We start from the raw sequence: 570,946 nt of genomic DNA, 5'->3' as shown, positions 1-570,946 counted from the left end.
AGGGGCAGGAGAGATGAGCTGACCAGACTATTGGTCATGCGGATGTATGACATTATTGTGGTCACTTGAATGTGGGCGTACTTATTATGGAAACTGGCATGCCAATAAGACAAAAATAATAAACCAATTATTCTTCACAACACTAGATGGGACCTGAATTAAAGCTTTGAATAAGATGATTCAACACCAAATATAACGGAAATAAATTCACATTAATTTGAGAACAAAAGGCTTTTTCCATAATGTTTTGAAAAATATTTGTAGGACATTTTTATTACTTTTTGAAAAACATGACTTTTTATCCATAAAAAAATTACAAATCTTTGTTCTTGGAAAGATTAAAATTTTTATTTGAATTGAAAATAGACAACATTTAATGTTCATTTAGGAGTATGAGGGGTCAATAGGCAACATTTAAAGTTCAATTGGCATCAGAATTACGAGGGGTCCTTGGGAAAACAATTAATTCAGTGGACCATAAAAGTTCCATCCAATTACATCATTTTTCCTCCTAAACATGTTTTGAGCTAGATGAGGGAACTTCTGCTCACACTGCAAAACTGAAGCGACCCAAAAGTCTCTGTTCCTGAAATGGCTCGGACGCTGCGGGACCCCCTCTCCCAAAGTTGAATTTGATTGCGCTGATCAAACGAATCACTGTGTTGAGTTTGCCAGAACCAGTGCGCCCTGTACTTCAAAGGCTTTGCACTAATCCTATTTGGATTATTTCATTAGGAAACTCTTGGAATATCAGAGACTAAACAAGACCTGAGTTTGTCATGTCGCCGGACGACCTTGTCTGTGGTGTGTTCATATCACATGCCAGGAAATGACCAAGGTATTCATTCATCCAGATTGCATCCCACAGGACGTAAACACAAGTGTTGTTAAATGTGCATAAAATGCTGCTGCGGCTCAGTTGTACATGTTGGCAATGATTTTGCTCTAACCATTTGGTAAGGTTCATTGCACAGGTTTTCCTTTGTTCATTTAATAGTCCTTCCCAAGGAACATCCCCCGGTCTGGTCGGGATTAATTCAACACGTAGTGGAAACAAACGTGAAGATACCATCATAACTGGGACCGCCGCCACAATTTCTTTGCGTTAGAAGTAGAGGTGATCAAGCCGGGCTTTTATTAGATGTGTTTTGGGGAAATTTGCTTTTTGATAGCCAATGACAAGAAGTTTTTTTGTTGTTGTTGTCTTTAAATTTACCTTAATTATCGAGTGGATTATTTTTATTTTTTTTTACTTCGAACGGACAACCATTGAGGCCCATCAGTAGTCTTGAAAACAATGTAATCTTGAGCTACATATTTTCCAACCTACATTCCAGAGTAAAAGTAAACACGGGTAAATGTTGGAAATATTGCTTATATAACCCTAGACAGTTGCGACCATAAATCAATAATGTATCCCATTAAAGCCCAACAGGATATTTATACAGCATAAAGCGTTCAGATAAAATGCATTCTTGAACTATAACGCCGACGTTACATCTAATCTCTTTATAACCTGAAGCCCTGCTAAATTTAACGATACATCACACAACTTTGATGAAAAGTATTTTTTTTTTGCCTGCTTAATCATTAATCATGCCCTCGAAGCAGCAAACTTTCTCTAACGCAATGCAGAGATAGTCAGAGGATGTCGACTCATGTAGGCCAGACAGACGCCTTCTGGAATTTAACAAAAACAAACCAAAAAAAGACAACGATTGCAGTTTGGAGGGTTTGATGATAAACAAAGGGGGATGTGTGATGAAATTTTTATGCTGCTTTTATTCCTCCCGCTCCCTCCTAAATATGGATTACTGCAAAACTGCTGTTTGCTTTTCAACACTCACAGGTAATTCAACAAAAAGTTCAAATGGATAATTGACAAGGCATCCGTTTATAAGCAGTGAAAAGCAAGTTACTTGCAAAAATCGTTCACACTTTTTTAGACGTTATCACTCACACACAGTGACAACCAATCAGTTCTGTTGATACAATTGATTAATAATAAATAAACAAATAAATTAATGATAAGAATAAATTAATAATCAATAATTAATTAATAATTGACAGCAATTTCAGTCCAGTGATGCGTCAACACTTGCTGAAAACTCAGGATGGACTAAGTGTTTTTTTTTTGTGGGATTCTTTGAAATTTTTAGTGAGATGCATTTGTACTAGTTAGCGCATCGCCTCACATTTCAGAGGTTGTGGTTTCGATTCCGGCTCAAGCCTTCCTGTGTGGAGTTTGCATGTTCTCCCCCTGCCTGCGTGAGTTTTGTCCGAGTTTCCTCCCGCATTCCAAAAACATAGATGGTAGGCCGATTGAACATTCCAAATTGCCAGTAGATGAGTGTGAATTGTTGTTTGTCTCTGTGTGCCCTGCGATTGGATGGCAACCAGTTCAGGGTGTCCCCCGCCTACTGCCTGATGACTGAAATAGGCTCCAGCAGTTCAGAAAATTGATGGATGGATACATTCATTGAAAAAGACTGCTATACAGCCAAAGGTTTTCATTGTTACGCTCAACATTATTACTGAAGGTAATAAATCTTTTTTGTGAATGGACTTTCGTTCACTCTTTGACACACATTGCAGTTCCCATTAATGTTCTTGTACTTTACAGTTGAATGTGGATGGAGCAGAAAGCCACGAAAACACATTTTAAATAAACATCAATTGTATTTCATCGTTATCTTCTGGTCATTGTCTTTTTAGATTAAGTATCTCCCCCCTCAGGGCACTACAATAACTTCACAAAGCCACTGACACATTTGGAATCGTCTCTGTAATGGTAATGTGATTAAAACTGCCGCTTTTGTTTGAAGTCTTTGGATTTGAGGAATCAATTAACAAGTGCACAAAGATTAATTTGCCTCATTTGCACTCTCGGAGTGTAAAGTTGTGCCAAACACACACACACACACACACACAAATCATTTCCCAGCCCATCAAGAAGAACCTGCCAACGATGGTTAATGTTTCCACCTGTTCGCATGACGACAAACATGTTCCTGTTTCCGCTGTGTGAAAATATGAAAACACAGGAACAAGTGTCCTGTTTCCTTCCAGAATATGGAATAGGCTTCTCTAAATAAACTTTTGCAAAACTGGAGATGTTGTCATTTTCACCACCAAGCATCCAAGCGATCAGTATATTCAACTCAAAAACTTTCCAAATTAAGAAAAGCTTCTCAGGACCTAAAAGACACAAATCTACGAGAATCTTATCATAAAATAGACATCTACAGATTTACAGAGTTTCAACACCTTTGGCTTGTATAATGTGAAATTTGAAGAAAACCTTCAGGAAAAATGGAATCTCTTGGATTCTTCAGCGTATACTTCATAGAGCCTATTTGGAATCTGATTAAACATATGAGAAAAAAAATACACCTCCAAAATCTCAGTTTGCAAAAAGTCCTCGAGGACAATTTCTGTCATTGTTGCGCTTTCCTGTTTTCAGTGTATTGTTGCTCCAAGTAGAGAAAAAGAAGAATGTCTGTAGGCACCACTAGGTCAGGTCAAAGGTTGAGAGGGAGCGACCTGTAATTGACTGTGAACCTTGTATTGTTTTGGTTCACCCATTAACCACTGGCCCCTGCACGACCACCCTCCGCCCCTCGATCTCACATGCACACACAAACAACAAAAGACGAAAGGAACATTAATCCTGTAATTTGACAATGGGATTACGGTGTTACCAAGACATTGGCATCACTCTCCCGCTTCCCCTGGACTCTTTGGAGAAGTCTTTGAAAGGACGGAGTCCATTGTGGCGGCAGCGCTCCCACTGGGCTCGTCCTCTGAACTGTACGCTGATGGCTAACTCGAGCCGACGGGTTAACTTGGGCAAGAAAACTAAGTCTGGAACCCCGGGAACAGATAAACAACTATGATTTGACCGCTTTGTTCGTCTAACCGCTTGCTGTGGGAGTGAGTTGCTTTTTAACTGAAAAGGTTGAGAACATTGTTTACATGATTGTGTTTTGCGTTTTCAAAAGGCAAATATTGGAATACAGATCTCAAAGGGAATCGTTTTGAAATGAATACCGTCCAAACACAAGGAGGGTTATACATTTAGAATTTTTTTTGAGGGTCTAGACACAGACGATAAGTCATGACAACATTATTCAAGGGTGTATTCAGACCTGACTGTTTGGTCCACTTTAAAAGGACCAGGGTTGGATTCTAACGCAGGTCCGGACCTTTTATTCAGGTGTGAATACAGGATACCAGGATTAAAGAACCGGACCGAGACCCACTTTTTAAAGTGTTCTCGGTTCACTTCCAAACGAACTCTGATGCGGTTCGCTTCAGGTATGAATACAAAAAGCGTCGATCCGAACTAACAGCACAAATATGCAGAGCAGGAATGTAGCACGTAGGACTCGCATGTTTTCCTCCTTTTCCGGGTCTGTGCTCTGTTTTCGGGTCTGCACTCTGTGTCCGCCCTGATCATTACTGTCCAATGGGAGCACAGATAGTCACAAGTGTGGATGTGTATACAAAATACACTTCACTTGCAAAATGTACAGTCTGAATAGGAAACCGCACCAAATGAAAACGCTTTTGGCCCGGACCAAACAAGCGGGCAAAAGGGCTTTTCTGGTCTGAATACACCCTAATGACCTATGACTTAATGATGACTCAATTAATGGCCAATTATTTGATGACCAGCAACTTAAAACCAAATACTTGAATACAAAGACTGAATTAAATTGCTAAAAACCTTTAAATACCAAATGTTGTACGATGAGTTGGCTGCATTTCCACCAATACAAGCAATGATATGATCACCGTAACTACAATGGAAGAGCCCATTACTGCCATGTGATCAATTTGCCGCAAATGTTTTAACATTTGTTCTTGTTGTATTGGCGACTGGATTGTGTTGTCTTAATCCTTGTGAGCAGTACAGAGACGTCTGTGAAAGGAATGGAAAATAAAATTTAGAACATGGTCTTTAAGTTTGTACTTGAAGGATCAGCGAGTGTGACAGCAGCACATTTTTTATCGGAAATGAAAATAGAGTGACTAATGCGGAGGGGGTCAGAGGGGGACACATTTAGAAGGAATTTTGGGCTCCAGACAAAAGCTACAAAGTGTTTCCAACATTGTCTGCAAACAGTAACTCACCATATACTACATATGTGCGTCATGTAAAGGATTACTGTTTTTACTGTTAAAAATGTGCTAATGAATACAATTTGAATGTCCACAGAGATAACTAAAAATCACTTCAGCGACTAGCGAGGACAAAAGAAGGGCTAATAAAACTAAACCAATATGAAGCACGAGGATTTTATAAATACAAATATTTGTGACTATTATAATGCTCGACAACACGAACCAACCAGTTGATGACTGATTACTTGACTTGAAGACAAATGTCTTGGGAACTGCTGACTTCAAAACCAGTAACCTAATAGGTATTATGACTTGGTGACCAATCACCTGTTGACATTGATTTGGATAGCAATTACTTCATGACTCGTGACTTCCCATTAGAGCTTTGCATGAATTGCCGGTGATTGGAATGGCTATTCAAGTGAGTTCCTCCATTCAATAATGGCTTTGTGTGTACGTGAATAGCTAGTTGGCCAGCTAATGAGCCTTGAATCAACTGTTAAGCTGCATATCACGCATGGCAAAAAATGTCTCCTTAGCTGGTTAGCTTAGCTTTAGGAAGTTGATGGTCTCTGCCCGAATGATTTATTTCGTATGACACAAATTTATTTTGTGAACTCGGAAATACTGTAGGAATTCACAATAACTGACCTGGGTTCTACCTTATGGCCACAGTTTGGAGCAGGACTAAATTTCGTCATTTTGAACTTTTCATGTTTAAAGTGTTAAAATAGCAGCAGGCAGCCACCATCTTAATTTTCATTTCTTGGACTGCAACTTTTTTTTCTCAGAAAAGCGCAAAATGCGAATCGATTCGAACGTCATTCACTGATACAACAATGAATGGCGAATAAAGATTTTGGTTGTGTGTCCGAGCTCTACTGTTGACCATTAAATTGACAACCAATGACTGATAACAATGCTTTAAGGATCAATGACTTGACGACATATGACTTGATGACCAATGACTTAATGCCACTAGGCTTGCGGAAGTTATTTTTATTGCCATTCTAGTAACTTTAGAAGTTTACACCAGGACTCTCACTCATCAAAGTTCATTGCGGCGACAACACTCTCCGGCGTGGCTTTACGGCCGACCTTTCTATTTTCGATCCACACAAGATTTTCAGTGTGAAACAAGAGCGGTGTCAGTGTGTCAGTGAGAAATGCATCCAGAGAGCCAGGCATCATTTATCAGTCTAGGTTGGAGGCCTCTGGGAGAAGGAAACTGGAGCTTAATCCACACAGGTGTCTATGTGTAAACCAGCCAGCTGCTCTTCAATTGAGAAACCCATGTAGTGGACGAGTGTTGTTCAGAGTAGCCAAAATTCCACATTATCAGGACGAATTTTGAGCCATATTTTCATAGTTCATAAAATTCTGCAATTAAAAATATACTTCTTAACAAATGCCATCTTTTTACACTTATTTTTTCCAACATATATACCAGCAAATTGAATCTGACATTTGTCTGTCATTGGATTTTTTACAATAACAATTACTCAGCTCATTTAGTATCCATTAACACTGCCAATTAATTTGGCATGAATTGTCCACGTTATCAACACGTATTAGTTTGACTCAACGTACATGGCTAGTTTGTTGAACATCAAATCAACTGAAATGATCCGGTTCACTTTTCATAATGTAAGAACCGTTAACCTCCCATGCTCAGAATTGTTGTTTTTGGGGGATTTACTGTGGCAATTTAAAATATTTTTTTTATAAAACAATAGTCTATTGTGTTGCTCATTTAGTATTTTTCCAAATGTATTCAATTATTTAAATTATGTACAATTATTTTCCTGACTTTTCTCTCTGGGGATCCATACATTTCCCTGAGCATTAAAAAAATAAATAAGAATCAAGAATATTGTCTACTTCCAATTACACTTAAGTGTTCTTTTTTTGTTTGTTTTTTTACAATACCAGACAACCAAGATCTGATAAATAAGTTGATGAGGCAAAAAATGCCAAAGTAATTACATATTTTCCTTTTTGTTTTGCAACAGGCCCATTTCCTCCAATGCAGTGTGGTGACCTCCTCCGACCCACCTTCAGTGCTGCTCTCTATTAACAGCAGGCCGGCCCACCCGAGTCGGAAGCCCATTGAAATGGCGGAATGGCAGGAAGCCAGCGTTCCCAGCTGCTTCCAACTTCATTCGTCCGACAATTCCTTTCGACAAGTGTCATTTGTGCGATTGATCTGTTCCAACTGGTCGCGATCTATGACTAAAAGCGAAAGACAAAAAAAAAAAACAGAACAAACAAATTCAAGACATACAAAATGATGTATGACCTCATGTAGGTGGAGGAAATATCCACATCAGGTTTGCCCTCTCGCTTACATGGGACATGTGGGCTGAAATCAACCCAGACAATGCAGACATGAAAACTGTCACGTAATCAGGACAAACAACAGTGTCCAAGGTTGTTGTGTTTTGCCTGAACAACGTGGGAAAACATGCCAAGCATCTTTTAGCAACTCCAATGAGAATGTATACAACTGATAAAGCATTCTCTTGACATAAAAAATAGTGGGGATAGAATGTGTTGAGAGTCTTAATCTTTGTTTTGTTTAAAAAAAACCTTGTTGTCACCAGAAAGTCAGTGATATAATTTACAGCCTGTTACTCCCAAGTACTATTGGTATTGTTTTCTAGTCTTTAAATTTAAACAGTGAAATAAAAGCGAATTTGTTTTCCTGTGATTGAGCCTTCCTGCACAACAAGCATGTGTTTCAAATCGCTTGCCTGCTCTTTTTTTCCATCCTCTGGAAAATGTCTCATTTCAAACTAAGCCAGTAAGTGTGCCACAGCTACTTTTGTTCTACTTAAATTGCATTAAATGCAGTCGTGACAAATACTGGAGCGGACAGTGTGCGTGATGTTCAAAAAGACTGGTGCAGTCTCAAATAACAGCACCTCGTCAATTATGCAAAAAAAAAAGTGTAAACACGAGCAGTGGGGTAATGATGATGGGAAAAAATGTGCTTTTCTTGAACTTAAAAAAACATCTCTCAATCACACCAGCAGGCAATTTGGTCAATTGGCCTACCATGCATGATTTGGGAAATGTGGGAAGAAACCAAAGAACCCGGAGGAAACCCACACGGGCACGGGGAGAACATGCAAACTCCACACAAAAAGGCCAGAGCGAGAATCAACCAGCAACATCTGCACTGTGAGGCGGACGTGCTAACCCGTCAAACACCAGAACAAAAACCCTCAATGAAAATCATCAGTGTCCAAACGTGGACACAACCATGTCCCGGATATTGTAAACAAAAATAATCACATGAATCTGACGTAAATAGTTTGTTTTGGATATTAAAGGAATATAGTCCTATTGTTTTATTCGATTACTCAAACCTTTTTATGTATGATTATCAACATTTTCTAAGGAATAGTCAAGGCTTAGATTCCTTCGGCATTTTGCGGAAGCCAGGATAGTAAGATAGCTATCACTTAGCTTGAGTTATGAGGGGGGAACTTGGAAATTTTTCTCTAGTGTCAGACAAAACAAAGAGTCAAGAAGTAGACTTCCCCCCACAAGCCCTGAAAGGTCTTGAAGCAAATTGTTAAAGAAAGGCTGCCAAGAGGCCTCCAGCTGCACATTGTGTCACAAAGACCTTTTTACATCCTGCGATGAGCGATTGTAATGAATTGTTCAAGCCGCATTTGAGAAGCTTTTCCTTATTCGTTCACACTAGGACAGTTTTTCATAAAGTCGGTGAACACACGCGATGATAAGAACACTAGGAAATACAAGTTGGGGGGGGGGGGGGATTTGATGGCGGTTGTTGGAAAAGCTGTTAGCATATAGGCATGAAACTAAAGATGACGAACATGCGCAATGTCAGAAGGATGTTGCCGTTCCAAGCGAACGCTGTAAATTGGATGCACGTGTGCGGCGGAGGGTTCAGCCAAACGTCGCTTGGCACTCGGTACCAGTTATGCGCACAACAATCGCATGGGCTACGCAACATACGAGATTGCACAATACAAAAAAAAATAACACACACGAAACCAGAGGTGAGAGAATTACTCACACTTTGCACTAAAGTAGTATTCCAGATAATAGTACGAGTAGTAATTTGTGGATTCATGAGGCTTTACTGATTTTATGTGTGAGGCTGATTGACCACTCCAAACTGTTTGTAGGCGTGATTGTGAGTGCCCTGCGATTGGCTGGTGACCCACTTCCCCCTCAACTTTTGTTGCATTCTTTTCTTTTCTTTTTTTAAATAAGAACAATAGCAGTCAGGTCAGCAGTCAAATTTTCTGCATACCTGCTTATTGTTTACGAAGACTGAAATGGCATAATTGAATCTTTTATGTGTGATCGCCATCCATATAGAGGAAGAAAAGTAAAAGAATTAAAATATATTTTGATAAAGTAAGAAGTAGTGTACAGATATCAATTTCCAAATGTAGGGAGTAAAGGTGAAAAGTCATCTGAACAATAAATACTCAAGTAACCTAAAGATACAGAGTCTGAAAATGTACTTAAGTAAATGCAGTGACACCCCCCCCCCACTAAAAGAAGGAAACTCCAATTGTGCCAGAATGTTCTTTTTTCTGTAAACTCCATGGCCGCTTCCTGCCATCACCGTTTGTAATGAACCACATTGAGTGTGTCCCTAATCACTGTATGAAGTCACGACATCAGTGAATATGAAAACCACATTGGCCCACCATCCCGCCGCCGACGTTGTCCCCCTCCCTTCTTTCATGAAGACGGCAGCTTGTTTCAGTCTGCTTTCAAGCAAAGGAATGAATGAATGGTACACATTCAAGCCCAGATTTAAAGTCAGGGCCACCGTGGACGCTTCCAAGTTTGTCCCGAGACGGGGCTCACTAAAAAGAAACAGAATCAAACCAAATTGTAAGAAATCTAATGTTCCCTTGACTTTCTCATGAAAACATTCAATCTTATCTGGAACTAAATGTGTAACGTGTCAAAGTGTCATAAGTCGTGATAGTGTCATGTTTTGTATTTTTGTTTTTCCAGTTGCTTGGGCTGGTGTGATGACCACAAGCCTAGCCACAATGCTCGGTGCAATACTTTTATTGGTTCACTCCGTTTTCTTTTAATTTTTTTTTTAAATTTTGTTGAATTCCTTCTTAACTTGTAAAATTAACCTGTTAAAATTAAACTGTTGTTTGTCCTTGATTGTGTAGTTAAGATGTAGGTAGTTATTTTCTTCACTAAAGTGGCAGTTTTCTTTTGTCGTGGCTTTGTCCATCACTTTCAGTTAGTTTAGCAAAGTAAACTTATTAGTTACAGTAAGTCAACCATTTGTGGACTTTAGGTTTAGTAAAGTTCCATGTATTTATTTGCTCAATCTACCTTGTGTGCTTTTGCCTTCCAGATTCTTACAAAACAATTGGAATCCAATCCTTAGCTATAATATCGGAATGTTTTTGTGTTCTACCACTTGCAATTACCGTAATTTTCGGACTATAAGTCGCGGTTTTTTTTCATAGTTTGGGTGGGGGGGCGACTTATACTCAGGAGCGATTTATATACATATATATATGGGTTTTTTTCACTTTTTTGGGCATTTTATGGCTGGTGCGACTTATACTCCGGTGCGACTTATAGTCCGAAAATTACGGTACAGACTGATTTTCAAATGTCCACTGATACTAACATGCGAGCAGTGGTTACCGCAAATCAATAGGACTGATTACAAATCAACCCTGAACCAGTGTGAACATTTGTTGCACTCTACCTGATCAAGTTGTATTTTTACATGCTGTCTATCAAAGCAAGCTTTTTTTCGCCATTAAAAGCATCAAAACAATATTTGCATTGATCACTATTAGCACATTTAATGTTCTTCTTGCTGAAACACACTCAACTCTTCTGTAGATTTACGATGCACATCTGGTTCTTTCATCCCGATCTTAATGCCTTCGTGTCCGAATTGTGAGCAGCGTGCTTCCTCGTGAATACTTTTAGCAGCAATCTTCTCGAAAATATATGCGTACACTGTGCGGATGTAAAATTCTGCACCTGTTCCCCAGGAAGATGGACTGTAGTTTGCCGCACCGATATATTTACATTATGATGTGCTGGACAAGAGACGGCTGTTTTTTTTAAGAGGCGGAAGTCTCAACAAAGACAAGGTCAGCTGTCAGAATCCAAAGAACGCTGTGTATGCATCCCTCTGCGTCAGGCAAGACAACGCCAAAACGACGCGTCCGGATCACAAGCTGTTACCAACACTGTGGGTAAAAATCGGGTCGAAACCTTGGCTCACACCGCGAAAATGAGTTTAAGTGTGACAGTTGCGGAAAGACATCACAATAATGCCTTTCATGTTTGGTATTCCTGAGTGTGTGGACCGCAACAATTACACAGAAAAAAAATCAACCATGCTGTACAATTGAAATGTTTTCAGACCACAAAATGCAAAGATGATGAGAAGGCCCCCATAAATCCCAGTTGGAACGTCAAAGCTAGTTCGTCTTGATTTAAAAGCTTGCGAGTTGCTAGTGCATCCAGCTGCATTTCAAACACACACACACACAAAACTGAACAGACCAATTTTCCTCGAGATTGGTTGAGGGGTGTAAGCATGAGCCGAGGGAGAAAATATTCCGACTTGGCATCGGACCTCAGAATGTGGGACAGATCGGTTTCACATCTGAGAAAGCAAAAATAACATCACGGATTATACGCTCGTCAGTTTGCGCTTACATGAGAACGAAGATCACTATGTTGTCACCATGATGTTTAAGTGTCATGTCGAGGAGGCAACACTACATTTGTCCTTTCAGTAACTCGCCCCAAAATTGTTCAAATAGTGAATAAAGTCATTCCATTTTCCACTGCATGCCAGTCATTCACTCGATTAATCGTGTCTTGAAGCAATTGAGGAAATTGGGGTGCGCACACTTGGCCACAACGTGGAGAAGCGCTGTTGAGTCACTTGCAAGTAGTTTGTGGGCTGGAGAAGAACCACAACTAAGGTTTTCTTCCATGCAGGCTTCCAACACTGCCATAACTCCATCAGGCAGCATTAATATTGACGGCAAAACATGAGTTCAGAACACTCAGTCTCCATTCGCTAAAATGGAAGCTTAAACATCAACGGGGCGCGTCTTCTGCCCAGCATTCTGCTTTTCAACAAGCGTCTTACTGCAACAATTTCCTTCTTCCATCTTCTCTCAACTTTATAATCGCTTTTTCCATCAATAGACAGCTTTATGGTTTTCAGGTTAGTTACAGCTCTGTGAATACAGGCAGCTATCCAGCCATCTATTTTCTATCACTCCAATTTTGTGAGCTAGAGCCTGTCCAGCTGACTTTGGGCAAGAGGCGGGATACACCCTGGACCCGTCCTGGGTCAACTGCAGAACACAAACAAGCAGTCACACATTAACACCAATGAACAATTGAGAGTCTTTAATCAAGTTTTTGGGGAACGTGGGGAAAATGACGGTGTACCTGAAGAAAACATCCGAAGGCCGTACATTTGAACACTGACGTGTCCTTTGATGACAGCTTCTACTGTCTGCACTGTGGCATGAGCTTTTGTGAGCTGGTTATCACCAGACACATTAATCAATTAGACAAGTTAATCAACCATATTGGAGAGACTGCCAGTATTATCATGACCATTCTGAACATCAAACTTAAAAGCAGCTGGCACTACAACACTGAGTGCAGCTTTAGCATAATGATGTGCAGTTCACTCTGCCACCCAATCGGCCGGGTTCAATGGTTGTGGTCCTACAAAGTCTCACTCTTGCAATCAGAAGTGCACTGGACCGGATTGCACACACAAAGGGTGCCAGAGCTTTGAATTGTGAAAATAAATAGTGAATAAGAGCACACTATACATTTTGTGAGCCAGGCTTAGACATGTAGTCGTCCGTCTCGGCATGCGCGCCGATGAGTGTTTGCATTGGAGGGAAGCCACCTCATATGGTAGCTGCAGGATTTGCCCCCCCACCCACCAACCCATGATTTTTTTGTTGTTGCACGTGAGCATTTAAGCAAATTCATTTTGCACACGCAACCTGTCCTTGTCAAGGATGAGGCCTGTGCAAACATTCTGATTGTCTCAGTGTCTGCTAGAGACGTTTGAGTGGAGGCTGAAAGAGCAATCACAAACCTGAGTGTGGGGGGGGGGGTTAATGTGAGGCCACTCAGAGGAAAAAGGCAAACAGAACACCTGGGACAGGTTGATTTGGATTCAGGGAGGGAAACTTGTCGGCCGGCCAACATTCTGTTTCTGCACACAGATGACAAGATCTGACAGCGTTGCACAGTAGTAGAAAGCGGAAAGCGAGCATGAGTTGGGATGTCAGTGTAAACACTCGCGGGGCATTTGGAGGATTCCCTTCCCTGTTGTATGTGTGCTTTATCCGCTGCAGAGTGGAGCAGGTCCAACAATCATAAGACTCATATTTAATAACAGCATGAGTGAGGAGATTAAAATCTCTCTTAAAAAAAAAAAAAAAAAAAGGAGGCTCAAAGTGTTTGGTTTAATGGGTTACGGGAAGGATTCTAAAACATGATAGTGAAGAAAATCACAAATGGCACTAGATCTAAATCAGTGCATGTGTAATCCTTGTTCAGAATATATATATATCAGATATATAATATAAAATCAGACAGACAGGATAGATAGAGAGAGATAGAGAGTGAGAGTGAGAGTGAGAGAGTGAGAGAGTGAGAGTGAGAGAGATCGATAGATCGATAGATCGATAGATCGATAGAAAGAAAATCAAATTAGTCAAACATTAATCCCTAAAAACAGAATTCTGTGTTATTCAATGAAGCAGATACTGGAAATGGCATGTCTCTTGTGAGCGATTCTCTCAAAGAAGGATGGAGGTGGAAAGTATGTACTGTACATATGGTGATGTGGAAAAACATTTAACTTAAGTATTGGCTGAAGATCATATGCAACACGCTCGGCTCACCAGGGTGCCATCACAAACGTACGTCATGTTATTGCGTTTTTCTGCATATGGTTTGTTGTATTGCTCAGCATTGTGCCAATCAATGATCTCAATCAATCATATTCAGTGACAAGCCTGGTTCTTGTTTTGGCGTAAATGATGCATGTTTTATTTTTGCCGACAAAGAAATGGATTGATGGCATTTTTTTTGTTGAGTAATAATGCCACAATGTAGTGTGATGAAATTCCAGACCTTTCCAAGGGCTATGAATAGCCAAAGTGTGGATGGCAGTCATTAAAGTTGCATGAGCTTTTGGGAAAATGCAATAATTGTTCAAGCTTCCAACTCTTTTTAGGCATTTTGTAGTTTTTGAACAAACAGGGAATTCTTTGCTTGGCTGATGTGACCCCAAGAGAGCCTTTCAGTGGCGTGTATTGGATGGATCTGAGGCCAAATAAGCTTTGGCCAATGCATGCACGCACACGCATACGCACACGCACACACACACACACACACACACACACACACACACACACACGCTTTTACTGCCTGCATAGTCATTGAGCGCTAGTCGCTAATCGTAACCTTCACCCTTGTTGTATGTTGAAGGTGAGGACTGTAACTCATTACAAGAGCATCAATTTTAAAACACGCTCCGTCAGGATCTTGTTTTTTGGCCAAGCCGGGTGCATAAAGAATTATTGTCCCATGACGACCAATGAACACAGTCCCACATGCACACAAAAAAAAAAGAACTGTGGAAACAACCATATAAATTTATCTAAAATTGTGTTTCTGCAGCTCGTTTTTTAGCCTAAAAATCAAACACAGCTGTGGACCGTCGTGTCAAGAAAAATATGCACGGGCGACAAGAAGCCGACTGTTGTTGTGTGCGTGTCTGAGGTACGGGGCCAAGCTACCATTTTTTAATGCTAAAATATAAAGTCATTGTGTTGTTACATTTCCAGAGGCACGGTAACAAGCTTTAAAAGCTGGGACTCTGTGAAATATCTTGACATGCTATTTGCTTCCAAAACACACAGTTTGTCTCTGAAATGTAGCAGTGGAGCGTTAAAAGTGATTAATCCCCAGCAGAACCCAAAGTTTTACCTCAACTATTTTATTTGCAGGTTTCTCTCAGAACTGCCACCAAATGTCATTTTGATGTAGCGCTAGCGGAGCACATGTTCAATTACTAGAACCGTCGATGGCTGAATTTATGAAGCGGTATTAGCCTCGCTGATGTCGTAAATCAGACCTGTACTTTCCCTTGTAGTGATGAGTTCTATGCGGATGCTCTTGAAATGGAAGGGGGGAATATTAATCATATTTCGTCTCTCACTGGGGTCAGGTTACCGAGGTTCATGCAAGCTCTCCAATGTTATATGTTATGATTCTTTTTCCTAAAACTAAACCAGATAAATGCTGACTCGGGGTAAAGCATTTCATCAAAAATCAACAGACACACCTTGGACTACTCCAACGGACTTGTTTAGTTCAATACGACACTCTTGCAAGGCATTTCAGCCAAGCTACGTGCTCCTAGGTGCAATATTTGTACAGATTCTTTAGCTTTTTTTTTTTTTTTACTTTTGAGTGAATGGAAAAATTAATGGCAAAGTTCTCACTAAATGTAACCTTCATTATCAGCTCAAAACATTTATCATAGGTTCTGCACACTACATAAAGTATTAACAATTAGATCTTGCCTTGGTGTGATAAGATGAGCTAACGACTAGTTTAGGAGGAACCAATCATTAAAAACGTTTTCATTGGTCCGTTATGTATGACCAGAGCATGGAGAATATTGAGAATGTCAGAACTGTGCCGTGAGAGATATCAATGAGACTTTCCACCTGATATTTTGTCTCACGCCTACGCAGCATTGCAGTAACGTTAATTCAGTTGCATTCTTCTTGATTTTTTTCCGCATGAAGATGGGAAAAAAAAAGTTCTCTCAGGGATGCATACCATCAGATCAATCTCCATGGAGCTCATTCCACTGACATGGTTGACAGCTGGAAGTCAGGGTTGATATGTAGAGCCTCACATGAAGGTCGTCCTGCTCTTATGTTCATGTCAACATGACTGCTTACACTTTGATAATTTACCCATAAATGATTGCAGTATGTGGCCTTCATCACTACATGCCTCTCGTCTGTAATCTTGGTTTGAATGACTTCATTCTTTTGCTATTGTGCTCGAATCCCCTGATTGAAGAGCCATTACTATTGTCCTCCACACAAGTCCCAGCAGATTGTTGAGGTCTTGGTGTTTACCCTCAGCGCGCCAAGACTAAAATTTACAGGATTAGACGGCCATCAAAATGGTGATGAAATAATCCCGTCGGGCAATCCCCTTTCACGAAATGGAAAGTCGGGTTTCCCAGCATTAAGTGTCAAAAGTAATCATAATGGTCCTTAGGCATGACCGTTGAGTCTCACCGAGGAGCTTTTTAATAAGATGCAGGCGTCGCGTTCCTTTGTTTGGTGCTTTAAGAGGGTGTGGCGCAGCAAGTGACTCACGTTCTCTTTTTATCAGGAGTACAACGGAAAACAGGTCAAGACTGCTGAGTCACAAGAGGATTAGGCGCTAATTGATTTTAAGTACAATAACATTTAGAAAAAAATTAACTTGATTGTTTCATAAATACATTCTCTACACCAACAACTTCTACAAGCTTTAATTAGAAGCCTGAAGAAAATAATTTCCGGAGTAGGTAAAGCAAGACCTGAAATAACCGAACACATAGCAAAGGTATTCCTGAATATCAGAGTGAAACTCAAACAGTCTTTTGATTCTCCTTTTTTGCAGTTCTGACTTGTAACTGGAGGACAATTTAGTTAATCGGAAACAGATCAGAAATCAATCAGAACGAAGCAAAAAAAAAAAAAGACACCAATGGCGCGTGTACACCAACCACAAAAATATAAAGACATGTCAAACCTTTTCATTATACTGAAACTCAAACTTGGATAATTTTGCGATGTGGCTAAGTAACAAATAGTAACAAAAATAATAATTGTCTGCACCCTTCTTTAGATATTTCGATAGCAAGTTAACAAAACACCAAACCAGTTTTTCAACATACACAACGCTGAAACCTGACACTCAGAAAATCTGGTCCCAGTTTTCCTAAGAAAAAGTTATTAGTGACCTTAGCATGTGGACAAAAAGCCAAACACAAGAGAAAAAGGCATGGACAGTTTCAAACATAGCATTGTCCGTCCATGGAGGTTTCAACTTTTATACCCAATATTTTAATGTAGAAACATTAAAAATCATCTAGGCCAGGGTTCCAATTAGGAGCTTTGGTAACAGAAAGTGGTTCAACACTGCCAAAGTAGCCAATGCACTCTTTGTTTGAGGTCCACCCTAAGCTCCAGCTGTGCATCGTGATGCTCGCCGCTTACTTGAGGCCACCGGCCCACCCAAGAAAAGGAATCACGGCGTCCAGAAGTTGTCCCCGTTCCTCAATAAAAGTTTATTGTTGTCGGGTTTGAGGAAGGCTCCAGATGTAGAAATCAGACAGGGTGTGCTTTATGTAAAAGTCATACACTGTGGCAGTTTATCAGAGGTTACGTATCCTGTGTGAAATGTACACAAGTGGGATGGCCAATTTCAAGTGTGAGAGAACCCATCAATGAGGTTATGCCTCTAAATGTAAATTGGCTTACTATGTGCTGGGTCACAAATATAGTCAAGTTATCCTCAGTTGATTTAAACTCGACTAAACTTTGCCTGCGACCACATGGACAGTGTGCGTATGGCTTTGCATGGCGATGGAAAACACATTTCAAATAGATTCCAAAAAATTTAATGTTGATAAACCAAATATTTATGGCTATGTTCGCTTGATGTCATATGACACAAAATTGCCTTTGTAAGAAAACTATTCAGTATACGTACATAAATATAATAAAATATATATTAATATATAAATATATAATTTCTTAATACAATAAATGCATTTAACAGTGAATTTACTATATTGATTAATTCATTAATTCATTATAATTAAATGACAATGATGATGGATTATAATTTCTTTATTATTAACATTTTTACATATATTCCTCAAAAACTGTCATTTTTTTGAAGACCCACTAAAACTGACACGAGTAACAACACAAGACTGTCCAGTATCATAAACTTGTTTTTTTTGTAATTTATCGCAGGTTAGAAACCTCATATCAACATGTTAGCAATCTTTAAAAGCTAAACATTTTTTCAAGGAGTGTTGAAGACTGACACGGTCAACATGACTCCAGAGAAGCCTCTCGGCCTCACTTGAACGTCTCGGCACATAAAAGCAGAGTGAGCGTTTCCTATCACACATTTGAGGGGCTCTCTTATGAGTAAATGAAGCTGCAGACGCCATCGCCGACAAGCTTTCCGCGGAGTCGTAAAAAAAGGCGGCAAAATATGCTCCCTGCCACACCACAGCGCTTGCTGCACCCACACACGCTTCCTCGTCATTACTGTCGGGCTGGTGCGCTTCCTCTCCTGATGCCTCGTGGGTACATCTGGAGAACTACTGGACCAAGTGTGGAAACACAGAGGACAAGGAGGTGGGGGATTTGCTGACAGGTTCAGGAGTTCAGTTCAAGGAAAACAGCGAATGAATTATGACGACCGCACAGAGTTGCACTTTGAGAAACTGTGAGGAAATATAACTAGCTAGCTAGCACATAGGGCACATTTAGAAATAGACGCCCTGAGCGAGCACTGGTTCCCTCAATTGGAAATTAAAAGCTCTGTTCAGATCTGCCGCTCTGTTACTCAAAGACTTCCAAAAATCGTGTCGGTAAAGGTGGAAACAGTTCAAGCAAAAGCTGCTGATGGGTCAGGCTGTACAAGAGGTGGGTGAGTGTACTCCGCCTCTTCACTCAAAATAGTGCACGAGCGTCAAAGGGAAATTTCCGAACGACTGAGCAACAAACTAAATTTCCGAATGGTCACACTTGAACCGGTGCACGTAAATGCGCCCTGAATAGCTTGGAAGCCATTTACTAATTTATGTGAATATTGCTATCTATAAATTGATAATACTCTAAATATATATTGCTCTACAGCTATGTAGGACTCACTAACTCACTGTGCTCTGTAGAACAAATTACCCTTTGAAAGAAAACGTTACAGAATAAGCGCAAACACCAGAAACACAATTTCATCCAAGGAGTCTCCGCAAGCAGTTGTTTCTCTTTCTTCTTGGTCGAGTTGGTTTCCAACGAGGATGCCCAGTACTCGAAATGTCTTCCAGCTGTGTGCCTCCCCCAACCTCCCCCCGAGCTTCTTTCTTATCTTTGCATTAGGTGAAGTTTCCACTGGTGGGAAAGAGCAAGCAAAAAAAGTGTGGAGTGGAAATTCCTTCATTTGGATTTGGTCCGCAGGAGCCATCCGGCACATTAGAGAATAATTTATCAGGATTCCTGTATCCAACCCTGACATATGCAGTCGGATCTTCATCTCTTCGGGTCCGGATATCCCATATATGAAGATGTGTCCCACTTAATGCAAGCACTGATCCGCCATAAATAATTGGTCACTGAGGCCAGTTGACACGAACCAGCTGCTTTTGACATGCTCTCCATCCCAGAGGAATGCGTACCATAGCCCGCGTCAACTGTCATGTGCTTGACTGAAACTAATGTTGATGTTTTATGGTCTGCTCGAGAGACATCAACGACTAACCTAGTTAGCTTGTTAGCCACTAGCAGCCACAGCTGCTCTCTAATTTGAGGTCTTTGTTCCCCTTACTTCTCCCTACCAATGGATGGGTGAACAAATTGTGCCAGAATGAGGCATGTGAAGGCCACAGAAAGTATGCCTCAGCACTGTGGCCAGTCATTTCACCGAGTCATCCTCTTTATTTTCCACGCCACTGTGACGTTCGCCATCCTTCGTTTCCAACTGCAAGTTCTTCATGCTGTCAACCCACTTGTGATCGGTAAGAATTCATAAACAGCAACTGACAAGTATCACAGAAAGGTCAGACTCAAGGTCTCCTAGCGAGATAATAAAACATGCTTTTCGATTCCATCTCAGTCATATTGCCAGGAAAGTTCCATCAATCACTTGAGAGGCTGGATGGCGCTGATTTGCTCACCTTTCCGCCAATGCATTTTACGCATCATGGCTATGTGTTTAGATTGGATAGACCTCCAAAAGTTGAGCGTTAGGGTACATGGGCACAAGTTAAGAAAATTGATGAAGCTGCTGCCCCCGCGACCCCACACTGGATTAGCGGTAGAAATGATGGATGGATGGATGGATGGATGGATGGATGGATGGATGGATGGATGGATGGATGGATGGATGGATGGATGGACGGACGGACGGACGGACGGACGGACGGACGGACGGACGGACGGACGGACGGACGGACGGACGGACGGACGGACGGAGGGACGGAGGGACGGAGGGAGGGAGGTAGGGCGGAACGAACAAACGAACGAACGAACGAACGGATGAAGTACTCCAAGCGTACAAAAAACATTTCATTATGCCACTAACTACATGATGTTCCCATCATTACTGACTGTAGTCAGTTAGTAAGTTCATTAGCCACTAGCTGCCACAGCTATTCGCCATTTTGCTTCCCATCACCAACCCTTCACTATTTCTATTAGAAACGATTTTCTTAGTTATGATCTTCTAAGTATCCCATGTGGAAAAATGATAAAGAGCAGTTCAGACTTGATCTTTCCACTGCTCATAGGAGTACACACAGAGGAATATTCTAGATTGAAGCAATATGGATGTTGCCATTTGCCAGAACGTCTGCGAAAAATGTGTGCGCAACAAGCTGTGGCAACAGGAGCAACAAAGTCTTTCCACACTCCGCATCACGGTGCCACGAAGGAGTCACAAAGCCAAAGGCGCGCCGTGGACTCACATTTGGCTGAGGGTCTGCAGTAAAAGGGAGAGGTTACGCAGTAACGTGGAAAATGCGCTGAGTCCCGTATATGTTTTGGCACGGCAATGACACAAAAAAACGAAAGAAATGACACGCCGTCAGGTTACAGTGTTGATAATTGTCATTCCTGAAAAAAGCTGATGAACGTCACTGAATGATCCAAGCCACAACATCCCGCTAATCCATCAAACGAGATGAAATAAATGAAGAACACCCAACAAGAATTATAAATATAAATCATTTTATCGTCAGCTAAACCTACAAATAGCCATTTGTCCTATTTCCAACGTTTTTTCTCTCTGCATGTACAATATGTATCCAACTAGCTAAACAAATCCACTCTGTACCTAAATACAGTAATTATACTACTTAGTTAGCTAGCTAGTGACCATATATCTCACTAAACACCTGTTTTCTACTAACCACTTTAACATGTATCATACACTAATTGATTGACTGACTGAATACAAAGGTAGACATTTACACCTGCCCATCAGTACTGACGGAAGGTCCGTCAATTCAGCACTGTAAAAAAAAATTAAAAAATAAAACTTGAACAAATAATGCAGCCCCCAAAGATGCAATATAAGTGCTCATTATGAACCAAAACACAAGGCAATGATGACAATCCATCATAATGGCGGGCTACTGATGTGGTCACGTTTCACACGTTGCTTGACAAACGGGAAAAGAAAGAAGAAACGAAAGAACGATGATTTTCTTTTTACTGGCAGGAAGGGATGGCAGATGGATAGATCACATTCAATGTGATCTCCCCCTTGTCGACATTTGCTTCGTGTTACTAAAAAGGAGAACCGATGGGGGCTTGACGTTTGGCACTCATCTGAGTGTCAAGAAGTAGGATGATAAAGACTCAAACCCTCAACACCAAAACTGCTGTATTATTTCAGTTGATGAAATGTGATTAGAATGCACATTTCAATGGCTGGCTTCATCTTCTGTTTGCTTTTGAAGTCTGTACACGTCGTTTGATTGGAAGACAAGGGGAAAAAATTGAACACACGCAGCTTGGATGATGTCATTGTTATTCGCGACAAGCAGCCGTCCGGGTAGTTTTTGGGAAACGGGCTGACACTTCAGCTGGAAAAAAAAAAACGTTTGTTTGATGTTGTTAACAGACTCAGCTGCGAGAACCCCGCAGAGAATCGCGCCTATAAAAGCAGAGCGCGACTCCTGTTATCTAATGACCTCAAGTGTCTTTCACTGGCTTATAATCACTTTTTGGTTTGCTGTACTTCCTTTTAGTGAGAGGAAGAAGTCAAAACATGGAAGTAATTTGGAGACCGCCAACAAACGCCGTGAGGCACTGACACGTTGCACATCCGACGTTTCCTAGTCACGTCAATTACTGTATGTTGCTAACAACAGCCTAAATAACTTTCGTCGCAAGTCTCCAACAATAATTATTTTGTTTGTGTATTTTTCATTCGTAAAACATCAGAATGTTATAAAAAATGTCAGATTTCATTCATTCATTTTGTTAATTTTTTTGTTGCATTTTTTGCACACATTTCACATTTCTATTTTTATTGCTTTTTGCTTAATTTTCACAATTAATACCGATTGTTGATTTAAAGTAAGTTTTTGCAGGAAAAAAAGAACACGACGTTCTTTTAAAAGTCATGGTTAAAAAAAAGACTACTTTCTTGATGTGATAAACTGCAAGACTGTGAGATGTATTGAAAAATCTCCTCCAAAGAGCAGCTTTATATAACCAGGCATCCCACTGAAGTAAAACTTTTGACTTTAATCTTAAAAAGTTGTCAGCTTAAAAAAAAAAAGATTTCTTTCACCTGGCGATCATTTAGAGTAGCGGTCCAGACTGTCACCCGTCTATTTTCAAATGTCTGCAGTGAGGAGATAAATGAGTGACACACTTTCATAGAAAAGTCTGGATTTGGATTTACACCTGGCAATTTTTAAGGGATGGGAAAAAATGAGAATTAACTCTTAAGTTCAGAGATGAAATATCCGTTTTGGGACATAATCACATTTGACTGTCAAATTATGCAAAGCCTCCACAAGAAATGGAATGAAAAATGAGAACTTACTTTCTCTTGCCAGTAGTTATGTTTAGCGTGCTGCACAATGTTAGGAAATAAACATGATCTGTACTTACGTACATGCCAAATCCGAATGAAAACAAGTTTATTATTTTGAGTACCCGCTTAATAAAAAGACACGCAAACGATTGTTTTGTGAATCTTTGTGTGGCTTTTTGTGTGTTGCTGGTTTATTTTTGCTTTGTTTAGATGTCATCCGTAACTGGAAATGACTGTTGCCCAAAACTAATGAATGGGAGAGTGTGGATAAGAAAACATTGCAACACATTACAGCAAAACAAACAACAATCTATATTGATCCAAATATTTTAAACAGTAATTTTGCAGCATTTTCTTCTTTATCCTCTAAAAAGAATGGTGTCTTTCTTTTGACTTTTTTTTAGTTGTCGCACTTCGATCTAGTTCTGAATATTGCTGGTGTGAAATTTCAAATTTCCCCCAAAGGCAGAGTTGAGTACCTGTGTGATATTACTACGGCTTACTGAGGCTCGGTGACCGTCACTTTCTAAATATATGTAATTATTATGCCCCCAGGTGGCCAAAAATTTGAGTGTCCTGTTTTTTCAAGACTTTTTGGGTTTATTCATATATTATTTTGTGATGGAAGCCATTTGTGCTAAATCAATGCACAGCCCAAGCTGAATGTACAATGGGAAGATATGGCAAAAAAAAAAATGGAAGTGGCGCGGCTGTTTTTTTACTTGAAATGTGGTCGTAGATACGCACTTCCTCTTCAGCACACACGGCGCAACGCGTTTGAATCGGAGCCGATGTCAAGTGCGATGGTGAGGCTGCAAAGGATTTTCCTGAGGGAGATGATTGGGTTACGACGAGGTGGAGTGTTTTGCTGCGATTTTGCTCAATGCTGACTGAGCTCCTCTGAGAATTGCTACTTGCTTTCAGGAGAAAAACTTAACAAAAAATTGGGTAATTCCTTTTCCACATAAATTCAACATCTTTTTGGTGGTTTTCTGGGTTTTGTTTGCCAATTTGGGTATTTTTTTTGTTTTAGTGAGATTTTTTTTTTCGAGCTGCGATTGGCAGGCAACCAGTTCAGATTGTCCGCCGCCTACTGCCCGATGACCACTGGGATATGATGTGGGGACAAGTGGTACAGATAATAGATGGATTCTTTGACTTTTTATGGCAGGTTTTCTTTTTTGTTGGATGGACGGACGGACGGATGGATGGATGGACGAACCTATTGATTTGTTTGTTTTAGTGGGATTTTTTTGAATTTTTGTAGTTATTGTGGCAGTTTTTCTTTTTTGTTGGATGAACGGATAGAGGGTAAATAGACGGATGTTTCATGTTCATTAGATTGTTTTGCTGTTTATTGCCTTATTTATTACAGGCTCCTTTTTTATCATGTTATATGGTTATTTATTTATTTATTTGTTTATTTATTTATTTGGGATTTATTTATTTGTTTATTTTATTATCACTTTTGGAAGATTTTTTTTCTTTTTTGTGATTTGTCAATTTTTCATTGCCCAAAATATGTTTTTGTCATTTTTATGGGATGTTTTATTTTTGTAATGGGTGTGGTCTATATGTGGGGTTTTCTTCCCAATTTTTTTTCTCATTGTTTTTTGTTGCATATTTGTATTATTGCATTGCATATTTTTTCATTTTTGGATCTTTTTGTATTGAGAACTTTTCTTTTTGTTGCTTTTTTTTTTAATCAAACATTTTTTTGCATTCGTCTAGTGAGGGTTCACTTTATTAGAAACAGCTCTCAATATATACATTGCTCCATTTTATGCTTAACATCCTGCTATGTTACAGCTCTCCTCATAGCAAGAAATGTGCAGAACAGGATCCTCACATTCACAGCTAAAAAGGTGCTGCGCGGCCTTGGAGCCGTGACATGCATCCGACGTATAATCAGGCAAGGGCGGAAAACAAGACATGTTCTTTTAATGTGCTCTATGACAGAAAGAAAAAAAATATGTTGCTTGCTCTGCAGGTGTTTTTATTTTGCATGTGTCTATACATCAAAACCATTTAGCTTCTCTGGGTAAAGAAGGAAGTAACACGAAAATAGAGAGATTTCTCAAAAGTATATAAAATAAAACTACAGGTGCAAAAACAAAAATGGCTGATCCAGACTGATTGACCTCTGCAAGGGAGGTTGAGCGTGACAGCTTGTTTTTGAATCAAGACGTGTGTGAACGCGTGTGTGTAAAAACAGCTCATGTTCATCCCATTACGACACATCATTTAAAAGCAGACATACAGACATTCATAATGTGATTCTTGCCTTTCTTTTTACTGCTGCCATTTTTCTGCTTTATGACAGCACCTGTGCACATTGAATTGCGATTATCATTAAGAGACAAAGATCACAGTGACCCCAAAGATGACTATTCATCACTAGTACAGGGAATCCCTGCGGATTCGCAGATTGACATTCGCTAGTTTTTCACTCAAATCCAACAACAACAACAACCACACTAAAAATGCATAATGATGCAAGATTCCAATTGAATACATTTCAAAATAATGCAGAGAAAGATCCAGATCATTCTTGACAGTGGTTGAAGTTAACAACCGCTAATAGCTAGCAGCTACGAGCCATTTGCAGCAGAATAGGACAACGTGGCAGAGCCTTGATATTGATGTAAACAGATTAATCTGCTTGGTTTTAATTGCACTAAAGTAATTTGAATCAATATATTGTGTTTACGCTAGTGCAGACACATAGAAACCTTGAGTTCATCTTGAAGTCATGTGACTCCAGTCCCCAGCAAAGTGATTTCGGAATAATGTCCTCTTTCAGACCAAGCACTTTTTATAGCGAAACACAAGGAAGCAATAACTTCATCATCATCATCATCATCAAATGATTGAACATGTGCTGATGCTGTAAACAGGTTGTCATCAATGCAACGGAAAGCGATCCTCACGGAGCGCCGCGTGTATCCAAATCCAGTGGTGTCGCTTTCAAATTGGATTGGCTTCCTGGCATGGGGAGGACATGATGTTGTGATGGAAGTAACACGCAGCGGCAGGTCTGCTTCTCAAAGCGTGACCCATATCGGTTTTGTGTCTACTAGTCATATTGAAAATTAAAAATCACAAATAAATCATTTTTGGGATGATTAGTATGGGAAGATTTCTTGAATCAACATCTGTTTGAAAATTAATCGTCAGCATGAGGTCAGGATTTTTGTTTATAACCAATGAGCACTAATTTGGATTGAGGTCAGTGGATTAAGCGTTTGCTATTGCATTGTGAAATCATTTAGTTATTGTTCCATTTTTCCGCTTTGTTGTCTGCTGCATTTTCATGTTTTTCTGTCGAATTTTCTTCCATGCATATTGATATATTGTCGAGAATAATTGTCAACTATGTGCATCGCTGTGAGACATTTCTGTGATTGAGGCCTGTAGAAATAAAATTGATCTGACTTTCTTTTCTGATTTTTGTCATATTTCTTTTCTTTTCACCTGACTTTCAAATGCATCAGGCCATCTTGTATGATCAGCAAACAAAAGTTAAACTTACAGCATGTCCTTCACTGCATCTTATGAAGCATGGACGCTAATGTTACTTGGCATGTTTGTAGCAAACGTTGGAAGTGTTGCCTTCTTCAGCTGTTGCACATATTTCCCATTCAACATAAAAGCCTGACTTCAGGTGTTGCTGAAACACATGTGCAACACACATATAGCACGCTTTAGTGTCGCCTTTTGTTGAAGCATCCTTTGAATGATGTGGTGCAGATAGGTTGAAACCCAAAGGTGTTTTTATTTCAAAGCTGACACTTGACGGGGCTTAATGCCACGCTAGATGTATGTGCACTTGACACCTGCTTAATCCAATTTTTAATCCCAGTGCTCTCTTGGAGTTTGTCAACAGCTCAGAAAGACAAACAAAAAGACTGGTTCAATCCCGTAAGCCGGTGCTGACACTACCCATCAAGCTAAAAACTTCAATCGTAAAGCCTATTTTACTGAGCAACAAAGGATTTGGTAGGTTTAAGTAGACCCACAAAAAAAGGCACAAGAAACCATGATAAACAATATGACACGCATTTCGTGTCATTTTGGGTGTTTCCAGGGGACCGTCAAAGAAAATCCAACCCTTAAAGCCATTTTCACCAAGCAACATGAAATCGGCAAGCAAGTCTATCATGAGCAGACCCACAAAAAAAGTCTTAAGAGCCCTCGCCCAAAAATCTGAGGCTCATTTCAGCAATTTCCAGGCGAACAGTCAAAACAATAAATTACCCAAAGACAGTTTTACTGAGCAACTTGAAATTTTGTATGAATGTTGCCACAAAAACGTTTCGAGAATCCAGGGATGAAAAGGCACAGGAAGTCTGCCATTTTGGTTTGAAGTCACAAATTGAAGGTCATTGTAGTCATTTCTAGAGATCCTTCAGAGTTCTTGTCCAATTATGTCCAAACTTGAAATGTTTATGCTAGACAAAAGGGCAACACCGAAGTGTAGTCATTGCATGATCTTGCATGTTTTCCTTAATTTTGCCCAATTTATCCAGTAGATAACCAAATGAACGTGCCAGAAATTGAAAAGGCAGATGGTGTTTTGATTGATAATGAATGCCTCATCTGGGACTACTGGCTCTCACAATGAAAGCTGTTTGGTTTGCTGGCCTCCTGACAATATAAACATATTCTTTTTATCTGCGTGCGTGCCAAGAGTTGTGGCACAACACAGGTCCGTGTAACGCTGAATTTATTTCTGTTTACGGAGCAGCCCAGAGACACTCCATCACGCGGTCGTATCTGTGGGTCGACATTTGAGGCCAGGCTGGTTTTTCGCTAAGGGCCGCGTCATCTCGCATGTTGGTTTAAGCGCATGACATCTTAAGAAGAAGTCTGGAACGCAGACCAGTCTTCCGAATGTGGTATGACGTTGGGTCTGAGCCAAACAAAAAAGATCAATAGTAGAAGTTTTAAAAACTATGAACTCTTGATCATTAATTTTTTGCTATGCCAGACAAGCACATTCCGGGTATATCGGAAACTTTTGTCCGTTTTTGTTCACGAAATAGTCCCAAGATTTTATTCTGGTCCAGACATATAGTACATAAATAAAAAATATGGCCACTTTCCAGGAAGCTCACACTGAGCCTTTTCATTTTACATTCAGCAGTAAAAAAACAGCTAAGCATGTAATTAACAAATGTTCCTGCACTTAAACCATAATTAAATAGCATCTTTTTTAATTATAATAGGACACAGCAGAGTGGTTAAAAGTTGAAATTGCTCAAAAGGAGTAAAATGTATGTACATGAATTATTTACTTTCACGCTCTATGTACAAAACAATAAACCGTCAGTCAGAGCACATCTGTTCGCAAGTTTTGGCACAAGAGCCACACTTTTACCGACCCGGAAACACTTGCGTGGAGTAGACAGATGTGGCTGCTTGTGTGCAGTGGTTTCTCCAGCCAGAATAGTTAAATATAATTTCTAAAATTCAGAAATACAGCCAACCGCCATCATTCGTAAAGTTATGGACCAAGAATAATACTAGATAACCCTAACCCTTAGTAATAGTAGACATTCTTACACCCCACAAACTCATTACTTTCCAATTTATGTTAACATTAAATGCCTACACTTTAGCACCTACAATATACTAAAAGAATTCTCACAATTACAAAGTCAGAGCTCATTCGTTGGACAGTAGATTGAGTTTCCAGGTGAAAATGTTTGACTACAATCAAATACTGATACAATCGCACGACCAACCAACATAATCAAAAGCTGTCTTTCCATAATAATAAGAACCTAAGATACCTGCTTCCAATTGGTGCTAATTTGGGATGATTTCTCTTTTAGGAGTATCTAGGACTTTAAGACAAATGGCCGACTTCCTGTTTAACATCCAGTACCAGTCCTGGGGACTGCGCTGTGCATTCTGTTAAGATAGACTGTCCACCCAATTATCTCAACATCCATCCAACTGGTATCTGGGTCTAATATTTTCCAACTTTCCACAGGCCCTACAAAGTGAGATTTGGTGGGTCATGCTCAGGACCCTAAAATATATTCTAATGAGGATTCATGCAACTGCTGAAAATGTTGAGTTTCCCGGCATGATGTGGCCTCCAAATGACGAAGGAACAAACTGCAATTGGAAGACAACCTTGATATTCCCATACACTGTCTAAAGTTTTTTCAAAATTTCAGCACATGAAGTTCACACAGACTGATGAAGCAGATGTCTTACTGAAGATTACCACAGTTTGAAATATAAGCCAATTACCAATCCCCCACTGGGTTATCTGGATTTGTTTTATATAAAGTGTTACTCATATATGTTTACTGCATCATCAAAAGAAGCTGATGGGCCTGTGGAAGTCATTTAATAACAATCCTGCTGTTTCTTCTCTCCTTCCAACAAGCAAGGCTGATTAGAAACTTCCATAGAAACCTCAAAGTTTTTTTGCTACATTCAAAATGTGACCTGCTGTATGTTTGTGTATTCAAATGAACGGTGGGTGTGAGATTGAATGGAATTGCGTTTGTTATTTTTACTTCATAAATTAGACAAGCCCCAGCCCATAGTTTCATTTAAACAACAATATAACAGTATAAATTCCAGAATGAGTTTTAGAAATATATAAAATATACAACATTTTATAAAATGCCATGACTGTAAGTACAGCAGTATTTGTGTGAAGGGGGCGTGGCCGAGGAAGTATCAATAGGAGCTAGAGTCGGACTCTCCTCATTGTCATTTTTTATTTGTGTGTTGTCTCATTTGATAAATGGCTGAAAGTGTATTTGTGGCTCGCTTTGCCCAAATGCAAGGGCATTAAAGTCCTGTAACTACACCAATTTTTTGTCATGTTCAGGCAAACAACAGCTCGAAACTCAAAAATAAGTTGGGGCACCACTGATTTGGATTTCTGCGGTTGAGCTCCTTTTTGACTCAATAGCTTCAAGACACGATTAATCAACAGTCAACTTCATACGATTGAACTCCAATTAATGAATTATCATGGCCATCACTTGGATGAAAGTGGCTTGTATCATTAGGAATCAGATGTGCCCACAACAAGGCCTTTCCAAAACCGCTTTCATCCTGTTACAAGTTTGGCTCGCGTTCACGCTGGCAGCAGCAGCGGCAGCTGGCAGCAGGTGAAGGTTTCAACATTCTATGCTCGCAACATGAGGATGTGTTTATTCTCCGCTGCATCTGGGGAAACAAAATGTCTGCCCCTCTTGTTCCTGTCGGCTCTCACGTAATGGGCTTGGTTACATTTGGCAGCGCTTGAAAGTGGAGCGAGGGGGATACACCTGTTTGTTTCATTAAGCCGCGTGACTTTTTCATAGGCTTTAGTGCTTCATTGGACGTTTTTCTCTCGACTCAACCTATCCACTCACTGCCAGCTGTAGCTCTATGATGTCATGTGCCCTCACAAGACACTTCATTAGGTACACTTGCAAAATCTAATGATGTACGATCTGAGAAATTTTGCCTCTACATTGGAAAAACTAATCTTAGAATAATGCCAACAAAAGAACTCAGATAGGGAATGCATTCCTTAATTTTAGCGAGTAGCAGTCAGAAGAATACATTTTTTTGTCAAATTCTAAAGTCACATAAACATAGCTTGCCTCAAAAAACACTTAAAGATATCTTAATGTATTATAATATGTATTTGTATTACCTGCACCTATGGTACATCTTAATTTATGACAATCCTACTCATAACCAGTAATGAGATCTCAATAACAAATTATGATATATTTCGGGAATTTTGAAGAGAAAAAATGGTTGAAGCAAGACAACAGAAAATGCCCGCTAAGAACTATCTTGAAATACTGGACACAGGGTTAGGGTTTATTTATTCTTTTGGAAGACCCATGACCCGCCACAGGGACAAATCTTTGTGACATTTTCCATCAGAATGCCTTGATCTTTTTAAGATATTGGAAACTGTTCAGATTCACAACACCCAATGAAAAATGTGGCCAAGCAGCCCCGATTCGTAACTGACAATCTGTCAGACATCGGGCAATCTGATTTCGTTTCAGAATGACTTGATAGTCTTGAGATACACTGCACAGATTCAAGAGACCCATTGCTGGAAGTAGCAAAGTTGCCCCAGACTATAACGGACAATCACTATAGCATATTTTACTCCAGAATCCCTTGAAAGGCCAAAGATTTCACTGTACCCTTTTACGTTCAGCCTTGGCAGAAGTAGTAATGCTCGTGACAAATGTGACACTCGCTGAGTAATTTCGGGTCAAGCTCACTGAAATGTCCACATGGTTCCAATCAGTCATTTTTGCCATTAGCCCAGTTAGCATTGGAGCGTGCTACCATGACTCATCACTGGGAAAAGATGGATAAAACAGTTAATTTGCGCAGACATTTACTGACTCCGTAGGATACCTCATCGTGGACACTCGTAAAATTTTTAAGAGTCTGACCCGTATCACATGGACATACCTCAGGAGTGTGCTCAGTGGGCTCAATGATCACAAGATGAGTCAAGGCTTCTCTATAATCTATTAATCACTCATGAGTTGAGCTGTAAATGCGCAGTCAAATGAAATATGATACAAGGGCTGTGTTCAAGTGTGGCACTTTGTAGAAAAGCACTGAGACAATCCATCTCAATGGACAACTCGTGGATTTTCCCACAGGTGAGGACGTAATTGCTTCTACATTTTACACTGATAGTGTCATGCTTTGCACAGATATGAAAACGTAGCTAGATTGATGATTTTACGTCGTAGGATTTGGTTTGTTTTGGTTTTAGATTGTAAAATTGGAAAGGTACATTCTACTTTGGACTTGAGTAGCTGTTTCAGTTTTACGAGGAACCTTTAGTCAAACTGCTATTTGCAATAATAATCATCATAAATAAATGATAATTGCTGTGCTTGGCTGGCGACCAATTTAGAGTCTACCCAGCCTATTTCCCAAAGGCTACTGGGAGAGACTCCAACATGCCCATGACCCTCGTGAGGATGAAGCAGTTCGGAAGATGAATGATAAATGATAATTGTGAAATATATTTTCTAATGATACACTTTTCAGACCTGACATGCACTCAGAGTAATGTTATGTTGATTTAAAGTGATTTAATTGCTTTGAAAACGATTACATGTTGCTACTAGGAAAACATTGAAAAACAGTGAAAAATAGAATACTGTGGCTAATTTACATAAAATATATAAAATACAAATTTAAATTTGAAATTTCTAAAATAAATTGAACAAGTAAATGACAGTGAATGTCTATCTGTCCATGTAATCAACATGATTAAAAAATATTACCGATAAAATAAAGTTAAGAAAACACAACAAACTTACTACAAACTACTTAATATACATTGAATTATAAATCTTAGCTTGGCATTTAAATCCTGCACTGGCACCACAGAAATGTAACGACAGTCAACTAGTCTGAGCTTCACTGCAGCTCTGACAGCATTTGTTAAAGCACCGATGGCTGACCTTGTCCATGTAATGTAAATATACAATGGTCATTATTAAAGAGAAGCAAACGCGACACGTTAAAGGTCTCGCTCGGTTCAGCGTCGGCCGTCTGGCACGTTCGCCTTCAGAGGGCGATTAGTGACTTTAAACTTGAGAGCGAGAGGTCACCTCTGTCAAAGGCGGGGCCGTGATTAATGGACGAGGCCTTGGTGGGTTCCCTCTGGCGGCCCATGTGGCATTCGCCGCAAATACTCGGCTTGATCTACCCGGCTGGGTCTGACCTGCCCTGGAGGTTCAGAGGTCAACAGCGGTGTGAAATATAGCCAGAGCCTCAATGAACAGCGGCAAAAGACAAGAAAGACTAAGTTGTAAGAAGATCTTTATGTAACGGCACAAGTACTCGTAGGTGCTAGCCAACAATGAGCAAATTCAGGAGTTTTTATTTTTTACGTGACGGCCCTATTTATTTTGTTTTATTAAAACCTTAAATACACCGCAAGCTATTACACGGAAATAGTTCATCATCATTTTATTCTCACTAACCTTACAACATTATTGCAAAAAAAAGCTTATTAACAATTTCATTCAGAAAGAAATCCCAAACGCCAGCAGAGCAGGAGCAGCAAAGAAGCTACGCAGGCACCGGCCGGAACCGGCAGGTTGCTTGCGGACTGGGGTATCACAAAGGCTGGCAGATCGACGGGCAGATGTGCAGGAGCTGTGACAGCGTGCGTCATCGAGGCAAGCTCGTGATCGTGGCAGGCAGAAGGTCGGGCCAAACAGAGTCCAGAACAGACCGTGCAAACAGGACGTGAGGCAAAGACATGGTTAGGAACAGGCCAGGGAGCGATCAGGAATGGATGAGCAAACAAACGGGCAAAGTGGGCAACGGGAGTCAGTTGGAGAGCGGACAGTGAGCGTACGGGTAGCATCACAAGTCCAGGGTTTAAGTAGAGAAGTTAACAAGTCAGGAGCAGCTGACGGTGATGATTGTTGTTGACGGTGGGGCGTGGCTGCAGACGTGAGTGACTTTTTAGTGGAGAGCTGCGATTAGGTTCCACAGGAAAAAAAAAAAAAAAAGTGCATTATTGTACTCCGGCCAACACTTGGGTAGTTTATCTGACAAGTCATGGGCGGAGAAACTTGCCTAAGGGGATCACGTAAATTAAAAGCATAAAACAATGTAACAAAAAACAAAACACTTCCCTCACACACATTTTCAGGCCCAGCAATTGGTATTTATAGTAGTATTTGTATTTATATCGTATTTAAACATTTCATTTTCATAATGTCCCCTTTTAATATAGTGAAAAAAAAAGGCTTTTTGATTTTCTTCACTACTTTGGCGAGGTCATTCCCTTGGGCAGAATTTACGACGACTTTAAAGTGTGCAACTCATCATATTTTTTTCCACCCCTCAGTGTCCCGCTGTCTTGTGTTAAAAGCCTCTGGCTGAAGTCGGACCGGCTCCCTCTCCGACTGCGGGCTCGTGATGAAAGCCAGACCGAAGGTGACGTCCCGCTTATCTTTCTGCGTGTTTCCACTCCAAACATGTAAAAAGATAGACACTAACCATCTCTCTCGTCGTTTCTTTCCCCAGGATGTGAGTCACGTTAGAAAAAGTTACCGGCCGACAGGTAGAATTTTTCTCACACGGCTGGAGCCAAGAACCTTTAATTGCTTTACCTTCTCTCTTTATTAGTGTTAGAGCTCATTTTTCATGCAGCTGGAGGCAGCCCCGTTGTGGCTTTGAGTGCAGAGTGTGCGCTACTGCCACCTGCTGGTCTACTGGTTAGATTAACTTCTGGAAACCTATGAAAATAAAAGGAATTCCCTATTTCCCTTGAGGAACATCATCATATTTCAACACAAAATCAACACTTGATGTGTAAAATTTGTTGTTCTGGCAAAGCTGATATGTTTGATGAGAATTCAATTAAACAACACAAACTAGGTGTCGACTGATGTCAACATTTGGGGGTATTTACACAACTGACCCTCATGTAATCGGCAAGTGGCAGCTGAATTATGTCCTTGATGTAATACTTTGATTTACTCCTATATTGACGAAGAACCCCTAAACCCAAATGTGCCTGAAATTGTACAAAACTTACACAAAAGCATTTCAACTGTCATCATCATGCAGTAATAAATGAAATGTCAGCAAAATCCACATTGTTAAAACAAAAGCTACATTTCAAACCCAAAATGTGAGTTATTCCTTTCAATTTGGGCCAAACAATCAACTGGCACGTTTTACAAGATTCTGTCCTGCATTCCAGAAAACGTTAAAAAAACCATCTACTTGAACTTAAGTATAAGACAGTATAAGAATTAGTGGACGTGCATCTAGAACTGCCATCTAGTGCTGATTGGTGATATTACAAGATAAAACTACTGCACATTAACATTTTGGCATATGAGCGGATATTCTAGTTTTCTTTTTTAAATACTTGTTCACATTTTGGATTTTTCCCAGTTTTTCTGTATGTGGAATATTTATCAGTTTTTTTTAAGGGAAAATCAAGGGTCCACTCAGAGAGGCCCCCTAATCAGCAGTTGCCAGTATTAAATTATTCATTAAATACTGAGTAAACTAGCGTCAGTGTTTAGAAAGTAGGGGTTAAAGTTTCAAAGGTATCGTTTTAAAAGCAGCGGTAGGATATAAAATTAGCGTTTCAAAGTAACACACTAAAAAGTAGCTACTATATCCTATTTGACATTGCTTCCTGTTGTCGTTTGTGTCACAACTGATGTCAAAGAGCAGTAATCAGCCTACAAATTCTTCTCCTCTGGTGGTGTTTTCATTGCAAAGTCAGAGGATGACCACAGAGTTGTTTCTGTTTGACTAACCCTTGTTTTGCAGCCTTGTTTATTTTTCCTGAGGGTTGGCGACCAGAAGCAAAGCAATGCACTGCGTAAACCGACCAACCCCGGAGGCATCTGCGGTTTCTGGACGGACGCTTGCGGTCGGACGCTTGGACCCGAAACGACCTGGGAGGACGTAGTGTGATAACCTTGGACTAAGCCGGCTGGAATCCCAGACCGCGTTTATTTGTTTGTGGCCGGCGATAAAATGCTTATCATTAGGGTTCATTGATTCTTGATGTGAGCCCTGGAGCCGAAAAGGGGGGATTTTTGGAAGTGAAATATGAAACAGATTGCAAAACTGGCAGATAATGACGAGCAGCTATTTGAGATATTGCTATTAGTTGATGACATAAGGATTTTTCCCATCAGTGTTAAGGGAGTGAGACTGAGGGGTCAAACTTGTTTGCAATGCGGGGGCCACCTCACTGCTATGGTTGAGTCGCAATTAATGGAACTCCCATTTTCTGTTCAAGCCTTGTATAAAAAAAACGGACAAATATTTGTAAGTTGTTTTTTGAACAAAAATAGCATGGTATGTTGTCATTTATTGAAAAATATATCTAGCTATCGATCGAGCTATCTTTCTAGCATAATTATTATACTGTCTACACGTTTTGCTGCACCGTTTGTGTTCAAATATCCATTTTAACAAGGCCAGCTTTATTAGCCCATGTTTCTTCTTGTATGTTAGCATAACAGTCAGTTATTAGCCAAGACTAATAACAATGAACACTGGCAGCATGTCATGTTGAAAAACTGTAATATTTCGCATCGCTATTGTCATTTCTTTTGTAAATTACACTCATCTGCCCCAAGACCTTCTCGCTAACTTTAAACTAAATATCATCCCAACACAGACCTGACCATTGAACTCAGGGTAGTAAATTCTCTGCTTGCTAAGGGACCTTGGCGCCACGCTCCCAGAGGACCCCAGCTATGCCTCTAATTACGTATCCTTCTTTAAACAGCAGCTTTTGTGTCGTATAAATTTGTGGGCTTAAAGGGGGGAGCGATGGACTATTTTGGGGGTCTCTTTGGCCCCTTTGTCGCATGGTGTTGAAGAAGGGTGTCTGCGAGCTGTGCTGTGAAACTCAACTAATGACTATGATGAGTTGTTTTTTGGATGGGACACTTTTTACGGGGGTATTTGAAAAAGCAATGTTGCTAACAAAAACAGCAGGCATGTAAAGAGTCTCCAGTAGGCTGAATGTGTGCACTTCACGATAATGTGTGATTTGAATGTTAGATTTAGTGCCGATGAATTTAAAGTTGGTGTTTATTTGAGAGAGGTGTTTGTCTTATGTTGATGTTTGTGTGAGGGTGGTTTTGTTTACATTTTTTAGGCATTTATTATGATTTATTTTAGGCATTTTGTATGATTGCTTGATTGTTTGAGGCAGGTTTGACTTCTGGTGATAACTTTTCATGTTTTGAAAGTTGAATACTTTCAGAGATGCGTGTCAGATCCGAAATAAAGTTGGTCTTTTTTTATTTTTCGTATTTTGATGGTTGATTATCTGAGGGTGCCGTTTGTTTCCACCAAAAGTTTCGAACTAAAACAAACAAAAGAAAATGTTTTCAGCCATACAGAAAAGAGGACTGTAGTTAATAAACACTTGGAGTCACTGCCGCAGACCAGGCTGAATAGTTTACTAGTCAAACCGCTGCTTAATAATTCAAAAGATAGCACATACGGGACTGGGAAGTGTATATCATAAAAAGGATATGAACATTACGTAGCTACTCGTGATACACATCATCGTGTCTGTGGAAATGGAGCGGGATCTTGAACATGAACCCAGTGTGGCTTTATTTGAATGAGCGAGCCTCGTCCGATAAGCAAAACGGCCGGGCTCCTCCAATGGCTTGCCTTTATGAAGCCAAAGTAGTTTAAACGTCAACGCTATTCCACATGACTCTCGCTGGAATTCAGGGTGTTCCCCCCTCCCCTCCCAAACACCATAAAACAATTGTAGGTTGGCAAAGATAAAACACGTTATCTCAGGGAAAATAAGCAGAATTATGGCCGCTGCAGGGATCGGGAACACAAACAATATATCAAATATGTCAGCAGATGTTTTAAAAGAGACATGATGCTTTTCTTACGTAACTAAAAACACTTCCCAGGTGTCTTAACATGTTAGTCAGACTGAGACAGTTTTGAGGGGGTGGTGCTGTGATGATGACAGAGGGCGGAATTTAGATTTTCATTCTTGGAGAGACCAATTAACTACAACAATACAACACTTTCAAAATTCCATATGTCCCCTTTAAAGTAGTGTTACGTAGTGATGCTCACATGACTGCTGCCTGCAGCAGTTCTGCTTGTGACCCCCGCCCAACACTGTAAGAATATTCCTAAAGTGTTGTTTGAGTTGGAAACACTTGGTGTTCTCGCAGGTTTTTTTTTTTTTCACACTTTTTTGTCTAATGAAGTTGGCGAGGACTTTTGGAGTGTGTGGTCAAATTTGCAGGTCGCGTCGCCAGAAAATAGGCTGTGATTTTGGTTTGTCTCCTGTCGGGATACAAGTACAATTAAAAATGCAGACGGATTTGGAAAACATTGGTCCCCATAGGAAATCATGGACTCAGTAATAATCCGTGAAATCAAATCAAGCTCTCAGACACTGGGATGTGGATCAACAGAACTGCTCATATGTTGTCACACACTGAGGGAATAACTTCAAATGAACATACACCAGTTCATTTTGCAAAAATACACGTTGAGAAGCGTGCTGTGTGGCAACCTGAGGCAACAAATTAGAGCTGTAAATATGTAAATATTAAGTATGACAAACAATGCTATAAGTTGGAAGTGGTAATGCAAAATCCACCCAATCTGTTCCACCCAATTGTTGCAGTCCAATGTGTAAATTTTAACACAGCGAGTGTGTGTGTGGGTGGGGGGGGGGGGGTGTTAGTCCAACCATGTGTTCTGCATCAGATGATGGAATTAAACTACCAGTGGTTTCATTAACCCTGGTGGTAAGCTAAAAATCATGTTGAATATTTCAAAACGATTGCACGCTCTCCCAAAATGAAATAAAAAAAAAAATCAGACGTGGTTCCTTCAGGCTCATTTCACGGCTGTTATAACAAATCAGCACCTGGAGAGAAGACGTGGGAGAAGTGTGCACGCATTTGGATGCCAGTCGGGTTTTCTATCCGCATTGACGCCCAAATAAGGAATGTCAATTTAGTTGGGATTTTGCTGCCTTTACTTGCTGACTGACTGTACAGTCGTAAAGGAATTTTGAGCACAAAAAAGTGGCAAGACCCTGAAGAAAAATAAAGACTCGCTCTTTCAGCTCAGCCTAAACATGGCCGAACACATAAATAATGTGAAGTCGGAGCAATGGCGCACGTTTAAATTTGGCCCTGGTAGCCAAAACATAAATGTGAAACCTTCCGGGACCGCAGCTGGGCTTCGACTGTACTGTACTGTACTGCAAATTGCTGTACTAAACTGCATAACTAAGCCATGGCAACATTAAGACAATCAAATGCAAGAGACAATATAATGCTTAGTGTCGATTGTCACTGCATCATACAAGAGTTTCAAATATTCTGTCCCTCTATATAACCTAACCTGCAAACTAAAAGCATACTAACCAACATTAAACCCTAAAGCCTAACCTCAAAAATAAAAAAAACACATTAATAATTAAATTTCAAAAGTATAGAATCATTACACAAAATAATACATTTTCCAAAATTAGTTGTCTGATGTTGGCATCTTTGTAAATCTTCCTATATGGGTCTAAAAAAATCGCAACGTAATATTGACTGGAAATAAAACAAAACACACACACACAAATTATCTTTCAAGTAACCTTCAACGTAATATTTGGTTTCGTCCATAAAAAAATATTCCTACATTAGTAAAAAATCTCAATTATTTAATAAAAGTGCTTTGTTGCAAAGGGTTTTAAAATTAATCATGAATACTATTGATGTCATCTGTAAAGTAACTAAGGCAAACAATTTTAACAAAACGATTACATCATTTTCAACAGTTAATGTACATATTTTCACACAAAGTAACCCAAATGTAATAAAAAATATTCTACATTCCCTAATAAGAAAAACCTATATTGTATATAATATTTAGCTCTCCAAAAGTACACAACACAGTATAACAAGTACTTTTTTGCGAGAAGTACGGTGGCCCCAAAGGTTCCAAAAGGCTGATGAGGGAACAGGTCGAGCTGGCCACTCGCGTTACACAGCTGGCCCGATTTCAAGAGTAAAAGCAGCTTACTTACATACTTGACAAACGAATGCGTTCTCCTTGTGGTCTTACGCCATTGAAAAGCTGAGCCCAGTCGAGGCCTTCCAGACCTTTATTTCCTGCTATTGACCGCAGCTCTGTCGCTTTTCACCGCTCAAACAATAACTTGGCACTAGAACATATGAACGGCGGGCACTGGCAGGTACACACAAAGAAGCCTGACTGAGATTAATACACCAAAAGCACGATGTGTAAGAGTACTTTTGTCCCCTCAGTTGCATGTACAACTGCCAAACACAGTACTTTGCAAAATTCATTCATCTATTAAAAAATTGGTGATTGTTTTTTATTGTCAATATAAGGGTTTTAGTAGCCAGCCGTCAAACGTGGCAATTTTGCATTTGAAGTTTCTACAATTTCTGAACAGTTTGTTGAAGTGTGCAACTTCTTTGCAATAAGAAACAATGGTGTACTTGAAAACTGCATCTCAAGGGACTTTTGGGTAAATAAAGTGGATTGAATATGCGTATTAATGCCCTTTTTGTTTACAGAGACTCCTGCCAATGAGAATTCCACGAGCCAAAGATGAGGAGGAAGGATTGGAGTTCATCTCCTTGTGAACAATAGCAAATATGGTAACTAGAAGTGAGCCTTGCCAATGCGAATGTGATATTTCCTGAGATTTTAATTAAAAACATCCCAATCTACCCCTGAGTGGGTTCTGTCTTGGCTCATGCTCCATATACTGAATAAACATTCTAACAAAAAAAAAAACCTTGACGCCGCTATGATTGTTTGTTTTTACCCAGCAGTGCCAACAGAATGGCTACATCCTATTACAATTTAATGCTAAATGTAGTATATCAAATGTACATAGAAAGTAATAGTGACATAATAAGTAAATTTGCTACACTTTGCAGAAATCCACCCATTTATTTATTTTCTACCACCTATTGCTGGGTGCAGCAACTGGAAGCAGAAAAGTCCAGATTCTCCCTGGCGACTTTTGGGGAATCCCAAGACGTTCCCAATCCAGCTGGGAGAAATAGTCTCTCCAGCGTGCCCCGGGGCCTCCTACCGATTGGGCGCGGCCGGAACACCTTGCCAGAGACGTGTCCAGGAGGTATGCTAACCAGATGCCCTAGCCACCTCATCTGACTCCTCTCTGCACGGAGCCTCTGAGCCTTTCCCGGTTGACCAAATGTATTTTTCACGATGTGAAACATATTGATGACCCATGTGTATGGAATGCGCTTTATAAATAAAACTGCCTTGCCTACTGCAACTTAAAAACTATGGATAATTCACCTACATAAAAGACAAGGTTTGTATGTACCGTATTTTCCGCACTATAAGGCGCACCGGATAATATGGTGCACCTTCAATGAATGGCCCATTTTAAAACTTTATCCATGTATAAGGCGCACCGGATTATAAGGCACACCTTCAATGAATGGCCCATTTTAAAACTTTGTCCATATACGTATAAGATATATACATTTGACCCGCGGGCCGGACTTTGGACACGCCTGCTGTAGTGGCTCAATATTGGTCCATATATAAGGCGCACTGTTAGCTTTTGAGAAAATCTGAGGTTTTTAGGTGCGCCTTATAGTGCGGAAAATACGGTAAATACAGCATTCAAATGGAATAACAAGTTGTGTGTTTCTTTGAGCTGAACATTTATTGAACATGAGCACTTTAGTTTTAGTGCACTTTATTTAGGTGCCTAGTATGGTGAAACAGGCATGAGGGTGTTTATTGTGAAAGATTTGTGATGATTGCATCGGGCGCTCAGGTTTTATTTATGGGCAAAACAATACCGCAGTGAGAACCACAGTGATACGCAAACACATTTGTGGCCTTTTTAAATACGTTAAAAATAATGGCTCGGCGTTTTTAAAAAAGCTGGCAACCGGCTGTCGTTTTAATAACCCTTATGTGTGCTTAATTCGAAAATAAGAGCCATTTATGAGTCTTGTTGCTTTACAGCTGGATAATTTGCGGTTCCAGCTGAACTGTTAAGGTTGATTTGTGCACTAATTCTCAACATTGAACATGTCACAAAAATGTAATCATTTGTAATGCAGCAAGGACAGTAAATGAGCATAGTGAGTTTAAAACATGACCACCAATGAATATTTCATTGTATTGGTATAGTTTGTCACGTATTAGATTCATTTTAAAGGAAGTGCTGTGAAATGGCAGATCTCGGCGTCACCATCCTAGTTTTCTTAAATGGTTGTCACTTACCTGATCTCAACCCTACAGAACATGCTTGTCACTTACTGAAGACAAAAGTGAAGACAGCAAGGGCCACAAAAAGCAGCACAGAACATTTGAAGGAAATTCAAATCGGCCAAGGCATTAGCTTGACCTGAACCAAAGCATTCGTTTCGATTGCTGAAGATGAAAATGACGGTAGCAAGAGCCACAGAGAAGCAGCAGAGAAAACTTTCTGAAGGCAAAAAATTTGAATAATCAATGGCCAAGTTGTTTTGTTTTCACTCCAGTGTAGCTGTTTTCCCCCACTGACCAAAAGCAAGTCAATGAAGCAATAACCACAGATAGGCAGCGAGTTGAGACATTTTGAAGGCAAGGAATAGAATGTTCTTAAATGGCCAGGTCTGAGGCCTGATGCTTTTCCCAGAAGACATTTTGAAGGCAAAACAAAACCATACGATCAACATCGTCGTCATCGATGGCCATCTATCATCGACAAGTTTTCACTTACCTGGTTTTCCACTTTCATCGACAGGTTTTCACTTACCTGGTTTTTCACTTATCAAAGGGAGTATGCAAGCAGGACCTGAAGGTGTCAAACCAGGCTCTTCCAGAGAGGAACCTTGCAATTCAAGCACTCATTGAATGCATAACATTTCCATTCAATATTCCGTTGACTCCGTTTGCCTAAAAATGAATAAGAACAAAAAAAAAAGATCAGGCAAAGATAATTAGCAAGCAACAGGGGAGACGGGCGTTTTTGCTTGTGTACTTAAAGGTTGCATGAGAGCTGTTTTTTTTTGTTTTTTTTTATTCTATGCCCCCCCCTCTCCTTTTCAAACAGACAACCATGAGAGCACAAGGTCACCCCCCCCCCCCCCCCCCCCCACCAGTCAAGCCTGCATGCCACATGGTCAAGTAGTCAACTGCAGAGCCAAATGTAAATACAGCTCTTGTTAGTTTTTGCCTTTAACAGGAAGTCAAGCTGGGCTACCTTCGTCCATTAGGTTCTGGCAAATGAAAAGACATCATTCACATTATTAAGACGGTCGGGACAGAGGTGAGGGAAGGGACGGAGGGTGTGTGTGTGTGGGGGGGGGGGGGGTCTGTAATTGTCACAGTGCAAAACTCTCACCCTGCCTCCTAATTGAATGTGTCAGTATGTCCTCATCTGCCTATTACAACAATGTTTAAGTCTTTGTAGAAGAAAAAAAATTAAGAAAATAAAGAGTCAGACATGAACTTCAGCTGCTTGTTTTTGCAGATAAATGCTTGCTTTTGTTTCACTGTCACAAAGACCTGCTATTTTTCATTATATGGCCTTGAAATGTGGAGAATTTCCGAAGTGAAATTGCTGAGCTCATTTGAACTGTTTTGCTAACCAAAAACTGCGGCACATATGTAGAGTGTCAGGAATGACGTAAACAAGTTCCGGTATGAATGATAATCACATTTTAAAATTGTCTCCAAAGCACACCACAGAATCTTTAGAACAATTCAGCCCCAAAACCCTCTTTCACTTAGCATTGTGACTTTCGGTAGGGCATGTCTATCATGAGTGGAACCACAAAAAAAAGGTCAAATGAACCCAAGCCCAAAAGAACACAGAAGTGGTCATTTTAGAACCATGTGTTTAAAATAGTTTGCTTTCTACAAAATTTGAATCACATCTACCGCACAAACAAATAGGAAAAAACTGTACAAACTAGTAACTGTCTTTTTTACCGACGCTGGCAATTTTCCATTGCGCAACGCTATAACATCGGCCGCTGTTCATTCCCGATTATGGTTATAAATTTCATGGCTGTGCACAATCCTAAATAACAGCGAGCTGTTACAGCCATGCAGGTGTGGTCAACGTCAGTCGGGAGTTAGCAGTCGGTAGTCAGACTTGGAGCTTTGCCAAAGCATGTTAAACTCTAGCCCATTTGGCAGGCCTAAATTATATGGCTAGCATGGAAAAATTACGGGCGAGACCTGGAGTAAAACTGTAACGGAGAGGAATCGAGGATTGTCTTGAGTAATTAAATACATGGAAAACTGCTGAATAGGACAGAAAGAAAGTACTTCATTACAGTGTTGCAAAAAGCCAAAGCAAGTTAAAGTTAATTCTTCGTCTCCTCAGACTGAGGATTGAACGGGTTTCTCCGACAAGGGATCCAACGAGAATGGCAAAATTCACAGCAAGTGTCTGGTCCATGAATGGAGCAATGTTCACTGGCCCACATGCTCAATGTCAGAGGTCACAAAAGGGCTACTTGGACTTTACTTTATTATTTTAGCCACACATGCTAACCATTTACAGGAAATGGTTCCGAAAAAGGACACTAACTGAATGCACGTCTTTATTCACTCCCACCTCATTAAATATTCGCGGAGTGAACCCCTCCCTTGCATCGCTCCCATCTTCCTCAGTGTTGTACTTGACCTTCAACCCCAATCTAAGATGGTTACATCTAACTGGGCAACAAGAAAACGTCTTTTTGTTGGGGAGGGTAGTTTGAATGAGAAAATAAGATTAAGCAGCAATGTAGAGGAGAGAAGTGGGAGTAAATGCTCACAAATTGGAACCAGCATAACCTCGAGATGCTGGACCATCTGTTGGGGTGTCAAGTTGCTTTTGTTAGAGTAACTTCGAATGGTTTTCTGCTACCTTCAGGTTGTCTGATGATGTACAAATGGATTCAAGAATGGGGAATAGAGTTTCAGCTATTGCCGTTTCCATCATTTATATCGCCTTTAGCCAGTATATTACTCAGACTTGACTCATCTTACCCTGCTACCAATCGTTAAAAGTTGGAACCGTTGTTTTTTTATCTATTATTATTCCGACAACGTTCGATGCCAATCAAGCAGCTCCAAAATGTACCAGGTTTTTAAGTGCAGACATCCCAATTATAGGAATCAAAAGGTGTCCTTTCAAAATGTACTTGAGTCGCACCTCTGTGAGAGACAAGTTTCACTGAGCAACATGAAACTGGTGGATATTTCTTTGACAACCGGGCAAACAAAATAGTTTCAAGAACCCTTAACATAAATTGAACCTGAATCTGCAAATGTGATGTCTGAATGAGCCCTAATGAGAATCAGGAATTGATTCTGTTAAATTTAGGCAGTTTCTTTTAGGACACAATCTAATGTTGGAGTTTGGCATCAGCTGGAGTTTTTTTATGGATGAAAAAGAGAGCAAGTTCTCACCCTTTGACAGGGGCAGAAACCCAAGAGATTCAAAAGACGGTCCAATAATTTTCCACATTTCCTAGCGTGACACAAATCAAATATATGGTTTCTCCCCAACACTTTACACGTTCTAAACCCTACAGACATCAATCATACAATAAGTATTTCACCTGGTAACCCAATAACAACTGCCCAGAAGTTTTTTTTGCAAAGAAAATGTTGTCAATGGGGAAAAAAAATTCAAACAGAACCCACACACAGTCTGCGATTGTCATATGCCTCAAACGAGATGCACAAAAGGGTTTTAAGTCTTGGCTCACAGATTCCTTCTGCTTCATGGCAGTTTTTGTCTCCACTTTGATTAAAGATTCCTTTCCCATAGAAAAACTGCCCATCTGTCTTCCAGGTATGTGTTATAACCTACACGAAGCAGACATTATAGAGCATAGATCATGTTAACTGTCTAAAAACCACATCAAAGTATCAGTCAAGACAACCTTCTCGAAGATAAGGGCTCATTGAAAGCATGCGCTTTTAGTATATCATGTTTTCTGCCTATATTGTCTGCGCCGTACATTCATTCAGGTTAAAGTTGTCACATTAAGAGTGTGATTTCCTTTGACAGCCACGTTTTATTTGGCCTTAGAGCCATTCAGTAGACGGGATGGAGGTTCATTGGAAGACAGCTCAGAAATCACGGCAGCCTTTATGTTCATATCGCCTCCTTTGAAATAAGCGGATCATATAGGCATAATTCTGATGAAATATGGGTTTAGACTGCAATGAAATGCTACTGTCCCTTGGATTTTCTTTTAAAAGAACAAGAACAGCAGGCTCCATGAGGAGGAGAGGGTGAAGGTCATCCCCTCACTGCCTTTCAAAAACAGCTCCCAGGAGAGTCAATTTGTCCGTGTCTTAACCCGGTCAGGTTTACTCCTGGTGACTTCCTTGCTTACCATTTGACTGTTTGCTCCATCTTGTCTTTTGCCTCTCTGTTAAAGCTGCTTCTTTGCGCTCAGCTATGTGGCCAAACTGCCAGCACGTAGCCTTTTTTATTTGAGCGCAGTACATGTGGTTGAAATCTGAGGCGGGCGGCTGCACTGCCAAGCCACAAGCCTCGTAATGGAGAACTGGCGCAGGAGAATAAGCCATTGTTCTTGACGCTAGTCACTGGATGGATGCTGGATGGAGAAGTCGGGAAGGATGTAGGGAGGGGAGTTGACTCTTGCCTAACGCAGGGCCCGGGGTCAAAGGAGAGCCCCGTAATCTTGTCGTAAATCCAGCGACGGGCAGGAAAACGCTGCCTGGAAATCATTTGTAGGGACAGGATGCAAAGATGTTAGCGAGGCGATCGTGGGGGGGTTGATACCCTGCTGTCAGATAGACTTCAGGCTAAAATAACTGGAACCTGAACCCCTCCGCTTCAAGATACCCCGTTCATTGCGGGAAATGAAGTATGTTCCAGACATGAAAATTCATAATTACAGAGAGCTCATATACTAATTTTTTTGGGTTTCCTATCGTTTTCTCCCTCCCAGATACAACGTTCCGCTCTATATATATATCTCGGAAATAATCATTGCTATAGCGCCAATTTGTATGCAATCATGTTTGTTACACCTTTTTTTTTTTTTTCATAGGAGTACCACGTTACGGCACATTATGCCGAGCAGTATGAGGTAAAAGGTGCCGGGTAATTTACAGCAGGAAGAAGAGACTGTGAAAGCTCCAAGTCGTTGTTCCCACAGAGCAGAAAGAATACTGCCTTTGAGTATTGTTGCAGCTCCCGCATAGTTGTGCTCAAAGTGTTTATGTTTAACTGTTCTCAAGCAATACAATAAATGTCTGAAAATTGTCTTGGTGACTGTTCAAACGTTTCACCACACAAGGGTATTACAGTAAGACTAAATGACGAGTGTCCCTTTCCCCTCGATGGCTTGCTTTATGGCAATTAATCCTCCCACAATACACTGACGACCAACCAGTCCACCATTTTAACAAATAACAAACCGCAAATTGGATTTTTTTGGTGAGCCATACATGGTGCTGCGTTTTAGTGTTTTTGTACTCATTCTTTGAGTTCCCACCACTAACTTTCATCAATTGTCCTGTGCATCAAGCAGCTGCTTTCAGTTTTCCTAAAGACCAACTGTGAACCCTCTGCCAGTACCCCATAGTTGGTCACTAGCGGGTGAAGACAGTGGAGATGTTTCTCGGAAGTCCAGGCGGACCAAAACAAAACGAAATTAGCGGATGGGCTCCACTCGACAGCTGGTCTGGGGTACTGATGGAATGCCAAAATAAGCAACTGCTGCCTAACTGAATCCACATGTCAAGCATGTTTGCTTGTTGTGGAACGAACAGTAACGGTAGATTCCTCATCGTCATGATCTGTAGTGCGATTGTTTTGTCGACTGTGTAGTAAAAAGAGGAACTATTCAGTCTGGATCGGCTTCCATACGGGTGATTATAAATACATCTGCTTCTGATTGAACATGCTTTACTGTACAAACCGCAATCTGTTTTCAAGTTCATTCGAAAGTCTGACGGGTGCGAATTCTTGTTGTTAAGCTACAATTTAAACACACTCCTGAGTTAATTATCCCTCGGCCACACATGAAGATTCTGACAATTATAAGGGTTCAATTTGCCTTTACCTTACACTGTAAATTACAAGAATGACAATACCTTGTAAAAGGTTAGAGTCATGAAGCAGGCAAACGCTATCAAATAAGTAGAATCCAATTTTGACTGTAAACCTCTATTTTTTTAACTCTTTTTGTGCTTTATGAAACTGTCACAAAATTGCATTTCACTGTTGGTTTGGATAATCACACTTGTTTTTTGTTAGCCGGGTGATCCCACCCCAACAAACCGTACAAAAATCTTAAAACAGCCAAGATCCATCATAACGTATTGGCAGAATCTTGTGACACTTACAGAAAGAGCACAAAACTACTCTGATAGCTACAAAAAGGAGACCTTAGTGATTTAGCATCTAAGGGAAATACTCACTTCAATTTCTCTCAGTCAATAATCACCATAAAATAGTTAATTGCCAATTAAACTCCTTATTCATTGTATTAAATAGACGTGTAGATTGTTTTCAAGATGACTCAACGATTTTGATGAGGACACTAAAATTTAGCCATGAGGTGGTGATCTGTGAAGGTGAACAATTTGCTATGGATCTTAACTAAAACTGTTTGGCCTTGGAGAAGATTCGAGTTCTTTAATGGCTGTCAAACACTTCCCCATACCCATTGGTACAAATTTCCATCTGTTTATATGGGACCTCTGCTTTGTTGTTTCTTCAGACGGGCAACCAGTCTCAAGGCTGGAGAGAGAAAGAGAGGAGCTTGTTTTTTTTCTCCATGTTGTCATAGCCGACGGTGCGAGCTTTTCCAACATCACAAGAGAAAGCAGCCACTGTCCAATAGGCCAGCTGTTTCCTACAACTCCGCATTTCTTCGGAAGGTAAACCTGCAGTAGTGTCATCCAACTCAACAAACATAACGAGCCAAGAAAGACCGGCACGGCACACTCCTGTTTCTTTGCGAGGCACCCAAAAATATATTATCTCTACAGTTTTGTTCTTTGTTTCCCCAACTTTGTTTTGATTCCTATAGTGGTCCTAGTTCTGGCCAAACGCCAAACTAAAGTAGAAGAAATGGAAGAAGAAGCAAGGCAACTAATGTCAATGTGACACAGGATTCGGCCAACCGAAGCTTGTTTGCCGCCATCAACACAGTCCGACAGAATGTGCTCCCCTCCCAATGATTTCTGAATACAGGCTAAGTTATAGTAAAGCAGTCAACAGCTCGTGCTTGAACGGTTTATCATTTACTTCCTAACGCATTGGACTTCAGCACTCCTATTTGGGGCACTCAAAAATACTGAATGGCGTATTTGAACAATGTTCAGAATTTCCAAATGGTCAGAGAGAAGCAGAGTGCGCTCGGAGATTATTTTTGAACACACTCGCTAGTCGCGAACAGGAACCCTCAGTGCAAGTTTTTTGTGAAATAATTTCTTTCTGCATGTTACATTTGCAACTAAACCAAAGTGAAGGCCAGAAATACTTTGATTGTTGACATATCATAGGAGCAATATTGCTGTTTTTTTAATACCGTATTTTCCGGACTATAAGGCGCACCTAAAAACCTAAAATTTTCTCAAAAGCCGACAGTGCGGCTTATAGTCCGGTGCGCCTTATATATGGACCAAATTCCTAAATTTAAACTGGCCCGAAGCATTGTGTCATGAAATCAATCATAAGTGGCCCGCTGAAGACTATGAATCATGAATCAAAAAGACTATTGATCATTATTTTGTGATTATAAAGTAATTTGTTGTGTCTGAAGTTGAAATAAAAAAGATAAAATGGAGAATGATTTGATTTGGATTAAAAATCTGACATGATGCATTAATGGTGCGCCTTATAGTCCGGTGCGCCTTATACAAGGACAAAGTTTTAAAATGGGCCATTCATTGAAGGTGCGCTTTATAGTCCAGTGCGCCTAGTCTGGAAAATACAGTAGTTGTTATTGTCATGTGTTTTGTGTTTAATCTTAGTTTCAGGTGGCAAGTGAGAGATGTATTGGCAGGAGTGACCCTCAAGTTGTAGTGACTGCCACCTGTTGCCTAATTTTGTAAGGCCGCGTGCCTCAGCAGACGAATGAAGTTGCTCTTTTAGAAGATGGGCTCTTCGACTGCTCTTGCTGACTTTTAGCCACCTCTGACATGTTTTGCAGCTACGAACCCGAAAGGGTTTCCCCAAGTGTCTTGTAATGTGCTTGGTCACAGTAGCCGCTGTCGCTATGGTTGGTTGCCCCCCCCCCGTCTGGACCGGCAGCTCCACATGTGCACATGATTAGAGTGGTGTGGCAGATAATCCATTAAGTTCAGAAAACATTTGATGTGATGGATGCCACCGTGCTGCCCTCTGCGCTCACATCATCATTAGTAGTCACGTTGGTGTGGGTGATCCATCCCCATTGCAACTGGAGATGTCAGCCGGGTGGACGTTACCCCCTTTACACTTCACTTCTCACTGAGCCACAGTCATGGGGAGTAACAGGGTGAAAATATTTTTGAGGCATACTTGAGTTGACTTTTCAGGTATGTAGTTTAGTGGACTCCAGAGGTGTGGTTTATATGTTATTAAACTGTATTTAACATAAGAAGATGCTTAGTTTTTTAATAAGCTGCCGTATTTGTCTTTTTTTTTCACATATAAATATACCTGTGAGTATCATTGTCTTTCTAAACGTGTTGCTGCGCCATTTATGTTTCAATATCTGTTGTTAAACACCACAACGTTGATGCTATTCTTTAGCCTTTCAATGGGGTTTATAATTGTATTTTAGCATCAACCTAGCAGACTTCGATTAATCAAGAGCAGATTCAGAATCAGCGCAAAACAAATCTAGTTTTTTTTTGCATCCCTGATGGAAAAAAATATTTTTAAAAAATGTCCAGTGTAATTTATGATGACTGGATTTTGATATAGAAGACACAAAACTTTTAGCTCGAAAAATATAAACATAAAACATAAAATTTAATAATTTAGCATTTTGTATTATTCACTTCAGAGAACACAAATTGATAAAAGTCAAACTAATGCTAGCTTACTATTAAATGTGATATGTTGTGTTTTTTGTTTTACAGACCAAATAACTGAACTAATAACAGGGATAATATTTAGTTTGTAAAGGAAGTATCCATACTTCTACACACGTCACAGTTTTTACCACCTTTGCCAAAGCGTGGCTTTTGGAAGTCTCAGCAAAAGTATAGCATGTCTGGGTCACAACGAGGCACTTGACTGATGAGGCAGAGAGGTATGGTTTCAGTTTACCGCAGGGCCAGAGGGAATCCCACGTGATTGGGAATGAACACCACATGGGCCCAGTTGGATGCTAAGTGTCTGTTTTGGAGATTCATGATTGGCACGGTGGCAACTTAACAAACTCCAGGGCAGCAACACGGTGCTGGTAAGCGTCCTCCAAAGCTCTAGCTTGATGTTGGCACTGACATTGATATATGCAATTATTCGCCAACTTCTACACAGCCTCCCACGCTTGGTCAGTTTTGATTAGCAGGACTTTGCTGTGTGATTTTAACGACCAAAACTTTTCATCAAATGCAAGCTCAAACCAAACCAGATTCTCGCTTGTTTTCAATCGATTGTCTGTTGCTTTCACGTACGAATGCGGCTGTTTGACAAAATACGATATCGAGCGCAAACTCGCACATTCCGCGGTCGATTCCGAGGAAGGCGTTGGTTTGATTTTGTGAAGACTATCCAAGGGGTTCATCTTCTTTAGCCTGGCAAGGTTTGTCAAGAGACCTCCCACCACCACCACCACACTTTTGCACAACTCATTCATCAAGTGCTCGATTGGCTCAGTCGGGTCAGCGCATTCCAGCATTTCCATCAGCGGCGGCGGAGCCACCACCAACCGGATTATTAACGACAATTACGGATTTCCTTAAAAACCTGCTGAGACCTTTAAAACCACACTATTAACTCCCCACTGGCCCCGTCTACCATCCAGTTCCATTCACCTCGTTACAAGGACAAATATTATTAATCGGCCTATTCAAGGACCTTATAAAACGCATACAGGCATGCTATGTTGTCATAATTTTGGTTTTAATTCAATAATGCTCTTTTAACTTTAAGAATCTTGTCTTTGCGTGAGAAGAAAATGTGGTGCTTTGATAAAGTGCCTTTTCTGACATTCATTTATCCATCCAGAGCCTGTCACAACTGACTTTGGGTTAAAGGCAGACTACACTTTGGACCAGATTCCGGTCAGCCACATATAGACAGACAATCATTCACACTTCGATTTACATCGTCACTGAGGGTGGACTGAAACCACACTGCCTGAACTGAAATGTAGCCAATGGATCACTGTTCCACCAGTGATCAGCTTTGATTCAATTTAGCACAAAATATAAACTATATTTTCAGTTCTTATGAAACATTTATTTATGTCTAATCCTACCACACTAAAAGGAATATGGTGATGGAAATACAAAGAGAAGGTGGGTAAACTATGACTTAAATAATCCAGTCATCTTTGTTTGGATTGGGCATTGACGAAGATGATAACATTTTCCCGATAATTATGGTTAGTTTTATAAAGTTGTCGTTTCAAAAAGGTTTAATTTTTTTTTTAAAACAATTTTCAAATATCGTTTTACAATTTCATTAGTTTCCATTAACTATGATCATCTTAATTGGAATTTGCTTCAAATTTGCTCGATATAATAGATGGGAAAAGAGCAGCCCTCTTGTCTGTGGCTTTCACAGTAATACCTCCAATAAAAAGAAAGAAAGAAAGAAAAGAACGAACATTCACTGGCATCATACCGAGCAGCCGTCGCCCGACACCCCTTCGGATCAGTTTACGCTGAGAAAAACCGCCAGCTCTTCACAAAGATCTAAAACTGACATCTGATGGCAAGCCGAGACGCTGGCTTGCAAGTTGACCTCGATGAAGATGCACCCACGGGGACGAACTACCGCAGGACTGGAAAAACGACTATTAAAGTAATGATTGGACTTAATCTGTTTGTGATTTTCAATGCGTTTTCATTGGAAGTGACATCTCAGCAGTGTAATTTAAATTAATTACTGACACATACCGCCGTGTGGTTTAAGCAGTCAAGCAGTCGAAGATATGCAGTAGTCTCGAGTTCATTGTGGGAAAGAACACGTTTGGATGTAAACTCCAACCTGCTACTATTGATATGACGTGAGGACTGATTGATGTTCTTGTTTTTTAGCACATCGGTGGGAATTGTGGGGGCAGGTAGACCCAAGAACACAATAAAGCAGCCTTAAGTGAATCTAAGAAGCTTCCGGAGACAAAAAAAAAAACTTGCAGCGACTGAAGGCAACCAAAAAAGTGAATGAGAAGCTTTTTGCACACAAATTTTCTGCATCAAAACCATAAGGACACTGCGTATTATTCTCAAACTCACCATTTTTCGTGTGCTATTTCTGGAATTTTCCCACCATTCTTCGACATTTATGAACTTTTTATCAGTTGGGGATTTTCCTGTTTTTTCTACTTTAAACATAATTAAACATTCTTCCTCTTTACAAACAACAACAAATATATTTTACAGAACTATTACACCCAAACTGACATTTTCGGCGTATTTAGGATCCTACTAAAAATTTGATTACTGCAATTCCAAATAAACATTCCTCAATTTATTTTTCAGCGTGATCATTATTTTTCAGGCTAATATTGTGGCTGACATGAACGTACTTTGGGATAAGAGTCTACGATATACATTTTGTCAGTCGAAACAATGAATGGAGGTAATTACAAATATTTTTAGTAGGGGCGAAGCTCTATTTGCAGCAGGGTGTGGTCCTCTCGGGATTATTGTAAACATCACAACAATATAGCATTTCGCTATACAAACCAAAGTCATCATCTGGTGAGACATAAAATATTCAGCAATGGCCACCGCTTTCAACCAAAGAGAGTGGGAAACGTGAGTGCATGGTGTTTGAATTCACACCAGCTCTAACAGCTCGGATTCTTCCTTCCTCGGAAACTAGTGGAAAACCAAATTTTTTCCGACCTCAACAGGCTGTGTTAAAATGGCCTTGTGTTAATTTGTGCTGGGGTTAGCTTCAACGCAACCTCTTGCACACCTCTACAACCATAATTATTTGCTCATTCCTCCAACCATCTTCCCAGCTAGTCCTGAATTAATCTGGTTTCGGAGACATAATCCGAGGGATGTGGGCCGGATTCCAAGAAGACGTTATAAATCAGGGACTCCGGATTACTGTACTGCGAGAGGAGCCACTGTAAAAACAGAGGGGCACCGCAACTCAGCACATCATCTATTCAAGCGTGTCAGCAGCAGGAAATACCCTCTCACTTAAAAAAAAAAAAAATCTAATCACTTTCACAGCTCCAGAGTCTGGAGACACGGAAACTCAGGGATGTCGCATTTTGTTAGAGTGCATGGGAAGATACAGACAACATAAAATTAAATTTTACTCTAAAAACATTTCATTTCATTTCTGATCAATATAGTAATATATAGGTAAGATACAAGTGCGGAAAATATAGTCCACATCCATTCTGATGAGTACGGTCATTTTTCTTTTTCAATATCTATTTAAATGTCTTTCTGTGGTTGTCTGTGTTTTCAAGCTTATTATTAGAGAAGTTTGTGGCAAACCGACTTTAATGAATATTAAATCCTTTTATGACCAATATCCATAAACTAAATCAAAGATCAGAGTAGGCATCTGATGAAGGCGGAAGTGATAGCCGAAACATGTCAGGTAATGAAACCTAAATAATTTGTTTGTGATAAAAGAACCAGTAAATTAGTTTTTAGATGTATATGATAATCACGCAATATTCAAATTTGTCCAGCTTGCTGGTATGTGTGCATCCCGCTTTAGTGAACTTCCAGAGATTTGCATTATTTGCCCTGCTGGAGAAGTTCTCTGCCGTTGTACCCTCTAACTCATGTTTTCATGTGGATGACACTGGCATGAGACCGCCATTGTTTCTAAACCGCTTGTCTTCTTTGAAGCCCCATTAATTCCTGTCACGCATGTCGTTACTTTATAATTCAAGCAAGACGGGTCCCATCAGTCGTCCTCCTTTCTGTCTTTGGCGTTTGACATTTGGATCGTGTTGACAAAGACACAGTTGTACCAACTCGGATCACAATTTGCGGTGACATACCAGAAAGATCCACAAAAAATAAAAAAAAGCTGAACATTTTTTTGTATAGAGTAAACAAACACCAGTCCCTAGTGATCAATAATGAAAGTATCATTGCATTTGATGGGTTTTGGTTCAAGTTCAATAGCCAGCATTTGTTGTATTGCGGCACGACAAAAGCAATCACCTAAGATGCACGCTAACCTTTACCGGGGGATTTAAATTGACCTCTGAACTTTAGAATGCACGTGTCAAACCTCAGGACTTGCTGTTTTCTAACAAAAAGCTCAAAATTCACAACACGGCAAAATTCACAACACGTTTGATTGATACAAATATCCAAGGGTATCCACTTCTATATGTCTTTCGGTGACTTTAGCAGTCTCTATTTATCTTTAGGTGCCAACGACATTCTGTGACAATTTAAGATGATATGAAACCATCCGGTTTGTTGCTTCACAATAATGAGTTCCTGTTGATCAATTGTTTAGTGCTGTCTTATAGTCTTATGATCTTGAAATGTGAACAGCATGATGGGGAGGACTGAACATACCAACTCTAATTGAACCAGAATGTGTGGATGTTATGATTTTTGACATTCAGTTCCTTGTTACAGAACAGAAAGTTGAGCAAAAAGAACCGAAACGGGCATATTCAGGACAAGCAATGACTGACGGTCCAGCGTTGAATGAAGACGGGACATATCAATCTAAATCAAGTTGGATGGGTAATCGAGTACTGATCGAGTACTGATCGAGTAACTTGACCACACAATACAAGAGAATATTATAGCTTACATACAAAGACTTTAAAACTTTAAAACATTGAAGCAAAACGTGGTCATTACTGCATTTTTATTATTTATTCATCACTCTTATTTATTCATTGTTTGTGCCTTCTTGTTTTTATTTTTTTTTGTGGTGTTTACTTGTATGTATATTGTGTACTATGTCTTGTCACCGTGGGATAGTGGGAACGTAATTTCGATTTCTTTGTGTGTCTTGGCATGTGAAGAAATTGACAATAAAGCAGACTTTGACTTTTGATTAATGCCTTTCTCCCACTGAGTGACGGCACCGATTCGGTTCATCCGAGGTTATATTTGAATTATGTACGTATATCTTAAGAGGGAAAACATAAGAGCAGGTATGAATCATTATACGATTTGCTATATCAGGGATAATTTCAAGGTGTTGCATCAAAATCGATGCTGCAATAAATTGCTCCCGAGGGTGTCGTGTCGTAAATAATCTCAGCAAGCACTCTGGAAATAGTTTGGAAAAAGAAGAGTAGCAAGTGTTTTTCTTTATGAGTTAAATATATGATGTTGACTTGACGATACGTGAGGTCCAATCTACAATGTCAGTCCTGCGCTAAGTAACGATGATACTTAACTGTGGAGTTATGAGATTTTTGTCAATGGAATAGACGGAACGAGTCACGTACGGTGGGCTCATAAATGTTCTGGGCGGATATTTTATGGACCCACCAGGAAGGCTGGTCTGATCAATCCCAAATTTCATTGCGATCCAAAGCATACAAGTGGCTGCCACAAGGCTCTGTTTCCACGAAAGGAATAACAACTAGTCGTGTAACACGTGCTTTGAACTCTGACCAGACCGGATCTCAGAATGCTGGAGTCCACATAAAGACGACCGCATTCCGGTTGGTTGGAATGTCTTCAAACCTTGGAACAATTGTACCAAGGTAAATTAGTGCTGAGTAGATGGTTTTTCTGTGCCTGATGTATTATTATTATTAGTTTCAATCGGGACGTATCGGATTTAAAGGCGTCCAACCGGCATATCCGCTAGCACAGAGGATTTTTGGTGTCACAGTTTTAATATGGAACATGTTAACATGGCTTGCCTTCAATACATCCATCCCAACTGAGATGGTGGCTCTGTACACCCTGGAATGGTTGCAAGCCAAATAAATGTAGATCATCCTAATGGTACATTTAATTAATGTTATTGATTCTCAGTTATCCAGGTGACTGGACTGTTTTTGTTAGCTAAACTTCAATCAAAAGGGCTTCTTCAGTTCCAATATTTATCTGTATGTCTTCCGTTGTTGAGGGACCGTCCTGCATACCAACCACTCATTCAACTGCCTGATGACAAAAAGTAAGCGGAAACTTTCCGCATGGAAAGAGAATCTCGGGAGAAGCGATGTCAGCTAATTGTTGTAGGAAGACGACAGGTGAAGCCTTTTCTGTTGAGTCTCTCTAATTTGACAAAGATGGCTTCATTCACGCATCTTTCAAATCAGTGGTCCTCCCAATCCAGAATTTGGACATTGCTGTCCTGAAATGTTCCTTAATTTTCAGATGCAAGTAACCTGTTCCCTCTGGATCCGAAGATAAAACTACTCCGTTTTTAAATGAATATTTGTAGTATAAATCCAGCGATTAAATTGTGCCTTGGCAAACTGTTCTGAACAGCACCGCTTGGAGGAAAAGATGGCCTCCCTCACTTATAACAACCTTTTTCTCCCTCCAGCATAATTCAGAATACTAAATGGCCAATGAAGGTTTTATTGTGCGCATTAGGCCGCGCTGTTGCCGAGCCAACTAGCGCAGTAACCCGTTAAATGTGTCTCATCCGTCATCACACGCGAACGACATCCAGAAAGCTTTGAAAAACACGCGAGTGACAGCAGAGACAGACACGTCTCAGTGCCTCGGACCGACAAGTTGTGGTCTTATCTGAGCTGAAATGAAACACATGTACATTCTTTCAGCGCCGCCAGTGCAAACAGATTTAAGGCCTCTCACTATTGGCAAGCCATAAAGAAATTGCAGAAACGGCAGAAGAGTTTGAAGGGGGAGCCAAAACACTCACAAAGCGTTCTGCCTTGTGTCGAGGCGGAGGAATTTGAACCTCGTAGGTATGCCTCATGGTGGCCTGAGCGTGGTTTTGCTCGGCGAGGGATTAAGGGATTCAAATGGATATTATCGTATTTGACCGAGTCCTTTATGCGGGTCACGCAACCCGTGCAGATGACCACTTCCTCCAAAGGTTTCTTGACACTCCCACCGCCAAATTGCGTGTGAGGTGGTCTTACATTTCACTTGCAAGCACAGACACCAGACCTATTTTGCTATATAGAAGCTGTCCTCAGCTTTTATTCAGCCGAGCTACATATTTTAGCGACATTTTTAGTTTTACACTACACAATCTAAACGGTACAGTACAGTGTATGACAAATTCCCTGGTCAGTGTTTATCAATACCTGAACTAGATTTCAACTCTCTGCTCACAGGTCATATCACAAACTACACGCTCCCATTTCAGGAGCCTCTTTGTTGCCTAAGTCTGCACTACTTTTGGTTGATTGTCTTTTGAATTTTCTGCCCCAAACACTTAATACAGTAAAACACAACAAATAATACAACTTACGTCAATCATTCCAATGTCAAATTATCATTATTCTTTACAGTATTTTATAAACTTGCTTCAACTGTTTTGAACATTTCAAACATAAGGGTGTCCATGTGTGCACTTGGCACCAGGACACCCTAGGCCGCAGTTCGATGATCGACTTTGTAGTCGTGTCATCGGATTTGCGGCCGCATGTTTTGGACACTCGGGCGAAGAGAGGGGCGGAGCTGTCAACTGATCACCACCTGGTGGTGGGTTGGCTCCGATGGTGGGGGAAGATGCCGGTCCGACCTGGCAGACCCAAACGTTCTGTGAGGGTCTGCTGGGAACGTCTGGCGGAATCCCCTGTCAGGAAGAGCTTCAACTCCCACCTCCGGCAGAGCTTTTCCCACGTCCCGGGGGAGGCGGGGGACATTGAGTCCGAGTGGACCTTGTTCCGCGCCTCCATTGTTGAGGCGGCCGACCGGAGCTGTGGCCGTAAGGTCATTGGTGCCTGTCGTGGCGGCAATCCCCGAACCCGCTGGTGGACACCGGCGGTAAGGGATGCCGTCAAGCTGAAGAAGGAGTCCTATCGGGCCGTTTTGGCCTGCGGGACTCCGGAGGCAGCTGACAGGTACCGGATGGCCAAGCGGAACGCGGCTTCGGCGGTTGCTGAGGCAAAAACCCGGGCGTGGGAGGAGTTCGGCGAGGCCATGGAGAATGACTTCCGGACGGCTTCGAGGAAATTCTGGTCCACCATCCGGCGTCTCAGGAGGGGGAAGCAGTGCAACGTCAACACTGTTTACAGTGGAGATGGCGTGCTGCTGACCTCGACTCGGGACGTCGTGTGTCGGTGGGGAGAATACTTCGAAGACCTCCTCAATTCCACCGACACGCCTTCCATTGTGGAAGCAGGGCCTGAGGACTCTGAGGCGGACTCTCCAATCTCTGGGGTTGAAGTCACTGAGGTAGTTAAAAAACTCCTCGGTGGCAAGGCCCCGGGGGTGGATGAGATCCGCCCGGATTTCTTAAGGGCTCTGGATGTTGTGGGGCTGTCATGGCTGACACGTCTCTACAGCATCGCGTGGACATCGGGGACAGTGCCTCTGGATTGGCAGACTGGGATGGTGGTTCCCCTCTTTAAGAAGGGGGACCGGAGGGTGTGTTCCAATTACAGGGGAATTACACTCCTCAGCCTCCCTGGTAAGGTCTATTCAGGGGTGCTGGAGAGGAGGGTCCGTCGGGAGGTCGAACCTCGGATTCAGGAGGAACAGTGTGGCTTTCGTCCTGGCCGTGGAACAGTGGACCAGCTCTTCACCCTCAACAGGATCCTCGAGGGTGCATGGGAGTTCGCCCAACCAGTCCACATGTGTTTTGTGGACTTGGAGAAGGCGTTCGACCGTGTCCCTCGGGAGGTTCTGTGGGGGGTGCTTCGGGAGTACGGGGTACCGAGCCAACTGATAAGGGCGGTTCGGTCCCTGTATCACCGATGCCAGAGTGTGGTCCGCATTTCCGGCAGTAAGTCGGATTCGTTCCCAGTGAGGGTTGGACTCCGCCAAGGCTGCCCTTTGTCACCGATTCTGTTCATAATTTTTATGGACAGAATTTCTAGGTGCAGCCGAGGCGTTGAGGGTGTCCGGTTTGGGGACCTCAGCATCGCGTCTCTGCTTTTTGCAGACGACGTTGTGCTGTTGGCTTCTTCAGGCCGTGATCTCCAGCTCTCACTGGAGCGGTTCGCAGCCGAGTGTGAAGCGGTCGGGATGAGGGTCAGCACCTCCAAATCCGAGTCCATGGTCCTCGATCGGAAAAGGGTGGAATGCCCTCTCCGGATCGGGGATGAGATCCTGCCCCAAGTGGAGGAGTTTAAGTATCTTGGGGTCTTGTTCACGAGTGAGGGGAGGATGGAGCGCGAGATCGACAGGCGGATCGGTGCAGCGTCGGCAGTAATGCGGACTCTGTACCGGTCCGTCGTGGTAAAGAGAGAGCTGAGCCAAAAGGCAAAGCTCTCAATTTACCGGTCGATTTACGCTCCTACCCTCACCTATGGTCACGAGCTATGGGTCGTGACCGAAAGAACGAGATCCCGGATACAAGCGGCCGAAATGAGTTTTCTCCGCAGGATGTCCGGGCTCTCCCTTAGAGATAGGGTGAGGAGTTCGGTCATCCGGGAGAGACTCGGAGTAGAGTCGCTACTCCTCCACGTTGAGAGGAGCCAGATGAGGTGGCTCGGGCATCTCATCAGGATGCCTCCTGGACGCCTCCCTGGGGAGGTGTTCCGGGCATGTCCCACCGGTAGGAGACCCCGGGGACGACCCAGGACGCGCTGGAGAGACTATGTCTCTCGGCTGGCCTGGGAACGCCTTGGGATCCCCCGGGATGAGCTAGATGAAGTGGCTGGGGAGAGGGAAGTCTGGGAGTCCCTCCTGAAGCTGCTGCCCCCGCGACCCGACCCCGGATAAGCGGAAGAAGATGGATGGATGGATGGATGGATGGATGTTTTGAACGTATGAACCTTGTTTTCATCATGTCATATTGCACAGTTATGTTATGTATTTGGATTTGGTTGTATTTTTGTTTTTGTTTTTCTCAGTTGTCTGCAGGCAAGCTGGCATTGCAAATGAGAATCTGTTCTCAATTGCCTTACTTGGATTAAAAAAAAGCTACATAGAAATCAAAATAAAAAAAATACATATTCTAGAATTGGAAGACGATTTGTGCGCCAAAATGTTTTTAAATTGGATCTATCTGTTTTTTTAATTTTTTTAAGAAAACCAGGTAATAGCTGCATCATCATAATTTGATTTGTTCAGCTCAACCATCAACATCATGCTTGTTAAAAGATTTTATCTGTCATATGTTTTGCTGTTTGTCCAAAATCTGTTACAGATGGAAATGATCCTCAGCTCTTTGCTACAAACTCATCAAGTCATGTTTTGGGGGCATTCAATACCCTGATTTGCCACCAAAGCTATTACCGCTTAAAAATAAAATATAAAATGCATTTTTTACAAGTTGTAAATTTTATGATACACTTACTGTTTCAACAATTATTAAAGGCAATTATAAGAACTCTATGGGGCTCGTCAATTATTTTTCTCTCTTTCTCCAGTCACAGCAGGACTTGGTCCAAAGCTCTTCAAACAGGGCTGTATTTCTAATATAAGGTCCCTGTTATGTCATTGTAAACTAGAAATGCACATTCATGCTTTTGTCTCTTGACAGCTTGACTATTGCGATTCTTTCTTCCTCCGTCTTGTTTGGTCAGTGAGATCTTCTTACGATGACTAAAACAAAATCTATATATAAAAGAAATTGTCAATAAAAGAACTTTTGTGAAAACGAGGGGATAAGAGAAGCAAGATCAAATGTACAGCTTTTACTTCACGTTTATGGACTCGTGAGAGTCTTTGCTTATGTTTATAAAAGCTTATACAGAATTTTCTCCTAGAAGTTAAATATCCCTAATTTTTTGGTACTTTGACTCAGTTTCACGTGTACATCTTACCCGATGATTGACTGGCAAAGCAGTCCAGGGTGTGGGCCACCTGCTGTGAGCATGAACATGAAAAAAAACGCACTGAAAATCATCAGCGCAAATGTAAGCCTTTGAAAGTTTGGCCAATTTTACTGTACATTCTTTGGCTTGGAACAAATCCCGCGCAATAAATTGACACTTTTGGCGCTTGTGTCAGCTCGTTCATCAACATGTCAACCTTGCCTAAAAGTGTTAAGTCGGGTTCTTTTGATGGAAGCTGACAGCGTAACAGGAACCATTTTATCATTTTCCACTTACAAGCCAGAGGGCAATTTAAAAACAATTTTATGACATGAAATCCAATAAGGCCCCACAATGCTGACATGTGATTATGAAATGTGGACATTTGAGCCACAGGTGTTGCTTCGACAGTACGTGCGGGAAATTTGCGGGAGTTTAATGGTTTCAGACGGGTCAAAAGATTGCTGTGGTTCTCTTTTGGGGATGCTGACAGGCAGAAAAGCAGAATCTTTTCACGCAGAAATAGCTTTTTGTCTTTTATTATTACAACTTTAATTTCCTGTTTTTCCCCCTCACGTGAGAATCCAATTGTATTTTGCAGATAGAAATACAAGTCAACAAAAACCAGCACTTAGATTTTCATCCATCCATCCATTTTATGAACCGCTTCTCTTCACGGGGGTCACGGGCACGCTGGAGCCTATCCCAGTTGCATCGGGCAGTAGGCGGGGGACACCCTGAACTGGTTGCCAGCCAGGCAGACGAACAACTGTCTGGCACACGAATTTATTTGATTGCAATGTCATGTAAAAGCATGACTGTGCTTGTGAAATTTGAAAAAATAATTTGTGACCTAACATGTTTGCGTAAATTTCAGTTTTGTTTTTCCTTTTGTCCCAAAACAAACAAACAAGAAATATATTCTGAATCAGCGAAAAAATAATTATTTTTATGATTGTTATTATTATTTTTAAATAATATTTCTTTTTTAAAGTTCAGCAGCTCACAATCAATATGTTTTCTTGACCTACATTGGGACACCTTGTGCGAAAAACCAAGTGAGAGCACTGACCATATCCTGGCTTTTCCTGAGATTGTAGCCGTAAAAAAAAACGGCTGCAGACGCTTTCAATGCTTTCTCAACGCAGCCCAGCTGCAGCTGTAACATGTCATTTGCTTTTACCCAAAATAAACAATTAATACACACAGACGGAGGCGAGATTTTTTTACGCCAGCTCGGGAAATCTCATGGCGCGCCACTTGATATTTCCTGCACGTGCGTAATTTCTAGCGCCATTATTTGTTTTAGCTCAAATTTCTGCATGCGCGGATGATGTTTTCTTCGAGATTAATAGCACGGAGCGCACCGCTGTTGCGTTTAATTGTTATGTCATCAAGGTAACGGGTCCAGCTTCCATGCGCCAGTGAAATTGCCAGCCATCTGTAAATTACAGCCGGGGTGAGGTGGTTGGGGAATGCTACCGCCAACGTTACCGTTGTTCTCGACAAATGGAAGGAAACATTAGAAAGAATGTCAACAAACCTTCAGCCCATCTGGAGAAATCTTGACTTTATAGCTCACTTTTAGAGATATGAACACATATACATATACATATGGAGAGAGAGGGAGAGCGAGAGAGAGAGAGAAAAGAAAAAAAAGAAATAGAAAAAGAGAGAGATAAAGAGAGAGAGAGGGGAGAGAGAGAGAGAGAGAGAGAGAGAGAGAGAGAGAGAGAGAGAGAGAGAGAGAGAGAGAGAGAGAGAGAGAGAGAGAGAGAGAGAGAAATTACGGCATCACAAATTCATGATGTCATTATTGTAACATATTCCTTTTTTTATTTAGTTTGACTATTCTATTGACTATTCTATTCTCTTGGACAAAATCTGATTTTCATTTCTGCATGACGTGACCCTAACAGTCAAATTATATTCATAATAAAAATCAAGCGTTTTTTTTTTCCATTGACATTACGTAAGAAAAAAAAATCCCCTCCAAAATGATGCAACAGCTACTTCCTGACAATACTTGACCACAATTGGCCAACTGTCATCTAACTAGTTCCTTGCTCAGTCTTGCATGCATTTTCACAAATATGAGTGTCAACTCGCTCTATTCACGCCTTTTCTTCCCACGTTTGCCGGGAAAAGTGAATTTAGGGAAGGGTCGAGGTCTTAGTGAGTTAAACGCAATTAGGCAGTCATCTGTACAAACACGCTCGGGGGGCAAAAACCACACAGGCGGAGGAACATGGGGTAAAAAACTTCCGGGCTCTGGCTAACGTGAGAACGGTCGGCCCGTCGTACGACTGATGCTGTCAAGACTCAAACGCTGTGCCCTGATTGTCGCCAGATGTGCTGCCGCTGCTTCCCGTCATATGATGGCATATCGTAAACGTATGACGCTCGGATAGGTGATTTGGCAATGGTGATGAAAATAAGGATACTTCTTGTCTTTGAGACACATCTGCTCAATGCCTTATTGTGAAATCTATATGAAAAGGTGATGGCGTGTTCTGCAGAACCGCTATATCATACGAAAAGTGTGTTCCGGACCTCCAAGAACTCCTATGACGCGACAGATGGATTATGTCATGAAAAACTTTGTTTGACAAATTAGCAAGGGCCAAGAAGTTGATTGAACGGATCCACTCGGGATAGAAATGCGGTACACTAGTTACAATGAAACTGCAGCAATGGCAATGATCCAAAGTTGTGCAATTAGGAATTTGATTCTGAAGAAGGGTTGGAATAGTTTTGGATTTTTCATTATCGTTTGTTTTTATTTCGTTTTGATTTTTGCAAATTAAATTTGCTCAATAATGCTTTGTTTCAGTTGAGTTATTCTTACGGTGTTTGTTTTAGATTAGGTTTGGTGTATTTGTGGAGTGTATAAATAATTAAAGGTCACTTAGTATTGTGTAATAAAGTCAATGCAACTACAATTCCTCAACAACTGTTCAACTTTCCTTTTTTCAGAGCCAAAACATAATAAAATAAAAAAATACATTTCAAATAAACAGAGACTTCATGTGTGAAATTAAAAAGGTGAAAGACTTTTTTCCAAAAAATATAGTTAATTTTAATTTTTTAAATAGTTTTCATTAGTAACCTTTACCAACAATGCATTTGTGTTTTTATTTTATTTCACTAACACAAATGGTTATTTTTTTCATTTGAGTTATTTTGTTACTTTTCGTTAACATATGTCTTCAAGAATTTTGATGTACTCATGACCGGCCGCAAAAAACAACAACATATTTGTAGTGTATTTTAAATAAAGAAAAGTGTACTTTATATTATTGTACTTTACATATCCATACAGTAATAACAAAAAAAAATCAACAGCTTCAATTCAATGGACATCGTGTTACTTCTTCTGTCACTCTTCAGTAAGGTAAAGATGAAAGATTTAAACGCCCGACTATGGTTAGATTATCTTGTTTACCTAACGGCCAATGATAATTAAGGTACTCAAGAGCTTATGTTGGGGGGGGTGCACCCCCCTAAAAAAATTAAATGGTAAAAAACAAATCTATACAATACAGTTCCCTGCTGATCCTTGCTTTACCAAATGTACACTTAACTGTGTCCTAAAAACAAAGATATGTACCAAACCCGGATTGTTGGTTATTGACTTGCTTCATTTGTCATACTTTTTTTTTTAATACAGAATAATTACACTTGGGTGTCACTTTCCATTTGTCTAAAATAATAGTGTATCTTGTGCCTATAATCAAGTTAATTTCTCCAGATGGATCCCAAAACAAAACAATCTCCCAAAGTTGGACGTTTTGAAAGTAACGACTGAAGAAACTCGTCCAACGGGTCGTGCGAGGCCTTCTACCAAGTAAATATTATGTTTGGCCCAAGAAGAAAACAAGTGTATTATTTTCTGAACGCATTTATTAAAACCATTCTGCGGCGCTCTGGGTGGCTCGTCCCTAATCTCCGTCCAGAGTCCTCCACGTGGAGTCGATCCAACACAAACTTTGCTCTCAGACAACGGAGCGTAATGTCCTTTTCTTTGACAATCCTGCACAAAAAAACCTCCCCTGATGTGATCTTTTTATGACGAGAGTGCTGAAAATCCAACAATAACCAGAAGGGGCAAGAGTACTCGCACTCTGAACTCAAATTGAAGTGCAGGTATTTGTTTTAAAAAAGACTCCGGAAAACACAAGAGCACTGATTACAGTCTGGTTCATATTTCTCCGGGTCTGTGCTGTCAGTTTTTGGGCACGCTAAGATTCCAATTAATCAAAACTTAGAAAATTTAGAGAAACAAGACATCTTTGGGTTTTTTTTGTTTGTTTGTTTTTCCTCAGACTTGCGAGCAAAAACTTGAGCTACAAACACCAGATGGTAGCAGCAAACTCAATTCAATTCAATTGTCATCCAGCTGCGGTTAAAGAGATGAACAAAATCTCCGTTTCTACAGTGACAAAGTATTTGCTCTTCAGCACAATAACTAACAAACTCTCTGTGACTTTATCAGTGTGCCTCGTAAAGAAGCTTCGAATTGGTCCTGCTATTGTTGATGACAAGAAGCTATAAAAATGGTTATAGTGCCTCATTACGTAAGTGGAATTACCATAAACTAATTTCAAGGGGAGGGCAGCTAGGGTTGAGGGCGAGCTGGGTTCCCAGAGTTCATATCAGGGTTGGTGAAGAAAGGGGGGGGTCTTCTAATTGAACTCCCTCAGGGTGGTAGCTTGAATGTGTCGGTTTTGGGTGCGCCACAACACCACGTGTGTGTGTGTGCGCTCCAACTTAATGCCGCCTGACAGGTCATGGCTGCCGCTCAGCTGCTGGCGTCAGTGTGCGGGGGTCTCGGCTTACAGGCGGCGACGGAGAAAGGGTGGCAGGGCGAGAGGGATGGAGCCGCAAAGTTCACGAGAACGGTAGCACGGATGTCACCACTTAATTTACCTTACGCTAAGACCCTCATAATGATCATCTATCTTCGACGCCATGATCTGCACGTGTGCTTAAAAAGCGAAGCGTGGAGAGTCTCTGTCGCCAAACTGTGCGACAGATTCTCAAACATCCACTCATTCTTATTTCTCGCCGGTTTCCTAGCTATGTATTATTAGCATTTGAAAATTGTTCCATGGTGTTGTGGTTCAATACATAGATTAACTTTTTCAGACCAGTAAAGTGAAATGGGATCATTTCACAACACAGTGGTTGGCAATCACAAAACAACATGGTTATGATGAAGTGCGAAATGATTTTGGGCCTCATGTCCCTTGAAGCCCATGGTGCCTTCTGGTCTCGTTCATCAACTAGGAAAAACAAGTGCCCCTGATATCCATCTCATAGGTGCTCCCGCACTTTCCAAGGTTGTCTGAGAATAAAACAATTAACTGCGGAGTGCACGCGGCTCACGGTTGCCTCTTGACCTCCACGGAGCCGGTCACCACGATGGCTTCCAGCTGTCCGGTCCGGTACTACGCCATCGGGGGAATATTTTGGAGCCCATGTCACTTTGGCAAAGGTTTTACACTTGATTAGCAAGGCCTCATTCCACACGTGAAAGAAAGACTGTGCAAGAAAATTGTCTCCATGTTGCACAGGCGTCCGATAAACTTCGCCAGCATTTGCCGCCAGAGTGTTTAGTCCCGTCCATGACGGAATAGACACAGGCATGATGATCAACACGAAAAATGTGCTGGGAGTGGCAATGTCAAGTAAAGTAAACTTTACTGTTTGTTTGTTTGTTTGTTTTGTGAAGTTTGAGAGCAGTTTTTTCTTTGTCAATGTTTTTTTCCTGCTTTCATTTTTTATGGGATTTATTTTTTTCAACCCAGGTTTCAAAATCAAAGAGATAAAGATTCAGAACGATGTTTTTTTTTTTTTTATTGTGTATTACTTATTTATTTTACTTTAGTGTCCCTTTTACACTTGGCTTGGGGTTCAGAGAAAATTTTGTCTATGTCTCAATTACGTATTTACTCATTTATGTTACTTATAATATTTTTCAATATTTTGCTTATATATATATATATATATATATATATATATATATATTGCTTATCTTGTGTGTGGCCCCCGCCAAGCTCAAAGCCAATGCAGCACAGACATAGTACCGCACCACACATACCTGGAGGCTGCACGCAGCTGCTGCTAAATCTTCCCAGCTAACGTGCACCTTCTGTGCAAACAAGACGGAGTACGCCAGTCCCCGTGAACGCCTCGCTTACCGCAAAACTGTGTCGTTTTCCCCCTGTGCGTTTTGTATGCAGATTATTTCAGATCAAGATGTTGGCGTGAGTAGAAAGCCCATTTATTTCCGTTTTGTACTGGAGTCCCCAAAAAGGAATGTGACTTATTAATGATTAATATTTTAAAAAGATGATTGACAGAAAATTCATGTTTTTCGTCACAATCTTAGAACCATTTTCTTCATCAGTGTTAGGGGTGCGTCAATTAATAAAGAACAACAACAACAGCTGGAAAAAAACACCCACCCACAACTAAAACAAATAGGAGTCCTGCTGCTGACGTATTTGGGCACTCGGCGAGCTGTCGACAGCACGTGAAACTCTACGCAACCGTGAACTCGCCCCAGTTCCTCCACGTCGCTCCATTTGCTACCCAGCTACCGTATCCAGTTGCCACCGCTGGGAACTGACCCCAGCATCATTCATGAAGGGGGGGGGGGGGCCTTACCTTGACGAGGGCAGCTGTAGGTGCAGAGGGCCGCGCAGGCTCCTGTACCGCCTCCCAGAGGGCAGAAGTTCAAACAAAGGGTGAGCGGGGTGACTCACATCACTCACAATCTTGGTCGCCTTGCGGGTGAGATGGGAGGTGTAAATGTCCTTCAAGGAGGGGAGAGAAGCACCAATAGTTAATCAATAAAAGAATGTAGTCATCTGGTGGACAAATGTAAAACTTGAACAGTGGTCCAAATTATCATTTGGACTATCCATCCATTATCTGACCACTTCTCCTCACAAGGGTCGCAGATGTGCTGGAGTCTATCCCAGGAGTCATTGGTCGCCAGCCAATTGCAGGGCACACAAACGAACAAACATTAACGCTCCTAAGCACACCTACTGGCAATTCAGAGTGGTTAATCGGCATGTCATGCATATTTCTGGAATTTGGGAGAAAAACAAAATGCCCGGAGGAAACCAATGAACAGGGAGAACATGCAAACGCCACACAGGAAGGCCGGACGTGGAAATCGAACCAGCAACCTCTGAACTGTGAGGCGGACAAGCTAACCAGTAGCAGCCAAAAACGTGATCATGATTAAAATGTAATTGTGCAGCTCCAATAGCTAGCTAGCTCAAGTGATTGCTGGCTCTGTACAGAATATACAGATCTTTTGCCGCGTAGCCACCTAGATAGGTAGGATGGTGAGTAGTTAGCTAGCTCAATACAGTCGAAAGACAAGCTGGAGACCTTAGTGAATATCGCTAACCTTTGTATCAAATATACAGACTGTTGCATGGAGCTAAAAAAACCCAAAGCGTGCCATTTAACTATGACATAGCTCACACTACAAGTTAAGTTGTGCCCTATTTTTGTGCAAGGAAAGTACTGATAGCACTGACTCTTTCAAACCTTTCTTATGTGCAAACTAACAATAATGAAGGGAAAAACAGCTCCTTGGAAAAACAGAACAATTGGAACTTGTTGGTGTCGTTGAGTGCAGTAGGTGAGAGAAAGCAAAGGAAGTGAAAGGTGATTACTACTGACTGAGCCTTTCCACCACAAACCGCCAATGTGAATCATATCTCTTCGAGACGAAAGCCACCGCCTCGCGGAGCCTTTGTTTTTTTTGGTCGTATTTTTTTTTTTTATTGTCACTGCTAATCAGTACAGGCGACGCGGCCTATCTGTGAATTCCAAGGGAAGCGGGAAGCCTTGATTAGGTCTTGGGAGGAAGTCAGTGGAAATTTGTGGCCACTAACAACAATGTGCAGCAACCGACCTAGAGCACAAACTGTACCATTTATACTACATGCAATATGTCTATGTTTTTTTTTTCTGTATTTAGCTTGGAAAATATCACAGTAACAGTACAGGATAACAGTAAAAGGTGGTGGGTGGTTGCCCAAACGATTTTTGCTGCATGCTTTGAATTGGAAACAAGTAGCATCATTTGGTGGACTAATTGAAAAGCATAATAGTTATATTGACAATCTTAACATAAAGGTTTGCATTCCTCAGAACATTAGCAAACATTAAAAGCCCTTATAGGGAAAGAGGTGTCAAATTTTGCATTATGGGGAGAAATTGTGCGATCTGGTGGGTAAATTAAAAAGATAGTAACCTAAATTGGAATCCTAACAATAATTATGGTGAGATCAATTTCAGCCCAAAAAAAATGATTTCCAATTGGTTTCAATTCTTAAACGGCTTTCAGTTCTACTTTTTTTTTTTTTTACTTTTAGTCCTCCAAGAGCCCGAATGGCATAATGGCATCATATCTTGTAAGGATTAAAATGTTAATCTTACTTAGGCCCTTGACTTTCCTACTCTGCATTTGTATTCTCTTATTATGGAAAAACATATTTCCGACCAATATGGTTCCATATTATTGGTCTTCTCTTCACTCCACTATGCTGTCTAAAATGCAGTATGTTACATATAGCCTATAATGTTCATAATGAAGTCTCCCCGACCATCTTTAAGTAAGCTTTTCTCTATGGGGATGGCTGAAACCGAATACAAATGTGACATATTTTAATAAAGTTTTTCTTCCCACAGTCCACCGGGTGCCATGTCATTTAAAACCCCCACACAAGCCATAATAAGTACATATAGCTAAAAACTTTGTCTTATCTTGAGGAGCGAATATTAAAAACCTGACCTGTAATAACATGACGGAAAGGAGGAGCGGGGGATTTACCTGCACGGAAAAGGAAATGAAATGGTCGTGACCACGCGGGGGCAACGGGAAGCCAATGCTGACAGCTGAGCGCTCTTCTTTTTATTTTATTTTTCCAAAGCACTTCATCTGTTAGCGAGTGTATAATGAAGATGGTGAGAGGCTTAAGCAGCAGACATGCTGCATTCACGTGTTTAATCTGATTTGGGGCGTACCTGTGGCTGACATGAAGAAACAAAAAAATCTTTCCTTCAAGTGCTGAAAGATTTTTTTAAAAATCCCTCTTTCCTGTGCGTAATTGAAGGATACACTATTGCTGAGTCCCAAAAACCTCTCTCAACGTCGCCATTGTGGAAGGCCAGGGCGGAGACCTGTCATGTTCCCTGAGCCAAATTGTTGATTCTTTTGGCATGGAATATGGTGTTTCCATGCCAAATAAACACAAGCGACAAGAAAACCAAGCCTATATCAACCCATCAGCCGCTGAAGGAATAATCGAGGAAACATTCAACACGGTTTACATTTGTACCTGGTGTATAGAAGAACGTCATAGTTTATACTTGTACCTAGGATGTTAAAGGGAAGTCTGCCCCAATAAATTCTTAATAAATAAATATGTTGTGTGCCCCCACTAGTCTAATCACACCATTCTGCTTAATATTGTGATTGAGAAATATGAGTTAAAGAGCTAAATAAACTAGTTTTTATCCTCCTCATGGTGCCGCTCGCTGTTGACTGAAAATGACATCACAGTTAGAGGTCTCACTTAGGTCACAATCAATCATGGCTCAGCTTCACAAAACTGATGAGTTGGTTTTTAATTAATTTTCATTTTTCAAAGCATTTTTGAGGGGGGGGGGGTTATTTCGCTCCTGAGTTTTTATTTTTATTTTAATAATTACGTTAGTTTTTAGTCTGGACATAATGGGAAAAGCAAATATTCAGGAGGTAGTTTCTGACGTGCATGCCTTTGTTAGTTTCTTGGACATCAAATGTTGGATTTGCGTTGGCCAAAGTAAATATTTCTATCCCTCTGTTGTGGTATAAAAATACAGCGTATGTACTCCATCACTCAACTCAGACTAAATAGTCTTTGCTTGTTTTTCTTCTTTACAATATGATTGTTTATGCGCTTTGTTCTCTCTCTGGTTGAGGTTGTTTCCATTCCTTTTGGCTGCCGTCCACTAAGAACCCCACGGCTGGCCCCCTGCCCCCTTAAAATGACGTGTTGAAGACAGTTGAGCGCTTAGCGTCTGCCGCATGACGAATATCCGCACCTATGGGTTCAAACAAGAAGGCAGCAATTTCAATTTAGAGACTGCCTGTTGTGATGATTTACACCAGCCTTTGGGTCTTGTTGTTTTTCAGACCTAATAGGGAGTTCAGGATACAAGAAAAACACTTTGCTTCACAATATTAAGAGGTCGAATGAAGTTTTATCTCTGGCGCGTCGCTGATAAAACATGCCTCCTTTCAAGTGTGATACACGCAGAGGACGGGTGGTCCGAGGCGAAGGCACGTCCCTGTGATTTGTGGCTCTTGTGGAGACTCCAAAATCAGAAGGGATAAGAAAAGATTGGATTGCTATTTTTTTTTCTCCACAAAAGACTTGGAACGCAGCATGGAAGCCAGGGTTGGAGGGGGTGGGGGTCCTGTCAGAATAATTTTAACGCATTTAAAATAGTCAACAAGGTTCAAGTGGATGTTAGATTATACACAAAGATATACAGCGTACATGTCCACAACCATGCTTAATATGGAAAAACCCACGATATCAGGAAACCTTTTAATCACTCTGGATGACAATTCTATAAAAATATCGATACACGCACTCCCAGTCTGTATTAACAAAGGTTATTACCGACTGGCTCGTGTTGTTTACCATGCGTAGTAGTTCCTCTTCAATGCAATAGATAGGGCCAAGGATGGGATTGTGAATTTCTAACGTTTTTCAGCCAACATACTGCCTTTACTAGGTATAATCAGCCTTGTTTTGAGGGTGGCACGGTAGTCAACTGGTTAGCACGTTCGCCTCACAATGCAGAGGTTTTGGGTTCGATTGGGTCCGGCCTTCCTGTGTGGAGTTTGTATGTTCTCCCTGTGGCCGCGTTGGTCTGTTTACCAAAAACATGCATGGTAGAAGGATTGAGCACTTCAAATGGCTCGTTAGATAGTAGTGTGAATGGTTGTTCATCTTTGTGTGCCCTGTGATTGGCTGGCAACCAGGTGAGGGATAGGCTCCAGCACACCCGTGACCCTCATGCGGTTCACAAAATGCGAGGCCTGTTGCTGGAGAAACTACCCACTAGACTACTCTATAGATTACATTAACAAAGCAAATAATCCTTTTTTTACAGATATTTAAGGGTTAAAGTTCTTCTTATAGATCTTTGAATTAATAACCTGGATGAACTTGAAGGTCTGCACTAATACTGGCTTGGTTAATAGATTTGTGCTAATGAAATAAATGGAACATTTCCGGAGACAGGAGAGGTGACGTTAAGATCACTGTTGCACTATAGTCTCGGTCATAATCCTGTCAGTGGAAACACTCTTTCTTTTTTCCTCACTTTGACCTTACTGAGGACAAACTTTTCACATCATTGTTGCCCTGACCAGGCAAGAAGGTGTCAGATCCCATCCGCAAGTTGGCTGACGCGCTCAACTGTGGGCTCGTATAAAGTTCAAGTAACCACCAGGTTGGCTCTCTGGACGTTTGACACTTACGGCTGTGGCCCGCTAGAAAACTCGCTCTCACCCTGACCTAAAGACTTGCACTCAATGTCTGGAAGAGCCATTTTGGTTCTGTGTTTAATGAATGAGTGGCGCCACCATGTTTTGACTTCCAATCTTGAGACCGGTTCGATGCCAAGAACCATACACGATTTTTAAATCCATGTTTAGTCGCACTGTACTTCATTGTTGGTATGAGTAGACACAAATTATTTATAGAAGTCTTGCTTTTAATTTCCACCAGAATAGTTTTTTAAATTATCGAGCAGATCTATTACAATACATTATTATTGTTTATTGCATTGGGTTATAACAACAACAGTTTAGAAATATTACTATCGTGGTCAAATGCTTCACGTCTAGGATTTACTATTTGTACATGTTGGCAATACTTTAGTTCTTTCTAAAACAAATATGATAGCACCAAAGCCCTGACTAAATAGGAAAGTAGTGCAGTTGGTCCAGGGAAGAAAATTTAAGTGACATACCGTGACTTAGATACAAGTTTGTGGAAAAGCACTAGTAAATAACACCATAAAAAAAAAAACATTAAAACTGCTTATAGTAATAGACTGAGCAGGAAATAGATGACAGCAATTCCTACTATGACATGTGAATGAAGTTTCCCACACCAACTTTGACTTGTCTGAAGGACTTTTTGGAGAGGTAGTCAATGAATTTCCAGGCCAAACCGTGTCCCGGGGAGATGAGGACAGATGGTTCGAGCCGAAAAGCCAACGTCAGTTGTCAAGCGGCGGGGTTGCGTCATTAGCCAAGTGAGTCTGATGAAGGTCAAAAGGGAGTGGGGAGGTTGAGCCCCCGCGGAGTTCCTCCTAATTATCACGTTAGGTGTCAAACATTGCTGAGGAAATCTCCATTGAAGAATTTGTTACCAAAATATACTTTGTCTGTTTTGGAAACAATTGAAGCTGACGCGCCTTTCCTCTTTCTTTTTGAGACGTGTGAGGTTTTGTCAAACAATTTCCCATAATCCGTTAGTACCACTTCTATTGAAGTCTCTGTTGTGTGTAGTTTTTTTTATGTCAATCTATGTTTTTCGTGGTTGTTAGCGGATGTGCATGCGGTTGCATCTCATGAGGCCAATTAGAAGCCTTTTGTTCAGTTTCAACATGTACACGCTTTGAATTTCGATGCAAATTGCTGGGACTTGTGGAATCTTAGAAAACAATGACAGATGTTGTCTATATTGTACAACATGGTGTACGCTCACCAGCCAAATCGGTCGACTGATTTGGACATCAAAGTGGGCTCAGCTTGCAAACATCACGGTTCTTCCAAGGCATTCAAACAACCAATAACTAGCCACATTTATGATGTAACTTATGAGACCACGCCCCTTAAAGACACACGTCCAACTATACAATAATAATGAAATATAATAATGTTTGTTTGATTGCTTCCGTGGATTGCTTTTCTCAGAGAACTTAAATTTCGGTTCAATTGAAGGAACTTGGTAATGAAGTGCGGCCTCCATGAGTAAAATTACAATTAACACCTTTAAGAGTCTTTATGGGAACTTTTTGTCCATCCAAGTAAAGTAAAAAATCCATCGGTCTCCAAATGTCATTAGTTTACCCAATGGGACTAATTATTGGCTTATTCCATTTCAAAACCAAAAGTTACAGGTGTGGTCCTAGGCAATAAAAGTCAAGTGACATGGGTATAAAAGGTGAATCACTCACGGTAACTACAGAACAATATTAGCATGAAGTAATTACATCCAATTTGGAGGAGCATGTATGGGTGTGTGTGTGTGTGTGTGTGTGTGTGTGTGTGTGTGTGTGTGTGTGTGTGTGTGTGTGTGTGTGTGTGTGTGTGTGGTCATGCAAACGTCAATAAAACCCTCATACCAAGTTCAACACATCCACCCTAAAGCGGGGACTCTACTTGAAGGGTTGAAACAAATGGAAGCGGTCACTAAGAGGATTGACACAAAGCAAAGTAATAAAAACTGGACTCCGTGAGACAAAGCAGAGCCGCAGGAATTTTTCAACTTTTTTGGGGGAAATTTCCATCACAATTGGTTTTCCTCAAAGTCAATTTTCCCATAGATTTAGAGGTGGGGTAACTGCATGACCATGTTAAAAATCTTTTGTTATAGAGAGCATCTATAGATCGATAGTGATGATTATTTACCATCATGTGTCTGCATGAGAACGTCTGGCTGTAAGTTGTAGCCTACAGCAGCTCCATGTGAATGTTGTCATTTTGCATTTGTGTGTTTCACATTTGGTCCAGTTTAATAAATTCCACTTCACGCACGTATGGGAAGCTTGCTACTAGCGTACGTTTTGGCAGGCATTAGAAAAGCAAAAATCCAACCAAATGACGGCTGATAACGAACTAAAATTCGTAAGTCAAGGTTCAACTGTCTTTCTAATGCAAGTTACGTTTTCCTGCTTGCGACTCAGTTCAAACGTATTACAGCGTAGGTAAATAATCAGGATCTAGTCACCCACTGTGTCATATTTTATTTTATGTGGCGAAACAATGTTCCTGGGTCGAGATCAGAAGCAGACTTTCAAAATGACCATGTTGATGTCATTCACTGTCCACGCCAGAGCCATCCAAGCCCATCATTCTTGACTATATTAGGGGGAATGTCCAGAAACAACCGGTTTCCATTTCTTGGAAAATGGAAGACATTTTCCGCTCTTAAAAATGTCTAGGAAGGGCAGTTTCATCAATGTCATCAAGGCCTTCTTTGGCCACATTGTGAGCTTTTACAGTTTGACTGCTTGTTTACATCATTAGAAAGTCACATGGAATATATTGGCACATGATCCAAATCATTTCATGGATTTTTTTTTTTTTTTTTTTTATTAGTCTTGACTATATTAGGGGCAAAGTTCAGAAATGACCAGTTTCGATTTCTTGGGAAATGGAAGACATTTTCCGTTCTAAAAGATGTCTGGGAAAGGCACAGTTTCATCAATGTATGTATGCATTGTGAGCTTTTTCAGTTTGACTGCTTGTTTACGTCATTAGAAAGTCACATGGAATGGCACATAATCCAAATAACTTCATGATTTTTTTTTTGGGGGGGGGGGCATACAGAATCATAACTAAATTTCATTCGTACTGAAGTTTATTTTTGGTGTAATTTCACCTTTGGTCACTAGATGACAAAACACTACTGTTGTAAATTTGAAAGAAGAGCAAAAACAGTCTTAGCCTAACATTCAATGTCCAATTCAAAGTTATTCCTGCTTTTTAAGCCTACAGGTTTTACTCATTTTATAAGGTACAACTTACTCATGGATATTGTGAGTTTGTTTAAAAAAAAAAAACAATCCTTATGGAGCTAGTTTCCTTTTGTCTGCTGTTCCAGCCGCCGTCCATTCCCGTGGAAATTTATCAACTCCATTGTTTGTTTGTTTTCCTATTAAATGTCCATTCCATGCAAATCGCCAGACCAACAGCTGCTCCTTGTGTTTGGGTCCACCTGTCACGACGTAATAGGCCTACTTTAAATCTCATTTGTCTGCCGGTAGGCGACCGAGGTGACGTCAGCGTTTGAACACGTGGCCACTTTGCGACGACGTCAGCTTGGATGGCAAACAAAGCAAACTATCAGGAGGTCAGATGGGCCAATAAATTGAACCAAAACGGAAACGAGAGGAAAGCGTTCATCCCGATCCAATAACTCTTTACGCTCTCCTCCTCTATTATATTTTATGTCTGAGCGAGCTTCGACCTGATTGCATTAGCAGGCCCTCACGAGACCTTGGAAGAACAAACTGGCCTGGGGAGGATGGGAGGAGCAGACACAGCAACGGCAAGCTTTAAAATGAGGGAAAAAGTGCATTCATCAACGTATATTTGCATCTTCTGGCAACTCTTAAGAAAAAAAACTCGGGTAGGAAGCGGTGAGGGTTGGAACGCCCAATGTTTGGGAGCTAAAGTAAAATTCCTATATTGTGGTAGAGAGCAATAAATTGGTCAAACAGGAGAACACCCACTATCTGAAAACGCAGCGGTGGTCTGTTCTCCATTTGTTAACGTCTTTTTTTGACAATGCAATACGGAACTTCCTACAGTCAGAAATAGTGCAACTACGTGAGGTGGTCAGGGAAATAATTCACCTTGACCTCTTACCATTGGTCATTATAGTTACTAATGACATAACTGAAACTAAACATGAAAAAACAACTAAAACTAATACTAAATCTAATAAAATCTCAACTAAAATTTAGAATTTAAACAAACAAAAATGATCAACAAACTTGCTTCAAATATCTAAAACCAAATTAAATAAATGAATTACATAAATTCTGCACAAAATAAAAACAAATTCTCAAGAAAAATACAAAATTATTAAAACCAAATTCTCAAGAAAAACACACCACCGAAACGCTCACACATCACTGAAGTCTTTACCACAATTTGCTGCTGGCATGAAAAGTTTCTGCAGGCCATTAAGAATAATGTATTCTCAGGCCTGATTCAAACCATATTGATATTTCCTCTTGTGGAAATGAGTACAAGGAACAACAACACGGGTTTAAAGGTTATAAACATGAAGAGGATCCGGTCCAGAGATAATTGATGCAATTTTCCATGATTCATCCACGCCGGAACGCTGAGCGCTGATAGCAGCCGAGAACTCGGTGACATAACGAGGACATGGGGGGGGGTTAATCACAAACAGTACTGTACAGTGCAGGGGTGGGCAAAATACAACCCGTGGGCTCCATTCTTCAATCCAACCCATCAAGCATTTTGATTATCAATAGTTATGGAAATTAATTCATTTAGCAGGGTTTATTCTCCTGGAAATTGGATAATTCAAATTTATACTGTTCAAAAGCTCAGGGTCACTTAGAAATGTTATTTTGTACAGTATATTTTTGTGTATAATTTTCTATTGTATGTGATAAAATGTATTTTATTCAAATAAAAAAAACACTACTCTATTAAAGTATATATTTTATTTAATTGTCGTTGAATTATGGTATTTATTTTAAGGCTAATTTAAATAAATTTCAATAAGAATCTCAATTAAAAATTATCATACCCTACTAAATTTTAAATCAAGGGAAGAAATGCTTGACACAAATTACATCCTCTTCTCTAAGTAAGAAGACATAGCTTGGCCGATAAAGAACAAGCATATTCTGCTTTGATTTGAGATATTTAATCCTTGTTGGATTGGATTTGTGTTTTTTTTAGGTGTAAAACAATAAGATGATTGCTCAAGTAAATTTGTTCCAAATCTCAAAATGAAATTTCTAACTAGACACAGTAAAAAACAGTGACGAGTTAATGTAGTACTTTATGTCTGAGGGCTGGCAGGGTCTTAATTCAATTTTCACTTCCCATATGCTATGTAATGGCAACGTTTCCTTTTTGAATTCAAAAGTCGCCAACGTGGCAGAACACGGAGCTCTTGGATGGCGAAGCCACTTTCTCTTCCAGACCTCATGTTTATCCACGTGAAGCTCTTGAACCTCCTTGTGCCCTCGTCAATGTGAGAAAGTAATACCAATGCGGATCTCAAATTTGACACTACTCTCATTAGGCGCAACAAATGAATTGTAATTTAAAATACTGTTAAAACACTGTAGGGCTTAGCATTATTTTGCAGTAATTGCCAATAACGAGCTTTTGTTACCATGACATGTGACAAGATGAGTTGCTACTGGTAGCACTGAGTATCGCTGGTCACTATAGTCACGATTCACTATAGCAGTTGTTGGGTGTAATTGGTGTCAAGACTGTTAAAATTAGTTGTGTGACCTGAAAAGCTTCGTATGCCGGGGTGGAACTAAATTTAAATCTGATCTGCCCAGCACCTCCAGAATCATAAGTGCTGTCCTATGTAACTTCAACTGTATTTGCAATAAGATATACGTATATGTATAAACAAATTCGATTTTAAATTCACCTCACTGAGCCAAAAGAAATATTTAAAATGTAGATGAAAGCAGTCCAAGCACTGCAGTGACATCAAATGACGTTATTTTTTGTTCTCATTTCTGAGTGTTGCCGAACATCTTGGATGCCATGAACAGAAAAGAACCACTGCTGAACTCATCCCTTGAGCTTTATCTCATATGGGACACATTGAGTCGTGACCGCAGCCCCTCAGTCTCATCCTGAATGGGCGCTGCCCCCCTTTCAGGGCCTTCCTGAGCCCACACAACACGATTGGAAGACACTGATACTCGCCATGCACGACTGACGTTAGATGAAATGTGCCTGTGGTCGTTGGATTAGCCATGTGGTATACTTTGTTACTGCAGGTACAAAGAACCTGAAACAGTTGGGCATTTTCAAACTCAACTATTTTTATTTTTTTTTAATTTATCCTGCGTTATTCAGTTTTTGTGCTCAGTATTACTTTCTTGTGGCATATTTGTAATAATGAGCTATTTAACATAGTGAGCTTGATTTAGACAAATGTAGTGCTCTTACGCGGCGACCTTTCGGCATGTTAGTGCCCAGGAAATAAGATGAAGTGACTTGAAGGATTTCAATTAGACATAAGTAGTGCTTTTCCGCATTGTGTGTCATTTGGCAGCAAAGAATAATGTTGAAGGGAGATGAGGAGTTTCATCTAGACAAAAGAAGCAACGTCATGTGGACAAGGGTTGCTCTTTGCCACCATTTTGTTAAATATAGTATAAATAACTTGACTTTAATAGTTATAGTGAACTAAGGAATTTGATTTGGACAAAACTTGCTCTTTGGTACCATCTTAGATATCTTGGTGACAAAGAGAGTTGTTGCCATTAATTTGAACAAATAGCAATACTTTGCCACCATCTTGTGGCACCTTGAGAACTACTAAGTTGAAATGCATTAAGGAGCTCTATTCGGACGAATATAGTGCTTTGCCATTGTCTTCTAGCAACTATAGGCAATGAAAAACCTTTTTGCCTGTGACGTCAGTTGCCGGTACAAGTACTCGCAGATTTTAGCAATCCGTACATTGAACTTGTTCTATGTGCCCTCTCTGCATCCATTGCAGCCAGGTCATTCTGGAAGGGGGATCCTCCCATTTGTGGTCTCTTCTCAAGGTTTCTTATTTTCCCACAGTAGGGTTTTTTTTTAGTTTTCCTCGCTCTCCTGGGAGTTTAAGATCAAGGGATGTTGAGAATAATTGTCAATTTTTGTACATGTGAAACCCTTTGAGACTTGTCTGTTATTTAGGACTATATAAAAAAACTTGACTTGACTTTACAGAGAACATTTTAGTTTCATAACATACAAAATACATGAGAAAAAGGAACCCTAAAACTTTTGTCTTACAAGTATCAGCAACATAAGTACAGAGTGTGAGTTCATTTGCCACCTGCATTCATAGCAGCATAATATTGCATCTTGGACTGGAAGTGGCTGCGGATTGAAGTGAGGAAGCTTGGCGATCAAGACCTCACACAAGCCCAGTCGCCAGTCATTCTTCGGCATATCTTTCCCGACAAGAAGCAGCTGCATCTCATCTTCTCCACCGCTTATTGGAAATATTCACTCTTGCGTCAACAACCCCATGGCTTAAATTCTCAAATTTTTGTTCAATTGAGGAGAGGTTACGGAGTCCTTTTATAAAGAACCATCCCTCCGCTTCCCATTCTTAGATCATATCCGATGAGCAGAGCCAAACAGACATTACGCCTAATCACCGTAATCCAATCCAAGTGTTGCACGTTGGCAAAATTTGGAGCTTCCTTGTTCGCCTTTATCGGCTGCTTCTCAACTGTGGCGCTCTTGCTTTAACAATTTTACAGGGACAAAACAGACAATCCGGTCCTTTTCTATTAAAGCCCTTGTGTGATGTTGCGGGTCAAATTGACCCTGGGAATATACTTTGCAGCCACCCGTGCCACTGAACTGTAAAGGTTTCCATCCGACCATCCAATCAGAAGACAGAAAAACGTTGAGGTCATTGAGGGCTAGCGCTCTGGCTCTGTGAGGGGGAATGAGAAATCTGATTGATTAAACAAATAGCCCTGCACTGCTGATTCTGATGGGCCTTGGGTAGGTTCGGCTGTCATGGCAACACAATGGCTGAAATCTGATTGGACGAACAAATAGAACATCCACACACAATACTGAATCAGTGTGGCCAAGAGAAACACAACAAAATGAATGAATGGCTGTTAGACATGGCTGGGGCGAATAAATAGTCAGGAATAAAGTTATGATCCTTGCAGTACGCCTTAAATTATCTCCAACGCAGAGAAACGTTTGATAAATTATCCGAAGTGGCGCGCTTCCATAAACCGCTCGTACTCTAATCTATTTGTAGAAGCAACATTCAAAAGGCGGTTTTGGAGTCAGAACCCTCTCGCCGTAATTTGCCCTGTAGATGATATTATACGGCACTTTCAAAAATACACACTGACAATTGATATGTACCGCTGGCTATTTTTTGACATGTGCAAAGAGAGACTAGCTGGCATTTTTTTGGCACAGCAAAGCAAAAGTGCCCATAAAAAGAAAATAATGAGTTAAACGTGTGTTTGTAAGATAATGACCACATTCGGACAAGAAAGCATAAATCATGGCAGCATGAATTAAATTCAGGCAGAGCTAACATGCCTGCTAGGCGTGCTTGGAAGGTACAGTAGATCTATATTAATCTGTAAATTACATGACGTATGTGAGCAAGTGATTTAATAGTGCTGTAATGAGCATGCCAAGCCAGTAGTTGGCGATAAGCTACATCTTCCTCTTAAGGCTTGTGAATATACTACAATCGACGTAGACTCAGACGTAGAATCAGTATGTCTCTCTCAAACATATGCCTTATTAAAGGTTTAAAAGAACCAGTCAATTCAAATTTGTAATTCCAGAACATTAGCTTAGAGTCTTACAACCGTAGCAATATATCTTGAAGCTCCAGTGAAGCTAACTGCACGGAGAAGAAGAAATAAAACAAAAATATACACTATGAGAATTTCATTACTATATGTGAGCTTTGCAAATCATCAACCAAACTAATGGATATTTTCCAATAGCAGCCTTTTTTGTGAAGTCTTTTCAGTAGCTAGTCAAAACATAAACGTGACAAATTCTTCAGCAAGCAGAAGTCCTTGGGCTTAAAAGAGTAAAAACCTGCCGTTGTTTGTGTGATGAAAATACACAAATCTTTTTTTCGCTATCACGTCCGTGGCGGGGCCTCCACGGGTCTCTCATTTCATAGCAAATAGTTAAAAAAAAAAAACATATTGATCTAATTAACATATTATGAGCAAGCCAGCCACATCTTAGATAAACTGCCTTCCAAAAGCTTTTACCTACTTTGCCGCTGTTTTCCTTGACTAATCAATTTCCCGGGATTACTCCCAAGGCCGATCCACGCCACTGCAAACGACGTCCGAGCTTATTTTGCTTCCTCCTCCTTGGCGTATTTAACTGCTTTTGTTGATCTTGGTCGTGCTGCTCTGGGTTTGACTTGCTTCACCTGGGCCAATGCTCAGGCACGACGAGATGGACCCTGAAAACAAGGAATTACTACTGTCAGGTGATTAAAAAACATCCAAATAATGACAGGATTTGTATTTAAGCAATCTAATTACTTACATTTTAATCTCATATCTAAAGGTCCCCAAACAAAGATTTTGAATTCTAGGTCACAGGGGTGTCAAACTCGTTTTTTTCGCGGGCCGCATTGTAGTCATAGCTTCTTTCGGAGGGCCATTCCATTATGACTGTCAACCCAAATAAATGTATGAGCACCTCATATTATATACAGTAAAAGCTACAAAACAAACTGACAAATCACTCATTTTCAAATCAGACGAGTAAAAACTGGTCAAATATTAAAAAAAAGATATTAAAAGTGAAGACAATTTGCAATTCTAGTAATGACACACGAATTTGATGCACAATCACATAAAATGATGTGGCGGGCCGTATCTGGCCCCCGGGCCTTGAGTTTGACACCTGTGTTCTAGGACATTACAAAAACTGTAGTGCATGACTAATCGGTTAAACACACCAAGAAGTGAAGATTATTAGGGTGCTTGGTAAATGATATTCAAAAAAAAAAAAAAACATCAGCAAACTCATTAAGCCAGGTGCATTATTCAAAAATGCAATACAAAATGACTGAAATAAAAGATAGAGCTGACTCAATACAGCAATGCAAAATCCAGGGATCTCCTGCATTCGTTTTTCCCCCCCTGCATTAGTTGCATCTCTGGTGAATGATGCCTTCCTCCTACTACAATGCAAAACAAAAGTATAACTTAATTATGAATACGTACGTATTTGTGACCGAGCAGAGCGTGCTCACCTGAGGTGAGTGGTACAAATTTAAACACGAGAGACTCGGGGAGGAGCTTAGTAACGCAATGCAACACGGAAGTGATGAGCCATCAAAACCTACGGGTAGATCTCTGGGTCAAAATTGTAAACATTTCTTAATTGACTTGGCGCTCGCGATTAATTGCGTCAATTTGTGCATATAGGGCGTTACTTTGCGACATAATTAATTAATCTAATTAACACGTTAAATGACCCTAAAAAGAGCTGAAAGTGTCATATTTGGGAAACTTTCATTCGCTACTTTCCTTTGCAAAACGTGAAGAGGAAACAGTGCACCAACATTTATTTTTCTAGTAACTTCCGATAGAACAGGAGGCATTCCAAAACTCTGATTCACAACCGCGGGGTCGCTTTAACTAAACATGTGCAAAGAAGAATGACTGCTGGTGAATAATTTCCTGTACAGGAAGAGAAAAAAAAAAATCAACTACTCCAATGCATTTCCATTACAGTGGTGACTTGTGAATTTAATCAATTTTATGATCAAGCTGGTAGTGTGTTCAATTTTACCAATTTTGATTTTAAGAGGCAGAAATACTACCAAGACAATGTTCCCATAAGCATAGTTATCCAAGTTACATTTGATTTTAAACATTTATGGTTGCTATTCACAAAAGAAGAAGGTAATCCAACCAGCCATCATCTGCACTGCTTGTCCCCACGGGGGTCGCGGGTGTGCTGGAGTCCTTCAAGTGGTTCTTGGCCTTTGGAATTAAATTTTTAAATTTAATGAATTATTATTATTTGACCATTAGGAATACAGTGGCCTCCTGCTTATGATGAGAGATTGGACATGGCGCACACAAACAGACAAACAAAATGGCATAAGAAACGGGTCTGTCTTTAGTTTAGCCTTTTCTGAGCAGAGAAAAACGCATATGCACGTAACGCTTACCCGACAGGCCTTTGCCGATGGTCTGAATCGGAAGCACGCAACGACTGGACGGGTGCGAATGGTCACTGATGTGTAGTGTGACGTGATGTACGTGGTCTGAGACACAGAAGAATATTCATCGTGTAGTCTGACAGTGAAACCGTCGTGAATGTAAAAAAAATCAAAAAAATCTTAGAAGGCCATAGTCAAACTATAAGCCTTGTGTTCATGTAGTCTTAGAAGGCCATAGTCAAACTATAGCCTTGTGTTGTCAAAAACGTTTTGTTTTTCAACTTTTGTTTTTTTCATATTAATAAGTGATAGTCCAATAAACGGAAATTAGTTAGAAATGAAATAATTAATTAGAAATTTGTGGCAACAATTTAACATTAAAATGCATCTATTCGACCCACAAGATATGCAATGAATAATCATCAACTAAGTGACAATCAAATTAATAGATAATTATGATAATCGAGACCTAAAACGGTCAGAAATAGGACGGTGACAATCATCTGATTTTATTTTGGGGTACAATCATGAACATTTTTGCCTATTTTCTGAAATCTTGGGAACCGAATCACATTGTTAACAAATTTTAAACTACGTCATCAAAGTAGACTTGTCGTAACTACACACCAAGTGTTTGGCATCGAAAATGTGTAGTGCGTTCTGTGGGAAACCTTTTCGCCGGCAGCTCATTTTTCTGCTCAGCGAGAAGCGTCTGGAAAAGTAAATCACATCATTGTTTATGCGTCGATTCATTTTGCCAACAAGAGAACAATCAAAAAAATGTGCTCTCCGTATTTTAATTTAGGCTGGTACATGCCAGCTCTTCCAAAACTTGTCATAATAACTTCATACATCAGCTGACAGTAAATTCAAACTCGCTGGGCCTAAGTAGAAATGGATCTTTTTGGCGTTATTAGTCATAACAGTGGAGTGTGTGTGGTGTCTGTGGACCAACCATCGAGAACTGATCTCAGTGCAGATTGAATGACACGCTCCTTATGGAGGTCACATCATATTTTATTTCATTTTATTACATATTAGGCTACCTTTTAAGCCGCTCCAACCTGTGTTTCATCCTCGCTTGCACCTTGCCAGAGTGCTCGCATTTGAGATTTGCTGGCCTGGCCTCAAAAACCGTCGCAGCGTACCTCCAAAGCTTTTTGCGGAGAAGAGCTTTTGTCTGGAAACACTTTGTTCCTTGGGCAACTGTGCAAACAAATGTACGGAGGCATCAAACAAAACAGATGTGTCGAAGGTCAGCAAGCAGGGAGTAAAATTTCTAACGTGTAGAGTCCATAACAAGTTCCGTATTGATTGATTACATGGCAAGAAAACAAACACAAAAAGTTGAGAATATTTGGCTATTGCGTGAAATTTCAGGCTGACTGGCTGTTCTCTAACAAGGAGTGGAGCATCCAAATTAACAACACGTGTTTGAAGCAAGAATAGACCCTTACATTTCCAGGTTTAATTAGAATTGGTAGGTCAACTCTCCTCTTCAATATTCTATTCACATTTTAATATAATCAAAACAAGATGACACAAAGAAAGTGGCTACTCATCTACGAGCTATGGCCCGGGGGCCACATGCGGCCCGCTGTCCATTTATCTTCTAGCAGAAGTCTTTTAGGTCATGACTTTGGACCAAAGCGAAGAAAGTAGATACATTTCAACTTGTTGTCATTGGACACAAAGTCTTCTATTCTAATGGGGCACAATGGTGTCAGAAGTAGGATTACCAGCACGATACAAATTTGAGAACATCTGTTCGAGGAGGCAGTCAGAAGTGGGATCAACATTCAGCTCTTTCTAAGAAAGAATCATTCATTCAAAAGGCCTTTCTCTACTCAGGTGTCAGAAGTAGGATTGGCTTGAGGTGTCAGTTTTTCAGGACATGACGTAAGACCTGAGCACCGCATTGGTGTCAGAAGTTGGATTCACTGCCAGCCATCATGAACCAGCCGGCCTCTAATCCTGAAGCCGATTTCTGGTAGCTACGAACGCCCATTGTTTATCACTAAATGAAGATATTGAACGATCCGTGACACTACATAGATCTGGAGAAGGATCCTTTATTAGACACTGTGGAAAAAACACCAGAACCCACACCTCCCATCTGCTTGCCCACAAGACTCGTCCTGTCTTTCACAGCCAGACATTTTCCAAAAGCCCCTCTGCGGTCGCAGGCTCAACCGCAAGCCATTGACACCGTGCCACCCGGGTTAATTGACACTCAAAGTACCTGGATTTTCCTGTGCCAGGGTAGTTTTAATGCAGAAACTCAAAAGCAGTGAATAGATGCTCTTTATTCCACCTGAATACATTGTTTTTCTTCAGGGAGCTTGTGGTCCTAAAGTGCTTTGGCACGCTGCCTTTCGACAATTTGATGCAGAAAATAGCGCGGGAGCAAGATAATCTTTTGCTTGTTTTTGGATACGGTAATCATCCGTGTTCAGTGTAAAGTGTGTTTAACCTGTCTGCCATTGCGACTTACAAGGGTGACGCTCTTGGCCCCGGGCCCCCGTGAACAAGGTCCAAGGCAGCACTTGCCCTGGCAATTTTCTGCAAATCGCCGAGGAGCGTTTCTGTAGCCAGGAAACATGGCGGCAGATTTATGATGTTTGAAGCTGAACCAGATGCTGACTACTGTATGTTCTTACTCGAAAAAATAAGTTGAAAAAGTACGGTGTCGTTAAATAAAGAAACCCCAAAATGAAAGAGATGCTACAACATAGAATTGGGTTTGCCTTGTCCGTACAAATTTAAAGCCAGTGCTCTATGTACCAAAATAACGACTCAAATGAGCCTCTTCAAACCTTTTGTCTCACACAGTATCACCCAATGTATGAATAAAACTAATACAAATATGCATTAACTTTTATACATATATGTAAATTTGTATATGAATATATGATAGTTTTGGTGTGGAAGTATGAATGAGAACCCTGCTTGAGCCGTGACTGTGGTCTGACCAGAAATGTGGGAGCAAAATGTGAACTTTTTGATGATCAAATGACTCATTCAAAAAATTCTAATAATTTAATATTAAATAATAATTTATATATATATATAGTATATATAATAATATTAAAATAAGCCAATCACGATATAGTAACACTCGAAATAGTGAAAACAATAACAATATATCAATAACTCAACGTTGCTCAAACGTTAATATCACACAACACACAAAATAAACACGTAAAGCTTACTTTAATAAATTAATCCTCATCCACGAATCCATATTGGTCCATATATAAGGCGCACCGGATTATAAGGCGCACTGTCGGCTTTTGAGAAAATTGGTGCATTTTAGGTGCGCCTTATAGTGCGGAAAATATGGTAACATATCGTAACATAACTCAGCCTAACACAACAAACCTAGAGTAATGTAATGTCATAGCATTACGTGGTGTAACTTTGCGTCAGGCAATTACAATTGTGAACTTGATTTTCAGCATCTCGATTGCTTAACATCCCAAGTGATTCTCTAAAGTACGGAGTGGTAAATCAAACAAGAGGCCAGACATGTGCGCAGTCTGACCCAGCCCTGACTTTTCCCACTGTCTCTCATTGTTTTATACGGCCGTGCGTCGGGGAGCATCCCTGGACTTTCTTTTCCATAGAGAGGGAGGCAGCTGGAGCAAGTTACTCAACGGCGGCAGAGCAGCAGGAGGAGATGCAGATGGTTCGATTCCCATGTCACCCGCGTCTTCTTGGCCCGGACCTCAGCCAGCCAGTGGAGATGGATTTACTCTCGCACAGAACATGTGTACATATACAAAAGGTACACGCTAATAAGCTCTCCTTCATACTAAGTCACGCACATCACATGTGGAATGTTTTCACACACGTTGTTTCCATTTGCTGCGTGGACTTTGGATTCGTACTCTCATCGACAGGAAGCAACACCGTATACACAAGAACATGGAAGGTATCACAAATCTACAGTAGAAATGTACACATTGTGATAACCTTTAGAGACAATCATTTGGTAATCGTTAGTACCTTTTTAATAAAACGCATAAAGAGGAAGTTAGCAAATTTATGAGCGTACATTCAATTAGAAATAGATAGAAATAGCATCCTAGCACTATGATATTTAAATAATTAATACTATGGGACAATTGAAATACATTTAAATTTTGTGGCGTAAGAACAATTAATTTTAATCGGACATTTGGTTAAAAGATTAAAATGAAATCAAATCAAAACAAGTCTAATTGTTTTACTCGAAAGTGCATCAAGATGAGTTCATAATATAACAGCATATAACATAATGCCGCATGAAATAACATAACACAACTTAATGGAACACAACAGCTATTTAACAAATTGTGTTAAAATATAGCTAACATAATCACACAACATAGCAAAATGTTTGAGATAAGGTAACATAACGTAACATCACCTAACATAGCGTGAAACAATTCCATCCATCCATCCATCCATCCATCCATCCATTATCTGTATCGCTTGTCCCGGTTTCTTCACGTTTTGATTTTAATAAATGTGTTTTCAATCAATCTAGATACTGATGTTAATTTAATCTTGATAAACAAATTTGAATTGTACAATTGTTTCCAACCAGTCGCTCGTGTTCTTAATTTAATCTTGATAAACAAATTTGAATTGTACTATTGTTTCCAACCAATCGCTCGTGTTCTCACAGTGGTGCTACCAGGCAACGTGCACAAAGCCCATGACAACATCAGCACATAACATTGACTCACCAGCGCATTAATATTTCTTTAATTGCAAACATATTCCTCGCCATAGCGGCCGCCCTGTGTGTGCCACGCACCATGTTTGAGTTTTATTAAAAACATACTTTTGGATGAGCCGAGGCAAGATGGGAGTGTTTTTTGGAAAAGCCTGAAAATGACTTTGGAGACAAAAAAAAAAATGCTGTGGGGGGGATTTGCTGGAGGGATTTTGTTTTATTGTGTCATAGTGCCATGCCAAAGTTAAAGCAAAGGTTTATAAGATGCACAAAGAACATGACCTCAACCCCACACTGCAGGAGCCTACCGTGTGTGTGTGTGTGTGTTGTGTGTGGGAGTGTGTGTTTGTGTGTGTGTGCATGTGCGTGTGTGCATGTGTGTGTGTGTGTGTTTGCGCACTTGTGTGACACAATAGTTTTGGTAATACAGTACTATCTTCCAGGTAAGCAATGGTACTCAGCAAACTGAGGCTAAAAATGACTAAAATAATCATTTTTTTAATGCAAGCTAAATAGATGGCTAAATTAGGTCTAAACAGAAATGAATGCTTTCATTACAATCGGTATTGTTTAAATGTGTGGCGGACTAGTATTTGTCGAACACAATTATTAGGATTGGCACAATATTTTGAATTTTATGGACGGTATCTGCTGAGTGTCGAGGAAGACATTTTGCTCATAAATTTCAAAATATTAAAGCCAATAGTTCTAATGTGTGCCGCGGGCGTTTGAAGTTGACATACGCAGATATTTTCACGTAAATTTTGAAGAATGATTGCAGCTGTATGACATCAACTGATGTGAGATTTGTTTACAAGAAGCGTCGCGGTCATGTGGTTACCATGTTATTTGTCTGCAAACAATTACTACGTCTTCTTCGCTAAATGTCCACCCTCTTTTAACTACACGCGACTAACTTTATAATGTGTAGGTATAAATACAGCTCAGATCTTTTCAAATTCCTCACGTCTTAATCAACAGAGTTACGATTGTTGTCATCCTCCGAGCCCGCTAGATTTGGCGGAAGGGAGATTGAAATGTTCAAGTCTGTAACTTTCATAGAAAATGGAGTCGCGCCAACAACTCCCGTAGAAATAAAAACCCAGTTTCGCCCACCAGAAGTGCCTCCCATATTTCACACAATGGCTCATTGGGTTTAGGTGGGTGGAATAACAAGGCTAAGGCACCTCTAATGCACAACTAACGGTGGCCAGCAAAAACACCGAAACTCATAATAGAAGCAAAACAGAATCCTAATTTACATTTAAAATAGGAGGTAGTGCTGTGGTCATTTCACAACTCGGACCTATCCAAAGGCTAAAACACTGCAAACACCACAAATAGAGAAATTGAAAGCGGACAAATCGCTTAAGCTAACAAATTGTCGACACACACCCACAAGAAGATATATTACATTACACACAGCAAACAGAAGTCTACAGTGAGTAAACACACATTAAGAGATGGCTAACACACTGCAAACACATTGATAACGAAGGAAAACGCGAGGGAACACGCAAGCACTGCTGATTTAAAGCGAAAAGATACGAGCCAAGGCAAAGCAAACAAATTCACCAAATTGCATATTTTTTCTCTTGAAACTCTCCTCAGCGATTTGCTGAATTTACCTATTTGCAACTTTCAGGTGTATTTTTGTACTCTTTCTGTTATGCCATAAAATGGAACAAAATTTCATCCAAGCCCTGGTTAATTTGTATATAATTAGGGAAAAATAGTTCCTATATTAATTAGATTTGGAGTTAACTATATTCATCTTCTAGCTTCAACCACGTGTTCGCCTCTGGTTGTGTGTTAGCAGAAAGTTGGGCAATGTTAGCAGATTGCTGTTTTAGACATAAATGGTGTTGTTTTTATTTTTATTAGCTACTGTTAGCTGCACGTTAACAGTGAATTAGCCTAGATTTGCTATGTGCTACCGTGTGTTAGCCTCGACGTGTGTGTTAGCCATGTACTGGCCTGCATTAGCAGTTTGTTAGGACTGTAGTGTTCTTTGCTGTTTTACAAATAAATAATTTATTTTTTGTTTGTTTTTGTTTTGTTTAGGCTATTTTATTCTGTTATATTGATATCGTTCGCCACTATTAGCCCAAGTTTGCCGTGAGCTAACAGCGTATTCGCTGCTGGATGTACATTACCGTAAAGTAGCCAGTCTTGGCAGTTTGTTAGAATATTAATATTTGATATCAGAGCATTTCAAGTGACTGTTGGTTGTGACATGAGCAAAGGTGAAAGAGCAATTGAACATTTGATCTTGAACATGGTTATAAAATGATGGAAATAATCATGTGATCCTTTCCCATCTTAAAGGGCATTACTTTGGGGAGTTTTAATCATTAGCTACTGCTACTCTCACTTTGGTGTGTGATCTAATATGTTCGCCTTTAGATGTGTGTTAGCAGTGAATTGGCCAAAGTTAGTAGTCCGCCTTCTGCTTTATTTACTCTTACACTGGTCATCTGTTTTGCTTTTCCTTCAAGTTGTATTGGTATTGTTATTTGCTGTTAGCGTTCATTAAACGGGTTCCTGCGTGTTCGCCTCTGGATGCACTTAACTGTGAATTTGCCACAATTAGCAATTAAACAGCATCTACATTTGTGTTCTCTGCTGTTTTAGAAATAAATTGTCCATCTGTTTTGCTTTTATTGTTAGGTTTTGTTGTGTTAGCACAAAAGGATGGAAAGAAAAACACGATGTAAAACTGTTGCCATCCATTCAAAGAGCGACGAAAGAAAGTGAAGCTGTTGTCGTTATGTCTTTGCTTTCTTGAGTGGGATTTCAAGTGTGAGATAAAAGAAGGAAGACTCTTATCTTAAAACCGGACCGACATTCCAACTGAGACAATGGTGTTGACTGGGCTGCTAATTGAACACACATTTGGTCTCTGTCTCTTTCAGAGCATACCAAGCTGGCCCTCATTTTTGGGGGCCAAATCGTGGTGCAACAGCGACATTAAGAGGCCAATTGAGGTAAAACAGCAGATTCTCCTCATTCATTTTTTCCCCCCACTTATTTAAAAAAAGTCCACCTTTTTCATTGTAATTATACAATACAATACAATACAATACAATACAATACAATACAACACAATACAACACAATACAATACAATACAATACAATACAATACAATACAATACAATACAATACAATGCAACTTTATTTATATAGAGCATTTAATAACAGCTGGAGCTGTAACAAAGCACGGCACATATACCAATGGGACAACCAGGTGTTTAATGCATACATTTAGATGTACAGTATTGTTTGAATATTGATTTTCAACTTCGTTTTAACTTCATTTGGTGTAATATTTAGCAATTTAATAAATAACTCAATAAAATGGTAAATAATAATGTACTGTTCATTTAAATCAGTTTAAATATGTGTGTGTGCTCCACACCAGGAATTTAGGGATGTCTAGGATGTGTCAATGACCATTTAAAAAAAATAAAATAAAAATAATATAATTACTTGCCCTATATAAAAGGGCTACATTGAGAAACAAGTAAAACAATAGAGCCATCAATTTCACCATTCGGTGTAGTATACATCTCGTGCCATTAATGAATGGAAATGAAGCCTGTGATGTAGTCCTCAATGGATAAGTCTTCAGTTGTCCTTCAGTCAAACCATGAAGACCACTCAGTGTCCCTTACATGTCCTCCGCTGTTTTTAAAGTGACAAAGTGTGACCAATCTGTCTCAAGAAAAGAAAAATCTAAATGGAGGTGGGGGCAATGGGGCCGGAAACAGTCGTGCCCTGGCACCCAACAGCCATTTCAGTTCTGAGAGAAAATAGATTGCAGATGTTTTTGCATGCACACACACACACGCACGCATGCACACACACACACACACACACACAAATAAAACAGTGAAGAGACTGTTTACAACCTGGCACACCTTGTATTTGACTACACATGAAATAAGTTGACAAGTACTGCATCATTAAAGTCTGCAATCGACCCAGCTATTCCTCATTGAAATGCATCAGAAAAATATTCTTAACTGTACAGGCAATGCTTGAAGTCAGTGATTCCCAACTACTGTTTTCCAGTTTCACTAGATTGGTCCAAAAACATATTTGTCTACTAATAATAATGTATCAATCTACATCTATTTATGACGGAACGTGATCAAAAGAATAGTTAAATGCTCTTCCACTTGATGGGAAAAGGTACAATTGACCTGTATATACAGCTGCTGCCATTTAAATAACAGAATAATAGCCTAATAGCTTAATAGCTTAACTTCACAGACCCGCATTTTCAAGAATGAGTAAATTGAGATGATATCATCATGATTCAAGTGTTTTTGTTTGATGGTGTTTAGTGAATTTTATGAATGTAAACTATGTGCTTTGGCTAATACAATTGTGGGAGACACTGCTCTAAATATCATTTTTAACTGTCATTGCATTTAAAATGAAGTAAAGCAGTGAATTGAAAATATAATGACTTGTAATAGTATCCTTATAGTGGGGTATCTTACGCCTACTTGAGTTGTTAGCAGGAATGCTAATGAATGCCTTTATATTAGCAATTTGCTGTTTTAAACATAATTTGGCCACATTGTTTTGCTTATGTGGACAGTATATATGAATTGAATACACAAAAAAATGTGATCTAAAGCATTCAAATATCTTGAGCTTATAGCATTGATGGTAAAAAGTAAAAGAGATTTGATTTTCCAAAAAAGACCCAGAAATTCTAAACATTCTAAACTTAGATCCTTTTAGACATGCAAAATATCTAAGAACAGCCAAGATGTATCACTCCAACATAATTAAGTCCTTTACACCAATTAGCCAACTAACCTGTTAGCCATGACTTTGGAGCCATCTTGTGCCATCTTGGAGAATTACAGAAGGGTCCCCAACAAATGTGCAGGGATTACACAAATAGCTGAGAATAACCTCCGCAGAAGAAAGAAGCAAATTTGTAAAAAGTAAACCGCAAATAGGTGGTGTTAACCGTACCTGTGTCTTATTAAGATCAATTTCATGTCTCTTTTTGTCATAGCATCACAATACAGTTAAAGAAAAACAGCAAAGGAATAGTCTTCCATTTGAAATTCTTTTCCTTCTTAAAGTTTAGCCGCTAGTCTGTGTGAATTAGAAAAATTATCCTGGGAACAACTACTGAGAATACTAGTCATACTTTCACTGGAATACTGCTATGAGCCCATCTTAAGCAGCCAGTGTAAACAGTCCGCAGACGGGAACGCTCCACGTGGAACACATCTGTCCCGCAGGCCGGCGGCTGACGTTGGCCTCCGTATGACAGTAACAGACTTTTCCAGTTTAAAAACTGGAACGACCTCCACACCGCGCATCACCTGCTCACACGACCATCCGAGCGCATATCTGGGGGGCCCCCACCGTTACCCATGGGCTGAGCCAGTTAGGGTTCACGCACATCCATGTGCACAGCATTGTGCTACGACAGATGGCAAGGTCTTTAGATGATGAGTGCATTCAGGAAAGAGTGGAACTTGGGTCACAATTAACTTGCCAATTTTAAGAATCTGATATCAATCTGATTTCTACCACATCTGGCAAGTATAGCCATCACTAAACCTACAGTTTAGTTAACTCATGAATGGTCAACCACAAATTGGCCTTCATGTCAGTTATGTGTTTAGTAGACACGATCAAAAGGTGACAGAAAATATGTCATTACTTCATTATATTTTTTTTCTTGAGAAAAGAACTATAATTAAACTAGTAAACTATTATTAAAAGCCATTATATCATTATTTTTTAAATTTGATATTCTTCTCTCAACAGAATTTTATTCTAAAAGATTTGTGCCATTGTTCTCATAGTAAGTATTAGGACTTTTTTCTTACCCAAAAATAGAACTTCATTGATCTACTTAAAAAAAAAAACCATCTATTATTTTTAATGATCATTTCAGAAAAGTATGAAATTATTTTCAGCATAGACAAAAAAAATGTCTTCATCGACATTGACATACTCGTATAATTTTTCTATAGGATATTTTCTTTATATATTTCTGCATATTTTCTCTTTGATTTGTAGAAAGAAATTAAACACTGCAGCATAAAATCAAACCAAGCAAAACTAGTGGCTTCAGACACTTCAATATGTCAATCAGTTTAAAATTGGCTCTATTCAGTACATTTATAAGCCAAATCAAATCACGCTTGTTGATTTGCTAATGCCATAATATGATCATTTTATTTGAATTTTGAGGATGCTTTTTACCACAAAACTGTGAGTAAACTCCAAACCAGCACTTTTGTTCACCTTTCGCTTCCACTGTATTCCACACTGTGGTTTGCACATCCCGGCTGCAGACTTTTTAATCTTCAAGGAGGTTTTTGGTATCTGATGATAGTACTCCCCGCCTGAGGGCAAAAAAATAAACTGAGTGAGGAAGATCTAAAACAATAAACAGAAAATATGCGCGTGACGGGAACTCAGAATAAGAAACATGCGCGCATCAGATATGTGCCAGCAGGCGCTGGGAAGACGTGCCGAAGCGGCCTCTTCTCACAAATTTACGTACCCATAAAAAGCAAACAGCTTCCTCATTTAGGATTCCAGCAAAACATATTTTTGCTTTACGTGCAACATTTCGATAAATAACCAGTGAAGCAGAGGGAAAAAGTCCGGTGTGTGACCGGGTTAGGAAAATAGTGTATTTTACAACCTGGAATCACTGATCAATACCGGCTTCCAAAAAACTTTATAGCAGGAAAAGTTCTGGTTTGTAACAACTTCCAGTAGCGAACATGAGTTTAAAAACCACAACAGTGGAGGATGAAATATTTGGTAAATAATTTGTTTTAGTTACTGATCAAGAAATTAAAAGGACAAAAAAATTGCCGTTCATTTCCTATTATTTTAAGGAAGACTGCTATATTGAGGTACACATTATTTTAGAATTCTATGGCATTGTTTTATGGTGGGGAATTTCTTTGTATCAGAAGTACTTGTGGTATTGGTGCTTGGTATCGGTAACTACTCATGAATCATCAATCAACACCACCGCTGGAGTCAACATCGTCGCAATCTGGATTGATCTGTCCGCCTAAGCCATTCTTGGCATCAGATGAGTAGCAGCATCAAGCGTCTGGCCAAACTAAGAGACCGTCTTATCTAGCAAAAATTTCCACAATGTCAGACAGACCTTAAAGCAAAAAAAAAAAGAAAACACCAAGAAAACAAATCCCCCAACCCAGAGGTAATTACTTACATTCTCTAGTCGGTAAACATCACTGAGATTTACTGATGTCAGCTATGATGTCAGCTATGATGTCAGCGATGACTTTAATGTGGCGAAAACTTCATGAAGTCTAAATGATGGAGCAGGCATAAATCCCACTCGCAAGTTCACAGTAGGGTCGAGGTTGCGCTCAGAAGCGGGGTTACAACTCTTTGGCATGTAAGCACCTGAATGCGAGACAGTATTCGTGTCAAAGTCAATTTCTCCTTTCAGCGCTTGAAGCTGCAGACAGGCAGAAGATGTTCAAGTCGGGGAGTTTAGGGTTAGGGGAGATACAAGCTAACGTGTTCCCTACAGTCACCAATATGTCCCAGGCCGGGTCCTCGATAGAGCTAACATGGCTTTCTACTTAATTATATACTAAATATTGAAGAAACAGGGTTCAAAATCAGAAAATGTAAATAAAAAAACACTAACTATAGCTAAGACATAATTATTTTTGTATATATTATACTATGCTTTTAAGGGGACGTAAAGTCTAAAATGTTCTTTACAATATGTTCCAAGCGACCTTGCGAGTTTAAATCCCATACATGACCAAACTCAGAAAAACAGGTGTTACATTTTATTGCTTTTTTTTCCCAGGACCATTACACCCCATGATATAACTATATTATACGGCTGTATAGAATGTGACCACCCAGTGCTAGCCAACCTTTATCAAGACATGTCACATATTTAATTTGGTAAAAATTCTCAAAACAACACTCTCAATAAAAATTAACATTGAAATAAGGATTTGTCCCAATTTACAAAAACAGATGAAATGTGAACGTGTTTATTTGAACACAAAACTGTTGTCAAAGGTGTCAAATACAGGTTCAAAGCAGCAAACCAGCCACAGTTTGGTGTTAGCTGCAAGTGCTTCTAATCAATGGCTGGTAAACGGGCTCCTTGTTTGGTACAAAACACTTGTAGCTGAAGCAAAACTGTGTTTGGGTTGCTACTTTCTGGACCGGGATTTGACACCTCTGATGAATAGCAACAGGTAGATTCACAAATTAATTGTGCTCATTTCATTGTTTTGCAGGTCATTATACGTCATTGGCATAAAAAGATGCAAAAATAATTTGAAGTGGGTAGTCATTTTTTTATCAATTGACCTGAATTGGATGATTTCCTGCAGCGTACCTGATGATCTCTCCCAGCACACTAAAGCCTCAAACAACCCCTAAGTGATTTAGAATCAGAATCAGCTTTATTGTCAATTCCTTCATTTATTTGATTTCCAATGACAGATTTAAAAAAGAAAATCATCGTGGAATAGATTGCGTTGAACTTCCGATGAACTCATCTTACATCCTCACCATCACATTGTCACATCCTAACATTTTCCCTCCAGTGGTCCCTTTTCCTCCAGCAAGATTATCGAACAAAATTGAACTTCCGATGAGCCATCCTTTCTCACATCCTAACATTTTCCCTCCAGTGGCCCCTGTTCCTCCAGCAAGATTGTCTTTCACTCTATCTCGAAAAAAAGAAAAATCATCTGCACTCAATCTGAAATTATTCTGAGCAAATGCAAAGCAGAGCCAGTGAAAGAGGTGCGGAGAAATGGAGCACGGAAGCAAATCAGCAGCCAGTGCTTGTTATTAGTCGTCTCTGCTGCCTTGGAAAGAGGGTTTGGGATTTACGCCACATGAAGCTGATGTGACTCCAATGCCCCAAAATCAAAATCGGATGACTAACAGTCTTGGGTGTTATCATGTCAACCAAAATGCCTTCTTATTTAGCCATAAAATTAGCTCAAAAGAAAAAAAACCCTGCTTTTTAAATTGTTGTCCGAGTGTGAATGCCTCCAATGAGTTTTTGTGCCACATTCAACTAAATTAAAGGACCCGATTGGACTCTAGGGCCTCAGCTGCGCAACAAATCCCCGAGACCGCCGCCAGCCTTTGATGAATGTCTCGGTGTTTTAAATTTCAACTTCACCCCTGAGAATTGCACGTCGTCGCATTCCAGACGTCTCCAAAAAGCCCCTTTGTAGTTAAAGGATGGTCCCGGAAAAAAAGAAAATAATCCAAAGTCCTCCTAGACTCCTCGTCTTTATTTACGTATCGACCTTTAAAGGAACGTGGTGTCGTAATGTGACCTTAAGATAACATTTTAAAAAATCATAACTTGGCTTGCAATATACTAAGTCTGATGCGACGTGACCTCGGATCACCTACTCTAGCACTCTTGTTTTATAGCATTAGCGTCAGTGCTAACGTTCCAGTTCACAGTTGTGTGCCGTGTGTGTATACTAAAGTAATAAGAGAATGTTTATTTCCAGACATGATGATATAACACAGATGCGTTCTATTAGCGTTTAGCTTGGCCTTCTTTCGCGTCTGACTCCATGTTTGTCGCTGATCAAATGCACATTTATCACTGCTGTCTATTTATGTTTACAACTAATGGAAGTTAATTGCATCATAACAGTAGGGGGAACCAAAAGGAACATTCCACTATCTGTATTGGAGTATATTGTTCCCAATGACTCCTGACATTTGAAATCAGATATTTGTACTTTGTACTCCTCCAGAAGCATTGAATGCATTGAGCGCCTTTTATGTATCATCCTTGATTTACTCCAGAGTTACTTCCCCACCACTGACATTACAACGAAATCTATCAAGTAGCGCTTGCATGGTTGCGTCATGAACTGAAGACAGTTTGGACTTCAGAGAGTTGTTTCTTCATAAATATACGTAGCCGTGCCGTCAGACAAAATAAAAACAGCAAGAGAGATGGGACCGGCGCCCCATTTCATTGGTTTTGCGTGTATATATCTATATCTATATATACTTTGTTACTTACCACCACTGCTCGTTTAATGCTAAACCATGATTAGCATAAAAGCTGTGAAGTGATTCCAGTGGCCACAAAGTATCGAAAAAGACTTTTAGGTTAGGAAATACGCCATCTCGGAATATTAACTCTGTTTTCTTCTATTTCATTCCCGCAACCAAAACCCAGACATTCCCCACCGGTCTGTTGTCTTTGAAGACTTTTTCTTTTAATATTTTGGAACATTTCTCTCTTTGGGTCTTTTGCCGTGTTTTTGAATGTTTTTTCCCCCATGTCTAAACAACGGGCGTGTTTGGATTTTCCAAGTTTAAGTCATTTAACGATTGTAAAAGTCATCCAAAAGACAATCATCTTCCATTTGAGTAAATGCAGCTCAGGTTTTGGGGTTTGTTTCTGGTCTTTGGCATTAATTGTCCTAGAATAGACTGTCTAAATACTTGAACATTTCTGTCTTTGGATAGTCCACCATGTTTTTATATGCGTCTGGAAAAAAGTACAAAACGAAATGATTGTCCAAGTAAAAATCCTTTTAAAGTTGTTAAAAGTCTTCCAAAAGACAATCATCATTCATTTGGGTCAACACAGCAGTTTTATGTTATTTTTTTCGGCGGGGGGGGAGCGGGGGGGGGGGGGGGTTTGGCTATTGATCTTCAATCTTACTTGTCCAAGAAAACACAGCATCGTTTTATGTTATGGTAGGTTTTTTTTTTTTTTTGCTACTGGTCTTCAGTCTTAGTTGTCCAAGAATACATAAGCTACAATAATACTTGAACATTTCTCCCTCTGTGTTTTATTTGCTTTGTGTATTCATTCATGCGTTAACGACGGGCATGGTTGTAGGAAAAAAAAGGCATATTATAATTGTTAAAAGTTTTCCCTCAACTCGAACCATTTTTCCATTGTAGGCTGACTCATAAAATTCAGAAACCAAGGATGCAGTAAATCTCAGCTTTTAGATACCTGTTGTGGGCACTCCTCATAGTTGATATTCATCTCCTCATCAGTGTCCCATGACGACAGATCGCATCTGAGGAGAAAATTAGTAATTTTATTCATTTTAGAAGTGAGACCATTTTAGAAATGTTTTTTGTCTCACATTAGTCAACTAGATTTTTGCTATTTCTGGAGAAATTGCGTGTGAAGGCGGACAAGTTGAATAAATATTTGGGGAATGCTACAGAATGATGTTTAAAGTTGGCACAGGTTCAATTGGTCAAATAATTAGAAGGGAAATATAACATTTTGTACAATTTGGCGTGAATTTTAAAATTGAAAATTAAGTAAGTGGGAAGTTTTGGAATAGGATGAACAGTTAAAAATTGGAACGGGTTGAATCGGCTGAAAAATGTAGAAATTAGAAAGGAAAAAAATGTTGCGGAATTTTCCGTGAATTCTAGAAGTGAAAATGTGATTTTTTTGAATCGTGGAAAGTTTTGGAATAGCTAGGCGTAAGATGAACAGTTTAAAGTTGGAACGGATTGAATCGGTTAAAAAATGTCGAAATTAAAAGGGAGAAATGAAATTTTGTAAAATTGTACGGCCAATTTTAAGGTGAAATTGTGACATTTTTTGAAACGTGGCAATTCTGGGAATGTTGAAAATCCTCCCCAAAGTCATTTGAATGTGCTGAATGATGTAAATTTCAAACGGGAATGATGTGAATGAGAAATGTTGAATGTGCCATATAGAAATGAATGGGCGAAATTTTGCCTTCGCCTTCACACTCATAATAATAATAAAGTAAATGGTATAGAATAACATTCACTGTCGCCTTCACACTAATAAAGTGGTACAGCACGTAACTGACTGTTGTCATGTTTGAACAATTACAGTAGAATAGTGCAAATAAGAGTCGATTGCATTTTCCTGCTAACCTGTTACAGCAGCTGTCATACTGTAGGGGGCAGTGTTGCGTTTGCTGGGAAACGTGATCGCATGACGTCTTGAACTGTTTCGCCGAACTTTCCAAAGTGCGGACTTTCTGAAGCAGACCTTCTCTCTCCTCCAAAAAGCTGTTTTTAAAGCTGAGATATAAATTACAACTTTCAGGCAGTATTTTCATCATTATTATCACATTTCACTCAGCTGTGTCACTAAAACGTTTCTCTGAATGTAACCCAGCTATTGTCTCATTTTGACACCAAACCTACCAGTTAATCTAAATCCAAAGTTACACTTCAACAATGTAGTACTTGGAAGTTCCAAGTTGGAACTGTGTCCAAACTGTCAACATTTGACATTTGACCTCAGACTATGTCCCACCTTTTGACGCACACCATCCAGTAGCGCTGTTGCTGACACAGCATTTCAAACTGCTGCAGTGTTTCCTGGAGCTTCCTCGAACCACTGTCATTCTCCCCTCGCAAAGCTCTCACCTTGCAAACAACGTCATTCATTATTATTATGATTAATATCTGCAGGAATAACCAGAAAGTAATCCATAATTCACACTAGGCTTATTTAGGCGCGTGACTTTGACTTGTGGATTTCGGAGCGTTTGTGGTTTGATTGACTGGGTTGGAGAGTTGTTGAAGTCAAATGTAGATTTAAAAAGATAGATGAAGAAGAATATCTTGACGGGGAGGAATGTTTCATGAGTTCTCCGATTGTTAATGTAGCGTTTCATCATTCCTGGAGGAACTAAATGTTTGACAAACAACCGACTTTAAACCTCTAGTTCCGCTTGTCTGTGAAGACAAGGGCAGTAGAGTTGAGCAAACCTGACACCTACTGGACAAAAGAGGCAATACAGATGATCTCGTCAAAGAATTATTTTAAATGTTTTTTTATTTTTTATTATTGTGCTAAATTGAGCACATAACATGTTTTATCATTATATATACATGAGAGGAAAAATGATAAATTTTGCCTTCAAAACATAAATAATGCAGATTTTTTAAATTATAGGCCCATAATATAGAGGGTCAAATGCATGTATCACATATTTGTGTTTTGTTTATTATTGAATTTATCTAATGATAACAAATCTCCAAGGTATGCTTTCATTACGCTAATTATGGTTAGCAAAGTCAAGCAAATTTATTATTTGATAGCTTTAGTTTGCATTGACATGATGGAAACGCTTTATTCTAGATTGGTCATTAAATTCATATTATGGACAATAGTCTGTATGCCTACACAATGCGACACCCAGGATTCTGCCTTTATATGATAGGTAATTTAAAAGTCATTATTTATTGATTATTACAAGTTATTATTGCTCACCTGTTCCTCATGAACAAAACGCAAATCCATCAACTCCTCCGTCAGCATCTTGTTGGCGTCACGAAGCTTCTCCAACTCCGCCGTCTTACTGTTGGCGTCAAGACATGACGAACCCATTAGCACATACAGTATTCACATTCTTTTATTTGATCTGTTTCTAATAATACGATAAAGGCATTACAGGGGGGAAATATTAGAAACTGCTCGCAGTATAATGCAGTGCAGAAACTGCAACCACAGTAATAGTTTACATTTGCAGCTCCACACGGAGGCCCTCCTTTACTGCGTTACCGCAGTGGGCCTCGGTGTGCAGCTCCGCCCGAAGGCTGTCGGCCTCCCTGCTGCGTTGCATCTGGGCTTCGGCCTGCAGCTCTTCCACCAGGCCCTCCAACCACATCTCAGAGCTTTGCAGGCACAGCAGCTCCGAGCACATTTGACGCAGCAGCTGTGTGTCGCGCTCGCTCTCCCCTGCCAGGATGATCACACGCTGCTGGAGCAACTCCACCAACTCCTATATACAAGACATTAGGTTAAATGAGAAGATGGACAATTGGGCAGACTGATGATGGATACGATTGATAAACAGATGGATACAGTAGATACACGTTTTAGAGTCTCAATACCTTGATGTCGTACAATTTCAAAATGAGCTTGTTGAGAACACGCCTCGAGGTCAAAGAGTTCGAGGCAAGCCTAAACGAGTGAGTCAATCATGCCGGCCCGAATTCCTGTCAAACTGAATTGTTTATAAGAACTCCTAAAGTGCTAAATTGGAAACGGGTTTCATAAAACAGCTCATTTCTACTTCAGAACAAGACAAAAATGATCTGAATATTACAAATGAACTCATTGAAATCAGATGAAACAATCATATTCTGTGGAATGTGTACTATGCATGAAAAACTTGATTTTCTATTGCCAAACATTTGCATTTACACACCGTTAATGCTTCACGGCACTCATTCTGGTATGACGATAGCAATTGCGTTACGGGGTGCTTTTTTGATAACCATTATTTGTACCCCAAGTCTCTGTCCTCAGTCCCATACTAGTTCCATCGTATCTTTTTGTTAAACAAAACAACATGGGTTTTTCTCGTAGGGAAACAATAAAACTCAATGATTTTTAATTCTGCGTGGTGCCAAATCAGCATGTTTTCAAAGCTAACCATTAAAGCTGGTTTAAAACCAGCGACATTAAAAACATTTAAAAATATTAAAACCAATAAATATATTGGTCAGCATTCTACTAAAATTCTAAAAGCACATCACTGATTTACTGATTAAGTCATAACCAATAATATTGGACCTTGCCTTAATATTTCAGTGACCAATAAATAATTCTTCATGGCAAAATTATCCCTACACTGACAACTTGGTCCTGTGAATGTAAATTTTGCCTATTTTAAGAAAGCGGACTGCACCTGCTGCTGGTGGATGGTGCTAAGAAGCCGGTCCTGTGTCCTCCTCAGCTCCACATTGGTCTTCTCCAGGTTGAAAAGTTGAGCAGCCACAGCTTGGAAGTCTCCTTGCAGCTTCTTTTCCCTTTCCCTGGACAACAGGACCTCCCTGTCTAACACAGCTGCAACCACATGAAATCATCCTTAACCAGAGTTAATTGTTAGATTTAAACATTAAAATCATGTTTGCATATTCACACTTAAACAATGCCCCACTTAAAACCTCATTTAACATTTACAGGCACACAAATATCTGCTTACCTTTGTCTCGAGCCAAATGCGTACACTTGGCTGTCAGGTAATGGATCCGACCAAAGTCTTCATCCCTCTGCGCCCGGAAAAACCTCCTCATGGCCCGTCTTTTTGGTTTACTTCTGTCGCCACCTTCCCATGATTCTACAGTTGAAATCACCCTGTGAGGTCAACACATATCAGACCTCGTCTAATAAAATCTTAAAGCAGCACTAGAGCATGTCGACTGAGGGCACAACAGTGTTAATCTGGGTGAGGTGTTGAAGCGAGGCGAGACGTGTTCAGACCCATTGCTTTATTTATTTATTCATTTTAGAACATACTTAAGAAGTGACTAATGATATCTAAGGTGTTCTGCAAATTTATTATAGGTCGAGACATGTGGCGTCAAATATAGTCTTTACAGTAAGCTCAATTCCATTGTAAAAAGCATAAAATTCAAATCCACGCCTGAGGCAAAAACAGATGGCAGGTAATAACACATCCTGATTCTGATGTTCACTTAGGTAAGGAAACAATGGCATCTACTACACTTGAAGAAAAGTCGATTGTGCTTTAAATAGTGAAAAATGCAAACAACAGTGACTGCATTCATTTAGAGAGATTAATCCCAAATTGAAAGTGAGGTGGAATGAAACCCGTACCCTCCGAACCGTGAGGCGGACGTGCTGACCAGTGCCCCCATCATGCCGCACTTTTGAAAAATATATCATTTTAATCAATCACACATTAGGCAATGATTTTAAGTATGTACTTTGTCATGTTTTATTATTCATATATACATAGAATTTTTAATTTAAAATTCGTCAAATGCCGCCCCTGCATCCCCCAAAAAACAAATATAAATAATATATATATATATATATAATATATATTATTTATATATATATATATATATATATATAAGCTACGGAGATCATCTGTCAAATCAACTTAAATGACTGAATGGCTCAAAGAGAATGTCCCAAAATTGTATTTATTTGAAAACATAAACCCGCCATGCTGACTACTGCCATTGAACACGTTTTATTCAACAAAATAAAATGAAAATGACACAACTGCCAGTGTGGGAGCAAACTGCCAAGGAGAGAGACGCCCAAACGTCAACTGCGCAACACACTAGGTCAGACCATGTCGGACAGATTTAACAAGAAATTCTCAGTGTTCTCTTTCACTCACTTTTAGGTTTGTTTGTTTTTTCTTTTAAAACATCATCAGCGGGTATGTTTTGTCACTGACTTAAAAGCATTAGCATTACAGAAGAAAACACACAAATGATGTCAGTAGTTTTTCAGAGCTGCCTTCATTCCAGTGCTTTGTACAATCAATGGCTTCACTGAAGTGATGTCAGGAGAACATAAAGAAAAAATGCATCATAGGATTAGATGGATGTCAGTGAGATGACTGAAAAATATTTTTTATTGTGTTTTCATCATGAGCAACAAAACAACCTCACGTGATATGGCACCACATTTTCAATTAAAAGCCTATAAAAGCAGGGATGGGACAAAATATCAGTATCTTATCGTTCTGTATCCATACAAGTAATCAACCGCCTGTTATGTTCTTTGGGGTATCTGCCAACACATCAAGTTCAGGCAGGGATGGGACAAAATATCAATATCTTATCGTTCCGTCTCCATACAAGTAATTGCCTGTTATGCAGCCCGTTATGTTCTCTGGGGTATCTGCCAACACATCAAGTGCGAAATGGTACAATTAGCTACTACATTCTTGATGCGGAACGAATATTTCCATGCAGGGAGTCTCAGGAGTCTTAAGAACTAATAATACCACACGAGTTCAAGTTAAGATAAAAGTTGATGCAACCAATAGTGTATATTGATTATTGTGTAAGTTGTTGTAGGCATAATATTGCAATATAATTTTGCAAGACATTCTGTGATTCCCACCCCTGCCTCTCGGTATGTAGACTGTTGAACGTAGGTTAGCAGTTGGCAAACCAGCAAAGAAGGATATCACTGAGCGCCACTTTGTGGACTGGATTAAATGCACTCGAAATAACAAAATTGAATTGACATGGAGGTCTTCTGAGACTTTCAGGTGATGTTTTTATAGTTTTCAAAGAATTGCAAGCTGTTCTCCATGTCAGTTTGGCTCCAAACAATCAAATATCACAACATTAGTAATGGAAGATAATGGACAAAAATTCCCCAAAATAAGCGGAACAAATAAACCCACTTTATGTCAGTTTGCTGTTAAGCAGGCCAGGGAAAAACAAAAGCTATTGCACGGCTTCAGAGAGACTCTACTATAAATAATAATAACAACAAAGATCAAATAAGAAGACCATCAATAATGATTCTAATAATAATAATAACAATGATGATAATAATATAATAATAAAGATGATAATAACATTAACTATAATAAAAATGGTTCAGACCCTCCTTCGTTTTGTCGGTTTACCACTGCTGCCAGCTGAAGTCATCATTGGATCCGAAGACGAGGAAGAAGCCCATGATGGTTGCAAAGATGACGATATTGCCCGTCGAGACGAGCGCGCACGCCCCCCAAGCGATCTGCAAACGTAAGCAGCCATTCCGTCGTCACGCTAAAGGCCGCGTTTGGTGGCTACTTTCAACATTTGCACAATTGTGGTGACTTACGACTTCAGCTCGCGCAAAGACGATGGGCAGGCCAAAAGCTGAGATGACTATGCCGGTCGTGAGGAATATAGCCAACTCCTTGCAGGCGTTGCTGGCCGAGTCGGTGTCGTCTACGACCCGCCGCGAGATGCAGTATGGGATGGGCGAGAGGATGTAGAAGAAGAGGAGGAAGAGTGGCCAGTATTTGCTGCGCGCAGAAAGAGAGGTGCATTGGAACAGCTGATGTGTTGTTGCGACCAGAGACACACGGACACGACAACTCAAGGGGGATTCCACCTCATACATCATTAAAAAAAAAATGTCAGTGTACAGCTTGTCAAAGAGTGTAAATTTACCGTCCTCTCAAAATAACTTCATGTTTTACGAGGACATTCTTACATATGTAGATGATTTATCTCCCATTGTATGTTAGCATCAGTGTTAGACAAAGTATTTTTTAATAAAGAAGTACTTATAGTTACAAATTATGTTTCTCAAAGAAGTCTTTGAATTAGAAACTGAAGGAAAGTGATATTGTGTTGTCTGTTCAATTTGAGCAAATCATTTCTTTTTGGAGTGGGCCCAAGGGCTACTTACGATAAAGAGGAGAACAGCATAGATGTATATTTGATTCAAGTAACTATTAATTGGAACGTGAACCATAACTAGACAAGCTGAAGGCCCTAATTCAATAATTTTCTTCATTGCCTGAAGTTTCAACAGTAAGCTCCATTAACTTAATAGTATAAAACATATTTTCAAAAACATTACAGCTTCCTTACTTATAGACAGGGAGGGCACATCCCAGCATGAGGAACATGAGGCCGATGGCCCCTCCGAAAGACAGCGCAATTAGAGCTAGAAGACAGCAAGGACAATTGATTAGAGACAACTAGAAGTAAGTCATTAAGTTGTATTTCATGTAGCACTTCATGTGAGGGACATGGAATACTTGATGAAATAACTTGGCATAAGCAAGGGCCGACACCCAAGTATCAGTATTTGTACCAATACTATAGACTTATTTTAAGTGAAGGCCAGCCACTGAGACTTAGGACGAGGAAAAATCTGATATTATATCTTCTTCAGTGGTACTTGGTTAGTTATGCATTAGTACCTTGACATTTTGGTGAATCATCATCATATGCTTCAGAGAGGAATATCTTTGTTAAATTGTTGTCATTGTGTTTAATGGAATTTAAACATCACACATCAAAAGTACTCTTGGTACTCTGTAGCGGTGAGTACTCAAAGAGCAAAGACGTGTCATGGTTATTGGTCTTAAAAAAGTGGTATCAGACATCCCTCTCTTTTGGAAAAATAAAGCAATGATTGATTCTGGTACATATCTACCACTTGCTTATGACTGAAAATGACATTGCAGTGCCTAGGACTAGGACACACTCAAACTCAGATTATCATGTTTTTTCTGGGCAGGGTGCTCAGAACATGTTATTGTTAAGAAAATGTTGGAATTGCCTCCATGTCAAAACTATGCGCTGTGACAATATTACCTATGGTCATGTATTTTATTGGCGTAACAGTAAATGTTTTTTAACAGTGCTTTCTATAGAGAACTTTAAATGATCAATAACTGGGTCTTAAAACTACGCAACGTTTTTTAAAAAGAAATCGAAATATTTTATGTTGCCGTTATGACCCCCCCACCCCTCACACTCTCTCTCTCTCACACACACACACACACACACACACTACCAATTACAACAATGGGCAAAGCCCCAAGATACATACCATGTGACTCATTAGCTTTTTGTCAATAGTAACGCAAACAAGGCTACCAAGACATTTTAACACGTAAAACGCCCTATTTATCTTTTACATGATTAGTAGCGCGTGATCGCCCAACTTTCGCTTTGGTTAGCCTTAGCCTATGAGCGATGCTATAACATAATATTGGTCCCCCCCAAAAAACTGACAACGTCATATGAGATCATGCTGTCAAAAGTTATAATGCACAAGCCGATTCATGACATGAAAAGAGACTGCATTCACGCACATGGCGGTGTTATATGTTGAGCTAATGCTAAAGACTACGGTCGGCCTGGTGGCTATACTTTTCCATTAGCTAGCCTGAAAAACGCCAAACGCGTGCGTAAGGATTGCGTCAAGCTAACGCAGCGGAAGCCGTTTTATTTGATTTTTTTTAGTGTTCATTTGTAGTTATGTCATGTATAATAACGTCATTTAGCTGCACCTTTAATCCCCGCCATCTCCACTGGACAAAGGAACGTCACACAACAGCCAAGCCAGATCACAACAGCTCCCTCGCATCCGCTGAGGACTGCGTCGGAACCGGGAACATTTCGGTGTCGATCGAGATGCTTTCAAAGACTCGCACGAATGTCGGAATTAAATAGTTCGTGCGATTGCTCTAAAAGAATCATGGTAAGTCTGTTTATTTTATTAATAGGTCAAATAAGTGATAATGGCCTTTGTCAATGGATGTAAAAGTGTGCCATTAACGTCTGCAACTGAGTAGAGACAGCTTGTTGCTTTGATTGAAAAATGTTGACCCACTTTTAACCAGTGTACGCGAACATAGCAAAGCGGTCGTTTGAAAGAAAAAAGCACAACAAAATCACATTATTAAATAAAACCTTAATTATGTTTAAAAGTCTTAACGGAATTCGGAAACATATGATTTACTTACATATTCGTGTTACGTCGACTGCGTAGCAATGGAACTTCGTAAACCGAGGACCCTGCTGGTATATTCATCATAAAAACTCTGTAGCGACGCTTTGGAGAACCAGGAAAAAAAAAAAATACAGAAATTATAACATATTTAATATGAAACTAGATAGCGTTTGATCGATAGTTTCAACTCGTTTGATGTTAATCCGGATGTACACGTTTGTACTTCCGACTGTCGCCCAGTACTCCACTCAGCAAAGATGGCGAGCGGGGGGCCGTCCACGGCGTCACTGTGGACAGAAGTGAACCGCTGCGGGCAGAACGGGGACTACACGAGAGCCTTGAAAGCTCTTACTAAAAGTAGGTGTCCTTGCCGATAGTGAAGCCGGACATGTTGTCGACTTCTGTGTTTTGCACCTGCGCTAACTTGTTACTCCTGTCAGCGGTGCATCGTGGCTAAGCTATGGTTAACTACCCAAGACAGCTGTTAGCATGTGGCTAGTCTCTAGGCCCTTAGTTAGCAAAATGTCACTTTTTGTTCGCCTTTGCTTTTTCTCTCTGATGTATTTCCATATAATATGTAATAATATAGTTGTTACATACGTAATACATGTGTATTATGCGATGTTGTGGTGTATTCTGCACCGCCTTCCCGCGATTTGTGACGTGTCCATTTCCTGACAGTGGGTTCATCTTGGTTTATTTGTGCCATTTATAAGGCAAAGCCAAATGTAAATGTTGCTCGCGTTCTAAGAAATAGGTTTGATTGTCTTTTGTAAGGTGTGTGCTTCTTTGTCCTCCTCCTCTTGTCACAGTTTTGCAAGAAAACAGGGAGGATGTCACGGCCCTTCACTGTAAAATTGTGTGCCTTATCCAGAATGGCACCTTTAAGGAGGCTTTAAATTTCATGAACACACACAACAAGTTCTTTGGAAGGTAAATCATGATTACATAGGAAGACTGTATCTCATCTGTGTGTTTACGCAGCACTCTGATGTCCTATCTTTCTCCACTTTTTGACAAAGCCTGATTATTAATTGTACAATGCAGTGTAAATCTACCCTTGCTTTTGAAACTTCCCCTTTGGTGCTTCTCTTATTCTCCCAGTGAGCTTGTGTTCGAGAAAGCATACTGCGAGTACCGGTTGAACAGAGTGGAGAGCTCGCTGAAGACCATCGAAAGTGCTCCCGAGCAGACGGACAAGCTAAAGGAGCTCTACGGTCAAGTGGTGAGATGTGCCGAAAGAAAGAATGTATCCATCTGATTTGAATAGAGGTGTACAACATTCCCAGTTACTTCTTCCATCCATCCATCTTCGATACCACGTGTCCCAGCAGTAGGCGGGGGACACCCTGAATCGGTTGCCAGCAATCACAGGGCACAGAGACAAACAATCATCCGTACTCGCAGCTAGGGGCAATTTGGAGTGCTCAATTGGCCTACCAAGCATGTTTTTGTGATGGGGGAGGAAACCGGAGTGCCCAGAGAAAACCCACGTGGGCACGGGGAGAACATGCAAACCCCACACAGGGAGGGCCGGAGGTGAAATCGAACCAGCACTCTCCTAACAGTGAGGCGGCTGTGCTAACCAGTATGGCACCGTGCCGCCCCAGTTACTTCTTGGTTGATGTCATTCTGATCAAACTGGTTTTTAGAGTGCTAAATTTGATGTTCATCTCTAACGGCCGTGACAATAATTAAAGCAAAGAATGAAATTGCCAGAATACTGCACAGTATTTTCAACTGTTGTTGTTAGTCCAAGAAATTGTAAAGACAGCTTAAAATGGGACCACCTTAAAACCTTTATGAACTTTACGGCAAAAATTTCAACTTTTATTTGTATGGCCTTCACTATCATAGATGTGTAACAAGAACTCCCCTACTATATAATCAAGGTGAGGTAAAGTAAAAATAATCACCAGCTGAAGACACCAATAGTTGTGTTTACCTATAATGAGTCAGGTCATTGTGCTGAACAATACAGGTGCTATTTAGTTTTACTGTAAAGGAAACAAACATTCCAAACATTTTTGTGTTTTGTTTCTCCCTTTGTGCAGTTGTACAGACTGGAGCGCTATGATGAGTGCAAGTCTGTCTACACGGATCTGATCAGGAACTCTCAGGACGAGTATGAAGAGGAGCGCAAGACCAACCTTGGGGCTGTTATGGCCGCCATGAGCCAGTGGGAGATGGCGCCAGTGGTAAGCATCGCCTTAATGAACCCAGATACTCAACTTTGTTAATTTTTGCTGCTTCACTTGGCAGGAAGATTTAGGCCTTCCCCAATCGACGTACGAGCTGTGCTACAATGCCTCCTGCATGCTGATTGGCCAGGGTCAGCTGACTGCGGCCTATAAAAAGCTTCAACAAGCTGAAGGTCAGACGTAGTCCCGTTCGCAGTCCAACTGTTTCAGTTCTTAGCCAATATTTTGGCCAACCTTTTTTTAACTGAGGCGCCCCCCCCCCCTCCCAAAAAAATGGATCATGATTTATATAAAAACAATGTTTTTTATTTTCATGTGTTTCAGACCTTTGCCGGCTGTCAATGGCTGACGATTCAGTAAGTTTGTCTGTACATCTGCTGTACCTGTAGAGCCAGCGTTACTTGTCATGGTGTAGAAATTCAATGATAGCAATAAAAAAAATCTATGTGTCCTGGAATTTGGGTTGTCTTAATTCATAAAATTATCTAACTGTAAAGGATTTTGACGACGTTATTGATCAAATTTTGCTACATTCAAATTATTTATCATCTGCTTTGCCCCCCCCCCCCCCTTTCTTTTTCCCCATAATTGTGGCATCTTCTGCAGGACATAACCGAAGAGGACATAGAGTCGGAGCTGGCCGTCATCCATTCTCAGATGGCTTACGTGATGCAGTTGCAAGGTCGAACGGACGAGGCGCTCCAGCTCTACAATCAGGTCATCAAGCTCAAGTGAGAGGAATTTTCTGTCATTTTCAATCAGAAGTAGAAGCTTATGTGCTTGCGTGTGTGGACTCGTTTTATTTATTCATTTTACATAAATCGTTGCTTGTTTCAGGCCTTCAGATGTGGGCCTTCTGGCTGTGACTGCCAACAACATCATTACAATAAACAAGGTGGGAAATGGCAAGCTTGTGTAGGAATGATGATAATAATAATGATGATAAAGGCATAATTCCACTAATTAAAGCATTCCTCCGCAGGACCAAAACGTTTTTGACTCCAAGAAGAAGGTGAAGCTGACAAACGCTGAAGGGGTGGAACACAAGCTGGCCAAAAATCAGCTACGGGCCATCGAATTCAACAAAGCTTTGCTGGCCATGTACACTAACCAGGTGAGTTGACAGTAATCCCAATTAGACATGTTCATGCTTTGTTTGTATTTAACATTTCCTATTTTTTGTTATGTCTGTTATTCAACAGGCAGATCAGTGCAGAAAGCTGTCCTCCAGTCTTCAGTCTCAAAACCCGGGTCACCCGCGACCTGTCCTGATCCAGGTGGCTCAACTGTGCAGGGAGAAGCAGTACAGCAAAGCCATCGAGTTGCTCCAGGTAGGACAGCTCGTAACAGCCATTTATGACACCTGTGCAGTTATTTTTTTATTTTATTTTTTGTTCCATCTTCAGCAATTTTCAGATAAGCATCCGGAGAGCGCTTCGAGCATCAAACTGACGATGGCACAGCTCCATTTAGTTCAAGGTATGAATATTTATTTTTAAGTCGGTTTGTTTCAGTGTATGATGGTCTTTTTTTTTTTTTTTTTGTCTTTAGGTCATGTCACAAAAGGCTGTGATGTCCTAAGGTCCATTGAAGAGTTCAAGCATAAAGCAGGCATGGTGAGTGTGCATTGATGGACAGCATTGTCACTTCTGCTTTCTAACAGTGATGAGCTTGATGGAGTTAGTTGACAAAATATTCGCCTAAACAAAACGGCGCTGTTGACGTCTCAGGTGTCTGCTCTGGTGTCCATGTACTCGCACGAAGAAGACCTTGATGGTGCCATTGACGTTTTTAGACAAGCTATTCAGCACTATCAGTCGGAACAGGTTTGTTTCTTGTCACCTGTTTTAATTCCTCGGTCGTGTAAAAGCAACGTAATTAAAGGTAATGTAATATTTCATGTTTCCTCACCTGTCACTACCCAGCCAGGAGCCGCGGCTCACCTGGCTCTGGTGCGAGAAGCTGCCAATTTCAAACTGAAGTACGGGCGGAAAAAGGAAGCCATTAGTGATCTGGAGCAGCTGTGGAAGTGAGTTTACTCCGTGTGCTCCGTGTTCCAATATAATGCACCACTTTCTGACTAGATGGCGCCACTGAGCAAGTGCAATGTATTCAAATGGTTGATTACATTGCACTTGTCAAAGGCTATGCATGTATAGTTTTTATTTTCCTATCACCATTTTATGACCAAACTGGTGAGTACAAAATGTTTGGGATTTTTTTCTTCTTATTTTAATGGTTAAATTTCATCTTTAGTTACTTGTGTTCATAAACTTATTTCTTCAAACAGGCAAAACCCAAAGGATATTCACACGCTGGCGCAGCTCATCTCCGCCTACTCTCTTGTGGACACAGACAAAGCCAAATCGTATCCTTTAAAAGCAAATTGGGTCTTTCAGTTTAGCAAGCATGTCTTACATGTCAGCATTTGAAAACTGTTGCAATTTCCTCAGCGTTCCCCTCCAGCCTAAGCAAGCACCTCCCTTCAGCTGACACCATGTCTTTTAAAGTAGATGTTGATGAGCTGGAGAACTCGCACGGAGCCACATACGTCCGGAAGAAGGCAGCCAAAGTTGTGGGAGAAAATCTTCCGAAAGAAGAAGGGTAATAATTTATTCCTCTCTCTCTAACAGGTTTTATTTTATTCAATTTGTCCTCCTCCCTGACATAAAAGGTTTTGTAACAGTCACTCACTGATTTTGGTTTTTTTTTTCCCCCAAAGAAGGCTTTGGTGCCATCTTGTGGAATTTCTTGATGTTATGGAATGAAGTTTTTGGTGAATAGCTTGAAGATTGTCAGATAAAAAAAAATGCAAATTAGTGATCCTCCCCATATGTAAAGTGTCATGAGACAATTAGCAACACAAATAACATTTAATTCATAATTTACATTTATCTTTTGCCAGACACGGAGATATCAAAAAGAAGAAGAAGAAAAAGAAAGGTACGTTTTACTCACTGATAAATCTAACAACCATTTGGGCCTAAGTCCCCACCTCCTCTTTTTCCGCCCTCCAGGTAAACTTCCGAAGAATTGTGACCCCAAAGCCACCCCGGACCCTGAGAGATGGCTACCCATGAGGGAACGCTCATACTACCGTGGCAAAAAGAAAGGGAAGAAGAAGGAGCAGATCGGAAAGGGCACGCAGGGGGCCACGGCAGGGGCCTCGTCAGACCTGTGAGTAATTGAAATGTTGATCAAAACATTCCGTAACAAAACAATTTCAAACCAAACCCTCTGCCTTCATTTATTTTAAAATCTGTTGCGGTATTGTTCAGAGCCAGAAAGCTTAAAATTGTGTCCATTTTGTCTTCCTCCCCCTGTGACAGGGATGCCAGCAAGACCGCAAGCAGCCCGCCGACGTCCCCTCGACCAGGTTCGGCGTCCGGCTCGGCCTCCGCTAACGTGGTCCCTCCGCGACAGCAGAAACCCGCGTCGTCCGGAGCCACACGCAAGAAGGCGCCGCAGAAGAAGAAAAAGGGTGGCAAAGGAGGCTGGTAGCCTCGGAAGAAAGGAACATTCAAAAAGATTTTTTCCCCTTAATTTTGGGTCCTATTTTTTTTCCCTTTTAATTTACAGAAAACACCTCAATTTTCCCTCTGCTTTGTCTTATTTTTACCGTACAGGAAACGGCACAAAATGGACTCAAAGGCAGTTCTTCTGAAATGAGAGTGGATGTCTTCATGAGCATTCATTCTGTTCTTGTCTTGTGACCTTTACAAGACAAACTGTTCAATTGAATTAAAAAGTACAAAATGAACTGCCCTCGGCCCATGTTTTGGACTATGTCACTTTCTTCATGTACCGTATTTTCCGCACTATTAGGCGCACCTTCAATGAACGGCCCATTTTAAAACTTTGTCCATATATAAAGCGCACCGGATTATAAGGCGCATAAAATAGAAGCTATACTGCAACAAACTGAGGTTGACTAGGGTTGCGGTATGCATCCACTAGCCAATAACCAACGAGCCCTCTGTAAACAATCGCGTTTCTCAAACGATCTCCTATAAAATGATCGGAACTGACTAAAGTTCGATCTAACGCATTGGTACTACTTACCTATGTTTCCCTTCCATATCGATCTGTAGATTTACTCGAAACATTAACGGAGCTGCCTATTTTGAAATGAAATAGCCTCGCGGGTACAACAGCTATTCGGTGACGCCCCCTGACTACAGTTGCCGTAATGTTGGGAAGCGATGCGACCTTGTAATTTACTAGTCGTACTAAAACGTACTGAAACATTTTGGCAGAGCACTGTGTACAACCAGTATGGATCAACAAATTCATCAATTGATCCATATATAAGGCGCTCTGCATTATAAGGCGCACTGTTTTTTTTAGTAAAATGTAAGTTTTTAGGTGCGCCTAATAGTGCGGAAAATACGGTACTTTAAAGTGTCACTGACATTGATAATTGAGGCCGAATTGAAGTAATATGAGCATTCACAATTATTCGCATAGAAGGGGAAATTATGTATGACTCAAAATTTTAAAGTAACAAGAGTTTGTGGGTTGACTGCATGCAATAATTTGCTATTGTATGTATAGAGGCTTTGCAGTCACGTGGTTTTATCACGTGATTTTGTGTTATGCCGCCATCTTGGCGGTCAACTAGTCAGCTCGTTCCTACGTGTTTGTATGGATTGTCTGATTTCTGCGCTACGTTTTCACCGATTTCTTCCGAATTATGGCTGATTTGCTATCCAACGAAGTTAGGCATTTGGATGAAGACTCCAAGAATCGTCACAGAGAGAAGTTGAACCTTGTTGGCACAACGGATCCGTACCTTTTACCGAGAAGCATGCTAAAATCGCCCGAGCATTTTGCAACAGCCGACCTGCCTGAACGCTCATATCCAGATATTTATAATTACCTCGTCGATTTGTTTTGTAATGGCATTTCATAACTTGACATATTAAAAAACTGAATAGAGTGAAATCATTCAGATACTGTACCTGTCTGTTCAAGTTGCTACCATTTTTATTATTTGTTTATTTTTGCATGATGCCACATCTGATTGGCTTGAAAACTTAACCAAGAAATATAATTCAATATTTACATTGATAACGTTTTCAAGCATCATGAAAAAATAAACACAAAATAAAAACGGGGGGGTGAACTGAAGAAATCATCCCATTCCCTGCCTTGCTGCTCTTGCTGCCTTTCTAAAAATGCACCCAGCATTTTCAACAATCATATTTGTATCATCCCATATTGTATTATTTCACATTTTGTGAAACAAATCAGGGGTGAATAGTTTGTTTACATACCTGATATGAAGTCCTCATTGCATATCCTTGTGTAAATCGTAGGTTTCCATCGTTCACGACGAATATCCGCGATCCATTTATCACGTTTTTTCATGTTCGCCGGAAATCTATAGAAGCTAAGATTTGGTTTATCGCCTCGTCTATTGCTACATCCAACAGCACAGCAGGTATCCGGCATTTTTAAGCTCAAATAGCAGCAGATATAACAAGAAAGCGTGTGTGAGTCGTTGACCGGCACTGAAAAGTTGACCGCCATGATGGCCGCCAAGCTAATGTGGGTAGCTTAATGACGTCAGCTGCAAAGCCTCTATTGAACAGGTTCTACATTTAATGTTTGTCAACCGTGGCTGTTATACGTTTAAATTAAGGAGGGGGGAATTATGTAGGTCATAGATCTTTTCGTGGTGACTTTAATCATAAAATTATGCAACTTTCTCCTCAGAAATACTCTAATTCAATCCGTTTTTTTTTTTTTTTTTAAATAAAGAATATGCAACTTTATTCTAGTACTTGAGTCTTGAAAAATGGTTGGAGTTGTCCTAATTGGGCCGCCCTCGTTCCGGAAATTGCTTGCTCTAATTCAATCCGTTTTTTTTTTTTTTTTTAATAAAGAATACAACTTTATTCTAGTACTTGAGTCTTGAAAAAGGGTTGGAGTTGTCCTAATTGGGCCGCGCTCGTTCCGGAAATTGCTTGAACGTTAACGCAACGCAATGCCTTTCTTGGAATCATTCACCCGCACACAATTTGGTTCAAGATGCCTCCCAAATACGCCAGCACCTTCTACGAACCACTGACCGAGGACGTAGAAGAGTTCCTCGGCTGCTTCCAGCACGCCGACTCAGTCCGCCTGGTGGGCTTTACGGCCCTGTGGAAGAACGCCCGCTTTTCGGACCTCTTCCTGGGCATGGCCAGCATGAGCGAAATGAGGCGATTCTGCCGGGTGGCTATGGCCACGGCCGTCAAATACTTCCTGCCGCCTTACTGCTATCAGGTGCGGGTCGGCGGTCTCTACTTGATGCACGCCTTCTACTACACGCAGCTCGCCGTCCCTCGGGTGCAGATCCGCCTGGCTCTCCGGGACTGGGACGACGTGCAAAGGTTTTTGCGGGACTCCATCGCCTGCGGACACCTGGACGTGGTTTTCGTCTACCGGAAGCTGGTCGCTGCCAAAGCTGTAGACTACACCGCCATGCCGCATTTGCTCGTCTTCCAGCGGCCCAAGAAAGCCAAGGAGGAGTGCGCCGGGATGCTGGCCAGGACCAACGGGGTACAAGAGCTGCTAACCGAGGACTACCTGGAGGAGCTTTCCAACGTCCAGAACTACTACTACAAGATTAAGAACGAGCTGGTAGAGGTCCGTACCGCAGCTAAAATACTACGATGGCCTAGATCACAGGTGTCAAACTCAAGGCCCGGGGGGCAGATACGACCCGCCACTTCATTTTATGTGGCCCGCGAAGATAAATCGTGCATCAAATTCGTGTGTCATTACCAGAATTGCAAATTGTCTTCACTTTTAATATCTTTTTTTTTTTTTTGACCAGTTTTTACTCATCTGATTTGAAAATGAGTTATTTGTCAATTTGTTTTGTAGCTTTTACTGTATATAACCTGAGGTGCTCGTACATTTATTTGGGTTGACAGTCATAATGGCCCTCCGAAAGAAGCTATGATTACAATGCGGCCCGCGAAACAAAATGAGTTTGACACCCCTGGCTTAGATGTACATTGAGGAACACGAACACAAAAAAAGTTATATGGTTATATTTTTTTTTAATTAGATGAAGGAAAAATAGTGTCAATAAATTGCATCGTTGGGCATTTTCATGCTCAAAAGAAGTAGAAGGCATGATTATTTATTGACACTATTTTTCTTCATCTGATTTAAAAAAAAAAAACTTTTTTATATCTAACAAAATAACCTTACCCTAAAATAAAACAATCAGTTAGCATCATTAGCTAAATAAAATAAAAAATGAAAACTATTTTATTTAATTGCATTATATAATCCTTTTCTGACAAAGAAAAAATGATTATAATACCAGCTATTGTTATGATAGACTGTTATATAAATGTCAAACTAATTTACAAATTGCATAATTAACCACTGTCGCTTTATCAACTAAACTGTATTTTTGTTTAGCCCTTAACCTCTTGATAGACAGTGTTACTTTACTAATGCCACATGATGGGGATGAAGCATTGAAAGTAGTCCTGTGTGTCAAGGAAAACTGGTGAAGTGACACATTTATCTTATGATATCGATCACACGCCCACCGTGCATGAAACATCCTGGCTTCTGTCCACAGAAATGTAGATGTTTAAAAATAGTACCGTGGTCTAATTTTGTTGCTTTTTGGCCATTGTAGGTTCGCCTCCAGGCCACCATGACCCATGCAGACTTTGCCTCTCGTCTTAAAGACACTTTGAATGAGTTCCACGTATGGCAGCAGAAGACTTTCAAGCAAACAAACGATGCCTGCAAGGATGAGGCCAAGCCCACTGAGCAGGAGGACTGCCGAAGCCGGGCTGCCCTGCTGGCCTCCATCAAGAGGAGAGGCTATGAGCAAAGCCTGTGTGACTCCAAGTCGAGGAAGTCCCGCCAGGAGGAGGCAGAGGATTCATACAGATCTTTTCCCAAGCAGCAAGCTCCTGATAAGAAGGAAAGGCCCCTGTCACTGAGGGCCCGCACGTGGAAGACTCTTGGGAAAAACACGGAGAAATTGGAGTTGCAGACTTGGCTTTTGAGCGCCCCAGACCAGGAGGGAGTGCCATTGAGACAGAAGAACAGTCAAGAGTGCTACAAGCAAGAGAAGGAGGGTTATGTGCACTTATCTTAAATTATTACTTGTATTTTTTTGGGTACGGAATGAAATAAAGGCATTACAAACTCTTTCCGACAGCTCAGAATACTTTTGGATATTGCGCATGCGCAGGTCCCACCCTTCCATGTTGTTTTTTGGAAACGAGCTCCATATTCCTCAAAGACATCAAAAACAGGCTTTTTTAAGACAACCTATTTAACAACCCGTCAACGGTATGTGGGGAGGGATTTGAGAAATATTACAAAATAAATTCTAAATAAGATCCTCTCTAATACCTTTAAGTTTCATTTTGAGCTGCTTCTTCAATCGTTTGTATTGTTTTTTGCGCCTTCTGTTGGCCAAATTGAGTAACTACATCAACAAAAGACGAGACGGAAATGAGGTACAGAAGTCCCGCTCGCGCTTCCGGCCTAGTAATCCACTTGTTGACGATAGAGACGGTGGTAGACGGTGTGTTTCAAGTTAAACGGACATGTTAATCTAAATAATTAGTCCAGTTTTCTTTGAGTAAGCGCTATGTTGGGCTTGAGGGAAGCCGGCGTTGTCGGTTTCTCCGTGGCTCTGGCTGGAGGATTGGCTTACGTCTTTTGGAACTACACGATCGACTCCCGGCAATCCGGTGAAAGTCGCCCGGGGGACGAGGCTGAGAGGCGAAGGCCCACCGAAGAAAAGCCGAAGAAAGAGGAGGTAGACGCGAGTGGAAAAGACGTCGAGGAAACTGTCGCCGAAGCCCGTGTTGAGGCTGTTTGCACCCCCGAGAAAGCGCAGAAAGTATCGGAGGTAGGCATCGTCTCCGGCGGGAACACTTTCATGAACAACTCGGTGATGTTTCAAAGCACCGAAGAGTCACACAACTTTATCATAATATACGTAGTTGCACAATGTAACTGCATTTGGAAACAACCGTTTTTATGACACTTTTTAACCATTCCGGGCCACAGACAGTTGTGAAGGAAACTTTCTCACTTGAGGCGGCCATCCGTCTCAATCGCGTTGATGAGCACACAAAAGCTTTAATTTAACAAACTTTAAAGTTGTACCGCCTAATGGTAAACCGGGATTGCAAGTTGTTAAAGATGATTAATATGAAATTATTTAATACACTTTAATAATTTAAGGTACTGCCTAATGATAAAGTGAGATTACAAGTTGTTAAGGATGACTACTTTCAGTGCAAATACGAAAATCTCCACTCTGAATCCGAAGAAGATCTTGGTTTATGAACATCCAACAGTTAGTCTGAAGGTTGGGGTCGGTCCTAAATGCCCAGGGCATAGTCTACATCTCATTCGCGACCTTCACATTTAATCCTGTTTGTGCTTATTCCCGCAGCAGTCAAAGTCGTTGAAGCCAGAAGGGACCCAAGTGCTGGTTCTGGGTCTGGATGGAGCCGGAAAATCCAGTCTGCTGTACTGTTTGGCCATTGGCGACCTGGACGTGGACATTCAGCCGACGCAGGGCTTCAATGCCGTCTCCATTAACAAAGAAGACCTGCACGTTGAATTCCTCGAAAGTAAGTTCATTCAGCAAGCGGCTCAATGTCTGATTTTCTTGAGCGATAGCTCTTAAATCGCTCAGCCCAGCCAGAAGTTACCTTCTGTAAAGCCAGCAAATGTGTCTTTGGATTTCATCAGTTGGCGGCAAGGCAGAGCTAAGACCTTATTGGCCAAGGTACATGTCCAAGGCTCTGCTGCTGGTGTTCGTGGTGGACTCGGCGGTGCCGCAGCTCTTTGGTGTTGCCAAGGCACAGCTGCACAAGCTGCTCAATGACTACCCCTGCCTGCCTCTAATGGTACTGGCCAACAAGCAGGTGAGGATGACAGAAACTCAAAATATACAAAAAGACTCTTTGGTCCTTCACCTGAGATTAGACCATAGGGACAGGTGCTGTGTTTTTAGCCAGTCAGAAACGTGAAAAAAAAAAAGACTCTTTCTTTGCGTTGCAAGCCAAAGTTTGCATTATGAGCTTAAGCTATGCTGCAAAAAGTCATGTCCTTTGCAGGCACAGTTGCTTTTTATTTGTTAAGTGGACGGGACAAACAGGCTAACTCGCAAATCAACTCATGTTAGAATTCAAAATACCTTGGCTGTAATTCCACTGTGGACCAATCAATAGCGGCATATTATTGTTTGAAACTGTAAATTTAAAATAAGAAACAAGAAGTATTTCACGATCATCCTAGCTTTTAACAAATACTGTGGAATGTGAAATTCTTTTGAATCAGAATCAATCCTAATTTTATGCTTGCAGAAATATCTTCGAACATGATTATTTGTTAGGCTTGACCAAATTGCCAAGCGTGTGCGTTGTGGGGTTGAAATTACACTACTTCCTTGACAAATACCTTTGGCACCATCTTGTGGTATCTTATTGGTGAGCACAAAAAGATTAATGGATGGTCATAAGTAATAATGAAAACTTTTCTGTAAAAGGCACAAACAAGTGTTGTCTTACAGGACCTTCCGGGCGCCTGCAGCATTACCGACCTGCACGAGGCGCTGGAGCTTTCCGAGGTGGGAGAGCGAAAAATGTTTCTTATCGGCACATACGTCAAGAAGGGTGAAGCGGAAGTCACCTCTGGTGTGCGGGATGCCCGAGAGCTGATCATCCAGCTGGCTGGCGACAAGTAAACGGCAGCAAGTCCCAATGTTCTCGTTGCACCTTGTTCACTCGGGTCCCCGAAATCTGCGCAACTGAAACGAAACTTAACCAAAGATGTTCTCAATGTTTTTGTAGTAAATAGGGAATGTTTTTGCACCACTTTTTTGAGTAATAATACTACTTTTATATGATTTTCCATGTAACTTTAAGTACACAGCCATTACAGAGAAGAACAGGTTAAAGTTGTAATGTTACAAGGAAAAAAGTAATGTACCGTTTGTGACCCTAAAAGAGTCAATTCATAGTCTTACCAAAAGTTAGTTGATAAAAATGACATGATTTTCCAAGTAAAATATTCTGATTATTGTTTTATAATGACTTTTTTCCATGTTCTATTGTGACTTTCCCCTCATAATATATCATTCTGGAAATGTGATTACCTTTAAGCTTGTATTACATAAAAAGATGGCTTTTAATATAACCGTCTTTCAGTGTTGCAGTTCCTTTTCAACTTGGAGCCAAACTCCTTTCAACCGTCCTCCAAGTTGAATGAAAGTTTTGCAGGATACGGCAGAACAAGAACTAAATGTCCTTTTATTTTTTTTAATCGCACCCCTGAAAGGTGGGAGACTATTGCGTGTGAATTTCACTTATGGCTATTAAGTTACTAAAGTTATAAAAGTTGATGTTTCCTTCAAATATCTTTTTTTTTTTTACTGTCTGGCCATAAAGACCTTTGTTTTTGCTGTGTCTTACAACAGATTTTTGACCAGTTAAAATTAAAGATTGTTGTGTAAATACTTTGCTGGTTTTGATGTTATTGTTTAATTGGCATCCTTCTGTCGAACTAGCTCAGGTTTTATGTGTGCGGTTGCTACGGACTCGCATCTCCATGGCAACAAAGACTGATAAGCGCAGCAACTTCCTAACTTATTCCAGTTACATTTGAGGTCAAGTGAAGTGGCATCCGCTTATCTTAAAATATATGTGTGGCAGTATTTATCATTTTAAGATATATTGTAAGGGGTCAAACAGTGCAATTCTTACCAACTAAGTGACCTCAGCTCTAATTGAGGCTGTGCCCCAATTAATTGCAAGTGTGTGTCATCTACCTAAACACCAAATTAGAAGAGCCACAAGAGATAATATAAATAAAAAAAATAAAACAGGTGACATCCATTATGCAATAAGAAACATTGTGAACACTTTTTGAAGATGTCTTTTTAAAACCACATTGCAATAGCTGGATAACTATCATTATCGTTTGAAGGTGTGTTGCAGCAGGGAGACATTTAAATCATGCAGGACCAGAATTGCCCATCCTTGCTTTAGATGTACCTGTCAGGAACAGAATGTAGCAGGGCGACCAAATGCAACTTGGACCAGGGTTTATTGAGGTAAAAGGTAGTTGGAAGGGAGGTAGGTGGGTAACCAAAAACACAGACGGGATAGAGACTCACAGCCAGCAAACAGACAGACCGACCGACCAACCGACATAAGTCCACTTGGACAAGGTTAAAATACTGACCGTGAGCCTCCAGACAGACCAAGGGAAACCCAAACGACAGCTACACGGTCAGGGACGGGACAGAACAGTCGACACCGACAGGGAGAAACACACGGACAGGGCTTAAATACACAGGGTAACAAGAGGAAGCAGGTGACAGACATTACAATGACGAAAGGGGTGGGGCTGAGAGAAGATGACCGCCGAGTGTGCTCTGGCACGGGCGTGACAGTACCAAACGCAGTTGGAATTCCACACGGACGACGTTGAGCGCTGGACTGCAAAATGGCTCCTGGAACATCATGTGTCCGGCCGCTTTAAATCTTCAGCATCCAAAGCAATGAGATTCTCACGAAGTTTAAGAGCCAACGCCTTTATTCTGGTTCAAACACGTTTACATAGTTGAAAGAAAATCATCATTTGAATATAGTCAAAGAATTCATCAGAACATGTGTATTCAATTAAAGTGTGTTTATATTTGTACTATATGTTCCACATAATGCGAAAATGTCGTACCGTGACATTATCTATCATAACAGTAGGTGGCGACCGATAAAGAAACAATAAGGAAAAAAACATCAGAATGGAGATGATTGCCGTCGGCTGACGACGCCCAGACAGGAAGCGGCGCTCGGACGGCCGCGTGGTCACTTCAGCTGGACGTGGATCTGCTCCACTTGCCACACCAACAGCAAGTTGATGGCTTGCAGATCCTGAACTTGATAAGCAAAGTCCTGCTGGGGCCCGCCGTTGAAAGTCAGCTGGAAAGCGCCACTGCCACACTTGATGACAATCTAGACAGCGGAAGGCAGAGTGCAGGTTACTTTCTACGGGTTTTGAATTTGGGTGATGATTTAACGCTGACTTAGCGACGGACGTCACCTCGAAGGGGAGTCCTGGTCCAAAGGGGTTTTGTTGGGGAAGGCTCCCGGTCAGCTTCTCGCCCCATTTGCCGCTGAGTTTGGCGTTCATGGTGAAGCTCTTGCCGCCAAAGTTGATGTTCAGGTGCAGCGCATTGTTGCCCGTCTCCTTGCCGCTGCTGTCACGCACGTCCAGGTTGATCACCAGTCTGCGAGCACAAATGTGTCAGCTGCCTTCTTTGGCTGTGTGTGTGGTGGTGGTGGTGGTGGGGGGGTCATTACCTGGTTGCTTGGGGAATGGATTGTCCCTTGATGACCAGCGTACGGCCCACGCTGAGACCGCCCAAGCCACCTTGGAAGCCGCCCGTCTGCGCGCACATACAACGGAGAAAGATGGGAACAAGTAGGCCATGCACGTGCTTTGGGGACAGCTCCAGTGGACAAACAAAGGCATTTGGTTGCATGTCTTGAACAATGCCCACTGAAGGTGTTGCGAAAGCTTCACACGATTGCCACGGGAGAGTAAAAATGCTTTTGGGCATCCACAGCACAAACTCACATCGCTGTATTTCATGTAGAGCTGGCACTGGCACGCCACATCCCGAGAGGAACACGACGCTCCATTGGTGGCATTTGCGCACATGACCTTGTCTGAAAATACCAAAAGGTAAATACAATCAGGCAAAAGAGTGACTACACACAAGTCAATTTCTTGAGGGCTTTGCCAATTATGAAATTATACAACTTCAAAAGGGAGAGTCCAGTCATATATGAGCAAATCTGAATGTTGAAAATGTGCGGCTTTGATGGTCGTTGCAACGGAGGATGACTTTCCCCAATTGGCCAGTAGGCGGCGACATCTTCTGCACGCGGGAAGTCTGCCCTGCTCAGCGGGCGGCCTGACTGAAGGCCTCTGCTTGCGCCCACCTTTTGTTGGAGGAGGAGGAACGCGGCTCGTGGCGGTGTTGCGCAACCCTCTTTTAAGAAACTCACGCTGCAAGTCGAATGCTCTCATAAACTTTGAGTTCCAATTTGCTCATCAAAAAATGTGACTTCCTTTCTTAAAATATAAGCTGCACCAAATATTTTTCAGTGTCATGACACATGAACGCTGCAGCCGCAAAACAAGGTGTGCACTCACCCCTGGGCACCTTGCAGATGTAGTGCAGGTTATGGTCACATGGGTAGTCGTTCCAGCGACCAGCATCATATTGCCTTATCTCACCGCAGCTTTCCTGTCCTAAGTAGTAGTCTGGCTGTGTGGGTTCCCAAGCCCTGCAAGAGAGGAAATGTGGGGCACACAACGCAAGGATTTGAAAGTAACTATTTCAGTCATGTTTCTTCATGTGTCTTTCAGAGGTCTTGTTTGTGAATATTGAGGTATCAAGTTGAGTCATCATCATCATCATTTAAAGCAACAAGTGCGCAAGACTTGAAACGATTCACCGTCTCACAGGCTTGTCGCGCTTTCTCACTTAAGGAAACTTAAGGAAACTCACGAGAAGGAGAAAGGTGTTCCGTCTGTCCACTGCCACACAGTGCTCCCAGGTGCCGCACGTCGCAGGCCAATCCAGTTACGAGGCGGTTTTCGCTGCGCCAGCCACTCCTGCAAGGCAAAAAGTGAGTGAGTGAGTGAGTGAGTGAGTGAGTGAGTGAGTGAGTGAGTGAGTGAGTGAGTGAGTGAGTGAGTGAGTGAGTGAAATCGAGGTACCTGCTCCTGTTGGTCCCTAATGCTCGCCAGGTGGCCTCCCTTGGACACACAGTAGTCCTCAGCCTTGTCCCAGTCCAGATTGTTTGTTCCGAAGAAGTAACAGTGATTGCCGTATTCCTGCCATCCGGTAGGACACACGGACACCGCTGGAAAGAGAACAAAAAATCAGATGAGAGCTGTGCCAGCATCCAGCAGATGCAACTTCGGTGGGCGTCAAAGGGCACGCGTATCCATCCTGTAGTGCCAAGCTGCGCCTCTGAGTGGCGCTGCCGGACAACAAGACGTCCAATGCAGGCCGTTGCGATCACAGCCGCAACCCAAACAGGACAGTGTGTTCACGCAATGACGTCATTAACTCGGTTTTAGGCTTATTTTTTACAATTGTGTGCTTTTGATAGGACATCGGGACTCGGTTACGGCAAATGTGAAAAAGCCTAGGATGTCCTCTGTTAGGGCCAACGGGAACTAACACAATGGCATGTATGGTTTGAGAGATACGGACCAAAAACATACAGAAAACAAAAATGAATTGCTCGTTCTCAGGAAAGGGTAAGCTAGCGGGTAAAACAAGTAATAATAAAAACAATAACAACAATAAAAATGAATAATAATTTATTTTAGCCCGTTTTTAGGTCTGGAACTGTTTGAAAGAGCACTTGCCTACGGACGGGAATAGGTGGGAGGGGGAAAAAAATACCGCTTTCTGCACAGTAACAATTGCCCACCCCCACTGACGGTAAAAAAAATAAAGAACTTCATAAAATGTTTTTAAAGGGCTACCATACTTGTCCTGAGAGCATGCTTTCGTGAAATGATCCGTTCTTCCAAAGCTGTGCCTTTGAAGACATTTTTTGATAGTTGTCGCAGTTGAACTTTACAAATCCGATGGCATATACATATAGGTCGTGCTTATTTAAATGTGCGAGTATCACCCTGAAATCTGCTGGGTCAAAGCAAGTTGAGTCAGTTTGACCGTCCAATTTTTGACCAAGCAGTTTTACAAGTGTGCCAGGAGAAAACGTTCAAAACCTCAAAGTGATTCCAAAAAGTTACAAAATTAAGTTACGTTCAATTCGACCAAAGAATAATAGTATATGCAATTCTACACCTGACATACAAAAAGTGAAGGCGGCATTTCCGTCCGAATAGAAGAAGTGACTAAATGCTCACCGATACAGGTGGGACGCAGTGCGAGGGCGATCATGAGCCAAGCGGCGAATGACGGAGCCATGTTCGGGATGTGAGGACTCGGTCGTGGACCCAATTCAGTCGGAAACACAGCAGCAGAGGACTCGGGAGGATGCTGGTGCGTCGTCTGGCGCCTGCCTGCCTGCCTGCAACACTGCACTTGGAGCGTGTGCAAGCCAGCTCCTCACAAGTCGCCCCCCACCCACGCACGCACGCACGCACGCGCACGCACACACACACACACACACACACACACACACACACACACACACACACACACACACACACACACACACACACACGCACACACACACACACACACCACGCACCCCACAAAGGACGTCGAGATGATGCGCTTCGCGCTTTGCGTGACATTATACATTATACTTTTGTACACAAAAAAAGTAAAACTTTGAACTCAAAATACCTGTGCTGCGCTTGACGTGGAAAATTAGACTTATACAAGTTTTGTACACAAAAAAAGTACAACTTTAAACTGAAAATACCTCTGCTGCACTTGACGTTGAAAAGTAGAAAAAGGACGTGCGTGACGTCATTCCAAAGCCTGGACAGGCCTTTAAAGACAAGCAAAGAAATACAGTAACAGGCTTTGGAAGTGTAGGCGTTGGATAGTGAAAGCACCTCAGTGGGTACGTGAGAGCTTAAAATACAATTTAAACGTAGCATCCAAGCAATAAAAAAAAAAAAAAGAAAAAAAAGACCTTGGTGACAAAAGTTCACTTGTTGCCACCGTGAATGACAAAGATGCTCAGTCAAGCACAGGCGGGATTAAGTGTCTTCTCTAAAATATCTCCACGACATGCCAAAAGATTCAGCTCAGTACAACTAGACAATAAAGGTCATCTTGTCAATTTTCTTTCTCACTATATTTTCAGATGATATAGCTTCAGTTTCTCTGTTTATTTGAAATTAGTGAAATGAATGATTTTCTTTTTTGAATTTGTACCATGAACCCAACGGAGGACATTGTTTATTGGCTGAAAAATGATTTCACGCAGGGTACACGTGGCTGAAAATAGGTTGAGCACCACTGCACTAAAAAAAGGGCAGAAAGTCACATTCATCATCATTTCAGGATCCAGTGGCTGCATTCCATTTCTATTTCATTTCCTTCAAATAAAAATGACAGCAAGTCGGACGAGGAGTGAACAATCGGAACACCTCCTGTCCAAACGGGCTGTACAAAGGCCTTGAGCACAAAAGTGTGCACATCCCGGCATCTCAACAGGTGAACGTGGAAAAAGCAAAAGGGAGTCTGGGATCAGAACTGTCTTTGGATTTCTGCGAGGCTTTGAAAGACTCGAGGGACCGTTTGTAAAAACTTCCCAACCGCGTTTGTCAATATGGGCGCGTCTCACAAACTGCAATTGTACTGGGAAGAGGAGGTGAGCCTCTGATTTGTCGATGTCGCTACCACATCTACTCGGGTGTAAGGATCCGTTCGGGGTCCTAATACGTTTGATGACATCGCATGCGGGGGACCCCAACCTGCCCATCAATGGCGCTTTTGCACTATTGCGCAAGATGAAATCAGCAGCGGAGGCGTTTGTCAGCTTGGTACGGACCATTCAGTTCAAGGACAACTTGGGCCTTGTTTTCTACTTTTGGCCGGCCCAATCCGGCATGCCTCTTTGCAACTGACATAAGTCCACTTGGACAAGGTTAAAATACTGACCATGAGCCTCCAGACAGACCAAGGGAAACCCAAACGACAGCTACACGGTCAGGGACGGGACAGAACAGTCGACACCAACAGGGAGAAACACACGGACAGGGCTTAAATACACAGGGTAACAAGAGGAAGCAGGTGACAGACATTACAATGACGAAAGGGGTGGGGCTGAGAGAAGATGACCGCCGAGTGTGCTCTGGCACGGGCGTGACAGTACCAAACGCAGTTGGAATTCCACACGGACGACGTTGAGCGCTGGACTGCAAAATGGCTCCTGGAACATCATGTGTCCGGCCGCTTTAAATCTTCAGCATCCAAAGCAATGAGATTCTCACGAAGTTTAAGAGCCAACGCCTTTATTCTGGTTCAAACACGTTTACATAGTTGAAAGAAAATCATCACTTGAATATAGTCAAAGAATTCATCAGAACATGTGTATTCAATTAAAGTGTGTTTATATTTGTACTATATGTTCCACATAATGCGAAAATGTCGTACCGTGACATTATCTATCATAACAGTAGGTGGCGACCGATAAAGAAACAATAAGGAAAAAAACATCAGAATGGAGATGATTGCCGTCGGCTGACGACGCCCAGACAGGAAGCGGCGCTCGGACGGCCGCGTGGTCACTTCAGCTGGACGTGGATCTGCTCCACTTGCCACACCAACAGCAAGTTGATGGCTTGCAGATCCTGAACTTGATAAGCAAAGTCCTGCTGGGGCCCGCCGTTGAAAGTCAGCTGGAAAGCGCCACTGCCACACTTGATGACAATCTAGACAGCGGAAGGCAGAGTGCAGGTTACTTTCTACGGGTTTTGAATTTGGGTGATGATTTAACGCTGACTTAGCGACGGACGTCACCTCGAAGGGGAGTCCTGGTCCAAAGGGGTTTTGTTGGGGAAGGCTCCCGGTCAGCTTCTCGCCCCATTTGCCGCTGAGTTTGGCGTTCATGGTGAAGCTCTTGCCGCCAAAGTTGATGTTCAGGTGCAGCGCATTGTTGCCCGTCTCCTTGCCGCTGCTGTCACGCACGTCCAGGTTGATCACCAGTCTGCGAGCACAAATGTGTCAGCTGCCTTCTTTGGCTGTGTGTGTGGTGGTGGTGGTGGTGGGGGGGTCATTACCTGGTTGCTTGGGGAATGGATTGTCCCTTGATGACCAGCGTACGGCCCACGCTGAGACCGCCCAAGCCACCTTGGAAGCCGCCCGTCTGCGCGCACATACAACGGAGAAAGATGGGAACAAGTAGGCCATGCACGTGCTTTGGGGACAGCTCCAGTGGACAAACAAAGGCATTTGGTTGCATGTCTTGAACAATGCCCACTGAAGGTGTTGAGAAAGCTTCACACGATTGCCACGGGAGAGTAAAAATGCTTTTGGGCATCCACAGCACAAACTCACATCGCTGTATTTCATGTAGAGCTGGCACTGGCACGCCACATCCCGAGAGGAACACGACGCTCCATTGGTGGCATTTGCGCACATGACCTTGTCTGAAAATACCAAAAGGTAAATACAATCAGGCAAAAGAGTGACTACACACAAGTCAATTTCTTGAGGGCTTTGCCAATTATGAAATTATACAACTTCAAAAGGGAGAGTCCATTCATAAATGACCAAATCTGAACGTTGAAAATGTGCGGTCGTTGCAACGGAGGATGACTTTCCCCAATTGGCCAGTAGGCGGCGACATCTTCTGCACGCGGGAAGTCTGCCCTGCTCGGCGGGCGGCCTGACCGAAGGCCTTCCGCTTGCTCCCACCTTTTGCTGGAGGAGGAGGAACTCGGCTCGTGGCGGTGTTGCGCAACCTTCTTTTAAGAAACTCACGCTGCAAGTCGAATGTTCTCATAAACTTTGACTTCCAATTTGCTCGTCAAAAAATGTGACTTCCTTTCTTAAAATATAAGCTGCACCAAATATTTTTCAGTGTCGTGACACATGAATGCTGCAGCCGCAAAACAAGGTGTGCACTCACCTCTGGGCACCTTGCAGATGTAGCCCTGGCTAAAGTCACATGGGTAGTCATTCCAGCTACCACCGTAACTCCGCTGTATCTCACCGCAGTTTTCCTGTCCTAAGTAGTAGTCTGGCTGATCGATATCCCAGTACCTGCAGGAGAGAAAATGTTGGGCACAGATGCAACGGTTTGAAACAAATTCCAGTCATGTTTGCAAGTCTTTCAGAGTTCTTGTTTGTGAATATTGAGGTATCAAGTTGAGTCATCATCATCATCATCATCATTTAAAGGAACAAGTGCGCAAGAGGAACACTTCAAGCGATTCACCGTCTCACAAGCTTGTCGCGCTTTCTCACTGAAGGACACTCACGAGTAGGAGAAAGGTGTTCCGTCTGTCCACTGCCACACAGTGCTCCCAGGCGCCGCACGTCGCAGGCCAATCCAGTACCAAGAATGTTCCAGTGCTCGCAGCGCCAGCCACTCCTGCAAGGCAAAAAGTGAGTGAGTGAGTGAGTGAGTGAGTGAGTGAGTGAGTGAGTGAGTGAGTGAGTGAGTGAGTGAGTGAGTGAGTGAGTGAGTGAGTGAGTGAGTGAGTGGCGTTACCTGCTCCCGTCGGTCCCTAATGCTCGCCAGGTGGCCTCCCTTGGACACACAGTAGTCCTCAGCCTTGTCCCAGTCCAGATTGTTTGTTCCGAAGAAGTAACAGTGATTGCTGTATCCCTGCCATCCGGTAGGACACACGGACACCGCTGGAAAGAGAACAAACATTCAGATGAGAGCTGTGCCAGCATCCAGCAAATGTCTCCACATGCAGCAAGAAGTAAAGGTGGGGTGGCTTGTCTTGCAACAATGTCAACATTTCTGCAAGGAGCAACTTCGGTGGGCGTCAAAGGGCACGCGTGTCCATCCTGTAGTGCCAAGCGGCGCCTCTGAGTGGCGCTGCCGGACAACAAGACGTCCAATGCAGGCCGTTGCGATCACAGCCGCAACCCAAACAGGACAGAGTGTGTTCACGCAATGACGTCATGAACTCGGTTTTAGGCTTATTTTTTACAATTGTGTGCTTTTGATAGGACATCGGGACTCGGTTACGGCAAATGTGAAAAAGCCTAGGATGTCCTCTGTTAGGGCCAACGGGAACTAACACAATGGCATGTATGGTTTGAGAGATACGGACCAAAAACATACAGAAAACCAAAATGAATTGCTCGTTCTCAGGAAAGGATAAGCTAGCGGGTAAAACAAGTAATAATAAAAACAATAACAACAATAAAAATGAATAATAATTTATTTTAGCCCGTTTTTAGGTCTGGAACTGTTTCAAAGAGCACTTGCCTACGGACGGGAATAGGTGGGAGGGGGAAAAAAATATCGCTTTCTGCACAGTAACAATTGCCCACCCCGACTGACGGTAAAAAAATAAATAAAGAACTTCATAAAATGTTTTTAAAGGGCTACCATACTTGTCCTGAGAGCATGCTTTCGTGAAATGATCCGTTCTTTCAAAGCTGTGCCTTTGTAGACATTTTTTGATAGGTGTCGCAGTTCAACTTTACAAATCCGATGGCATATACATATAGGTCGTGCTTATTTAAATGTACGAGTATCACCCTGAAATCCGCTGTGTCAAAAATCGGAGCGGCCCAGCAAGTTGGGTAAGTTTGACCGTCCAATTTTCGACCCAGCAGTTTTACAAGTGTGCCAGGAGAAAACGTTCAAAACCTCAAAGTGATCCCAAAAAGTTACAAAATTAAGTTACGTTAGATTTGACCAAAGAATAATAGTATATGCAATTCTACACCTGACATAGAAAAAGTGAAGGCGGCATTTCCGTCCGAATAGAAGAAGTGAATAAATGCTCACCGATACAGGTGGGACGCAGTGCGAGGGCGATCATGAGCCAAGCGGCGACTGACGGAGCCATGTTCGGGATGTGAGGACTCGGTCGTGGACCCAATTCAGTCGGAAACACAGCAGCAGAGGACTCGGGAGGATGCTGGTGCGTCGTCTGGCGCCTGCCTGCCTGCCTGCTACACTGCACTTCGAGCGTGTGCAAGCCAGCTCCTCACAAATCGCCCCGCACGCACGCACGCGCACGCACGCACACACACACGCACACGCACACACACACGCCACAAAGGATGTCGAGATGATGCTCCGCGCTTTGCGTGACAGACAACTTTTGTACACAAAAAAGTAACACTTTGAACTGAAAATACCTGTGCTGCGCTTGACGTGGAAAAGTAGACTTATACAAGTTTTGTACACAAAAAAAGTACAACTTTAAACTGAAAATACCTCTGCTGCGCTTGACGTTGAAAAGTAGAACAGGACGTGCGTGACGTCATTCCAAAGCCTGGACAGGCCTTTAAAGACAAGCAGAGAAATACAGTAACAGGCTTTGGAAGTGTAGGCGTTGGATAGTGAAAGCACCTCAGTGGGTACGTGAGAGCTTAAAATACAATTTAAACGTAGCATCCAAGCAATGGAAAAAAAAAAGAAAAAAAAAGACCTTGGTGACAAAAGTTCACTTGTTGCCACCGTGAATGACAAAGATGCTCAGTCAAGCACAGGCGGGATTAAGTGTCTCTCTAAAATATCTCCACGACATGCCAAAAGACTAAGCTCAGTACAACTAGACAATAAAGGTCATCTTATCAATTTTCTTTCTCACTATATTTTCAGATGATATAGCTTCAGTTTCTCTGTTTATTTGAAATGAGTGAAATGAATGATTTTCTTTTTTGAATTTGTCCCATGAACCCAACGGAGGACATTGTTTATTGGCTGAAAAAGGATTTCACGCAGGGTACACGTGGCTGAAAATAGGTTGAGCACCACTGCACCAAAACAAGGGCAGAAAGTCACATTCATCATCATTCAGGAGCCAGCGGCTGCATTTCATTTCTATTTCATTTCCTTCAAATAAAAATGACAGCAAGTCGGACGAGGAGTGAACAACCGGGACACCTCCTGTCCAAACGGGCTGTACAAAGGCCTTGAGCACAAAAGTGTGCACATCCCGGCATCTCAACAGGTGAACGTGGAAAAAGCAAAAGGGAGTCTGGGATCAGAACTGTCTTTGGATTTCTGCGAGGCTTTGAAAAAGTCGAGGGACCGTTTGTAAAAACTTCCCAACCGCGTTTGTCAATATGGGCGCGTCTCACAAACTGCAATTGTACTGGGAAGAGGAGGTGAGCCTCTGATTTGTCGATGTCGCTACCACATCTACTCGGGTGTACGGATCCGTTCGGGGTCCTAACACGTTTGATGACATCGCATGCGGGGCCCCCAACCTGCCCATCAATGGCGCTTTTGCACTATTGCGCAAGATGAAATCAGCAGCGGAGGCGTTTGTCAGCTTGGTACGGACCATTCAGTTCAAGGACAACTTGGGCCTTGTTTTCTACTTTTGGCCGGCCCAATCCGGCATGCCTCTTTGCAAAGCTGCCCACGTGCCTTTCGTGCGGGGACGTTGACAGGTCGCTACAATGTTTCCACGCTCCCGTTTCTCCACAACGCCGCCGATTCAAGGTCACAGTGAGATGTTTCACTTCAGACGCAAAGACCGATACTTTGATACTTTTAAATACTGAATTTAAAGGACGGGGCAGGAACAAGACGTCCCCGGAAATGAACTCACGTGTCTTGCATGTACAGGCGCAACACGCGCCTAAATGAGAATGTGTGCTCCTTCTCGCCATTTTACCGTCAAACTGTTTCTTTGTTTCTTTTGCAGTCATCTGTTGAGAACATTCATCAAATTGTTACTGAGACATTTCCAGGCATGTGCTACATGAATTGTTTATATGTTCCCAATTGCTCATGATGACAAACACTACAAAGGCAAGTTCCAAATCTTTTTGCAGTCACTTCTTAGGAATAGTCTTGTACTTCTGTCTTAAGTGCTCCTTATCTCATCTTATTAACTTGAACAAATCTGCACCTTCATTCAAATGATGTCTATTTAAGTAGCCACAAAACCCCAGGGCTGAGGAGTCAGAGATCAGGTGACTGACTGACCAACCTTAACCCCTAACCCAACCGACTGACCGACCGACCTACCGACCGACTGACCGATGGAACGACACCTACCCACCCAGGCCCACACCTTCACCCAGGGACCCATTGTGGGGGTCTGGGCCCCGGAGTTTGCAAAGGGCCCCCGAACACTTGGAGGTGGCCTAGGGGTTCTCTGATTGCCGTCCCCCGTGGCTCAATCCATATCACCCCTCTCTCGTGCTTCTCTACTGATATGCCTTATCACAGTAAGATCCCTCTGACATCGCAATTGGCATCGGCATCTGCATCGCTTTGGGCCCCCTGGCCCGGTCGTAATTATCGGAATAAGTGCAGCACTACTGTAACAGCGGCACGGTGAGTCATATTTTTTTCCTCCTGCTCAGTGTTATGGAGTCAAAGCTGGGTGAGACAACGCCGGATTTAGCAGTCAGACATCAAGCGCCCTCATTCTGCGGGAGTAGGAAGTCAACGGTGGCGGTGGTCAAGTGCTGCCACCTGCTGGACCTTGATTGGAAGTGCACCAAGTGGGTGAGACCAGACTTATTTGGCTGTAAAGAAGCATTATTTTTAATCATGAAAAAAATGTGTTTTTCAATAATCTGAAAATTATTTGAGAATGTTTTCTATGACTGTGTCATTCAGAATTCTTACATAGAACGTCTTTTTGTTAATTTTGGAATTAGAGTTTATTCAATACTACTTTTATCAGCATCTGCTACTCAAGCATGCAGTCTGCCACCTCTGTAAAAATTGTTGGAGTGATTTTGATTGGGGTGGCTCGGTGAGGCGCACTGGTTACACACACACCTTATTCTTGCCGCCTGTCTGTGGTCAAGGATGACCTTGCCAGCAATGTCTCTGTCTTTGGAGTCACGCAGGAGAAAAGGGATGTTTTTGCATTAAAAAGAAGAGGGCGGCGAAAGTCCGTCCATTAGGTCGCCCATATTGGCCATAAAAACCGGCTCTGGCAACGGCCTCACCATTGTGATTTTGAGACTCCAAAGAGCACAGGTGTCAAACTCAAGGCCCGGGGGCCAGATACGGCCCGCCACATGATTTTATGTGGCCCGCGAAGACAAATTGTGCATCAAATTCGTGTCATTACTAGAATTGCAAATTGTCTTCACTTTTAATAATATAGATTTTTTAAATATTTGATCAGTTTTTACTCGTCTGATTTAAAAACGAGTTATTTGTCATTTTGTTTTGTAGCTTTTATTGTATATATTATGAAGTGCTCATACATTTATTTGGGTTGACAGTCATAATGGCACTCCGAAAGAAGCTATGACCACAATGCGGCCGGCGAAAAAAATGAGTTTGACACCCCTGCATTGAGCATGACTCGTTTCAACCACTAGACGTCGCCAAAGTTCAATGAAAGATTTGGGAAACGGTAGCAACAACGACTCAATGTTGCTGTTGTTTTTTTTACAGCAGTTTTGTAGCGAGGGAGACTACTTGTGTGAAATTGATTCATGCATATCAAGATACATAAGATCTCTGACCAGGAGGTGTCCTCATCTCTGACAACACCTCCTGGTCAGAGAACATCACCTCCATCACCAAGAAGGCTCAGCAGCGGCTACACTTCCTGAGAGTTTTCAGGAAGCACAACCTCAACTTAACCTGAGGCTGACCTTCTACCGCTCATCCATCGAGAGCTTGCTGACATACTGCATCACAGTATGGTTCGCCAGCTCCATCGCTGCTGACAGGAAGAGACCGCAGAGAGTTGTCAAGGCAGCACAGAAGATCATCGGCTTCCCTCTGCCCCCCCTGATGGACATTTACACCTCCCGCTGTCTCAGCAGCAAAGGCAATCTCAGAAGACAGCTCCCACCCTGGCTCTGTCCTGTTTGACCTGTTGGCCTCGGGGAGGCGCTACAGGAACATCAGGACAAGGACAAACAGACTTAAAAACAGCTATTTTCCAAGAGCCATATCTTGTCTCAACTCTAACAGGCACTAAGCTTGATCACTTATGGTCTACTATTCTTCTACGTACAATGTATTTATGTATTTATACTTCAACCACTACAACTGTGCAGTTGTCACTTTTTTTTTTTTAATACTTTATAGCTTTATATTGCAGTGTTTGGGCAGCGCTTATCTCGTTGTACTATGTATAATGACAATAAAAGGCATTCTGAATCTGACAAAAGGTTTTAATCCCTCTGTCAATCAGACACATTAAAAGCACCCCAGTGCTCCCGTCCTTCGTCCTTCGAATTAGATCAATACAGGAAGCGCAGGTCTCAGGACCGAACCTTCCTCACTGTGATCAAACGTGATATAATGTCATTTATTAGCATGATAGCTGACGGGCCTACTAAGCTATGATAAAACATTGTGGCTTTAGATCACACATTGAAATAATCCAATCAGTAAACCCTCGCTTTCCTTCTCCACATGTCGGCTTGAGCATATGGAGAGATGGCTGTAATCAAATTGGATTACGTTGGGTTTTGTTTGTATTTGTAAATAATAAAATACATCCTCCAAAAGAGAGTGCGTAGAAGTCAAGTGAAAAAAAAAAAGCTGCCTCCAAGTGAGAAATTCCTCACAGCTCCGCTTGCTCCTCTTAGCAACAAACAAAAACAAGGCGCCGTTTGAATCCCGTTTGCATTTTTTTGCTCCTAAACATCACAACATGCTCACTCAGGACATTTTGTTCAAAGTCATGCTTGGCCTTAAAAAGACATTTAACATTGTTTTATGACGCATACAGTGGTGCAATTTGTGTGTATCAATTTGTCATTAAAAGATATGTATCTATTTAAGTTGTTAAGGTGGTGCAATATCTTTAATTATATACTTTCAAAAATAGTATACTTTAGGCACCTTAGTACATCATCAGATCATTTTTAAATCACATATAAAATACATTTATTAAAATTGTATACCTGCATATTGAGAAAAATACTGACCACAATTTGGCAGTAGGGTGCTGGAAGAAAATGTAGCCTGAACATTGAAATAAACAGGTACTACTGCATTTATATTTAAGAAATGTAATAATAAAAATCAAATCATTAACCATATTGCCAGCCATTTAACAGCATTTTGTTTGATCATTCCAAGACCCACCGAATATGGATTAGTTTCTCCCAGAACAAGTTTCTGACCAAAAAGCAGAGCAAACAAGTTTTTTTTGGTGCTAAGACACCTCAAGCAGAACTGTGACTTAGACATTTGTGTTTGCCTTTTTGAGACCTTAACCCTAAAACAGCAAAAGTTAGACAGATAAAGTTTTCATTCATTTCCATTCACTCCATGAACTGCCCTCATCTTTCCTCCTGATTACAACAGGCGTCATTTCCTGAGTACGACAACACATCTTTTTGATTGTCAAATGAACTCCATGCATAATTGTGGCATTAACACAAGAGTGCAATTTAGCATACCTGATGAGCAACATACCACCAGAAATACTCGTTGGATGGTTTCAGTTAAGCAGGTTGAACGGGCACTTTCTCAGCGCATGCGCTCACCGCAGGGGGACCTCAACCTCCACCTGGCCTCCCTCCTGTAGACTCACTTCAGAAACTCTTTTAGACACGGGCACATCTCTGCTCACGCAAATGTGTCAGGTGGTATCAGTCTCATCGTGTCATACCATTTCTAAGTACTGTACAAGTACAGATGAACAGTATTGGCGTGCATCCATTGTACAAATAGAGAGGACTGGATCATGACAATAAAATCTCTGGCTTTTCTTCAATGCATCAAATACGTCATGTGCCCCCTCTTGGCATTCTTCATGATGACCCCTAGTGTAAGGAACTTACTGTGACATTATTGAGTTTCCTTATACGTAAATATTGTTTTTACAACCCACCAGTGGTATTGAGACAGCAAATTAGCTGCCAAAGACGCTCATTTTGCTTATCATCTGTACACTAAGAGAGCGGGCCAAAGCACAGCTATGAGCTCACATCCCTTTTACAGACTGGTGGACAATGGAATGACATCACCTGTCACTTGTCTGTGTCGTGATCCAGAGCCGCACTTCCGACTCGTGTTTCTGTGCGTCCCGTGGGCCGGTGACTTTGAGTTGGGCCCGCTAGGTGACAAATAACACATTTAAAGTGAGAAAAGTACTCACACTATGAAAAATCCGCGGAAAGATTTCTTTTTCAGGACTTTCCACCACTTGAAGAAAAACGAATGCGCTTGGAAAGTACTGTACAGTTAAATATTTGTACTTTTTTTTCCCTTCCCAAAACATGACACAGAGAACAGGCTAGACATTTTAATGCCTAATTTATTAACAATCTGTCACTTCACGTAAACGCGTTGGTTATACATAGTCACTCGAGCACCTATACATTGATGTAAGTTCAAACAGCTTCATACACAAAATAAAAAGAGGCAGAAGAAAGAGATAAAGTTCCAGAAGATAGGTCCAAAAAGGAATTGGTAGGGCTGGAATGACGATTTGGGGGTGGGTCTCAATCCAACACAGAGCCCAGTTGAGCTGGAAGACCCTCCGATTGGCGCCACTGAGCCGTGCGCAGCCTGAACCATTTCTGGATGGAACATGGAAGGAGGAAAGTTTTAGAACAATTGTGGTATTTCTTTACCCCTTTGGCCACAAAATCCTCGGCAAAACCTGATGGACGAGAAGTCGTGATGTAACAGACTGAATAGTAAATGAATAGTCCTGAGAACAGGTGCACTTGTCATTGCCTCCAAAAAGTTTTCAAACAAAACAGCGGCTTCGGTAAACACGCACCAGAAACTCTACGTAGTGTGGACTGAATCTGTGGGTCCAAAGACTGGTTGAAAGTCGGATTTATATCATAAAACAACAATTCATTTCTTGAAGCTCTTGAATTGGCACACACGCGCGCACACACGCACGCACACCATTTTCTGTTATTAGTGAAGTTTTTCTCATGTTAGCTTCATTCTATTTTGGAACATTACACTCTACGTACATATATATAAACACAGTAATCCCTCGTTTATCGCAGATAATTGGTTCCAAAAACCACCCACGATAAGTGAAATCCGTGAAGTACGGTCACCAACAAGAAGTACTGGGCAGGCTAACGAGTTAGAGGAAAGATGCTAATTCGTGATCGTGCTAACACGCGAAAACGGACTTCTAAAGGAATGTAAACGAACATTTGGATCAATACTACATTGTTCTAAAGGTTTGACACATGTTTCCTCAATTTCAAAGTTTTATTTTGTCTTTTAATTGTTTTTTTTTTAAATTTGGAAACAAAATCCGCGATGTAGTGAAGCCGCGATAAATGAAACACGAAGTAGCGAGGGAAATAAATTTCCAGGTGTTAATTCAGCAGCAGTTTATTTTGTGTATATTTTTCTCATTCTTCTTTTTGATTGACTACTTGTATGTTATATATGTTCCAGGCTCACATGCCATTACATAACTAAGCCAAGGTTGACTTGCAGCGTCCACTCTGAACAAGCAAGGGTACGCGGCGCACCGAGGCTGTGGCACATTGTAAAGGCTGTTTATGTGAAACGGGGAGTGGTGCGCAGCCCGTGTGTTACTGTGTGCATGTTACTGTGCGCATTTGTGGAGTTGAACCTTCCCCAATGAGAGCTTTGTTAACAATCCAAAAACACTGGAGAGGCAATGAAGTCAAGTCTTTTGATCAGGTGCCACATGTGAACCTTGCACCCCACCCAGACCGCACCAAACCCTTCCGCACACAATGAATAGAAGCAGTCGTAAACACCTGTGCCTTTTTTTTTTTTTTTTTTTTTTTTTTTTTTTTTACAATAGTAGCTTACACACGCCCACCAAAACATGCAGATACACAGAGAAAGCTATAAGTAGACATCACTCAATTGTTGGTGGAAATATATGAGTTCTTATTGTCACTGAAGGCAATACAACTTATTGAATGCTTTCTGAAACATTAGCTTAAAAGGCATAGTTGCTCAAGCCATCTCTAAATGTTTTGTAAAAAGAAGAAAAACACGACAAATTCAACAAACAAGAAGAAAAACACGACAAGAAGAGGCCTAATCTTTGCAAGCTTAATGCTAATACATAATGGTAAATGTTATAGATGGGCTAACCAATCACTTCAGTGTGAATTTTTATCGAGTGACAATTTACTGCATGCCGATGTCATGACAGTGTCTGATAAAAGTGTCAAGTGTCAAACCTGACTGTTTGATCAGGTTTACGTATTTACGCTGCAGCTTCATGCTGGTGTGATGCTGTCAAACCCGGACTAACTGGTTTGTTGGCTTAAGATGGAAAAAACAAATGCACAACTTGCAGATGAATGAAAGTGTTTTAACAACCCGAGGTGAAAGCGGGTGTTATCCATCCAGCAAAATCTTGTGTGTATGTAAACTTGATTATTTACATGGGAGATGAGGTTGATGGTGAGTGACACCGAACATGCCTGTAGCACTTTGTGAAGATTAAGAGCATTTACACCTCCTGCGTCTGTTAAAAGCTTTTTTTTTTTTTGCCTCCCAACATTTAGGCATGTTTTTCCTGTGAAAATACTTTTGTAATCAATTGTAAAAAAACATCAGCTTTCAATTTTATTAATACCCCTATTTAGTTTTCTGATTCATACTTGCTGACTAGAATAATTTCAAATTTGTGAACTAAAACAGAGAACAGGCTCTGACTCAATTCCAAAACTGACCACAAGGGTGCTCATAGGGGCCAAATGCTTGCATTCTATAAACGAAAAATATTTGCAATCTAAGATGGAGTGTCTTGTACGGAAGAGGATTAGGGCCAGTGAAGAAAAAAAAAACGAGGGGTGACAGGATTCAGACTTTTTTTCTCAGAATTCTGACTTTATTCTCAGAATTCTGACTTTAAAGTCAGAATTCCCACTTTCTGACTTTAAAGTCAGAATTCTGACTTTAAAGTCAGAATTCCCACCTTCTGACTTTAAAGTCAGAATTCTGACTTTATTCTCAGAATTCTGACTTTAAAGTAGGATATAATGTCAACAATAATAATAATAATTATTATGATGTGTGTGCATCCACGAGAAGTCCACGTTACATTTCATTTTTGTATTAGCTTTTTTTCTGACTTTAAAGTCAGAATTCTGCGAATAAAGTCAGAATTCTGAGAAAAAAGTCAGAATCCTGTCACCCCTCGTTTTTTTCTTCTTCACTGGCCCTAATCCTCTTCCGTAGTCTTGTTATAAAATGTGAAGGGACACATAATGTATCAAATGTTTAAAATACAATAAAAAACAAAAACAAAACAAACATTATGCGTTATTAAATAATTGCTTAAATTCAAGTGGTAGTCAAAATTAAACAGGGATAGTTAGTACCAGTGACAATGAGATTACGTACATTAAAGGCACATCATGTGTGTAACATAAGGTTTTTTTTCCTATTTCATATATTTGAGCAATGTGTTGATGGAAAAAAAAAACATCTCCAATTCGATATTTCCATTTTTTCAAAATTAAAAGTAGAAAAGTAAAATTTTTGCCATGATGAAATATATGAATAATTTCAGCTAAATGCTGGAATCAAATATATTGACGTACTGTATAAGCAGAACGTATTCCACGCATTCATCTGAGTGGTCGGAGCAGGACTCACCTGCGTTTCTTCCTCCGATAGTCCACACTCGGCGGCGACCAGCATGAGCGTCGTGTCGTCAGGATACTTGCCCTTAAAATTGTCCTCCAAAACTTTGGCCTGGTACTCGGACAGCTTCATGCAGTCCATGTTGTGTGCTCCGGAGTTGGAGGTTCAGCCCGGACTGGTGGAGCAGGTCGCTGCCGCCAGGAGAGAGGGAGGAAAGCTACGTGTTCGGCTGGCTGAGTGTTCACGGACGTCTCGCCGCCGCCCGCAGGCGTCCAGCAAACAGACTGCTGTCGGTCGGTAGGAGCGCGCCTCCGGTGGAGGCGGAGCTATGACGTAACTGAATATCGTGTCACTTATAAGTGAAACCCGGCTCGTGATGTCATCATTTCTCTGACAGTCACAATGGGAACTACAGTTTTGACATTTAATGACAAAAGAAACAGTACCGCGGTTTAGAGGAATAATATATGCAGACTGACAAGTAATTTTCAAGGTGCCAAAGGGAGGACTAGCCGAAAAAAAAAAAAAAAAACATAAAATGCTCCCAAACCAATCACTGATTTTGCTAGCGACCGTGTTGCAGATGAAGCCAGAAGTTCAAAAAAGGAAACGTGATAAGAGCCCAAGTGTGCGAGAGTCCACAATGGACAGTGCACATGACGAGTCTGCCTGAGTAAAAATAACCCAGGTCGTGACCCTTTGCTTTCTGCACTGTACACTCAATTTGGGAAACAACCCCAGGAGATGGCTTGGTATTTTGTGCGTGTGTGTTGCCATTTCCTGTGTGTAATCAACAAATATAGAAAAGAATCCAAAAACAATCCACTTTTTTTTTTTTTTTTTTTTAAAAAAGAGGGGCAAATACAAGAGAAAATATTTTTGACATTTTTTCACGACAACATAATGTAAGCGCATTGTTATACTCCTGCAAGTTGTTTTTTTTCCACCCAATATAGTAGACACAGCTTTCAGTACACTACTGGCTTTGACGAAAAATATTTGACTGCTTTTAAAAAAGATTAAATTCTCTTGTTCAAGGTCACATACGCGTACCTGGTCCACCCAAATGTCATTTGAATTGAAAACGCAAACTTAGTGAGTCAACAATTTGTATTCACAATGTGTTTCCCTAATTACAGTGGGCCTATTATTTTCCCACCGCTACTTTTTTCTCATGCTAGATAACACGCAAAGTTAACTGCTAATTTGCCTCCCAGTGGACCTGGCAAACAGAAGCAAGCAAAACAAGGCGAAAGCAATCATTTGTCATGCTAGCCCACGATGATATAAAACAATCTGCTGTTGAGCAGAAGGAAACAGCTAATAAATCGGAGGCACACATTGGGCTTGTTTTGATGATTTACTCATGATACGAGCACAACTGTCTGTGGTTGCTGTGGGAAATGGGGGAAGCCATCGGGTGAGCCCCCCTAGCCCCCACCCCAGTGACTCATTATGTTCCACGAAGGAGTGCAGCACATTGACATTACATAATCGCCCAATCCTGGTCCTCCCTTGTCTCCATTCCAGGTTGCCCACCCTCCCACTCACTCAAGCAAAACCATCTGGGAATGCAGGAGCAGATTCCACATGTGTGTGTTTAGCATTAGCAACAAACTTATATGGATGTGGAAAAATGTACAACATAGAGGTGCCGTGACTTTTGAGATCTTAAATGATGCTGGTCAATTGCAATTTTGGAGATATTTGAATGTTTTGTTTGAACTATAAAAGCGTTGCAATGTGTTGTAACATAGAGAAAAATCTAAACTTGACCGGATATAGCCTATAAGGATTTGCTCACTTCAAAACGGGCAAATTTCTGTAAGATGTAAAGTATTCTATAATTTTTCTGCGCGCGCGCGCACGCACGCACGCACGCGCGCGCGCGCGCGCACGCACGCACGCACGCACGCACGCACGCACGCACGCACGCACGCACGCACACACGCACGCACGCACACACACACACACACACACACACACACACACACACACACACACACACACACACACACACACACACACACACACACACACACACACACACACACACACACACACACACACACACACACACACACACACACACACACACACACACACACACACACACACACACACACACACATTATTCAAAGGACATGTTGGTTCTTGGGCCTCAGGATGTTCACTGGCCCTCTAAGGAAGTTCTAAATATGTATGGAGCAGGCTGAGAAGGAAGCAAAGACTTCCTGAGCATAAAGCCCAGATTCCAAAACAAAACAGAGGAAGCCTTCACAAAGTCGCTGTACAAAGACCAGAACCTCCACAACTTGGCTGGATAAAGAATGTTCCACGTCAGACAAGGTGGAGGAGGAAAGCCCCTCACTAGGTACGTAACTTTTGCTAGCCAAGGTTCAACCCTTGTTTTGAGTGGCTGGAAATTGTGTGACCACATTGTCTCAGTGGACTCAGTGGGAGTGCTGGAGCTTTTTTTTTTTTTCCCCCATTCCTTTCATTTGGCCTACTCTCACCCCCCATGTCCCACAACATTACCTCTACTTATTGTTGTAAACAAGCTCTAAAATTGAAAGCGTTCCCATTTGAACTTGAACCAAAATTCAACAATATGCCTCAGGTCATCATCTTGTTAAGAAATATTGAGATGTCAACATCTAAAACAATGTTTCTCAAACTAACTACAAAAACACTTCATATGGGAAAAGACAAGTTAGAAAAAGTAGATTAAAATCCAACAGATCCCATAAATCAAATGCAAATATAGTGAACTTAAAAGTTAAATAGAACAGAATTGTAATGAGCATGTGACTCTTGTGCCTACCACTGTGATTGGCTAATGTGAAAAGAGGCGGGTCTTGGTTTTACCACACAAATTCACAGGTTGTTTTTTGGGGGGGATCTGTCGCAGTAATGAAATAAATGATTGAATGAATGCATGATTAAATAAATAGGCAAGTAATTTGGTTGTCGGGGTGAGTGGCTGCATGTTTGTATTGCAGGAAAAATGACAGGAAATGTGAATATTTATTCCCAATCGCATTTTGTTTTGCACCCAAGTCTTAGTCACTTGTTTTCGAGTATCTGCTAATACAGTCTTGATCCAATACCACGGCAATGCATTACAAAGAAAACCAAAGAACCAAATATTTTAGTTGAATAAAAGATTGCCGACCTCATTTCTTATATGGCTGAAAATAGGCAGTGGTTCAAAACAAGTGATACATACTTTTTCTTGACTTTAGCAGAAAAAAACTCATACTATTCTCATATCTGATCATTTTTACCCGATACATATCGGCTAAAAATCATGTCATTGGCCTTGATTTCTACTACTTCACAAGTCAATTTACAAGGTATGCCATTGACGTCATGAACATTTACAGTGTGTTTTAATAGGTCAAAAACAATTCATTCAACATTAGAATGGAACAATTTCTCCTCAGATAAGAACTTGGAAGTCAACCAGTGTGTTCTACAGTAACATGCAACAGCCTGTTTTTAGTTTGACATGCTTCGGAATTGAGGACATGACCGTGTGGTGGAAGTCAAAGCCAATGAGAGGAGAAAAGCGGCAATGAAAACCTCCGCTGGGGGTTCTGAGGTCTCCACCAGCGGCGCCATGCTCGCAATTGATCCTTGTGAAGTGGTTCCCGCCTGCGGTCGGTTTTGGGAGGAAGGCAGAGCCAAACAAACTCAGGCCGAGACTCCCCCCCCAGAAAAGTCAAGGGGGGAGCGACGGGGCGGGGCCGCCGTCAGGCCACAGGGAAGCTGAACAAACAGCAGCGATAAGTAAGGAGTGACGAAAAACAGGCATAATTATGAAAGCGGAACGAGAGACAATGATGTTGTGGTGAAATCTCAAGACAAAACACCGGCGCATTTAGAAAAGCCCAATGATGGCCCTCGAGGATCGTAACAAGGCCCGCTGCTGTTTATCTTTCCTCTTCTGTGCATTGAGGAGCAAAAACAAATGCTTTTGAGAATCCTGAACAAATTCACATTAAAGTACTAATCATTGTGCTAAAAAGGAAGAATGGCAGAATGATACGGGCAGCTGGTATGTTCAAATGGAAGGTTTATAGCTTACAAGTCTCTGATGAAAGTTTTCCGCGTGTGACTCGTGAATTTCAACACAATTTCTTGTGGATTTTACGTTAACACAGCAGTGACTGACTGTCTTGAGCATAAATCCGATGAACAATAAGCAGGATTAGCACATCAGTTCCTGCTGGCCCCGATTTAGAATTTGTAGAAGCAAAAGACACTGTTACGCAAGCTAAATCTAGCAAGCGCCAAACTTAGCAGCGTTGTGCTAACATTTTTCAATGTTGTTCTATGTCGTCTGCCACAAATTACCCCGTCAAAACTATTTTGGGATGATATATGGTGAAATAATTATATAACAACTAAGTTACAATTTTGTGGAAATTGGACTTTTAAATTTGGGGGGGGCCTACCAGTTTTATATTATTGGATGGGCCTGGAGACCATTTGTGTTATGTTAGCTTTGGTGTCATCATTACCTTTTCGACTTGGGCTAAATTAACGATTTTGAACACCTCTCGACTCTTACAGTGCTAGCTAGATTGGCAGGTTTAGCTAGGTGTATTTCCAATGTCTTTGGTTTCATTTGAATTAGGTGCAAATAACTGTATGTTAACATGTCCAACCATATAAATAGTTTAAAACACTTCTGGTATCAATATGTCGTAGCATCAATGTTTACATTTTTGAGTTTATTAGCACAGTGATTAAACTGTCTTTTCCTACTTTGTTGCTTTCATGTCAGTTCATTTAATTCACACCTGTCTGGGAAACAAATATAAAAACCTGAGAGTTCCTTTCAAAGGAGGTTTGGGAAAAAAAAAAAAGGTGTCTTGTATGAGCACTGTAATTTTTTGATCTTGTCAAAGAGGGTTTTGTAGGAAAGAAAAGACAGGGCAGCAGATGGGTTTTGGGGTGTGCGTGATGATTTGAGGCGTGTCGAGGATTGAACCAGTCAGTGGTAATGTTAAATATAGCTGACAGCACAGCAGGCTGGAAACAATGAAACTTACGAAGAGGACCTGAACAAATCAGATTTTGGGGTAAAAATATGCAAAGGAGAGGCCCAAGTTTGAGATTTACACAACTATTACGACACATTCCCAGATGGATTTTGACATCGTCTTCCAGTTTTCCATCATTTTTTACTACTTCAAAATACTTATACGCACGAGTGGTCACACCTCTTTGCTATTTTCTCAGATTTTTAAAATTTTATTTTATTTGGCCACCGCTTGCACACTGTTGCTGATTTGCTGACTTGAGTGATATTGTTTGTAAAATTAAGTTTGAATAAAGTAACATAATTTTTCATCTTTGGCACTGGAAATTGGCATGATTGATACATTTCCAAGTCCAATTACATAAAATTTAATAAAATAGAAATTCCCTTCAGTGAGTATAGAAACGATATTCATATTCTCGATTCAATTAAATGAACTATACAATGTATGAATGAATAATAAAAATATTATACAATAAAACTAACGGTATTAATGACCAGTAATGATCATTTAAAATAAATTAAAACTATTTTCTATTTGATGTGAAGTGATCACGCCATTGGTAGGTTAACCTGTTGCTTGTGCTGAACTTCGGCTGTTGCATTTTCGTTTTTGTTAGGGGGGTCTGGTACATTTACCCATTTCGACAATGAAAAAACAAAAAATTACTCTTAAGCTTTTAGGAGGTTTGAACAGCGCACACAAGAGCTGTTTGTCATCATGTCAAACTTGCTATTAAAATGGCTGCTAAAGTGATGAGATAATGGCAGCTGTGGCAGATACCGCATGCGGCGATGGGTGCTTTTTGTCAATGAGAATGGTCGTGATTAAAAGTCTGCCAGTGTTGGTTTTGCCATTTTTATTTTAAGCTGCTTCATAAATTATCGCTCGTAAAAGATTTCTTTTCAGTAGTTACAAAGAGGATAGTACACTTAGCGCTGGAATGGGTGGGAGGGCACTTGTTTGCTGACAAAGGAATTTTCTGTCGCCCCCCACCTCCCATGATTGGTCAGTGACGGGTAACCAACATCACATCGCTACCAGTTCTTCCAGACAGGAAAATAATTTTCCATAGTGCAAGTCAGTAAAATGCGCTTCATCTTCAGTGTTTTCAATCCAGACACAGTCAAATTTTGTAACATGATGAACAATAAAGGACAGCACTACAGCGCTACGACAAAAGTGGCATCTTCTTGGCTCCGTTTTCCCTTCTAGTCCCATTTCGAGAAGCTACGAGAGAGCGGGAGAGGTTTCTTCGTGGGGTTTCGTTCCCCCCTTGCTCAGCTCCCCTAGCGTGGTCCAATCATACTAGTGTTTCTGCAACAATCCTGTGCTTGTGACTAGGATACCTGCTGCTGGATATGCTGCAGGAACTCACAGTAGGAGGGTGCTGACTCAGAGCAATCTTCCACCAGGTGCTGGAAGAACGTCGCTTTCGCTGAAGCATCATCCCTAAAGGTTGAGAAATAGACGTTTCACTACCTAGTCAGAGTAGAAGTGTATCTGGAATTTGGTTAATGGTGGAGGTTACTGTTTTATTTGGTCGGGTTTTGAATATTGCCTTTTTTTTCCCCTTCATTTTTATATGTCTACTTCATTTTCATTAAAATGAAGATGGGCCATACTGAACTTATCTGTCTTGCATTTAAATCTAGGTTAAAAATTCTTTTTTTTTTTTTTCTTCTTCATACACGACCAGGGTCTTTTAACTTCAAAATATTTTTTTGCCCAAAATACGGTTCTTGCCACTAAACTTTATTTTAGTTGACCACATTTTATCCCTACTTTGCTTATAGATGTCATTACCTTATCTGTTTGTAAATGCTTTTAAATACTGTACCTTAAATTATATAAAGCACATTGAATGTGCATAAAATGTCAGCCGAAAATATGTGAATATGAAAATATATGTACACCGAACATAAAGTTGAGCCTCCTTGTCTTATTTCCTCAAATACACCCCCGCACACACCTCACATGACTAGGCGCAACTATGAGTGTTTACGTCTTGAGTGAGCCACACCCAGCGCAGCGCGTTCATTGGAATATTTATGAAAGCTTTTGTATCGTGAGTGTGACTCTAAAACACACACAATGGGGCAGCCGGCCCTTTCCGAAACAAGTCGAGAAATGCCGTCGATTTTGAGAATTTGTAGCAAAGTTTGAAAATGGCGGATCAAGCATCAAACCAATAGCCTCTTCTTACCATTGTTCACGATTACGACATCAAGTGTCTTCAATAAAGATTAAAGTTCAGAAGAGAAAACCTCTGTCAAATCTCATCCATCATTCTCATTGATTGTTAATAGGAACTTATATCAGTCCATGTTGTACTTTTGGATTCACACAAAATATTTGAACATGTCCAAGATACTGTAAATCTGCCTGGTATTTATCTGTCCAAGTTTCAGACCACGACACTGGTGAGCAAAACGACAATAATGATTGCTCTGGAAGGAGAAGGAGGAGGCGGCCCAAACAATAGACTCCCGAGGAAGCAGTCGCCCCCGTTCACAGACAAGAACTTCCTCTCAAGTAATCACTGCGATTGTGAAAAAAAGATGACGAGAACACGTGCGGTGAGATTCATCAGTCGCCCTTTTTGTTTTGCAAGCAATTCTGTACAAGTTATGTCAAGTACGTCTGCCACAATGAGACAAAAGTACTGGGTCGTATCTGGTGTGCCACATTACTTTATGTGGCACGTACCAAGTAGGAAAAAAAGGTGGACAATACCAAGTGACATCATGTTTGACCACTTACTTGACGACATGCACGATGGAGCTGAAAGCTCTGTTGTCCTGCAGCCAGTCGAGGAACGCTCGCACCCTCTCAGACAACGGCGTGCGCAGCTCAGGAATGCAACTCTGCCAGAAACAGCATCACCACAAACAGCAATAAAAATCAACAACAACAAAAACACGCTTCTTAACGCTGCAAATGGGATTCAGCCGCACAATGCGGTGTGGAGGGTAAAAAAGGAAGTTTGGAATGTTTGGCATGTAGGTGGTTCTGGAAGGCATCAACCTGCCTTGTGAAAAAGAGAGACAAATACGCTGACAAATGGGGCCCACCCAGTTGGCCGGAACATTCTAGAGGTAAAAAAGCAACAACAGCAGGTCTGATTCGCTGCACTTGCTTTTTTTTCCCTTGACTCCCACACAAACATAGAGCACCTTCCAGTGAAACTCATGTTCACAGGAGCTCACCTACATAGCTTTTGCTTTTGACGGCAGGGCCTGGTCACGATGTTCTGACGCCAATTCAGCAGGCTTCCTTTTTAGGGTAGTTTGTAAAGAGCTGGTCTTACTCACCATATTAGGGGGGATTGAAGCATAGTTAGGGGAGTTCAGAACATCTCGGATGAACAGCTCATTGCAGCATTTGCCAACCCAAAGGTAAAACACCTGCACAGATGTAAGAGATAAGCAAATGTTTTAAGGATGAAGATGAAAGATGCATCACCAAGTGTGGGGGTGACATGACACACAATTGGTATGTTACTAAGCACTGTCTGCAGTATAATGGCATGGGTATAATATGATATCCACTTTCCCTGTCAGGAATAAAAAGCAGATAAATCCTTGTCTCAGCAAAAGAATGCAAAAGCTGAAATGAACAATGACAAACAAAGTCTTTGAAGGCATCACTGTTGAGCAGTAAAAGGACTCTTTAGATTAATGGTTCTTAACCTTGTTGGAGGTACCAAACCCCACCAGTTTCATATGCGCATTCACCGTGTTCGGACCTCCGCGGCGGAGGCTCTGCCGAACCCCTGAGACGGACTCACCAAACCCCTAGGGTTCCATCGAACCCAGGTTAAGAACCACTGGTTTAGATGAATACGTACGCTGCCGCAGTCCATGAGGAACGCGCCATCTCTGCTCAGCCTCTCGGCAGACAGGTGGAGGAGCGGCGGCTGCGGGACCAGCGTGTCGTTGAGGTGAAGCGCTCCCTGCAGGTACAACACAGCGATTGCAATCAACTTGCTGAAGGATAATTCCTGTTTGGCTTCCTCACCTGATCAGACATGTTGTCCAGACGATACAGGTCGGGGTGTACCATCCGCATCAGCTGCTGCAGCGGCTGCGTCTTGAACTCGCACATGGCGAAGACACGCTCGTCCAGGCGTGTGCTCGTTCCCGTACGAAATGCTATCTGTGAGGCAAAACACATTGGCCGCCGTGAATCTAAGCAGTGCCGTGACAGGACACCAAAATGAAGTTTGCGAAAAAGCCAGCAACACCTGTTTGAGCAGAGAGAGGATGTACAGCGGGAAAAGGCGCATTCCGGCGGGCACCACAAGGCCAGACTGCTGCAGGTTGGACACGTTATTTTTGTAGGCGCTCAAGAAGTCCACCGCTGCGTTTGTCAAGGCGTCCCGAGCATCCAGCAGGCTGGATGAAACGGAGCGGTCGATCGCTTTTAAAAAAAACACATTGAGATTAATACCAAACATTTAGCCCACAAAAGGTCAGCGGATGTCTAAAGGTGACTCACCCATGTTTGCCAGCAGGCAAGTAATGGCCTGGATATCGGCGCCGGCGTACACGTCGCTCAGCTGGTTGACCACAGGTAGACAAAGAGTGTGGACCCGGATACGCCTCTTGCCTGCAATAATACACGGCTGCTTGGTAAGATGTGATAACGCAGCCATTTGACATCTAGCCATCAACCTATTTTCACGTCCATTATGAGAGAGCAAAACGCCAAAACGTTGGAGCTCAAACAAGTTTAAGCATGTAACTCATGATGGTCATTGCAAAATGAATTCTTGACTTCAAGACCCTATTACCTTTACTGGACGTGTAAAGCAGAGCCGCCTGGAAACACGCCAGAGAAGAGTCAACCAGCGAGTCGTCAACCGACATCTGGACAGCGAAGGCCGAGTCCGGGTTGACGTTAGCGAGGGACAGCAGGTCGGTGGAGCGCACAAAGAAATTGCCGTGGAATGTGTGGATAGATAATCCTAAGGGCAAAAAAAAGTAAATAAAATAAACGATCATCAACTGTTTCAAGCGGCACGGTGGTTAATATATATGTGGGAGGGCTACCTTTTGTACATCGTATTCTCATGACTGCCTCAAAGCCCAACTTCCTGCTGAGGTAGCGCTCAAGATCCTTTTGGAACTTCTCCAACTGGGCTGGGGTGTGGATGTGCTGAAAGGAAGGGTAGTAGAAGATGCTGCCCGCAGAGTACTTGGAGATGCACGCTGGAAACAAAAAGTATTGGAAAACAAAAAATGAACAAGTGTTTGTCACGCCTCAGACCATTGTGGAAAGTTGAGAACCTTACCAAGCGTAGCCAGGTCAGCGTACTGTGAGCTGAGAAGAAAAAGATCAACACCTATCTGTTGTCCTGAGCAATCCAGTGCAAATTTCTTGTAGAAGTCTGTGGCGGGGCCAAGATGCTGCACTCCCTGCAAACACAAGTGTGTATGTGGGGTGGGGCTAAAAATAAGCCTAACCGCTGATCCATCAATCACGTGCCAGCATCCTTCTCTTGCCTCCTTGCTCTACCTTGGCACTGGAGCGCTGGCTGGGGTCCTCCCTGGACTGCAGTGAGCCGACGCCCAACGTGGGAAGCTTTGTCTGGAACACGCTGACCCGCCCGCCGGTGGGTGACATGAGCATGAAGGCGGCTTGCAGGGCAGGGCCCAGCGCGCTGTGCATCTCCCTGCTCTGGCTGAACATGGCAGGGAGGGAGGTCAGCAGGTCTTTGATAAGCTGCATGAAGGGGATGCAAGAATATAATTCACCCTGAGTAAAACAACACGCACGCAAACACAAATGTAATGGAAGATTTGAGTAAGTGAGCTACCTACCTCTTTACTCTCCTTCCAGTTCACCATTAGACTGTCATGAGATGGTATGAATACATCTGAAAAAGGTCAATACAATATTCCAATGAGGGGACTTTTTTGTTTTTTATTGGCTTGCCTACAAATACCAGTTTGGTCTCGAGACTACCTGCCGACAAATGTGGCACTACAAAGGTAGGGAGGAGTAATGCACTACCTATTTCCAAAAATCTCTTTAAATGAGACATTCTGCTATAATGTGATATCACATAACAGCTACTTGACAAAAAACCCCAAAACGATTAGTGTTACCTAATTAGTGATAACTTGGTGGGTGGGGACTGTGCTAAAATTATTTGTCCTTGAAGAGTATAGTTGAAAGCATGGTACAAAGAAGTCATTATAAATCTTTGGAAGTTTTAAACTGTTTTCTAATGTCGCCTTTAAACACAGAGTTCAATGTCATAAAGCAAAAAACAAAAATGCTGATAATGAAAAGTCAATCGCTCAGTACCGTCAATATCAGTCACCACCAGCATCTGAGGCTGAGACAATCCCTCCTGGAGGTTGTAGAAATGGACGCTGCTGTCAAAAGTGAGGAATCCCACTTTGGTACGAGAGTCTCCGGGCAACCTAAGAAACACCACAACTAGTTCTTAACCCCTATGATCTGTTTTTAGGTAGAAAAGCTTTTTTATTTTATTTTATTCATGATCCTGGCACTCACTTATCCAGATTCTCTAGGAGCGACTCGCAGAAATATTTCAGGTAGCCGCTTTCCACTGCACTCTGTGAAACATCCAGCACGAACAGGTAGACTGCTGGCTGAGGGGGGCGTAACTGTTGACAAGTTTATTATTAGAACTGTGGTGGCATTAGTATCAAACTTTGCATTCCATTAGCTGTATGAAGCGAAACGAGACAACCATCTAGTGGACAAAAGCACTCAAAGCAAGGAGGTGGTCCTCACCATGTAGTCTGAGGAGGCGATGAATTCCACAGTGGCGTTCTGGACTTCAGGTCTCTTGTGGGGTTCGCCGTATGACCTCGTTACCGGGTTGTACATGAACTCATCAGGTACTAGAATATAAAAGACAGAACATCAATTCAGCGCGAAAGGTAGCTGAGCTAGATTAATGAAGCAAAGTTGCATGAACGTTTTCGTACCATCGTTGATCCGATAGCAGAGGTTACACTTCCACCGGTGCTGGTCCAGGAAGGTAACAAAGGGGTTGATGTAGGTGCGGCAGTGGCGACAGCGCACAATGGTGTTAGACGTGATGACTGGTAGTTGCTGCAAAGAGACTTTCATTAAAACGATGTTATTTGGTCAAATGTGATGCTGAAAGGGACATCTGATATCTGTCCTATTGTTTCGTAACAATGTTGCTAATTTGCATAATAAACACTCCCACATATTGTAGTTCGATTGTTTTTATGGGCACGCATTTCTTTTCTGAATTGTCTTAAGTATTTTAGCAAAAACATTCACAGACATGTTATTGGCAATGTATTCAATTGTATAAAAAAACAAAGCCCTTCCAAATGCACCTTAAAATATTTATTAGGAGTTCAGAGAAATTCATCCGGGATGTTAAGAGTCAAACCAGAGCCATTCTAAAACCTTTATGAACGCTACGGACAACATTTTGATCAATTATGCACTAATACTATCTGGTGTATAAGAAAAGGGATAACAAAAAGGGTTAACCGGGATAATAAAAATATAATACTAAGCCTACACCTTTTTTAAGTGATAGTTTTGATACTGATTAAGTTAGCTTGAAAGATTTGATGTTTCTGATGTAAACTCTAAATTGTCGGCGATTGGCTATCTTTTTTTTTTATTTTTTATTTTTTTTATGGTAGCCTTCCTAGTTTAGAGCTCTGATCCCACCTGTAGATCTCTGAAGGGGTGAAGGAGGAGGCCAAGAGGCAGTCTGGCCTTATTGAGCAGAGCCTGCGTTTGAGGAATGCTGGTCAGGGTACACCGGAATGTCCTTACGGAAGAGTAAACATGAACTTTATTTGCATCCTTTAATTTAAAAAATTTAAGAGGCGGTTAAAACCTTTACGTACTGTGGGCTGCAGTTGACCTTTTTAAGCTCGGAACTCAGGTTGGGTTCAGGGGCCTCCAAAGGTCTTGGGGGGAGGAGATTCCTCTCCTGCAGCAGGTTGAGAGGCCTGAGCGCCTCAACCTCCAGCTCTGGGACCCCACTCAGACCTCCCAGGGCCGCAGACAGCTGAGACATACTCGGAAAAGGCTGCACGCAACTCAAGGAAGTGAGTATGGGATTTTATTCTGCTGTCTAGCACATTTGACTAAAGACCAACCTGGGAGTACTGCTGGTAGCCCGTCGGTCCAAGAAGGTCCCGAGAAGCTGGCGAGTCCGCGAGTGAGGTTGGTCCATGCTGATAAACCGGCTGCGCACCGGGGTAACCATAGCTACTGTAGCGATTGGTCATATTGGCGGAAGCTGGCACAGAATCTGCACGAGAGTTCAGTTTGCCATCAAATGACTAAACCTTTTCTGAATTAGATCTGTTATTTTAGCAATGACATTATGACAGTAATATATACATTTCTTTAAGAAATATAATGTCAAATTCACAGAGGACTACTCTATGTGCATAAAGCAACCCAGAGGTGACAGCTGTGAACAAAATTGTGATGAAAACAACCAATCCAGTGATAGCCCAAAACGTGTGACTCACAAGGTAATAAAGAGCATGTTTGTGACCCCCCCCCCCTTCCATACCTGGATAACTGCCTCCTTCCAGGGAATCATAGCTGTTTGGCACCGGCGACGCACTGCCGGTGGTGGACGACGATGTGTCACCTCCTGAAAAAGCATCACAGTGACACAGAGGAAATTAAATTAGGAAATGGAAATACAAGGTGTGAAGGATGGTGGCACTGTCAGGAACAGGGGGAGCAGGGAATAGATTATTTATTAGCTTGACCGCTTGGGTTATGGATGTGTGTCGTTTGGAAGATGAAAAAGAAATGTGAAATACGAAAAAGAAAGAAAAGATGGTTTTGTCCCACAACAAATCCCAGCTGCAGGCCAGACAAACTCAAGGGATCCAATTAGTGCCGACTAAATCGGATTTATAAACTGGGGGATTATCTGATCTGGTCGGTACACTTAAGACACCTGAATGGCAGAGGAACGTGAACAATGGAGGTCAGTGGGCTGGAAAGTGAATGGCAAAATGTTACATCAAAAGCCCACCTGCTTCCTCATCCTCTTCTTCCTCATCGTCATCCTCATCATCCTCCGAGCTGGATGACGAGGGGGCTGCGGTTGGACCCGAGGCCGAGCTAGCGCCACTATTAGCGCCATATCCATACTGCATGCCTGTTGGAAATGGGAGGAGGGCAAAGAAAGCGAGCAAGAGTGATGTCTTCTTTCATGTGACTTTGAAACAACTTGTAAGGTATCTCGGCCAAGGTCAAGAAAAAGGCCCTTGACATTACTTCGACAAATTTCAATAAAAGTTTTAAGACATTTTAAGAAGGTGGCAATATTAAAGTTCAGAAAAACCTTCTTGATTGGCCAGCAACAATATCAAAGCAATAAGTCTTTTTTTGGATTATTTGGTGACAATGTGTTATTTACCTTCATGGTGTCTTGGTGAGGAATGCAGTGATGTGGTCGGTGTTCCTGAGGAGGACGGTTGCGTTCCCTTTGTATAGGAATGGTAGTTTAGAGAGGCATGATGGTCGTAGTTTTGGTGAGCTGTGTTTGCGACTGCGATGAGAAAAAGGACAAGAGAAAATGCTTTGAAAGCGTATTTTAATTCCTGTTTTTTGTCGTTGGAAGTTTAGAAGCGGACGAAATGGATACAGTGGTGTGGGTTGCTAAAGAACTCAAACGGATTTGTTTTGTCTGGGTATTCCTGTTTCGACCCATCAAAGTCATGAATATCAAGTTCACTGACACTCTAAATAGTCCATAGTTGTGAACGTGCGCGTGAATGTTGCTTGTTTAAATGTGCCCTGCGAATGGCCATTGACCAGTCCAGGGTGTACCCTGCCTTTGGCCAAAGTCATCTGCTTTAAGCTTCACAAACTATTCTACAAAAGATCACATCACAAAGCAGAACAAAAAGTTGAAAGACCAGCTCATACCTCTGCTTCCTTGTCCATTTACAGCTGGTGCCATTTGAGTGGGAGGAGTCTCTTTGTACCCAGGGTGCATTGCAGCAGGTGCTGCTGCTGCTGTTGTAATAGGACCTGGTTGGAGGTTGCTGTACAGCGTCACTTTCGGCGTAGTGGCAGTCTGGCTAGAGACAAGAGTGCCATACTGGCTCGTCCCCGACGCAGACGGGTACGAAACAATAGGGTAGACAGGAGACTCCGGACCACTAGATGGTGCCGGCAACAATGTGGGCTCCTGCTGCTGACATTGAGCTGACGGTGCATGGTATGATGTCTGTCTGTAATAACCTGCTGGAGTGGCACAGGACGGAAGCTGCTCCTGGAACCGGGCGTAATGGCCGCTTGGCGGTGGCGCCGAGGAGTGTATGGCGACGGTGTCTCGCTGGGGCGCCAAGCACGGGGGTGGTACATGACGGTGATTCGGGTAGCAGTTGTTTACATGGTGAGTACTGTTTGTGGCGGGGGGTTTGCTGGACACGCCAGTGCAGTGTGACGGGATGGTGGGGTAGTTCTGTTGCTGAAGTGGGGCTCCATAGTAAACCATGGTAGGATGTGTGGCGCTGTATCTCTGAACTGGACCTAGGAGAATTAAATGTGGTGGGAGAAGATAATAAAATAAAAATGTTTTTCATTATTTGTAGCAGTCATATAAAAAGAAATTGCGAATACAGCAGCTCTCGTGATAGTTGTTAAATGCGCTACGTTCAGTTCACGTTCGTCCAAAATATGAACCAGTTCATAAACTTTCGTTCTTTGTACGCGTTAAGGGACAACAACCTGTTAAATGACCTGGATCTCCACACACGTGGGGGCGGGGCGGTGGACTTGCGCATGCATGTCTCAAAACGGAAACGCCAAATAATCGTTTATCCTCGATGATATCAATTTGTCTGTAGCCAATATCGTGATTATGATTAAAATGTTGATTAATTGAGCAGCCTTAGCTGTTACTGCCCTAGCTAAAAGGTTTGGGAACCCTGTAGTAAGGTAGCTTGAACGCCTCGTATGGAAGTCCTGCACCTGCTCCCAATGCTAATATTGCCTTTCATTTCTTCTTTCACCAGCTTTGATGGTGTCTTAAATTACAAAGGAGATGCTAAATCTCTTAGCTGCAGGCAAGTTTCATCCTGATAGCTCAGCAGCTTGGTGTGCTACTAATCTAAACATGTCTCCACTAAGAGTAAATACAAGTCACACTAGTCACATTGATGTCTGGGACACATTAATAAATGTTGCTTCTTTATGTGGCGCAAAGTTAACAGCTTGCTTGTCCATTGACGCTAGGCTAACGTTAGCATCTTCGTTCAAGTTGTTAGCATCAAACTAGTGCTTAAATTGGCTTACATTACGACACATCCCAAACGTAACACTAATACCCTTTTGTTTGTGTTATTTTTATTTCCAAGCTAAGTTTAAGTAATTACACGAAGGCTGAAAGTGACGAATATTCAATTATTCCATTAGCATTAGCATGCTAAAAGCCAAAGAAGCTGGCTAATCGCATCATCTGGCCTGCTTTACCATTCTGTCGAGGGGGAGCAACTCCACCGTTCGGCGTAGGGGTCTGACCGTAGCCCAAGTAGCCGTTCGCTCGTGCAGACATCACTTCGGCGGCCCTCCCGACCTCACAGATACACTGCTGGGTCCAAAAAAAAAAAAAAAAAATCACATGAGTGCGGCGCCGAGCTTCCCGAAGCGTACGTTCCGCTGTCAGAGAGGCCTCAGATGGTAAACGAACACCCGGCTTTGAGCTGGGTCAGTGAGCAAGATGAGTAAGGTCCGGGAGAGCCGCGGACAGGATGTTGACAAGCCTTCACAGTCTCCTGCTGGTCCTTTCGGTGCGTTCCATGACAATCGGAATGTAAAGCTTCCAATTGAAAACTGAAACACCCTCTCTATTGAAATCCGACAAGATGTTTTTTTTTTCTTTTTTTTTTCTCAATGTAACACCCTTACTTTTCAAAAGTGATTGAAAATCATACAGATGAACATTATTGCCCATTACTGGAACGCTTTTATGATTTTTGAAATACGATGCCTGTATTCCGTTTGACCCGTACGCCAGTTTAGTTATATCCTGCCATCTTCCGCACAACGAAGGTATTACATTACATTACATTACATTACATTACATTACATTACATTACATTACATTACGTGCGATCACAAAACCAACAATGAGGAAAGAATACCGTTATAATACAAGGCATTCACATGTTTGTGTTTTTAATTAATTTTTTTACAGTTTAATTTGTAACATGTTTTAATGTGCCACCTGGAAGTTTCAGGGACAAGGAAATTATAATTTCTGTTACAGTTAATGACAAAAACTGTGATCATCTTGACATTTAGTGACCTCTCGTGGTCAATGTAAGCAGTCACTTGACAGTGCGTGGGACTGTGTACACCACTACTCCTATTACATATTATCTATTCATATATTATTTAAAGAAAAAACCTTATTGGGACATCTGTTTAATTTTGGGTTAATTAAAGGCAACTCAAAGAGTGGCAGGTTTATGTTGAATGTGAGTGGTCATTTCTGTCCACATTGTCTCAGTTGCATTATTTTGACCACCCCTCTTGAAAAGTTTTTTTTTTTTTTTTTTTCTCAATTGAGTTGCAGAGTTTAAAGGTCACATTATCAGTGGAAAACGTCTTGATATGATTTGTCATGTATGAACAATTTAGCGTCATGTAATAGCGGCTCACACGATTCAGTGCAAAAATGTGCTTACTGACGCTAAAGTGTAAGAAAAATCTGATAATAGTGATCAAGACCTTTGAAGGACTAACCTAAGGCAGCTTTTTGTAACATGTTCCAGTTAAATGTTCCATAATTGACATATAAAAACAAAGAGCCGCATGTTATATAAAAGACAGAACCCCGCAACGCATGGCAGCTCAGGGACCCTCTGCAGCAATAAAGGGCATCGCAGTTAACGGCCCTCTCCGCGTGGGGCTTGCGCATGACCTCACCTCCCATTCAAACACTTTCACGTGTGTGTAAATTATTGCCAAGTAAGTTCTATACAATGTGACGAAATGCTGCTAGACCCCACTGCACATGTGGCCTCGCGTCAAGACCATTGTAATAAATGTTTGGGATAATCAACGGTGCACACTGGCAGTGCCTCATTCACTATGGGTATTCACTGCTTGAGGCGATCATAAAAAAATAACTAAAAATCACCTATACAGTGCGGGAGGAGAGAGGAAAAGGGGCGACACGTAAGCTTAGTCTGTAAAATGTGGTGAGCTCATGACTGTAACATTAATGTTAAGTGCTTGTAAAATGTCTCTTTACTCTGCATGACCTCAGAAACACGGGCCAATGAGAAATGTGGTAAATAACAGAGTTGCTATTTTGGAGGTTTTTAACGAAATAGTCCAGAACAGGGTATATTGAGAGGAACTGCCTGAATACAGATAGTTGGGTTTTTGAGTTGTTTTTGGTGACGAGTGGGTGAGAGGTGATGGAAGGGGATCATAATTATGAGTTGTCATCCTGTTGTATTTCTCCCTGATCTATGTGTTTGCTCAGCTGCCTTCATGACCCTTTTTCACATCCACAATCTTGGAATGGAATACCTGTCGTTAATTTAATGGGCCTCCTTGGTCGTCTAAAGAGGGGGGTGGGTTCTCCTGGGGGTTTCATGGCAGCTGTAAAGTTACTCTGGTGACTTTGCCATCGCTTCTGTTAAGTGTTCAACATTTGTTACTGGATTCTGCTGAACTTATTAGGTTCTTCTACTTACCAGAGCGTGTTAAAAAGTGAATGCCCTTTTTCTGCATCATTGCCTGAAAATGGCTCTGATCTTCCCCCACCAGCTGGTTTAGTCATGCGCAGAGAAACACGTTGTGGGAGCGGCTATTATGTATCCATTCGTCCACTTGCCCGCTCGCCCTTCCACCCATCTGACCCCCCCCCCCCCTTCCTGTTTAGGCAGATAATCTCTATATCTGTATCTGTGTTTGCTTCATTTCAGTCTATGTTGATAACATTTTGAGCCCAATCCAAAAACACAAAGGAACAATAACAAAATAAGGGGAAAAAGCAGTTTGGAATAATTGCAGCTTCAATAGGAAGGCCATTAGTCATCCAGACATCAGTGAACATTAAATCTTTCCTTGGGAGAGGCGGGTGGAAGCACCATCACTCATTAAAACATTTTCTTCCACAAATGTTATGACAACCATGTCATTTTTCAGCTTGTTTTTAATACCACAGAGTCTTAAATATATATTTTTTGAGGTGGGGAAGTCTGTTGGTGGACGTTTTACCATTTCTCCTTGTACAGTATGTCCCCAACAGCTTTCCCTCCTACAAATACCTGCTTTTCCTCCCTTTATCAATTTACAGTCCTCATAAAGAACATTAGAAACATCATCAAACAGTTCCGATGAGGGATTTTGAAACAATATTAAACAATAAGAATGGTAAATTGAAAAATGTCAAGTGAAGTATCAAATGAAATCAAAATGATGTCGAATAATATTGACCCCAGTGCACACAATAAAATCACATTTTATTTTCATCAACATTTTCAACAGAGCTTGTCCTCCCAGGTTTGATGAAATTCTAGTGTCAGTGGTCTCCGAATTGAGCCTTGTGGCACACCCATTGTAAAATAGCCAATATTGCTTGTCCATCCACCCATTTTTAACAGCCCCTTTCACAGACGATTTAGAGTTTATCCCGGCTGACCATGACCAAGATTGCAACCCGGGATCGCAGGCCCACCGTGCTTCCTGGTGCATAAATTACAAAATGGAATACAGAGGAGTGGGATGAGGAGGATTTAGGAAGGGAACGGAGGCAGTCAAATACGCATGTGATATGCTGGCTTCACAAAGATCAATTAGAAACATTTAATTAATCACAAAGATACAAAGAATAAGTTTATGAAAAGGAGGCTGGAAAGGCTGACGGTGTAGTGGTACACTCGCCTGTCTTGTGTGCAGGCACCATGAGTTTGATTCCCACATATGACGGCGTGCATGTGTGTGACTTAAAAAAAGAAGTCATAAAAAGGAAGAAAAACAAAAACAAATCTATTCTGCCTCTGTGGCAGTTCTCTCGGGAATCTCAACACTTGACGAGTGCTCCGTGTGGTTAGTGTAACGTTAGCTCCCGCGACCTCTCCGAGCACTTAACGGGGGAAATGACCACTACACTACGGTTAATTTGCCCCAGTTAGCCGTCATGGCAACCACTGATGTCGTTGTATCGGGTGTCCTTTAATCAGGCTGCAGGCATGGTCTCAGGTAATGCCGGGAAACATGAGGAGGTGTGCACATGCATGCACCGTGTTGGAAATTACCGTTTGCATTCCTATAATTTACTCCAACATGACCTCACTTAAGCAGAAGAAATATATATATATATAAATAAGATCACATTTAAGAGTTGAGCCTCATGAGTATTTAGTTGATTTAAAAAAAAAAAGACTGGAAAATAAATGGAATATAATGGATGGAAATACGTTGACATTTGTTTGATTTAGACAGCAATGTTTTGAAAAGATAAATGTTGTTTTTGTGCAGTGCTTCTGCATAATTTCCAAGAGAAAGCATTATGAATCATAAGCAGATAATAAAACACAAACCTTTGGCATTTGCCACTTCTCAATGTGTTATTTTCCAAATTATACAAGCTTTTGAGTATCCTTATTTTAACGTCGTACTCTACCAAGAGTTGTTTTTATCGATGGCTGCATCGTATTGATAGTTTCTCTCAGCTCGCAGATGATAATAGTGACAGCACAAAAACGTGTGATCGCAAGGTGGAATAAAAATAAGTATGGAAAGAAAATCGCAGGTCCATATATTCTGTAACTTGACTTTAAATGAATTGCTCGGCTCAGACAGTAAAAGAATGAGATGCAGAACAAATACATTTGTACAAACATAACAGTATTTTTTTTTTTAACCAAAGAGCAACATCAATGTATTTTGTCTTTTCTTGTATTTTTTTTTTTTTAGGCAGGCCTTGAGCTAGACACCTGTGTACGATATGCCACATCATGTAAATCTTTCTGTGTTAATCACCGGCAGAAATGTGTTAGGTTCTACAAACGTTATTAGCTTCCCTTTGAGATCAATTGAAGCTGGATGGAGGCACGGCAAAGGTTCCCTCTCGCCCAAAAAGTGTCCGATATAGATCATAAAAATGCTCTCACCGCCGCTACCATGGCTCCAAATGAAAACCTCTTGGTGTGGCTTTCTGCTGTTGTCAGGTGCCAACGGCTGGCTCTCGCAAACTGTCATTATTTTTCAAAAACACATTTGCATGCCACAGGAAGCAACCGCTTTATGGGGAAACATGGTCTCAATTTTGAAAAACCCAAACGCTACAAGTACCGCTACGGTTCAGTATGTGTGGCCAACTTGAGTACCATTGTTCTGACGCAGTAAACGCTACCCATTGTGGTTTGTACCTGGATGTGTGCCGACGAAAAATCCCCATCCTCGTGATGGACGTCTGGCTCGGGGAAAGAATGAGTAATGCTCTCATTTCTCTTAGCATTGTTATGATATTAAGACGTACATGTTTACCTCAGCGAAAAATTGCTCAGTCGCTGCTAATTTGACAGCTCGGCTTAATAGACGTACGCTGGCTTCGCCTCACTTTGTGACAGCAAACGGGGGAAAAGTTAAGCTGGAAGGCGGCCTGCTTCCAAACCGCGGAACACTTTTACTTTGGACCCGACTGGTCTGGACCAATGATATTTTTTTTCTGGGAAAGGCTATCCCAACACGACCAAACCGCACGGTTTCGGGTCGATTGGTGTCTCACTTGTTGCTAGATGCTTGGAATCTGTTGTTGGATTCAGGCAATGGCGAAATCTAATAAATTTCAGGAAGTATGTAATTGAGAAAATAAAGTTTGACATTTATTCTTGAGTTCCATATTTTCTGCCACGTATTTAAGAATGAGTGAAGCTGAGCAATACATGCACGGTCCGAAATGCAGTGGAGAATATGACACATTTTGTTGTCTATTTTTGTGTCTGGGTTTGCTATTTGAATAGTTGGGTTCATCTCTGTTTTACCAGGGGAACCACCCAAATGCACATTTTCAACCCAGTTGACCTGGTCTGGTCTCCGCCCCGGTCTTTTAATGGTGAGTCACATAAGTATTCCTTGGCCGAATCCCAAATGTCTGGACTTAAGTGGGCCATTGTGGACTCCGTACCACCCCTATACAAAAAAACCCTCAACCTTAAAATGATCCTGTCTCATGCATAAGCGATGTGAAAATACTGATGGTTAGGTCAAGTCGTCCCAGAAGCAGTTCCCGATAGTACCACTTCAGTTTTAACTTACTACTTGGATGTTATTGAGACACTTCTCCAAGCCATTTTCGCATTGTCGTCATAGCTTCTTTCGGAGGGCCATTATGACTGTCAACCCAAATAAATGTATGAGCGCCTCATATTATATACAGTAAAAGCTACAAAACAAACTGACAAATAACTCGTTTTCAAATCAGACGAGTAAAAACTGGTCAAATATAAAAAAAAAAAAAAAGATATTAAAAGTGAAAACAATTTGCAATTCTAGTAATGACACGAATTTGAGTCACAATTTGTCCTCGCCGGCCACATAAAATGATGTGGCGGGCCGTATCTGGCCCCCGGGCCTTGAGTTTGACACCTGTGTTCTACAGTATGATTTAGATCAAAACAACTCAAACAATATATTTGTCACACAATTTGCACAAGTCCCATCGCACACCAGTAACTTAGCGAAGAAGGTGCTAAAAAGTTGCATGGTTCTGTTTAGATATTTAAGACTATATTTCCAATGTAAAAAACAGCACACGGGATCCAACCGCACTGTCTAGTTGAAAAAAATGCTTTCACCACAGTCTCAGCAGTTCAGTATTGGATAATAAAAGTTGCTTTGGAGTTTAGTATAGCTTGTAGCCAGAGTTTCTCTCTTTCAGGGAATGTAAAACAGAAGTAGACAATTCTCTATTTGCTGGAGCGGTTCATTTGTGTATCTTACGTGGGTTCACTTCCAATTTAGTGACAGTAAAAATGGATGAATTGTTGTCATTTTCTGGATATGCCCGGATTTGCTTTTGGGCTGGGATAGACTCCAGCTCAGTGCAACGCTGAACAGGATAAGCAGTATAGAAAAAAGGCAAAAGTACTCACTGAAGTACAGATACTTTTAAAAAATAGTGTGGTAAAAGTGCAGGGGCTTTAATATTGTGAAAAACAATCAAGCCTTTGTCTCTGCTCTTAAAGACTGTGGGCATGTCTGGTGAATGCACTGATACCATTCCTGCTTCAACTGCCAGCTGTCAATCAACGTGGAAAAATGTTGTTCAGGGTCTTTCTTATGTCTACACATTGCTTCATGTTTGAACCACAATGATACCACATCTTAAAACGGATGGCATATACTGTATCTCACCGGGTCCTTTTGTGATTTCTGAAACAGCCATGCCAACGCAAAGACGCTGTCCATGTTTGCCGTCAAGTTAAACTTTTTTTTTTTTTTTAATGTTTCTACCGAGTCTTACACTTCCTTCTCACTCATGGCTGACAAAAAGCAGCCATGCTACGAGATTATCTGAAGGAAGGTTTATTATTCCTGAATCTTGAATTTTGGCGGAGTCAGCATAGCTAGCTAGCTAAGTGCACGTCACAATTGTGCCAGATTCACTTTACAGGGTCTTTACGTAAGTAACTACAGGAACAAAGTATTTGCACACTTTCCACGACTAAGAAAATGTATGGATGGAATTCTCTATTTTAGGTTCCTGGCTATAAACATGAGCATCACAGTTTGCCATGGGTAGTACTGAGGCTCCAGTGGTCTTGTTCTGCCCTTACAATTCTTCATGAACTTCTGAGCTGTGTAGATTCCATGCCATCCCAGATGTATACTTTACATTAAGTATAGATCTGTCCCACAAGGCAATGAAAAATGTTGGCATTCCATCTCCGCCCACAGGATTCTTGACATATCACAGTTTTTAATATAGGGCAGAAATGGGAACCGCCAAACGTGTATTTCACTGGGTACGATCAAGTTGACACATTCCTCTTAATGATGTATCGCCAATGATGAATGAATGTGCCTGACTTTATTTTTAAGAACAGAATTGTGGGAAATGTTCAATGTCCAATGATGACGTGAGCTCGTCCCCGGACCCACGCCGCATCTGGTGCCGTCACGTTTAGATTGATGACAATGCGACCACAGCCTTGATTACACGCGCTACAAACCGGCATTCTAAAATTGCTCGGTGTAAGGAACCCAGGTCGCTTTACACCACAGCTGAGCTAAACAAGTAAAAGGACGCGGTTTATCTTGGCGGGGAGCAAAGTCCAAACATTTTCACTACATACACATGGAGTTGAGGATTACAGGGAGATAGTCAGTGGAAATTTTCAATCAAAAAGACCGAGGCCAAGAGTGGGCACCGGTTATAAATTGATTAAGTTACATAAGCGGATAGCAGTATGCTATGACCGCAGGAAGCCAACAAGACTTATCAGTATTAGTGTTTCGGATCATATTTGCAAAGTTAAGCAAGTGACTCCTCAGTCCAGCTGGCATCTTCTTCCCTCCTGACTACTTCATTGTGTCTGCAATTCGGCACAATGTGAGCGCTTTGATGCGGAGCGACATTGCGATCAACTGCTCGGCATCTGCCAAACATTTGAGCAGCCTCTAAAATTCACTCTGGCATAAACGCTCCCACTCACAGAGAGTGGATATGTAACTACTTAGCGGGGAATCAGACCCTTTTTTTTCTAAAAAAAAAAAAAAAATCCCCCTAGAAATCCACAGTTGACGAAAATATGATTTTAAAAAGAAAGTGGTTTTCTTTTGTGCCAACCCAATTGGTCCATTTTCTTTTTAATTGAGCAGATGTCTCCAGGAAGAAAATAGAGTCCATGCTGCGTGAACTCAAGATTTACTGTGTGAGAAACTGTCACTTACTTAAATCACAACATGGTGTTTTAGCACACAAAAATGTAAATATCAATTGAACTCTGCATGTCAGGGGCGAGCTCAAGTGCCACCCACGCTCTCTTTGGCACATTCGTCCAACATCGTTAAGTGAAAATCAGATCCCATCCCTCATTCCCATGGTGTTTTCTTCCCTTGCACACTTTGTTGCAACCCATGGCTCTGATGGTTATCTAATGAAGAAATCACCACAACTCACAAACCATCAAAATCGAAACAAACAAAGAAGTTATAGTGTATAATCAATAGTAAAAGAAAAAGAGCAAAACACGCAGTCTCAGGAAGCTGCGGATTAAGATGCAGCAAGTACCTCATCTGAAATATAAGCCTCCTTTTTTCCAGGAAAGATGAATGAATGTAACTACCCAATTGTGAACAAACAAACAGCGTCTGTAATATATTTGCGTTCCCCCCCGTGGAACTTCCCTATTCAATTAGTATTATTTTGCCTCTTTCTATTGCACTTTTTGATGCCACAAATCCTTTGCTAATAAGATAGTACCGGTAATTGACGTCAAGGAAATGATAGAAATCATTCAACTCAACTTTATTTATCGAGCAATCTAAAAACAACCAGCTCTAAATCAGCTATAATGACAAAGACAAGTTTAAATGTGAAGCTAATACCACAAAAACAGTCAACGCAATAAAACAATGCCGAGTCTCATGCTGAATCGAAAAACTAAAGAATGAAACCGTGTGGAGTTAAGATAAAGGTGGATCCTCTCTGAGGCTCTGCTAAGTCATCAGTCAAGTCAATATTTTCTCTGCAATATGATATGTTCTGATTAATATTTCATTTGTTGAATGAATAAATTAAACAGAAAAAGTCACCAGCCATTTGCTTTTTACTGTCACTGTGATGCCATTTTCACTAGTAGTAGAAACATGGCAGCCCACTGAGATGAATAAAAACGGGTGGGTCTTTCTGCTTCATCTATATTCCACAAAAACAGTATTAGTCAAAATACAATGCTTAGACTAGACTACTAAATGTTCTGTATGCCCTGTACAGAACATTTTTGACTTGACCTTGATGCACTTTAAAAATAAAAAAAATAAAAAATAAAAAAAATAACCAGCTCAGTGGCCTAGTGGTAGAGTGTCCGCCCTGAGACTGGAAGGTTGTGGGTTCAAACCCCGGCCGGGTCATACCAAAGACTATAAAAATGGGACCCATTGCCTCCCTGCTTGGCACTCAGCATTAAGGGTTGGAATTGGGGGGTTAGATCACCAACTGATTCCCGAGCACGGCACCGCTGCTGCTCACTGCTCCCCTCTCCCCCAGGGGATGGATTAAAATCACACGGGGATGGGTTAAATGCAGAGGACAAATTTCACCACACCCAGGTGTGTGTGTGATGATCATTGGGACTTTAAAATGCCTGGTCCCTTTGCAGTTGAGTCAATAAATACCTCATGACATCATATGAGCAAATGTAGTTCCAGTTTGTCGGGCCACTAAACCTCGCAACCCTACACAGATCAATTCACAATCATACGGCGATCGATCGCATATATGGATTGTAACCAGAAAGATTGGCAGTGGATGACTTCATTCCAACACAAATGACTTTTCACAGAGAAATAAATGAAGTTCAGATTTCATTGTCACACTTGAGTTTTCCACTAGATGTCATTCCATGCATTCAAACCTTCAGCGAGACACCCCATCGGCTCATATAATTAGTTTTTCATTCATCACATTTATTAAAACGGACTTTGGAAAGAATAGACGATAACTGACATATAATCAAATGCCGACTCAAAATGACACTGCGCCTTGTTTCAAGTGGCATACCCGAGTGATGATTTTGGCACTCTTTGCCCAACTCGTGTGCTATGTAGGGCACTGCCAGAGCTTATCTCTCGTATTTATCTGGCATTGATCCTCTGTAGCTTTGCCTGGAAGCTGTAGCCTAGGCAGGAATTCAGAGTTGTGACAAGGTTTATGTTGGCTCAACTGCCTGAAACTGGAGCCGAGCCCTGCGATGCAGTCAAATAAATCACGTAAAGAGCAGTACGGCGCGTAGAAACACAAACAAAAACAGTGTTTCCAATAATGTATTATTAATACATGCCAAGAAAGTAAAGTGAGCCAGATCAATGCAACGACGCATTAAACCAAGATCGTGTCCTCCAATTCTAAATACATGTCAGATACATTTAAAGTCAATTAATAGTTAAACACACACACACACACTATTGTTTGGTGTCATTCTGCGGTCAAGAGGTTTTATTCAAACATTTAAAGCACCGTCATTTGAAACAGCCAAGTCCTTCCCTCCAGTGTATGAACCAAAGGTTGCTTTATGCCGATTTGTACAATGAAGGACTGCAAAATCCAAGACAGGCAAGATGGCAAATACACCTAAAGTTCCTTAAAAACTTTCTGTCAGCATTTTTTACTTCTCTATCACGTATGGCATGGTACAACACCAAGGAGGGAGGGCTGATGGATATTGTGGTATAAAAACGTTGCACGCATTCAGTTAAACTCACGTCGAAGCTTTTTTGCAAGCTTCCTCCCACATTCCAAGACATGCATGTTTAGTTTTTCACCTCGCCACTCACATACCACTTGGAAATACCTATTTCCCTTTAGTTTCTCTCCCAGCCCATCGAATTGACTCAGCCAGCGCCTCCTCATTACGCTTTTCAAAAATGCTTTATCCAATACTCGTTCATTCACCTGACATCACATCAAACTAATTTGTACTGTCCTCACTTCGGAACTCCAGCCTTCACTTGGGTCCAAGAGCTGATCAAGGGTTTGCTTCTTCTCACTTTCTGCAAAATAGAAGTTGTTTCAAATTCTCTGGTTTTGCAGTCATGCATCTTTACAAGTGTCTTGACATAAAAAAAGACAAATATTTTCCTTTTCATACTCTATAATGCCATTCTTATTGTTATTTCAGAGGGAGAAAACACCATGATGAACCTCAGCCACAGATCATTTATAAATGTTGTAAAAAGCTGAACCATATGGAAAATGGATGGCTGGATTGGCAAGTCACAGAGGTAAAATAGAGCTATTTTTACAGTTAAGGCAAAAAAAACATCAAATGCAATTCAACCTTGTCAATATTGTCCATTGGAGACACTCACAAATCAGTCAGTTGCTGTTGAAATATGCAAGGCGGTACAGAAAATACATTAAAAAAAAGTGCTTTTGTGGAATATTTTTGTCCCACAAGCCAGTTCCTGCTTCATAGCTGGAATGTTTGGGTTTGGGAGAAACCATTTTTGTGTCCTTACACACATTCTTCATGCCCCCACTGCTGCGTTACACCACCCGGCCAGTCCTCACTTTTACCTTCCGGCAAATAACCCACTGCCTGAACTTCCAGAGAGAGACAAATAGGCTGGTGAAGACAAACCGAATTCACTCCTCTTGACCTGGAAGGTAATTTACATTCAAGTGGGTGATACAACCCAGCTGTGATAAACAATGACACCGTTTGGACACAAAGCAAAAGGCTGGAACCAGTTATGAGGTCAGAATGTTGAAATGCATTCAGAGGAAACAGGTGGTCTATGACCACAAGTGCGTCCGCATTGAAACCCTCCTAGGAAGAGGCGATTCACAATTCCAGCCAGAGCAAAACAAAGCCTCCTCCTTCCATTGCTCTCTGTTTATCTTGACGGTCTCTGTACTCCACCGTTTTCCCATCTTTTTATTGTTTGCTCCATCGGCCCTTTTCTTCCGCCCACCCTGTCGACATTCCTAAGTCTAAATATGATGAATAACAAAAACAAGCTCAAATTGAATTGTTGCTGTTCACACTGTACAGGAAACAACAGCAAACCTTTCAGTGGTTTCTGCATAAAATTGGTTTAGAAAAATTATTCAGTCCGACCACACGTTAAAAAAAAAAAACTAAAGGGCATCAATCACATATACATATTCTCTCCGTAATTCATGGCTTTATCATTGCAAATGTCGCGTAAACACTAACATTACTTTATTCGTTTTTAATTGATCTGACGATTAATCGGTTATCGTAATTTCATTATGCTAAATATTGGAATTGGGCCCAAAAACCCCCTCAAAAATCTAATTTTGCTAGTAAATATTCACATGCAAGCATCGGAAACAAACGTGTGTGTAATAATCTCATTGAATGCCACTTTACGGTTTCCGCCATTGTGTTTCAATTGTTTCACTCTCCTTGTGCACATGCGGTACAGTCCATTCTAACTACAGTGTTCAATGGAGTCATTCATGGTTTTCTAGGATTCTTCTGGCGTAGCAAAGCAAAGTTTAATTAGTTAAAAAATGCCAGAAGTTTTGCATTAAATGCAGTTTGTAAGCAGGGAGGTTTAGGGGATGGAAATGAGTCTTATGCAAACGCACTCTGGCCTCTGCTGTCACAGACACTAACGCCGAGTTTTTGTTCTCTTGTAGTTCTTGGGTCACGCTGTTTCTATCCCCCTAACTCAAACCATTCCTGCACTCGCTGCCGGCTACCAGAGAACATAATGGTGCCCCGGATTGTTGCAACTCACTGTAAAAGTGCACACAAGGCACATATGGACACACGCATGCATGCAGAGTAGAGTCAAAGTAGTTGAACTTTTAAGTGTTGGGCATTATTCAGAAGTGAGAACAGGAAGAAAGTCTGTAAATTCTTCTCTTGAGAGCATTGTGAAAGTCTTTTATTGCCATTTCTTGTGTACGGTAAGACTTGTTGAATCGTTTGGTGGTGAAACAAGTTAATTTGACCTACAATTCGGGTGAAAATATGGTGTAAAAGTAAATAAAACACAAACCTTCAAAAACAGGAAACGGTAAAAGACATATTTTTAGAGTTGCAGAAATGAATTTTGATTTGTTTGCACATCAATGAGTTTATTACGTCGCATCAACTTTTAACGATTGATGAGGACTCAGGAATTTCTTCCAATCAGCCAATTTACAGAGAACGTTTGACTAGCCAACCACCTATCATGCTTTGTGGAGCAGCAAAATGTCCTGCCAACAATGCAATTCAGTCTTCATTTGTCCATGCGTGTTGGAGAGGTAAGAAAAAGCTGGTTTGGCTTAGGATAAGAGCTAACTTAGGTTACTCCAATAACCACGAGTTAAGAAGACTTCGGACCAGAGACCACATGGCTTGCGAACAGGAGCTACAGTAGGATAGGAACGTGAATTGAGACTCCATATTTATCACCAAAATGTGATGTGAATACAACACATGCTAATAAGGTGCTACATATTTCCCGAAATCTGCTCTGCTCCCTCCAAACGTTAGAAATCTTATCTCAAGGTTTTTTTTGAAAGATTCTTTCCCACAACCCCTTAAAGGCAAACGGGAATGTGGTATGTATACATGCACCACTTAGTTGCCATTGTTAGACTTATAAAACACATCTGATTAGCTAAAAGTGTTGCTCCACCAATCACAGCACATCTCTCACAAGGGAGTCAGGACAATTAGAGAGGCCGCGAAAGAAGCTCGTGTGAAATCTGGGGCTCCTGGATAAACCCAGCGGGTGTCGCCTTGATTATGACTTAATGCTAATGAGAAGCATACCAAACACAAGATGCACAGCAGACTGCGGATACGTTGAACCTTGTGAAAACTTAATTAAGGTAACCAAGGCAACTGAGACTTTTTTACATTTTGTAGACTGATAGTTGGATTTCCTGCCAAACCATCAAGTGTAAAATCCCAAAATACAAATCTTGATATGCTTATTTCTGAAAATGTGGTTGTGAACTTGACACTGTTGTTATTATGTTGAGGCTAATTTTCATAATAAACACCATCACACCGAGTTTCTGTTCCCCCTCAATAATGTTGTGTTTAACTCATTTGTAATCTTGTAATTCAAGATTGTACAATCTACAATTCTTGTAGTTACAAATTTTCAACCAGCTTGTGGCCAGATATGCGTCAAGACGTCATTGACTAGCGTTATTGCCATAGGTCCGTAGAGTCCAATTCAGTAGTCTTATTAATTAAACTTTGATTAATTAAGGTAACCAATGTTCAGCATTAGACCTCCGATTTTGCAGAGTTTGCACATGACATTGGAAAATAGAAAATTATACAGCTATTTTTTATGCTATTTCCTACTAGATTCTCATAGGAGCATGTTTCCACATTTCTGCCAGTTGAAAAAATAAAAAATAAAAAAAGCTCAACCCTGTCAGTCCCCACCCATCCCGCAACATTATCTGGAATGTCTATCTTAACATCAAGCAATACGTTACACTCATAACACTTTTCCTTCCCTGTTCTCCTCTGATCTATGTTTGGAATGTGATTTTCAACGTTCCATAGCTGATGATATCGCCCTCCCAAAAGGCTCAGATAACAACCTGTGGCTACGATGTTCCAAGAAATACAAAAATCAAATGGAATGCTGACGAGTGACTATGAATGTTTGCAGTACTTTATCATGTGAGAAAGATGTATCGTACCTTTTTCAACTCCAACAGTTATTTTTCCTTCTTCCACAGCAGTGTCTTGCACATCTTTTTATAGACATCAAACAGTCCTAACAAAGGCCATATGACGGCATCTGAGGAGGTACGTCTCAGCCATCTAGAGGTTTGTAAAAGTCATCCATCCAGAATGTGAAATCAAACACCCGCATCTTATCTTCCCATGGAAGACCCCCTACCTCTCTTCTGTTTGATCTGAAGCGAAAGCAACATGACGTCACCTTTGACCTAGGACGCGTGGTTATTGATAGCCCGTCTCGTCATATACCTTGATGTTGCTTTGGGTGTACCTTGTTGAAAAACAGATTTATTGGATGATAATGATGTCGTGAGTTATCACCAGCTTCCGGAGGGGTTTAGAAAGGGCAAAACACTACCAGAAGCACATTTCTAATATTTCGGTTGTATTGACAACTAAAAAAAAAAATGAACACAATCACAAAGACAATCACAGATGCTGTATTTCTTATACCATTGTGGCCACCCCTCTAATAAAATCTCTCCGCTATGAATTATCAGGTTCACTTGAATAAATAAATACCTCGCCTCAAATAGACACCTCTTTTTTCCGCTCCCAAGATCGAATAACAGCATTGCAACAACGCATAAGTATTATTTTATACAATTATATCCCTGAAAAAAACACCTTACCCTTAAACACCACTGGTACCATATGTCTAAATGCAAGAATAATAACAATGCATTTAAGACTTAAGGGTGATTTTAAGACCATGGATAGACACCTATAGCATTGCTTTTTTACTCCACATCTGAAAGTCATTTTTGGTGTGTGAATGTGTGCGTGAGGCCTGCTGGATTCCATTGGAGCCCCCGGGCCCCCCCCACCACCAACAACAACCGGGAAGGCAGGATCAGGAAGGTAGGTAAGCAATTTGGGAGAGGAGAGGGGATCGGCAATTAAAACCCTCTTGCCCCCGCCCCCCGCTTCTTTTGATGGAATTCCCAGCGGAGTTGACTCGGAGTTGCGGGATTAATCACCGGCCCTCGTCCGCCTGAAACTGCCATCGCTCATTGCTTCTTTTCTTTGTATGCGTCATTTCCTCATTAATATCCTGGGAGAGGAAAAGCCGGCAAGGTCTTTGTAAGCAACCCCCCACACCACCTTTGGCCCTGCAAACATGTTTGGATAATTTGATTTAAATGTTGAGTTTGAAATCTACATGTGACCTCGTAGTAGAGTCAAACTCTTGAGCATTGTGACTTGTAGCCTTGAAGAAGGGCGTCACATTACAGCCACAAATTGAGTTTATTGTATTTTGTATTTGTACTTGATTAGTCCATGAGTTTGTGCACTCAATGAATGGCCCGCAGCATTACACTCATCTATTTTTCCTCTTAAAACATGTCATTGTGCCAATGCAGAGCTGTATGTTTTCCTTAAAAAGCAAAATCTTGTGAAACGTAACAAGTACATGATCAAAACACTATCAGAAGCACTGACCGACACAATGTACAACATTTTTTTTTTTTTTTTCATTGACCCAATCTGATCTCAAGTTTTATGTGTTCTTATGTGAGTTTTGTTTGATTTGTGGGTGCTGTTTTTTTTTTTCATTTGCCCAATCAGATCTCAAGCTTTTATATGTTGTTATGTGAGTCTAATCTGCCTATGGAACTGAAAATTCTTCTTTCTTTAACAATCGGATTTCCAATTTGTCCTCACATTTATGATGTCAGCATTTTTTTTGTATTCTTATTGGTCGGGCGGAGCAGAGTATCCCAGCTGAGAGTCAGGGTACACCTGGTCCCTAAGTGGTCGCCAGCACAAAAAAAAACCACCCCGTCAAATTTACACCCATGGACACTTCTACTAATGGAGAGATTCCATATTTGATTTTTTTAAATAATGGATCAATTCAATTTTATTGATAGAGTACTTTAAGAACAACTGCAGCTCTTTATATAAAAAAATCGAATAAATCAACAATGGAACAGAATACGATTTTGGAAAAATAAAACCGTAACAAATCAAGAAAATAAAAGAACAAGTAGGATGCAAAATAGGGCTCAAGTATTGTGCTGTGTTGAACGCCAAGGAATAATCATGTGTTCCCTCTTACGTGTTCCAGTTAAGAGGTGAGGGGCAGCATTCTGAAGTGATCCAGATGATGTACCTGGCACGGTTACGTGCTGTTATGTTGTTTTTCGGTGTAATATTTGTGAAATATTGTGTATAATTACAACATGATTGTGACCTGCGCAATAACCCTGCGGAGAGTACGTAGTTGTGCCCACCCATAAAGGTTTGTAATTATCTCTACATGCCAATAGATGGTGACAAAGTGCTACTTTTCAATTTGATATGGGTATGAACCGCCTTTCCCTACTTCTTGAATTAATTGTTCCCATGATGACACAAGATGGTGTGAAAGCAATATTTTCATATTTGAGATGACTTTGGCCTCACAGTAAAATAGAAGGATACTGTGGGTTGCTTCCAAAAATTCAGAATGTCAAAGTGCAAATACGCAAGGGTTCACAATTTAGGTTAATTGAGCAGGTCCACACTGAAGGCCCAAGTCCCAAAAAGCACGGCCCACTTACAAAAACACCATTTAGCTGCTCGGTTGAAATGCTTGTTATTAAGCAACAATCTGGAGCTTTTTTCTTTCTTTCTTTCTTTCACGTTTTGCTCTAAAAAGCCAGCGGCGCAACAAGCGGAAAACATTTGGACTTGCGCGCATTTATTTCATCGCCTCCATTAGTTGAGGCGCTGACTCATAAACTCACATTGATGTGCGACGCTATCAGTCATCTCTCGGCCGCGCCAAGGACAAACACTCCTGTTACACAGCTGTAGTTGCCTAATAAGACCACTGTGCGTGTGTGTGTTGGGGGGGAGAAAGCAATATTAATTCCGGGAACACACTTTCATATAATGTTAATCCTCATCTTTTTCCCCACCGCACTGCCTTTTCCTTAAAAGTTCACACTTTTGACACACTAAAGCACTTTTGGGTGTTTTGAACATGACTTATAGATGTCTTAATCTTTATAACTAAATCCCGAGCTCATTTTAATTCATTCTCCATATTTCATCCCTTTAAATAGTATATGTTTGTGATGTACTTGAAGTATTGGGAAGAAATAGTGCTGTAATTGACGATGAATCGTCATGAATTGACTTGAATCAAGGAACACCGCACCTTTGACACGTTAATTTTTTTTTTTTTAAAAAGCATGCTGCCCTCAGATACCACGCGGCAGTTAATCAGCAGGTGCGTCCATGACTTGAGGAAAGAAATTTCACATAAAATACATAATATTGATGTAGCTATACATTATTTCCTAAAGTCTTCAACCCTAAATCTTTAGATTTAAGATGATCAAATACAGTATGTCTTATTCCTCATTTGGGGGTCTCTACTCTAACAAATGCCGTAATGATTTGGGGCTTCATCGACTTGAAAAATAAACATGCAATTAAAACCAGACGATCCTGGCGCCTACGTAAGAAATTTTCTAAAAGTGCCCTCCACTCTAATAATGACCATACCCGAGTGTCGTTGCCAAAGAAATACTGCAGCGAAAACTGCATAACTGCCTCAGCGGATCTCACTGTATAGGATCACCGTATTTTTTCAAATCGTGCCCTCCAATCTGATAGCTGCCAAGCCCAAATTAATTGCTAGACGAGTCATGGCCCTCACTTGATTCGAAGGAAAATAAAACATAAACACTGCATCTAAATAGACAATCTTGACAGTCAAGTCTTTATATTTCCCCCAATTATTTTTTACAAGTTGCCTTCACCCTAATAAATGCCAGGCCCCTTTGAAGAAGGTTAGGGTGTGTCATCCAGTTAGAATAAAAAAGCAGATTTTTCTTCCACAATGATGATTATGTATAATATCTGAAAGAAGAATAAAACTTTAAATGCTCCACATGCTTCTATTTTAAGGTAATGACTTGGGTTGAAGCTTTTTCAATTTTGATCACTATTGTACCCCTTTTCCACTTAAACAATTGTCAACATGTTCCCAAAACAACTTTAAACCTCAATTCTTGACAGTGTCAGGGAGTTTCCCGCAACCACTTCCTCCTCATCCTCTTCATCCCTTCCCTCCTGACACCTAAAATCCCCTGTTCCTTATTCCCACTCACAGTTTGTACTTTGACTTGGCTTTTATCTGATCACGGCGATCTCTTCTTGAAAACATTTGATCCCTTCCTCTCCAAGATTCCGATCCTACCCAGGGACTTTTCAATCCCGTTCATCTCCTGGTTTGATCCCGAGGTAGGTCGCCACGTCCGGAGGCGGTGTTCTGCCTTGAGTGTGCCAAGTCGAATGTCAGGTATTCACAAAGTTTTAGTCTGCAAAAGTGCACAGAATAATAACTTAAGTTTGTGCTGCCGTAGTTGTCAGGTGCTTCTCAAACCGTTCCTAAGTGTAAACTCCAAAGTGGAATTTGTGGGGAAAAAACAGCCAAGCGGAAGGGTCCCGGGATAGAATGCCAAAGTTGAATGAAGAATTGTGGGATTTGAAAAATTGAGAGGATAAAACAGTATATCTTCTGAAAATTAAAAAAAGTTCAATCCATCCATCCATTTTCTAGAACACTTTTTATTGGAGCCAATCCCATTCGATTTAGAGGGACAGGCGGGGTACACTGTTTGCCAGTAAAGCAAAGTTAATTAAAAATAGTTTCAATGTGTCTTAACAATACATCTGTGACGTTATATTAAATATTGCAGCATACAAGAAAAAGTACAAGCACTGATTCAAAAAATACTAAAAGCATTGATTGTTTTCCCACTACACAACCAGACCACTGAGTTTAAATTTGCCGATTAGTGAAGCCGATCCGTTGAACTGGCAGATGCAGCGGACACTTTGGCAAACTTTAAATACAGTAATGCCTTGACTTATGAGTTGATTTATTCTAAAATTAGCCCTGCAACTCAACACTGAACCCTTTAGGAAAAAAACACCAACAAAGCATGAATAATTATTATTGTACTACATAATATTGTACACAATTAAATAAAAAACAATTTTTGCTTCATGATTTCTTGCTTTGATTCAATGGGCCTCCCTCTGGTGTGTGTGACTTGACCACAGGGGGCAGTATAATACAGACACTTTTGATAATGTAACACGAAGACGACATCTACAGTAAAAATTAGTTTTGCAAAAGACAAAAAGACTAACCTGTGAGATTTCTAGTTCCACTGCCTCGCCAATGGAATTTTGCTTTGTGTGTTAGCATTAAGCTAGCAGACCTGTATATGGTGAAGTTATATAGTTGATAAATTGTCTTTTCTTTCCTTTCCATTCTGTATGACGTTTCCAAATATTTCTCTCCTGTGTAGTCTAAACATGTTAAAAAACAACAACCTCCTCCCGATAACTGTCTGTGCTTGATTTCATATCTGTTTAGTTCTTTTTGACATAAGCATAGCTTTTTGCAAAAGGAACGTTTCCCATCAGATTCCACAATTTGTGTCCAAATCTTACATTCCGTGTGTGTGTGTGTGTGTGTGTGTGTGTGTGATACAAAACAGCATACTTTGGAATTTTTGACTGTGCCATGAGAAGCAATAAGAATTTTGCTCTCGATAGAATTCCTACCATAGTTTTGAATGAAGTCAGATTCATAAGTGTTGTAAACAAACTTCATCCATCAGTTAATTAATTATTCATTGTCTTTTTTTAGCGTTCTGCTTTTATTGGCTAACCCCTTAACCTCTGCACTAAACACACACACACACAACACGCACACACACACACAGCGTCCTCTCCAGCTGTATTGCTGTCTGGGGTGGCAGCTGCACTGACCAAGACTTGAAGGCCCTGCAGCGCATTGTGAAAACGGCTAGTAAGACTATTGGTGCTTCTCTCCCCTCCTTGAAGGACATTTACACCTCCCATCTCACCCGCAAGGCGACCAAGATTGTGAGTGATGTGAGTCACCCCGCTCACCCTTTGTTTGAACTTCTGCCCTCTGGGAGGCGGTACAGGAGCCTGCGCTCCCGCACCACCAGACTTTCCAACAGCTTCGTACTCCAGGCTGTTAGGATCCTGAACTCGCTCCCCCTTTCAGCGTAGCGTCCTGTTCTTGCTGTATGCTCACTGGCTCGGTTTTGCCCCTCATATTCAATGGGTTATTGGTCTGTTTTTATTCATCGCTCATTTTATTTTATTTATTATTTATTATTTATGGTTTGTGCCTACTTGTTTTTGTTTTGTGTCGCCTACTTGTATGTCTCGTCACCGTGGGATGGAGGAAACGGAATTTCGGTTTCTTTGTGTGTCTTGACGTATGAAGGGATTGACAATAAAGCTGACTTTGACTTTGACTTTGACTTTTGACACACACACACACACACACACACACACACACACACACACACACACACACACACACACACACACACACACACACACACACACACACACACACACACACAGACATCATTAGTGTTCAACAAGTCAGCACATTAGCTTGTCTTTCCCGTCACTGTAGGCCACAAACTCTTGTTTATTTTCTGTCTCTCTCCGTAAGTACATTATAATTTCCCTTGTGCAAAAGCGTGTTCTCTATGCATGTGTGTGTTTTTTTTGCATGGGAGTGAACCTTGCCAATGCGAACAGAAATATTGTTCTTGGATACTTGCCACTCAACAAGCTCAAAAAGTCACACAGTGGCTGTTTCTCTCTCATGTTTCTGCTTCATTCTTGTGTTGCAATGCATACAAATTGCGTGAAATTCATTGATATGTTTCTCAATATAAAGTTGACTCACCGAACACACGGCTCGTTAGACATTAGTCAAAATGGACCTGCACAAATATCACCAATATTTTCTGGGACTTTTATGTGCTTGCAGGCCTTCACTGGGAAGGAAAGATTGTGCTGGTTGTCATTTGTTAGGGTCAATTGCACAATTATAACCCCTTACTATTTTCTATATTAATCACAAAAAGCAATGATCCCAAAACACCTCAATATAATTTCAAACTCATTTTAAAACATAACATTTATAGACATTTTAGAAATGACTCTCCATACCTTTAAAAATTAAATTAAAAATATTGTCTGTCTACATGTTGCTGCACCGATTGCGTACAAATATCCATTTGAAATACCGTAGAAAAGTTAAGTATTTTGGTTCAATGCACGTGTACTTCTCTTTTATGACAGACATTCCGTCACTAATGTCTGGGGGCTGAAACTCCAAGTTTTGCTGTGAGCTCAATTCCAAATAATAGCTTGTACGTATCTCCAAAAGGTTGCTAATCGGGTCACTTGTAATTTCAGTTATTGTACAGGTTGTCTGAGTGAGCCTTGGATAATTTGCATGTGACAGAACTCCAGTTCAATTCTTTGTCTTTTATCTGTTTTAGATCACTTTTTTTTTGTTTTGTATCACCGCTAATCAAGTCTCTAAGAAGAAGAAAGAAATGGGAGAGCCGCATCGTCACAAATGATTGCTTGTGTCATCCGGTCAAGAACTCGACATGTTTTTGGTTTTGGCAGGCCAAAGTGTACATGTCGTGATCATGAATCAAAAGGGTCTGAGCGAATATTTTACAAAGCCTCAAAAGTTAATGACGTGTGTTCAAGCGAGTGGTTTCATGTGCGCAAAACACCGAGGTGCGGTTTGTGTCAGAATAAAGAAAGAATGATTCATGTCCACTTGTTTTTTTGGCGGTTACCATCATTCATTTCTTGTTTGCTTTTAAAGACCACGTTTATCCGACATCTTGCGGATGGAAGTATTATCAATTCTTCCTTCATGTTAGTAAATCTAGTTTTTCAGTATCTAAAACCAGTATTCCATCCATCCATCCATCCATCCATCCATCCATCCATCCATCCATCCATCCATCCATCCATCCATCCATCCATCCATCCATCCATCCATCCATCCATCCAATGCCTACTGCCCGATGGCGGCTGGGATAGGCTCTAGCACACCCGCGACCCCCGTGGTGACAAGCGATACAGATAATTGATGGATGGATGGATGGGATTCTTTATTTACATTAAATATCTAATTTTTTTTTCTATTTGTATTTTTTTCTTTACTCATCATGAATTATATAAATAAGAAATTGGGACTATATATCACAGACCACCTGTTACCTTGGTCTTGTGACTGATTTGTGCCCCGCCCTCTTTCCAGAGCCAATCAGCTGTTCAGCTAACATTTTAAATCTGCTTTCTGAGTTTGAGTTAGCTTCTCAGTGTGCTGCATGCAAATCGTTTCTCCACACATTGTGTTTACAGAGGTAGCGCACAATAATTGCAAGATAAATCAGCTAAATGAAACCAAAGCGCAGACAGAGTGGAGTTAACAACATTATTTCCAGGGGCACTCTGAGAGCGTAGACCACCATGCAGATCCAGTAAGTAAATGGACTTTCACGTTGTGTTGAGATCAGCTACACACTTCCCCTCCCTGCTACATCCCTTCCAGCCAATTTGCACGGAATGAGCCTGATGTGTTTGTTTGGAATAGCATTGATTAATGTTTGTAGAACTTCCTTTGCAGAGGTGTCCTTTTCAGGTGGCAGTGCTGCTTTAATTTGTTAATTTCTTTCTTAATTTTGGCCTACATCTTACAGTTCTTATGATAATTAAACAATGTGATGCCTGATCACAAGTGTTCAAGTTGAATTTTACATCTATTTAGGAACAGAACACATTTCTGAATAACTGTAAAGGATATAGTGTTTTTCTGTGGAGTGTAAAAATGATCTGATTTACAAACATTAGCGGGCCTCGCTACATGCTCAGATGCTAAGTTGGAAGGTTCGCACTTGTTGGCAAGCTGCCCTTTAGGAGGGTGGGTAGGAGTGGCGGGGGGCAACCTCAGGGGCAGAGCCGGTTGACTCCGACCGACTTTAATCTCCTCATCATGCCAGGGGGCAGCAGGGAGGTTCGGGTTGGATGTTGAGGGAATACAAGTCAACCGCTTCTGCAGTCCCCCTGCTGCTGAACTCTGACTAAATTTTCACATGTGCCTGAAATAATAAAAGTGGCTGTGGTGCAAGGGGGAAATTTTAATCAAATGTTGGAGGGACGGCATGCAGTTAAGAAAATAGTTGCAGGTTTTGTGGGTAAAAGGCTGATCTGTCAAGAAAAAGGCATGCTTGGTTTTGACTGACACGGTCGCAAAGGTATCTAATAATACTTTGGACACTTGGAAAGTCATTAAATTTGAAATTCAACTACATTTTGGAGGCAAAAATTTGCAGATGAATCAATCATAATGTATGACAGAGTATGTCATGAGCGAATTTTGACTTTTCTTTTGTGATGTCACCACAGGGGGGCGACTAGTGGCAGCATAGTTAACTTTCAGTGCTCTGCAAACAACTTTCTTTTCCCTGTCATATCTTCAAAGTGTGACTTTTATTTGTTTCTACACACATCTTTTTAAATGAAGGTCGTGCTTCTGAAATTCCACGTTTTGCACCACAAATGACTTGGAAAAGTTACTGCTTTATCGAAAGTTGTACCGAATCAGTAATTGTTGTGTAATCTATTATTGAAGCAATTTAACCGGTAGCATAATGGGGCTGCAACGGGTTTCATCAGTCGTCCACACATCAGAGAAACAAATGTTTTAATTAGCCTTGTACTGGCCGTGATGCATTCAATGACTGACTTTGTTGCTTGCGGGCTTTGCAGTATTAATGACATTTCATTAGGCAACTCAGGTCCCCCCCACACACTCACTCACTGACACGCAACTTTAATTTGAATGAGCAGCTCAACATCTTGGCGTGTGCCTATGGAGGAGTGACCAATAGGGGGCAGCAGGATTTAGTGGAAAATATTAATGATAGTTTAACGTGTTTCATACTGTACAAATATTTAATTTGTCTCGGACAATTTTTTTTTTTGAAAGTAGCCTTCATATGGTTATCACAACACTTCTGACATTTTTATGTAATGCATCTAATTAAATTTTGCAATAAATTTACTTTGTGCAAAGTGAATGGATTTTCCAGAGTTAGAAGCCATATTTAAAAGCTTATTTTATTTTTTTTAGAGGGAAACTACTTGGTTTCTAAGAAGGCAGAAGTTTCAGCCAGTCAATAATGGTGATGAAAATGTTAGTCTTCTTGTCTCAAAAAGATATTACAGTTGCATCTATTGGACAATAATAAGTAATCCAAGTTATCTTATATTTAAATGCTGCTTTATCCAATATGTTATCAATAATTATGTCAGCAATCATTTCAGTTGCAAAGTATCCTTAAAATTTGGCTGCATGCTTTGAGGGGGAATGAGTACCATCTAGTGGACAAATATAGATTACAAATGTGAAAGACGTCAACGCTGAATCGGTATTTTGAGTTAAATGTGGAATGTAAATTGACATGCTCCGTGCTTTTTCATACAAACAACACTTTATGTCTATGCCATTTTAGAATAATTTAATTTTATAAAATGGTCTGACAAACAAAAGCCGAATGGCACAAAATGCGCGTAGAATAGCTCGAGGGGTAGAAAAGGTTTGTGTTGTCGGGGAGAAAAAGAGAAAGAAGGAGTTACGACATTATATTTGGGGGGAGGAATAAAGTAGTTTGGTGTGGGGTGGGGGGGTCGGATCGGGTCTCGCTCCAAACCTTCAGCGCGCACCAGTCTGCGCTGCGCCACTACCCTCTCGACTTCACTCCCGGTGACTGCTTCTTCTTTCTTTCTCATTCTTTTATGATTTTTTTTTTTCATGACATCACTTCTTTTATTTGCTGTCAGTGGATGGGATGCTACTGGCTATTATTCCCCCTCCCCAACTAAACATTTTACCTCCCCCGAAGGAGACGTTTTGGATGACTTACCGGATTGGATGGAGGAAATCGCTTTTGGAGACTTTACGCATCGACTTGAGGGATGAATGTGAACTTCTTTACAGCACGTTTTTGTTGCGTTTTGCTCGTTTTTAACACGATTTAACTTTGTCTACAGAAAAGGAGTGTGTTTGTGCCACACATTACAATCTTCAGGTGGAACTTTTGATCATTTTAAACGCTTGGAGAGCGAAGTTTGAGCCGTGGGGATTTCTTGTTTTAATTCAATCTGAGTGGATAAGATGTCTCGGGGGGCCGAACCGAACCGGCTTTGGGCTCTCTCTTCGGCCTTGGTCCTGGTTCTGTGCGTCGTGTCGAGCGTGCACACATGCCCGCACAAGTGCAGCTGCTCCGGATCCCATGTGGACTGTCAGGGTCTGGGGCTCAAGACGGTACCGAAGGGGATCCCGCGTGGGGCTGAGCGCCTGTAAGTGTGCATCCAAAGTATTAAGTCTTTGAAATGTGTGCAAATCACCATGTGTTACTTCATACTATTGTGAAACTGAAAGGTCCCCTTGAATTTTACATTTGAGTCAGCATTTGAATTTAGGAGGCTTAGAAATAGATTTGCTACGTAAAAGTTATGTGCACCCCCAAAATTAAATTGTGCTTAGAATGGAGTGATGGACAAATTATGAGTGCTATCGCTCATTGCAATTTGAAGTCAACGAAACAGTTCCGAGATTTTGTTGTTTTCTTTTATTTCTAGGAATTGAAAATTAAGATTAAGGCCGGGTTTTAATTTTTTAGGAAGAACGTTTGGGGTTTCATTTGGTGAAAGCCGAAAATGCCATGTAATAGTACACATTTTCCAACTGTTTTAAACCTAACATACGAAAAATAAGGCTTTTCCTTGCAAAAGCAAGTGGAAACAAGTTTTATTATAATTTAAAGTAAATGAAACAGGGTTGACTTGGATTGTATTATTTTTTTCATTTTTTTGCTTGGCTGAAAAAAGATTTGAAAGTTTGTCCAACTTAATACAATAATACTGACATATTTTAAATATGAAAAAAATAATGATATAATAATTTTGTCTTCAGGGTTCTCCAAGCTATCATAGTTGAGACCCAAATGGACCCAGTTATTAGAACCTGCTTAATTTATTTATTCTAGTCATTATCAACCAGTCACCGTTTTGGATAGTTTTTGTTTGTAAAAAGTATTAAAACACTTGTTTTGCATGGTTGTGTTATAGCAGGTTTTGTTAACGGGTGAAAAAAGTTGGAAACCTTCCCAACCTGTTGAGCCCAAGGGCGATGATGCAACACTTGCATGCACAGACGTACACCTATGCTGCAAAGCTATATGGAAGTGATTATCCATGCTAATGGACTAGACCCCCCCCCCCCCCCCCTCTTCGAAGCCCCTGCAGGCGATCCACAACACAGCCAGAGACAACAAACCCAATCAGTGCAAGGGTTTCGAGTGAGGCACTGATATGACTTGCATGCTGTGATGCATGAGCAAACACTGGACACTTTATTAGGCACAGCCAACGGCAAGGGAATACAAGAGCTGGGTTAAACAAAAAAAAACAGTCCAAAGATGATATGCTGTTTTTTGTGCAAATAGCCATCCTGGGTTTTTGTAAATCTGGGATGTGTGATAATTTAAGATTGCTCATCTGTCTGCTTCCAATTGGAGATCAGTAGGATAAATGCTGTTGTTGGAATTGTCAAAAATCGTGTTTGGAAACTTTTCCAAATGGCAGCTTGGAAGCAAAATGGCTTACTTCCTGTTCAGTTTTGAGCTTGGATCCTTGAGGCTGCTTGATGTGCGCTTTGGGTCAGTTTTTTTTTTTTTTTTTTTTACTTTCCAGAAGGTGCTTTTGAGTAAGCTTGGGGCAGTGATTAAACATAAAACATAAACATTTCTTTACAAAAAGAAAAAAAAAATACATTTAGGTGCTGATGAGGCCACCAAAAAGGCATTTATACAACTTGTTCTCATAAACGCATTTTAAAACTTGAGACTTTTGTGATACACCTTCATTCCATGATATTGTGCAGGTGTACCAAATAACGTAGTAACAAAAGCTCCGCCAGCCTGGAGGCCCTCCTTCTTTTTTTTGTTTGGTGACCTTTCGGGACCTGTAGGCTTTTACACAGCAATCCCCTGAAGTCATTTTACATGCTAACAAAATAAATAATTAGAGCAGGCTGTGATGGAAGGTGGGATTTGAGGGTCCTACACCCCTGGGAGGGGGACTATTAAGGAGTGTTGTAGCAGCCAGTTCTCCCTTCTGAAATGATGCATTAACACTTCTCGTTGTCCAAGGCTGTTTGTAGTGCTGCTTGAATGTGTGTCGTCACATTTAGTCCTTATGAATTAACACGCCGCATTTTTGCTTCTCTGCACTCATTTGTCTACTCGTAGATTTTGTTTGAAATAACAGTATTGTTTTGGCACCATCTTGTGGCATCTTGTTGCTGTGGAAATGAAGCTGTATTTAGACAAAAGTTGTCCTTCGACACCATTTTATGGCATCCATAGGCAATTACAGTAATGTTGAATAATTTTTTTGGATGATGTCAATTATCAGTGTAATTCATAACTCAGATCATCTTTCATCATTCAAATGAATGGTAATGCCATTAATCTGTTGCATATTTATTCCACAATTTGATAGATTTAGTTTCAACTTCATTCATCCCTTGGGATTGCTCCCTCAGGAAATTCTGGTTCTCGTAGCTCACACCAAAATAGTACAAAAGAGAACATCGCACATGACAAACAAAGAGAGCGACTAGATGTGATCATCTCGAATCGGTGGTAAGAAAGAACCAAAGCTGTCCCCTCTCATTCTACCTTCCCGCAAACAGCGTTGGATGACGACGTTTGTCACATTTGCTCACATCCTGGCACAAAATACTGCTTAAGCATACAAGATGTTTTGTGGTTTTGGTCCCCCGGTGGCTGTTTATTTGCAACGGTGAATGGAAAACATCGAGGCATCAAGCTTATTGTCACCCGATGTGCTTCCAGCAACACTTGTTTCTAATTTTGAGCATATTTTAATCAAGAACTTGATCCGAAGAGTCTTTGCAATTTTTAAATTTAGTATGTCATGAGCTGGTTATTGTTTTAAACATTTTGAACATCTTAACTGGGATGAATTGCCTTAATAATACCTAATGGATTTTGTACCACTTTCTATGAAGTGCAACTTAAACTTAAGTGCAAAAGTACGATTTCAAATCCAAAACCATTGTAGTACCAAGACTAACCTGTGAGAGGCAGCGTCATATATGGGTATTGCCAAAGGGTATAACCGTGTTGATGACACCTATTGAATGTGCTATTGTCAATATTCAACAAGTTGTAACACTTAGGACAGTTGTTCCTTACCATTCCTTGAACTGATGCAGAAGAAAAAAACTTGATTACCACACACCACAGGATAATCGCTATCTGTTGGAGACGTCTGAATCGGGATTTTGATATTAATGTTGGGATTTGTTTTGACCATGGTATGTATGTACTCCACGAAAGGGGTCAATTCCGATTGTAGGTGTTGAAGAGGTTTCACATTTCCGATTGTGACAAATCTGAACACACTACAAGACAGTGGCTCAGAATAAGAGAGAAGCTCGCTCTCTTGCATGTTTTAAAAGTGTCCCTCTTCAACACCTGACTCATCAGCAAGCCCGGTAGAAGCTTGATTTGTATTCTAGATGACTAACACGACACACCACACAATGACATTCCCACCAACAATCGCGAGTCACCTCCTCTAAACGAGATACCCGTTGAAGTTCAAAATCGACCGGTTAAGAGGCAGCATCATGCCAGAATGTCCAGATTGGGAAAAATTGAACAACTGTATTATTTGCGTTGGCTTTCAGAATATGTCGGGAATTAAAAATCGGAAAATTCAACAACTGTAACATTTCCGATGGCTTTCAGAATATGTCGGGAATTAAAGATCCCTTATAGAACAAGAACCTAGCTCTATTAATGAGGCCTTTGGTGACTTTGATCAGAAGCGAGAAATCGACTCCAATTAGGGCTTATTATGCGTACCCGTTTTTACGGCTGTGTCATCATATCATCTTATGTATCATCAGAAAAAAATCAATCTCTCAGTATACTTGAGACAGCCAACAATCGGGCAACTTCTTGAATGTGCAAATGAGGGTCACATTGTTGGGTCGCAATACTTTAGTCCACACGCCCTCCCAATTCAATACTGCAATAGGACATTTGAGAAGGGGACAAAACATTTGTGAGGGCTACTTCTACTACTACTTCTACAACTACTACTATTTTTACGCTCCTTTTTATCGCTAGTTCAAACCATATGTATGCACTTGGAGAATACTAATGTCAAAAAAAAAAGAGTCCCAGAAGTGGTTGCAAGTACAAGACACAAGTTGAGAGGGGGAGGGAAGTGGGAATAAAAGTCAATGGTGGTGAAAATAACCCCTGGATAACCTGCCATGGAATATTGAAAACCACGGGAGACCAGATCGACTGCCTGGATAGGAGAGGAGTAAATCAAAATTGAAAATAATTGCCCAGAAATATCTTGGAATTATTTTTTTCCCAAGCACTCTTTACATTGCACACCTTCAGTTTACCATAAACATCCATCCTGCTGGCTGCAATTTCCACTTAACTGTGATCGGCCTCCATCAGCGCCACGCCCTCCTCCGAGCTCGTCGGCGGCAACATTCCAACGGTGGCGAGCGGAATCTGTGCGAGACTCGATTAAGTTAAACAACCACACGGACCGTTTAGACTTTTTAACCGAGTAGGTCATCTGACCGCAATGTGTTCACTTTGAGTTTTGGAAGCGTTGGCCATGTTTTTGTTTGTGCTGCACTTCTGCATGTCTGTGGGACGCCTCAGCAAGAACGCGGGCAGGGTGGCGCTGATGTCATCGCAGAGCCTTATTGCTATTGCAGACATTTTATTTTTTAAGTACTACGACATAAAAAGCCACAAGCTACTTATGCATTACGCCGCTGATCATCCCTTGGTCACAAATCGTTTGATGCACTGAAGCCGAAACAAAAAGTTTGGCTTTGCGCTTGTAGGTCAGTGGGTGACGCTCCAGCTGACCTTCTCTTTCATGACTTGTTGCACTGCTTGGGCGGCCAGCTGGCTTAAGCACTTTGGTTTTCAGGCTTTCTGGGAAACTGTAACACACATGAGTATGAGGCTCCCACGTACTGGCGCAGATGTAAGATTTGAAATTTAAATTGTGAGTGAATGATTTTTTTCTCCGCTAGGAGAAATGTAAATGCTGTTGATTTAATTGCTCTTATTTCTGTGGGCAGTTTAGCAGGATTCTGCAAAAACAACCTACCAGAGGAGAGCTCATAAAATTTGATGGCGATTCGTATAAAGTTACGGATACAGAATTTAAGAAAATAAAAGAAATAAGCTACCGTTTTTGATTTATTGACCTGTTCCGTGATCTAAAATATGACCGGTTGTAAATTGCGATAACAAACTTTTTCCTCGATTTCGCCTCCAAATTCTACCTTAGTTTGACTAAAGCGCTGCTTTTAAAGTGCCCTTTTTTTCTGATCACATTGATTGATGATTAGGTGTAAGCGTCATTAACAGTACAAATAGAAGAGACGGCCAAAATATATCTCAACCACACACTGTGTACATATATGGACACGGATTATCATGGCTCATAAAATGCAATTTTTTTGATGGAAAGGTGAAGTGAAAATAATTGCAGTCTTTGTTTTGAATGGTGGAGCAGACGAACTGTGTGTGTGTGTGTATGTGTGTGTGTGTTTGAATTTATATGACATTAACAAGCCACTGTTGTGTTTGGCGGCTGTCACCAAAGCAACACGTCCTCTTTTCCCCTCTGCTCGTTCACGTTCATTTTTCTGCAGCCACTGGTGGGTATTAATGTTCTGGATCACAGGAAGAGCAAGAGATTTCCCAAAATGTTTTAGGTAGCTGAGGTCAAGGGTCAGATCAGATAGGGAAATGTTTCTTATCAACACCTTGGGATGTAGAGCTTTTTCTTTTTTTAAGTCAGTCTTTTTAAAAACATGGTGGAATTGATCGACTGTATTGATTTAGAGAATTTGTAAAAGCAACCATATTTTTAAAAAACATTTATTCGCTTCTGTCCAGATTACTGTTGCTTAATTTTATTAGCTGTTAGCTGTTTTATTAGCTGTTTTTATTTGCGGTTCATACAGAAAAAATATACCTTTTTGATTAGTATTCATTTTTTATTGCCTTTTAGATGATCCATTTTGTTTCATTTGATCACACAGTATTAGCCACATAGGAAATAGATTTCCTATTAACTGCTGTTCTAATTGTATTTCATCTTCTATCTTTATCTTTCAAAAATAAATACATAAATGTATTTATACGTTTGAATGATAAAAATGGACTCTAGACTATTTTAATAATTAATTTAAATGCTACATGAAAATCTGATACAGTAGCTTATATGATGCCATGGATTTTTGCAAACTAGTGCAACCTGAATCAACAGCGCCTCTGCAGGTTGCAACCAAGAAGTGCACTCTGTCGGAACTCAACACTTCAATACACCACGAATCAATTAATCCTGATTGATTGTTAGTCATCAATTAGTTGATTATTGCCTTGCCAATTCATTCATCGTTTGTCTGCACTGAGCAAACGTCTGTGTTGAGGGGTCTCCCATCAGTCCAAACACCACCACCTCGGTGTCGTGTAAATCCAGACAGAAGCGAGTCACCCAATAAACTCTGACGGCGCTAACCAATCACAGCGACACTTTACAAGCTTGTTTAGCTCGCCAACCTCAAAGAAAGGGACACTAGCCAGGGTAGATCTCTTTTCAAGTGGTACAACCGTCGTTCTTGTCAACAAACGATGACTTTATTTTTCTTCAGGCAGAGCAGGATTGGCGTTGGCAAAAGGGCGGGAGCTTGGCGGCAATAACAATAAAAAAAAAAAAATCATGCTGTAAACCATGATGGAACAAAGACGCTGAATGTGCAAGATGCGTTCAAGTGACAGAGTAAGGGAAGTCAACACCAATTGGAAATTGGGCAGTGAAGTTATGTTTCCACAAAACAATTTGGAATGCTTAATCCTGATCAGGCTCCCAGTAAAGAATGTGTGTTGACTACAGCTAAGTCTCCATGTTACGTGCTTCGATTCTATGCGAGTTTCTGTCTAACGCGGTTTGATCATGGACCCCAAATTTTTTCATCGTATTTTAAATGCACGATATTGTAGAAATTGCAGTGCGAAACAACAAGAGGCAGTTTCTACTTTTGACTACGCAACGGCGTGTCGTATATTCCCCCCCCCTTCTGTTTTCCTCAGTAACATAGTGCTGCAAAACTTTGGTCAACCCCTTGGCCTTCTCCCTTGAAGGGACCGCAGCAATAACAAAGGTTGTACATTAGCACAATGAAACAAAGCCACCGACCGGCAGTAAATAGATTTCTGTGGCACCTATCTATTTATTTTTCTACATGAACATTTAAAGGCGTCTATGTTATGGCTCTCTGGAAGGAAGTAATTGTGTCAAGGAAGTATGTTGAAGTGATACATCTCAAGTGAGCGTCAGTTTCCTATCTTGGGGTGGAGATACGTTGAGTCTGTGTCGTTAGCAAAATTCCAGAGATTCATTGCCGCAAATATATGTTTTTGTTCTCTTGAATGGCTACAAACTTGGTCATATTATGACGGGATTTGTTTCTTGGCATTCATACTGGCATTTTACATCTGACCAAAAGTTTCCCCAGATATCTTCAAAATACATATAAAGATGCTTCTTCTACTGATTTTACTTCTAGTACTTCTTCTTCAATGACAACTGTCACCCAATTTGGGCTCATTTTGACATTTTGTGTATTGATGCCAGTTTTGCCAATCTTGAACAATCTCATTTTGATTTAAATTGCTAGCAATTATGCAAAAATATTTTTATCTGCCTGCTTCACTCGCTGCAACCCTTCCAGTGAGGTTCTTCTAATTTTCCTGATTGAATGCAGCGTTCCAGGAATTGAAGTTGACACAAGCAGTTGTCAGATGTCCTTTTGCCATTTCTATCTACTATTTGACATAGTTGTCCCAGTTCCTGTATTCACGCTTGAACTACACTAGCAAGGCAATCAACCAGCTTTCGTTTCCACTCAACCAAGTGTGAAGACAGCCCAAGACTGGATTGTCCCTTTAAGAAAATACGTTAGCGGCCTTTACACTGTAGTCCCCAAAAATATGACCGACTTTTTACATCTTTTCATGTCCCGTCTTGCCTTTCATCTGGTTTTATATGTAAGGTCAACTCGGGTTTGCGTTCGTTTCCTTTGGCACCGTCTGCATTCCGGCCAGTGACAAAGCACCGAGACCGTTCAGCTGGAAAGGTCCACGGCAGACGTCTTCTGAGAAATGTTCAAAGGCGACACGAGGAACAATCTTGCCGTCGTGCTGTGACGGCAATAAACCGCAGAGCAGATTCCTCTCAGCGGTGTTTGCAAATGTTTACTCTCGCGCTGTATATTCTGCCAGGCCAAGTGATGGTGGTTGATCTGCACGTTGAATTATATGAATGACAAAATCCCTTTGATAAATTAATTCATCTTCACTGGCCTATATGGATGGTTGTTTTAGAAGAAGTAGGACACTATCGTGCTTGAAGAGAGAGACATCGTGAACCTTGGTACCGTGTTTTTTCTCCATTGGAGCCAAATATGCATTTCTTTACAAAAAATCATAGGTGTTCATCCAAACTTCTCCCGACATTTAAGCATGTAACGATTATCAAAGCTAAGACTGCGCCTCTGCTTGGCTTTTGTCTTTAAGACTCGTCTCGTCTACTCATTCCTCAACATTGGCCAATGCTGACGATTGAAATTCCAAACCTCCCAACTGATTGTTCTTAGGTTGTCTTGGCGGATTGGAGGAGCATTTCCACCATTTGTTTTACTCTTGTTGAACGGGTGGCTGAAATCGTTCAGATCCTTGCTTCTGGCCGTCACAAACAGTTCCATCTGTTTTCAATCTGAGATTCTAGCAATGGTCCCTTTGAAACTGTCTTCTGAATTGTCTGCACATCGGCGATGTCGTGCAGTAGTATTTTATTCTCTTCAAAAGTGAATCATACATTTTCTATTGCTTAGGTTTATTTGCAGCAGACAATTCACTTATATGGACCTCAAGTGCATTACAATACACTTCACTCTAATTACGATATGATGAGTTCAAGTGATAATTAAATGTCGTTCACTTCAATTATATGACACTCTGATTAGAATACTTGTGATCCAGTCCACTTGCACCAAGATGTGATTTACCCGTTTTACACTAAAATGGAAACAATTCAAATTATGATACAATTAATTCCACTTATTATCAAGTGAAATATTTTCGTACTTCCAGTTGTACTTTTTCTTTGTTCTTCTACAGTTAACGTTTGATATAATTTAGTGGGATTATTTTAATCTGACTCGATTAATTGTCAGAGTGAATCGATGTTATAGAGACCTCGTGCATCAACCTATTCTCCTCTCCTGAACACTTTACCATTAGCGTGAGTAGCTAATGTTACATCACAAAACCCGCCAGTTGAACTTTCATGCCCGACGTCAGCCCTTTCTTCTCTGGTGACGGACATGTCGGAGAACTGGTCGAGGGGATTGAGGGGGAGGAAGTGGGCAATTAGGATTCCTTTGCCTGGTTCCAAGTCGTCCCGGGCGAAATTGAGCATACCTATCTGAGGGCAAGAAAAGAAGGAACGATTAAAAGTGCTTTGTGGAAAAAATAACAAGAGATTAGTGCAGGAAGTCCAGAATCTCTTTTTTTTTTTCTCCTCCTACTTTTTCTGTGCTCCTCAGAAGAGTGAAATATCCAAGAGAGGAAACTTGTCTCAGACAGAAAGGAAGCAAAGACGCTCAAAGGTCAAGAAAAGGCAAACACATGTTGTCGATGAGATTGCTAAAGAGCCAAAGAGCATTTGAAGTCGGGATTCCTATTTTAGCTTCATGCCAGCAGAAGAGGCAAAAATACTTTCAGTCTACACAAAAACAGAAGTGTAGATACTTGTCAAAAAGAAGCTTGTAAAAGTACAAGTATGGATGCTACTCAAGTAATAGGAAAAAAGTGCCGGCACAAAACAACGTCCCACTGAGGGGCAAACGATTGCCTGTACTTTTCTTGTCCCAAGGATATTTTGAACATGATCAAAATTTCCTTGCGACGACAAAAAAATCACTAAAACTATCGGCGAACGGCCTTGCCATAGCCTTGCTATCTTAAAATCTAGTTAATCCAAATTGATTATTGGACTAAAGCAACTTGTAAAAACATTTTTACATTTACACAGTACAAAATCATAATTAAACACAATACAAAAATAACTTTTTCATGCACAAAAAAGTTTCCATTTTTTGTGCTCATACCGAGAACAAACAAACAAACAAACTCACAAACACATAAACAAACCGGGACACAATATCAAACCTTCCCTTCTCTTGGGATATTTTGTCACCTGTGGTGCCATTTGTCGCCATTCTTTCCTTCCATGTACGCACCGCTCAACTTTTTGGGTCGTGAAGTTTCTACTTCCCGAGAACACCTGCCGTTTGACTCCCGCCTCTTGTTATAAACGCACACACATGAATGTGAACAAGTAGTTGTTAGCGCTGTCACACTGCCAGCTGGTCAGTTCAAGTGAGAGTGAAGCTTTACTGTAGGGCGGGTCACAAATACACAGCAGCCGCAACACCAACATGCTCCTCGCCTATACTGTGCAGCAATTGTTCCAATTTTGAAACAAATTGTCCCGAAAATAATTGAAGAGAATCGTCCAGTCTGGATTCTTTCTTAACTAATGAAGTCGGCTTTGACATTAAAAAGGAACAATAAACTGAGTCTGGGAGACTGCAGTGTATTATTCTCGCCTTTACGATTCTGTCTTTATGGTCGTCATCACGTTTCACATTTCTTTTCTGTTCTGTTCTCCTACAAAAACGCAAAGTTTTTTTTTTATCAACATGTCATTGTTATGAATAGTTTCAATTACTCATTTTATTCCCCCCCATTTAATTTATTTTATAAAAGTTGAGCAGTAATACTTCATTATATTTAGTTTAAATGATCAGTGTTCTATTTGTGTTTTATTGAGATTTATTTCCCAATGATAAAAGTATTTGAAAACTAATTCCAGAACATTGCTGAAAATCTCAAAATGTATTTTGGAAGACTGCTGCATATCCCAATAATTCATAGTGCACAAATAAGATGGGGAGTCATCATTTATTAATTCATTTATTCTATTATTTGATGTTATTTTTTTAGACTTAAGACTTGCACCCCCTCAAATTTTCTCCAAACTGCCTTTGAATGCATCATCAGTTAAGGTCTGAATTAAAACATTTTTTTGTGTTATTGGCTTGTAAACTATAATAAGGCAAGCTACCTTTTATGATGCACATGAAATTACGTCTCAGTGCTTCTAAAAAATATAAAAAATACACGGCCATAAGAATATCTTCCGAGATTCTAGGTCAGATCCTGTCTTTCCGCGACTCTATTTATTATGCCACTTTCCACCTGGCCTCGTGTGTTTGTTTGAATGTGGCAAAGCGGCGGAGCACAAGTTTCCACAGCAAGCAAGATGGAGATAAGGATGGAGTGATGATGAAAGACAAGAAAGGGGAAAACGTAGCCAACTGTAAATCCAAAAGTGAGAGATTGAGATAACGCAAACCAGATTAGAGAGGAAGGGAAAAGCAAGGACAAAGTGTTTAGTCAAGTAAGGACGAGAGAAAGATAGACATGATCAAAACTGGGATATCTATTGTCGGAACAAAATGTTAGTTTAAAGAGCACATGTTCTTGCAGAATTTAAAAGTGTTTTAATAAGCGGTCTGCTTTTATTGCCTTGTAACAAATAGCAAAAGTAAACCTTTGCATGTGTTTGTGTGTGTGTTGCAAATTCCCTCCTGCGGCGTTCATGTCATACTTTCAGCTTCACCACATTTGACCTTTTCAGAGGCACAATGCTCCCTGGGCCTCACCTTCAACCTCCTCCTCCTCTGATTCTTTCCAGATTTCCATCACTGTCTGTACCATTAGGCACATTAGAACCACGGCACGCTGAGCCATGCGGCAAAGCTCCACTACATACCCGCGCAGTGTCCGCCGTTGTTGGCACTCAGATACTGTATGGTGGCAGTGAATTCATTTCAAACAGCAGTTTGACAAAAGAGACTTTCACCTAATTATTGCCACTCCAAGTTGAAGTCAATTGCCAGTCACAATAAAAAAAAATAATACATGTTGTATGAAAGCAGACCACTTAGCGTAATGGTAACGATCAACACAAAATGCCAAAGAAAAGTGTAGCAGTATTATGACGCTTCAAGTATTTGAACAAATTCAGTTCATGAAAAGAAAATATTATTTTCATTCTCTGTGAAGAATGACAAATATTACTGCAGCATACTGAGTCACTTAATAGTAGTTGTGAAACTCTTCTTTGTTTGAGTCATAGAATGGGCACGCTGTACATCATTTTTGTGACATATTTGTTTGATGGTAGAACATTTTTCTAATGTGTGGCTTTGCTCAAAAAAGATTGAGAAGGCATGCTCGGGTCCAATCCCCTCTACCTCTCATTGTTGTCCGCCCACACTTTGTGCCGCAATCTCGCGGCGGACCCCCCTGGACTTCACTTTGGACCAGTGGTCTACGTCTGAGATTTCAGTATGGCTCCTATTAGCTGCCTTGAAACCTAAGACGGGGCTTAAATCAGATTTATAAATGTTTAGGTGTGTTATGAAAAGCACACATGGCGGGGGCTGCCTCGGCCAAAGCCAGACTGTTTATGGCAATATACACAAGTGTGTGTGTATGTATGTGAAACAAGAGGGAAAATTGCCTTTGTTGTCTGGATGTGGCCTAATTCTTTCCGTGCGACAGCGTTTCAGTAAACAGTCGGACGTAAAAAGGGAACCGATGAACGCGCACACACTTGATTCTACACGATGTATACATCGGAACGTGATTGACTGACAGGCAGGAAATATGAGCAGCTTTGAAGTTGTGCTGCGGAAAAAAAGTCTTATTGCATTTTTTGTGTTTAATGAACATTTTTGGGTTAGGGCTGGACTTTGTTTGCACGTGCGATGGTATGCATGTGTGTGGGCTCCACGGCCGCCGGCCGTTCTCACGCTCCGCCGGCCTTCATTTTGTAAGACGTTTACTGTTTGTTGGTGCTCGTTGAACCTGATCAACCTTTAATTTTTGCCTTTTCAATGTGCTTTTGATGTTTGCTGTTTAATGACAGAAATGTTCTTTCTTTCTCGGCCTGCAGGGATCTGAACAGAAACAACATCACCCGGATCACCAAAGTGGACTTCTCCGGCATCAAGAACCTTCGAATTCTGTGAGTCCATCCATCCATCCATCCATCCATCCATCCATCCATCCATCCATCCATCCATCCATCCATCCATCCATCCATCCATCCATCCATCCATCCATCCATCCATCCATCCATCCATCCATCCAATTTTCCCACTTTAAGCTCCACACTGTAGCATATGTGTGTTTTGTGTCTGTTTATGAGATTTTGTCTTATCTTAACTTTTGCCATCATTACTTTTTTATTTCAAGGAATTTGTGCTGTACAAGAACACATTGGCTTTTCCATGAAAGACAAATGCTTGAATGAGCTTCTTTTACCCTATTAGATGTGTGTGTGTGTGTGCGTGTGTGCACGCGGGCCTATAATAACTATAATCACAGAGGCGCACTCCACAGGCCGGCAGATAAAAATACACCCGCTGCACAAGCTGGGTTGAGAAGTGGAAATAAGTCGATGCATGTGTGTGTTTTCATTTGTAAGCACATTTGTTGACCACTGCGGCTTTTGGCACTCACGTCGGCCAGTGTGACAGCTTGTGTGTGAGCCATTTTCGTATGCCCCTGCATATCTGCAGGACTCGATGTGGACGAGCCTGTGTGTGTGTGTGACTGTGCGAGAGAACGAGACAGAGCGAGACAGAGAGATGGCTTGGCGGCTTTTTTTTTCATGTGGTTGGATAGAAACTGCCGTGACATTTCCCCACTGTAAATCTCTGCAAATTGGCCAGGAGATGGTTTGTGGAAGTGAAGATAGTCTGAGAAAAGTGCTACCTCAAAAGCACACACACACACACGACTTAATGAACACTACCATTTGTACGCATGGAGAGATAAAACAAGTGTGGCTTTTCCCCCAGCTGACTTTAAATCGTTGTGTGATCGTGACCATTAAACGTGCCTGTTGATGGCAGACATTTCAGTTTTTTTCCTGACTAGAATACCCGAATATCCTTAGAGCGTTTCCACAACATTAGAGCATTGATGCATTCTAAGATTGTTCCTGATGTTTTTCCACCAAGATATTTATTGAAATAGACGCGGCGCAAAACAATCCACAATGTCACAAATATGTAGACATGTGCTTTTGTTGCCGTGACGGCCAGGGGCGGAGCTAGGGAGTTAAGAAAAGGCAAGCGGTTACTAGTTGCGGAAGAAACACCCCGAAAGACTGTAAAAGCATGGCTTGTATTTTCACTCGTGGAAGTAGCGCTTCATCGCCAAGATGCCAAATTAAACTGATTGGCAATTGGTGTGCTGTGCAAAAATAATTACAGAAATACAAACATTCCAAATAATTTGAAGAGTCAAAAAGTACAAAGGCTGTGTGTCAACCAAGCGGCACTTGGCATACTCGAAGCCAACAGACTTGCTCCAGATTGTGGAGGAAATGACTAACTCCAAAGTGTGTTGGATTTGTAGGTAAAAAATGTGTGCTTCACATTGAACCCATTTAGTGAAAACAAGATAAATATGCCCTCAAGTGTTGGTCAAATTCCTTTCTGGGTCTCCCGTGTTCTGGAGTGTGACATCACTGCATATCTTTCTTTAAACATTGCACATAGTTGGTCAATGGAATTTTTGAGACTTTTTTTAAAAATAATTGTCATATAATCTGTGCATATGTACGCTATAATTTGATGTCAGCAATAATAATTTACAGTTTGTTTGATTTTTGACCTTTAACATGTACAAGGCAATTTTTGAAATCTTTTTGTGAAAGAAAATTTAAGAACCGTTTTTGAGGTTGCAGAATTGTCCACCCCCCCTTGTAACTGTGATGTGTCTTCAGTTAGCCCTCACATCGATTGTGAGTAGGAAACGTACACCTGACACCTTTTCGTGCCTCCCAAAAAAAGTTCAGTTGTTCCAAGTGGTGTCAAAGCCCCCCCGCATTTTAGTTTGCTTTTTGATTGTATCGATTATCGGTCACAGGACACTGGTCATTAAATTTTCATTCCATTTTATAACCAGAGCCTCAATTATTATAGATGCATTTTTTGTGTTGATTCCAAATCAGATTTTTTTTTTTTCCACATCAGGTGAAATTCATTCATCGGTGGTCGCTTTAAAAAAAAAAGTTATTGCAATCGGAAAGCGTCCTAGCGTCCAGCATTGACGTTTATAAACGTGCTCCACTTTGTCCACGGACGACAATAACAATTTTCCCAAAAGTAGGCTCTGCTAGTTGTCTAACCGGCAAGTTGTGTTTGACTTTTAAGGCTCATTTTTACAGCAAATTCATTATTGTACAACTGGAGGTCCCGCCGTAGTCCATCTAATCCAAATCCAGCTGCACAATTCTCTAAACACGCGGCGGACTCGTGAAGACAGCACAGTAAATGATTCGAATGAGATTAAATTGCAAAGTGATTGGTGTTTAACCCAGTCCCCTCGGAATGCAAAGTATTTGTGTTCATTACAAAAAAGGACTGTGAGCACTTTCTGAAGGAAGATGACGGGAATACACGTTAACGGCAATCGGGTTGAAAGATGGATCGAGGGCGGGATGAAAGAAGATTGAACGTATCCAAAAGAGGGATGAGCTGATATTTGCTTGTTTTGGCTCGCCGCGTTGTGACATTGAACACGGTTGACCTTTGCGTCACGTCAAATTCATTTTTCAATCACTGCGACGTCTTATTTTTGTTTTTCCAAGCATTCTTTGGTCGTAAAAGTGCAATCGCCTTATTGGAAACATCTCCATTTCAATCTGGCACCGGATCGACTTTTCTATTTGTGTTGGCGGAAGGAGGAAATTCAACCTGTTTCCCTCTTCCTCAGCTCAGCTGAGAACTTCTGTCCATGAATGAAATCCTTCCAAACTACTTAGTTGGAATAAATTAAATTAATCAATTGTATCCAGATGCAAGATGAGTCGTCATATGATATCGACACTTTTTTTTTTTTTCTTCTTCAATAATGTTTTGTTGTTCGCTGTGTGTTTTGTGTGTTGTTGCAGTCACCTGGAGGACAACCAAATCAGCGTCGTCGAAAGAGGAGCCTTCCAAGACCTGCGACTGCTGGAGAGACTGTAAGGAGCTCAATATCACTCGTACTCAAGACTCTAAAAAGTTACTTTGAATGGGCTGACCCTGACAAGCATTAAGTAATAAAATGGTAGTTGTAATTAAAAAAATAAAAATAATTGTGCCTCATACTCTATTGACAAATTGTACCCGATTTCAAAGAACTATAATGCAATAAAAAAAAAATACTTTGATCCGCCAAACCTTTCCATTTCTCTAACTTGATGACCTTATTTTTAAAGAAAACTACTTGCTGCCTTGGAAAAATAACTAATTGCGGCCAGCTCCTTTTTCAGCAATGTTCTCAAAACATATGTAATGGGCTAATTGGTTAGCTTAGCTCATTGACCCCATTACCCAGGCTTTGGTTTTAAAATTTGCCTGTGAGTCACAGCGACTTTAAAAATAAACCTCCCTTCTGCTGTTTGTTACTCGACGATTAAGTCATGCAGCTTGTTACAAGTGTTCTCCTCGGAATTGTGCACAGTTAAAACTACTATTTCGAGGATATGACAAATACAAAAAAATAGATTTGATTGACATCTTGGTGTAATCTGCAGATCTGAAGAGGAGGGAAAAAATGTCGTTACCGCATGTCAGTCGAGTGGTAGCAACATGTGTGCTCAAGTGGAGATGGCACGTCGTGATAGTGTTTGTGTCGGTGAGCTGGCGCTGATTCGCACTTTAAGAGGCTCCCTTAATGTGCTGGGTCAGGCCAAGGTCAGAGTTCATGGAAGGAGTAGGGCAAGGGAGGGCAAAGATTTAACTGGAAACATTCTTTTTTACTCGGAAATAGTTTTACTGAAACTGTCAACAAATTCACGGACAGAAACAAACCTAAAAGTGACCAATCATGGGTTCTGGGTGCCGCAAATACGGGTTAAAAGGGATTCATTATCATTTTGAGGTACTTTTTAAGTCAACCAATTTTTCTGCTCAACCGTAAACTGACGGCAGTAAAACGTGTTTTGACGACTATACATGAATCATATACGAACGCAATTATTTTAGTATGCTTCCTATTTGTGGATACAAAATATAAACAGCAATTATAGGCAGAGGCATTTTTTGAGATAGGCCACCATCTTACTGCACCAGATGCCAAAATCTCCGGGAAACGGTAATCAAAATACCTCACTGATAGCCACTCTGATGTGATGCCCCACGGGGGTGAAAGGGGACCATCGTGGTGGGGACGGATGATTTATGGCGGCATCAGGGCAGGGAGGTGGGGTGCTATCTTGTCTTCACCGCGGGCGAGCGCATCCATCTTTGTCCGCACATGAAAGTAACATCATTCAAGCAGATTGCGGTGGCCTAAAGAAAATCAAGTTCTAACAAACTGCCACGACTTTCACATTGTGAAAAAGGCAGTTTCTCGGAGTAAGCAAAATACGTTACAGTAAATAATTGTACAGTTAAAAAAAAAAATGCCAATAAAAAAAAAATCTATTAGGGCTGAATCAATTAATCATGATTGCACTTTCAATCGCTTGATGGAACAAACGGTAACAAAATTAGCACATAGTGAGCAAATTGATACACGTAGTGAGCAAATTGATACACGAGCTGCTACGGCTCAGCTGCTAATTTAAGGCCAAAAACGCTAACTACATTCTCATTGGCTGACTCCCATGTCACTCACCAGTTAGGCTTCAAATTGATTGCATAACTGAAGCCCTAAAACAGATCACTTATTGATCATGTATTCCTGCATGGATTGAGTTTTTTTTTGTTTGGTAATTAACTTAGGGGTGAAAGAACGCGGTCTTGTTATCAGGTTGACACAGGTTCAAAGGTCGTTGTCTGTGTCTTCTCCAGTGCTGAGCCTGCAAAGTACTTTATGACCTTGTGCCCTTTAACATCTTCTCGCCTCCTTCCTCTGCCAAAGGCTTTGGTGTCTAGATAACACTCGTACTCTATCTCCTAGTCAACAACAACGAGAAGCTGCTGTTTGTAAACAGTGGTGGCCTTTAATGTTGACGCGGCTGTAGTTTTAACACATCATGACAGAATCGAGCATCCTGGCTACGATTTTGATCTTCTGTGGTTTCGAGATAAAAAGATAATGGTGTCCCAATATTTAAGGGCCTGACTGTAATACACTTGTTACGTTTGAAGCTTTTATGCAAAATATTTATCCGTTATATTGTCCACAATGGCATATTAAAAATATCAGCGTACGCACGCACGCACACACACACACACACACACGCACACACACGAACGATAACCTGTGGGCTGGTATCAGAGTAATACAGCCAGGCTGACCTTTCAACCACGGCAAGTAGGAATGATTTATTCACACGTCGTCTCCACTGAAATGATTTCTCCATTGCCTTGTTTATCCATTATTCATTTATCTATCTTCTTCTATTTCCCCCCACAGCCGACTAAACCGGAACAGACTCACGCTGCTTCCAGAACTTCTCTTCCAGTCCAATCCTAAACTGGGCCGACTGTGAGTACGCACGTTTAAACCTTCTCGTGCTTTTCCACCGCTTGGTTCAGATGTTGGATCGTGTCATAGAAAGCCTTTTCTGTTTGGTTGGGCAATATGGAGCGATGGGAGTGTACGTTCAGGTCAGACTGCGACACGTCCTCCCTGTGTTTCATCCCAAAGGTGTACTTCCTCCCCTCGGCTCTCCATCCATCATTTCTTCCTTTCCGGAATCCTATTTGTTTTAGCCTCCTTCCTGGGAATGATGAAGGTTGAGGCAAACATTAGAGCTGCTTACATTTTTTGGTCCTGCTTTTGATTGTGTGTCTGCAATCATTTTAGATCGCACACACATGGAGATATACTGTCCATGTCTGTGTGTTAGGAGTGATGGGGAAAGGAAATACCGCCACTGGCATGATGGTGAACTTCTCACCTTGTTTTTTCTGCTTTGAGATGAGACGAGATATATTTTATTACATGGGACAACTTCAACTTGACAGTTAGTCATTACGTCATTCAAATAAATCTGGAGGAACCACTGCAGCTGTGACATGTTTGTGGATTTCCAACATAAAAGCCAAATTGGATTGAAAATGCAAAGGACTGCATGAAACAGGCAAACTGCACAAAAGTGCTTGCTTTAATATATTCTATACAAGTTCTTATTTTTCTTTTGTGTACATTTTTCCCATTTTTACCCATTATTATCCCTCTTAATTTTGAAAAAATATCATTTTGTCAAGGGTTTACTTTGACAAGATTTATATGATATTTATTTTAGACATTTGGAGAAAAAAAGTATTTTTTTCAATAAGCAGTATATTTTTACAGATATATTATAAAACCTTTTTTATTTAATTGTTTTTTGGATACATTTTCACACATCTTTACATTTTAAAAGTAAAAAATTACACATTTTTCATTTTTCAAAGTTTTTGCTCTCGTATAAAATGTAACAAACTGCATAGCTGACCTGTCATTCTTGATCAGAAATCAAACTCAGTGGCACCTCTGCAGGCCACAGTCAGTACTGCACTCCAGTTTCCCACAATTGCTCGCAGATGCGAATTCCAAGTGATTAATTCATCAACTAATTCCCTTTCTCCCCTCCCTACTTTCATTTTCTAACTAGTCCAGACTATTCCAGTCTTTTTGAGACTTTCAGGGAAAACATTTTTACTGGTAAGTACGGTTTTTCACTCCAAGTATGCAGATGTGAAGGTGGACTTTCATTTTGAGTCCCACCCAAACAAAGCATCGTAAGTCTCCGTTAGATGACTTTTATTCCGAAAATGCTAATTCTACTTCTGTATTTATAGCGCAGAGCTGTTCACAAAGCAGTAAATTCAAATACATGGAAGTGCAGCTCTCATTCAAAGATTTATCCCCGTCTCTGTGCTTCATCCAAGTAATCCCCAGCGTGTGCGTGAAGGCCCCAGAAAGACGAAAACTCTGGCCGCGCCGATGCCGCGCACGGCAGATTTGCGGTGAGGTGTGATGTATTGCCCGGGGCGGCAAACCTGAGCGTTCCGGCGGGCGGGAAACTGTCATTTACGTCAATTGCGGCTTCCGCATAAACGCACGCTGGCTTGCTCACGTGCGCTCAGCGTGTTGCTTTTTTCGTGCTCGCTTGTTCTTCATGAGTGACAGTGTGATTTTGCTTCACCGCCCGGCTTAGCGTTCGCCCTAAAAGCCTTAATTGAAGTGGAAAGGCCTCCATTTGTCACAGGTCAAACATGGACGGCTGCAGGAGTGGAAAAGGTGGAGCGAGTAGAGAGCACACTTCCAAACTTAACATTATAAATTTCACGATCTTTATATCCCGACGTTGCCATCAGCACAAAGTAAATTACAGTGTCTGGACTGTTTCTACTGCCCTTTATTTTCTTTCTCTCGGCTTTTCCCCGTCTTTTGCTGCCATTTGACCGAGCCTTTTATCCCGCCGATGTTTTTTGTCTTCGAGCCAGAATTCTGCTGCTACTGCATAACGGTTGCATTGGAATCTTCTTTTATGATCTGTTATTAGGGTCCGAGTACCAGTACCACTGCCAAGGCTCTTTTGGAATCTCAGATGATTTAAGTGAAAACACACCTATTTGCCTTTTTGTAGGTGGGACCAATATTTCACCATTGGAAATGAATGAAAATGCAATGACTCCATACCAGGATGGGCCCCAATAAATAAAAAGCGTTTCTAAATCAGAAAAACATTCCTCCAGTACTGTATTATAATATAAATAAATTCATGTAATATAAATAAATATATCAAAATCCAAAATAATAAATCAAAATCTATTTGCATCATTATAATGGTGGACAAATATAGTAATTTGATGACAATAAAATCGAAATTATTACTTGGCTACCAGTCCAAACAAATCAGATCAGTGATTATGTCATGAAGGTTGAGAGGTGCAAGCAGTAGAATTTCAACCACAACCCCACTTGTTGACTTTGAAAGAAGGAAACCTTGATAGATTTGAGAGAGGTCTTGAAAGGTGAAGTAGGATTCTAGAAGATGCCGATGACAAAGTGACACGCTGGTGGCTTTCTGTTTTGGATGTCAAACGACTGCAGCGTGATAGGATTTACCTCTCAATCCTCCTGTTGAAGCCCTGCGGTCTGAGGTTCGGAGACGGCGGGGCAGGACGCATGAAGGGGAAATGCCGTCTTTGCTCTCCAGCTATCAGGCCAGATTAATACCAGAGAGATAAACCAAGCATGGGGGGGTCGGTAGAAAGAAGCAAAAAAGTTTAGTCGTCTCTATTTATAGGACAAGCCTGGCTTACTGTGGTGGTGATTGATGGTGAGGATTGGGGGCTGGGGGGGCAGGCATCTTTGAATTGGGGTGGGGGCAGTGGGTGGCGGCGTGTTGATGGATGGCGGGGGGATCAGTTGCCCCATGAGGTGCTCAGCGGGGGGGTCAACCGAAGATGGACATGGTGATAAAGATGAATTGTGGACCGGAGTCTGTGGTTTTGGCTGTGTGGGGATTTCACCCAATATTTGCACAGAGTGGTTATGACCCTTACTTTACATTAACAATCATTTTCATCCTGGCTGATTTATTTTTATTTTTTTTTGGGCTGATGGATGATCCGATAATTGGCAGAAAAATAGTCAGATGTCCACTACAAGATATAATGAATAAAACGAATTGGTACACATCTGCAGAACATTTGGTGTGGGTACCTGTAACGGCCCTACAATAAAATATCGTCTTCGTAGGCTGTGATGAAAAATCACATGCTGTGACACGATATCCTATTCAAAAAGTCTTACTCATTTATTGACATATATTATTTGTTAAATTACAATTTTGTACTCAATGTACATACGTCAACCTTGTAGTAAATCCCAGAGCTCGGCGTGATTTCCCAGAATTATTTTGAGCAAGTCCGGCCGGTGGACTTCAGCTGAGCCTCCAGATGTGAAGGCAGGGAACCTTCATTTACTGTAAACACACGAGTTTAGCTTGGAGGCAAGCTCAGAGAAGAATGAGCGTGAGGGAAGCATGTCAGGGTCACTTGAGATGTCTTTTCCTCCTAATTAACTTAATGGGCAAAGTCGAGGAGACGGCTTTTAATCTGGTCTGATTGTCCATTCAGAGGCCGCCGCTGCTGCAGTTTACCTGCTGGAATGCATCGGTTAGTGTTACAGGAAGTGGGTGTTAACTGCACATCCTGCAATTGGCCAGGACCGATGACTCGATTGGTGAAAGGGAATGCATCCCCTCATTTGACATTTGCCTACTTTGCTTTCTGAAGCACCCTGAGGTCCATACACACACACACACACACACACACACACACACACACACACACATGTAAAGACAACAGGAAGCTTTTTGTTGTTTGCGTTAGCCTTGCGCCATCGGCAAACACTTGACCGCTAAGACCCTGTCTACACGTCAGGTTTTTTTTTCTGTTTTTTTTAAACAGGACATATTTTTCATCCACACATCCCTGGAGAGTTTATTCCATTAGAAATGAAGGTTTCTGAAAACTCCGACCGCAGTGGAGATTTGCAGATTTGCGTTTGTCGTAACCAGAGACTAACGTCGGGAGGAGTCTGATGTTTCTTCTGATTGGGAAGTATTTGGCTAATTTGGTTAAAAAAAAAAAAAAGATATATATAGGGAAGGCCTTAGCTTCGATCGTTCGTGATGCAACAGAAAGGTAAAAATGGACATCTTGGTAAATGTATCATTCTGTGAGCAGTTTACTCTTTCATGCCCCTAATGTGCTGCAGTTTATGACCCAGCAGTTTGTCTTTCTGAATGGAGAGTAAAACAGTTGCATAATACATATATACACTTAATTGTCATCATGTCTTGGTTGTTGTCCACTCTGTTATAGTGAATTATCGTTGCTATATAAAGAAATCCAGAAATTCAAATTGCAATATCAGCAGGTTGCCGAATCATGTTGCTAAGTCAAGTTCACCACTAAATGTCAACATTAGCCAAAAATGTCCCCCCTGACATTGTCCACCCTGTCAGCAAGTTCATATATTGTGTTTGCATGTCCGTTACGTTTAATTTAAAGATACATGGCAAATATTTCTAACAGCATCACATCCACTGGAGAGAAAAAAATCTGAAGTTCACATATAATCCTTCTTGTGGTTAAATTAGGAAATCACCGAGACCCCTTATGGTGATTTTTGACTCAATTATTGTCAAAAAAACAATCCTTGCAGACGCTCCTCAGGTCTATTGAGGTCAGACTTGGCCATGTTGCCTTCCCGTGACGCTGCCAGTAAGATTTAAATGAAATTTGGGTAGTGTTGGAGCACGAGCCAAAGGAAAACCTCATCTTTTGGCTAGTCAGCAGCCCGTTTGCGAGCCCCGATGCACTTTCTACTTTGTCCACATTTACAGGCAAAAGTAACCCGGAGGCTAAAAGTTAAACAGCTTGTGTGCCACTTGTCAATTTGTCCGTTTTCAACGTGTGACTAAAACAAACCAGCTTGTCTTCTGTCCAGAGGGGTTGTACGGGGGTCTTTTTCCTTTCCAATGTCAAAGAATTTTTATGTTTGCTGTGAAATAGCGCAGAGGCGGCATGTGGTTGTGATTTAGGCGCACAAATATAGGTGAGCGGGATGGGGGGGTTCGTTGGAGACAACTTTTTTTTTTCTTGTAATAAATAAAAAGTCAGGTTCAAATTCATCTGTTTACAAGCGAGTTTCTGTTCAATGTGTATTTTTAGGCTGCTCACTGATGACACAGCCATGTACATAATTTGTGTCTGGGCCCGGCATGTACATATTTGCTTATGTTTGCACACGTCATGCCATTTCAACACGTATCCTAATATACATACATGTTAAGCTGTGGTTTGTGTGCATTTTGTGTGCGTGTGTAAACGCCAGAGAGAACAACTTGGTACCAGGCCAAACGAACTCACGTAGCGTTTGTTTAATCACAATTTGGGTTTACACGAGGAGGCTAATCGAAAGCAGACGCTGCTGCCTGGAAGATCGAGGGGAGATGAATGGGGAGGGATGGTGTAAGAAGGGAAGAAGCAATTGAGAGGCAGACGAGGGGAAAGAACACTACAGAAAACGTTTGATAAAATGTTGCTCAACAGAACAGACTCATGATCTGGCTTACTCAAGGATGATTGAACATGACCTGACAGCTCCTGGTTGCCCAGTCATCTTTCAACACAGCAGATAATTTAATAAGAATTTAGTCGGAAATGATTCAAGATTGGACTGTTTTCCAGGAACATGAGGATCACTGTGTCAGTGAGCAAAAAAAAAAAACATTTACAAAATAAAAAAAATTATAAAGTAATATTATGGAATTAATTAAAACAAACTAAAATGGAAACAATTAAAAAATTCAACAAGTTAGTTTGCAATTTTTATTATGAACATGTACTGCAAAAAATAAAAACGACAAACAGAAAATTACTTCCAAAATGATCTCATTAATAATGAAACACACGAAAACATTTTTAATTTACATATAGGAAATTAAGTAAGAGCAATATATTCCCACTCCACATCCAAGTGATTCAATGCTGTTATATATTATCAATCGTTATCAGTCTTAAAAGACATAAAAATGAACACAAACACAAAAAAATAAATGTGTAGTACGTATTCCATGATTTACTTTTTAAAAGAAAATAGAATACATTTTTGGGTGGGTGAACATTTTTTATGAAGTACCGTATTTTCCGGAGTTTAAGTCGCACAGCATATACAAGTCGCACATGAGTATAAGTCTCATTTTTGGGGGAAATTTATTTGGCAAAATCCAACACCAAGAACAGACATTAATAGGCAACAGGCTGAACGGTATGGTATGCTAACGTTATATAAACACATAAAAGAGGAACTAACATATTAAGAGTTATTCAAATAACTATAACATAACTAAGTTTATCGAACCATCTATGTCACTCCAAATCATTAAATCCATCGAAATCTTCGATGTGTGATACTGTGATACTGCGTCACTTATAAACAACTCCGCTGACTCCGTAAGTAAATGTGGCGTTGACGTCAGAGTCGTCGACAGTTGCAGTTCCAATTATTCCACAGACCTATATAACTATATCTGACCTATATACGTATCAAAAAACTAGAACAAAATACGGTACATAAATGAAGCACAATAAAATATATCGACAAAAATGGGGTCCAAAATAACTTGATTTTGAGAAAATGGACCACATTCCTTTGGTCAGTTTGACTCAACTTTCTTTCTTCTCTTTCTTTTGCGCAAACAACCCACCCCCCATAAAGTTGGTAATTATCTTAAATCAGCCAAGTATTACATGTGTCAAAAATTTATTTTCTAGCTACGAGTTGGTATCGGAAGTACCGACATATGGTTTCCGAATCTGATCTCTAGTGGTCATTGCGCACTACATGTTCTTTTCAATCCTGCAAAATGTTTTCCAACTGATGTCAACATGAAGCAACACAAACTGGAAAAGTACCTGAAATTTTTCACTTTAGTTGAGTCGCGATCACGTCAAACCATTTATGACTCATTTCGACGCGGCTAGACATGTTGCGTGAATGTTTTTGCTTTGCCAAGACGAGCACTAATAACGTAATAATGACATCGGAGGCTGTCAGACGTTGCGCTCCGTTCCTGGAAACTGTCTGCGCCTTTCCTCCGAAGTATGTATAAATCGTCTCTTAAGCTCATGTGACTGCAAAAGTGGACACTGAAACCTCTCGTGTGTTTGTTCTCCACGTTGCCGGCTGATATATTGCGTGTTGTCGTTTTAATTTGACTCCAGTCCGTGGGATTGTTTCGGGAGGCTGTTCGGCATCATTAAGGCTTCAAACGACGTGGGTAGCGCTGGGTAGTGTCGGTGCTAAAGAGGACCCTCGAGGTGTTTGTGTTTGGACCGTCGCGTGTGTTTGTGCATAAACGCGTATTTGTCCAAATGTTGACGTATGATTGATTCTGTTTAAGTCGAGTCCGACTGCTACAAATGAAGCCGATCTGTCACGATTCCGCTGCTGTGTACAAATGTTTTTTACAAAAACATGGCGGGAAAACCAATCAGCAATCCACATCCATCCATCACAAATGGATGAAAAAAATAAGTAATAATAAAGCCAGGCCAAAGTGTCTTTGCTGGGACTTTCATGACACATTTTTGCCTCATTACCTCAACATGTTTTGATGTTTGACACCCAATTTTATTTTGCAGTGTTTTTTTTTTTTTTTCTTTTCGCAATTTGCAACAGTTCCCAGATGTCTTCATAACACATCTGGGACAAGTTTTCATCCAAATACCCCCTTAGATAGAATTACAATTACAATTGCAACATACTTTACATCCTGTTTGAAGCTTCGCTGAACTCAGCAGGTTTTGAAAATTAAATTAGTTGACAAATGAATTAAAAAAAAAAAAAGAATCTTAATGAATACCACTTAACACTATAAATAAAAATAAATTAATTCCAAAACGTATTCAAAAGACATGAAGAAACATTACCTATGAATTGTCTGTAAAAAAAACAAAAACAAGAAAACGACAATGATACAAACCCCAAAATATGAAAAAATATTAAGAAAAAAAATAAATCAGCGTGTAAGTGACTTACACTGCTTAAGCATCTCATATACATGTTTTATTGCAAGCCACATGGCTCTAAGACCTTTGAAATTCATGTCTTAGCCGAGCGAGTCCCAAGTCCTCAAATTACCAACCTATAAGTCTAACTGGAGTCCTCCACGTGACTCTTGCTTTGAGGCTGCCTTTGTCCCCATCATTGGGAGGGCCGCTGTTTGATAACCATTTTCCTTAAGGAAGTAATTTTCCTCCCAAGCCAACCCATGGAGACGAGTCGCTGGAATCTCCAAGTATTTAAACATCGTCTGACATGATCTTACATCCAAAAGGTCGTGATGTGCCGTAGGTAGAACATGAGACATTGGAAGACGCACCAAAGCGAGCGAGCCACTAAGCGAGAGTTGGGCCACATGAATGGAGCGGGAGAGCGGATCTGACCTCTAAATACAGAGCACCGCAAAGCCACTTGAAATCCTGACGCGATGTATTTATACACACGCTGGCAAACGTACAGTGAGAGCGTGTACTGCGGACTTCGCCGACACATAAACACGCCGGAGCCCACATCGCCGCAAACACAACTTTGACTTTCTTTGGTGGTGGTGGTGGGGGTTCTATTATGCAACTTCTGGGGTGACTCTACAAGCCCAAATTATTTAAAACACATTTAACGTTTGCTAAACATTTACCGTCCCAAGAAAGAATAGTTAGAAATAGCGTTTCTTATAATTGGAGATTTTGCGACAAGCCAAGTCAACGTATACTAGCGTCACGTACCAGCCACATAATTTGGTTGAATTAAAGGTGGAGCGAGATAATTAAAGATGTTTAAAAAGTTGTCGGTTTGTGTACGTTATTCAAATCAGGTGAGTCACGTAAACCCGTCGTCTGCAGAAAACACTTGAAAGGAGATTAAAGCGCCATAAGGAACAGTTGCTTGTTTAGTTGCTCCTTCAAGGGTTGAGATATAGGGGGAATCGAACCCTGCAATGTTAATTTAACGTTTTTCACTTATTTCATTTGATAATTGGCTAATGTTACTCTCAAAACAATCATTAAGATACAATAAACAAAGTTGAACTTTTCATTTTTTTTAATGAAATCTGGTTAAGGTTAATTGTATTATTCAACCAATGCATTCTTTGTATGATAATCAATTTTACATTTGTATTTAGCAGTTTTTAAATAATTAATTTATTATTATAGATGAGTAAGATAAAATGGGCATTTATCTTTTTTTAAATTAAATTTTAGGAAAATAATACATTTATGATGAGATGCAAAATGCAAGCAAACTTGGGTTCAGTGCCTTGCTCAGGGACACTAAAATGGTCACCAGGGTTGAGGATCCAATCCACAACCTTAGAATTGGGAGACAACCATCCTACTATTAAGCCACCCCGCCTAAGTATTACTATATCAAAAATAATTTTAGATATTAAAAAACAATTCTATTCTTTTTTTTTTTCTCTGTAAAAATACATAAAAGTTTAAAAAATGTACAAATGTTTGTCATTTCTAAAAACAATTGCACATTTTATTTACACATTATAACATGTATTTTAGCCCACCCCAGCACTAAAAACTCCAATGTTAAAAAAATAAAGAAAGCCCGAGGGGGAAAAAAAAGGCCACTTTTGTACATAACGAAAGCAAGAGACAGTGTAAAGTTGTTGTTGCTGAACTGGGTTACTTTTACAAGCGTGCGGTGTCACGCTTGTGCGCTTTAAAGGCTGCCGTCGTCGCTCCAGACAATCAACTTCAGTTTGCCACTTTGCTGCACACGTCCACCTTCTCCAGTAAAGTCAACGCCATTATCTTTGCAATCGTGCAACGGCTGTCTCCTCATAAATAAGCTGCAAATACACTTTTTAGTTGATGTGGACACATGAGCTGAAAGCTTCTATTTTCTTGAAACAAAACCCCTTTAGCTTAGCTGGCTTTTGTTTTTTCACCCCCTTGCTAATTAACGCATCTCCCGAGGGCATCTTCATCGTCATCATTATCGGCGTTGACAAGCTGAATGTGTGGGAGAATAAAAAGAACGAGAAAACGCCATCTAGGGCAGAGGGTGCTTGTCTGCTCGTGACCAATTAACACGCTCGTCGAAGAATCATCAAGAATAATGAATAAAAAAGAAGTTGGGCCTCACTTGATAAATAAATAGTCAACCAGTAATTCATACCTTTATTGTTGTAAGCAGTAAGGGACCAGAAATTATAATTTTTTCATTAGGCAAGGCAAGGCGGCTTTTTGCATTTGACTTGAAAGTACATACTAAAGAGAATTGCATGTATTTTTAAAAGAATGGCATATATTAGCTTTTGAATCCATTAGCTTAATGCTAATGCTGGCACATTATGGGGGGGAGACAAAGAAATCGCATCTACGTAGCTGGCAGTGTTATAATTCTTTTCAGCCAACAATGGATAGGCATGTATTCTTTATCCTCTGCGAAGAACAAGTGTCTGTGATGTCTTCATGTGTAACCGCACTCTTGTATTATACTGCCTTCAGGTGGCCAAGGCAGGCGTACCAGAAGGGAGAGCAGCATGATATTTTATGACATTACTTTGCATAATTATCTTTATCCATATTGTGCTGTTTAATCTTTTTTTTAATGCCTTTTGTTTACAGTAACTTGCAAACTGCTCTTAAAATTAAAGCTTCTATTTTTTTTTTGGTGGGGGATGGGGGTGATGTTTTTTCAACTCTATTAATGAGTTTGGTCTGGATTTTGTGAGGCAAAGGAGACAATGCTGGGGAGAGTGGGTGGGCGAGTCATCCCTGCCAATGGACAACACGTGTGTGCTTTACAAGGTGCAGAGCTGGCTGTGGAGGGCGTGTTGGCAGATCAGACCATAGAGACGTCTGAAAACATGCGCGCACGCACAACGAGATGTAGGCATGTAAACGCTTGCGCCTCACCTCAGTGACAAGGTGCCGGATGATGACCATGTCATTGTGTGCGTGCATGAGTCTCAGTGTGTGTTTGTGTGTTTAGGTATTTGTATGTGAATGTTTCTCCCTTATTGTGTTTGTCAGTGGTTTTTTTTTTCTCATTGTGTGTGTGTGTGTCTTAACTGTTATGTTTTAAAGGAACGTGTGCGCACGTGCTTCAGTGTGTGTGTGTGTTTGTGTCAACGTGTGGCGAGCTTGTGTTAGTCTGTATGTGTGCATTGAAATCTGTAAATATTTAGTTGTGTGTGTCAGTTTGTATGAATGATATAGCGTGGATGTATGTGCACGAATATTGCAAAATGTGTATGCCTAAATGTGTGTGTAGGTGTGTGGGGGTGCGTGTGAGATCAAATGTGTGTCAGGTTAACCGATAGGGTACAAGAAGTATACATGGACACACACACACCGCTGTGATTATAACGTAGTCTATGATAATTGCTAGTCATTGCAGCCTCTCTGTGGCATAGTTTGCATTTCTTCCATATTTGCCCCGATTGACTCAACTTTACACACATGCAAACATTGAGAGATCCACGTGGCTGTAATTAGAGCAGATGAGAATTGAGACGAGGACTCACATCCTCAGGAATCTGCAGAACATGTGGCTGTTGTTTTTTTTTTTTTTTTTTTTTTTTTTTAACGAGATATGATTCGGCACCTTTGATGCGAGACAAGAATATGCGTGTTTTATCGGCAACAATAAGCAATCATAATCAGCAGTAATAAGCTGTCTTGTGTATTTGTATTCTTCCATGAATTTGGTGATGTGATCGTGACTTTCGGCTGGCTTCTGATTGGCTAGGGCGGTTGTAGTTTTGGGTGCAGCCTGTCTCTTTGGCATGCGTTTGACTGCCTGTGAGCATGTTTTTGGGGGTTTGGATTAAGATGCTGATTTTATTGTGTCCACATAGTGAACAAAGTATATTTAACCCAGCAATAACAAAATCATCATTCACAAGTCATTAAACAGCAGAAAACTTCATTGTTACCTTAAAGTGGATTAGTTTATTGCTTTAAGAGGCGTCACTGATGCGGGACGAATAATCCTGGAAAGTGTGTGTGTGTGTGACCTGACAATGTGTGCGTGTGTGAGAAATGCAATAATGTTATGAATGGCAACTGCCGCTGCATTCTTCGGCTGCTCTGATTTTAATTAACACCATCTCGTTAGAACTCTCAAACCCACACAGGCGGCCCTACAGCAACACTGGTGCGCACACACTTATTCCTGGCATGTTGTGGAGCGACCGACCGACCGACCGCGCGTTTATATGGATTAGATTAGGAATGGCGCACGCTAATACGTACCCGTCTTACTTTAAACTGTTTTTCAAATCAGGCGAGTGTGTGTAGATTTGAGTTTGTTAGTGTGCATGTCATGTGGTGACATCAGTATAACTTTTGGACCTCATTTCATTCAACAAGCATCTGAAAATTACATTTACAAGTTTGGGCTTTTTCGTTGGGATTTTTGGTGACATTCAAAAGAAGCCGTATGCTTTTTATTTTTTATTTTTTAAGAGTCTCATCTTTCATTACACTTTTGCCATTCAGGCTTTCGTATGAGGAGAGTTCGATTTGCGTTTGACCTCAGATGCCCCACCGTGCAGAAAAGAATGCGTGCGAGTCTCAAACTGGAAGTCATGCGTTTGTAGATATACAGTGGTGGTTTCGCGACGTCTGGCCGGCGTCGAAACATCATGAGGAAGGTTAGAAATGTCCCGGAAAAATCAGAGTGGCGGTTAAGATAAGATGTTGAATGCTCTTCATGTGGCTCGAGTCGTCCCACAATGTCTCTAAAAAAAAATGTTGGCTTTCTTGTGCTTTTCAGATGAGCATATTTTTGGTGATAGATCAACAAACACGCAACATTTTGGTTACTATGAAAGAATGGAAAGAGGAGAAGAAGAGGTGAAGTTGTACACCACCGAAAGCCACAATAAACATGTTTGTATCAATCAGTGACCTGCAGGCGGACCGTTACGGCGGAGTTTGTAGGCTTGCGAATCAAAGTGAAATGTTGTCTAAGTGTGGAAGTATAGGTTCGTGTGTCTGTTTAGGTGAGTGTCTACTAAAGGGGACACCTGAGTAGCCCACTAGCCTGTTCTAAAAAAAATTGCTAAGCAGCGATGGGAGATTGTGATTTCCTAGGAATGTTTGAGATGTGATCATTTGAAAATGTATCCATCTCAGGAGGCAGCCGTCTTTTTCTTTCTTTCTTTCTTTCTTTCTTTCTTTCTTTCTTTCTTTCTTTCTTTCTTTCTTTCTTTCTTTCTTTCTTTCTTTCTTTCTTTCTTTCTTTCTTTCTTTCTTTCTTTCTTTCTTTCTTTCTTTCTTTCTTTCTTTCTTTCTTTCTCTCTCTTTCTCTCTCTCTCTCTCTTTCTCTCTCTCTCTCTCTTTCTCTCTCTCTCTCTCTTTCTCTCTTTCCTTCTTTCTTTCCTTCTTTCTTTCCTTCTTTCTTTCCTTCTTTCTTTCTATCTTTCTTTCTATCTTTCTTTCTTTCTATCTTTCGTCCTATTGTTCTGTCATGGGTAAAAATGCAATCATTCACACACACATACACAATATTGGTCAGTTTATAACAGTTCCAAAAATGTCGACTTTTCTTAAATCGCATTGGATCTCAGATAGTCCCTTTGTCTTTCCCGCCTCCCAGTTGAAGACTTTGTGAGCCACACCACAAACAAGCGTGTGGTCATGCAGCCAACCGGAGGCCACAATCCTCTCACTTGTCTCCTCTGCAAATATTTGGGATGATTCGAGTTCCCGCCAGGTCGCCTCCATGTGCCGCCTTGACGAGCGTAAACTGGACTTTAACATGTCAGCATGAGCTCTCAGAATAGATACGCTCGCAGAAAGCAAAGCTACCAACACTCGTCCGACTTAGCTTTGAAAACTCCAAACTGGTAGTGAAGTTTCAGCCACATTCATCCCAGCACTGTCAAGGCGGGTTTATTCGTGTGGACAGAACATATAGTGTGTGATAGTATTTGTTTATGTCATAATTTAGAATGGTTTGTTTCAAAATAAATACTCCAATGTAGTTTCGCCATTGGTGGCCACGGCATGGCAATAATCAGTAAATCAGGATCAGTTTGTTTTAACTCCGCACTTAACGGCTCACTTTGGGATGCGACTTAATGGACAATAAAAAAAAAAAATGTCTTCCTTCCTCCCCTGTAATCCTCCTTAAGTGTTTCCTCGTCTTTGTACTACTTTAAATCACTTCCACGGCACATCGGCACTCTATTAATCACTCGTTTAATTCCTGAGGAAGACCGAAGTAATAGTAGCGGCTTCTTGGCGTCTGTCGGTAAAGAGCCCCGCTCGGAGCGTTCTGGAACAGGAATTTAAAAAAAAAAAATCCTTTGAGATGAAAGAGTGCTCGGAGGAGGCGCTTTAATCAAATGTGCTGAGTGAAAGCTGAACCCGGTGGGAAGGTCTAATACCTGCAAACACGCACTGGGCACACGGAAACGGGACAGACCCCTTTTAATTTAGATATGTATCACGCGCACATACGCACATGCGCACACACAAGCACATATACTTTGTTGTGGAGCGTTGGACTTGAATGGGTCAATGAACAGCAGTAATGTAAAGACAAGTATGGGCCTCCTTTCACGTGTGTGTGTGTGTGTGCGGGTGTGCGTGTGTGTAGTACAGCCACTGGTTGCACCGCATTGCATCCCATAATAAGCCAATGAAGTAAAAAAAATACCGGGTTGATGCACACTGTTAACGTGGTAACAGGCAACATTTGAGGTCCATCATTCCTATCGTAATTATAAAAAAATCAATACAAGGTCAGTTGGATAATCTGTGTAGTCATTGCTACGGTTGTGTATTTTCACTTTCTGCTACTTTGGTTGTGTTGGTTGTTTTTCCCCTCAAGCAAAACATTTTAAGCTAGGCGGTATGGCAAATGGTGGTTCTCACTCCTGCTTCACAGTCGAGAGGTTCTGGGTTCAAATCTCTACACTAAGATGCCACAATATGCTGTCAAAGAGGTATTTTGAGGTCATACGTTGGAAGGAACTTAGTTTAGCCTGGGTTGTTAGGGGAAATTACACAAAGGTTGCGGCAATTCTGGTCAATTATTTTTTTTTAATTCAAATGATCTGTAATTCATTTGTAAGTGGAAATGATTCAAATTTGTCACGATTTGCAGTCAGGTTTGCTTCCTGTTACTGTAGTTCAATGTCACAGCAATGACCCTCACACTCTTTGTCTGGAGCTGACGTAATGACAGTCGGTTCGTTGTCGAGGTTACGGGTCAAGAGCAAGCGTCGTACGCAGCAGATGCCAGACAAGTAGCGGCGTATGAATCTCATGATGCTTTGAGTGCTGGTGGTGTGTGACATGAGGTGAGCATGCAAGTCAAGGCTGAACAAAGTGCTCCTCCAGACGTGTTGGATTGTTTATCTTTGTTGTGCACGCTCAATGACATGAGTGCGTGAGTGTGCGCAGGGGTGTGTGCATTTAGTGTGTCTGTGTGAGTGAGTGATTTTTATATATGAAAAACATATACAATATATGTGCTGCTTTATTACGCGCGTGTGTTGGAGACTTTCCTTTCCCTGTCCGTTTCCTCTCCCGGCAGAGATTAACTTTGTCATTCCTTCAAGTCCTTTACGGCGCTTTGCAGCACCTAAGCACTTTTCACGGTGGCTGACCCGTGCATTAACAGCCCGGCGGGAAACCTTTCAACAGGACCTGCCTGCTAAGATCATCCTGGCCACGATTAGCAACGATTGAGCAGCAAAGCAGATGCGGGCTTGACGGCTAATCGGGGTTAGCGTGGGATCGGAAGCGTTTCACCATATGAAGTGTGTTTGCTTTTCAATATAGAAAAACAAGCATTTATGGACGACGTTCTTGTGGTCACTGTTGCATTTGGGCAGGAGCAATTCTGCGATGTATCCAGGCAGTGCTTCCCTTTCTATAACCAGAGCTGGGGTCAATTTTGTAAGTGAGTTGCAGTAGAAAGAAGACGTCACTCTGGATGTTGAATAAAAATAATCAGAATTCCCTCAAACTTCAAACTAAGTTTTGTCTTTGAATGAGGTTCAGATTATTCGCCTCCATAATTCAATAAGGGTGCCGTCTCAAATTAGATTTAGCCCAATTTTCCCCAAATGCTTTTTTACACAGCAACCGAGTCGAGAGAGAATCAACAAAACTGACAGATACCAACGTGTAGAGCAGAGACTTTACAATGAAACAAACTGCAAAATACGAAGGAACCTTGTTTGGACGTGGTTGCTTGGCAACAATCAAACAACACCGCTAGACTGTCACTTTTTGGCTCATTGCGCCTCACGGTCAGAGACTTTGAGGTAAAAGAACTGATTAAAAGCATCGAGTGCGTGCACGGTTATGCCCTTTCTGCTGCCCTGCTTCCATTGCGACCGCAATTACATCATTGCTTTGTTTTGTTTTGTTAGCCCAAGTGCCACCGGTGTATTTTGCAATATGACACAAATGAAATGGCTAATGGGGAACACATGAAACTGGATCTGATGTAAGGACGTTTAATAAAACAATATGAGCACACTTACGAGTCGCAGCCAGTGCCAGACTGTGTAGGCAAACAAAGCTGGACAAAAAGTAAAAAAAAAAAAAAAAAAGTCCCTTTTTTTTTTATTCGTCAGTCTCTTTTGTAGTTTGATCATAAAAGTGTTGAGGTTGATGCCGGGGGGACGTGGGGGGTCCGGGTTGTGGCGACGCCGTCAATTTGACTCTTTTCCACTCATGGTCTCTCTTGTGGTGACAATGTTACACCCCGTCTTTACTCAAATGCATATCGTTACGTGTGAGGTATTGTTGTTGACGACTCGGAATGAGACGACGACATAACAAAAGCATCGAGGCGGCTTGCGTGCGTGCGCGCGTGTGTGCTTTGCGGCATGCTCACCACCGAGGTCACATCTCTCTCTTTAATCATCATTTTCCTTCAACTGTAAATAGGCCTTTGAGATACACGCAGTCTTCTACCGTACCGTATAAATATTTTGGCATACATTCTACTGCCTTTATTTCACATTTTTCAACCACCCACGCTCATGTGATCTGAGGGTAACGGACGGACACGTGCATGTGCACGCACGCACACACAACCGCTGGGTTGTAAGCTTGCCCCTTCGCTAACCCGTGATCAGAACAAGACGGACACTCACAAAACCAAACCGCCTTGAGAGTACAGCGAGGAACCGATCGCCCGCAGCTTCCTTCTCCTTTTTGGACTGTCCGCTATGCTAAACTTGAACACAAACACGCAGAATGGTCGCAACTTGAACCTTGAAGGCATTCAAAGAGAAATAGTTTGACTTGTGAGGGTTTACAGTTTCATGTCCAAAGTAGGAAAGGTCCAAAGCACATCGAGTGACAACTGGAAAAAAAATTCAATGACAATTAACCGATTAATCGACGACTTCTCCGCTGTCATCACCTTAGCGTCGACAATCTAGCAGTCGTTCGACCGCTCATGTGGCGTTTGTGTGTTCTCCCCAGGCTTTCTCCCAAACAGATTTGCGACTAATCCAGGGTGAACGTCGTCTTTCATCCAAAGTCAGTTTGGGGCCATCTTCCAGTAATAGGCAGTAAAAAGCTATCCAAAAAAGATGGCTGAAAACTTTTATAGCCCCTAAAGCAAAATAAGCAATTTCGCCTTGAAACCCGCTCTCGTCTTTGTTTCCCTTAACGAGTTCCACAATTAAGTGTGCAAAAGCAGTGTGCTTTCAATCACCTAATGGACGTAACCACCAAAAGTCTCAAACTGACCATTAACATTCCCGCCGCAGTGGCTAATGGGGCAGTACCTCCGTTTAACCGCCATGCCTTTGACTCCACTTATCGTAATGGCCGACCGGGCACCGTTTGGACCGCCTCGGCTCGGGTCAGCGGCCCGACATCAAACCTAATAGCGAGCCATCGGGCCAATTGAGCCGCCTCTCTTTCAAGTAAAAGCATCACGTTAATGAAAGCTAGCTGCTTCGGACGTCATCTAACGGGAGAAAGGAAAAACACAGCTCATGAATTTTTATTTGGGGGATTTAGGAGTCGGTCTGAGCCCAACTTTGACGCGTCGCACATCAGTTTGTTTAAAAGCTTTCAGTCCGTCGGAGTTCATTTCGTTTAGGCTGGAGGCCCCCCACTTGTCTGTGTACACAAATGTCTTTTCAGGCTACTTCCTTGACTTCACACCCTCCTTCATCCACTCCTCCTCCTCATCACCTTCGTTCTTCTGTTAAACCAAGGTTTTATTCAATATCTTCTAGTGGAGTTCATTTTAAATACCGTTTTTGCCATGTATAATGCGCAAAATTTAACTAATTTATTGTCCTAAAATCTGGGGTGCGCATTCTACATGGGTACAATTATTATTATTTTTTTTTTTTTTTGAAGAAAATCATGGTACAACAATTTTTGAAGAAAATCTTGTCACGGATGGAGTGTGGAAAGGAGCGGGGCGACCAAGTGCAGCTTGGACCAGGGTTTATTGGAGGAACTCAAAACACAGACTTGGTAAACTAATTGTGATAAATAACTGGAACATCACTCAAATATTGGTGATCCCGTTGAGAGTCTCACATATTTCTTCGCTATCGAGTTTGCTACTGCATGCGCAGTGATACTGACCGGCAGAATAACATCCGGTTGTTCCCAAAGATGATCTTTTTTCTGAAATAATTTTACGTTTACGGACTTAAGTAACCCGGCCAGGTCATACCAAAGACTATAAAAATGAGACCCATTGCCTCCCTGTTTGGCACTCAGCATTAAGGGTTGGAATTGGGGGGTTAGATCACCAAATGATTCCCGAGCGCGGCGCCGCTGCTGCTCACTGCTCCCCTCTCCCCCAAGGGATGGATCAAAATCACACGGGGATGGGTCAAATGCAGAGGATAAATTTCACCACACCCAGATGCGTGTGTGACGATCATTGGGACGTATTATACATGGGTACAGGCTTTTTTCCAGCATCGACATGCCATTTTTAGGGTGCGTATTATACATGGGGGCGCATTATACATGGAAAAAAAACGGTAATAATTGGCAGATTTTCATGAATTTCTGATTGCTAGATATTTCTGGTAAAGTCTTAGGTCTTTGGTTATAAACTTTCACCCACTTTCACATTCATGAAACGATTTCGGAATTCAAACCAAGTAAAATAACAGCTAATTCAACTACGTACTACAGACAAACAGTGTGATTATAATAACATGACATTACTTGGCACATGCGGAATAAAATGTTCTAAGTGGGCTAAATACAGGTGCAGTAATCATGCACCATATGCCACACAACATTTTTAAATGACAGTATTGAATGAATGGGCTGAGTTTTATTTGTCTAGTCAGTTAAAATGACAAATTGAAAAGATAGACAGAACAAAATGGTTACTAAAGTTGAAAGGTGTGGGTGGTGGTATGCAAAGATAGTGAGGTAAACAAATAATATTGATTTTTAAAGACACCGGATCTATAGTGTTTGAGATAATTGCGCATCTACTTTTCTTCCATTTGTGTAACACTGGATGCAACATCCAACAATAGATTTTATTTACCCACTATATTTTGCTTTATTAACAGAATTTTTATTTTATTTTATGAATGGAATTCCTGTGTTCGCGCATATCCAGCTTCCCCACAATGTCTCTACCGCCCTTTGTTAGCTCCTCTGGAGTCGGACAACAACGCAAGTGGGAAAAGTCAGCGCGTTTATTCCGTGTTTGGTTTCCCGCCGAAACGAGCGCAAGCTGCCACCAGTTCTGTTTGAATTGCTTCAACTTTTAATGAGCAGCCAGGGAGGTCGCATTCTTCTTCTTTTCCCCTTTAAACTGACCGGATCCGCCGTCTCACTTTCTTTTTTACGGTCTGCCTTTGTGCCGCTCACTTTCTTTCTTCTCCACTTTGACTGCCAGCTGAAAGCCTCGCTGTATTTACCAGCTTAGCCCCCTAATCCCTGGACAAACTACTATCACTAATGACTTTCTCACTGCATAGAGCACTGGATGGGTGGATGGGTGGCTAGGGCAACTATAGACATACATACAGGGGAGCAGAAAGGAAAGAGAAGACCAAGTTTACCTCATTTTAAGAAAGTTTTTGTTCACACAGACCTGCTGAAATCATGCTTGGCCTAGAATTGGCTTTCACTTTAATAGCGCAAGTGCCCAAACAATTCGATGTATTATAGCTGTCTCGTGTCCAAAGAGGTTTTGCGAATACGAGTACGCTTCTCGTGCAATGTCGACCGATGGCGACTAGTTTCGATGGTTTATTTTGCAGTCTTTCACAATTGGCCTCTTCTTAAAATTAAAAGCGACTTTCCTATAATTTGTAAATATGAAAAAGGCATCTGTTGCTTTGTAAGTAACATTTTAGTATAAATGAATGTAGCACATCAGGGTTGCTCATAAGACTACAATAGATAGTAGAGAAATGTAATTTTTTTCCAGACAAAAGCATCAAAATCTAGAATACTAATTATCATTCCTCTATTGCAAAAGTTTGAGGATTGATTAAGGGTACCGATACCAGATATCTGTGTCGATACCGGTCTTATTTCAAGATATCGGTACTTGCTGTCTTAACGAGGCCACAAGAAATGATGTACACATTGGAATAAACTGACACTCACTCAGAAGGTGTATTTTATACGGCAGGCAGGCAGAAGACAAAGACAGAAACAGGTAGTTGGTACCCAGTCATGCGTGTCCCTCCGTGTGTGTGCGCGTGTGTGAGTATAAAAACATTCCTCCCTGCTCTTCTGTAGGGGTGCACACCTGCAGAGTACCTGAGGTCACAAGGTCACACAGACATGGCATTCTTAGTGGTGCAGAGGGGGGAGGGACACACGGAGACAATGAGTTGGTGTGTAAAAAAAAAAAAAAAAGGTAAACCAGCCCAGTCCTTTCGGCACCTATAAAGACAGGGAGCCAAAAGCTCTTCATTGCCCCTTGCTCAAGAAAGGCAGCATGGATGTACGCGTTGTTTTGACTCCAGTGTTGAAGTCCTCGGTGTACCTGTGAGGTATCGGAGAATGGCGCTGAGGTGCGAGCGCATCGCTCGCGGCCCCTCACACATTCCGTCCCGCATGAGCGAGCGCTGAGTCGTGTTTGCTCTGCTGTGTTTGCAAGAACTTGATGCATTTTGTCGTGTGTTTGTTTGAGATTTTGGACTATAAATCTGTCAGGGGGATGCAGGCGAGAGGAAATGTGGGAATGTGTGGCTTCTTGTCCGTAGTGGAAATCTGCCCATCCGTCATGCTTTTAAATTGGATAAAAGACTGGATAAAAAATAAAATTCTAAAATGATGATTTGATTTTCAAGTGGAAAATGTCTGAACGTGGCAATTTCCATCAAAGGAACTTTCCAAGAAAATACAATTCAATATATTTTCAATCAAAACTGATTGTCCAATTCAAATTGTTTTTTGTTGCACCCCTTGTATATATTAATAAATATGAATATATGTATTAGGCATTTAACATAGTTCAGACAAAAAAACAGAACTCAGTCGCAAAATATTTTTGCCTTGTGTTAAAATTTTTTTTTTTTTTTTAATGGCTCGGCCAAAAAAACGCCAATCATAAAGCTAAGCAACTTTAATCTATCTCCACCTACTGCCACCTCCCATCTGGACAATCACAGCATGGAGTGCGGTCACTGCGTGACTTATCTTTGACTTCACCAAAACAGGTTGAACCCCCTCCAAGCCAGTGCCCCGACCCATTTAACAATCTGACTGTGTGAACTAATGAACTCAGCTTTCAGTCTAACACTCAGACTGGCAGGCGGGTGCGAGGCTCTCACATGAGCATAATTGGACTCTGACTAATTGACTTTCTTATCCACCAAGATCCAAATCATTAAAACATTTTTATAGTTGTCATCATGCCATAGCACCAAAAAGCTTGATTATGCATTTTAATTTTTAGAAAGATGAGCCTCTTAAATAAACAAAAACTATCCATTTTGATGATGTAGAAGTCTCCAAGTCCTCATTTTTGTCTACTTCATTTCCTGGTTTGGACTCAGACACGCTAACAAGCGCACACGGGGACACACACAGACAGACCCTAACTCTTAGAAGCAAGGGGTCTTAATTGACTGGAACCCAGGAGCTTTTAATTAAACCAACAATAAATCATCCTCTCAAGTAATGAGAAATGTGACACAAACACCCACTGACCAGTGGCGATGACCGCGGGCGGTCCCGCCAAGCGAATGAGATTCCGTCGCTGGGCGGATGTCTGGGTCTTTTAATAACAGCCTGCCGCAGCTAATTTATGATTGGTCGATTGGGCAGTTAAAGCTCCGATGGGGCCAAAGCATCGGGTCAGGTATTTGACTCTTTTTAAAAGGCCTCTCCTCCCGGGGGACATGCTTGTGACTACGACTACTGCTACTAGTCCTTAAAACCAAGTGGAAGCCATTTTGCAATGAAAAAAATGACATTGTCAGAATGCTCATGGCAATTCTCGACGTTGATTTCTAAGCTTCTAGGAACTCGACAAGGAAGAATGTTGGAATTGAGTTCGAAGTGGAAGGATGCAGAAGGCCGTTCGTTTCCAATGAATGACAAATGAGCCCTTCCTTCCCGTGACCATTCCATGAGAACATTTCGGCCAAACCACTTGTACCATCATTGTGCCGCACAAGTGGACTCAATCTGCTGCCTGAAAGACGTCTCGAGCTCACAAAAGCCTCCTTAAATGACTCGTGGAGACGCACGCTAACTGGGACAGACAGATGAGGCTATTCAGATGGAGGAAATGTCACTCAGCGCTAGGATTTAGACTCCAGTCACTCCAACAGAGATTAAGTTCTCTCTTTATTAGCCACTTCCTTTTACGTACCTCCATTGCACTTTTGTCCTCTGCCAAGGAGGTAAAGATTTTTTTTCTATGAACGTAGCATTGTCCTGGTGGGCAAATCCTTTAGTGATCATTCATTGTGGGCTTCATAATTGGTTAAAGCTATAGGCGTATCATATTTGGCATGCTAGTTCCAAAAATAGCTAGCCTGCTAAAAATAGGGATGAGATGAGATGAAGGGAATTAATTGGCTAGCCAAGACAGTTGGCTAGGATAGCTATGTAGCTAGATTGATAACCATATAGGAAGTTTGATTAAAAAAAAGATTGATATCTTACTAGAATGAGAAAATTCTCATCCTTTTTTTTATCGCCATCTCCTTTCAAATATTTGTCGTCTCTTGGACTTCCTTCCTGTTCGCTCACTTTCTTTCCTGTCTTTCTCTCTGTTGAGATTTCACTTTTACTCCTTTTGGCTTGGCGAGACATTGTTGATGTTGGCCGCTGCCGACTCCTGCTGCCTGTCAGCCGATGACTAATGACTCCGTTTTGCATTGGCGATAGACGTAAAGGCGCATTAGCGTGCTAACTGAGCAGTGGCCTCGCTGTTACAAGGGCAACATTCACGCAAAGTTGTGTTGGGCAACACTTTTTTAAAATTAATTTTGACCAGACTCGTGTTGTGTAGGTCTTATCTGACATGATTGTTCATATTCATAGATGAGCTGCAGTCATCTTCGATGGAACCCAAAAGATAGTAGGGTCGACCTCAATGTTAGTTGCGTTATTTAAAAAAAATGTTTTTCACTTCTGTCCATGATTTAATAAAAACTCTGCTGTGATCTCTAACTGCTGCGTGTTTGATTTACTCCCGTTTTCTAATAAAAAGTCCTTTCATTTGTTCTTCATTGCTCTAAAATCGTTTTTGTTTGGCTTGTGAATGTCCCCGCTTGGGAAATCAAATTTATTACTGGCATTGCACGTTCTAGAAGTAGTTTGACAGGCACCATCTGACTGCATATTCTCTGCTCATCATTCCCTTGTCTATTATGTCCTCCTGTCTTTTTTTTTCTCTGTTCATACAAAGATAAAGAGTTTGACCCGGGACCCCTGTGTTGTACTAATATGTCAGCCCTGAGGAAATGAGGAGAAAAAAGACAGAAAGCAGAGAGAGACGGAGGTGGGAGATGAGTTTGCGTGATAAAAGTGACACTTTGGGGGAGAGGGATTCTTCACATTCCTCTGTGCCCCCATGACACGCGCACACATGCACACGCACACGCTTCTGTAATGACCAGAACAGACATTGTTCTCGACGGAGCACTGAATCAAAGTTCGATTGTGTCTGATTCCGCCTGTTATTGTCTGTACGCTTTATTTCTCACCACTTTCATTTTTCTGACCGATACACCTCTGACCTTGTCAATCAAAAACCCAAATATTGTAATATTAACATAACCATTTTTTTATCCAATTCATTGATAATCGTAAAATAATTGTTAGTCTAGACTTCAATGAAGACCTTCAGATAAGGCTTCTCTCCTGCAATCTTTAGGAAGGAATTGCACAATATCCGGCTGCTAACAGCATTCATCCAGTATGTTCCGCTAATAAAGTACCAGTGATGACAGAGACTAATTACAGACCTTTTTCATTTTATTAAATCAAGAATTTTTAATTAAACAAGTAGAGCTTTGGCCAACAGCTTTAGGGCTCTTAATTAGTCTCCTCTGCATGTAAGATGTGTGTAAATAGCAAAAAAAAAGCAAAGCCATGCCACTCCATTATGCTATTTACTATTTCTAAACTTCAATATGGGCATTGTAAAATGTCAAGTACTAGTGCAACACACGCCACAAACATAAAAATGTGCTTAAAATGCCATAGTTACCCATTGAATCTTTATCATACCAAACCAAACTCAACAAAAATGTGTAGATTTAGCGTTCTTTTCATTAAGCATTATACACTGTTGGAAGTCTCTCTCACTCTGTCTGTCTGTCTGTCTGTCTGTCTGTCTGTCTGTCTGTCTGTCTGTCTGTCTGTCTGTCTGTCTGTCTGTCTGTCTGTCTGTCTGTCTGCCTGCCTGCCTGTCTGCCTGCCTGCCTGCCTGCCTGCCTGCCTGCCTGCCTGCCTGCCTGTCTCTCTCTCTGTCTCTCTCTCTGTCTCTCTCTCTGTCTCTCTCTCTGTCTCTCTCTCTGTCTCTCCCTCTGTCTCTGTCTCTCTCTGTCTCTCTCTCTCTCTGTCTCTCTCTCTCTCTGTCTCTCTCTCTCTCTGTCTCTGTCTCTCTGTCTCTGTCTCTCTGTCTCTGTCTCTCTCTCTCTCTCTCTCTGTCTCTCTCTCTCTCTGTCTCTCTCTCTCTCCTATTCATTTGAATGTCTCTCCCTAATGCTTTACCTGTTTTATACCTCCCTCCAAACATCTTGTCAGCGCCTCACATTTTACCAGCTGCTGCTTGTTCACAGACACACACACACACACACACACACACACACACACACACACACACACACACACACACACACACACACACACACACACGCAGTTGCATATGGGATGATCATTTGAATCTTATCCACGTACACAAATGCACGCACAAACACACAGTGCTGTGTCTAATTGAATCGCAGTGTTGCAGAAGACAATCCATTCTGGGAGGATGGCCAACCTCCTTGGATTTAAAATCAATTTTCAGAGGGAATTCAAATAACTTGGGAAATAACTCATTTATGTATATTTAACTCTGTTTTTTTTAGTTAAGTAAAACCATATAAAAGTCAAAGGAGAACACCATCAATCCATTTCAGACCTTACCCCTAAAACATTTTTGTTGTTGTTGAGGATAAATTGCACGTCATAATATCGTACGCATAATAACGTAACAGTAATGATATAAATAAAATGGAAAGAACCAAACTGTTTTTGTTATACTTTCAATGGTCACTATGCTGCTATTTTGGTCATTCTTTTGAAGAGGATAAAGAATATATGCCTATGGGTATCATTACATCTTTCTGCATGTGATGTTTTGTGAAAGTTTAAATCTTGTTTGCTCTTCTCTTCCAAAGATGTGCTGAACATTCATCTCAATCTTTTTTTGCCTCTTTTGCTCCTCACATATGGTTTTATTTTTCCATCCACCATGTCCTAGGGGCATCCAAATCCTCGAGGTGCTCGTGTGCGGTCAGCCTTTCTTTTTACACGTTTTTTACGCACTCACTCTCGTTGACAAGCCTACATTTCCGACAGGCTGTGATGAAGATAGGCTAAAGGAAAAGCCTTTCTCCCCTCCTCCCCCATCACTAGTTTCACATTTGAATAAATACATAAATGTCTCAGCCGAATGAAAACGCATGTTAAAAATGGCAACACAAATGTTGGCTTTACCGTATAACACAACTACCCGCACACATCATTTGGCACACGGCAGATGCACACCGTGCGTGCTCATTCAAATGCAGTAACAACATACTCCACAGATGTATCGCATGTGGAAAGAATTTGCGTTCTGGTGCTGATATGCGCCTTTGTTTCTGAAACACATAGACACAAGACACCCCTGGTAGAATGTGTGCGTCAATAAGTGTGGCTGCTTGGCATGGTATGCTTGCTCTTCATGCGCCAAAACACTTTCTAATAGAAAAGTAGTAATTGATGTCAATCTCAAATCATCGGTCCCTATTAAAATGAATGGGAGTCCTTTCCAGTCCCACATTGTGCTTCTTCCAATGTGTGCGTCTTGGCCAACAGGGGGCAGTATGATACAAAGACTAAAGATTCAGTCATATTAGTAGTTTTTGCGCAGATTAATTAATGACCGAGTATAGTTATGTTGCTTGTGTGCATTTGTTTGTGTTCAAAATATCTGTTTCTTATGCGGTTATATTATTGCTATTTGTTAGCCTGTCTCTGGTGTTTTGCATTTTCTGTTAGCATCAAGCTATTGGATATTCCTAATGTAACATTTGTGGTCGTTTGAAATATGCAACATGTTGTCTTTGTTTTATGTTTTGTTTTAACAATTAACCAGTGGTTCTGCTCCACAGAATTTTTGATGAAGTGATAGCATAGCCTAAAATGCTGCTTCGGTTAGGTTTGCTGACACTATCTTGAGCTTGTATCTTGAATTTTGGCTCTCAAGTCAAAGCAAAAAATTCGTTGAGCAACTCAGGCCATGGTACATATTGACTGTTGGAATATTTTTGTTTTGTTGGGTTGGAGCTTTTTAGCCAGGGTTGTTAGCTGAAGTCCCAGAATCATTGCCACGTATGTTTTTTTTCGTTACAGAAAGGCCAGTTCAAGTTAACAAATGTCAGAGATCTCCTTAATAACTTGAGTATTGCTATGAAAGCAAATAAATGGTAATCCATTTATGATTCTCTATTTCTTTTTGCACACTGAGTATATGCATATAATATGTATGTCTAGTCATTTGTGGATAATGTATTACTTTTTTTTTTTTACATGGGCGATAGCGTCGCTTTTGCATTTACACATTTCCAACTCCTTTGTGAGTTGTAGTAATAACAAGAGGAAATTAAAAAAGGAAAAACAACTGTGTGTGTGTGTGTGTGTGTGTGTGTGTGTGTGTGTACGTTCCAGAAGCCAAACGTTTTTAGTGTGTTGCTTCAGAAGCCATCCAGTTTTGTCAATCCAGACACCTCAAACATTCTCGCCTCTTTGATGAGGGATTCCTGCTGACCAGCGGGGCAACTATTGCCAGAGGGGGCAAACCAACACACATCCACACGATTTAAATGCACGCCAGCACACACACCTGCTGGACACAGAAATGGATAGCTTAAGGCAGAATATACTCACCCATTTACACGCACAAACAGGACATGTCGAGGCGAGGAGCAGATGGAAGCTGGCTTTGATTGCTCTGTTGAACTATGACCTTAAGGTGAAAAGGTACCACAAGGTTCATTCAGCAACACACACACACACCAGCAAACTCCATCCATACTTTTTATACCCACCCAACAGCACTTTACAGGAAAGTATAGTTATCGTGTGTGTGTCTGTGTGTCAAAGGGTCGTGTCCCGCCACATGGCAGGTTAGGATCACTACCAGCTGCATTTACTTTGATCCATGAGAGGTAAAAGGGGGTTTTGTGATGGGAGTGGGTTTTGTTTCTACCTACTTGTCTAGCTCAGCTTGGTTCATTTGTCATGGACCGTGTACAGAAAACCTTCAACCCAAGAGGAAAGATGCTTGAAGTTAGTCCACTCCACTTCTTAATTAAGAAAACCCAAAATAGCAGAAGTCCACTAATAAATTCTGGTTTGCATACAGATGCCACAAGATGGTGACAAAACAAATAGTTTTGTCTTAATCAAATTTCATAACTCACTTCAATATTGTGAACTCACGAATGGTTCACATAAATTACATTACAAGCACTTAGACTCACATAATAGTCAAACATAACTCGCTTTATCGGGGTTTAGTTTTGCGCTATTTAAATTTTTTCAAATGCGGATGGAGACCAAAAGTGTACAAGAATAGCTGCACCTCGCATGCACATTTTTCTATTCATATTATGGTAAAATATAGGAAAATAATATGCTCGCTACTTGGCGGATTTTCTTTCTATAAACCAAAGAATACTATACTCAAATAGTATTTGAGTCCCCCCCCCACCCCGACACCCACACATACACTCCCAAATTCCCTTGGTCCACCTGGCCTGGCAGCAGACAGCATACAAATGAAGACGAGTGACTGGAGTCACCTCTGGCCTGACCTTTCCACCTGAACGAAAGAGCCAACAAAGATGTGTTTTGTCTTTAATTGATGGAGACATTCCCACCATATAATTCTAAAGCAGATTTGTTCTTCATGCAAAATGGACGATTCATTTTATAAAATAAGAAACCCGGATTGAGTTTAGCCTCCTTTTAAGGTCCTGTCCCAACTAATTACCCGACACATATTTATGTTCATAAAAATACTAAACTAAGAAATGACTGTAGTTGCTTACGCTTTCTTTTTCTTTTCTTTTTTATCTTTATACATGCATCCTGTTTGTAGCTGCAAAGATCAGTCGTTATTATGCTTTGTGTGTTTGTGTGTGCCCTACAGCCATGCACGCCTTATGTGGCTTTTTTCCCCTCCTCCCTTGAAGGGAAACACTATCATTAGTGTCATTTCATTAATGTTTGACTAAAAATATCCATCCATAATGGCTCTCTATTAACTCACACACAGCGGGAGCAGTGTTGATATTCTTGAAACGGAATCCACACATACACACCATCAATGTTGGCCTCCCGCTCAATGCGTCATGTCGCCATCATATCGCACAGACTTTTGATTTTTAACAAAACGCCGCCCACCCTCGCCCCCTGAGCTCAATTAGCAGATGCTTATCAAGCCCTCGCTGAATGTGTCTCTCTCCTCCCTAATGATTGGCTCATTACAGATGAAGACAGTGTGTGTGTGTGTGGACAGGTTATTGCTGTGCGAGGAGGAGGGGAGGATTTTTCTATAAAAGACGCTTGATGCAATCATTAATGCGTTACTTCGCAATTCACAGATACACCGATTGACAATGTTTAATTGTCGTATGCTATTTGTTGCTGAGGGTTTTTAAGTGAGAGTTTTTTTTAAAGGTTTGCAATTAGTGCACCGTTTTTGCTAGTTGTTATTACCTGGTCACTACATGATTTGGCGAGTCAGATTTTGACTTACATCTCACTGTTAATTTTCACGTTTTTGATCAGCAAATGAAAATGGAAAGACAGAATGACTCTGGGGTTTCTGAAGAAGGTAGTTTGAAGAACGTACACATAAAGCATGGGCCAGCTGCGCTCCAGATGTCGTCAACCGAATCACGTCCGAGTCCCATTTGTTGCCTTCACGGACACCGAGACGGCTGCCTCGGCCTTAACCGCTCGAAGCGACCTCTTGGTGTCCGCTGATCAGTCAGCAGGATGATTGCAGACTCGATGGAAACACGACAGCTGAGGCGAGGTGTGGGCCACTAATATGGGACGCAGCCATGATTAAAAAAAAAAAAAAAAAGCTAATTTGTCAAATCAAAGAGCATCGGCCCATAAAGGCATCAGAATGACAGCGTATGGCAATATATCACAGAAGGATCGAGACGTTATTGCATATGGTATTGAGGAACGCCATCTGCAGTGATACATGGAGCCGTATTTCAAACTGTGTGCTGCTTTGAAAAGGAAAAAAGTATGATGTAAGACAAATGAGTGCAGTACATTTGAGTATATTTAAAAAAAAAACACCGGGAATGACCCAAATTTACAGAATGGGGCCCAAAATTATTAGTTGACTTCAATTGTGACTTTGTTCTTCTAGCTATGCCAATATAGTGGCAATCAGAAGAATTGAAGAGTTCCAATGCAAAAGCTGAGAAATGCCATTTAGACAAAAATAGAGCCTTGGATACTATCAGGCTGAATTTCACGGCAGCTTTTGATGTTGCATTTTTTAACCCTGCGAAAGGAAACAACTACCAGTTCATCAAGTATTAGTTAGTACTGGACTGCACGAGTATATATTTAAATATATGTAAATATAGTTCGTTATCGCCCCGACAAGAATGTAGGTCAATACCACATTTTTTTTGGTGTGTGTAGTTTTTGCTCAACTTCATACAGACCTTAAGTACAGACATGTCTGCTTTTCTCAATTCACCATTGATGTTTTTCCTTTTCTTGAATTTGCTTTTTTAGACTTTTGGTTTGCAAATGTGGGATTTGGTGTTCTAGCGCCCCCTGTTGCATTGGCATCTCAGTGCATTTGTTCAAAGTAAGACGCCACACGGCTGATGTTTTCGTCATTGTTATTATGCCGTTTTGAATTTCTTCAAGCTTCTGATTGGCTAAAAGAGCCTTGGTAATATGTTTTGGCATGTAACAAACTGAACTGTCTCAATCAAAAATATCACTTTATTTTTCACCAAAGCTCGGATTTAATAAGTCCTAGTACCCTAAAACAGTCAGTGGAAGTTTCAGCAGATGTTTTCATGGGACACTCTAGTGCCTCTGTCCTCTAGCCCACCTGCTGAATGCATCAGTCAGTCTCTTATCATCTCAGTCTTGCTTTCCCTTTCCAGCCTAAGTTTGACTGATTGAGCTGTAAGTGGAACCCGACGTCCTGCTGCCTTGTGTCGTTTGTTAAAAAAGCGCTCTGGTCCAAATGAAGCTGCGTCACGCAATACTAAATTCAACCATCACAAATCTTAATCTGCAGTGTTAAATTAAAGATAAACACATGGAAACATTTTGAAACATTTTCATCGTCCATTCCTTGTGTCATTAAAAGTTGCCCTTCTTGACTTCTTTATGGCTATTTCCACTAACTGATGTCTGAAATGGTGTTTAACTTTCAATTTCTCTTGCACCAATAATACAAATGTGTTCCCCAGTATAGTTGTGACGAGTGAATTTTGTGCATTATTTCAGAAACCTGTTCTCTGTTAATCGCTGGAAAACTCGGTGTCTGAGTGAAGGAGGTTCATTTAGTCAAAAGTGGCATGTTGCCACCATCTTGTGGCATCTTTATCAAGAAACAATGTTTCAATGAGTTGAGGAGCTTCCTTATGATTTTTATTATTTAGTGAAAAAAATAGTGCTATGATGCAATCTTGCAAAGGAACAATGTTGAAATGAATGGAAAAGCCTCATTTAAACAAAAGTAGTGCTTTGTCACGATCTTGTGGCATCCTTGAGTAAATCAAAGCATATGTTGATGTAGGTTTGCTCCCATCTTGTGGTATCATGGTGCCCCTTCAACTGTGTCGAAATGAATTGAGGTGCTTTTTTTTTTCGACGAAAGTACTCTCTTTTCGCCATCTTGTAGTGCAGAGTAAAAAAAACTGCATTAAAGTGACATGAGAGGACCTTGGGAAAAAAAAAACTTTATCACATCTCTTTATTACTCACGCTCCCTCGCATCCTCTAATATGCTTCTTCCCGGGGTCGCATGTAAGTGATTAAGCACTCTGGTGGCTTCAAAACCAGCAGAACTAATGCGCAGCAGAGCGAGCGGGCCGCGTGTTGCCGAAAGGGCGACGAGAGAAGAGACACGGAGGCAAGGGTGGGTGGTTGTGTGCGTGTGTGTGTGTGGGGGGGTCCTTTGTTACGGAGAGGTTGACAAGTTGGACACTGCAGTTAATTCCAGCAAATTCCTCGGTCATAGCAGGAGTTACATTCCACAACCACCTGCTAAAAGTAAAACTCTGTATGCAGGGAGTTCATCAGGTTTAAAGACTATATTTCAACACAAAAAAAAATGCACATTGAGCTGCGACATATCCTTGGATTACTGTAATCATGGCATTTGTTCACTCGGATAGTGATCATATGGACGACATCTGGGAATGACTTTGCGCAGATGTCGGTCTGTCCTTGTTCCCTCTTCATCTCCTCCATCATGACCTTCCTCCAGATTAGCAAATCGCGTTCTTTCGCCATCTACGTGTCATTGGTGCTCATCGTGTGTCAGTCACGCAAATCATCGACGTCTCGTTGGAGGTCCTGCGTCGTTTAAAGTCGGGCTTTAGAAAGCTTTGGTCAGGGTTCATCACATATATTTTACCAAGAGATCCTTCGATATGTTTGGAGGTCCATAACTGAGCCACAGAGAATTAAGAGTGGAGAATTTTATGGCGGCAATAAAATCTGGGGGATTTCCAGTGTATGGTGAATAGTTGTATGGCAACGATTACTTCTTCTGAGTACTTGTTTATGACTGAAATTGTGGTTTTCTAAAATTGTAATTTATCCCAAACATCCATCAATTCTATCAATATTTCATGAAAGATCACAAATAACATTAAAATATTCGAACATTGCTTATTTAATTATTTCAATCTTTGAACCCAACTTGAAAATGGTACATAGCCCAGTTTAATCTGATGATGCCATGACCTCTTTTGTCAAAATAAGAACTAAACTCTGATTTGGACCAATATTCATCTAAAAGATGTGCTTTTTCTTTTTTAATTTTGCACAAAACATGAGTTATTCTATTGTAGTTAGAGATGGGCGAGTATCGGTGCTAGGTATCGGTATCAGGCTGATACCCGGCCTTATTGCAAGTTATCAATACTCAACAGCCGTTTTACAATTGGGAACTAAATGCGTACATGTCTGAGACACTAAGATGCTCCTTAAGATGCAATAGAAAAAACATAATGATAGATCATTGCATTCATTTCATTCAATTTAAAAAAAAATTATGTGTGTATGTGTGTGTATATATATGTCTTATTATTCATATATTTTTATGGAGGGGGGAATTTTATGTATCAAAAGTATAAGTGGTATCGGTATCAAATCAAAACACACTCAATCATAAGATAAAGAAAATAAAATCCTTAAATCCCGACCCACCCTAGCGGTAAATTAAATGGAAATCCACTCGTACGTTTTGGAGATATTAGGTTGGAGGTAATGATGACATTTAAAAAGAATGTTGAGATTAGGAGGAGGCGGCAATGAATTTTCAACACATTTCTGGAGCCACTTGATTGTTTATATCTACAAGCTCTTCATTCACTAATTCGTCTCATATTTGCCATGACGGGATGCAAACATTACGACTTCTTTTGTTTTGATTCGTATCATTTTTTTGGGCCTTTCTTTCCATCTGGTCTTTGACTTTAGAGCAAATATGAGCAGGTTCAACTGATGGTGATTAGCCGCATGTGTTGGCTCGGATTTCCGACACAAAGTACAATGATAGGTGTAATTTCCGGGGATGGGAACTATGGACTGGAACAACAAGATGTCAATCCAAGGCGGTAACAGATGTAAACCCAAATGCATCCATGCATGACATGCTTTTGTGTTGAATATTTCAAGCAAATGGAAATTGTCCATTTTCCAGACAAGTCGGATTTTGTGTGTTTTTTTATCTTTATCTTTTATCTGACCATTTTTTATCTTTGTTTAATCACCTATCACATCATATGACCTTTAGTGAGGCCCAAAGACACTGTGAATTTGTTCCCTGACAAAAGAAAAAAAAAAACATCTGGAAAACGTGAGTTGCTTTTACTCAACAAACCCTTTAGGGGAGGAGTAAATACTTTTATAATTGACTTGAGATACAAGTTTGATTCGCTCCGTGACCACACTTGATGCCTTTAATCTGTTCCAGCCGACCTCCAAAAAAGATTTTTTGTAATGCGTTACGAAAAAAAAGAACCAAACAATAGAGAAGTCTCTAATAGGGATGCAATTAACAATAACACTGATAAACAGCAGATTTTAATCAGAGATGGCTTTTTGTGTCCCTAATGGTATAACATCTCCAAAAAAAAAAAAAATCCACCTGTTGCTTAATCGTTGTTATCCTAAAACCAAATTCTTTATTTGAGTTCAACTCCAAGATATTTCTTGATGACTACAGAGACGCTGTAATTCTGAGGATTTGGACAATTTTAAATTTAAATCTAAAAAGGTAGCAAAACAATTACCTGATTATCAAATGTAAATATAAAACATTATCAGTATTTTTGACATTGATTTTTAGAAATGTCTTTACTTTCTATCACATTATGGGTTTGAGATATTTTCATTTCTTATTTACAAGTTTGACCTAAAAAAGCTGTCAGAATACAGATTTAACAATGCTTTGTAATTTACAGGATTAATTGCACCCTGGCGACTCGGGACTAGTATAATGCAGACATGGATATATATTAAGGAGACGGTCACAATTGCTCAATAGGCTGTAGTTAGTCGCTCTTTGCAGAGGATAAATAACGTACGCCTGGGTATTATATCATCTCTCGAAATGTTTAAGCTACATTGCTTGTTCAAACAGCCACTGCAGTGTTGTAACACTGTGACAACAATGCTATTTGTTAGCCCATCTATGGCATTTTTCATTGTACTTTTTTGGGAATAGCTAAGGATAGGATCATGTCATGTCCGTTTCCTGAAGGCTAATAATAGATGCTATTTATTTGGTACTCTGTACTGTGATTACTTGTAGCATTATGTCAATGATTAGGTTGATAGCGCAACTTGAACTGAAGCAGACTTTGGTATCCAAATAGCTTGAGGCCAAATTCCTGGCGACCGCATGTTTATCACTTCCTCATAGCGTCCTCGCTCTGCAGCCAACGGCGCATAGCACGTCGCCAACCACCCAGAAAGCGCCGCTCAACTCGCTTTAGCACCAAACAAAGCGCTCGCCTCATTACACCCGCTAATTGTTAACTTTCCACTCGTGTTCCGCAACATTCTCTTGCTCCTTTTCAGCCTTCTTTTTTTGCACTTTGATTCACCACAAACACATCACAACTTCATATCAAGAACAAAAAATGTGAGCTATTCATACATGTGCAATTCTTGCTGAATATTTGCTCTTGATTTCTTTTTCCTTTCTGTCTTTTATTTCAGTGCAGCTATCATTAAGGTAATGGTTTCTGCTGCGTGGGACATTATTAGAATATAAGTGATGTTATTGGGGAAAAAAATGAAAACTGGATGTTGGTAATTTGGAGAATTTGCATATCTCCTTAGATAAAGGTTGCGGAAGTCGGTTTTTCGAAATGAGCGAGGGTAGCTGTCGTGCAACGTGTGATTTCTATCAAAACTTGCCGTCTCATTAAGAGTGTTTCAAAACACAGACATGTTACGGTCCATTAAGTCGTTTTAGCTAAATGACAGCAATGTTTGGGTCACTGCAGAAGTGTGGGAATTGGTATCGTGATACACTAATGAGATGTTCCTTTTGTTGCTTGTTCATTGTTAGTAATAAATCGACTACTAAATGAGGTGTGTAAATCAAGGGTTCGGTACTGTAATTGCTCTCCATTGTTTGTTAAATCATGCTAGTTATGTTAGCATAGTTAGCCGTTAATTAAAAAAAAAAAAAAAAAACGTGAGACCCAGCAAATGATGAGGAAATTTGCTCTTTCCATTGTGTTTTCATTTGACTTTCACAGATTTCTTTGGTAATCTAGTTAGTATCTTTGATTATTAACTGGAAAAACAGATTTTTATTTATTATGTTAGGATGACTAGACATCCTCTTTTCTTGAACATGTCCTACTTTTGAGCCCTAAAATAAAAAAGAAAATTCAAATCTGATGCAGGGGATATTGTTAACACATTGACTATCATTCTCGTTCATATCATCATGATGCAGTCAGTGGCTCCGCCAAATTCGTTGTCGACCCCAAAATCGTCATTGGAAATATTTAAGGTTTAACATTTGCAATTGTCGGCCTCCATCGTTTTTTGAGCGAATGACGGATGAAAAATCCCTCTTAACACGCTAACCTAAGAGTAGCACACATCACGCAAGACATTTTCTCAGAGCCAATTGACAATTGAACATTGGGGTAGCTGGTTGGGAAAAAAAAAAAAAAAGAACTCGCTTGAACTCTGAGCAAATGTTCCCTGAATGATTTTCTGTAATAAAATTGGGAAAGTAGAATTCACCTGAGCAAACTTCAATTTTTACCAAAATGACAACCAGATGAAGTAGACTAGACTAGACTAACGTTAGTTGAGAAGACGTCAATGAAGGAACTAGGGAATTAGGTGAAAATGAAATCAACCTCTCCACACATTGAGGCACAAATGAACAACACAAAAGTTCAGATAGAAAGCAATCCAATTTATGGTGTTGACTCCCCGAAGAAATGCAACTCAACAGTTCTTAAACAAGGAGAAAGAGTCAAATTTGCCCGATTGCTGTTGTGTGCAATCACTCAACTAAGTACATCGAGACACAAACAACAAATGAAGTCTTCAGATGAGGATATTTTGAAGCCTTGCAAAGTGTCCCAGTTAGAAACTAGCAGCGGGAGAGCAATAACTACAAAAAATGTGGTTACGGAAAAAATGGGCAAGCGAGGACTGTGATGGCTCTGGGGAGTAATAAGAACTGACAGCAGCCTTTCGGCTCGGCCTGTCGTTTGACGGACTGGAACTGGGCTCAGAGAACTTGTTTTCTTGCCCTCTTTCTTTCTCGCTTGCTCTCGTTAGGTTTTCATTCTAATGTTGGAAGACAAACGCTGACTCTCACCGCAAAACATGGAACGTAATTGAGCCCATTATGTTCCAGTGAAGTCCTAAAATAACACGTTTTACAGTCAGGAAGCCACCTAATGGCTCAGTCAGCACGTTTATCTCTTCACTTTTGAGTAGCCCCGACCTCTTACAGAGCTATTGCTCTTACATTATCTTACATTTGGTCTGGTTAGTCTCATTTAATTGTCTCACACGTGAGACAAATCAGTGGCGGCTCTTTGCCCAAGTAGCTCATAAACCATGGAAGGAGAAATTTAGGGGAGTATTATGGATTATGTAAATTAGCTTTGCTAAATAAATAATATGAATTTGGCTGTGTAATATATATGTTTCTGTAATTTGTTCCCTGCCAATTAAGGTAATTTTGGCCCATCAGAAAGAGGGCGGACCAATCAGCATCTTGTGATGTGAGCAGGGGGCGGGGCTTAGTTGTCTATGTATTTTTACCCTCTCACTGATATTTCATGACAACAAACAGTATAAGCATTTTTTTATTTTTGTACAAATAAGAATAATAGCCACATGTATTTTGCGTCACAATATATCATATAATATATCCTATAATAAAATGTTTTGGGGTTGGTTTATGCACATAAAACAAGAGTATTGCTTTCATTACCATGACGACGTTATAGATCGATAATTTTGATGGGTTAGCAGGATCGACGCATTCTCTTATTGACAGATTTTTCTCCAAGAAAAATATTTTTTTTAATCTCCATGGATTGCCTTTGCCAACAGCAACAATTTATTAAATCGTTCAATTTACATAGTGAGTATGAAGATAGGTGGTAAAACACGGACCCACTCACAGTGCAAAATGCTGTTTTATTTTTTTCAAACGCATTTATTGTGATGAGTATTGTGAGTCTATATTCACCCTTCATAAATACATCAGCAGACCACTTGGAACAAGAGATAAATCCTTTTCCACTATCATGCGATTCAGATTGATCCCCTTGTGCGGAAACACATTCACACGCACTCACACGTAGTCAATCATGAATGGGACAATCCAGTGGGGAGGATGGAAACAAATCTGGAATCATCTCCGTTCGTCCCTGGCAGGTTGCTTTGGGTTGTCCACTAAAACCACCTGTTGTCCCTAAAGCCCCGCCTCCTGGCTGTCAGAAGATTCTCATGCACTTCCTCTTTCTATCATCCAGTTGTGTTTTGAGATACGAGTGTGATTCTTCCTGTGCTCAGAACTCACAATACTTGTTTCTCCAATGATGTCTTTCCCCATTGAAATAAACGCAAATGTCTTTAATCCTTTAAAAACAACAGTCACGTTAGTAATGTCCTTTTAGTAAGAAAAATTGCAATCCAAATATTTGGAAAAACCGAAAAATGATGTAAACTTTTTTTTTTTTGCTCCTTTTGGTGTGTGTGTGTGTGTGTGTGGCTTGGCCACCTGGAAGCAATATAATATAGCACCCATTAAGGAGATGAGTGGAGTGAACTGCCAAAATACGATTGGATTACTTCACTTTACAACACTGAGACAGTTTTGTTTTTCTTATTTTTCTTCTATTACTTCTCTTTCTACTCTGGTATCTATTGCTGATGCTTCTACTTCCTCCTCTTCTTTTTTCTCCTTCTACTCCCTCCCTCTTTATTGTATTTTCCTCCTCCTTCTCGTCCCTCTCCTTTCTTTCTCCTCCTCCTTCTCTGTCTTTTCTTTCTACTCCTTCCTCCTATTCCTCATTTCTTCTATTCTTCTCCCTCTCCTTCCACTCCTTTTCTTTCTGTTTCCTCTTTTCCTCCACTTTCCTCCTCTTCTCACATATTTTCTCCTCCTCCTCCTCTTTCCAAAGATGCCCCCTTTCATTCATCGCAGTCTAGCTGACGTCCGATTCTCTTTGATAATCTACCTGCATGTGTGTGGATATGCTGAGAGAAGCCAGTGTTGCCAGTGTGCCCAGTAATGTTTAATTGGTGCAATTAACCTGTTACCACGGTAATTAACCTGGCCAGCAGTCCTGTCAACATTATAATGACACACAGATGGGGAGGGCTGACACCAGGACACTTAAACACATGCACGCTCACACACTTGATAATAATCTGCATAGCAACAGACATCCAATCGTAGACTTTACTGTTATTTTCCCTTCGTTTGGAATCTGTCGTCAGCATAGCGGACGAGCCGTTCGCACATTTGCCGTGCACGTTTCAGGTTTGCTGTTCCAATTTTAGCTCTGGCGTTGTTTAGCACTCGTTTTGTTTCCACACTTCAAAAACGTACATTTGAGGTTCACTGAAGTCTCAATTGGTCATCAGTCTCAATTCAGTCGCTTCCAAAACAGTCTGGAAGAGATGGCTGAGAAGCGCTCACAAATTTGTGCTAATTTGCTGAGTCAGTGTTATTTCCTGTTCTTTTTAAGAGCAAATGGAGTTGTTGATTCTCGATGTGGGGAGTAAAAAGCGAAACCCTCTAGAATAGAACGGGAGGTTTATCTTGATGAAAAACAGAAATGCATTAGTGTCTCTCTGTTGCCGCGTTTGCTCAAAACCAAGTGAGCGATAAGTCCATTGACGGAATTGCTGATAGAAAGTCTCGGCATAATTGACCTTGTTTAACCTGACAAAAAGCAGAATTTTTGCAGAAGACATCTTTCAAATCAATCAAACATCTACATGTATAGGTCACTTTGTTTGGTGATTTCCCGTGAGATTTTTCTAATACGTCTTGATGCAATAAACTTTGAGACAGAGCAACTCAAACGCTCGAACTTTACAATGCGTGCCAAAATGTCAAACGTGTCCGAGGGTTTACATTGCGGTTGGTTGATGGTCATTTTCGACATGGAACATGAAGGATTTTAAATGGAGGTCACATGTTTGTTTGGTAGTACAACACAGTGGCTGAGTCTTGAGGAGGTCGGAAGTTTCAGTCCAGGTCGCCAAGTGTCCCACCGGGACCCCCGGTCAAGATGGGAAACAGACTCCGCGTGAAATAAACACTGTCGGCCCAGTTGTCAAGGTCATGATGAGTGTATTTTTGCTTCGGTGTGTGTGTGATGTTGATCTGTGCTTTGTGTGTGGACAATTTCAGAACTCCGCTGCCTTGTCCTCAAACATCCCTCCCTAATTCCAAATAAGGGAAAAAGCATTTGGGCGGTCTTATAAAATGAAAGATTTGTGTTCCGCTCGTAGCAGACCACTTCGCCTCCTCCTCCTCCTCCTCCACCTCCTCTTCCTCGTCTTTATCTTCATCTTCCGCCGGAATGGTTTATGGTGGATGTGTTACTTGTCTGGTTCCACTTGGGGGAGCTGATCCGTAGCATTGACGTGGGCGGGCATGCGTGGGAAGAATATACTTGCTTGACATGAAGCTAATAGGCGACTCCTTAGCTCGCCATTTCAAATAATGATGCACTAGTTTTTAGACTCTGCAGTACGTTCTGAGCTGCCATTTTCTTTCCTTACCGACTAGCATGGAGAAATCACAAGGCTAAATACCTTGTAAAAAATTACTTATACTGTACTTATACTGTGATTTGTTACCAAATCCGTGAAATATCAATAGCTACCCTGGCAACACAGAACCTCTCTTAGAAATTATAGGTAAATTATATAATACTTTTGAATTCAGAACATTTTTAAACGTCAGCTTAATTGTTTTAAGAAATTATATGGAAAAAGAAAAAATATTGCAGCAGTAAGTAAGAATAAAATAATATATATAATGTATAATAATATAGTATATATAAATAAAAACAATCTAAATTGTACTTAATTGTACCTACTGATTTAGAAAAAATTGCCCATCAGGAAACCCATCAATTACAAAACGTCATCAGTTCAATTCAATTAAAAATGGTAAAATATTAAATAATAATAATAGTAGTAAATAACCAATAAATTATTTATCGAGTGTTATCAAATTGGAACACACAAGAAACAAAATCTTGTAAATAAATAAATTTAATAAAAAACAAGTAACAGTTTCAATATCTTATGAAGTATTATGAAAGAGAAAAACTTTGGCAATAACATTTGAATTAGCACTAAAACTTTATAAAACTAATATTTCTTTTTATGCTGTGAATAAAGGGGGCAGAGTTGTGCATGACAACAGAACCAACAGCACCAATCATAAATAAGTTTCTTGCATTGACAGGCCGAGGAAAAGAAATGCAAATGTGGAAAGTGTGAACAGCATGAAAGAAGAAAAGGAAAAATAAAAAAAGAAGACAATGGCCCGTCTGTTTAGGAACGAGGGAGGAGAAATTTCGGTGGGGATTTCCAGCTTCTATTGCCGCCCTTGATGAGGGATATGAAGGCGAATAAAACGGATTGGCTCGAGGTGACACGTTGTCCGCCGCAAGACATCACACATGCTCACTTTCTACGATTTTATGGATCATAATGGCTGGAATGCGTTTGATTTGACCATTTTATTTTTCCACTTTGAAAGCTGGAAACACACTAAGTGTAAGTTATGACCTGCATTCCTGATTTGAAATGCAAAAAAAAAAAAAACACTTCCTGACGGCTGAATCCAAAGGTTTACTGTCGGTCTAGCTAATCAAATGCTGGTCAGCTCACAGTGACCTCGTAAAAATACAGAATTTAAAAAAAAAAATGATGAAGTGATGATGTTACACATAAAAGATGTGTGTGTGTATGGGGGGTGGGGGACGTGCACATGGAAGTCATCCACCCAACCCACAAGCAGAAAATAGTTAAAATAGTTGATGGAAAACAAAATTACAAAAAAAAAAAATCTTCTGATGATTTCTATCTTCTTGGGAATTTATTTGCATTGGTAGGCTATACTGGAATTATGCAGTGGGTAGTTTTTATTACTTTAGTGTTTTTATATCAGTATTATTCTAAGTTTTGGCATCTGTTTTTGAAATTGTTAGTTTTAATTAATTTTTAAGGCAATTTTCTTTGCTAGTTTTTATTTTTCAGAAGTGCTTCCATTTAGTACTCTAATTTTTATTAGTTTTTTAGTTTTATTTGTTTAAGAAAAAAAGAAAAGAAAAATAGGTCTCTTCAGGTCAGGTCACAGGACACATCTTTAGTATCGCTATGTAAAGTTTTGAAGGCCAAAATTAAGGATTATGGCAGACTTTTTGAGGCCCTGAATATATGCCGTTTTATGCGTGTGTGTGTGTCTTCATCCTTGATGATATTGTTACTTTGTGAAAGCTGAAGCAGACATGTGATTCAATGTTTCCCGTCACTTTGTCGTTTGTTTCTGCACACGGTCTATTTCCACTGCGGTGAGCAGGAATGTAAATTTTGTCTAGTGTGCTGCTTTTTCTTCAGAGTTCGCAGTTTGAGCTACACCTTTAGGTGTAGTGAGATCCAATACGAGAGCTGCTTCATAAATTTGATTGAGCCTCTATGAGCCAGATGAACCCAAAATGCCTTTAAAGGTTGCTTCATTTTATTTGGTGCTCTGTCCAAACTTCGAAATGAATATTGTTCGAGAAAAGAAAGTAGTCTTGTCAAAGGTATCGAGCTTTTTGCAACACTAATGTTTGATTTTATAATTAGTCAAAATCATGCGAAGAGTATCAATTTGTCAAAAATAATGTAATTTGCCAGGTTTCCTCCAGACAGAGGCAATATTTCATTTCACATCAGGGAATTTGTCCATTGTCATAGTCAAGGCATGTTTTTCCCTTGGAAACATTGTTTGAAGCCAATGAGGCATACATACAGTGAAAAACTGCCATAATGGAATAGACGACACAGCAGGGGTGCAAGCAAATACAACACACACACACACACACACACACACACACACACACACACACACACACACACACACACACACACACACACACACACACACACACACACACACACACACACACACAAAAACAGCAGGGGGCGTCAAGCTCTTTGACTGGCCATCGGCCTGTGTGCAATGCGTCTAAAGAACGCTCTGACTTTGATTATTTGTCCTGGCTCGGGTCAAGATGACTGATGCTTCTTTGGTTAGGCTTGGTGACGTCATGGCTCGACTGTTGGTGGTCGTGAAGATGAGAACGCGCAAGCACACACAAACACACATATGAACGAGAAAGCAGTGGCATGGCGGAGAAGAAATATTTAATGTTCCTTCTCGGCACCTGGTTGGGGGAAAAAAGGAGACAAAGGGGAGGTGGAAAATATACACGCACATGCAAACACACACACACACACACACGTGTCAATAGGGATGCATATGTGCGCCTTTGTACTGTATATATGAATACTGAAGAAAAGTGTGTTTTTCAAAGGTCTGACGGTCATCTGACAATTGAGGAAGATGGATGGGCTGACCAAAATGCACTGCGCTGGGGCGTAGTTTAAGAAAGGGTGGCTCAATACTCTTGTGTCGGTGTGTTAGTGTGTTTCCAAGTGTGTGGCTGGCAGATAGTTTTTGCTTTGGTGACATAAGATGATTGCGTGAATGTGTGAGCCTACGTGTGTGTGTGTGTGTGAGGGGGGGAGAGAGAGTGAGAGAGTGGGGGGTGTTGGGGAGAGGATGGGTAGAGTGTGTGAAGCTTTTTGAAGTGATGCATCTCAAATGAGAGACTAACATCTTTGTATGTTGGGAGGAGCTCCATCCATCCATCCATCCATCCATCCATCCATCCATCCATCCATCCATCCATCCATCCATCCATCCATCCATCCATCCATCCATCCATCCATCCATCCATCCATCCATCCATCCATCCATCGCCACACAGGAATGCCGAACCCGCACAACCTCTGAGGCAGACGTGCTAACTGCACCGCCCACATACATGATGTCATTATTTGTCAAATTAGCGTGGAAACTTCACGGCTCTCGTGGCGCGGGCGGCGACAACGTGTCAGTGAGGTGGAGGACACGGCTAAAACAAAGCAGCCGTAGGGCCCCCATAAATCACACATTGCATGTTGTTACAATTACTTCAAGGAGGGAAATGGAGGCGGAGTTGGCTTGACAGGATTTCCACTTCTTACTTTCTGGACACCTGTTAGCACTTCAACACGTTTACGCGAGTCACAAGGTTAGCCGTCAGACAATGTTCACTCGGGACACACATTAGGGACACTGGCCAATGATATAGAGCTGTCTGGCAAAGCTTTAATTCACTTAATTTTTTGGGGACTTAATTTACTTGGCTGTTGAATCGTTTTTATCCACTTAAATGTGTTAAATGAAAAACACAAAAAAAGGAATTTCCAAGTTACGTGACAAAAATGAAGTGGTCATTCATGCTCAGTCGTAGCAGATGCGACACACTCTGCAGTATTTACGTTAGTTAGCTCTACTGACATAATATTGCTGTCGTGTGGAAGCCATATCTGTCTTATTAGCGATTTAAGTCACTTTTGGCACGATATTGTGATGATGGTGCACAACGGGAAACAATAGCCGCGACAGGTATAAGAGCAAATTGAACAATGCAGTGTTTGGAGACTCAAGGTTTTTTTTTTTTTCAAGAAAAGTGGGAATGCAATTAATCTGCCCAACGGCAATGATTTTCACAATCCTTTTTTCCCCTCTCAAAACTAGTCTTCATCTTGTCTCTATTACCAATAAGCGTATAATGGTTTGACCAGCTAGCTTGGTTAGCGAAACGTTGACGTTGGCGTATCTTATCTGCCTTTGAACTTTCTATTGTTCAACGGTGTAGTCGTCTCTTAACTTTTGAGCTTCAAACGTTACATGTTACCATTTTATTTTCTTGAGACATTGAGTTAGACATTTAGTTTAAGTCGAATCAAGCAAGTCCCAAGAATTGGCGTCCCCAACTTTGACATCTCTGTGCATAAACAGATTGCTGGTGATTCTTTATGGTCCCATATAATGCAAAGTCATGTACAATGATGTAGTGCAGTGCCAACTTGAGTGTTCTTTTCATCTCAGGCGAGACAGGTGAGAAGTTATTTATCGTGGACGGCGGACGACTTGCATTTGAGCTTTTTGGTGGCGTATGAAAGCCATTTACCGAGGCCTGAAAGAAATGTAATCCATCATACTGCGGACATGTTTGTCATCTTAATTCCGGGACGAAAACCCAAAATAGAATGTTTTGTGTTAGCAAAGAAAGTATATGATGTCATAGTCCAGAACAAAATGTTAGAAATAATTACATTCTGACATATTCACATTTATTGACTTTTAATATGACAACACAACTTAAAAACAGTTTATTTGCTCCATTTAATGACCATCAGTGGTTAATAACTCTGTCCTGCCACAACGTTTTTGTTTTTTGAGGCACTGTGTTGTCATGTCGATGTTTTTGGACAGTATTTCTCTCTCTTGCTTCTTTGCCTTGGCTTAGTGATTGTGCAGCCGTGTGCCATAAAGATGTCAGGAGCAATGCAATCCAGTTTAGTAAACTCAATTAGAACCATGTCAAATTGAAGGCTCACAGAATGTATTCTTGATATTATATTATATTTCTATATTCCTATACTTTACAAACATAACTTAATTTATTTTTTCTAAATTACATTTTTTATGGCCTATGTAGTATTTTTTTTAATGGGTATGACTCAAATAAAACAAAAAACATAACTGGTCAAATTCTAACTAAGGACAGTTTAACCTTCCTTTATTATAAAAAATAAACAAAATTATAAGCAAGGAAAATACAAACCTCCAATTATAAACACATTAAAAATATATAATAAGGTAAATTATAACTAAGTCCCCTTAATTCTCATAAATAAATAGAATTGAATAGGTGAAAGAAAACCTAATAAAAAAATACCTATTAAAATGTTATTCTAGAGGTTTTGACTGAAAGGAAAGATCCTCAAACATTCCAAGTGGTATCAAAACATCTGTCAATTTTTTATGATTTCATTTAGCTTCCTATTGTTTCTATTGAAGTAGTTATCAAATATATTTTAAGCAAATCAAGTCCTCCAAGGGCTGTGCAAAATGAAAACCAAATGTTTATTGTCGCATATTACGAGCATTTGCGGATGAAATGCTTTGGGCCATAGGGTACCACCGGATCTATCATTAAAATTGTGGTCTTATGTAAACACAACTAACTACAAACATGAAAAACATGTTGCTTGAAAATAAGCCACACTTTCAATAACGCCATTAAAAAAAAATGTGGGAGGACATTGTGGATATGTTGCATTTTTCCACATTATGTATTTATCAGCTGCCAAAAAGTCGGCGCCCACCGCCACACAGCCTCCAACTGGACTCGGCCCCAAACTGGAACCAGATTTTTTTACAGTCTTGGAGGTGCTTTGTGTTATTGTGTAGGAAAGCTTGGATCAAGAAGGGCCGGTTTTAGTGTTTTTTTCCCCTCACTCCTCTTAAATTGAAGGTCCACACAGCACATATGATTGATTGACACATCGTTCAATGAACTAATGCAGCAAAGAAAATATTTTCCATGGAGGTCCTAAAAGTTTATTGGCCAAGTACAATATAATGTCCAGTGGACTTCCCCTAACTAAAAGTATATTAACTTTTGAGTGTACACCATCACTGAAAAAAGTACAAGCATCTGCAGGGTGGAGTGGAAATAGGCTTTTACATGTTTGAAATCACATCAAAACACAAGTTTAATAAAGTCAAATAATAATAATAATAAAATTCTGACTTTAAGAGTGTGACCATCAGGAAATGTACTTCCAAAATGGAAATGGTACCAGCACTGTGGCAAATAAAATCAAATCCCAAACCCAATTATGAAAATACTGTCTGCATATGTAGAAGCAATGCAAAGGAGGTAACTAAAACAGTATATCTAAATAATATATATAAATCATTTTAAAAATGACAAAAAACAATAAATAAATTGTATCAGTAACTAAAACTGTAAATCCAAATAATATATATAGATAATTTTAAAAATGACAAAAAATGAAAATAGTCAAGAACTTGTAAAAGTAAAAAAGTTTGTTCAAATGTTTGATGTACAACAAATGTGGACATAAATATATCCGTTTATCCATATACAGCTAAGAATTTTAAAATATGAAACAAATTTCTAAAAGTAAAAATAATTTATGAAATACAAACTTGCAAAACCAAAACAAATGTACTGATTTAAAAAATAATATTAACCAGGTACGACTACATCTAATTACACACAAAAAAAAATCATAATACAATACAAGACCAATTTATCCAAGTGGAAACCTGAACTGCCCTTTATCAAAAAATAAAATAGAATTAAAGTCAACTGAATTAAATATTTACATTTAACCATGGATGGATGAAAAAGTACAAACACATCTCACAGTAGTTACATATATATTAAATCTCTTTATATATATATATATATATATATATACACTACCTTTCAAAAGTTTGGGGTCACAAAATTGTTTGGTTGACCCCAAACTTTTGAACGGTAGTGTAAATATTATTATAATAAAATATTATGAATTAAATATTATAAATTATATCTTATATTTGTATAAGATTATATATAATCTATGAATATAAGTATACATATATATTATACGATTTTTTACACAGAAGATTATATATATAATCTATAAATAATTATCTAAATAAATATATACACTACCGTTCAAAAGTTTGGGGTCACCCAAACAATTTTGTGACCCCAAACTTTTGAACGGTAGTGTATATATGTATATATATGTGTATATATATATATATATGTGTATATATACAAAACATTGAACGTCCATTATTACAGTTTTATGGTCAGAAATACAAAGGCCCCCGTGGAATAAAAGCCAAATAAATGATTACATTAGCAGAAAGCAGACTAAATCACACTGGGACATCCTAATGTGGTGTGTGTGTGTGTATACGTGTGCGTGTGTGATCATACAAAATGTGTATGTTAGCTGGTGGGTGAGTGAAATGAGCCATCTTAATGAGTTGTGCCCTAAACTGCATAGCTCAGCACAAGCACTGCTAATGTAAACACACACAAGTCACTAGACAATCGAGAACATAATCCCAGTTCATTTACATTTGCATTCACGGAATCGTTGACCTTCGTCTTGCGAACGTTCAAGGAGTTGTCTTTGAAGCACAAGCAAGGGCGGAGTGTCCAAAGATATTAGCATCCAGTAAAACCGTCCACTTTGCGCGGGGTGACGACATTTCATGATTTAGCAGCCAGCGGCTTATTTCAAGAGTGTCGGCGACTTGCTGCCGGAATCGTGTGTTGTGTTTCGAAGGAAAATGTGAACACGCTGTTGGCAAACTATGGAGGGAAACACCTTTCATTTGTTCGAGTGCCGACGTCTGTTTCAACCGGGGAATCCGTGAAACACACACACACAGCGTTGCGTCATGTTGGACATACTTTATATTATACGCACTGGACGTATTCAAAAAGTCAAAGTCTGCTTTATTGTCAATTTCTTCACATGTCAAGACACACGAAGAGATCGAAATTGCGTTTCCTACTATCCCACGGTGACAAGACATATTATATTATATTGGTCTACGGACAAACAAAACATTGAAGTAAACAATACAAAAAGTAAAAACAAGAAGGCACATACAATGAATAAATAAGAGCAATGAATAAATAATAAATAAATAAATAGTTACTTTGTGATTGTGAAGCCGCATTATCTGCTCAAAGCAGAGACGTCATACTTTGCTTACCACACCGGACCCCGTCGATGCCTAGAAATTCCGTCCTTTAAAATTGTCATTTGTCTACTTGTGCCCTGCGACTGACTGGTGATCAGAACTTTCTTAAGCTGAAATCATCAATATCTGTGATATTTTTATCGCCCTGCGCAGTTTTTTGCGCCATGGCTCAGTAAAGTTTGGGAAATGCTGCTTGCATAGTAATGTTGTGTTTTTACCATGTTGAGCTTTCTTTCCCACGCTGCTCCAGTGCAGTGCAATGATGTGAAAATGAGGTTGGTAGTTTTTAGAATCCTGCTGACAGAGCGTGTAAGAGTGCCAAGTCATTGTAGGAAAGAAAAGGGGGAGGAAAAAAAGACAGTGCCAAAAGTTCAAGATGGAGTATGCAAATGTATATCTTGATGACGCTGTGATGTCATCAGGCATCAGGATATGAGGTTGGGGGGGGGGACCCGAGGGCTGAAGCCGCAGGCCCGATAGGCGCGTTAGGAAGAATAATAAGAGGTGACCGCGATGCATTCACAGCCAGAGCAAGCGGCGGGTAATCAAAGCTCCGCCGCCGCTTCCCGACAGGACTTTATTTTTCCGAAGCCGTCGGCCAACGCGCCCCGCAGCTATTTTTACACGAGCGTCAGTGGGTCGAGTCGTTGGTTTGAGGCTACCAACGTGAACGTGTGCTGGTTTTTAATGGCAATGTGAACAAAAGTGAGTTTAGTCTGAATAAGATTCTTCCAGTTTTCACTTTTCTCAGGAAAATGCTTTTTGAACACAGCTGGTACTTCATTATTCATCTATTGATGTGTCAAGTTTAATTCGTTTCGTCACGGTGCTCATAACTTAAAATTGGGTACAATTCTGAAAATGTATCCAAATGCGCTAGTCTGGACAGATTGCTCCTCTATGTTGAAACCGTGCATGTATTGCAAAACTGGTCTCAAGCAAACATGCGTGTGAACGTGAGCTCGCCGAAGCCCAAAACTTATTTAAGAACATTGAGGATTCAAACCCTGAACCTCAGAACTGTGAGGCAGACGTACGTGATTATCGAAACATTTGTATACCATTTTTTCCCGCACCTATTTTCTGTTTTAACTGAATTCAGAAAGGTTAATGCTAGAAAAAAAAAAAAAAAACATACTGTAATTTGTGAAAAACTTTTTTTTGTCGCATACATAAAGATCAAGAAATTTAAAGAACGCAGATGGGACACATTTTAGTCTGTCATTTTAACCGTTCAGTTCTCTCATCATTTTATTCATAGACAAAATCTCGGTGTTCTAAAGATGTGGCCCGTGAGCCTACAGTATAAGTGTGTATTTATTGGATTCACCTATTTCTCTCTCACTCACACACACACGAGCCCACCGCTGGTAGCCTGTTAGCGTGTCGGCTTCAGAGGCCGGCTGAGGCGAGGATAATAATTCACAGATCCTTTCAAGTGTGTGCCAGACGTCTTTGTAGGAGGCTGGGGATTAAAAAAAGAGAGAGACAGAGAAAGTGAAAGAGTGACATGGCGGATAGACAGGAGGCAGAGAGCATGCTGAGAGAGGACACGTAACAGGTGTGGAAGGAGAACCGACAGCAGATATCCTCCAGACGTCTTTGCAGGGATGATAATAAAGAAAAAAGGAGAATCGTATAAACGTATTCACTACGGTCATATTGTTACATTAATACCTACACGGGAGTGTCAAATCAAACCAAACTTGAGCAATATCATCTTCTGCCAAAGGCTTCATTTTAGACTTTCAGCATTAGCTTGTGCACATGGAATTCCCAGCGCTGGAAGCCAGTGAGCAACAGTCCGAGGTGACTCACAGAAGCATCACAGCGCCATCTACTGTTTGTGTGTCATGTGCAGAGCGGGATGGCTGGGGGCAGCCCACCCTGCTGTGCGCAGCTCTACTCTATTTGAGTCGACCCGTTTATTTGTCGGACACAATCAATACTCATAATTAGCTCATCAACTGAAGAGGTGCAGTTTCAGTTTAATTTGGCTCATCAGCGGAGATCCCCTCATGATCCAGTAGACCCAATTAAACATAACTACCATGTGTGCACTAAATGCCATAGGACAGACGTTCGCAAAAGTACCAAAAAAAACAACAACGTAGCGCTACAAGGATCGCCAACATTAAAATACAGTAACATAGTAGGTCTAAGTCCTCGTTAAACAAACACATCATTTTTACAAGAACAAAGACATACTCGTATATTTTTCAAAATAGTCCTGCTACATCGGAATCAAACTTTAATGATGGAAGAGTTATATTTAAGTTTTGGTTGCTTCTTTTTTCGGTGAGCGTATTTCTTCCTCACTCTTTCGCAGCCTGCGTGGTTCTCATAGGAATTTCCCGCCATGCTTCAAACTTGTACGTACTTCCATTCGTGAGATTGTGTTTACAAACTGACAAAATTTGCCGGTAATTAATATCCCCCCTCAAAAAAGTTAGAATTATCTGCATATTCCACAAGGTGGCATCGAAGCACTACTTTTACATCAGACAGGGCTAAGCTGCAGCCCTCACCTAACAATGAATCTTACTAAAGTTGTGAGTTGGCCCTAATTCAAGGTACCACTGTAGATACATTTATTGAACAATATTCAAAATCAAGTGTTTTTAGTTGAGTATTGTGACCAGAAGTAAGCCGACAAGACAAATCGGTACTGCTCTCGTCTGGAATATTCGTCCACATCAAATCGATTCTTGCTAGATTCCAAATCAACAGGCTTCTAGTCCAGGCTGTAATATTGAGAATAAAAAGGACACTTTGATGAATAAGTTGCTCATTTTTAGGATTTCTTTTGTCATGTCTCTCTGTTGATGATGTCACCAGATAAAACTGTTGGTCTTGTAAAGAAAGAGTAGCATCGTCTTTTGCTGGGAAACATTAAAATTCTGCAGCAATTATGTCTCTATGGCTCACCTTGGTGCACGGCCATGCGTCCGTCCGTGTGTGTGTGAGTGTGTGCGCGTGCGTGCGTGTGCACGTGTGTGTGCGTGTGTGTGCGTGCGTGCGTGCACGTGTGTGTGCGTGCGTGACAATATGGGCAGATTTTATTTTTTTTTTTACTCTCCCGGCCCCCCACCAGAATTGGACACTCCAGCACCGTTTGTGGACATTTTTATCATATTTGGTTATATTTACAAGCAAAATCTTACAAACGTATAATTATATTCATCCTGCTCAGTCATTAGTGGTAAATTTATTTGTTTAGTTATTTCAATGACAGTGCTGCAAATCAATTATGTTATATCTTTCTTAAGCATACATGTTAGCTGTGTTAGACACATGCCTACTGGTCAAGAACAAACTTTTCTTAGCCAAAATGATTAAAAAATGGGAAAATTAATAACTATCGTATCGTCGGAACAAATCATTTCATGTCATTCTTGCTGAGTCATTAGAGTTACTTATTTCTCTTCCTCCTGAAGGCTTAAGAGTAGTAAGAGGGTTGCATAAACATACTTCTTCTTCTTTCCTTTCCACCCTCTCCATTAGTAGATTAGATTTATTTCTAATGCCGCTGGGCACCCTGATTTTTTTACTGGCTCCCATTACTACTAAATCATCCCAACCTGTGCTGGGTTTGGAAATATAACGCAAAGCTTCTATACATGCTACGCACGCACGCACACACACACACACACACACACACACACACACACACACACACACACACACACACACACACACACACACACACACACACACACACACACACACGTCGTATATGCAGGCCCAGAAGCAGACACTGCGATGGTGTGATTGAACGGAAGGACAGAATTGGGTTCAATTTCATCCCATCCACATCTATCCTTTTATTCCCATCTTCGCCCCGGGCGTGAAGGATTTTCATATTCTAATATCGGAGGAGGTCGTGGCTGGTCTAGATGAGGTGTTCTGGAAGAGAATTTACGTAATGCATTTTTTCCTCTCTTTCATAAATAGCAATTTTTTTTTTCCTCCCCTGTCATGTCTTACCTAGACACAAGGAAGACTGATGTGAACGAGTCAAGGAGACAAACGCCGGAGTCGCTCATGTTTATGTACGCTTATGAGCGGGTGGCCATTACTTGTGAGTGCTCCTCATTTGCCTCGTGTCAGCGGCTCATCATTTATTACAGCATGGGAGGGGGCAATTGTGGTGGTTGGAGAGAGGGGCTTTCTTGTACTTTTACCCTCTGTGACAAAAGTGCTGATGGCAAAGTCCATTTTCATCACGTCGCGACAGCTTGGAGCACATTTGCTGCCATAAAGTGACAGGCGGTGGCGCATATGTCGTATATTTCATGGCCGCGCGTAGCGGAGTTACTCATATTATTCCAAGATATGTATTTGTGTACATGTTGTCATAAATCAGAAGTAGAACATGACTTTTGCACTGAAATACTGCATGGCAGCCGCACCCGATTGTGTTTATCTTGCAATAATAACTGTCATAACCCAGCACTAGAATTCAATTCTCCAGAATGCCAAATAAATGAATAATATAAAAAATGGGAATATTCATGCTAATGCTGATCACATAATTTCATAGTACTCCCTGGATGCTGTGCACATATTCCCCGTGGATGTGATTGGCATCGGGGCTTGTCTGTAATGCTTAAATTTTGCAGATGTGTGTTGTAGGACGGAGACTTAAGAATACCTTGTTTTCCTTTTTTTTAATTAACTGTGCAATTTATTGGAATAAATCTTTATAGAAAGTAAATGAAAATAAATATTAAATATTAAACGTTTGATTTGAATTAAGACACCAGTTTATTTTGTTCCTTGGCCATCTGGGGGCAGTATAAGACAGACTTATATACTCTTCATTCGGATATCTCGACTCTTCTCAGCTCATCAGTACAGCACTTATAGTCGTTCTGAGTTTAAATAAGGTGTGAGGGTGACTAATTATATTCTTTCTACATGCGGTGCTGTGCTAAAATATGGATGCTTTTAACGTTAGCATCATGCTAAAGGGTTGAAAGGATAAGCTATGTGGTTGTTGGTGTTTTGAATCCACAATTTTTAAGAATGTTTAGAAATTAGATCCTCAAAATTCACCATGTTTTCCGTTTACAGAATATCAACTGTTCATTATATTCCAATTTTGAGAATGTTCAGATAATATGAACTCGTTTGGATTTTGCCGACAGCCTAAGAGACAGGCATTCCATTATTTTCACATTTTACTGAAATGTGAAATTTCACAGTATTCCAACATACACGTAATTGCCAGTCTATGAGTCATAGGAGAAGGACGATAATAAGCCCGACTAGCTAGAGAAATGCCCACAATTTCCTGCTTCATTTGTTATACCATGCGAAAATGATAAGCGAATCCAACGGTAAATGTAATTCATTCCCTCTCGCACTTCCGTAGTTATAAATCCTATATCTGGATTATTGATGTTATAGTTTGTTGTGAAGCTATAGGCCCTCCCTCCTTTCTTTTAACCCACCCCCGACCTGGCTAATGAATTAAGGATGTGTTTCCTGCACCTGTCTGCTTATCTCGGACCACACATAATAAACAAAGCTTGCTCAGAGGGGTGACACACACACATACACAATCTGGATCCACTCAATCTAATCCATCCCCCTTAATGGCCACTGCTGCTTTACACACACATGCGCACAAATTAGATCTGAAATTTCCTCCCATTCATTGAAGCATAACAGAAGTTTTAATATAGGATATGGATGCACATGCACACGTATGGACGCACACACACAGCGAGCCCTCTCATCCTGTTAGCCCTGACATTAGCCACTCAGTGTTCCTAACTGGATCATGGGGCTCGCTAAAGAGATTAGGACCTGGAGACAGCATAGCAACCACACACACACTCACGAGTTGTATCCCTCTCTCTCTCTTAATTCCATTCTCTTCCTCCATCCCGCTGTTTCAAATCCATTGCATCCCTCACTCCGGCTCTCATTCAAGCAGACAGACTGTCAGCCCTGCTAGAAGAAGTAATAGTAGAAGTAGAGGAACTAGAAGAGTGTCAGTGGAATTAGCCGGGCACTCTGCGAGCGGGCAGGTTGACAGCGGGCGCTTGTTAGCGATCACGATCACTTTGTTTCACCCCGGGGGCAGGTTTGAGCACAAGAAATAGTTGTAAAAAATTTGATGGATATTAAAAGTAGACTATGATTTTATTCCCACCCAATTTAATACAGTCTCCCATGTCGTAATAGACCTTTCAATTCATTTTCTAGTCAGAAGCTGTAGAGAGTTGTCATCGGCAAATAGAACATTTTTATGTAGTCTCGAGACACAGGAGCAGATATCGTTTACATACATGGTGAATAATTTAAGGCATCGCATAGACCTTGGGGAAACCTCATGAGTCCTCATCAATTGAAAATGATTGGACGCACATACTGAAATCTCTTAATCTAAATAACTTTTCATCCATATAAAGTGCTCACGCCATATCGCTCTTGATTCATTCAGTTGTATGCTAGGATCTGTAGTGCCAGATACTTTTTTAAGCTACCGTATTTTCCGGACTATAAGGCACACCTAAAAACATTTTCTCAAAAGCCGACAGTGCGCCTTATAGTCAGGTGCGCCTTATATATGGACCAAATTCCTAAATTTAAACTGGCCTGAAGCATTGTCATGAAATCAATCATAAGTGGCCCGCTGAAGACTATGAATCATGAATCAAAAAGACTATGGATCATTATTTTGTGATTATAAAGTAATTTGTTGCATCTGAAGTTGAAATAAAAAAGATAAAACGGAGAATGATTTGATTTGGATGAAAAATCTGACATGATGCATTAATGCTGCGCCTTATAGTTCGGTGCGCCTTAAATAAAGACAACGTTTTAAAATGGGCCATTCATTGAAGGTAAGCCTTATAGTCCGGTGCGCCTTATAGTCCGGAAAATACGGTATAAAAATCCCAACAGTAAATTCCTATCTATAGTGGCAGCTATTATTGCCCCAAGTTCCATTGCTGCCATCAAGGTGGTCAGTTTTTCTGTAAAAGTCTTGTGATTAGGTGAGCGGCTACTTGCTCTCAAGCAGCTCAAACAGCAGGCAGCACTTCATCACCAAAGTGGCCACTTATACTTGTCAATATGTGTGCTAGCGGTTGAGCCAATGAGTTGGCTATTAGATAAGTTGACTTTACGACACGGCTAGACTGATCGCTGATCCAAACTACAAAAAAAAAGAAAGGCACTTACAAACTTGTGTATCTTAAGGGCTTCTTTGTAAAATAACCCTAAGCACCAATACCATTTTAACAGCGTGACATCTATACCTTCTGGATATAGTAACAATGTCCACTGAGTCTGTGGGAATACTTTAATGATGACAGGATGACTTTTATTTGGGAGCAAAACATATTTCATGTTCAGGAAAAGTATAAAATATTCAATGAAATGCAAATCACACTTGCAAGATCAATAGCATGATTTGTATTGGTGTTAGTGGCTGGTAGTACTTAGACTCAAACTTTGTCCGAAAAATAAGTACGCGCGCATTCTTAATGGGGACCATTTGTGGCATAAATTTCACATTGGCTGTTTACTTTATTGATCGAAAACAAGCATCACTGACTTGCAAACAACGCAAGGACAACCTGTGCTGCCCTTGGTGTTTCCTTTGCACCCAAAAAAAAAAAAAGTTAATTGGCCCGCTAGTGAAATGGCCCTCGGTAACCTTGACAACACCGAGACCTGCTGAGAGACGCGTCAGAACTCTCGCAAACACACTGAGGCGGCTTCAAAGGTGAGGATGGTCGTAGTCGACCTGCAGAACATGTCATCTCATAAATATACAGACGGCATGCACATTTCATTTATTTTCAGCGCCGTGCATACTTATATGCTCATAAAGACACAAACACACACACGTGCACATATATATGAACCCCCCCAACCCCTCCTTGCTGTCTCCTCCTTCTGTGCAATCTGCTAATTTGCCCTGGGTTATTTATGGACGCTAAGGTGCTCCCCAGATGCTTATAAAGCTAAAACACCTCACTCAGCTTCTTTATTCTGCACACACATAAACGCGCACACACTCCTAGTCCATCTCGTATCATCTCGTCCTGCGGTTTGACCTGTACTCTCACTCTACACCAGTCCAGTGATTTATTTATTTATTGATTTTGTAGCATATACAGTGATTCCAGCCTATTTGCAGTTGTTATTGACAAATTCACCGATTCTCTACAAATCCTCGGCTAAGTAATAATCGGTGTCAAGGAAGTATGTGGAGGTGATTGTAACACGGGTGTGGGCAGCTTAAATGATGCAGTGGGCCAGAATTTTTCACCAGTGCTACTGTGGGACCACACATGTGTGTTCTAATAAGATATAGGAGGTCATTTTAAATATGGACAAAATACATGGTGGTCTGCGTTGAGGGAAAACTCCATGTATAACCGCTGCTCGCTAAAATGCCTGGGAAAAAATAGGGGCAAGGGAGGCATTTTCTTTTCTTGTTTTTACATAGCTAAGAAATGTTCATCACGTTATCGGTAAGTCATTTTAACCGATTGAATTGATCCGAACGGGACTAATCAAATATCTACAGTACCTTTTAGTCAAAGAACTCAAAGCCAAGGGAGAGCGGCAAAATCGCCGTCCGGCACTCCAAATAAGAAAAAACATTGCGACAGAATAACCTCGGCTACATTCAAGCGGATTAAGCGATCACAAAGAGCCGCGCGTGCGCCCATGCCGCCTTAACCCCTGCCAATAATTTTCTTTTTGTCCCGGCTTGTAAGTCATCTAAATTTGTTGGTCGTCCTGTTTGGGCAGAGCGCCAGAAAAGCTTTTATAACCATAAAGGCCTATGGATCACAGAGAATTGCATTAAGCTGTCCAATTTAATTACAGCATTGACAAAACATAATAGATACTTACAGCCTTACATGGAGCGATGGGCCCAAAGTCGCATCCAGGCAGGTGGAAAGTGCAGACAATGCTGATGTGGGTTGTGTATCTAAGGAATGTGTGTGTGTGTGATTGTCTATCCAGGTGTGTGTGTATGTGTGTGTGAGAGTTTCTAATGAGGGATTTGTAGGAGCCCAGGAGAGCTTTTGAGAATGCTCGGTTTGATTTAGATGCTACAGCTCTCGGATGATTCACGCGTACACGCTCACGCACACACAAATCCATACAATAGAGCGAGTTAGGAAAGTGGCCGTCCCGTTCCGGCCAGCCAGGCCTGTCGACTTCCATCCGCCGTGATCAATAGAGGGAGCCATATTTTTATTCGGAAAGCAGCCACTTAATTAAATCACAGAGGGTGGGAGGGGTTGTTATGCGGGGGGGGGTTGGTCGTTACCAGAAGGGAGCAAGGGCACACATAGGAGAGATTGATGAAAAATCTGGGGATGTGAAACAAGCAGAAGAAGACAGGCCATTCAGTGTGTCCTACGGAACACAGAGGACACACTTACTGACAGAAAGGGATTTTTCTTGAATTCTTTCTTTCGTACTCGCAGGAGTGTGGCGCAAAATATCCCAGTGGAGCACATTGTGATATTTACTACATACAGGTTCTTTTTTTTTGCTTGATGCTTAAAAGAAAATCTGGAGATTTTGCTTTTGAACACCTCAAATGTAGCTTTCACAGGCCGCAACCCACATCTGAAACTGAGCGTTGCCACGCATTCAATCCACGTCAATATTTTCAAATAAAAGCTAAAATGATGCTCTCTTGTGTCACATTCATCTTTGACGTCAAGTCCAAATGTGTCCAAAAGTGTTTCAATACTTTTGTAGTAAAGTGTAATATTCTGCCCCTTGCAAAAATGTCAAATCAAAGTAGCAAGGAGTGTGAGAACAGCTTTTCAAACAAATCTGGTGGGTAAATCATCCAATCAGATGCGTTCAACGCAGCAGGCCCCTCCCTAAAAGGTTCCCCTCGTTTTCTTTCATCACAGAAAAAACTTCTCAGGAATTTAGGCCATACTTTTAATGCTCCATGTTTGTCCGATACTTACTATTACCAGCCTTCTTTCCAACAGCGATGTTTTAATTTTCTGTACTCAAATTATTGCTCAATATTGAACAATTTTAGTCATTAAACATAATGTAAAATATTTCTCACCACTCTCGCAAACCTTTCTAATTCTCATTCTAGAAAGCCGAGGCCACGGATCAAGATTTGAGGTGTATGCCCTCATATATATCGTGTGTGACTTGGGCTTTGAATTATAATGCAATTTCTGGACTTAAATATGTATTCATTATCCCAGCCAGACGAGCTCTGAGGATTCATTTATGGATTCAGAATCATTTACATCTGCATCTGAGGCCCCACTTTATTATCCAGTCATTCCTAAGCACCGAACTGTGATCATCAGCTGCGCTGTGGGAATTCATCAAATATTATTACTTAAGATCTCTGGAAATGTTTTTCTTCCCTTCCTGCACGAAGCGGTAGATCAGTATTGCGTCGAACTAAACGGGCCCAGAATTCACACGTCCAAGTTGTGCATCGTCGTATGTACCCATGACCACTTTTAACTTAGACCAGACAGCTTCGCAAGTAAGGACCACTTTGCGCTGGCCAGCAGTCAATATTTATTACTGTCTTTATGGAAGAGTATTAAATGCAGTTACAGCCCCCCGGGGAGGGAAGGGGAGACTGGAGGAAGATGAAGGGAGGGCAGGGCAAGGAATAAGGCTTCCATTTGAAAGTAGCTCGGATTTCAGAGGCGACGTTCCCAGAGTTCCTATCCCCTTCTTTGTGGCTTCCCCCGGAGTGGAGCCAAGGGTCGCCTCTGTCTTTCACGTTACACACACTCAACACACACGCACACACATACTACATATATATATGATTAATTCAACGCAATGAGATGCACAGCTTATTGCGTTAAATTGAGACCGATTTTAGATTTGATATATTTCTGTACATCCACGCTCACATCGTAAGCCCTCTGGTATGTGGTTTGGATGTATGGGATCAAACAGGTTAATAATTCCTATGTCAACAAGCCTGAAGATGTATACACCTTATAGCTCAAACTTACTGTGTGTTTACCAATGCAGACAGACAGACACACAGAGAGACAGACACAGACAGAGACACACACACACACACACACACACAGAGTTGAATGTGTATGACGTGTGAGTGGGTTTGCAATGTGTCATTGTCTGCAGGGGGTTAACAGTAATATCCGAAGCGACGTAGGGTCGACCTGCCAGCTGTTATTATTCTCTTCACATGAATAATGGAAGTTAATATGGTGGATGTGTTAGCTAGGAGATAATACATTCATTCACATACACTAACCCTTTGCACCTTTCAAACACAGATGAGGTGAAATACCTACACAGATGAATGTCCAAAATGCGAATGGCAAATGCTGTCAACACAGTGGCAGATGTTCAAACACAAAAGCAGACGTCTGTGTTTTTGGTGAAAGTAGTCAATTGACTATTCTCTGTTCCTGCTTTCCAGGTTACAGCTTGTAAATTGGTTTGATGGCATTTGAGTTCATTTAAATTCAGTCATTTGCTCAAATATTCTTTTAAATTGTAATGACTTTAAAATATAATATATTTAATTATATCATTTATATAAAAATAAATTATTGACCTTTATGGCAACAAATTCAGTTGTTTGCTCCAAAACAATTTGCTGAGTTGTTAGCTTTGAGATACAATAAACATCAATGTGGGAAAAGCCCATTTTCACACCGATGAAAGTGAAATTGCCCTGAAATTTTGAGTTCCCCTAACATTTTTTTTGTTTTTTACAGCGAGAGTATTTTAGCCCACTATGTATAGGGAGAAGTGAGTGCACATCAAACTGCCTCCCAAGGCTGAATATGACTGTGTTGACTTTGTTCCCCTATTTGGTGTCAGCACAGTAGAGCAAATTGAAACATAGCAGCAGATTGCAGGTGAAGAGACTTCTTAGCCTCCACATACGCCAAGCAATCCTCCCGTGTTTGTGTGTCTCTAGTCTTATCAGTCGCTGTCCTTTTCAGCGGTTCAGGGTTCAGCCTCTTGTTGCAGATGGCCTTCTCTGAGCTCAAAGGTCAGCAGGTATGAGTCACGATGAGATGAGGAGGACTTCTGTTTACACGAGGACACGATACACATCGAGGTGTTCAAATGGGGCGCTGTTGGCACTGTGGAGGAAAAACATTGGGATTCCCAAAGATGCTTTCATTGCGCTGATCTCTTTTCATGCTGATCGAATGAATCTGCTTTGTGATTTGAACAGTATTTTAGACATTTTTATCAACATTACAAGATATAATGGTATTTTCAAATTTCACTCGGTATTCAGAATACCGGTTGTATGCCGAGTTACATCGTAGAAAGTTCGGAAAATATCTGCGTCCCCACAAGATAGTTTTGAGGTCCCCAGCAATCTCTAATCATCCATCATTTTGAATCGATGCAGTTCTCCGCTTGGGGACAAGCATTTTGAAGGAGGTTGTGTTGATAAGTAGTCACATTGCCCCCCCCACACACACACACACCAATAACTATTAAAACACAGTTCAGAATCAATCGGTGTCTTGGCGGAGCACGTTAAAATTTGTTTTGACTCCCGCTACAGTGCTCTGGATTTTGAAGGACTTTTGGCATAGCTAAGTAGGCACACTTGAGTTTGGAAGTGAGGTACTAGATGTACTTTGGACGTGAAATGTCTATAATAAAATTAGCATTAGTCATATGCAGTTAATTTTCTAGATCAACTCAAAATTTAGCTCACATGTTTTGAAATGAACTTGACCCGTTCATATTTAACATTTTTTTATCTAAGTTCATTGTTCCAAAAATGAAAAGTTCATAGTTCTTTTACCAACACCATTAAATTCGTTTATCGTTGCTGTTGGGCAAGCAAGGGCGAGTGGGGCTGCTTGTCACATGACATCTGAGTTTGCATCGACTGGAGCGTCATTGCCCTTTTTTCCCCCTCGTCCAAGCACACGTCGCATTTTGATGACGCACGCGTTGTGCGACTGTTTGTTGCCAAATCCTTTTTCTCCAGTTTAATCAAACCTTGTTTGGAGTGTGTTCTTTTATAGGCTGAGAAAAGAAAAGCTGGTACTCTTGAACAAAAATGAACTGCTATTCAAAAACTGTTTATTGGCGCCCGTTCACAAAGCAAAAATGTGCGCTCACAATATGTCCAAAATATGGTCCAACACTTGTCATATGTTATTATTTTTATTTTGATTGAAGATAAAATGTCCTCTGTTGTCAATCACTCATCTAGCATCACCCCATCTGATCATTTTCTTTGACATCAAATCTGCTTTAAATAATTTAAACATGATGGATTCAAAACAAATCTTTGAAATATTGTACACGGAAATCCTATGAAAACGCAACTTATCATGCCTGTTCTCTTGATTGCATTTTGTTCCACAGAGGGATGCAAATCACAGGAAAACTCCCACCCATGATAGATATGTACGTGTAGTTAGCAACGCAGATAAACAATGACTATGTGACGGATAATCGAAAGCGACAGAGCACGGAACGTATGTTTCTATTTTCTCAATCAAAATGTCAGACAGAAGAAAAGAAAGAAAACCGCCTTTTTGTAAATGAGCCAAGTCCAAAAGAAATAGAAAGTGCATATACGATATATCCCGGCCAGGTTGCGCATTAATACAACACAATTCCATTCCAGCTTGTCAAAGTTCATTCATGCTGCCTGCGATGGCACGTATACAGACCGACAAGTTAGCAACTTTGATGCACCGCACATTCGGTTTCCGCATCAAGAAGTAGTCAGAGAGGGGAACATTCAAACCCACAACAAAAAAAAATGTTGGACCAAATCCCTCTCCCAAGTTAAGCTTAGCCATACAACAAAGTTTTATTGATGTAAATAAAAGTCAAACAGTTAAATATAACATACAAGAAAAACAATGCAATCGTAACAAAGAAACATTCAAATCAAATACTAAAATAAGCGCTCAATTCTCATAACATATTCAGAAGCAGCCATTGGAGGGAGGCCAATGTCATGTGCTCCCTCTTGCGTGTTGCAGTTAAGAGAGCTGGCTGACTCCAATTTAAAAAAATAAAAAAAAATAAAAAAATAGCCTGTTACATATTAATGTTGGGTTAGGTTGAAAGTTTGATTTTTAGTTCAGTACAAAATGTGCAAGTATACAAATGTAGATATACCGCAAAATCAATACAGCAGCAATGGAGAAATTAAAGTCACAAATGGAATACAAAAATCTTAAATTACACAAATCAAAATAAATTGCAATACTTTACTAGTATATTCACTATATTACTAATGTTTTATGACCAGAATCGGATTGTAATTTCAATGGCTAAATTTATAACCATACTAATTTTTAACCATATCATTTATTGCTCATTTGATAAGAAGTGACAGTGGTTTTTGTGTTATAGTCTTGCTTTGAACTTAAAAAAACAAAACAAAGCATCATAATACAGAAAGCTCACAGAAATTTTCCAATTCCTATCTTGATGTAATCATATACATCGCCCATACAACTAATATTACTCTACAAAGAGACACAAACAATAACTAACATTAATCATAAAATACAGCTCCAATTATTTCCAAATGTATGATGCCATTACTGACCAGTGAGCCCGCACGTGTCGTACATGCCAGGAACTGGTTCTCACCATTTACGATAGTTGTAGCTGACAGTATGAAAAATATATTTTCCGTCGTCCGACCGCAGTAACGTTCCAATTAGCTCATCTGAAGCATTTCTTTTCCCCCTTTGTCTCATCTCATTGTGCTCCGTCTGCCGTCACGCTGACGCAGTTAACGGCTGCCCGTCGCGTCATGTCACATATGTTCTGGCTCATAGCGTCTACATATTCATTACAAATGTCGTAAGTTGGACGCAGTGAGCCAAAGTCAATGTGGAAAATAGAAATCAGTGAGGGCTTTACTTTTTTTCTTGCAGCGGAATGTATGTGTTTTGAACCCACGATGGGCGAGCTTTACAATCCCACATATAACACCAGGATCAATTCCAATTGAGTCTTTGAGCTTTGAGGCGATTTGCATGTCATCATAAATGTCATACCATCCGTCTGTTGCTTTGTTCCGTTGGCTTTGTGTCGCCAACTGCTTGTGGTCTGGTTCATCATTGGAGCTCATAGCCTTTGTCCCTCTCTTGTTCTTTTCCACCCCCAGAGACCTGAGCGAGAATCAGATCCAGGCGGTGCCGAGGAAAGCCTTCAGAGGAATCACCAACGTCAAAAACCTGTAAGCGCAAATATTCCCCCGACTTCCCGTCTTGTCATTTTTATTATTTCACAAAACCCCATTTGTGGTGGGCTGAGCCAAAACAAACACGTGTGACTTTTATCCTTGATGAATGCTAACATCAAATGTGACATTCTTAACATGTGGAAAATGGAGCGAGTGTGTTTCTAAGGCAACTCAAATATTTTCACTTCAGCTGAATGCTACATTGATATGCGGGATTAAATATTTCTATATAGCTTTCATAAACAGCTCCTTCTGACAGGAATGATAATGTTGTACATCATACATGATGAAGATATGTACAATGGAACGATTGAGGTTGACCTTAATCTGTTTTGGTACATTGGAAATAATTCAAAACAGTCAAACCTTTACCATCATAAATCATTTATTAAGTGTTTGGGCAACGTTATAATATCATTTATTTATTGCGTTTGTTTAAAAAATACATAGGAAGAAGACCTTGGAAAAATAATTGCATATTAAATCGCAATCACATTATGTTTAGAAATATTTAAGATCCCACTGGTGAGACTAAAATGCTAAAACAATACAGCTCATCTATTTGTCGGCATCTTTCCAATAACAGATTGTGTATTTTGCCAACTGTCAGTGTTGCTTGTGTGAAAGCTTTCCAACACATTTTCTAGCTCTGCATTGTTTGTTACAAACATGTTATCCATCACCTCTTTGCCACCTCCTCATCTTCACTCGTAATCACCATCTTGGTATTCTTCTTTTAACCTCCTCTCGTCTAAATCAGCTCAAGATGTTTTGGTCCTTTAAAAAACAAAAAAAGAAATCTTCAATAGCGACTTGTCTTTTATTCATGACAGCCTAATCACCAATAGCCTGATCGATAGGTTGCCCAATCCATGCCGCTCATCAATAAGAACGAATCAATCACACCTGGTGCAGAAAGGGGTATTGACACTTTTGGCAATAAACAATGTTGTCAGTACTTGAATGGAAAAGGTTGTGTGTGTACGTGCGCATGTGTGTGTGTGTGTGATTGAAATACAATTCACCATTACATTGAATGTAATTGTTGTAATTAGCAGGAGACCCTGCGATTTTTTCAGTTTGACAAATCTTAGGTTAAACGACAATTCAATAGTTTCACTTTTGTCAGAAAATCTTGATATTTGTTTTTATGCAGCTTCTGGATATTCTGCCTTGATTTGATTTTGGAACTCCAGCAGAGTTGTTTTGTATGTTTATATAGAGGCACAGCTGGGTGCAACGGATTATTAGAATTATTTTTTTTTTCTTCGAAATTCCATGTGACCTGGTACCAAATTGCCTGTACATGGCTATCTGGTTGGAAATCATTAGTTGTGCCCAGTCTACAACATATTTGTCGTTGGGCATTTACGAATTAATGTATTTGTAAATTACTTTTCGGGAATTTTACCCCATTATTTGTCGAAACCACCATTTTTTTTTTAGCTTAGCATTATGTAACTATACTGAGAGATATTTGTTAAATCGTACTCTGTAATTTTATTTTGGTTTCATCGCAGAAAGCTATGATATTCTTTTTAAAAGGAGATTTGAAGGCCCCATTGCTTCATTTGGCACCACTCCAAAATGAAATTTCACAAAAGTATAAACCGTGCCTTGAGATTCCCGTTGAATTTGTTCTCAAAGCATCTTTTACCCTTCAGATGAATGGAAATGACATTAATCCATTCCACCCTTGCCCCCAAAAACTAAAAACAATATTGCTTGTGTTTTTTATGTGTGGAAACATCGCACTGTATACTCACAGCACTTTAAAAAATAGATCACAGTAATTACCATTTAGCTTAAGGGACTTTGTTGTCTTACTTTGTTTATTTTGACGCAAACGTTAGTGTTTGACAACCTTTATTGTGTTATTGTGGCATCATAAACATTCCAGAGCATACCAATAAACAAAACCATCACAAAAACTACATAAAGAAATAATGATGTGGTTGTAAATGAGTATTTCATTGGCCACTGACATAGATGAACAAACATACATTATTTGCAGTCCTGTAAATAAATTACAGTTTTTGGGCTAATGAAGTGAAAATTGTTAATGATGTCTGGTCTAGAAAAAGAAAGGGTCACCATGTGATGATGATAAGAGAATAAACCACAACATCATGGTGTAATACTGTTCCTAAAAATGCATTTGTACAAATGTGGCTGCTTCCCATTCGTGGTTCAATAAATTAACACCCCTGGCAGAAAGTGATCTCGGCTGATTAAAAGAATAGATCATCATCCAGCAGCACCCAAACGACATTTTTGATGATCTTGTCATTATACGAGTCTGTGCAAAAATGGTGATCTTGACAATATTTACGCATACATATAGAAAATGTACAGACTATTGATCGATTTAAATAGGATGGAGGGTTCTAAATAAGAATGGATGGCATCATGCGGGCGAATAAATCATCATTACATATGTCGGAGGAAAGACGTTTGGTCAAATGGGATTGTGGGCATCAGTCTTTTTTTTTTTTTTTTTTACTTGACATAAGACACACCCTCATTAGTTTCATTTGGTGGATGTAGTGTTCGATCTTGTGGTGTCATCACAAAAGGGACTCCAGTGTAGTGTGTTGAAGTGAAGGGTTCCAACAAAACGTAGGCTTCCATCTGCTTATTATCAGCACCTTACTGTATTCAAATGAAGATTTACGACAGCCTATAAAGCATCGGGTCTCTTTGGATAATCAAGATGTATAAAAGCCTTCATTGTGCCGATGTGAAGGGCCTCGTGAGAAACCGGCCCGCCACGTCTGCCGTCTCTCCCCAAGACTGCTGTAAATTCATGCTGGAAGCCAAGCTCCACCGGGGATGATGACTTTAATGGTAAATGGACCTCAAAATGTCTACACAGCACTGTGTGCACGCGTGTGTAAGCGAGAGCATGTGTGGGGGTGTGCATATGTGCGGATGAGAATGTGTGAGAATTTGAGTGTTAATGTATGTGTGAAATGTGTGCGTGATTATATATATATATGTAATACATTAATGGTATGAGATATTTGCATATTATATAAATATGCATTTCTGTTTTTAATGTTTTTTTGTTTTTTTTTTTAAAACAACATTGCTAGAATCTGGCCTGGTATTCATTAGAATGCAGATGCTAATCACTCATATTCTTTCTGCCCGGTCAAGTCATTTGATTTGTAAAGAAGAAAATGCTTTTTCCATTTTGCATCTCATGCTGCCATCCCTAGAAATTGTCCCTCCCCTGGGCTTCTCCCTGCATCTCTCGATTAGCCAAGGTGACTGGGGCCATAAAAAAGAGGCTCCAGTCCTCCATTAGGCCAGCAAATGGGGAGGAGTGCAAAGGGGGAAAAAAACCTCCATGACATTCTGTCCCTGGTGGACACTCCATTGATTTTCTCCCGTGTCTCTTTTTCACTTTGCTGGTGGCTGCAGGTAGCGCCGGCCACCACTTTGTTCCCGTTAATACGGGAACTCTCTCAGGCGCTATCGTTCTCCCATTTTCCCTCCATCCTGCTGCCCATTGGCCATGCTCCCATTTGATTCTGTTTACTGCACTTCAACCCTTTGCTCTCAAATCAGCTGCTTTACTGGAGCTAACAACCTGGCAGTTATGTTTGTGAAGCTAATGCTAAGTTTGTCAATGACATGATTGATTTCAGTTTTGCATTATTTTACGGTCAAGACATACAAGTCATTTCAAATAATTTTTTTTGTGTGTGTCGAATCGAACCCTACTCTTTTGTGTTGGGGAAGCTAATTAGACTAATTTGTTAAATTTACTAAATTATTTGCCTCAACTTTGTTGTACAAATGCTTTATTTACATGATATTCATATTTGATTAAAAAAAAAACTATTTTGACCTCGAACAACAATAATGAGGAATATTAATATCATGCTTAAATTGACCTTGTTCCGCTTAGAAAGATTTGCAATTTCCATTCAACACGTTGAATTCTCCCAAAGCTTTGCTCTTGATGCAAATGCGTATCACACTTAACATTGAACTATTTTCGGAGAGGCTGCGTTGAGGATACTTGTGTGACCCTGAACATAACGTCAAATCGTGCTAAACGTTCAGACAAATTGTACTCTTTTGCTATGCATGACCCTATTTTCAAAATTTAACACATGGAAGCTTTGCCAGTGCTATTTTATTTCTACATATCTGTTTTCCAAAATGTGTTTTCCTTTTGATAGTGATACTATATATTACTGGAGTAAATGTCAAATTACCTATTTGACATACCCAAGTAATGAAAATGCACTAGATTTTAGGGGCTGGGAATTTATCCCATGCTGCCAGCACACAAGTCAGACGAGTGTAGCCCTCCACTATCAGCGACTTTAGTATATATTTTTATAAAGTCAAATAAAATAAAGTGTTACTTTATTTTCATGAAAACATCTTTTTAAGTGTGGCTGGAACAAATTAATGGTGTTTCCATTTATTTCCATTGGGAAAGATACTTTGACATGATTGTGGTCATGGAACAAATGAAACTATTAATATGTACATTAGTTATTCAGTCGGTTGCAGTTTAGTAATGTTGTTACTGTTGTTATTATTATTGACTTGTTCAACTGCAATACTCTTTGTGGTGGTGAACTTGATGGACCAAAGATATTGTATGACAACAGACAGCACAGATAAGCGGCCAGTGTTTCATACAGCCAACGTTAAACCTCAGTACACACACAAACACACACGTTATCCAATGCACCATCATGGTCTCATTGCGTTCCTTGTTTTCCATCTGCCTCTCTTCTCCCTTCGTTGTATTTTTATTTTTTTTGTCATTTGATCAAATTGAATTCCTTTTCCTCCCCGCTGAGTTCACCCAGGCTCGACATTACAACACAAGCGCACCTTTTGGCTATGTAACCAAAACACAAAGCGGCATTTCTTCAAACAATACAACTGTCGGCTGTTCTTATTTACTTTTGTCCTCCTTTACATTATCCTGGGCTATCTCTTCCTGCACACTTCACGCTCCCCTACCCACAATGCAGTGCAGGACGGCCGTTTGTCTGAATTATGGCTGCGGCGCTTTGGAAGGGAATGGGCACACACTTCTCACCTGGGTGTTGTGTGGCACTCTCATTGTTGGATTTATCCAATGTCGTGGGGAAGATTTGATCTATTGTACAAAAAGACATAAATCATTCATAATTGGCATTAAAGTCTTTGCTTATTGCCTAGCAGAAACAGATGATAAAATCTCAGTCTGTTTTCTCTCGAGTGTTCTGGATGTGGCTAAGACGTGTTGTGTTGGGAATGTTTGACATGGTTTATCTCAAGAAAGTTTCTATTCGTCGTTTATCGCAAGTAATTTTCTAGTTGTCTGACATAGTTGATCTGAAGCTGATTTTAAGTCAGCGCTCTAGTCGCGGCTAATATCTACGTTTTTATTTCGGAGCACTGAACATGCAGTAGCCAATCAAAGCAAATTTCTTTTTAGGTCGAGATGCAGCTTGTGTCCAAAAGTTTTTTTTATTTAGCACCCTAATAGAGTTTTCTTTTCAGGGCTCTGTACATACAGTAGCTAATCTAAAACAATTTTCTATTCAGAGATCTCGATGGGGCTAATATCTGACAATGTTTTTTTCCAGAAAACCAATCTAAAGCTTTTTTCTATTCACAGCTGTAGACATCTTTTTGGCACTTTTTTATGTGGCTAATCTCAAACTAGAGCTCCTGTGAAGCTGTTTTCTTTATAGTCCTCTAGAAGTGGCAAATTTGAATGTGTTTTTCTGAAAGTCCAGACATGACGAGACATAATCTTGTGACTAATCTCAAACTGTTCTGATGTAGCTGTAGTCTGTTTCAGATTAGTTACATCTCGAGCAGCAAAAAAACCTCCAGCCCAACCATGCTAATTTCGACTCTGGAAAAAGATATTTTATTTTTGTCAAATATTTATCTTTCCTGAATTGATAGATCTGTTTCTAAAAACAAATCTGAGCTAGTTTTCCATAACAGATTCTTTTTAGCCTTGGAGGTCCCGTTGTCCTGGATGGGATATTCATCTTGAGAGTTTCCACAACTTCTGTAATTTGGACAGGCGAGAATGCCTTATTGCAACTTGAGCTTGACTTGTCTCGCTCCACTTTTTATTCCCCTTCATTTTGAGTTGTAAAAGAGCCTCCGCCAGCCCAGTATCACTTCACATTTTCCTCCTCCTGTGTAACAATAAGGAGAGCTCATTATTCGCAAGCCAATACCTCCCGTGCTGTCTACGCGTTCATTGCATTAAAGCCAAAGTCAAAAAAGTCTATCAAGCCTGCTCGGAATGTTGGTTTTCATCCTCGCTCGTCAAGTTATAGCTGCTCGCTCATATTGCGGTATGATATGGATGCGCTTTGCACGCGCCTCGGCTTTTAACCGATGTGCTGTTCACGGGGGTGCACGGTGATGATTTTATTGCAGATGAGGCTCGTTTGGCCCGAGAGCCAAATGCTGACTTGGCATGATGTTGGGGGACCAGCCTGCAGAGCTCTGACTCTTCTGTACAATGTCTAAGTTGGCTGTCTTGCGGTCTGAAATGAAAAATAAGAGAATGAAAATGACACTTTGAATGTCAATTTGCTTTAGAAAAAAAAGAAAAAACAAAAGAGTTGGAAGCTTAAGACTACTGAGTTCACTTGAGACATGAAGTGTTGTACATGCAAATTAGATAACTCGTCTACTGATTTCATTATTTGACCAGTTCGGACATTTTTTTTTTTTTTTTGTAAACACCAGATACTACAGCTAAGACTGATTTGAGACTTTTAAGGTTAAGCCTCGTAATTTACAGATTTATACATGCGACTTGATCCTATCTCTGGGATTTACATTGAAGAGGTACACCTTTACTGTAGTTTTATGTTATGGATCAGCAGATTTCAATGACGTCAGGCTCGCCTTGACCTGATCTATCCGATCTGTTCGTTTTCACTGTGGTCCCATTGATAGAAACGTGATTCAATGGATGTAACTTGAATGTCACAGACAGATGCGCGACAACCATTAGACCGCCATTCTGCCCGGCGCCTGAACTATGCGGTGGGCTTTTACTATAACATTTACCAAGTAAGCTAATTAAATTTCCTACTAATTAATAGATTGTCATTAATTTTGCTTTTGGTACTAAATCCTTCTAAATTATAGAAAGAATGGACTTTCCACATAGCTACTAAAACGAGGTCCACTTTTGCTCTGTTGATCCAATTTATCATAGATGGGCAATGCAACCTTGGTCCATCAGTCTGCGGCGGTTGCAGATGGAGCAGAAAAGTTTGTGCATGCGAGTGTGTGTGTGTGCGTGCGTGTGCGCACCAGATGGTAGCAAAGGGAAGGACTGAATCAGTCTGCCAATAGGCTTCATCATAGATATGATTAAAGACACTAATTATATGGAAAGAAATTAAATTTTGGTTCCCAGTCTTTGCCCTGTGACGAACATCAATACACACACACACGCACACACATAGTTTTCCACAAAGAACCATCTCGTTGCAGACTGATAGCAATCATGTCACTGCTAATCAGGGTGCTTGGTGAACAAAGCTGTCGGAGGAATTCAATCATATCGCAGATGATGAAACCATTTACCCTCAGTGAGGACGCAGAAGGAGGAACGTGGCCTCCGACGCCAGTCTTCAACTTAGTCCTTATTTCCCGGAGAAATTGGCGACGTGATATTACTGGAGAGCCGTGTGATCCCACGCGTTGACGATGCGATAAAGACAACTCGCCGGGAGACGCTCGGCAGTTGATCTGATAAGACTTTGTTAGACTTCATGAGAGGTGCTGAGGTTCTCAGTAGGTGATTCACATCTTAAGAGGATCATAAGAAGAGCTTTGTGGGTGTCCTGCTTGCCCCCTAAATGAAACCAGTTTTTGAAGCGCATACTGGAGATGAACATACCACTGGACCATACTCACGCAAACTGTAGAATGCACTGGATGAACACCAGAGGAACAACACTCTTCACCGATCTATGTTATCAATATTATTATATTATATATATATATATATATTATATATTATATTATAAGTAATAATAAATTATATTTGTAGTGCACTTTAAATTTTTTTTAAAAATCTCAAAAGTACACAGTTCTGCTCAGCCAGTATTGAATCGGGAAACGAGTCAACTTAATTATCTCATTACGCACTATTATTCTTACCAGACAAAACCAAAACAATTTATAGTACGCTATGTTGTACACTACACGCCGTGACGCACTGCTTGACATGTACGTTCTTTGCTAACCCTGAGGAGGGATGCAAATGTTGCGAGTCCAATGTTGGCCTGTAGGCACCAATTTATTTATTTTTTTATATTTCCATCTGGGTCCAAAGTGAATCGGCACCAAGTGTTAACCGCCAGCAGCTGGCGAGTAGATGGACATAGCGTATGTGTAAAATGCAAAGTCGCTGCAAATCAAAGCTTTTTATGGCCCATGATGCGCACTCTTAAAAAATGAGCGTGTACCTTTACTGGAAACACAATGATGTGTTTTGTTCAACTGTGTCAACCAGATGTTTGGCCCACGCAGCAAATGTTCATCAAGGTCGGGTTAGTTTAATCCGACTAATGGATAAACAAAACGAGCAACAGAGACTATAATTTCATGGAGCATCTAGAAATACGGTCCTATCTCGATTTGATGGACAGAGATTAATTAATTTGACATGTTGCTTTGCCTTTAATACAATCAAATTAAATAATTTGTGTAATTTAAAAAATACACAGCTTTTAGGAGTCAGAAAAAAACCATCTATCTTTTGTTAAAAAACAGCCCACTTGTTGCCGTGGTGACATGCCTTTAAGGATGCCCACTCAGGAGACAAAATGGGCGCACACACCCCACTGCGAGGACTGCTTTCGTGGCACATGTTGTCTGTCCACTGAGCACGAGGAAAAGGGAAGGTGGAAGGGATGAGCGGATAAATGGACAAGGTTAGATGCTTGAAAGTAAACGTAAAACAAGAAAGTGAATGGATGCGAGTATTTGGGGGATTTGTTGGGGTCTGTTTGCCACAACCGTTACTAGTATATCCCGCTGATAATTTTTTACTTTGGCTCTCTACATTTGAAAACAGATCTGTACTTTTTGGACTTTTTCAAAATAAGCTGCATTGTTTTTCTCAACTTGCACGTCCAGCTAACACTAGCTAGCTCTTACCTTAAAAACAACCAACATGCAATATATATGTGACATTTCTTGACAAAATCTCTCCATAGCTGACTGTAAAAAAAAAAAAACTCTTGTATTGTTTAGTATACAAGTATTTCAATCTCACTTGAACCATGGCTTGCTCAAATGTTAATTGAATACAACTACAATGATCTTAAAAGTGGATTCTACTTCATGTTTGAGTTGCAACAATATATCGTCGGCATTTGGCCGAAACCTCTCACAATCTGGAAATGTATTCAGAAAAAAATCACAATATTTTAGAGTTTGTACGTTGTTTTTTTTTAACTTACACGGGAGTTGGATCAGTTCCATTAAATTACCTCGATCTATCATAGTTTCCAAGTAAAGATAATTTCAATCAAAGAAAGGATGAAGGAATGAGAAGGTTTTGAGTTTGTTGGGTTCACGGTTAGACCGATTGATGTAGAAGGAAGGAAAGTGGCGGTCGGGACCGACAGTGTCTACCAAGAGCAAATTAAAATAAAAGCCAAGGATGTATGACAGTGGGCTAGGGGGGGCATTGGCGGTGAAGGGGGTAGGGGGGTCTCCATGTGGGAGTTTAGCCAATGAGGCGTAGACTGGCTGTGTTTGTGGGAGGAAGGAAGTCGTGACTGCCGGTTGATTTAAGGCGGCTTTGCTTTTAATGAAATTGTTTCAGTGACAGAGCCGGTAAAAGGCCCTTAATGGATTGGCCGGCCTAATGTAATGAAATTACTCCCTCTTTCACTACACACAGGAAAGAAAGAATAAAAGATGACATTGGCAGCAGGAGGAGGAGGAGGAGGAAAAGGAGGAAAATGCCATTAATATTTACAGAAGCGACAAGAAGGGTGGGCACTTCCTCCCCACTCTCTCTTCTCCGCTCTCTTTCTCTCTATGGGCGTCTACCTCTCTCTCTCCCCCCCCATCTGGCGGGCGAGCGAGGCAGCAGGTGATAGGCTGCCGCCACGTCGGCCGTTTGGCCACTTCTATTCCTCCTCGCCGGCTCTCCTTTTTCCTCTTCTCCTCCTCGGGGCGGCTCACACATCACGGTGCTAAGGTGAGAGCGGCCATCCCTTCCGCTGTGTGTATGTGAGAGAGTGTGTATGCGTGTGTGTGTGTAGGGTGTGATACTTTGAGCTCACTACTGAGGTATCACCTCCCCGTTTCCTCCTCCTCCTCACACACTTATTCACGCCTTTTTTTTGGTAGTCCCTCCTCCCCCCTCAGCGGACCTTGACTCTGTGTGTGTTTGTGTGTGTGTGTGTGTCTGTGTGTGTGTCTGTGTGTGTGTGTGTGTGTGTGTGTGTGTGTGTGTGTGTGTGTGTGTGCGTGCGTGTGTGTGTTTGTGTGTGTAGGCAACTGGACAGCAACCACATCAGCTGCATTGAAGATGGGGCTTTCCGAGCACTGCGCGATCTGGAGATTCTGTAAGTAGAAAAAAAAAAAAATCTTCCTCCTCCATCTTTCATTTTACAGGTCACAACCTTCATCCCGTCTTCATTTCTATCTTCTTCCTCACTTTAATAAGTGTCTAAGTGAATCATCTGGAAAATATTGCATGTCTAAGTTTTTTTTTTCTTTCTAATGTGCCTGTCAAGGAGAGCATCCTTGATGCACATCTCACGCACGCACTCACACAAACATGAATATTCTGGCATGCAAAAATGTGCTCCTCAGGCACTCCAGTGGGATTATGTTCCTTTTTTTTTTATAGCTTTGCATTTTTACATTGCTCGGGACATTTTATGAGAAAGTTGTTGTATTTGTGTGTTGCTCAAGCATTGGCTCATTTGTCTGCAGGCAGTGTGTTGCCACTTGCGATGAAAAGTTGGAGCTGCTGATAAAACTTGTAAATTAGAAGGGGAGGATGCAGAGGAGTGGATGTCAGGGCGTGAGGGGGCGGGAGGATACGAACTCTGATTTGGCGACTCGATGAACATGTTTGAATTGTGGTGGTTGGTATGGAGACAGTCAAGGTCACCCATGGAAGATTTAGCAATAATTTCTAGGTGAAAATAATTGATTTGGCTCTTTCGTTGGCATAATCTGATGCTTCCACATACAGACTGAAAATGCCACAAATCATAAGATGACGTCAAAGACCAATAGGAGAGTAAACCTCTGACAGGACAGCAGTAATTGGTGTCAAGGAAGTATGTCAAAGTGATAGGTCTTTGTAAGATCTTTGTATGTTTAAGTTTAGCCTGGGTAGTTAGTGGAAGTTAGGGGTCTACTCCTGTTCAGCTTGTGCTAAAAAACGATGGCAGTCGCTTTATAATTACTATTTTTAGATTTTTAGCATTTTAGTTTTAAAGGAAATAGAAGTTGAGTTTGATATAATATTTGTCGTATTTATAACTATTAATATAGACAATTATTAAAATTCCTTTAGGTGATGTTTCGCTATAATTTCTTAGTGTAATTGTAACATTCCACATGCTAGCATTAGCTGAACTTGTTGCGAAATTAAATCTCCATTTGGCTGTGGCGGTCCACTTCTTTGCTAGCTAGCCTACTTGGATAAGATGTCCGACTAGTGTGTTTGATGCGGCGTGAGTTTTGCAGTTTCCCTGTGAAAACTCACTGCCCTCATCCAATCTGAGACCACAGGGTACTTTGTTAAAGCAAGAAATGGGAAGAACTCATTTTGTAGTTCCTGGGCTCCCCCTACAGTCGCAAAGTGCAATGAAATTTGAAGCGCGGAAGCTAAATTGAAAATGGAATTCTAATCTGTCTAATGGTATCCGATGTATCATTTTATGCACTTGCGACATGGTCCACTCAGCCATCCGTCGTTAATTGTCGCTATCCGTCGCCGAGCGTCTCTCGCAGTCGTGGCGTTGATGGTGCAGTGTGACGCTTCCTAATGTGCTCACATAAATGATTAAAGAGCGTCAAGGCTTCCAGTGAAAACTGTTCGATACTCGGGTGTGCGGAAGCCTGGATGAAAACCGAGCCAGGATGCTTATGAGAAGCCAGAGCGTCCACCATTTGGTTGCTGACTTTTGATCCCGGAGGAGAGTGATGGTGCCTGGTGAGGGTCATTAGCAATTCATAAGAGGCTTGACGGCGGAATTTACAATGCACTGTAAATACACAGCAGAAGGCAGGACGGGACACACACTTTAGTCACCCTGGTGTAACGTTTTAACAAAGCCAGGTGCACGCACACGCATGCATGCCCATCTGTCCTGTCCAAGTGGTCCAAAGTGTGACTATAGTTTGAAATAATATGTGGGTACGTGTTTGCACTTTTTGCATTTTAATTTCAATATTTCACCTGTCACCTTTTTTTTTTTTTTTTTTTTTTTTTTTTTAGAATAAAAGTAGAACAGTAATGGCGGTATATATTCATGAGTGCGCGAGACAGGGCCCTATCCCTAATAGACAGCAACTGAATAATTGACGCCCCCCTTTTTTGAGGAATATATTTTTTGTTGTAGTATTTATTTAATTATTTTGGATTAATGTGGTGTTTGGGATGGAAATGAATATAAATAGCATTTTATATCCCATCCCTCCAACAAATGTGTTTTGAGGAAATAATCCATCCATCCATCAGAGAGACTCAGCTCCTCTCTTGTATTTCAGTACAGCAGTAATATTAGTTATTCTTGGCTGAGTATGAAGAATTTAGGAGTAAACTGTGTTTTTATCGTCTGTCTTAATGTGTTGGTTCAAATATTTGTTCCTCAGTGTGTGCCTATGGAACATTTAATATTAAACTAGCGAAGGCTATGTGGTTCTTTCAAATATGCAACATCTTTATTTTATGTTTAGTTTGACAGTAAACTTCAATCGGGACTGGCATTAAAACCATGATTTATTTTTTAAAAGATTAATTACTAATTGGATCTGTCAAACAACCGCTTGTTGTAACGAGAGGCGCCTGCCACCATACAGAGAAGCAATTCATTATTTAAACCTCACACAAATTACCTGCCCCCTCCCATCTGTCTGTTTTAAAAATCAAAGGTGGCCCCTAAGATCAAATGACACTAACTGTGGGCTCACTATTTGGCAAGCAGAATTTCACAATCGTTGTGTTTCCATAGCGTTGCGAAAGTAATGAATAATCAGTTTGCATAACACGAATGGGACTGAGGTAAGGCTCTCGTCTCCCTCCTCTTCATCGTCACTGTAAGTCAATGTGACACCTCGCTGGTGTGGAAACAGCCAAGCCTCAAATTGAGTCAGTCAGTCAGACATTTGTTTCATTAATAATGAATGCGGGCTTGCCTCATTCCTCCCTCTGATCCTCCATCTCGTCTCTCCACGCTTTCTTTTTGTCTTTCTTTTTGATACCCATCAAATGACTCGCTTGTCATGTTTTGATACTTCTCCGCTCTTTATTGTTTCAGTGTCTTTTCTTTTCATTTATGAATTTAAATTTTTTTGCCACCTATATTGCGCATCGACTGCAACAATAGCTGGCTACTATTGCCACATGATTGCTGACCTTCAAATTTTGTCGGATAACTTTTTACTTGCCGGCCACATGCCAAACTTCGGCCTTTCCCCCCAAAATTTGTTGAAAAAAAAATCTGCCATTCAGAGGTTAAATAAATCATAATCTTGCCTTTAGAAGCACAAGCTTGCTGCTTTTGAGGAGGAGGAGGAGGAAGAGGAGGAGGAGGAGACATGCTGATTAGGGCAGATGTGATTGATAAATGGATCTGGAATATCATATATATTTTGTATTGATATTATGGAATTTAATATTGGCCATACTGGTAAGAGTCACAAATGGTTTAAAAAGAAACAAAACTTTTTGTCTGTCAGAAAAGCTTTGAAATGCAAATACCGAACACTCACTAATAGATCAAACATGCACAATTATGACCAATAGCCAATCGTTGGGTTTTTACACTGTACATTTTTGTAAGGCAATTTCTGCGCATTAAAATTGATATATGGTTTTATTATTCATATATTGTATAGTTTTAGTTTTTCTTTCTTTTGCTGTAATCCTTCAACCCAACACCCCTTATTCTGTAATCTAAGAATTTTATCGGACTCTCTCTCTCTCTCTCTCTCTCTCTCTCTATGGAAATTAAAACAAAATCACTCAATCATAAAGTAGCAAAATACTGCTTCTACAGTAAAACAGAAAAAATCTAAATATTTTGACATTTCATAAGAGCATCTTCCAAACGCCCAAGTGAAATGCCAAACATCGGCTGCGAAAGCTGTTTCTCACGAATATTAATAAATGTAGCTAGAGAACAATTCATTTTCATGCCCAACAGGAACACATTAAACTCTGACTCATCTGCAAGATAAAAATGCTCACAAAATCGGTGGCTAATTAAAAGAAAATAATCCCACAACATTACCATGACTCACATGAACAACTGCACACCGGTGTGGACGTGACTTGATTATTCAACATTTAAATATGGGAATTCATACAAAAAAATAATGTTCACAAATTAATTATTTCACACTTCATGTGTAAAATGAGTATATGTTAAAATATAATGCACATTGGCAGGAATTTGGTGGGAATTCATAAAATGTTCACAAATTAATTATTTCTCTCTCCATGTGTAAAATGAGTATGTTTGCAATACAATTCTACATTTTGGATTACGTTCAAAGCAGCCATCTATTTTGGCACAAGATGACATCAGCAAGCATGACTTTCTGCTTGCCAAATAGTGAGCCTTTACATTATCGCTTTATAATAAGAGTAATGCTGTTGTAGTTTTTTTTTTATAGTTTTAAAATGGTCAAGGTGTCGTGACCTCTCCTTGCCAAATAGTGAGCAGACATGTACATACAGGGAGCAGACGCTCAATTTACATGCATGATTTTTAATTAGTGTTATTAGTGTTTTAATTAATTTAAACACTGCAATAAATAAATAAGATAATAATAAATAAAACAATTATCTGTTATAGAATAGCTATATAATAAAATTACTACAACTTATGATTGCTCTTCTATATATTCTAGATAAGAACAGCCAGAATGATCTTCTTCTTGCCAAATAGTGAGCATACATGATGCCCCCATAATACAACATAAATATTTTAGACATGATTTTTTGAAATGTTTAGTTTTTTTTAAATACAAAACTGCCATAATACATAAATATTGTAATAGACAAAAATATCCAGAATGACTTCTGTACTTGCCAAATATCGACCTTACACGGTACCAATTCATAAAAAGGGTACCAATGATGTAGGTTTTTACTTTACTTTACTAAACGTGTATTAGAGTGTTATTTTTCATCTTTTATACCTTCTGTAAATCATAATGGAGATCAATATGAACAACTAGTATTACCTCCTGCTTGTAAAATAGCAAGCTTACATTGTAGCCTACCACTTTGTAATAAAAGCATCCATGCTTTGGGTGCATAACTACATTTTAGAAATGAAGACTTCTTTAACACTAGTGGATAACAGTAGCCTGTGCAAACTCCTGTTGCCAAATAATGAGCCCAGTTATAAATGGTCGTAGCTCATTATGAAATAATCTTCTTTAACAAAATTCTTCCATCTAGGAACTAGAATAAATATACTGTTAACAACTGTAGTTTACCAAATAGTGAGCCTGTGCTGTTTTCAACCCATTTAAAACCTCATTAGTTATTCCTCAGATTATTATTGTTTTTGAATTGTTTTTCTAGCCGCTTTCTGTTTCAATCAACCTTGTGCTGCATTTTAAACGGTCGCCTCACAATCAATTCGCGCTTGCAAATTGAGATGCGATTAGTGCGCTTGATCCCAGCGGCGCAGGGTCATCTTTTCCCGGGTGTTCATATCCGCATCGAACCGCTTCGGTGATGAAGATCGACTAAGATGCTGCCACGTTGAAAAATTAAAAAAGGAAATTCGCATGCGGCGATGACTTTTTGGTCTACTGCCTGATGATTAAACGGCACCAATTTGTAGGCGGCCAAATCAGCTTGTGGAATTAATCGTCGGATTGTTAGTGTCCATATCGGCAAAACCTGCCAGGGACGATTAAGCGTTTTTGGCTAAAATGACACCATTTTGTGGTTTGTAATCAAAATGATTTATCATGGAGTGCATTAAACAAAATATCATTTTGCTGGCCTGATAAAAATACGTATGATTAGATAGTTAAGACCAAAATATTGTGCGGCAGGAGTAACAGCAGAGAGCATTATGCTAAACTTTATTAAAGCAAAGTGATGTGATTATTTTAAATACACAAGTTGTAGATATCCAACTGCGGGTCGCAAAACAAAGAAATTGTTTTTCGACTTGAAACTTAAAGCAGTACGACTGTTGAACTTAATTTGCAATATGGTAATAGATTCCTCCATCCATCTGTGGTTGAGTAAATAAACGCCCCTGGCCTCCGTTTGTAGTCATGCACTAAACCGAAGATTTGGCACCTTGCGTTAGTTGGACTTGTTGCTCTTTTTGTAGTCGCATCAGCGCACGCAGATGGAAGTGTTTGATGCGGGACTGTTTGTCTTTCCATGTGTTGCTGTCATTTCACGCTCCATCGCACCCTCGAGCACGCCAACATGGTGGAAACTAGCGTTTACACGCACACCATGAAGAAGCATTTGCCGTATTGTGTTCAGGCTCAAACATAAAACGCTCCGAGGATCCCAGACAACATCCTGCATACTTTGGGACATGATTCGTCATGCTATGATTTAGGGTTGAAGTCAACAATCGTGTTCAAATCGATGTAATGGATATATCTATATATATGTATGTATATTTAAATATGTGTACCGTAATTTTCGGACTATAAGTCGCGGTTTTTTTTCATAGTTTGGGTGGGGGGGCGACTTATACTCAGGAGCGATTTATATACATATATATGGGGTTTTTTCACTTTTTTGGGCATTTTATGGCTGGTGCGACTTATACTCCGGTGCGACTTATAGTCCGAAAATTACGGTATATATTTGTATCTGTATATGCACTATAAGTATAGTGTACAGTGCATTTTCCCCCCCCAATATTTTCTTTCAATAAATGGAAACCAATCCATGTTTTTGAATCGAAATCGGCAGTATATATATTCATCTATTCAAGAATTTTGGGACACAAGGACCAAGCAATTGTCACTAATATCCACCAATTGATTGCGTGGCAATCCAGGCTAACAGCCGCTAACTAACTAACGTGCGATATGTGATTCTGCTGCGAGCGCATGCGCGTGTCTTGTATTGGGTTAATCCAGTTAGCGCGGTCTGTAAGTGATGGCTCCCCGTGTGATGATGAATGGTAATTTCGATTTAACATAACCGGACTAACGAGCGCACTAATGAGCCCGACGCGAGTCCGGACAGCTCGCGCTTGGCGGGCTGGCGCGGCGCATGCCAATGAGGCCCCTGGCACACATGAGACCTAGAGTGTTTTAATACATGCGTGTACACACTCATATAGACACTGTTTGTGCACGTGTGTGTTTTTGTGTATGTGTGGCTAATGAGCGATGGAGAGTGCCTCATCGTCCTAATATGAAACTGATTAATCAATCATTGTTCAAACGTCCAAAGCAGTTGGATTAGATGCTTCTTCTTTTTTTTCCTTCATTGATCTTTCAATTTCTTTTTCCATGTTTTTCTCTTGCCGATGACAACAACGATTAATGAGAGCAGATGATAATTCTTTTTTTCCGTATAAATAGTCCTTCATTTTTCAAAAAAGTCTTCCGTTTGCGTATAAATGTTCTCAGATGAAACTAGGTGGAAATGTGTCAGAGGTGGCCATTTGTCAATAGGGGGGTTCAAAAATGAATAGTGGGAACATTTGTTATAATTTTTTTTTTTTTTTTAAGGCTCGTACCATTCATCAAATATGTCAATTGTCACTGGTTTATTAATAGTTTTGTGAATACATGATTTTTAACTAAGCTTGTACAATTAGGAGGGATGATGGAGATGTAGTGGAGCCTCAGTGAAGATCAAAATATGAAAATAGCCCAAAGTTTTTAGTGCAATGAAGTCAGAAACGTACCAGGAAAAAAAAAAGTATAAATCCATGATTTTTCAAGAGTAACATAGGTTTTTAAGATTAAAAAAAAACCGAAATATTTTCTTGGCAACGGCTCTTAGTATGATTCTTAGTATGATTCCAAAATTACTATGCCAGTAAAGCTTCTTTCTTGGGGTACTCTCATTCCGGCTACATTCATTCATTAACTTTATATTTTCCACACCCCTCTAAATGTCAACTTGTGACCGAGTTCGACAGGAATCGGCTATGTGACACATTGATGGATGCAGGAAGTCGTGACATGACGCTTGGCCAAAGTAGCGCAGCCACACACACACGCACGCATTTAAGAACCCTCTCAAAGACTCTGCCGAACCTAAAAAGGGAAAGAGCCACGGCTGCATAATTTATGATCACTTTCCTCCACAAGCGCCAAAGAGATGATGTACAACTCTGTGTGTGTGTGTGTGTGTGTGTGTGTGTGTGTGTGTGTGTGTGTGTGTGTGTGTGTGTGTGTGTGTGTGTGTGTGTGTGTGTGTGTGTGTGTGTGTGTGTGTGTGTGTGTGTGTGTGTGTGTGTGTGTGTGTGTGTGTGTGTGTGTGTGTGTGTGTGTGCATGCGCATGTACGCTTAGCAGAGTAGCTTTAGCCAAGCAGCAACTGTCATAATTCATAAGCAGAGAGTTGCACGACGCAATGTGCAAGGTGACTTTCAGTCAGTTTGTCACCCAAAGTCACACGCAAGCACACACGCGTGCATCTATTTTATGCACTATTAACTCAAAATCATCATCTTGGCATTTTTAGACCATCTGCCATTGTTGTTGAGCTTTCGCTCATGTTTCCACCTCACAATGTTCACGTTTTATTTAAATGGATGCACTTCAGGTGAAATCAGATAAATGTCTCTGTGACGCATACATTGTAATTTTACGTATCAATTAGATATTTGTGTCCCCCTTTTAGCCAAATTGTGTGACTGCTGGGTCATTGTATTTAATATCATACCATAGGTAAAAGGTATTGGAAATTCAAATATAATGACAAAAAAATGTTTCACAGCCATTTATTTGACTTCTCAATTTTCAGACACTTTGTGCCTTTACTCTTTATATATAGTCCATTATTCCATATGTAAATGTAAAATTAAAACACAATCTTAAAAAAATAAAAACAAAAATAACTACAAATAAAAATAGAATTATCAGTCCTCAACAAATTATTACAATATGTTTGAATCATGCAGACATTTATAGAATTTACTTGCTTTTTCTTGCTTATGCTACAAACATAGTACATGATCAGGTTTATTTTAACCTGACCTCTGACGTCATTCCACGAGGACAGGAAGAACAGATTCGTGCTAAAATAATCTATCCATCTCGTAATGGTTCTAATGTGGGCCATTTGAGTGAAGAGTTGGGATGCAGATGCGTTGAAGAGCATTCCGCTTTAATTGACGTTAAAGCGGGCAAATCATCACGTTTGCACACACAAATGCACAATGGCTCCCGAAAGTTGCTGCGCGCACAGCTGCGTGAGTGATGAATATCGTCGGCATCACCCAGGACGCGTCAAATTCAATTAAATATTCAAGAAATAGGATTACAGTAAACCCCTCCCCAGTTTTGGTTTGCGTGTCACAAATTCATCCATTGCCACCGATAACAGTGAAGTGATATCAATGAAATCTTATTGAAGTGATACATCTGGATTGAGGTATTGATCTTTCTGTATGTTGGGGAGGTGCCCATCGCCCGTCCCTGTGCTAGGCAGTCGCTCATCACGCTAATGAGGCTACAGAAAATGGACGCATGGATGGAGCTTTAATGACATGTACTTGGCGACAACATGATTGATATCTGCTATTAAAAACAACTGTTCCATAACTGCAATAGAAATGACGGGTAGTCGGTTAGAAGCTCGCTGCTTGTCAAGTAGCCCAAACAATGACTGGCGAACATGTAAACGTGAGCAATCGTGAGTTGGAGCGCAAAATGACCAGAATGTCCGGTCGTGATTTTTCCGTTTTGTCCTTCTGACGTGCCTGCGGCTTTTCTCTTCTTACATATTTAAAGCCAGACTGCATTTGACCCTTACTCTTGTATTGATGGTCGAGTGTATCAGCATAAAAATTGTTGTCGGGTCAGAGCGGTGCAGTTCTCTGCTTTCGACTCATTTTGGTTCGGCCGCCCTCGTTTTTTTGGCTTTTGAACCAGTCAGCAGTCTCACAGTCAAGTGTAAAGGTTAAGGCTTTGGGGATCAGAGGAGCGAGGGTTGATGGGCATCTAAAGTCAGTGTACTGCAGCTGTTTTGCTTCAGCTAGAAGTGGTGGCCTCGATCATCATGGTGGATATGATGACTTCTGCCTTAATCCAGAAATGTTAGGAAAAGCCTACTAAAACATCTGAATGTTATTTGGTGTTAATCAGAGCCATTTTAAATCAACTTAGCGTGAATGTTAAGAAAACAGTCACAATCTCTGAAGACAGTTTGTACATCACCTTCCTTCCTTCCTTCCTTCCTTCCTTCCTTCCTTCCTTCCTTCCTTCCTTCCTTCCTTCCTTCCTTCCTTCCTTCCTTCCTTCCTTCCTTCCTTCCTTCCTTCCTTCCTTCCTTCCTTCCTTTTCTTCTTTCCTTCCTTCCTTCTTTCCTTCCTTCCTTCTTTCCTTCTGTACTTCCTTATTTCTTTCCATCCATCCATCCATCCTACCTTCCTTGCTTCCTTGCTTCCTTCCTTCCTCGCCCATCCATCAATCCGTTCATTCCAATTCCTTCCTTCCAGCAGCAACATTTGTCAGTCAGCTACACAGACAAAACGTATCATTTGTGCCCAACGTCCATCAGGCGCATACTCAGAATTGAGTCAATCTTTCTAGAACTTTTCCTTCACAAATAACAGTCGTTTCTTTTGATTGTGGTCTTTTAACTGCCATTTTTGCTGCAACACTTTCAGACTGATAATCAGCTAAAAAGTCAATTCTGTACATATACAGTTTCACCAAGTTCCCGAACAGCGTTAGGGCAACTCTGCATGTGTCTGATGTGAACTTAAAAGCCCGGGAAAGCTGAAGATGTGGCCCCGATTACATCGCCTGTTAATGATCTGGCCCCCTGCGGTGCGTTTAGCCTTCAAACACTTTCCAATGGCGACCTTTTAGAAATGTTCATTGCGGAACTTCACTTTATTACCATGGCACATGCATTTGGTGCGGACATGCGTTTAACAAAAAGGCAGCGGTTTTAAAAAGAAAAGTACGATTAAAGTGGACGTTAAGCCCTGTGAGAACATTCAAATGTGAACCTTAACCACTAGAAGCACTTAACTCCTCACCCTAAAGGTCCTTAAAGGCTGTTTGCAGACCTTTGTGTTCATTTGCAAACATCTTCCCTGTCAATAGAGATGAATGGCACATGAAAATGCTTGTTAGTCATTCAAATGATTAGAACTTAAAGTAATTGAATACTACTCTTAACCACTGTAACATTATATTTTAACACTAAGACTGTGCTTAAAGGGAAAAAAAATGTTTAAATATTTCCTTTAAATTATATTGCGCATAAACGTTTTTTAAAAAAATCTATTCCTGAATGAATGTTTGCTAAACAGATTAAATGCAAGTATATTGTTTCAAAGTTAAATACAACCGAATGCTACATAAGTACTGTAAGTGAATTTTGTGCACAAGTTTAAAAAAAAAAAAGTGATTATCACATACTAGCGATCACGTAATGCCAATGATACACGTACCGCACTTTGAGAAGGTTCCATATTATTTTTTATTTACTTTTTTAAATATTCCACAAACAACTCTTGCTTACGTAAAAAGAGAACATATAGTAAGTGAACAAACACTATCATGTGCAGGATGAAAAATTTAAATAAGCTAATGAACAAAAAGTCAATTTGTTGTACGCAATCAGTTTTATTGACCCATTCAAGAAAAAAGGCCACAAACGTCCAATTTTTTCCTCCCAACCGGTGCATGTAAGCACACATTAATATCTATATTTAGAGAGATACATTTCCACTGCCTCCTCGAGGTCGTCACTTTGTGAGGAAAGGGTGACACACATTCGCAGACGGCGGAGGTGGTTAAAGCAATGCGTGATGAAAGCAGTCAAGTGGTTGTGCATGTGCGTGGCCCCACCTCGTCGTCATCCTTCTCATCTTCAGGCTTCTAATGAGGCCCGGGCCAAGATGCTGAGAGCTCTTCATCAAACTCACAAGAGTCCTTTAAGCTCTTTTGATAGTTGGCACCAATTCCTCACTTGAGTGGGGAAACACTGATGGACATTAAATTCCTGCTGGATTTTTGCCTCCGCATTGACTGGGGACTCAAAGTTCAACTTTGATTTAATGATATCTTATAAATGTGTCCGAGGTATTTTTTTTGCCGTCACGCACTGATAAATGTTACACAGAAGGAAATTGCAGACCTCAGCCAGCTTGTCATGAATATCTAAATCAATAGGCTTCACTTGGTTTAGTTTTTTTAGGATGATGCCGATTTTAATATTTGGCAGAATCAATTTCTGATTATTTGGCTGATTATGATTATTAAATATACATCTCATCAATAAAACAACAGAAACAATAAATATATGAATTACAGGCACAGCATTTCACTGTTTAATAATACTTTGATCTGTTTACCTTTGCAGCCATTTTTGGGGGGGCTCTCTTTAGGGTGGGGAACATTTTTGAATGTCATTACATTGGACTTATTTTATGTAAAGCCAAATTGCAAAAACAGAAATGGCAAAAGAAATCTGACTTTTATCTGACATTATACTATATTACACCAAACGACCACATTGCATAACCTTATAGTTGGATACTAATTTTGTTACTCTTCCCATTAATTTGACATGTCATTCAATGACCGTCCACTAGTTGGTAACACACTTATTTAGATTTACAGGGTAAATATTAAAGATGAAGAGTGAAACTAGAAAGTGGGTGGTTTACAAGCTCAGTCTGTTTTTTGCTTAAGATTGCATGTCCTCTGTAATCCTGCTTTTTACACCCACAGAAAATTATTATAAGCATTATTTTTCTTTGTATTTGGCCCTTCCCAAAATGGGATTTGTTTCCTGTAAACACACAAAAAGATCATTACACTCTATCAGTGTCTGTACTTTTTTTTTTCTCTTACTATAGTTGCTTTCGCTCATGTTTACATTATTTTGAACGTATGTTAAAAGAGCTTAAAAACAAATTTGCAACACAATACAAAACCGCTGCATCACACTCAACATATTCATAATGCCATTTTATTTCACAACTAAGCCAAGATACAGTAAAAATCATTGAATCACTTGTTGCAAAAGTATATACGCCGTTCATTTCGTGGTTATATTGTGGGAACAACTGCTCACAGTTGAGAACTAATGCTGAAGATCGGAAGTGAGAATGATCGTATCGAACGCAGTCAATGTTGCTCATCAGCGCGATCATAACGTCACGTTGCTTTATTTGGCCTTTTAATTCAGGCGCTCGCCGTGAGTATCGACTTGCGTCTGATGAACTTGATTGAGCGTGAGAGACTAATAGGAAATTCACTTTATTATACGCGCACAATCGTTTTGTTACACACACACATATTGGCTGTTCATTGGCAGACTTTGTGGAGCCTGAAATTTAAATGAATTCAAATGTCAATAGTGCAGAAGGAAACATCAGAGATGAATGTCGCAATACAATTTTTTTTTTACTTGAAAACAAAAGTCCATTCTGAAATGAGGACGACATCAATGTGCATTGGGAAGTTGACACCATGAGCTGAGAGTGGATGATTACCGCCGGATCACGTTGTTCGATACACATTTCCGGACATGAGCCAAATTGCGTTTGACAGACTTTGCAGTACGGAAATTTTCTTTTCTAAGTGTCACCCAAGTATAAGGAGGTGGACTAGCGGTGATAATGTGACATGCAAAGCTTGACCTGTGTAGATTGCGGTTAAAAATAAAAGTGTTAGCAGTTTTATACTGCCTTAGGCAACGGCTATTGAAACACTAACAGTGGAGCAACATGTGTAGATAGACAATTCAGCAATGCATGTTGTCATGTATTCTTTATCCTCTGCTGAAAATGACTAGCATGAATGCAGTTGTTAAATTCTTCGGTATTATACTGCACCCAGGTGGCTAAGACACACAAACTAAAAGGAACAGCAATTGTATTAATTGCAAATGAGGCAAAGTGCTGCATACGGAGGGGGGCGCCACACTCAACAAGTACAAAGGAAGGAGGAACAAAATGACATCATTGATGGAAAGTTGAACTGATTGTATCTGAGAAATGCGACACTAGCATTGAAACGGGTATTCAAAATGTTCAGAGTTTATCCTATACTAGTAACACGTTAGCATTTTTGTTTTTCAAACTGTTTTATTTTTTATTGCTCTTTCCTTTTTTAAACCAAAGCCAGCGGTTCAAATGTGCTCGTATACACAAAATATGATCCTGCCTCAGTGGAATCAACACAAACGATTCAACAGTAATTTTATTTCCACCCAGAAACCTTTGTGTACTTTCCACCAACCGCACATACAACTCGCACTTAATTCTTTTTGCGAGAACACAAACAAAACGTGAGCCAGTCAGAATGTGATGCATTTAAAGTGCCGTCTGAGGTGAAACGTAATATATAAATGAGCTTCGGTGTTTGTTTTTGACTAATTCGGACCACTGGCAACAGCCTTAAGGCAGAGATGTTTAAATGTAGTGGTAGCAGGAGAAACTTGACAGGGAAATTGTAGTGGGGGCTGGGTGGTGGGTTTGTTATTCCACAATTAAATTATATAGACTGGGTGGAATCACCCCTGACAGGGCAGACCAATTTATGTGTGCGTGTGTATTTGAAAGTGACCGAGTGTGAAACTCAATCCCTCCACCAAGGCCACGGAGGCTACACCGGCCGGGAGAATGTGGAAAGTGAGTCGGAAGGACGAGTGAATTAAAGAGAACGACAAGTAGTAAGATCAACAGTGCGGAGCGCACGGTGTATTTTGGGGATGAGTGGGTGTTAGCGTAAACACGGAAACTCCCGCGTAATGAGTCCATTTGGACCACTTGTGACAACATTAGCTACAAACAAACCAAAGCGAGCGATCGCTGTGGGGTGTTTTGATGTTTGTCAAAACCTTTTGGCTGTTTTTGACAATTTGAAATGAATGCTTTGATTGTGCTTCTGCCAATATTTGTCACAAGAAATAGAATTTGTAAAAAAAAATGCACAATGCATCAACTTTTATGAATTGCTTCATCCACAGGAAAGTGGACATCAGGTAGAAGTGACATACTGTTTTTATTTATATTTTATAACTAACAAACAGGGCAATTTTAATGACCATGTTATAACACGTTTTGCACATTACATTGAAGAAAGGAAGCAAATGCCAACCTCATTTATTACACTGAAGAAAGGAAGCAAATACCAAGTTATACTAATTTTATGTTGACCTTGCAACATTTATTATTTTTGTCAGATTTTAGCAGTTTCACCACACTATAATACCTTTGTTACGCAACGAACACATTAGAACACTTGGAAATACACTGGTTTTAACAATTTTACAGATATATGATTTTTAAAATACATTCTTGAAACACATGTAAAAACTATTTAAAATCATTGATTACACTATGAACCTTCTCGTTTAATTACACAGATCTCATATATATTAAATTGTTACTATTTTTTCCCAAATCACATGCTGGCTTTCCCTAGTTTGTTGCGCAATATACTAGAGCTGTAATTGTTGAGTTTTTAACCTTAAAAAAACACATGTAAATACTTTGAATGCTTTTTTGGTGTGATGGCCGTGATACAGTATTATACCTTTGTCTTCTGTGTTTTGCTGCAGTATATTTTTCCTGAGCATATATACACAAGGTGCTTTTTGGATGTATTTGGCCATCCCCTGAGTGTTATGTTGTAAAAAGACCATCTTATGAGCTTTCAGTGCCTTGGAAAAAAGCACAAAAAAGCCTTTTGGTCCCCACTGAGTTGCTTTGATGGAACAGCTTTATGTCTTTGCGTAGCTTCCTCTACTTTCTCCCGTTGTCTAATTTTATATTCAGGCATGAAAACCTGCGAAAATGTTTGTGAGGCCACTAGTGTCCGTTTGTTTGTGATGAAGGCCAACTTAGTTTTTTCAAGAAAGGTGGTGAGTTCTTAGAAGATAAAATGTAAGATTTCAAGACAGGAAATATTTTCAAGAAAAATTGGTTGTTTTAGAGAGGTTTCTTTGGTTAAATATATTTTTTTTTAGATAAACACTCCTGCATTTTCAAGATTTTTAATTTGACTAGAAACGTCAAAACATAAAATTAAGAATTTGTATCTTTACAATTAAAAACAAGAACTACGCCAATAAAGTTCAAATATATTATTCATTGATTAAGATAAGCGGTACAGATAATGGATGGATGGATATAATTTTTTGTTTGTGTTGAAATTGCCGCTTTGGGGAAACTGCACTTTGAGGATTATTTGTATGTTTTGTCTCCATTGGGATTAGTGTGGATTGGAATGACATTTATTGTGATGTGCATCAGCGCAGGCTTCCTGGAACTCGGCTAATGAATCTGTTTTTCCTCTCTCACCCTCTCTCGCTCTCCTGCTTTTTCTCTGTGCAGCACTCTCAACAACAACAACATCACCCTCATCCCGCTGTCCAGCTTCAACCACATGCCCAAGTTGCGGACACTGTGAGTACAAAACACACACACACGTGCATGAGTCAGGTGCATGGACTAGTAATGGAAACCTCGGTGAGAATGCACGAACAGATTTACTCGTGAATTTGAATTCAGACATGAAAGTTTGCGTTTCTGTAACAGTACTCGAGATCTCATTAAAATCTTTTGTTGACCTTGTAAATACATGTTGTTCCACTCATAGTCATTCAGTGTATATCAAAAGAGCAACGGTATATTGGCCCTAATCTTGTAATTAATTTGGAGAACATATTTTATGGTTGTATAAGCAGTATTATAGCTAGCGAATAGTAAAATCGGGGTGGTAAACAAGAACCACAACTAATTCAGCAAACAAGAAGGGCCCAGAACAGTAATTCTCAACTGGTGGATCAGGACCCAATGTTCTTTTTTTGACAGCAATTGTTGCCAGCAAGTGGCAGTACAAGGCATAATGGCCGCCCCCTCAAATGGATTAAAAAAAAAAGATGTTTCTGCTTAATTCAAAATATTTCAGAAACGTGATATTAATCATAATGTTGTGCTGAGATGCATCAAATACGTTTTTGCAAAAGTTTTGAAGACTTGCTCTTTATTGGGGTGCGCTGAAAGGCACTTGAACCAGTGGTCGAGAAGCCTCAGATCAACCTTTGCGGATTTCAATGGACCCCCGCTCATTGTGGTTCCACATTCAATTAATCACCTATTGGCTCATTCTTGTTTTTTTTTATTCGCGGGTGCAACTGTCCTTAAAAATACAATTTTATCACGTTTGTAGTGTTTTTCATTGCTATTGTGACAGTCAAAAAATAACTGTCGGCTAACAATTTGTGGCTAAATTACATGTGTGAATGTTTCTATTTTATTGACCAAGGTGTTGTAGTTTCTTTAGAGTAGAGGTGATGTAAGGATTTGATCCCCTGGAGAAAAGCTTTTCTTTTTTGCTAGCTATTATGTTGTGTAGCAAAACCTACACAGCACAGGACAGATTCCCCAAATCCACTTGTGCTTCAAGACCATTTTTCTGCTCAAATTTGAACGGCAGCTCCCGTCCCCCAACCAATCACAAAACGCTCGTGTTTGTGTGCACGTGCGCTCGTCCCACCACTTCAAATCAGCCTCACAAAATTGGATTTCGGGTTGCTGCGCAGCTCTACAAGTTGATGGCAGATTGAGTGGCGAATCACCAATATCCAATATCTTTTAATCAGAAGGCCTCGCGCGCCGCTTCTCTTGTCTGTCAAAGCCGCCTGACGGAGTGACTGCCTCCTGCCTCAGCTTCAGCGTCCTTTACCATCAGCGTTTGCATGTCAATACTCTGCTGTCTTCTCATTCAGTCATTCCCTCTGCCAAGGAGTCGCTATCGAGTATTTCTTAGTAAAAAGATAATTCTAGAAATGCTCTAGATCACAGGTGTCAAACTCAAGGCCCGGGGGCCAGATACGGCCCGCCACATCATTTTATGTGGCCCGCGAAGACAAATTGTGCATCAAATTCGTGTGTCATTACTAGAATTGCAAATTGTCTTCACTTTTAATAATATCTTTTTTTGTTTAAATATTTGACCAGTTTTTACTCGTCTGATTTGAAAACGAATTATTTGTCAGTTTGTTTTGTAGCTTTTACTGTATATAATATGAGGTGCTCATACATTTATATATAATGGCCCTCCGAAAGAAGCTATGACTACAATGCGGCCCGTGAAAAAAATGAGTTTGATACCCCCTGTTCTGGATTCTTTTTGAAGGATTTGGCGTTGTGGCTTTTAAGCAAGCAACAAAGAAAAACCTGCCAAAGAATGGGAGTTAGCATTGATACTAATGATGTCCTGTAAATGGAAAATTAGCAGGAGATACTATTTGTGATGAACCGGTGTTGATACCAATTTGAATCTGTTGAGGCAACGCTGTTAGTCACCTCTTGACTTGAAGTCTCATTACATAATTCAAATAAACGACACTCGCTAAATTTGATTTAACGGTAATAAAAATGTGCCCTTGTGGCTCGAGGACACACACAACATGCAGATATACACTTCTGGCATGTCAACACAAACAAACACACTTCTGGCCAAGTCACCAAAAACACACACATGCAATTCTGACCTTAGTTACACTGAGCACAATAAAGCCAATCAAGTGTCCACAAATCCAGCAGGCACCACAGAAGCTCAACATGCGTACACACACAGAGCATTGTGCCCCGTGTTTTAATCCTACTTGTCAGTAATTAAGGCTGTAACCAGGGGTGGGCCGAAACGCGGTGATATCCAGGCGGGAGTTTGACTATAAACTGGATTTATAATGGGAGCGCGGTATTAAAACCTACTACCCCCGCTGCTAGCATCAATGAGCCCATCTCTGTTCCATAACAGGATTTGTCCTCGGCTTTATTACAAAGGGAGGCCTGTCTTGTGAAAGGCCAGATATCCCGGCCGGCATATAATACGCTGACAAGACATCCTGCCATTTTTCCGCTCTCCTCCTCCCGCCCCCTTGTGACTCTTAAGGTGTCCGCCCGTGGAGTCTCTCAGCTTTGTGGTAAAAAAAAAATCCCTTAATGCACCCAACACTGAACATTAGCTCACCAGGAGCTCGTTTTCTACGGGATTTAGTGGCGTAAGTGCCACTTAGACGACAGACACATGATTGTCTCGTATGGACATTAGTTGCACATGATGTCAGGTGTTAATTGGAAAATCATATCATCGGCTTGATTTTTCTCACTGTGTTCCGTCTCGTTTGTGCAATGTTACAGGAGATTCTCATTTCAAACACACGGTTGATTTTTGCCCAATAATAATATTGATAGTCATTTTACAACATGATTATTGCTGTTGAAGTACTACGTAGAGCTGCACTGCATCGCATTTACAGCTGTTCCTAAATTCTGACCCACCTGCTGATTGACATCAAATTAAAAAGATAACTAAGGAATTAATTGAAATAAAGAAAATTAATCTTTTGTTTTGAGTTTTTCCCCCTTGCCCTCCTGGAGGCTATGATCAGGGGATGTTGAGAATGTGGGCATGTGAAGCCCTTTGAGACGTATCTGTGATTAAGGGCTGTATAAATAAACACAACTTGACTAATATCGACAGACACAATTTTAGCACAGAACGTAACAAAAATATACTTTTTTCTTTTACTTGTATAAAAAGAAAAACTTGTCTCTATTATTTTCCATTCTTAAACATGGGTTGATTTCGCCATATACATCGGTTTCTGACTATAAAGCGGAGACAGCACTTTTTTGTCAAGATATATGTCAAAGTAACGACAAAAACAAGACCGAATAGTGGTCAGGATCGCATCTGAAGTAACTGTTTAATCTCAGTTTGAGATTAAGATTATGTTCAGAGATAAAAGTGAAGCCTCCACCTTTCTCGGCTGGATGAGAAACATGTTAGCAATTAGCACAGACATCTTATCGTAATTGTCAAAATTTGCAGGTTTTTTTTTCTACTTGCTTATCTCCAGGCGTCTCCACTCCAACAACCTTCATTGCGACTGTCACCTGTCCTGGCTCTCTGATTGGCTGCGAGCGAGGCGCGGCCTGGCACCTTTCACTCAGTGCATGGCCCCCGCCCACATGAGGGGCCTGAATGTGCCCGACGTACAGAAGAAGGATTTTGTCTGCAGTGGTGAGTTTGTGTGCATGTGACGTCAATACAGCAGCATTAATGTTAGGAGCGCCTGCGTCCCATATAAGAGTTATGATGAAAAAAGTCGTACAGTGAGACCCTAGCGTTCATCTAATCGCATATTTTAGGAGTATTGTGGGCTAAAAAAATTTTTTTTCAATGCATTTTTAATGTACAGACATGCATTGCCTTCACTTGAAAAGGTGTTGTTTTTTTTCAATTTTTTAGAATAATTGTTTGTTTTAGGGAGTTTTCAGTTTTCGTGCATTGTTTCTGATTTATTTAGTGTTTGTTTACCAAGTTTTCTTGAAGAAAATCACACAGAAAAAAATAACCCCCCTAAAAATTCCTCCAAATCTGAAAAAAACAAACAAAAGATACCCCCACAGAAAAAATCCCAAATCAGAAGTAGTTTTAAAAAATAATTAAAAATATCTGTATAGTAATAAATTACTGTACTTGCTTTTTTCCTCCCTAAATAAATGCAATATGCTTCTTTAATGGTAGTAACGTGGATTTATAACTTTTTGAATTTCTAAAATGTCAGTGTACAGTGCCTTCCTAAAAAAATATCTCGAAAGTCATGGCCGAAGACTTTTGCAAAGTGAGTTAAAAATACTCCCAAATGCATAATCTTGGGCTGAGCTGAACTCTTGACTTGAATCCTGCACGCACACAGCACAGCGTCCTTGTCTCCTTATTACACACCGTGTTATCGTGCAGAGCTCGGACAGATCAGCATGAAGGTGTCTATTCTAATGTGACAGCATGCAGAAAAGAGCGTGTTCAGCCAAAAGTCTCCTCGAAGAAAAGCTTTTTTTTTTTCTTATCGCTGTTTAGAGGCGTCTGATTCAGCTCGCCGCTAATAGACTTTCAGGCGGATTTCTCTTTATTAGACTGTAGCCTCATAGCTTCGGCCTCCATTGCCCTGATCAGGACTCCTCACGTTAGGTCTATTTCTCACGCTGGTTGAACCTATCTGCATTAATTTTTTTCTCAACTTTTCAAATAAAATAACTTTCCTTGTAAAGCACCTTTCATTTTCTATGCTTTTAATTTTCATTTCAGGGAATTTATCAGAATTGTAAGGTGAAAAACATCAGCATTATATCTCACAATTGCATTTTATTGGTCAGAGTGCTTCCATTCCTTCGTGTGATTGTATTGGGCCAACTTGGAATACTTAAAAACATTGATCGGCACATTATATCTCACAACTGCTCTACTTCTTATCGTTTCCATAGCTTAATGCGTTTGTTTACATTTGTATTCAAATTGGGCCAAACGAGGGTAAAACATCATAATAATTTTGCTATTGCTTGTTAAAACAATTGTATGTTGGTATCCAAATGGGACTGATTAGAAGAACATTGGAATCGCATTACTCGCACTCTTATTATTGCAGTCGTTTCCCATCGTTTATTTCTCAGATTTTAATTGTCTGTATTGGTCTCCAGGCCCCACCCACGTGGAGTCGCGGACATGCGAGCCACTGGTGGCAGTGTGCCCGCCCAGCTGCACGTGCAACAACAACATTGTGGACTGTCGCCGCAAAAGTCTGTCCGAAATACCCGCCAACCTCCCGGAGGGCATCGTCGAGATGTAAGGCTGCCGTTGACTTTAGTTGACATTTAGCTTATAGTCACGTTTTGGGGTGTATGTTTACTTCTCCCGGGAGGGGTTTTCAACTCAATTTAAACTGTATTCAAAAAGAAAAAAAAAAAACTTTTATAAAGTTGAAGTGAAAGTCAGACTTTTATCCGACCGTATAGTGTATATCCACTCTGTCCTCCTGTGGATTGTATCTTTCCCAAACACCTGCCAAATCCAACATAAAAGCTTCATGGAAAAAAATACAAGGTAAATAATAAATAAATCTCAGTTTTGAGTTTTAAGAGCTGTTGACATTCTGCCTATGATGCAGTGCAGTTGAACACCATTGCAAACTATAATACTGATATTGTTAAATGAATAGTTAAGTGCAAATTGAACTTTATTTTCTTTGTAGAGGCAATTATTTTCATTCCGTGCTTCTATTAGACACACACACATTGTTCGATAGTTAATCGAAGTCCTTTTACGTTTGAAAAAATGACTTAAATAATCCAATCGTGATGTGTACACACAATAAAAATGAACTTTAAAATAATGGGGATGTTTGGCCAAACCAGGCTTTAAAGAGGCCTTGTAGATGTTGCATGGATTTTAACAAACAAGCCCCAAAAAAATAAATTAATGGGAATGTATGGCTTTGTTTTCGTCTACTCTGCATTTAGGTTGACTTGCAAATCTTTCCCAATACATCAGTTGGGTCAATGTCAAATTTCTTCCTGCTGGCGGTATGGATTGCTGCCAAATGTGTGTGTACCATTACCTGTGCGCGCACAGGCAAGTCAATGTCCTCCGTGTTTCAATCATCAGCTAATCGTCACCTCAGCCTTAAAGATTTTTTCATTGTGCCTGTAAAGTGGCTTCCTGTTCTATTCTCTTAAGCCTCTAAGTGCCTTTGTCTCAACCTTGTGTCGCCTCCCGCAAAGGAGAATTTCATTTAACTAGCGCTTATACGTTGCCCTTATCAATATCTGCACCTCTTTAATAATGCCGATGCCCTTGTATGAATTACAGGTTGACAATGATGCCAAAGTGCTTTATTAAAGTGAAGATATGTTTTCGAGAATGTGACACTGGCCAGGAAACAAGCAAGGGAACTCAGGAATTTTAAGGTCCCCTAAAATGTTTTGTTGCCATAAATTAAAGCCCTTTTTTTTTTTTTTATGGGATACCCAGTGCCTGAACAGAAAACTTCTTAAATCAGCAAAATCAATTGAAAAGAACAACTTCATTGAAAATAGTTTAAATTAGACTTGTTATGCGCCACATTAATGATGAAATCACCATGAAAATATTTGTCTTGTTTTGTCAGTTCATAAATGGTCAGATGGTTAATTGGGTGCCAACATTCATTCTGTTAATCCCAGCGTTGCGCATTATAAATTAATTAATTGTAGACAGCATCAATTAAACCTTAGCAGAGAGAGAACTGGCTTGATAATGAAATCCTCTCTCAGTAATGCGTTCAATCCAGATTTCATCTTTTATTAGTTTTTCATGTCACAGCGACATTTGTTTTTTCACCTTGATAAGTAAATCTGCCTTCAGTCGCATGTCTGTTGTGTACATATTCGTCACAACTGAAAGCTCTTTGTAGAATACCCTGGGCAGTTTACTTATTGATATTATCCTCATCAAATGAAACAATGAGACCTTACAGCTGTTCTTTACTACCTCCAACCATAATGGCAAACATGTCCGCATGGATGGATGGATGCGAAAGGCACAGGGGTCAAGAGCAGAACAGGGTGCGGGTTAAAGAGTAGGAGGATAAGAGGCTCGGCTAGGAGCCCATTCATCATGGTGACAGCTGACCCTGGTCCTCGCCTTGGCACCTCTCCACACTTCCACAGGTTTTCCTCCCTCATCTTCCATCTTTATGTCCTCCAAACGAGCGGGCATTAAGAATACATGAGCTGGATGCGACTCGACCACAGTGTATTTTCCAAACGAACCTGCCAGTGTAATCAGTGTTGTAAAGAGGGAGGGGGTGGGGTGTGGGGGAAGATGTAGTACATTGCCATTTGGCCCTTGGCTTGAGAAAGTAGCGTGCAAAATGCTTTGTTTTTGTAGAAATTGTGTATGGAAAACAAAGATTATCAGTGCAACGTTGCCAGTGACACATGCATTTATCCATCGTGCCAACTTTTGCATCATTATCGTTGAGCCTTGCCTTCCACAAACTACTGTGCACATGATGGTCTGCTTCCCGGGTTTGGATCACTGGTACTGCAGTAAATGAGCCATCCATTCCACTTCGTCCTCTTTGGGGTGGCGCCTATCCCAGCTGATTTGAGGATGAGATGGGGCCACTGCCGAAGCAAGGCCATTGGGGGGGGCACGTATATCTCGCGGGCTCCGCAAAAAAGTTATAAACCCCTAAAATTAAAATCGTGATAATCGTAAAATCGTACGAGGAACGAGTACAAATGCGGGGGGGATTGTAAAATTCTGGCACCTGGGGAGAGGGCTGAGTCCAAGCAAATTTACGTACAAGTGAGCCAATAGAACTACAACTAAACCAGTTTTTACAAATATGTTTCTCATCATCAATATACCAAGATCCAACAGAACATTTGAATCAGTTTAGGCTTCACTGTAAACTGCAACCAAATATAGTTTGTATTTAAAACTACCACATCTTTGCCTTGAAGTCCACCACCAAGCTAACAAATAGACGTGAAGGATGAATGGATGTTTGAACACAGCTGCAGCAGCACATGTAGACAGACAATCTAACAGTCTTCGCAGCAATATATTCTTTATCCTCAGCGGAAATCTAACCATCGCTTGATATATGTCTCTTTGCTTTGTGTCATTCCAGTCGTTTGGAGCAGAACCTGATCAAAAGTGTCCCACCTGGAGCCTTTTCTTTATACAAGAAACTCAAAAGGATGTGAGTCTTTCCACACTGGGCTGGGAGTTTTTTGTTAAAAGTCTTCTCTCAACTTGCATGAATACATTCAAACTCTCATGGGTTGCATCGATTGAACCACAAGGAGCGCTTCTATTAACACTTCCTGTGCCAATACTTCCAAATATGATCCAAATGTGGTCTCCTTACTCCTCATGTTTATATCCTCCGATACCATCACAAATGACACTCACAAGGACGTGAGGTCATCGCTCAGCCGCCCAATCATCCTCCGGCGTCCGGGGGTTCCATAATAAATCCGTCTTCATGGACGTGAACTAAACATGCCACCGCGTGGGCTTTTCCTCTCGCTCTTTTTCTCTCTCTGCATCACGGCCATCGCATTTCATCCCATCTGCCTGTCCATCATCCGCCAGCTCATTTACTTACACCTACTTTTCTCGTTTTCTCCTTACCGAGGCGCCTTCCCTTGACCTCTGCTGATGTATGCTGTCGGCGACAGTTCTAGGACATCTGTATCACTAATGCACTAACTGTCCCCCTCCCTCTCCTTCCACAGAGACTTGAGTAAGAACCAAATTTCCGACATCGCCGCCGATGCCTTCAGCGGCCTCCGCTCGCTCACCTCCCTGTAAGTGTTCCGGCACGCACATGCCAGTAAGGACTTCACTGATGACCCAAGCACGATCAGAAGCACTGATCTACATTTACAATATGAATTATAGTATTTGTTCATGAAATTTCTAAACATCCGCAGTCTTCATTTTGTGGCAAATCTATTGGCTGCTCGAGCTGGTCCACAATGACGTCAGAATCAATTAGTCCTCTGATTGGTTGGTTAGAGCAAGCCAAGGTTGACTAGCAAAACACATCTTTAGCATTCAGCACTCGTGTACGCATGTCTTGGTTCCACGGAGCTATGTTGATATGAGGTGAGGAGCTTCATTCAGTCAGGCCGTAGACTTGTTTAGTAGAAAAATAATTTAAATTTGAAAAACGCTTTTTCTTTTGGCATCTACCTTCAAATATAAACTCTGGAGTGGGCTGTTACACACAGATTCACATTGTAGTTACACTTTTTATTTTACATTTGTTACATTTTCTGTTAATTTGTGATAGTGCTGGTATTAAAAGGTGGATTAAGTCGAAAGTCACCATTTAATGCCCAAGTACAGTACCAAATGCGCAGCCCGTCACGCGGCGATGTAATTGTATTTTCAACTCATTTAACAAATCCAAATATTGTGGCTGACACCCAAAGGGGAAAGGACACACACATTGATTTGTGTGGCTCAGTTTGTGCGTGTAATCACCTAGCGTGTGTGTTGTTTGCGTGTCTCTAAGAGGGCCGAGTGCGATAAGAACATGAAGGACAGTTTAATTTGAATCAATCTGCAGCGTGAAAACGAGACGGACAGACGGACGAGAAAGGGCAGGCAAGGTGAATCCTCTGCTGGGTGTTACGAGTGACGCACACACACACACACACACACACACACACACACAGACATTAAGACGTGGCCTCTGTCAGTGGAGGCGAGCTGAGGCGTGATGGGACAAAAATTGAAATCACTCGAGTGGTGTGAATGGTCGCGTGTGCGGCAGGATTCGAGCACGCTACATCAACCTCAGATTTGGATCATCAAAGGAGATAAAACAATGGCCGCAGAGAGAAAATATTAAATATTTTTAAGACATGCTAGGTCTTTAAACCTGCTTTTATTAATATAATAATGCTTATTTTTAATTGACACTACCGCAGACGAATAGTGAATGTTTTTCTTACATTATCACTTAAATTGCGTCATTGATAACTGTCCCATGCAGGGTCCTGTATGGCAACAAGATCACTGAGCTACCGAAAGGATTGTTTGATGGCCTGGTGTCCCTGCAGCTACTGTAAGTACTCTAATCTGTATAAAGGGTTCACGAATACAAAGATCATGGGCTAAAACTGACTTTGAATCAGAAAAAATAGTCCATTGTGTGCATCAACATTGAACAATATTAATGAGACAGTTTGACAAAATAACACAAGTGTGTTTCCAACGAATTCAAGTAGGGGTGACATTCAAAACTGCAGCACCGTTGCAGGACCTGGTCCAAATAAATAATTCAATATAAATGTGACATATGGTCCTTGCAAACGCTGCAGTCCTCCAGCAGAAACTGCTAATGTTCTGGGGCTTTTCCCCCATAAAGTGAAGTCAAGCAAAGACGATGAGAATGAGCCGATCCAGACGGTAATTTTTCTGCACATTCAGGTGTGATCATTGGTAGAGACTAAGGTTATATCGCCCGTTATTCTATCTACTACCTTGCTTTGACAGCCTAACAATGCTTTTCAAAAAAAATCTGAATCCTCAGCAAGCATGAATGTACTTGAATCTTTAAATCCATAAATTCTTCTTTCAGCCTCCTGAACGCCAACAAGATAAATTGTCTCCGCGTCAACACCTTCCAGGACTTGCACAATCTCAACCTGCTGTCACTGTATGACAACAAGTTGCAAACCATCAGTAAAGGACTTTTCACACCACTGCGATCCATCAAAACTCTGTAAGGGCTTACAAACTCATGTTTTAACAAAACACACCTTAAATTGTGACTAGCCCCCCTCCCCATTTTTTTGTCAGCGGTGGACAACTTATATTTAGACACAGCAAGTTTTGATTTGATCATGCAAAATGTGGATAAAAATCTAGCCATTTTCAAAAAAGTACACTTCTTCAGACACCGTTTGTAACAAATATATTTTTAATTACCTGGTAAATACATTTGATTTACTTATGCATCATTTCAACTGCTGAGCTCAAAAAGGATGGGCCATAAGATTGATCCTTGAGGAACACCATAGGAACGCTTGACAAACTCTGAAAATCATCTGCAGATAAATACCTATTTGATAAATAGGATAGGAACCAGTTAAGGGTCTTGTCTACCCTGTCACTATTCTTGTCGAAAAAAAAAAAAGATGTAGAATTCAAGCAGAACCAGGACTGAACATTGAGCAACGAGCTACGTCTCGTCAAAATAGCTGTTGTGCAATTTCTCAGATGCAGGTACACCTAATGAAGTCAACGCATGAATTTGTTTTCTATTAGAATGTTGAGCAGTTCCTCACAAATTGGCATTGGCTTTTGTACGTCTAGTCCTGGCACTTGGCTCAAGCAGTTACCAGGCAGCGGTATAAAGAAAGCAGATGGTGACAAATGCATTCTCTCCACTACAGTCATCTGGCTCAGAATCCCTTTATGTGCGACTGTCACCTGAAATGGCTTGCCGACTTTTTGTTCGACAACCCCATCGAGACCAGCGGGGCGCGCTGCAGCCACCCAAGAAGGCTGGCCAACAAGCGCATCAGCCAAGTCAAGGGCAAGAAGTTTCGTTGCACAGGTAAGCGCACACAATGATAGCAACAACAAAAGCATGACCCATACACCGTGGTGGCAAGTAACGATGTACAAATACGTTGCGATAGTAGTTCGAGGCGGGCTTTTGTAATTTACTTGATTTGATCAGGAGATTTTGTACATTTCTGTTCATTTCTTGAGTATTTGTTCAGCATTTGTTTTCCACTCCATCTGCAACGTTAGCAAAGCTATGGGAACACGTTGTTTTGCTAGATTAACAGCCAATGCCGATAACTCACAACAACAGGTGACATACAATGTCATCATTTTCCCAATAGTTGATCTAACATGGAAACGATTTTGCGAAGATAATTTTTTTTTTTTCTTTTTTTTTTTAGTCCAGTTGGCTTCTGCCACGTTATTTTTTTTTCATTTTATTTATTTTTTGGACTTTTAGATCACATAATTTTTCACTTGTACGTACATACTATTATGTTTCAAATATAGAACGTTTGCCCCAGTCATGATTGTTATGGTCCTATTCGAGCAAAATTGAGTGTGGAATTCCAAACTGAGTTACAGTGGCTTACAATAATATTGATGACAGTTTTTAGGACTAAAACCCTATATTTTAAAAGAAGACTACTCCACTGCTGCTTTTTGGTCAGGATGGTGGTACTCGGAGAGCCATGAATTTTTTAGGTGGTACTACTCATTTAGAGTAATAACATTGGAGCCTATGGTCACTCCTGAAACTGGTTCTGGCTGCCCTCTCCTTGCACCTCCTCTTCCTCCCTGGACGATTCTGGACCTTCCCACCATCCTCTCTTCCCACTCTCTGTTTGCCCCCCTTGCCCCTCTTCCCCTCCATGCCCTGCCTCCTGTGTGGACCTGCACTCTGATTGGCTCGTGCAGCTGTCTCTTGTGCTTGATCTAACCATGTGGCCCCGCCTGCTGTGGCATCACATGGTTCCGTCAAGCGCCAGGGACCGCCCGGCACACGCTCGCCTGCGTCTACTGGCCGATTAAGTGACTCGGAACCTTAACTGATGATCAACGTTGCAATAAAACACATCATATATATGAAGGTCTGACATGATTGCCCCTTTTGCACTGCATGATGCTTTACAAAACCAGATACTACATTGCAAAAAAAAAAAATTAAATATCCCAAACCAAGGCACAGTATGCAATATTTCTTTGACCATTCTTCATTCGCATCAGCGGTTATCCTGTGCAGTTGCGATATGTTTACACCCCGGAAATGCATCTTCAGTTTGGATAGTTTGCTGGCATAGCTGCTTTAGAGGGCCTCGTTGTCGACCATGAGCGAGCATGTCGCAAACGTGTAGAATTGAGAGTGGACCAGGGCTTTCTGCTGCCGTGCCTTCTTGAGAGCATGAAAAAGCTTGCAGCTCAAGCATCATTGCACAATGTTGCGAGAAAAATGCAAGATGAAATAGCATCCATTTTCCAAGGTTTTTTTTTTTTTTGAACACTATCAAGGTTTTTCATCATTCAAATTTGGGAGAGTTGTGTTGTGGTGTGTCAAATTTAGAGGATATATTTTTTTTCACTTTACAGGGACTTTAAGTCATTATAACCTTTAATTGAGGATCTTATTACAGGTGGAAAAATGTTTTGCCCATTCCATTGTTTTTTAGTGTGATTGCCCGACGTACTCAAAGTGGTGTGTAGTGAATTTCCCATTAAGGAAATTCAAGAACTAAAACCAGACTAGAACTTTGCAATGGAAAAGAATCATACTTCAGCATTCGTTGTTTTAAAATTGTACTTTTGATAGTATGCATTGGGAAGCATAATTTTCTTTTTCTAATCAAGGACAAAAATGAGAAAATCTTGGCGTCAATTATGAATGTGTTTTAGATGGCTGCACTGTGTACTGTTAAAAGAAGTAATGACAATCTGATATAGAACTGGCTTGAGATGGGAACGTTTAAAAAATAAGTAATAAACAGGAGGATTGCCACTTTGTGCTGTTAATTATTGCACGACATGTCCACTGAGATTTCAGATCCGCCACACACCTGCTCCTGCTTCCAAATGGTCATACGGCAGCGCTTCAGGGCTAGCATGGCTCATCCCAGCGCCCCTTTTAAAACCTCCGAACCCTCTTCTATTGCCGCTAAAGGAACAACTAATGAGCTTTCTGTTTTTGCTTAAAAAAAAATAATAAAAGTTTAACTCTAACTGCTTTCCTTACTTTTTCCCTAACAACATAATTTTGTGGCAGGCCAGAGACTTGATTAAAAAATATTTTGCTCATGAGAGGAGCAAACGTTACCATGCTGATAGACAAGAACATTGAAATGTGCAGGTCGGTATGCATTTTATAGAAATGTAGAATTTCCAAGGAAAACTGTCAGTAATTTGAACCTGCCTTTTTTTTCCCTGAGTCACTTTTTGCCGCTCACTTATCGACAGGTCAAGAAGACTATCGCAGCCGACTGAGCGGCGAGTGTTTCCAGGACCTTGTTTGTCCCGACAAATGCCGCTGCGAGGGCACCATGGTGGACTGCTCCAACCTGAAACTGACCCGCGTTCCCTCGCATATCCCGGAACACACTACCGACCTGTAAGTAGTCGCACAAAAGATTTTGTTGATTATATTTTTGTATTTGCATGTGCATTTGCAAAACAATGTATGGCATGGAAACGATAAACGTCATTATAGTATGCATGCCAAGCCTGTACATGGCGATGTCGAGGAGAAAGATTGGTCGGTCGGTCTATAATGATAGACCAAGGCAAGCATTGGCCAATTGATTTTGAAAGAACTGTACTAAGGACCCTTTTGAGTGGACTTTTTACCGTCCATTATATCAAGGTTCCGCTTGATTTAAAAGCAAGTCTCTGAATTCACTTTACATGATATTAAATTTACACAGCACACCTCACATAACCTGTAGGAATAAGTCAAGACAAAACTCTCTTAATCTTGCCGTGCCGCTATCTTCCCTTTTCCTATTTTGGTTTTAGCTCCCATGTTTAAAAAAAAAAAAAAAAAAAAAAGTTCTCATTGATGTGTTCCATCTCGCTACAAGAACCCAAAGGAGCCATCGTGACATCCGGCAAGTCTCACACTAGCATACTGAACAGTCCCTTATATTTTTTTTTCGCAGTGATAAATGGGATGGCGCATAGAGAGCAATATGCAACAGGGAGATCCTGATTACATTGTGAGCAGGCTTAAAGTATTGTGGCTCTGTGTTCAGCTTCTACTGGGGGCTGATAGGGGATTATTATAATAAGACGGCGCCCCGCTCAGTATTCAGCAGAGCCGTTCAACATAAAGAATGACATGAAATGTAAGCACATCGATGCAAGATGTGATGAAGTCGAGTCCTTAGAGCTGCGCATAAAGGGAACAACGGGTTGCCACAAAGCGCAGTGATGTCGAGAAACAAAAAGATGCGCAATATCAAACAAAAGCCAAAAAAAGTTTGGAGAAGAACATCCCTGCTGGTCCGAGAATACAACTGCGAATACAAAGAACCTTAACCACAGTGTTGTCTCCATCATTTGGATGCAAGTACCTCTTCACAAATATCGTGATGAATAATCTCAAGCAGAGGAAATTTTCTCTCATACATTGGAAAAGAGGAATTTGCCAAATGCAGGAAACAATGTAAAAGTCATACATATATGAATAAATAACATGATCTGCATAAATAGAAGATGAAGTCAAACGAATGCCAAATTGCCGAATGGTGGACTTGATGGAGAAAACAGACTTTGGTGGGGGGAAAGCGTTGCTTAAACATGTTCTGTCCAGTGCGGTTTATATGTATATAGACAAAACAGGATTTTCCCTGAATATTAGCTGGCGGTAATTTAAAAATATCATCATGTAACGTTGTTTGTTTTCTATGTGGCAAGCTTTCCCAAAGACGTTACAAAGTTTTGAAACTCAAATTGGACAAAAAGATGACTAAACATTTCCCCGTTATCTTCGTATTGGCCAGAAAATGTTAACGATTCATGCCTGTATCATTTATCCCAGGAAAACGAAGCTCATGCCACTGGAATCATCTATAAAATATCGTCTCCTCTAAATCAATGCATCTTGGAAATTTCACACGCATCCATCATTCACACATATGCTTTTCCGTAAAATGACTTCACTCTTAAAACATTCATCCACAAAAGCCAATGGCCCCTATAACCTGCCTTCTTAAAATATAATCGTCGTTTTTTCTTTGCACCTGCTGTAACATTAAAGAATTTATTGGTGAGAATATTTTCTCTAAATGCACTCGCAGAGTTTATAGTGTGATTAAGTTGCCTTTCATGCCTATGTGCAGCAAATTATGACCTCGGTTGTGTCAAAGTAGCAAACTGAACAGACAAGCATGCGTAAAGTTGATTGTTTTAATAGCCTTTTACTAAGAATAGCTTCAATACAACAGATGTCTCTTTGGCGCATTGTCGGTATTCATGACCCCATAGAAATGATTCATTGTTGTCTCTCCTGATCTTTTTTTCACCCTCGGCTCTAAATTAGCAACCTCGCTTCGGCTTAACGTTTGAGGAGTCACTAAAGGCCTTTTAACCTCTTTTTTAAGACTGTTGACTTTGAAAGATGGACTTTGTGACATCTGACCAACTCAAATTGTCTTTTTGCGCAGGAGGCTGAACGACAACGAGATTGCTGTACTGGAGGCGACGGGGATGTTCAAGAAGCTTCCGAACATGAAGAAAATGTACGTATGCTTCAATGTAATGGAACTTTTTTTCACCTCTCGTCACGAGGTGTGATCCTCTCATCACGAGAGGAAATCTTTCAGGCCAAGGACGATTGGTTGACCACTTTGGTGCAGATAGCTGTTACCTTCTCACCAAGCCTTTTGTTGGTGTTTTTTAGTTGGAGCCATTCACACTTTGTGCAGGTCTGCAGTTTTATCCCTGACATTTTTTGACGGTTTTATTAAGTCTTGTCCATGTTGGTTTGAGGTCCGCTTTGGAAAGTCAAATCTCCCATTCCGATGACAAATAATAGTCTGACTTTTTTTTTTTAAAAAAGAGATAAAAAAAACCATTCACCTTCCAAACAAATGGTTTGGCGTGTAAAATCTCTGCTACAATTATTAAAACAAATTGCTTTTTTGAACTATATCTGACATAATCCATCGATTATATTCTACCTAGTTTATATTCCACCTACTTTACACCAGAACATGGTCTCAAATTTGCTACCATTAAACATTTGCTCAAGATACTAGCCCCTGCATTGCGACAGTAACTAGCTACTGTTGCTATAGCGCTCCCAGCTATATGGCATCTCCTCTCACACAATTTGAATATGGTAGATCATGTGCATTTTTACAAATATCACCTTATTATAATACTATACTATAATATTACTATTCTACCTTACCTATCCATTACCTTAATCAATAAACAACCATAAAAATCAGAGACTCTTTGTACGTAACCTAACATAAGAAGTCCAGGTCATTATTTCCTTAACTGAATGATGACGCCTGATATATTGTGGTTGTCAAAAACTATGCATTTCTGCTTTTATCTGACAGTAGTGAAGGCCTTACCTATTGGGCAATAGACGACTATTTTCCTTCTCTTGTCGGTTCACGCCTTGATGCTCTATATGTGTTTGTTAAGGCAGCCGCAGACGCACGGAGCAACGTTATCTGTCTAGTTCAGGGGACGGCTCATTATTATGTAAATTAGGTGGCTGTTCCCTGTCGGCCGTTTCAACAATTGTTCCGCCCGTGTTACTCTATACTGAGGAGACATATGGGATGGGAAACACCATAGACCGGCTAACAAATCTATCGTAGTAGTGCTATAAGGCTTTAAGTAGTGTTTGACTATGCACACTGCAGCAACACATGTAGACAGACAATATAAAAGTATTCACAGGCAGACGGGTATTTATCCTTTGCATAAATTGACTAATATTACTGCAGCTTAGCAGTAATATCAGTTGTGAAACTCTTCTCCTTTGCCTGTGCAACTGTTATATTGCACCCCAAGTGATCAATTGTTGTATTTCATTCATATATTCGATTTAATTATTGCAGTTTGTTTTTCCAAAGTACATTATGAACGAGAGCTATTTTCTTTATTGGAAAACAGATTACAAATGAATGTTTCAGTGTACCCGTGAGGTTCCGGAACAAATTAAACCTGTATGTCAAGGCATCACTGTACATATAGTTATTATTGTGGTTGTATTATGCAGTGGCATATGAAAATTATTGGCAACTGTATGGAGTTTACATTTTGTTAAGCTTGTTTAGAGTCCTTAGAATCAGACAAAATCATTACCAATCAAATATAGATTAGATCCATTTCAATGGTGCAGTGGTATTTGTATGAAATCCTACCAGATTGCCAAGTGAACAGAATCCTCAGTGTGTACACTTGGTGAGGGACTTTATGATGAATCCTATGGCGAGACTTCATTACACTATGCAAATTGTAACAACAAGGAGGAATGGTAGACCCAAATGTGCTTTTTGTCTAAGAGAAAAAGAGCAAATATTTGCTTTCCACCACATTAGCTCTGCTCTCCCAAGCGACATATAGGATTTGGCCACACACAGGGGAGAGATTAACTGCTCATTATGTCCGCCAACCGCAAAGACGTGCATTTTACACTGTATGTACGTATTGCCCTGCCTGGTGGGTTAGCATTGGAATATAGTCGGACGGCAAAATATGTGCTTGGGAGAGAACACGAGGAGGAAAATGGGGACAGAATAGGCGGGAGCAAAAAAGTTCGGGAAGAGGAAATTTGACGAGAGGCGGAAAACAAGCCAGGAAGAGATGGAGAGGAGGAAGCCAATAGTAAGCGGAAATAGAGGCTTGGCCTTCGATTCAGATTTACAACTGCGCTTTATCTACAACGTGCGTGCGCGTGCGTGTGTGTGTGTTGTGATGGAGGTGGGTTGGGTTGAAAGGGGAAAAAAAAATAAGTTGATTTATTGGAGAGGAAATTGCTAACCATCTCGCAGTGTCGCCAACAATACAGATTGGCTCCGCTCTCATTTCCATTTTGCTCCTCTCAATTCCTTCCGTCTGTTCTTCATCCTCTTCCACTCCCACGGCGCCGATAAGAAGCAGCTCCCGCGGGTTTCCTCGAAGATCCGCACGGGTTGTGATAGACATCATCTGGACTTATTGTCTCTGCGGCTTTTCATTTTTAATTTTTGCGGGGAGATAGATTGTCGTTACCTGTCAGATGATAGTGAGAACGCAACACGAAATCCTCAGGTTGTCGAGATGCAACAGGAGGTACATCTGCGCAATACGATGAGTCCAATACGAGAAGTGTAATAAGAATTGACTCTGTGACAAATGGAATTCCTCATCTTAAAGAAGTGCTCCACCCATGAGTAAAAATACAATCTGTATATAATTCTTGATTCTTTTTTTGTTCATTCATTCATTATAATTCTTGATTACATTTTTTGTTCATTCATACATTTTTCTTCACAGTATAGTATTAAGCTATGGTGTCATTTTTTTTTTATTGGCAGATGATTTTGGTGTTACGTGATTATTCTTTTCTGTTTTTAAGATCACACTGTCAGCAGTGAGTCATTTTTAAGATAAATTTGTTCATGGTGACTTCTTTGTTGCAGCAACCTGAGTAATAACAAGCTGCGGGAAATCCGCGAAGGATCTTTCGATGGAGCGTCTGGGGTTCTGGAACTTCTCCTGACTGGCAACAAGCTCACGGGTCTGCAGGGACGAATGTTCAGAGGCCTCACTGGACTGAAAACTCTGTAAGTGTACCCCCCTAGCATATCCGCATATTTTTATTGATATCCTCAGGCTAAGAAATAATGTCGAAGTAGGTTGAGGATCTTCATTGAGACAAAAGTAGTGCTTTGGCACCATTTTGTGGCATCTATTGGATATATAATCAAACAATTACTATCATTACAACAGTATTCATAGTAAATCCTGTGCTAATTATTCACAGGTTTTCGCTATTCGCGGCACGGCTCGGTTCCTAACCCACATAAAAAGCGAACAATTCTGGATTTGGAGACAACAATGGAACACATTAGTTACAACTTGGTTGATGTGTGTGCACCTATATGGTGGAAGAATGCTCGTAAACATGATAAACACGCAACATTTGAAGGAGGATTGGACGTTTTTATGCAGCACTGAGAAAGAAAATGTTCTGGAATCCAAGCTCCAGCATAGGATGCTATTAAAATGTGCATTAATTGTTGGCTTTTATAGCCTAAATGCCGTTTTGATTTGTGTTAGTAACTGATACTGTGGGGCTGTTTATTCACCCACCCTGAAATCAAAGCTAATGACAGCCTCATTTAACCACCCACTGGCTAGCATCCAATTAGGGGGTTACTTGATAGTGCACAGAATCATGAGCCAAGCTAATGTCGCCTGTACATCCAGAGTAATGACAAGCTAATGCTATCATATATATACGCGGGCTAATGACTCTCTAATGGCATCAAAACCGTCTCTGTCTCATGTTAAGCGGCTCCGTGTTACAGTATTAGCCAAGCTAACTCGGTTAGCCTCCCCGCAGTTTGCTAACTAACTTGATTAGCCCCAACCCACGTGACGACCGCAGCTGATATCACGGGACAGACTCCATGTGGTTGTCCTTAAGAGACCAGTCAGATCGTATAATGCTATTTAATCCACTCAAAGTAGATGTTTTGTTGCCAAGACACACATAAAGCTCTTTTGACAAAGATTGGATGTTTGATTTTGAGATAAACATGTGAATGTTGAGCATTAGTTTAGTGTTTGACAGGCAACCCCTGTCATATACTATATTAATCCAAGTATTGTCTTTGTAACTACAGCCTGACAGCCGTGTGTTTCTATAAATACTTCATAATGCATGAGTGGAAGTAATAATCTTCCAGTGCAAATATTTTCCCAACAAATTACCCCCCCCCCCCCCCCCCCATTACCCAAGTTGTATTTGCATTGAATTATATGTTGTTTTTCATGTCAAATCGACAGTTGAGATTGTGAGTTATTTGTATGATTTATTACCCGTGCTCCAGAATGTTGCGGAGCAACCAGATCAGTTGCATTGACAACACGACATTCACGGGCCTGAGTTCAGTGCGTCTGCTGTCGCTGTATGACAACCGGATCTCCAGCATCGCCCCGGGAGCCTTTGCCACCCTACACTCCCTCTCGACGATGTGAGTCATGTTTGTTTTATCCTCCCATCGCTTAAGGCAGTGTCACAAGTAGATAGTTTATATTTTTAAAAAGTCAAACATTGTATGAAAATGTCACAAAAGTGGATATGCACGTGATTTGTAACGTCTGCCATCGAGTGAGAGCATTTAATTGCTCTGCTCTGCATGTCACTACACATCCCTGACATAGACAGGTGATCAAATATTACAACATTAGATGGTTTGTGGCAAATAAAAAATAATGTTGGCAATCAATGAGCTGTCAGCGTTTCTTATTAAGACACCTTCAAACTGTTTTATAATTTGAAAAAAGTTTTATTGTTTTTTTCCCCCCCCAGACGGTCAATCATTTGGTGTGCATGATTGTAGTGCTTTGTCAACGTTGTCTATTTTGTAGGTCCAAGAAAATGAGATTATTGACACTGTCATTTTAGCAAGAACTTCAAAATGTATGGACATTTATTTCCTGAGCTATTTCCATGTAATTGTATCTCAAGGCGAGCCATGTTCCCCGTTGCGATTATGAGGGAGCGAATAAGATGCCATTACCTCTTGTCCTCCATCTTCTGACCACCTACTGTACACGTGAAGGTTGTAAATAACATCAGTGCAGTAAAAGCTCATAAGTTGATCTTTATTTCTTACTGTGAACACATACCACACTATAAAAGTCTTGCCCTCAAAACAACAGAAGCTCATATAGCTGTCAATTTCAATTCAAGGTTCTACCTCATTCCATTTTGGACTCAAGTTTTGACAGGGAGGTTGGACAAATACCCATTGCTGCATAAACTTGAGCTGCAACGTACAGTTTTCTGGAGAACGGCTGCAACAGATGAATAATGATTGTCTTTTTTGTGCATAGCATTACGTCAAACTTGTTCATATTTAATTGGCACGTATTGTGTGCGATGAAAGAATTGAGGGCAATTGTTGTGGAAGGCCTGTTTGCTCATTTCCTTATCTGCTTCGATGTATCTTTTTTTATTATTATTTTGAAGCTTCCTCGCCACCAACCCACACACCCCTTTAACGCCTTGTTTTCTAGTAGAGTGTGTAATTTTAATTAAAAGATTAACATGTCAAAAAGGGGAAGGAAGTGATTTTGCTGAGGTCGGGGCGCCACACATGGTAGTCAATTCAGTGTGAGGAAATGAAGAAATCAGTGGCCCTCCTAAGATCTAGCAGCAACTTTAGCATTGCGGCCCATAATGCAATATTAAGCGTCGTGCTGAATTGTCGTCGCCAGAATTTAAAAGTCTGTTGAAAAGATCTTTTAAAATAAATGGAAATGCGATTGATCCCTTTCAGGCCCATAAAATTTGAAAAGGTGTTTTTTTGTAATAAAGAAAATTGCATTTTGTCATCTACTTAATTAAAACATCCAATATTAAAATAATTAGATTTGCTTCAACCCAATGGGCATTGTGCTGCTTCTTCTGGTATGTTTGCCTTAAAATATAATTTAAAAAAAAAACAGTCTGACGTAAAGGAGCGTATGCTTGTAAATACTTTTCTTATTATATATGTTGATTCACCTTTTGTTTTCAAATGTCCTTTGCTTGTAAAGTAATATATAATTTGTGCATTAAAACTAGGCAGCAACATTGAAGAGCGAAGATTAGAGGTAGTTGTTTAGAAGCAACAGACGTCTGGTGTCTAGCAGAGTTATCAGCAACCATAACAATACATTTTTCAACACGACAATGTTGCAAGAAACTCAGTGGCTTGTTTACTGTATTCCTGTAGCCATGGTAACAAATTTCCCCAAAGTTGCAGCACAAACTGAGCCAGTGCGAAACAGTTGAGCTGACCCATCATTCATTTTTCAAGATGAACCTTTGTCTCAGGAGATGCCAGCTGCCAAACCCGTTCTTCTCCCTCCCTCCCTCCCTCCTCCCTCAGGTTTAATATGCCTTACCGCAAATATCACATGAGCTGTCGGAAAGGCAACAAAACGCTATGAGAATTCATCAAAATGAATATGATGAATATGATAACCTTCTTTTCTTTTGCTTCTTTTTCTGTTTGGTTCGCCTGGTCTGCTTATCTCTGCCTCTCTGTATATTATTTAGTTCCCAAAATGAATAGAAAATGAATGATAACCTTTTTCTCCAGGCCTCTTTTATTCCCTCTTTGCCCCCCTCCTTCTTGCCCACCAACACCACCATGCACTTCCATCTGTTTACGACTAAATGTGCCTTGGTGCCTAAGTAATTTTCAGTGTTGTAAAGTCAACATTGAAATTCTGCTGCTCATAGCAACTGAGAAACGCTTTCTCTCGCTTGCTTGCTGTTGGTGTCCCTTCTGTTAGTCTTTGTCGTGTCGGGTCAGTGCACCAAAGATTTCTTTTGAAATCAAAACTGACGAAGGGTCCGGTTGATTCGGCTTTTGCGGGTACGAGCGCAAAATATTTCTTCATGGTCCTTCGTCTTTAAAGCCAAACTATAAATACAGAAGGAACACAGCATAACCTCCCATGCGCTAATTTTGTTCCGTGTGTTTTTGCAGTAACCTCCTGTCCAACCCTTACGTGTGCGACTGTCACTTGGCCTGGCTGGGTCAGTGGTTGAAGAAGACCAGAGTGGTGAGTGGAAACCCTCGCTGTCAGAGACCCGCCTTCCTCAAGGAGATCCCCATCCAGGACGTGGCCAACCCCGACTTCACATGTGATGGTGAGGCCACACGTTAGCTCTGAGACATACATGTGAGTTTCATCAGAACGTAATCCTCAACCCTCTACCACAACTCTATACTAATTGCAAAAATTCATATCCACCAGAATCTTTGCCATGTTAGCCGGCTTTTTCAGCTTAGGTGCTGAATCTTATATTGAGGTGTTTGCTGATTGTAAACAGGGGGCAGGGACCTCCTTAGGCTTATCAATTAATGAGTGTCCACAAAACAATCATCACTATTGATTTTGAATTACATCCATTTCAAGCTGTCTCACGGTTCATCTGAGGTTGTGCTCTTCCACATCTTGCAAGGACGTTTGAGCGGTCGTAGCTATGGATAAATTAAAACAAATAAAGTAGTGGAATGGTACACGAGGATTTGACATTTTCCAACCTACCACTTGGAAAAATAGATTGCAATGTCGCTCAAAGTCAGAGTTCCTAATGGAACAAAGTGTAGATGAAGTAATATGATTTAAAACATCGTTAGCGGCAACAGACACAGTAAAATACTAAAGACAATCAGTACAGTATCTACATGTTTTGATTACGGCATTAATATGTTGATATATCATTTGTCTATGAAATTTTCAACAATCTTTCTGGTTTTTCTTTTTTTTTTTAAAACAGTCTTTTTATTTCTTTTCAAAATTGTTAAAACTGCCACACAAGAAGTCAAGTCTGTTGCCACGAGTGCTGGCGGTCAAATGACTAATTCACAAACAAAACAAATACCATATCACAGTTGTCACTGTTTTCTTTACGCTGGAACATTTTGAGGTCATAATTCATAAAAAAAAGATGAAATTCTCATGAGAGGAAAGAGAATTGAAATGATCAGGGTGTAATTGTTCACATTATGTCATGTTGTGCCAGTGAGTCTCAACTTGAACAAACAGTGCTCAATACGTCATCGTTTAACCAAGCGTCCAGATGCGCACGTCAGTTTTTCAAGGCCTGCGTCTCATGCAGTTCTCTCAGTCGCGTTGTTATTTTGGAAATACGGCGGCCCATTCGCACGTCCCACATCCTCTGCAGGGTATAGTGAGGCCGGCGTGATCGCTAACCGCTGGCCAGCAGCCTCTAATGACATCATGACATCACTTTGTGGTTCCCGCTCTGACGCTGCCGTTACCGCGACAATGTCGTCCCATCGCCACCGGGGCTGCTCGTTTCGGTGGCCAAGTTTAACGCTACGCTGCTGCCTTCCTCCTCATCCTATTTACTTGGAATTACTTTTCACTCCTCTGATAATTTCCTGTGCTGCAAGCTTTTATTAAAGATCAGCTTGGAAAGTCGTTAGCTGGTTTGGCTTTGGTGAACCGTTGGTGTAAGATTTGACTACATGAAGTCATGTAAAGGCTCTTGGAGTGGTTTATTGCACGTTCAAACACTATTTTAATCATTGGGTGGGTTTGATGTGTAAATCCGACCTGAGGAGTGCTGTTACTTTCGTGGCTTGTATCATTGAGTGTGGAGAGTGGGTGCCCAGCATCCAAAAGGTTGCTGGCTTGACTCCGGATTATGCATGGTCCATCCGTTTACAAGTTTAAAAGTACCCATCAGTTATCTGAACCGATCCTCACGAGGATGGCGGACACGCTGGAGCAGTAGGTGGGGACACCCTGAACCCTGGTTGCCAGCCAATCGCGGGGAACACAAAGAAGAATAACAATCCACACTCACATCTACGGGCAATTTGGAATGCTCAATTGGCCTACCATGCATGTATGTAGAATGTGGGAGGAAATCCCACGCTGACATGGGGAGAGCATGCAAACTCCACCGGAGCCGGACTCGAACCTGCGACCTCTGCACTGTGAGGCAGATGTGCTAACCTGTGTCTAGGCAGGCTCATATTCTTGTCACAATTAGTAAACATTACTAAAGCGGTATAGAGCAGAGAAGAAACTTTTTCTTACAAATAAGTACTTGTACTACTACTATTTTGATTTTATTCTGAGAATTTGAGTTGATTTTTATTCTTGCTAAAATAATACACACAAATAAAATGTTCATTTTTGGAGCTGTAATTGTATTGATTCTGTGAAAACGTAATATTGTCAGACTGATACCAGCCGATGCCTACAAAGACAAGGAGATGTGAAAGAAAGTTATATCACTGCACATCACTGGGAATTTACCCACATGACATGGCTATTCACAAGGAACTCCAACTTTAAATGCGGTGAAGCACTCCTTGAATCTAAACATTATCTGAGTAAATTACATAACTGTTTTGACTCTATTGGTTCCTTAATCTCTGTAAATTGCCTAATTACTTCGTTTCTAAGCCAACAGTCAGTTTCTGTCCAAGCAGTGTGAAATTTGTCCTGCTTGAATTTCACTAAATACTGCAAAATTTATGGCTCGCAGTAACATCACAATATACAAAAAGAATGACCACTAAATATAAACTCATTTCAAGTGTCTCTTTACCCAGGCACACACACACACACAGAACCTCAAGTTGCGTTATTATTGGCACAGTGGCCTCCTCATTATCCTTCATTACGGTTTTAACTCTATTCAAAGCACAGTTCAAGTGTTGTCATAATGCAACCAGCAGCGCGACGTTAGCAAATGTGTGATTATGTGAGTGTGTGTGTGTCATACGAGCAAATGGAAGCCTTTCTCAGCCAAGAACAATGCTCTGGGCTTCGATCCTTCCTAACTCTTGAGTGTTGGACTCCCGTACAGCCCGCCATGTGTTTTTGGTTGCGACCGTGTGTTTGTAAGCGTGCTTTGCTCGCTGTGCTAGCTTGCATGCATCTGAAGTGATTTTATTTGTCTGTGCATGTGTGTAGGGGGGTGTCTTGTCACACAGCCCATAAGTGTTGGGCTATCTTATCAGATTCAGTTTATCTGAGATAAAATAAGATTATTGATCCCACCGTGTAGGATTAACTGAATAGAGCAGCCGGAGGCCTTTAGATGAAACAAAACAGGCGTACAGTAACAAATAAAACAAAAATGTCTTGAACGTCTCTTCCTCTGTAACTAAATTGGCTTAAACAACCTTATACAGTAAGTACTAAAGCAAGTTAAAAAAAACAAATAATAAATAATAAATATGTAGTCATTTACCAGAGAGCTGTATCGGATATGATTATATATCATATATATGTATGTACGTATATAGTATGTATGTATGAATTAACTAAAAAAAAAAAAAATCCATTTCACACGTTGAAGCTGCACAGGTCGACGCCTCTAGGGAGGCGGGCCTCCCTCAGAACTCGGCTACTTCAGAGCGATGATGTGTAAAATGACGCATGATACATATACATACATATATATAATCTTCTCTATGGTAAATGCATTACAAGTGTAAAATGTTTATTGCACCGGTGGATTTTTTTTTTCTTCTAACCATGGTTGCTTTTATAAATTTACACTCCACATGTTGGAATGCTCAGATAAATTTGGCAGCCACATGTTCAATTATAATCTATAAATGGGGGGAAATAAAACAATTCTTCTTTTTCTTTAAGCATCCTTTGTTTTTCTAAGGTAATATAATTATTTATTTATCGTTCATCCCTTTTTTAAAGAAATGTGCTCAGATTGATACTGTTGGTTGTTAGGGGGGGGGGGGGGGGGGGAATTCCTGTTGAGCAATGCACCAAACTCCAAAATTGCATGGGCACTGTTATTGGGGGGAAAAAAGGCACACGTTGGCTTAAAATAAAATCACTTACACATACAAATACAACTGGGATGTTTTTTTATCTCGGTTTGGTTTTGATTCCACTATGTCTCTTTTGCTCTGCGTCTTGCAGGTGTCGAGGATAACGGCTGTCTTCCTGCATCTGGCTGTCCCGATGTCTGCACATGCTCAGACAGCGTGGTGCGATGCAGCAACAGAGGGCTGCGCTCGCTGCCCAAGGGCATTCCCAAGGACGCCACGGAACTGTGAGTCCGGTGCACTCCCTCCTGGCAAACACCCGCACGAAACACACACTAATACCGATTGTAGTCGATAAAATAGTTTGGAACCAACCATATACACAATGCAAGGCGATGTAAATTAAACAATGTGTGAGTCATTATAGAATGTCAGAAAAATCTGCGACGGGTGAACCAAATTCTTCTCAAAAAGAACTGACCTCCACTGATTAAAAGGGCGCCAAACCATATTTGTGGCTGATAAAATAAATGATCTGTTTATCATTAACAAGGCAATTATTTTCACTTAAAATGTAATTGAGAGTGCTTTTGTATGTGAAAATAATGGTGAGCAGACACAGACAACGCATAATCAACATGCGAGGGCCAAAATGTTTTGAAATGGTTTCGTGTTGAAGTCAATTCCGTGGATTGCACTTTCTGTCCACAAGGAAGGGGAACGGGCGTTACAGAAAGCTGGATGTCCAAACCTGTCGTCCATGTTTTGGAATTACTTTCTAAACATTCACTGGTTCGCAATGCCAATGACTGTTTTATAAAGGATTTGTCAAATCACTGCAAATTCTGCTCACATTTTCCATCCTAGCTTACGTCATTCCATTTCATTCTTTTCCACTTTTAACTAAGAGCTGCAATAGTGGTGTAAAAGAGCAATAATGTTGGCAGCTCGAGGAAATAGTACGAAAGATTTTTTTTTGTTTTAACGGAGAGAAAAATCCCTCATACTAACGGTGAACCACGACATGCCCGCGCAAATTGTCACCACTCCCCTAGCTCTGGAATGATTCCTGCTGCTCGGGGTCAATAACAGTGATTAGGTATTGATCAGACGCAAGAAGACACTCCATCATAGTGTCCACTCGACCTATTTCTGACCCGAGAGAAAGCGAGCGGGACCAGTGTGTCGTAAAGCTTCTGCTCGGTGTGTGTGACATGTTGTGAGATTATATGCGTGTCGATGTAAAATCTCCGCTGAGATGTGCTTAAATGTAGTTTTTGTGTTTGTATTGTATTTGTTGTTACAAGTCATCAGTTTTTGCTTCAATTTCTTAGCGTAAAGCTGATAAAATGAATAGCAGTTTGGCAATTACTTCTAAAAAGTTCATAAAAAGGTTTTTTAAATGCCATTCACAGTTCATAATTATACTGTGTGTATTTCAGACGAACTTAATTCCAACATAATTGAAGCATCATTGACGTGCTAACGGTTGGCATAGTAGAAGCAATGGCGATTTGAATACTAATGGAGAACTCATAACTCATATTTCCATGCACATATTTTTTATCATTTACAAAAATATTGCACAATCTTGAGGAAATTCGAGACGTGGGGGAAGATGATCTGCCTGACTGTAGAACTATACTGCCTCCAGATGACCGACATAGCGATGCCAGCACTGTCCAGCTTTACCAAAAAAGCAGCACTAACAATACTAAGATAGTATCAGGCATGGCTTCTGCATACTGTAGGATTATTTCTTTTTTTAATACAATTGTATATAACATATCCCTTGCAGTTATCTGGAGGGTAATATGCTGACTTCTGTGCCCAAGGAGCTGGCGGCCCTGAAGCATCTATTACTGGTGTACGTACCCGTCATTGCTCGCTCCCGTCGGCTAAATCCTCGTGTGGTCGACAAAGTGTGTGTGTCCTCCAAATGTGTGTATTAAGCAATGTGTGTTGCCTCTACAGAGACCTGAGCAACAACAGCATCAGCACAGTGTCGCCGTACACCTTCAGCAACATGACTCAACTGGCCACGCTGTAAGTTATTACCATGGCAGTACACTCAGTGAGGCGATCAGATTGCCTGCATATGTTTTTGTGGTTTAAGCTCCATTCACAGTTAAAAGCTGACATTGTTGGTTCCATAATGTTGGGTCCGTGCATGTTTGTACATATTTGGGCAGAGCATTTTGTTGTCACAGGTTGCTCCACAATGGAAATCTGTATATTGGGAAGCAACACCACATATTTGTTTAACTCGTATTCGTTCCCAAAAAACATTTATTTAGATTTGTAAACTAATCTAACAATATAACCTTTCAAATAATGGCTTAACACATTATGGCCTAAAGCGCCTGGCAAAACATTCTAAGGGCACTCTCAAAAACCTGATGTTTTCCTGGAAGTTCAACGGTATTGTCAATGCCTACTAAATAATTAATATCGCAGCCTCTGTAGCAGATACATGTTTCCAAAAACATTTGAGAGTTTACACTTGCGGGTTTCACATATTTTTTTAAATTCTACCTTTATCCCCTGAAACACCCTCGATTAAAATTAGCCCTCAGTTCTGACTTGAAGCCTTCAAAATCATCTTCTTTCCCGTTGTCCAGAAACTATTTTTTATCCGCAAAACCCGATCTTCAGGTTCCCCTGCTTCAAAACCCTCAAGGGTGTTGTCACTTATTTTAAAATACCTACCATGCTCGGAAAACAAATCCCAGAAATTTCTACGAGCTAACAGTGCCATCACATGTTAATTCTGATGCATTTCATTGGCTGCAAGATCAAAAATTAAGGGATACAAAATGATGCATACGCCTTTCCGGTGTTAAAAGATAGAAATGCGTAAAAACGTTTCCTAGTGGTTGAAACGCTATAGTACGCTCCCATTTTGAATAGGTTAAAGAGGGTAATCAATTTGAAAAATATACTATTTTTAATAGCTGCTCAATAGAGCAAAAACTATTGTAAACACTCCATAATCTCCACTAACAACCCAGGCTAAACCTAGCTCCTTCCAACACACAAAGATCTCAGTGAAATGTGTATCACTTCGATTTAATTTATTGACACCAATTATGACATCCCCATTAGTTGCTGTAATTATTATCAATTTCTAAACTCACATTCAGGATTATGCACATCCGGTAAAAACTGTTGACTATGCGCTTTTAAGTGTTTCCAAGCACTGAAATGTTCCCTATTTTGTACAGTCACTCTTTTTCACGCCAGGGAGTCATCCAGTGCAAACAACTACATCAGTTAGCCCCCAGAAAAACATCAACGGAACAGACTGTGATTTAAGTGCACGGCTTATGGGTGTCTTTACTGCACTGCGGGGAAAGAGATAGTCCACCGCGTCTCTTCTGTTCTCACAAGAATTTAACTGACAATTTGGCAAAGATTTGGTTGAAGGTGGACGCAACGCATGAGCAAACCTCTGCAAGCAAAGCATATGCAGAAAATGGCACACAAGTACATAAATGGCTGAAACGCATCATTAAAATGTGGTATTTTAGCCCAGAAGTGATTTACGTCAGGACGTTCGGCCTTCAGGCATGTAATTAAGGATAAAAATTCATTTTCTGGAAAAGCTTTTCCGAATAACCCTGAAAATAAGCCAGGATTTTCTACTATTGAAGTGGCATTGTTTTTTTTTTCAATCATTATTACTAAAATATGATTTGGATGAGTGGTCCTTTTCCATTGTACACTTAAAAGCCACAAACTGGCCCACTGAGGCGGTTTTACCAATTGACACAAAATGGATGGACATGTCTATTGTAACAGGGTTCATTAAAATATGTCAAGGACCCCTAAACGAAATTCAACAGAAATTTGGCCTTCTTCGTTTGAAGCAGCCATTTTGGGTGCAATGTGACGAGCTCCTTCTGGAAAGTGCCTACGTGAACTATTTAAATTGCGCAAAGTCCAATTTCAAACCTCCTTGAGGCAAATTTGTGAATTCTAGCCACTGCCAGTGTAAAATTGCAAAGCTTTGTTTGCTTAAGACTTCAAACATATACTCAGCTCTGTTTAAGTCACATTGATTGTAGAGCTTGTATAACGACATGATCTCAATACTTTGAACTAACGCCCGTGACCTTCTCTCGGTTCTCTTCACCAGTATCCTCAGCTACAACCAGATTCGCTGCATCCCGGTCCACGCCTTCCACGGTCTCAAGTCGCTCCGCCTGCTGTGAGTCACAAGCTCGGCCCTCACGTGTGTCGCAGTGCTCTTCGGAGCTAAATCAAAATTTAATCAGCCCCCTTGGCGCTGTGCCATGCTCAAAGTATGTCGCAGCCTCCGGCTCGTTTGTTGCACCGGGCTACCCGAAGAGATAAAAGTGATGAGCTCTCATCATCTGCATGAGGCGGGCGCTCGATTCCCGATGCGTCCCACCGCCATCCGTTCATCCATCCATCCTTCCCTCTGTCCTCTCTTGCTTTCTCACCGCCCACCCAGTGTTGGGCTTGATGAATGGACCTTCAGTGTGTGTTTCTCTCTCTCATCCATCAGCTTGTCCACCCTCTGTCTCACGACCCAAATGCACACCGCGCCTTCCTTTTACCGCCATGGTTGCCTCTGCCTTGGCAACTAATTTTGAATCAATTGCAACGTTTTGCATTGAGTTTGAATTATTTCCAGAAAAGAAAATGCTGTCGTAAAAAGTGTGTAGTCCATCAATTACACAAACAGCCAACAACCGCTTTCACAGTCAGTGCATGATTTCCAAAGAACTGATTTTGTGTCTCAACACATAACGAACATGAAAGACCCTCAGGCTTCGTTAAGTATAATTGTCCCAAAGGTTTGTGTCTTTCATTTCTCATTGTTCTATCCACTGTTAATCTCAAAACCTCTGTCGAATGCTTTCGGCCACAGATTTTCATTCTTTTTACTCCCCGAGCCTCCTTTGTGACTTATAAAATTAACTTTGTGTCCCAGCTACAATTATTTTACCCATCTTCAGGTATTTTGGGGCTATTAAGTTGTGATTATTACACAAGAGAGATATTACACTTTTAACCGCTTTGCCCCTGCAGCCTGTTTTGGGTCTAAACAAAACAGAGATGTAAGTCTGCCGTACACGCCGCAGATGACTGTAGTCAGTCCGGCGTTTGAGCTATGACGTGCTGAGCTAGGGCGTTGTGACTAGGCGAACTGCTACTCTCGAGCAAGGAGAAAAGTGAGCTGCCATGAAGATGACGTAAAAATAGTATGTTCATTTTCACACGTCGTTTGTAAGATGCCCAATGTGTCCACGAGCACAGCTTGCTTTTTTAGTATAAATAAAAGCAATCTCGTTTTGCAGGTCTCTAGTTTTTGTTGGAGTCATATCATATAATGTTTTATCCATTTCCGCAAGGGATATTTTTGTTGTTTGTGTTTTGGTGGCTCTGACCTCTCATCTGGCGGATGCTCACAGATTGTTTTTCGTTTTCATCCTCCTCTTCTGTCCTCCTTTCATTTCACTTCATGTTGCCTTGGGGACTGCCCCCGCTTAGCAACCTGTTGCCAGGCAGTCATCACCGTCACTCCCTTATTACCCGCAGCACCCCTCTGGACTGGGCCGGTGTAGTGAGAGCTATTAGTAACTGACACAAAAACATGTACTAGTGAACTTTTTGCAGACGCACACTTTTTTACAGAAGAGACAGAAGTGCTGCGTACAATCGCGTGTATGTTCTGCAATTGCACATAGACTTTGAGAGAGGTCATTGGTGTCTTTTGGACTCAAAGGCCGTGATAATTTTTTTTTAAAAAAAACACAAATTTAATATAGAACAAAACTCATTGTAAACATAATTTATACCTAAATACTTTTTTTTTTTTTATTCACATTTGGCAGGGTTGCTTCAGATTTTTTGTGGTGTGTCAAATTTAATGGAAACATTTATTTCCACTTTGCAGGAATTTTAATTATATTTTTAATTTTAATTACATATACTATATATACGTATATGCAAATCCAAATGCTATATCGCATTCCAGCAGCGGCTGCATTTCTGTGAACACAAGCTTTCTGTTTACTTTCTTTTTATCTATAAATATTTTAGTCATTTTCCATTATAGACGTGCATGGTGGTCTTGTGCCGCAGATAATTTGAATAATTTATCATGCTGAACAAGGCCGTCTGGCAGTCACTGTGATTTACCTCATATGACGGCTGTGATTCAGTGTTTTTCCAATGAATATTAACACGACAATGGGGTATCTTAAAAGCATGAAAGTTATTTTATCACCTTAATCTACACAGTTTAGATTATGAATCCTTGGTTGGATACCACAACTCTACACTGCTGTCTCATATGTTGCTGCAAAAATTGCAAACCAAACAATATTTCTTTTCTCAGGACTCTTCACGGGAACGACCTGTCAACTATTCCGGACGGCGCGTTCAACCACCTCACGGCTTTGTCCCACCTGTAAGTACATCGCTGAAGGTGTCGGCAATACCAACAGATTGTTGGAATGTTATATTGATTTTTATGAAATGTGCGCAGGGCTTTGGGTGCCAACCCCTTGTACTGCAATTGCGAACTACGCTGGCTCTCCCAGTGGGTGAAGGCCGGATTCAAAGAACCTGGTAGGGAAAAGGTCATACCAGTGTAAAATGCTGTTATGTGGAATATGTTCTTAAGCAACCCAGTGACTGTTGACAGGTATTGCTCGCTGCACCGGACCTCCTGACATGGCTGACAGGCTTCTGCTGACTACACCGCTCAACAAATTTCAGTGCAAAGGTAAAAAGTCTGTTACTTTTAGGTTTGTGCAAAAGAACGCTCAGTTTTGAGTAAAAGTAAATTCTTCTTTTATCAGGATTTTTTTTTAATCTTTCTGTTCGTTGGTTTGACCAAAAACACAAGTTTCTTACCAAAAGGTCGAGAAAATGAACTAAATGAGTTAATGCCGATATTTCACATCCCAAAAGAATTATACATTCATAGTTGCCTTTAACTTCGAGGACAAATAATTTTTAATTTGTGACCAAATCAGTCACCCTATTTGTCTGTTTCCTGAATCAGGTCCGGTGGATATCGCCCTTGTGTCAAAGTGTGCACCCTGCCTGGCGGAGCCTTGTCAGAATAATGGCACGTGTGTGTCCGACCCATCTGGATCCTACCAGTGCACCTGTCCATTTGGATTTAAGGTGAGATGAACTGCACGCAATACTTGAGCACCTATTAGCATTATGAATTAATAATAATACAAGGGAGCTTGGAGCCTGAAAGACAGCACAACGCGACTAAGGGAACTTCTTTGCAAATAGTTTAAGAAATGTTCCACAGATAAGAATGTATGACTGAATAAATGAGTAAATCAATAGTTGAATTTGTAACTATTGACCCACAAAATGATGGGAGTTCACTATATACTGGTTTCAGAACTAATTCCCCTCCGAATGTCAAACCACAGAAAACTACTTTAACCTGAAAATCGAGACATTGGGTGAATCTTGTGATTCACAGAATTGGCCGTACGTGTACCGAGGCCCGGATCCTCGACGGATAACTGCGCCGCATAAGCTCGTGGTATTAGCAGTATTATCCGACTTAGCTCCGTCTGTGCATGCATAATGTATAGAGCCGTTCATCAGCAAAGACATGATGACTGCAGCGAAGCTTCTGACCGACCCAAAGACAAAAGGGGGCTGGCTGCGCTTACTCTCTTGAGTCTTGTAACTGCAAAGACATGCAAATCTGCTACTGACGAGAGGAAATGTATATCCGATGTGTAAATGTGTTTCATCTCATGTATTATTTAAACTGCAAGGATGCAATGAATTGCCCTTTGCTTCCCATTTTTTTTCAAGTTGAATCACAGTGGTTCTCAAACTGGGCTCTGGGGGTCTGTGACATGTAGTTGGGGGTCCAAAGATAATTTGCAATAAATTATCTCGTCTTATTTTAAAAGTATATATGTATCTACACATCATTAGCCTAATAGCATAGTTGCCCACATCATATTTAAAGAAAAGAAGAAAAACATGAAAATACGACTTTGTAGTAGTGTTTTTCCGTCTAAAAAAAAGAATTTCCTAACACTGCGTTTGTAGGTGGGGGCGGGGGTTACGTAGATTAGGGATACTTTGTCACGTGGCCAAATTTCCAAGGAGTTGCTTCAAACCAAAATGGCTGACTTGCTGTTGAATTTTAGGCGTGGGACCTTGAACCCTTTTTTTGTTTGTTTTTTGTGTCCTGCCCTAGACTTGTCTCACAAATTCCTGACCATTGGTGAAATTGGTGGCTTGGGAGATATTTTTTTTAACATTCCTGAGGGCACAGCACAGTGAGATTCAGGGCGTCAAGTTGCGGACCACTAATAAATATCCATCCATCCACCCATTGAGGAGATTCCAATACCCTCTCATTTTCGCTTTTACAGATCTTTGTATATGAATGCACCCTTTATACCCACTTTGCTTTTTAAAAGGACAAAGGCCCTTGTCAAAGTCAGAGAGGGGAAAATGGTTTGGTTTGGGTGCATATGAGCGTTCCTAGAGTGTGCACTGTGACAATGGTAATTAAAACTTGTGAGAAAAGAATAGGAAGTAATGACAAGAGAATGGAAAGAGATGATGCTGTGATGTTAGCTGTCATTAAAGTGGCCTGCTGAAGACAAGAGAAAAAAAAATCAACTTTTAACCCACTCGTAGCACATTTCCGTCAATATATCCTCTTTTTTTGTCTCTCTCAGGGCCAGGACTGTGAAACGGCCATTAATGCCTGTGTTAGTTTCCCCTGCCTGAATGGAGGGACGTGTCACCTTCAGCCGGGCTTTGAAGACCACTTCAGGTACCAATTTGAGCCTTTTCGTTGACACAAATTATCACCTACCTATTTGAAATTTGTGATGTTAATGAAAGCTGTGAAGTCATGAGAACATGCTGGCATTAAAACGGTTTAAATCTGGGAATTAAATTCATATTTGATATTTGCATTTCAGATTGAAATTAAACCGTAAAAAACCTAAAGTGGAAAAAAGTATTTAAGAACTTTCAATCAGAAGTGCGTCAGTTAACCATGATAAAAATACTTTAAAAGAATTGTAGGATTCACCACTGCATAAGCAAATAGGATAAAATGCATGACATAGTGAAGAAAATCAAAACAAGTGTCAACTCTAAGTATCAAGTACGATGGGAATAAAATATACTACTCATCATTTACTGGCAAACCAATAAAAAAGGATCTACCATCAACAGTAAATAATTCATACTTGAAAAAATAATTGATGTCTTCTGATGATACCCTGATACTAACTTTGACCTCATGATGTGTTTTATTGTCTGTGAGTGGGAGGTGGTCTGGGATGCTGAAGAAACAGATGAGAAAAGCTTCTATTGAGCTGCTCTCTGACCTCAATAGCCACGCAAAAATGTCCTCCACTTCTGTCAGTCGTCATCGTCAGTCTGCTCCCCCTCGAATGCTTTGACATAAATCTGTCAACGCCGCTGTTATTTATCACTTGCTGCTGCCGTCCTTGCCTTTATTCTCTTTTTGCTGGTAAATCCAGTGAAGGTAACGTGAGCGCAACATCAGCCACCCTGGCTTGCATCAACATCCAACAGAGGGCTTTGTTGGCCGCAAGCATTATGGCCACTGACTTGAAGAATGAAAACATAAATCATTTTTTAAGTTAGTGTGTAAATCAAATGTAAAATTACCGTCACATTTTTAGTGGATTGTGTAACACAATCCAACAATCATTAATCTACATATATCCAGAGGAGGTGCACTTGATGGCTTTGCAACATTGCCTTGGAATGTATTGTCATTGGACACTTCCTTAGGTACACAATCGCATGAGATCTGTAAACGAAATCAACTTTTGCACAAGATAATGTTAGGCCAGCCGCACACAGAATGGAGCTGCTGAAGCTGAACGGACTATGAAAGTTGGACGGAGCCACAACAGGAGATAGACTTTCCTAAGAATAAAGTTCATAACTGAATCCTTATTCACGAACAACAAGAAAATAGGCTAAACTGCTGAAAATGGGGGGGAAATGCAGGGACAATGAGGAAAAATAAGAATATTGAGGGAGGAAAAAAGAACATCTGTGAACTGCAAACTGTACTTTCGAGTTGTAATATCACCAGTCACCACTAGATGGCATTTGCACTTACACCTGGTCTATATTACGTGAGTCTACCTAATATGTTTTGGTAGATTTGGAATGACATGTAGGACAAGCAGTAAAATTTTGATTTTGAGTAAAATACTGAACAAATTCAATTTATTTTATAAGAGGAGCCCTTTGCTCTGGAACGAAAACATGCAGTATGTGTTTATTTTACTGTTTGTCGTCTTAGAACAGTGGCTCATTTATACACGCATTGAAAAAGTATGATCAGAACTTGCAATATATTAAATAGTATCTAATTTACATTTAATCTGTATTTAAAATAGAATCTTTATCATACATCTGACTACGAAGTCTTTGGTCCAATATGGACCAAAATTAGCACAGATGAAAGATTGTTGCCCCCCTCTAGCATTTAAGTTGCCCATCCCTGCTCTAATTCGTCCTGACCCGTAATGGTAAATTAAAACAAATCCGATATGTACCCCTACTCCGAGAGAATGGATGCCTAGTTTGCAGTTTTATACAACTGCACTGCACCATCCTGAGAGCCGTTTTTGATAAGCATGTCTGTTTTGAATGTCGCGCACACATGACAAACAAGAAGACGACTAGCGTCTTCTCGGAGAGCCCTTTGGCCTTTTCGAAGGTTTCAATATGCATGTGGCCTTTAGCGGCCCTGGGTGCTAATGATATCCTGGCTTCTTTTACCCTTTTATAGATGCGCTGCTAATGTTGATAGCAGAGCAGGTAGACTCTTATGTCCTCTACGGCCGACCTCTTTGACATTCTGACATGTTTTATAACCCTTTGGGGATATTTGATAAGTCCAATCAGGTGCGGAACTCTACAGGCAGACAGTCGTTTAAAATGTCGCCGCTGGGATCTGCACTCTTTGGTCCTACAGATGTTGTATTTTTTTCCTTTTTAATGTTGGTCTTTTTCTTTTTTACTGTATCTCTCAGTTTTAGTGTGCCATAAACAACCGTGTAGAAGAAGAAATTGAACGTCATACCAGATCCAGATTTCTAAATAACATTTGTCATTGAAAATAAGTGTCAAGCAGTCATTCCCAAACCCATACCACTCAAGAAAACCCTGAGCGCTCTATAGTGACTGATATTATAATACAGTAGTGTAGTGGATGTAAGCGTTCATCAATGTATATTGTCATCACTAGCAGCACTAACATTATCCACAGTTTTAATGTCGTGTCTACAAAGTTAAACACAACAGAACTGTACTTGCACAGGGATTCTTTCATGTACTACTACTGTAAACCCAGACCAGTTGGGGTACTAGTACCAGATTTTGAGTATCTGGTCTCACTGGTCTCAATTAACACTTTTGAACTGCACATTTATTTCATGGGGAAAAAAACAGAGTAAATTATTCATACTGTACATGCAAATTAGACAATGTGTATCTATTGGGGTTTTCATTTTTACACTTTGATTTGAAATATCTTGGAAATTCAAGACAGCCTTTATCTTTCTCTGAGTTCAAACCGTCAAACCCTGCTCGTGTTTCAAACGTAATCACAGTGTGAGATGCATGAAAAAGTGGCGAGTGGGAGAGAACAGCTTTAAAGAGTGAAAATGGGTGAAACATGAGCAGATGCAGCAGCACGCAGGAACCTTGCGAAGTGTCGATCGCTGAAAGGCAAGTGTGTCTGTGTGGGGGGGGGGGGGGGGCGTGAAGTGACAAGCTTGGGGATGACCTTGCTTGTAAAAGTCCTTTTCATCCAATAAAAAAAGTAAAGCAACTTGATGAAGTGTGAGAGACAAATGCAAGGATGAAGAGTTAAGAGGGTGGGCGAGCTGCTGAGTGCAGCTGTGGTCGAGAAAATGTGTATTGCGTGTGTTGTGGTTGTGTGTGCGGGGGATTAATGGTGTGAGATAGAAGGCGGTGGAATACAAGTTGCAGCCATCAAGAGGGAAATGTTAGGCGGGTGAAATGAAAGGGAAGGTCTTCGAAGAAAGGAGGATGTGGGGGAAGCAGAAGTTAAGTGTCCCTGATTGGACGGGGAATAACAGCCGCAGCAACTCATTAGAATCATACAATTATCTTAGCCTTTAATTGGTCAGTTGATGTCTGATGTTGCTTTTTGAAACTCCACACATTACATAAACATTCACTTTGAATATGGCCTTAACGAAAAAGCGGAGTTATATACCGTATTTTCCGGACTATAAGGCGCACCGGACTATAAGGCGCACCTTCAAAGAAGGGCCCATTTTAAAACCTTACATTAATGAATGAGCTTTTATAAGCAAAGATTTGGAAAATTCACATCATCGCATACATGTCTACAACACATACACAGAAAACATGTGTGTGAGTTGAGTTGAACCAATAATACATCATGTTACACCGAATGGAGTTGTAAATACTGGACACAATACTCAATGAGGTTTAGTGGCGACTCCAAACATCTCATCAGATTTATCTCTCTTTTAAGATCCAATTATCTTGCGATCAAAAACAAATTAATAACGCTTTGTTACGAGGACTTCTTTCTAATATTTTAGTTACAAAATTGGAAAATACAATTTTTCTATTGGATGAATTTCCAGCATTGAGCTGCTATACTAATTATTTTTGGAATGCAGTGACCATATGTTTGGCTTCACCCCAGGATAGTGATTGATTTTTATTTCAAGTTTTACAGCATGACTCAATTTATCTGAATCTAATCATAATGTGGCTGTGCAGCTGCGTGTGCCCGCCGGGTTTCGAGGGCCAACGCTGTGAGTTGAACCCGGACGACTGCGAAGACAACGACTGCGAGAACAACGCCACCTGCGTCGACGGTGTCAACAATTACACTTGTGTCTGTCCGCCTAACTACACAGGTAGGAAGAGAACACACCAATGTCTTCTTTGTCGGGGTCAACACCAATAACTGGGCTTTATTTGAGGATTTTTCTGTCATTACGATCAAATTGTTGGATCTCTCTTAAAAAAAAAAAAACGATCCTGAGTGATATCACCTTTTTCCACCTTGATTTATTGTCTGCATTAATCATCATAAATGCTTGTTTATTAGCGACCATCATCTGATGGGTGATTTTAACCGATCACACTTGGGCATACTCAGTTTTATGAGAAACACAAGCCATGTCAAAATATCCTTCCACAGCATAGTGGAGAGAATCTAATAGAAATGTAGTGCTCGGAAATGTGTCTAAAGTAAGTGAGTGACTCTTAGGTCACTTGGGCTGTTTCCCCCAGAGAGTTCCTGCACAACTGCTTACTCACACAAAAATGGCCATTTCCACTTTTGCCGGTTGGTGAGTCCGTAATGGACAGCCGCTCCGCAGTGACCCCGACGCTGCTCCTGAAGGAAGTTTGGGGACAGCAGAAGCGGGAGTGTGTATGTGTTGTGTGTGCGTGTGAGGAGAAAACATAAAAATGTCATCGAATGAAAAGAGGTCAAGAAAGGGGTTGATAAAGCGAGGAGAAAAGATGTGGGAGAGAGGTGCTGAAAGTGGGAAGGAGAGTCAAAGTGACGCCAGCTGCTGACTAAGAAGTTAAGTTTTTTTCTTTGTTAGCTTGACAATGACCTCTAAAGTAGATACTGGACCTCAGTCAAGACCCACACATAGTGTCATTACATTTGCTGGCATGCAGAAGCCTCTTGCGCTGCCAGCCACTCACACACACACACACACACACACACAGACACACACACAGAGCTGGCTCATGGTTCAGTGGCCCGTTGTCCAATCATCAGGCTTCACTTAAGAGTTTGCTTGCCCACTCACTTACCCTCACTTACACAACCCTTCTCCAGCCAAGTTTTTACAGTACAGCAGAACCTTCGATCCAATGCCCTACGATGACACTGGTTGTTTGTGAAAACATTGTTCCCAGAGGACATAATAGATGTAGAAATTGTTCCAGCGCTACGATCATCAAAGAATCTGTTTTTCAGTGAATACCTGAAGTCGGGTTGGAATTTGTGAATAGCGAGCTGCGAATAGGGGGGGGCACTGTAGTTAAGTAAAAAAAAATGTGTAGGAAAAATATAGTCTTGCCACTGAGGCTTGTTTTTGTTTTTGCTGGTATTTGTCTTCTCTCGCTTTCCTCCTGGAACGGCAAATAATATTGACATTTGTTTAGAGTGGGCTTGGTAATGGGACTTGTTTAGTAGTGTAAAGCCTAGCAATGAAATTTGTGTAGATTATTCTGGAACAATCTATGGTCCTAGTTAACACGGCCAATATCTTTAACAGGGGGCAATTGTTCATGATAGAATTCTGTTACCTAAATTTGTGAGTCACAATCTATTGCTAACGAGTTGTACCCTACTTTAGCTTCTCAGTCTTTCAATTTATCCAGTGGAAGAAATCCTCACCTTCTTGTGCAAAGCAGACATGCTCAACAAAACAAATGTCAGTCTTTCAGAGTGATGTCACCACTTTGGAAAAGGTCACATGGTCAGCGAGAGTTAAGTTCCCCCAGAGATGTCAAACACGTGAAGATCAGCATGTAGTTTGTGAGGTAGACACTTTAAAGTGGGGGCTTTGCAGAAAGGTCAGGGGGGCCATTATACTTAGTGAGGAAGATCCCACTGGGACTGTGAAGATCTAGGCTGAACTTCCTGTGGATTTTGCTCCTGGTGTAGTTTTTCTCTCACATTCTGTTAAAATGGTTCACAACTTCTATACGAAAGATTTTTTTTTATCTTTAATTCATCAGAAGTGCTAATGTACTTCATGCACATTTAATCCCAGAGCTCTTCATCTCATCCGTAATTATTAACCAGTGGCTATATATTGACTTAGTATGTGATTTTTTTTTTGGTGACTAAAGGAAAATAAAGCAGCGTGTTCAGGGAAGCTAAGCACTAGATATGAATTATGTATGACAAGATGAACGCTTTCTTTTGGTTTTTGCTCCGTGTTACTTTGCGGCATAGCTACACGTTATGTCAAGACGCCGCCATTAATACACATTTCTAACTTTGTAAAATAACCTGACTCGGATTCCTGCTATTATAAAATCACTTTTTCTTTTTTTCTAGTGTTTCCATCTGATTCCAGGGTGTAATTTACCAGCAAGGCTATAAAAGGTCTTGGGAAAAGGCTGGTGGAGACAGACATGGTGGGAGTAAGGGGGGGGGGCGTCAGGATTAGATTAAAGCAGGCACAGAATGAAGACGAGAGTTTTAATGGCGTCGGAAGGAGATAGAGGCGCATAAATTAGACCTTTTTCCCACCCTGTTTCTGTCTATTAATGTCTTCTCTTTGATTTATGCCCTACTTTTATGTTAACAGATGTTGTAAAGCTTAGACGGATCGGCCGTAATCCCCTCACATCGCATCACAAATGTTTGTCTATGCCATATTTTTTCCTCATCCAAACCAATATGAGGTCATATTTCTCCCTTCTCACTGTCACCAGGTGACCTTTGCGAGGAGGTTCTGGATCCCTGTCTCCCCGATTTTGACCCCTGCGAGCACGATTCTAAGTGCGTCCACGTTGGTCGCAGTTACAGGTGAGTGACGGAGGGAAAACAAGTCCAGAGGGTAAATCAGAAGACCGTAAAGAAAACTGAAGGTCACCTTTGATCATCCAAAAAGCTCAGATTGGTTCATCCTTGAGTCAAAGTCAGAACTGAAATTGAGAAATCTCCCTTGAGGCATTCTTTGGATGATGGGATATGAGGACATGGAAAATGTCCAAATACTGTCATAAAATTTTCTGCAGTAAAATTGTACTTGTTTAGAGTCACCGTGAATCCCAACCGCTGTTGACAGATCAGCAGGTTACCTCATTGGAACCTCTTTATATTTGTGGTCCGGCATTCATGAATTCACGTCGTGTCTGAAAATGTGTTGCTGCTGTGAACTAACTGAAGGAGCTTCACATACCTTCAGCTAATCGAGAATAAATGCTTAGCTGCCATTCTTTTGGCAATTTATTTTCCCTATTTTCCCACTGTCAACAAAGACGGATAGCAGATATTCATTTGCATTAGAGAAGTCATGCACATGATGTGATTGGTCGTTACCCCAAAAATGTATGAATTCTAAAAACGTGTGAATAATTTCTTCATTGATAAAATGACATTCATAAGGCATTGATAAAATGAACCTTTTAAGAGGCTGAGTCTGCGTCAAAATACCCAATAATGGCGCTGAAATCCGTCCTCGGTTCACTGTACTAGCAATGTTATCTTTGTTCCTCTTTCTATTCCAGTGACTTATAATGACAGGCAGAACAACGAAATGTTTTTCTACTAGATGGCAGAAGGTTCAATTAACCAGTTTCCACCTGTTTCCGTTCAAACAACGGGATACAGTCATGTAATACCTTAAGCCCATTTGAGACTGCGCTGAGAAACGTTTGACAATTGTGTCTCTTAAGATCGCTCACAGTAATAACGGCAGTCATATTTCTGCAGGTGTGAGTGTTTACCAGGCTACGTCGGCCATTTCTGCGAGCAGGACTACAACGACTGTCTGGAGAACAAGTGTCAACATGGCGCAGAGTGCGTGGACGCAGTCAACGGCTACACGTGCGTGTGCAAGGAGGGATTCAGGTAAGAGCCCTGGAGGAGATGCAGATGCTCCACGAAGCCACAAACAGCGTTTGCACTGTATTTAAGTGAAATGTAAAAACAGAAACAGATTTATAAACACCAATGCAAATATTTTCCGTTGTTGTGTGTGTGATTGATTCCCACTCTCACAATGTCAAAGTTGAATTTTCAAAACGTCCCTTTCACGACTTCCTTATCCTTCCAGCGGCTTGTTCTGCGAGAATCCCCCGCCCATGATCTTGCTGCAGACCAGCCCGTGCGATCACAGCGAGTGCCAGAACGGCGCCCAGTGCCTGCTGGTGGCCGGCGAACCCGTCTGCCGCTGTATGCCCGGTTTCTACGGCAACAAATGTGACAAGATGGCCACTGTCCACTTCCTGGGGCGGGAGGCATATGTGGAGCTCCCGGGCGCAAAGCTACGCCCCAATGTTCATATTTCATTGCAGGTATGCTCGCTTGCCTTTTTTCAAGCATGTTTTTTGGGGTTAAGTTCGGATAAACGCTGATTTTTTTTATTGTATGGTTTTGTAACATTTAAATATGAAAGTTTAATTTACTCCCATTTCTTCTTTTTCTTCAGTTATTCTGAAAAACATGAAAACGTAATATGTAGATTACATTATTTAAAACCGTGTTGTTTTGTTATGTGGAATGTGAAACTATCCGTCTTTGTTTTTCATTGTAAAAAATAATAATAAAACTTCAATAACGTTCATATATAATACTAGAAAGGATGCATTTTTAAATTGGGATTGTTTTATTCTATTTTTTATTCAAATAAATGAATAATTGTGTGTAAAATTGACTGTTAGCCCAAATCATAAAAAAAAAATACAAACATTCAAAATTAATACTTTACTTTAATACTAAAATTCCTTTTTTTTACAGTTCAAATTTCAAACAACTTTTACATTTGTTCTTTAAAGTAGAATTAACCTTATTTTACTTTATACGGATGTATTAATTTTTTTTTTCTTGTTTTTGGGTGCATGGTATATGTGAGAAAAAACCTCAAGTAAGAAGAGATTTACGTTTTGCAACATGCCAAGCATAAAATGTAGCTTTGAAACTCAAATTGAACCTACATCTGCAGCATGCTGCATCCAAGACCTGCTGTGCTCACACACACACACATGCGCACACATCTTACAGTACAATTTCCACTGTGGACTATTCTGGCCCTCTGAAAGTCGAATCCCAATTGAGGCGTATTTTCCTGCTGTCTTTTTTGAAGGCGCCAGATCTTGCAGCGAAACAGACAGAATGCATAAAAGTAGAACACTTATGTTTAACACCTGTGTGAACGTGAATGTGTGCTTCCACGTTCGAGCCAGCAGCTTTTCACTGTTCAATGCCAAAGCTGTTAAATCCGCACCAAAAGTCCTCCGCTGTGAGACTAAAGGGGAGGAAAAAAGCAAAGTGAATTGACAGCCCTTCATAAATCACTCTCTACTTGTTCCTTTTTTAACACGTTCTCCCACTCTCTTTTTCTCGTTATCATCCAACCTTTGTTCATATCTCTATCCTTTTTCTCTCTCTCTGTCTGTCTGTCTGTCTCCTTTCCAGCAGCTTGTTAGCAGCTGTGGACTTGGCCGAGCTCCACGGTAAAGCTGCGGTGTTAAGTGTTTGGCCCCCCGCAGCCACACGGCCACCCGTTAGTCTACCTTAGCATAATGTTCCCGACGGCCGTCGAAGCTCCTTTTGCACGAAACGTAGTGTGACAAAGGATTTTGGCTCATTATTTTTTAGTTTTCTCACGGTCTTTCTGTGACAGACCGTCGATGGGGAGGTGGCTAAAGCTATCGATTTGAATTTGGCAGATTATCGCTTTGATTATTCCGTTTTCATGCATGTGAGTTGCAAGTATTTTTTTTTTGGTTTACTTGGGATATCCTTACTCATGCTCGACTGTAGTATCAATGAGTTTGTGGCTTTAAAAGGCGGGGCCAGGTTTGGGGATTGATGTGGGTGTCAATGAATGAGTCGTTGCCTTCAGGAGCTTTCGACTCTTAAGTTTCAGGGATAGGGAACCCTGGTCCCACAAGAGTCACGTCCTAACACGCTCTACTGCATTTTTAGGGCACCACTGTACTTGTATTTTTTCTTTTGTCTGAACTGATTGGCAAAGATACATCATGCAGTATACTTCCCAATGAATTTCAAAAAGGCTTAATTTTTTCCCCACTATTTCCATGGAAATTCTCACGAGAACATGTTCAGAGATTAAAGACACACTTGTTATCTTCATGCAGGAGGTTTTCAGGGCTTTTCATCGACTAGGCAGCCATGTAGTTTTGAATTTTTTATTCTATTGGTGCACACTGAACCATTATTGACCCAAATTATCTCGATGGCCGTACATTATCGAGCGGTTTGTCCTGTCACACATGGCAGATTTTGTGGGTCGCTGACAGAATAATGCATGAAGTTGGAGAATGATGCGGAAATCATGTTGTGTGTCTCCCCCTCAGGTGGCCACCGACAAAGACAATGGTATTTTGTTGTATAAGGAGGATCACGACCCCCTGGCTCTGGAACTTTACCAAGGGCACATACGACTCATCTATGATATGGCCAGCTATCCTCCCACGACTGTGTACAGGTCAGACACACACACACACAAAGGGTTTCTCATTTTTCCTCAATCGGGGTTTGTTGAGTTTTTCCTTGCCCCACTGGGTGTTATGATCTACAGAGCTGTCCTTTCCGATCTGGAAAGCAGAATGTGCCGAATGCCGAACCACGCTCATCTGAAACGTGGAAACTACTTTCTTGATTAATTTTTTATGCCTACATAACCCTACATATTTGAGCTGTGAAAATATATCTGCTCAAAGCCTCCTTCAGCTAGAATTTATCCTTATGTCTACGCCGCGACAAAAAGCGCTTGCCACTAGCTAGCCCACGAGCTAACAGGCTTGCCGAGATCCTCTCAGTGGCAGGCTTGTCCGCTGCGCCACTTTCTCACTTGGGAATTTAAATACTATGTAGTCAACTTTAAGCATTTAGGTGCAATGTGGATTGGAATTTGTGTTGAAGGTGATAAATACTGTTGAAAATGTGCAAAACAGGTCTAAAAATTCAGTTTTGTGAAACACTGGCTAAGTGTAACAAAATGATAGTCTTGTTTTCAGCATTGACCGCTTTACAAACGGTACAGCAAAGTGGTAGATAAGTCATATCTCATATATTGAAGGTTACAATTTCAATTGGGCTTTGATTTTGTAGACTTCTTAGTAGCTGCTGATTCGGCCAAGCACGTAATCCACAGACTGATTCTTCCCAACACCCATACAGACTCGCAAATCCATAGCAGAACGTTTCCCTTTATAAACAAATACCAACTCCCCAAAATTCCATCGTAATCCCCACGAGATGGCGGTGGACCCGAGAGAAAGGCAACAAAAGTCTTTGGAGGTGAGACTTCAAAAGGTCCGCACAAGAGACCTCATTCATGTGTGTTAGCCGGCCTTAAGCCTTTGGATATTGTATCGAAGATACGTTCACATTTTCATAGAATTTGATATTCCGCAGTGATTTGGGGTAAAAGAGATGATAATCCAAGATAACATCTCTACACTTACTAAAGTGACTGGAACATAAACAGACTGTGAAATAGTTTCGGAGAAGTTCACCTAACATAAAGGAGAAAGGAGGTGATGGACAAAAGATGAAAATGTGCATATCTGGAAAATGTCCCTCCAGAAAAAACAAAAACAAAACGACAGTCTTTGGTCGTATTCCCAAAGCCAACTTCAAGTTGAGACTGTAAATTTAAACCGTTATTTCCCAATTATTAGCAGACAGACTATGAAATTAGCCAGAGGGATGTCAACAATTGATTTTGAACACTGCTAATCATGCAGCCTTATACAAAGCAAAGATGTGAAACCAAACACCGAATAAAAATCAGTGAGCTGCCTAGTCATACTTTTATATAATCAGACACTTTCTGGAAGGCCGTCAGGAATGTTTTGTTTCTCTTGCACAGACCACGATTGTACCTTAACAGAAATACTCGCTTCAAACCAAATTGTGTCGACCGACTGTGCATTTTTTACTCAGACTTTTAACCGTAAGGGGTCATAAAACATTTAAATTGTTCCGTGTTGACTGTTTTACTCCTCAAACTTGCTTGTGCGTGGGCTGAACAAACACTTATCAAAAGCAATCCGGTATTTTCACTGGAAAACAGACTTTTTCAGAGGAACATGCAATTTCAGAGCTCTGCATAAATGAGCACTGAGTTTTATTAAACATTTATAAACATTTATAGACATAAAAGGGTGGCCACCTTTTATTAATGGGTTGAAGATTTATTGCTCAAAGACATTGGGATATGCTTTTTTTGAGGAGGGGGTGCTGTACAATCTTAAATCATCCATCCATTTTCCTTAAGCTTATTCTGTTCAAGGCCACAGCAGGGGGTTGGAGCCAATCACAGCTGAGTTTGTACAACAGGCAGAAAGTCATTAAATCATTTTGTCAAAGTTCAACATTTTGGGATATTGGCAAACTCATCGAAAACCAATAAACCACATGTACAGGAATAGTTCTTAGTGTGGGATCCCATAAAGGTCATTATTTTGTAACACCGTGAACCTTAGGGCTGTTGTCACAGCTGGACTGGTCATGACAAAATCCTTTTAAGTTAATTGTCTTCTAACGGATTCGATTGTCCCAAACCAAAATGATGTGCCTGCACCTTCCTCCGGATGGAATTTTTTTTGTGGTTTGTCCTATGGATCGCTTTATCATACAAGGTGTGTCAGGACTGGTGTCACAAAAGACGTGTTTCAAATTCAAACCAGAAGTCTTCTCTCCATTGTGGGCTAAGATGATCAACCAACAAAGACAACATGCTGCGTTTGCTTCGACAGTTCCTGGCTGAGAAGAACAGATATAGCTCCTGTTCTCCATGAAGCTCATAAGGTTCATAAAGATGATCCATTTAAAAGACATGGATGTCATCAAGATGCCCTTAATGAAGGAGCTGGGATATCGTTTAAAAATCACTCCAGGAGTGGCAGAGAACGTTGTGTGTTAGACTCCCAAGGAAAAAACCTGTGTAGTTTAGATTTGAAATACATTTGTAGCCCTTTCTGAAACACAAACTACCAAGGTCAATCAGGAACTTCCTGAATTGGTTCCTGCGGTGTTCCTATCGTAGCTGCTGGCAGTAAAGCAAGTGGTGGCCCAAGACTTTTACAAGTAATTTATATCCACGAGAATACAGGGACATTTGCATTTTTAGAGCCTTCATTGAGATAGTATTAGATGGCTGGACAAAAGCCCGAGACTATTACAGATTCAAGTGTGTGGGATAGGTGGTCCAACAGAGGAGAGTGATGAAAGCAGATGATTAAGTGCGGATATGACGACGGGATGGAGCGTATCAGGACGGATGGGGGACTCAACCACAGACCGAGTCCGAGAATTATCCTTGTCGACTCTCGTTAGCTTGACACGGGCCACGCCTGCTCGGCCAAAAGACACATCAGATCAGAGATGCTATTGGAAGCCGGGATTGCCAATGGAAATAGACAAAATATAAAATAAACAAAATGCAATAAAGTGGTTGTAATATAAATACGGTAGTGGGACAATACGGAAAACGAAAAGCAGAAAATACAGATTTGGTCCACTTTTTCCACTTTTCTGGCAAGACAATTTTTCTGAATTTTTTGGGGTCCAATTTTGATCCATTTGTAAGAGCTGGGCTCACTGACACCCCTCTGCTTTAATCTCTGTTCGAGTTCACCTCAAAACATGTTTAATGCTCATTTAATGTGAGTGTCCCCACACACCAAGATAAAGAATGGCCAGATGCGTTCTTACTGCTCCCATATTGTGCGGGCCACTCTAGATCACTGACAAAATACACCACACCCAGATCGCTGAATCTTGACTGACGTGATAATCACGAGTCTCCTCACCCAAACGTAATTAGCTACTGTTCAGTTGGACGCTGATTACGATTGTCGTCCCATTTTCCGAGTAGAAAAATTCCAGAGCGGGAAGTTAGGACGTCGCCTCACACGGTTCAGGAGTTGTGGGTTTGATTCTGACCCTGGCCTACCTGTGTGGAGTTTGCATGTTCTCCCCGTGCCTCTGTAGGTTTTCTCCGGGTACTCCAGCTTCCTCACGCATCCCAAAAACATGCATGGTAGGCCGTTTGACCAATCCAAATTAGGTGAGAGTGTGAATGGTTACTTTGTCTCTGTGTGGCCTGCGATTGGCTGGCGACCAGTTCAGGGTATCCCCCGCGTAGTGCCCGAATTCAGCTGCCCACAACACTTAACTTCATCCCGATTAACTGTATTTGTCCACCAGGGGCAACTAGTACAACTAACCAGAGTGCATAGTGAGTTGATCAATTAAGAGGTGTAAATATTAATTTACCCCATATTCGTCCAAGTTAAGGCAGGAGACATATTCATTGAATTGAACAGCCCGTCTCCACATTGCTCACTATTCAGCAGTTTGGAGGCAAAATGAATCCGGCCCAACTCCAAGCCTCCACCGCAACCCGCTATGTATTTCTTAATGCGTGCCATTTTTTGATTACCTATGTCCTTTTGATTACCCAAATCCTATCTGCCCCAATTTGAACAAAAATTACTGCTTGAGCAGAGTCAAAACCTCAAGGCTGCGCGGGACGGTGCAAGTTTTGCTGCCTCCACAATCTGGGCTCAGCACTTTGGCACCAAGAAAAAAAACAAGAGCGGCACTTTGGGGGGGGGGCTCTAATGCTGCCAAAAACACACTAATTTGAAGTGAGTCATCTCATCTTGCTTGTAAACCAATGTAAACAAACACTGGAACCCTGAAGTTTCCGTATTATGCACTGTAATACTTTCACTGTTCTGCTGTCTGCCACAGCTCACACTTAGACAGTCACACAGATTTGCTGATATCACATTGCACCCACCAGACCCCGCCTCGTAAAGGCACGGCAAATACAGACACTACGATATGTACCGTACTTTTTCCGTTTTGAATTATATTTTACAATGTGTTTCAAAGTTAGTTTGAAAAGTTATTACAATTGCATGATTAGTGGCAACGAAGTAAAGACGCAGTCGTGCAAATCCTTCCACTAGCTTTGTATCGGATGAAAGGCTTCAATTCTATGGTGGGTGTTCCTGCATGCGCGTGCGTGTGTGCATGTGTGTGGGTATGAGAATGCATTTGTTGTGTGTTAATGCGCTGCCCTTTACTAAATGCCAGGCTAATCTCCAATCAGGTCAGACAGAATGCGTCTACCTGTATTGTTACTCAACGGCCAGCAGCAGAAGGTTGAAGGGACAAGGGGGCAGACTTTAGGACAGAATGATGGACAGTGGTGAGGGGAAAAAATAATGGGACCAGGGAAATAATGGGACCAGGGTTAAAATAGTTTTGGATTTTTTTATTGTTATATTTTTTCAATGCAGTTAGTTTTGAAAAGAAAGTGAGTTTGTATTCATTTCTATTATTTGAAAATGCTTTGTTTTGGTTTAGTTTTTATTAGTTTGAGTATCAGTTTGACATAATGGCGTATGGGTGCAGTGCTACAACTTGAATGGTTTCTTTTCCCTCAAATAATTCCCCGTGTTCAAGAATGACATGTATTCTGAATGGCACTGCTTGCACCTTGCACGCATTGTGGAAGCAAAATATAACAAACCCATTTCCATAGGGATGTTTTTTGGGGGGGTTTTTGTCGATGTGGTCAAAGCATCTGAACTCAATTTTGGTCCACAGGCATTCCTCAAACATTCTAAGTTTAAAATTTAAAAGTCCCAAATGCAATGTAAATATTCAGATGGAGAAAACCTTTGCTTGGAAAAAGGTCTCGGCTCATTCTTGGAATGCTGCCTCCAACGGCCACTGGTGCGACTTTTCAAAGAAACCTGCTTTAATGAAGAGAGGAGTAGGGGGAAGAAAAAAAAAATGAATAGCAGAGCAAAGCAGCTGTGCCTTCTCGGCAACAACTAATGGAGGTTACCACGGTAATACGGGGCTGCCTAGCATGTCTGCACCGTGTCACTGTAATCAGCTCGGGCTGCTCTCGCACACGCACCCAGACGCACAATGACTCGCTTGTATGTACTGGCAGTACAAACAAGCTTCGCATGAACACCGTCAATTTATTCCTAAATAATCAACAAATCTAGTCCAGGGGAATGACAGCAGCACATAATTAGATTTAACAGTGTAAGTGGAGCGAATCCAAACATATATTTTGTGAGGCTCTTTGAGATAAAGTCAATTACTTGTAATTACATCTGGTCTGGGTGTAATTGGTTTATGATTTTAAGAGGGTGCTTTTTATTTATTTATTTTACCTCTAGTTGTGTGTTTTTATTAAATGTGCATGTGTTTCCTACTGTGTGTTTTTACTAAATTGTCTTAAGGAGCTGCTTTTAATTAACTTACACAGACAACTGAGGTATAAAGATATACGTGGCACACGTTCAGCATTTACCTTGTAAAAGTCCAGTCAGTTGTGCTCTTCTGCCACCCAGTGGCTTTTTGATTTTAACTCTCGAGGAGATTCTAAAGCAACAATTGGAACGACTCCTGTAATATTGTATTCATGGTATTAATTCAGCATTTTTTTTCAAATTATTGTCAATAGAACATCATTTTTAAAATGGTTATTTTCATCTATGTAATGAGTCTAATGTATTATTTGGTTGCTTCATTGTAATTCAAATGAAAATATTAGTAAATACGTTATTTGTTTCAAAGTAAATAAAAATGAGTAAACATGACTCAATTATGTTATAAAAATATTCAATAAATTAAAATAGCAGCAATTAAAGAAAATATTTGATTCATTCATTTATAGATGTATTAAATAAATTGTAGTACATCATTGAAATATTGTCTGGATTTTATACGATTTCATTTATCCTAAATAATATCAAAACAGAAAAGTGTACATTTAATTGAATATTTATAAACAGTTGTACGAAGAAACGTTGACCACATATAAAAATGACTTCAATCATTTTTCAGTTTTTCAAAATCAACTGTCCCTCTTGAGAACAAATTTGCCCGCCTGCTGTAAATGGAATTACAAGGACAAAAAAAAAAAAAACATTTACTTTCGAAGTAATTGGATTAGAAAGATGAGGACAAAAAAAATACATTTACTTTCAAAGTAATTGAATTGGAAAGATGAGTACATCAATTCTGATTGATAAAAATGGAAAATCGAAAGCAAGTAAAAGATGAAGAGACGAGAGAGGTCTATGAGGCCATCACTGTGCCTGGATGGGTTTGTTATTAAATTACACAGCGGCTAATAGAAACCATGTTGAACATCTGCTTTGGCTCTCAGCAAACCAGCAAAAATGCACAACTCAGTTGATGTTAACCTTTTTTTTTTTTCTTTCTCAAAAGCAGGAAGTCATCTGCCATTGTTGATGTAACGCATGAATTTCTCCATAATCCGAGTAACACCTTGAACCAATTATCTGCGCTTTATATATGAGGATAAATTGAGGAAAATGGGTTTAAACGTGTGTTTGTATTGCGGTTAACGCGGGCTGAGATGATGATGTGTACATGGGTGTGTTGGGAGGAGAGAAAAAAAGAATAACATAGTGCGTGTCGGAACTATTTTTGCTCTTCTTTGTAGTGTGTGTGAGTTTTCCAACACTGACACCGACCGGTATGCGCTTTATTCGGCTGCTTCCATGCCACAAGCCTTTTAGTCCCCGGCTTTGTTTGGATGCGAATGAAGTAATCCAATGCAAATGTGGACCAAACCAAGCAAAAAGGTGGATGACTGACAGCTGACTTGAGGCTGGGACACCTTGGACTGGTTGCCATCCAATCGCAGGACACATATAGACAAGCAAGCGTTCATAGAATTTCCAGTCTTAAAGGGGAAATTGCAATTTTAAAACAGTTTAGCATTTTTTTTCTATCTGTCAACATGCCTTGTTCCATTCATGCACAAATGCTCATTTCTCAAGGGTTCTAAAACTGCAAATATTAATGCTAAGAGTGGCCTTTTCCATTATATGTTTGCATTAAGCTAGTAGGCTATTTTTGAGGCAGTATTTGGTGCACAAAAGTCTTTTCAGGGTTCTAATACCTCAAATAGCAATGTTAACCTTTAGCATGTTAATAGCATTTTCTATAATCTTATAAGATAAAATATGATTGCAGGTCATGTTTAAGTCACCGTAGTTGGTTGCACAAATATTCATTGCTTAAACAGGGCTCAAATTGCAAATATTGACGCTAATGTTAGCATGTCAATTGCATTTTCCATTATATATGTTAGTATTTAGCTACCGGGCCAGTCTTAAGGCATTGTTTGGTGGTGTTTTTTTTGTACAATGTTCGTTTCTTCCTCCGAGCCAATTGAAATTATCCTCTTAGTATATTACACTCATATGTTGTATCCATTCGTTCAGAGGTCCATAAAGACAAAACATGCATTCGCTTTCCATTTAGTCTTCAGTGAAGCTAGCGTGTAGTTGGCTGTTAGGAAGATCTTCCTAATGTGACTATTCTATAGTCTAAACGTTTGTCAATCAAAGTTGAAGTGAAGCTCCTGAACTACTTATGTAACAACATAAGTGTCATTCATGTCCTTATCTTTTTTTTCGATGTAAAACCGAGGCCCCGGTTGAGTTTATACCCACCCCTCATATTCTTTCAACACTTCCCGGCCCCTTGTCTTCCTCTTAGCTGTGCCAAACCACTGTCTCTCTGGCTGGCTGTCACCCCTCCAGCTAAAACCACTTAGCGGGGGGAAACCTCAACTGTTCACACAGACGGGTGGAAAAGGTCATTGACTTTAGCGTACATCATTCAAAATCGTTAGGGTTGACCTGGGAGTTTGAAGTTTGGCTAATAAACATTGTCCATGCTTAGCATTAAAAATCAGTAGGGGTCTTTTTATGACTTTGCCTCCGCAATTATATAAGTTACACTGGATAGAAAAGTCTACACACCCCTGTTAAAATACATGCCAGGCTTTTGTGGTATAAGAAATGAGACCAATATGGATCATTTCAAAAGAGCAGTACAACAGGCCAAACGGGTTTACTATCAAATATTTCTTAGGCTTGCTTTGGTTTTGTTTGGCAGAGAGGAGCTTTGTTTAGTCAGACCGTACCCTTGTCTATTATTAAAATGTGCTTTGCCGCCATCTTGTGGAATATATAATCAATATCATGGGCATTCATTATCACCATTTGGGCAGAGAGCCAAGCCCTACCTGGGTTCACTGTACCTGATGTCCATCAGTTTTTTCTTGCTTCGTTTTTTTACTCTTGTTGGTGGATTCACATAAAAAACAAAAGCGTAAACGCTTGACCTGAAAATGTTTTGCGTATTTTCTGTCTGGCAATTTCCTCCTCTCTCGGCTCTAATTCGTCATAATTGAAACCATACTGAAATTGCCTCCTCTTTCTTCCGCGCATGTGTTACAGTGTGGAGTCTGTCAACGACGGGCTTTTCCACACTGTGGAGCTGTTGATTCAGAACCATTCGCTCAGCCTGGTGGTGGACAACGGCGCTCCCAAGAGCCTGGGCAAGCTGGCGCGCCAACCCTCCGTCGACCACGACACGCAGCTTTACATTGGAGGTACACCGGCGCACACTTAGAAACCCATAGCCATATCTGTATGGCTCTTTGCAGTGGTGTTGAAACATTTGCCATATGTGCACAAATGCACGCTTCTGAAGATGTGCTGAGGACATGCCTGCATCCTTAAAAAGCTTCCTCTTTTGTCTCGCCACGCCGTGTCTACCCGTCGTCCAGGCGTACCCTACCAGGTCCTGGCCACGGGGTTTCGGCCCAGTCCGGAGCGCTCGCCTCAGTTCTTCAACGGTTGCATTCACAATGTCCAAATCAACGGGGAAGCGCAGGACCTGAGCTATAGAGCTACGGGAGGGCGACCGGTCGAGGGCAAGGTATTGTTTTTACTATATCCTGCTTCATTGTTCTTTCCCCCGCTACAAATTTCTGAAACCTGATGGCCTCACTGCTGATATACGTATATACTTTCAGTATATCTTCTCCTGCCCACAGAGCGATGGCGTCCTGGTGGGCTGTCACTCGTGCAGCGTGTGCGCGCAGGGAACGTGCAGAGAGGGCGGAGAAATGGGCGTCACTTGTCAGTGCCCGCCCGGACGCAGCGGGACGTTGTGCGAGCAGGCCACAGTGCCAAATCCCTGTCAAGGCACTAGGTGGGCACCAAACAATATATTATCCATCCATTAATTCATCACCCACTTTTGCACTGTGAGACAGATCCGCTAGGTCACTATGCTCCAGATTTGTTTTCAAATCGAGTTTGCCTTTCAATGATGTGTCCGCATACAACATGAAATTTGTTAACCACAACTAACCACATGTACAAATGGTTGTAATTAAGGGCAAATGGGACAAAAAAAAACAAGCCGAAGATTTTAATTAGTCGGCCTCAAATATGTTGCCTTCTTTTACAACTCTATTTTCCCAATTCTCTCTCTTCAGATGTGTTCACGGCTTATGTGTACCCAAGGGGGCGTCCTACAGCTGCAAATGCAGCGAAGGCTACCAGGGCCAGTTCTGTGAGCAGCAGCAGGAGCCCACAGCCTGCAGGGGGCAGCGCTGCGGCCACGGCGAGTGCAGGGTGTCTGAGGGAGGGGAGCCCGTATGCAACTGTCTGCCTGGCTATGCCGGACCCACCTGTGATACCGGTGAGCCTCAATGTGTCTAAACGGTGATGGAGAACAGCCGACCATTTTGCAGTATGATCCAATAATGAATCGATTATTAATTGATTAATGCCCCTCCCCTCTTCCTTATAAGGTCTCCAAATCATACGTATGTCCTCATGTCCTTTGCTCCAGAGTTGACATGTCAAGGCGAGATGGTGCGAGAGCAGCTGAAGCGGCACCAAGCCATGAGGACGTGCACATCCACCAGCAAGATCCCGCGCATGGATTGCCCCCGGTCGTGCCAGACCGTAGCGCCGCCCGGCGTCTGCTGTGGCGTCAGCAAGACCCGCAGGAGGAAGGTTATGTTCCGCTGCACGGACGGCACCTCGCACTTCGAAGAGATGGAGACGGCCCTGGAGTGCGGCTGCGCCAGGTGCCCGCTCTAATGACTTTCTCAATCCCTCCCACCCACACGTCTTGTGAATTTGGCACCGCCATTAACACAATTTACATTTTGTTTACACATCCCGTTCGATGGCCGCCAGTTTGCTGCAGGAGAAACCACAATGGGGACACGTGTGTGTGTGCGTGCGTGCGTTTGTGCGAGTGCATTTGTGCGTGTGTTTGTAGAGTGCATGTGTGAGTGCGTGTGTGTATGTGCAGAGAGAACTATATTGTAAGATACAAGTGAGAAGAAGGGGAAAAAAAAGCATAGTACTTATTTTTATGATGAATTTTCTTCTTCTATGAGGTAAGGACTGATGAGGTGGTTTTTTTTAAACATGTTGATTATACAACGTGTTACATAGGATGATATTATTTTGTACCTTGTAAGAACAAAAAGCTACACCATGAAGTAGATTAACATTCTTTACAAAAGAATATAGAAAATTATATGTATGTATAAATCTATATAGAAATTATACCTTAATCCAATTAATTGTATATTTAATGTTTTTTTGCATGATCTTTGGATAATTTCATGTTGTGGAGAAAGTTCACTCACTCTTTTTTGGTCAAAAAAGGGAAACCATATGTGCCTAATTGGGGGGTGGGAAGGACATCTTCACCTTGGAAACTTTGTTTTCCATCATCTAGGGAAGTGGTGGGAATACATAAATGGGAATAAAACATCAGAGGATTAAAAGATCCCCAAAAAGAAAGAAGTTCAGAAAAAAGCCCCCCCACACCAAAAAACACCTCATGATGCAGATTTACACAGTCAAAAATCCTCACTTAAGCATCCTTAGTCTTAATGTACGTGCCTTTCTCATAGGTGACTTCCTTCAGGCCTCTCATTGGCTGAAAGCAAAGCCACAGGATTCGGGGTTACATTGTACCCCTACCTCACCAGCAGCATACACACTTTTGAAGATTTAAACTGATTTGTTTTTTTTGCGAGCTAGCCAACACGTCTAATCTTAAAAAATGGCCAAGTAGGCATTTAATACTAATAATTCTCAAATAATATACGGATTTGTCGGATGTCGATGTGGTGTATAACGTGTAATGAAGTAATTGTGAGTTTGAGTACCCAATTATAGCACCAATAATGACCTGAGGGAGGCTACAAGGTGCTACGTAGCATTTAGACTATTTGAAAATGCAAAGACGACGACGCTCGGTTGACTTTTTCTTTATCTCTTAGTGATTTCTGATTGCAAATATTTAACATTTATAATTGTTGACCCTGAACAGTTTTATCCACAAGATGGGCTCATAATATTTTCGCAACATCCCATTTGGTTAAATAACAAACATATATAGCGAACCTCCCAACAAATGCCAACAAATGCCTTAAAACTAAAATGATTCTATAGCTTACATTTACAGGTTATATCATAATTGTTAAAAATGTCGAAAAGGGCTGTTCTACAAACAGAGCAACGCTAACATGACATTCAAAATTTACTGGGCTGGTACACCGAGCACATTACAGACCACAAAAAAAAAAGTTGTTCTGGAGTCACCACGGCAACGAGAAATTCTCTTCTCTTGAGCCAGTGCGCCAAATGTTAATGGCGCTTTTAGTGCTCAGTTCTTTGAAGCTCAGATATTACATACGCTGCTTTAAAATGCCACCATTGTGCCAAAGTTTGAAGACAAAAATTGATGTGTTCGGAATTCATAATGCTGCTTCGACCCAATGTTGGATGGCTGCAACAAGGGTGTAAGAAAATCTAAACTGGCACCTTAATTTTCACAGATGTCTACAAACGTCGCCACAAAGTGATTCATGAACTAAACTACGCAACTCGGTCATTGTCACGCAGCAACAGCAACATGGTGCAGAAAAGGAAACGGCGCCATTACCAAAAAAGCCGCTTCCTGTTGTTCATGTGATACATTTAGAAACACCTCATATAAGTGTTAAAACCATAACAAGGCACGAAGAGGTAAACACTCAAGACTTACAATGGGAACGTTTTCAGTATATTTCCATGGGAAGTTTCTGAAATTTTGATTTTGGTTATCCTTCAAGATTAAATCTATGGTATTAAACCAATACAACCAAATGTTTACTTGAACAATCTTTCAATTCTTTCACTCAAGAACATTTATTAATATGACTTTGAAATATAAAATTACATGTTGCGTATTTAAATCAAACACCCGACTGTCAAACTGCCTAACAATACATTTTAGACAGACAATATGTAATGCAACAAAAATATAACAAAAAGGACTAAAATGACTGTTATTGCAACTTCTCAAAATTGTTCATACAAGGTCTGTAGTACATTGCTTCCTGGTGGCCATAGTGCATATGCCAGAAGAGGCTCAATGTGGGGCCCATAAAAATGTTGCAATTTTGAAAATATCCAGAATGTTGCAACCCAAAGCACTACTGTATTCTACTTTAATGTACTCTGTTTACAACATTTACCAATGTGTCCACCAGCTTGTAATTTGCATCTGCAATTTAGCCTTTTCCTACTTTTCATGCCCTCACCCCCATTTGCGGAATAATTCAAGCTTTTTTTGTTTTGCTTGCGCCCGCCCCTTCTGCTTCTTGTGTACACGCCCCCCCCCACCCACACCCGCCTTGGTTTATTAGCTCATCAATGTGAAGGCAGAAGACAAAATCATTTCAATCCAAACACTGCAATGTTCTCCAGGTTGAAAACACAAAAGTGATTGATGATGCAGATGTTGAATGTTAAAATTAAACTACCATTGAAACTATATTGACTTTTTCTGTCTTAGTCCTTGAATGCATCACCACCATTATGTGTGTTTTTATTTCCCCATATGACAATGTTACGGCAATTCATAAACATGTTTACGATTGCTTATATTAATACTGTGGTTTAACCTGCAAATATACAAGAAACTCTGGTTTAGAAAAACATTTTAATTTCCTGCTCTTATGAAATGAGCCTTACAATGAGATTTGAAATGTATATATAAAAAAGAAATTTCTACGGCATTTAAGCTTGAAATTAATTCTCTGTAAATTGAGCATGAACACACGTGCAATGAAACTTCCTCCTTGACTTGCTCCTCCCCGACACAGATCTCATTCCCTTTCCTGGGCACCAAAAAACGGATCACTTTTTTAACTTTAGCACCCTCTTGTGCCATGTTTGTGAGTTGCAGAAAGCAAAAAATTCAAACAGACAATCTAATTTATATTTATTGTTTTTCTACTTTCCACTGACAACAATATCTCCAATTGTCACGCAATTTATTCAATAGGTTTATAAGTTTATTTCAGTGGGGCACCACATGCTGTCAACACCAATCGTGTCGGGTATTATTGATACAATTACATGGACATATGTTTTTATACTGGAATGAAATTGGCCTTAAAAGTGCAAACTGCTGGGGTAGTTGACCTTATAAAGGGATTGACAAAAAAGGAAACCTTCCAGTGTACTCAGAAGTTGGCTTTGACTTTCCATTCAAACTGACCTAAAAATGTTGTCGACTTTACACAAAAACAGCATTGCAGGAAACAGTCGGTCAAAGGCAGTCGGCGGCACGTTGATACACTCTTCATGGCCTCGTCTCTCCACTCAGAAAAATGAATGCAAGGATTGTTTTGTGGATGATTCTCACACTCTTTCAACAAAGATGTAAGTGAATTGTTTCTTGCCTGGCTTATGTCAAAAGTACCTCGGCGCTTTACAAAGTCTGTCAGCACCAGTGCTATTGTTACTGCTTGAGCAATCTGTTTGCATTTCTGCAATGATACTAATACATCCAAAATTTGATTTTCACAAGAAATAATATATTTGAGGAAATTGTACCATGGCCTTGCTCCTGCAGTGTTGCATGACATATGTGATTTAGTCTATATAATCTGGTCTGGTTCAGGCTCAAAAGGGTCAAAACATTTGTTCATTACTCGTGCATTAAAAGCAACACTAAGAAAAGTAGTGAAGCCGCAGCAGCTCGCTTTGACAACATTTTACATTCTGTTAGCCTATTTTAGAAAATAGGAAAAAAGTAAGGACATAGGCGTTTATACTGCGACTGTGATGAATTAGAAATGGCTATTGTTTGAACAATTTGTGCTTTTGTTTGATTACTAGCTGTTCTGTGCACCGTAGTCTATCACTAACATACACTGTCGCGATCATCATGTCATAATGACGATTTGTGTTTGAAAAGCCATGACTACAATTTAAAAAAAAAAAACTATGTGCACCATCGATTGTAGATAAGCATTCATGATTCCACAGGTGCCTTGTCGTCAAACTACACTCTCAGTCAGTGGCCAGCACAGTTATCCTCGCTGCGCCAAGGAGATCCTGTCCACCTCCTGTGCTCGGTGTTCTTTGACCAGAAAAACGACAGGTGTTCGGGTCGGCACACCGTGCACTGGCTGAGAGCTGGATCCCGTTCCGGTCTCGTCCATGCCGATGGAAAGACCAATGAAGAATGCGACGGGTTGAGTCCCAAACGATGCATCTATAAGATCTTCATCAATGTCAGTGAGTCGGATGGCGCCACCTACTACTGCGCTCTCGAGGCTTGTGGAAGCCTCGTGTTTGCAACAGGAACAAAACTGGACTTGCATGGTAACTTCTTAATATGGGTAAAATTTCAGGATTAACCTAAATTGGGTGGGTGTACGGACGGACGGATGGATGGATGGATGGATGGATGGATGGATGGATGGATGGATGGATGGATGGATGGATGGATGGATGGATGGATGGATGGATGGATGGATGGATGGATGGATGGATGGATGGATGGATGGATGGATGGATGGATGGATGGATGGATGGATGGATGGATGGATGGATGGATGGATGGATGGACTGACTCAGTTGTGGTATTATTTAGCCAGGCCATTCACAGGTGTGTCTCCTTTCGTTTCTTTAGAAAGAGTGATGCCACTTGATGGTTCACACAAAGAAATTCTTCTAGTTTTGTCTTCCATCGTGGCCTTAAGTCTGCTGGTCATCGCCTTACTGATCAATGTCATCGTGAAAAACAACACAGGTAATGTAAGGCCTTTTTTTCTAACCCTCAGTAAATCTAAGAAAATGTTTGACTTTGGAGAGCTCATGTCACACCATCATACACAAATGTCCCATAAGGTACACACAGGAGTAGTCTGCGTGTGAGCGTTTGGGTGTGAGTTGTGGTCAACAGAAGCTCCTTGTGAATGTTTACATTTTGTTTGACTATATGTATGACTATAAGAAAATTCAAACTCTGGAATTTTCGTGTATGGGACAAATAAAGGAATATCTTATCTTACCAGGTAAGTCAAATTTGATCCATTCCTGCAACTTGTTGCAGCATAGTGGTTGAAAATATGGGTAATGTCTGTCACTGATGCCACGCCCCCTTTTTCATACCACACTCTCATTATCTCTTTTTATTACTATTTACAGCCTCTTTCTCAAAGCAAAGCAAGAACCCTTGTGATTTTCAAGGCCCTCCGACATTAAATGTATGTATTCCTTAATTAAGTTGTGTTTATTTGATTTATTCATTGGATGTTGTTTCCCCACAGAAGGAAGAAAATGCCCACCTTAACTCAACTGTGGTTTTCAGCATGGTGGAAAGCAATACGCGAGATGCAGCACAGGCCAAGGCTTCGCTCATGACTTGCACCGTACGTGCTAAAAGCTAGCTCACTAGCTAAATGCGAATTAGCAACAATACTGCTGACAAAAATATGTTTCTATTGTCATTACTTGAAGCTGAAAAATTCTTAGTTGAATATTGCACTGAAAAATATAATGCAATGTGAATAAAATTTCTGGGAAAAAATACTATTATTGTATTCATATTTTATGAAAACATTTTTTTTCATCAGGGCGTTTGGAAAACAACAGGACATTTAATCATCCGTGTATGTCATCATTGGGGGGTATTTTATTTTGTATGAATGTAAAATCTATAATATTTTTATTATTTGCATATATTAATCATCCAAGGATCCTACACAAATTGTACACAAATGTATTTTCTATGAATGTAAAAACAGTTAATTATTTGCACATATTTATTAAGCATCCCAGGATCCTATCAAAGGTGCTGCAGAAATTCAAAGCAACTGTATGTAAAAGCACAACAAATATCTGAGGTGTTGTCTCATTGTCAAAATTGGATCATATGAAATCACAATTTTCTTTACATCCATTTAAGCTGACCCTGAGCAAGAGGCGGGATACTCCCCTAACTGTTCTCCAGACAAACATAGGGCACACACAGACAAACAGCTATTCGTCCTCTTATTCACAGCGAGTCATTTTAGAAGAAGAAAAATTTCTGTGGAACCTGAACTGCATTTTGCGTTCGGACTAAAATGCACTGCTGCTGTAAGCGGTTGTGGATCATCGAAAAACTGGAAGCTTCTTTTACCTTCCTACCAGTGACTGTCTTCGGTGTTGAGAAGGAAGGAAGTACAAATACTGTGACATAAACTTCTGACTTTCACATTGTGTCTTTGGCCTGCGGTAGGCCTTTGACCAACAACTCAAAGCAGTGTTCAACGGAACTGTTGACAGGAAATAAAAGGGCACACTAAACCGGCAAAGACATCAGAAATTATCTTTTGGTCTCATTTTGCATCACAGCAACACTTTGACACTAAACTGCTAAATTACCTCTACAAGTGGTAACCAAACGACAACATGTTCTTTTTGATGATGTCGTCTGACCACATCGACATTTCTGCACCGACAATCAGTCAGGAAATGCGTGTTGCATCACATACTCCAGCTAATTTTATCAATCTGCCACTGAGAAACAAATGAAGCAACCAAACTGAGGACCTTCATCGTGCAACTAGATAATGACCTAAAACAAAGTGACAAAGGAGGAGGATGTTGAAGAAAATTTAGACTGGCCAAGACCATCAGCTGACTTAAACCCTATTAAGCATGAATAGGGTAGTCTCCAACATGGCCGCCATCCTCTTCAATCCAAAGCACAAACGAGTTCAGGACAGATAATTGTAATAAACACTGGTGCATGCGTGTATGTGGTTAAAGTGAACGCTATAGCAAACGCAAAATATTTTCATTTCTTTTGCTTCAGATGACACGTTTTTTGTATTGTACCTTTGTCATAGTCCGTCACATAGTCTTTGTTATCGGTAAGCTTTTAAAACTTGACACAAAGAAGCTGATTTGCGTGCGATTAATTATTTCGCTTTGCACAAACTCTGTTGATGAAGCAGACCTTCACAACGCCACACTAAGGTGTTCTCTATTTTGGGTTTTCTCCAAGTAGGTTTATTGATACATTGAAACCGTGCGCTATTCAAAGTGTCAGCGTCTCAAACGGGACGCAGCAACTGGATAGCAAGTCTGAGAGGAGCCGGGTTGGGTTGACACCTGAAACGGCCAATGCGATGTCTGTGAAATTGTCCCCTCCCCTTTGGTGTTCTACGTTTCAAGTCAATAAACGTTTGAAGCTCTCTGGAGGAACTGCTGCACTTGCTGGAACAACAAGATGCGGACGACGCTTCATCTGCTGCTCCTGCTGATCCCGTTTGGAGGCAAGTCCAAGCTCAAAGGCAATGGAGGCATGTTCATCACTCTTACTGTGTTTTGTTCTGTTCAGGATACACGGCTCAGCCCACCTTCACAACAGAGACCAAAAAAGTTGGACAAAGTGTCTCTCTGGAATGTCCCCGCAACTCCTCTGAAATTCAGGCTCTTTATATTTGGATTCGACTTGCTTCTGGAAGCTTTCCAGAAATCTTAGGTCAGATGTCATCCTTTGAAACTGGGACGTCAAAGAGTGGACGTCGTATAACAGTCAAGCAAGAGCCAGGGAAGTTTGTTCTGCAAATTAGTCAGGTGCAAAAAATCGACACAGCGCTCTACTACTGTTTCAAATTGCCATCACGGTTTCAAAATATGACATTTTTGAATGGAATATTTCTACTGGTCAAAGGTAAATATGGAAATGTATGATTTGGCATTGAGAATATTTAGACATTAATTGGTCATTTAAATATTTTGTTGCAGTTCTTTGATAATTAACATGACAGACTAAAAGGTCGATTTGCATTTCAGACGACCCAGAAGCAGAGACAGCCGTCACTGCTGTCACTCATGACTTGCAGTTCAACAAGAGCCGATCGCGGTGCTCGGTTCTCTCTCGCTCTGGTACTAAAACGTGTGAGGATGGACACAACTTTTATTGGCTCAGAGCTGGACCAGAGGATTCAAATCCCCACTTCATTTACACTCATGACGAATGTGAGAAAGTTGCAAAGGGCTCCATGCAGGAATGCGTTCACGCTTTCCATAACAACGTCGACGCCGGAACGTACTCTTGTGCTGTGGCCACATGTGGGCACATTTTTATGGCAACAAAGGTCAACATGCAAGGTAAATTAAATATTTTGATTTCAGAATTGTGAAGTAGCACGGATTTCAAAAAGTTCAAATTATTGTTTGCTGTTTTGTTTTGTTTTTCTTTCAAGATCCAGACCCCAGGAAGTCTGATTTCCTAAAGACTGTTATCTTCATCATGGCTGCTGCTTTGACCTTAATCTCCATCCTGTCAGTTTTTCTCATATACAAGGTCAAGACAAAAACGTTTTGTTGCTGCATAGGTGAGAGAAATTCCACTGCTTCTTTTGGGGTTCTCACAATTTGGGGGGGGGGCATTAGTTTTCAAACATTTCCTCATTTTAAGACCAATCCAATATAGTCGCCAAATGTCTCACTCAATGCCATCAGAAAATAATAAGAAAAAGAAAAGTGTAGGCATGCACTTTGGGAGATGGAAAAGATGTAATACAAGTTATTATGGGAGTCCTCGTGACGCCATTGCTTGATAGACTATCTCTCTTCAATGTTCAGCTTGTCGGCAAACTCGTGAACACATATACTATATGTATATCTCTATATCTATCTAGATCGAGATGTATACGTGTCTATACAGACATAAGTAGATAGACATACATGTAAGTTTGGACCTTTTAAAACAATGTTCACATTAGTTTGTCCGACTATTTGTATGACTATAAGAAAATTCAAACCTATGTACTCTGGAATTTTCCTGTATGGGACAAATAAAGGAATATCTTATTTTACCAGGTAAGTCAAATTTGATCCATTCCTGCAACTTGCTGCAGCATAGTGGTTGAGAATATGGGTAATGTCTGTCATTGATGCCACGCCCCCTTTTTCATACGGCACTCTAATTATCTCTTTTTATTACTATTTACAGCCTGTTTTTCAAAGCAAAGCAAGAACCCTTGTGATTTTCAAGGCCCTCTGACATTAAATGTATGTATTCCTTAATTAAGTTGTGTTTATTTGATTTATTCATTGGATGTTGTTTCCCCACAGAAGGAAGAAAATGCCCGCCTTAACTCAACTGTGGTTTTCAGCATGATGGAAAGCAATACGCTAGATGCAGCACAGACCAAGGCTTCGCTCATGACTTGCACCGTACGTGCTAAAAGCTAGCTCACTAGCTAAATGCGAATTAGCAACAATACTGCTGACAAAACTATGTTTCTATTGTCATTACTTGAAGCTGAAAAATTCTTAGTTGAATCTTGCACTGAAAAATATAATGCAACGTGAATAAAATTTCTGGGAAAAAATACTATTGTATTCATATTTTATGAAAAAATTTTTTTTCATCAGGGCGTTTGGAAAACAACAGGACATTTAATCATCCATGTATGTCATCATGGGGGGATATTTTATTTTGTATGAATTTAAAAACTTGAAAATATTTCTATTATTTGCATATATTTGTTAATCATCCTAAAATCCTACACAAATTGTACACAAATGTATTTTCTATCAATGTAAAAAGCATTTATTATTTGCATATATTTATTAAGCATCCCAGGATCCTATCAAAGGTGCTGCAGAAATTCAAAGCAACTGTATGTAAAAGCATAACAAATGAGGTGTTGTCTCATTGTCAAAATTGGATCCATATAAAATCACAATTTCTTTACATCCATTCAAGCTGACCCTGAGCAAGCGGCGGGATACACCCCTAACTGTTCTCCAGACAAACATAGGGCACACACAGACAAACAGCCATTCGTCCTCTTATTCACAGCGAGTCATTTTAGAAGAAGAAAAATTGATGTGGAACCTGAACTGTATTTTGCGTTCGGACTAAAATGCACTGCTGCTGTAAGCGGTTGTGGATCATCGAAAAACTGGAAGCTTCTTTTACCTTCCTACCAGTGACTGTCTTCGGTGTTGAGAAGGAAGGAAGTACAAATACTGTGACATAAACTTCTGACTTTCACATTGTGTCTTTGGCCTGCGGTAGGCCTTTGACCAACAACTCAAAGCAGTGTTCAACGGAACTGTTGACAGGAAATAAAAGGGCACACTAAACCGGCAAAGACATCAGAAATTATCTTTTGGTCTCATTTTGCATCACAGCAACACTTTGACACTAAACTGCTAAATTACCTCTACAAGTGGTAACCAAACGACAACATGTTCTTTTTGATGATGTCGTCTGACCACATTGACATTTCTGCACCGACAATCAGTCAGGAAATGCGTGTTGCATCACATACTCCAGCTAATGTTATCCATCTGCCACTGAGAAACAAAAAAAGCAACCAAACTGAGGACCTTCATCGTGCAACTAGATAATGACTAAAACAAAGTGACAAAGGAGGAGGATGTTGAAGAAAATTTAGACTGGCCAAGACCATCAGCTGACTTAAACCCTATTAAGCATGAATAGGGTAGTCTCCAACATGGCCGCCATCCTCTTCAATCCAAAGCACAAACGAGTTCAGGACAGATAATTGTAATAAACACTGGTGCATCCGTGTATGTAGTTAAAGTGAACGCTATAGCAAACGCAAAATATTTTCATTTCTTTTGCTTCAGATGACACATTTTTTGTATTGTGCCTTTGTCATAGTCCGTCACATAGTCTTTGTTATTGGTAAGCTTTTAAAACTTGACACAAAGAAGCTGATTTGCGTGCGATGAATTATTTCGCTTTGCACAAACTCTGTTGATGAAGCAGACCTTCACAACGCCACACTAAGGTTTTCTCTATTTTGGGTTTTCTCCAAGTTGGTTTATTGATACATTGAAATCGTACGTTATTCAAAGTGTCAGAGTCTCAAACGGGATGCAGCAACTAGATAGCAAGTCTTGTACAGAAGAGCGTTCACTGAGAAGAGTTGGGTTGACACCTGAAACGGCCAATGCGATGTCTGTGAAATTGTCCCCTCCCCTTCGGTGTTCTACGTTTCAAGTCATTAAACATTTGAAGCTCTCTGGAGGAACTGCTGCACTTGCTGGAACAACAAGATGCGGACGACGCTTCATCTGCTGCTCCTGCTGATCCCGTTGGGAGGCAAGTCCATGCTCAAAGGCAATGGAGTCATGGTCATCACTCTTACTGTGTTTTGTTCTGTTCAGGATACACGGGTCAGCCCACCTTCAAAACAGAGACCGAAAAAGTTGGACAAAGTGTCTCTCTGGAATGTCCCCGCAAACCCTCTGAACTTCAGGCTGTTCTTACTTGGATTCGACTTGCTTCTGGAAGCTTTCCAGAAGTCTTAGGTCGGATGTCAGCTATTGATAAGGAAGGACCCGAAACTGAGACATCAATGAGTGGACATCGTATCACAGTCAAGCAAGAGCCAGAGAAGTTTGTTCTGCAAATTAGCCGGGTGCAAAAAAACGACACGGCGGTCTACTACTGTTTCAAATGGACAAAATGGGTTCACAAAATGACATTTTTGAATGGAGTATTTTTACAGGTTAAAGGTAAGGTGATTTGGCTTTGAGAATAATTAGACACTAATTTATCATTTAAATCATTTTTGGCAGTTCTTTGCTAGTGAACATGAAAGAGTAAAAGGTCAATTTGCATTTCAGACGTCCCAGAAGCAGAGACAGCCGTCACTGCTGTCACTCAGAACGAGAGCCGATCGCAGTGCTCGTTCGTCTCTCGCTCTGGTAATAAAACGTGTGAGGATGGACACAACTTTTATTGGTTCATAGCTGGACCAGAGAATTCAAATCCCCACTTCATTCACACTCATGACGAATGTGAGAAAGTTGCAAAGGGCTCCATGCAGGAATGCGTTCACGCTTTCCATAACAACGTCGACGCCGGAACGTACTCTTGTGCTGTGGTCACATGTGGGCACATTTTTATGGAAAAGGCAACAAAGGTCATCACGCAAGGTAAATCTAATATTTTGATTTCAGAATTGTCAAGTAGTACGGATTTTAAAAAGTGCAAATCACTGTAATGTTTTCTTTTTTTATTCCTCATGATCCAGATGGCAGCAAATGTGATATACAAAGGTCTGTCATCTTTGTCTTGGGTTCTGCTTTGGCCTTAAGCTGGATCATATCAGCCTTCCTCATATGTAAGATCAAGACAAAAGGCTGTTTTTACTGCAAAGGTAAGAGAATGTGCACATGAAGTCTCCAAATGCAAAAGCAGTTTGGCATCATTTTGACTCAAAGTGTCGAACTCGGGCCCTCGAAGGCCACTGTCCTACATGTAAAATCACCTGTGACTTAGACAAAAATTGAGCCATGCCTAAACATATACTATATGTATGTATCTATATATATCTAGATCGAGATGTATACGTGTCTATACAGACATATGTACTATATCGACACACACATGTAAGTTTGGACTTTTTAAAACAATGTTCACATTTTGTTTGTCCGACTTTGTATGACTATAAGAAAATTCAAACCTATGTACTCTGGAATTTTCCTGTATGGGACAAATAAAGGAATATCTTATCTTACCAGGTAAGTCAAATTTGATCCATTCCTGAAAAGCTCTGGCTTGTGAGTCCTGTTTAAGAACTACTACTTGAAAGACTTTCTCTCTTCAATGTTCAGCTCGTCGGCACACTCGTGAAGAAACGTGCAGTGGTGTGCAGCAGGTCAGTCGAAAGCCTCTCCGCACGTTTGCTCCCTTTCCACCTTCTTCTTGTGACACAAGTGACTTGTTTTCTCAGAGAACCGAGGACACTTTGGTTTATTCCGCTCCGACCATCGTCGCCAGGACAAGTGGCAAAGAGAGCCAAACGAGAGCGAGACAAAATGAGGATTTTAGCATGTATACGGACGTCTGCCTCCGCGAAACCTAACAAGATCAAATGAATTTAAAGTTTGTATTAAGATCTTTCACATTTCAAAAGTACTGCAAAACTTTACAGTGCAAGGAACCATATTGGGCATAATGGGACTAAAATAACACTGTTCAACCTCCGTCAATCAAAATAGAATGATTGCAGTGATTTTTAAAAAAAACAAATTGCTTCATCAAAGACAAGAAAACAGTATTACAATGGTAGTGAGATTGCAAATGTGGTAAGGATTGGAAGATGTAAACAAACAAAAAATGGACTCGAGCTATTTTTCTGAAGTACCACATTCAGTTTAAAGATTCCAGTGATTCATGACAATCGATTTTCATCATTTAAAAAAAAAAGAATGTGAATATTTTAAGTCACTCCTCATGACTTGCACCGGTATGTGCTAAAAGCTAGCTCACTAGCTGAATGCGAATTAGAAATAATACTGCTGGCTCATTTGTTCTTTCAAAAATAATATGTTTCTATGGTCATTGCTTGCAGCTGAGAGTTTGTTAGTTGAATCTTGAACTGAAAAATATAATGTAACAAGAATAAAACGTCTGAGAGAAAATACTATTATTGTATTTATATTTTATGAGAAAAAAATCATCATCAGCGCAAAACACGGGATACTTTATCATCCACGTATGTCATCATGGGGGGATATTTTATTTTGTATGAATTTAAAAACTTTATAATATTTCTATTATTTGCATATATTTATTAATCATCCCAGGATAAACACAAATTGTACACAAATGTATTTTCTATGAATGTAAAAACAACTCATTATTTGCATATATTTATTAAGCATCCCAGGATCCTACCAAAGGTGCCTCAGAAATTCAAAGCAACTCTATGTAAAAGCACAAAAAAAAAAATCAGATGTGTTCAGGCTGATTCTCAACATTGGATCGATATGCAATCACTTTTTTTTTTTTTACACATCCATTCAAGCTGACCCTGAGCAAGAGGCGGGATACACCACTAACTGTTCTCCAGACAAACACGGGCCACACACAAACAGCCATTCGTCTTTCCATTCATAGCGAGTCGAAAAAGCGAGCGAAAAATGTATGTGGAGCCTGGACTGCATTTTGTGTTAGGACCGAGATACACTGCTGCTGTAAGCAGTTGTGGATCATGGAAAAATGAAAGCTTCCTTTACCTTCCCACCCGTACCTGTCTTTGATGTTCAGTAAGAAGGATGTACAACTACTGTGAGTTTAACGTGCAAGACATAAACGTCTGGCTTTCACATTGTGTGTCTTTGGCCTGCGGTGGGCTTTTGATCAACAACGCTGAGCAGTGTTCAAGGGAACTGTTGACAGGAAATGAGAGGGCACACTAAACCGGCAAATATATCGGAGTTTATCTTTTGGTCTCATTTTGCATTGAAAAAACACTTTGTCGCTAAAGCGCTGAATTACCTCTACAAGTGGGAACCAAACGACAACATGTTCTCTTTGATGATGTCGTCTGACCACATTGACATTTCTGCACCGACAGTCAGTCAGGAAATGCTAATGTCATCCATCTGCCACTGAGAAACAAAAGAAGCATCCAAACTGAGAACCTTCATCGTGCAACAAGAGAATGACCTAAAACAAAATCACAAACGAGGATGATGTTGAAGATTTTAGCCTGGCCAAGACTGTCAGCTAACTTAAACCCTATTGAGCACGCATGTGTAGGTTAGTCTCCAAAATGGCTGCCATCCTCTTCAATCCAAAGTACAAACGAGTTCAGGACACATGATTGTAATAAATAATGTTTGTGGTTAAAGTGAACGTGATAGCAAACGCAAAATATTTCTTTTGCTTCAGATGACACACTTTTGTATTGTCCCTTTGTCATAGTCCCTCACATACTCATTTTAGTTAAGCTTTTTAAACTTGATATGAATACGCTGATTTGTGTGTGATTAATTATTTTGCTTTGCACAAACTGTTTCTGAAGCAGACCTTCACAATGCTAGACTGATTTAAGGTTTTCTGGGGTTTTGCTCCAACTTGATTCATTGATATATTGAAATCGTTAGCCATGAATGTGCGCTATTCAAAGTGTCAGAGTCTCAAACGTGACGCAGCAACTAGATAGCAAGTCTTGTACAGAAGAGCGTTCATTGAGTAGAGCCGGGTTGACACCTGAAACGGCCAATGCGATGTCTGTGAAATTGTCCCCTCCCCTTTTGTGTTCTACGTTTCAAGTCATTAAAGATTTGAAGCTCTCTGGAGGAACTGCTGCACTTGCTGGGACAACAACAAAATGCGGACGACGCTTCATCTGCTGCTCCTGCTGATCCCGTTTGGAGGCAAGTCCAAGCTCAAAGGCAATGGAGTCATGTTCATCACTCTTACTGTGTTTTGTTCTGTTCAGGATACAAGGGTCAGCCCACCTTCACAACAGAGACTAAAAAAGTTGGACAAAGTGTCTCTCTAGAATGTGCCCGCAATTCCTCTGAAAATCAAGCTGTTCTTACTTGGATTCGACTTGCTTCTGGAAGCTTTCCAGAAGTCTTAGGTCAGATGCACGCCTTTGATTATACAAGACGCGAAACTGGGACATCAAAGAGTGGACGTATAACAGTCAAGCAAGAGCCAGGGAAGTTTGTTCTGCAAATTAGTCAGGTGCAAAAAATCGACACAGCGCTCTACTACTGTTTCAAATTGCCATCACGGTATCATAAAATGACATTTTTGAATGGAATATTTCTACTGGTCAAAGGTAAATATGGAAATGTGTGATTTGGCATTGAGAATATTTAGACATTAATTGGTCATTTAAATATTTATTTGCAGTTCTTTGATAATTAACATGACAGACTATAAGGTCAATTTGCATTTCAGACGACCCAGAAGCAGAGACAGCCGTCACTGCTGTCACTCATGACTTGCAGTTCAACGAGAGCCGATCGCGGTGCTCGGTTTTCTCTCGCTCTGGTAATACAACGTGTGAGGATGGACACAACTTTTATTGGCTCAGAGCTGGACCAGAGGATTCAAATCCCCACTTCATTTACACTCATGACGAATGTGAGAAAGTTGCAAAGGGCTCCATGCAGGAATGCGTTCACACTTTCCCAAACGTCAGCGCTGGAACCTACTCTTGTGCTGTGGCCACATGTGGGCACATTTTTATGGCAAAGGCAACAAAGGTCAACACGCAAGGTAAATCAAATATTTTGATTTCAGAATTGTGAAGTAGCACGGATTTCAAAAAGTTCAAATTATTGTTTGCTGTTTTTTTTTTTCTTTCACGATCCAGACCCCAGCAAGTCTGATTTCCTAAAGACTGTTATCTTCGTCATGGCTGCTGCTTTGACCTTAATCTCCATCCTGTCAGCTTTTCTCATATACAAGGTCAAGACAAAAACGTTTTGTTGCTGCATAGGTGAGAGAAATTCCACTGCTTCTTTTGGGGTTCTTACAATTTGGGGGGGGCATTAGTTTTCAAACATTTCCTCATTTTAAGACCAATCCAATATAGTCGCCAAATGTCTCACTCAATGCCATCAGAAAATAATAAGAAAAAGAAAAGTGTAGGCATGCACTTTGGGAGATGGAAAAGATGTAATACAAGTTATTTTGGGAATCCTCGTGACGCCATTGCTTGATAGACTATCTCTCTTTGATGTTTAGCTTGTCTGCAAACCCGTGAAGAAACGTGCAGTGGTGTGCAGCAGGTCAGTAGAAAGTCTCTCCGCACGTTTGCTCCCTTTCCACCTTCTTCTTGTGACACAAGTGACTTGTTTTCTCAGAGAACCGAGGACACTTTGGTTTATTCCGCGCCGACCGTTGTCCCCAGGAAAAGTGGCAAAGCCAGCCAAACGAGAGCGAGAAAAAATGAGGATTTTAGCACGTATACGGACGTCTGCCTCCACGAAACCTAACGAGATCAAATTTATTTAAAGTTTGTATTAAGATCTTTCACATTTCAAAAGTACTGCAGAAGTTTACAGTGCAAGGAACCGTATTTGGCATATTGGGACTAAACTAACACTGTGCAACCTCCGTCAAAGTTTGTATTGAGAATTTTTATATTTCAAAAGTACTGCAGAAACTTACAGCACAAGGCATAATGGGACTAAAATATCACTGTACAACCTCTGTCAATCAAAATAGAATGATTGCAGTGATTTTTAAAAAAACAAATTGCTTCATCAAAGACAAGGAAACTGTATTACAATGGTAGTGAGATTGCAAATGTGATAAGGATTGAAGTTGTAAAAAATAAAAAAATGGACTCAAGCTATTTTTCTGAAGTACCACATGCAGTTTAAAGATTCCAGTGATTCATGACAAGCGATTTTCGTCATTTAAAAAAAAAAAAAAAAGAATGTGAATATGGTAAGTCACTCATGACTTGCACCGGTATGTGCTAAAAGCTAGCTCACTAGCTAAATTAGAAATAATCCTGCTGACTCATTTGTTATTTAAAAAATAATGTGTTTCTATTGCCATTACTTGCAGCTGAGAGTTTGTTAGTCTAATCTTGAAATGAAAAATATAATGTAACGAGAATAAAATGTCTGAGAAAATATACGATTATTGTATTCATATTATTTGAGAAAAAAATCATCATCAGCACATTAGGAAAAAAACGAGACACTTCATCATTCATGTATGTCATTATGGGGGGATGTTTTATTTTGCATGAATGTAAAAACTATAATATTTTTATTATTTGCATATATTTACTAATCATCCCAGGATCGTACACAAATTGTACACAAATGTATTTCGTATTAATGTAAAATCGATTTATTATTTGCATATATTTATTAAGCATCCCAGGATCCTACCAAAGGTGCCGTAGAAATTCAAAGCAACTCTATGTAAAAGCACAAAAAATATCAGGTGTTCAGGCTGATTCCAGCCATTTGTCTTTCCATTCACAGCGAGTCAAGAAAGCGAGCGAAAGATTTATGTGGAACCTGGACTGCATTTTGTGTTAGGACCGAGATACACTGCTGCTGTAAGCGGTTGTGGATCATGGAAAAATGAAAGCTTCCTTTACCTTCCCACCCGTACCTCTCTTCGATGTTCAGAAGGAAGGATGTACAAATACTGTGAGTTTAACGTGCACGACATAAACTTCTGGCTTTCACATTGTGTGTCTTTGGCCTGCGGTGGGCTTTTGATCAACAACGCTGAGCAGTGTTCAAGGGAACCGTTGACAGGAAATGAGAGGGCACACTAAACCGGCAAATATATCGGAGTTCATCTTTTGGTCTCATTTTACATCGTAAAAACACTTTGTCGCTAAAGCGCTGAATTACCTCTACAAGTGGGAACCAAACGACAACATGTTCTCTTTGATGATGTCGTCTGACCACATTGACATTTCTGCACCGACAGTCAGTCAGGAAATGCTAATGTCATCCATCTGCCACTGAGAAACAAAAGAAGCATCCAAACTGTGAACCTTCATCGTGCAACAAGATAATGACCTAAAACAGAATCACAAAGGAGGATGATGTTGAAGACTTTAGACTGGCCAAGACCGTCAGCTGACTTAAACCCTATTGAGCACGCTTGTGTAGGTTAGTCTCCAAAATGGCTGCCATCCTCTTCAATCCAAAGTACAAACGAGTTCAGGACACATGATTGTAATAAATAATGATGCATTCGTGTTTGTGGTTAAAGTGAACGTGATAACAAACGCAAAATATTTCTTTTGCTTCAGATGACACACTTTTGTATTGTCCCTTTGTCATAGTCCTCATTTTAGTTAAGCTTTTTAAACTTGATATGAATACGCTGATTTGTGTGTGATTAATTATTTTGGTTTGCACAAATTCTGTTTCTCAAGCAGACCTTCACAATGCCAGGCTGATTTAAGGTTTTTGGGGGTTTTGCTCCAAGTTGATTCATTGATATTGTGAAATCGTTAGCAATGAATGTGCGCTATTCAAAGTGTCAGAGTCTCAAACGTGACGCACAACTAGATATCAAGTCTTGTACAGAAGAGCGTTCACTGAGAAGAGCCGGCTTGGGTTGACACTTGAAACGGCCAATGCGATGTCTGTGAAATTGTCCCCTCCTCTTTTGTGGTCTACGTTTCAAGTCATTAAACATTTGAAGCTCTCTGGAGAAACTGATGCACTTGTGGAACAACAAAATGCGGACGACGCTTCATCTGCTGCTCCTGCTGATCCCGTTTGGAGGCAAGTCCAAGCTCAAAGGCAATGGAGTCATGTTCATCACTCTTACTGTGTTTTGTTCTGTTCAGAATACACGGGTCAGCCCACCTTCACAACAGAGACCAAAAAGGTTGGACAAAGTGTCTCTCTAGAATGTGCCCGCAATTCCTCTGAAAATCAAGCTGTTCTTACTTGGATTCGACTTGCTTCTGGAAGCTTTCCAGAAGTCTTAGGTCAGATGCACGCCTTTAATTATACAAGACGCCAAACTGGGACATCAAAGAGTGGACATCGTATCACAGTCAAGCAAGAGCCAGGGAAGTTTGTTCTGCAAATTAGTCAGGTGCAAAAAATCGACACGGCGCTCTACTACTGTTTCAAATTGCCATCACGGTTTCAAAATATGACAATTTTGAATGGAATATTTCTACTGGTCAAAGGTAAATATGGAAATGTGTGATTTGGCATTGAGAATATTTAGACGTTAATTGGTCATTTAAATATTTTGTTGCAGTTCTTTGATAATTAACATGACAGACTAAAAGGTCGATTTGCATTTCAGACGACCCAGAAGCAGAGACAGCCGTCACTGCTGTCACTCATGACTTGCAGTTCAACGAGAGCCGATCGCGGTGCTCGGTTCTCTCTCGCTCTGGTAATAAAACGTGTGAGGATGGACACAACTTTTATTGGCTCAGAGCTGGACCAGAGGATTCAAATCCCCACTTCATTTACACTCATGACGAATGTGAGAAAGTTGCAAAGGGCTCCATGCAGGAATGCGTTCACGCTTTCCATAACAACGTCGACGCCGGAACGTACTCTTGTGCTGTGGCCACATGTGGGCACATTTTTATGGCAAAGGCAACAAAGGTCAACACGCAAGGTAAATCAAATATTTTTATTTCAGGATTGTCAAGTAGCACGGATTTCAAAAAGTGCAAACTATTGTTTGCTGTTTGGTTTTTTTATCCTTCATGATCCAGACCCCAGCAAGTCTGATTTCCTAAAGACTGTTATCTTCGTCATGGCTGCTGCTTTGACCTTAATCTCCATCCTGTCAGCTTTTCTCATATACAAGGTCAAGACAAAAACGTTTTGTTGCTGCATAGGTGAGAGAAATTCCACTGCTTCTTTTGGGGTTCTCACAATTTGGGGGGGGGCATTAGTTTTCAAACATTTCCTCAATTTACGACCAATCCAATATAGTCGCCAAATGTCTCACTCAATGCCATCAGAAAATAATAAGAAAAAGAAAAGTGTAGGCATGCACTTTGGGAGATGGAAAAGATGTAATACAAGTTATTTTGGGAATCCTCGTGACGCCATTGCTTGATAGACTATCTCTCTTTGATATTTAGCTTGTCTGCAAACTCGTGAAGAAACGTGCAGTGGTGTGCAGCAGGTCAGTCAAAAGTCTCTCCGCACGTTTGCTCCCTTTCCACCTTCTTCTTGTGACACAAGTGACTTGTTTTCTCAGAGAACCGAGGACACTTTGGTTTATTCCGCGCCGACCGTTGTCCCCAGGAAAAGTGGCAAAGCCAGCCAAACGAGAGCGAGAAAAAATGAGGATTTTAGCACGTATACGGACGTCTGCCTCCGCGAAACCTAACGAGATCAAATTTATTTAAAGTTTGTATTGAGAATTTTTACATTTCAAAAGTACTGCAGAAACGTACAGCGCAAGGCATAATGGGACTAAAATATCACTGTACAACCTCTGTCAATCAAAATAGAATGATTGCAGTGATTTTTAAAAAAACAAATTGCTTCATCAAAGACAAGGAAACTGTATTACAATGGTAGTGAGATTGCAAATGTGATAAGGGTTGAAGATGTAAAAAAAAAAAATAAAAAAATGGACTCAAGCTATTTTTCTGAAGTACCACATACAGTTTAAAGATTCCAGTGATTCATGACAAGTGATTTTCATCATTTAAAAAAAAAAAAAAAGAATGTGAATATGGTAAGTCACTCATGACTTGCACCGGTGTGCTAAAAGCTAGCTCACTAGCTAAATGTGAATTTGCACCAATACTGCTGACTCATTTGTTATTTAAAAAATAATGTGTTTCTATTGCCATTACTTGCAGCTGAGAGTTTGTTAGTTTAATCTTGAAATGAAAAATATAATGTAACGAGAATAAAATGTCTGAGAAAAATACGATTATTGTATTCATATTTTATGAGAAAAAAATCATCATCAGCACATTAGGGAAAAAACGAGACACTTCATCATTCATGTATGTCATTGTGGGGGGATATTTTATTTTGTATGAATGTAAAAACTATAATATTTTTATTATTTGCATATATTTACTAATCATCCCAGGATCCTACGCAAATTGTACACAAATGCATTTCGTATCAATGTAAAAACTATTTATTATTTGCATATATTTATTAAGCATCCCAGGATCCTACCAAAGGTGCAGTAGAAATTCAAAGCAACTCTATGTAAAAGCACAAAAAATATCAGCTGTGTTCAGGCTGATTCCAGCCATTTGTCTTTCCATTCACAGCGAGTCAAGAAAGCGAGCGAAAGATTTATGTGCAACCTGGACTGCATTTTGTGTTAGGACCGAGATACACTGCTGCTGTAAGCGGTTGTGGATCATGGAAAAATGAAAGCTTCCTTTACCTTCCCACCCGTACCTCTCTTCGATGTTCAGAAGGAAGGATGTACAAATACTGTGAGTTTAACGTGCACGACATAAACTTCTGGCTTTCACATTGTGTGTCTTTGGCCTGCGGTGGGCTTTTGATCAACAACGCTGAGCAGTGTTCAAGGGAACCGTTGACAGGAAATGAGAGGGCACACTAAACCGGCAAATATATCGGAGTTCATCTTTTGGTCTCATTTTACATCGTAAAAACACTTTGTCGCTAAAGCGCTGAATTACCTCTACAAGTGGGAACCAAACGACAACATGTTCTCTTTGATGATGTCGTCTGACCACATTGACATTTCTGCACCGACAGTCAGTCAGGAAATGCTAATGTCATCCATCTGCCACTGAGAAACAAAAGAAGCATCCAAACTGTGAACCTTCATCGTGCAACAAGATAATGACCTAAAACAGAATCACAAAGGAGGATGATGTTGAAGACTTTAGACTGGCCAAGACCGTCAGCTGACTTAAACCCTATTGAGCACGCTTGTGTAGGTTAGTCTCCAAAATGGCTGCCATCCTCTTCAATCCAAAGTACAAACGAGTTCAGGACACATGATTGTAATAAATAATGATGCATTCGTGTTTGTGGTTAAAGTGAACGTGATAACAAACGCAAAATATTTCTTTTGCTTCAGATGACACACTTTTGTATTGTCCCTTTGTCATAGTCCTCATTTTAGTTAAGCTTTTTAAACTTGATATGAATACGCTGATTTGTGTGTGATTAATTATTTTGGTTTGCACAAATTCTGTTTCTCAAGCAGACCTTCACAATGCCAGGCTGATTTAAGGTTTTTGGGGGTTTTGCTCCAAGTTGATTCATTGATATTGTGAAATCGTTAGCAATGAATGTGCGCTATTCAAAGTGTCAGAGTCTCAAACGTGACGCACAACTAGATATCAAGTCTTGTACAGAAGAGCGTTCACTGAGAAGAGCCGGCTTGGGTTGACACTTGAAACGGCCAATGCGATGTCTGTGAAATTGTCCCCTCCTCTTTTGTGGTCTACGTTTCAAGTCATTAAACATTTGAAGCTCTCTGGAGAAACTGATGCACTTGTGGAACAACAAAATGCGGACGACGCTTCATCTGCTGCTCCTGCTGATCCCGTTTGGAGGCAAGTCCAAGCTCAAAGGCAATGGAGTCATGTTCATCACTCTTACTGTGTTTTGTTCTGTTCAGGATACACGGGTCAGCCCACCTTCACAACAGAGACCAAAAAAGTTGGACAAAGTGTCTCTCTGGAATGTCCCCGCAACTCCTCTGAAATTCAGGCTCTTCATATTTGGATTCGACTTGCTTCTGGAAGCTTCCCAGAAATCTTAGGTCAGATGTCATCCTTTGATATGGCAGAACCCAAAACTGGGACATCAAAGAGTGGACGTCGTATAACAGTCAAGCAAGAGCCAGGGAAGTTTGTTCTGCAAATTAGTCAGGTGCAAAAAATCGACACAGCGCTCTACTACTGTTTCAAATTGCCATCATGGTTTCAAAATATGACATTTTTGAATGGAATATTTCTACTGGTCAAAGGTAAATATGGAAATGTGTGATTTGGCATTGAGAATATTTAGACGTTAATTGGTCATTTAAATATTTTGTTGCAGTTCTTTGATAATTAACATGACAGACTAAAAGGTCGATTTGCATTTCAGACGACCCAGAAGCAGAGACAGCCGTCACTGCTGTCACTCATGACTTGCAGTTCAACAAGAGCCGATCGCGGTGCTCGGTTCTCTCTCGCTCTGGTAATAAAACGTGTGAGGATGGACACAACTTTTATTGGCTCAGAGCTGGACCAGAGGATTCAAATCCCCACTTCATTTACACTCATGACGAATGTGAGAAAGTTGCAAAGGGCTCCATGCAGGAATGCGTTCACGCTTTCCATAACAACGTCGACGCCGGAACGTACTCTTGTGCTGTGGCCACATGTGGGCACATTTTTATGGCAAAGGCAACAAAGGTCAACACGCAAGGTAAATCAAATATTTTTATTTCAGGATTGTCAAGTAGCACGGATTTCAAAAAGTGCAAACTATTGTTTGCTGTTTGTTTTTTTTATCCTTCATGATCCAGACCCCAGCAAGTCTGATTTCCTAAAGACTGTTATCTTCGTCATGGCTGCTGCTTTGACCTTAATCTCCATCCTGTCAGTTTTTCTCATATACAAGGTCAAGACAAAAACGTTTTGTTGCTGCATAGGTGAGAGAAATTCCACTGCTTCTTTTGGGGTTCTCACAATTTGGGGGGGGGCATTCGTTTTCAAACATTTCCTCAATTTACGACCAATCCAATATAGTCGCCAAATGTCTCACTCAATGCCATCAGAAAATAATAAGAAAAAGAAAAGTGTAGGCATGCACTTTGGGAGATGGAAAAGATGTAATACAAGTTATTTTGGGAATCCTCGTGACGCCATTGCTTGATAGACTATCTCTCTTTGATGTTTAGCTTGTCTGCAAACTCGTGAAGAAACGTGCAGTGGTGTGCAGCAGGTCAGTCGATAGTCTCTCCGCACGTTTGCTCCCTTTCCACCTTCTTCTTGTGACACAAGTGACTTGTTTTCTCAGAGAACCGAAGACACTTTGGTTTATTCCGCGCCGACCATTGTCCCCAGGAAAAGTGGCAAAGCCAGCCAAACGAGAGCGAGAAAAAATGAGGATTTTAGCACGTATACGGACGTCTGCCTCCGCGAAACCTAACGAGATCAAATTTATTTAAAGTTTGTATTAAGATCTTTCACATTTCAAAAGTTTGCAGAAGTTTGCAGTGCAAGGAACCATATTTGGCATATTGGGACTGAACTAACACTGTACAACTTCTGTCAAAGTTTGTATTAAGAATTTTTACATTTCAAAAGTACTGCAGAAACTTACAGCGCAAGGCATAATGGGACTAAAATATCATTGTACAACCTCTGTCAATCAAAATAGAATGATTGCAGTGATTTTTAAAAAAACAGATTGCTTCATCAAAGACAAGGAAACTGTATTACAATGGTAGTGAGATTGCAAATGTGATAAAGGATTGAAGATGTAAAAAAAGAAAAATGGACTCAAGCTATTTTTCTGAAGTACCACATGCAGTTTAAAGATTCCAGTGATTCATGACAAGTGATTTTCATCATTTAAAAAAAAAAAAAAGATCGTGAATATGGTAAGTCACTCATGACTTGCACCGGTATGTGCTAAAAGCTAGCTAAATGTGAATTTGCAACAATACTGCTGACTCATTTGTTATTTAAAAAAATAATGTGTTTCTATTGCCATTACTTGCAGCTGAGAGTTTGTTAGTCTAATCTTGAAATGAAAAATATAATGTAACGAGAATAAAATGTCTGAGAAAAAATATGATTATTGTATTCATATTTTATGAGAAAAAAATCATCATCAGCACATTAGGAAAAAAACGAGACACTTCATCATCCATGTATGTCATTTATTTTGTATGAATGTAAAAACTATAATATTTTCATTATTTGCATATATTTACTAATCATCCCAGGATCCTACACAAATTGTACACAAATGTATTTCGTATCAATGTAAAAACTATTTATTATTTTCATATATTTATTAAGCATCCCAGGATCCTACCAAAGGTGCAGTAGAAATTCAAAGCAACTCTATGTAAAAGCACAAAAAATATCAGATGTGTTCAGGCTGATTCCAGCCATTCGTCTTTCCATTCACAGCGAGTCAAGAAAGCGAGCGAAAGATTTATGTGGAACCTGGACTGCATTTTGTGTTAGGACCGAGATACACTGCTGCTGTAAGCGGTTGTGGATCATGGAAAAATGAAAGCTTCCTTTACCTTCCCACCCGTACCTGTCTTTGATGTTCAGAAGGAAGGATGTACAAATACTGTGAGTTTAACGTGCACGACATGAACTTCTGGCTTTTGCATTATGTGTCTTTGGCCTGCAGGCCTTTGACCAACAACGCAGAGCAGTGTTCAAGGGAACCGTTGACAGGAAATGAGAGGGAACACTAAACCGGCAAATACATCAGAGTTCATCTTTTGGTCTCATTTTACATCGTAAAAACACTTTGTCGCTAAAGCGCTGAATTACCTCTACAAGTGGGAACCAAACGACAACATGTTCTCTTTGATGATGTCGTCTGACCACATTGACATTTCTGCACCGACAGTCAGTCAGGAAATGCTAATGTCCTCCATCTGCCACTGAGAAACAAAAGAAGCATCCAAACTGAGAACCTTCATCATGCAACAAGATAATGACCTAAAACAAAATCACAAACGAGGATGATGTTGAAGATTTTAGACTGGCCAAGACCGTCAGCTAACTTAACTTATATGAAGGGATTGACAATAAAGCTGACTTTGACTTTTGACTTTGACTTAAACCCTATTGAGCACGCATGTGTAGGTTACTCTCCAAAATGGCTGCCATCCGAGTACAAACGAGTTCAGGACACATGATTGTAATAAATAATGTTTGTGGTTAAAGTGAACGTGATAGCAAACGCAAAATATTTCTTTTGCTTCAGATGACACACTTTTGTATTGTCCCTTTGTCATAGTCCCTCACGTACTCATTGTTTTTAGTTAAGCTTTTTAAACTTGATATGAATACGCTGATTTGTGTGTGATTAATTACTTTCCTTTGCACCAATTCTGTTTCTGAAGCAGACCTTCACAATGCCAGGCGGATTTAAGGTTTTTGGGGGTTTTCCTCCAAGTTGATTCATTGATATATTGAAATCGTTAGCCATGAATGTGCGCTATTCAAAGTGTCAGAGTCTCAAACGTGACGCAGCAACTAGATAGCAAGTCTTGTACAGAAGAGCGTTCACTGAGTAGAGCCTGCTTGGGTTGACACCTGAAACGCCCAATGCGATGTCTGTGAAATTGTCCCCTCCCCTTTTGTGTTCTACGTTTCAAGTCATTAAACATTTGAAGCTCTCTGGAGAAACTGCTGCACTTGTGGAACAACAAGATGCGGACGACGCTTCATCTGCTGCTCCTGCTGATCCCGTTTGGAGGCAAGTGCAAGCTCAAATGCAACGGAGTCATGTTCATCACTCATACTCTGTGTTTTGTTCTGTGCAGGATACACGGGTCAGCCCACCTTCACAACAGAGACCAAAAACGTTGGACAAAGTGTCTCTCTGGAATGTGTCCGCAACCCCTCTGAAATTGAGGATTATCTTGCTTGGATTCGATTTGCTTCTGGAAGCTTTCCAGAAATCTTAGGTCAGATGCCATCCTTTGATATGGCAGAACCCAAAACTGGGACATCAAAGAGTGGACGTCGTATAACAGTCAAGCAAGAGCCAGGGAAGTTTGTTCTGCAAATTAGTTGGGTGCAAAAAAGCGACACGGCGCTCTACTACTGTTTCAAATGGACAACATGGGTTCATAAACTGACATTTTTGAATGGAGTATTTATACAAGTTAAAGGTAAGGTGATTTGGCTTTGAGAATAATTTAACACTAATTTATCATTTACATCATTTTTTGCAGTTCTTTGATAATTAATATGAAAGACTAAAAGGTCAATTTGCATTTCAGCCGACCCAGATGCAGAGACCGCCGTCACTGCTGTCAGTCATGACAAGAGCCGATCGCAGTGCTCGTTCGTCTCTCGCTCTGGTAATAAAACGTGTGAGGATGGACACAACGTTTATTGGCTCAGAGCTGGACCAGAAGATTCAAATCCCAACTTCATTTACGCTCATGACGAATGTGAAAAAGTTGCAAATGGCTCCATGCAGAAATGCGTCCAAGCTTTTCCAAACAACGCCGACGCCGGAACGTACTCTTGTGCTGTGGCCTCATGATCCAGATGGCAGCAAATGTGATATACCAAGGTCTGTCATCTTTGTCTTGGGTTCTGCTTTGGCCTTCAGCTGGATCATATCAGCCTTCCTCATATGTAAGATCAAGACAAAAGGCTGTTTTCACTGCAAAGGTAAGAGAACGTGCACATGAAGTCTCCAAATGCAAAAGCTGTTTGGCATCATTTTGACTCAAAGTGTCAAACTCAGGCCCTCGAAGGCCACTGTCCTGCATGTTAAAGCGGTTCCCCTCATCACCTGGGATTTAGACAAAAATTGAGCCATGCCTAAACATATAGTATATGTATATATCTATATATATCTAAATCGAGATGTCTATACAGACATATGTATATAGACATACATATAAGTTTGGACTTTTTAAAAGAACACCGCATAGTTTATTGCAAGTTATGTCATGGAACCTGAAAAGCTCTGGCTTGTGAGTCCTGTTTAAGAACCACTACTTGAAAGACTTTCTCTCTTCAATGTTCAGCTTGTCGGCAAACTCGTGAAGAATCGTGCAGTGGTGTGCAGCAGGTCAGTCGAAAGCCTCTCCGCACGTTTGCTCCCTTTCCACCTTCTTCTTGTGACACAAGTGACTTGTTTTCTCAGAGAACCGAGGACACTTTGGTTTATTCCGCTCCGACCATCGTCGCCAGGACAAGTGGCAAAGAGAGCCAAACGAGAGCGAGACAAAATGAGGATTTTAGCACGTATACGGACGTCTGCCTTTGCGAAACCTAACGAGACCAAATTAATGCAAAGTTTGCACTACGATCTTTCACATTTCAAAAGTACTGCAAAACTTTACAGTGCAAGGAATCATATTTGGCATAATGGGACTAAAATATCACTGTTCAACCTCCGTCAATCAAAATAGAATGATTGCAGTGATTTTTAAGAAAATAAATTGCTTCATCAAGGACAAGAAAACTGTATTACAATGGTAGTGAGATTGCAAATGTGATAAGGATTAGAAGATGTGAAAAATGGACTCGAGCTATTGTTTTTAAGTACCACATTCATTTTAAAGACTCCAATGATTCATGACAATGGATTTTCTTCATTTAAAAAATAAAATAATAATATGTTAAGGCTGTATGTGCAAATGAGAACAACGTATGGTTTCTGTTGTGGTTTATTTTCAACATGCTTACGTTGACGTTAATCCTGCACCAACAAAAAATAGGAAGTCATGAAATAAATGTCATATTCTGATTTCAACAAAGGTGTCCACTTCTTTCAGTTTGAGTGAAGCCAGCGTGTTCAGTCCTGCTTCAAATTGAACACTCAGACAGGATGAAGAACTGTACAGAGTGCTTTTTCTCGTCATCAACAGCAACAAGGGTTGAGTTTGTGTAACCTGAAATTCAACTACCCGGTGTGCTCATTTGGCAGTCCGGCCCTGCTGTCAGTCACGCATCGAATAATCCATTCGTATAAAATGGTCCAGACTTGAGATTGGAATTGAGATTAGTCTTTAGTAGTCACTCATAAAGTCATTCAACAAGTAGTGCAGCGGTGTCAAGCTCTGGCTCGCGTGCCAAATTTGGCTCACAGTGTAATTATATTTGGCCCGCAAAGACAAATTCTGTATCGCCTTTGTGTCAATACTAAATTTGCAAAATGTCTTCACTTTTAAAAATAGAGATGTTTCTAGCCATTTTTGTTACATTCATCTATTTTAAAATTTAAACCATTCTTACTAGTCTCTTATTTCAAAACTAGTCATTCATCAGTTTGTTGTGTCGCCTACACTGTATATAATATGAGACATTCATGCATTTATTTGGGTTGACATCATTGATGACTGATGATGCAGCCCACGACACAAATAAGGTTGACACCCCTGGTGTAGTGTGTATTAAACACATACATCTCAGACTAAAATAACTGAACCAAGCGGAATCTCAGAAGGCTCTCACGCTTTTGGCTTGTGGAGGCAGCCCAGCTAGGTGCTAACTTGTCCTCACAAGTGGGAACACAGCAACATGTGTTTGATTATGCGATGCAGTCAGACCACACTGTGACATTTTTGTACATGCAGCTAGTCAGGAAATACACGTTGCATCATAAACGGTCATACACAAATAGTTTGCACATCTCCACACTTCTCATATAAGCCTGTTACTTTTTGAACGAACTTGTCATTTTATTTGTTAAATACAAAACCTAAACGGTACTTTCATGTTATTTTCGTCACTTTGGTGGATTTTCAAAAGAAAACACAGATGCAAAAAAATCAAAGACAAATGATGGTGAAAAAAAATAAAGGGTTCGGCTGGAATTTGCTGGAAAACATTTCATTGATCACAATTTTTCTTCACCAAAGTGATGGAAAGGTTCAATTTGGACAAATATGAAGTCCACTTATGATCTCAAACTAACACCCAATGCTGATAGCATCAGGAAAATAAACTACAAAACATATTTAGTTTGCCAACAAGCACTCCCGCGACCCTCGTAATGATAAGCGACCCGGGAGATTAATAAATAAATTAAAAACAAAAAATGTTCTGCAACAGTTGTAATATTTGCCAATGTTTTTTTCATTTCGCAAAGAAATTTTGAACACGTGACAAGAAAAACTGTCTGCAACCATTTGCAAGTGTTTGCAACCTTTTAGGACCCGTTGATTACCCACCTAGCATAGGAATAGGAGTGCTATTTGCTGCCCAAATTGTCCACTTTTCGATTCTGCTGTCTTCACTAAAATCATTTTCAAAGGTATGAAAATCATCATACAATTTTAATTCTGACTTTCATCTCACCTTTGGGGTTTTGTCAAAACACTCCCAGCTAAGGTTTAATGTACAATACAGGATCCGTGTGACCACACTTCAGTGTGTCATTCAAAGAAAGTGTAAAGAACATATCAATCTTGTTTTGGAATCATCCAGCACAAACGCTTCGTGTTTATTGGTTAAGTAATGAGCATGTGGGTGTCGTTCAATCAGAGGCTTGACTGTCAGAAAATAATGCAAACTTACAGGAACGTTTTGGTGGACGCATTTCCGTCGGGTTGGGTCGACGCCTGAAACGACCAATGAGATGTCTTTGAAATTGTCCCCTCCCCTTTGGTGTGAATCGATTCAAGTCAATAAACATTTGATGCTGTGTGCAGGGACTGCCACTCACTTGCTGAAACGACGACAAAATGCAGACGGCGCTTCATCTGCTGATTCTGCTAATCCCATACGGAGGCAAGTCCGAGCTCAAGGACAATGGGGATAGTCATGTTCATCGCTCTTGTTAACATCATTGTTTTTGGTTTACTTCTGTTCAGGATGCACAAGTGGTCCCACCTTCACGACAGAGATGACAGCGGTTGGACAAAATGCCTCTCTGGAATGTCTCAGAGATGACACCACTGCGCGAGATGTTCTTTTTTGGATTCGACTTGTTTCTGGAACTTTTCCTGAATTTTTAGGTCACAACGCACCCGGTGGTTTCACAAGACAGGAGTCGTCAAAGAGTGGACGTCGTATCACAGTCAAGCAAGAGCCAGGGAAGTTTGTTCTGCAAATTAGTCAGGTGCAAAAAAGTGACACAGCGCTCTACTACTGTTTCCTCTGGACACCGTGGATTCATGATGTGATATTTTTGAAAGGAATATTTCTGCAGGTCAAGGGTAATTTTGACAAATTGACAATATGTCATTGGGCTTTGAGAAATTTCCAGATACTATACTTAAAGGTGAATTCTGTTTTTCAGATTTTCCAGAAGCAAAAACCTCTGTCTTTGCTGTCACTCATGACTTGTTGTCTGACGAGAGCCGTCTGGGACCATCTGTGACCTCGCGCTGCTCGGTCGTCTCTCGCTCTGGGAGTAAAACGTGCGCAGATGGACACAACGTTTATTGGCTCAGAGCTGGACCAGAAGATTCGAATCCCCACTTCATTTACACTCATGACGAATGTGAGAAAGTTGCAAAGGGCTCCATGCAGGAATGCGTTCACACTTTCCCAAACGTCAGCGCTGGAACCTACTCTTGTGCTGTGGTCACATGTGGCCACATTTTTATGGCAAAGGCAACAAAGGTCATCACGCAAGGTAAATCTAATATTTTGATATCAGAATTGTCAAGTAGTACAGATTTTAAAAAGTGCAAATCACTGTAATGTTTTCTTTTTTCCCATGATCCAGATGGCAGCAAATGTGATATACATAGGTCTGTCATCTTTGTCTTGGGTTCTGCTTTGGCCTTAAGTGGGATCATATCAGCCTTCCTTATATGCAAGATCATGACAAAAGGCTGTTCTTACTGCAAAGGTAAGAGAATGTGCACATGTAGTCTCCAAATGGAAAAGTTTTTTGCCACAATTTTGACTTGAAGTGTCAAACTCGGGCCCTGTGATTTAGACAAAACTTGAGCCATGCCTAGATCTAGACGTGTCTTGTATATGTACACACACATTTAAGTCTGCATAGTATATTCCAAGTTATGTCATGGAACTAAGAAAACTCTGGTTCGTGAGTCCTATTTAAGAACCACTACTTGAAAGACTTTCTCTTTTCGATGTTCAGCTTGTCGGCAAACTCAAGAAGAAACATGCAGTGGAGCGCAGCAGGTCAGTCGAAAGTTTCTCCACGTTTGCTCCCTTTCCACCTTCTTCTTCTGACACGTCTGACTTGTTTTCTCAGAGAACCGAGGACACTTTGGTTTATTCCGCGCCGACCATCGTTGCCAGGAAAAGTGGCAAAGCCAGGCAAACGAGAACGAGAAAAAACGAGGGTTTTAGCACGTATACCGACGTCTGCCTTCGCGAAGCTTAATAAGGCGGAAATGATAAAATGCTCGAAAACGTTCGCATACCAGACCCTTTATTTTATTTTATTTATTTTTTTTACAGTCAGGAAAGAACCATTTTTGGTGTGTTTATGAACAAAAGTAACAACCATGTGATTGCTCTCAATTAGAAAATATGTTTTAAGGCAAGGCAGCCTTATTGTGTAGCGCATTTCATGCACAAGGTAACTCAATGCGCTTCGCGTCCCTAAAAATACATTTAAAGATAATCACCCCAAAAAATATAATTGAAGGCATTTGAAAGCCAAGACACAAAAAACACAAACTAAATAATTTAAGACATTTAAAAGCAAAGAGTTGGAAATATTTACTAAAATTCAGTCAATGAGATCAGTTGGATCTAATGATAAGTAAACAATATAGTTTACAATTCCTCAGATCATAAATGCAGCAATCATGATGAATAGTTTTGGACAAGTTACTATATTAAGAAAAAAAATCTGAATTTTTGTCATTCAATGACTGATGATAATGACCAGGTTTCATCACAAGCAAAAGTCTTAATGAAGGCTTCAACATGTGCTTTATGTGAAAATTATGACAACTTATTTTTATTTTCAACATGTTTTGTCGCTTGTCATTGCAAACAATAAAATGTTTAATCTTGAAATAAATGAACGGTAAATAGTTCTGTTCTGATTTTAACAATGATGCTGTAGTGCTTGAAGGGATCATTTGGACAGGAAGTCGAAATCTCACGAGGTCACGCTTTCTTTTTTTATTCATTTACAAGCGTCATCCACGACGAGCCTTCAACTTTCCATTTAGCATCTGTGGCAGGAAGTTCGAAGCGTGTGTGCATGCGTTTCTGTTTTTTTTTTTTTGTGCTTTCCTGTGTTAACGCGTTTGTATTGGTTCTCTTCAGCTTAAGATATTACTTTTTTGTCCCAGTCCCAGCTTCCTCCCCCAAAAATGCTTGTCATATGAACTGAAGACAACATTTTAGCGGGGATCACAAAGGACCACACACTTCCAAAACAGATATGGCAAACATTTTAAATATGGACAAATTACATCGCTGGGTGCAAAATAACGTTGTCTGCTATTTCATTTTTCATAATGCATTCCTCATGAAAGATCCACTGCTCGATTTGAAGCAAACAATAAAAATATATTGAATGTGAGGTCAAACTGGATCTGCGTTCTTCTGCTGAGATTTAAGCAGAGAATTGTCACATTCATGAAAATGCACAGAAAAAAAACAAATGTGAGCTGAATGAAGACAGTGCATGTTTTGTTCCAAAGATCAAGATTTAATTCACAATAAATGCATGGAAACTAGATCGTGACAACAGCGACCACAATCACGGAAGAGGCAAGCAGAGTCCCGAGCACGATGCCGACTGGTTTCAGATCTTGTTCTGAAATAGACAATCACACAAAACCACATGAGATGTGCCACAACTGCCTCTGATTGAGCCAACATTTTAATTTCATGTAAACTAAAACAAATAAATTAATAATTTATTATATATATTTTGAAAATTTCACCCGAAAGCTGAATAACCTTAAATTTGAGTGAGTAGCTCTTTTTAGGTCACTTCTAAGATGCTTGGGTTCTGTACTTACTGACATTTTGTTTTGAGTGAACATGTATGAGAAGAAGCTAATTTTAGACCCTAAGATGGTGTTAGAGAGTCACGCCGCAACAGGAAGTCGTAAGGCCCAACCTATTCTGTGAAACAAAAAAGAGGAACTTGTCCATCATCCCAGTGTCTACTAAGACACCTATTTAGGTTGAGGTAGTGGGCAGGTGATTAAGAACATCAAATTATTACTTTATTATCAAATCCCACCTGCACACTATTTTTAGGTCTGGAACAAACTCTACTTTTGGGAGAACCACTTGTTGCCTAGATGTTCTTTAAGATGTTGGGGTCGGTGTCATTGCATGCTAATTTCAAATTTCAAATACATACGTATCTCCACATGAGTTCCTTGGCCAAACAGGATCTGCCCACATGTTGCCACCGCGCAGTGGTATGTCCCACTATCGGACGAGTTCTGGATGAGTTTGAACAGATGGTAGACACAGCTCCCTTGTGCCTTTTCATCATCTGCCTCGGTGTAAATGATGTGCGAGGAGGAGTCTTGTGATCCGGATTTGAACCAGTACACGCTGCATTCACCCGGACACAGACTGTTGTTCTCCTTGCTCTCTGAGAGAATGGAACACTGGAGCGTCACCGACTGGCCCGCCTCGACGGACATGGCTTGCGGAATTTGCTTCACGTTGAAGGACTTGTGCATGGGACCTGCAATGTATGGGAAGTAGAACTTGTTCCCAGTGTCACCCTTTGATGGGGAAGATGAAGCTCTTTTCACACTGCACTCAGTCGGTTTATATTTTGGGCTTTTGGCTGACCTTAAACAAACCCTGACCCAAAAATGAATCAACCTTTGCTCCCGACCTTCACATGAACTCCCAAACCTTCAATGAGACACATGCTCAAGTGCAGTGTGAAAAGAGTGACTGAAGAAAAAGAGAAGATTGTTTCCCAAAATGCTCCGCCTCAGTCAATTGACGTGTGACGCCATCGGGGGTCATATAGTTTTTCACCACCGGGAAGTATGCGCAACATAAAGTCTTTACCTTTCACAAGCAAATGTGTACTGCCAATGAAGCGCATGTTGTACGAGGTGCCAGCTTGGCAAGTGTACGTGGCTTCGTCCTCTTTGTTGACATTGGCGATGTTTAAAAAGTAAACGTCTCCTGTGTGCCAACTTGTGAATCTGCCGTTTTGAAAGTGACTTCGAAGGAATAGTTCTCCAAAGTAGCCCTCCACGATGGTTTCGATCACGTAACCGACTTTTATCTTGTACCAGTAAAATATGTCTCCCGTATTCTCGGTGCGTGAGCATGCAAAAGTCACGTTAAGACCAACTTCCACGCTGACCAAAGACACTGGCTCCAGTGCTTGAATCAGAGCTGGGAAAGTAAAATGGAAACAATTATTCTTCAAATCTGATCTTGAGATTACATAAGTAATGTTACCAATGCTGCACTCACATGGCGCGCTGAGAAGTACGAGTGCAGTTAGTCCGGCGGTCATCGTGACAGCGAGGCTGACCCGAGTGTTGTCGATCCACTCAGTCATGAAGACATCTGCAGGTTGCAAACTATCGTGACACTGAAATGCAGAAAATTGGCTTCCGCTGCATTTTTTCTACTGGTGACCCATTTTCACGGAGCGTCACATAACACCATCGGTGGCCCTGAAAAAAAAGAACTCAACAAAAAAATGTGATGATTCCAGAGATTTTCATTGTTCAGACTCTTGAATGGTCACAACGTCAACACCTTGAAAGTTGAATGGGCTATCTAAATTCACTTCACAGTTTATTGTTAAGTTACGGACTTTTTTTTTTTTTTTTTACCAATTGTTTTTGTTTTCATTCCTTTTAAAAGAAAATATCTTTAACAGGCTTTAAATTGACCTCTATGACTATGAAGATAGAATTTCCATCTATCCCAGACACACACCTTTCAGGCACCCTAACCAAAAATCACACAACACACACACACACACGTACTTGTTTACTCACTTTCAAACAGTTGAGGCCTCCTGCCACAGTTGCCGCATGGAAAGTCAAAGCCTTCTTGTGGTTGACAAATCTTCAAGCCGAAGCGAGGCACAAAACTACGGCTTCTCTTTGCCTTCACCCCGAATGAAAGAAGCATTGAGAAATGATAACAACACTACATATGCATTTCAGGGCATATTTATTGGTTGTAGTGGTGAGCGCCACAAAAACACATGTTGGAAAAAATAAACAATGAATAGTTCTCAGTGATGGGACACTAAAGCCTGTAAATACACATCTTTTGATCATCTTTATTCATTTGAATATTTTAAAACAATCGTGGTAGTTTTTCTTTCTTGAGTAATTTTGCCAATTTATTCAACAGCATGATCATTTGGGTACAAATGAACACCGGAATATACACAAAATTCCTCTGGGGTTCTCGCATTCGTCTGGCTCGCTTTACCACTTTTCCTGGTACTGATTTTCGGCACGGAATAAACCAAGGAGTCCTCGTCTCTCTGAGAAAACAAGACGCATGTGCCATGAAAAGAAGATGAAAACCTGCTGAATTCTTTTTTTCTACTTACTTGCTTCACATGACTGGATGTTTCTTCATGGGTTTGTGAACAAGCTAAACGATCGGGGAAAAAATGCATCAAAGCAATCATTAGCGAGCCGTAGCTTGGAGGTCCCCAGAAAAAAATGCAATAAATTCTGCTGTAATATTTTCTTCTCGCGTATGGTCACAGACACACCCACAAAACAATTCAAAACTCAAAAATAAAGTTTTTACTTGAACAACAGAAATTATTATTACAGGATTAAAGGCCTGTTGCTTTTAGAAGAAAAGGCATATTTTTGTTAATAAAGTCCTATTTTTCTTGGAAAAAGAAAATATCTAGAATAAAATATGTATTAAGACTGCGCCAAACTTAAATTTTTAAAGTTCACTTGTTAAAGTATGACTTACTTGATACGTTGGTAGCCTTTTGTTTTTGTTTTTCTATCTCTGCTATATTCTCATAACATTACCTCATTTTTCTTTGATTGAATTTGTTATAGTAACATTATGACTTGTTTTGTGAAAAATTGTCAACTTTTTAATTCCTGTAGCATTTAAGGATACACCTGGTTTATTTGGTATTAAAATTTTGAGGAAGGATTTCTCTTTGCTAAAAAGTAAAAGCTTTGAGAAGCCCTCAAAATTAATAATGCTGAGAATCTCTTACCTCTGCAGCCAAAGCATTTTTGTGTCATTCTCTTTTCGATGAGGATGGCTAAAAAGATGACGATTGAGACCAAAGCAGCACCCAAGACGTAGACAACATACTGACATGTATCACACCCGCTGGCATTTTGAGCTGGACGATGTAAGGAAAACAAATCATCATTTACACATAAAAGCACACAATTGATACCACTGAAAATGAAATATTTACCTTTATTTGTTGCCTTTCCTATAAAAATCTCTCCACAGGTGGCCACAGCACAAACGTCCGTTCGGGCATCAGAAGAGCTGACGTTTTTCGAAACAGCGTAAACGCATTTCTGCATCAAGTCGTTTCTGACCTTTTCACACTGCTCATGAGCATAAACGAAGCTGGCAAGTACGCCGTTAGTTCCAGAACTGAACCAATAAACTTTGTGTCCATCTGTACAACTTTCAGTGCCACGGACGGGATGGAGGACGGAGCACTGTGAGCTCTCGTACGGTCCTGGTCGGCTCTCATCAGACCCCAAGTTTTGAATCTCAGTCTCATTATCTATGAAAAGAAATGTAAGAATGGCATTTTTTTTCCAAAACCATCTTACAATGTACTTACTTTACCTCTGACCTGAAGAAATGTTCCACTCAAAAACTTCTCCGGGTAAGTCACTCTCAAGCAGTAGTATATTGCAATATCACTTTTCTGCACTTTACTAATTTGCAGAACAAACCTTCCAGACTCTTTTTTGGCTGTGAGACGTCCACGTTTTGATGGCTCATTTTTAAGTGTATTTGACGATCCAAATAAAATTTCAGGAATAGTTCCAGGAACAAGTCTGATCCAAACAAGATTTAACGTTTGCACTTTATAGGTACAATTCAGCGAGACATTCTGTCCAACTGCAATCGTCTTTGTCGTAAAGTCCGGACCACCAACACATCCTGAGTAGAAAAAAAAGTAGAGATGTTAAAAAGAGTGATGTAAACTGTACACGCGACTCCATTGTCCTTGAGCTTCGACTTGCCTCCGTATGGGATCAGTAGAATCAGAAGATGAAGCGCCGTCCACATTTTGACACTCAGCAAGTGAACAGCACTCCATCTAGACGGCATCGAACGTTTCTTTTTTTACTGAAATCCATTCACACCAAAGAGGAGGAGACTGTTTCACAGACATCTTCATTAGTGGTTTTATGTGTCAGCTCAACCCAGTGGAAATATGTCCACCAAATATTTCCAGTATGCTTTATGTTCTTAAATTGAATTGTCTTTGTGAACTTTATAGAATTACAAATAATATGCTCGTCACTTCGATAACAAATCATGAACCGTTTGTGTTGAATTGGATCTTTTTTTTTTTATTACATGTTCATTCTGCTCGCATTCCCCTCCAAAAGTATCGGAAGGATCTAACCCCCTTCCGCATGGGTGGGATTTTCTTTCTTGTGGTTGACACACGTAGGTGGAAATCGGTGTTTGCACCATTGTGGGAGTGAACACAGCCGATGGGAACGGCGTAAAGTTGACATGGCTGAAACATTTACAGACGCGCTGGAATCCATGCAGGACATCGACGTGAACACAATATGTTTTTTATAAGGAAATCCAAAAGGTTGTCTGCTGACGAATGATGTCAAGTTGGCTGCCGCGAAGATGGCCTTTTGGAGGCCATTTTCAATCATGTGTCCGTGTTTGATAACGATTAGATTTGATTTCTTCCTCTTGATGAATGCTTTTATGGTTTAAGAGTCTTAAGTCTTTGTCTGTGGAGATTAGAGTTGGAAGTCTGTAGTTCTCGGAAAACAAGTGTCAACTTCACATATAAAGTAAGAGCCATGATGCGAGGGGGGTGAGAAGTGTGAAGTAGTGTCTGTATGACTGTTCATGACGGCACACGTACTTCCTGACTGGCCATAGGTGCAAAAATATCACAGCGGGGTCTGGCAGCATTTGATGATGCCCTACCATACCATTTCCTGTAAATCTTTCATTGAACTTTGGCGGCGTTTAGTGGTTGAGTCATGCTCTATGGAGTCAGTATCACAATGATGAGGCTGTTGCAAATGTAAACACAATTAGAATAGGCCTCTTTGGCACTTGTGATTAGCTAGGTAGCTTGAGCTCTGCCATTGTATCGCTGTAACCTTTCTCTTACTTCATTGGCTTTCCCTTCTTTATGACACTCTTTGCGTATACGTAGGAGTTGCTCTCACTTAAGACTATAAGGTCACACATTATCACACAGGCTAGGCAGAGTCGCCCTCTTGTGCTTTTGAAGTGATGATTTAAACATCCAATCTTTCATCTAACTATAAATGGGTTTGAACCAAATAAATGCCTAGGCTCTTTCACTTGGTTTGTAGCTTGCAGCTCCGTATAGTGTCTATCTAGACATGCAACCAAATGCCTTTGTTTGTCCACTGGAGCTGTCCCCAAAGCGCGTGCATGGCCTACTTGTTCCCATCTTTCTCCGGTGTGTGTGCGCGCAGACGGGCGGCTTCCAAGGTGGCTTGGGCGGTCTCAGCATGGGCCGTACACTCGTCATCAAGGGACAATCCATTCCCCAAGCAACCAGGTAATGACCCCCCCCCCCCCCCCCCCCCACCACCACCACCACCACCACCACACACACAGCCAAAGAAGGCAGCTGACACATTTGTGCTCGCAGACTGGTGATCAACCTGAACGTGCGTGACAGCAGCAGCAAAGAGACGGACAACAATGCGCTGCACCTGAACGTCGACTTTGGCACCAAGAAATTCGCCGTGAACGCCAAAGTCAAAGACAATTGGAGCAGCAAGCTGACCGGGAGCCTTCCCCAACAAAACCCCTTTGGACCAGGACTCCCCTTCGAGGTGACGTCCGTCGCTAAGTCGGCGTTCAATCATCACCCAAATTCTAAACCTGTAGAAAGTAACCCGTACTCTGCCTGCCGCCGTCTAGATTGTCATCAAGTGTGGCAGTGGCGCTTTCCAGCTCCCTTTCAACGGCGGACCCCAGCAGGACTTTGCTTATCAAGTTCAGGATCTGCAAACCATCAACTTGCTGTTGATGTGGCAAGTGGAGCAGATCCACGTCCAGCTGAAGTGACCACGCGGCCGTCCAAGCGCCGCTTCCTGTCTGGCCGTCGTCATGCCGACGGCAATCAGCTCCATTCTGACGTGTTTTTTTCCTTATTGTTTCTTTTGCGGTCGCCACCTACTGTTGTTCACTTTAGACAAAGTATGCAAGATAATGTCCTGGTGCAACATTTTTGCATTATGTGGAAAAATATAGTACGAGTATAAACACACTTTAATTGAATACACATGTTCTGATGAATTCTTTGACTTTTTGCAAGTGATGATTTAAACATCCATTTTTTCAACTGACTATATAAATGGGTTTGAACCAGAATAAAGGTGTTGCCTCTTTCACTTGGTTTGTATCTGTCAGCTCCGTATACATACATATGTGTGTGTGCTGCGAGACTGGTCGACTTCATGGGTTTTTTTGGTTTTTTTTTTTATTTGTCCCCTTCAAAATGCAGCTTTTTCAACAAATTGCATTGCCATCCTCTTGGAGGGGATTTTGGACAGTACTTTGTAAATAGAGGACACATTGTGTTTATAATCAGGCGTTTGCTTCACTGTGTGATTCTATTCAGATACTCGACATCGCTGGTGGCCTTCACAGACCGAAGAGACAGCGAGAACATCCTTGGTAGGCCAATTGAGCACTCTAAATTTCTCGTAGGTGTGAGTGTGGGTGCGGATTGTTGTTTGTCTCTGTGTGCCCTGCGATTGGCTGCCAACCAGTTCAGGGTGTTCCCCGCCTACTGCCCGATGACGGCTGGGATGGGCTCCAACACGCCCGCGACCCCCGTGTGAAAAGAGGTACAGATAATGGGTGGCTAAAACCACTTGACCCTTGCCTTTAATAGAAACAAACAAATAACTTAAAAAGCATCAATACTTTTCATTAACTTATTGTCATTTTAAGCAACAAGAGGCATTTCTGTACATTGTGAGAAAAGCCATTGTTTGTTTTGTAATAAACAGGTTATCACTTTTTGAGTTTTTGAACAACTCAAATAAATAAGCCTTTCTGACAATATTCAAATTTTTAACAAAAAATAAACTGCATGAACTCAAGCATTTTATGTCAAAATGTAGTACACAAATATTACTATTGTGGCCATTTTACCAATTGGCACATATTGATTTACAGTCACGTAAAAACAGAGAGAGGTGTGCAGTTTCTTTTAAAAAGAATCATGATGAGCCAGTTTGTGCAAGTAATTGTTGTGCTGATGTCACCAAATGAAAAAATTGGGCGACCGGCCATCACGACACACACAATGGCAAAGAGCAGCTATCTCCACCATGGAGCCATTATGAGCACACAAGATAGCAACAACAAAGGAATTGGGGAGGAAGTGAGCTGACTTGCTGCAGAAAGGACTCTGCCGTGGTTCCGGTTGCCCTTGGGCCCGTTTCTCTCGCGGACCCGAGGAGGCTTGGCGGGGATGGAGGCGGGGTTACGCGGGGGCTTGCTGTAAGGAGGCGAGTGTGGTCCGTACCCAGGCCAGTCATCGTTGTAGCGCTCGCTGACATCGCCTCCTCCCGAACCGCTGCCCTCCTCACCTGCAAGCAACACACACCAATGATCATATTTACACTGTCAGCTAAGTGTTAATGAACAAAACTGTATTTCCTCAAAGGATGTGTTTATTTATCCAGAAAAAAAGCAGGTACTGCCTACAATCGCAAAATACATATTTATTTTTAGATATGACAATCAAAAAAAAAAAATCAAGTGTTACTGACTGTCCACAAAGTCTGTGTCCTGTCCACTTTGTGCATGTCTCAGTTTGTTGGTGGCCACCCTCAGCTCCATGATCAGCTGTCTTGTCTTGATGTCAGGTCGCCCGATGTCCACCTCCACTTCGGGGTTGTTGATCTGATTCGCAAGCCCGTCGCCCATCACCTCCGGCAGATATCTGAATGTGTTGATACACACAGAAAGCATCATGCTACAACCTCCATCCTTCACTGTTATGTTTGGTGTTCTCTTGATGATGAGAACTTTGTACACCAAACAACCCTTTTCTAAATTATGGCCAAAAATTGGTTTCATTGAATCGTGGTAAAGTCTCCCAGAAACATGTGGCTAACCTCCCCCTGGTCTGTCCGTTCCAGCAGCGGTCCTCATTAGTGACGTCGGCGGCCATCTTTTCATCGTTGCAGATGGTGTGTGGGAGGGACACCCAGAAGCTCCCCATGGGTCGCAGGCGCTCTTTCAGCTCCGGAACCTGTATGGAGGCAGCTGGTGAGTCATCACTTGTCTATCTTGAAAGTGTTCTTGTGTCTAGCTGGCTATGTGGGGGCCAGGGGGGTGCATATGCAGGCAGAGGTACATGGCGTCACTTCCACACATGAATCACCGTTTTGTGCATTCGAAGTAAGAACACAGGATGCAATATTACCAACATATGGCGGCAGATATTTACTATGTGTGGGACCTACATTTTCTCAGTCATTAAGCCACAACCCACTTCAACAGAAGTCAATTGAAATGTAATTAAACCCTATCTTAAAACCCTAACCCTAGTTTGATACCCTAGTTTGAAACCCTAACCCTAGTTTTAAACCCTAGTTTGAAACTCTAATGCTAGTTTGAAACTCTAGTTTGAAACCCTAACCCAAGTTTTAAATCCTAGTTTGAAACCCTAAGCCTAGTTTGAAACCCTAACCCTAGTTTAAAATCCTGACCCTAGTTTTAAACCTGAATTTGTAATCCTAACCCTAGTTTAAAAGAAGGTGTTGAATGTTAAGTCAATCTGACTTTTAAATGTTAGATCTGCTTGACGCACTGCCTTTAATTACTATTCAAGGCATGATTCTCAAAACGGACGTACTAGTAGCTAAGGCTTCATCGTTCTTACCAGTCGGTCCAGGTTGGTGCCTGCAGCTGTGGTAGGTTTTTCCTCAGGGCCGTAGGTGCGGAAAGGCCTCCTATAGCCCCCCGACTCTTTGGGTGAGCGCTTGGAGCGTGCTGGAGCAGGTCTGGGGTTTCCACAACCTTGGAACACCTACACAAAGAACATTGAATTACATCAGTGACAGGATAACGTTAGGAATTTGTCTTGGTATTCCATGCGAAACGTCAATGCATCAAGTCAGACCATAAAAAAATATATATTTCAAAGGACAAAAGGCTCAAAAGGCAAATAAAGTATATTGAACTCCTGCATAATTTTTAAATTTGACCGTTCACTTCCTGAACGTATCTAACACTATTCACTTTTTTTTTTTTTGGTTTGTTTGTGTTTTGCTTGAACCAAAGCAATAAAATTATTATTTTAGTATCATCTTGTGGCAATTAGGTCCAAGAAACTACAGTATGTTGCACTGACTTATGGAGCTTCATTTTGACAAAAGTAGTGCTTTGTTGCACATCTACTAAATGTTCATAAATTCCGGTAACATAGCTTAAACTAATCGCAAAATAAATGCCTTATAACTATCTCACTTGAAATATATCACATCAACAAACGTCCTTGACACCAATTACTACTTTCCTATTAGGCCCCTTGCCCTTTTTGTGACATTAGATCATTATCGTCATGTCAACGCAATGCCTTGAAATGTTCAAAGGTTTTCTTGTTCAATGACTCCTAGTCTTGCAAAATCGTGTTCTTTGACTTGATGCGCTTTATTCATGTGGCATCTTGCGCAGAGCCTCCAATACAATCTCAAGACCGGGGGAGTCAAGGTTTGAACCAGCAATATAATAAATCCTTGGCCGACATTACACCGCTCTCACTCTTTCTCGCTGCCACAAAGGAGAAAAAAAAAAGCCAAGCTGTGCAGCAAAGAACTCGCAGTTCCTTGAAGCGCTGCCACATATTGAATGGAGACGTGGGTGCCTCAGGTGGATATGCTCCCAGAAGGCTCTCCACGCGTTAGTCACGTGGTGCCACACCACTGCTCTGCGTGGGAATGCTGTGTTGTTGACTCAGGAAGGACAGGAGAGAATAATTTTTGCTATTGAAAACTAGTAGACCAGGCGACCAGCGGCTAAGCCTAAAAGAATTCAGGCTAAAACTGTTTAGCAATTGCCTACAGAGTTGATAAGATGGCAACAAAGCACTACTTGTGTCTCAATGAAACCTCTCCACTCACTCCAACATGTCCTTGACACCAAAATGCCAAAGGATGGCGCCAAAGCAACACTGTTAATACTGATAAGGTGTGAAGTTAAGCGGATTGGAATAAGATCTATGAATTACAAATGAATCCCTGTGGACACTTTTCTTCAATTAACCTGACATACATGAGATTCGAATCCTTTACCTCAGAAAACAGAAGTGCTCAAGACTTGTGTACCATGCTTGAAATGGTTCATTCATTCATTCATCTGAATTAAAACATCAAAATAAAGAGCAGCAATTTTCCCCGGGGAGAATATAAATACAGGATATAGTAATGGCTTATAAGGAGTCAACCTTGCCTTGGTGGAGATGCTGACGCTGTTTTCTTGCATGTACATGATGGCTTCGGACACTTTGACGGAGATGGATTCCGCAGCTAGCTCCATGTTGAACGGCCCCTCCAGTTTCTCCGCCACTTGGTAGAGGGCATCTGATGGCAGGTACGTACTAAGTTTACACCCGAAGGTGAGTGAATGTAAAAATAGAATGTAGTAAAAAATAATAATAATAAAATGAGCAGCATGGAACCATTACATAAATGTATTCTACCCGATTGTTGATTATTCACTTTGCTAATCATAACTTTGGAAATAAAATGAACTATTATCCCAAAACAAAAGGATAATTAATGCGCCTAAGAGGGTATTTGAGTCTAAATGCATAATTTCATCTCTTCTCCCTCGCTTATCATCACCCACCAATAAAATAGTCCCACTCGGTGTCCAGGTCGGCCTGATTGGCGAGGCAGCCTTTCATCACGTTCAGGCAGAAGGCGCGGCACGGACGCAGGGAGGGGATACCTCGACAGAGTGGACAGTACCACTGACGCATCAGGCCGCGCACGCACTGTGAATCTGGAGTCATCTAGAAGGCATGTAAGGAAAGCCACTGTGATTACACACACTATGACTAATTCTAGCATTGAATAGATTTGGACCCAGAAACTCTCAGCTATGAACCAGACTGGCTAACCACGAGGCCAATGCTTTTTTGGTAAGTTCAAACTGGAGTCGCCAAGGAAACAAACTGTTAAAACTTCAAGGTTCCACTATTGAATGAGTATAAATACTTCATTCATTTTTGTTATATCATTATTTTTACCTTTGTGGCTTTAGTGACGATATCCCGACCAATAGCCAAGCCCTGTGATAGCGCCCTCGCGGCAATGAAAGCTCTTGATACCTGGATTGAGGAAAGAATTGTTTAAGAAAAAAAGAAGTATTGACTTTTGATTTTATTTTTTGAAACGGGACAGCCCACCTGTACGCGCAGTTTGCGAGGAACGTCTCCAAACGGCTGAAGCTGTTCGGCATGCTTACTGACACATTCCAGGTAGTCATCGCTGAACTGATACTGAGGGTTGACCAGAGTGAAGACCCGCTCAACCAATCTGGACCAGAAGTCCGATAAAACCTCTGTCAGACTCATGCTGGCTCCTGTGAGCAAAGGGAAAATGGAGGAACTAAAGAAGTCTCATGTAAATTGTGTTTGAGGTCTATGTACAATACAGTATGGCCCATGGTACCTTGACTAAAGTTTAAATCATTCCTCGATCATTTAGACCAGTAAGTCGATTGGCAGATTGAAAGATGAGATGTCTAAAGCAAGTGAGTAGAGATTCATCTTTTGGCACATCGACGTGAGACTTTGTTTTGTTGTTTTTGCAGACACACATGGCTTGGCGCGGTTTAAAGCAGGCGGTCAGCGCCGTTGTGGGCGTGAACCCAACCGACTTGATTTGCTGCAAATGGAAGAGCCTCTCGTTCCATTTATAATCAGTGTGCGACAGACGTATAGTCCTTGACATGGTTCAAGGATTTGATGGAGTCCAAAGTTTTAAGGGATTACAAGCAGACCTACATGGTTGGATGATGCAAAGTTGGCCAGAGCGGTCACAGATATAAGAAGTGGGAGTTTGACCTTCCAGCCCGATCCCACGCAAGGTCCTTCTCCTTACCATTCAAGTTTTTATAATCAAGCACAGCCTTAACGTGGATGCAAATTTAGCTGACTTGTCAAATAGTCGACTAGTCAAAGTCAAAGTCAGCTTTATTGTCAATCCCTTCATATGTCAAGACACACAAAGAAACCGAAATTCCGTTTCCTCCATCCCACGGTGACGAGACATACAAGTAGGCGACACAAAACAAAAACAAGAAGGCACAAACCATAAATAATAAATAATAAATAATAAATAAAATAAAATGAGCGATGAATAAATAATAGTCAATTCAACTCCTCGCAACTGAGTTGTGGCCCTCCAGCGGCTCCTTGTGCTGTTACTATATGTTGCGTGTTTGACTGATTGAAATGGCATTGACGACTGGCTTTCCTTACCCACATGTGATGGCATTACAGTAGCTTAATTGCTACAAGTTTCCATTTCAATCAAGTAGCCTCGTGTATGAAGCTAGCTGGTAACTCACTTGAAGAAAATAGATGATCAAAGGCCGCTTGTTGAGTCAAAGTACCACTGTATTAAAATGTAGGTATAAAATACATAGGTAGGTTGGCTGACACACAGAAAGGCGGTTAAATGGATGGAAAGAAGACAGATGGATTGACAGACTGGCAGAAAGATAATCATGATGCTGTACACCAGCAATTCCAGGATAATATTCGCGTACATAGTGATAGTGCGACTTGGCCATCTGGTACCACCTTGCATCTAAATATACATATACAGAAGTGTGTCCCAATTCGCGTTGATACACACCAAGTGTGCGTGTGCTGACCTGAATAATATCTGCGCAGCTCCACAAACAACTCCTGGAAGACGTGCGAGTTCTGCGTGAAGAGGCGTCCGTAGGTCTTGGTGAACATCTGGTTCATGGATTTCTCAGACAGGTCTATCAGCTCCCTGAAGAACTCTGTGAGGAGAAAGACGCAAGTGTGATACCCCTGAAACCTGTGGCCAAGACCTCGCCAGCTCACGCTTACATCACATTGAGCCATATTAGCAAATACGAAGAAGAGAGCATGGGGTCTATAAAAATAGCCTTTAAGGCTCATATGTGCAGTCTCCCACTCCTGATTCATCACTTACGTAATATCAAAGAACGAGGAGGGGAGAAAAGAGGTGATAGCAGGTAGGCGGTGAAAACATCAAATGAGCTCGGTGGTGCGTCTGGCTAGACTCGGACAGGCGGAAATTTTTACTACAGCTCGGTTCTGTTAAAGAGCCGCTAAAGCCCTCGAGGCCCCTTTACCCCCCAAAAAAGCTTCAGCCTTCATTCTAACAGGATGTTTTGGACAAGGGACCCAATTGTTGAATAAAAAAGTATCCTAATCAATTAACCAGGGGTGTGGGTTTTGTTTAGAATGAGTTTTCCTCACACAACTGTTTATAAAACCGCCAAAAAAGGCAGAGGTGTCAAATCCAGGAAAGTAAAAACCCTACCACAGTTCGGCTTCTAAACAAACTCTAGGGAGGTAACTAATTTTGCTACCAGTTGATCAGATTCTGGACCTGGATTTGACACAACAGCCTAAACGTTGATAAACCTGCTCAAACTTTACTTTTTATACCACAGAAAACATAACCAAGATGGCAGTCATGGCCACAAACATAAGAGTCATTTCTTTCACCGTCAAACCGCCGCTGTCTCTGGGTGAAGGTGGTCAACAGAAACTGGCTATGGTTCTCCACGGATTTTAGGAAGTCCCGCTCGCTCTGAAGGGCCAGCGTTTCCTCCATATGACTTGAGCAGCAGGTGTAGTCCTGAGGACAGAGTCTCAAGTGCTCACCTGTGCACATAAGTAGAAACAGTCCATCGTTTTAGGCTTAGTGATTCCCAACCGGGGCGCTATGGCACATTTGTGGGTGTGCCACTGGACATTGTCCAATTTTACTTAATTGGTCCCAAATCATTCCATTTCCTTTCATCACATTTAATTTTTCTAATATATCTTTGTTCCTCCATTTCTTCCAGTTGCGTATAGTGACAGGTAAAACTTCCACTGGTTGCCCAAAGTTATGAAAAACCTACATATCCGCCTTTTCTGACTTTTTTATTTTGTGGTGTGTGGAGAGAATTTTTTCTAATGTCAAATATATGTCTCGGTTCTATATATAATGGTTGGCAAATGATGTTGGATCAGAGGTGTGGAATCCTACAGTATTTGCCCATGCCACCAAGAATTAAGTAGTACATCCTCAGAGGAAGAGTAAAACATTTCAATCACAAATGCTCATATAATCATTTCAAATTTTCAAAAGAAGGGTGAGCTGGAGCTAAGCCCAGCAAACTCAAGGTCACCTACCAATAGAAGGGAAAATATGTAGAGATACTTAGATGACTAAAACGCTCCAATATTGGAAATGATGGGTTAGCATCTTTATTCATTCCTGTTCAAACAAGGTCTGCTTGCAGTCAAACGCTCCAATGCACTCGTCAGTCTCTTGTTACCACAGCCGAGTGTTATTAAAGATAACGAAAGATTGTGATATGAAATTGTACTTTGACCCCATGAATTATTCAGCGCCAATCTGTCTCTCTTGTCAGCTCACTTTGGGTCTTTGATATGTCCGAGGTAATGATATGCAAATGACAAGCGAGGGAGGAAAAGAGCTTCAGTTCTTTTGTTTCGATCAATGCTACACCTGACACAAATAGTACACAAATGGCTTCCACCTCCTCACTGGTGTACCACTCTGTCTCTTTTGTTCCACTCTCACTTGTAGTCCGCTCTCATCCCTGCATTTCCATTTCTAGGCAGCCTCTCGCCGTCGCTCACTCTCCAGGCCATCTGCTCCCCCATGGCCCACGGGACCGCCAGCCGAGGCTCAGGCAAAGAACACACGCACTCACCCCAACGGCTCACACACAAATATATCTCAAATCAATCAATACAGGCATCAGTCTGTTCAACAAAGCCCAAATGTGTAAAGCAGGGGTGGGAACCTTTCGGGTTATTGTAAAGTCTAATGGGATCCATTAATTATTATATGGCTGTTTATTTCAGCTTTTCATAACAGTTACTCATTTTTTATTTGCTCTCACAGGCCTTAAGGAAGTGGTACGTGCTGGCGACCCACAATTACATCAATTTTTGTTAAATTCACATGCAAGGTTCAGTCTCCCATAAGTGGGCAGTCTCGCTATACTTTCACACCGCCAGACAAGTACACTTTGTCTTATTTGTGCCGCCCGGAAATTCCAACTCGTTTCCCAATTTTCTCTCAGAAACTTGACACATGGTCCCATTGAGAAGATAGGATTGTTGCCAGTGCCCATGGGGTACATGCAAGGATTTACCACTACAGGCGAAGACTAATTAGGGGCGAGGTTCTTTGTTGTTCTGGTTTTGGTAATTTGCTCATCCCGCCTAATCAACCTATTTAAACAGCACAGGGGGGGTAATTAGGTGCAAAACCAGCCCACATTGTTTTTAACCAGGGAGGAAAAGAGGATGATTTTGCCACGTTGTGCTCATTGGAGAATACACTTTGTTTTACAGATAGGTTTAGGTTGCAATAATTATCCCGGATTTTGGTTGTTAGACGAAAATGTACATAGTTGTGTTTAATTCTTACAAATAAGCATTCGGCACGAAGAGTCTTACCAGAGATTTGAGTCACCGGTGCGGTCCCGGTGCTGTATCCTTTCTCCGCGTACACCTGCCGGGTGTCGGCGCAGCTCCTCCCCGCAGCAACCAAGGAGCTCCGGGACCCCGACAGGACGGCTACCGCGCAAAGCAAACCCAGGAGCGGGTACTTTCGTATAGCCAGCCAGGTCCCCATCCTCGCCACAAAAGGCATCCGTAGGGAGATTGATTTGAAAACTAGAGTTATAACGAATGATCGGAATTAAACTAGATACTGTAAAAGTGTTCTAAGATGGTAAGTCGTCTAAAAAAGTTAGTTTTCCCAAGGTCATGCAATGGATAAGCCCAGGTTGTAATTCTATACAATTTGTCTCCATCAACTGTAAGCAGTAAACTTGGTGGACATCAATGAGGAGAAAAGAGGTAGATGCAACCCTCAGCATCACCATTGTAAAGCAAAAACTCATTTAAACCGGAAAACCAATATTTGAGTGTAAAAATAAAAAAAAGTAAAGGTGGATTTGCGTCGTGGTTGTCGGTAACCCGCGTGGCAATGAAATTATTTTGACAGCAAAGACCGGAAATTATGCTTTTCACGCTTGACAACTTGACCCTTAGTTAAACTGGAAGCAGACGAAGAACAATGGACCTTGCCGGGGAGCCCCCACCGTGGGACCGCCACGGAGGGAGTAGATGGGCGGGGAGCCTCCTCTTCCAAGGTGGGGCGCACATTTGAGAATTCAGGGTCCTTATGTTAAACAGAACTATTGTAGAGCTAAAAATGCCTCTTTTTCTTGCCAATCAGCCTCGTTGCTGTTTACTTATAGTCTTCGTCTCACTGAGTTAGTTGTGAGGCCCCAGTAGACACCCAAACGAGCTCAAGTGGCATTAAAATGGATGGATGTGGTACTTTCCAGATTGAGAACTAAATTAATTTAAGGTTCCATTAAAAAGTATCACAGAGGATTTTTTTTGCAACAGTGAGTGAATATCCTTTAGTTTTCTGTACAATTGGTCAAAGTTGCAACGTGCAGTTGTAAAGGTTGAATGACTAGCCTCGTCCTGCCCTGCACATCTACCCCTAATTCAACTGATGGTATCAATTCACTTGAGCCATCCTACTGAGTTGGCCTTATGTCTCTCTTTGATGCCAAGCCACCCAAGAGGCCGAGGCTTAAAGCCGCACAGAGCGACATCCAGCCTGGCTTGTGGCACCATCCCCTCCCCACCAGACGCTTCTCAGCAGGAGCACCCCCCCGTACCTCCCAGCCCCCAAGGGACCCCTCGGCAATGCACCCAAGCCTCTCTCAAGATAGTGAGTAAGGGTGACTGGGGCATCAGTGCAAACGATATCTACAAAGCTATCAGCTCTGCAAAGAACAACCTGGCAGTGAGCAAACTGTCAGTGAAAGGTTATATAGGCAATGTAATGGGAGGGTAAAATCGTGATGAAGACATGAATGGAAGCGGCTACTGAAGGAGGTGGTTTCTAATGAGAGGGATTATCATGTTGTCAGAGGCTGATGGATGTGAGCCTCCGGAATCACCTCAGATATGCAAAGAGGAAGGAAGGAGGGCTTTGCACTAGGTCACATTGTCATTGACAGCAAATCTATCTTGACCAGTGTGAGATGCTTCAGCTCTATGACATAACGACTATGCCCCTTTTTTGATTAGCTCTCCAACGCTAATTGCGGCCATTGTTTTCACCTAGGAGTAAGCCTTGTAAAAAGAACTGGTTTCACAAGGCGCTCCATTCAGCTGTTTTCAGCGCTCCTTTTCTACTTTTCAATGCACTGCTTTCTCACATCTCTTTTGTAGTATCTGCTCCCTCCCAGTGCTGTCTTCTCTTTCTTTCTCTCAGTCAAAAATCACAGAAGATATCCCACAATGCCTGTAGGCTGTCGGCGCAACATCTCCACACTCCCCTCAGAGGGTCCTGCAAGTAAAGGCAAGCTTTATCAAATAGAATTATTGCTTTGTGTTCGCTTGGATGCAGAAGGCACTGTGAATTAAAATGAAACTTTATATCTTTTTGGCTATAAATGTCTCACTGAAGCACAACAAATCCCTGCTTGAGTTTATGAGTTAAGAGTCAGATGTAAGCGCCTGAACATGATTGTGTAAAATGTCTTTAGTTACTACTTAGTTGAAACTAACTCAATATGCTAGAAGGTTGTAGAAAGCAGCGATTTTGGAAGTGTTGATAATCAAAACATTTATGTATAATTGCAGAAATGTGTATTATAATTGTGTAAATCTATTGTCGTTATTTTAAATATATTTCAAGGGGGCCCACTGCCCCCTGTCCCCACGCTTGTGCTTCTATACTCAGTAAAAGTTTGTTGAGTGGTGAAGTAGCTCCCTCTCTCTGTGACTGATCAAAAAATTTTAAGTATGTAAGAGAGCTGATTTCTTGAATTAATGTGTCGTATTGTACATCATGAATTTTGGACACTGTCATATTTAGTGATTGCCGCTTCGGTTGTGTGAGTCCACATACTGCATACATTCTAATGTGTAAATCAGATGTGCCAGATAAAAATAATAACTGTGTGTTTGTGACTTGCCCTCTTAGTAGAACTGTGTTCTAGTTGGCAGGCGTACCTCTGTGGGCTGGACTAAACCTTTTTCTTTGAATTGTAGGAGCTCAGAATTGGAAAGCTGTTCACATTGATTCATCCTAACAGTAGACCAAGACTTGATTCACCTCACTGTTCATGGAGGATCCGAATACAAAGGTAAGCGACATTACTTCACATATTGGGCTGTGTTGGTGCCACACCTTTTATACCATCAAGTCACACAGAATAAACAGCAACTGCAGATACGCAGTCTTGCTTGAGGGATCTAACCAGCGGCCTCACAGTTGTGAGACCGAACCCCTACCACTTGTGCCAATCTGCACAGTGATTTAAAACGGAAAGTATGTCTGCTTTGCTCTAGTTAGCAATACACAAGGGAAATGTTCTAAGTGTTGCTGTTTGATTTGTATTCCTTCATTTGTTTAGTCGGGCATTTCTTAACAACATAAGCTTGCTTGAAAATTAAAACGCATAAAATAAAAGTCAGTGAATGCCTGTTTGCTGACTTTTACCTCCAAATAAAACATTCCAACTTTTGATCCATCTGCAATCATCTGATGTTAAAGTGCTCTGCTTGTGACCTAAAATTAGACTCGCTGATTTCACACTTCTCAGGCCAATGAATGAATGTTTGTTTGGTCCTCAGAAGTCATTGCATCTTTATCAGCACAGCAAACTGTTTTATCCCCATTCTGATGAAGCTGAGTGCTTTTTTTTCTTTCTTCTTTTTTAGATTTAATGGATCGAGCAAATCACATGCAGTCTGGAGAGGAAACATTCGTCCTTTTTGGTGCTTCGCTGACGAGATTGAACGATGCCGCTGTCAGGGCGATGTTCCGTGTCCGTCAGAGGGTTGTGCAGAGCGTCGTCTTGCTCTCCGTGCTGGTGCTGCTTCTCTGGCTCTCCGCCTTTTTGTATGGGAGCTTCTACTACTCCTACATGCCTTTGGTGGCTTATTCCGTACCGGTGCACTACTACTACAGGTGAGTGTGTGCTGTTCAAGGGCATCAGGAAATGGCACATTTGGCCGCATTGATAAGTCAGTATCAACGACACCCTTTGTCCACACCTTTCAAATCTCATTTCTCCATAAAACTATGGTCCAGTTTTTTATTTATTTTTTGCTTTTGCAGGACAGACTGTGACTCTCCAAAGTCTTTTAGGTGCTTGTATCCTGTGGCCAACGTCTCCCTGATGAAAAACAACATGCCTGTATGTGCAATTACTGTGTGTGAGCACATATACTTGATATATGTGCATGTTGTTTGGTTTAAATGTTTTATTTGTAGAGATTAAACTCCCTATTTTCATGAGAAATCAGACCATAGAATTAAAATTAAAATTCTAACTTGTTTTAAGGCTTAATTTAGTTTAAATCAGTTGACGCCTGTACTGTATATCATAAACATTTAGGACATAGAGTGAAAGATGTAGTATTTTTTTTTCAAAACCTATATCTTGACTATATTTTAGTTAATGAAAACCAATAGAGTAAACATGATCTTAAAAAAAATTATATACTATATATATAAGAATATATATTATTATATAATATTGTGATATAGCAATAATTAGAAACTGGCCTGCTGAAAGGTATTTTCATGAGAACAGAAAGGCTAAAATTAATGAAATTTTCTATGATATTCAAATTTATTGAAATGCACCTCTATTCTATATTAAACATAAAATACAAATTGGAGTGTGAAGCTGCCATTTATAAAAACAAAAACACATCGGCTATTTTAAAGATTATTCGCTATGTTCAGGTGTTGACATTCGGCCAGGCCTATCAAATGACTCTCCAACTGGACATGCCTGATTCCGAGACCAACCAGGAGCTCGGGATGTTCATGATCAGGACAACCTGCTTCTCTCGTGACGGAGGGCAAGTGGCGACGTCCGCTCGTTCCGTAAGTGGCCCACGAAGTTCTCCATGAAGCTCCGGACTGTTAATCAGCATGTTTGTGCTGACCTTTCTGGATTCACTGCCGCGTTTCCGTGTGTTTCTCAGGCAAGGCAACTCCCGTCTGCCACCAGCTCTCGCTTTGTAAGTATAGCATCAATAACTTGCTCGAACAGAGCCATGTCAGTAATGGGACTCAAATATGATAGTTGTTTGTTTGTCTTCTAATGATTGTGTTGCATTATTGGAAAAAATCTGCAAGTGGGGCTATGAAAGCCACCAAATCACACCACAACAGGAATGTCCTCAATCCACTTCTACACGAGAGGCCACAAGATGGCGCCAAAGCAACCAGACAGTTCTTTAGTTGAAGTGCAAAAGCAGTCATGTTTATGTGTGTAACACAGGGCAGGTTTCCCCTCACAGCCAAGTCCAAAATGTCCATTGGGACTTTTCTGGAGTGAAATGTAACAACGGTGTTGTGACACTCTTGTATCAGAGTATGCTGCGGTACCAGTCTAACCTTCTGAGGACCATGTCAACACTGCTGTTCTTCCCGGTGTTCCTGGGTGGAGTTGTTGAGCAGAAGCAAGTATTAGCGGTGGAACTCTTCTCGGAATACACAGACGACCCAGTAAGTGCAACTGTGTGTGCGCAGTGTGTTCTATGTCATCAAATTTTAAGATCTAGTTTACATTGTTAACAAAACGCATTCTCTCTTTTCTTTTTAATGAATAGTACTCCCCCTCGGCCACAGCCGTCATCGAGATTCTATCCAGCAAGGTGCAGATTTATTCATCCCAGCTCTACATCCACGCTTATTTCACCGGTGTAAGGTAAGAGGGCAATTTATTTTGCCATACGTTGTGAAAATGTGTGTTGGTAGGACAACCCGATGCAAACAGATTTCAACCCACAACCTCAAAATGTGCCGATCATCCATCTATATTGATTATTGTACTGTACTTTACAAGTACATTTACATGACATGTACTTTAAAATGATTTGTGTCATTTCCATCAATAAGATACTAAATGTAGCTGTTAAGGTAAATAAGTTGTACTACTAAGATGTGTTCATTGTTCAGGTACTTGCTGTTCAACTTCCCAGTCCTGTCAGCTGGTGTGGGGGTGTTCAGTAATTTCATCTTTCTTAGTGTTTTCTTGGTCTTCGGCTACATGAGGCTGCTGTTAGACAGACCAGAGCAGGTGAGCGACATTCCTCATGCATGCTGATTCATTCATTCAAAGTTGATGTGTTGATTTTCATTTGCTTTTGTTTTTGGCAGGCCCAAATGAATGCAGCAGTCAGGTTGGGAAATGGTGACAACAACAATACACCTACTTGACACGATTTTAGCTGTAAGGAGAGCGCTGGTCTGTCCTCAGCATGAAAAGACATCTAGTACGCATCAATTGAATGCAGTCATGTCTTTCTTCTCTGTCACCCTGTCACATTCTATAATCGTTTCCACTTTATTACTGGATTTTACTTGGCCTGAACAAAGAAATTCTGTTGTGCGAAATTAACAGTAGAGGTGTCTCAGTTACTTGCACCAGTCTGTTTTGCTTTCTATGAAGAAAGTTTATGTTAAATTGGGAATTTCTGGAGCTGAAGAAATACATCTTATCCACAAGACCGCTTAATGCAAGATTTTACTAAATACGTTTTTACAACATGTGGTTGTACGTATGTGTGAATGCATTATATTTAAAAAATAAATGCAACTAAAACTGGTTACGCAAGTATTATTTGGGTGTAACTCATAACGGTGACGTCACAAGTTGGCGCCATTTGGAAGATCGCCGAAACGAACTGAAAAGTGGGACGACGCGAGTGTTATGAACGTGAGCAGTGGTTAAACGACTCTGTCGTTGTTCTGTCGTTTCGTCGCGTCACAAACACCAGAAGATATACATACACTAATATGTGGACAACGTTGAAAAGGTTCACGGTGAGTGCACAATTATGTACAGCTAACAGAATGGGACAGGTGCGGAAGGATAGCTAAAGCTAAATTAGCGAAACGAAGCCGCGCCTTGTCAAGAGAAAGTGTTTGCCCATCTAAGAGTGCTCTTTTAGAAACGGTCATTTTGCTCTTTATTTTTATTAATTGACAATGTAGGTAAACCAGACAGGTACATTTGTGCCGTACATGGACACGCAGTGGAAACGTGTGCCCAACCTGCAGGTCACACGAGCGCTACACCACAGTAAGTTGATTTCGACCATTGAACGTTCATTCATTTGGATATATATGCTTGGATGCGATTTTTTAGATGATATTTATCATTAATTTAATATTAGTTATTTTGTACTGAGAGTGAACCTTTGCGCGTTGTTGTCTAAGGCGCATGCTCAAACGTGGTGTGTCATAACGTAACCCGGAAGCTGAAAGTGTACACATCCGCCATTTTAATGTCCACCACGGTCGTCGAAGCTAACTAGGCTACAATAAGGCGTTAGCGTGGCAACGGCCAGCTGTGCCCTTTCTTCTTTGTTATAGTGCCCTTGTTTTATTTGAAGATAACTTAATCTACTCGCATTACCAGTCATCCTTATAAACACAGTGGGGCACCTCGGCTGTTTTGGGTAATTATTTACGAACGCCCTCTCAAGAAGATGGCGGAAGGCTCCCATTACTTTGGTAAGTAATGTGTTTCAGTACACCGTTAATCTTTTTCCTCTTTCCTTTCTGGTGCATTGTTTATTCAGGCTCTATGGTGTCAAGGGAGGTTAGATGCACTGGTTACATGACTTCAGGAGGTAAACTTTTTCCTACTCGGCCCCTCTTTTCTCCACTTGCTTTGGACCATAATATGGACCATATTATGTAATCACGGTTTGAAAGAGTGATCTTTATAGGGGAGTACTCGTTCCGTCCTGTAAACCTGGGTGTCAAGCTCGAGGCCTGCCCCATTATTTTACGTGGCCTAAAGCTAATCGTGTGCGTCTACTTCCTGTTTCTCATTAAAATCTGTTCCAAAATTGCTACTTTGTCAAATCTTTGAACAATATATTTATTCAAGTGTCAAGCTCATTTTTATCAAAGGTTGCTTCGTATTTAGTGTGTAATGGCCTGTTATATATTGATCCTTCTATCCATTTTTAAATTCCTTATTCACCAGAGCCACAGGCCCACTGAAACCGGTCCCAGCTTTGAACAAGAGGCAAAGTACAATCTGGACTTGTCTCCTGTCAATTATTCATAATGAAAAAATACCGCACAAGTAGTATTAAATTCAGATGTCCAGGCAAGTGGCAGGTTCAACTGTTGTTCAAAATAATGAAAATTTGTTACAATATCCTAACTTTATTACATTAAAAAATAATTTGCTATTTGTTTAGCAACGAGTATTAAGTAGACACCCATTATGACTGGGGACCTTTTTTTTTTTTTCCTTTTTTTTTCAGCTTTGTTTTCAATGTTTGCTTCTTAAAACATTTTGAAATAGGCTAAGCTAATTTCTCAATTTGCTGTATTTTCCCCTTAAATGATATGTATGGTTTTGATTAAAAATATAAAGCTGAATCAGTACACCTTATATTATGTATTTATCTTTCAGAGCATGACGACCGCACTGGACCGAGCAATCGCAACCGTAAAGGCAGAAGTTCCAATAAAGGTCGTGCTTACGAACGCTTCCGTAGAGACCGCCAACGTGGCGGCCATGGTGGTGGCGGCGGCAATGGAGGAGGCTTTGGTGGTCCAGGACCACGCTCCAGACTTGAAGACCCTGATGGAGATGTGACAATGAATGAAAGCAGTCAAGACAATAGCAGTCAGAACAGATTGTGAGTATTGTATAGTTTTAACTTATTTGCTGCATAGTTTAAAAGGCAATCCATATAGCTATTATAAACTATCAAATTTACATCAAATATTTTTTTGTCAGCGGAAAGACAACACTTTGGATTGTAAAATGCACCCTTGTTCAAACTAATAGGTTTTGTCCTTTGTATTTATTTAATTATTGTATCTAGCACGCCTTACGGAAGGCCCTTTCGAAAAGACGGCCGAGACAGGCGACAAGGCAAAGGGGGAGGTGGCAGAGGAGGCTTTAGAGGAGACAGAGGCGGTGGAGGGCGAAACCGTGCCACCTGGTTCAAAGTGACCGTGTGTATCACATTCGTTACTACATCATCTGCACAATTCCTTTGTTCTATTGATCTTCATATCTCTTACAATGGTGTTTTTCCTAGATTCCTCATGGGAAAAAATATGAAAAGAAATGGTTATTGACAGCGCTTCAGAACATCTGCTCTGTAACTTACACACCTGTTCAGGTGAGGCGCAGCATCTTTATGTTGAACATTTTTTTAACAACGAGTCACTGATGTAATGCAGAAAGTTATTTTATTTTGAAGTTGTTTTTCACTGCATTACACTTTGCTATTCCAGTACCACGTTGACCATAACAGAGCCCATTTCTATTTGGACGATGCCGCCGCAGCCAACGCTCTGCATAAATGCTCTCACAAAATCACCGACACAGACGGCTACAAGGTGTGTAAGTTAACTTAATTCCTTTAAAGTCTCCCTCCGGAGCTCCCACTTTGAGGTCTCAATGTGTAAAGGGGGGCACTGTTGTAAAGTTTGAAAATTATCTGGCGCTTCCATTTTTGAGTCTAGTTTTGTTTTAGCCAAAATAATCCAGCTGGTTTATTTTAATGCATGACGCCGTGTTGGGAGCGGATACGACGTCAAGTCATTGACTGGGCCGCCAGCACTGCTTTTGAGTAACACGCGAGACTGCCTGCTTATGGCTGTAAACCGTTGTACCACAAATAATGTGCATTTAACAAATGTTAATTGGGCCTCTTGTTTACGAATGTGACGTTTCTTCTCTTAAGGTGGAAGTGCACGTCAATCGTAGCAATCCACCCAACTTCCTCCTGTCTGACCTCAAACCAGAAGATATCGAACATTTGAGGGTAAGTTAAAAATAATTTAGAAATCCTGTTACGACTTTGAATGAGGAATTGAATATAACTCCTCTTTGATCCACCTAAAAACATGTCTCAGTACTATGGATCGACTTCAACCATACCTATATCCTCTGGAAAATAACAGTGTTTATAAAGCCTCGGTTGTTGCTGCCCAGTTCTGTGGCATCTGACCTTTGACATTGTATTGCTCTTATTCCATCTATCTGAAAGGTTAGGCTGATAAAGTGGTATTTATGTTATTGTATTGTAGCATTTAGTTCAGTGTGTTGGGACGCCCACCATAGTTTGCTACTAGTCTCTGAGCATCTGTGCTAAGAAGTCATTTTTTAAAATAATTCATTTGTAATCTTTATTGTATTCTAAAACAGCAATGTATGGCAAAACGTTTTGATGGCTCACAACAAGCTCTGGACTTGAACAACATCAGGACAGACCCTGGTTAGTACACATTCTCAATACTTTAGCTGCACCATTGGTATATTCAACAGTGTAATTGTGTACTGTGAATTTTTGTTTTTGCACTAAACAAACTGTTGCGGACAGAAGTAGCTAAGAATTTATTGTCATCATGTCTGAACCGTGGGATCACATTTTCCTGTGACAGACCTGGTGTCCCAGAATGTTGAAGTCATCTTGAATAGGAAGACAAATATGGAAGCAGTCATCAAGATTATTGAAGAGAATATTCCAGAGGTGTGGTGAAAGATGCTTATAATAAATATACTATATAATCCCCCCCGCAACACATGCGCTTTTCTGATTTTTATACCAATCTGTTTGTCTATTGCTAGCTGACCAGCTTGAACCTGAGCAACAACCGTCTCCATAAGCTGGATGACCTTAGTGAGTTGACTACAAAAGTGCCTAATTTGAAGAGCCTCAACCTTTCCCACAATGAGGTGAGTGTGGAAATAATAACCTTTCATCAACACAGTTGTATGTTTTCACACCAACCATTATACTGTCATTGTTTAGCTGAAGTTAGACCGAGATCTGGACAAAGTCAAAGGCCTGAAGCTGGTTGAGCTGTGGCTGGTCAGGAACCCGTTGTGTGATCTCTTCAAGGACCAGGCTTCATACATCAGGTTAGTTGACCATTCTGGCGGTTAAGATCTGTTGTTGTGCAGGGAACACACGAGTAATAATATCTATGTGCGTGTGCAAAAACAAAAGAAGCCTTTGTCTTAATTAGACAATGTTTGGTACCTCAGCAGGGAAGGATATGGATGATATATTGAGCAGAGCCAAGTGATTCCGTTAATTTCCTGTTTGTGTGTTTCCATCTCATTTCTTTGCAGGATCTCATTTGGTTCCAGATTTACTGTTTAATCACTTCAGTTATATTTTTTCCCCCCGATATAGGATGGCGTTTAACGTTTTCTACTTCAACTGCAGATATTTTGCTTGCCGTCCTTGATGTCGTATCAAGCTGTCTTTTCTTTTCCAACTATGCCTGTGGGGAAATACTTTGGCAAGCTCTGTTCTATAATTCTCAGTGCTGCTGTGCCCAGCGCTCCCGCTGCTGAAATCCCCTGCAGGCATCCATCCCATAAACAGCAGCAAAACACCAATATACCATAGGTTAGTAGTCCTAGAATAGACAGAGGGTCCGGTAATCCTATGGAGTGCTGTGACAAAATGGCAAGGATCCTGAGCAGCGCTCCAACGACTGTATTGTGGTTGTGTATACAAGAGTGTGGCATAAAGAATGGCCTAACTTGCGTATGGATGAAGTAACAAAAGTGCACACAGCCAGTGACGCCCCCTTCCACTGCTAACACCCTTGCCCACTCGGCTTCCCGTATCAGGCGGGTATGGAAGGCTGGATAGCCAATGACGGGTAAGATCCCACCTCCGAAACTTTGGGACAACCTAAGGCAGGCACAGTCACGATTACCCAGCCTCAGTCCTTGCGTGCGCGGACTCACGCCACCAGTGGAGGAGCGGGACTGGACAGGAGAAGCCGATGGGCGGAGGGGGACGCACGTTTGTCAATGAGCGGTGATGCGCCAACCAGCTGGCCCACCGAAATGGATGAATTTGCTTGAAAAAGCCTCTGGTGGAGACATTCTCAACTGATGTTTTACCTGGCCACAAGAAGAAAAACACTCCCTCTTCCATGCTGCTGGTGACTGTGACCAGAGCAAAAAAAAAAAGTCCAATCCTGCATGGCAGGATATCTCTAGTCTGATCTCAATGGCTTTGTCATTAGACATTTCAAAGTCAATGATGGATTTTTTCTATTTTAAGATTGCCGAGTATAGTACTTATTTGCCTTAGCAGTTGCTAACGGATGAGCAGTGGGGGGCAGCTGGGCCCAGCTTACACTGAAATTGTCATCTTTTCAACTTTTCTCTTGCGGATACTCGCAGAGCGACAAGCCTCCTCTCCTGACTTCTGCTTTCTTCACACTTTGCACATTAGTTTGTCTCTCTTTTTTATTTCTTTATCGTCAGCTACCATAAAATTTCACAAAAAGATTTTGTTTTACTACTACAGAAGGAAGACGTGTGCAGATTTCCACTGCAGTTTTGGCTTTGTGGCTTGAGTCTGTATGCGTGTGTGTGTCTGTGTATATGCTTCTAGAAAAGTGTGGTTGTTGCTTCCCCATGTCCGTATTGGGGGAGAGGGTGAGTACGCCTGCGGGTAAGTGCACATGGAGATGGGAACAGTGTCGCTGCATGGTGTTAAAGGAAACAATTGTTTGCTGGGTTATATTGTGGGAATTTTCAGCGTCTCCGCACAAGATGATGACATAAAATGGGCTATTTAGACGTGTATGGAAGAAAAATTATTATAAAAGTACAAAGACAAAAACAAGTCAAGAAGTGCGGGTTCAGAAAGATTCCACATCATCTCTCTGCTTCTCTGACTCTGTATCATGACAGGAATCTTGATTTGCCCTAAATACCTTAAGAGCAGAAAACATGACTTCTCACCTGAAGTCGAACACTCAACATTCATTCGCAAAGCACCTTGCAATCTTAATATGTTGTAGGGAGAACCTTAAGGTTTGCTTTTCAACAGCATTGAATGACAGCTTTTTATAAGTCTTCCATTCATAACTCCTGGGTAAGAAGACAAATGTGACGTGTTTAATGTGGTCAGTTTTCCATTAATAGTACTTTATTTATTTTATTTTTATTACCTCCAATCCTGTTAAGTATCATGGATCTCAGGTGAGACAGAACCTCTCCTGCCTGACATGACGGTCTATAGTAGTCTACATGGATAACTACTTGCATTCGCTTTTGTTCTGATGGATAATTTAGCTCATCCATTTCAATTAACCTACCAAGCAAGTTTGGAGGAATGTGGGAGGATACCAACGTACATGGGAAAAAGCCTGCACACGCGTGGAGTAAATATGCAAAATCTACACACAAAAGCCTGAGCCAAGATCCAAACCGTAGATTTCCGCCTTTTAAATTCTTTTGTTACCAGCAGTATTTCTGCAGAAGAGACAGTGTAGCAGCTTACACTTGAAATGTTGGAGGCACACGGTGATGTCAAATAGACTAACAGGAGGCTGCTTGCCACCTGCAGCAAACACAATGTATTGTTATTGTTCCCTTTATTGTAATGATCTAATGCTCTTTGGGTTTCTTGTTCCCATGCCAGTGCTGTGCGGCAGAGATTCCCCCGCCTACTTAAACTCGTGAGTCTATTTTTTTTTTTTTTTATTGTAATCTCTACTAACAGCGTTGACCTAATTTGTTATTTGTGCTGGGGATATTCGTTGGTGCCTTGAGATGTGAGTGAATTAATGACATTGCTGTTTAAATCAATGGGAAATGTGATTTAAGATACAAGTGTTTTTGAGTTAATAGAGTGGTCACAGAACAAATTAAACCTTTTTAATTATGTCTCAAGCTAGCACTGCAGATTGGGGAAAAATGGGAGTCGTATCACATCTGTAAAATATAAATTGAATGCTCATCAGATTTTTGTGTGCTTTTTCTAGGATGGTAATGACCTTCCTCCGCCCATCGGATTTGACGTGGAAACACCCACCACCATCCCCCCTTGCAAGGTTACTACTTTTGTTGAGCGCAAAATAGTTGGGCATTTGGTTTAAATTGCCCAAGGAAAAGATAATACGCTGAATCATTTGACGATTGAAAGTCTGACCACTGCATTTGGTAATCCAGGGAAGCTATTTCGGCTCAGATGAAATCAAGGGCCTCATCCTTCGATTCTTGCAACAGTGAGTTTGTCGCAAAAATCTAAAAATATCGAGACCAGTGCGCAACAATGCTCTAACTTGTCTATCATGCAATTTTGTCAGGTACTACAGTATATATGACTCTGGGAACAGACAGCCTCTCCTGGATGCTTACCATGACGGTGCATCGTTGTCCATCACAACACCTTTTTCCAACCAAAACCCTTCCAGGTAAAATGGGTTAATCAAAAATAATTTTTTTCATTTGTTGTCCTTCTTGCATAAAGCAATTAAGTGTTCCAGCCGCTTTGTCTGCCATTGACCATCGGCAGTTCGGTTACAATTAGTTCTGATACGTTGTCGTGTTGTTTACAGTTTTCCCTGCAAACCCACAATTTTATTTGTTTTTAGGTCAAGTCTGGGAGAGTACCACAAAGACACTCGAAACCTGAAACGGATCAGAGACTCGAGTAAGTAATGAGACTTTAGCGATAGCATTGTCATTTTGGCGAGTAATGCCGTGCCATGTTCTCATTCAGTGTAACTGTATCTCTTACAGCGATCCGCTTCAGACTGCTGAAGCACACGCGTCTCAATGTGGTGGCTTTCATTAATGAGCTACCCAAAACTCAGCATGACATCGCTTCTTTCACCATTGATGTAAATACCTACACGGTGAGTACCCTGTCAAGGCGTACCCTTTTTATATATTTGTTTTAACAGCTGTCTGTTTATCAACAGAACACACTCCTGTCATTCACCATCAGCGGAGTCTTCAAAGAGGGTGACTGTCATATTTGTTTATCTTCTCAACTGTCTTATTTTGATGGACGGACGGACTACTGATGTAATGTCTGCATTTTAATAAATATATGATTTTTTTGTTTGTTTGTATTAGTTGCTGTCAATGGAAAATCCAGAGACTCTACAATGGCCTTCTCTCGAGTTTTTGTCACAGTCCCTGCAGGAAATTCTGGGTAATTAATCCTCTGTTCTCCTTAATTTTCAAAATAAAATCAACAGAAGTTAAATCAACCACGTAGCTTTGCCTTAATTAAAAAAAAAAAAATCTTCTGCTTAACTGAATACACCTAACAAGGCAAACCAACATTAAAAGTCTAACAAATAACTTCTAAACCTTGTCTGCATTCATGGCATTTCCAGTAATTTCAATGGATAAAGGTGATTTGAAATACAACCGTAGTTGAATGAATAGTGACAATGAAGCCAAATGCGTCTTACAGCCTGTGCATAGTCAACGATCAGCTCTTCATCCGAATGGCCACAACAGAAGAGATTCGAAAGGCTTTTGTGGCACCTGCTCCAACGCCATCTTCCAGCCCGGTGCCCACTCTCACTGCACATCAGCAGGAGATGCTCACGGCCTTCTCGCAGACATCAGGCATGAACCTGGAATGGTCCCAAAAGTCAGTCTTATCCTAAATCTGCAAGGGTTTCTTTGGTGCTGTATTCAAGCGTCTGAACAAGCATTTTTTGTTGCAGGTGTTTACAAGACAATGAATGGGACTTTAATAAAGCAGCGCAAATCTTCACACAGTTACAGGTAACTTATTTTTTAACTATCTGCATTTGGTACCATTTCCTGTTTGATGACACTAAGATACTTTTATGTCTTTCCAGGCGGAAGGAAAAATCCCTGATGTTGCATTCATCAAATAAGCTATTGATTCATACCTCTTGTAAGAATAAAAATAGATGCATTGTTTTGTTTGATAATGTCTTATTTTGTTGGATAAGTATTGTCACAGAAAATGGTTGAGTAACAGTACAAGTTCTGTAGGTGTGGTTTTGTTTTAGCAGCCAAAGTTGTCCCCAACTAATAGGACTTTTGAGAATTTTTGTTCTATGGATTCTGTATAGAATTTTTTTTTTAATTGTAATAAAAACATTTTGCCAGTTTTTGATATGTCCCTCATGTTTTATATTTGATATAGCTAATGCAATTCTTGAGGTATGTACTTCTCCAATGTAATGTTTTGCTCTTTTCCAGTCTGAAAATGTCATTGTTCTTGATGTCTGTAGTCAGGCTTGTTTGTTTTATATATCACCCATCATTAGGACATGCCTGTTAATCTAGATCGAGGATAACAGGTTGGTGCAGCTCGGTTTGTGGGTCAGTGTTACAGCACAGGAAGGACAGGTCTATTTGTGATCTACGGCCCTATGACTGCTTCCATGACATTCAGATTCATACATGATAGAAAGAGATATTAATGTATTAGAATAGCTAAAGCTACAGCATATTCTTTAAAATAACCCCCAAACTATCCCATTAAGGCAGTATTTTGTAACCTTTATTGGGCCGCATTAAATACATATCATGCCACAGCAAAAAAAGTACATATGATGAAATGTTAATTTATTCATCGCCGGCATCGACACGAAGCAGTGTTAGATTGTGTATTTTAACAAATTTTCAAATACAGAAACATTTTGCCACCTGTTGACCCTAGCAGTCACGAAACACTTCCACATGTGTCCACTAGAGGCCAGCAAAGCTTTCGCGTAATTGAGAACCTCCCCAAAAAAGGACTGTCCTTAAACGTCACTAAGCCACGCCCTGCCTCGTGCCACAACCTCTCTGGCTGCTATTGTTGGCTTGTCAGCTGCACGCGACGCGGAACGCATCCATCTGTTACCTCTTTTTTCTTGTGAAGGAAAACAATACTAGACAAACGGACGTTACCAACCCTCAATTTGGACTCGAAAGCTGGGAGTTTGTTTCTACGGCAGAACGCGACGAGGCGTGAAGCTGCCCGCCGGTTGGCGCCCTATGGTCAACTCCTACAAAAGTGTATGGTAAGTAGCTTCTTTTATGTGTGCTTGTTTTTAGCACACAACAGCTCGTACGCCATTGTCACACAATTGTCAGATTGCCAGTGGTTAAAATGTTGACATATTCTTGCCTATTAATGATAGACGGTAACGACGAATGGCCGTCACTCAGCTTGTTTTGTCACCCAGATCGTCGCTTACTAAAACCAGTGATCATCAGATCAGATGCTGAGTTGAAATAAAGATCAATATCCAGCTGCTCATCTCTGCCTATGCCGCTCACTCAAACGCACACGTACACAGGGTGCGACAAAGTAGATCACTTACTTGAATTAACTTGCGTTCGAAGATTAAGAGGATATTATAATACATGAAATTAAGTGTACAAGTAATGGATGAAACTTATTGTTGTGAAAGGAAAGGTGATGGAAGGAAAGAAAGAAAATGACTCGAGGAAGGCCAAAAAAATGTAGCGAGAAAAAAAATTGATAAAGCGTGAAGGAAAGGAAGTGGCCTAATCCAACAGGTGGAGAAGAGTTGTTTGAAAGCAAACATGAAATGGACAGATGATAGAGGGATTTCTGAAAGGAAAGATGCTCAAGGAAGGATGCATCATAAATGAATGACAGCGAAAGGGATGGGGAGAGCGACATAAGAAAGGAACGAAAAACAGATGAGAAGGAAGCAAAGAATGAACGGGAAGGAGGTAGGAAAGTTGAAAGGGCATAAAGAGGTTCGATGAATAAAGGAAAGGAAAGTGAGAATAGACAAAGAAATGAGGGAAGGAAAGGAGTGGAGAGGAAGGGTTAATGTAAAAATGGAGAAAGGAAAATAGCGAGGTAGGGTATGAAGGAAGCACATAAATGACCTTTTTAATGTGATTGCCTCTTATTCAAACAGACAATATACAGATTGGAAAGCCCATCTGTTGGGCATTAGAAGCTAAGAACCTGGGTTTGAGTCCCGCTGTTGACAAAACGATATTGCAAAGAGTTGTGGGGAGACATGCTCAGGAACTACTAGGGGGTCTTCCCCCCACCACCAAATCCAATTTAAGGCCTCCTTCTCTTGTGTTGAGTGCACAGAAATCCCCTTTTCAGGATTAAAAAACAAACCCAGTGCAGTCTGAATCCAATTATTATCAGATGCATTGTTCCAGTCTGCATCAATGGAAAGATTTGCTCGGCGAAGATCATCCTTCCGGAGTATTGCGAGCAATGTCAAACATGTTGAAAAATGTTTGACTTATTTTCAACTCCGAGGACCTCAAGTGTTTTGAAACATCGAGTCACAGCTGCCCCACTGGTGACAACCCAGCAGTGTCTTCCTTGGTGATCAGTTCCATAACAACATAACACGCACGTCGGTCGGGAGGCAAAATGGGAAGAATTCGCTGTCATGACTCAGGCAACCACTGGCGGTTTATTCTGGCGTTCCTACCTCTGTGTCAGTCGCTTTCTTCAACTCTAACAGCTGACTTCAGGACTCTGGGGACGAGCTAATTCCTGGTCCTTTTTAGGGTGGGACGACAGTAAACAGTGTAGTCAGTGGTTCTCAAAATGGGGTTGCGCAATGATTGATTACGTGGTTTTGCTTGGACTTAATAGACAGTTGTGCATAGTATATGCGAGGCTAAAAAGTATTGTTCTTTCATAGGGCCTAAGCAACGAGTGCGATGAGCTGGGCCGAGGAGGACTGGACGGCAGGCCTGTCGGGACGGGTTCTGCAAAAGGTGAAGGAGCTGCAGGCCCACCAGGAGCGGCTGTCCAGAGAGAACAAGCAGAAACAGCTGCAACTGGACAACATCCACCTTAGCCATGACAAACAAACTGTTAAGGTACAAGGCAAGCCGCCATTGTCAAAATGTGGTTGGTACAAGGGCTCTTCCTAGTGGTGTGTGAAAGAATTTCTAAATTAAATACAAATACATTTGAATCATGAAATTCGAGATTATTATTCGATTATCATTCTATTCATCAAAAATCCTGTTTTGGAAGAAAGAAGTGGAATTGTTTTAGTGCTAGTGTGATTCTTTTCACAAGGCATACATTTGAAGAATGCCCAGGGCGTCCTCGGTCTTCAAATGGAATTTGGATGTTGATGTTATCACACGTTCGCACCCTTCATCATCTCTTTTGGTCCCTAGTACGAGGAGATGCGTGGGGAGCTCCACGCGGTGCGCAGGGAGCTCCAGAGTGTCCGGGAGGAAGCCCAAGTGGCCTTGAACGGAGAGCAACGCCTCACCCAGGAGCTTCAGACCAAGCAAGCCCAAGTCTGCTTTTTGGAGGGGCAGCTGGATGCCGCCCGGACCGTTAACAACAAACTCACCCAGCAAATTAAAAGGTGCAGCATAAGCGGGTCTGACTACGACTGCTTTCATTGATAATCATGCACTGCTCCTTGCAGACTGGAGGCAGAACTAGAGAAGCTGCAGAATGGCAGTAGGTCAACGGACAGCACCCCTTTCGCCACGCCCTGCTGGAGTGCAAGCTCGCCATGGGAACACCACGGTATGCCCCTGAAACTGATCCCGAGTTATAAGTCAAATCTCAGAGGACCCCTTCTTTCTCAGGCCCCTCCTCCCTATGGACTGAGATGTCTTTCCTCTTCCGTCTTGAGACTACTCCGCTGATTTCATTTCTATCGAGCTCTGTTCCAAATGCTGCGTTTTTGTCTTACAGGGAGCCGCAAGGACGAGAGGATGGTGCAGAATGAGGAAATGCAGAGCTCCCCATACATTTGTGTAAGTACAAGGATGACATACATTAGATATTGTGCATATGCTTCAAATGTTGGGAGGATTTACTTTGTCGGCAAATGTTCTCTTTGTAATCTGTGCCGCATGTTTCATCAGCGGCTCCAGTTCCCTGACACCCCGTCTACTTCGTTGCCGCGGCTACACAAGACCACACCACGCAGCCACCCATCCGACCCTTTTTCCACTCCCTTGGCTGCGTTTCCGTGGGAGCGGGACGACCCCAGGCCAGCGGCCAGGCGAGCATCTCCGTCATCTCCCCAGACGCCAGTTGCTGACCACCAGTCAAAGCGGGAGGTGCCTGAGAGGGAGAAAGACCTCAGTACACAAGCAGACAGTGAGTGTGGAAGAGTAGTCTCTCAAATGCTTGCAAGACACACAAAGATACAAGCGATCCAATTTCTGAGAGTTTGGATTGTGAGGTTACAATAAAAACAGCTGCGTTGAAATTTTAGCTGCAAGAAAACTTCCATTTGACATTTTGTCTTGGCCGCAGAGCACTACCTTCCTGTACTGTGCGTTTCTCTGCCCACTTAAGTGCTGTTGCAGTGTTTACCTAGGGCGCGCACACAAGTAAGATAAAATCTACCGCATGTTTTCTCAGGTCAGAAACAGCTCCCCGTTCCACGTCATGCCAGGAATGTCGCGTGACTGTTACACCTGACTGATAAACTGATTCCAGAGGTTGTGATAAAGAACTCTTGATACCTGTGTACTGTACGTGGAACTTATGAGTTGCTCATTCCCCAGGCCAACACACATAAATTGTGCGTTAAAATGCACACAGCGGACGCCTGAGTTGACTTGATATTTTTCGAAGTGAGGAAGTGAGGACATTTTAATTAGCCAGTACTGTACACTCATAAACAAAAGTAATGTATGCCTATAATTAGCATCTTTCTCCATCCTCCAGTGTCTTTGTCACAAATGAGACATCATGCATCGTCTCTGGAGCAAGAGCTGAGCGAAAAGACGGAGACGTTGAAATCACTTCAGGATGAAGTGGCGCTGGGCAAGAAAAAGATGGCCGCCACCGAGCTCAGCCTGCAGAGAGCGCACAACGAACTCAGCGGTGCACACACGAGAATTGCTCAGGAGACCGAACGGGTAACAGCACTTGTTCTACGAGTAACTGCTAGTTGTGGTTCGACTACTCTGTTTAGTTTATCCTTTCATTTGTTGAGTCCATTGAGTCCAGGAATATTTTCCTGTCCACGTTTGTCCAAAAATTGAAATACATTTGGTTGGTAAAAACCTGTCCCATTAGATGCTGTAAAACAATCCAGATAATTTGCAACCTAATAGTATTGTTTATAGTATCTTGTCAAAGTTGGTTTTTGTTTGACTCTGCAATCAGTCGCTGGACTCAAGGATGGGTACTTTGCATCCCTTTCAGGCGTCGGGAGTTGAGCAGAGGCTCAAGCAGCTTCAAGAGGAGCTCAAGTGTCAGCGGCAGAATGCTGATAGCAGCCGACTGCAGCACCAACAGCGCACCAAGGAGCTGGACAAGCAACATCAAAGGGTGAGGGGGGTGGCAAATATATTGTCATTGTATTTTGAGGCGGGGGTGTCCAAGATCCAGCCTGTACTTATAATAATATTTGAACTCTGACAATTCTATTGAAAAGGATAATATACACAACTCGTAAATTTTAGAATGAAAGTTCTTCTAAAATGCATTCAAAACTTTCGAGGTGAGCTTAATCGGATGGGTTTCTGCCCTTCCGTGACACTTCCGGTCCCCCCCCCCCCCTCTCTTTGACAACAGTACTGTTAGTTGTCTCGCGTTTGTTTGTTTGCATGTAGGACCTTCTGGAGCTTCAGAAGGAGAAACAGTGTATGGAGAAACAGCATCAACAGGAAGTGAATAAACTCAACCAAGAGCTGCAGCAGGCCAGGACGCTTCACAACGCCCTGCAGGCCCAAGCTGACAAGGTGAGCCCAGTTAGCCGTAGTGCCTCAAACACATGGGTTCCTGCATCAGCAGCTGATCGTCCGTTGTTGTTTTCTGCTTATCTTTCTCCACACTCGTGCCTTCTCTCCCTTTCACGCCTCCCCATCTACCCGTGCCAAAGGTCAATAAACTTATCTCGCGTCGTCACCCATGCTTGCGTCTTTCCTTTGTACTCGCTCTCACGTTTTGCTCGCTCTCCTTCTCCGTTTTCCTTCCGCCTTCCCTAATCGCCGCTTGTTCCTTTTGCTCTTCTCACGGTTTCTTCTCCCCAGCGGAAAGGTTGAGCGACAAAGGTAAAGTAAAGGCGCAGAGAAGCATTGTGTGTGGCAACGTGACATCAAAGTGGTTGGAGGTGTGAAAGCATGCAAGAATGGAGATGCGAGATGAGCAGATTGCATGAGCAATGTTGTGATTTTCTTTGTTACACATATCGTCACTGTCGAGCGCAAACCTCATCTGTCCCAATATGGACAAATGATGCTGCTGTTTTCTCTCGTTCTACGCAACATTGGGCTTTTTGTCTCATTGGTGGTAGTCTGTGAGTACAGAGTATCATGTACCATTTCAATGAATGACAACATAAGAAATCGATGCGAATTTCAACCGTAAGTCAGCTATTGAACATGATGTGGGGGTGGTGTTGTGTCGTTAGGATTCACGTGCAGTATAATGCCAACTTGAACCATGCAGTGTTTGGTTACGCAGGCAAGATGCTGCTTTTCAATTACCTGATAAGTACTCGTTTTGAAGAAGTGAGGATTCTGCCCGACAGCGACGATGTAAAGGAATGCTGAGTGCGGCTTAAACTAACATCAGTGTCAAGGGCAAGATGAGTCTGTGGATGAAAAGAATCTTTAGGCGTAAATTAATCCTATGCTAATGTTGTTGCCGTCGTAACGGATGTGGCTGCATGGATGTGATCTCATTCATGTTGATGCATTTTTAAGTTTTGTTTGATCCAAATTTGGAAAGCAGGAAATAAACGCACTTTTTGCATCGCTTTCAAATATTGCCATGAATCATGACTAAATATTGTTGATTCATCCTACAACAACATGCACATAAAATATTGATGTATTTGACGCAATCAGAACATCACAATTGGTTTGCTTTCAATTTTCATCGTATTCAGTTCCAATCTCTGATCGCTGTTTGATCTCATGCTTTTGTTCTTGCGCCTCACCTGGCCTCCTCAGTTTTGTCGACGCAAGCCACTCATTCTTCTTCTCAATGAAGCTTTTGTTTCTCGTCGTGTCCACCTTTTCGACTTTGTTGTTGGTATTCAAGTACACAATGCCCGATTTCCCCCCCATCTCAGCTGTCTCAGCAGAAACAAACCCTGGAGAAAGAGTTGGAGTCTCTAAAGGAGAAAGTCAAATTCACAGAGGCACAGCTGCAGGAGAGTCAGAAAAAAGAGACACAAATACAAGCAAAACTGAAGGTAAATGACAATAGCACTCATCCAAACTACTCGGCGTGCATCAATTCTGCATTATATAGACAGCAAGAACTTTGTGAATTTTTAAACCTCGTCCTAATGTACCATTAGCGCGTCCCAGAGATGCATTAAGTGCACATTAAAAAAAATAAAAGCAGCCAATCGTGTGCTCTGTTTACGTTCTATTTACGATAACGTTTAGTAATGGTTTCTCCACCTCCAAAAGAAATGGTTGAATCTTATCGTCATTTTTCTTGTCAGGCATTAAACATCCTCAAATGACTCGTAAGTAAATAAAAAGGACATGTCAAAATAAAACGGTGATGTCCAACAGTTGACTGCATTTTGTTTCCCTTAGTTGTGTGATAATGAGAATAAAACAATGTGCACTCAAACGACATGTTAAAATCGAAATTTTGAGGGAAGACGAGAGCTCAGCTTTGTTGCTTATAGATAGGCTTTCATTTTCTTCTTTTGGATTTGCCCTTAGGAGGTGATGCTTGATGCTGAGTGTGTAGCAGTGAGTCTGGAGCAGAGCAAGAAGAGAGAGCGAGCGCTGGAGGAAGAGGCGGGCAGGCTGGCGGAGGAGAAAGTGGATGCCCTTCGCCTTCTCAAAGAACTACAAGGTGCACCAAGTACACACACTGTACACAAGAGTCAAAGGATTTTCCTTTCATCAGGATCATAAGGGATTTTAGTTTTATCTGTACGCCTTACTCCACTCACTCAATCCTTTAAATTAGTTTTTTATCAAGTTATTTAGGTTAAATTGTGGTTTTAGGCATGATAAATATATAACGTTGCAAACAATAAAAATTCTGCCACCTGCTGGTCAATAATATACTGGGTGCACTCACAAAAAATGCACTCCTCACTGTTTGACTACTCGAGGGAGAAGACTGCTTTGTTCCTTTAATCCTAAATTTAATTTTATTGAATTTGATTTGATTATAAAAAAAAGAATACATGTCTAACTGCAAGTCACAGAGTGAATCTTTATTTCAAACTAAAATATTACATGTAACAAAAAATGAATTATTTATTTGCAATGAAGCTCAATCAAAACAGCAAATGACTCAAATTAAATATATTTGATGTTTTTATCAATTTTACATACAGTGTGGCTTAGTTTTATTCATTAGATGTTCTTACTCATTAATTATAAGCTAAAATAAATCACTTATTTTCCATGATTTGTTTTCCACTTTAGAACAAAAAGCTTCACCCCTCCCAGATTGCACACCGCTTGTCCTGGCTTGTGCCATTGGACAGAACTCCTCATCCCAACCCTCCTCTCGTCACACTCGGTCGTCCGCGTACACCAAAAGGCCTGCCACCCTCCGAGCTGAGCCGAGTGGAGTGAAACAAGAGGAAGAGGTCCAGCAAAGGGCAGAGATTTCCGTTTCGTACCCGCCAGACCGAGAGCCCGGAGAAGGCATTGATTCTGAGCACATCATTGCAGACACCGAATGTTCCTGTCGAGGAGTAAACTATGAGGAGAAGGAGTCCTCTTCATCTAGCAATGCCCCCGCCGAGGGGAAGAAAGACACAATCGTTCGCGAAACTCTGAAGTCTGAACAAACGGTTTGCACGGACAACCTCCAGAGGGAGAACGCCTCGCTGCGTTCGGAGCTGGGCGACATGCGCGAAGCGCTCCAGAAGCAATTGGACGACCTTGAAGTTCAGCGGTGTGCCGAAGTGGAGACCAGGACGCGTTTGAAACAGCTTAGCCGTAAACACGCCAGCCAGGGTGCCGAGAGGGAGGAGCAGGACAAGCAATGGAAGGCTCAGTTGGAGAGGGAGAAGAGCGAGAATGATAGGTTGAGGAAGACTTTGGCGGCTTTGGAGGAAAGAGAGGAACGAGACGGGACGACGCAGGCACGAGAGGACCGAGAGGCGGAAATGATGCAGCTTAACCTCCAGCTGAAGCAGCAGCTTGGGGAAGTGAAAGTCCAACTGGCTTTAGAACGAGAAGGGCGAGAGCGAGACAACAAGGAGCTAACTCAAATCGCTGCCGCTGAGAGAGAAGCAAACAAACAACTCATTGTCAGACAGGATGAACTTACAGCTCAGCTTGCTGAGCTGAAGAGCGGCAAAGATGAAGAATCTCTATGTGATGCGAAAGTGGTAGCCAGCAGCCCACTGACTTACATGACTCTCCTCAGTGACGGATTCGACTCCAACAACAGCGTCTCGGATAACCAAGTGCCATCACCGGAGCAGTACGCCCACTTCTGCCAATCGACCAATCAGCTCAACACGCCGCCCTCCCAGAACACAACAATGGCGCCGCAACTCTCAGAGCTGTCACATGAGGGACAAACTGGGCAAATTGAGTTGGAAGACACCTCTTCAGATCATCTCCGCAAGGACGAGTCAGAGTCCTCCGACCTCACAGAGGAGATTGAACGACTGAGGCAAGAAAATGCACAGGAGACGGAACGTGCTAAGCAGCTACAATTTAAACTGACTGCCCTTCAAAACCAGGTAAAGGAAAACATTCTCACATATGACATCTCGCAACAATTCACCTCCAGCCGTATAAAGTGCCTCAGATCTGCCCAGATGTTCTTGTAGACCATTTACTTTTTTACTTTTTAAAGAGTTAAGAGGGTTTGAATCAGTACTACTTGAAAGTCTATATATTATTGTACCTGCTCATACTTTTCCCACCACAGTTTTGTAACAGCTACTTTCTTTTTGTTCCCTTCTCAGCTGACCAGTCAGACCAAGCAGCTGACCTTGGGCTTCGAGAAGCAGAGCCAGTACATCTCAGGACTTCTCACTGAACTACAGGAGAAGGACGGCGCCCTCCTCAGCCAGGGGGAAGAACTGCGACGCTGCATTCAAGAACTGGACGCACTCAAGGATGAGGGAATGGGAAGAAAAGTGGGAAAAATTTCCACGGTGGAGAATTGCATCCTCACACACACAAGCAACTTGGTCGCAAAGAAAGACGCCCTGCCGACTGCGCTCAGTGTGTCGCATGACATCACCTCAGAGAAAGGACAAAGTCATGATGAGATCATCAACCATCTGCAGACACAGGTATCTTTCCATAGCTTGAGGATGAAGAGACCTTAAAAATTCTGGATATTGTTTTTTTTTTCCATAAAGAAACACTCGAGAATATTCAACAATACTTTAAAATTAAGACTTGCAATTATTACCAGGCAAGTCCATCACTTCCAGCAAGTGTGCACCAGAACACAGAAATGCAATGTAGTTGTTAGTAATGTAAAGGTTAATAATAATAATAATAATGAATTGTGGGTAATAGTAAGAAATTGTGGAGTGAATTAACCTAAAATTCAGAATTTTAAATCGTAACCACTCTTTAAATTAAAAAAAAGAAATTTCCACTAGAATGTTTTTCTGGTTCTCATTATTCATTTTTATATGATTTCTAAGTGAATTTTGAAATTGTAGATATGATCGTAGAGATCGTAGCTATGTAGAATTAGCAGATTTTTTAAAATCAAACCTGATGTAGAAATGATCAATATAACTTAACTATAGAGATTTATATCAACCTCACTAAAAAGCCAAGGATTTAGTTATTTATTCAGTTGTGAATAAAACCCATTATTTAACATATGAAGCACATTGGTCTTGTGGGAGGGCTTGATTTCACAAGCATTGCTTCTATTCTTGCATTTTTAACACACATAATTTTGTCGTTGTAAATCACTCCGAGGCTTTGTACTGATGTGGGCTCACCTAAACGGAAGTGACCATTGAGTGCAATGCCCTTCCCTCCCTCTCCAGGTGGTGGCGCTGCAGAAGGAGCTAGAGGAACTCACCGAGGTAGCCCGGCAGCAGGCTGAGGAGTTGTCCATTTGGAAGTTGGCTTCTCAACCCTCTTCCGCGTTGGATCATGTCCTTCCCAGCCGATATGAAACGCCAACACAGCGCAGCGTCAAGGACCATAGTGCAGCGTTGGTCATCAGAGAGGATGAGGTGTTGCTCTCTTGCGTCTCCAACAGGCTGCAAGGTCGCATGCTCTGCAACAGGTACGACATATAGGGCGGCGCTCAAAAACAAAAGATGGATTTTTTAAAAATTTTGTTCATCTTCTGGGGGCTGTAACTGAATTTGATGTTACTGAAGCCTTGGTCCTGCTGCAGCCTGCATAAGATGATGAGATAAAATAGCATGCCATATCAGATAGAAAACGGAGACAACTCATTAGATTATGCAAGTAATTGAGTGTTTACATATCTTGTGATAGTTCAGCTTTTGAAATCAAATGTCAAAGCTTGTGTTTATACTTGAAGCGTGCACCAGAACAACATGCAAGTGATGAGCATCCTGCAGGCCCCAGCTGACATGAACACGGTAAGCTTCACTCACCTGCAAACATCCTGACTCTGCTTGTGTTGTTCACTTTTTAGACTTCTTATAATTAAAATGACTTGGGGTGATTATTTGAAGGCCTTTTAGCTATTAGAATAATTTATGCTGTAAATTCCCAAGGTTCTCAAAAGACCTGTTATAATAGTACAGGTCGTTTAGTCATGGTAGGTGACATTTTTAAGCATTAAAACAAAAGAATTTAAGATTAAAATTAAGTTGCTGACTAAAAGAAAAGACGAAATGGTTGACAATTCTCATTCTAAATCTCAGCTGAAATAAAAAAAATAGCTAAATAAAAATTCAATAAATTACAGGATCAAAATGTGAGTGTTAATTTTTTAATCTGGTCCATTAAGCATTTATCAAGACTAATTTAGCTTAATTAAAACATATTAGTTCATTGTCTAATTGTGATTCAAGTGTCTCCTAAAAGAATTAATACTGTAAAAGCAATACTGTAAATATATTGGGAAAATGTACATACTGTAGTATTTATTTGATTGTGTCAATCATTAATTATAAGTGAAAACAGTGCCAAGTAAGAGAATAGTTTTATTATAACTATTTTACATGTATCTCATTAAGTAACTGGTTTATTATAAATAATGAAATAAAAATATTAAACAATTTAGTAGTGAAACATGTTATGGGGACAGCTGTTGTGAAAGCGCTATATAACTGAAGATGTATTGATTTAAAAATTGTTTTCGTAGAAGTCTGTCATTCATCTTGGCCGAATCTATTCAAAAAATCAAGGTGCTTTGATTGCTAGCATTTTCTTGTGATTTAGCCGTCAGATAAGGACACCCAGCTGTCAGGACCAAATCGGAGCCCACACAAGTTTTCCGACCAAGAAACGGGCCAGGACCACGTCAGCAAAGTTCCCGCACAAACTTCAGATGGCAGCTGGACGGCGAGCAAACACTTGAGCCCAAGCACCAACTGCTCGGCCACAAGTGTCAGCACTCAAACTGAGCATCTGCGCTCGGGTGCCACCGAGGAGCTACCTGAGCGCCACTGCGCGCACACGCAGACCGTCACTGAGAAAAAAGATTCAGATGACGTTTCACCCCACCAACCACAAGCCGCGCCATCTGCAGGCCGAGAGACGGGAGACAAAATCCTCTTTTCCACTTCCTTCCCCATCCCGGCCGACCCAGTGCGTCTGGCCGAACGGATACGACGAAACAGGATGCAGCTGTCTGCCGCTTTTGACGACACCGAATATGAACCCTACGGTCTCCCGGAAGTTGTCATGAAAGGTACTTTATGGCTATTAATAATCTGTAGCTGACAGGGGGAAAAAACCCAAAAAAACAACAGGGACCACGGCGATAGAGTGGTTCACAAGCCTGCCTCGCAGTCCTGAAGTTCGGGTTCGAATTGGACAGCCCAGTTTCCTCCCACAGTCCAAAAACAACACTCAAAATGATTGCCTCAAGTGTAACAAAAAGTGAAAATCCGTGACTAATCTCCTGAAAAAGTGAAAAGGCTACCTGTCGATGCCACAAGCAAAGCATTACATTTTGTCATAATGAGGCTACTTAACTCATTTGAACATAGCAAACAGAGCCCAAACTTATCACAACATGGCAGCAAGGCACTACGTTTGTCTAAATTAAGCCCCTCATCTAGTGCCCTGACACGAATGAAGCTCCTAAATTCACATTATCCTAGGTTTTTGGGGTAGCAAAGCACTTCTTTTGTCTAAATGTCGCCGTTCAAATCATTTCAACATCGAGTCACAAGAATACAGCACAGCACTACTTTTAATCTAAATGAAGTTCTTCCACTCACTTCAATGTGGTTTACTGTTCATCACCATATTTTATACTTACCCCAATGTGGCAGAACATGGTGGCAAAGCACACTTTTGTCTGAATTAGGCTCCTTGACATATATATATATATATATATATATATACACACAATATGCAACGAATCACTTTTCTGGCTTTATCTAGGGCAGTATGGAGAATAGATGGATGGAATAAAGGGAAAGAGAAATTTCACCACCTTTTCTTCTCCTCATCTCGTCTTTATGTCTTGTTTGAATCCTGCAGGTTTTGCAGATATCCCCACTGGGGCCTCGTGCCCCTACATTGTGAGGCGGGGCTTGTTAGGGACCGCTGTTGTGCCCGTCAATCAGAAGGAGGCCATCCCGGAGGACGAGACGGATTGATCACAGGTATTCTACTTTTCAGGTGGAAGAAAATAATATTCCCCTAGAACAGAACCATTTACTGTACATTTCACGATAAGAACAAAAGACCTTCCAAACTTTTTTTTTTTTTTTTTGAAGAGCATAAAGAATTTATGCCTCCAACTCTCACTGCAAATGTCAGCATGTGTTGCTACTCTCGCTCATGATCAAATAGAACTTGCTTCAAGGTTTTTAATTAGCGTGACATCAATGGCTTTTTTTTCTTCATTAGCCTGCTTTTGGCAGTTATGTGTTAACGTAAAGCTAACAGAAAAGTCATTTCGTTTTGGTTGATGCGTAACGTTGAGTTCTTTGGGGTGTTTTGGTTATTGTTGTTTTTTTACAGTAAACTAGGAGTGACAGATTATGGCGCTACCACTATATAGTGCTAGTAGCAACAAAAAAAAAAAAAAAGGCTGACCAACGCCTCATACCTCGAATAATTATGTAAAGAAATAATGATTTTCAGAGCTGGTGCATGGTCACGTGTGCATTGGGGTGGTGGAAATGATCCCTAGTGATGGACGCAGAGCGTGGTGGGCTTGAACACATGCACATCTACACTTTCGCTTTGCACCTGATGCTTTGCTCATTGTTACTTCTGGCCCCCCAAAAAAAAGCAAAGAGACTATTTAGGCTTCACTAATTTCATGAACTTGTGGTGTGAAGACACAGTGAAGCAGAGGCTTGGGTTTTTTGTTGGTTTTTTTTGCAAGAGATAACTTGTTTTTTTTCTTCAAGGTCAAAGGGTCCGGTTGTAAAATGTGAAATTTGTGCTGTTTATTTTCACATGTAGCTTATTTATAGACACGTGAATGTGTTTTAGTGAAGGGCAGGTGTTTAGGTAAACGCCTTTTGTGAAAGTATAACGTCTGTGTAGGAGGTTAGCTATGTTTTTAAACACGTCTTCTTGTGGACAGTGTGTATGTGTGTGATGTAGTCGAGAGCCAGTCAACGGCTAACCTGCTTTCCGCTCCATGTATGGTGATGTACACCAAGCCAGCGTGCCTCTGGCGCTTTTCTTTCGATGCACTTGTCGGTCCGACCTGTTGTTCCAGAAAGCCAACTCTGTGTTTTATTAGCACGAGCTGCTCCATATAATCAGATATGTCGTGTTGGAACTTGGAAGACTTTGAATGTTGTCCAAGTTTAGTGTGCTCGCCTTTAAGCCCTGACCATTTAGATGCTGCTGCTGTGGTTTCAGTTTAAAGAAAGGATTTTGTTTGTAAAGGTGGATTGCACTGTTACTGCGTTGACTTTGTCATGTCGATGCACGCACACACGGGTAGACACGTTTCCCATTCACCTATACGTATGTGTGATGCATTGCTTTTTTTTTTTGTCAGTGAGCAAGGCATCTGTTTGTTTATCTTGTTCACTCCCAATGTGAATATACTGCAAATTAAAAGTTTCAGTATGTGATTGCTGAACTCATTCCTTGTCGTCGCAATTACTCTGGCTTTTGTTAGATTCAATGCGGCGTCCCGTGAATTTATTGTCGTTTGGCCATAGCATTTTCCAAACCGCAGACATTTTTTGCACGCATTTGTCGAAGATAGTTTGTTTTGCAATATTTTATAAACAAATTTTAAATAAATACACGGGTATCAATCACAAACGCATCATTTGCTTGTTAGAATGGCACTTGCAATACACTTACTGCTCCACTAGGTAGTGCAACAATGCTCCAATTGCGAATTATGCATAAAAAAAAGCAAAAGCAAAAAGGCCGAGACACAAGCATGTTCGTGAAAAATTAAATAAACAATAAATTCTGCCGTAATCGAAATGTAGCATAATGTTGTTAACAACTTGAGCGTCATAAAAATTTAGACCAGGGGCACTTTAGAAATACAAAAGAAATGCATATTGCGATATATTGATTTGTTTAATGGTACATTTATTGTTATTGTATTCTTCATGTTCTGGATCCATTTATTAATGGGCAGAGTGATTTTTTTTTTATCTTGAACCACTCATTTCATAAAATTCAAATATGATAAAAGCTGTGGGGGATGGTAAATCTTGTCCAACTGCAACCACGTAAAGTTAATGTTTTATCCCTTTTTGTCCCTGCTGCCTTCAAGCGCCTCCCATGAGATGGCGCCTCCTATGAATTGAAGTGGAATATCTTGATGAAAGGACTCATTCCCACCGCCATTTCTGGCTGTCTTCTCCTTCTCCCTTTTGGCCCTCTCATTCCCAGCTACACCGTTTTATATTTCTTCACATAATATTCACATTTTTGCTAAATTTGGCGTTGGAACTTGCTGTTTTATTTCATCAGCCATAACTCTGCCTCAGACGAGCCAAGTGTCACTTTTTTGTTTGCCGGCCCCTCTCCACACTCCTACCAATGAACACACACACACACTCACACACACATATCCATCTCAGGAAATCGCAGAGCCTGTAATGTCCCCCTGCTCCTCCTCCAGTCTTCTCCCCCTGTCAGAGTGATGTAGGGTCACAAGAATAGGGGAAACACCTTCCAAGGAGAAAACACACATGCACGTTCACAACAAACACACACACATACACACGCGCGCCAAACACAGCCCCTGACTGAGCGCTGCAGGGCCAGAGAACGACACATGCGTTGCGTTGGACCGAGCTGGATTCAAGTTTCACCAAAGTCAAGGTAAGACGAGTTTCCTTCAGTGGAGATATTCTTTCTTTTATACAGTCAGAAATCTTTGTTTGATCATGTATGCTGCTGTTTCCCACGTTTCTCACTTTGTATTATGGCAGAGGAATTAAAGCAGAATTCTTTAATGGGTACAAGTTAACCCACAGATAATCTGAATCATCTCTGCAGCTGTAGGCACAATGGTTAGTTGTTTTCAAAGCATTAAAAAGTATGTCACAGAGCATATGCAGTTGGTGAAATGTTGCCGTTTTCGCTGGCATTTTTAAAAATAATTTCCCACGGGTTTGGTGTCATTACACCTGCACAATGTTCCCATTGCACAGGCAATGAAAATGATGAATGAAAAATATATGTAAAATATTGCAATTTATGGTTAGTAAGTCTTGAAAGTGAGCCTTCAGTGATGCTAAAACAAACCTGAACTTTGTCTTAAGCCTGTGCATCCATCTCACGTGCAGGTCTTTCCTCAGTCCCGTGCTTTTTTTTGCGATTTAGCGCGCCGGCCCAGCTGCTCTGTTGTTTATTTTCGCATGAGCTCACTCACTGCCGTTCAGACAAAGAACAATGGTAAACTTTGCCACCCAGCGCGCGTTTAGGACAGTGATAACTAGTAAGTGTCACAGTTAGATAAGCAAAGGCCTCCTGCTCAGTTAGCGCCGAATGCTAACAGTGTGCAAGACTCTGGCAAATGTCGGACATTGTCAAAGCTCTATGTGGGAGACCAAGGCAAGGGAGTTCTATCGATGAGGTAAACACAGTTCAAAGTGCTGATAAGACTCAAACACAATTTCCCCCCCTACAGTTAACGTCGCAGTATGCAGTCTGTAACGGCTCACTTTTTTTTTCCTCAAGTTCATTGAATGTGCTGAATCTTTTTTTGTTGAAGGTCCCCGGCGAAGCCCAACAGAGCTCATCAGCTGACCTAACATGGGATGAACTCCTGACTTCAGAGCCTTAAGGTACTTACTTCATTAATGTCTGTAGTCTTCTTTGGTCAACCAAGGCACATATTTTTCATTGGGAAGAAATGTTCGCAACAAAAATGTCACAAAATGTGGACACAGGTTAATTATGGACCTTAGACCATCGTGTGGGAGAGCATTTAGTGATTCTGTCTGTCACTACATGTTATTGGCATAGATACGCAGATGAACTAAAAACTCCCCATTTGTGCATTGTGGAGCCACAGGCAGTTGGTGAACATCTGTAATCGAGAGACTTTAAAGAAAACATTCAAATAAAATTAAAAATACTCTAAACTGAATCCAGATATTTGTTATTAAATAAAGAAGTCTGACTATGAAGTCTGAACTACAGAGTTCAGAACAATTGAGCGCCTTGTTGTCCGCCATGAGTGTGCGCATATCATGGAACAGCAAGAAAAATGAACTTTTAGTATTTAGTAATTTTTTGAAGCCCAACTTGACAAGCCAGTGTATGGACAGTGGTATGACCGCTTATGCGCCTTGATGTTGCCGCGTGGAAATCCAGCACCCGTGACAACCCGGTGGGGGTATAGACAGTAAATGGGTTTCCTCACTAATGAAGTGAAATCAGATCATTTTAAGCGTCACACTCGTTGAGAATCGCTGATGAGAAACACGTCACAATGGCTTCCTCTCACTGTTAGAATATTTCACTCTTGTGTTGGCTCGTGTGTTTTTCTTGTGAAACCGAAGCACTGTGAGAAACAACGAGGCTCCCATGGAGGCTTTAACGTAAATCGCTCACCTGCTAAAAGAATCAACGGGCAACGGCGGCGCTATCTCGGATCTTTAAAGGAAGTTTCATACAAATCCAGAGTTTCCTCGCCAAGGAAGCAAAAACAGAATGTGATTGGCAATCATCCATTTTTTTATAGATCTTATCCTCACCAGGTTGACCTGGACTGACACCCTGGACTGGTTGGCACAAAAGAAAACATTCAAATAGTCGATTTGAAGTTGTCAATGAAGCTTAAAAAAAAAAAAACTTGCCCGTGTTTTGCTCGTGTTGGGACAGATGGGGGTACTAACAACATTCTGTATTATTGTAAAGAACATTTTTAACTTTTGCTGTAAACCAGTCAAATTCATATTTAAGTCACAAGGGCAGGGGCACATGCAGGGAAACCATACAAACTCCTCTCATGTTAAGATGAGATTTGAATCCTGAGCACCAGAACTGTGAAGCAGACATGCTAAGCACTAAGTCACCAAACCATATTTTTATCTGAGCTGTCCAATACAGATTTGACCATTTGTTATAAATTACTACTAGGACATTTCACCTGCTGTTGAACCTTAACCTTCTTCCATGATTAGCATATTTTGCGATATAATTATTAGGAATAATAATACATTTTTTGATTTAGCTTAAGCTCAGAGAAATAAAAACGGAATAGGAAGAGTTGTGCCCACTGAACTGCAAGTAGCAAGGAGTTCACGTTGCGGTGAAACTTCCATCTTGAAAATTTTGAAACAATATAAATTTGATTATTATTATATATATAAATGATATAATATTGAAATTGACATCATCAATGTGTGACATCTCACCTAGCGTTCATGGAAACATCCTCGGGGGACTCAGCTTCCCGCCAGCGCAACGCTGGCGTGACGCACGCACGCACGCATTGATAAAAGTCAGCACCCGTGTTGCATGTTTACACATACAGCGGCCTCCAAAAGGAACTTCCTGTTTATGACCAGCTGTGCCCCAAGTGTATCCTGAGTGCGAGCGTCGCCACATCCCCCGACCTCTAACCCCGGAAGGGGGGCGGCCAACATGCGCTGCACCACGGTCCTGGCCCTCCTGTTCGGGGTGGTGCTCTACCTGGGCATGGGAGCGCTGGTCTTTCAAAACTTGGAGGCCTCCGAGGAGAGCGATAAGTTCCAGCAGCTACTCGTCGCCAAGAACGACTTCCTGAGCAATCACTCCTGCGTGAGTGAGCGGGAATTCTACAAGCTGGTGAAGGTATCAGAGGACACAAGCACTCCATTCTTCCATCTACGTTGTACCTTTTTATGTTCATTTCCAAATAGATCAAAATTTGAATGTGGCAATTTTCTAAATTTAAATAATTGTCCAATTGTCCTTAAGGTCTAAATGGTCTTTTCCAATTGAATAATTTCTTTGCCGTTTTAGATCAAAATTTTAATGTGGCAATCGTCTAAATTTGAATAATTGTCCAATTGTCTCAGTGGTAATTTCTCCACATTTCTGGTCGGCTGTAGTGACTTATGTAGTGTCACCTGCACTTTGCAGCAGGCCTGATGTTATTTTTCATGTTGCTTTTTAAATGACTGTGGCCTAACTCTTGTGTGTCTCAAATGTTTTGGGCATGTCACTCAGGGAGTGGCGTCTGCGGTGGAAGCGGGCCTGGAGGTGAGCAGCCTCTCCAGCAACTTCACCACGCGCTGGGACGTAGCCTCGGCCTTCTTTTTCTGCGGCGCCATCATCACCACCATAGGTTGGCTTAAACCGTCAACACGAGCGTTACATCCTCGTGAATCCTGCCGTCTTTGCTCCTCCAGGTTTCGGGAACCTGTCTCCTCGCACGTGGTACGGACAGCTCTTCTGCGTGTGCTATGCTCTTGTAGGCATTCCCATGTTTGGCATCCTGCTGGCCGGAGTAGGTGACCACATGGGCACTGTGCTTCGAAGGGCGGTGGCCAAGATCGAGACCCTCTTTCTGGTGAGAAGGGTTTTGTTCTCCTTGGGAAACAAATTTCAGCTCTCGTCACCAAGATTTTCTTGGTTTCACACTGATGACCACTTTTCTATTTAAACAAGAATTTGGCGGCATCTAGTGGCAAAGAGGATTGTTTGTATCATTCTCAGCCTCCTCATTACAATGACGAGCATGCTTTTTTTTTTCCATCCCTCATGCGTGTTTGCTGCCTTGTTTGTGTGTGTGCGTGGTAGAAGCGTCATGTGCGTCCCACGACGGTGCGCGTCATCTCGGCCGTGCTGTCCATCCTGATCGGCTGCCTCATTTTCTTGGCCGTGCCCACGGTCGTCTTTCAGAAATCGGAGGGCTGGTCCTTCCTGGAGTCGCTCTACTTTGTGGTCATCACACTCACTACGGTGGGCTTCGGAGACTATGTGCCAGGTGGGAATGTTTTCTTCATCAGAACAGATTTTGGTGCGCATTTGATTAAAAAGAATATATGGCCCTTCAACCACTCAGTGGAATTCTTGGTGGAAAGGCAAGGAATTGCCAAACAGTTTGAGTTCCGAGAATCACATCTTAAGAGACACAATTGGAAATTGTGTGTGTGTTCACGTGTGTATCGAGATGGTAGTCACGCTGGCGGCCTGTTCTTCAAACCTCTTGTGTGGTTGTGGATCGTGTTCGGTCTGGCCTACTTTGCCTCCATCCTCACCATGATTGGCAACTGGCTGCGTGTGCTCTCCAAGAGGACCCGCGCTGAGGCGAGACACACACAGACACACGTTTTTAGGATTATGTATTTTCAACCCTTTGAGCGGGTGATGTTTCTTCTCACTTCAGATGGAGGAGCTGCGCGCTCACGCCACCGACTGGACGCAGCACATGTCCAAGGATTTCCGCATTCCCAACCCTCTGGAGTTCAATGACCCGTTCCTCTTGCAACGCCGGCGCTGGAAGCGCAGCGAGCGTCGCCGCATCCGCCGCGGAGCTCAGGTCACGCTAGGCTACTGGGCCCGGGGCGGCTCGGAGAACGGACACCTCCCCGGCCACTGGGCCGGCCTGTCCAGCTCCATGAGTCGGCTGGAGGGGCTGGGCTCCTCCCCGGAGATGATCATGATGACCAAGGTGAGGGGGAGGCCCGTGGTTGGCGGCGGTACAATGCCAAGGGCCATGCCGTCCGAGCCGTCTGCTGCTTTGCGTCAGCAGGTTGCGCGTCGCTCCTTACCCCATCTCCTCACACGGCCCTTCTCCCTTCCCGCGGCTCCGTCCGCCTCCGAGCTGGACTCCCCCGAAGCCGCCGTACAGGATGCCTCTTTCTCAGGATCAGACTTGGACTCCAGATCCGACATTTCCTCTGCGTCTTCGTCCTTCTCGGTTCTGCGTAAGTTCCAGGCTCACCGTGCACTTGAAGCGGAAGGAGATAGAATGAAACTCAAAGAGGAGGTAAGATGTGGGGAGAACAATCCGAGTTCCGGCCCCCATTTGCCAGCCCTTCCACCCTACTCCACGGGCCTCTTGGACTTTTTCGGCGAGAACTTGGCATACATCGACGAGTCGTCGGACGCGCTGAGCGAGCACGCAGACGATAGGAAGCGGCGCTCGCGCAAGCCCAAGCGGAAGAGCCTGAGGAGCGTGAGAAGAGAGCCGGCATACGAGTGGAGCCCCCACCAGGCGAGGAGGCCCGGCGAAGACTTGCAGCCACCGTCCAATCCGCCCACGCCGCCTCCGGACTGGTCGCTGTCATTACCGACTCACACGGACTTGCCACAGACGCTTTGATGTGTGCCATGTGAACAAATACTTGTTTACGTCTCACCAACGACTTGTGAGGATCAGCCAGGTTGTGGTAATCTGTGAAAGTTGAATGGAGGCAAGCGGACACCCTTGGCTCTTGAAGACGTTTCACCTTTAATCCAAAACCAACCTTCTTAAATTCTAACTTTTACACTAATCTAATGTGTGAGTAATGTGCTTTTTTTTTTTTTTTTTTTTTACAAAAAAACAGAATCCAAAATCCCCTCGCATTGCACAAGGATCTAGGAACACACAAAACGAAAATTTCAGATTGGATTTGGACCAGTTCTGTTGTAGTCTCGCATTTTATGGGGATTTCCTAATACCGTGTTTGCTTCCAAACTCACTTTTCTACAGCTGCATCAGACCGCTCCAGCAAATCAGGAGGTTGTATTATTTTAGAAGTTTTTTTAAGGGTGATTTGGGTGGGGGCGTGTGTGTTATTCATGGGAAATTACGGTCAATGTGGTGTCTCCCTATTTATGTCCGTTTCTGGTGTTTCCTCTTGTGGTGGTCACATTGGGGATGTCATTATAGTTATCAGGTGTGGCTGGTGAAAGGCCGTCCTGCATGGCAAGCGGTCGTTCCTTTTCCTGGAATCAAAACAGCTCCTTGGTGGCCAATTTATCTTTGGGATGATGAATGTTTTGGGACACGCTCACAGACGCGTTTCTTGGCAGACTGCATGTCTAAAATTTAGGATTGAAACTTTATGGATTCAACAAATTTCACCACACCCAGATGTGTGTGTGACAATCATTGGGACTTTAAAGACTTTTAAACTTTATGGATTCAAGGTGAAATGTCTTCACCAAACAAGAAGTGACCACCGTTCAGCCTTCCCTAACAACTTGTGAATGTTTGAACACTGCAGCTCACGCCCACGTCTTTCACCTTTTTCAGGCCAACACATTTTTAGTATACTGAACTATTTAAATTTACTGCTAAGTGAGACATATTGTTTCAGTTCTGTGGTCCGGGGTGGGGGTTGAAGTTTACCTAACAAGTAAACTTGTGTCATCTGTCTTTTCCTCAAAATGTGTGTGAGTGAGTCCTTCTGCTTAAATGTGAATATCTGACTCGGCATTCATACAAAAAGCCATTTTCTTCCTCGTCATCACGAGCACGTAACTGCACATCTGCAGACGTGCTGACCTCCGGAGCCCTCGGTGAACTCCGCCGCCGTCACCGCTGCGGTCGGACCCCGAGTGTCTTGCTTACGCTTACTCACAGCCTCGAACAGGCAGAGGAGAAGAGGAGGCTGCACATTTCATCATTCGCTGACAGCGGCCTGGAGGAAGAAACTTGATGAATGTTTTAGTGTGCTCATTGTCGCTGTCCAGTTTTGTTGTGCGTGTCGACGATAGAACGGAACGCCAGCATGCCACGACTAAATACTGACTTGGTCTTTTGGGGTTTTACAACATAAATACGCCTTGAAGCGCTGCGCCAGCACGCCCTCATGTGTTTAAAAAAGGAACTTGTGTGGCTTTGGGCCTGAGCCGGCCGGCAGGGCTTCCTCTGCAGCCTGCAATAATGCTGAGGCCACAAATGGGCCTCCACGGTCCAGTCTTGTCGCTTGTATAACTCTTACATTTTCGTCTTTATGGAGATCGAGTTTTAATTGAAAGCCTTGGGGAAAAAAGAAAAAGCGGGAGTCACGGTGGACCAGAGGTTAGCACACTTCTGAAATAGGAAAAATAGGAAAAGATAATAATAAAAAAATTAAAACAAAATTAAAAATTGTTTTATTTTTTCTCTTTATTTATTTATTTTTTGGGGGAGGGGGGATTTTTTTTATTTCATTTTTCTGATTTTTATTTTATGGGGGGATTTTTTTTGCCAGATATTTGGGGATTGTTTTTTTTTTTAACGTTTTGGGGGATTTCTTTTTTTTTTGGGGGGATTGTTTTTTTTTAAAAACCAATTATTTTATTGTTTTCAATAATTTTTAGGGATTTTTGTTTTTTAATTTTCTTTGAGTTCAGATTAGCGGTAAATTTAAATTGTTCAGTATACTAAAAATGTGTTGGCCTGAATAAGGTGAAAGACGTGGGCATGAGGCTGCAGTGTTCAAATATTCACAAGATGTTAGGGAAGGTGGTCACTTGTTTGGTGAAGATATTTGACCTTGAATCCTTTGAGTTTTTTGTTTTTTTGGGGGGATTTCTTTATTTTTATTTTTTTTCTGATTTCTTTATTTTTTTTTATATTTTTGTGGGGATTTTTAAAATAAAAATTAAAGGGGGATTTATTTTTTGGGGATTTGTCTGGTTTTTTTTAGATATATTTTTTATTTTTTTAGGGGTGATTTTTTTGGGGGTTTCATTTTAAAAAAAAACATTTTTAGACTTTTTTTCTAATTTTTTGGGGGGGATTTTTTTGGGGGGGGGAATTTATGAGGGATTTTTTTATTTTTATTTTTTCAGATTTTTTTAAAACAAAATTTTGGGGATTTTTTTTCCCCCCAATGAGGTGGCTCGGGCATCTAATCAGGATGCCTCCTGGACGCCTCCTGAAGCTGCGACCCGACCCCGGATAAGCGGAAGAAGATGGATGGATGGATGGATGGATGGATGGATGGATGGATTTTTTTTTCAGATTTTTTGGGGGGGGGGGGAGATTGTTTTTCTTTCAGATTTTTTTAAAATATTTTTTGGGGATTTATTTTTTGGGGGGGATTTTTTTTTAAAAAATTTGGGGGAATTTTTTTTTTCAGATTTTTTTGGATATTTTTTTGGGGGATTTATTTTTAAAAAATTTTTTCAGATTTGTTTTCAAATTTTTTGGGGGGGGGTTTTGGGAGATTGTTTTTTTTTTCAGATTTTTTTAGATATTTTTTGGGGGGAATTTTTGGGGGGATTTATTTTTTAAATTTTTTTTTCAGATTTTTTTTCTAATTTTTTGGGGGGGATTTTTATTTTTGGTTTTATTTTTTTCAGATTTTTTTAAAAAAAATTGGGAATTTTTTTTTCCTTTTTTGGGGGGATTTTTTATTTTTCAGATTTTTTTAAAAATATTTTGGCGATTTATTTTCAGATTTTTTTTTAGATATTTTTTGGGGGGGAATTTTTGGGGGATTTTTTTTAGGCGGATTTTTTTGGGGATTCTTTGTTTTTATTTATTTTTTCAGATTTTTTTTTTCTAATTTTTTGGGGGATTTTTTTTGGGAGGGGAGGATTTTTGGGATTTTTGGAAAGCGGATTATTAAATACTGAATCAAAAAAGATTTTTTCCGTAACTCCACAAAATACTCTTGACCACTGTGAACCGCTTTCATACTTTCACGACAGGACAGCAGAATAGCAGCCATCGCAACACAATCACACATGAGCAAAACCACCAGCATACCAGAGTCTAAATTTAAAAGTCGACCACGGGGATGTTTTTCTTTATTTGCACAATTTCAAGTGTGGTGAACGAGTACAGAATAGTTTGCATGAGTGTGTGGGTGACATAGAGCAGTGCACACTGGTGTGCCGTGAGAGATGTTCAGCTGTGCCGTGGGAAATTGTCCAACATTAAATACCGAGCGCATTGTAAACAGGATCGCCAAACCACAGGTCAGTTAGCGCAAGGCACTTGCTAATCGTGCATGCGTGGCAAATCGGAGAATCTTGAGATCTCATGTTGTGGCATCGGCACATAGTCAGTTTGTGTGTGTTGCTGTTAGTGTTGGCTCGTGAGTGAACGATTCGTTCAAAAGAACGATTTTCTTTTCAGTGAACGAGAGTGAACGAATCACTTCCTAAAGTGAAACGAAGAAGAAAATGACGTAACTTCCCGTTCACGAACGAGTCGTGAATTGCTTTTCCCGTTCCCCAACTGAACGGATCTGTGAGTGAACGAGTCAGTGAGTGAGTGATTTGCATTTCCAGTTCATCGCGAGAACGGATCAGTGAGGGAACGAATTCTGACTTTCCCGTTCGCGAACGAGTTAATGGGTGAACTGCCTTCCTTCCCGTGCATCAACGGATCAGTCAGTGAATGTGTTGCGTCTCCTGGCGTGAGCTATGTAAGCCAGAATGTAGATTTACGATTTGCCAAGGAAAGAAAGAACCACTCACTGAAACACCACTTTTTTTATGCACGTTTTCGTCAAGCTAACGGCTAACTTTATTGCATGAAGGGATGCGCCGTTATGCAACAACCGGGAGATTATGCTTCTCTTTGGGTAGTCTTGATTTTATAACATTTGTAGTAGTGTTTAAATAACGTGTATGCATATATACGCCTAAATATTGTTATCCAATATATCTACTGCAATTTCACATTAGATTGCTGGTTTGAAATTTACTTTTAATATTATTGTTATTTTCAAATAAACATTTATGTTAAAACTTGTCTGGTGTTTTATTCCTTGTTTTTTTATTCGCCAATTAAGACATGTCAAGTCAAGTTTATTTGTATAGCCCTAAATCACAAGCAGTCTCAAAGGGCTTCACATAGACAAAAATCGACAATTATTCTCAAAGCATCCCCTGATCTTAAGCTCCCAAAAGGGCAAGGAAAAAACCATAAAAATCAGACATTTGGTTAACTGCTTTATATGACAACATATGTAGGTACACCTCATGGACACTTGAATAGGTACGCTACACGAGGTAAAAAAATAAATAAAGGGTTAATTGCACAATAAAAGCACATTCAAGTACGTTCTCACGCCTGGGATCGAACCAAGGTCTTACCGAGTAAGAGCCCGTGTCATTGTCCAATCAGCTATTTCGACCTAGAAGCCCATGGTCGTCTGCACTGTTTTGTACTAGTGCCGCCCTCACCCCACCTGATTGGCTGTTTGATCTGTGACGTCACTTGGACACTCCATTAGGTACACCGCCATTTTCAAGTGTACCTAATAACAGGCCACTTTATTAGGGAAATATGGTCAAAGGTCACAGGTGTCAAGCTCTAGTCCTCGGAGCCGCATTCCAACATGTTTTCCAAGAGTCCCTCGTTAAGTGCACCTGCGTGAAAAGGTTTTGGTCAGTTTCACGTTCTACAGGAGCTAAAACTTTTCACGCAGGTGCACTTAACGAGGGAATCACACGGACACCCCATTAGGTACACCGCCATTTTCAAGTGTACCTAATAACAGGCCAATTTATTAGGGAAATATGGTCAAAGGTCACAGGTGTCAAGCTCTAGTCCTCGGAGCCGCATTCCAACATGTTTTCCAAGATTCCCTCGTTAAGTGCACCTGCGTGAAAAGTTTTTGGTCATTTTCACGTTCTGCAGGAGCTAAAACTTTTCACGCAGGTGCACTTAATGAGGGAATCACACGGACACGCCATTAGGTACACCGCCATTTTCAAGTGTGCCTAATAACAGGCCACTTTATTAGGGAAATATCATGGTCAAAGGTCACAGATGTCAAGCTTTAGTCCTCGGGGCCGCATTCCAACATGTTTTCCAAGAGTCTTAAGTGCACCTGCGTGAAAAGTTTTTGGTCAGTTTCACGTTCTACAGGAGCTAAAACTTTTCACGCAGGTGCACTTAACGAGGGAATCACACGGACACCCCATTAGGTACACCGCCATTTTCAAGTGTGCCTAATAACAGGCCAATTTATTAGGGAAATATCATGGTCAAAGGTCACAGGTGTCAAGCTCTAGTCCTCGGGGCCGCATTCCAACATGTTTTCCAAGATTCCCTTGTTAAGTGCACCTGCGTGAAAAGTTTTTGGTCATTTTCACGTTCTGCAGGAGCTAAAACTTTTCACGCAGGTGCACTTAATGAGGGAATCACACGGACACCCCATGAGGTACACCGCCATTTTCAAGTGTGCCTAATAACAGGCCACTTTATTAGGGAAATATCATGGTCAAAGGTCACAGGTGTCAAGCTTTAGTGCTCGGGGCCGCATTCCAACATGTTTTCCAAGAGTCCCTCGTTAAGTGCACCTGCGTGAAAGGTTTTTGGTCAGTTTCACGTTCTACAGGAGCTAAAACTTTTCACGCAGGTGCACTTAACGAGGGAATCACACGGACACCCCATTAGGTACACCGCCATTTTCAAGTGTGCCTAATAACAGGCCACTTTATTAGGGAAATATCATGGTCAAAGGTCACAGGTGTCAAGCTTTAGTCCTCGGGGCCGCATTCCAACATGTTTTCCAAGAGTCCCTCGTTAAGTGCACCTGCGTGAAAAGTTTTTGGTCAGTTTCACGTTCTACAGGAGCTAAAACTTTTCACGCAGGTGCACTTAACGAGGGAATCACACGGACACCCCATTAGGTACACCGCCATTTTCAAGTGTACTTAGCTAATAACAGGCCAATTTATTAGGGAAATATCATGGTCAAAGGTCACAGGTGTCAAGCTCTAGTCCTCGGGGCCGCATTCCAACATGTTTTCCAAGATTCCCTTGTTAAGTGCACCTGCGTGAAAAGTTTTAGCTCCTACAGAACGTGATCTGCAGGACCTCCAGTCCTCGAGGGGCCGCGTTCCAATATGTTTTCCAAGTTACCCTCGTTAAATACACCTGCGTGAAAAGATTTTATTCATTTTCACGTTCTGCAGGAGCTCAAACTTTGAGTGTCCGTGTGATTCCCTCGTTAAGTGCACCTGCGTGAAAAGTTTTAGCTCCTGTAGAACGTGAAAATGACCAAAAACTTTTCACGCAGGTGCACTTAACGAGGGACTCTTGGAAAACATATTGGAATGCGGCCCCGAGGACTAGAGCTTGACACCTGTGACCTTTGACCATGATATTTCCCTAATAAAGTGGCCTGTTATTAGGTACACTTGAAAATGGCGGTGTACCTAATGGAGTGTCCAAGTGACGTCACAGATCAAACAGCCAATCAGGTGGGGTGAGGGCGGCACTAGTACAAAACAGTGCAGACGACCACAGGCTTCCAGGTCGAAATAGCCGACTGGATAATGACACGGGCTCTTACTCGGTAAGAACTTGGTTCGATCCCAGGCGTGAGAACGTACACGAATGTGCTTTTATTGTGCAATCAACCCTTTATTTATTTATTTTTTTACCTCGTGTAGTGTACCTACTGAAGTGTCCATGAGGTGTACCTACACATATTGTCATATAAAGCAGTTAACCAAATGTCTGATTTTTATGTTTTAATTGGCGAATAAAAAAACAAGGAATAAAACACCGGACAAGTTTTAACATAAATGTTTATTTGAAAATAATAATAATATTTATTATATATATAATATATAATATATTATATATATATATTATAATATAAAATAAATATTATTTATGGTTTGTGCCTTCTTGTTTTTGTTTGTGTCGCCTACTTGTATGTCTCGTCACCGTGGGATGGAGAAAACGGAATTTCGGTTTCTTTGTGTGTCTTGACATATGAAGGGATTGACAATAAAGCTGACTTTGACTTTGACTTTGAATATTAAAAGTAAATTTCAAACCAGCAATCTAATGTGAAATTGCAGTAGATATATTGGATAACAATATTTAGGCATATATATGCATACACGTTATTTAAAAACTACTATAAATGTTATAAAATTAAGATTACCCAAAGAGAAGCACAATCCCCCAGCTGTTGCATAACGGCGCATCCCTTCATGCAATAAAGTTAGCCGTTAGCTTGGAGAAAACGTGCATAAAAGAAGTGGTGTTTCAGTGAGTGGTTCTTTCTTTCCTTGGGAAATCGTAAATCTACATTCTGGCTTACATAGTTCACGCCAGGAGACGCAACACATTCACTGACTGATCCGTTGATGCACGGGAAGGAAGGCAGTTCACCCATTAACTCGTTCGCGAACGGGAAAGTCAGAATTCGTTCCCTCACTGATCCGTTCTCGCGATGAACTGGAAATGCAAATCACTCACTCACTGACTCGTTCACTCACAGATCCGTTCAGTTGGGGAACGGGAAACGCAATTCACTACTCGTTCGTGAACGGGAAGTTACGTCATTTTCTTCTTCGTTTAGATTTACGGCGTGGTGGCACCAGCTTCAATGCGCATTACCGACACCTACTGGTTGAAGTCATATGAACGGAAAAAAGAACGAATCACTTTAGGAAGTGATTCGTTCACTAACCCTAACCCTTGTATTTATATTCGCCAATCAAAACATAAAAATCTGACATTTGGTTAACTGCTTTATATGACAATATGTATATATATATGTGCGTGTTTTACGTTGTTATATGAGTTGGTGTCCCCCAAAATAACAAATGTCGGCATAACGTTTTTTTTTTTATCAACCTTTTATTCAAACACATTCGGAATAATAACACCATCAACTATAACCCAACAAATACAAAATTAAAACATCAATGTCGGCATAACGTGTGTTGGCTGGTATAGCAGCAATGCTGTCTGTCACTCACTCGTGAATCTTCGCGAACGACTAATCAGCAGCGAGCGATAGATGGAGGAGGGACTTTACGAGTCAGTGACGTAATTTCCCGTCCACGAACGAGACGAGTCAGTGACGCAACTTCCTGTTCAGCGCGTGGGTGTGTGTCGGGGGGGAGGACGATTCGTTGAACGATTCGTTTGAACGAATCTTTTGAATGAACTGATTCTAAAGATTCAGTTCGCTTAAAAGAACAGGAATGCACATCACCAGTTGCTGTGTGCTTTTACTAACAGTGACACTATGACGGCTGTGGTGCGTTTTCGTTCCGATGGAAATCAGAGCATGTAGTTCAACGAGAGAACCTGGATTGTTCCTAAAACAGTAAACAAAGCCATATTGATTCTTTTGGATTTTGATCACAATCACTTTCAATAGTTTATTCCTTACACTGTCTAAAACCTTTTTTCAAAAACTGTCACTTTCATTTACAAAAGAAATACAATTTAAAGAATATTTAGTATTTATTTTTATTCAATTATTCGACTCTCCATACATATATAGGAATAGAAGTTTACGTCTTTTGTTGTAATATAACTGATTTTAATATAGAAGCTGGTGTAACACTTAACAGATTTTTGTTGGTGGTGTGCCTCGAGATTTTTTCCAATGAAAAGGTGTGCCGTGAATGAAAAAAGGTTGGGAAACACTGACATAGAGAACACAAGAAAGTCAGCATATGACCATCAAGATAATGAATGCACAAGAAAAAAAGAAGCCAGTCAGCATCATTAGGCTGCCAGACCCCAAAAATGTTCGGAAATGCGCCGGGGCTGCAAACCGCCACCTTCCAGACAAATTCCGCCCCGTCGTCCGTCCCATGTCTGGCTCTCAAAAGGCCGTCTCCTGCTCTCTCCTCCCACCACAAATCCCAGAAGCAGCAACGGAGGAGGAGAAGGCGTTTTGAATGGATGCCTTTTCGTCAAAAAACGTTCGCATCCTATTTACGTCGGGGCACATTTTGAGGCCTAGACCGCAGTGAGCTGGCAGGGCCTCGGCCCGCTCACTTGGACACGGCCCCTCTTTTTCTTTCTATTCCTCTTGTCTAGCTACAGTACAAACAATCAAAAGGAACAGTGGACATAAAGGAATCCTGTGCTGGATGCACTGTCGAAGTTTATTACAGCACGTTTGTTTACTGTGCATCCGGAAAGTATTCACAGCTTCACTTCACTTGTAGAGTTTTGAAGGGGGGAAAAAATGTTGAACATATAATGCATAAAACGTGAAGTGCTATGAATACTTGCCGTATGCACAGTATGGATGTGAACTTATTTCCAGCCTCAAATGGAAAGCGGGCGGACGCGCGTCTGTCTCTAGCGACACTTGCAGGACTTGACCACCATGTTGGAGAGCTGCTCCACGCGGGGGCTGCGTCCGATAAAGTACATGATGGTGAGGGGCTCCAGGTCCTGGGGGACGCAGCAGGGTGACGCTGACGCTTCGGGGTTCAGCTTGTTGTACAGCGGTAGGATCTGATACACGCAAACAAACACAGGCAGAGTGTCAGTATTATTCACCGCACATATTTGTTTGTTACGATGCCAAGCAGTGTGTGTGCGCTGTCGGCGCAGCATGTTGTCTTGTTCTTTATGTTTATGGGTGCCATACGAGTTTGAGGTAAACCAGCGACCACAAAGCGTGCATGTCGAGCGCATTCCGTAATGCACGTCACCCAAGTCTGCACGTTTGACATATGCACCAAGCAGACACGTCACTACAATGATTGTTGGGTGTTGACATCGAACAGCCGTGTCATGTGATGCCTTCAATGACATTTTGAAGCCAATACTGAAAACCAATGCAATTTTGTACAGTCACATATTTACAATATTTCTGAGTGAGGATCATGTATACAAAACGTTGTAAAATGTAACAATATGTAACATATGTATATATTTTTAAAACGTTCTTTTTTTGTGTTTGTTTCCACTGTGCGGCCGGGTCGGCGTTATTGAACAGAAAGAGTTAAAGCCCACCATGTTGTAGTGGTTGTTGGCGCTCCAGAGGTAAGGACAGTTGCCGGCGCAGAAGTTGGCCTTGTAACCTTTGGGCTCGTGGATCCACTTCCAGTTGAGGTCGCGCCGGAAGTCGATGTAGAGCGAGCGTAGGCAGCAGCCCGACTCGGATCCGCTATCACACGCACACAGAGAAAACGGGTGTTTAAAGTTGTGTCATGGGAAAATGACAAAAGAAAATGGTAATGACAATGCAAGGCTGCCAGACAGTGTGAGCCAGACGAAATCAAACATGCAGCAGTCTAAACACTGATACACCGTTCTTAGACATTTTTTTAGTCCATTTTGACATAATGTATACACTACTGTTCAAAGGTTTGGGGTCAGCTAGTCAGTTTTATGTTTCCAGGAAAAGACAGTGTTGAGAGACAACTGGCTTTGTAAACGTAAAATCAGTTAGTTTTCCAAAAAGTATTTCTTTGATTTAGTTAATGAACATGTTTTTTTTTTTTTTTGTGTTAGTTTTTTTGTTAGATTTTGTTTGCTAAAATAACCTTGTATGTCTGAATACTTAGAGTGCAGTCATACCGCGAGCAGGTTGCTGCCTCGGTAGCCGCCGCCCTCTTTTTGCGGTTCCTCTTGGCCGGGTTTTCTACTCGGTCGCTGGGCAGCAGGGTGAGGATGAGGTGAGGCGTTTTGCTGCTGAAGTCCGCCTGACCTTTCACCTGGCTCTGCTGCTTTAGCAGGCGCAGCTGCTCGTCGTCCACGCCTGTGCAAAAAAAGACAACGCTTTTGGAGTGCCACTCCTCATACGTTTAAAGGAAAAGAATCAAGATGATGGGCAGCACAGTTCGCTGCTGTATGATGTGAGCGAGTCATTCTGTACTGTATTGAGCTCTTCAGAATAACGGCTATTTTATTACTGCAATAGTCTAAACATAAAAAAAAAATAAAAAAATTCTGATTTTTTTTGGGCGGGCTTTTTTTGGGGGGGGGGGGGATTTTTTAATTTTTTTGTTCTGATTTGGGAGTTTTTTTCCAGATAATTTTTTTAATTTTCTTTGAGTTCAGAATAGTGGTAATTTGATTGGGGATTTATTTTTTACATTTTTTTTTTCATCTTTTATTTTTTTATTTTTTGGGGGGGATTTCTTTTGAGGGGGGGGGGATTTGTTGGGGGATTTTTTTTCGGATTTTTTAATTTCTTTTTTCAGATTTTTTTTTATTTTTTGGGGGGGGATTTTTTTTTTTTTTGTCCAGATATTTGGGGATTTTTTGTTTCCATTTTTTTAAATGGTTGCTTCTAACTAATAAATATGATCATTCGCAAAGTTCTCTGACTGTAAGTCTCAAAACATGTGCAGGCAGCTCTCTTAAACTCGTCAAAAATCGCACTTAATGACACCCCGCGGGACTGACAACACCCTCATCATCTTGTCATTTGGTAGGTATTAGCATGCTCGCGTGCTAACACATCACAGCCAATTTCAAATGTTTATTCGCTTTGCTTGTCTTACAACAGAATCAAACATTGATATTTTTTGTTGACATAACGAGGGGAAAAAATATTGAGCTGAGAGTAAATTGGGAGTAAAGGGCAGCCATTTGGGGCCTGGCCAAAGCCGCGCACGCCTGCTAGTTGCTCAATAGTATTGCAGTGTATGTGGGAGAACAGGACGGCTATTTAGCGGGGTGGTGTGACATTGAATCATTAATCATGTGGTGAGTGCCACATTTCTTGTCGTCTTAACACTCACCTGATTTTTGGAACCATATGTTTTGTTGACCAACTTTTATGGTCCATGTAATTTCCACACATACGTAACAGGATGACGCCTTTTTCAATGCATAAGTTTTGATCGACACTGCCGGAGAGATATTTGTTTGCCAAACCTGTTTATTATTGTGGTTGTAGTTTGCAGTGGTGCACAAATGTACTATCATCTGTGTTTAATATTTCACGTAAATACACGATCGAGTCCTAAATATACGTTCCCAAACAGCGGTCAAGTGAAACTGATATAATTTCATTTCAATGGGCTGAAAATGAGTTATTTACTACAAATAATGTATCTTTATCTATCTATAAACAATAAAATTCCTGTCCCATAGGTGGCAGAGGAGGCCAATTTTTGTGGATAAAACCGCAGCAAACCTGCAAAGAGAGCCTCCAGTTCCTCGCTCTTGTTAGGAACAATGTTGTTGGTGGCGGGGACGAAGGTGCAGCATGGACAGTGGACACCCAGCTTCAAGCCCAGATTTTTCTCTGCCAGTAGAGAGAAGGAAAAGACACGCGTGAGAAGAAGAGCACAAAAGCGTTTCAATGTGTGAATACAAATGATGCCAACCTGGCTCCGACACCCAGTCCTTGACAGTTTCTGTGACGTCCACCGAGAGCCAGGCTCCCCTTGCTCGCGGCTGCACGGTGCGAGAGTCGATGTAGCGCTGCGTGGACGTGCTGTCCTCGTCCGGCTTCAGCAGCTGACACGACACACACATTCCCATTGACATTGTGCTCTTTCTGGTGTGTGTGTTTACATTAAAATTTCACCTGGGAGTGAACACAATTTTTCACTATCTGCCAAACCTTTGCTTGGTGTGACATTTGTTTGTTTGTTTTATTGTTGGTGCTTGTATCGTCATTCCCTCCTGCCTAACCACTATGTAGTATTTTTATATAATGGACCATATAGTTCACCAAAATGTCCCATTAAAAAATCCCTACGTAGTGATTAGGGAGCGGGGAATGATCACTCATTCCCTACTCCCAAATTACCATAAAGATAGATTTTTATATGGTGGGCTATATAATGGAGTCATCAAGTGAAAAGCTGTTTTTTGTTTTTGTTTTTTTTGCTGTCATCCAATTACAATGTCATCTGGTAGACCTTGCACAATAATCTTTGAAAAAGAAGTTACGATAGAACCTCTAAATTCGCATGTGACTGTCATGAGTGACAGAATGCGAGAACGCAGCAATAATTTATCAATACTGTCAGGTAAAGCAATTATTTTATGTTGTCAGTTTGAAACTGTAGCGTTTGCATTCAATTTCCATGATTTCCTATGAATTGTGGAAAGAAATTTCCAAAATTAGAAAGGAATTGGAAAGGAATTTCCTATGAATTGTGGAAAGAAGTGTTTACTTATTTGAAATGTGCAGGATTATACAAAAACCACTTGACTAAGGGATTTCCACAACACTTTGTGGCGTGGTTAGGAAGAAGCCATTAAATGTTGGTGCAGCTCCTGGATTGGTAGTGTTAAGTGTTTGTCCTTGGCACAGGTCTGGCTCCTTTTCCACTGTGGAAAGGAGCCTCATTTACTCAATTGGATCTAAATAACACATGCTAACATTCTATGCTCATAAACTTAGCATGCAAATGGAGGTGACTTGCTTCCCTGGGAATTCTGAGAGGTGTGAAATATTTGCCCGCAGCCACAAAACAAGTCACACAGCCGATTGTTGACATTCACATCTACTTTTAGACAAAATAAACACGGTATAAATGTTGTCTGTTTTTTTTTTTTTTAAGAACACACGAGGCTCTTCTTTAAAACCACATTAAAAATGCGTGTTTGGATCCTAACCTGATAGATCTCCACTCTCTGCTCGGAGGCCCGGGCCTGCGGGTTAGGGGCTCGGAAGATCCTGAACTCAGCCTTGACTAGCGTGCTGTTTGTCATGTCCACGTTGCTCACGTCGAACAGGACGCTTCTGTAATGCGGGTCCAGTGGCAGCGGCTGAACTGTGTCTGCCGAGGAGAGGGGGGAAAAAGAAAGACCCGAGCTGTTGTTCAAGTCAACAAACGTACAGTGGATAAGGAGTGGTGATGAAAAACAAATAAAAGGTTTGGACAGCAAGGTAATGAATGCCTTGTGCGGTTTTGGCCATTGTCGCACTGGATGGATTTCAAGGGTTACGTAATTCTCCAATGTCGGTGTATGTGTTTCTTTCATTCGTAGCCTAACATTTAGTGGCATTTCGGCCACACGTCCACCATTGACGTGATGTCTAGATAACGCAGATGCACACTCTGACTTTTCAAACTTGATGCCATACTACTGTCAGACCTAGGGTACAAATTGATTCTAAATATAACCTCCAGAGATCCCCCCCTTCAGTTCTCTATAGAGAATATTGCCCTCTTTTGCCTGCTTTTATCTTAGTCATGCATAGAGTGAAATGATAGGTTGCTTGATTACACATTGGAAGATGTATATCTTATCTGTTCACCATTTCCCTCCCTGAGAGTTTTTGATGTCCAATGGGATACAAAGTGGTCTTTCTCTAATGAAATGAAATTAAATGCCATAAAAATCATAGTTCTTGTCTTTTTTTTTAAACCCAATGTTCTGAATAATATTGTGTTTGTGGAATAAGAATTAAACAGAATAACCCAGGAATTTTCAACCATCTAAACAGGCTGACATTTTAAGCAGTATCGCCCCCTGCTGTCGACTGAAATTGACGTCAAAGTGCACAGGTTGGTCACGTGACATTCGCCACACTATCCTGTTGGATGAACGGCAACAGGTGGGTAAAAGGAGAGCTTCTGCCATCTACCAGAAAATCGTTGATACCTTTTCTGACTGTCACTGTAAGTCGTCGTATGAGGCATAAAAAGAGGAACAAATTACCCGATCTGGAGAAATGTACTCACTGGTTTGCGTGCGCTGGGGCAGCATGTCGATCCTCTGCACTTCTTTAGCGTAGTAGTCCTCCTCGCTGCTCTCCCGTTCGCATGTCGAGTCTGCCAGACGCGCTCTCTCCTTCAGCAGCTCCCGAGTGCTGTTATACAGCAACATGACCTCCACGGGCACCGTACCGCCGGCCGCCGCCGCCGCCCCCACCTCGTCGTCGTCGTCCGGCGGGCTCTGGATGCGCAGCTTGCTGAGAATCTGCCCGCGCACCGCCTCGATGCGCCGCGACTTCTGCTCGTCCAGGTTGATGAAGGCGCAAGTATTGATGCCCTTGACCAGCGCGAAGGAAAGCCGGAGGAGCAGCAGCAGAGCCAAACGAGACAGCCACATTGTCCGAAGAGGGGATGGGAGCGAGAGACAGTCCCTGAACGGCCGGCCGCGGGGGCAGTCAGACTGTGGGGGGAAAAAATACCTCCAGATTCAGAAGGGAAGGGAGACTGTAAAAGTCCGACACTAACCGCTGATCGCAAAATCGTCCGTCAGAGTTAAAGCTACCACGATAAACATATACGACTCCTAAAAAGCGCATGAAAGGGGAGGCTGATATCAGGCGGCCACTTAATCGCGAAACCGTAGCAAAAAGTTACAACTGTCCTTCAAATAAAAAAGTTTGATTGGTGGACTACTTATGACTAAACTCCAGTGTTTAATTTGTTTTTACATCTTTCATCAAGCGAGCTAGGCTAGCTATACAAACTCCTTGAAAAATAATATTAGTCCAACACTTAATATTGAGACATTTAGACGTAATGAATCCAAGCAAAATCTGACTAGTCCTCCAGTGTCCATCCTTTGGGCAATAAAAACAACTCAGCCCATGATAAGCTCACCACACCTGGCAGCTCACAACGCGTTACGTCCCCTCACACCGACAAGCACACCGGCTGGGCCAAAGGGGCCACATAGCCGTCTGTCTCCGAAGGAACCTACCAGCGGTATTTAACGCCCCTCTTGATACACTCCAAAAGACTTCCTACTTCCCCGAAAACGTATTACAAAAGCCCTGATTATCCTCACTACAGATAAACAAAACGTAGCCAAACAACCGGAGGGAAGTGCTGATTTATGTTGGAAAACCAACGGCCCGGCGAGCCCCCTCGCATAAACATCCAAACACGGAGAGAGGTAAAAGGGAGAAAAAGCAGAAGTTGAAAGAAGTATGAAAGAAGTCCTTGTGGTAGAGGGGCCGCTTTCAGGGCAGATCAAGCGGGGTCCGCTGGTATGCGTGCAGACCTGCTGTGGGATGGGGCTCCATCACGAGCCGCGCCGACTGAGCCACGAAGCCCGCGAGAAAGGAGAGTCGGAGGCGGGGTTGCCCTGAGAGCAGCGGACGGTCTTTGTGGGAGGTTGGGAGGCGGGCTGCTCCCGAAAGAGGAAGGGAGTGTGACTTGTGGATAAGAGCCATTTGACTCGCACCAAAGTGGGCACACAAATACACACAGTTAATTTCTTCTAAAAATAACAATCCTCAAGTGGCCGATAAATGGAGACAAAGTTGAACACTCGGAGCTAGTTTACTTAACAAGTCGATAAGAGGCCAAAATTGGTGGCTTCTTAGTCATAGTTTAATGACAACAGAAACACAAACATGTTACTAAAATAAGATTAATAGAGGCATTTTACATTCGCACCAAATTGTACAAATAACGCCATCCTCAAATTGCCTGTTAATTGGAAAAAGAAGCATACAGATAAGAGAGCTTCACTTAAGAATCAAATAAAGTCTAAACAAAGCAAAAAAATAAAGTTCAAATGGAGATAACAATTGTGTTGTTTAATTCAACTAAATGGTGAAAGGGATATCTGTGCCAATCAGCATGACATTTTGCAACTAACATTTGTGCGGTCAATAATGAATAATAGATGGGTGGATGATATTTCTATTCCATTTCTATATAAATGCAGTACAACCAATAAAGTTCAGCTAAAAAGAGTGGCATTAAAAGTTAGGTTATTATGACAATTCATTTGACATACTGCTGAATGATAACACACCCAACATGTAATAAACATTTGTTGATACGCAGCACAGGCTGCCTGCAGACTATGTAATGACTAAGTTGCGGGCTAAAAAAAGTCACTCAACCCCCTCCCAAAAAAAAAAAAATGCTGAACTAAATAAAAGCGGTAGAATGAAACGGCATTAGTTGATTGCAGCCGTTCCAAGGCTGCGTCTCAAAACGCCTCTGCATTTGACATCACTCAGCAGGCTGCTTTATCTTCCAGCCATCTCGTTGTTAATTACAGTTCAGGATTTGCACAGCACTGTTAATCTGTCATGGGTGGCTTTTATTGCTGCTCTGCTGCCATCGCATCATACTGTCATTATAGTTGTGGGCACAGGCCTGTAATTGCTTTAAGTAGAAGGAAAGAAAGGTAGCACTCGGCCTGCCTCGGGGTTTTGTGTCGCCGCGCACGCACCCGCTCCCACTTTGGAAAACAATGTCGTTTAACACGTCTGTTTCAACTTGCTGAAGACGGAGACAACTCTAAAGGCAAACCAAAGCAGGTGGGGGCGGGGGTGCTTTTGGCCACTGCGACTTACTTGCGGTTTTCAAAATGAAAAAGAAAAGAAGAAAAAAAGGGGAAAATGGTGAAAAACAACTCCCGGCCTGTCTGCTGCCTTTTTTTCCCCTCTTAGCCAAATATAGACCAGCCGCTGCCACGTCATCTGGACCTCTGTGCTCCCTACAATCACATGAGTGTGCGGTGCACGCACGCACGCGCACACACACACACACGTGCACATGCACACACACACAGTGTCATACACGAATGTACCCTCAGATAATGTAGTAATATTAACTTACTCTCAGACTTTCAAACGCTCAAGCACTCATACACTTTGCTTTCACACACACTCTAACAAAGTCACGTTCACGCAATACCACACAAACTTGTGCACTGCCAATCACTCACACTTGCACTTGCATACTCATTGACTGACATACACACGCACGCACACGACTAGTCACTCACTCATACACATCCTCATATAGTCACTCGTTGACACACACTCACTCACTTACACGCTCAAAGTAACAGACTCAATCACACACAGACAGACAGACTCAGCAAGTCACACTCCCGCCTACATTCACTCACAGCTATAATAAAGTCAATCCTCAGTGGCCACAAAATCCTAACTGCACTTCTGGCTGTCAATGGAATCTAAGGGTTTATTGGAAAGGAGGGCGGGTACAAAAATAAATACAGATAAAAGAACAGGGCATTGAATTTCCATGTGGCTGGGAAAAAGTAAAAATGATCTGATCTTTTCTTGACATCATTGCAAAACAGTTCAACTTCCGTTTTCAAAAAACACACATCCAGTCCGTCAGTGTGTGTGTGTGTGTGTGTGTGCGCGCGCCTACACCTCGTCTTCATTGAGTAGCATATTGGGGATCCCTTTGGTGATGGGGAACTGTCGCCCTGACTCGGGACACTGCAGACAGCCCTCCATCACCTCCACCTGTGAAAACACGTGTGAATCACACTGCCGCCTCTAGAGGTCACCATATCTCAACATGACATCAACAGCAACAATATGAGAGGACAAGGATAAGGGGTTCAGATTCAGATTATGGATGAAGTTGTTACTACATCAGCGTGGCTGTCATATTGGATGTGGCAGGTCTGCCAGTACACCAACTATGGACCTAACTTCAAAAATCAACAAACTAAAAAGTGTCACAGTCAATGCCTCACCTCCAAGAGAACTCTGTGTACTTTCTTGAGGAACTCCTCATTGTGTTCATAGTCAGCTACCAGTTCACCGGGCAGGTCTTGTCGCTGACCCAACTGCGGAGGCAATCATGAGCCCAAATTACATGCGTTGTTTTGATATTGTATGCCAAATTGCTGACTTTGTCACCTCCTCTGCAGCTTGGAGCAGAGCGCTCCACACAAGCTTGGGAATCATACGGCTGACAAATTGCGCGTTGAAGTCCACCTCGTTCACTTTCACCTCCGTTGGCTGCAAACGGAAATGATGAGCACATATTCATGTAAAAGTGACATTTTAATGGTTGGTTTAAAAATCGGAGGGTTTCTAGAGAAGTGATTCCCAACACCTCAGGTGTGATGCGGTTCCACTTTTACAGAATTGTTCTACAAATTATTTAGTTACTATAAGTAATGTCTTTGTTCATCTATCTAGGCTAGGGTCAGGCAAAACGTTATTTTTATATAATATTCCTCGCTAAGCAATGCGTACTCATATTTTCAGGAGTTACGACCGTTATGTGTAACTTACTTAACTAATAATAATAACAGCAACCAAAACAGATAGCAAGCGGCGTCTATCGCGGTTTGTCCCGCTTTCGGTTCACGTTATTTTTTACCTTGATCAGCAGCGGGTATCCGTTGGTGACGCCCTTGACGTGAGAAGTCAGCATGTTATGCGTAAGAAGCTTCATGTTAACGCAAATCAATTTTTTTTTTTTATGAGATAACGTTGAATAAATTCAGTAGTATGTCGGAGTAAAGGCAGACATGTGGACCGGAAATTACGTCGCTTAAACGTTTCCCATGAACATTTGCTCGTTTAGAAGGTTCCGTGTAGTAAATTAAATAAATGACAAAATGAAATTATAAATTGGATTATCACTACACACAATTTAAATCACAAGATCGTAAAGAAACTCAAATTAATTCCAATAAAACTGTTAAGATTTCGTAGCAACAAACAACCGCCCCGCGAGCATTTCGACGTCTAATAGACGTCTATTAGACGTCTATATGCTAACCAGACGTCTCGGCTAAAACTCGTCTAAAAGTGTAACAAATATAGACGTCTACGAGACGTCTAAAAGACTATTGACTGACTGACACTATTAGACGTCTAACATGTTTTAGACGTCTTTTACGTGAACGTTTTTTTAGACGTTTATTGAGTAGACGCTCGAATGATGGCTAATAGCTATTAGCGCGATTTGAACATCTAGACGTCTATTCAACTTCAATACATTTAACCTGTGATCCTTGCCTTTGTAGTTCCAGGATGTTTTGGAAAATATACAGTGTGTTTTTGGACTTCTAACTTTATTTCAGTGACACAGATATGCATATATTGGTGCACTGCTAACTGCAAATCTAAATAAATGCATTTTTGAAAACATTATCAAAAACAAAATGTGAAAATATATTTTTATTTAGACAAAGGACAAAATTCCAAAAATTAAATATTCAACATAAAGAAAAAAAAAACTTTTCGTTCATTTCTTAACGTGACACCCACCACCACAAATTTGCGATATTAATATTTGATGAGGATGCATGAAATTTGCTAGGCCACAGAAAAACAATTCAAGGCATTTTGTGACCACATTTTGATGTGCATAACATTTCAATGTAAGCCTAACGTTAAACATGGTTTCAAGGGACCTAGCTCAATGGCACCGCCCATTATTGACTGGGTTACGCTGTAAGTAATTAAGAAATAAAGTCAGACTATAACCATAGAACTTTAATGGAGACAAACCATTGTCTTGTTGGTGCATGCCCTCAAATTCTTTCCTCCAGTTCGAGACAGCGTTCTAATCTGTATATTGCAAATTATGAACAGAAATTATGATATGAATTAAGAGTGGATTATATCCCAGTTGAAAGCAAATAGCATTATTACTTTCCAAGGACCGTCGTACTTTTGGTTGATTTATTTCTAATTCTCTTGAGGTTATGGCTTCCTTCGATGAAATTGGATACTTCCATGAAACGGTTGGTGGTGTCTCCACAACATTGTGGGCGTTTGCCATCGCCACTATTTGAACTAAATAGGCCATACTTTCAATCATAATTTTTTGAAACTCTGAGATGAACAGAAACAGAAATAATATACAAAAATTACCTAGTCAGAGACACCAATTAGTTTCATACCTTCAAATAACTTGTTTTCTTACTTTGCATTGACATCGGATATCTGTACAACCTTCTCACTGTCAAAGAATGAAACAAAAACAAAAATATCAGTAAAAGTAAAACATTTTCCAATTATCAAAAACTTTGTAAAAGTATGAAGCATCCTAAAGTAAATATGTACCTGTTGGAGATAGCAAGGAAAGACGGATGCATTTCTGTTGGGGGTTTGAACCCACAACCTTCCAGTCTCAGGGCCGACACTCTACTAAGCCACTGAGCTGGTTGTAATCGTCTCCGTCTGTCTGTGTGCTCGCCCCTCCCCTCCTGTGTGCCCATGATCTGTGATCATTCTCACCTGCCTCTTATTACCTGTCGCGTATTTAAGTTGTTTGTGTACCGCACGATGTTCGGAGCGTTGTGGACAATGCCTGTGTCACTGTCACGAGGTTTGTTTGGTTCCTGTCTTTTGTTTCACGTTTTTGTCGGTCGGTCCTGTTAGTTTTGATGTTAAGTCACGTCAGTTTGCCGAGCCTGTCTTTTGAGTTTGCTGCAATAAACCCTGGTCCAAGCTACACTTGGTCGCCCTGCTCCATTTCCACACTCCATGCGTGACAGAATGCTCAGACCACTACAGCGACCAGCGCTTGGACCTCCCTCCACCACCAGCTCCCACTGCGACGTCCGATCCGCGTCCATCGTCCGAGCAGGTTCCAGCGCGATCGGCTCCGCTGTCGCCATCGGACTCCGCTGCCGCGACGCCTGACCCGCGGCCGCCATCGGAGTGCCTCCCGGCGCCATCGGCTGCGAAAGTCATCGGACTTCGCTGCCGCGACGCCGGACACGCGGCCGCGACGCCGGACACGCGGCCGCCATCTGAGTGCCTCCCGGCGTCATCAGACTCGCGGTCGCCATCGGTCTCCACCTCAGCGTTGCAGGACCCGCGGGCGTCGCCAGATTCAAGCCAGCTGCGCCGGACCCGCGATCGTCCATGGACCCACCCCCTCTGCTGCAGCGCGTGGTGACTCTTGCCGCTGCGCACAGCTCCGCCTTCCAATTGCCGCTGATTGCGGTCCGGACTTTCGAGTGCCGCTGATTGCGGCGAGGACTTTGTTTTGCCGCCCGAGTGCGGTTCGGTTCCCCAAGTCACCGCCCGAGTGCGGTTCGGTTCCCCAAGTCACCGCCCGAGTGCGGTTCGGTTCCCCAAGTCGCCGCCCGAGTGCGGTTCGGTTCCCCAAGTCGCCGCCCGAGTGTGGTGCGGTTCGGTTCCCCAAGTCGCCGCCCGAGTGCGGTTCGGTTCCCCAAGTCGCCGCCCGAGTGCGGTTCGGTGCCCCAAGTCGCCGCCCGAGTGCGGTTCGGTCCCCCAAGTCGCCGCCCGAGTGCGGTGCGGTTCGGTCCCCCAAGTCGCCGCCCGAGTGCGGTGCGGTTCGGTCCCCCAAGTCGCCGCCCGAGTGCGGTGCGGTTCGGTCCCCCAAGTCGCCGCCCGAGTGCGGTGCGGTTCAGTCGCCGCCCGAGTGCGGTTCGGTTCCCCAAGTCGCCGCCAGAGTGTGGTGCGGTTCGGTTCCCCAAGTCGCCGCCCGAGTGCGGTTCGGTTCCCCAAGTCGCCGCCCGAGTGCGGTTCGGTTAGCTCAATGGCACCGCCCATTATTGACTGGGTTACGCTGTAAGTAATTAAGAAATTAAGTCAGACTATAACCATAGAACTTTAATGGAGACGAACCATTGTCTTGTTGGTGCATGCCCTCAAATTCTTTCCTCCAGTTCGAGACAGCGTTCTAATCTGTATATTACAAATTATGAACAGAAATTATGATATGAATTAAGTGGATTATATCCCAGTTGAAAGCAAATAGCATTATTACTTACCAAAGACCGTCGTACTTTTGGTTGATTTATTTCTAATTCTCTTGAGGTTATGGCTTCCTTCGATGAAATTGGATACTTCCATGAAACGGTGGGTGGTGTCTCCACAACATTGTGGGCGTTTGCCATCGCCACTATTTGAATTAAATAGGCCATACTTTCATTCATAAATTTTTGAAACTCTGAGATGAACAGAAATAATATACAAAAATTACCTAGTCAGAGACACCAATTAGTTTCATACCTTCAAATAACTTATTTTCTTACTTTGCATTGACATCGGATATCTGTACAACCTTCTCACTGTCAAAGAATGAAACAAAAATATCAGTAAAAGTAAAACATTTTCCAATTATCAAAAACTTTGTAAAAGTATGAAGCATCCTAAAGTAAATATATACCTGTTGGAGATAGCAAGGAAGGACGGATGCATTTCTGTTGGGGGTTTCAACCCACAACCTTCCAGTCTCAGGGCGGACACTCTACCACTAGGCCACTGAGCTGGTTGTAATCGTCTCCGTCTGTCTGTGTGCTCGCCCCTCCCCTCCTGTGTGCCCATGCTCAGTGTGATCATTCTCACCTGCCTCTTACCTGTCGCGTATTTAAGTTGTTTGTGTACCACTCGATGTTCGGAGCATTGTGGACAATGCCTGTGTCACTGTCACGAGGTTTGTTTGGTTCCTGTCTTTTGTTTCACGTTTTTGTCGGTCGGTCCTGTTAGTTTTGATGTTAAGTCACGTCAGTTTGCCGAGCCTGTCTTTTGAGTTTGCTGCAATAAACCCTGGTCCAAGCTACACTTGGTCACCCTGCTCCATTTCCACACTCCATGCGTGACAGGTTCACTTCATTCCACTTTTAACACATTCCAAATATTCATGCCAAATATTCTAAATATTTACGGTTTTTGAGAAATTTACAAATTTTAAGCCAATATTTCACCATTCATTCTTCATGGGACATTCAATATCTAATTCTTCCACATAATTCCTCCAATTTACCTTTCACTTTCCAATTCACCTTCTTTCACTTTCTAGATTAAAATTTCACGTTTTCCCTTTCAACATTGCGGTAAGATTTTGCAAAATTTCCTTTTTCCCTTCTAATTTCTAATTTTTATTTTTCACTGAACCAACCCATTTCAATTTTTTAACTGTTCATCTTATGCCTACCTATTCCAAAACTTCCCACTTGTGAAAAATTTCAAATTTTCAACTTTAAAATTCACGCCCAATTTTACAAAATTCTTTCTATATTTTCATCCATTTTCTGACCAATTCAACACGTTCCAAATTTAAAACATAATCTTGTAGCATATCCCCAATTTGTATTCAGCCTCTTCGCCTTCACACACAATTTCTCCAAAAATTACAAATTCTAGTTATTGTTAATCCTCCGTGACCCTCGTAAGGACAAGCTGCACCAGTCCTGGATGGATGGATGGATGGATTGTTAATCCTAACCCTAGGTGCCTATCATAAAGTGTCATTTAAATCAATTGTCGCAAGGGTCATGTATTTGTTATTTAAAGACCTACTGTATCCTTTTTTAGTTAAGTAGTGCCCTGTATTACTATTTTGCTGACTATCCAAAATCTGAACTTTCTTATGGCCCCTCACCCCTTCAAGCTCAAATATGCATCCTATAAATCAGTCTCAGTTGTGTAATTAAATTAAATAAAGTGGTGCAGCTATCGGAGTGGTGCGGAGAGAACAATCTGCTCCTAAACACGGCTAAAACCCAAGAACTGGTCATTGATTTTAGGAGGAAAAATAAAACGGACATTCCACCAGTTATCAACGGGGTCTGTGTGGAGAGGGTGTCCTCCTTCCGCTACCTGGGAGTCCACATCGAGGAGGACTTCACCTGGGGCGTGAACACCTCTGAGATGCTTAAAAAGGCCCAGCAGAGACTCTACTTCCTAAGGGTGCTGAGGAGGCACAGCATTACACAAAGACTGCTGGTGTCCTTCTATCGCTGCTCCATAGAGAGCACTTTAACATACTGTATATGTGTTTGGTACTCCAGCTGCACTGCTGCTCAGAGGAAAAAGCTCCAAGGGGTCATCAACACAGCACAGAAGATCATTGGCTGCCCTCTCCCCACACTGGAAGACCTACACAGAACCCGCTGTCTCAAAAAAACACAGAACATTTTGAAGGACAATTCCCACCCTGGCCACGGCCTTTTCGAACTGTTGCCATCAGGCAGACGCTACAGATCAATTAGGTCAAGGACTAGCAGATTTGTCAACAGTTTTTACCCTACAGCGGTAGTCACATTGAATGCCGCTAAAAGAAAATGATTGTCTGTGTATGTTCTTCTGTGGGTTTTTAGCTTGTATTTTTTTAATCTTTTTATTCTATTTATTTTTTTATTTTCATGCACTGATCGGTTGGCACTTTTTAAATTTCGTTGTACATGTGAGACAATGACAATAAAGATATATTCTATTCTATTCTTATGCTCTTTTCGCTCCCGGGTGTCGGTCAGAACACAGGAGGGACGACGTGGTTCCGTTTTGATTGCTTTACTGAATTATTGGCAAAAAAATAATAATGATAAATGAAATACTCTCGGCAACACACCAAACGTAAGTCATCGATCGAGACAACAAAATACATTTGCCAGCAACCGTTAGTCTATTTTAGGGCCATAAATCAACCTAATTTAGGCGTCTATTTTAGGTCTATAAATCAACCTATTTTAGACGTCTATTTTAGGTCTATGAATCAACCCATTTTAAACGTCTATTTTAGGTCTATAAATCAACCTATTTTAGACGTCTATTTTAGGTCTATAAATCAACCTATTTTAGACGTCTATTTTAGGTCTATAAATCAACCTATTTTAGACGTCTATTTTTGGTCGAAAAATCAACCTATTTTAGACGTCTATTTTAGGTCAAAAAATCAACCTATTTTAGACGTCTATTTTAGGTCTATAAATCAACCTATTTTAGACGTCTTTTTTAGGTCTATAAATCAGCCTATTTTAGACGTTTATTTTTGGTCTAAAAATCAACCTATTTTAGACGTCTATTTTAGGTCGAAAAATCGACCTATTTTAGACGTCTATTTTAGGTCTATAAATCAACCTATTTTAGACGTCTATTTTAGGTCGAAAAATCGACCTATTTTAGACGTCTATTTTAGGTCGAAAAATCAACCTATTTTAGACGTCTATTTTTGGTCTATAAATCAACCTATTTTAGACGTCTATTTTTGGTCTATAAATCAACCTATTTTAGACGTCTGTTTTTGGTCTATAAATCAACCTATTTTAGACGTCTGTTTTAGGTCTATAAATCAACCTATTTTAGACGTCTGTTTTAGGTCTATAAATCAACCTATTTTAGACGTCTGTTTTAGGTCTATAAAACAACCTAAGTTATACGTCTAATTTAGGTCTATAAAACAACCTGTTATACGTCTATTTTAGGTCTATAAAACAACCTAAGTTATACGTCTATTTTAGGTCTATAAATCAACCTATTTTAGACGTCTATTTTTGGTCTATAAATCAACCTATCTTAGACGTCTGTTTTTGGTCTATAAATCAACCTATTTTAGACGTCTACTTTAGGTCTATAAAGCAACCTATTTTAGACGTCTATTTTTGGTCGAAAAATCAACCTATTTTAGACGTCTATTTTAGGTCGAAAAATCAACCTATTTTAGACGTCTATTTTTGGTCTATAAATCAACCTATTTTAGACGTCTATTTTTGGTCTATAAATCAACCTATTTTAGACGTCTATTTTTGGTCTATAAATCAACCTATTTTAGACGTCTACTTTAGGTCTATAAAGCAACCTATTTTAGACGTCTATTTTTGGTCGAAAAATCAACCTATTTTAGACGTCTATTTTAGGTCAAAAAATCAACCTATTTTAGACGTCTATTTTAGGTCTAGAAATCAACCTATTTTAGACGTCTTTTTTAGGTCTATAAATCAACCTATTTTAGACGTTTATTTTTGGTGTAAAAATCAACCTATTTTAGACGTCTATTTTAGGTCTATAAATCAACCTATTTTAGACGTCTATTTTAGGTCGAAAAATCAACCTATTTTAGACGTCTATTTTAGGTCGAAAAATCAACCTATTTTAGACGTCTATTTTTGGTCTATAAATCAACCTATTTTAGACGTCTGTTTTAGGTCTATAAAACAACCTAAGTTATACGTCTAATTTAGGTCTATAAAACAACCTAAGTTATACGTCTAATTTAGGTCTATAAAACAACCTGTTATACGTCTATTTTAGGTCTATAAAACAACCTAAGTTATACGTCTATTTTAGGTCGAAAAATCAACCTATTTTAGACGTCTATTTTATGTCTATAAATCAACCTATTTTAGACGTCTATTTTTGGTCTATAAATCAACCTATTTTAGACGTCTATTTTTGGTCTATAAATCAACCTATTTTAGACGTCTGTTTTTGGTCTATAAATCAACCTATTTTAGACGTCTGTTTTAGGTCTATAAATCAACCTATTTTAGACGTCTGTTTTGGGTCTATAAATCAACCTATTTTAGACGTTTATTTTTGGTCTAAAAATCAACCTATTTTAGACGTCTATTTTTGGTCTATAAATCAACCTATTTTAGACGTCTATTTTTGGTCTATAAATCAACCTATTTTAGACGTCTGTTTTTGGTCTATAAATCAACCTATTTTAGACGTCTGTTTTAGGTCTATAAATCAACCTATTTTAGACGTCTGTTTTAGGTCTATAAAACAACCTAAGTTATACGTCTAATTTAGGTCTATAAAACAACCTAAGTTATACGTCTAATTTAGGTCTATAAAACAACCTGTTATACGTCTATTTTAGGTCTATAAAACAACCTAAGTTATACGTCTATTTTAGGTCGAAAAATCAACCTATTTTAGACGTCTATTTTATGTCTATAAATCAACCTATTTTAGACGTCTATTTTTGGTCTATAAATCAACCTATTTTAGACGTCTATTTTTGGTCGAAAAATCAACCTATTTTAGACGTCTATTTTAGGTCAAAAAATCAACCTATTTTAGACGTCTATTTTAGGTCTAGAAATCAACCTATTTTAGACGTCTTTTTTAGGTCTATAAATCAACCTATTTTAGACGTTTATTTTTGGTCTAAAAATCAACCTATTTTAGACGTCTATTTTAGGTCGATAAATCGACCTATTTTAGACGTCTATTTTAGGTCGAAAAATCAACCTATTTTAGACGTCTATTTTTGGTCTATAAATCAACCTATTTTAGACGTCTATTTTTGGTCTATAAATCAACCTATTTTAGACGTCTGTTTTTGGTCTATAAATCAACCTATTTTAGACGTCTGTTTTAGGTCTATAAATCAACCTATTTTAGACGTCTGTTTTAGGTCTATAAAACAACCTAAGTTATACGTCTAATTTAGGTCTATAAAACAACCTAAGTTATACGTCTAATTTAGGTCTATAAAACAACCTGTTATACGTCTATTTTAGGTCTATAAAACAACCTAAGTTATACGTCTATTTTAGGTCGAAAAATCAACCTATTTTAGACGTCTATTTTATGTCTATAAATCAACCTATTTTAGACGTCTATTTTTGGTCTATAAATCAACCTATTTTAGACGTCTATTTTTGGTCTATAAATCAACCTATCTTAGACGTCTGTTTTTGGTCTATAAATCAACCTATTTTAGACGTCTACTTTAGGTCTATAAAGCAACCTATTTTAGACGTCTATTTTTGGTCGAAAAATCAACCTATTTTAGACGTCTATTTTAGGTCAAAAAATCAACCTATTTTAGACGTCTATTTTAGGTCTAGAAATCAACCTATTTTAGACGTCTTTTTTAGGTCTATAAATCAACCTATTTTAGACGTTTATTTTTGGTCTAAAAATCAACCTATTTTAGACGTCTATTTTAGGTCTATAAATCAACCTATTTTAGACGTCTATTTTAAGTCGAAAAATCGACCTATTTTAGACGTCTATTTTAGGTCGAAAAATCAACCTATTTTAGACGTCTATTTTTGGTCTATAAATCAACCTATTTTAGACGTCTATTTTTGGTCTATAAATCAACCTATTTTAGACATCTGTTTTTGGTCTATAAATCAACCTATTTTAGACGTCTGTTTTAGGTCTATAAATCAACCTATTTTAGACGTCTGTTTTAGGTCTATAAATCAACCTATTTTAGACGTCTGTTTTAGGTCTATAAAACAACCTAAGTTATACGTCTAATTTAGGTCTATAAAACAACCTGTTATACGTCTATTTTAGGTCTATAAAACAACCTAAGTTATACGTCTATTTTAGGTCGAAAAATCAACCTATTTTAGACGTCTATTTTATGTCTATAAATCAACCTATTTTAGACGTCTATTTTTGGTCTATAAATCAACCTATTTTAGACGTCTATTTTTGGTCTATAAATCAACCTATTTTAGACGTCTGTTTTTGGTCTATAAATCAACCTATTTTAGACGTCTGTTTTAGGTCTATAAATCAACCTATTTTAGACGTCTGTTTTAGGTCTATAAATCAACCTATTTTAGACGTTTATTTTTGGTCTAAAAATCAACCTATTTTAGACGTCTATTTTTGGTCTATAAATCAACCTATCTTAGACGTCTGTTTTTGGTCTATAAATCAACCTATTTTAGACGTCTACTTTAGGTCTATAAAGCAACCTATTTTAGACGTCTATTTTTGGTCGAAAAATCAACCTATTTTAGACGTCTATTTTAGGTCAAAAAATCAACCTATTTTAGACGTCTATTTTAGGTCTAGAAATCAACCTATTTTAGACGTCTTTTTTAGGTCTATAAATCAACCTATTTTAGACGTTTATTTTTGGTCTAAAAATCAACCTATTTTAGACGTCTATTTTAGGTCTATAAATCAACCTATTTTAGACGTCTATTTTAAGTCGAAAAATCGACCTATTTTAGACGTCTATTTTAGGTCGAAAAATCAACCTATTTTAGACGTCTATTTTTGGTCTATAAATCAACCTATTTTAGACGTCTATTTTTGGTCTATAAATCAACCTATTTTAGACGTCTGTTTTTGGTCTATAAATCAACCTATTTTAGACGTCTGTTTTAGGTCTATAAATCAACCTATTTTAGACGTCTGTTTTAGGTCTATAAATCAACCTATTTTAGACGTCTGTTTTAGGTCTATAAAACAACCTAAGTTATACGTCTAATTTAGGTCTATAAAACAACCTGTTATACGTCTATTTTAGGTCTATAAAACAACCTAAGTTATACGTCTATTTTAGGTCGAAAAATCAACCTATTTTAGACGTCTATTTTATGTCTATAAATCAACCTATTTTAGACGTCTATTTTTGGTCTATAAATCAACCTATTTTAGACGTCTATTTTTGGTCTATAAATCAACCTATTTTAGACGTCTGTTTTTGGTCTATAAATCAACCTATTTTAGACGTCTGTTTTAGGTCTATAAATCAACCTATTTTAGACGTCTGTTTTAGGTCTATAAATCAACCTATTTTAGACGTCTGTTTTAGGTCTATAAAACAACCTAAGTTATACGTCTAATTTAGGTCTATAAAACAACCTGTTATACATCTATTTTAGGTCTATAAAACAACCTAAGTTATACGTCTATTTTAGGTCTATAAAACAACCTAAGTTATACGTCTATTTTAGGTCTATAAAACAACCTAATTTAGACATTTTAGGTCTATAAAACAATATAATTCAGACGTCTATAAAATAACTTAGAATAACCTAATTTAGTCATCTATTTTAGGTCTATAAACAGACGAAATTTAGACGTCTATAAAATAACTTAAAATAACGTAACATAGACGTCTATTTTAGGTCTATATATATATAGACGTCTATAAAATAACCTAAAATAGACGTCTATATCAGGTTACAGAAATAACCAATTCACATGTACGGATCAATATGCTTGTTAAACCCAAACAACTTCTGTACATTATTTATACAACTTACTGCTGGTTCAGACTTTAAAATTTCGAAATATGATCATATTTCATGTTTTTAATTTAGACATCTATTTTAGGTCCATACCAGGGATCGGCAACCCGCAGCTCTTTAGCAACCCCCTAGCGGCTCCCTGGAGTTTTTGCAAAAATGCGTGAAAACGTTTTTTGTTGTTGTTGGTGGTGGTGGTCTTTTAAATTGGGTTTTTAGATGGTAATCATCACTCAACCATTCTTATGCTGTAAAAATGTATGAAGTTGTAAATATATTAAAAATACCGATTTTAAGAATGACGCCAAATAGCAAAATTGCGTCATAGCCTGCGACACAGCACAGGTGAGTTGTGACCAAACAGGTGTGTGAGTGATGGGCCATGGATTCAAAAGGCAAAAAGAGAAAGATAAGAGCAGAGGCTTTAAGAAAGAATGGACTGAACTCTTTCCTTTCATTGCCAATGCTGAAGCATTGCCTGCATATTTGATTTGCAATGAGAAGTTGTCAAATGAGGCGGCTCGGTGGCGCGCTGGGTAGCACGTCCGCCTCACAGTTCGGAGGGTGCGGGTTCGATTCCACCTCCGGCCCTCCCTGTGTGGAGTTTGCATGTTCTCCCCGGGCCCGCGTGGGTTTTCTCCGGGCACTCCGGTTTCCTCCCACGTCCCAAAAACATGCTTGATAGGCCGATTGGAGACTCCAAATTGTCCCTAGGTGTGAGTGCGAGTGCAAATGGTTGTTTGTCTCTGTGTGCCCTGCGATTGGCTGGCAACCGGTTCAGGGTGTCCCCCGCCTACTGCCCAATGACGGCTGGGATAGGCTCCAGCACACCCGCGACCCCCGTGGGGACTAAGCGGTTCAGAAAATGGATGGATGGATGGAAGTTGTCAAATGACAAGAAAAGGAATTTGGAGCGACCTTTTCAGCTAAAGCATGCTAAATTTGTTGCCGATCACCCAGTTGCAACTGAGAGGAAAGGTGCAATTGCAGTGCTGGTGGAGAAATTTGAGGACCGAAAAAAAACAGTTCCAAAAAGTGGATTGCATCTCCAAACTCTACTACTGCTGCAAGTTTTGTTGCAGCCCAGGAGATAATAAAACGTGGAAAACCATTCTCCGAGTACATGAAGGATTCATTCATTAAAATATCAAAGTGCCTATTTTCGGACTTCAAAAACAAAACCGAGATCATTCAGAAAATTAAAGACATGCCTCTCCGCACAAACAATATCACCGATCAGCAAATCAAGGACATCAATTCAGCTCCAGCTTTCTCAATTGCCTGTGATGGATGAATCGTGTGACGTGACCGATATCGAACAGACAGCGCTGCTATCCAGGTACGTGAACCCTAATGGGCCACAAGAAGAAATGATCAAATTGACACCACTATTTTTCTTTAAATTATTTTAATAGTAGGCATACAACTTATGTATTGACAGTCTATGTTGCATTACAAAAGGCTTTTAGATTTTTGCGGCTCCAGACAGGTATGTTTTTTTGTATTTTTGGGCCAATATGGCTCTTTGAACATTTTGGGTTGCCAAACCCTGGTCTATACCGTAACCAATTTTAGACGTCTAAATTAGGTTTTTACGAGACCAGACGTTTCATAGATGTCTATGGCTGCCAGGGTGTGTTCTTATTTGTCTTCCCATGTTTCAATGACTGAACTTAGCATCCTGCACACACAAGGCATTTCTCTCAAATATTGTCGACAAATTTGGGAAAAAAAATAATTTCACCTCAAAGGTATGGCATCAGAACATTGATGAGAGAGAATATAACATATTTAAACAAGTTGTTTTTATTTTTTATATATCATTGTTTTGTACTGTACAGGTCATTCATACTGCTAATGATATACGTAGTAAATAGCAATTACAAGCATACTCTCATTACAAGCTAACCACCCTCACAGACATGCATCAGGTGCACACATCGATACCCACTCTGTCACACGTTCTCCATGCACACACACCCACGCTCATAGGTACACTATAACAAAAAATAAAAATGCAAATTTTATTTTTTTTTTAGAACCACAAACTCCATATCCTCAGTCTACATTGACATCCCATCATTGTTCAGTTTGAAAATTAATAAAACATACTTAATTAAATGGAATCATAAAAAACACAAGATGGAAAAACTAAAAAAAAAAAAGGAGTGTAGACAAAGATCCTAACCAACCTTTGTCTCCAAATCTATGAAAAAGGAAGTGTGATGGAGGTGGAAGAACCACAAGATGACATCACAACTGAGCAAGTCAATTAGCGATTTGACTTCATTTTCATGAAGTTTGCAACAAGATTTTAGAGGCTTCAAGTGTTCATTCAGTCAGGCAAATTAAAGATGAGCTTTTCAGTTTGCTAGGGTGCAGAATTGAACAAGGCAACACAAGCTTGTGTCATTAAAACAAGAGTATGCCGCTCACTTATGGCACATGTCGGAATAACAACAAAATGTGGAGGCGACATATAGTAGTATCTCATGAGTTTTGTCTCCCAAATCTCTTTCCTGTGCACTTTGGAACTGGGCGACTGTCTGAAATGCCACTGAACTAGAAAACCAAGGGCAGGATCAATATGACGATATGTTTGCGCGCTAAACCAAACAGTGAAGAGAAGGTAACCATGAGCCGTAATACTGAGGGGAGGTGAAACTCACAGTTCCTGCTGCATATGTCAACCAATGTAACCCACATACACAACATTAGGCGTCACAGTAGGTGTTAGTCATTGCGTTGTTTTTTTTTTGGTTGTTTGTTTTGTTTTGTTTTTAGTCACAAATGCAAAAAAAACTCACATTTGAACCCTGCTTTCACTCACTGATCTCACACACACGTACGCACGCACGCACGCACGCAGGCACGCACACACAAAGGCCGTCACTCTTGGCAGTCCTCTGTGCGCCACTTCAAGAAGTCCTCCTTCCTTGCATCCGGTTTGATCTGATTACGCATGCCGCCAAGCAGATTAGAAGTGGCTTCTGAGGCCACTATGAGCGGGCGCACCACGGTGGGCGGGATCTGCCGCAAGACGCCGCCCACCGCGCCGGGAAGACCTTTCTGTTCGTGCCCACGGGATGCTACATCGCAAAGGGTCTGAGCTGTGTCAATCACTCCCTGGAGAGGGAATCAAGCATATGTTTGTATAAGAACAAAACTACTAATGACGAATTTCAAAATATTTGCAACGACTCGTTCTCAGTGTGCTTCTGGGTGGCATAAAAAGTCAGCGACTGAATTGCTATGACAACAAAAACTTGTGTTGGGGTTACGCCGCCCGATTTAACCAAAAAGGTCTCAATCAGTCTGCCCTGACATTCAAATGTTTGTGACTAATAGTGCCATCAAGGAAAAGCTCAGTCGTTTGCCATGCGTAACATCATGGTAAACTGTCCAATTGTCCTACTCACCTCTCTGACAGTGTCATACGCCTTGGCGACGCCCTCTCGGAGGTCAGCGGGTTGGGCTGGGCGGCGCGGCCGACTGGAAGGGGCCCGTCCCTCTGTGACGGCGTAGCGGTTCAAGGGAGGCGTCGGGGACAGGATGTCGTACACCGTTTCGGCGGTGGCCTGCAAAATTGGAGCGTGCGGCAGCAGACTTCAAATGACTGAATTTTATTGATCCCGCAGGCAGTGGAAACGTATGTGAAATTGTGGCCGTGATATGTGGTTTGCCCATGGGGTTAACTTGCCTTGTGATAAACTATAATGTTGACAGTTTGTGTTAAGAGTGATTAGCACGTCTGCCTTGCCGTCGAGAGGTCCTCCCAGGTCGAAGCTTGAGCCTTAATGTGCCCTGTGATTGGCTGGTGACCAGTCCCAAGTATACCCGGGATGCATGTGCTGCTAAAATACCTGAATGGCCTGAACCAGCCTGTTGCTGAGTTCCAATGCCGCCGACGCTGTGGATGTGCCAAAGGAGGCGGCCCCTCTCTGGAGACCTCGGATAATCCGCCCGTCTTTCCTGTATTGCTCAATGGGCAGCCAGAAGAGATCTCTCACCCCGTGGACTGAAGAAAAAGTCAACAATGAATTCATACACTCGAGATGACATATACACAATTTAATATGTGATGGAAACATCTCATTCCGAAAAGGTGTACTCACACAACTGGACAACCGAGTGCATGGGGCCGACGCCTCCAAGAATGCCCGGCAGCTGATTCTTCCTGATGTCCGCCAGCCATTCACTGACAGCGTACTGGATCACTTTGTCAACACCCAGCAGGCTGGATGAGAGAGGGCACGGTAATTGAGGCCATAGGAAATATTTACATTCTAATCATTTATGTGTTCTTGAAACAACTTGATTAAAGCCCAATTCACAAACAAAAAAGTGGTTTCCGCTTTCACTCTTATATAAAAAAAAAAACACACGTCACTGAACAGCATGACCATTCCAATTATGTCTCACAAAAACGTTAGCAATCAAAATATACCCGTGTCGACAGCAGAGCCTCTTCAGCTTCAGCTCGGAACAATTCAACTGAGCCAGACCAATCAGAATCCCGGCAAAGGTTCCCTGTGAAAGCAGAGCAGGGTTACTGTGACAATTAATACAATACTTGGGACGGTCAGCTGAAAAATTGAAACTGTGTATGGGAAGAACCTGTTCGATGACCACGTGTTTGCCCTGATAGTCCAGCCAGATAGGCACTTCGGAGGTGAAACGAAACTCGCTGGGAGACAGACGAGCGAGAAGCAGCGTTACGATGACAATGGTCAAATTCAGGCTGAAATCAAAGCTGCGCTTGGCAATACCGAAAGTAGATCGGCTGCTCGGAGGAGGAGGTAGAGCCGACTGAGGAGGAGCTCTGCTCGCTGTGAGTAGTTTCTACTGAAGACGTGAGATCCAATCCCAAAGCGCCGCCTGTCTCCACTTCTTCGGACGCTTTCTGGGAGGCATCCGCTCTCACTGGAAGGACAAGTAACACAAGCATAAGACACCATTTATTGTGACAACAAACACTTGTCTTGTGCACTCGCTGGATGGAGTATACCTTCAGATGCGGGATCCACAGGGTGGTAGGGGTTCACAGAACAAGCTAAATTGCTGAAAAAGTCCTTCAAGAAGAACAATGCATCCTGGACAGCAGATGGACAAAGAAAATAAAGCGCAACATTTGCCATCATTAGAGGTGGAACCAAAAGTGTGGCCTTTGAATTCACTGCTAATGTCATAGAAATGATGTGCTGTTTTGCCATTTCTGGTATCTGAGCGAATGTAATGATATAGAACTCAATCAAAATTCAACAGTGAGAAAAACAAACAGAAACCAGATTTGAACTCCATTGCTTCCTAAAGCTAAAATGAACATTTCCCCAAATGTAATACTGGGGAAACTGTCTGGACAGAAACTAGCTTCCCTGTTGCGTTACCTGGTCAATGTTAAGTCTGAGTGGCAGCAGGCTGACTCGGAGGCAACACTCTGGACCGCCAAGACCAGACTCGGGACAAACTTGCAGGGCCTTTATGGTCAACTAATCCAAGTTAAAGAAAAAAATATTGAGATGCCATCTTGGTGGAGACATTCGAGAGGGCATGACAAATGTTCTCGCAACTCACCATGTTGGAATGGGCTCTTCGGGGCATGCTCTCGCTCGTGTAGAGGTAAAGGAATTTGTTGATTTGCGAGGAAGCCAGGCGGTCGCGAACCTCGAGCTCCTGGACGATGAAAACCTGCCTGGAGATGGGCTGCTCCCCTCCCGGACTGACCCCAACGGACGCAGAGGTCTCACCGTCTTGTCCGGCAACCGGCAGCGGGTAGGACTCATGCTGGAAGGACACCTGGGAACCGGAAACGAGAACTGCATGTCAAGTTACTTAGGCAAAATTTACATTTCAGGTATAACTATCCCAATATTGGATTTTTTATCCATTTGTGGGTATAGTGTATTATGCTTATACTTTTCTGCAACATCACAGCTTTTTGGGGGGATGCATTTGTGCTGCAGTTGGAATTTATATCCACATCTTGATTCCGATACTACGTTGCCACATACTGACACATTATTTCCCTTACTAACATTTAATGGTATCCCAGGCAAATCTCCACAATGGTCCATAAAACATTTGGATGTGCAATACTCACCTTGGTGAGTTGGATCTCCATGAGGAGTCCATGCTGACGGCCGCTACCTCCAGCCCACCGCCACGAGTTCTGGGGACGAGAAGAACCCGCGGAGCGAGATGGCGAGCTTCGGGCACCAGACGAGACGGATCGACCCCTAGTGAAAGAAGGATCGTAATAAAAATTAATCTGATGATTTAAATAGGGTATCTTCTGTTGAATATTTTTAGAATTGCCTATTCTACCAACTATCTCATCAATTGATTGGATGAGTTTCACTCATAGAAAAAATTACATTTCCACGACACTATCTACCGACCTATCTTACCTATTTCCATGCTGGCTGTGTATAGACGAGAGCTTGGAACCAAAGTCTTTGCCGCCATAGAGATGCCACACCACAGAGATCTCCCGCAGCACCACCCGGCTTTGTGGTACGGGGAAGCGGCTGGGAGCGCGAAGCAGGTCGGAGCTTCCTCGCGGCCTGGAGAAGTGGCTGTCCTTCACGTGGATGGGACCCTCGACCAACACCGTCACCACGGGTTCGCCGTCTCTAGGCTACAGGATGACACCAATGACATCTCTGCTGTGAATCTATAAAGCACTCAGGATTCACTATGTATATGAATGGTGCTGTACATGCAAACTTGTCTTGTTTTTGTTACTTTTTTTATTTAGAGATTTTTGAAATGTGACAAAATGGCATAATTTGGCAACTTTTGACAAAGCTTTTGTGTGTGACAACTAATTGTAGTGCTTTGTGGAAATGTGTCATAATAGGTCATATTTGAGGTCATATGTAAAATTTGAATACATCATTGTCTCAGAGACTCACAGCAATGCCCATGCCAGGAGCCTCCAGGATGCAGAAGTCATCGTTGTCAGTGGAACCCTCCGAACTTTCGTCTTCCATCATATCAGCCTGCGCCTCGGTTGCCGTGGTGACCTGAATGTCGAGCTCCTCCTCCTCCTCCAGCACAGAGAGATCATGTCTGGAGCCCTCGCCAGGGAACAAGTAGACGGAGACGGGCGATCCTCTCGGCATGGAGGGCGAGCCTGAACAACAGACACACAATTCCGGGGTTCCATCGGCATTCGTATGCTGAAAAGTGACATCCAAATATTTCTGCAGAACCTGGATCTATTCTCTCTTCTTGGTGGCTCTTGTCGGTGTCTATTAAGGCATCAGTCAGATCACACTGGTTAATCTCAGCGGTTTCAGCAGCAGGGCATGGCAGCACAGACGCGGGGCTCTCAGAAAGCTAAAGACAAAAAAACATCTCATAAATTTCCTTCAGATCTTCTGTTGTCATCTAAACAACCGAGCCTTACCGGTAGTTTCTGGCCGGCTATTTCCGTAGGGGAGGTGTGTCGGGGCGGTGGATGCAGGTCACCCTGGGAGACGAGGTACTGCAGTATGTTGACCAGGGCGGCGCACGAATCGGCACACGCGTGGACATGAACTACATTGTTGGAACATCGCAGCTCAAACAAAGGTTGGGCCTGGAAAAGAGTGGATATTGGGGGAGGAAGACTTTAGAATTCACCATGCGTAGATAAGCACATTTTTGAAAATGAGAACCACTTAATTACTGTTAATAGACCACTGAATAATGTGATATGTGGGGGGGGGGGGGACAAATGTCTGCAGTTAAGAGGCGCTCACCAGCTTGCCCGTGTCGCTGCCTTTCCACGTCGTGATGGCAAGCTCTAGCAGGTCCATGTCCAAAACACAAATATAGTCTGTGTGACACAAACAAACGAAAAAAATCTAAATAAAATATTGGCTTCAATGTCAACGGTCTTTAATAAAGGATGTTGCTAATTTTCAAAAATGCTCTCTTGTTTGGATCCAAGTACACCTAATGTTGTGGCTGGCAATATGGATATCCAGAAAGTATCCACAGCACTTCATTTTCCCACATTTTGTGAATTTTACACGCAACTCCTCATTAGGACGTCAGATATTTTGTTTTTGTGCAAACACATAAAACAAAACAAAACTAACACCAAGTACATGGGCATGCGATTTCTTTTATGTTATCATTATTTTTAACACATCTGCAACAGATTCAAAAGCATGCTTTCAATGTGGTGACTATGGGGAGGGATGTGTTGAATTTTGAGGGATTCTTGAAATTCCATCTTGCAATTAGGCTTAAAAAATAAACTTTTCATATGCACTGTGAATGTTCTACATTGTGTGACGCACCCTTCCTCAGGTCCACTACATCGCTATCACATTTGTCAGAGAGGTAGAGGGCGGAGTCATCCAAGATGAATCTAAGCGAGGTGAAAAAAACAACAAAAAACTTCAAAGCTAGTTTGGACGGCAATGCCAAGTTCAGACAACAGAGGGCGTGTTTTACCTGAGGTGAAAGGTGGCTGTGTCTACAATGATATTACTGGACAGGGAGAAGGACTCTGCTGTGAGCAACATCCGTAGAGGCAAATAGAGTGGCCTAGCGAACAGAGTGTTGAAAGAATTTAAGCAGAGATTGGTGTTAAACTGCAGGTCCAAGTGTACAATTCCTAAAGAGTTTTCATCATGGGGATACATTCGGATACCCATCGAGTATTTGAGCCCAAGAAAAAGTCACAGTGATTACCTGTAGTCAACTGCACATGTAGCCAGATGCGTGTGGAGGACGGTAATGACAGCGGGTGCAGTGTATCCCAAAATCGGGTCATCAATGACATCCAGAAAGTCAACCAACTGGAACAAAATAGTTTTAAAATAAAAAATAGCCTTTCTACACACTTATCAAGAAAACATTTCAGAATATAGGTGATTGCTGTCTAGCGGGGAATTATTGTATCCATAGCTCTGGTTCAAATGGTCCAATTCAACTGGGGTTACCTGCTCATGCCAACTGTGATTGGTCTGCGCCACGTAATGCCGCATGGTGGCGCCCTGAAGTCGAAGGGCAACAAGGAATTCCTAGCAGGAGACGAAGCGACGTCCATTTAATTTCAGCAATCAGACAGGTAAATAATGATATTTACCGTGCGCCGAGAGGACATACCTTGACCTTCCTCAGCGGGTCCAGAGTGATTTTGATGGCCGTGGACAACATCTGTGGCTCCGCCTCCCGGCCGCTCACGCTGCTGACTCCCACCTCAGTGGGGTAGATGGTTGGGTGCAAGTACTTTGGGGAAATGAAGTTGGGCATTTCTATCCGTAGCGGAATAGCCGTGTCTTTCACGACAGCTACAAAAAAGAAAAGAGGAATTTTTCTTGAACGCATAATTCAGAGGGAATCCATTTTGTCATTCGGACTGCAGGTGAGCTGGTGTGAACTTTTGACTTCCTATTGCGTTTTTGGTACATATGGTGGTCATGTTGGACAGATGTTAGGATTATCAGGGGATCCTTGGAAAGGGTCTCGGTTTTAGAGCCTTGAAGTTATTATCATCATTTGTAATGATGTGATAAACGTGTGCACACCTTTATGGTAGAGCTCAACTCGTTGACTCTCCAAACACAAGAAACTGAGATTGGGGTCATTCTGGTGCTGCGCTACACTGAACATCTTCCCTCCTTCCAGGTCGAGCACAATTTCTCCATGACTCTGGTCCTCCTGTGTTCATTTCACCAATTGAATGTGACATTTAGTGAAGTAGGTTATTTCCTGTGATAAAGCTTTTCAACCACCCGACTTGCCTTCTTGTCTGTCCTGGCTTGGAGGCGACCTTTGCCAATGTTGACAGTGAGCGAGAGGAGGCTGAGGTTGTGGTTCGGATTATGCTGGAGCGCTAACTTTCTCCTTCCTGATGGTTCACTGGCCAAATAGAACTGAGGCTCATCTTCTTCTGAGTCGGAGTCTTTAGCACCAGGAGGAGAAAGGAGAATGCACGTATTTGTCATTACAAATGAGACAGACTTTTAAGTCTGGCAGGACTGTGAGCCTGCTTACGACTACATTGAAGTACTAAATTAGACTCGGGTGAGAATTTTCGCACGTTTCAGTGTGTGAAAACTTTCAGAAATAACTCACCAAGTCGAAAGGCCGACTTGCAGAGTTGGAACTCGTCGTGCTGTTGGTGACTGGGCATGGGGCTGTGGGCTGAGGATGGGGTGGGGGGAGGCGGCTCCCACATCAGCAGATCATTGTTAATCCTGTGCAAAGACGTTCAGTCTTGATGATGGTAGTGAAAAAAACACAAAATGCTAAAACATTGGCAGCATGAAAAAAAACTTTATTTTTTTGTTGTAGTTTTCCCCACTGGGCATAGATTTAAATGTTTCAGATCATCAACTCGTGCTTCAGCAGATGATGGATACAACCACACTACCTGTTGTAGATGCTTTGGAACGCTTGCTTGCTGGGAAAAAGGACGTAGGCCAGTGGAAACCGAATGTCCACAGCACACTGAGACTGGGCTACACATTGGGCCTGAAACTGACTCATCTCCTCGGGGTCTGCAGGGATCACCATCTACAGAATCGGGGGTGAATGGGCCAGTCGGAGATTGCGTTGGATCGAAATGTTTCACAGGTAACTTTGTTGCGGGGTGACTCACCTCCTCCGTCTCGAACATGGTGCGGTTGGAGGAGAACGGCGAGCTTGTTTTATCGTTGAGCTCACAGTGGCTTTCAAAGAAGGCAGCCCCCAGGTCTTGGGCGAGGCCCAGGTTCAGGCCTGCCAGACCCACGGCCGCTCCCTGCGCTTCACCTCCACGCACCCGTACGGATAGCCTAACAGATGGACATTTGAAGCAATATTGAGACTAAGCAATGTTCGTTTGAAACATTTTTGTGATTACCAGTTTGTTAAAGTAAAGTTGAATAGTCTGTACAACCCCTGATGTAAAACATTATTCACTCTATAAAGAAATGATAATGGTGACCTCTCACCTGGGCAGAGAGTCATGGCTCCTCTTCACTCTGATGCAGGGGAAGGGGCCTCCCTCCCAGCCCTCGTACGACCCTGATTAATAAAAAAAAGACGCAAGTGTGGCCAGTAAGTGCAATGTGTGTTACGTAACTGATGAATTAACCTACATGAATTAATCACGCGTGCTCTCACCATGAAGGTCTGTAAAGGAGGCTTCCAGCAGCTGAGTGAGGCAGGGGGCCGAAAGCTGACCCTGGTTGGGCTGCCCGCTCTGGAGGTCCGGCGCTTCCTGGTGCCTGAGCTCCAGCTCGGTCAGCTCCAACACCAGTGTCTCCTCCCTCACCGCCCTCTGGCTCATGGGCTGGCGCTCAGAGAGGGGGCGCAGGTCCGGAATGGGGAAACGAAGTCTGATGACGGCGTGCGGGGCGAGGAGGGAGAAAGAGGAGTACAGCTCACTGCTCCGCATCTGAAAGAAGACCACACAATGAAGCCACCGAGGCATTTTGGTCACACACAGGGAATGGACGTGGGTCAGATCCCACCTGGAGGTTATCGGGTCCAGCTGGCTCCGCAGGACAGCGACGGAAGGCATTGTTCAGATTCCCCAGTCGACTGATGATGTCCAGGTCCAACTCGGTGCTGAGATCTTCCAGCTCCACTCGTGCCACGCTGTCACACCGAACCACCCGCTGTTTACCCTGTGATTATTTAGCAGATTACCATGCTGTAACATGTACTATGTTGCTTAACATGTACTATAATGCCATGTGTCCCAAGGCCTACATTTTTTAAAAAAATGTCACATTTAGTTTTTTTGCTGAATAGATTTCTCATGGCACAGCAGTTGAAAATAACTGCACTCGTGGCTGAGTGTGTGTCTGAATACCTTCCTCAGGTGTTTCTCAGTGAGGCTGTAGTGCAGCTGGGCACACGGTCTGGCTGCGACTCCCACAGTGAACATGCTGGCTTTCTGGAATTGGAGCAACTAAAAAAAAAAAAAAAAGAGATGTCTGTTACAGTTTTAGCATTGCCATAAAATTGCAATTCTATTGAGAGAATTGAATTACCTCACTGTACTGAGGCTTGTTGTTCTCCCAGAGACACTCCAACATTTCTAGTCTGCTGAAGGAGACGTCGGAGGTCACCGCTCGACTGTGGCGTCTCCCGCTTCGCATCTCACAGGAAACCTGCACCGCTGCCCCCGTCACTCTGAGGGGAGACAGAGAGTTCAGACCACAGCAATCGCCTGAATACTAATACATCATACTTCATAACAAACAAAAAAATAAAACAATTGCTACTATGCCGCTCTATAAGTAGAAACGATGCACAAGAATGTGCGAGATATTTAGGGCCGTGGTAGGTGAACTGATGCGTTCATGTTTTTCTACCTGACGTGCGAGTGAGGGCAGGCTTTGGCGAACCCGCTTCTTAGGTGGTGAAAGTCTCTCTCGCCGAACATGCTGTCCTTAAAGGAGGCAAGCTCTTGGAAGAAAACCTGGGACATCTGAGCCAATGAAAGGGCGTTGTCCGGCTTGGAGGGCGGGTCGTCCTGCAGCATGGTTAGAGTGAGTCCGCCCAAAGTCAGACGAAGCAAGGCGTCGGGCTTCAGCTGCTCAGCATTGCTACTTTGAGAACGACCTACATGGTGGTTTGAATGGAGGGCACGTCATGTTATGCAGGGGGAAAAAAATGGAACACATTACACTCGGTGAGATGGAAGTAACAACATACAATTCTAACTGTAACTTGGTAGCTTAGTCTGAATATTTGTTTGGGACATCATTTTGCTTTAATTCCATATAGTATTTTAACTGACATATTCACACTTGCAACCCTTTACTTTGTCATAACAAGCCAGATCTGTACTTTAATAAACCTCTACAAATGACAAAAAACAAATCCAGTCAGCAATTCTAGAGAAATTCTGCTTTTTCCAGATTCTTTCTTTTTTTAACAAAGGATGTGTACGTCTACTTCAATAGAGTGTGACTACTTTGCCTCTTCTAACTGTAACTTGACGTTACCTCTGATTCGATGACTTCCTTGTGGTAGACTGGAGAGACAACCTGCTACTGGGTAACGCCTGGGACAGCTCATGAGGCCCTAGAAGGGGAGAAAAAAAAAAGACTTTAATATCAACACAATTATGAATAGAAATGGGCATTCTGTGTTGAATCTAAATCCCGAACAAAGGTCTTCTCTTTGTCAACAATTACACTATGCGAGAACCACTAACAAAAACGCATACGACAAGGGTTGGGTCTTGTTTTTTTCAAACTGGTACAAATACTGTACCTTTAAAAAACAGATACTGAAACTGACAGACTTGTACTGCCAAGCACTTAGGGTACAATATTGTGGAGTACACTACTTGAAATATTTTTTAACAAAATCCAATTTGCCGATGTCAATTCCCTACAAACTCGAGTTTGAAAGTGCAAAACATTTGGAAAGGGTTAGCCACAAGATACTGTACATACGCAGAAACCATATTTGTGCTGTAATTTGAACATCAGGTTAGGCGGATATCGGGTCTTTAAGACCATCAGTATCATAGTGGTATAGCATTTTAGCGCTCAACCCCCCACATGATGTGTACCTGTGCAGCCAGCGCTCCAGGTTGAGAGAGGCTCGCCAGACTGTGCGTGGAAGAGTCCATATCACTGTCTGACAACTCGCTGCCAGAGCGCATCGACGTCACACTGCTGCTCATCCCCGCGGGACCCATAGAATAGAACATTTCTGCAAAGACACACAGCTTAAAACATCACGAGGCCTTTTAATTTATGAGTGCGATTAATTGGGGGGGGGGGGGGGTGTACGTGTACGGTACGTGAGCGTTTGCTGTCAATATCCCGTACCTCCATTTTCCAGAGTGGTGACATAGGGCTCCAGGTCGCACTCTGCATCCCAGTCCGTCTCTCTGGGACTGGAGCCCAACTGCTTGCTGAGGTCTTCTTCGATCAGACGCAGGTCGTCCGAGTCTAGCGGGCGGTTGCGCACGCCACCCAGTTTGGTCTCGGACTCTAAAGGGAAGCGAACACGCCAAATGGAATGCATGCATTTTGGGCATCCGCACATGCAGGTTGTTGCATGTCTTGCGTCAGTTTAAACACAGAAACAGCCTCCAAAAAAATTGTAAAGTAAATCCAGCCTGTGGAATAGTGAGATGAAGCCCATACCTGTTTCTATGCAAAGAGCTGCCAGCAGGTCAGTCAGGTGAGTTATCTGAGCTGGAGACAGCAGCATGTGGACACAGCCCACCTTCCCATCCAACTCAAACTGGACACAAGCAAACAAATGTCACACCAAGCAAAGGTTTGGCAGAAAAATTGTGTGTGGGGGGAAACAAGAAGCCAATTGCTTGCTTCAAGCTGTTTTCTTGCCACTCCCGGGTGAAATTTAAATGTAAAAACACACACACACCTTTGGTCCAGGCAACATGTCGTTCTGCTTAATCTTGATTGTGGTCTCGATGAAACCTGAGCAGCTGCCTATAAGCAAGGGCTGAGATGGGGAAAGCGTCAGAGGCTTCCCTTTTTCTTCAACTTGCTCATCATCGTCATTTTCCTCCTGCTCCTTCTCTCCCTCACTGCAAGTGGCTGACTCCGTCTTTTTCTCCTCAGGAACTTCCTTGAGGAGAAACAAACAGCATTTGGTGAAAGATTGTTCTGCCAGGGTTGTCTTATTTGTTTGTCTCAGTAATAAAGTAAAACCAATAACTAACGTACTTTTTAACAATTATGTAATGAGAAATAAATCAAGAATTGGCTTGCACAACCCTTTGTAACGTTTTAAAGCAAACACTTAAAGCACTTGATATGTTCTGCTGTTCTACGTTGTGTTCCAATGGCACTGGAATGCAAAATTGTAATTATAGTTAAATATTTATATGAGGGGAAAAACAATAGAAATCTGAACAACTGACACCGCAAAAATCCTTTTTTTTTTAAATTGGGGGAAAAATAGCAACCTGCCAATAAAAAAAAAATATATATAGTACATTTGATAATTTTAAAAACTAGTTATTCTACAGCTTTTTTCCAAATTGTATATAGTTATTTTAACTCACCCAGAGCAGTGAAATGACATGAATGAACGAACGAACGAATAAATGAATAGGGCATCTGTCCATCCCAGACCCCCAAATAAATTATGAGATTTGTCACGCACAAAAAATGTTGCTTTTCCCATGTTTGCTTAGGGGCTCCAGCCAGTCCTGAGTTTTAGGTCACGAACGCAACACAATCCAATGAAACCCCTTAATCATGGCAGTAAACGAGCGTGCCTCATTGTGCCGTGCGACTACATATTCTTGTGCTACCCAGCAATTTCCTTCAATGCGTGTCAGTCATAACCTTGTATCTAGGGACAGCTGCACAGTCTCTGTTACCTGCTCCGTGCCAATGCAGTCGTAGAGGAGCTGAACGGCACTCAACTGGAGGATCTTTTGCAGGAAGGCGGGTGGCTGGTGGATGTCAACAGGCACGGCAGTCTGGTTGGATGGGTCGCGCACCGCCTCGTCAAAGTACTCCAACCTGGAGAAGATCATTGAGAACACCACAACGCTCTAATGAATGCTGTATTCACAAAGAGAGCCTGAAGGACTTTGTCAAATTGCCATAACTACAAAAGAGGCTCAACAGAATCAAAGAAGTGGTTGTTCAAATAAAAAACATTCACATTCGCACAATTTTAGATATTAAAAAACACAACAAGACGCTTTCAGTCCAAACACAAGAATGCTAAACTAACAAAGTGTGGAATCATCCAGGGTAATAGTAAAATTTAACAGTCAAAAGGGGTACTATAACCATAGCAAATCCATACCCTATGGCGACATTCCACCTTTGAACACTTTCTCACCTCACAACCTTAGCACAGTGCAAATATTATTTCTCTCAGGAAGGACTGATAAATGTTTTACCAGACACACGGGCGGAGATGAGGAGCAAACAAGTGGCAGCCATAAACATATACATAATACATAAAAAATAAAAGATAAACTTGTTGAGCGGGCAGAAACCTTGATTGTTTTGACTATTCCGCATTTGAATTTGTGTGCCATATTCCGATTGTGTTTACCGTTTCCCTTTACTGAGCAAATACATTTCGAGGTTCGTTAGTGAATATGAAGCTTCAAGACACTTCATGTTGTTTATTGAGCCCTCGAGAAGGCACTCTGTTCAACATAGGGGCTGATACCTTGCCATTTCTTAAACCCCTCGCTTTAAACCAACAGTGTCATCTAGAGGAGTCCAAAAAAGTACAACTGGTTCATGAAGCAAATATGACGCCTCATTTTCACATCACTCGTTTTTGTTAGCTGAATGCTACAGGATATTCATCAGAATTATGCAAAATAAAACAATGACATATTTCACTATGTGTAGTGAAATTGACTTCTATACTATTTGACATTTGGAAATTAACTTCGAAAATAATATTCTATTAATCGAGCTGCCTCTGTGTACTTTGTTACTTGAACTGAATGGACAAGTTGCTATGAGGCAGTAGAATCACATGATTTCGCCCAGACATCCCAACATCTTTCCCAGATATTTCCTTGGTCAGCCATCTTCACCATTGCTGACAGAAAGAAGAAATCTGGGAATCCATCAAACAACACACAAGAGCAGTTTACCGTTTGATGTGCACCTCTAAGGCAATGCCTGTTTCCAGATCCAGGGGCTGGTGCTCAATGCGTACGATGGTGTCCAGGAGCGTCACTTTAATACGACGAAGGACTGCGCGCACACGCAAACAAACAAGATGAGCAGTGCCGTGTGCGAAGATGTGGGCTGGCGTTAAAGCTTCCACACTTGAAACTCACCCGTCTCTATGGTTTGTGCAAACATCTCCAGCCCCTCAAGCGGGGCCGGCGGCTCTTCGGACGTCTCCGGGGGGTCCTTCAGGCACTCCTGGGCCAGCTGCATACTGGAGGTCATGCTGGATGACCAGCTTTGCGAGTCCCAGCCGCCACCTGTGTACAAACGCCACCATGACACAACATTAGGTACACCTGCACAATCAGAAGAGCCATACATATATAAAATTTAAAAAAATCACACTTTGGTTCAATTTGTTGGGATGACTGCGCAATATTTTTTCAACTGAAAAATGTCCATGCATTTTTAAAGTATTACGTTTTTTATTTTATTCCTCAATGCCCCCACCATGTCAATTGAGATATGTGTTGTTTTGCATAGCCGGCATGCAATGTCATGACAAGGGTGATGTTTCTAGTTGTGTATTAAATAATTGCCACTTTCGGTGTTAAATTGTTGTTCGGTTGCATCACTCAGTGTGCATAATAAGTCTGCTTAGCCGACTCACCGATTCTGTACTTGGGTCTGCATGTTATCTGGAGGCCGGACACTTCCAAGGTGCAGTGGTCTGTGAGCAGAGCTTGCCAGGGGATGGTCACCGTGATGCTGCTCACAAAGCCATCCACTATCTCCAGTGGAGCACCCAGGTTCTCCAGAAGCTCATTGACAGCCTGAAGTGGTGACAAGCATGTGACAGATCAGGTGACACACACAAATGGAAAAACACGTTGGCTCATCATTTCCCTAAAAATAAAGGGTGACTGGCAAGAGAAAATGCTGGTTAGGAATTTTTCAATGTTTGTTTTAGTGTGGAAAAATAATTGACAACATGAGTGACTGATACACCTGTAAGACTGATGACAAGTATGAAGTCCAACTAGACAGGTACTAAATGGACTGATAGATAATAGAAGAACGTGGGTATCTTTCTACACACCCTGGAAACAAAAGGTGATCCTACTCTAAATAAGCACGTGTACAACTTTCGCGTTGCCACGTTGTGTAGAAATCAATCTAACTAGACAGACAAGAGAGGCAGAAAACAAGAGAAGAGAGTTTTTCAAGTGTGTTTGCTCCAAGAAATGCGAGCTGTACTGCCAGAGCATGACGTTGACGAGATTGTTGTTGTTGAACACCGGCGGTGGCGTTGCGAAACAGCCAGAGTCAGAGTGAGTGAAAACACACACACACACACACACACACACACACACACACACACACACACACACACACACACACACACACACTCACGCAGCAAACCGTGTTGGCTGGTCACCTTTCCGAAAAACTCACCCACACGTCGAGGTTGATCTCTTTGATGACCCCGCTGCCATTGTACAGGTCCAAGCCCAGTTGCTCCAAGCTCAGGCGCTCCTGCAAAAAGTGGCCGAGGTAGTGCTGGAGGAGATACCGACAGGCCCGCTTCTTGATGGAGCCCGACCAGGGGAAGAGCCAGTGAGACATGGGCCCAACGAGAACGGGGGAGAGGGAGCGAGAAGTGGCGGCGGAGATCGAGTACGACCGCAGTCCTCGGGAAACTGCATAACAGGCGAACGCGAGAGGAAGCAGAAGCAGGAATGAGTCGCAGCTAGCTGCGGGGGGCTATGGCAGGGAAAACTGTAACTACACTTCTCCCTGGCGCGACATAAAAACTCGAGGGGGGAAAAAAAGATATCCTTTGTGAGTTACGAGACTTCCCCCGAGACTACGACTCGCTCGCTAGGTCGTCAGTCCGTCACCTTGTTGGCTCATGTTTTCGACGCGTTTTGGGTCGCAATGGAGCGAAAGGTCCTGGTGGCTAGTGTCTTTCTCTTCTTTCAGGGGGTTGTTTATTGTTATCATACGCCAACTGACGGTATGGCGAAGATGCCTGCGTCATCGTGACGCGCCCGGAAACCCGGAGCGTAAACAGACACGCGACGCCATCTTTGTAAGGGCAGGGGGAAAAACTTTAACATATGGAATAATATAGAATAATCACACCCCCTCGTAATTTGTATTTAATTGATAATTAAATAATATAAAAATATAAAACTCAAACTATGTAAAACTTTCATTCTTCGCACCCTCTTCTGGGAGCCCAACCTCAAGTTTTATACACTTTGAGACCACCAGCAGGCCTAAAATAGAACAAATATCTGAAAGTAAGGACAGTGAGCCGCTGGATGAGTTTGCTTTCGAAGAATTAGCCTACAGTATCTGTATTTTAGTTAGAAATTAGCAACTTATTTATTTATTATTTTGTTATTATTGGTACTTTTTTTCATGTCACAATGGTTTTTTCCCCCCGATTATATATGAACGTTATGTTTGTACTGTTAACGCTGAAGTTGTTTTTTCCCAAGTGGAAATGGTTTTAAATCCAAAACATTGCCCCCCCTTACCTATCTTGTAAAACTATTTTATTTCAGTATTGCAAAGTTAACTAATCATTACATGCATCGTTGTCTTACGATAGAACAATAAGGTACACAATAAACCACCTAGTCATTTATGTAGACTCCCAGAGTATAAAGCACGTTTGATTTTGAAGTTGAGGTTTGAAATTCAAACAATAAATTGGCGGCTCTAATCATACTACAAGATCCTGAATTTTCTTCCTTATTAAAGCATGATAAAACATAATAAATAGCTATATATTTTGCAATATTTTTATACCAACTGACAGCAGAATCCACAGAAACATCACCAAAATGAGCAGCAATCATCATGGGCACTTTTAATTAGATTATAATCACCATGACAAACTGTCTGTAGTTTTCCAGATCGGTTGTGGATTGCAGCGTAATCTGGGATTTGGTGAGTCAGTGCTGAGTGGTGCGGAACACCAGTGGACGACTCTAAAACTACATCACATAGTGGAACCTGATGCCTGTGTGTGTGTGTGGGGGGGGGGGGGGGGCATATGGGGTCGGTTATGTAATACTCAGTCACAACATTCTACCAATGATAGATGTGTATGATAAGGAATAATGTGTAGAAGACAAAGGTTTGAAAAAAGATTTACCAATCAGCAAATTGGGCCTTATTGTAATTTATAACAAATGTCTGGTTTGGAATATCTTTCACTTATGATTCAATATTATGACAATGTGAAATAGAAAGTTTCAATCCACCACGGAGGAACCACCTTTAGTGAGAATCCTTATTTCTTTTCAGTCACACACATAAAAGAGAGAGAGAACTCCAAAAATGTTTTCTCACTCATGGGTCACCTCCAGTGTGTGTGCACGCCTAAGCTCATCTCATCTCATCCTCCACTCTTTCTCACGACAGGATTACTATTCTGTTCATTGTCAATCCCCAAACCCTACTGACAGCAGGAGAGAGGCATCCGGGTGAGGAGCTTCATGGAAGCCTGCCAGCTGTCACGCTGCTAGCGAGTGGAATTCAGTTGGGAACACTGGGTAGTGATTGGCAGGTTGATGAGTGAATGCAAGGTAAGAGGAAAGCAATGAAATATTTTACTTTACAGTCTACTATGTAGTTATTGAAAACTCAGAACATCCGCGGGCAGTGCCCCCCCCCCCCCCCCCCCCCACCTGCCATCAATGAAAAAAGTTCAATGGGCAGCAAAATGTCTTTTACTCGGCATGCATGTTAAAATAAGAATTATTTTTCTGAAACATCTTACCCAGATGTTTCCTTGGTCAGCCATCTTCTCCCTGGAGCCCAAAGTGCCAGGCCAGCGCACCAGCGAGGAGCTGGTTACCAACACGCTGATGCTGGAGCTGGGCGCTATGGTGAAGCGCACCGAGCGCATCCGCCTGGAACGGGCCTGCGAGAGTCGGCGGCGCCACCGTAGCAACATTTGCAATTCTACGGCGGCGGCGGATTACAGCTGGCTGGCCAGCACGCCCAACCCGCAACCTTACCAACTGACGCCCAATGACTTGCTGGAGTTGCAGGATCTCTGCGCCAAGGTGCCGCCCGCCCAGTGCGGTCCTGTCATTGCCAGGTGAGAGATAGAGGTGAACAGTATTGAGAGAATAAATGATATCAACTATCAAAAATATTATCGATAAATTTGAGTAGTTGTCGATTAATTATTGCACTTCCATTTAATATGAATTCAAACTCATTGTGCAACTACAATTGTGCAATTACCCTTAAAAGTACATAAAAGACTTGCGGATTACCCTAAAAAATACATATAAGACTGACAAATGATTTCATTAAAAAATAATGCACCAGAAATGCGCATGTAGACTCTCTGTAACTTCTACCAACAACCCAGACTAAACTTGGTTCCCACATTTTATTGAGATTAGGGACTCTATCGGCCAATATGAGCTCTTTTAAACAAAGGAGAGGAAAAAGAAGATTCCCAAACTTTCTTTTGCCATATTAAGACATTACAACATTACAACAACATTCCTAATTCTCAAAAATCTGCCCAAAATGTTTCAATTTTGCTCATTTTCCTCTGTTGTAAAGTTGCTCAAATACTAAAGGACAAAGTATTGTAAGCGAGTCTTTTGTTCATATCTTCATTGTTGACCAAAATGGTGATTCTATTCATGATTGTATATACTCTTTAAAATTAATTGTCGATTCATAGTTTCATCCTGTCAAATATTGGCATCGGCGTTAGTCTAATAAATCATTCTTATTGGTCAGGCCCTAATTGAGGTGTTTCAACTCCTTTCTGAGCTTATCGGTACGGCACAGATTTTAGTGTAAGCAGAGAATAAAATATATGACTGTAAGTGGGTACTCTTTTCAGTCCACATTTTACTGTTTGTGTTCAAACAGCTTCAAGGTTTAAACCACCTCAACATTGATGCCAATTAGTGTTAGCATTAAGCTAGTAGGCGAGAAAGCAAACAATTTGCTTGCCTCACGATGAATGTTGAAAGCATCCAGAAAGCAAGAATGACTTATAGGATCTTCCATTCCTACTTCAGATTCAGGAGGCTGGTGTCCCAGATGGAGCCGGAAGTCTATGAGCTGCCTCGTCTCTTTCGCTCAGCGCTTCGTGACTGCCTGGAAGAGATCACAGGAGAAGGAGGAGTGCAAAACAACATGCTGATGAAGCAGCAGCGCAGCAAGAGCCTCTCCTTCGTCACATTCCGCAGCAAGTTCAGAACCGGCTACTTTTCCATGAGGAGCGGCCTGAGAGGCTCCAGGAGCGACCTGCAGCAGGTGGATTGGTCGGATGAGGAGCAGGAAGATGACCGAGAGGAACGGGAGAAAGAGGCCATCAGGGCTCGTGTCAGGACCAGGAGGAGTAGGAGCATGCCGGAGATCGCACCTTTGGAACAAAGTGCACAAGGATGAGGATGATGAAGATGAGGAAAATGAAGATAGGATCAAAACTGGTTAGGGTCTGTAAGTAGGTTATGATTAGGTTAGGGTCAGACAATTCTAAAAACACACAGTGTGTGTAGGACTCTAGATGTGTGAAGAAATAAGACGCGTAGCAGGTTTTATATTTATGAATAATTGGCACTTACCATTACATTTTTACTACTTTTTTTTTTAAACCAGAGAAGTAAACCTTTTTAAATGATTTTTTTGCACTGATTAGGAATCTGCCATTTCTTTCTCTAGCATGGCAAGTTTGTATGATAATAATGTATTAAAACAATATTTATGAATTAAGGGTTAGGTTCAGCAACAGGTGTATTTGTTTTTCTGAAAGATAGCTATAAATTGCAACAAGTGGTCAAATCAAACAATGTTCTTTTTTTTTTTAAAAGTATATCTCAAAACTTTTTTAAAGTAGTCTCAAATATACTTTTTGAGACACAGCCATTTCTGATTAAAATTTGCTGTTGATCAGGATCTGATCATATGAAATGTTTAGTCAGTCACAACAAAGCTTTTAATTTGTAATATTTTATTAGAATAAACAGTCCCAAAAATGTATGGGTTCATATCTATAAAGACAATTTTACCGCAATAAAATTTTGCTGTGTCGTGTAAGCAACTTTGGAATCCAGTATCATCATTTCTGCTTAGTCAGGTTTTTCAATTGAATAAAACTTAATACTTGGCAGCTAAGTTTCATTACAACTAAAATAACAAAATCATGTGTGGTAATTAGAAAGGCATTACCTGTCTAATTATATCAAAGCTGACTAATCTTCTTACCCCAAAAGAAAATCCCATAAATGCCAGCACCTCATTATAGTTTTATTATGCACTTTCTGATCAATACACCATTCGTTCTTTCGTCACTATTTGCACTTTGTACACTGAAGGCAAGGCAATCTAAAAAGAGAAAAGCCGGAGGGGGGGGGGACAAGTGGAAGAATGTTTTGTTTCTTCTTAGAAATTGGTCATTTAAATAACGTTCTGTACATTGTGAGGATTCCGAGAGTGAGCGTGCGTGTGCAAAAAAATATCAACAGACACTTCCAGGTAAAAAACAAAACCCTTCATAAGTGCTGATGAACTGAAGGAAACCATTCAGGTAAATGTTCCATTTGTTTCGTAACCTGTCTCGACTACTTTCGACCAGCTCCGGTCAGTCAGCAGAGTTCGCCTAGGGCCGCAGATGTTCTCACTCACATTTGGCAAATTAAAAAAAAAACAGAACAGAGTTCACTTCAATAAGTCAAGCTTGGCGAGTTCGGTGAGGGGGGAAGGAACCTTGAAGCATGCTTACAGTTTGGCTTTGAATTAAATTACAGAAGAACAAAAAAGAACATGAACAAAAAATCAAAATTGAAAGACAGTTTGCAGAATCAAACTATTAAATTATAGCCATAAACGTTTATGAATAATTGGTCAAAATACAATTCAGAACGGCTTTTAATTCACTCACTATAAAAATGGGGCTTGAAGATAACATCTGCTCTCACACTTGGAAAAAGTTTTCTGCTCCTCAGTGAGATTAAAAGTTCGCATTCCTTCGGTGGGATTCCCAAGCTTGCATTTGAAGGTCCATCCTTCACAAAATGTCTACCTTCTTTCGCAGTCTTTGCACATCTTTCTTCCTCACGCGAAGAAGACGACAAAAATGATGAAGAAGACAACCAGGACGAGGAAGATTTTGATCATCAGCCAGCGGTTGGACGACACTGACTGGAAGTACTTGAGGATCTCTGAGTGTGCCGCCTCCACGTTCAGCTGTGTGTCCTCCACGTTTGAGTCGATCCTGAGAAAAAGGTGCAACAAAAATATCTTCAAATCGCTGAATTAAGCTTGTCAATTACATGTGACATGATTGATTTTGGCCACAATGATTGACAGTTTCTGCAAAAAGTAATGACGTGCATGTTAGGTTCACTGACTGGCGACCCCTCCTCTCATCTAAAGTGATTTAGAAAATGTGCGATTGCGTTGGACAAACCTCTGAATGGTCTCCTCCTGCTCTTTGACCATGTGTGCCAACTGTTGGAATATGGAGCCCAGTTCCACAATGGTGCTCTCAATGTTTTGCATGGTGTCCGCGCGGCTTTGAATGTACGAGTCCTGAGAAAACACGTGACATTTTTGTTAAACACAACAATTTTTTTTTTTTTTTTTGCAATTACATAGCAAAGCCTGCTCCCACACTTGTTGCATGCGAGGTAAACCAACCTGATCATCAATGAGCTGGAGCTGGAGGGGGTTGGCCTGAGAGTCCATGTCGATGGCCACGTCGCCCAGGCTCCGGGACTCGTCCTGCATCAGGACCGAACTCTCTGCAGGGGGAGAGTGCAAAAAAGACAGGACAAAGGTTCAAAGAGCTCACTTTCAGACACACACAGAGGCAGGCAGGCAGGCAAAGCAGTATAAAGGGGCGGGCTTATTATGATAAACACTCTGAGGAAAGGCAAGCGTTCCAGGGAAATACCTTTTACATTTGAGGTTGTAAAGCCCTGGTAGTCATTGCGCGGCTCGCGAGCTGCATGCGGCTCCTGGGCCCCTTTTTTGCGGCTCCCTAAAATATGTTTTCATTTTTGCATTACTAGAGGACCAAATACAGGGAGTCATTCATAGCTGGGGTTTTCCCCATAAGCACACTGGCACTAAAAGTAAAACGCATTGCAAGTCCTCGTGGCATTTCAAGGAAAATGCAGCATTACTGATACAATACCATCACTACACGGATACTGTATATAAGAAATGTATATAGATTTTAAATCTTGGGCACAGTTTTGTTTCTCTAATTGTTCACAAACCGGAATGTAGAAGTTCTTTAGCACAAATTGCAAAAACAAAAAAGTAATGAACGCGTTACTGTTTCTTGATTACAGTAGCGAAGTAATACTTTTTACTTGTATTCTGGAATTAAAACAAATGTTTTAATGGTTGAAATAGCAGTTACTAAGTATTTTGGGCTGACACATTTTATTATTATTAATCTTTATTATAGTGTTCTCACAAAAATCTCTAAATGATCTGAGTTTAGCTGGTCTCATGATTGCTTGACAAGCGATGAATGAATCTTGTCATGTACCCTAACCTTTCTTGGGTTCTCAAATAAATTGACATTAAGTAAGAGTTAGTATTCTCACAAAAATCTATACATAATTACAACTTGTTTCATATAATACATTTTAAACTGATCATTTTATTACTCGAATGAACCATTTTTACACGCACATTTTGCTTTATCTATGAATGACCTAAGCCATCCGTCCGTTTAAAAAAATCAAATGCTGCCGCGGAGCAGTTGGCCCATCCCTGAGAGTGAGCAGGAGCATGCTATATCATTTACACCCTCTGTGCCACAACTTACTTGTGAATGTCATTGGAGAGCAGTCTCTCACACACAAACACAGAGTATGTGTGTAGTAGTGTAGGCAAACGGGGAGGAAAAAAAAACAGAAGTGAACTTACTGAAATTATTGGCCATGAGCGGAGACGATGCGGCAGGAGGCTGGGAGAATTGCTCTCTCCTGCTGCGCTGCTGCTTCAGGTTCTGCACGCAAACCGCAAGGAACGCGCTTAAGATGGCGCACATTGCTTCAGAAGATGCCACGTTCTATCAGAGCACAAGCCTTTACTCACCTCTGTTCTGACTTCAAGGACTGACTTGAAGTCATTGGACATTGAGGCTAGTTTTGACTGGTGAGGAGGAAAACATATTTTAGGATATTTAGGAAATATTTAGGAAAACTCATGTTCTCTTTTTATGCAAGTCTGATTCAAATCATTCAGCCTAAAAATGTTGAACACCAGCAATAAAAGGTACAACTACATGCATAGAAAGTCAAACAAGGGTGTGCAAAATGCAGTTGATAAATTAAATGAGCAAAAAGGGCAGGTTTCAATTATCTAAGAGGAAAAATAATAAAAATAATAATAATACCGCATTACTATGAGATACTTCATTTTATTTCATTGTACACACTGTTTCTTCAATTTTGAAAATATTTCATTTATTGTATCATTTTCTCTTTTTTTACATCTATCATTCAAAACCATTACCATTTAGCACAATATAGGCACTTGTTGCATGTTTTGCATTTGGTGCCCCTACTAAAATAATTGTGAAAAGAATAAAACAGTGTGTATTAGTGGGTATGTAGTAGCATAATGCACAATGAGTGTGATGGTACCTGTAAAGAGACCACAATGGTGGTGGAGTGGGTTTGGATATGTTTGCCTCCTGGCGCTCCGCGTGACCTGATCAACTCTTGCAGCTGTGCTATCTGTTTGTTTAGGCTATTAATGTCCTGCAAAACATTTGATTAAAACTTTAAAGAATATCACGGGAATAATACGCATATCGCAAAAGTAGATGTTGTTCACATACTTGTTTAATGATATATGTGAGCTCCTCAATCTCCACCGCCTTGTCATCAAATAGCGATTTTCTTTTGGCCACTGCAGAACAAAAACATGAAGTATCAGCAAATACACATCGCTAACAAATACCTACTAGGCAGGAATGCAATGAAAGTAGCTTACAAATTGTAAGTTTTTCCAGCTTGGCAAACGTATTGCTCAGGTCTTTGCCAATTCTCCTGCAAGGTTAAAAAAAACAAATTAACAACAAATTAATCACCATTTGAAAACTATTTTCTTGTATTACTGTGACTTTCTTTTAAATATACGTTTTTTCTCATAAAAGTAAGACTATTTTGAAAATCACACAACTTTATACACACATAATTACAACTTGTTTTGGTGGAAATTTGAGCATGTGAATGTCAAAACAACATTTCTGGATGGATGATGGGGGGGGGTCAACAAAAGTGCTCTTGCAGGGTTATTTTCTTTCCAGTGTGGCCCAAATACCCCCCCCCCCCCCCCCCCAACATGATGTCACCAAGCAACCCCTTCAAAAAACAGGGTAGGAGCATTTGAGGCAGCCAAATGTGATGTACTTACTTGGCCATGACTGTAAAGTCACTACGCTGCCTGAGAGCGTTGAGAGCTGGTTTACTGGGCTGCACTCCATTCTATCGGCAACACAAAAAAATGAACACCAAAAAAGTCGGAGCAAAATATAATCATTAGTTGCAGCCATACCTTAAACAATATACAACTCTATTGACAATTTTAATCTCGAAACTAAGTTTATTTAAAAATAACCGTTTGACATTATACTAATATTTTTGGGGAAAAATTGTCTTCAATCTTGAAAATATAGTATGCAAGATCTTATAACATGACTACTTTACCCCATAATACAATTTACAGTAAACCACTAAGATATACAAGTCATTTCCTCAAAGATATTTCAGAGTTTTGAGATGCGAACCATTGCTCAGAGGCTTTAATCTTGAGCAATTTTTTTTTTTTTTTTTAATGAGCGTCAGATGATGGCAGCCAACAAGTAGTGTCAGCTTGTCAAGATTCTTCAAGCGAGGCCAAGTGCTAGCTAGCTCCAAGCTGTTTGCTGTACTGACACTCCCAGGTCAACTTTACTGTCAAACTACATATAAAACAAAGATGACATATTCATTATTATAACCAAAGTCCTTTATCTCATTGCTAACACAATGCAAGATTCCACAGATGCTATTGACAGTGTTTTTTAATTTACTTTAAAAATAACATTTTTATTTCGCCATGTAATTGTTTTCTTCTCAGGGTGATTTCAACACTGCTTCGTGTAAACTCAATTCTTAAAAAAAAAAGGACGAAAATAGAAGTCAACAAGGAACCAAAACTAGAAGTTACAGTGAAAATACACTTTGACAATTATACAGCAAGTGTACAGTTAATTAAAAGGCGTTTTGTGAACCAACCTGTCTGCCTTGGAGAGATTTGCAGGCCGACTGGAACTCGATGGTCCGGTCGCGGCACGTCATCTTGTTGCCGGTAAAACGCTCAGCACCAGCCGGCTTCGAGGTCGGTGGCTTAACAGCTCCTGGATAGCAGCGACGTCCTCGTCGTTGGACTGGCTTGCGGAGACAAACAAAATTAATAAGAAACGTCCATTTAAAAAAGAAAAGAAAAACCGTTGTGCCACAAACTCGTTCTGTTTATGAGACGTGGCCGTGCGTCATGGTGCCAACTAAAAAGCTGATTATAAATGTTTAGCCTTTAGCTTGCAACCGGTCTACCTTAATCAACACCAGAAATACAAAATCCAAAGAAACCAGGTATTTTAGAGCTACAAAAACATAATGCTCAAGTTAGTCTGAAGTGATGATCAGTGAGTCTTTCAACTCGAAGGCCGTTGCTGGCGACACAGCTGATCGCAGCCTAGCCAACTAAGGCTAGCGTTAGCATCAAAATGCTAACAAGTAGCTTCGTATCATCTATGTATTTGGTATTCACTACACACTCATTTCATCGAATATATATATATCCCGCTAGCATTAAATAACACGCGTGGAATTCTAAACATAAATCAATCGTGACTTACTTGTGGTCAAAGCTACACCATGTTCCGCTCGAAGTTAGTGGTAAAGGCGAAGAATAACAAGTGGACGACGCTCCGTTAAAGTGACGATGCGAGGCATTTCCGGTTTTGACGTCACTGCCACGTTGACGTCCAAATCCCACGTAATGAGAGATGCTTGCCACTAGAGGCCGCCACACCATTCACGTTTACCTTTATGGTGTTGTAACTGTTGACCAAAAGCTTTGTAGCAGCGACGTCATTTGATGAAATCATTTCAATTTTGGTGTTGTATATATTTAAAAAAAAAACGAAATTATAACCTTTACATAATCATGAAGGTGGAACTTTTTAACGAATGCTTCAAGAGGCTGAATAATAGATACTATCAAGGATCAGTCAAGAATGCTTGTTTAAAAAAGAACGGATATTGTTTTTAAATAAAATCCAACATTTTTGCATGATGAATACAAAATAATCAGAATGACAAATGATGAACATATACAAATATCATCTATAAATATCATGTATCGTGAACATTAAAAACACAAATTAAAAACTTTTGTATCAGTATAAAATGAACAATTCCAAAAAATGTCCAATTTTATTGTATTTTATAAAAATAAAAACAATTATTTGTGGAAAAAAGTTTTAATAATGTTAATACTTTTTACTCAAGGATTTAAGCACGTTGGGCTTTTTTGACGAAAACATAAGAACCAGAAGGATTTTGAATTTGGAGCCTAATGAGAATCACTTGGATTTGGTTGAATAAAATACTATAAGTAGACTGACTGAGAATTGTGATTGTCTGCTGTCTCCACTTACAGTCAAATGTATATAATGACGTGACAGATAGCAAGCCATAGGCTCTCTGATGTCTTCTATAGTGGTACCTGCATCCTCTGTTGGACTTGAGCACGCATGCCCGGACCACAAATATGCCCTCACCTGATTTACCTTGTAGACCCCCTCAGCCACGCTCCCCTTCACCTGTATACCTCCCTGTATCCTTCTCCGGAAAAGTTCACAAACATTGTTCACACTTCCCACCATGATACTTGACTGTGGTATGCTTTGAGTCACACTCATATTTTGTCATCCTACAAACACGGTGGGTTGAGTTGGTTCCAAATGACTCAACTTTGGTTTCATTTGGTTTTGTTTTTTTCCCTCCCAAGTCTTCTCTAAGACATTCAGATATACACTAGCAAACTTAAGGCGTGTCTGTACATGTGTTTTGTTCGGAAGGCCCACGAGTTCAGTCCAAACTGTTTTCTTGGTGACTGAAGGTCCCAATTGCATTCAGATTTCTGAAAAAGTTCTTGACGTGTACTTTGAGGCACGCATTATATTCTCATGACCACGGAAGAAAGGTGACAAGAGTTGTCACCTGACCATACATTTTGGAACCCATTTTGTCTTCCTGACATCTTTTGACTGCGAGGGGATCACATCTTGATTCCCGTATTTTTCATGCATTTTTGACTGATACGATATTCTTACGACTACCACAATCACAAGATTTGAGACTGATAATTTCTTAATATCGTATCCTGACCATCATGACACCTCGTCTCACTTACATGCTCTACAGCCTGGCTCTCTCATCCGCTTTGCTGTTTGTGCATCTCTTGGCCCTCTCTGCTTTCCTGCCTGTATTTTTCCACTTTGCTGTCATATTTTGCGAACATACTCCCGCCATGATTTCCATGCCCCTGGTTTGTAGTAGCAGCTGTGTTGAAGCAGGTAACTCGTGTTATCTGGCCTGCAAGTGTGTGTTGTCTGATGCTATCAATGCTCCCATATACATTTGTGTGTGTGCGTGTTTGTATGAAAGAGCCACAAAGAGAGAGCGAAATCAAGTTTGTGATGTAATGATAACAGTGAGCAGAAACGCCGCTTGTGTACGTAGCGTTAGTTGAGCAAGCAGGAAACGTCGTCTGTGAGCACAAAGGACATTTTTTTCTAATTGACAGAACAAACTAACAGCATTATCTCCAACACAAACACGGGCCCCATCCGTCACGGTCCGTCGAAGGACGGCGACCTTGAGTTCTCGTGGTCGGGCAGCAAGGATGGGAAATGAGATTTCACCATTTCCACAGACAGAAAAAAAAACGCTAGTTTTTTTTCCAAACATATACGGTAGCCACCATTTTGTTTAACATAGTACGATAGGTGTTATAAAAAACTGTCAGCAGACAGGAACCCCCATTCATCCATTTTCTAACCATCTCTATAGACATGTTCTCACATGAGATTTTTTTGATGGTCCGATGAAACGAAGGTTGAACTTTTTTTCCCCCGTTAGGTATGTTTGGTGCAAACAGAACCAGAATCTTCACCTTACCCAGAGTGAAACCTGGCAATATCAATCTTTGGGGCTATTTTTGTTTAGTTGGAACTGGGTGGAGGTAATTCTGAGCTGTTCAAAGCAGCAGCCAGTGTTGTTAAAACAAAACCTGCAAATGCCATGAAAAGCCTACTAGAAGAGCTGAAAATGATTTTGAGGAATGAAATGACAGGTGTGTTCTGACTTCAATTTAACATAATAAGAACTGAAGTAATTGGTCTATTCTTAACACCGTCACTACATCCCAGTTTTTAAAAGGTGTGCACACTTTGTGCAGCCACATTGTTTAATTTTTTTTTTATTAGTACTTACTGTTTCAAAGAATTATTTTTTTTTTTAAATCAATGAAGTGACACGGGTTATTAAAAAAACAGTATATGAACAGGGGGGGTGTAGACTTTATATGTTTGCTGAGTAAACCATTGCAATAAATACAGACTGTTAATCCCTTACATTTTCAGCATGGTCAGTCAAATAATTATTTCCCTCACTGTAATTATTTCATTGGTTTCAGCACAGTAGAAGGCTGGGTAAAAAAAGAAGAAATAAAGACATCCTTTTTTTCTCGATGCATGACTCACTCTGTCTCTTTCACTCCCCGTCTCCCTCATCCAGCAGCTATATATAGTACTGGAATGATGCCCTTTCCATGCAGACAGACAGATTTGTTGCCAGCAGTGATCCTCTCCTATCTCCGACGTCACTCCTCTATTTTATTATTAATTAACAATAACAACAACCAGAACATCATACATGCTCATCAGTTGAAGTTTGCACGGTGGCTACAAAAGTAATACAGTGCGGCAACAAGCACAATAACGAACATATATATATATAAAGTTTCTGTACAAATTGCATGTGAATGATGAAGAGTTGACGTTGAACTAAAATAGAGCATAATTAGCAGATGTGTAAAATGCAGCCAAAATTGAGAATTCCATTGGAAGAATTTCAGGAATGTGACAAATAGTACTCTGTTTGTCCTGAATGAGCTGAACAGTTTCAAGTCGGAATGGTTGAGAATTATGCAAGGAAGGGGGCTGTTTCGAAAACATCTCTTAGATTAGTACTTGTGAAAATGTGGGAATTTGAAGAATTTGGTAAACAATTCCGTGGACATCCTGAATGATTTGAAAGTTGGAATGGTTTTATTTGGTGGATAAATATAGGAAACAAATTTTAATTTCGCAAATAAATAATGAAACCCTGACTGGTAGTGAACAGCAGCTATGCATGGGCAAAAATTCTGAAATATCAATGAGTTACCAAAATGTCATAAAATAGCAGTTTTCATTTTTTTGTAAGTACAACAAAATGAAATTGGACTATTTTGCTTATGTCCATATTGACTGTGTTCAGTTTGTCCTCGGGCAGCTTCTGACTCAGCAGAATAGATAAGAGGAGGAGAGGCAATAATATTGTGTCTCAAAACACACACACACACACACACACACACACACACACGCACACACACACACACACGCACACAATTCTCTGTCACCAACTAGCAGGATGACAATGTCATGAAAATAATCCTGTTTGACTTCCATTACCGTAAAACGAGACAAATACCAGAGCTTTATATGAAAAATAAGACGATTCCTTTAATAACATCTGTAACATGATGGTTGTATCACTTCCAATACATTGGATGCAGTATATTGTACACTCGGACACGGAGTTGATTTATTCAACAAGTATGACATAGACCTGTATTGTTTTTCTACAAGGACATTATTAAAGGGCACAAATGGTGTAGCAGCAAAAAAGATTTGTTGAGGCTACAGTAGTACAATGTATCTGCAGCAGCAATCACAACACATACACAGTACATGGCTAAGGCAGTGGTTCTCAAACTAGGGTCTCCGGACCCATGAGGGTCAGCAAGATATTACTTGGGGGTCTGCAAACTAAAAACAATAAACAAAAACGGCAATAACGTTGACAAAACAAATCGATTACTTCTGCCCACCTCAGCTTCAGGCCAATTATGAAAACATTTTAGACTTCAGCGTGCCTCAAGACATTTACTTTCAAAAATACAGCACCTTCCTTTTGTAGTCCACAGTCCAGAACAAAGACATTTTCCAGAACATATTTTCCTAACCCTGACCATACAAGTTCCATGAGAATAAAATATGACTCAAAGTGCTTTAAATAGTTAAAACAACCACCTCCTGTTAAATTGAATTAAGCTATTTTAGTTATTTTTCATTAGTAGTAGGTTGAGGGGGGGGGGTGTCCCTGTAAGGGGTTGCCGGACCCAAAAAGTTTGAGAACCCCTGCTCTAAAAAATGCACTATGTCATAGACAAGGGGTTATAAACGTTTAGTAAGGTCTGTTACTACATAATTATGACCAAGAGATTTTTACAGTCAACTGTGCTGATACAAAGCACACAAATACAGACATTATTGGAATATATCAAGCTGTTGAGATGCTGAAATGTCAACCCTGTTTATTTCTGCTTGGATTTAGTATTAAAATAATTTTTTTCAGACATGAATAAGTAACATCCAGACCTCTAAATGCCCTACCCCTGCTAGCGTTCCTGAGAGCTCAGCACCTCGTCTCCTTCCACTGGAATGTTTTTGTTGTGTGTGGTTTTTCTGCAAGGATAGCATTTACTGCCTACTGTATGTGCTTTTTGCAACAGTGCAATCTGAACCGGCGGATACTGAACTGAGCTTTATAGCACAAAAACAACAAAAAAGTTTTATTATCATATGACCCTATATGACTTTGTTGTGCAAAATTGTAAGTGAGGAGCTGTATCTGCGGGAGCAAGAGTTTAATTTTTGCAAGGGCAAAAATTTTAAGTAATTCAATTTTTGCAACAGTTGTTTTAGCATCAAGCCATATTCATTCTGTGGATTGAGTGGGAAAACAATCAGTCTCAGTTAGCCACAGAATAAAGATTGAAGCAGAATTTTAAGAGCGATATAAAAGTCTAGAGATGCTATAGATAGATTGGCAAAAAGCAAAGTTAAACAGCCAATCTCAATCTGGCTATTCAGGGGACAAAGATTTGAAATATTTACAAAATAAAAAAATTAAGAAAGGCTTTGAAGTGATAATTTGAGCAACTCTAAAGTCCGAATGATCAGTGCTAGTCTAGCACTATAGCATTTGGCAGGGCTGAACAAATAGCAAAAAGTTTAACCTTATTGGGAAAACAACCAATGCTAAATATCTGCAAAATCAGAATCTTAGAAGAATCTCAAAGTCTAATTTCCGAGTGATGCTATAGCTAGCTCATCATAAAGCAAAGCTAAACCAATGACCTCATTCTGTTAGGAAAGCGGAGCCACGTTTTAGGAATTTAGTGGGAATACAAAACCAACGTCTCAAATAGCTGCTAAATTTATAAATTTATAGCGAATGTGTGGTCCATTTACTTACAAAATAGTATTTCCTGCGCAAATTATACCAACAGTATTTCATGGTCATAAATGATTACATTTTGTCCATGAAATAGGTAGGGATAATGTATGTATGTATATAAATAAGTAAGATATAATGTACATACGTGTATGTTATATATTGTGGCTACGAAAAAAAATCTCAACGTAATATCTGGGGGTTCTGTAGCACATAGTGTCGGGCTCCAAAATAAAAAAGATCATTTGAGCAGTCATCATAACTTCTACATGCCATAAACATTTACTTATTGATAAAAACACCTCTCAAAAGGTTATGAATGTTATGTTACATTATGAATGTGTTCTTACAAAGAGGTAGTGATTGATGCAATGACTTGGACATAAAATTATAAATACGGTATTTGTCATACAGTGTGTCTTTAGTTGAGGCAGTCCCTCAATTCATTCATTTACGCCGGAGTGCACATGAAGCCAGAGGCAAAATTGTGTAATTGTGAGCCTTCCAATGAAGTCAAAGAGCCAAATGTGGAAAAAAAAAAAAAAAGCTTGCTGACATTTTGTTCCGTAAAATCAGTACAGGTCTGCTCTTATTAATCCGACTCTGGTTTTTACAGCTTCAGTTACGGCCTGCCATGGCAATACGGTTTCAGTTTTGGTTTGCCACAAAGATACGACTCTGGCTTTTATACTGTCATGCCAATACAGGAGCGACTTTTAGTAAATAGCAACAAAACAGCTCGACCTTTTGGTCCGTCATGTCAATACGGCTTCAGCTTTGGCCTGTCACGTCATGTTGACTGACAACCCATTAGAGGCCTCCTTTGTCTATTTTACGGCAAATGACGTCCCAAAATGGTGGTCTGCTAAACCCAAAACAAATCACGTTCCCGCCTTTTCCTTTCACTGCTTTTTAGTGTGATTAACTCATTTTAATGTATACCGAGTACTCCTGTTTTTGGTGAGACGTGTCCATTTGGACTCAATACATTTGGGGCCCCCCGGTGCGATTCTTTATGCGGACGGATTACGGCCAAACACAACAAAACATTCAAGCAACGTGAGAAAATTATAATAATGGATAAAATTAAGGCTTGTGTAATAAAAAAAAGGCATGTTATATAGAAAAAGACAAATAAGATTATGGCTATACCTGTTTCACATTTTGTGTGAGTGCTATTCGCACTGCTGCTTTAACTGGGAATGTGTGTGCGTGCAAAGCAGTGGACAGACGCCAGAGCTCATTATTGTCATTCTTCTCACTGCCTAAAAGCGAGGCAAAGCGAGGCGAAAAGCGGCCGCTTTCAATCCGACGGAAAAGACAAGAGACAAAAGGGCCCAAATTAAAACAAGTGCTGCAAAAGGCTCGCCCGTGCTCATATGCTTTTGGGGGGGTAACCCATCTGGGGTCTTTCAGAGCCAGACCACACAGATATATTCAGCACCACTATAGGTCCAAATACACATTGCATGAGCGTATCCTATGTCCCGTCCGGCATGTCTGAGTGTGTGTGCGCCTTTTATCTGATTGCAGCGCTTTTTTTTGCAATCCTACATACAAGCACTGGCCCTGACGTGAACCTGGAAAAACCAAGAGGTCCACTTCGTCCATGATAGCCCCAATGGTCTCCAAGCAACTGCAAAGCCGGGAGTCCTCTGGGGAATGTTTATCCATAAATCATAAATCAGCGGCGTGGTCCCTGCACTCGTGCGAGGTGTTTAGTGACTGGATGTGTCTGCGCACGTTATGTACTGTACATGTGGAGATGGATGCACACACGCACACACACGTATGATGTACATGTACAGTGCTACAGTGGCGGCTTAACCAGAAAAAGCTAGTACAGGCTGTGTGCTAATAATACTTCCTTTGGGTGGAGAGGACGAGGTGAAAAGGAGGACGCGTCAAGTCCTCCTGGCGTCACACCTGAAAGCGAGCACAGAAGAGAATAAATTAAAACGGGAGGTCTGCTATTCAAGCGACATGGAGAATTGGCTTTTTAATGGTTCATATTCAATATTGGGCCTGCCCACCCGTAAGGTCTGATGTCGCTTCCTGGATTTGAAGGTGAAAATCCCGAGCCACTTTCAAGTGGCCACCAAACTACACAATTCAGAGACACTATCATGCAGAATCACCACATCCTGGCACAACGCCCTTCCTATTATGTCAAAGTTAAAAGGTAAACCGAGCGGCAATTGGACGCACAGACTATTATTTGCTAACAGCGCTAGCTTGTAATAACGTTCTTGATTGCTTGATAAAATTGTCGACACAGCGGATGCCAAATAAGACCACTTATTTCCAAAAATGCTTCTGCAAGCAACCCATTGTTAATTTTTGCCCAACTGTGACACAGCGGTGGGGCTAATTTGCATAGCCCCGCCACCACACAGAGTCTCCCCATCCTTGACTTGGCGGCCCCACAGTGGGTGGTTGTTTCTATCTTTTTGGGGGGCAGAAAAACACAACTAGCCAACCGCGACTACACATACTGTATACATCCGGTATGTGTTTGCAGTTTGCACCAACCTGCACCGATGAGGGTTGAGTCGCCGATGTTTTCGGTGGCAGCTCTCAGCAGTAATTCTGCAGAGACACCGACATGACTCCGCATCCAGCGTCCACTTCCTGCCTCGGCACGGTCGACAAGATGGCCGCGAGGTCGGCGGAGGAGAAGTACTGGTGGGGGTGGAGGAGAAAACAAGAGTCCTGGGGAGGACAAACAACAGTTGGGTGATTAGGTCCATTAACCAAGTAGGGCTCTGAGATCTGCAGACTCAGGTCAATTCGTGGAGCTCAGAGTTCAAAGGAAACATGGTGAAGCAGCAATTAGCTGTTATGCTGTTCGCAAATGGAATAAGCTGCCAACAGAAGTGAAGTCAGCCCCAAGTGTAAATGGTTTGAAATCCAGGTTAAAAATGATACCTGAAACAAATTAGAAAAGAGGAAGTGTGTAGTGGCTTTTGGGGTACCCTGTACTGTTCAGCAGCTTCCAGTCGCCGATTACTTCTGTGGCTCAAATTAAATGAAACATCCACAGTGAGATACTTGTGACTCTTCCTATTTCATTCTCAGCTCAAGCCCCCAGTGCTCACAGTTTTCAGTCTGGTCGATGAGACGGCGATGAGAAAAGTGTCTCCATTTTCGTCTTCCCAGGAGGCTGGTGGATAATGAAGATACTTAATGAGGCAGAGAGAGTCCATCTTTGTCCAGGGCCGCCGTGACCACGCCTGCCGCTGGCACGGACAGAGAAGGTGGCATTTGGGAGCAAATTACACAGATTTCACCCCTGCTAGAGCTCAAATAAAGCCCGTTGGGGGTGATGGATGGGTTCTGAAGGGACATCACACCCAACATGGAGTCCCCTCTGACTTCCCAGGGGCCCCGATATAAGTGATGGCCAAAAGATGCGGTCATCCTTTTATCCCTCCAAACGCTCTGCATGCGGTCATGGGAATCATGGTGCTAAACACACATGTCAATCTCGTGCCATGGTGCTACAAGGTTTTCATTGTGCTTGGTGTTAGAACTGTGGCTTCTCACACACTTCACACCATCGAACTGCGATTACACATTGAGACAGACAATACACACTCCCATGTTTATACTGTATGTCCGTATAAATCCATTTAAGGACTGAACCACCGACCTACAGAAATAACGACTATCATGTCATAGTCCACTGATGCGTGTTTCTGTTTTTTTTCTCCGTCAGTTAGCGCTTGCCTGCGTTTTTTTTTTCGTTTTTCACCTAGGAGCTCAGTAGCTACAGGAAAATTGTTCCTTTTTTTCCACCGTTTATTGTCTTGCACCCAAGTTGGATACTGCTCCTACTTGGATGCTATCAATTGCATTTAATGATATTTCCCAATGCACTAGATGTGAGTGAGTAATAGCTAATGCTATTCATGTGGGTTAGGGACCAGGTGTCAAATCCAGGTCCTGAAAGTAAAGCCTTTTCCACAGTTTAGCTTTTGCCTACAATGTATGTATATAGACAATGTTGACAGTCATAATGGCCCTCCGAGGGAAACTATGACTACAATACGGCCCGCGACACAAATGAGTTGGACCCCCCAATCATGGGGGAACCGTATTAATATTGTAGTGTACGTGGGTAATATATGTGGCTCTAACAGGCGAGGCCTGATGGGAGGCATATGACATTGTTGAGTAAACGTGAGTGTCTGTGTGTGAGCTGTGGCCGACCTCAGCTCAGATTGTGTTTATCTGTTTGACTGTTCTGGCATTCAGTAAATTCAGTAAAAAAAAAAAAAGCATCTGAATAGCAGGGATTTTTGTGATATACACGTGTTTGTTGAACCATGATATGACGTGTATAAATGCACATAAGGATTGCCATTTCAAATCCGTTCCAACTCTACTTTTGTACTTTTCTCTCTTACCTGTCACAGGTACCACATATGGAAAAGAACGACTTTTAAATGAATTATTTCTTGCATGACAAATAAATAAAATTATTATTGTCCTCCATTCTGCACTGTTATTTATTGTCCTCCTTTGCACTGCCCAGGGTGCTGTGGAGTGTTAAATGTTGGCCACAAAGGCGCATTCTGTTCATCCCAACTCTATACACGCGACCACAAAGATCTCTTTGAGTCGCGAGTATCACACAGAGGTGAGTGAACTTGTGTGAGTACGTGTGTGATTGCGTGTGTCAGACCTTGACTAATGCGGCTGTAAAAGAAATTGTCCAAATAACTGTGTCAAATAACGAAGACCAGATAACCTCTCATCCAAACACGCAAAGAGGATCTGTTCGAATACACACTACAAATACAAACTCCATCTCTAAGGAAAAGATTTGGAATTGATTATCATGGAGGTGGAGTAACGGTTAGCATGTACGCCTCACACTTTCTAGGATCTTGGTTCGAATCTACAAGTCAGCTGTGATTGGCTCCAGGACAAGTGCTACAGAAATTGGAGGCACGGATGGATAATTGACATGAACCTACGCATTTCGGACGCCTTCAAATGTCTTCGCTCTTCGCCCCTTTTTCTTGACTCTTGTTGGCTTGTGATAGGGCCTGAAAATGACAAGCAAAATAAATTTTTGTTTTGGACACTGGACCTCTCATGTGTTGTTTATTTTGCCAATTAAAAAAAAAAAAATTGAAATTTTTTGGTTTTGGAACATTTTTATCTGATTTGAATCTTAGCAACATTTTTGGCTTGATACTGACAATCTTTGTTTAGTAGTTCAGAAGGGAAACAGCTAATTCTGTCGCTAGTTCCAAACTCCTTGTGAACATTTAAGACTAACTCCTCGGGTGTCTATTTTAAAAATAAAACAACAACAACTGGCTTTTATGCCTTGGAGTTCAACACAGCACGAGACTTGAGTCCTTATTTTAGTATTTGATTTTATTGTTTTAAATTACAGAGTATTATAATTATAGTGATTTCTATTTATGTGCAGCACTTTGTTTCAAGTGCCATTGTTTGAGTGCTTTCTAAATATAATTGAGTTGAGTTTATTACGCAATATACATTTTCAATCTAGAGCTAGTTATGCCAATAATCAGCTATCAATTCAACATTCGACCAAAATGTGTTGCATTGGTCATTTCGAGTCGAGTACACCATACATGCATCATAAATGCCCATTTTGTCCTTGTCATGTAATACTTTTAAACACCTACTATATGAACGTTAAAAGATGAAACTGTCTTGTAACAGATTCCCATAGAACAAAATCTAAACATCCACCGCTTTCAAAATGTATTTTTGGCTTCTTTTTTGAAGCTCAAATTATGATGGGCTCAAATTATGATGGGCTCATTTAGCGGCACGGCTGGCACACCATGAGGATCCTAATGTCCTATGTTGTCGTCCATTAAATCGACGACGACGACGGCGGATGCGTGACTGCGCTCCATCATTACCAGTGTGTGTGCGCACACAGCAGGCCAGATAAAATCATTACTATGGTGACAACAGGATGCGGGTCACCCCAGGGGATGCTGGGAGGGAGTCACACAGATGCTAACTCAATAAGGGACATTACACAGGGGGACCAAATTTCAAACACATGTTGAACTTGTACACGTTTTTACCCATGGATGACATCGTGCAGGTTGGTCTTGCAAAAGCACCCGCGTGCGTAAATCCTTACTGAGTCATCAAACAAATGTATACACACACATACAGCACACATTGGAACTCTGTATTTACGTCCATATCCAAACAGGAAACGAGGCGATATAAATATGACCGTCCTTTTAGGCTGCAGGCTGTTTCCAGATCTAAACATGCTTAGCTCCTCACACAAGGATTGCTTTCGTATGATTAAACTTGTACATATTACATTTACAAATGTTAATATTGTCCTACTTTGAGCTGTGTTGGAAAAACTGTATCCATAGGCTTAGACCTGTGGTGAAATTTTGTAGGATATGAAAGTAACATTTACCAACAATGTGGGCTGTATTAAGCTTTTTGTAAGAGCTCACAACACTCAAAAGTCCAAAATGGAGTCAATAAAGAAAGTATACCTTGTAGTTGGTGTCAGCTGGAGCTGTTCTTTTAACCTGCAAATAGATATGATGCAATTGATGGACAAAAATATGTATTCATTTTGCTAGTGAGAGGAGCTACAAAGTCAAATCTACAAAGATGATTAACTGTGGATTATTAATTATTGTAAGATCGTAAGTGTGTGTGTGTGTGTGTGTGTGTGTGTGTGTGTGTGTGTGTGTGTGTGTGTTTCTTACCGGCACTCACACTGGCTGTGTTCCACAAAAGTCAGCTGAATGAGCTCATGTTTCATGAAGGAAGTTCTCATCAACTACACACACAAAAAACACTCATGAAGGCCAGCTTTCCATCTCACAACATGATGTGTTGAATACTTGTGTGTGAGCATGTGCATGTACCTCCATGGTGAGCGTATGCGTGAGTGAGGGCACGCACTCCATGGCCTCGTCGGCACAGCAGCCGCCACATCTCCTCACTGCCACGCAGGAGGGCACAAAAAGGTGGTGCGTCTCCCCCGGCAACTCCCGCCAGACCTCCACCAAGGTTTCTCGGGGCTCGCAGCCGCTGCGGGAGTACACCTCCAACCACCGCCGCACTGAGTGAGGATGAGAGTCACCACAGATTGGACGATGGGAGGCAAAGGGGACAACTTTGCCGGGAACTGGCAATTTACCTTCTCGACCTTCTCTGGATTTGGACGAGTCGGTGGGACGCCAGTGAGCCAGCTGGTGGAACAGAGAGAGGGGAGAAAAAAGTCAAAGCAATCTTTTCCTGACTGGAAATAAGAGTAAACGACTGAGATCATGTGGTTGCACAAGTGTGCACACCCTCTTGTCATTGGGAATGTGACTGAGTAAAGACCTGAGAATTTACCATTCACATTTAGATGCTTGCTAAGTGAGAGTTAGCATAAGCTGCCATTGTTTAAAGCGCTTCTAATTAACCCAAAATCAATTGTAGCTGTTCAAGTAGGCTTTTTCTGACCAACCTATAGTAACGCCGATAAACATTCACTAGATGTTCTCTACAGGGGACGGGGGAAATGTAGAAAAGAATTCCCGGTGAAATTGCAAATCACCCAAAAGTCAATTATTATCTGGCCTGGTACCGTGGGGGTCTAAGCAGATTTCAGGATGGGGCGATAGGGGGGGAAGTAGCCCCGCAAACCACCTCTAGCTCCGCCAGTGCTAAAATGCGAGCAAGTGATTGATGTCACATGCCTATATCAGAGTTTATTTGCCTAAGGTTAATATAACTGAGGAGTTACACAACTGAGTTAATGTGGTTGCACAAGTGTGCAGACCCACTTGTAACTATATTTGTGACAGCAGTCACACTGGTCACCATTGGTCTTCATAGCCATCGACATTTATCGATTATTATAAATTTCAGCTGCTTTGGATTTAGGCTGCTTCCAAAAGAAATAAAAAGCACAAGAAAGTGAACAAAGATAATTCAGTACATACTCATACAGTCAACACTTTTTACTATTCACACAAAGTTTTCGGTCTTCTCTCATGATTCAGAGCTGTCAATCAACAACACACATTTGCACTGCTATCAAATCAAGTGTACTTCAGGCAATGGAGTGGGCTTGTGTGTCAAAAGGAGTCTTGAAATCATGAAAGAATTTCCTGTTAGATAGCACCCCGCGGCCCCTTTTGAACGCAAGAAGTTAGTTACGACAAAATGAAAGGATGGAGGCCGCCAGATCGGGGGCCCCTCGCTGTAAATGTGTCTGTCATTAGATGCTGACGTGACGAAAAATATTTGCCGTGGAAAAGTTTGGGAGGGTTGCCGAGCTAGAGCTGCTACCTTTGCCCCCTTCGCCCGCCCACCCACTGTAAAGTCTCTCATGACGAGCAGAGAGTGAGAGTCTGTGCCACTGGGATTAGGAGTTCAATAGGCAAGACACACATTTTTACAAGGACACATGCTGCAGCTTGTGTGGCCAAAAACTCACCAGATCACCCTGCTAAAAGTATTTTTTTAATCCCAAAACACAGCTTTAATTATTTAATATGGCAATGTTTGAATCTTGTGTCGCAAGCTCCTCTTTGTAGCACGTTTTGAAAATGTGTGTCCATCCGCTTATGTCACATTGACTTTCATTCATTTGAAGGATGACAAATTATTAACCTGACACTTATTTTAGCATGCAAATTTAATGAACCTTGTTAAACCACGATGCACACAAAATGCAAACAAAAATCCAATAACTGTGTGTGTGTGTGTGTGTGTGTGTGTGTGTGTGTGTGTGTGTGTGTGTGTGTGTGTGTATAAAAAGGGGTGGAAGGGTTTAAAAGGGGCCGACCGAACAAAGTCTACATTCCCTTATGAGTGGCCTTGGTCTTTTTCACACACACACACACACACACACACACACACACACACACACACACACACACACACACGAACACACACACACGCACACACACAAACACACAATTATATTAGTCATACAAGCTATATAGCTCAACTCATTCAGTTTTTTTAAGTCGTCACTTTGCCATCAAGGTGCCCAACACACCTATGTGCAAAGAAACAAACACAGACAGACAGACAGACAGACAGACAGACAGACAGACAGACAGATACAATCTGCAAAGATCAATTTCCAAAAACATGCACAAATTAAGACTCAAATAATAAGTAAAGCATCTATTGCTGTTGTTAGCCTCATTTTTAGCATTCTGCCAACGAAGCCCGAAGAATTCTGCCTAGCAACAAGTGAGCACGCAGATGTCTTGGAAGCATGTTAAAAATAATCAAGGTCAGGCCATGTAGCGTCTGGCCTCATGAATGAGTAAAACATACAGTATAGAGTTAGGCCCAGCTCCCAGCGCGCCTCACAGCACTGAGTGTTCCTGATAGACTTTTCCAGACATAAATAAAGAAAACACATCGTCGACCTACTCGTGAGTGTGAGGTGAAGATGAGTTCACATGTTACATTCACCCAGTGACTGACACGGGTAATAATATCTTGGGAAAAAAAAACAATAACACCTGCAATCGGTACAACCAGTTACCTTGTATTGTGACAACATAACGTGTAAATTAGAAACACTTTTGGCTTGCCAGATTGTCCTAACGACAGCAATTTTTGTTTAGCTCTTCTGCTACTTTTCAAAATACAAACTGGCAGATCTACTGGTTGTAACTGACAGTGACCCGTTATCACTGAATGGGTAGGTAAATAGATTATAATCTTTATTGATTAAATCAGGGAAATGAAGGACACTTCCCACCCTGGCCACTCCCTTTTCGAACTGTTGCCATCAGGCAGACGCTACAGATCAATTAGGTCAAGGACTAGCAGATTCGCCAACAGTTTTTACCCTACAGGGGTAGTCACATTAAATGCCGCTAAAAAAAAAAAGAGTATGTCTGTGTATGTTCTTCTGTGGGTTTTTAGCTTGTATTTTTTTATCTTTTTATTCTATTTATTTTTTATTTTATGCACTGATCGGTTGGCACTTTTTAAATTTCGTTGTACATGTGTGACAATGACAATAAAGATCTATTCTATTCTATTCTATTCTATTATCTGCTAGCTATGTCAGGTAGCACCAATTTAATGAACAGCTAAGCTAACACCATAATGAGCCAAGGCCAACAATGCACGTATTCAGTTTTTATAATGGTGCCATTTCATCATGAACTACACTACATTGTGACAGATATATATAAGATAAATAGATTCGTAGATAAAGATACATAGACAGATATATAGGCTACTGTAGATTTATGGACGGAGATTTATATAGAAACAGCAATAGCCAAATACGGTATTGTATATCAATTTCTAGATACTAATACATGTTGACAGATTTATAAATGATAGATTAAAACAGACATATGTGTAGATTTGTTGCTAGATAAAGTAGTAAACTGATTTAAAGATACAAATACCGTATGGAGATTTTCCGACAGATAGTTGTATAGACATATATAGACAGAGACAATATTCATAGACTGATAGACGATAGTATAGATTTACGTATATCGATTTTTAGAGAGATATACTTATACTGAAGAGACAAATTTAGATTTATATACTGTAGATGGAAGAGAACTAGAGACAAATAGCAGTGTAGATAGATTGACAAACATAGGCTGTTGTATATAGTAGACCAAAAGATAGATAGATAGATAGATAGATAGATAGATAGATAGATAGATAGATAGATAGATAGATAGATAGATAGATAGATAGATAGATAGATAGATAGATAGATAGATAGATAGATAGATAGATGGTGTTAAGGTGACAGGTGGTCATTGACCTGGAGTAGGATGATTTGCACAGATAAAATATGGAATAAAACACAACGTGATCATCAACGCACGAAGTATAGCACATGCTTGCAAAGACACTTTAGAGGTCAGATGAGCCACATACGCACGCAAGCACGCACACACGAACGCGCGCGCGCGCGCGCACGCGACGCACACATCCATACGTTACCTTGGCGTGTGACGTCGGGATTGTGGTGAGCAGCAGGAATTGAAACATTCCTAGAATAACTTGGAGCATAATCCCCATTGTATGCACGGGAGTCCTATGGAACCGGCAAACTACAAATAATAATTTTGGATCATTTATATCCAAAGATGTCTGTCTCCGTATGTGCGTGTCCGTGTGTCCTCCGTGACCGAGCAAAGACGCACCAAAGCCGGCGTTCACTCTCCAGCCTCCCGGCCGTACAACGACATCCTCCGTGGCATCTTTATCTTCATCCGGAGGTGTGCAACTCTCATGTTCTCGTGGATATTCCTCTCTTAATCTTGCCAATCTCCAACATATCGACACAAAATGGTGATTGTAATCAAGAGACTTGAGTGGGGAAAGTTTGGATTTTATATTAGGGCTTGTCTTCTCTTTGTCGCAAAATCTTCCTCACAAGGCGACTAGAAATGATTTAAAAATCCATTCAATGTGATGCTGGATCGTGCGGAGATCCACCGCATGACGAAGAGGGGGCGGGAGGGAGTGGGAAGACAGTGCCGCATATGGCGTTCCAAGATCGGTCACACTGTGTCCGTGATGTCGCTCCCTTGGAACACGCCACCGCTCTGAAATCCTCTTTAAAAATAACAAAAATGATAAGAAACGGGCAGGTCCAACTGTAGTAGAAGTACGTAATGATGTTCGTCCGGTCCCACCAAAAAAGGGGGGAGAGAATGTGTCAGCGCCAGAGCAGAGCAGAGCAGTCAGTGTTCATTTGTTGTGGTCGGCCAGCTCGTTTTCCCTTTTTGCCCTTGAGACGCACACAGCGGAAGGAGCATTGCAACTTATTTCCAAAACGGGACCGGCAGGCAGCCGCTCTGGATACAGGTGCTAGTGCGGTACTAGTGGCCCCACGGCAGGGGTCACAGGGGGTTGCATGTATATGTATGCATTCAGCATGCATGGGGCCCCTTGCCAAAGGGGAACACGGCCAGAGTTGCCACAGAGGTCACGTCCTCTGTCATTCTTTTTTCCTTTCTTTCGTTTCTTTTTGGAACGGCGATCCTTCAGTATTGACTACTTTCAAAGTATGTGTTTCCAATTGGATTAACACAAGCAACAATTCAATAGAAATACAGTACAACATTTCTATTTTAAAATATACCTTGTTTGAGTAAGCACTATTCATTGGAAGTCTGGATGCAGAAGGAGTTTCAGAGACTCCAATAACGCCACAAAAAGTTTCTTTTTGTTCCCACTGGTTACCAAGACTGCGTGTACGGTATTTGCATGAAGGCATCGCGCTTTCCCACCAAAACTGAGGAATTTCAACCACAATTGTGTTTTTCATCATTTTGTCACGTCAGAGACCCTTCAATAAAATGGGACACATGGTAACTGTTTTAAATTGCGTATAAATGCTCAATGTGGCTTTAAAATTAGATTTGTCGTTGTCTTAATAGCATGCCTAAGTTATGTTTTAAAGTCTTCAGAAAAAAAAAAATTAACTATCAAACCCATATTTGGACTTTTGGGTAAAACCATCTCAATTACTGAGAATTCACACAGACATAAAAAAATAGCAAGCACTGTTTTTTTGACTAATATTGCGAATATTGCGAGTAAGATTACAATATTATACTGTCATTTTTTCCTTAATTTATAATAAAGTTGACTGAAGTAGCACCTTGAAGATACGCGTGACCCAATTTTTGATTTTTTCAAGACACAAGCTGTCATTTAGTAGTTTGGCAAATCGTGAACAATTTGTGAAAAGGAGTCTTGAAGTTGTTTATGCCACTCCCAGTTAAAGTTTAGAACAATAAACAAAGACAATTGCATTTACAAATAGAATCTGTAATCGTGGTGCGACAACCCTTCAAGCAACAGACATTTCAAGAAATACAATAATTAAAGGCATATAGTCTTTATCCTCTGTGAAAAATGAATTTTAACTTTACCGAGTCACTTGGTAGTAGTGAAAATCTTCATTTTTGGCTTCATGACTGCCCCCCGGTGGCCTAGTCGTTCCTCCAAGAAAATCACCGACCATTAATTGTAACCTACAGAGACAGTGAGTGCCATCAAACTTTCATTATGGACAAATGTCATTACGTTTAAGGCCACTTGAGGTCAGCAAAGACAAATCTGATCTATGAAATTCAGTAAGGCATGACTTTCCTCAATTACATGAGATTCGTAAAAACGTTAGCTCCAGCCTCAGGTGGCCGTGAGCGTGGATTGCAATATCAATGCCACCCAATAAAAGGCTTTATTGGCCGTAATTCGCAAACAGTTTAATGGTACGATCAAAAGGGCAAGCTTAATCGGTCTGGCGTTCATTCGTTTACCATGTCAAATAAAACCAAACACATCAATTACAAGAATATAAATAAGAAGATATAAATAAAGGGAATGCAGCTGGTTTCATGGCTCACTGAAGAGCTTTCGTTTCGTTTGGCTGAGAGTATAGGAAACCAACCATCCGTTTTCTGGAGTGCTTGTCCTCATTAGAGTGGCCACTAAGCTGGAGCCTATTGCAGCCCACTTTTGGTACACCCTATACTTACAAAAACAAGCATTCACACACGCCACATGACAGACAGTCTTCAATGAAGCCAACATTCGAATTTTGCAAATGTCAGCCTTCGTGAAGAAAATTGAGATTCAAACCCAGGTGCTCTCAACCGCGAGGCAGATGTGCTAACCACAACTCCACCACGCCATTGCTTAATAAACCAAGTCACTAATTTCCCTGTGATACTGAGATCTTTATCATCTCTCCCGCATGATGGCGCAGAGGAATGTGCATGATTTGACACCTTGAATGTCAATTAAGTGCGTGTGTGTGTGTGTGTGTCAAAGTGAAATCACCGACATGGTGGTGTGTTTGGGTTATCATGGCACACATGAGGGTGGCTCAGTGTGTGTGCCTCACAGGGGAGGTGAACATTATCTTTTATGTCTCAGCTCCGGGCCGGCTGGTGACAAGTCAACACAAGAAAACATTCTGTACAGCGGTGGTTCTCAAACTGGGATCACTAAGGCGGTCTGTGAAACATAGCTCAGGGGTCCATAAAATAATTTTCAATACTTAGTTATGTTTTATCATTTTAAAAAAGGGCATGAGGGGAAAGAAATACCAACCTGTACACAACGGTGAGAAAAGAAGTTAATGGCAAATGCCAAGTCAAAAAAAAACTTGATGTTAAACATGAGCATTTCTTGATTTTGCCATCTTCAGTCTTGTTTCGTTCAAAGTTAGAGATGTGTGAAAAGTGACAGTGAAGTTGTGACGTTAATTTCGGTCGACAGCTGTGGGTGACATTGTCCAACATGGCGGCTCCTGAGCTCGATGAAGATTGATTCTCTCTAATTCTATTCCAAAATGGAATATTGATCAGAATGCTGTGTTTTCCTCTTTGAGAACCCCTTCAATATTCCCAAATGTTCTCAAATAACAGTTACGCAAAAAAAAAGAAATTATAAGCCAATTTCCTCTTGGTGCCATTTTCAACAGTCAAACAGAACAGAGGGTCCATTTTGTGAGCGTGAAATTAATTCTTAACTCATGGGAGTCACATTTGATTTGTAAGTCCAAAGGCGACATCACACCGGAACCTGTGTGAAGTTTCATCAAGGCTCGCGTCTTTCGTCTTGTAATGTCGCTACCCGTAGGGACATACTGTGAACTTGGATGATCCTTTACGACAGTAAGCATGAGATTCCTTTGGGGTTTGCCACGTTAGAAGAAGAAACTTCGCACAGGTTCCTCTTTTATGAGAGGCAAAGTTGTGACCACCACTGATCCAAACTCACATCACGCCACACACACGGGAAGGAGACTCAGTCAAAAGACACGCTCTGTGTCTACAAAAAGGCTATTGACGTATGTTTAACTGGACGTAACCAGTTTAATGATGCACTTTCGCACACTGGTGATTTTTGTTGTCTTTTTTGAGCGGCCTTTGTAGTGATGTCATCGGTGATGCCATTCCAGTCACTTCAATCTGTGTTTGGCTCCTCATTATGGGAAAAAACATATTGGAATGACGGCCAAAACTAATAAAAATTTAAAAACTAATTCCCATCTAAATGAAACCTCCTATTTCTCTCCGCCGTTGCGAATTCTGTATTTCTCCAAAAACTCAGTGTGTTTCTGCCGCAGGATCTCCGTTTGTTTCTTAAAACCGTTGACCCTACAAAAACAAAACAGAACAAAAATAAATTAGAGCTGACCTGATTCTTCAGCTACGACGAACGGCGGTCGTAACTAAAATCTTATCTCAAATCACCATATTAGCCTGCGAGTATTTTTATAAAACCTCCATGTGTTACTACTATTGGTTACAGAACAGGTTTATAAATGCACTGATGCTATTCATTAGCCTGCCTATGGCGGTCCCCCATTGTGTGTTAGCATGTAGCTAGCTGTCTTGTAGTTGTTTTAAATACATTCAACTCAACATTTTCCTACATATAATTTATGAGCTACAATATGTCTGTTACACGTGCTATATATACGGATCTTCACGGTAATTCACAAAAAAAGATAATTTATTGGTGGTGCGCGCAAATCAAAGTCCAGTGGGACGGTTGCTGCCAGGCAGGGCCGATAAAATATTGTCAAGTAGGAAAAAGATCTGATAAACAGACCAGAGAATGCGATAATCACAGTAAGTTTACATAAGTTGTCACTAACCTGGCCCTCTCCTTGGAGTCCTTGTAGATTTCGGTGATGACTCGATCCTTCTCGTCCATGAAGTTACTGTGAACCTCTTCCAGCTTCCTGCAATGGTTGATTAAAGTCAAGCAGGCACGCTTTTCAAAAATCCTAAAGATCAGCAGAATGTTTCATGATACTAACCCAGAACATTCCCAAAGGTTCAATGTTATCAATTGGGTGGATCATCTCAGCCTTCTTAGTCTGGGCAAACCCCAAGATTTTCTTTGTAACAATATCCATATTCTGTGCATCCTAGCTTGTAGAAACACGCCGTTCTGATTGATTTTTGATTTGTGGAATATGAATTAAACAGGCAAAATCCACCTATTTTTATCCATTTCCGTGGGCAGCCATTTTGCCACTGTCAGGTCACCAGTTTTCTCAAAGTGAGCCGCCCCATGATGGATAAAAATGGGTGAATTTTGCTGCTTAACTCATATTCCGCAAATAGAATATCAATCAGAATGCCGTGTTTAGACCGGTGGGGGCACATAAAACATTATTTTTGGGTTGACGTACCCTTTAAGTTAATGGTTCGGTTCAAGTTAAGGGAACGCAATACAAATCAAACAGTACCAGATTTTATGGAATTTAAAAGGAAACATAAATAGGGTTCATCTTTAATTATTAGCAAAGTCGTGCATCAATAGTTTGTCTTCTTTTTAGGTAATGAACGATGAAGACAAGTGCAACAGTAAGTGTGAATTACTGTCATTAGTTATTTAATTGCCACTAAAAGTTACATTATGACCACAATACGTGTTTTTTTTTTTTTCTTCAGTTTACTGCTAGCCAGATACTGAGCAACACTGTTTAATTATGGACAAGTCATGTGGCCAGAGGGAAAGGCAGTTACAATTTAACCCTAATAATCCTCTTATCATATGACATAATTGTCCCTGCATTTGGTTATTATCATTTTAACGGCTAGTTTTAAAACAATCGAGACACGGAGGGTCACATTTGGCACCTGTGATCCCAAGCCCACATCCCTTGAAATGACACCATCGCCGACATGAAATTTCACCTGAAGAAGATAAAGTGTGCCCCGACGCTGAGCGCCATAGTGAGGAAACAGTAGGCCACCAGGCGGAAGTTTCTCTTGCGCCGCCTCTCCCTTTCCTCCACGGACATTTCCTGGGTGTGGGACTGATATATTTGCTCCCAGTAACGTATGTTGTCCTGCGCTGTCGCGCCGCTGTAGGGAAACGGTAAACAACGACAGATGAACATTGTGCTGATATACTTGTTTGAAATACAATCGGTGCATGACGGTTCCTGTCTGTTGGAGTTTGACAGTCAGAACGCTGAGTAATGGAGTATGCTGTTGAAGGATTTAGTGGACAAAGAATCTCAAAGCTTACTGATTCAATTGAAATGGATAGCACATTGTATAAGTTAAAGCAAACCATTCTTGACAATGAATTCCAAATGTAGTGTGCTGTAAATTAAAAGACAACTGGTGCTACGTGGGCAATGATTCTTTATAATGCAACTAGAGCGAGCCCGCATACCACCGGTAGCATACATTGAGAATGACTGGATTAATGTAGTAGTTGTTACCTAATTTAAGTAACTTATTGATTGTAAGAACGTAATTGCATCTGGTGACTTCATGCCTTTTAGTAGACATGCTAAGGCTAACACTGTTTTTCAGTATGAAAGGCGTTAAGTAATTTTACAAAAATATAACTTTTTAGAATTGACTTGCCAAAATATGACTTTCTTCCTTTGTTAAATTAGGACTTTGATATCATATTATTATGACTTCAGCTTGAAAAATAATGATTTATTTTCATAATAGAAGTGATTAGCCCTTCAAAATAATATACTATACTATTATTTTTCCATAAAAAAAACCCCAACAACTAGATTTTCCTCTGAAAATTATGTTTTAATATTTTGTTGTTGTTAATATTTATTAAAATGTTGGGATAGTCTCACTTTCCCAAAATAGGCAACTTCTTAATTTTTGTGGCATTTAGGGGCGTAAATAGGGGCGAGCGGGTCTTTAGAAAAACAATTAGTAACAACAAAATGGCATCACCTGGTTCCATTGTTGGTGTGACTGGAGGCTGACCTGAAGACCTGGCCACCTTCTCCTCCTCCATTATAGGGACGTCTGATTTTGAAATCATACTCTTTCCTGCTGGGCTCCCTGCTCAGCACGGTGTAGGCCTCGTTCAGCTCCACAAACTGGCTGTGCAGTGTTGGGTTAGAAGGGTCACTGTCTGGGTGCAGCTGCACAAGATCAAACGGGTAAGTAAGTACAAATTAAAAATCAAGCATTTTGGCAGGTTTAGGTTGGACTCATGAACCCTGGCTGAGAAACAAATTTCTTAACATTAGAGTTAGACTGCCACCTTGTGGTGGAACAATTTCTAAATAGCCTGTTAAAAAAAAGTTATTCATCAGATTTATGTCCCCAATACAATGATATATTTGAGATATTCAAAGATCTTTTTGAGGTAAATGGTTGTAAATCTTCGAGACTATAGACCTACTTGGCAGAGAATAAAGTTGGATGACAAAAAAAAACATAGTTTTAAGTAAACATTTCATATCTTCACCAAATTGTATTTTCTTTCAAGGTTAGTTACAGAATACTCATTGAATGTATTTCAGTGTGTTTTGGCACATCAACAACAGATTATTAATTTTTCTCAGAAATGTGCAAAAAAAAACATAATTACCTTTTTAGATTTGTCAAAAAATGCATTTTTGATTTCCTCCAAAGTTGCGTCGGATTTGACTCCCAGTAGGTCATAGTAGTTGGCACTTTTTCTTATATGACAGACACAAAGCACAGCACAGTATAAAAAAAACACAATCGACAAATAGTTTAGGATGAATACAACACACAATATGCTGGCGATTGGGCAGCTTGGCGGACTAGCTGTTAGCTAGCCTGCTTCATATTTAAGAAGTCCTGGCCTCCCTCCCACATTCCCAAAGCATACGTGCGAGCTTGACTACAGGCTCTAAATTGTCCATAGGTGTGAATGTGAGCGAGAACGTTTATCTGTTTTTATGGTGACTCGTCAAAGCGCGCAGCCAACTAAAGTGGTACAGTAAATGAATATGCCAAGTGGTCCAAAAGGTGTGTCGGCCTCAAATCCAAAGCGATGCAATGCCGTCATCTACATAGATCCGTTTAGTTATTACAATATTTTATAAACACAGCTAAGCGTTGAAAAACGTACTTGCCGAATATATTCATCGGTGGCAGTGAACGCCCGGATTCCAGCTGACAAATATGAAGCGACGTATTAATACTGAGCATTTTGTAAAGCGCTTTGTTACGGCAAAGGTTGTTGAGAAACAGCAAAATAAAGATGTATTGTATTGGTGCATATTATTCAAAGATTACCTTTGTGCAGCACTCCTGGATAAGAGACGCAGTCCACTCTTGCAGCACCAAATGCAACTCTGGCAGAGACGCAGATGCACCTCCAGCTGCATGGCAAAGATGGCAGTTGTGACACCACACAGTGCTCCTTTGCAGACCAACAGACATGGGTTAACTCCTCCACTGCTTATGCCAATCAATACCTGCCTGAAAAAGGTATTTATATATTGGTAAGAAAAAAGTTATACATTTATTAGACTAGTCAAATATTTTTTATAGAATCAAGTCATATGATTTCAATAAAAAAAAGCTGTACATTTTACATGAATTATGTTTCTTAACATTAAAACGTTATTATTTTAATAGTACGACGTTATTTCAAAAGTATTATCAAAAGTTACCTCAAAAAGACATTCTGTTGTCAAGATAAAATGAGTTCTTATCTCTGAAACCACACTTTTTGTCAGTTTATTTGCAAATTAACTGAACAAAACCGCACAACTTTTTCATTTCAAAATATTGACTATTTTGAAAATATAATTGTTTTCTTTTGTTTTGTTGTCCGGTGAGCGTCCCTCATAATTGTGGTCCTGAAAGCTACATCTAAGGACATTTTATTTTGATTATTATATATTTATTTTACAGTACAGTACTCGATGGGTGACATGAGAATGGAACAAATCACCTGATGACGTTGCTGACGTCTGAGGAACACAACATGGGCGTTCAGTTAAAATAGCAACAACAATTGTTCGAACAAAACATCTCTAACGATATCTATTACTACTAATATAAGGTGAATCTTTTATTTCCATCTTATCAAAACTACAGCTTCCATCTCACCACTCACAAAAGGTACTTGGCGTTAGCTGGAAGGGTTCGCTCACCTTTTTGTGTTGTTCATAACATGCTAGCAACATTCGAGAATGACAAGCCACTAAGCGTTGTGAGTAAACAAGGAAGGTAAAAGACAAATCATTTTGCTTTGAAATCCAAATAAATGTGGCAATTGAAGCAAAACAACTGACATACCAGAAAGAGTGTAGCTCTTAACAATGTTGTCTCGGTACAGTTGCGTAAGATAAAATTCGGTTTAAACCCGGAAAACGATGAAATGTACTTTCAAAATAAAACATATAGTGTGCTCAGAAGGTGAATTCAAGCTGACAATTCATATTAACAATTCATATAAACTGTACGCGCATTTATTCCAACGGATGATTGCGAATACGTCACAGGCACTTATAGTTTTGTTATCTTAACCGTATAATCTTAAGAATTATTTTTTGTATTAACGAAACCTAATGGATTGAATCTTGTTAGCTTGACTCAGAACAATTCACATTTGGCATGTAACCACGCCCCCAGCACGTGTATGTCAGAAAACTTGATAACCTTGCTTCAGGAAAAAAAATGTAAATTATTGTTTGATGTCATGTTTATCGTGTTTTAAAATATGTTTGTCGCATTGGTGGTAAAATTGATTATAGTGTTGTTTACTAGTTTATTTCCATGGTTTAGGTCACATGCACCTTCGTCGGCCAATGGCATTACTTGATCAGCAGCCGTAGGTGGGTTTCAAATGTCGCGACAAACCAGTTTGAGTACATTTCTTGCCAGTATCGGACGTGGCATATTATGAGGTCAACGAAATACGTACGTATCACCAATTTTAATCCAACACTTTTTAAATCCAACACTTTTTAAATCAAGCTTTTTCCGCTCTCAACTTCTCCACATTTGGATTATACCAGTGCACCTAAAAAATATTTTGCTACCCGGAAGCGTTAGCATTGGGGTTGTCCTATAAGTAACAAGAAGTCCATTTGTTGTAGGAATTGAACGAGATTCTAAAATTACATAGCGTATCCTTCCTTAGATGAAAACATGATTTGTTTGCTATGGCATAATGCATATCGACAGCCTTCACAAGCACTTGAAAGTTGACATCTTTATAATAAGGCAGGTATCGACTCATTACCAAAGTATTTTTACTCAACTATCCCCATTAAAACAAATGATTGTTCCTCAGAAGAAACAGTGGACAAGAACAGCTGGATGATGGACCCTGAGGTTTCTTTGTTACTGCATTGTGCAGCCTGGCGGGGCCTCCGGCAGTCCCAAGTACAGGTGGAGCTGTCTGAACGGTAGGGTCAAGGGTCAGATCTAAAGACGTGACATGGGAGGAATAAAGATAATTGTGGCCAAAACACTGTTTAGATACAACTACAGATGACTTGTTGACTGTGATATATAAAATTTCATTTTACAAAATGGAAGAATATTGCGATGAAAACTTGTACGTATCCAATACCTAAAATAAGGCTGGTATCAGTACTCGCCTATCCCTATTAACTGGTTATCTTTAATGAACCGATCAGAGGACAGAAAAATGCTCCTGTTATTCATTGACCAAATAAAGGTAGGATGTGATCTCACAAAACTAATCCTTACCCTGAAGGTATAACCGTCATACGGACGCCGCTCTCCAACGTCACATCGAGGAAGTCTGGAACGTACGGGTGTCCAAGGAGCCATGGCTTTTCGACGGCGCCAAATTCCGGCTGCAGTCTTTCCACATCGACCTGCCTGCCGCTCATGTCTCATCCTGCACTCCATCCCCCCAAAACCCGGACTCTACACAGGGTCAAGCGATCGCACCGCTGCTCACTTTGAAAATAGGCCTCACCTCTTACAAAGACTACCTGGGTACCAACTGGTCATGCCAGGCGGCGGAGCTTCGCAGACGGGGGGAGGGCGAGTTTGGCAGCAGCTGGGCACTGCTGGCACAGCCTTTAGGAGTGGGCGGTGTTGTGTGCACTGGCGACGGGCAGGTGGTGTTCATCAGGAGGAGCCAGCAGGTGGCTGAGGCAGGCGGGAAGCTGGACCTTCCTGGCGGGCATCCGGAACCCAAGGTAACTGGAAACCCTTCATTGCAAAAGTTAAGAAGTTAATGAATGACCCCCCCCCCAAAACAAAAAAACTATGATAAATCGGGAAGCACTGAAGCTTTGCCGTTTCTTAGCAATTTTTGCAGAGTTGTGATCATGTTTGCGGTCGTTCTCAGGTGGCATGCGAGCGTCTCGGGGAGGAGAAGATCGACATGAACCTGCTAGAGAGGAATCCGGTGGCCGTCGTCACTGAGCTTTTTTTGTCAATTTGTGCTGAGATTAGAGATGAGGTGGGTCTTTTTCCGGTCCAAAGGTGTGGGACTACGACTAGCATGTTTAGCAAGGGTCTCCAACCTTTTGAGTGAGAGCTGATTCATGTGAAGGCCATTTGGATATAACAAAAGAAATACTAGCAATATCTCAATTTTTTTTTTTACAAGTGAAGAAAATTTCTTTTAAATTTATTTAAACAAGAAATGCCCGTAATTTGCTTTTACAAATTTTGAATAACTTCTTTTTGAATAACGTTACCGTCATTAGCTTTTTAGGGGAAAGTGATTAAAGTGGGAAATCCGATGTAACATTTGCCAATTGCAATTGTCTCCAGGTTAACATTCCCTTAAGTGCTCTCGGAGAGCCGCTGATGATGGGCGTGGCGTTGAATAACATTGGTGCTGGAAAACCAAGTGCTGCGTTCTACATCAGGTATACATATTCTGATTTGAGGATTCTACATAATTAAGTGGCACATAAAGGAAAACGAGGAAGCAATTTGCAATTTGGAGTGCTCAATCGGCTTACCATGCATGTTTTTGGCATGTGGGAGGAAACCGGAGTACCTAAAGAAAACCCACGCAGGCACAGGGAGAGCATGCAAACTCCACACAGGAAGGGCTGAATCCAGGATCGACCCGGCAAACTGCATAAATACTGCGTGAAAAATAAATCAAGGTTGATGTAATGACAGATGATTTTTTTTGACTGGATTTTGGCTGGTTTAATGTTGGATCCAACAAGGAGCTTTCAAGTCAATATCACAATTACCACAAAGTGTCAAACAGTATTACTTAAACTACAAAAATAATGATAATAAATAGCATAAATGGAACGATATTTGTGAGAAGAGTCTAGGTAGCAGAATAGGTTATGTACTTAAAAATTGGTTGATTCTTCTTGAATTGAATGGCTATGGAGTATTTTAAGAGTCCTTAGAGGTACTCTTTCCATCCATGTTTTTAACAAAGTTTCACATCAATTGAAGAAAGATTAATGCCATCGGGTGGGGCACCGCCCTAATGACAAATTGCCATTAAAACCAGATTGTATTCCTTTGCCATATATTTTCTTGGTTAGTCGGAGTCTCCAAAGAGATAATGGATGGATGGACAATCTTGACTTTTGTTTTCAATTCACAACGTGTCCAACTTCCCAGTCCTTGCTGTCCTCTCAAGCATGTCCTGAGATCTGGTTTAGTAAAAGTTTCACTTTTGTCTTTTGTGTCCTGAGTTGTTCGCTGTCATCCGACAAAGTCCGAGAGTTGTACTGGAAAGGAGGAGCGGAGGCCAATGAATCTACAGACATCGTGTTCCTCAGCAGAGCGGTGAGAAATCCTGACTTTAAAAAAACCCAACTCTTTACAAAAAGTTCAAATTGAATACATTCTAAACAGGAGACGTTGCGCCTGAACGGAAGCAGTCCGATGTGGTCGGAGCTGTGTCCTTCCGCCAAGGGAGCTGTGCTGCTTTTCCAGACGGTGAAGCCTGAACAGTTAGGATCTTATTCAATCTGAGATTTTTTTTTAAAAGAGCATTCAATCTACGATTCCACATTGTACAATAAAAACCCAATCGGCACTTTAGGGAAAAGGCAGTTTTGTTGTTAATATTAATCCAGTTTGATTGTTGAAAGCAGTGATTGCATAATATTATCTTTCCTTTCCGGTTCTTCATGAGTAGCCATCATAGCCACTGCAGTAGTACACGGTTTGGTCATAAGGCACATTCCACTGTGAAAAGTAAGACAACATAAAATCAACTCTGATTGCTTGCTAAATCTGGAAGTCCTGACATAATCTGTACTTACATGCTGGCTCCAACACTGCATGTTATTCCAGCCTTAAGGGAAAGGTCAAAACGTAATTTTACAACATGAACAGCATATTAAGGGTAGAAGTACTCAACTCCTTTCAGCTGTAACAACTTTCACACTTGTCATGATCAAGTCCGACTTTATGATTTAGACTTTTAACCAATGTTAAGCACTTGGTGAGTATTCTCTGTAAAAAGTGGGGTAAATTTGTAATTTACAGCGGTACTTTGAATAAATTTGTTTACTATTGTATTGTAGTCAATGTTTTATGTAGTGTGTTCTGTTGTCTTATTTCATATGTTCTGTAAAGCGCCACAGCTGTTGTGAATACGCTGCATAAATACAGATGGACATAGCTTTTCTCATACGTACTGTTCAATCCGCTTGTCCCGATCCAGTGAGGTGGAAGAGGAGGCCCGTGCGGGTGCGGTCTTTTCTTCAGCAGATACTTCTTGGGTTTCTCTGATTTGGGAACAGGCGGCAGCAGCCGTCGGGCCTCGTCTTTGTACTCCTGCAGCAGCGCCTGCGCCGCTTCCTGCTCCAGCTCCACGTAGCGCAATTCGTCCAAGATGTCTGCGAGCTCCTCGGGAAGACTGCAGCTGACTGGAAGGGAGGAGCGCTCGCATCATGGAAGCCGTTTTGGAAAGACCGCCGCAAATCAAAGCCCACCTTGGAGTTTGAGCAGGGCAGTCTCGGGAATGTAGTCACCGTCCTTTCGGTGGTTTGACAGTCTTCTTTTCCACTCGTTCGCCAAGGGAAAAAGCACAACTGCTGCGCGCCGCCCGAAGTCGGAGAACAGTTGCAGCTTGTAACGCTGTGCAGAGAAGAGAGTGTTGCACTGGAAAAAAATTGGGAGAGGATTGTGATATTTTAAATACAATGTATTGTGATATTATTGAGATGGTACCAAATCAAAATTCATTTGTTGGAGGAAACAAAAAGTTACCTTAAGGTATAAAGAATTTAACTAGCTGTCTTGGTAAAACGCTAAATACAGTACAGTAAAATTATAGCAAATGTAAGTAGATGATACAATTTTGTATATAGTACTACATCAAATGACATGTACTCATTGGCATGTATTCAGAATATAAACGTGAACATAAGTGACTTAAAATTATTTCACTTTTTCAGTGTAAAAAATACTCAGACAGTTGAAAGCAAAAGCAACACGAGCTTAAAGCATTCTTGGCTAAAAACAAAAAGGAAAATAAAACACTAACATGGAAGTAAATAAATACAGATAAATCTTCTTAGAAAACCTAAAACATAAGTACATTTGCTCAATCCCAATACATTTGTTATTAAGTGAAACCTTACCTGGTCAAGGATGTAGTTGCCTGGCGTGTGAGCGGCTATTTTGATTAACTCGGTCAGACACAAGGCGGCCTGCTGCAGCCGGCGTTCCCTAGCACCCCCGCTCTAAAACACGACGCAACCACACACATGGTTGAGTCACTTGGATGAGACTAGCGATGACTGCCCCACATGATGCGTTTGGGCTAACCATCATGCACGAGAGCAGCTCCTCGGTGCCCAACAGCTTGTAGTTTTTCTCCGGATTCTGCCGTATGTGAGCTCTGGCCCAGTGGCTCTTACCGGAACCAGGGAGACCCACCATCAACAACATCTATACAGACAAAGACACAGACAGAATACAAGAGGAAGCTTTGTAGCGATCCAATGCCAGACACTCACCTCACTCTGCGCTCTGGAGCTCGGCGCAGTCGCGTTGGGATGTCTCAGCCGGGCCGGGATCGCCGCCAGTGGGGTGAAGCCCGGAGGAACGGGGTACCAGGGGGGAGCCGTGGGATCCAAGAGCAAATGAACCGCACAGCTCTTACAGAGCACGTGAGGGAACAGGGCACGTCCTCCAAGCTCGGACGCATCCAGGGAAAAGGCCACTCCTAGAAAACGGCCATTTTTGTGGAAGGAGAGCTGAACGCCGCCATCTGTGGAAAAAGACTGTGGGATGATATCAGTCAGAGTTAGTGCAAAGTAATTAATGGACTGGGCGATCCATCAATATAATGGATAATTTATGAAAATCATTTCATGTTCCAGTTTCAAAGTGTTTCCCCGCTGATGTGCATTAACAGCACCCTGTGTGTGTGTTTGTAATAAGAGAAATTTCAAGACAGACTTCACTCACGGCATAACAACCAATGATGTCTCCTTCACAAAATGGCTCCCCAAACTCTTCTTCTCTCCCACACGTGACTTTCTTAGCACGTCCATCATATGCGAAAGAAAACGCTTCTTCTCCTGAAGGCACAAAATAGTGATTGTGAAACAATTGCCATTCTTTTCTAAAGAATCTCAAACTAAGTGCAATAGGGCATACAGTAGGGCTGGACAAATGGAAATATTTGACACAATATTTACATCTTTATTTTTACATCTTCATTGATAAAATTTTTATTTATTTCATCAATGGAAAACCATCAATCTCCAAATACTGTCAAATTACTATTTTTTTCCCCACAAATTGATACTACTGGTCTCACACTGGTTTAACAATTAAAGTGTTGAAAACAGCTTGAGAACCAATCGATTAATTTTTTTTTTTGGACACATAAACTGCTCTAGACTCCACCTGTTTCTCAGTCTGTGGGAGCCGTCTGGGTGTTTCTTAGACCTCTTAGAAAGCGTTTGGAAAGATGACATAAATCACAGTCGTTTGCATTCGTGTAGTAATAACCTCATTACTTTGAGTCGAGTCGATTATTTTTGAGTGACAAACTAAAACGGTTGCTTTCAAATTTACGACAATAAAAACTTACCGAGCAGTAGGGATGTTTGGATCAAGGACCATCCTATGCGCATCCCGTAGGACTGGTCGCTTTCCGGGCCATCCGGCAGAGGGTTCGATAACCTCCTCTCCAACCTCACCTCGAAGCCCACCCTGCCTTGCGACACACCGTGGGTGAGCCTGCACCCGGACCACAACAGAGGGAATCTATCCCAGAATCGCGGCTGGCCGCAAGCGCCGTCAGGGCCCACTTGGAAGTGCAGGTGACTGTCGTCTAAGTGGAAGTATAGTAGGATAAAATGAGTCGCTGTTATCATAAAAGCTGGTTGGAAATGTGTTCAAATACTCACATGAATGCAATTTGAGTGCATCTTCATCTTCCTTTTTTGCCTCATCTTCCTCCAGTGGAGCTGGTGGTAGTTTGGCTCTGGTGGATAATAACATGTTCATTTACACTCCTTTTTTTTTAGTATATAATTCTCTGCTCTTCATTACCTTTTGTACCGTATCTCCTCTTTAAACTCGTAAAACGCTCGCCCTCGCTCCTCCTCTGCCGCCGCCACCGGCTTCAGCTTGCTCTTCTCGGCTTGACAGCCATCATCAACAGGTGACGGACACCCTGGGATGCTTTCAGCTTCCGTTTGCGTGGCCGAGTCAGAGAACTCTCGAGTTTGGTTTGCTGCTCCGCACGGCGGGGTGACACTGGCTGGTTCCGTGTGGGAAGAGGATAAAAGTAGAGAGGATGAGGAGGCCGCAACAATTTCTGGGGTCCTGGCTGATACCGGTGGAGGAGAGGGTTGAACTGAAAGTGGGAAAGAAGAAAATCGGCTGTGTTAGGATCCATTATACAGTGATAAGTGCAGCGTTCTTACACATATTTGCAAAATCACATGGTGGTTGATTTATTTTTTTTTAAAAGGATAGACATTATCTTTTATCATATATCACTTGCCATCGTGGAAATAGAAGTATGGATTGAACTGAAATATGACACTTTGATTTTAGAATCAATTTTAGACCACCGTAAAGGCTTCGATTTTTATATATATAAATACTTATAGTGTCTGGGGAGAATTGAATTGCCTTGTGGTTGAACGTCGCGCTCGTGTGTGTTCCTTTTGTGGCCGTCGTCATCCAGTAAAGACCACAACCGCTCCACAAGGTCGTCCTTAAGCCCTCGGCTGTCCAAACCGGCTTGTTTGAGCCTCGACCGAAGTTCGGCCACTTTAAGTTTCTTAATATCGGATAGCTTCATCGTTACCGGGTACAAAAGTTGAGGTGGAATGCTATAGTTGTGGAGAAATTGCAGACTCCGCGGACCAAAACAAAGGTTCAATATGAAACCTCGGCACCTGATTGGCTGACACAAGTCGCCTTTACTTCTTCGTATTTTCTGTGGAGCAGATTTTACACGTTTAAAAGGTTTGCTGCCACCTAGCAACAGTGAACGTAAATACATTTTGTCAGTCAAAATTGATCGCAAGAGACACGTTTTCCACGTTGAGTATTTATTTATTTTATTAGCCAAATTCACTTATATGGCGGCATCCTTTATTCAACTAATTGCTAAAAAAAATAACTGGGATGTTCTGAAAGTAAAGTTCCGTTATTTTTTCCTTCCATCCATCGACGAACAACCATCCACATAATCATCAAATCTAGTGAAATAGAAGATTTCCATGATATTCTGGTGTATTGAGATCAGTAGCTGTATTACTTGACAAATCAGTAAGGCCACGCACTTCTCCGAAAATGACAAGCTCTTTATTCAAAAACAGTAATATTATGGAACACAAGAACAAGAGGTAGAAAGCACTTTGGTTATAATTTTCCAAAATTACAAGTCCAAAAAGTGACAAACTGCTATTGTGGCTTTTTTCGGATTTCTAACTCCGCTGCCTCTGTGTCATCACAACGACTTCGTATCATTTGTTTCTCAGCAAAGTTGGTATTCGGCAGACCTGTTTGGGTTCCACTCAAACTTCAGCGTGGACAGTTTGATCTGTAATATCATCTACAGCGGTCGCATCCACAAAGACAGCATCATAATTTAAAAATCTACACCAGCAGAGACACGGACAGTTGTGCTTTTTTTTTTTTTTTTTTGGTCGATGAGGGCGGGGAAGAGGATTCATGCTCACACTCACATTCATGCAGTTTCACTGTAGACATCGTGGCTCAGTCACTCTCACCACGTTACATGCCCCACTGTAAAAGCATCTTAGTGCTACATGTGAACATCAAACCACACAAATTCTACCTGACCAGTAGACAAAAAGTGCAAACTGTTCAGTAAATAACCATGCACATTACATAGAATGCTAGGAAGATCATCATCTTCTAGCTAGTGGTATGAATAGTGTATAGCATTAAAAAATATAGTAAACCATAAGACTGTAGGCTAACTGTTGTTTTTCTGGACTAAATGGTTGGTGCCACAAAACCATTTGGCCGTTTTCCTATAAATATACTGTATTTGTCCATACTGACGCTAACAGTGATTATATGTGATTCTGCAAATCCATGCAGAGCTACATTAATGTAATAATACATTATTTGTATAGAGAAACAAACAGGACCTTAAGACGCAACTTCATGAGTGAGTTTACACATCATATGTGCAAAAAAAAAAAAAAAAAAAAAAAAAACTGTCAGCTCCCTTCAAGGGCTCCTTAGGGCATTAGACCATGATGGTGGGGGTTTCTGGGGAATACAGGGATGTCGAGGGGGAGCCTTCCAACGGAGCATCCCTCCAAAGAAGCTCCTTTTCCCGTAAGAGGCAGGGTCCGTTGTGCGAGTGGTACAGACGCATAAAGGCCAGGGCGGACTGGAGCAACCACAGCAGCGTCACAAACCAGAGCGAAGCCTAGCACAAAGACAAGATTTGCTCAAATATAGGGTAATCCAGTATGAGTCATTCATGGACAAACAGGGAGAAAAAGTAGGCAACTCTGAGCAAATCTAGGACAGAGTTTAGAACACAAACAGACCTCATTCCCATAAATAGCTAGGTCTAGATTGTTTTGCCAACTGAGTTGGGTTGCATTCAGTTTGGCGGCTTCAGATGTTTAGTGGGGACTAGCAGTAATCATTTCCCATTTATCGATCCATCTATTTTCAGTACCATGATATAAATTAACTACACAGTCACAATTGAGCGTGCAAACATTGTGAAACCAATCAAGTTCAGTAACTTGATAAAATGTCTCTTTCATACAGAAGTACTTCAACATTTTAGTCAATATTTACACTGTAATTGATCTTTAAATCCAAATCTTTGTAGCTCTCATCTTCAGCAGTAAAATGCTCCACTGTGGTCCACCATTATGTGTCAATGAGCGCCTTACCTCCGCCAGACTAAGTTCCGCGTAGAAAGACGATGTGTCCACATCCAGATATAGCGGAACTGACTGGGACTCTGCGCAACTGGACATCAACAAATGAAAACAACAAAAGACTTTTGGTTTTGGCAGATAACAACAATAATAACGATAAAAGACCACAGTGTGAGATCCACCTGAAGGGTTGCGTATTGTTGTTGGTCACCGTGTCGCACCAGGAGGCGAGGCCCAGGGACAAGATGACGCTGGCACCGCCCGACAGGAACAACATGCATGTACTCAGCAGCACCGTCAGGAAGGATGAAAACAAAGTGCTGCGCAAGAAACATGCACAAGAGAATTTCAAGAAATTAACATCAATACACTTTGAGTGGAGAAACAGCAAGTTATTTATGATACACAATACTGCAGGAATACATAATTTTTTGGAGAGAGTATAGACTTTCCCCCCCCCCAAAAGTATAAAAGGCAAACATATGATGAGATAAAATTGTAATGCAGACTTGCTAAAATGACTTGTGACTTGTTAATTTCATCATATTACTATTTCGCGTTAGGACAAAAATTATATTCATGACTTTGACTTTATATTCTAAGAAATATGCCTTTATAAAGATTAAGATGGTTTATTTTTGGAAAATAACACGACTATATTCTCGTAACCATTAGAAATTGGTATAGAGATGGACATTTTAGTGTCCAAGCGCTGCTTCTGAGGTTGAAAATACATTTGGTCTTCAAATCTTTCATGGGAGTCGCTGATGCTGTTGGCCGGGCTACACTTGCATGACTTTTGTGCGGGCAGCATGGGATTGATTTACACTCAATGGCGGTGTGCATGTAGGTACGATTAGTTGTTTGTCACGATGACTGTGACTGGCTGACACCGCAACACTGAATCTAAGTGGTGTTGAAAATGGATGGATCTTTTATGGGCCACTTGCAATCGATGATGTTATGCAGTACATTTGATAAATCCAGAGCAGAAAGGTACGGTGCAGTCAAGTCATTCCCCCTAATGCAGTGCTACTAAATCAGTGGAAGCATAACTGGGTCACTGAAGTGTGCCATCGACAGTAATCTCTTTTCGCTTGCAACACGTTTAACACAGCCCACGCTTGTTTATTTACGTGGCGTTTGCACTTACTCGTCATGTCGTCCGTGGAGGTAGAAGAGGCACCTCCAGCCCTGCGCGGCCCCGTACAGTACCGTGAAAATACCCACGAAGGTGGCGAACTGGCAGGCCGCCGGTGGACCCCACTGCTGCACCACCAGGCTGGCGACGCCCCCTTCCTCCCGCTCGCCGGGCTCCGGTCCCTGCTCCGGCCCTTCCGTCCTCCAGTAGCCGCAGGAGAAGAGCGCGCAGCGGCCTTTGAAAGCGGAGCCGTTGAGGGCCATCGGAACGACCACCAACAAGCCCGCCGCCATGGAGAGGGCGTGAGCGGCACAGTGAGCCAGCAACAGCCGCCGGTCCAACTCCATGTCCGCTGGGGGCGATAATACGAGGTGGAAAGCGAAATGCAGCGAAAAGATTCAAGTCAGTACATGCTTCGATTTGTTTCGCGAGCAAATAGTTTCTCAATAGTTTGGAAAGCGCTTTGGTACACTTCGATAGTTTCCGAGCAAGGGCGGAGACCAGACGACGTGCGCTCAACTCAAAATTTCAACTCTTACGCAACCTTCAGAGAGTCAGAGACATCAATAACGAAAGAAGACATCTCACTCGTATCCACTTATACTGTAAATAAAACAGTATTCCCCATTTAATTTAATCCACATCAACATTTTAAACCAAGAAGCGCAAAACAATATTGAATACAATCTTGCTCACTATTACGATGACCAGGCAGCGTACACTGTTAGAACAGCTGAATCGGCGGGAATCTATTCCACGCGGCCAGCCTGCACACAAGTCAGGCGTGATCCGGCTCGCTGCATCATTTTATATGGGCCGTGAATGCAACTCATGTTTGTCACGACCCTCACTGAAATCTTTACAAAAATGTTTGTCACGTGCAATAAATAACTGAGATTTAAGTAATGAACATCAATACTTTTGACATCTCTGATTATCATACTTATCAGAAATGCTGATGATTTAATGTAGTATTCATGAATGGTCAACCCCCCCCCCCCCCCCTCCTCAAATACAAATAATACCCCAACAACTCAATAGTCAACACCATGAAGATATTTTTTCTTTGCTGGGTGAAAGCTGTTGTAGAAAAATACATGAATTAAAAATGATTTTTTTTCCTACACTTCTATTTGCGTGTATGTACATGACCTATATTTTCCTCATTTCGTTTGAGTAGATCATCTGATCGAAGATAAACGATCTTTAACATTATTCCTTACACCAATGACGTAGCGCTCTGACGTCACGGACATGTTTAAAGGACAGTCTTTTAAACGCAGAGCAACCATTTAAATCGATTTCACGGATGTTTTCGCTTTTATTGTATTGTTATACGCAGATTAAATCACAGCAGTACTGAGAGCCACTGAATTAAAATTATTGGCCATCTTTTTGAAATGAAGCTTAAGGGGAAAAAAATCTATTTCAAACAAAAAAAATCCATGATTACATATCTTCGCCATTCTAAGAGCGAGAGAGAGAGATGGCGAGAGCGATATGATAAGATAATATAATAGATTAAATGTTGCCAAATTTAAAATGACAACAGTACACAAAGAATAACAGCCTAAACAAAATGCCGAAACCCGGGATCGAACCAGGGACCTTTAGATCTTCAGTCTAACGCTCTCCCAACTGAGCTATTTCGGCGATGAACTTAATGCGCGTCCCTAAGGTTATTCAAAGACTAGTTCTATGTCAACGCGTATAACGGACTTCTATGCCATCTAGAATGTCGAACGAATTGTCATGAGGACGTCTTGTGTTTGTGTCCATTGGTCTGACCATGACTGCGCTTAACGAAGATGACGTCATTTCACGCCGAACTCAAACGCCAAGGCTGCTGTGAAGAAAGGTCAAGAATCGATTCGTCGCCAGTGGACACCTTTTGATTTACGACGAATAACAAGAAGTCATTTTTATGCATTTGTGGATTGAACGAACGCTACACCGTGAACGACGACGACGCTGTGGAATCCCTGGATACGATTGCACGAGAAATGCGAATATGTGGTGTTTTATCCGACGAGGCTAGTAAGCGTTAGCTACCTAGCTCGCTATGGACTGCATGTTATTGTTTGGTGGTGGTGGTCGTCGCCTCGTTTCTCCCACGATCCACGAAGCCTTTAGAAAAATATTTCAATTTGGGAGCTGTCTCTCATTTCAATGATCAGGCGAGGCGTTTTCCGGTGTTGTTTTGCAGATCGACTTAATCAGACACCCGCGTGCGGTCATCGAACACAGTAAAAACGAAGTACGTACAAATGGGTACAAAAGATTCAAAATATGGCCAAAAGTGAAGGGTAGGGTGTAAGCATTCATTGAAAAGCACAAAGAAAACGACCTCGTTCTGCTTGGCACAGAAGCAAATGTAACAATCCAAACTGCAGCTGGATTTGCTCTTTCTGTGTCCTTATCCTATCCTGGACATTTTCTTGAGATTTAGGATTTACGGTTTCATGTTTTGTGTCCTGATGCTTTCTGGGGCCTTGTCGGGGCTGCTTTGTTCGCTTATCCTTCGAGCCGGTTCTGATGAGTGGTCCTTCTGCTCAACCCTGGAAAAATGGATGAAAAGTCCAGCAGCCACCACAGATTTCTGGTGGTCCTGCTCATGGCATTGATCTTCGGCATTATCATGATCCAGTATGTTTGTCCGAGCCGTACAGAGTGCCAGATGCTCCACCAGCTGGGGTCTTGGCTTCACACCACCACGGATTCCCAAAACGGTGGTGATGGTGACATCCAAGGGAAACGGGATCCGTACATCGCAGAGGACGGCGCTTTGATGCGCTTTATACCCCGCTTCAACTTCACCAAGGCGGACCTCAACCGTGCCGTGGACTTCAACATAAAGGGAGATGATGTCATAGTGTTCTTGCACATCCAGAAGACGGGCGGCACCACGTTCGGCCGACACCTGGTGCGTAACATTCAGCTGGAGAGGCCGTGCGAGTGCCACGCTGGCCAGAAGAAGTGCACTTGCTACCGACCAGGCAAGAAAGAGACGTGGCTCTTCTCCAGGTTTTCCACCGGCTGGAGCTGTGGCCTCCATGCTGACTGGACAGAGCTGACGCGCTGCGTCCCGTCGCGGATGGACTCTCGCGAGGCACCCAAGACCGTGCAGAGGTAGGCCAAGGAGTCTGGTCATACCATATAATGCTCTTTTGTGACATAAAAAATGAAACCAAATCATTTCAAAAGTTTTTGGTGATCTCTAACCTGTACAACTATTGAAAAAGAAACTACAATTTTTAAGCAAAATGCATAATTACCTGGTTGCATTTTGCTTACACCTTCAAACTACCGTAATATTTTGTTGATTCCTCTTTGACCTTTCGCTACAATAATGTAATCCCCCCCCCCCCCCTCACGTTTGTGATTTTATTTTAATGTAATATGCAATTTTTTTTCCAAGGTCCAATTTTATATACCTTCTTCTTTGTCCAGGCGGAATTATTACTACATCACCATCCTGAGAGACCCGGTATCACGCTACCTGAGCGAGTGGCGTCACGTCCAGCGGGGTGCCACCTGGAAGGCCTCCCTCCACGTGTGCGACGGCCGCTCGCCGACGTCGTCCGAGCTGCCCAGCTGCTACCCGGGCGACGACTGGTCGGGCTGCTCCCTGCAGGAGTTCACCGACTGCCCTTACAACCTAGCCAACAACCGGCAGACGCGCATGCTGGCCGACCTGAGCCTGGTGGGCTGCTACAACGTCTCGGCCATGAGCGAGGACGAGCGCTGGGCCGTGCTCCTGGAAAGCGCCAAGCGCAACCTGCGCGGCATGGCCTTCTACGGCCTTACCGAATACCAACGCAAAACCCAGTACCTCTTCGAACGCACCTTCGATTTGGCCTTCATCGCTCCCTTCACGCAACTTAATGGCACGCGGGCCTCCGGCGTGGACGTCCCTGCCGAGACTCAGTGGCGAATTCGCCAGCTCAACCGCTGGGACGTGGAACTATATGAGTACGCCAGAGATCTCTTTCTGCAGCGTTTCCAGTTTGCACGGCAGCGGGAGCGCAGGCAGGCCAGGGAAAGGCGGCAGCAGGAGCGACGGAGGCTCCGAGGAAGGTTTACCACGAAGCAAGCACGCCAACCCAAAACGACACGGGGTCCCCCTGCGATCGAGAATCACCCGGAAGAACAAGCTGAGGAAGACGAGAGTGTGGATTCTGATGGGCTCCTCCCAGACTGGTGGGAAATGGATGAGAGCGGCACCATGGAGGACTACATGGACAATGTGGAGCAGTGGAAATAATGTTTTCCTTTAATTCCATCACACTACAATGAATGCCTTACTCTGTGGAGCCGAAGAAATGAACTTCAAGCAAACAAAACCAGTGACCTCTACAGAATTTTTCTGTTATTTATAATTGTAAATGTCATTAGTCCTTAAAATAAGTGTCCTATGATTTTCACTTGCTGTAATTTGTTTACACTACCACACAGTTCATTTTGAATGCATTTTTTTTAGGTTGTTGGCCATGAACCACAGTATGCAAATTACTGAATAATGTAGTCGGAATTCACGTCTTTGTTTTCATGTTTTATTCAGTTGCTTTTGGCTTAATCTCCTAAACATCCATAGAGTGTACTACTACTACTGCTACTACTACAACAACCTTAACTTTAAATCCTTCAACTAAAAGGCAATGTTGTAAAAGTGCAGTTTGAAAAAAAAAAAAAAAAGTGAATTGTATTTATTTGGTTGGCGAAAAGAAGAATATCGTCCAGTTATATGAAGATTTTGTTTATATTGACTGAAATTGCTTGGAGTTGCCCTTGCCAGGACTACAATCATGTTTTGCCTTTCTGTTTATTTTTTATTTTTATGAACAACATAATACCTTTAAAAAAAGCAGGCAGTTTAAAATACGTAGATGTCATTCACATTCTGAAGTTGTCTTCAATTTAAACTAGCTTTTTGTAACAGACAAATAGAACATACCTCAGCTTGTTGCATAATTGATAATTGCTCATAATGATGTGAATGTTTCCATGTATCTTCTGTTGTCTTATTTTAATATACAAAAGCTATTTTACATGCACCTTACTGTATTGTAATGTTCTTTACTATTGTAAGTCTCTAGAAGCACTAACAGCGTGTGCAATGCTTCTTGTCATCAAATACACTAAAACACCCATAAATCTTTTTGGGAGAATAATCACACTACATACCAGCTAACGAAAATGTCTCTATCTACTTTACTGTTGTAATAATGATTTACGTTATGGAAAAATATGTGCCTGTTCATTATGCCAGCAGTTGAACATTGCAATAATTGTTGTCTTTCACTACCATCGCTGGCATAGATGAACATACAGTAAGACAGTCCACAATTTGTCATAAATAAATCATTATGGTACAATATTAAAGTAATTGGAATGATTAAGGTGTTTACACAATTACAGTGATGATAAATCACATGATAGTGAATATTTAATAACCAGGTCCTGAAATGTTCACTCTAATTTCTCAACACACAAGTAATTGTTAAAAAAAAAAAGTCTGTTTAAAAAATTGTAAACTACATGCAAAACAGAAGAAGGATAAAACAAAACAAAGAGCAAGTAATTTACAATTTACACGATGATGCATTCAAGGAAGATTAAAAGTCGGACTTTTCAGACCTCTGACTAGTCAAAGTTGCACCACTCTTGAGGTCAGAACTGGGACAATCCGAGTTGAATAATTCCGAATTCCCAGCCTCTTAAGCTAGCAAAGTTTAGGCCTCTTCTTGTTTGTTGAATTTGTCGTGTTTTTCTTCTTCTTTGTTGAATTTGTCACATTTTTCTTTCTTTCTTTTACAAACCATTGAGAGATGGCTTGAGCAACTATGCCTTTTAAGCGAACGTTTCAGAAAGCATTCAATAAGTTGTATTGCCTTCAGTGACAATAAGAAATCATATGTTTCCACCAACAATTGAGTGATGTCTACTTATATCTGTGTATCTGCATGTTTTGGTGGGCGTGTGTGAGCTACTATTATAAAAAAAAAAAAAAGGGACACAGGTGTTTACGACTGCTTCTATTCATTATGTGAACATGTAGCACATGCCTGGAAATGTCTCAGAGTAACAATTTGATGAATGTTCTCAACAGATAACTGCGAAAGAAACAAAGAAACAGTTTGACGGTAAAATGGCGAGAGGGAGGGAGGGGGCACACATTCTCATTTAGACGCGTGTTGCGCCTGTACATGCAAGAGACGTGAGTTCGTTTCCGGGGAAAGCTTGTTCCTGCCCTGTCCTTTTAATTCAGTATTTAAAAGTATCAAAGTATCCGTCTTTGCGTCTGAAGTGAAACATCTCACTGTGTGACCTTGAATCGGCGGCGTTGTGGAGAAACGGGAGCGTTCGTCGCGAGCCGCACGTGGAAACATTGTAGCGACCTGTCAACGTCTCCGCACGAAAGGCACGCGGGCAGCTTTGCAAAGAGGCATGCCGGATTGGGCCGCCCAAAAGTAGAAAACAAGGCCCAAGTTGTCCTTGAACTGAATGGTCCGTACCAAGCTGACAAACGCCTCCGCTGCTGATTTCATCTTGCGCAATAGTGCAAAAGCGCCATTGATGGGCAGGTTGGGGTCCCCCGCATGCGATGTCATCAAACGTATTAGGACCCCGAACGGATCCTTACACCCGAGTAGATGTGGTAGCGACATCGACAAATCAGAGGCTCACCTCCTCTTCCCAGTACAATTGCAGTTTGTGAGACGCGCCCATATTGACAAACGCGGTTGGGAAGTTTTTACAAACGGTCCCTCGACTCTTTCAAAGCCTCGCAGAAATCCAAAGACAGTTCTGATCCCAGACTCCCTTTTGCTTTTTCCACGTTCACCTGTTGAGATGCCGGGATGTGCACACTTTTGTGCTCAAGGCCTTTGTACAGCCCGTTTGGACAGGAGGTGTCCCGGTTGTTCACTCCTCGTCCGACTTGCTGTCATTTTTATTTGAAGGAAATGAAATAGAAATGAAATGCAGCCGCTGGCTCCTGAAATGATGATGAATGTGACTTTCTGCCCTTGTTTTAGTGCAGTGGTGCTCAACCTATTTTCAGCCACGTGTACCCTGCGTGAAATCGTTTTTCAGCCAAGAAACAATGTCCTCCGTTGGGTTCATGGTACAAATTCAAAAAAGAAAATCATTCATTTCACTCATTTCAAATAAACAGAGAAACTGAAGCTATATCATCTGAAAATATAGTGAGAAAGAAAACTGACAAGATGACCTTTATTGTCTAGTTGTACTGAGCTGAGTCTTTTGGCATGTCGTGGAGATAGACACTTAATCCCGCCTGTGCTTGACTGAGCATTTTTGTCATTCACGGTGGCAACAAGTGAACTTTTGTCACCAAGGTCTTTTTTTTTTTTTTCAAATCTTTCATTGTTTGGATGCTACGTTTAAATTGTATTTTAAGCTCTCACGTACCCTCTGAGGTGCTTTCACTATCCAACGCCTACACTTTCAAAGCCTGTTACTGTATTTCTTTGCTTGTCTTTAAAGGCCTGTCTAGGCTTTGGAATGACGTCACGCACGTCCTGTTGTACTTTTCAACGTCAAGCGCAGCACAGGTATTTTCAGTTTAAAGTGTAACTTCTTTGTGTACAAAAGTTGTATAATGTCACGCAAAGCGCGAAGAGCATCATCTCGACATCCTTTGTGGCGTGCGTGGTGTGTGTGTGTGTGTGTGTGTGTGTCTGTGTGTGTCTGTGTGTGTGTGTGTGCGTGCGTGCATGCGTGGGTGGGGGGCGACTTGTGAGGAGCTGGCTTGCACACGCTCGAAGTGCAGTGTAGCAGGCAGGCAGGCAGGCGCCAGACGACGCACCAGCATCCTCCCGAGTCCTCTGCTGCTGTGTTTCCGACTGAATTGGGTCCACGACCGAGTCCTCACATCCCGAACATGGCTCCGTCATTCGCCACTTGGCTCATGATTGCCCTCGCACTGCGTCCCATCTGTATCGGTGAGCATTTATTCACTTCTATTCGGACGGAAAGGCCGCCTTCACTTTTTGTATGTCAGGTGTGGAATTGCATATACTATTATTCTTTGGTCGAATTGAACGTAACTTAATTTTGTAACTTTTTGGAATCACTTTTAGGTTTTGAACGTTTTCTCCTGGCACACTTGTAAAACTGCTTGGTCAAAAATTGGACGGTCAAACTGACTCAACTTGCTTTGACCCAGCAGATTTCAGGGTGATACTCGCACATTTAAATAAGCACGACCTATATGTATATGCCATCGGATTTGTAAAGTTCAACTGCGACAACTATCAAAAAATGTCTTCAAAGGCACAGCTTTGGAAGAACGGATCATTTCATAAAAGCATGCTCTCAGGACAAGTATGGTAGCCCTTTAAAAACATTTTATGAAGTTCTTTTTTTTTTTTACCGTCAGTGGGGGTGGGCAATTGTTACTGTGCAGAAAGCGGTATTTTTTTTCCCTCCCACCTATTCCCGTCCGTCCGTAGGCAAGTGCCCTTTGAAACAGTTCCAGACCTAAAAACGGGCTAAAATAAATTATTATTCATTTTTATTGTTGTTATTGTTTGTATTATTACTTGTTTTACCCGCTAGCTTATCCTTTCCTGAGAACGAGCAATTCATTTTTGTTTTCTGTATGTTTTTGGTCCGTATCTCTCAAACCATACATGCCATTGTGTTAGTTCCCGTTGGCCCTAACAGAGGACATCCTAGGCTTTTTCACATTTGCCGTAACCGAGTCCCGATGTCCTATCAAAAGCACACAATTGTAAAAAATAAGCCTAAAACCGAGTTAATGACGTCATTGCGTGAACACACTCTGTCCTGTTTGGGTTGAGGCTGTGATCGCAACGGCCTGCATTGGACGTCTTGTCCGGCAGCGCCACTCAGAGGCGCGCCGCTTGGCACTACAGGATGGACACGCGTGCCCTTTGACGCCCACCGAAGTTGCTTCTTGCAGAAATGTTGACATTGTTGCAAGACAAGCCACCCCACCTTTACTTCTTGCTGCATGTGGAGACATTTGCTGGATGCTGGCACAGCTCTCATCTGAATGTTTGTTCTCTTTCCAGCGGTGTCCGTGTGTCCTACCGGATGGCAGGAATACAACAATCACTGTTACTTCTTCGGAACAAACTATCTGGACTGGGACAAGGCTGAGCACGAGTGTGTGTCCAAGGGAGGCCACCTGGCGAGCATTAGGGACAAACAGGAGCAGGTACCTTGATTTCACTCACTCACTCACTCACTCACTCACTCACTCACTCACTCACTCACTCACTCACTCACTCACTCACTCACTCAACTACCTCACTCACGTCACTCAACTCACTCAACTCACTCACCTCAACTCACCTCAACTCACCTCACTCAACTCACTCACCTCACTCACCTCACTCACCTCACTCACCTCACTCACCTCAACTCAACTCAACTCAACTCAACTCAACTCAACTCAACTCACTCACCTCAACTCAACTCAACTCACTCACCTCAACTCACTCACTCACTCACCTCACCTCACTCACTCAACTCACTCACCTCACTCAACTCACTCACCTCACTCAACTCAACTCACCTCACCTCACCTCACCTCACCTCACCTCACCTCACCTCACTCACTCACTCACTCACTCACTCACTCACTCACTCACTCACTCACTCACTCACTCACTCACTCACTCACTCACTCACTCACTCACTCACTCAACTCACCTCACCTCACCTCACTCACTCACTCACTCACTCACTCACTCACTCACTCACTCAACTCACCTCACCTCACCTCACCTCACCTCACTCAACTCAACTCACTCAACTCACTCAACTCACTAACTCACTAACTCACTCCACTAACTCACTAACTCACTCTACTCACTCACTCACTCACTCACTCACTCACTCACTCACTCACTCACTCACTCACTCACTCACTCACTCACTCACTCACTCACTCACTCACTCACTCAGGTGTGGCTGGCACTGCAAGCACTGGAACATACTTGGTACTGGATTGGCCTGCGACGTGCGGCGCGTGGGAGCACTGTGTGGCAGTGGACAGACGGAACACCTTTCTCCTGCTTGTGAGTGTCCTTCAGTGAGAAAGCACGACAAGCTTGTGAGACGGTGAATCGCTTGAAGTGTTCCTCTTGCGCACTTGTTCCTTTAAATGATGATGATGATGACTCAACTTGATACCTCAATATTCACAAACAAGAACTCTGAAAGACTTGCAAACATGACTGGAATTTGTTTCAAACCGTTGCATCTGTGCCCAACATTTGCTCTCTTGCAGGGGTTGGGAACCCACACAGCCAGAATACTACTTAGGACAGGAAAGCTGCGGTGAGATAAGGGGAAAGTATACTGGTCGCTGGAATAACTACCCATGTGACTTTACCCAGGGCTACATCTGCAAGGTGCCCAGAGGTGAGTGCACACCTTGTTTTGCGGCTCCAGCGTTCATGTGTCACGACACTGAAAAATATTTGGTGCAGCTTATATTTTAAGAAAGGAAGTCACATTTTTTGACGAGCAAATTGGAAGTCAAAGTTTATGAGAGCATTCGACTTGCAGCGTGAGTTTCTTAAAAGAAGGTTGCGCAACACCGCCACGAGCCGAGTTCCTCCTCCTCCAGCAAAAGGTGGGAGCAAGCGGAAGGCCTTCGGTCAGGCCGCCCGCCAGGCAGGGGAGACTTCCCGCGTGCAGAAGATGCCCCCACCTCCTGACCAAGTGGAGAAGGTCATCCTCCGTTGCAATGACCATCAAAGCCGCACATTTTCAACGTTCAGATTTGGTCATTTATGAATGGACTCTCCCTTTTGAAGTTGTATAATTTCGTAATTGGCAAAGCCCTCAAGAAATTGACTTGTGTGTAGTCACTTTTTTGCGCGAATGTATTTAACTTTTGGCATTTTCAGACAAGGACATGTGCGCAAATGCCACCAATGGAGCGTCGTGTTCCTCTCGGGATGTGGCGTGCCAGTGCCAGCTCTACATGACATACAGCGATGTGAGTTTGTGCTGTGGATGCCCCAAAGCATTTTTACTCTCCCGAGGCAATCGTGTGAAGCTTTCTCAACACCTTCAGTGGGCATTGTTCAAGACATTCAATCAAATGCCTTTGTTTGTCCACTGGAGCTGTCCCCAAAGCACGTGCATGGCCTACTTGTCCCCAAAGCACGTGCATGGCCTACTTGTTCCCATCTTTCTCCAGTGTGTGTGCGCGCAGACGGGCGGCTTCCGAGGTGGCTTCCGAGGTGGCTTGGGCGGTCTCAGCGTGGGACGTACACTCGTCATCAAGGGACAATCCACTCCCCAAGCAACCAGGTAATGACCCCCCACCACCACCACACACACAGCCAAAGAAGGCAGCTGACACATTTGTGCTCGCAGATTGGTGATCAACATGGACGTGCGTGACAGCAGCGGCAAGGAGACGGGCAACAATGCGCTGCACCTGAACATCGACTTTGGCACCAAGAGCTTCACCATGAACGACAAAGTCAGCGGCAAATTGGGCGAGAAGCTGACCGGGAACCTTCCCCAACAAAACCCCTTTGGACCAGGACTCCGCTTCGAGGTGACGTCCGTCGCTAAGTCAGCGTTCAATCATCACCCAAATTCAAAACCTGTAAAAAGTAACCTGCACTCTGCCTTCCGCCGTCTAGATTGTCATCAAGTGTGGCAGTGACGCTTTCCAGCTGACTTTCAACGGCGGGCCCCAGCAGGACTTTGCTTATCAAGTTCAGGATCTGCAAGCCATCAACTTGCTGTTGGTGTGGCAAGTGGAGCGGATCCACGTCCAGCTGAAGTGACCACGCGGCCGTCCGAGCGCCGCTTCCTGTCTGGGCGTCGTCAGCCGACGGCAATCAGCGTGTTTTTTTCCTTATTGTTTCTTTAGCCGTCGCCAACTACTGTTGTTCACGTTAGACTAAGTGTGCAAGATAATGTCACGGTACGACATTTTTGCATAATGTGGAAAAATATAGTCCGAATATAAACACACTTTAATTGAATACACATGTTCTGATGAATTCTTTGACTATATTCAAGTGATGATTTTCTTTCAACTATGTAAACGTGTTTGATCCAGAATAAAGTTAAACTTCGTGAGAATCTCATTGCTTTAGATGCTGAAGATTTAAAGCGGCCGGACACATGATGTTCCAGGAGCCATTTTGCAGTCCACCGCTCAATGTCGTCGGTGTGGAATTCCAACTGCGTTTGGTACTGTCACGTCCGTACCAAAGCACGCTCGGCCGTCAAATTCCCTCAGCCACAGGCCCTTTTGTCACCAAAATGTCTTGTCACCTGCTTCCTCTTGTTACCCTGTGTATTTAAGCCCTGTCCATTCCTTGTCGGTGCACACTTGCAATTAATTGGGGCACAGCCTCAATTAGAGCTGAGGTCACTTAGTCGGTAAGACTTGCACTGTTTGACCCTTACAATAAATCTCAGTAGTTGTTTCCAGGATAATTTTTCTAATTCACACAGACGAGCGGCTTAACTTTAAATTACTTTCTGTATTCTGTCCAGTCCGGAAGTAACTTCCTGGAATGAAAATTTCACGTACTTCATTGCCCACAATGCAACTCGGCGAACGTATACCCTACTGCGCAAGCGCAGAACAAACGGTCGCGCGAAGATTTTACATTTTGAATGGCGGAACGCAAGAAAGGCTTGGATGTTATTTAGTTTTTAGCAATGTAGACATGGAAGCGACACAACATTTGTCGGAGTCTTCGGAGTCGAACCAGTCAAACGACCAGTCTGTGTCCAACCGGAGTCTTAACAGAAGTCGGAGAGTCGCCGAAAAAGAGAGACGGAAAAATGAGGCGGATGACCCAATTGTACTGGCCATGAACTATTTCTCTAACGGTAGGACCACCGCCCCCCTACTGAAACTTCTAAATAGCCGTAAATATGAGACTGTGTATCAACGATTATTAAATTAATGGCACATATTTACTGCTTATGGCTTTATAAACAGCATCCTGTATTGTGTACACGAGAGTTCGGCCGTATCGTGTGACGTCACTCAATGTTGAAGTTCAATGTAGAAAATGGGTTTGAGTTTTGTTATACTGTCTTATTATTTTATATCTAGAACCGAAGGTAGCGGAGATAACGTGTAACATCAAACAATAATATAATCCATATTGCTCCAGTCTACTTTTTTAATGGACCATTTACGACAACTTGACAATTTGGAGCGATAACATAACGATTAATAGCTAAAAAGGCAGTGTATTTTGTATCCAGAAAAAGGCCAATGCTATTTGACCTAGGAAGAACTGGCACAGAACCCTCACCTTAATCCCACCCAACACATGTGGGTTGAAGATGACAGACATCTGATGTTAATGATCAGTGATGTCCCAAATGTGGTTTAGATTTCCCCTCAGACACACTCAAAACTCGTAGAAAGTCTTCCTCTATCAATGCAAAGCTCCATTTTCATTCCGTTTCGGCGTGACGTCGAGGTGTCCTGTTACTTTTTGTTGTTGTTCTGTTGATGTTACATTTCCATTTTTCTGCTGGTGATGTCTCTCATCTAGTTAAGGCAGGCACTCCCATGGTTGGCAACGATGCCTTGGAGGGGAACCTGGTGGTGGTGGAGAAGGTGGCTTACTCTGCAGGACTTCCACCGAATGCCATCTCTGTGATGCTGGAGTTTGCAATGAGCCTTCGCATGGGTAAGATGATGGCTGTATCAGTCAGTATGTATGGTTGGATGGAACAGTAGATAGATAATAGGTTATTAATGACACTATTGCATGATGTATGATGAATACGTCTGTTGTAAAATGGACATTGTGATTGGTGGTGCTCTGTGGAGTCTACAAATGGCACTCGTGACGAGCAATAAACCAAAAGTCTTTATGTTCGACATAAATTGTTTTAAGATCAGTCCTTTTCACCCCATGTGATGCCTGTGGTGTTTTTACACTGTCTGATATATTTGCCTCCCCCGATTTTTATTGCGTGTAGGAGCGAGTTTGTGTCCCCGTGTGCTGAAGTGTCTGATCCCCGCGACAGTGGTTCCTCATGAGGCTGTGGTTCGAGCCATAGTTTGGCTGGGTGTCTCCAAAATACCTGTAAATACACAAGTGAGTAATGTAGTTGCAAAGAAAAGCTATATTTCTGTCCTTCAGTAATGTAATTCAAACCTCAGATCAAGTCAAACGTCTGTCGTCCTCAGATTGAACTTCCACTTTACATGTACGGTAGTATTAATGTTTACGGTTGCTACTTGACACTCCCATACCATTTGTAGGTTCTTTTCATCAAGTGGGTGTTGACCATGTTTGACCAGATTGATGCAAAGGATCAACTGAGAGCCATCTATGGCTTCATTTTCAGCTATGTGACAGACGAAAACCTGGTATGTATCCCACGACTCGTCTGAGTCCCCCGAGTGCTATTTGGAAGACACAAGCGCTGAGTCACTTTGTATTCCGATGTTGTTTCAGTGCCCCTTCATCTGCCACCTGCTGTACCTTCTGACCACAAAGGAAAGCGGTTAGTCAAAGCTCATTTGATGCTCATTTTCCCCTTATCTTTCTCATATTTTTTTGTCGACCTTTATTGACAGTTTCTTTTAATCCATGAAATTGTTTGCAGTGCGAGTGTTTCGAGTCCGAAAGCTGCTGAATTTGCAAACCAAACTGGTAAGTGCGGCTGCTGGTTTTAGTCCACCGGAACCATCTGAAATTATTATTTTTATTAATTATAATTATTGATTTTATTTATAAATTATTATTATTTTAAATATTATTTTTGTTATATTACAATTTTGTCAAAAGAAAACGTGAAATAGAAAGGATTGTTGAGGCGAAATGCATGGAAACCCCACAAACGGAGACAAATTGAGTACTAACAATGGGTGTGTCATTTCTTCTCAGGGAAAACAACCCTTCCTTCTTCACCTGTTGTCCCTATATAAAGTGTTTTGCCCCGAGCTGGTGGCGCTGTCTATTCCGTCCAAAATTAAGGTATGTTATACTCATTGTGTTTCTGTTATATGTTCTGTAAAGCGCTTTGTTACATGAAGGCTGTTTTGAAAGCGCGCTATAAATAAAGATGTATGATTGTATTGGATTAAAATCACTGGCTAATTTATTAGGTGCAAAATTCATTTCAACAATCGTATCAAAAATGTGCCAATGCTAACAAAATTTCAGTGACACTGTCCTCTAGCTAAGTAAGCTCGAAAAATGTCAGTTTGACACCACTGCCATCTACAACCAATAACAAATTTGGAAATTTATGGTATTTTTTTCCCCCACCCCTTTGCCAGCCAACTGATAGTATCGATCAAAACCAAGCATTATTATTATCACATGAAAGGCAGAATGGGCTGATTGGATCTTATGAGGTATGCAGTAGACGCAATAATATAATGCATTTTTGTCGTTTGTTGTATTTTTTCACAGTTGGGATTCAGGAATCACAACTCGCCCTGGAAATCGGCACTAGCTTTCGTCCAGAAGAAGAACAGTGTGTTGATTGCTCCCAATCATGGTGTGACTCTCACAATTAAAGATCAGAGCAAACTGAGGAAAAGGGTAAGGTGGTTGAAACCTCAACTTCGTAACACTTTGGTTGTAATCCTTGCTGCTACTTTTGAGTCCGCGTCGCCTTGGATGTGAAGCCACCTTCTAAAGATATGTTTTGTACACGCCGACGTAATTATTTATTTAACGCAAGAAGAAAGGGTTTGCTGAAATCCTTACCCATGAATGTTTAATCTTCATCTCCCCGTTGTGCTGTTCTTTCAGAAACATCACCATTTGGAAGTGCCACCTCTGAGTTGTGCGCTTAATAATGAGTCTCGGACTGAGTTCCCCCAAAGCCGAAAATTGGTCCCACTAACGCAGCTTCGTTCTTTTGCGGCGCTTTTGGAGAACATACACCGCATAGAGGTAGGCAATGAGATGCATGCTTAGTGAATGGCAAAGTGTGTGTGTGTGGGGGGGGGGGGGTGCTTGGTTTTACATTTGAGTCCCATTATCATGTAATGCTTGCTTTTATCCACACAATGGTGCTGTATCCCTGTTTTTGTATTCTGCCCACCGCCGCTCCTCTACAGACATGCAATTTCTTTGCTATACTGAGTTATAAACTAGTTTCATGACTGTTTTTTAATAGATGTGTTCTGCTTAGTGATTTATCTGACAAATAAAAGTTGAGAAAAACAACAGCAGGCCAGAATAAAAAGAATAGTAAAGGCTGAAAAACGTCCTATAAAGAAGCAATAATGTGAGTTATGGTTTGAGGATCGCACATTCTGCATCATGAAATCTAATTTCACCCATTTAGTTGTCAGGACTGGTCATAAGGACCGGCGTGTGTTGGCCGTAATGAATTAGTCAAGTTCTCTTCAAACGCCTCACAAAATATCACTCATGAACCCCCTCATTATGCTTTTAACCATTTGCTGGGAGAGCTGAGCTCCATTCAACCCCCCCACACACACACTTTTTTTTTTTGTCATTTGCTTATTACTCTAACAAAGTGCCCGCAATGAAGGAGAAGGACGCAGCTGTTCACACATTATCAGAGACTGTAGAAATTCTCCCAGTGAGTTATTAGGATTACGAGCTGCTGGTGGATTATTGACGTAACAGACTGCTGCTCTGTGAACAGTATTTAAAAAAAAAAAAAAAAAAAAAAAGGTGATCTCCCGGGTGATTTTAATCTTGAATCAGTCTGCCTTGATGCAAATTAGAGGTGACTAATGGAGGTTGCCCTTGAGGGTTTGTGGTGCAATATTTAACTTCATGCATATAGTTGCATATTTGTCATTGCCTTTCTGCATATGATTTTTTTATGTTTTGTCCCAAGGTCATGACTTGTCACACATATCTTGCTTATGTTTGGCTCCTTCTTTACTCCCACACCAGCTGCCAACTCAGATGGGCTCTTTGCTGTCCACCAGCGTGGCTCTGCATTACCTGGACTGTGTGCAGGAGGAGTCGGCCCTCCTCCGCCTCAATTTCTGGCTTGGCTACGCGCTCCAAGAAGGTAAGGCAGAAGTGACCGGGATGCCGGTCCCTGTCAGGAAGTTGTGCCCAAATTTAAGATAACCGGTAGCTGATACGTGACTCTCGTGGCGTTCTTTCAGCATGAGCTTTACAAGTTAGATGCCAAGCTCAGGAAACAAATACACAGGGAATCTGAAATGCTGTGTCTTTTTTTAATTTTCTACCTTTGAATCTTCTTTCAGAATTCTTTTGTCGGGACGGAGACTCAATGGATAATTCTGATGAAGCCCTGCAGTTTCTTAACAAGCTACTGTCGGCACAGCAATTTCTCCAGGTGAGCCTCTGTTCTTAGTACCTTCGTACCCTTTTGCCTTATTAAACATTTTGAACGTTTCTTTTGACCTTTCATTTTTTTTTCCCTGTTGTGTCTCAACATCTTTACCAGGAGGGATTTTGTAGTTCCGAAGCGTTTCTCTACAAATTCCTCTCTGTCTGGGACGGAGGCCTCATGCGTCCGCAGATCCTCGGCCTGCTGAGCAGCATTCCCGTGGTTCCTAGCTCCAGTAGGTTTATTTTAAATGTTTGCCGCGGTTTCATTTGTTAACATTTTAGGTACTTTACATTTTTCTTGCGATAATTGTTTAATGTTTGTGTTTAAGAGTTGACACTATGAAGTACTTTGTGAGTCCTCTCTGTGAGAAGCACTATATAGTAAATAAAAGGACTTACTTATCCCCCCCTCCTCAGAAATGGAACGGCTTCTTTTAGAGCCCCTCAAGCAGCTCTACTTTACGTCCTCACCATTTTTCAAGGTACGCGTTCTGCTCCGGTTTATTTGAAGCTATTACAACAAGGAACCACTTTCCTATGTGATTTAATAGCGCTAGTTTTGACTGATGTTTGTGTGCGTGTGTGTGTGTGTGTCCTCAGTGTGGGCTGTTGGAATGTCTAAACGGCATGCTGCGGAATTGGCTGACCTGGCACTCGGTGTTCGCTCTGGAAGACGACTTGGACATCAGCATCAGCAGTCACACCTCAGTGTAAGTCTCAGCAAGGGAGCTGACGCATATAACCCACAACGGGAATAAATGAAAGGCTGTCACCTTGTGATGGACACAGCCACTAAAAACTATTAGTCTTCTGTGAGGAAATCCAATATTCAGTGCCATCTATAATCCTGTCCACGTCAGCAAAATTTGTTGGTCACTCATTGCTTTGCTTAAGGGGGGACAGGCTCAGTACAAAATGGGACTGAAGCCAGTTTTAATGAACTTTTTTCCCGCAGAACCATTAAACTGGAGATTTGATGAGTTTCTTGATTTTTGCACTCTGCTGGCCTACAGTGTTCCTACTGCTGTCTAACTATTTTCCATTTTCTTTCCAGACACATGACTCTGTCGGGCTTTAAGGACTCTGTGTTGCTGCTGGTGCAATTCGTGGGTCATTTGGCCTCTGTGGGGTTGCAGCTGGAGAGCTGCCACTCCCTCCTGCTCAACTTCATCCTGGACTTTTACGAGACGGTAACGCGAGCTCATTGATCCGATTGTGTTTTGATATGCAGCTCTAAAACACACATTGTCCTCCATCTTATCAAGTAGTTGTGAATGACAGACTCAAGCAATGAATGTAAAGACACCATCGAGTGCTCAACAAAGTCATGTACTGTACTGCAGTACCTTGACTCACAAGAAAATGTAAAGAAGTAAACCAGTTTTTAGGAAGGGTGACTAAGCCGCGCACGCACACACACTGCATTGTCTTGATGTGTGCTGTGAAGGGGCGTGGCCTAGTGAGTGAAATCAGGAGCGCTGTTGGCCATCCAAATGGTCAAAAGGTATGACTGTACATTAATTAATCTGCTGTATTTCATGACCATTCTGCAGGTGTGCGACATGTTTTTGAAGTACGGTTTCCCGCTGATTGTGATACCACCGCCTGGCGTTTTCTATCCGGCACTGCTCGCCACTGACCCCGTCAGTGTGGACCGCCTGGCCTACGTCATGCACAGGTGCCAGCTCTCATCGGCCTTAATGTAACGCAGCGCCATGTTACCGGATGGTTCATCTGTGCACTTATATGCTAATGTATCATTTATAGTAATGAGCCAAAGTGAAATACCCAAGCGCCCTCTCCCGTTTGATCTTGATGTGTTCAATTTTTGAAAGCTTGAACAGTTTACAGTACTTGCTAATTAACTTTTGCACAAGGTTCTGTAATGTTTTTTTTTCCAAAGCAAAACGGGAGAATGTCAGGGCAACAGAAAGTACAATTAATTCCGCGACATTGTCGTCACAGTGCTGGAAACAAATTGCCTTTTATGACATTTGCCATTAACTTTGTCTTTTTTTTTCTCAGGTACAAGGTGAACCTGACATTTGCCAAAGAACAGTCGAAAGTCACAGAGGTACACCAACTACATTAAGTTGCCAACTTAAATTCCAGCGCAAATGAAGGCTTTGGAGTGTAAAAGTACTTATCAGTCAGCCTTATTTCTCCTCTGAAAAAAAACAACGCTTCTTCAATGAACAACTGACTTCATTCGCGGTGTGAGAATAAATCGACATGACAAACAGTCGTGGTTAATCAACGGCCTCCTCCTCCGACAGGCTTTTCACATCAGATTCCTGAACCTCAGCGATTTCAACCACTACGTAGTTGACATGGTCAACTTCCTGTGGAACGGCAAAACATTCCAGTCAGGTGCCAATGTGCGGGTAGACGAGGGGCTGTTACAGAGGAGCAAAGTACCCCAGTGCTCCGCCAGCTTCAACTTCGTTCACCACCCGGCCTTCATGAGTCACGCCATCACCTTCCACCTCAAGGTGAGTCTCCGCCTCCACATTGCGTTCAAGGTTTGACAAGGCTTCATAAAGCAGAACTAGCACCGTCTATGCCTAGAATGCAGGTCACATTTTCATTCATATGTGGCAATGTTCAAATTGTTTGTTTTTTGTAAGCTTGTGTTTCCGTTACAAGTTTTTGAGGCTTTGTGGTTCCAGTGGAACCTCTTGCAACCTAGTTCTGCACAGTAGGCCGAGAAGGGCCATGACACCTATGTCGATAGATTTAGGCCTTTCTTTAAGTGATGCGGCAAGGAACGTCACTGCACTAAACTATTTCCTGGTTTTAAGTGAGCGAGAGACAGCCAGCCGCAACCAAGTCGTAAAAATATAGTATATGCAGTATCTGTGGATGAAATAAGCGAAACCTGTGGTAAAACCTTTCACACACACACACACACACACACACACACACACACACACACACACACACACACACACACACACACACACACACAAAATGTATCACAAATTAAAGCATTCAATAAATGTTCACCCCAAACACTACTTGAGTAACAGTTCAAATGACCCACGCTTAATCTAAATTTGAGCTCGGAATTCAAACATTGCTAAAATATGCACAGGCACAACATGATGCGGGTCATGCATTTCCACCAAGTGAGCAAACCACACAACAAAAATTACGAGTACGAAGAGTAAGTTGGAGAGTCAGAATTAAGTCACGAAAGGCCAGGCATAATTTTCAAGCCAAGCAAGTCGCAAGTTGCCATAGCAAAACTGAACGAAACTTAATCGAGATCTGTCACAATAGCAGTGTATGTTCTTGTCTTTCAAAATTCAAATGACCTAGTCTCCTTTTCGTCTTCCACTACTTCATCCCCCCCAAACTAGTGCCACACTTTGCTCAATGAAAGAAGTATGTGGTATTAATGTATCTTTCATACAACATATATTAATACCTAAGTGAGCTTTGTATTATTAATAACTTTCATCACGTTTGATAATACACACACGCCCTTTTTGATTCTGTCCCAGTGCCGACATCCAGCTGTGAGCCGTTGAGCTGCCCCGAGTGCATGAATAAAAATACTGTCTTACAAGCGATGTTTTTCTCACAACTACTTTCCACGACTGCAAAACACTTTTGCCCGCTAGTAGAACACCGAGGACACACTTACTAGTTGAACGAAACTGCACTAGCTGACAACTGTGTGCTATCAAAATTGACGGAATTGTGCTAGTTAGGATTGAGGGATTTCTGCCACGTGTGGAATTAACAATCTTTCTCTCTTCATCGTCAGTGTTGGCCTGAAAGAAAAGAGTTGGATCTAAGCTCTATAATGGTACGTGGCCTCGCCAATGTTTTGCTGCTGTATGTGTGGTCATGGCAAGGGATGTGACAGAGGTTGCCTGTGTTTTGCAGCATGTCAAGCCGTGGAACTGGTACCTGCAGTATCTGTACTCGCAGGGCTACGACGGCCTGAAACTCTTTTGCCACACCAACACCAACGGGCGACAAAGGTTGGAGGGAAAGAAAGACCTCCAGCTCTAGCAAAAAAAAAAAAAGGACCTTAAAGGACATGTACATACTTTTGCTCATCCACTTCTTTTTTAAGCGGGCTTGCTTGGTTGCAAGTACCTTTTTATGTAGATAAATTATTTGTATCAATTGTCAAGTTTTAGTGACATCACGGTCTGTTCCGTGACAGTTGACTGATGGGTGCAAGAAATCATTTTGGGTTTGTTTGCAACACAAAACAGCTTCTCAGTGTACAGTGTGATATTCTGCCTCTTTTGCATTTATTTTGTCTGTTAAAAATAAGGAACTTTTACTTTCCCTATAAATAAAATCAAGCTGGCGCAACAAAATACACACAGGTACAACTGGTTGCGCGCAATTTTTAAATTTGACTTTTTTTTTTTTTTTTTTTTGCTTTATTGTGAATTTAACAAGCAATGGTTTAGCTAGTATTATGTGCAAGTAATCAAAATCCTTAAACATGTATTTTTATTAAAATTTTAATGAAAAGAAAATGGATTCCAAATACAAAAGAGTACAAAATACAGTATCGTGAAACACTACTATTGACGGGATAAGGACCCGGTCGGCCGCGAGTAATAATAATAATCCACAAATAATTGACGCTATGGAACGTCCCCCCCCAAAAAAATCTTTAATAAGAGAAAATATACGTTTTCAATGAAAATGGGGATTTCTCCTCCCCAAAGTCTTGAGAAAAAAAAAGTGACTAGCTGAACTAAAAATGTAATGTTAAACAAAACATTGACAATGTAATCTTGCTTAGCTAATTTATTGCACCTATCAATTAAATTATTTCATACCATGCATACTTAACAAATACCACAGTACAATGAAAAATAAATCTGTACAAAAAAAGAACAATATTCACCACTAATTTAGTGCTGTTGATAGCGTGCACTCGTGGCTATCTCCAGGTTTTCTTTCTCATGCCCCCCCCACCATCCACGGATGAGTGAATCCGTGTCAGGATCCAAGTGTGGGAGGTACTTGGAAGTTGTAAATCTCCCGGCAGGCAAGGCGCGCACACACTTGCAGTGAAGACGGGAGCGAAATACCGCCTCGCTCTATCCCGCTCGTGACGCACCGTGGCCGGGCCACTCGCATTCTTCTTCTCCCTCGTCTTGCCTCTGACCTGCGGAAAGGGAAGGGAGCGCGGACATCCCTTTGCTCACACACTTACCGGGCGGATGAAGCTCCTCGGTGATCGGACTGCTCCCTGATGTCACGCTCTCCATCGTCGCCGCCGCAGCTGCTCCTCCGCGCTTTTCTCCGGTGTTCTTCCCGGGTCCACCCCCGCCGGATTTCTCACCGCAGCTGCAGCCGCTTGGGAGCCAACCCCGCCGTGGGAGCTTTACCTTTAACACCTGAGCCCCAATCTTTCAGACCGGAGCCAAAAGGTACGACTTGCTGCTGTCTTTTCCTTTAGAAGTGAGTTTTTAAGACTCCTCTTTTATTAATCTTGTTATTGCATTTTGACATTTTTTGATCATAGATGCGAAGATTTGGGCGTAACGATGCGCACGAAGTGTGCGCCAGTTTGTTTGGTCTTTCCTGGCAAGCCTTGTTAGTTTGCAAGCAAATATGAGCTTGAATGGTGCACCCAAAACTCTGTCAGGGCTCCAACAGAAACCATCTTTCGTATTTTAAAAAGCAATGAAAAAATAAATGCACGGGCCACTAAACGAGTTTTAGGGATTACACAGAATACGCAGTGACTGGTACCTTGATTTACGACTTGAAATCTTGACCAAGGCAAGTCGTTAAGTCAGTGCATTTGTACGTTATCACTATTTGACTGTTTGTCCTGTTCAGGCGACACTCGTTGAAAGTGTTTCACAAAAGACAAACATTCTCACGGTAATAACAAAATGAACCATGATTCATTTGGCTTTTGAGGTTTTAGGTACATCTGCTTCATTTCTCAGTGACTAAACACATGAAAGGTAATGATGACTCAAGACGGACATATGCAGTAGGTGGGTGTCTGTGAGGGTGTCAGTAGTGCTAATCCAAATTAAGATTGTGAAGACGTCAGTGCTCCTCTGAATGCCATTGTACCGTATTTTCCGCACTATAAGGCGCACCTGATTATAAGGCGCTCCTAAAATGAATGGCGCATTTTGCTCAAACGTTAATGCAATCACAATATAGTAACACTCGAAATAGTGAAAACGATCACAATATATCAATAACTCAACGTTGCTCAAACGTTAATATCACACAACACACAAAATAAACACGTAAAGCTTACTTTAATAAGTTAGTCCTCATCCACGAATCCATGTTGGTCCATATATAAGGCACACCGGATTATAAGGCGCACTGTCGGCTTTTGAGAAAATTGGAGGTTTTTAGGTGCACCTTATAGTGCGGAAAATACGGTAGTTTATTCCAACAATTCCCCTTACTTTCTTGTTAAAACGTGACCATGTGATCGTCTGGTATAAGGGGGAATTTTACTTCCTATAAGGGACACAATGGCTGGCTAGAAACCAGTTTTAGCTTTTTGGAGCCGTTCCTTTGAGGTTTCATTGGGTTTAGGAACTGCTTGGCATGCTCTCGCAGGCCGGAGGTTACTCACTACTGTTTTACCGACACAGTTGATTGCGGTGTTTTAAAAGCCACACAGTAGCTCACTTAAGTCAACACACCCCTCATGGTCTTTGCAGTGTTACAACATTGAGAAAAAAATGACAATTTCGACTTTAAAGTAGTTAATGTTTAGCTTCATTTCTGTATGTCTGCTGGTGCCGCTGTGAAGGTTTGTCCCAATATGAGAAGTCGTTAAAGTGTAATCATATCTGCGCTAAGGATCAGACGCATCCTCCCACTCCTCCTCGTTGGTGTTCTTTCATCTTCCTTCTCAAAACCTCTAAATGCTCCAAGAAGGATAAAAGAAACCAAACATTCTCTCCATGCTGGTAACGCGCGTTCCCCTTGTCGTCATCATTTGAAATAATGTCCAGCGATTTCCTCTGGAGATCATTTCCTGATGTTGTTTAATGTAGCTCACAAGACTACATTTCCATTTTCTAGTATTACTGTTCTTTAGGAGGCACTTGTGACGGAAAACACTTGTGAAGTGTCATTGCAAATGACGCTAAAAGGATTAGCACTGTTCCATTGTCATGGCTTCCTGCTGGTCCTCTTTTTAGTCTTATTTTAGAAGAATAGAGCAGAATAGCCTTGCACACTTACTGATGTGTTTGTAAACACTGCCACTGTTACCTGACTTTTATTGATTGAGCCATAGATCATTGCCAAAAAATATCAAATTATATTTCCTTCAAGTCCCTGTAAAGTAAAAGTAAATGTGTAAGCTAAGAACCTAGCCACAATTGAATGCTTGAAAAAAAAATCCAATTAAATACGCAAGCTAAGACTTGGAAAAATGGGTGCGCGCTCGCACAGCGGATAACGAGGCGCTCTAAACTGAAGCGGCCACGAAAGCTCGAAGCTCTGTCCACATACTGGCTGTCAAATTGCGATCCTCCCATCTCACTTCTTCACCTCTCTCTGTGTGCACTCATGGCAAACAACCAGGCACTCTAAAATGACTTACTGAAGAAAAGAAGCATTTTCGAGGATACACAATTGTTCTCCTTCCATTGCATTTCCTGTTTGGATTGAAGTTTTCAGTGAATAATACACAAACTGAAGGAGGAAATTCAACCATATGTAGAAGGTTGAGTATGTAATATTTGATCAGACTCGAGGGTTATTTTGCCTGAGTGGAGGGTCGCACTCCACTGAGTTCCATTTTCACTGAGATATTTTAGCCTGTTCTTTTCTAATTTGTTAGTGAATAATGCATCCATCCATCCATCCATTTTCTGAACCGCTTAGTCCCCACGGGGGTCGCGGGTGTGCTGGAGCCTATCTCAGCGGTCATCGGGCAGTAGGCGGGGGACACCCTGAACCGGTTGCCAGCCAATCGCAGGGCACACAGAGACAAACAACCATCCGCACTCGCACTCACACCTAGGGACAATTTGGAGTCTTCAATCGGCCTATCAAGCATGTTTTTGGGATGTGGGAGGAAACCGGAGTGCCCGGAGAAAACCCACGCGGGCCCGGGGAGAACATGCAAACTCCACACAGGGAGGGCCGGAGGTGGAATCGAACCCGCACCCTCCTAACTGTGAGGCGGACGTGCTACCTAGTGCGCCACCGAGCCGCCCAGTGAATAATGCATGAATGTTAATTAAAAAAAAAGTGCATAGGTATGGAGTCTTCTATTCTGATGAATCCTTAAAATGTCTTTTCAAGATTTGCCTCAGTCGCATCATTTACCGCACTACGTTGAAGATAGTTACGGGGCCACTTTTATGTTTTCTTTCCATCTTTTTTTAGTTTCTGTCTTTCTTTCTTAATTCAAGAGAGTGAGCTGAAAATGTCATCCTGTGTTTAAGTCTGCCCGGGGTCCTGTGTTACTTAGTGGCGCGTTATGAATTAACATCCATCCCCCTGCTATAGTGACGGCTTGTATTCCTACTGGGCCTCCTCTCGACGCTACATCGTTGCTAAGCAAAAAGATGCCTCCAGATGGCGCCAAAGCAATGTTTTATATCAGACATGGCTTTGGCCTGAACACAAAATCAGCTTAGGCGGGTTTTTCCACAAATAACGGGAGATCTCGAGGATAATCGTCAACTGTGGCCATGTGAAGCCCTTTGAGACCTGTTTGTGATAAAGGGATATATAAATAAATTTGACTTGACTTGAGATAGATTCTAAGCATGATAAGTAAACAAGCTAGTTTGTGAATGCCAAACTGTGAAAATGTGCTCTTCTCTGGAGTTGCTTCTTGAATTGTAAGAAAAAATATGCATCAACGGTCTCCTTTTACATAACGATCATCAAGTTTTGTTCCCATCAATCGTTTTGACTTTGAGAAGTACAAAAAACAGGACTTCTGCGATTTAATTACATGTGCCAGTTTTTGACCTGACCGATGCCACCTTCTATATTTGGCCTCTAGTGGGAGAAAACTATTTGGATTTACAAGGTGTAATTTGGGCATGACACTTGTTTAAAGTGTATTTTATTCTAATTACAAGTAATGTACAGGATTCCCAGCGGAGCCTCAACGGCGTAGCGGCATAATAGAGCTCATTTGCTTCCCTTTTGGAAGTGGCTTCTTACCACCAACGTGTTGTTGTTTGTTTTTATCACTCAGTGATAAATATGTCTGCTTGATATGCAGAAGATAGAGTACGTCTTTTTCTGTATGCAGGTGATTTCAATTAGGAATGCAGGACTGCAAAAGGTAAATAAAGGGATTGCTGTAATTTGTCAAAGCAAGAAGGCAAACAATTTTAATTGGTGACAGAACAGACTGATGTGGACTTTCGACATGTGGACAACTGTTTTTTCAATATACAGTTAATATAAATGAACCGTTGCGGAATATCAACAAATTTAAGAATACTGGGAGCATGTGAATATGAAGAGAAAGTCACAGTACGGGAAAAAAAAATCCTCTAGATGTGGGGTGGCCAGAGAGTGACAAATGGCCCCAAAATAGCTCCGCCCCTGCAGTTTGGTAGATTCTTTTTAGAGCAATTAATCAATGTTCATTACACAATGTGTTATTGTCGAACTAAAGGTATCCAAAAAAGTAAGAAAAGGTATCTCATTTTGTCGGCAATATTTCCATGCAATGAAACAACAAAACACAACACGACAATGCCTTTAATTGACTCAAGCCTCGCCCCCAAAAATCCCCAATAAAATTAGTGCAATGTGTTTTTTATCAAGAGAAATAGCACTTTGTAACATTGTAGTTTATAAAACCATACACAATGACACAAATATGAGGAATTATGATTTAAAAAAATTATATATATTTTTTTACTTCAGTTCAGTTGACATTATGCTAGTTTACACCTTTAGGTATGCTTACCTTGGCCACTGATACACGCAAAGAAGGGGTCACTCATATCTGGAAGCAACTCAAACATCTCGAGGTATTATGCCTTCTTTTTAAAAATCATTTTAACCAAGCACGCGTTTCGACTGTATCAAGGAAACATTTTGTGTTGTTTGATAAGGGCTTAAAGAACACATTTATTTTGTGTCATCAGTTGCTGCTTCTTGTTCTGCATGGTGTTCATCTCTTCATCTGCAAACATGCCGGTGTAGCCCCGCATTAAGTCAACACGACGGTAATTTGGGGTGATTATCACTCTCCCTTGTGCCTGCCGCCGCACGGCGAGAGGCCCCCGTGCTCGACTGGACTGTCATTGCGCGTAACGAGATGTTTGATGGCGTGGAGATGGCGCATAATGAAGCAAATGAGAGTCAGTAGTAGCAGTAAAAAAAAAAAAAAAAAGGCAAAGCTTATTCATTATCCAACGTCTTGCAGTCAAACGGCTTGTATTTGAATAGTGCAAAATCCCAGCACAGTCTGCCACAGACAATGTGGAGTACGGCCAAATTGTTAGCTTTAATTTGCAAAGACTTAACATGGCCTTAAAAGACAACAGCATGCCAGGTGGGGAAAAAAGGCGTTCAACTACGAGCCCCAAAATATCACAATCACAAACTATAAACAAAAACAGCAGCCATAGCCATATTTTATTGTTTGATTGTCGACAGCTCTGACAACAAATTGAGTCGGGGTAAAATTGATGCCAGACAATGGCGGCAAAGCAATTAAAATGGAGGTGATCATAAAACACCAACATCATACATCTAGCATGAACACAATCATGAGTTTAGTATGTCACATGAATGACTATTCAGTTGTTGAATGATTTAACACAGACAACCTTCGCATGTGTCTGATCAATTGTAGTGGCTAGCACACAGGCTAGTACACTTTTTGACATTTACTCGCAAAATTCCAAGTGCTAAGGGAATACAAATGGCAAACTAGACAAAATGTTTTTTTTTTCTTAAACCCCCAAACAAAACATGCACCACTAACCATTTCAAAGAAATTCGAATGGTCTGTACTTTTTGAATCCCTTCAGCATCTGTGCCAATGTACCGTGCCCCTCACCAAAAAATCATAATTGCCACGTCTTTCATCCACCATGAAGCATTTTCTTTCCCCCTCAGAAACACAAACAATGGTTTTCCTTGAATTCTCGGTCACTGTTTTGAAGCGTTACGACTCTTGACTTGGCTTGACTCAGTGAAAGTGATGAGTCAGAATAGATGTAGAAAAACAAACAAACACAAAGTGCAGTCCTTCAGCTTCAATTTTAAAAGTTTTCATAAAAAAATGACATTTGCCATTTGGAAAAGACAGACAGACATTTTACACACAGTATCTGTGCTTTTTAATTCTTACTTATGTAAGTTCGTTACTTTTTCGACCACCCCAGATGACGATATTGGGCAGGTGGCCAATAGAGGGCGCTAGGGTGCCACCCCACTACTCATCGACTGATCTTGAAAAAGACTAAAGAAAAATTAAATAACCAGGCCGCAATAAACACCTATTTTAATTATTGACTCCGCTGTCGATTACTTCGTTGATTTGTCAATGAATAAATAGAATAAAACATGTTTTAATTACCAACCTTATTTTAAATATTTGATTCCGCTGTCGATTACTTTGATTTGTTGATGAATAGAATAAAACATGTTTTAATTTCTAACCCTTTAAAAATGACTATTTCAAATTGACAGATTGATTATTGACTGATTAGAAATCAGTCACTGGTTTGGTCTTAAGCATGTAAAAAATAGGCAAAAATATTGATAATTTAATAATAACCAAATAATTTGATTATCGATTAGTTGTAGAATAATCATTGCACCACTAGAAATAATGAAATCGTATTTTTGAAATGTATATGTCTATTTTTAGATGAGCAGGATAACGATTTTATAGTTAATACGGTTATGAGTTGATTTCCAGTGAGAGGCCCAATAAGCTTTACCCAGAGACTTTGTGTCTCACTATTTTTTAGTGTGCCAAGTTCTAAAAATGTATATTGTACTGTATAGCAAGTTGAAAATCTTACCTCCTACTTTTGTGATTATGTGCTTTTTTTTAAAATTATGTACAGAGCCAGGACTTAAAAAAAAAAAGAACAAGAATAAGAGTAGTTTTGCTTCTTCTGCTCCTTACCTGCCTCCCCATGCTGAGCTGTGATATACCAAAACAGACAAATGCGGTGGGAACGGCAGGGGACATTGATAGAAAATCCATTTCCCAACTCCATAAATTCTCAAGCATGTGGTCTCCTTGGCCACGGGGACTGCGAGCTATTATTTAGGATCCGCTAAGCGACGCATTCCTATTAACATGAAATGGCTGGGTGTCTGTCGGTTGCGTTTATGCTGGTTATTTACTGTGCGGCTGCGGGGGTCTCGCTCCGGGCGTGGTGTTCAAGGCCGGCGTGGCCCCACAATGTGGGAAGTGGACTTTAATGGGACAGATGGGAGGGGTGAGGATGAGCGGCAAGGGGCTCTTTTAGATGGAGCATTAACAATGACAGCATGTTGGTGCAGATGTGATTCTGTTTAAAAGCGACTACAAGGGCAACATTTAATTGCAACATTTCGCTTAAATCAAACCCCTCGACGAACCTACATCATTCCTTGGGATGAAAATGTCACCAGATGGTGCCAAAGTGCAAAAAGAAATGATCAACTCACTTCACCGTAGTTCCATATGGTACCCAGTTGCCAAAGCAAAGCAGTTTTTTTGCCTCAATGAAGTCCCTCAACACATTTCTACATGGTGCTTTGGCACAAAGATGCCACAAATCTTTGGCAAAGGACTACATTTGCCTAAACTCACTTCGTCATTCCTCTGCACCAAGATGCCACCAAGTGCTGTCAAAGCCAAATTGTCTAAAGGAAGCTTGTCAACCTGCTATAGTGCAGCACAACGTGAAACTACTGTTTCCTGTTCCTTCTCAGTCTACCGTATTTTCTGCACTATAAGGCGCACCTAAAAACCTCCAATTTTCTCAAAAGTGCGCCTTATAATCCGGTGCGCCTTATATATGGACCAATATGGATTCGTGGATGAGGACTAATTTATTAAAGTAAGCTTTACGTGTTTATTTTGTGTGTTGTGTGATATTAACGTTTGAGCAACGTTGAGTTATTGATATATTGTTATTGTTTTCACTATTTCGAGTGTTACTATATTGTGATTGCATTAACGTTTGAGCAACGTTGAGTTATTCATTCTATGCGCCTTATAATCCGGTGCGCCTTATATATGGACAATGTTTTAAAATGGGCCATTCATTGAAGGTGCGCCTTATAATCCAGTGCGCCTTATAGTGCGGAAAACACGGTAATTATCTGGCATTGACTTCCTCATTTATAATTTTACCAAGTAGAATCGGATGATGAGCGTATCCATGTTTAAAACATGTTTTTTTTAGAGAGTAGACAATATACAATGTTTTGTTTGCTCCCGCCTCCAACGAGGTAGTAAAGCCATTAGACGCTGCAATGAAAGGCCACAAGGAGAGACGTCTATTAAAGTTTATGCACATACTGTACTGTAAATGTCAGCATGGATTTCTTCAACTGTTAAACGTGCCTTTGCTTCACTGAATTTGAAGCACATCACAATCACATGAAACGGTTGCGTTTGGTACTTTATGCCAATGAGTCCAAACTCCTTGCTTATTCAATGTATTATAATGACTGCGAATATACGGAATGTAATGGACATTTATGCCTAATCGCTGTCAAAAAAGCTTTTGTCTGTCTGTATTGGTATATCAAATTACTAGAACACACAGAGCAAAAAAACTGAGCATGAACAGTGGCTAGCACACCGGAATGATAATTTAAATACCTCCACATGAACATTTATTGCCAATTATTTTGTTGACCTTCAGGCATGGCTCAGTGGTGGAGTGGTCATCGCCCAACTCAGCGGTTGGGAGTTCGATCAATCCCCTAACCGTTGTCTTTCATCAATATACGGAACTCGTACTTGCTCCTGTGTCATCAGGGGGTAACAGTGTGACGCACTTTAGAGTGTCGAAGGTAGATTAGCACCAGCCCATCTACCATTTACAATATCTAACGTCTGGGCGGCCCAATTTCGAGAACATTTACGCAAAACTTTCCAGAGGCGTCAATGTGGCTGTTTGTTTATCTGTGCCTTGTGATTGGCGAGCAACCGGTCCAGGGTGTAGCCTGCAGAGCCAACCTCAAGATCAACTGCCAATCTACGACAAACTCAACAGATGGCCGTGAGGAGCATCCTTTGTTGGTTGCAGACGGACACCGCTTTATGTTTAGAATCAATTTGCAATCAGGCTCCCTCAGTCTTCACTAGCGGCTGCTTCCTATTGTTTTTAGGTATCATATTCTCATTTAACAGTGTTTTTTTTCCCCCCCCTGTCTGGAATTTTTATTTTTGCATTTATTTCCACTTTTTTTTATTGTAACATTTCGATCTGTTTCAGAACAGTAAATTAAAATAGACCTTTTATTGATGGATGCTTTATTCATCCCGTGATTGAAATGACAGCGGCAATATTCACACTAATTTTCAAATTAATAACAGAGGACAATAACACGAAGCAGAATCGAGGACATAAAAGGCCCCTTTCTTTCTCTCTTAGGCTGCCCACAATAAAAGACGTGCCGTAAAAGGTCTATTTTTACCGTGTCCGGGGTCTGGGTGGTCAGAAAACAAGTCATTATCTGGTGAGACCACCATTTTGCTCACACACAGTGCAATGTTTATTGCACAGGTGTGCCTTAGGCTGCTCACAACAAAAGGAAGGCCACTCTTAAAAATTTGCACTTTGACTACACTTGTCAATTGACAGTCACAAGTCAATAAATTGCTCAACTACGGCAGACAGTCACCTCTTGTTACCATGACAACCGAGTGCCTTCACTATTATAGAAAATGCAACAGGTGTCGGAGAAGCACTTTAGTAGGCCTTTTCCAACACAATATTACAGTATGACTACAATTACACATATGGCTAAGAGTAGTGTTTTTTTTTTTAATAATGCTAGTATCCTGTGACATCTACGAACAATCTCGACGCCCTTTAATGTTGTTGCTCTTTTGTGTGTCTGTTTTTCTCCCGTTATGAAGGTACATCAGTGCTGTTGCTTTTTTTTTTTTTGTTTCTTTCACATTTGTCTTGTCTAAATGGAAATGTACATGGTGAGCTGATGTTGGTTGACTTTTAATTGGATGGGAAAATGACTCGCTCCGGGGAAACAGCTCAACTTGGGATTGTTTTGTCAGAGTCATGCTGAGTCCATGACCCTCATATTTAATAAATTTAAAAAAGAAATCCAGTTTTCCCATGATGCAATCACTCGCTCGGCATGCTTGAATCTCCAATGTATGAGTCAACTTGAAAATAATTATAAGTCCACATCATTTCAGTTATTATAATTATTTTTAGTTTTTTGGGAGATAAACCTTCAATATGCAAAAATGGTGCAACAAAAAAGAAACAATGTGGCATTTACATGTCCTGTACCTTACCAAGTTTTTTAAAGTTCAGTTAATTTTAGTTAAAGAGCAACTTTGTATTTTAGTTTTTATTAATTTTAGTATTTTTGCTTTTTTTAAAAAAAAATCTGGAGTATTTGAGTGCCAGATAAAGAAATTAAGTTCACTAAGTACTGCGTAATAAATAAAATTGCAATTGTTTGACCTCCCTTCTGTAGCTTTGAATGTACAATAATACCAAATAACATTTTTGCTGTCATCATAGTTTCTCTTCACTTTTTCAACTAGATTTTATTTTGATAACAAAAATGCTTTCGCAATAATAGTTTGTTATTGTTACTTTTCGTAAAGTATAACAACCCTGAAGTAAACTTTGAAGATGAGAAGCTAAGGATGTCTCCATTAGTCTTCCATGAGGCCGACTTCCTCCTACGGCGGCGTAATTGAGCACCACAGGAACCTTCCACTTTTTACTCCTTAGCCTGTAAAGCGCCGCTGTCTCTGCCTCACTTTCTATGGAAATGGGTGCAATCTTAGACTTTGGCATGCCTTTTTTGTGTGTGTGTGTGTTACAGGCACCATGCGTCCCCAGATCGCTTCTCAAAGTTGCACTTTTCTCCATCTGCACGGCTTGTGGCGGCTTTGAGATTTATCAAAGAGAAAAAGGGCACGTCGACGGCTCAGCACAATTAATTCTGTCTGCTTCCATTTGGTAGCACTCAGTTGGGCTCGCTCCATTAGTGACACAAGTCATCATTGTGCCACGAAAGTGTGCGTGTGTGTGCGTGTGTGTATGTGTGTGTCAGAGTGAGAGACTAAATTAATGTGGGTCTTCATCACAAGGCCTGTTTCAGCTAAAAAACGATGCTGAACGTTGTCGTTTGTCAGCCTCGACATCGTGTTAGCTTTTGTTTTCAAACATTTACATTGAATAAACAAACATTTTGCTTTTGTTTAGGGAAATTTGTTATAAGACGGCAAGGAAATGGAAGAGAAACAAAACAGCTTTTTGTGTTACTTGACTTTTTAGTAGAAAAATAACTCCCGCACGGTACGGTTCTTTGGATTTCTCGTCGTCTCACCCTGAACTACGATATTTACTAACTCAGAGGAAAAATGAACAAATTATATAAGACTTACAGAGGAAAAAAAAGTGAAATATTTTACATTGTTTATGGTATTCTATGTATACATGTCCAACAATTGTGTTCTCACTAATAGTTTAGCATTAATACTAATACATACGTTTCTGGATCATAAGAAAAAATACACTACACTTGAAAAATTTGGCAATCACATGGATTTAGTAATGAAAAAAAGCTCTTTTTTTTTAAAAATCACTGTTGATTATATGGCCAGATTATTTCAGCGGTGTGCCTTGCGGCTCACAATAAAAGGCCTCTGTAAAATTACAGAGCAACAATTCTAATGGAGTTGGGATGTTGTGTAAAAAGTAATAAATAAAGCGGATACAATAATTTGAAGATGCTTTTTAACCCGTATTCAAGTGAATACAAAGATTGGGATATTTAATGTGCAAACATTTTATAAAAGCTAATATAGTGCGACAAAAGACGGGGAAGCATTTTTTCAAGTGTTAACACGATCTAATCAGGCAAGGACATCATTTGTCCACGTACGAAGCAGACAAATTAGGACAGACAGAACATCGGCTGTTTTTTCTGTAATCCTCGTCCCTGAGAAAAAAAAAAAATAGACATGCCTGACCTCCTCGGCGAAGGTAAATTGACAATCAATTTCAACGTATGCGCATTAAAAAGCAGTGTTAGCCTCGGGCTGAATGACACAAATATTCATCTACATGAACACCTAATTAAAAGCCATTGGAGAAAATATAATGCAAGCACGTTAACAAATATGCAACATAGGACATTAAATTGTGATGGCATTAGTGTGTATTTGTTTAATGTATTTTATTCAAAGAGCCACTTGACATGAATTAATTTTTGTAAACAAACGTCAAGTGAATTAAATGCTGTCATAGATTGCCCCCCCCCCCCCCCCCCCCCCCCCCCCTCAGCCTACAGCTAGCACAACAGCTACACTCGCTTTGCATCTCCTTGTTTTACCAGCAAAAAGAATAAGACGTCCTATTTCAGATTAGGCACCCCGCCTCAGGCCTTGTTCTTTTTCTTTCTTTTATTCTCTCATTTTGATGAAAAATCTCCACTTGTTTTAATGCCTTTCATAAAACTTGGTTATAATCCCTCCTAATTAATGCTTAAATCATTTATTTTATGGCCCGAGGCTATGTTTTGAACATAAATAGTCTGGCATAAGCTCTTAAAGTGTCTTTGTGGCCGATGGTCTGCTTCATTGGTTGCCGTGGAAACGGCTGGATGCAGAGTTCAAACGCACTTGGATGCACAATTTTCTCCTGTCAAGATATATCTGGCTGGTCACTTAAATGAAGCTTTGACCTCATCTTTTTTTGTAGTATTGTTTGATGTAAATTTGATTCTTTTTTTTTTTTGATGAACAGATGAACAAAATAACATTGCTTCATCTACCAAGACAATCAAACTCAGCCATGGCTCAGTGGCAGAGTGGCACTCTTGTTTGTGCTCAAACACAAGTCTCCATTTTGCGTGCAAGTTGGAGCTTGGTAGCTGCTGGCGGTTAGAATGTTGCCCCTGCAGGGTGCAAGTGTCTTTTTTTTATGTGAGGAAATGCTGATGGTGCCTGGTGGTCCATTTTATTGTTATTTTTAGACTTTATTTTCCGCCTCTCAGCCTAATGAAATAATTCATTCTATGGTCAACCAAGGATTCTCAAAAAAAACACCACACATTTTGTCTCCTATATTGGGTTGGCACAATTCCATATTCAAACTTCCTTCTCAAATTTTTTAGGTTTTCTGTTTAAATCTTGTTAAAGCTCCAACAGGGCTGTGCATTGAAAGTGCAGTAATTGACTTTTTAAACGTGTAGTGCGCCGCATCGGTTCCTCATGTGGTAACTACACAGCTAGCGCCGTGGCAGGAAGCGTCTGAATTAAAATGAAAGTTTTTTTTTTTTCGGGGGGGGCGGCTGACATTCCACACGGCTTCTCACCAGGAGGCATGTGACTCTTTCCTGCCAGCCTGTATTAAGATCCATCAGAAACATCACATGAAGGCGGAAAGAAAGTTCACATTTCTAGACGAAATAAAAGGATGTCTTACTGTATAGGCTAAAAATAACGACGTGCTTTTAAGACTAAGATTTCACTATCCAATATTGCGATTTTTCGACTGAATTTTATATTTTGTCTCATACGTATTATCAAACAATATAGGATGTCACGCACCTACTTTTTTTTTCTTGAAACAATTTCGAACGTCTCGTTTCAAAAGGTCGATCGCCTCATTCGACTTGACAGGAGGAGATTGGTCGATTGGTCGTATTAAATTGCTTGTGAATTCTAACTCGTGGCAGATGATGTGAGCTCATCAAGAGGGGCTTCTGTTATTTCAGGTGTTTTATATTCCTGCTGAATACGCTAGAAGACAGAACCTGCAAAGTCAAAGATTTTTTTCTTGTGACAAAATATTAAGCCGCACCGCCTGAGACACGACGTACTAACTTGTTGACTTTTTTGACTTTACTCTCTTCTCGCTCTAGTAACTCGTTTTCTGGAAGAGGCTTTGGGGAAATGAACTTTTTTTTTTTAAAAAAACATGTATTTTTTTGCTGACTTTGTTTCTCATTGACCTTCAAAAAAAAAAAGTTTGGTATTTTACCTTGCAAATCATGTCCACAACTT

General features: G+C 41.1%; 34 protein-coding genes, 5 long non-coding RNA genes and 1 other non-coding gene across 69 annotated transcripts; 20 read left to right on the top strand and 20 right to left on the bottom strand.

The window, feature by feature from the left end:
• Positions 1 to 33,903: 33,903 nt before the first annotated feature.
• Positions 33,904 to 36,759, top strand: LOC119128985. The gene is made up of 3 exons (XR_005099113.1): positions 33,904 to 33,999; positions 34,090 to 34,126; positions 35,356 to 36,759. It is a non-coding gene; the product is annotated as an uncharacterized LOC119128985 (long non-coding RNA).
• A 55,453-nt stretch (positions 36,760 to 92,212) lies between these two features.
• LOC119128029 lies at positions 92,213 to 104,335 on the bottom strand. 5 transcript variants are annotated; one of them, XM_037260068.1, is made up of 8 exons: positions 104,064 to 104,335; positions 103,767 to 103,924; positions 102,595 to 102,854; positions 102,344 to 102,431; positions 101,381 to 101,493; positions 100,993 to 101,130; positions 100,079 to 100,145; positions 92,213 to 95,444 (listed from the first exon to the last, which is right to left on the bottom strand). In XM_037260068.1, the coding sequence occupies exons 1-8, from the start codon at positions 104,152 to 104,154 to the stop codon at positions 95,406 to 95,408; spliced, it is 954 nt and encodes a 317-aa protein (XP_037115963.1). In that variant the 5' UTR covers positions 104,155 to 104,335; the 3' UTR covers positions 92,213 to 95,405. The 5 variants fall into 5 exon arrangements, with proteins under 5 accessions (XP_037115963.1, XP_037115965.1, XP_037115962.1 ...); XM_037260070.1 differs by having other exon boundaries at positions 100,985 to 101,142; positions 104,064 to 104,333; XM_037260067.1 differs by having other exon boundaries at positions 100,993 to 101,142; positions 104,064 to 104,332.
• Positions 104,336 to 105,011: 676 nt separating this feature from the next.
• On the bottom strand, positions 105,012 to 109,475 carry leprotl1 (leptin receptor overlapping transcript like 1). 2 transcript variants are annotated; one of them, XM_037260075.1, is made up of 4 exons: positions 109,335 to 109,475; positions 107,446 to 107,521; positions 106,685 to 106,871; positions 105,012 to 106,597 (listed from the first exon to the last, which is right to left on the bottom strand). In XM_037260075.1, the coding sequence occupies exons 2-4, from the start codon at positions 107,481 to 107,483 to the stop codon at positions 106,481 to 106,483; spliced, it is 342 nt and encodes a 113-aa protein (XP_037115970.1). In that variant the 5' UTR covers positions 107,484 to 107,521; positions 109,335 to 109,475; the 3' UTR covers positions 105,012 to 106,480. The 2 variants fall into 2 exon arrangements, with proteins under 2 accessions (XP_037115970.1, XP_037115969.1); XM_037260074.1 differs by lacking the exon at positions 109,335 to 109,475 and adding an exon at positions 108,879 to 109,017.
• A 64-nt stretch (positions 109,476 to 109,539) lies between these two features.
• srp72 (signal recognition particle 72) lies at positions 109,540 to 115,282 on the top strand. Its single transcript, XM_037260064.1, has 19 exons — positions 109,540 to 109,678; positions 110,134 to 110,254; positions 110,426 to 110,546; positions 111,376 to 111,519; positions 111,584 to 111,695; positions 111,847 to 111,878; positions 112,129 to 112,253; positions 112,360 to 112,417; positions 112,505 to 112,636; positions 112,725 to 112,853; positions 112,929 to 113,001; positions 113,074 to 113,138; positions 113,253 to 113,348; positions 113,448 to 113,551; positions 113,813 to 113,890; positions 113,989 to 114,126; positions 114,428 to 114,465; positions 114,540 to 114,699; positions 114,852 to 115,282. The coding sequence occupies exons 1-19, from the start codon at positions 109,579 to 109,581 to the stop codon at positions 115,021 to 115,023; spliced, it is 1,998 nt and encodes a 665-aa protein (XP_037115959.1). The 5' UTR covers positions 109,540 to 109,578; the 3' UTR covers positions 115,024 to 115,282.
• Positions 115,283 to 117,443: 2,161 nt separating this feature from the next.
• LOC119128028 (snRNA-activating protein complex subunit 1-like) lies at positions 117,444 to 119,695 on the top strand. Its single transcript, XM_037260066.1, has 2 exons — positions 117,444 to 118,155; positions 119,171 to 119,695. Exons 1-2 carry the CDS (start codon positions 117,556 to 117,558, stop codon positions 119,639 to 119,641), a joined length of 1,071 nt encoding a protein of 356 aa, XP_037115961.1. The 5' UTR covers positions 117,444 to 117,555; the 3' UTR covers positions 119,642 to 119,695.
• A 324-nt stretch (positions 119,696 to 120,019) lies between these two features.
• Positions 120,020 to 122,670, top strand: arl9 (ADP-ribosylation factor-like 9). Of its 2 annotated transcripts, none has more exons than XM_037260073.1 (4): positions 120,020 to 120,406; positions 120,962 to 121,139; positions 121,261 to 121,436; positions 122,084 to 122,670. In XM_037260073.1, exons 1-4 carry the CDS (start codon positions 120,143 to 120,145, stop codon positions 122,255 to 122,257), a joined length of 792 nt encoding a protein of 263 aa, XP_037115968.1. In that variant the 5' UTR covers positions 120,020 to 120,142; the 3' UTR covers positions 122,258 to 122,670. The 2 variants fall into 2 exon arrangements, with proteins under 2 accessions (XP_037115968.1, XP_037115967.1); XM_037260072.1 differs by having other exon boundaries at positions 120,022 to 120,406; positions 120,959 to 121,139.
• LOC119128034 lies at positions 121,345 to 122,023 on the bottom strand. Its single transcript, XR_005098919.1, has 2 exons — positions 121,972 to 122,023; positions 121,345 to 121,473 (listed from the first exon to the last, which is right to left on the bottom strand). It is a non-coding gene; the product is annotated as an uncharacterized LOC119128034 (long non-coding RNA).
• Positions 122,671 to 124,296: 1,626 nt separating the features above from the next.
• Positions 124,297 to 127,626, bottom strand: LOC119128881. Its single transcript, XM_037261734.1, has 8 exons — positions 127,477 to 127,626; positions 126,307 to 126,452; positions 126,095 to 126,201; positions 125,737 to 125,870; positions 125,155 to 125,246; positions 124,878 to 124,963; positions 124,618 to 124,804; positions 124,297 to 124,529 (listed from the first exon to the last, which is right to left on the bottom strand). Exons 1-8 carry the CDS (start codon positions 127,535 to 127,537, stop codon positions 124,383 to 124,385), a joined length of 960 nt encoding a protein of 319 aa, XP_037117629.1. The 5' UTR covers positions 127,538 to 127,626; the 3' UTR covers positions 124,297 to 124,382.
• Positions 127,627 to 129,731: 2,105 nt separating this feature from the next.
• On the bottom strand, positions 129,732 to 133,160 carry LOC119128920. The gene is made up of 8 exons (XM_037261796.1): positions 133,008 to 133,160; positions 131,748 to 131,893; positions 131,515 to 131,627; positions 131,163 to 131,296; positions 130,589 to 130,680; positions 130,312 to 130,397; positions 130,052 to 130,238; positions 129,732 to 129,963 (listed from the first exon to the last, which is right to left on the bottom strand). The coding sequence occupies exons 1-8, from the start codon at positions 133,066 to 133,068 to the stop codon at positions 129,817 to 129,819; spliced, it is 966 nt and encodes a 321-aa protein (XP_037117691.1). The 5' UTR covers positions 133,069 to 133,160; the 3' UTR covers positions 129,732 to 129,816.
• A 6,254-nt stretch (positions 133,161 to 139,414) lies between these two features.
• hopx (HOP homeobox) lies at positions 139,415 to 143,057 on the bottom strand. Its single transcript, XM_037261511.1, has 2 exons — positions 142,746 to 143,057; positions 139,415 to 139,699 (listed from the first exon to the last, which is right to left on the bottom strand). The coding sequence occupies exons 1-2, from the start codon at positions 142,872 to 142,874 to the stop codon at positions 139,622 to 139,624; spliced, it is 207 nt and encodes a 68-aa protein (XP_037117406.1). The 5' UTR covers positions 142,875 to 143,057; the 3' UTR covers positions 139,415 to 139,621.
• A 5,571-nt stretch (positions 143,058 to 148,628) lies between these two features.
• On the bottom strand, positions 148,629 to 159,642 carry sec24b (SEC24 homolog B, COPII coat complex component). The gene is made up of 24 exons (XM_037261510.1): positions 159,272 to 159,642; positions 157,721 to 158,329; positions 157,209 to 157,340; positions 156,822 to 156,947; positions 156,345 to 156,428; positions 155,920 to 156,074; positions 155,665 to 155,849; positions 155,483 to 155,585; positions 154,753 to 154,879; positions 154,556 to 154,665; positions 154,313 to 154,425; positions 154,100 to 154,218; positions 153,610 to 153,665; positions 153,305 to 153,511; positions 153,081 to 153,204; positions 152,839 to 152,997; positions 152,580 to 152,753; positions 152,285 to 152,395; positions 152,031 to 152,206; positions 151,805 to 151,942; positions 151,635 to 151,739; positions 151,099 to 151,191; positions 150,548 to 150,651; positions 148,629 to 149,236 (listed from the first exon to the last, which is right to left on the bottom strand). The coding sequence occupies exons 1-24, from the start codon at positions 159,351 to 159,353 to the stop codon at positions 149,125 to 149,127; spliced, it is 3,504 nt and encodes a 1,167-aa protein (XP_037117405.1). The 5' UTR covers positions 159,354 to 159,642; the 3' UTR covers positions 148,629 to 149,124.
• Positions 159,643 to 184,812: 25,170 nt separating this feature from the next.
• slit3 (slit homolog 3 (Drosophila)) lies at positions 184,813 to 353,804 on the top strand. 2 transcript variants are annotated; one of them, XM_037262169.1, is made up of 38 exons: positions 184,813 to 185,454; positions 198,334 to 198,405; positions 201,346 to 201,417; positions 203,802 to 203,873; positions 267,436 to 267,507; positions 278,037 to 278,108; positions 294,269 to 294,340; positions 297,808 to 297,971; positions 299,429 to 299,573; positions 302,407 to 302,478; positions 303,017 to 303,088; positions 304,285 to 304,356; positions 304,873 to 305,016; positions 305,690 to 305,853; positions 308,256 to 308,406; positions 310,460 to 310,534; positions 313,442 to 313,585; positions 314,858 to 315,001; positions 317,513 to 317,676; positions 321,462 to 321,594; positions 323,106 to 323,174; positions 323,282 to 323,353; positions 325,446 to 325,517; positions 327,678 to 327,749; positions 327,828 to 327,910; positions 327,987 to 328,067; positions 328,350 to 328,474; positions 330,022 to 330,119; positions 334,127 to 334,266; positions 336,821 to 336,914; positions 337,824 to 337,961; positions 338,167 to 338,407; positions 340,433 to 340,563; positions 349,403 to 349,557; positions 349,735 to 349,886; positions 350,005 to 350,162; positions 350,452 to 350,657; positions 350,811 to 353,804. In XM_037262169.1, the coding sequence occupies exons 1-38, from the start codon at positions 185,270 to 185,272 to the stop codon at positions 351,062 to 351,064; spliced, it is 4,602 nt and encodes a 1,533-aa protein (XP_037118064.1). In that variant the 5' UTR covers positions 184,813 to 185,269; the 3' UTR covers positions 351,065 to 353,804. The 2 variants fall into 2 exon arrangements, with proteins under 2 accessions (XP_037118064.1, XP_037118065.1); XM_037262170.1 differs by lacking the exons at positions 184,813 to 185,454; positions 198,334 to 198,405; positions 201,346 to 201,417; positions 203,802 to 203,873; positions 267,436 to 267,507 and adding an exon at positions 277,612 to 277,738.
• Positions 351,247 to 360,662, top strand: LOC119129119. 4 transcript variants are annotated; one of them, XM_037262179.1, is made up of 6 exons: positions 351,247 to 351,369; positions 354,574 to 354,697; positions 355,307 to 355,558; positions 355,956 to 356,075; positions 356,474 to 356,532; positions 360,401 to 360,662. In XM_037262179.1, the coding sequence occupies exons 2-6, from the start codon at positions 354,646 to 354,648 to the stop codon at positions 360,518 to 360,520; spliced, it is 603 nt and encodes a 200-aa protein (XP_037118074.1). In that variant the 5' UTR covers positions 351,247 to 351,369; positions 354,574 to 354,645; the 3' UTR covers positions 360,521 to 360,662. The 4 variants fall into 4 exon arrangements, with proteins under 4 accessions (XP_037118074.1, XP_037118072.1, XP_037118069.1 ...); XM_037262177.1 differs by lacking the exon at positions 356,474 to 356,532 and adding an exon at positions 360,279 to 360,337 and having other exon boundaries at positions 355,307 to 355,645; XM_037262174.1 differs by having other exon boundaries at positions 355,307 to 355,645.
• Positions 357,792 to 368,485, top strand: LOC119129117. 3 transcript variants are annotated; one of them, XR_005099134.1, is made up of 7 exons: positions 357,794 to 358,590; positions 362,474 to 362,824; positions 367,017 to 367,337; positions 367,435 to 367,560; positions 367,809 to 367,852; positions 367,928 to 368,134; positions 368,243 to 368,485. XR_005099134.1 is itself a non-coding variant. In XM_037262172.1 (6 exons), the coding sequence occupies exons 1-6, from the start codon at positions 358,545 to 358,547 to the stop codon at positions 368,057 to 368,059; spliced, it is 1,011 nt and encodes a 336-aa protein (XP_037118067.1). In that variant the 5' UTR covers positions 357,792 to 358,544; the 3' UTR covers positions 368,060 to 368,485. The 3 variants fall into 3 exon arrangements, 2 of the variants coding, with proteins under 2 accessions (XP_037118067.1, XP_037118066.1); XM_037262172.1 differs by lacking the exons at positions 367,017 to 367,337; positions 367,435 to 367,560; positions 367,809 to 367,852 and adding exons at positions 362,936 to 363,247; positions 363,346 to 363,471; positions 363,929 to 363,972 and having other exon boundaries at positions 357,792 to 358,590; positions 367,928 to 368,485; XM_037262171.1 differs by having other exon boundaries at positions 367,928 to 368,485.
• Positions 368,486 to 370,535: 2,050 nt separating this feature from the next.
• On the top strand, positions 370,536 to 372,339 carry LOC119129118. Its single transcript, XM_037262173.1, has 5 exons — positions 370,536 to 370,752; positions 370,875 to 371,198; positions 371,299 to 371,424; positions 371,674 to 371,717; positions 371,793 to 372,339. The coding sequence occupies exons 1-5, from the start codon at positions 370,551 to 370,553 to the stop codon at positions 371,922 to 371,924; spliced, it is 828 nt and encodes a 275-aa protein (XP_037118068.1). The 5' UTR covers positions 370,536 to 370,550; the 3' UTR covers positions 371,925 to 372,339.
• A 1,351-nt stretch (positions 372,340 to 373,690) lies between these two features.
• On the top strand, positions 373,691 to 384,636 carry LOC119129713. Its single transcript, XM_037263092.1, has 12 exons — positions 373,691 to 374,103; positions 374,169 to 374,519; positions 374,642 to 374,965; positions 375,066 to 375,191; positions 375,441 to 375,484; positions 379,406 to 379,534; positions 381,957 to 382,026; positions 382,080 to 382,424; positions 382,508 to 382,846; positions 382,940 to 383,065; positions 383,321 to 383,364; positions 383,438 to 384,636. Exons 1-12 carry the CDS (start codon positions 374,037 to 374,039, stop codon positions 383,567 to 383,569), a joined length of 2,097 nt encoding a protein of 698 aa, XP_037118987.1. The 5' UTR covers positions 373,691 to 374,036; the 3' UTR covers positions 383,570 to 384,636.
• Positions 377,640 to 378,793, top strand: LOC119129120. Its single transcript, XM_037262180.1, has 3 exons — positions 377,640 to 377,995; positions 378,063 to 378,413; positions 378,525 to 378,793. Exons 1-3 carry the CDS (start codon positions 377,950 to 377,952, stop codon positions 378,791 to 378,793), a joined length of 666 nt encoding a protein of 221 aa, XP_037118075.1. The 5' UTR covers positions 377,640 to 377,949.
• Positions 384,637 to 384,835: 199 nt separating the features above from the next.
• Positions 384,836 to 389,450, bottom strand: LOC119129712. The gene is made up of 10 exons (XM_037263091.1): positions 389,364 to 389,450; positions 388,960 to 389,280; positions 388,571 to 388,894; positions 388,361 to 388,501; positions 387,719 to 387,762; positions 387,509 to 387,649; positions 386,614 to 386,770; positions 386,197 to 386,532; positions 385,523 to 385,858; positions 384,836 to 384,964 (listed from the first exon to the last, which is right to left on the bottom strand). Exons 1-10 carry the CDS (start codon positions 389,407 to 389,409, stop codon positions 384,882 to 384,884), a joined length of 1,929 nt encoding a protein of 642 aa, XP_037118986.1. The 5' UTR covers positions 389,410 to 389,450; the 3' UTR covers positions 384,836 to 384,881.
• Positions 389,451 to 392,238: 2,788 nt separating this feature from the next.
• On the bottom strand, positions 392,239 to 401,527 carry gpc2 (glypican 2). Its single transcript, XM_037261118.1, has 11 exons — positions 401,099 to 401,527; positions 399,122 to 399,280; positions 398,269 to 398,403; positions 396,794 to 396,969; positions 396,635 to 396,715; positions 396,232 to 396,397; positions 395,833 to 395,963; positions 394,265 to 394,411; positions 393,495 to 393,631; positions 393,147 to 393,319; positions 392,239 to 392,963 (listed from the first exon to the last, which is right to left on the bottom strand). The coding sequence occupies exons 1-11, from the start codon at positions 401,292 to 401,294 to the stop codon at positions 392,692 to 392,694; spliced, it is 1,773 nt and encodes a 590-aa protein (XP_037117013.1). The 5' UTR covers positions 401,295 to 401,527; the 3' UTR covers positions 392,239 to 392,691.
• LOC119128606 lies at positions 401,509 to 403,411 on the top strand. The gene is made up of 3 exons (XR_005099052.1): positions 401,509 to 401,799; positions 402,236 to 402,395; positions 402,945 to 403,411. It is a non-coding gene; the product is annotated as an uncharacterized LOC119128606 (long non-coding RNA).
• Positions 403,412 to 403,638: 227 nt separating this feature from the next.
• Positions 403,639 to 407,304, top strand: LOC119128599 (seipin-like). Its single transcript, XM_037261128.1, has 9 exons — positions 403,639 to 403,821; positions 404,399 to 404,648; positions 404,799 to 404,877; positions 405,432 to 405,575; positions 405,677 to 405,712; positions 406,068 to 406,202; positions 406,307 to 406,404; positions 406,656 to 406,776; positions 406,857 to 407,304. The coding sequence occupies exons 2-9, from the start codon at positions 404,404 to 404,406 to the stop codon at positions 406,914 to 406,916; spliced, it is 918 nt and encodes a 305-aa protein (XP_037117023.1). The 5' UTR covers positions 403,639 to 403,821; positions 404,399 to 404,403; the 3' UTR covers positions 406,917 to 407,304.
• Positions 407,305 to 407,368: 64 nt separating this feature from the next.
• Positions 407,369 to 416,608, top strand: zgc:153681 (uncharacterized protein LOC751719 homolog). 3 transcript variants are annotated; one of them, XM_037261112.1, is made up of 23 exons: positions 407,369 to 407,522; positions 407,694 to 407,781; positions 408,284 to 408,334; positions 409,135 to 409,363; positions 409,553 to 409,685; positions 409,772 to 409,855; positions 409,971 to 410,075; positions 410,423 to 410,503; positions 410,887 to 410,956; positions 411,123 to 411,211; positions 411,310 to 411,417; positions 411,494 to 411,603; positions 414,140 to 414,176; positions 414,483 to 414,551; positions 414,670 to 414,725; positions 414,807 to 414,914; positions 415,095 to 415,153; positions 415,243 to 415,358; positions 415,425 to 415,467; positions 415,582 to 415,660; positions 415,928 to 416,110; positions 416,187 to 416,247; positions 416,325 to 416,608. In XM_037261112.1, exons 1-23 carry the CDS (start codon positions 407,496 to 407,498, stop codon positions 416,361 to 416,363), a joined length of 2,025 nt encoding a protein of 674 aa, XP_037117007.1. In that variant the 5' UTR covers positions 407,369 to 407,495; the 3' UTR covers positions 416,364 to 416,608. The 3 variants fall into 3 exon arrangements, with proteins under 3 accessions (XP_037117007.1, XP_037117008.1, XP_037117010.1); XM_037261113.1 differs by lacking the exons at positions 407,369 to 407,522; positions 407,694 to 407,781 and adding an exon at positions 407,957 to 408,160; XM_037261115.1 differs by lacking the exons at positions 407,369 to 407,522; positions 407,694 to 407,781; positions 408,284 to 408,334 and adding an exon at positions 407,958 to 408,215.
• A 659-nt stretch (positions 416,609 to 417,267) lies between these two features.
• Positions 417,268 to 431,618, top strand: si:dkeyp-115e12.6 (centromere protein F). Of its 2 annotated transcripts, XM_037261109.1 has the most exons (18): positions 417,268 to 417,503; positions 419,137 to 419,316; positions 419,626 to 419,822; positions 419,886 to 419,989; positions 420,161 to 420,222; positions 420,334 to 420,571; positions 421,148 to 421,341; positions 421,631 to 421,756; positions 422,041 to 422,169; positions 423,507 to 423,629; positions 424,117 to 424,252; positions 424,837 to 426,113; positions 426,342 to 426,674; positions 427,395 to 427,639; positions 427,904 to 427,964; positions 428,773 to 429,244; positions 430,045 to 430,169; positions 430,654 to 431,618. In XM_037261109.1, the coding sequence occupies exons 2-17, from the start codon at positions 419,155 to 419,157 to the stop codon at positions 430,161 to 430,163; spliced, it is 3,978 nt and encodes a 1,325-aa protein (XP_037117004.1). In that variant the 5' UTR covers positions 417,268 to 417,503; positions 419,137 to 419,154; the 3' UTR covers positions 430,164 to 430,169; positions 430,654 to 431,618. The 2 variants fall into 2 exon arrangements, with proteins under 2 accessions (XP_037117004.1, XP_037117003.1); XM_037261108.1 differs by having other exon boundaries at positions 430,045 to 431,618.
• Positions 431,619 to 432,109: 491 nt separating this feature from the next.
• kcnk4a (potassium channel, subfamily K, member 4a) lies at positions 432,110 to 438,477 on the top strand. Of its 2 annotated transcripts, XM_037261117.1 has the most exons (8): positions 432,112 to 432,825; positions 433,721 to 433,793; positions 435,525 to 435,789; positions 436,168 to 436,285; positions 436,350 to 436,510; positions 436,741 to 436,927; positions 437,114 to 437,250; positions 437,330 to 438,477. In XM_037261117.1, exons 3-8 carry the CDS (start codon positions 435,601 to 435,603, stop codon positions 438,266 to 438,268), a joined length of 1,731 nt encoding a protein of 576 aa, XP_037117012.1. In that variant the 5' UTR covers positions 432,112 to 432,825; positions 433,721 to 433,793; positions 435,525 to 435,600; the 3' UTR covers positions 438,269 to 438,477. The 2 variants fall into 2 exon arrangements, with proteins under 2 accessions (XP_037117011.1, XP_037117012.1); XM_037261116.1 differs by having other exon boundaries at positions 432,110 to 432,825; positions 436,741 to 437,250.
• Positions 438,478 to 447,167: 8,690 nt separating this feature from the next.
• tgfb5 (transforming growth factor, beta 5) lies at positions 447,168 to 454,712 on the bottom strand. The gene is made up of 7 exons (XM_037261120.1): positions 453,259 to 454,712; positions 452,186 to 452,349; positions 450,943 to 451,075; positions 450,750 to 450,860; positions 449,183 to 449,363; positions 448,616 to 448,769; positions 447,168 to 448,111 (listed from the first exon to the last, which is right to left on the bottom strand). Exons 1-7 carry the CDS (start codon positions 453,626 to 453,628, stop codon positions 447,953 to 447,955), a joined length of 1,272 nt encoding a protein of 423 aa, XP_037117015.1. The 5' UTR covers positions 453,629 to 454,712; the 3' UTR covers positions 447,168 to 447,952.
• Positions 454,713 to 455,564: 852 nt separating this feature from the next.
• On the bottom strand, positions 455,565 to 457,838 carry trmt112 (tRNA methyltransferase subunit 11-2). Its single transcript, XM_037261142.1, has 4 exons — positions 457,642 to 457,838; positions 457,173 to 457,274; positions 457,007 to 457,099; positions 455,565 to 456,770 (listed from the first exon to the last, which is right to left on the bottom strand). Exons 1-4 carry the CDS (start codon positions 457,714 to 457,716, stop codon positions 456,669 to 456,671), a joined length of 372 nt encoding a protein of 123 aa, XP_037117037.1. The 5' UTR covers positions 457,717 to 457,838; the 3' UTR covers positions 455,565 to 456,668.
• A 1,185-nt stretch (positions 457,839 to 459,023) lies between these two features.
• On the bottom strand, positions 459,024 to 461,455 carry LOC119128605. Its single transcript, XR_005099051.1, has 2 exons — positions 461,233 to 461,455; positions 459,024 to 459,146 (listed from the first exon to the last, which is right to left on the bottom strand). It is a non-coding gene; the product is annotated as an uncharacterized LOC119128605 (long non-coding RNA).
• Positions 461,456 to 470,775: 9,320 nt separating this feature from the next.
• On the bottom strand, positions 470,776 to 487,594 carry atg2a (autophagy related 2A). Its single transcript, XM_037261107.1, has 42 exons — positions 487,027 to 487,594; positions 486,242 to 486,404; positions 485,739 to 485,888; positions 485,550 to 485,652; positions 484,299 to 484,443; positions 483,332 to 483,538; positions 483,088 to 483,187; positions 482,767 to 482,931; positions 482,505 to 482,647; positions 481,930 to 482,008; positions 481,294 to 481,543; positions 480,970 to 481,111; positions 480,789 to 480,887; positions 480,445 to 480,600; positions 480,095 to 480,368; positions 479,923 to 479,995; positions 479,589 to 479,763; positions 479,361 to 479,503; positions 479,063 to 479,184; positions 478,729 to 478,889; positions 478,513 to 478,645; positions 478,091 to 478,275; positions 477,925 to 478,005; positions 477,674 to 477,780; positions 477,434 to 477,526; positions 477,277 to 477,347; positions 476,731 to 476,807; positions 476,397 to 476,567; positions 476,200 to 476,326; positions 475,900 to 476,120; positions 475,393 to 475,622; positions 475,086 to 475,221; positions 474,560 to 474,781; positions 474,373 to 474,474; positions 473,994 to 474,078; positions 473,755 to 473,908; positions 473,603 to 473,672; positions 473,433 to 473,515; positions 473,101 to 473,222; positions 472,849 to 473,003; positions 472,405 to 472,563; positions 470,776 to 472,111 (listed from the first exon to the last, which is right to left on the bottom strand). Exons 1-42 carry the CDS (start codon positions 487,195 to 487,197, stop codon positions 471,875 to 471,877), a joined length of 6,042 nt encoding a protein of 2,013 aa, XP_037117002.1. The 5' UTR covers positions 487,198 to 487,594; the 3' UTR covers positions 470,776 to 471,874.
• Positions 487,595 to 488,108: 514 nt separating this feature from the next.
• LOC119128607 lies at positions 488,109 to 489,487 on the bottom strand. Its single transcript, XR_005099053.1, has 2 exons — positions 489,368 to 489,487; positions 488,109 to 489,136 (listed from the first exon to the last, which is right to left on the bottom strand). It is a non-coding gene; the product is annotated as an uncharacterized LOC119128607 (long non-coding RNA).
• Positions 489,051 to 491,818, top strand: zgc:162144 (RD3 domain-containing protein). 2 transcript variants are annotated; one of them, XM_037261141.1, is made up of 3 exons: positions 489,051 to 489,173; positions 489,388 to 489,691; positions 490,641 to 491,818. In XM_037261141.1, the coding sequence occupies exons 1-3, from the start codon at positions 489,167 to 489,169 to the stop codon at positions 491,011 to 491,013; spliced, it is 684 nt and encodes a 227-aa protein (XP_037117036.1). In that variant the 5' UTR covers positions 489,051 to 489,166; the 3' UTR covers positions 491,014 to 491,818. The 2 variants fall into 2 exon arrangements, with proteins under 2 accessions (XP_037117036.1, XP_037117035.1); XM_037261140.1 differs by having other exon boundaries at positions 489,081 to 489,173; positions 489,372 to 489,691.
• A 32-nt stretch (positions 491,819 to 491,850) lies between these two features.
• On the bottom strand, positions 491,851 to 497,593 carry stx5a (syntaxin 5A). Of its 3 annotated transcripts, none has more exons than XM_037261121.1 (12): positions 497,492 to 497,593; positions 496,869 to 497,024; positions 496,006 to 496,076; positions 495,583 to 495,638; positions 495,428 to 495,498; positions 495,231 to 495,347; positions 494,680 to 494,736; positions 494,509 to 494,590; positions 493,520 to 493,606; positions 493,264 to 493,367; positions 493,034 to 493,155; positions 491,851 to 492,838 (listed from the first exon to the last, which is right to left on the bottom strand). In XM_037261121.1, exons 2-12 carry the CDS (start codon positions 496,929 to 496,931, stop codon positions 492,679 to 492,681), a joined length of 990 nt encoding a protein of 329 aa, XP_037117016.1. In that variant the 5' UTR covers positions 496,932 to 497,024; positions 497,492 to 497,593; the 3' UTR covers positions 491,851 to 492,678. The 3 variants fall into 3 exon arrangements, with proteins under 3 accessions (XP_037117016.1, XP_037117017.1, XP_037117018.1); XM_037261122.1 differs by having other exon boundaries at positions 496,869 to 497,020; XM_037261123.1 differs by lacking the exon at positions 493,520 to 493,606.
• Positions 497,594 to 503,191: 5,598 nt separating this feature from the next.
• On the bottom strand, positions 503,192 to 517,359 carry vegfba (vascular endothelial growth factor Ba). Its single transcript, XM_037261139.1, has 9 exons — positions 516,122 to 517,359; positions 514,179 to 514,971; positions 510,382 to 510,433; positions 510,107 to 510,303; positions 509,945 to 510,018; positions 509,726 to 509,761; positions 508,187 to 508,258; positions 505,737 to 505,916; positions 503,192 to 505,130 (listed from the first exon to the last, which is right to left on the bottom strand). Exons 2-9 carry the CDS (start codon positions 514,254 to 514,256, stop codon positions 505,109 to 505,111), a joined length of 711 nt encoding a protein of 236 aa, XP_037117034.1. The 5' UTR covers positions 514,257 to 514,971; positions 516,122 to 517,359; the 3' UTR covers positions 503,192 to 505,108.
• A 691-nt stretch (positions 517,360 to 518,050) lies between these two features.
• dnajc4 (DnaJ (Hsp40) homolog, subfamily C, member 4) lies at positions 518,051 to 523,355 on the bottom strand. 8 transcript variants are annotated; one of them, XM_037261130.1, is made up of 7 exons: positions 523,268 to 523,355; positions 522,257 to 522,442; positions 521,580 to 521,670; positions 520,934 to 521,127; positions 519,914 to 520,084; positions 518,863 to 518,949; positions 518,051 to 518,359 (listed from the first exon to the last, which is right to left on the bottom strand). In XM_037261130.1, the coding sequence occupies exons 2-7, from the start codon at positions 522,346 to 522,348 to the stop codon at positions 518,266 to 518,268; spliced, it is 729 nt and encodes a 242-aa protein (XP_037117025.1). In that variant the 5' UTR covers positions 522,349 to 522,442; positions 523,268 to 523,355; the 3' UTR covers positions 518,051 to 518,265. The 8 variants fall into 8 exon arrangements, with proteins under 8 accessions (XP_037117025.1, XP_037117027.1, XP_037117026.1 ...); XM_037261132.1 differs by having other exon boundaries at positions 522,257 to 522,383; positions 523,268 to 523,332; XM_037261131.1 differs by having other exon boundaries at positions 522,257 to 522,418; positions 523,268 to 523,310.
• Positions 523,356 to 523,756: 401 nt separating this feature from the next.
• Positions 523,757 to 527,471, top strand: nudt22 (nudix (nucleoside diphosphate linked moiety X)-type motif 22). 3 transcript variants are annotated; one of them, XM_037261124.1, is made up of 8 exons: positions 523,781 to 523,891; positions 524,071 to 524,197; positions 524,268 to 524,382; positions 524,697 to 525,150; positions 525,303 to 525,416; positions 525,734 to 525,831; positions 526,633 to 526,726; positions 526,796 to 527,471. In XM_037261124.1, the coding sequence occupies exons 3-8, from the start codon at positions 524,294 to 524,296 to the stop codon at positions 526,913 to 526,915; spliced, it is 969 nt and encodes a 322-aa protein (XP_037117019.1). In that variant the 5' UTR covers positions 523,781 to 523,891; positions 524,071 to 524,197; positions 524,268 to 524,293; the 3' UTR covers positions 526,916 to 527,471. The 3 variants fall into 3 exon arrangements, with proteins under 3 accessions (XP_037117020.1, XP_037117019.1, XP_037117021.1); XM_037261125.1 differs by lacking the exon at positions 524,071 to 524,197 and having other exon boundaries at positions 523,757 to 523,891; XM_037261126.1 differs by lacking the exon at positions 524,071 to 524,197 and having other exon boundaries at positions 523,809 to 523,878.
• si:ch211-107m4.1 (heterogeneous nuclear ribonucleoprotein U-like protein 2) lies at positions 526,098 to 531,326 on the bottom strand. Of its 2 annotated transcripts, XM_037261111.1 has the most exons (12): positions 531,050 to 531,326; positions 530,462 to 530,768; positions 530,317 to 530,393; positions 529,998 to 530,240; positions 529,367 to 529,479; positions 528,913 to 529,179; positions 528,722 to 528,844; positions 528,535 to 528,636; positions 527,884 to 528,052; positions 527,587 to 527,817; positions 527,209 to 527,240; positions 526,098 to 527,131 (listed from the first exon to the last, which is right to left on the bottom strand). In XM_037261111.1, exons 1-12 carry the CDS (start codon positions 531,219 to 531,221, stop codon positions 527,072 to 527,074), a joined length of 1,896 nt encoding a protein of 631 aa, XP_037117006.1. In that variant the 5' UTR covers positions 531,222 to 531,326; the 3' UTR covers positions 526,098 to 527,071. The 2 variants fall into 2 exon arrangements, with proteins under 2 accessions (XP_037117006.1, XP_037117005.1); XM_037261110.1 differs by having other exon boundaries at positions 526,098 to 527,240.
• Positions 531,327 to 531,711: 385 nt separating this feature from the next.
• On the bottom strand, positions 531,712 to 534,996 carry zgc:153018 (uncharacterized protein LOC767701 homolog). Its single transcript, XM_037261138.1, has 4 exons — positions 534,455 to 534,996; positions 533,484 to 533,621; positions 533,314 to 533,392; positions 531,712 to 532,832 (listed from the first exon to the last, which is right to left on the bottom strand). The coding sequence occupies exons 1-4, from the start codon at positions 534,787 to 534,789 to the stop codon at positions 532,647 to 532,649; spliced, it is 738 nt and encodes a 245-aa protein (XP_037117033.1). The 5' UTR covers positions 534,790 to 534,996; the 3' UTR covers positions 531,712 to 532,646.
• Positions 534,997 to 536,022: 1,026 nt separating this feature from the next.
• trnaf-gaa lies at positions 536,023 to 536,095 on the bottom strand. The gene has a single exon. It is a non-coding gene; the product is annotated as a tRNA-Phe (tRNA).
• Positions 536,096 to 536,130: 35 nt separating this feature from the next.
• hs6st2 (heparan sulfate 6-O-sulfotransferase 2) lies at positions 536,131 to 540,369 on the top strand. The gene is made up of 2 exons (XM_037261119.1): positions 536,131 to 537,571; positions 537,893 to 540,369. The coding sequence occupies exons 1-2, from the start codon at positions 537,009 to 537,011 to the stop codon at positions 538,704 to 538,706; spliced, it is 1,377 nt and encodes a 458-aa protein (XP_037117014.1). The 5' UTR covers positions 536,131 to 537,008; the 3' UTR covers positions 538,707 to 540,369.
• A 4,991-nt stretch (positions 540,370 to 545,360) lies between these two features.
• LOC119129710 (galectin-4-like) lies at positions 545,361 to 546,755 on the top strand. Its single transcript, XM_037263090.1, has 4 exons — positions 545,361 to 545,444; positions 545,664 to 545,761; positions 545,828 to 546,014; positions 546,103 to 546,755. The coding sequence occupies exons 1-4, from the start codon at positions 545,361 to 545,363 to the stop codon at positions 546,247 to 546,249; spliced, it is 516 nt and encodes a 171-aa protein (XP_037118985.1). The 3' UTR covers positions 546,250 to 546,755.
• A 311-nt stretch (positions 546,756 to 547,066) lies between these two features.
• On the top strand, positions 547,067 to 555,775 carry cenpi (centromere protein I). Its single transcript, XM_037262452.1, has 20 exons — positions 547,067 to 547,312; positions 547,993 to 548,130; positions 548,426 to 548,544; positions 548,712 to 548,819; positions 548,908 to 548,956; positions 549,059 to 549,105; positions 549,340 to 549,429; positions 549,871 to 550,002; positions 550,216 to 550,359; positions 551,341 to 551,461; positions 551,664 to 551,755; positions 551,867 to 551,984; positions 552,169 to 552,233; positions 552,352 to 552,461; positions 552,806 to 552,941; positions 553,305 to 553,429; positions 553,777 to 553,825; positions 554,028 to 554,243; positions 555,524 to 555,565; positions 555,646 to 555,775. Exons 1-20 carry the CDS (start codon positions 547,147 to 547,149, stop codon positions 555,772 to 555,774), a joined length of 2,196 nt encoding a protein of 731 aa, XP_037118347.1. The 5' UTR covers positions 547,067 to 547,146; the 3' UTR covers position 555,775.
• The last annotated feature ends 15,171 nt before the right edge of the window (positions 555,776 to 570,946 follow it).

Source organism: Syngnathus acus, chromosome 10 (assembly GCF_901709675.1).
Source record: "Syngnathus acus chromosome 10, fSynAcu1.2, whole genome shotgun sequence".
Classification (NCBI taxonomy): domain Eukaryota; kingdom Metazoa; phylum Chordata; class Actinopteri; order Syngnathiformes; family Syngnathidae; genus Syngnathus; species Syngnathus acus.
This window is presented reverse-complemented; position numbering and strand designations above follow the sequence as displayed.

Bases quoted from the DNA above. Each gene is read 5' to 3' on its own strand.
- LOC119128029 (XM_037260067.1), bottom strand. From the start codon at position 104,154: ATGAGGAGGTTTTTCCGGGCGCAGAGGGATGAAGACTTTGGTCGGATC. The intron at 100,146-100,992 runs GTTAGCAGGAAA...TTTTCTCCTCAG, and splicing joins TATGACAGCTGCTGTAACAG to ATGCGATCTGTCGTCATGGG. The intron at 95,445-100,078 runs GTATCTAAAAGC...TTTTGCCCTCAG, and splicing joins ATGAGGAGTGCCCACAACAG to GCGGGGAGTACTATCATCAG.
- leprotl1 (XM_037260074.1), bottom strand. The intron at 106,872-107,445 runs GTAAGGAAGCTG...TTCTGCGCGCAG, and splicing joins TGTGCCCTCCCTGTCTATAA to CAAATACTGGCCACTCTTCC. The intron at 106,598-106,684 runs GTAAGTCACCAC...TTACGTTTGCAG, and splicing joins TCTTTGCGCGAGCTGAAGTC to ATCGCTTGGGGGGCGTGCGC.
- srp72 (XM_037260064.1), top strand. From the start codon at position 109,579: ATGGCGAGCGGGGGGCCGTCCACGGCGTCACTGTGGACAGAAGTGAAC. The intron at 111,520-111,583 runs GTAAGCATCGCC...TTCACTTGGCAG, and splicing joins AGTGGGAGATGGCGCCAGTG to GAAGATTTAGGCCTTCCCCA. The intron at 112,637-112,724 runs GTGAGTTGACAG...GTTATTCAACAG, and splicing joins TGGCCATGTACACTAACCAG to GCAGATCAGTGCAGAAAGCT.
- LOC119128028 (XM_037260066.1), top strand. From the start codon at position 117,556: ATGCCTCCCAAATACGCCAGCACCTTCTACGAACCACTGACCGAGGAC. The intron at 118,156-119,170 runs GTCCGTACCGCA...TGGCCATTGTAG, and splicing joins TTAAGAACGAGCTGGTAGAG to GTTCGCCTCCAGGCCACCAT.
- arl9 (XM_037260072.1), top strand. From the start codon at position 120,143: ATGTTGGGCTTGAGGGAAGCCGGCGTTGTCGGTTTCTCCGTGGCTCTG. The intron at 120,407-120,958 runs GTAGGCATCGTC...TTATTCCCGCAG, and splicing joins AAGCGCAGAAAGTATCGGAG to CAGTCAAAGTCGTTGAAGCC. The intron at 121,437-122,083 runs GTGAGGATGACA...GTTGTCTTACAG, and splicing joins TGGTACTGGCCAACAAGCAG to GACCTTCCGGGCGCCTGCAG.
- LOC119128881 (XM_037261734.1), bottom strand. From the start codon at position 127,537: ATGGCTCCGTCATTCGCCGCTTGGCTCATGATCGCCCTCGCACTGCGT. The intron at 126,453-127,476 runs GTGAGCATTTAG...TTCTCTTTCCAG, and splicing joins ACTGCGTCCCACCTGTATCG to CGGTGTCCGTGTGTCCTACC. The intron at 124,964-125,154 runs GTGAGTTTGTGC...ATGTGCGCGCAG, and splicing joins TCTACATGAAATACAGCGAT to ACGGGCGGCTTCCAAGGTGG.
- LOC119128920 (XM_037261796.1), bottom strand. From the start codon at position 133,068: ATGGCTCCGTCAGTCGCCGCTTGGCTCATGATCGCCCTCGCACTGCGT. The intron at 131,628-131,747 runs GTAACGCCACTC...TTTGCCTTGCAG, and splicing joins TTAGGGACCGACGGGAGCAG to GAGTGGCTGGCGCTGCGAGC. The intron at 130,398-130,588 runs GTGAGTTTGTGC...ATGTGCGCGCAG, and splicing joins TCTACATGAAATACAGCGAT to ACGGGCGGCTTCCAAGGTGG.
- hopx (XM_037261511.1), bottom strand. From the start codon at position 142,874: ATGGACTGCATGAAGCTGTCCGAGTACCAGGCCAAAGTTTTGGAGGAC. The intron at 139,700-142,745 runs GTGAGTCCTGCT...TGTTCCATCCAG, and splicing joins TATCGGAGGAAGAAACGCAG to AAATGGTTCAGGCTGCGCAC.
- sec24b (XM_037261510.1), bottom strand. From the start codon at position 159,353: ATGTCTGCACGAGCGAACGGCTACTTGGGCTACGGTCAGACCCCTACG. The intron at 154,666-154,752 runs GTACGAAAACGT...TTTATATTCTAG, and splicing joins CTGCTATCGGATCAACGATG to TACCTGATGAGTTCATGTAC. The intron at 149,237-150,547 runs GTAAGTGGTCAA...CTCAACCTTTAG, and splicing joins TCCATCGTGCATGTCGTCAA to GGATGATGCTTCAGCGAAAG.
- slit3 (XM_037262169.1), top strand. From the start codon at position 185,270: ATGTCTCGGGGGGCCGAACCGAACCGGCTTTGGGCTCTCTCTTCGGCC. The intron at 294,341-297,807 runs GTGAGTACAAAA...GCTTATCTCCAG, and splicing joins ATGCCCAAGTTGCGGACACT to GCGTCTCCACTCCAACAACC. The intron at 313,586-314,857 runs GTAAGTGTACCC...CCCGTGCTCCAG, and splicing joins CTCACTGGACTGAAAACTCT to AATGTTGCGGAGCAACCAGA.
- LOC119129119 (XM_037262177.1), top strand. From the start codon at position 354,646: ATGAATGCAAGGATTGTTTTGTGGATGATTCTCACACTCTTTCAACAA. The intron at 355,646-355,955 runs GTAACTTCTTAA...TCGTTTCTTTAG, and splicing joins AACAAAACTGGACTTGCATG to AAAGAGTGATGCCACTTGAT. The intron at 356,076-360,278 runs GTAATGTAAGGC...TACTATTTACAG, and splicing joins CATCGTGAAAAACAACACAG to CCTGTTTTTCAAAGCAAAGC.
- LOC119129117 (XM_037262171.1), top strand. From the start codon at position 358,545: ATGCGGACGACGCTTCATCTGCTGCTCCTGCTGATCCCGTTTGGAG. The intron at 362,825-367,016 runs GTAAGGTGATTT...TTTGCATTTCAG, and splicing joins AGTATTTTTACAGGTTAAAG to ACGACCCAGAAGCAGAGACA. The intron at 367,338-367,434 runs GTAAATCAAATA...TTCACGATCCAG, and splicing joins AACAAAGGTCAACACGCAAG to ACCCCAGCAAGTCTGATTTC.
- LOC119129118 (XM_037262173.1), top strand. From the start codon at position 370,551: ATGCACGCCTTTAATTATACAAGACGCCAAACTGGGACATCAAAGAGT. The intron at 370,753-370,874 runs GTAAATATGGAA...TTTGCATTTCAG, and splicing joins AATATTTCTACTGGTCAAAG to ACGACCCAGAAGCAGAGACA. The intron at 371,199-371,298 runs GTAAATCAAATA...TTCATGATCCAG, and splicing joins AACAAAGGTCAACACGCAAG to ACCCCAGCAAGTCTGATTTC.
- LOC119129713 (XM_037263092.1), top strand. From the start codon at position 374,037: ATGCACTTGTGGAACAACAAAATGCGGACGACGCTTCATCTGCTGCTC. The intron at 374,966-375,065 runs GTAAATCAAATA...TTCATGATCCAG, and splicing joins AACAAAGGTCAACACGCAAG to ACCCCAGCAAGTCTGATTTC. The intron at 375,485-379,405 runs GTCAGTCGATAG...TTGTTTTCTCAG, and splicing joins CGTGCAGTGGTGTGCAGCAG to AGAACCGAGGACACTTTGGT.
- LOC119129120 (XM_037262180.1), top strand. From the start codon at position 377,950: ATGCGGACGACGCTTCATCTGCTGCTCCTGCTGATCCCGTTTGGAG. The intron at 377,996-378,062 runs GCAAGTGCAAGC...TGTTCTGTGCAG, and splicing joins CCTGCTGATCCCGTTTGGAG to GATACACGGGTCAGCCCACC. The intron at 378,414-378,524 runs GTAAGGTGATTT...TTTGCATTTCAG, and splicing joins AGTATTTATACAAGTTAAAG to CCGACCCAGATGCAGAGACC.
- LOC119129712 (XM_037263091.1), bottom strand. From the start codon at position 389,409: ATGTGGACGGCGCTTCATCTTCTGATTCTACTGATCCCATACGGAG. The intron at 388,895-388,959 runs GTAAAGTAAGTA...TTCTTTTCATAG, and splicing joins AACATTTCTTCAGGTCAGAG to ATAATGAGACTGAGATTCAA. The intron at 387,650-387,718 runs GTAAGTAGAAAA...TTGTTTTCTCAG, and splicing joins CATCCAGTCATGTGAAGCAA to AGAGACGAGGACTCCTTGGT.
- gpc2 (XM_037261118.1), bottom strand. From the start codon at position 401,294: ATGCCTTTTGTGGCGAGGATGGGGACCTGGCTGGCTATACGAAAGTAC. The intron at 396,970-398,268 runs GTCAGCACACGC...CTTTGCTCACAG, and splicing joins GCTGCGCAGATATTATTCAG to GAGCCAGCATGAGTCTGACA. The intron at 392,964-393,146 runs GTCAGTAACACT...TGTTGCTTGCAG, and splicing joins GGACACAGACTTTGTGGACA to GTGAGGAGGGCAGCGGTTCG.
- LOC119128599 (XM_037261128.1), top strand. From the start codon at position 404,404: ATGGATCGAGCAAATCACATGCAGTCTGGAGAGGAAACATTCGTCCTT. The intron at 405,576-405,676 runs GTAAGTGGCCCA...TGTGTTTCTCAG, and splicing joins TGGCGACGTCCGCTCGTTCC to GCAAGGCAACTCCCGTCTGC. The intron at 405,713-406,067 runs GTAAGTATAGCA...CTCTTGTATCAG, and splicing joins CTGCCACCAGCTCTCGCTTT to AGTATGCTGCGGTACCAGTC.
- zgc:153681 (XM_037261112.1), top strand. From the start codon at position 407,496: ATGTGGACAACGTTGAAAAGGTTCACG. The intron at 415,359-415,424 runs GTGAGTACCCTG...GTTTATCAACAG, and splicing joins TTGATGTAAATACCTACACG to AACACACTCCTGTCATTCAC. The intron at 415,468-415,581 runs GTGACTGTCATA...TGTTTGTATTAG, and splicing joins CAGCGGAGTCTTCAAAGAGG to TTGCTGTCAATGGAAAATCC.
- si:dkeyp-115e12.6 (XM_037261109.1), top strand. From the start codon at position 419,155: ATGAGCTGGGCCGAGGAGGACTGGACGGCAGGCCTGTCGGGACGGGTT. The intron at 426,675-427,394 runs GTATCTTTCCAT...CTCCCTCTCCAG, and splicing joins TCAACCATCTGCAGACACAG to GTGGTGGCGCTGCAGAAGGA. The intron at 427,640-427,903 runs GTACGACATATA...TTATACTTGAAG, and splicing joins GGTCGCATGCTCTGCAACAG to CGTGCACCAGAACAACATGC.
- kcnk4a (XM_037261116.1), top strand. From the start codon at position 435,601: ATGCGCTGCACCACGGTCCTGGCCCTCCTGTTCGGGGTGGTGCTCTAC. The intron at 435,790-436,167 runs GTATCAGAGGAC...CATGTCACTCAG, and splicing joins AATTCTACAAGCTGGTGAAG to GGAGTGGCGTCTGCGGTGGA. The intron at 437,251-437,329 runs GCGAGACACACA...TTCTCACTTCAG, and splicing joins CCAAGAGGACCCGCGCTGAG to ATGGAGGAGCTGCGCGCTCA.
- tgfb5 (XM_037261120.1), bottom strand. From the start codon at position 453,628: ATGTGGCTGTCTCGTTTGGCTCTGCTGCTGCTCCTCCGGCTTTCCTTC. The intron at 452,350-453,258 runs GTGAGTACATTT...TCTCCTCGGCAG, and splicing joins GCCCCAGCGCACGCAAACCA to ACACAGTTCAGCCGCTGCCA. The intron at 448,112-448,615 runs GTGGGCTTTAAC...TGCGTGTATCAG, and splicing joins CCAACAACCACTACAACATG to ATCCTACCGCTGTACAACAA.
- trmt112 (XM_037261142.1), bottom strand. From the start codon at position 457,716: ATGAAGCTTCTTACGCATAACATGCTGACTTCTCACGTCAAGGGCGTC. The intron at 457,275-457,641 runs GTAAAAAATAAC...TTCCGTTTGCAG, and splicing joins GATACCCGCTGCTGATCAAG to CCAACGGAGGTGAAAGTGAA. The intron at 456,771-457,006 runs GTGAGGCATTGA...GTGTTTTCACAG, and splicing joins TACACAGAGTTCTCTTGGAG to GTGGAGGTGATGGAGGGCTG.
- atg2a (XM_037261107.1), bottom strand. From the start codon at position 487,197: ATGTCTCACTGGCTCTTCCCCTGGTCGGGCTCCATCAAGAAGCGGGCC. The intron at 478,646-478,728 runs GCAAGTCGGGTG...AAATGAACACAG, and splicing joins AAGCCAGGACAGACAAGAAG to GAGGACCAGAGTCATGGAGA. The intron at 475,623-475,899 runs GTGAGTCTCTGA...GTCATCCTGTAG, and splicing joins CTCCTGGCATGGGCATTGCT to CCTAGAGACGGCGAACCCGT.
- zgc:162144 (XM_037261140.1), top strand. The intron at 489,692-490,640 runs GTGAGAGATAGA...TTCCTACTTCAG, and splicing joins TGCGGTCCTGTCATTGCCAG to ATTCAGGAGGCTGGTGTCCC.
- stx5a (XM_037261121.1), bottom strand. From the start codon at position 496,931: ATGACGTGCCGCGACCGGACCATCGAGTTCCAGTCGGCCTGCAAATCT. The intron at 495,639-496,005 runs GTAAGTACATCA...TTAACCTTGCAG, and splicing joins GACTTTACAGTCATGGCCAA to GAGAATTGGCAAAGACCTGA. The intron at 494,737-495,230 runs GTACCATCACAC...CCTCCTCACCAG, and splicing joins CCATTGTGGTCTCTTTACAG to TCAAAACTAGCCTCAATGTC.
- vegfba (XM_037261139.1), bottom strand. From the start codon at position 514,256: ATGGGGATTATGCTCCAAGTTATTCTAGGAATGTTTCAATTCCTGCTG. The intron at 509,762-509,944 runs GTAAGAAACACA...ATCTATTTGCAG, and splicing joins CACAGCCAGTGTGAGTGCCG to GTTAAAAGAACAGCTCCAGC. The intron at 505,917-508,186 runs GTAGGTTCATGT...TGTCCTCCCCAG, and splicing joins TTTGAAGGCGTCCGAAATGC to GACTCTTGTTTTCTCCTCCA.
- dnajc4 (XM_037261129.1), bottom strand. The intron at 520,085-520,933 runs GTGATGCCATTT...GTTTCCCTACAG, and splicing joins CACACCAACAATGGAACCAG to CGGCGCGACAGCGCAGGACA. The intron at 518,360-518,862 runs GTTAGTGACAAC...TTGTTTTTGTAG, and splicing joins GACTCCAAGGAGAGGGCCAG to GGTCAACGGTTTTAAGAAAC.
- nudt22 (XM_037261125.1), top strand. From the start codon at position 524,294: ATGATGGACCCTGAGGTTTCTTTGTTACTGCATTGTGCAGCCTGGCGG. The intron at 524,383-524,696 runs GTAGGGTCAAGG...CTTACCCTGAAG, and splicing joins CAGGTGGAGCTGTCTGAACG to GTATAACCGTCATACGGACG. The intron at 526,727-526,795 runs GTGAGAAATCCT...CATTCTAAACAG, and splicing joins TCGTGTTCCTCAGCAGAGCG to GAGACGTTGCGCCTGAACGG.
- si:ch211-107m4.1 (XM_037261110.1), bottom strand. From the start codon at position 531,221: ATGAAGCTATCCGATATTAAGAAACTTAAAGTGGCCGAACTTCGGTCG. The intron at 530,769-531,049 runs GCAATTCAATTC...TCCCACTTTCAG, and splicing joins GCGCGACGTTCAACCACAAG to TTCAACCCTCTCCTCCACCG. The intron at 529,180-529,366 runs GTGAGTGAAGTC...ATCATCCCACAG, and splicing joins ACATCATTGGTTGTTATGCC to TCTTTTTCCACAGATGGCGG.
- zgc:153018 (XM_037261138.1), bottom strand. From the start codon at position 534,789: ATGGAGTTGGACCGGCGGCTGTTGCTGGCTCACTGTGCCGCTCACGCC. The intron at 533,622-534,454 runs GTAAGTGCAAAC...TTTCTTGCGCAG, and splicing joins CTCCACGGACGACATGACGA to CACTTTGTTTTCATCCTTCC. The intron at 533,393-533,483 runs GTGGATCTCACA...GTTGATGTCCAG, and splicing joins AACAATACGCAACCCTTCAG to TTGCGCAGAGTCCCAGTCAG.
- hs6st2 (XM_037261119.1), top strand. From the start codon at position 537,009: ATGGATGAAAAGTCCAGCAGCCACCACAGATTTCTGGTGGTCCTGCTC. The intron at 537,572-537,892 runs GTAGGCCAAGGA...TTCTTTGTCCAG, and splicing joins GCACCCAAGACCGTGCAGAG to GCGGAATTATTACTACATCA.
- LOC119129710 (XM_037263090.1), top strand. From the start codon at position 545,361: ATGTGCGCAAATGCCACCAATGGAGCGTCGTGTTCCTCTCGGGATGTG. The intron at 545,445-545,663 runs GTGAGTTTGTGC...GTGTGCGCGCAG, and splicing joins TCTACATGACATACAGCGAT to ACGGGCGGCTTCCGAGGTGG. The intron at 546,015-546,102 runs GTGACGTCCGTC...TCCGCCGTCTAG, and splicing joins GACCAGGACTCCGCTTCGAG to ATTGTCATCAAGTGTGGCAG.
- cenpi (XM_037262452.1), top strand. From the start codon at position 547,147: ATGGAAGCGACACAACATTTGTCGGAGTCTTCGGAGTCGAACCAGTCA. The intron at 548,957-549,058 runs GTTAGTCAAAGC...AATTGTTTGCAG, and splicing joins TCTGACCACAAAGGAAAGCG to TGCGAGTGTTTCGAGTCCGA. The intron at 549,106-549,339 runs GTAAGTGCGGCT...ATTTCTTCTCAG, and splicing joins TGAATTTGCAAACCAAACTG to GGAAAACAACCCTTCCTTCT.